Source organism: Pseudorca crassidens, chromosome 21 (genome assembly GCF_039906515.1).
Source record: "Pseudorca crassidens isolate mPseCra1 chromosome 21, mPseCra1.hap1, whole genome shotgun sequence".
Lineage (NCBI taxonomy): Eukaryota > Metazoa > Chordata > Mammalia > Artiodactyla > Delphinidae > Pseudorca > Pseudorca crassidens.
In genome coordinates, this window is record NC_090316.1 from 23440355 (window position 1) to 24017070 (window position 576716).

A 576716-nucleotide genomic window follows, 5' to 3' on the forward strand; every position below is an offset into this window, starting at 1 on the left:
TAAGTATTTTGTTTTCCCCATTCTCACATCATCTCTTATTTAATAAAATATTGTGGGGTAAGGGAGTAAGTTAGAAATCATTTGGAACATAGTAAGTACTAAGTTTTGTCCGCCTTTCATTTCTTTAAATTTTTATTTTATCTAATTGCTGGATTCAGACAATCAGACAGGAGAATTCTGTTCCAGAGGCAGTGGGAACTCTTTTCTTTCTAAAGTATTAGAGCCAGAGATGGTGACTAGAGATGGTAACTTGTCCAGGGCCAGCACTGGCCTCTACTGTCCATTCACAAGAGAAATATCCCTGCCAGGCTGTCCCAGATGGAAGTTTAGCTGTGGTTGTCAGCAGTCACCTCACTTGGTGCCTGCCTAGGTCCCAAGTCTGATTCTTCAGCTATTCTGGCCATTCTGTGAATTACTCAACATCCTTTCAATAAAATTCTTTCTGCTTCATCCAGCCAGAGTTGGTTTCTATTTCTAGCCACAAAGTGCCCTGAGTAAAACAAGGAGATTTATTGGACTCTCAGACCATTAGCGTACTATTTCCTGGATGGCGCTGGATGGTCCCCTAAATTTATAGCTTACATATATTTCTTAGGAACCAAAAGTAACTGGTGAAATAGAGTTGGGCTCATTATACTGGATAGATTGCTTTCATTTTAACACCAGACTTCAGGTAGTCATAGGAATTCCATTTAATAAGCCTGAAGTTAAACAAAGTAATAAAAGAAGGACCTTTTTGAGCTATTATACACCTGGGCTGAGTTTGAAACTTTCCTGGAATCAGGAACAGTTCAGTCCAAATCCACTGGATCTTCCAAAAGTAAGCCAACACCAAGGGAAGATTTAGGTCTTTAGTACTCTTCGACTAATTTTTCATATCTATCTTTGTTAAATTTCTGCTAAAGCAAAAGTGGCATCCAGAACGAACATTCATTTACTTTAATTACTATCTTATTACGATTTATCCTGTCATCCTATTTCATATTTTTTATGTAACTATCCTTTATTCTTATTTAATTTTTTTCTCCCTTTCTGCCTTTCATTGATTAGATCAGTATTTTTTCCTTCTGGTTTGAAAATTAAAATTTTTAATTGGTTTCTGCTCATGTATTAAATCTTATTCTTAATTTTTTTAGAGCCCGTTAATATCTATTTCTTCCCCTTGAACAAAATAAGGACCTCAGCCTGCTGTCAGAATCTTCTGATTTCTGCTAGTTCCCTACTCCTCATCATATATTGGTATGATCTAGAACTTTAAATCCAGATTATTATAGAGCTATGCTACACAATGTAATTACAATTAACCACATATGGCTATTCAAATTTAAATTCCTTAAAATTAAATAAAATTTAAAACTCAGTTCCTTGGCCATATTAGCCACAATTTATATCATAATATCCATATATGATTAAGGACTATCATATTGGACAGTGAAAATTGAACATTTCCATCAGAAAGAAAGGTCTACTGGATAGCACTGTTATAGATATATACAAATAATTACACATGCTTTTTTTTTTTGCCATTGTTTATTTCTTCTGAAATCTTTTTTCCTCTGTACAATACCTTATATAGAATGTTTTCTATAGGTTTTATATGACCTGTATGTATATCTCAGAGTGCTTTCATTTTATTCAATCTAGTGTTTAAATAATAGTTTACTTGTATATAAAATTCTAAATTTGAAATTATTTTCCTTCAATATTTAAAAAATATTACTTTAATATTCTACTGCTGCCATTGAGAATTTTGGTATCAATTAATTTATAGTGAGATGTTATTTTTTTTAGACACAGAATTTTGTCTTTGATGTTTTAAATTAAATGTGTCAAGATTTGGGGTTTTCCTTACTGATGCTGTCTTTTGCTCTATGGGCCCTTTTGATCTGATTCTTCTATCTTTCTTTAATTCTTAGCCATTATTTCAACAACAATGAAAAATGCTGGGCTTCATCAAGTTTTACCTAGTAGATCAAAGTTGACCTTTCTATTTCTATTTTCATTCTATATTTTAGTTCTTCTTAGATATTTTCCATCTCTCCATTCCTCTACTACACCTTCTTGGAAAAATTCCATAGCTAGATTCTTGATCTCACTGATTTATTCTTTGGCTACATCCATTCTTCTGTTGCATGTTTTTTATTCCTATCTTCATTTGATTCTTCTTCTTCACTGATAGTTCCTGCTTCATATTTGCAATAACTTCTCCTCTCTGTAGATAGCTATTTATTTTAAATTCTTGTTTTATCTGGGCCATTAATTCAACTTGTTCTGATAAGTTTCTTCAGTACCTATTTTTCTTTTAAGGGTTAGGTACACCTCCTTAATTATCTTTACTTTTTTAACCATTTCTTTTTTCCTCTCCCTATGAGCTTAAATTCTGCTAGGACTATTGATTACCTTAGCTGGTAGCACTTATTTGGGAGTAGAGATCAAAGCTCAGACCTAGCATGTGTTCTTCTCCTGGTACCTTTAGGGCGTATGGAAATGACTTACAGAGAAGAGCCTCTATTATTGCAAATTTGGAAGCCTCTATTTCCAACCCAAGACCCAATCCTGCCATTCGCTGAACTCCCATTTCTTTTGCCCAGGCACTGCTATTCTGGAGTCTGATTCCCTCTGTTGTAATAATCTTGTCCATTAAGCAAGGAGAGGGTACCAGCCTCCCCACTTGAGATGGTAGCTATCAGCACTCCCCACCCCCAGCACTTTGATTATTACCTTGCTCATCCACTGGTGCTGGCACAGGGCTGCTGTGTCCCCTCACTGCAGTGCACTGGAGAAAACAATGATTCATTCAGGGCAATGTAGGATGAAGAGATGAGGACAATTAGAGAGCTCCTTCTCACAGTTAGCAGCATCTGGTTCTCTTCAGGTTTGGACAGCTGTTCACCTCCCAGAAAATGACCCTAACACCCTTTGTTACCACTAGAGTTGTACTGCTTCTGTTATCAATCATCCTCCCTGTTGCTTGTGTAGCATTTCCAGGTTGAGTTTAGGGAAAAGAGCCAGTCTCCTGTGCTAGTTTTCTGTGTTGTCCAGAAGTCTCAGGTTTTTGGTCAAAGTTTATACTCTGGCCTGATTCAGACATGGCCATAGGCCCAAGTAAACAAAGAACAAGTGATGCCTGAATGTGAAAAATTTCCAGGAAATAAAGGACTCCAAACTTGGAAGGAAAATTATATATCCCATTTCCACTGAAAACTGGACCAGGGAAAAACCTCACCTTGAAAAAAACAAAAAAGCCTGAAATGGCTTATCCATTCCTAGCTTTCATTATTCCAGATTTTGAAAGCAAAACTATTCATGATTCTCAAAATATATAGAATACTATTACAGCTCCTCAAAAAAAATGTCTAAACTCTTATTATCAAAATGGTAGATATAAATTATTGGCAATCAAAGACATAACTAATAATCACTAAGTTATCAGCAAAATTTTATACTTTTATTAATCAGTTTCAACTTATTTTTAGGTGCTAGGCATTTCCAAGTATATTATCTCATCTGATTTTGGCAGTCACCTTGAGAATCATCCTTAGAGATAAAGAAAGGTGAAAAGAAATTGTGACTTGTCCAAGGTCACCTAAGTAATAAATGTTGGAGCTGAGGTTGAAATCCAGGTGGAATTCTCTTTTAACTGCCTAACTTGCATTTATGTTGTTTAAATGACATTAAGGATGCACATCAGAAGATAAGGGTAATTACTCAGGAAATATTTACATCTGTCAAAAAGCTGTCTTGGATGTACACCTGGAAACCATGTACTTTGGCTTGATGTTTTACTCATTTTTTTTCCTTAAAGTTTTTCTTTTTTAATCTACATATTATTTCAGAAACATATTGCTACCTCTCTGGGGGTAAACATGTGGTAGTTTCAGGATGAAGTCATACAAATAGAGCACCTGGGCTCTGTGGTTTCCCCCATGCGGACATTATTTAGGGAGTTTTCATTTAAGCAATAAGTGAGAGTCTTTTCTACAGTTTAGGGATTGGAACTGGGTTTAGGATAACCTAGGGAGTAGCTTTTCAATGAATTATTTAAGCAAAATTTAACTGAGTTTAGAATATATTTTTTTCTTAAACCAGTTTCCAAATACCATACTAGATTCTTCTCTGTATATCCAAGTTATGGTCAGGTAATAAATGAGTTACTCAGAGTAAAACCAAGTATAAGCCTCATAATAACACCTAATGAACCAAATTAGAAAAATACACAGTTACATGCTTTGTATGCCCAGATATTTAGGTCAGAGATTTTTTCCCCCTAAAGAAATTATACCTTAAAAAGAGGGAAGCACCTTACAGACTCAGTTACCTTAGAGGATACCATTTCAACTACTTTATTATGAACAAAAAAATATAGTTTATGGTAGAAAAATTCTACTGTAATGACCTCTATCACTGCTAGGGTTTTGGATGCTTATAGAAGTCACCTTCAGAACTTGTAAAAAATTATATCATCATTGTTCTTGTAGATATATGACCAATTACAAGTGAACATTGTAAATACACATTTTAAAAGACGAATAAAAAAAAATTCTTAACGTTATGTGAATAGGCACCTATGGTGCAGGATAGAATTTGTAATGACAACATCATATATAATTCAAAAGTAGCGCTTCTCGAGCTTCCCTGGTGGTGCAGTGGTTGAGAGTCCGCCTGCTGATGCAGGGGACGTGGGTTCGTGCCCCGGTCCGGGAGGATCCCACGTGCCGCGGAGCGGCTGGGCCCGTGAGCCATGGCCGCTGAGCCTGCACGTCCGGAGCCTGTGCTCTGAAGCGGGAGAGGCCACGGCAGTGACAGGCCCAGGTACAGCAAAAAAAAAAAAAAAAGTAACACTTCTCAAAAATATATGGAATGTGACATTGAAAATGTGATAGGAGAGAGCTTAAAAAGGTGCTCTGGTGGTGATGAAGACCCACTGTTTAAAGATACACGTGACAAGTTGAGCAATATTGTTTCACAAAAGTTATAAGTGGAAAAAATACTGCTCAATTATTATATAATAATGGTACTTTAAATGTGTAGATAGCACCAAATTTATTAAATATTTTTAGTTAGATAGTTGATTATTTTACCTATATCCCCCAAATATTCGTATGTTCAAGATGGGAAAAAAATTCAAGAATCCTCTCACTAACAATGCTTTCTATTTAAGGGCAACTAATATTTGGGCATCTGCACTATATCTCCAAATCTCTGCCGTGTACCAAGTTGTGGATTTTAGCCCAGCAAAACGAGCCACCATGCCATCTGCCCTAGAAGCAGCCATTACTCTGAAAGATCATGAAGGAAATGTAAACACAGCCAGGTGTAGGACATTTCTGCAGGTTTCAAGCACAATCTTTAGCTTGGTTCACTTTCTGAACAAATGATATTAATAATGGAGCTATAAATACAAACTATTGAATTAACTTTGAATAAACTGAAGGAGAATAAATATTCAAGCAATGACCATCCAAAATATGTTGTTGGGGAGACCTTCAAGATGGCGGAGAAGTAAGACGCGGAGATCACCTTTCTTCCCACAAATACATCAGAAATACATCTACATGTGGAACAACTCCTACAGAACACCTACTGAACGCTGGCAGAAGACCTCAGACCTCCCAAAAGGCAAGAAACTCCCCCACGTACCTGGGTAGGGTAAAAGAAAAAACAGAGACAAAGAATGGGGACGGTACCTGCAGCAGTGGGAAGGAGCTGTAAAGAAGGAAAGCTTCCCACACACTACGAAGCCCCTTCGCGGGCGGAGACTGCGGGTGGCGGAGGGGGGAAGCTTCGGAGCCGCGGAGGAGAGCACAGCGACAGTGGTGCGGAGGGCAAAGTGGAGAGATTCCCGCACAGAGGATCGGTGCCGACCAGCACTCACCAGCCCGAGAGGCTTGTCTGTTCACCCGCCGGGGCGGGCGGGGCTGGGGGCTGGGAGCTGAGGCTCGGGCTTCGGTCAGAGCGCAGGGAGAGGACTGGGGTTGTCGGCGTGAACACAGCCTGCAGGGGGTTAGCGCGCCACGGCTAGCCGGGAGGGAGTCCGGGAAAAGGTCTGGAGCTGCCCAAGAGGCAAGAGAACATTGTTTCGGGGAGCATAAGGAGAGGGGATTCAGAGCATCACCTAAACGAGCTCCAGAGACGGGCGCGAGCCACGGCTATCAGCGCGGATCCAGAGACGGGCATGAGACGCTAAGGTTGCTGCTGCTGCCACCAAGAAGCCTGTGTGCAAGCACAGGTCACTATCCACACCTCCCGTCCCGGGAGCCTGTGCAGCCCGCCACTACCAGGGTCCTGCGATCCAGGGACAACTTCGCCGGGAGAACGCACGGCGCGCCTCAGGCTGGTGCAACATCACGCTGGCCTCTGCCGCCGCAGGCTTGCCCCGCACTCCGTGCCCCTCCCTAGCCCCGGCCTGAGTAAGCCAGAGCCCCCGAGTCAGCTGCTCCTTTAACCCCGTCCTGTCTGAGCGGAGAGCAGACGCCCTCAGGCGACTTACATGCAGAGGCGGGGCCAAATCCAAAGCTGAACACCGAGAGCTGTGTGAACAAAGAAGAGAAAGGGAAGTGTCTCCCAGCAGCCTCGGGAGCAGCAGATTAAAGCTCCACAATCAACTTGATGTACCTGCATCTGTGGAATACCTGAATAGACAACGAATCATCTCAAAATTGAGGCTGTGGACTTTGGGAGCAACTGTAGACTTGGGGTTTGCTTCCTGCAACTAACTTGTTTGTGGTTTTATGTTTATCTTAGTTTAGTATTTAGAGTTTATTATCATTGGTAGATTTGTTTATTGATTTGGTTGCTCTCTTCCTTTATGTATATACATATATATATATATGTATATATATTTCTTTTCTTTTTTTTTGTGTGTGATATGCGGGCCTCTCAGTGTCGTGGCCTCTCCCATTGCGGAGCACAGGCTCCAAACGCACAGGCTCAGTGGCCATGGCTTACGGGCCCAGCCGCTTCGCGGCATGTGGGATCTTCCCGGACCAGGGCACGAACCCGTATCCCCTTCATCGGCAGGCGGACTCTCAACCACTGCGCCACTAGGGAAAACCCCCCTTTTTCTTTTTTTGTGAGTGTATATGTGTATGCTTCTTTGTGTGATTTTGTCTGTATAGCTTTGCTTTTACCATCTGTCCTAGGGTTCTGGTTTTTGTGTGTTTTTTTTTTTTAAGTATAGTTTTTAGCACTTGTTATCATTGGTGGATTTGTTTTTTGGTTTGGATGCTCTCTTCTTTCTTTCTTTCTTTTTTTATTACTTTTTAATTTTTAATACTTTAAAATTTTTTATTTTAATAACTTCATTTTTTTTCTTTCTTTCTTTTTTTCTCCCTTTTCTTCTGAGCCGTGTGGCTGACAGGGTCTTGGTGTTCTGGCTGGGTGTCAGGCCTGTGCCTCTGAGGTGGGAGAGCCGATTTCAGGACATTGGTCCACAAGAGACCTCCGGGCCCCATGTAATATCAAACGGTGAAAGCTCTCCCAGAGATCTCCATCTCAACACTAAGACCCAGCTCCACTCAACGACCAGCAAGCTACAGTGTAGGATACCCTATGCCAAAAAACTAGCACGACAGGAACACAACCCCACCCATTAGCACAGAGGCTGCCTAAAATCATAAGGTCACAGACACCCAAAAACACACCACTGGACACGGTCCTGCCCATCAGAAAGACAAGATCCAGCCTCATCCACCAGAACACAGGCACCAGTTCCCTTCACCAGTAAGCCTATACAACCCACTGAACCAACCTTAGCCACTGGGGGAAGACACCAAAAACAACGGGAACTACGAACATGCAGCCTGTGAAAAGGAGGCCCCAAACACAGTAAGTTAAACAAGATGAGAAGACAGAGAAACACACAGCAGATGAAGGAGCAAGGTAAAAACCCACCAGACCAAACAAATGAAATAGGAAATGAAATAGGCAGTCTACCTGAAAAAGAATTCAGAGTAATAATAGTAAAGATGATCCCAAATCTTGGAAATGGAGAAAATACAAGAAACATTTAACAAGGACCTAGAAGAACTAAAGAGAAAACAATGATGAACAACACAATAAATGAAACTAAAAATTCTCTAGAAGGAATCAAGAGCAGAATAACTGAGGCAGAAGAATGGATAAGTGACCTGAAAGATAAAGTAGTGGAAATAACTACTGCCGAGCAGAATAAAGAAAAAAGAATGAAAAGAATTGAGGACAGTCTCAGAGACCTCTGGGACAACATTAAAAGCACCAACATTAGAATTATAGGTATCCCAGAAGAAGAAGAGAAAAAGAAAGGGACTGAGAAAATATTTGAAGAGATTATAGTTGAAAACTTCCCTAATATGGGAAAGGAAATAATCAAGTCCAGGAAGCACAGAGAGTCCCATACAGGATAAATCCAAGGAGAAACACACCAAGACACACACTAACCAAACTATCAAAAATTAAATACAAAGAAAAAATATTAAAAGCAGCAAGGGAAAAACAACAAATAACATACAAGGGAATCCCCATAAGGTTAACAGCTGATCTTTCAGCAGGAACTCTGCAAGCCAGAAGGGAGTGGCAGGACATATTTAAAGTGATGAAAGGGAAGAACCTCAACCAAGATTATCCAGCAAGGATCTCATTCAGATTTGATGGAGAAATTAAAACCTTATAAAATTAGGTCTGCCAGCACGACTTCATCCAACCCCACTCAACCTTTCCAAGATTTTCTCTGCAAAAAATCAGATCTTAACAGACCAGGGATTCTCAACCTTAGCACGACTGACATCTGGGACTCAGTGCACTGACCTGTGCACTGTAGTATATTTAGCTGCATCACTAGCCTCTACTTACTACACGCCACTAGCAACCCCTCCCTAGTTGTGACAACCCAAAACGTCTCCAGATATTGCCAGATATTCCCCTGCAGGGAAATCTCCCCCATTGAGGACAACTGACCTAGACACTGTATGCTCAATATGAGAATGTCAGTAATGGCTGCTACTATATTTTCTGGCTAATTAATTCTAAATAAGAAAAATATGTATGAGATGGGGGAGGAAAGGTTGGCATTAATAACATTAGGGGCGAAATGAAGATGGCAGAGGCAACTATAGACTGCTTTTATTTTCCTTTCTGCTCTAGGGTCTTATAAAGCCTTCAGCAGGAAGAGAACCTGAGTCAGCTTTAGTTCTAAGCTACAAAGTAGTTCACTCCCAACTTTGTGTATACCTGGAGCCTGGCAAGTTGCCTGCATCTGGCCTCATGAAGTTTCTGGATGGCTGCATTCTAAATGTGACCCAAGACGGCTGGAGTCAATTGTGGAAGCAAGGCTGGAGCGCCCTTCAGTCCGTCTGTTCTACTAACCATGAACCCATGTTCCCTCCCTCAAAGGTGTTCCGTCAAACATCTCTCAATAGCAAAATCACAGCTACGTCCACCCTCTCTTCAGATACATGCCAAGGTGATTAAAGCCTCCTCCTATGACTTTGTGCTTCTCAAATACTTCATACTTACTCCCAGTCGTATGAACACCATCCCCCTTAGGAAGGGAAACTGCGACAGGTCCCACAGTTAGTGCTCATAGACTTGCTCTTGTTTTTATCTAGGTGTTAAAGAAACAGTCAGTGTCATATGAACTTTATCAGTTCTGCGTGCCTTTTCTTTTCCAAGTGCACAAAATGGAAAGCCGTTTAATTAAAATCAAGTGGTCTGAGCTAACCTTCCACTTCTCTCTCCATCTGTGGAGTATTTGCTTCCAGATATACTCAGGCTGTTCCAATTTTTCTGGGCTGACACTGGTCCAGTTCACCCTGCTGCACTATCAAACACTCAGAAGCAAACACGTTTCCAAAGATGGTTATCTCTTTGCTAGGAGAGGCCTGACTTCTCCCCAGCTCTCCATTTCAGAGAGAATTTCTGCTCTACACCTTTTCTCCCTTTCACTAGTAAAACATATATATGAAAGTACCAGTTCCTTTATGTATGCTTCCTACGTTTTTCAAAATCACTGATGTTAAGTTTGCAAATTATAATTTTGCAAGCCAGGTGGGGTGGAGGCTTATTTTAGCTTTGTCAACAGACGTGACTTCTTTTTCCTCTTGCCTCTCTTCCCTTTTTAAGCAGAGACCATGTCTGATTGCAAGCTCCTTGAAGCATGCTCCCTTGTCTTCCTTTCTCTCTGTCTCCCCTGCAATGTCCAATTCACTGCCATGAACATAATAGAAATGCAATATGAATTTCTTAGACTGAACTGAATTTTATTTCTAAAGGGAATTTGGCTGCCTCCCAGAATGCCTTCCTGCCGTTGACTCAGATGCTGACTACTCAGGTGCTGACTGTCACTGTTGTGAGGGCTGCTGAGTAGGTTGGTGGTTTCCTGAAGTGGACACACCTGTCTCTCAAAGATAGCGCTCAGGCTCCACGTAACTTCACACACTGATCAGGGCAGTGAGATATTAACTCACAGCCATGATCAACCTAAGCAGGATTCATTCCGGTAATTTAGTAGCGAAGAGGATAAGTTCCATGTTTTTCTTCCTAGTGTTCCAATGCCTGCCCCCTGGACTTTGCGAGTTCTCCATATCCTTCAGTGATTCCCTGAAGGTTTATTAGACTTCCTGCTGAACAATAGTGCATCATTTTTCAGATGGTTAGAATAGTGACAGGAACAGCAAGAGCTGCCTTTCCCAGTGACCTTAATTTGCTACCACTACAGAGATAGGCTGAAGATCTAGCACCTGCTACACTAGGCAGACATAGCTGGTCTGCATCCTGGCTCTCCCTAAATAATTACATCTCTGAAATTTTGCTGTACATAAAGACATTTAAAGATTTCTTGTGTTTATGTCTCCTCTTGTTAACTTGGCCTCTGAGTATCCCTCCACTTCTGTTTTGATGTAGCGACCTCATTGCTTATATGAACATTACATATGCTTTTCAGCCATTAACCCATTATTATAAACCCACACAAAAATCCTACATGATAGATTGGACTTATGCCTATTTTGAGCAGATATAACGCATACAAGCATTTTAAGATCTTTAAAATACACAAGCTAGATAGAAAGGCAATTCAGGGACTAGAACTCAACAATCAAGTGAATATGAATATGTTAAACCTCTACGTGTCAGCACTCTGCAAGACATTTCAATATTTAAAAAAGAAACATATAAACCAAACTCTTTGCCTGAAGATCCCTCATGTTGATTCTGTACAAGTTCCATAATGTGGCTTTTATTAAACTCTCCTTTCACTTCACGAATTGACTAGCAAGGGGCTTGTCCATTCATCAAAAGCCAAACGAACAAAGTGTTGTGGGAATGTACAGCAGCACGTCTTATACACTGCTGTGGGAGCGTAAACTAGCACAAAGTCTTTGGAAAACAATTCAGCATTATCTAATAAACTTGAAGACGTACATACACTGTGACTCCAATCTTCCATTTCTCGGTATATTTCCTTGAGAAAGTTCCCCATGTGCACCAGGACACATGTCCAAAATGTTCACAGCAGTGTTATTTTTAACAGCAAAAAAACTGGAAACAACACAAACAGCCATTGACGAGGGAATAGATAATTTAATTGTGTGTTAAAAGAAATCTCTACCCAGTCCTGTACGTGTGCCAATGGACTTGACTGCTGCCTGACCCTAAGCCTGCTTGAGGCTTCTAGGGCTCATCCTAAACCTTGCAGAGGGCTGGACCAGGTTTAACGCCCACTCAGAAGCCGTCAGGCTGTGATAATGACCCATGCCAAGAGATGCTGCTCCACTCCCTTCTGTACTCAGTCAAAGAATGCCCTTCAGAATCCTACCTTATTTGGAAAGGGCTTTCAGAAAGACTCACTAAACACATGCCAGAATAATGCTGCTCTAAAAATTCAATTCAGACTCAACATATACTATCCTTTGTCACTGGATGTTCTTCAACATGTATTATATTTATTTGAGTATTATATAGCAGCATAAATAAGTACCCTATAGAACATATAACAATGGGAACCTATCTTACAAACAATACTATGTTGCTCAGGAATACATACATGTATGGATATGTACATACATATATTTGCGTATGTGTGTACAAAACATATATGTATATTTGTATGTGTGTGTCTGTGTGTGTATATAGAGAAGAATGATTGACACAAAATAAAGAGGGAACAATAGTTAGTCCTCAGCTTTCCCAGTCATCTCAGCCCAGCGACCAGACATGTGAGTGAAGGGGCTATCTGGAATATTCCAGTTTCAGTTTCCTCCATATAAAACCAGGACACTAATTATTGTAGCATTACTGTTACTAAGATAAAATAACATGTGTAAAGTTCCTAGCATAATGCTTTGAACATAGTTGCCTGCTCAGTAAACAACAGCAAAGTAGCAGCATCACGAGAGGCTACAGGTTCAGGTTGCTGCAGGTGTTTCATATACAAGGACTTGGTTTCAAACTGTGGTCCAGTCTGATTACCTGGATCAAAAACACCTGGGAGGGACTTCCTTGGCAGTCCAGTGGTTAAGACTCCGTGCTTCCAAAGCAGGGGTCACGGGTTGGATCCCCGGTCTGGGAACTAAGATCCCGCATGCCGCACGGTGTGGCCAAAAAAACACAAACAAACAAACAAAAATACCTGGGATGCCTTTAACAATTCATTTGTGGACCTCACTGCAAATCTACAGAATTAGCATCTCTATGGCTTGGACCAGGGACCCTGCATTTTAACAAATTTTCCAAGTGGTTCTTCAGCAGTAAAAGATTAGGAACCACAAGTTTAGAGATTCAAATTCAGTGGTTGATGAGGTACCCCGAGAGAGGATATAAAAAGATTGGGTACAAGGGCAATGCAAGCTGCCTCTTTAATGATTACCAGGAGTATCTAAAGTACAGGAGTACCTGAGATTTTAATTAATAATAATTAATTATACATACTACTTACTTACTGAATACCTGCAATGTGGTAGGTATAATAAGCACATTATATTATTTCCAGTAAACTTTCTGAGTGGTGTTACTACTCCTACTTTTTACAGATGGGGACACTGAGGCTGAGCTGTTGAGTGATTGCCCAAAAGGACCTATAAGTAGAAGAGGCAGGATCTCAAACAAGGGCTGACCTACTCTTTCTATAAAGATATAAGCCATCAGATCATATTGTCGCTGTTAGGAATGAAACAAGGTTATATTTACAATTACGTATGTCCTAAGGACCCGAAAGCAGCATTAATACATGTAAGCCAAGAGGTGTCAACAGGGAATTCTTTCCTTGCTGCAACTGCCCTTCTTTAGAGCTGTAATCATTGAATAAGCCACACGTGATTTTCTGTAGGTTACAACTGCCGAAAACAAGCAGGATGTTTACATGAAAATTGACACATATTTAATATACTCCCTAGCTCTCCCCAGAATTACTTCAAATGGAGTTTTTGGTTGTCTGATTAACAGAGCAGGGGTCCATCTTCCATTACTAGAACTCCCCGGCTGTCTGATTCTGTTGTCCTCACACCAGCAGCAGTAATATTTCTAGACCCTTTCCATGCCCTGTGCTAAGAGCCAGAGGAAGCCTCAATGCCTATCACAGGTCCAGTCTGCTGAAGGCAGGGTGTGAGAAAGGAAGCGAATGTAGTTATGGATATCCTGATAGAGACGCCTGAGTCGGAAGAAGCTGAAGCTCAATCTTGCCCACCCCATTTAACGCTGGGCTCCACTGTCAACCTGTGGTCTGCGATGGGGGACAGGGACGGGAGAGCACGCCCCTCCCTGCTCTGAGTTTGCCATCCCTCCCAGCTACAGGCCTGACCTCTATCTCTACTTCTGGGAGTGGTGGGTGCTCTATAGACTCCAGAGGAAAGAGTGATGTGAATCTGGAGGGGGAAGGCTACAGAAACATGGCAACGGCCACATGTTCCCTAAGAGCAATTAACCTTAAAATAATTTCCACGTGGGCACTTCCCATCCTAGGATATACAAGACACAGGCAATTCCAGGGATTAATGGGAGACGGGAAGAGGAGAAAGTACATTCTGAAGTCTTTCCAACTGCTCGAATCACCCACCAGACACATCCACTTAATTAACACTAATTCCTACAGCTGTTGGTTTTCTCACTGGCCCACCTTAACCTCACGCAGTCAGGCCTCACTGCCAGGCATTTGAAAGGCTAATGAAGTTCCTAATCTGATTTCTCCACAAATGGAGCCCTAACTCTGCTGGAGGAGAGGGCTGCCTCTACTGCCACTGACACAGTATAGTTTCCTTCCGAGTGTTTAGTGTACAAACATGCCTTTATTATCTGTAAGTATTCCCAAAATAAGCGCCTCTGGGGAGAATGGGAGTCAGTCTGATGTCCCATCCCAGTCCCTAATGTACTTCAAAATTCTCTTATCACAGAAAGCGAATCACAGGGCTCTCATTTTCCCATGCTCATGAGGCCCTTTTAGTGACTTCACATTCTGTGAGCTATTTTTAGTGGTTAAATACTCACTTCTCAAGAGCAAAGCTCCTCCTGTCCATTTGTGGTCTGGGAATGAAAAGAATCTCAACATATTGACAGAGTGTTCAGCCCTATTTTATTGATCTTCTCTGGCCAGAAACTACCTAAATATTTCATGAGAGAAGAAAATATATTTGGCACCCTAAAATTTTGGTGTAACAGTTTTTTTTAAAGGCATATTAAAATCAGTTAATGTTCACAAAAAAATCTTAAAATAAAAATAATCAATGATTACTATTTTTTTAAAAATCAAAACCCTAAAATTTAAGTATTATAGCCAAACATGTTCCCAAGGCCAATTAAATTATGGACCAATTTATAGTTAGTTTTGGTTTTCTTTTTTAAGGATGTAGGAAGTAGAGAAGGATAAGATTATACTCAGGATAGAATCAATTCTGGAGTTGTACTACAATGACACATATTAGCAGAACCATATTTTTTAAACTTGTATAGTTTTTTTTACCATAAGATACTTCCATCTGATTCTCTAACCTCAAGTGCAAAAATAGCTTCACGAGACAATAAATTTTTCATTCTTTAACATATTTGTTTTTACAACAGGAAAAATGCCAAATTTCATTCTAGAAAATGTTGTCTAGATTATTTGTCAACCAAATTACAACAGGATATCAATCACATCTGAGATTTTTCTTAACCAATTCCTAAAACATTAGTTTGGACTCTTAATCCTGAAGCAAGACTTTCACAGACATCCTCATATGTCCTTGTTCACTGCAAAACAGCAAATCTCCAATGAAAGATCTCCTCTCCTTTGCTCTCTCCCATCACTGACAAAATAGAGACATCTGGGTCAGGTTTTCAAGAGAAGTACCCACTGCTTTGACTTGAATGTGATACTTCATTCCCTTAATTTAACTTCAGTTTTGTCTCTGGAAAAATACAGAAGCAAACTGAATGCTTTTTCTGTTAAAACAGCTATTTATCTGTGATTAAAACTCATACACTTTAATAAATGGGGGCCAGTAAGCTGAGCTCTTGGGAACACAGCCAAGCAGGGAGTTGAAGGCAGCAGGAGAGAGACTGTGGGAAACTTACTCTGCTGGTTCAGTGCTGAGGTCCCAGAGGGATGGGGAAAACTCAGGCTTAATTCAGGTCTGATTCAGGTCAATGTCAGGGTCCAGTAAGTTCTTATCAGGTAGCAGAGGAAGGCAGTAGGAGTACAGGCGGCAAGTGACCTTGAAGTCTAGATAGGAAAAGAGCAAAATCCACTGCGGATTTAGACACTAAGGGGCATGAGTCAGACAAACCCAGGACGCCCCTGCAGGAGGCTGAGATTCAGTGGTCAAGGCTCGCCCCACAGCTATACTGCACCCCAGATCCAGGGCTGCAAAGCCCACTTAGCAGGTCACCTGGGCATGGTCCCATTAGGACTGAATAGAGCTAGATCTACAGTGACTTCAGCTGGGAGGGGTAGATAAACATTATATAAAATTACTTATTTGCATTTATGACTCTTCCAGATTCTTTAAATTATCTTACTTAGCCATTAAATTACCTTGGTTAGACAATAATTGGATTCTCTCCTTAGCAAAGTAGGAGGTTTCCTCTTTTGCACTTCGTAAGCCTGGGAAAAATGCAGTTCTTAAATGCTCCTCAATAGTCAGGTTGTTAAAATTCAGAGTTAAAGAGGCCTATGGCTTAAAAAGAATACCAGACTTGACATTTTGTGTAGTGTTCAACAAATCTTTAACAGCCTTTCCTGGACATCAAGCCTGCACCTGACCCAGCCCTGTGGACACCTGCTCACCCCTGCAGGTAAACCTCTGCCCTCTGGCTCCCCAAGTCCTTGGCCAGCCCATCAGTCTGTTCCTTGGATCTCCGCATGCCTTATGATGGAGTCCACCATGGCCCTTGACATGTCCGAATTCAAGTCTTATGTTCATTGACTTCACTGCATCATCTGACACTTTTTTTTTTTGAAACTATCCAATTTTTTTCTCTTACCATTGGTCTCCTGGCTGTTCTTTTACCCGCTATTCATTCATTCTCAGACTTTTTCTCAGTTTATTTCTCTGCCTGCCCCTTGAATACTGCTGTTTTTCCTAGTTCAGCTTTAGACTTTCACACTCCTTATTCTATTGACTCTCCATTGGCAACCACTTTCCTACCCACTGTTTCAACTACTTTCTGTATGTGGAAGCCCAGAACTTTCCTCGGAACTTATAATTCTATGGGAATGTCTTACACATTCCTCAATGTCTCTGAAACTAATCTTTTTCTTTTTTTTCACTTGCAAATCTACCTTCTCCTGAAGTCCTTACCATGATTACAAATTTGCTATTCACACAAGCTAATTCATCACCCATACTGTATCCTTTATTTTTTTTTTTTACATCTTTATTGGAGTATAATTGCTTCACAATGGTGTGTTAGTTTCTGCTTTATAATAATGTAACCTTTATTCTTGACAAGAGTCATTCCCTGAGTCCTCTTATCTGGGCTCTTCAAATACCTCTCAGCTCTATATTCTCTTCCGCATGTTCTTTCCTTAGTTCGGGGACCCCTCCGCCACCGCCTGGATTATTCCCACGGCTCCCTAGCATTTTCCTGTCCTCATGATGTTGATCCTCTCTGAAACTTTCTCCATGTTGCAGCCAAGTTATTTTATGACAACAAAATGAATCTGATTATGTTATCCCTTGCTTAATACTTTTCATGGTTTCTTCATACCAAAAAGATAAAATCCAAATTCTTTAGAATGGCATGCATTTTAGTGTTGTTTGTTTACAAAGAACATAAGTTGACTCCCCCCAAAAAGAAAGAGTATTTATTAAAAGTTACAGAGCAGTATCTCAAGGCACACAGAGGCAGGAAGTGCACCTCAAGAACCTTGCTCACAAGACACATAATGTCATGTCTCTGCTTCTCTCTGAGCACCTGTTCTGTTATCTTGTTTCTCTCTGCAGACCTGCGAGCTCTACTTCAGGAAGCATATGGTGGAGAAGGGCTGCTTCAGCCCAACTCTAGGTGACCTCTGCTCAGGGATCCATCACACACCAGTATGACCCTTAGCTGAAGAGCAGTCATTTGATGGGTTCAGCCTAGTCTGTGGTTTAGCTCCTCTGGAGTCATGTAACCACCTCTTATCCAATTATTGTGGCCAGTGACAGCCAAAGACAAACATGCTACCTTGACTCACACCTTCAGCAAGGTTGTGCATGATGAGCAGTTCCCATAGAAAGGCATGATCCCCCAAACGTAGGTAAACTGCAACAAACAGAGCCTTTTCTTACTGCCCCATGCCTGCCTTTTAAGCCTCATCCCTACCTCTAGCTCTTCTTTCCTATACAACAGTCCTGTAGTGTCCTGAATTTCTTATACATTTTTACCCCTTTTTGCATTCTGGTGGTACATATCTGCCTGGAATATCTTTCCCTCTCTCCAAACTGACCTGCAAACCCCTGGAACCAGGCACTTGGCAAACTATTCATTGTCCTTCAAAATTCTGCATAAATGCCACCTCCTCTGAGTGTTCCCTTAAAATTCCTCCCCTGGAATTAGAGATTCCATCTTCAGATCCCATCATACTTTGAATATACCCCCCATTAGTACTTAAATTTACTGTATCTTCTTCTTTGGTTCCCATCTCTCTTCTTAACAGAGAATGACCCTCTTAATGGTAAAGTCCAAGTTTGTAACTGCTCTGGCAGCAAGCACAGTTCCTGAGATATGATGAGCCTCAACTATTAGCGGGAAGTAAGGGATGAGAAGACAAATGGAGAAGATTAAGGAAAGGAGTAGTAAAGCTATACTCTTCCCCCTTATTTTCAGGAGCAAGCCCTCACCATGTGTTTGCATGCACGGTGTGCCCTGTTTGGAGGGAGGGGATGTCTATCAAAAGCTGACTGGTGGGTGAATTATGACCTGCATGTCTGGTCCTGCCCCTGCCATTGGTCCTGCCCTCTCTACTCTAGCCAGATCAGCCCACCGTCCATGTTCTTCTGTGTTCTCATTGCTCCCTTATGCAAGACCCTGATATGTTACATTATTGAGAGATGTCTGTACCTCTCCCTATGGAAGAGGACTTCTTGGCTGAAGAAGAAATAGCTTGTCTTTCAAGATCTCTATAGTAAAACATCTGCTGCTTTCTTTTCTGACATTTTGCCCTATCTTGTCTGGCATGAATTCCCTGGTTTCTGGCTAATTTGCATCAGACTATAAGCTTGAGGATAGAGACTAAATTCTCCACATCCTGGCGTTAAGCCTGGCCAATAGCTATCAGTCGATAAATGGTATCTGCTTTATTATTTCTTGCCCAATTTTATCCAGACCTTCATGTTCTGGGCCTTTTTCCTGCTCTCCTAGCTATGGCTTCCTATCACGCTGGAGCATTTCTTCACTACCCAGGTGTCCAACAGGCACGTGTGTTCAAGGAAAGATGTTTGCATGACCCAAAGTCCTTCCAACCTAAGAAAAAGTTAACATAGTGATAACTACATGAAATAGATACACCATGACACTAGCACTCAGGAGGTCCTCCTGGTTCAAAAAGCCACATGCTATTTTCCTGCAATTCACTGCACAGCGACAACATTTGAATGAGATTTTATTCGTTCCTAAAGCTCTACCTCTGCTGACACTCCCTGCTCCTTATCCTGGCATACTTAGCCCAGCAGAAAGCAACCTTCTGATGTTTGTCAACATGTCTGAATGCCAGGTGCTCTCTGAAAGTAATTTCTATGCTTCTTAAAAGAGGCCAATAACACTGTTTAAGAAGCCTAAAGTTTTGTTAAGGAGGGTCTTATTTCTCACTTTTATGTCACCCTTGCCGTTTGCTTGGGGCGGGAGAGTTTCGGGTCTTGGACCCAGTGCCCCTTTCAATGATCTGCCTACACAGTTAGTCTGGACAGTGTGTACACAGTCTTAAAAATTATCAGGGAAAGCCTAAGAGGGGTCTAGATGATAAAAGATCTCCATCTGGAAACCAAAATCTCCTAACATTAAGTATGAGTTTTTCCACAGAACTAATGTTGTATTAATTAATTCCTCTAAAGTCATTTCCTTATCATTCTGGTAGCAATTATCTGACTCTGAAAAATGTTAAAAATACCCAGTGGTAAAAACTGGTGTTCAAAAAAAAAAATTATATGAAGGAACAAAAAGAGAGAATAAGAGGACAGCAGACAGAAAAGCAAAGCAAGTTTAATAATAAGGAAGTAAATGGTTAACAAAGTAAAGTAATATGAAAATAGTACTGTGTCTAGATAGCCAGTATTTAGGAAGCGGTTAAGACGTCACAGGAGAAACAGAAAAGTATGTTGAAGGCTGGAAAAGAAGTGGATATTGGTATATGTATTCTTTCCATTAATTTCTTTCCTTATTCTCTTTGGTTATATTGACTAATGCTACGTTCCATAACACTTGAGTATTTCATCAAGTTACCAGACACTACTGGAACATTAAAAAGATAAATAATTGATTTAGTGTCCCCTCCTTAAAAAGAAATTGTACTTTGAAGTAAACTAAAGCAATGAAAAGAAATGCAAATATAAATTAAGGAGAAAACAACAAGAACTTTAATTAATATTCATGTTTTGAGCCTGAAGTAAGAAACTGGACATTGTGAATTCATGCCCTGCCTTCACTACTGAGCGTCTGATCTTCATACACACACTTATTTACCTGTGATTCAGAATTAACAGTCTTCCCCCATCATGACCTACTGAGTTAAATTAAATATACAATAGGATATATATATATATATATATATATATCTGTTTATAGATGAAATGTATTTGGTGTCTTTAAAGCTGTTAGAAAAATAAAACAACTAACTAATTATTAGCAAGGATGGTACTCAAACTCCACTAAATAAGTGAAAGAATTCCATGGGCACTCTAAGCTCCCTCTCTTGCTTTGAAGAGATGCCTGGGTTTCATTATACCTGGGACTGCATCAGACCCATACCAGCCATGGCATATTCGAAATGTAAATTCACATCAAGTTCTTATGCATCCACCCCATACCCTGGACTAGAAAAAATGCCTTGGAGCGTTTGTAGACCTGGATATGCCCTAGTCCCTAACTGACTCCAGCTGTCTCATGTGTGGTATTAGGAATAAGATGAGCTGGAGTCCAGCTAATAAAGCCAGGGATACCTGCACAGGGCCACCCTAGGAAGGCCGTTGGTGGCCGCTGCACAACAGACCCACCAGTACCCTGGTGGCTGTGATTTCCCCAAAGACTCAAGCTGCTAAACACTGAAATCAGTGCTCTAAATAGCTTATGGATTCTATTATAACACTCTCATACTTATCTCCTGTTTAAATGTATACAGTGAATTTATTTATCCCTTCTTGAATACAACACAGCTTCAAATGTGTTTACACATTATTACATATTTTCTCCTAATGTGTTCTATGGAAATCCTACCACAGTGATAACTGATGTACATCTAACCACAGTTTAAACTTTTATTTAAAAAATCCCAATAGATCACCCAGGCTCCAGTATGAATCCTAATACGAGAGCCTTATTTGTACTTGCATTGCCTACATGAAAAATTTGTTGATATTAAATTTGGTATATAAATAAACATGCCATAAATTTAAAATAAAGAATATTTTTAAACAACTGTGTGCTGAAGGTTACTATGAAATATCTTTCCATGGTAGAAATTTATTCGGATTTTGTTTTGACCATTTCTTGCACAATGAAGTAATATTTCAAAATTAGTTGTTGGGAGACAATCCCCCATGGGACTCCCACATTTCTACACGTCTTGTAAACAGAGGCACTGGCTGTCTTTGCTCTGGACTATCTTTCCAAGGATGATTTGTATAACAAACAGCACTGGAAAGTAGAAATAGCATCTCTCTCTGAAGCAAAGGATAGGCTTGCCTACAGCCTTGGAAAATAATACCTCCCCCCATATCATGGGACAGTCATGCTTACTGTACAGTATAATAAAAATATTTCCCTCTTAAAAAGAACAAGCATGCCTACTGCCCATTAAAAAAGAGGCAAGTTCCCTAAGGTCAGACTTCTCTCCTCTAATACAACCCACTCTGTGTTCAGATGTCACCTGGCCTTCTTCACACTGGGGCTTAGGGCCGAGGGAAGCAGCCCAGGAGAATGCAGGTATTCTGGACAACGCTATTGCTGGGAATAAGACAGTCCTTTATCTGTGACACTGGAGTCTCCTGTCTTCCATCAGCATCCATAAAATTACGACAAAGCTAACTTCTTAGCTTGTAATTTCAGTAAATCTCAGACCCTTCACAGTTCTTGATATTATTTTTACTAAAATCACATATAATGAAAAATTATATTATGAAGGAGTAAATGATATATGCATTTCAAACATACTCAAAAAATGGAAATTTCTATTCGAATGAAGTTTGTATCATGCTGCATCCCCTAACTTCAGCTGTATTTCAGAATTCCAGAGTTGTTTAACCTATATTATAAGAAAAAAGGAATCACACTCTGACTCACAGAAACCCCTTCACGACTACTTCTCCTTTAAGAGGAGCTTTTTTCCGTCTATGTTGAGTGAAGCCATTCAACCTAGACTACTTCAAATTCCCTCCTCACTTCAGAATGTTCTCTCTTTGCTAATCCTCCCTTTTTCTTTTGTCTTAGAAGCAGTGTGGTAAGTTATTATAATTGGCCCCCAGGTATCGTGCATCTCTATTTATGCCCTTGTGTCGTCTTCTCCCACATTGATTCTCAGCTGCTCTGTGACTTACAGAACACTTTGTTTTGACCTAAAGAATAAAGAACAGGACAGCAGTAATGCTGGGTGAATATCAGTGCCTAGGCCTTAAGAGACCTTGCAAGTTTCTCTTCCCTGAGCCATAAAGGAAAAAACAAAACAAAACTCTAGGCTATCCTATCCTATCACTGGAAAGACTAAATGAAAGAGAGGGCCTAGAGGAAAAAAGAGAACCCTTAGCATTTCAGCCAAACAGGCTAAAGAGTGAGACAAATAAGTCTGATATTTTGGATCCTCTGGTGCAAAACTGTAGCCACTTCAGTTGGGCCCAGCTGAGATGAGATGGAGCGGAGAGGAACCATCTCAGGTGGGAAATAATAAAATGATATTGCTTTATGCTGCTAAGTTTTGAGGTGGTTTGTTACATAGCAATGCAGTGCCACTGGTCCCATGACTTCAATTAAGACCTCTATTAAAATGGCCTCCAACTCTCCATAGATTAACTTCTTTCCCAGCTTCTAGATTTTTGCTACATGAACCACCATCAGAACTGACGTTTCCTGGGAGCTGGGGGGAAAAGCAGGAATTTTAGACTCCACCTAGACCTACTGAATCAATATCTGAATTTTTAACAAGCCCCCTCTTCACCTGTACATACATGAATATCTGAGAAGCCCTGCTCTAAATATGTATTTCCATCTACCTTGGTCAAAGCAAAAATAATCACTTCACTTGTTCTTCCCCACAACTACCACAAAACCCTCTTCTTTTTCTAGTGAGCCATCAATCTATTATGACTTGACCATCTACAGTATCACAAAAGCGAAAATCTTTAGAACTGTCCTCGAACTGTACTTCTGCCTTACCTGAACCTAACCATCAGCTACATACCTGGTCCATTTGACTGCCAACATCTCTCCTTCTCTTCCTGCTTTGCCTTCCTGCTTACAAGAGCATTAAGTTTCCCTTCCTGTAGACTATTATGACCACATCCAAACTGGACACCCTCCCTCTGGCCTCCCTCTCTTCTAATACATTACTACTTACCATCCTCAAACAAACAAAAAATAAAATCAAAACAGCCAAAAATAATAAAAAATTTTAAAAACAAAATAAAAAAGAACGTCAGAACCAATAACAAACAAAAAATAAAACCAAAATAACAAACATATGTCATGTTCTTGTTTAAAATCATCATGAAATTTTCTTTTCTACAGAACATAAGGTATAAACCCTGAAACACAGCATTCAAGACCAATCAAATCCCAGCCCCAACCCGCCTTTTTGACACACTCACTGCACTCTCAACACAAAATGGAAAACCAAAATTTAGTCACCTGTTCACTTAGTCTGGAATTCTTTTCATTCCCCCTATTCCAATGGTTAGATTAAATCCTACCTCTCCTTCAAGGCTCATCCTCCCTTGTCATACTCTCCCCAATACTTCAGTCTAGAAACAGGCACTCCTCACTCCCGAGCCCATCTGACATTAATGTAACGTATTCCAGATTTTAATACATATTGCCTCACATTTTGCTATCCATGCGTAATCCACTCCACAGGACTCAGCTCCTCAAGCTGAAGATGACATTCTATTTATCTCTGCAGTCCCCACAATGTCTAACAGAATAAGTACTTGGTGTATATATATATGTGTGTGTGTATATATATATATATATATATATATATATATATGTTTGTTCAACTAATTAGTTAGTGGACTCAGGCTGTTCATTAGTTCAACCCTATTGCTAACTTATACTCATTTTTAGAGACTAAATTTAAAATATGTTTCAAAAGAACAGAAATTCCCGCATCAGTTTGTCTCATTTTGTGTTGTGATGGCTGGTAGATTTCCTCCCACAGAAGAGATTTCTTTGGAAATCTTGATAAACCCTGGACCATGTCACCACCTGTGGACATAATTACAATTACAATTTGGATGTGCTTTGTATATCCACATAAGCCAAAGTCCATGTTTCTTCTTCAGTTTACTTATAAATAAAACTACTGTTGCTATGGATGTGTCATCCAAAATATGCTACCAGGAAATAGGAGAGCGACCATAAAAAGTGCAACTCAGTAAAAAATCAGCAGCTCCATTCTCAAAGTATATAATCATGTTTAAAAGAAGACTTCCTGCTGAGATGTGGAGTGGATCATAACGTTAAATTATACGATAGTTAGGACAAGTTAAGTCTGTTGAGAGAAAAGAAAGAAAATAGGAGCTTAGAAGCTATCAAGCCCTTACACTGTAGTATTCTATTGCAGAAGAGTATTTGAGTACATGAGAGACTGTGTAAATATTTTAAACTAGAATGATCAAACTTACATGTGAAGTTTTTCATGACTTCAAGGGGCAGGAAGGAAGGAAAAACATTGTCAGCTTTTGAAATTCCATGTAAACAAAATATAGGAAAATCTTTCAGAGGCCATGGCACTCGTCCTTTGTTTTTCCTCTTTAAAAAGCAATTATGTTGTTTTCCTTACTTTAACGGTTGACAAAACATGGACTATTTATGACTGATTGTGCTGAAGGGATTTTCCTCAGTGACCCTTAAGTATTACAATCCAGCATGGAGCAACTAGAAACAGAGAAATAGATATAACAAGGGAAATATAACTTGCTACTTAGCTTTGCTCCCAGAGAGGAATTCGAGGTCTGCATCAGAATCAGAGGGTGGGCCTTCTCATTCCCTTCCAGGATGTCCAATGACAATAGCCAAAAGGGTGACACTCAGAGATTCTGGACTCATAGAAAGAACTAAAGATTTTTGGTGTTTTGCCAACTTTAGAAGTCAAACATGTGTATGACATTATTCCTCCCATTGCTTGGAGTACCGAGGGGCTAATTATGTGTTTTTCAGGCTCAATTTTTTCCCAATTTTTAATTTTGTTTGCTCAGCTATTTGGCCAGTTTCTATTTATTAGCCTTTTTATCAGAGAAAGTCAACAGCTAATGCAAAGGAAGAGAAAATAAAACAATTAATTTTGTAACTCAGAATTATAAGACATTTTATTTGGAAAGATCTCAAGTTCCATAAGGTCAGGGACTAACTTTTACATTGTTGTCCCCCTAGCAGCTAGAATAGTTCTTGACATATAATACTCAATAGACGTTTCTCAAATTAAGGGAAAAAACGAGTAAAATTAGACATGAGAAATCCAAAATTTGTAAATTATCTAAGATATCCTGTTTTCCATTTCTTTGATTAATTGAGAGTTGGCACTGGTAAAAAGCCACGTGACATACGTGAGTTTGTGCCAAGCACAAATGTTCCAGTCTGGCTGCTTGGTATCACAGGGTGGTTGTGATTCCTTGATCAACATCCAAACCCCAGGTTGCTTTAGAGTTTCTAAGACAGCAGCTTTCAAACTGTTTTTACTGCAACCCAGAGTAAGAAATAAATTTTATGTCAATACAGCACACACATATCACATCACACCACACTACACACACACACACACACACACACACACGTATAATTTAATAAAGAAAACAAAAGTTTCATGGAGTAATACTTACTCTTACTATGCAAAATATACTGGTATGTTCTACTCATTTCATTTTTAAATTCATTTCATGACCAATTAATGGATTATGACTTGTAGTTTAAAAAATCCTTGGACCAACTTAGCTAAGCATGAGGGTTGTGAAATAGTCAAATCTTAGGTCACATCCCTTATACAGTGGACCTCTGAGGGTACAGAGTCTCAAGCTACTCTCAGAAGTTGACTGGATTCTAGACTTAAAATTTCTGGATAAAATTTCACGTAATGGTTCTGAAGTCAAGAAAACCACACATTTCTTTGCAGTAGGGCATCTGCTGAGCTGTAAGCCATCTCTTGGCCACATGCATCAATCACTCACAGTAAGTGTCTTGCAATTTTCATACAGCACATGCAGTTGGGTTTTGAAGGTTGTATACAAGTTTCTCAGCAAGTTCCACACTCGTGAGGACATTGTGGAGGTATCGTTAACAATGAGGTTGGAGAAGGAAGACTCTTTGACATTGACATTTGATAGGGTTGATACTAATCACAATGAGTCACTCTAAAGACTAGAGAACCACTCTAAGGAACTGAAGCCATTACCCATAGGTGCAAAGAACCTGGGGTTTTCATTTTAATTATCCAGATACTGTTACTCCTTTGCATTCATACATTCATTCACCAAATACTGTGTCTCTTCTATGCCAGGTACTGACCTAACAACAAGGAAAACCTCTGCCCTGACCAAGCTGCTTTGAAATCTGGGCTAGGATATTCAATGTATAATATGGGAAATATGCACTCATTGGCATATTGATCACTGTTGCATATCTTTCATAGAGAAAGATAAAACTCACCTGTACATGTAGACAGACTACTTCCCAGACACTCAGATTTGCTAGATGTGACTACTAGGAGAATTGAAATATGGAGTCAAGGGTCTACTATAGTGAAAGTGGAACTGATAAAACCAAAACTAGTTTCAACCCACCTTACCTTTCTGTTATTTCTCTAGACACATTTCATTCCTCTACCCAGTTTGTGTTGAATCCCACCACATGCAGGGTGCTGTGTTAGGTGTGGCGTCTGAAGATGTAACATGTGGTCCCTCCCCTCACAGTGCTCACAGGGGAGTGTAGAGATAAACATACAAGTTATTTCCTGCACAATAGGATGACTACTATAATGGAATATGAGTGAGGTGCAATTAAAGCATAAAGGAACACCTAAATCAGCAAAAAGGAGTCCACGATTTTTACAGAGGGCATGGTGCTTGAGCACTGAAGGATGAACAGAAGCTTACCAGACAGATGAGAAGTGAGGGCATTAAAGATGGAGGGAGCACCACGTGCAAAGTTATGGCATCTGAAGAGAACATGTAAGTCGGAGAAAAGGCCCATAGTTCAGCAAGAGAAGCTGAAGATCAGGCTGAGAGTGGCCTTATAAGCCTTGTTCTGAAAGAAGCCAAGAGGAAGGACAGTGATTTTAGAATCAGCAATAAACCAGTGTCAAAGCCATGGACATGGATGAGAATTTTTAGGAAGATTAAACACATGAGGAGCTCATTACTCCCAGTGTGTGACTTACACCTGAGTGACTGCTTCCTCCTTATACTATTCCCTGGTCCCATACAACATCATCATCATCATCATTACCACCACCACCAACAACATCACAGTTTATGGAGCATCTACCAGGGACTTCACATGTCTCATATTTAATCCTCACAACAGCCCAATGAGATAGGTTCTATTATTATCCCCATTTTCCCAAAATCACAGATCCAACAATGGATGGTATCAGGTTTTGAACTGGGCTGTCTGATTCCAGTGCCCCTAGGCACTTAGCCATGGTGTTATCCAATATATCTGTACAGATGTAGTCTGCACCATATCCCCAGACTCCTTGGCTTGGATAATAAACACTGTCTACAGCGCACTGAGTTACAACATCACTAAAGAAGAGGCATAGCATTCTGCCTGAGCTCTCTTCACATCAGTGTTAATTACTGAAACTCTCCTGTTTCTAGAATTATTTCTTACTACCCCTTTCTGGGTTACCTTTGAGACTACTTTAAAGCATTCACCATGTAGATCAGCTGTTGCTATTTGGCATGTCCACTGTTGCATAATTTGCAAGTTGCAGAATTAGTACTCAGCAGGATGATTTCAAAGGCTACTGGAAAGTATCACTCCAAATACATTATGCAGTGGGAACTACCATGGCAGTACTGTGCTTGTTTGGGCTATAAATTTCCTGAGAAAGGGAGGCTAGTTTATACTTACAACAACTGTTGAGTATAAATCAAAGGAGAACTTTTGAAGTCAGATGCTTCATTTGTTATTCTAATGTGCATTTTATTTTCCAAAGGATTGCAGGATCCATGTTATCTTCTTTACTCAGAAACTGAGTGGTTGAAATAATCTCTCTGTCTTTGTGGGTAGAAGACTTCATGGTCAATCAACGCTTACTTGTCATGTGAACTTGAACTCTTGGGTGATTTTACTGGTGACTGGATTTAAAGGTTCTATCTAGCTAGTTTTGTGAGAGTGACAATTTAAATAGCTTTCACAAAAACACTAGGCCAATTGGGTAATAAAGTAGTTCCTTTAAAGTTAAATGAGTCATAATTTAGCATGAAGTAGATTGATTAGAGAAACACTTATGATTTGGCACACAGTTAGGATCCAGGAGTCATCTCAGTAATTAGAACTGTTATGATGGCTATTGGCACTACGTATACAGCAAAGACGGGTCATGTCAAGAATCCATTCAAGCACTTGTGGGTTCAGAGATTCAAACCCAAGGTGAACCTTTTGGCGTTTGAGTTTGTTAGCTGTTGGCTAAATGCCACTTCCTGTTCCTAAGAAAACAGGCTTGAAAAAGTCTCATAAAAAATGACTTAAAAGGCTTCCTTGACTTCAAAGGCTTTTACAAAACAACATTTTGATGAGTTAAGTGTAAAGGAATCAGAAACATACGGATTAAATTTCCCTTAATAGAGTCATGTGTCTAAAAAGAGAGGGAAGGAAAAGTAGCAAGTTCATTTGCTTAAGATGTTTCCAGAAGGTCTAGAGTAGCTATTGATTCCCAAAGTAATCAAATTCTTCCATTCCAATATAATATTAGCATAGCAACATCTAGAAAGTCATGTCAAAGGATCCAACAGAATAAAGACCTGCATTTGTGTAGGTCAGGTTATACCAGGTCATCCTCCCTACAGTCCATTATAACAGCCTCCACTTTAAAGGAAATAACAGAGTGTCACAGAATAGAGCCACAAAGAACAAAGAGAATTTCTAACCAGACCTCTCACTCAGGTCAGGCAATTGTCATCAAGTCACCACATTGACGCATTAAGCTGACTTTACTGTCTGAATGAAGAAAATACAAACAAACACTCCTCAGCCATGAAGTGTCACACAAAAGGCAGCATTATCTGTTATACATGCTTAATTTCCACATCTTTAATCGTAATTTTGTGGGTTTCTAACCCTTGAAAACAAACTAACAATTATTTCCCAAGTGGGGGGAGGTCTTTGGATAAGAACATAACTGCAGAATATAGAGAGAAATAAAAATCATTTGAATCAGTCTTGAACAACCGCAAATTCTGGTCAAGAATTACTCCTCATCAGGTTTGTCATGAATTTAACTGAGCAACAGCTAATTGCTGATTTATTCTGTGTCTGAAAGTCTTAAAGAACAAAGCATTTAACTTTTGAGGGCAAATAAAAACAAGACCACACATGTTTAACAATGCAGTATTAGATATCAATGGATATAATTTTGACCAACTATTAGCTCCTCAATATAACCCAAGTTAATTTTTTATATTTGGCCAAATTCAACGGTATGAATTTTGAGAGTAATATTGCACTAGATGGATCCCTTGTAGTTATGGCAGTTTCAGATCATAAAAGTAAAATTTTTGAAAGTGGACATTTCTTATTTTAATTTGCTTGTGACATGACCTGCTATAGTAACACATAAATAAGCTGCCTTCTTAAAACAAACTTAGTGAGCCAAAAAGGTCCTAATTAATTGAATCCATGAGTAACTTTTCTAAATAGTATAGTTTTATTTACATCAATATATTTCATAGAAAAGGAAATGAATAAGAACTTCAAATATTGGCTTATGGAGTCTAGTAATGTTTACATGTAATTCCAATGAATGTAGATTGGTAAATGCATTTATAAAAGTAAATAAATATTGCTATTTTTATTTTTTTCAGCATATCTTCAAATTTGATTCAAGCAGACATGTACTATATTTTAGCAAATATCAAGCAATCAAAAAACTGCAGATTTTTTGTTTCTTTATATGCCCCACATCACCAAGTCCCTAAGCATGTCCCATGACCCAAAGACCCCAGAGGACAAAAGAACAACCTGGCCATGCTTCTATACCCCAGCAAAGTTTGTGACTTCTGAGGAATGTTGCCAGTGATTTCACCTAACTTAACCTTAGTTACCAGAACAGAATTTTGAATGTTTCTAAGCAGACAGTTTTAGGAGAGCTGTTGAAACAATTGCTAAAGAATAAAATGATGTTAAGAGGACAAATTAGTCCTAATATTTCAAAAGTGTTCAAAGAAGTGATTTCACTTAATTGTAAATCCTGGAGGGAAATATTTGCCTTGAGGGATTCTGATAATCACTGACTTTACCTTGTCATTCTTCAGGAGAGGTGAAAGGCATAGGACAATCACATAGCAGACACAACTGTCCTTTCTTTCAAGAAAGATGATTTGCAAATTCCTGCTCCCCATTCATGTCTAAATCTTGAGATTTCCTACCCAATTCCCTTTCCAAAGATCTTGAATATTTTTCAGGGCGGCGTTACACATACTGAGTAGTAATGCTCTAATATGATATAATTGCAGGTCAAGAAGCATTTAGTCCAGCAAATACCTCCCCTTCCAGGAATGCAGCTCTTGAAATCCTGCTTTTGAAGAACCATACACTTAGGTTAAATATTACTCCCTGAGGTTCTCCTTACAAAATTTATATCCTTCTAGATAGCTGGTAATTAAGCCACTAAAGCCTCTGTGTTAATTACCCCATCAAGAAGCTCTCTGTATAAGTTTTGGAATATATGATATCAGTGAGTATGAGGAAGAGGAGAAAGAGCAGAAGAAAAAACAGGGCAAGTTGATTCAAAGACAATTTTCACCAAATTTACCAATTTGTCTAAAACTAGCCCCACTTCCCACCCCATAGATTGTGAGCTCTACCACCAAAATTATATTTTTCTTCCACATTTTAGAACAATTTTTATGTGCATATTTCAAAGTTGTGTTACCTGATCATCAAATTCAAATAATGCAACGTCAGCTAGAAATACCCTGAAAAATGACAACCACAAGAGTGCCTCTCTCCAGGGTTAAATAACCCTTTCCTAACAGCTCAGACTGTGTTTCACTGCTGCATTTCCTTAACTGAGAAAGTGTTTTCTTATATCTCAAAACCCTGACTGGAAGGGGAGTAGAATGGCAAATAAAACCTCAGGGAGTTGATTTTAAGACAAGCTTTAGTAATGTTTGGGACCAAAGTAGCAGGTAAAATATGTTTGCAATGCATAGACCAAAGGGTATCCACACTTCTCAAGGATTTTTCTACCAATGGTGGTCAAATAATCTTTTTCTCACAAAGGAAGTCCAGTTCTGCTTACAAAAATAAAAATTCTAGGAGTACCCACTAGCTATCTCAGTAGGTGTTAGCATATCTTTGCTAAACTGCTTTTGTTCCAACATGTTGGGCAGTGTGTTAGTCCGTTCAGGCTGCTATAACAAAACGCCATTGACTGCATAGCTTATAACCACAGAGATTCATCACTCACTATTTTGGTGGCTGGAAGTCTGAGATCAGGATGCCACTATGGTCAGGTGAGGGTCCTCTTCCAGGTTGCATATTTCTCACACTCACAGGGCAGAAGGGATTAAGGATCTCTCTGGAGCCTCTTATAAGGGCGTTAATCCCATTCTTGAGGGTTCCCTTCCTTCCCAAAGGCCTCGCCTGCTAATACCATCACAATGGGGGTTAGGATTTCAACATACACAACACACATTTCAACATACACACAAACATGTGAATTTGGGAAGTTCACAAACATTCGTATCAGAGCAGATAGTAAAATATAAACCTTTACATTTTCTCTTTAGAGTAGATCTGGCATACTAATTTGGATCTCTACTACAGTTACAACTAAGTAACAACGATGTGTTCATGTGGGTAAAAACTAAAAAAAAGGAGAATGGAAAAGTGAATAAAGTTGATTTATTAAGATAATGAAATCATGGGGGATATTTTTCAGCTCTAATTATTACAATTTTATTTGTAGAGTGTTGTTTGTTAAGAAGAATCCTAACAGGAAAATCACTTATTTAAAGCCTTATCTTCATGAGGCAGGATTGCTGCAACTTTTGAACTATCCTAGGAGGAGATGACTCAACAAGTTCCACAGCCTTCTTTCTTGTAACTGGGTCAAAGTACCCTCAGTGTTCAGCTAATATCCTGTGGTTTTCACCCGTGCCTATAAAACAGGTGTCTAAAACGACTGTGAGGCTCAGCCCACGGCTAACCGGGCAGACCTGAGAGTAACACAGACACGGTTACCCCATAGAAGTCACAAGCTGGAAACTCCATGAAACAGAGTAAGGAAATACTGGAACCAACAGCAAAACAGCCTTGCAACTGATTTATCTTGGTCAAATGCTGATTGAACGTCCTCAATTCTGGGAACCGGAATGATGCCAGAACCTAGGTCGGGCTAAACCTCCAAGTCCAGCTGGGGAGACACTAAATTACTCCAGCTTGGAAGTTGGGTGTGGGTCAAACAGACAAGCCAGGCTCCTTCCCCGACCCCCACCCCCCAGTTAATCCTACCTCCTTCTCCTCCCTTCTCAGAGTAGAGGCCTAAAAGTATGCTTCCACCTCTAGCCCTTTGACTAGAATGTTCTATCCCTCTCTTCAAACGCTGTTATTTCTTTACTCTCTCTCAAAGGCCCAAAGTCACTTCCATTTATTGCGTAAAGCAATTCAAAGCCTTCTAACCAATGTCAACTCTTCCCAATCCAGGCATTCCATTCCCAGTGATGCTTGGAAAATATTGGTTATTCATATTAACCACACTAATAATAACGGCACAGATTATGATTAACCCTGAAAATTCGAATAATAATATAACTGCTTTATTGACAAATTTAAATTTCATTCCCATTTTAAAAAAGTGGGACCCATGTCTAATGTGGGATGGGATACCACATGGCTATGACATTCTGTCACTTTAGGGCAGTTGGTCACCTTGGCAGGGACACTAGGGGCAAGACTACCTTCCAATCTTAGAGACAGCTTTGTCTCATCCATCTGCCTCTATAACGTTTGGCCTTTGACACATCCTTGAATTTAGTTCTAAACCACACTCTCAACTCATTTTATTCTTCCTATTTATACTATCTTGTTTCAAAGCATCCTAGCCTTTGACCTCATGAATCCTCTATCTCTTTAGTTTTTCCATCAACCTTTGGTACTGCTTTAAACTTTCGTTTCCCTTCTCAACTGTGATTCCATTTCTTCCCACTAACTGTACAACAATTAAGCAAAGATACCATCTGTCCACACAAGCTCTCAGGACCCTACACACAAGCACAGGCTCAGATTGTGGCAGCCTCTCCAGGCAGAACCAAAAGTAAGTGACACTATTTAGAAGATGTCCTGTTCTACCAGGTGTAATCTAACTCATGAAAAAAAAATAATAACAATAATAGTAATAATTCTGGACACCTCTGAAGGAAGTACTATGAAAGATAAACTTAAAACTTGAAATGGGATTTAAAAATTTCACTACTTTTATTAAAATACATAATAAAAGGGAAGCTTCTGATTTGTCTTTAGATTTTATTCTCAATATTCAATTTTTTAAAATAAAACTGACTAATACTATTTTAACTCAAGAGTTTTTTTGGTTTTGTTCTATTTTGTTTGTTAATCTTACTTAATTCCTGGTAACTTTCTCTAAACACCACTTTGCTCATTCTTTCATCTAATAAGGAGGTAAATAACTTCTTGTGGAGAACTGAGAGGGAAATTCAGCCATGGAGTTCACTGACTGAAATCAGCTGCCTTTAATGTACTAAAATGCTATTAAATAAAACCACTCCTTTTAACTTCATAATATGGAAAGAATTAAGCTAGCTATAAAACTGGTTTTATTATGCCAGACATGGTCTTCCTCCAGAATGAAGACCTTAGTGTGGTGACTCTGCACAACACTGAGGAAGAACAGAAACCTATTTTATATTTTGAAATAGACACAATTCATAAATGCATGAGTTGGTGTATATTATAACAGACTACTGAAGACAAATAGTTAAATGTATTATTATTCAAAAATTACATGGGATTCTGCTGGCTGTATTGCCATATATTATATGCCAGCAATCCTAAAATATAGATAAAAATTGTACAACCTATAGGACGTTATTATATAGAACTTTAAAATTCCATCTTCATATCTTCATAATGCTAATATCTTACCTCCAAAGAAATTATTGTACCTGGAAAGCAAAGTTAAATAAAGAATTTCTAGAGTCTATTATATGATTTCAAGTCTAGAAATACAATATAGGGTAAAAAATATTAAGTAACCGATTCTTAAAACTGACTTTTCATTCTGCAGTTCAGCATATCCCTAGCAGGAAGTAATAGGACATCATTTTCAAACACATGACTTCCTTTATTACACACTTGAGACTTCAGACTTTAAATGGAATTATATGCTTTCTTCTGGTGAATCATGTTCCTACATTTAAGAGGCTGCTAAAATTTGAAATCAGAAAGGAATTTTCCCTTAGAACACTTTAGAACAGACAGGGTAGTTTTTTTCCCCTCTGCTCTTGGGATCAGTGAATGGGGATTAACATTAGTGAAGAATAAAATAAATGTGTAAGGATGGGCATTTTGATTTGTCTTTTCTCCAGCTTTGTATTTCACCCTAAGACTTGGCATAAGGAATATCATTTCATCTCGAAGCTCCTCAGTGGTTAAATGATTTTTGACTGAGTTATATCCTCCTCAGTACAGGAAAATTGATTGTCATGTGCTCATAGAAACTAGTAGTTATGCCATGAGGACTTGTAATGCTTGCTGAGGCTGTGTAAAAATTGTAAAACGTGACAATAGGAAAGGTAGTAAAAGGAACCAGAAATTTCATTATGGCTTTCAGCTTCTTATCCTAGTCCAAACTGAACTGTATTTTTGAAAACTAAACTTGGGGGAAAAAAACTGTCTTAGTAGGAACAAAATTTAGGGTCTTCAAATTAAAGGACTGTCCAGAAAATGATCTTGTGAAAACAAAGAAAAACGAACAATCTGACCTCAAATCATTATGATACTACAGCACGAATAAATACAAGAAATGTTCATATTGATCAGAAACTCCCAGTGTATTCTATTGCTTCTCTGCTCTTAGAAGTACTAACAGAGAAAACAAATTTGTTTGCAAGTGTATACTGGCAAGATAAAATTTTCACATTAATGGTTAGACTTGTGTGCCTATAAATGTACCTTGGAAGCAAAACAAAAAATTCACCAATTTTTAAAAAATTCCAAGGTTCAAAATTTACAAAGCAATGAAAGTATCATTTATTTTTAAAAGAAAGTTATTCCATTTAGCCCCAAAAGGTGTCTCTTGCTGGCAATATTAACGATGCATGTCATTTTTCCTTTATAACAAAAGTAAGGAAGCTTATCATGAATCCTTCTTAATAGATTAATCCTCATGTTTACATCGACTTGACATTTTATGATTTCCTCCAGCGCAGGAAAACCATGCCTTGAGAAGCTTGATGGTGTCTTATCAAATTCCTAGCAGCAGTAAGACTTAACCTGTTTGACCTCTGCACATGTGCACATAGGTGGATACTTTGAACCAATAAACCCAAGCAGATTAGCCTTCTAAAAATGGCTTAAGAGCAGTTTGTGTGATTTTAATTATGCAATTTTACCTGAATTCATCAAGGACAAAAAAAAAATCAATGGCTTATATAACACACCTGATCTTGTTCCCTGTTAGTTGCTCATAGTCTGAAGTCCCCAGTGATCCACACAGGCGTCCGTGACAAAAAAGCAATTGCTGGATTGACTGATATCTCAGTACATTGACTTTTACAAAGGTGAGTTACACTGAACAATAAAAAGGGATATATTATTTTGTCTATTTCTATTATTTTCTATTCAAAATGTAAACAAGCCCTATGACTGCTTGATGGGATGAAGTAAATCAACACAAATCTGGGTTAATTTTACTGTCAGCTTTCTATTATATCTTAAAAGAAAAGTATTTAAAGTTTTGAAATCTTCCAATGAATATCTATATGAAATCTATTTTCAGAGACAAATAAATTATGCCTTTTGGGCTTCCCTGGTGGCACAGTGGTTAAGAATCCGCCTGCCAATGCAGGGGACATAGGTTCGAGCCCTGGTCTGGGAAGATCCCACATGCTGCAGAGCAACTAAGCCCGTGTGCCACAACTACTGAGCCTGCGCTCTAGAGCCCGTGAGCCACAACTACTGACCCCGCATGCTGCAACTACTGAAAGCTGCACGCCTAGAGCCTGTGCTCCTCAACAAGAGGAGCCACCGCAATGAGAAGCCTGCGCACCACAACGAAGACTAGCCCCCGCTCGCCACAGCTAGAGAAAGCCCATGCGCAGCAACGAAGACCCAATGCAGCCAAAGATAAATAAGTAAATTTATTTTTTTAAAAATTGTGCCTTTTATTTTGCATCTCATTATGAAGAGCAGTATAATAATAGCAGTCACTAAACTGTAGTCCAAATGATACTGGAGCTGCCTTGTAGAATCTCATGATATCTCTTTCTGTTTGAATTGTAAAAGGAAAAGCCCTTTGCCCGGGCATGTCCTCTGGGTACTCTTCCTTCAGCTAGACCATTTCATTATTAAGCAATCATGAATCTACATTTTCTAAGTAATACGTAGTACTTTATTGTTATTTTTAATTCTCAGACTTGAATTTTCTCTATGAATGTAATTTCTCATTATTTTAGCCATGGCTCTGTTTTGAGCTCCTTCCAATATAGTACTTAATCAGACCTAGTTCCTTAAAACTAACTCAGAGAATAGATTCTAAGAAAATAAACTTACTAAACTGAGAAAGGAGAGAAATTAACTACATTCCATTTCAGGTTGTGACAGGCAATGTGGGAGGAATTCTCCCCTGACAAATGTATATTTTCCTTATCTGTTCTGCACTTGTTCAGTCCACTAATACTAACAAATATAAAGCATGTGGTTATAAATCTATTATCTCCAGTATATTTTTACTGTGGATGAATCTTTAATGTAACCAAAATGTCAGAGTCTAGTAAAGTCAGATTTGACTATATATACAGAATGCGGTTGTTAGGAAACTTTAAACATTTCTGAGTATTTTTAAAAGCAAATTTAGTAGAACTCTTGGGAATATAATTGTTTTTAAAGTCTGAGAAAAATAACTTTTGAGGATTTCTTTCTGAAATAACAGCAAAAGAAGGGTATCATTAAGGTCCTATACTAGTTAATTTCCCTCTGTGAGCCATTTCTGTCCTCTCTCTGCTTTGTTTCCATTTGAACTGTGATGAAAAGTGATTTTAACATTTGATGTCCTGGTGTGTTTCCTCCTTATAAATAGTAAAAATTGTGTAAATTGTTCTGTTTAACCTTTTCGCTTGGACCACCAGGAATCTGAGAAAACATTACAATTCATCTTTAACAATGTTTAAGATTATCATGGTGGGTATATCTGTATTATTATATTGTATGGCCTGCATGGCTGTATTCCTTCTCTTTTGTATTTGCAAATCCCTCTCTTCCTCCTCTCCAGCATCCTCATGATGCCCTGTCAGATGCCCAAAGACTTATTATGATTTCCATCCATGGTATCTTTTTGGAAAAAGAGTGTTTATTTGTTATTCATGACCAACTTCCATGTGACTTCTTCTCTGTACCTCACCCCAGTCCACCCTGAGTCAAGTGTGGTAATGGGATGGAGCCAGGCAGAGCAGTCCTCACTGTCATGTCCTCTCATTGACAAAAGGGAGGTTCTGAATCTCTAAAACTGCAGAGCATATGCCCACAAAGGTCTTATTTATACTCTGACCTATATGGCTATGCAACACCCCAAATCTGCATCTTGAATTGGGTTTCCTAACTGATGAAAGATGCCATCAGTGTTCTGCCTTAACTCATAGGAAACGTCTTTTTAGCTAAGGGAACACAATATAAGTCCTAACACAAGGGAGAGAGAGCCTCCCAAGGTTTCAGGTCATCTGGCTGCCTCTCTGACCTCCTCTTCAGTAGAGAAGAAACCACTCACCTCCAAGTAATTTCCTGGCCACCTCCATCACCCAGGAGTAGGAACGTAGTTACTGTCCTACATACAGCTCCCACAGCATTCCATAAATCTACAGACCTTAGAACTGTGGCTGAAGGAGTGTGTTTTTCGTATATACTGCTTACCAAGGAAAAATAAAAGAAAAGATTGCCTAGAACGAGAATAAACAAAAAGCTCTAGACACGATTGAAAGAATAATCTTTTTTTAGAATAAAGTTATACAGGAGGAGAAAGAGACTAGCAACGCCCAAAAGGTGACAATGCATGGATTGTGCATACACTTCCATTTATTTCCTCAAAGAATCTTGATCATAGGTCATAATCAATAGCACCCCCAGCTCCAGAACAATTTTCCATTGAGCATCTACCACTATGAAACTCTGATGCTTCTCTTCACCTGTGACCAACACCTTAAGGGTAGAACAACTTGTTTTATTTTGACCTAATCATATCATCTTATAACTATTTACTTCAACCAGGTCTCCTTTGAACCATCATGTCCAAACTCTGCTACAAAAGGTTCATTGTTGCTATTGTTTGTTACCTTTGTTTTGTCCTGTATTTGTTCTGTGCATCAAGATTTGCCTTCCAACATCATCCGTAGCTACAGAAATTCTGAGTCTGACACTCATAGGTCATCTTAGTTAAACATGTGAGTAGGAAAAGAGGTTTGTGTGGTGGTTAAGCCTTCAGGACTCTGGGATGAGAAAGACTGAATTCAAATCCTGCATCTGCCTCTTCATAAATATATAAACCTGGGCAAGTTACTTAATCTCCCTGTTCCCCAGTTGTCTTTCCATAAAGTGGAATAATAATGCCTCTTAAATGAGTGGCACTTATTAAAAGGTGGTGAGAATTCAATGAGATAGTAAAGTGCTTACACAGTATCTACTATGTTGTAAGTATTCAATAAATCTTAGTCATTACTACTACTTGATAATAAAAGATTTTTCTTTTTTTATTTCTGTTATATGCATCATCACTCACCTTTATCTTCTGTATATCAATACAGGCCAAAACTTATCATTGACTGAAATGAGATACTTCACTTATTTTTAAAACCTTAATCTCCTTCTTTTCCCTCTGAATTATTCAAAAATGCATTCTATGCCTCTATGCTTATTCTTGTCTTCCTTCTTGACTCATTTCTCTTTCTCATAGGGCAAAGGACAAAATAACTATTGTGCCATTTTGAGTTCCTTGGACACGTCATAGGTTTTCAAAAACCCATGTTTTTGCATATGATTTGGCCTCTGCTTGGATGGAATTTGCCACCACCAACCCTTTTTTGTTGTTTGCTAAATTTTTATTTATCCCAGAAAGCTAGGTCAAATGCAGTATCCACTGATAAACTTCCCCTGGTTTCCCAAGGCACAGTGAGAAGTAGTATCCTTGGTGCTCCCATAGTAGTGTAGTCAGAGCTCTAAGTTGCCATGTAAATGTCATATGTAATGGATCTGTGTATCTTCCTATCTCTCTCACAATACACTGAGTTCCTTGAAGGCAGGGACTACCAACTATGGACCCTTTACTAGATGTCTCTAGCCTCTAACATGTGGATGTTATATAATAGATAATAAATATATTTTGAATGAATGAGAGTCTTCTATCTTCTATAGAAACAGGCTAAATTATTCATAAATGTACCTAAAATATGGCACTTAAGGACTACAAAATCCATAGAAAGGTTGAAAGAAGAAAAAAATAAGAAAAGCAAAGTAAATGACCCAGGAAAGTGCACTACACAGAGGGACTTTTCAACTTTTCTGTGTTAGCTGATTTATTTTGACAAAAAGTGCTAGAGCCAGAATTCCGTAAAAGCCTTCCCTTTGAGCTCTACCATGTTTTATCAACAAACATAACTTGTTATGACATAAAGTTACTTTCTTCTTCCCAAGCAACTCTTCACCATCACTTAGAATCTTAATCATTGGCAAGATTAAAATTCTAAGATTAAAATTTAGAAAACTATATTCCAACCAAATCATGAGTATCCACTATAATACGGTTCTCAAATTTGTTGTATCAACAAAGCTTTAAGAATTCTACCATAACATAAAGTAAAAGATCACTTTTCTCATAAAATACATATATTTTCATAGACATATGTATATCTTACTTACTGTAAAATATAAGGGCATAAAAATTGTCACAGGTTGTTAAAACTACTATAAATTGTTTTGCTATGAGTTTAAAAATTCTCATGAAATTAATTATATTAAAATTATGCCATTAGGCATAAATTACTTCTGGAGTAACTTAAAATATAAGATAACAATAAAATTTACAGTATTAGTACTGGGAGAAAATTTGATAGCTATAACTAAACTGCAGATGGACTAATTCAAGCTTTGCTATCGGCAGTTATTATATTATGATATAAAGCCACAGGTGGGTGTCTCTGCTCATTGGCTATTTCAGGAGGTGAGAAGATCTTTGACAGGCTTCTTCCCAGCTCACAGTTGCTAGGAAATAGGTCTTATTCTGAGACCTGATATTTGATTTATTCCCAAATGTCTGAGTTTAATCCTCTAAATCCCTCCTCCAAAGCATATGAGCTATCTTCTCATTCTTTCGCCATTGTGTAAATCTTTATTTTAAGAAAGTAAATTTATATCTCAGAAATGATTCAATGCAATAAAGGTATGACATACAGAAGAGAGATTTCCAAAGGTCCAGCTATATTAAGATCACAAAATTAGATAAGGGACAGAAGAGTCTCCTTAAATAACTAGTTTATTCCTATCTTGGCACAAGCAGTGATTCTCAAACTTCAGTAGTGTGCCGGAAAATTTTAAAGAAAAGATTCTTAGGATTAACTTATATTTTCTTTTAATAAATATAAGGAAAACCATGGAATTATTGAAATCGGCATGAAATGTGAACCCAATCCAATTATTGTTCAAATCTATCAAAAAAACAATTATCTGAAATTAGTTTTCAATTTTTGCAGACACTGAAAAGAATTTCTAGTTTCAGCACAAACTTTACCACCAAACCACTGATGGAAACAAATAAATTCTACATATCATTCATCTATATCAATCCAAAGATTATTTGAGGGCTTCCCTGGTGGCGCAGTGGTTAAGAATCTGCCTGCCAATGCAGGGGACACAGGTTGGATCCCTGGTCGGGAAAGATCCCACATGCCGCAGAGCAACCAAGCCTGTGCACCACAACTACTGAGCCTGCGTGCCACAACTACTGAAGCCCGCGTGCCTAGAGCCTGTGTTCCGTAACAAGAGAAGCCACCACAATGAGAAGCCCGCGCACCGCAACGAAGAGTAGTCCCCGCTCGCCGCAACTAGAGAAAGCTGTGCACAGCAACAAAGAACCAAAGTAGCCAAAAATAAATTGAAAAAATAACTAATAAATTAATTTTTTTTAAAAATCCACCAAAGATTATTTGAGCATGAGTCAAGTTTTCTTACCATTGCTTACACTTTGTCTTCAATTTGGAAAACCTCATCTAATAGCATCTTTTACATATTTGGTCAACTTCTATTTTCTTGTTAGCCCATTAAGAATTAAAGTATTTCCAAATGCCAATTATAATCCCCAAAGAGAAGTTGCTTTTGTCTCTTCAACTGAAAAAAGAATTCCCCATAAACACAATGGTGGACCCACATGGTCATGGTCATTTCGTGCTGTCTCAAAAGCTGCCAGCATGCAGCCCGACAAAACAAAAGTTAGATGCTCCATTTTAGGCACCAAATCTGGTTCTAAACACAAGCCCAGAAGCAGGGATGGAGATCAGATTCAGATATAAAGTGGCCATGTGGATAATGCAGCATATATTTCTGTTAATTTTTTTTTAGGTTATCATCAAAACCAAAAACATTATTTTAAAACACTCATAGAGTACTCACCCATCTCAAAGATCACATCCAAAAAAGATCCAAAAATCGCATTTTGAGAAACACTGAATCCAGACTTGCTTATTACGGATTGAACTGTGTTCCCCCAAAATTCATATGTTGGAGTCCTAATCCCCACTACCTCAGAATGTGACCTTATTTGTGGATAGGGTCTTTAGAGACGTCATCAGATGAGATCATTCAGGTGGGCCCTAATCCAGTATGACTGATGTCCTTATTCGGACACAGAGACAGACACTCCTAGAAGGAAGATGATGTGAATAGACTCAGGAAGAAGTTGTTTATCTATATGCCACAGAGAGAGATCTGGAACAGATCCTTCCCTCACAGCCCGCAGAAGAAATCAACACCTTGATTTTGAACTTCTGGTCTCTAGAACTGTGAGATGATAAAATTCTGTTGTTTAAGCCACCTAGGCTGTGGTTCTTTGTCATAACAGCCCTAGCAAACTAATATACAAATCCATAAGCAGGCATGGAAATAAAATTCAGTTACAACAAGTTCATCAAGATTATGCAGAACATGCTGTAGTTGATTACTTTTAGTTTATCATAAAAACAAAACAAAAAAACACTATTTAAAAATGCTGGGCTTCCCTGGTAGCGCAGTGGTTAAGAATCTGCCTGCCAATGCAGGGGACACGGGTTTGAGCCCTGGTCTGGGAAGATCCCACATGCCGCGGAGCAACTAAGCCCGTGCGCCACAACTACTGAGCCTGCGCTCTAGAGCCCATGAGCCACAACTACTGAGTCGCGCACCTAGAGCCCATGCACCACAACAAGAGAAGCCACTGCAATAAGAAGCCCGCACACCGCAACAAAGAGTAGCCCCCACTCGCCACAACTAAAGAAAGCCCATGCACAGCAATGAAGACCCAACACAGCCAAAAATAAATAAATAAATAAATAAATAAATAATGCTTGTAGAGAATACACAGATCCCAAAGAACACATCTGAGAAAGATCCAAAAATCCCATTTTAAGAACCGCTGAATTAGATTGCTTCCACGTCCTGGCCGCAAGAGGGAGGAGATATGGGGATATATGTATATGTATAGCTGATTCACTTTGTTATAAAGCAAAAACTAACACACCACTGTAAAGTAATTATACCCCAATAAAGATGTTTAAAAAAAAAGAGCCCCTGAATTAAAGGATTGGACACTCTTTCTCCAGTTCCTACAGATCTACTTAAATCACTCTTAGACACTCTTTAAACAAGAAGCAGTTGTTCTCAACAGGGTCATTGCCATAAGTACATGAACTAAATAAAAATGCCAGACTTTCCTGACTGAATATAGCAAGCAAGACAGATCAAAGTCAACTGGAACAAAAGGTCATGTAACAATGAAGTTCAAGCGGTGTTTACTGACAATGACCAGACATGTGAGCACAGAGCAGAAACACACTGAGTAATTCCTGTCCAGTAAGGTCCAGCGCAAAAACTCTTCTAGTGGTCAATAAGACAAATTAAATACCACTTTCTACTAACAGAATTAAAGGCAGCAGAGGGATAATCTATGGCAGGCAGGCTCAGCATATGCAGGAAGAGAAAATCCTGGTAACGTGTCCCACCTATTCAGAGGACCTCAGACTGCCTCAGACTGTTGGTGTGGATATAACTGGCTGCAAAATACTACCCTTTATCTCTCCAAAAACCATTTCAACAACTTCCCACATACTTCCAATCTCAGGGAAATCCACCTGAAAAGCAAATTTAGTTAATTTAGAGGGCTTAATAGTTATTTTTAAAATAGCTGTCATTTAGGAAGTATAAACTATCACCTGCTTTATTAGACGTTTCTGTCTTGTATCCCATTAATTTCTCGCCATGATGCTATGAAGTCACTGTTGTTATTCCCAGTTTGTGATGAATAAATTGAGAGGTTAAATCTTAGAGAGATTCAGTCAACCACGTCAGTTTCCAATATATGTACTGGTGGAGACTAAACTACTATGACGTATATATGGTGTACTATCCACTATAGAACAGACATCTTCTTAATTTATAACCACAGTTCTATCTTGTGCCCATTAAATTCAAAACCTTTAGGTCAACCCTTTGGCCACTTCCTAGCATTTAATATATGATATATGTAAAGTACAACCTCCCTGTCCTGAACTTTCTACTTTTGTCTTATTTTTCTGTACTCACATGCTTTCCTTCACTCACAGGAAAGGAAAAGCACTCCAGTGTCTCCAATTTACGAAAGCACATGCCAACATATTTAGGATCTATATTATGGAAAAGATAACAGAAAACTTTTAAGGAAACAATTTATCAGCACTTTTACAAAAGATGAAAACAGACTTCTTAGGAAGTACATGTGATAACACAGGACTATTGTTTGAACATCACCTGATGAAAGCAATAATCAAGAAAAAAAACCAGTGAAAAAGTAGACAATGTGACATGTGAGGGTCATTCTGTGACCATAACATGTATTTCATCTCACATCAAACACCCAAACTATTCCCTTTCATGTGATGTTCTTTGTATAAGGTCTCATGCAGAGGACATGAACTTGAAAACTGACAAAGTTTTCCAGGATATTTTTTTGAAAGAAAATACTTTGGCTTATTCATATTTCTGCTAAAAAGTGGTTTTGAGATCTGAATTGCAGATAATCACTTTAGTTCTCCCATCCTTTTCCCATAGATAAACACGAACAATTTTGTCATTTATTTTTCTTAAATTTAGAAGAAAACATCAGATGAGTAATTTGGTGACTTTTTTTTTTAACTAGATCTTTATTGGAGTATAACTGCATCACAATACTGTGTTAGTTTCTGTTGCACAACAAAGCGAATCAACCATATGCATACACGTGTCCCCATATCCGCTCCCTCTTGAGCCTCCCTCCCATCCTCCCTATCCCACCCCTCTAGGTCATTGCAAAGCACCCAGCCGATCTCCTTGTATGCTGCTGCTTCCCACCAGCCAACTATTTTACATTCAGTAATGTATATATGTCAATGCTACACTCACTTCGGTGATATTTTGATTGAGATATTTTGTTTGGTCAAATCCAACGGATACAAACTTAGTACACCATGTCCTGCAGTGCATGAAATCATTTTTTTGAAATAAATTTGTATCTTGTCCTTGACTGCCTTAATCTCATAGATGAGGACTCTGCAGGCATTCTGTAGCACTGGTATTTCTATCCCTCTTTAGGTACCTGTTCCTAAAGTCATATACCATTTAAGATACAAGCACTGAATAATTCATTTCAAAGGGTACCATGTGCCTTTTTCTGGGTTGGCTATTATACAGAAAATCACTTGTAAATTGCTTTTAGTCTTACTAACTGTGCTACAAACTACACAGAAATCTGAATGGTAAAATACAGCATCTAGACCATGTTTCTGGTTTTATTTATTACCTAAAGAAAAGAGTCTTTAACATTTTCATTCTTATATTGAATGTATTTATTGTCTACAAACCTCTTACTAATGTGAAAATCCTATTTTACCAGCTACAACAATTCAGTTGTCATGAAATTGAATAAAGACAGTAAAGAAAAACTACTGAATTTTTTTCAGCACAGTGTTTTTACAACTTTGTACATTTCCCTTTAAACTCTAATCATCAGGATCTTGGTAATAAACTCTTTCATACTCACACATCAAGAAGAAAATACCTACAGCATTGTTTTCCTTTCTGCCTACTTCTCACATTTATTAGCCCAAGTTACCACCCATGTCAATATGAGTCACATCTCCCTGGACATATATTTTATAATCATTCACCTCAGGATATAATCAGCTTAGATAAGGCCATACATTCTTTAGAAATACCAGCCACTACTCATTGTCAGTGGTCAAGTAAAAATATTATGTCATAGAATTTTAAAAAGTATAAAATACAAGAAGCATAAAAGAATAAGACATTCTGTGCATTTTATAGTCATGGCTGGAGCAAAAAAAAAAAGTGGATTAAGTTGTGATACAGGAAAAAATAAGCAAATAGCTAAGTATATATTTTCATTCTCTTCAATACAATCTTATCCAATTCCTAATGGAAATATTTAGATAACAGTCACACACTTAATAAACATTTAATGAGGGTTTCCCTGGTGGCGCAGTGGTTTAGAGTCTGCCTGCTGATGCGGGGGATGCGGGTTCGTGCCCCGGTCCGGGAGGACCCACGTGCCGCGGAGCAGCTGGGCCCGTGAGCCATGGCCGCTGAGCCTGCGCGTCCGCAGCCTGTGCTCCGCAACGGGAGAGGCCACAGCAGTGAGAGGCCCACGTACCGCAAAAAAAACCCACAAAAAAAACATTTAATGAGTAAAAAAGATGAACAGATGTTTTATATTGCCTTCCTAAGTTAAAAAATTATCTTTGGTCACTTACGTATTATTTAATGTTCACTTGAAAAATAATGTTCAGCTCCTACTAGTCTTAAATGCTGTACTGGACCCTACAGATGTAAAAGGGGAAAAGGCAGACACAAACGTTGTATGGGCTACACAGACAAGAAAAGAGGCAATCACAGCATCATGAAATAGACCTCATTTGGAGGGAGCATGTAGGAAGGGATGCCACCCAGTAACCCTGATATGAGGTGCCAGGGAATCCCTTCCAGAGGTATGAACTTTTAAACGTAACCTGAATGATGACTAGCAGTTAACCCAGTGAGAGGATGAAGGGGTTCATGGGTGGGCTGGGTGGAGAAGAGTGTTACAGAAAAGCAGGTGGGGGGTGGGGGTGGGGAGGAAGGAAGGAAGGAAAGGAAAGCGGGGGTGGAGGTAGGAGGAAGAACACCACTCTGGGACCACGTAGCTATAAAGCAATCAGTCTGTATTTTACTGCTTTGTTTTCCTGCAACCACAGATTTGTATCAGTTCCATGAAGTCCTTGTAATCTACATAGGTTTAGAATGTCCCGGTGTTCTCATTTATTCTTCCTTAATTGATCAAGGTTTTCTTGTAATATTTAGTACCCTTCCAAAGATGAATTTTAATCTTTGAAATACCCAGACCTTTTTCTTAAGTGTTAAAATATCTAACACTGAAAGCTTTTAAGGCTTAGTTCTGTAATTATTTTGCTGAAACATCCATAAGATGAGGTATCCATCAAAATAAACTTGGGGGGGGGGAAGCTTTGCCTTATGTCAGAATAATTTTAAACTTAAATAATACTCTTTGATAGAAAATTCTGCCTTTTTACATAATCATTGCATAATGTGTAGAGAATTAGAAACAAACTTTATTTCTTAACACTGAAACCAGCCTTCCAATAAAATTGTATTATATGTATTATTTAGATTTACTGGGTAAGCTATATATATGAATTTGGATACATTTTAAAGGTCTATACTGTTAAAATAATTTCTAACAATAAATGGCAATATTGCCCACTATCAGTATTACTATTTAACCTCAAAGGGTACTATCTGTTTTAATATATATATGAAATTATATTGAGCATTTTAGGCTACTAGTGCCTGCATAGGTTTTACAGAAAATAATTTCAAAAACACTTATTTTAAAAACAATGACATTACATAAAATTTGGAAAATATAGGAGATAAATCACTGAAAAGCCTTCCACCTTAGGGGAACAGCTATTGGCATTTTACCTATTGTAAGATATTCACAAACTGGGTGGGAATGAGGTGTGTGGTATAATCAGGCAAATGCATTGCCCGCTGTCTTTTTCCTGCCCCTAGCCCTGACACCTTAATCTCCGTTTGAAACCCTCTTGCTGGCTTCCATCCAGGGCTTGATGCCAGGAAAGGCAAATTTCTACATGGAACAATTTGCAAAATAAGTCTCAGAGAGTCCCTCACAACCCTTTCATTTGTAGGATTCGGCCTCCTAACACCATGGGCATCTGCATTACGTTTCCTTGGAGATAGCATACATTATACCAGCCTCCCCCTCACCAGCACCACCAAAAAGAAGATATAAGGAAGATAAAAATCTGCCATTGCAAAATACAATGTTGAATGACTCTTTTTTTTCAAAATTTTTTCTGCTGCACAGCTTGTGGGACCTTAGTTCCCCAACCAGGGATTGAACCCGGGGCCCTCGGCAGTGAAAGTGCAGAGTCCTAACCACTGGACCTCCAGGAAATTCCTGAATGAGTGAGTCTTAATTCAAATATTTCTATCAAATAATTTCACAATGTCATTGGCTCAACCAAAAATAAAAATTTGGAAAAAATCATTTATATAATAATGTAAGATTTTACTCTTAAATCTAGCATTTTCCTTATACTGAACACTATTTTCATTTAAACACATTGGAAAAAACTTTTCACCTTTAACATTGAGAGAAGTGGGAGTTTTTTCCTTTGGTATATTCATCATTATTGTTTTAATTTCTAGTCATTCTTTTTTTAGATACATCCCCCCACCCCCCAGTTATGAGGAAAAAATCAAAAGATTTTAATAGTTATTATGTGATTTTTTATATTGTAAGTATTGTAAGTATTGTAAGTATTACAATAAATATTGTAAGTTTTCTCAATATTCACTGAATGACTCCAAAACAGGGGTTCTATGGAGAGATATAGTTAAATCGGTTATTTTTCTCTTGCCTAGTCTACTTTCAGTCCCAATGCCATCTTTTCTTTTTTATACAATCTGCAGAAAAACTGCAACTTTCAACCCATTTCCTTCTCAGCTCTCCTCCTGGTCTTTATGTCTTCCTGACCCCCTTTTTGCATCTCTCTGTCCCCTAAAACTTTACAAGACATTGAAGAGTTAAGTGAGTTCTTGCTCACTTCTCTACCAAATACAAATTAACTTTTTTGGAGAACAACTTGGAAATAATTTAAAATTTTACCATACAATCTTACTTCTAGGAATTTATCCTATAGAAATATAGCACACAAAGATGTATAAAAGAAAAACTTTGAGTATTCTTGGTAATAATATAAAATTAGAAAAAAAATCATAAATGCTTCCAATAAGAAACTGAATGACAGCATAGCCATACAATGATGTATTCAATTAAAAGCATATGGTGTATGTCTCTGTATTGACTTGAAAAATACCCATAATAAATTGTTGAGTGAAAAAATTTACAGATCAGGATATAATATGACTCCATTTACATTATACATATTGTGTGAAAAAATTCCAGAATATGCACCAAACTGTGAGAGAAAGCAGACTTTCACTTTCTGCTTTATTCACTTTTATATCAACCTTTTTTATAAATCAGCAAGTATTTCCTGATACTAAAAACTACTGTTAAACTATATTAATTATAAAATTTGATACTAGCTCAGGAATAGAAAAATAAAGTTATAACTTATACCTGATCATATATATAATTTATTATATTGATATGATAATGATGGCATTGTAAAATAATAAGAAAAATGTATTATTCAGCAAATAGCATATTTATCCACTGGAAAATAAATTAAACTAAATAACCATTTATTTCCTTATTCTAAAGAAAACAAGTGATTTCCCAATTCACCAGAATTTTAAACCTAAATAAATTAATTCATAAAAGTTCTAGGTTAAAAAACAGGTAAATATTCTATAACATTACAAGCATGTCACAAAATCCAGAAACACTAAGATGTTAGTATTCATTTTCTCAGTTAGGTGAAAAATCAGAGAGCTTTACATCTATTTGTTAAGTATTTCAATTTTGTCTCATTTTTAACAATAAATACCATGCAAGTAATAAATAATTTTTAAAAAAATAAATGGGCTCTAAATGGACATTAGAAAATTTGAAATATAGTTGTAAATTTCTATACTTCATGGCACAACTGAATCATGGGAAAGAATACATTTTATATAAATATAAAATACAAATTATTTCCTAAATTGATTTATTTGCAAGTCTTGTCTTCCCAACAAAATTGTAAATTCCCAGAAGGCAGACATGTGATTTTATTTTTTTAACATAATGGTTCAGAGGTGTTTGGCTATATATATATATACACACACACACACACACACATATATATTCATTTCACTTTGGTGGTCAATAGTTTATCAACGCTGCATGGTACAACATGCTATGTTCATGTTTCTCTTTTGTCACTAAATTCAGTTCTATTCACTTGAAGACGGAAGGCCCTTAACATTCCAATCAAGAGGTTTTTGAGATTTGTGAACACTATCACATTCTATTTATCTCTCTCACAGCCAAAAAAAAAAAAAAACCAAACAAACAAACAAAAACCCTTTTATTTCCTGACCCAAACCAGCACTTTTTCAGACATCTTTATTTTTCTTTCCATTATTGTCATCAGCACTAGCACTGTCTTCTTTTTTGAGACGGTCTCCTCAAAGAGTTAAATAAATGCATACTATACAGTGTGCAACTGTAAAGATGCAGAGAATCACAACCCTCATTGAGATGTGGAAGCTGAGTTGCTTCTTTTCTCTGGTTAAGTGACTCATCTCTGCCTACCAAACTACAGTCTTTAAAAATTCAAAATCTTAACTCCCACAAACTTTTCAAGGGATAATTTGGCAATACTTATAAAAAAAACTTCTGAGTGCCCATAAATTTCTGTATTTATTTAAAGAGACAATATGCTTGTGTTTGAAAAGGAAATTCCTTGAAGAATATACATGAAACCCTTAATTTTGGTAAAACTGAAGTCAAGTGGGACTGGAAAATGGAATAGTTCAGGGAACTTTTATTTTTCAAGAGCTTATAATTTTTGGAAAAGTTCTGCTTCAGCAAAATTACAAATGTTTACAAGTCATATCATATCCGGTTGCTCATAAACAGGAAAAACTAAATGTCTGCTGTGCCCATTAAACACCTCTGAACCACTATATATTGAAGAAATAAGACCATATGTCTACACTCTGGGAGTTTACAAATTTGTTGGGAAGACAAGGCCTGAAAATAAATCAATTTAGGGAAAAAAAAAACTGAGACAGCCTACTGTCAAGTTCTAAGTTGACTGCAGTCAAGTGCCTATTGTCAAAATGCAAAAAGTGATGGCTGCAATTGTCTGAAAGGAAGGATCAATACTTAGGGAGCAGGAGGTGACCTGATAACACATAATTTATAGGTCCAAAGAAGAGAGAAGAGTGTTCTAGAGGAAGGGTTCCAAAAAGCAGAGACCTGGAAGTGGGAGGAATCGGGGTGTATGTGAAGGTGGGGGTCGTGGATGGAGACAGTTGGCCGTAACAGAACATGGACCTTCTGGAATGAGTCTTAAACGTATTTCTAGACAAGATTTTCCTTGCAGAAGGTTTCAGAGGATAGCTTCATGATTCTAAAATCACTGATAATTCCTACAGAAAATTGTTCATGAAAATTAAATAATGTTATATAAAGAAAATGTAACAGTGACACTAACTGGCTGGGAATCTTAACAGTGACAAATTTAGAGATGTTTGGCTTCAGATAAAGGTATGGGGGTGAAATTTGAGGAGGGGAGAGAGTACTTTGCTACAGTCCTTCAAGAGTCCCAGGCCCAGTGGTGACATCTGATTGGCTCTGCTTATGCCACGTACTCATGCTATAGAGTCCAGGGCCTAACAAGAGAGAAACATCCCATTTCAGCTCAACAGTAGGAGGCGAAGTCCTACCTCTCATCTACTGAGGAATTACTTCGATATGGTAAGAATGTATAGATACTGTTCAAAACAGCAAAACTCCACCATAATAAGATCTGTCCAAGCATTAACAAGTTGCTTTTGGAGGTTGTGGGATGAATGATTGTCCCCCCAAATATATACAAATGCCCTACTCCCCAGAATCTGTGTATGTTACCTTATTTGGAAAAGGGTCTTTGAAGATGTTAAGTTAAAGATCTTGAAATGAGGTGTTCATTCTGGATTAGCTGGTTGATTCCTGAATCTAATGACAAGTGTTCTTTTAAGAGACACACAGAGGAAAAGCCAATGTGAAAACAGAAGCAGAGATTGGAAACCAATAGCCACCAGACACTACGAAAGGCAAGGAATGCATTCTTCCCTACAGTGTCTATAGAGGGTGCAGCCCTGCTGAACACCTTCACCGGCCTCCAGAACCACGAGATGATAAATTACTGTTTTTTTTAAGCCACTACATTTGTGTAATTTGTTACAGCAGCCCTAAGAAACTAGACAGAGGGAGTGAGCCTCCTATTGCTGTAAGTATTTAACAGGTCAGATCCTGTTTCTGAGATCAGTATTTTGTAGGCAATTCTTGCTCAAAGTAGGAGGCTGCATTCACTGACACCTCATGTTCTTTTCAACTCTAGGGTTCTGCCCTTCTGGCTTTCACATGGCGATCTCACCAAGATCATAGCCTCATAGTTGTTTATTGTATCGTTTCTGTGCAATTAAGCTTAATGACTAGAATATTAATATTTGGCTATTGATAGGATATCAGAGATTTTATTTCCAAAGTTGTTTATATACAAATTTGATCTATTACTTCCACCCTCTCTTGCTTTTCCTTTTATCTCTTTTTTTGACACAAAAGGTTGAATCAACTAACATGAAAAAATTAACTGTTCAGATTATGCAGCTGTCATTTTTCATGCTCCTTGGGAATATTTGCTGGAAAATTAAATGGAGTTGGGCTGCTACATTTGTTACCAAATCATTGGAAATTCCCTTACTGCACTTTGAATCATCCTGAGACACACTTATTTTTAGCCATTTTCTTGATGTTGTCATAAATCAGGGTTCATCTCTACATCCTTGTGACTCATGTCTCATCTGCATAAATAAATATTGAGAAGTGGTGAGTACAGATTTCTCTTTTGTTTTAACAAGAGAACTTAAGCAGGTGACAAGGCATTCTGCACGTCTGGAAGTTAAAGTCCATTGTGCTAAATTTGACCTGATTTTATGTTCTTCCGTTCTTTCTCTAAACATGAAAAGTTACTGACTGCATAGAATTCTTTGGAGGGTTTTCTGGGTATTTTTAATGAATTTAATTTTTATATCTCTATTTAGGATACTATCTTATGATATTTCATGGATATACTCTATTTATAGCTAAGCATTACATATTTACACGTTATGGAACATTTGCTTGCAGATATAACCTTAGTTTTGGTAAATATATTTAAGCCTTACAAATATTGGATTTTATATGTAAAATGAATTGTAATCACCAGTAGATACCAAAGTGGTGGTGTGTGAGAGATCTCTTTGCTTTAGAGTTATCTTACCCACTCCTACTCTTAATCCAGCCATTCTCCCATTATCCTCTCATAATATCCTTCCCTCTCTGACCTATTCAAGGAGCTCACAGTGTAGAGAGAGGGTCAGAAATATACATGAATAAGTACAACACAGAAAGTACTGTAGTAAAGCTATTAACATGATATGTGGAGGAACAGGGGAGGGAGAGGCTCATTACCTGTTGAGGGATAAGAGAAGTCCTTCTGGAAAAGACTAAAGGGATGAAAGCCTTACGCAGTGAGCAGGACTCTTAACAAACCATGTAGTGGGAAAGAGAGTTTTATAAATCAGAAGTAGAAGCAGCAAAGGACCAGCCAAGAGAGTGTGTTGAGACAAGCTCTGAAAATACCAGGGCAAGGAGGTGATAGGCAATGAGGCTATCAGAGGCTGGATCGGATTTGGATTTTATTATTCAAATAAAGAAGAGTCATTGAAGGCTTTTAAGTACAGAAAAGATTTGCTCTCTAGAAAGCTCAGATGATATGGATGTTAAATTGGAGGGAAAAGAGCTGGACCCAGGTCATTCTTCTTCTCATGCAGCAAGTTTGGAAAATGGTATTCTGACATGGTGATGGTGAAGGAGAAACTGAGTGGGAGTCACCACTAGGAAAACAAGGGGCCTTTATTAAACCTGAAAGGTGGGGGGAGAAGGACAGCAGGTAAGGCCAACAGATGTCATTTCAGAGTCTTTGCTGCTTCGTAATTGCAGACGTGGTCATTCCAAGGAACTGAAGGGCTGCTTATCCTGTTGCTAAAATAATGAGGGAAAGTCTAGTAATACACTCTCAAATGCATCACACAACTTGAAACACCATTTGAATTGAACCCAAGTTGTTCAAACCAAAAACTCCTAAAAATCAAATGACAGCTTTGCTGCCTTTGCTGTGGTTTGTAAGCATGATAAGCTTACAAACTTTCAACCATCTGTTGTTTTCCTAAATTGCTAGAGCAAACTCTAGAGCTTACCCTGCTATGCAATCTCGTATTTCTTTATTAATTTTTAGCCCAAAGTAAAGACATTTTATAGTGTGTGTGTGTGTGTGTGTGTGTGTGTGTGTGTGTGTGTGTGTGTGTGTGTGTGTGTGTGTGTGTGTGTGTTGGGGTAGAGGAAGTGTTCAGCGTGAGGTGTAAATTCTGCTTTCCCCAGTAATGACATAAAATGCAGTTGTTGTCCTCCAGCCTAGCCTGGCCCACCCTCCCTATTTACTCTAGAGCTGTCTTTTATTTGCAGCACTTGACGAAGCCGGTACTAAGTGCCTTTTATCCCAGGCTGAATGCAGTCTGACCACTTGGCTTTCACGTGTCTACTTCCCTTCCGCCTTCTCATTTTACAAGGGTGTGCTCTTCCCAGCACATTTCTCTGTAGTTACGTGCCTCCTGCTTCCTGTGGAGAGATGAAGGCTGAGCAGGCTATAATCCTTAATCATATTTACTGCTCCCACTATTGGGTTCTGAAATGTTTGAATGAGGTTTGGTTTGGTTTTCTTCTTGTAGCCAGAACCTTTGTGAGACAGTATTCTTCCTTACTTGTGACAGTGTTTGAAAGGAAAGGAGAGAGAGGTGCAACTGGCACACTTGGAAAGTTCTAGGCCTGCTCCTTGCCAAAAAGAAAATACAAGGTCAAGATGCTTCCTTTGGGAGCGAGAATACTTTGTGGCACAATTATGTTCACAGTGCAACGTACTCCCTTCTTTCCCACAAGGAACCTGTGCCTTCCAGAACTATGGAGCATCCCTGCTTGGGTAAATCAGGTCTCAGAATCATAGTTTATATTCTCTATCACCTGGTGGCAAACAGTAATTTACAGCCTAGAGGTCGCTTAGTTGGCAGGGAGGACGACTCAGCAATTCTTAAACTGCATTTGAACAAAGAGAACTGTATATTCCTTTGAAGATGGATTTGCCCCATCTTTGAAGACCTCCCTAGGCTCAAAGGTATAATGGAAAATAACAATTATTTCAGTTCCTTCTCTTGCCCTTGCTGTCATAAGATAGGGTCCTACTTTGGGGAAATAATTCTCAAAAGCTTTCACCAGTTGTTTAATGTTCTGGAAGCCTTTTGAAAATAGAGTGAGGGTAGGAGATGCAGGACAGTTTTCTCACCAGAATGATGCTGTGGGAGTTTTTAGAGCCGCTTAGTCCTAGAAGTCAGGCTAAGGAACCCTCCCGATTCTTCAGAGCTGAAGAGGTGGTTTTGAGAGTAGATCAGGAAAGCAGCACAAGCAGCGGAAGAAGTGCTTTACCAGCATCAGGAGACAGAGGTTCTAGGCTTGGCTCTGCCACTAACCAGCTCCAGGACCCAGGACAAGTCACAGAAACTTGGAAGTACTGACCTTCAGTTTCCTTAAAAAGAAAAGCTACACGAAGTCAGTAGTTCTCACCTCAGGGAGGTGGAGCATATTACGATCACCTAGAAGTGTGTGTGTGTGTGTGTGTGTGTGTGTGTGCGCGCGCTCGTGTGTGTGTGCTCGTGTGTGTGTGTATTTAGCACTCATGCCACACCAAGGTTATAATAATGTCAGAGTTCAGGAGGAGGGAAATCAAGGAGCCCGGGACAGATGTTTCCAAAAAGTTTCTGAGATGCTTTTGATACAAATCATTCCCACCTTCAACCCCACTACTTCCTGACAGAGAACCTCTGGATTAGATGATACCTAAGATGCCTTTTGTCTTTCACATTATATGACTCTACCTGAAGAAAAAACACCTAGGGAAAAGCAAATTTTAAGACAACAATGAGATACCCATTTACACCTATAAGAAAGGCCAATATCTGGAACACTGACAATACCAATCCTTCAGTAGACGAATGGATAAACAAATTAGTACATGCAAACAATGGAATATTATTTAGCACTAAAAGGAAATGAGCTACCAAGTCATGAAAAGACCCGTAGGAACCTTAAACACATATTACTAAGTAAAAGACACCAATCTAAAAAGGATATATACCATATGATCCCAACATATATGACATCCTGGAAAAGGCAAAACTATGGAGACAGTGAAAGAGCAGTGGTTGCCAGGGGTTGGGAAGGGAGGGATGAATAGGTAGAACACAAAGGATTTTTAGGTCAGTGAAAATACTCTGTATGATACTATAATGAGTGATACATGTCATCATGTCTACATTTGTTTCAACCCATAGAATGTAAAACACCAAGAGTGAATCCTAATGTAAACTATGGACTTTACATGATGATGATTTGTCAGCGTAGGTTCACCAATTGTAACAAATGTACCACCTGATGGGGGATGTTGATAATGAGGGAGGATGGGGGATGTTGATAATGAGGGAGGCTGTGCATGGGGGCAGGGAGTATACGGGAAATCTCTGTACCTTTCTCTTAATTTTTTGTGGACCTAAAACTGCTCTAAAAAATAAAGTCAATAAAATAAATAGGCTATCATGATTAGGACCCATCAAATTGCTAAAAAGCATATATGATGACTTGTTTCTAAAGCCAGGTAACCTGCATCTTGAGGTAATGCAGTTGAGGAAATTATAGGTCTCAATATGAAATACTTTATTATCTACGTGAACTAAGAGAGAAACACCACAGGGGGGGAAAAAAGGAATGAGCCTTACCTTGTAATGAAAAAGCTTTGTATATAAACACAGAGAGATAATTTTACGTGGAAAATTAATGACAGATCAACTGTTAGTATGACAAGTTGTATGTGAGTTTTAGCATTCAATATTTAAAGTGTGTAATTTTATTTTATTTGTTAAAAAATTATTCCACATCTTTGTTTGTTTGTTTATTTATTTTAATTTATGTATTTAGGCCACACCACACAGCTTGCAGGATCTTAGTTCCCTGACCAGGGATTGAACCTGGGCCCATGACAGTGAAAGCACAGAATCCTAACCACTAGACTGCCACAGAATTCCCTAAAGTCTATAATTTTAAATGACAGGGTTTTTCTTATTGTCATACCATGTAATTTGGCAAAATGCACACACAAAGATAAACAATTATCTATTAAAGCACTTAATGATACTACTCTGCAATAATTTCCCTTTGAAAACATACAATACATTGTATTAGACTTTCAAATAAGGTAACTTCCCATCTCTTGCTACTTTCATGTTTGGTTCAGTTCCAGCCCTATCCTAAAAACGAGAATGAGAGACCCATAAGGATAATTTGGAATAATTCTTTGTGATGATCTATGTGAACTTCTATATTCCCTTTTCTCTTCCCTCACACCCACACAATCTCTCTTCACATACTCATAAAAGAACTGTAAAGTAAAAAAGGGCTCCCAGGGGCTTCCCTGGTGGCGCAGTGGTTGAGAGTCCACCTGCCGATGCAGGGGACATGGGTTCGTGCCCCGGTCCGGGAAGATCCCACATGCAGCGGAGCGGCTGGGCCCGTGAGCCATGGCTGCGGAGCCTGTGCTCCGCAACGGGAGAGGCCACAGCAGTGAGAGGCCTGCGTACCGCAAAAAAAAAAAAAAAAAAAAAAAGGCTCCCTTTGAAAACAGAACATCCATATAAAAATCCTAATGGGAAACTATTCCTTTAATAAACATTGAGAGCCTGTCTTTCGTCAAGCACTGGACTAGGCATTAGGAATACAAAGTCGAGTAATATATAGTCTTGACTCTGAAGATATATATGTTTTAGTAGAAGAAGCTGCAAAGTAAATCATCATTTCACCATAGCATAAGTGTCTTCAGAGGGTAATATGGAAGTACCTAGGAGAGGCTTCTAAATTAGATTAGGACTCAAACGAGAACTTCTCTGAGGAAGTTATGCTCATACTTTTGAAGAATGTGTAGAAATTAGCTAGATAAGAAAGAGAAAAAGAGAAGAGAATGAAGATAGTACTACAGGAAAGAAACAGCATGATCCACTTTTCCATATTAAACAGACGTGGGAAAATGGAACAAACAGAGTCAGGGAAAGAGGCCAGACACTTCTGAAAGACACATGAACGCTTTGAGTCCTAGACGAAGGAATTTGAACTTTATTCATCAAGCTATGGAGAGATGTTGAAGGATATCTGAATAACTTAATGACATGATTGGGCAAGTATTTTATAGTAATTGTTCTGACAGCATTCTGAAGAGTAGTTTAAAAGAGAAGCAAGAATTTTAATTAGATGGTTAATGCAATAGTTCAGGCAAAAAGGTGAAATCCTAACCTAAAGGGAAAATGCTAAGGTAGAAATAAAGCAGCTAAATGAAAACTGTTAAAGAGGTAGAATTCAAAGGACTCCATGACTCATTAAATGCAAGGGGTAGGGAGAGGGACAAGGTGGGGATGTCACACAGGTGTCTGGCTTCATCAATGGCTGAGTAGTGATACTACTCATTGACTGAGATAGGAAATTAAAAGTAACCAATTTTCTGAAATATCTATTTGAAAATGTTAGATTTGAGACTTCTGTAAGACATATAAATAGAGTCTCAAAACAATAGGATATAGAGATGTGGAGCCTTTAGAAAATCCGAATTTGCAATTTTATATGAATATGTATTACATACTCAGCAAAAAGCTTGGAAGAGAATACATCGTAAGTTTAAAAGAGTTATCTCTGTTTGATAGATTTAAAGATGGGGTTTCCTTTTTCCTTCCTATATAAATATTTTTTTCAAATTATATATATTATATATATAATGAATATATATTACTTTATTGTGGATAAACTTCCTTTTAATAATAAAAACTAATAAGAAAAAGAGAAATGTCAATGTGGTCAAGAGTACCATGGAGCAGTAGAGTAAGGTGCTGAGGAAAGTGTCTACTGGTTTGACAATATGGAGATCATTTGGGTATTTTACTAGAAGTCCCTTTCCATGGACAGAATTGTAAATGAGCTCAGAGGAAGTAGAGATAGTAAGTACAGGCGATGCTTTCAAAAAGCTTGACTGTGAATGGAAGCAGAAATATGGATGGCAGCCTGAAAAAGAGATGGATGCGCATGAGAAAGATACTAGTTCAAAGGAACATCTAAAGTTGGAATCATCTCAGTGAGTTTAAAGCTAACAGGGAAAAGCTAATACAGAATCAAAAGCACAAGCAGAGAAGGGATGACTATTGGAGCAATACCTCTGAAGAGACAGGAGGACACTGAATTTGAATGTCAGGTGAACGAATAGCCTTAGACCTGAAATAAGAGGAAAGGAGGAAAAGATGGGTAGAAAAAGAAATAAAGAAACAAAAATTAAACACATGCGTTAGCCTCAAGTTTTCCCCAAATCTCATGTAGATAAGAGTAAAGTTATCAATACATAAAAGTATAAAAATCTAAAAGGAATGTAAACATCAGTGATATAATTTTGAAAATTGAAAAGCAGATAGATACGTGGTAGCTGATTTAGCAGACTTGAGAAAGTTGGCAGTAGAAAAGCTAAAAAGAACCCAATGTACATCTCCCCATCTGCAGGAGACTCAGGGATAGGGGGAATCCACTTGCAGAATGCTGGCAGTTTGGGGTATCCCTCTAGACAAGAGTTTGGAAGGGCCTTCCCAGGGGAATCTGGCCCACCTACAAGAAAAAAAACAAAGATACTGACATTGGAGATTCTGCAAGAAAACAGCCAGCCAACAGCATAGAATTACCCAAAAAAGCCCACTGGGAAACAAGCTTGAAATTTAAAATATATCAATAGAAATGGAAAACCCAATAGAAAGATTAGAAGATAAGGTGAAGAAGTCTAGAAAAACAGAGAAAATAGGAAATAAAAGAAAAACAAAAAGAAAATTAAAGAACCATTCAAGAGAGCCAATATCTGTTTAATAATAGTTCCAGAAAGAGAGAATAGGAAAGGAAAATGGAATAAAGAAAATCATCAAATAAGACAAGAAAGTTTCCCCAGAGCTGAAGGATATATTTACAGATCAGAAAAACCCACCAAGTGCCAAATTCAGTGAATGAAAATAGAACCACACCAGTAAATTTCACTGGTAAATTTTTAAAACGTAAGGCGGGGGGTGAGCAGGGAGGAGGGATTTTTTTTCAACAGAGCGAAGGAAGAACAGGTTGCATATGAAGGATTAGGGATTTAAATGGCTTTGGACTTCTCAACAGCAGTGCTGGAAATGAAAGACATGGAAAATGGCTTCAAAATTCTGAGGAAAAAATATTTACAGCCAAGAATTCTAAACCTTGCCAAGCAATCAAGGAAGTGTGAGAATAACATTTTCAGACATGTGAGATCTCATAAAGGTGACAGCTGCAGGGCAGGCATAATCATCAACAAGCCAACCTGGAGCAGGTCAGAGGCTCCAAGAAGAAACTTTTCCAAGAAGAGGAAATTAACATTAAGGTTTGCAGGGATTGAGAGGAGATTTACACAACTGGGAAGAGGATAGGGAAAACCAAGTAGGTTTATTATTAATCCAAGAAACACAGAAGATGTGTGTTTTAATTGCCTCCTATCATCCCTTTGGTGAGGGAGGAATTCTCAGCCTAGGGTTAAGGGATGGCTGAACACACGACACCTAACACTGGACAGATGAGATGACAGCTGTTTATTAATAACAAATACAGCCTGGGGGAGGAGGACACCACAGCAAGACCACACAGAGGTTGCTCTCAGGAACCAAGGAAACTAGCAGGCTTTGTAGTATCAAGAGGTTGAGGTGACCCCTGGTTCCTGGGGGAGGATGTGATTGGCTGTGTGAATAATGCCACATGCTAGCAGGGAACTGACATTCATTACTCAGAGATAGGCAGGAATGCACCTGGTCCCCTTGAAAAGGAGGGTTGCTTGGCTGGAGGATGTTTATCCATGGGAGCAGAGTAGGAAAGGGAGACTTGTAGATAGATCATTTGAGGCCCTCCTGGTTTCTCTAGATGTTAAGGCAGCACATAATATTAGGCCTTAATTTTAGGCCTTGCCCCACATTGTTCAAGAAAGAAAAAGTAGTTATAGTAACCTATGGCTTAACTGTGAATAGCATTTACATTTTACAATAAATAAACGTAGGAAATGGGAAAAGAAAGAAAATGTGGTATATGTGTTGAGAGGGAGGGGGTCATGCTGTGTAAAATAGCTAATCCTCCCTCTGCATTGTAGGAAGTCAACAGAAAGTACCTAAAGTGGACAGATCAGTAAGGGGCAACATATGCATGATATTTAGAAATATGGCTGTAAGTGCCCAAAGAGTCTGCTAAAAGCAGTTTGCTCTGGAAAAGAGGAAATTAAAGATAAGAAAGTCAGGGATTGCTGTTTTCTCATACCTGTTTGTCTCTTTAAATTATGTGCATGAATAACTGAAAATTTTTTAAACCTAATTTTTAAAAATTAATGAAGAGGGACTTCCTGCTGTCCAGTGGTTAGGCCTACACATTTCCATTGCAGGGGACACGGGTTCAATCCCTGATTGGGGAACTAAGATCCTGCATGCTGTGAGGCGCGACAAAAAAAAAAAAAAAAAAAATTAATGAAGATAATTTTGTTGTTTTTTACCACATCCCATAGGTTTTGGATCATTGTTCTTTCATTTTCATTTGTCTATAGGTATATTTTGATTTCCTCTTGATTTCTTCAGTGATCCACTGTTTGTTTAGTAGTATATTGTTTAGCCTCCACACGTTTGTGTTTTTTACAGTTTTTTTTCTTGTAGTTTATTTTTAATCTCATGGAAAAGAACTTGAAAAAATTTTTTAAAAAAAGATGTTTGTTTTACAAGAGAGAAACCTGAAGAATGTATCTGATGCTGAAATATTGGCTCTGGAAATAATCCACAGGGATCTGAAGCATGGCTGTCATCACCCACTGGGCCCTCTTGGGTAGATTACCCAACCTCTTTTAACCTCCACTGCCTCAGCTCTAAAATGGAGCAATAATGACCATATCTACTTTATGAAGCTGTGGTGAAAATTAGTTGAGGTGAGGCAAATAAAGGACAGGGAACTTACCTCAACATAATAAAGGCCATATATGACAAACCCACAGCCAGCATTGTTCTTAATGGTGAAAAACTGAAGACATTTCCACTAAAATCAGGAACAAGACAAGGTTGCCCACTCTCACCACTATTATTCAACATAGTTTTGGAAGTTTTAGCCACAGCTATCAGAGAAGAAAAAGAAATAAAAGGAATACAAATCAGAAAAGAAGAAGTAAAACTGTCACTGTTTGCAGATGACAATGATACTATACATAGAGACTCCTAAAGATGCTACCAGAAAACTACTAGAGCTAATCAATGAATTCGGTAAAGTAGCAGGATACAAAATTAATGCACAGAAATCTCTTGCATTCCTATACACTAATGATGAAAAATCTGAAAGAGAAATTAAGGAAACACTCCCATTTACCATCGCAACAAAAAGAATAAAATACCTAGGAATAAACCTACCTAAGGAGACAAAAGACCTGTATGCATAAAGCTATAAGACACTGATGAAAGAAATTAAATGATAAAAACAGATGGAGAGACATACCAAGTTCTTGGATTGGAAGAATCAACACTGTGAAAATGACTATACTACCCAAAGCATTCTACAGATTCAATGCAATCCCTATCAAACTACCAATGGCATTTTTTCACAGAACTAGAACAAAAATTATCACAATTTGTATAGAAACACAAAAGACCCCGAACAGCCAAAGCAATCTTGAGAAAGAAAAACGAAGCTGGAGGAATCAGGCTCCTGGACTTCAGACTATACTACAAAGCTACAATAATCAAGACAGTATGGTATTGGCACAAAAACAGAAATATAGATCAATGGAACAGGACAGAAGGCCCAGAGATAAACCCACACACATATGGTCACCTTATTTTTGATAAAGAAGGCAAGAATATACAATGAAGAAAGGACAGCGTCTTCAATAAGTGGTGCTGGGAAAACTGGACAGCTACATGTAAAAGAATGAAATTAGAACACTCCCTAATACCATACACAAAAATAAACTCCAAATGGATTAAAGATCTAAATGTAAGGCCAGACACTATAAAACTCTTAGAGGAAAACATAGGCAGAACACTCTATGACATAAATCACAGCAAGATCCTTTTGACCCACCTCCTGGAGAAATGGAAATAAAAATAAACAAACAGGACCTAATGAAACTTAAAAGCTTTTGCACAGCAAAGGAAACCATAAACAATACGAAAAGACAACCCTGAAAATGGAAAAAAATATTTGCAAACGAAGCATCTGACAAAGGATTAATCTCCAAAATATACAAGCAGCTCATGCAGCTCAATAGCAAAAAAACAAACCAATCCAAAACTGGGCAGAAGACCTAAACAGACATTGATCCAAAGAAGATATACAGATTGCCAACAAACACTTGAAAGGATGCTCAACATCACTTATCATTAGAGAAATGCAAGTCAAAACTACAATGAGGTATCACCTCACACTGGTCAGAACGGCCATCATCAAAAAATCTAGAAACAATAAATGCTGGAGAGGGTGTGGAGAAAAGGGAACCCTCTTGCACTGTTGGTGGGAATGTAAATTGATATAGCCACTAGGGAGAACAGTATGGAGTTTCCTTAAAAAACTAAAAATAGAACTACCATACGACCCAGCAATCTCACTACTGGGCATATACCCTGAGAAAACCATAATTCAAAAAGAGTCATGTACCACAATGTTCATTGCAGCTCTATTTACAATAGTCAGAACATGGAAGCAACCTAAGTGTCCATCGACAGATGAATGGATAAAGAAGATGTGGCAAATATATACAATGGAATATTACTCAGCCATAAACAGAAATGAAATTAAGTTATTTGTAGTGAGGTGGATGGACTTAGAGTCTGTCATACAGAGTGAAGTAAGTCAGAAAGAGGCAGGACAGGAATAAAGATACAGATGTAGAGAATGGACTTGAGCACACAGGGAGGAGGAAGGGTAAGCTGGGACAAAGTGAGAGAGTGGCATGGACATATATACACTACCAAATGTAAAATAGATAGCTAGTGGGAAGCAGCTGCATAGCACAGGGAGATCAGCTCTTTGTGACTACCTAGAGAGGTGGGATAGCGAGAGTGGGAGGGAGATGCAAGAGGGAGGGGATATGGGGATATATGTATACGTATAGCTGATTCACTGTATTATGAAGCAGAAACTAAAACACCATTGTAAAGCAATTATACTCCAATAAAGATGTTAAAAAAAAATAACAAATAAATGACTTGGCACGGCGCCTGGCATATAGTATAGTAAGCTCTCAGCAGATGACTGCTTTTCTCAATGGACTAGAAAGCAAAGTCTTTTGCTGAACGGGATGAGTGAGGTCAGTAGTTTGAGGAATGAGATGAAATCTGTCAAGAGCCGCTAAGGGAATGGGACTAAAACTGAAAACAACTGCCGTGTGAAACTGAGGGCCCAGCTGAGGTGAGACCAGGAATGTGGAGCAGCAGTGCTAGGGTAGGCGTGGAGAAATCGAGGGCTTGGATGGGTCGGAGCCTGGAGTTTTGCCAAGCAAAAAGGGCAAGAGACTTAAGAAATAGTGGCAAGAGAGTGATTGAAATGATGGATGGTAGAGTTTAGGCTGGAAATGGAAGCTGGTAAAAGTAGAAGTAGCCTGATTGATGGAGCCTGGAGGGTTTCCTTCAGCCAAAGAGGATTACAGGGAGTAAGAAGGTGGTATAAACTAGAGGAAAAGAGAATCTCTTACTTCAGAAACAAGATCGAAGGGGAGGTCATGGGGGTTTTCCGTTTCATAGCTCCATGGTATAGAAAATTATACAGGACATCTTATTATATCCTCTCAAAAACCTTAGAAAGGAAGGAGGAGGGATAACTGATATCTATTGACTACTTAACAGGTATCTGGATTATGTTAGGTCTGTTACATATTAATTTTATTTATCTTACACAACAGTCTTATGAGGTAAATAGTAATATCCCCATTTTATAAATGAGTAAACTGTAGTTCAGAAAAATTGAATAATTAGTTCCAAAGTCAATATAACCTTCACAGCACCCAGCTGTGAAGACAGGCTATTAGCACAGCAACTAGCTTTGGGAACTAGGGAAAAACATTTATTTTTCCTCAAAATGAGTGGGTTCTTTAATACCAGAAATAATACTCTAAATAACAATGCCTATGAACATAATTATTCTCATTCGTCAAGTGGAAGCAACAAAATCTACCTTACCCACCTCAGAGAGTTGTTAGGAAGATCAAATAAGACCACGTATGTGAAAGTGATTTATAAATTAAGACATACTGTATGATTGACAGTTTAAAATACTGAGAAATACAGGGGGAAAAAAATCAAAGTCATGAAGAATAAAAATAGGGAGACATTGAAACAGTATCCAATGAACATTGACTCTCCCACTTATGAGCCAGAGACCTTGGGAAGATCATCTAATTTCCCTGTCCTTCAGTCTCCTTATCTGGAAAATAGGGACTAAAATTGGACTACCTTATAGATTTGTGAGAGTTAAATGAACTGATTTATTAAAAGCGTTTTAAAGAAGTTCCAGGCATAACAGAAGTGCTAAAAATATTAACTCTTATCGTCATTATTACTACTACTATTTTCAAGGTGTGGCATTTTTGTATAATAATATATATTATATATATACTAATACATAATATATACATTAAATGTATTATATAATATATACTAAGAAATATAAATATATATTATACAAAAATACCATACCTGGAAAATATATATAAATTATAATATATAATGTATAACATAAATATCATAAAATTATATTATATATAAATATTTCCTTATATATATAGAGAGACAGAGACAGAGACAGAGAGATAGACTCCCCAAGGATTAGGAAAAAATTCAAAGGGGAAGTATCAGGAGGCTGAAATGGGAATAAAGACTGAGATTAGGAAAAAAATATGAGAAATAAAGACACTTGGTCTGCTGTCAACAGGACTAACAAGTAGAAGTAATGGGCAGCCTCCTGTACGTGTGATCTGTGGAGCTCCACGTAGTCTGTCTGCTCTGCTGCCCGCAGAACATCAGTCCTACAGAGATATCTCTGTGTTCATTCATTCTAGAGCCAACCATGTGCTAGCGGTTGTGTTAGGTGCTGGAGAATAAAAGATAAATAAGATAGGTCCCTGTCCTTAGGCACTTAATAGTGAAAGAATCAGCTACTTAGACCAACTGCTCCAATACGACACGGAAGCTAGTTTTTTAGAAGGAAAATAGAAATAATTGCTAACATATATTGAATGCTTACTACGGGCCAGGCACTATGCAAGTGCTTTATGTATATTATCTTATTTAATCTAACCAGGAAAGCCAGGATTCCAGCTGCAGAGCTGCTGTTGTTAATCACCCTGCTCTGGCTAAAAGGACAGAGTCAGGAGATGGTTGCTGTAATGAAACTGGGAAGGGCCTGAACCAGGGGAGTCGTGGCAGGAATGAAGAAGAGGAGACGGATTCAAGTTACACTCATGGGATGAAAATGTCTAGGTCTTGGCAACTCACTGGGTGAAGTGGGTGAAGAGATATTAGAATCAAAGAAAAGTTCCAGATTACTCTGGAGGGGCTTTGCCCAGTGACATGATTCTAGAGGGCACAAATATTTAAATGTTTTTAAAAGCTTAAGCTTATTTTCAGAATCCCTCATGTATCAGACACTACTAGTTTCCTACATAATAGCCATTAAGACATCTTCTTAACTAAGAGAACCTGTACATTAGTAGGTGCAAAAATAAATTTTGCAGCCTCCCTTCCTGGTCGGGATAGCCAATGAGATGCCAGCAGAATGCATGAATGCGGCTGCAGGAAAGTTCCTTTGTTCCTCTCCCTTCTTTCCTAAACAAAACATGGGTAGATGGCTGGAGCTTCAGCAGCCTTTTCTGTGGATGACCTTGAGAATGGGCACTAAAAGCTAAGGATGAAGGAATTAAAAATAGAACAGCCTGGGGCATTAAAGTCATCATGTTACCACAATACCAGCCCTGGGGCATTAAAGTCATCATGTTACCACAATACCAGCCCTGGGGCATTAAAGTCATCATGTCACCACAATACCAGCCCTGGGACCCACATATTTGGCTCTGCCTGGAGAGAAAGTGAACCTCTTTCTTGTCTAAGCTACTGTTATTTCAGATTTCATTACTAGCAACTAACTGCTCTTCTTAACTGATATACCTCCCTTGATCACAAAAACTAAACTCCCATTCTTTCTACCACTGCAGGTCTCTCCTCATTTTAGGGAGCTCCTCGGACTCAGAGCCATCATCTATAGCAGTCAAGCAGAAACAGAAACCAGAATCCCGAACTCCAAGGCCAAGAGCTCTGCCTACTTCCTCTTTGCTCCTCCTATGTCTGGCTTTGCCCAAGAGCCCTAGCTCATTTGAAAATCTAATTTAAGCCCTGCTCTCAGTCAGTTTTCTTTCATGTGACCCTGTAGATGCCACCAACTGCTACCAAAAAGGTAGCAGGGTTGTGCAGAAGACGAAAAATTCAGTTTAGAGAAAGTTGAGTTTAAGATGATTTGAGGATAGCTAGGTGTAGTGTCTTAGTCCGTTTGAGCTGCTATAACAAAATACCATAAACTGGGTGGCTTATAAACAGGAGGAATTTATTTCTCACAGTTCTGGAGCCTGGGATGTCCAAAATCAAGATGTTGACAGATTCAGTGTCTGGTGAGAACCCATTTCCTGGTTCACAGGCGGTGGCTCTTCACTGTAACCTCACATGGCTGGCAGAAGGGAGGGGATCTCCGTAGGCACTAATAGAGGCATTCATGAGGGTTATGTCCTCAGAACCTAATAATCTCCCAAAGGCCCCACCTCCTAATATCATCATTTTGGGGATTAGGATTTCAACATCTGAATTTTAAGGAGACATAAACATTCAGTCCATTGCATGAAGATTTCCAGAATGGAGTTGGATATGAATCTGAATCCCAGGAGAAAGGTGTTGGTTGGAGGTTAGGTGGGCATTTGGAACCATGAACATGGATGGGGTCTCTAGGGAGAGTGTTGGAAAGAGAAGAAGAGTAGGGAATGAAAGAACCCTAGCAGGCACGAGCCTGTAACGTGGGCAGAGGAGTCCTAAAATGTGACAGAAAGAGCCCAATTCAGTCGATAAACATGAACGAGGGAAGAAATGTGTTATGAAGAGCTAGGGAGTAAGAGCTGTCAAGAAAGATAGAGTGATTCCCTTTGTGAAGCCTTCCTTAGTAGCTATTCCCCGCCTACAGCCTTATTTAAATGGAAGCTCTCCTCCCTGAAAGGTGATGTAGGATGCTAACTAGCTTGTTCTGACTGGTCGACTTTCCTCAAGTAGAGGGAAGGGAGGTGAGGGGCAGTAGAAATCTAAAGACAAGGGTAGTGGAGAAGGAGTGACAGGAAGGTGAGGAGGTAGCAGTGAGGTAAGAAACATTCTCTACTTCCAGCTTCCCACCATAATTCTGGGAGGCGACATGAACCTCGCTCTCTGTCTGAGCACAGTGGACCCTATTTGCCACCTTCCAGCGGTCTGTTGTGTCAAACAGAAAGCCTGCAGCCTTTGCCACTTCTAAAGCCAAGGATTAATTCATCACAGTTACAGTGAAAAAGGTGAGAAAAGCAGGTTATAACACAAGACAGAGAGTCTCTGAGGCCACAGCTGGCCGTTTAAAAAGTCATAGCTTTCTGGTTCTTAAATTTGTAACAGAATGAATATTTAACTTGAATGGATATTTGTCAAAGATTATACATTTTGATACAACCGTGACCTGCTAGTCCCATAATTCGGTTTTAGAAGTCTGTTTCAGTAAAAAAAATGGGACCGTTTAAAAACATATCCTTTAAATTGGCTAAGAATATTTTCATATCTTTTACTGAAACCACTTTAATTATTACAGAGGAAGCATACCCATGTGTAAGACATGTGACTTTGCCTGTTTTTCTTATATACTATGCATTATAAACACTAAATCTGTCAGTTGCTTGCTGTTTAATGTGGTATCAAGGTATTTGTTCTGTTGACAATTATTTTGATGGCTGAGATCCTTCATTTTGAATCAGATGGAATATTTGTTTATTGCTCCAGAGTCTCATTTGTTTATGTTTTCAACTTCTTTTCCTAAGAGAACTATAGCTATTTCTGTGAGATGCTCAACACTGAATGACTCTAAGATAAGAAATCAGATAAACTATCCATTTGATAACAGATATCCATCTGTCACATTGAGTGTTTTTAATATATAGTATTGTGTGCAAGAAGGTCACCCTAAATTCTACTACCTCCAAGATGCATGGAATGTTTATTGAAGGCCTTGCAAATAATGTTCTAACAACTGTGTCTAGTTTTAAAGATTCATTTTCAAACACTGAGATCCTTGATCGTTATAATTGCATTCCACATCTCTGAAGAGTGCCAGACTCATAACAGAACAGGGGAAGTGTGTCTAGAGGCATACTCTAAAAAAACAATGGAAGAGAGCCCAGAAACAATGTCCCTTTCATGCTGCCTGCTGAGCCTCACTGCTCTGTAATCAGGAGCGCCACAAGCTTGTAAGAGGAACTAAAAAGGTCATGAAGGAAGGCTGGCTTGTCAAATGGGATTTTCCTCTTCCATCTAGAGAACGTTTATAATTTCTCCTTGTCCAGATTACACAAAGGCCCTCTGCTCTTCCTCTTACATATATTTACACTTACGAGAAAATTACTTCACCCTTTAGAATTCCACCCTTGACGTTGTAAAGCACCGCGACTGAAGAGGGGTCCTGATCCTCTTTGCAAGCTGGGACTAGATTGTATCAGGAAACGTTTCATCACATTCTTTTCCTGTCATTAGAGTAAATTATCATGTATATTTATGCATTCCTTTGTATGAAAGTGCAGTTTGGGTCTGAAAAGAGCCTGTACAAAAGGGCATTTTTAATTAGACAGCCTATGTATCTCCTGACTCAAAAATGGCTGAATAAAATTATATGTACCTATACTGGACAAGCTCACAAAAGCGAGTTTCTACTGCTCAGCAGTGCTTACCTAATAGTTGCATTCCCCGCGACCTCACACATCACCTGCCAAACATCCAGCTGAGCTCAGATCCCACAGATTATTACTGGTAATGATGTTTAAGGCAAAAATTGTTTGAGCGTAGCACCCTGAGCTTCTAATTTGGCAGTTAGAGCAATCTTGTTGTGACTTGTAAACTTTGCACTTAATCTGCAGGGTATTTAATACATAAATTAGGTGTAGGGCTGCATGCCATGTTGCAGATTTAATGCCTTAAATTGTGTCCGGTCTGTGATCCAAAACGACCATTCCTAAATTTCCAGCCAAAAGAAAAAAAAAATGCTCTTCTCTTGAATCCAGGTGAAGAACTCTTTGGCAGATTTCAAAGCCTATATAGCGTTTAGGGAGGGTTGTTTTCTTTTTATAGGCAAAAATAAATAAATAAACAAACTCTCTTTCTTTGTATCCAGAACCTTTTGAGAGAGAGCTCAAGTGCTAATATTGAAACTGAAAATGCCCAGCTCTTGCCCTGGCAGCTGGGGTGGAGGCACACAAGAGTCCATCCACACAGTGAGGGCTCCACCAATTAAATAGACCCACTTCCTTTGAACCAGAAGCTGATGACAAGACGGGGAAGGAGCCATACAGAAGTGGACAAGGTGGTAAGGGGGCCAGCAGTTGCTGCAGCTACATCTGTTTCCAAAGGCAGCAGTTTTGTACGGGGTCCTGCGATGGAGATAACAACAATGCAAGCCACAGTATGTGTCCAGTGGTGGCAGTTGTGGGTTTTCACGGTTGGGCAGAAAAACTTCTCTACCAATTTAGGTCCAACTAGGGAGACTTGTGAGTTAAGTGACAATGGAGAGATTAACAGGAGAAAAAATTATTACCCACGGATGTGGGAGTACCCTTTAGAGAGAGTAGCTCCAGGAACAGCTAAGCGTAAGTATTTATATATAGACTTAATACTAAAGGGGAAGTGACCTTTAGGACATCAGTTATAAATGTCATAGACATTTTGGACTCTCTAGAATAGTAAGTGAAGTGTCTCTCTTGATTCACACAAATGCCAAATTTTGTGTAATTCTATGAGCAAAAACATTTAGCCTGTTACTTAGTTTCTCTCTCATGGATTGCTTGACAATTCTTTCTCAGAAGTTATTATCATACAGCGTGTTGGTGCATCTGCTATTATTTCTTTGGATTTCACAAGCTATGCTCATCGATGCTCCAAGGGAATGTATTTAATTTCCTGCGTAAGTGTCAGCCTGTTGCTCCAGAGCTGCTTAGAAAATTTTCTTTCATCTATCTTCTTACTTTCCAGACCAAGAGAGTTGAACCACAGGAATCCAATTTCAATACTGACGACTCACCCCAGTCTAAGATCTCATTATTGGTTAGCTTGTCTTTCTATTTTATCTTGAGAATGGCTTGTTGGTCATATTAATAGGATGTTTTTGAATTTTTTGACCCTCATTTGTAATGGCTTTGACTTCCTGTTGTCAGTTTTAGGTCAAATATTTGTAGATTGTTTTGTAGACTTAGCCACAAGTTGACTGATTACGTTACTATTCAGTGTCTGAAAGAACGTTGATAGTTCTGCTAGATTATTATTAGTATTACTGTAATTTTTAGTGGACTATCTGAGTTTGTTGTTTGGCAGCAAAACTGACACAAGTGTATTAACAACAAAGACATGAATGTGGTTCTCCTATTGTGACTTCATGTCTCAGTACTGTGTCACCTTTGCAAAACGGCACAGTCTCTCTTGCATCGTTTTCTAAATGTGCTTCCACAGTGTCTAAATGTGGCTCACACTGCCATCTGAGTGACTCTGTTGAGAACGTCTGAGAATGCTGTTTTGTGTGAAAAGAGCTTCTTGTAGAGGTAGTGGGAGTACAGTCTGAAATCAGCTACCAGGTTTCTAATCGCATCCTTGCATAATGTTGGCTGAATAGACTGAAAAAGCTTTTAAGATGTTTTTAAAATATCTAAAACATCACTAAAGTTCAGACCTGTGGGATTTGTGCTCAGTCTTGCAGCCAGTCTCTTTCTGCTGTGTGTAGTTTTGAAATCCATCCAAGAGCATCCCTTCAGGCCTTTCGAATAGTCAACTTTCCTCTGTGTGCAGAGAGGATAGAAGTCAGGCTGATTACATCTCATCTGTCATGCCATCAGCTTGTTGACCAAATCAAGCAAACTGCCTAGAATTCCAGCAGAAAGTGGAAATGTGCATCTAACAGGAATTAGCTTGAGCAAAGAGACTTCTTGGTAAAATGCCTGGAATTGTTGGTGCCATGATATTAGCCTTTTTTTGTTGAAAGCAGATGTTCACCACAGCACCCTTCACAGTGAGCAGCCAAGCCAGCTTGCCTGACACTATTCTATAGCACAATCTTTGTGGTTTCACTCTCTTGGCATCTTAGTCCTGATTTCTATAACAAATAACTTTCCCCATCTACTCAGTGTTATTCCTTTGTCTCTTCCTGGGAAATGCATTTATCTTTTTTATTTTCCAAGTCAGATGTATTCTTTCCTCACACACCTTTCCTTAGTCACATAAACTATGCAATTGATTGTGATAATTATTGTGAGCCTAATTTATACTCCTCAAGCAATTTATATTTTCTTGGCCTATCTACTATAATTTAAAAGAGTTACTTCTTATAGAAAAATGTAAGATTCTTCAATGTTTGCTTTGATTTATAGTTGAATATATCATACACATGAATATCAAAAACTGCCTAATGTTATGGTACTTGAGAAATCACAATGTCTAGTTTTTAGAAAAATATTTTAGGCAACTCTAGATTTACATTAACTCTGTACAAATACCAGAGTGTCTTCTTTAACTAAAAATTCATTAAAAAAATAGACACTTAGAGCTAGATTTTAGGCATTCTCTAAATAATGATTTTCAGAATAAAGTACAAGGAATTCTGCAGAGCTTTCACTAGGGGAAAAAGGAATTATAAAAACAGGGCTCAGACTCTCTACCATTCCCCATAACAAACACACACACACCACAAACACACACACACACACACACACACACACACACTACTCACATACACAAACCTCCCACTTCAAATAGAGCAGATCCGCTGTATCTGACTTCTACCCATAACACCCATATAAAAGGGTCACCTGCTATATAAACATCAGCATAAAAGTTCTGATTATTGGGGTACAATCTCTTCATTGTTCTGAAAAGATAAAAAAAGACTCAAATGGCTTAAGTAGTTAAACCAAGGCTTTGGTTTCTTATCTCCTGGACAAGTCACTTCTCCACTTACCTTACTTTCTTTTTGTATTCTTCTTATTTGTTTATGAAATGTATGTTTAAGGTTTTTTTAATGTACAGTTATTTTGATTTTTATATTTAAATTTTATACTTAAGTAATATTTTAAGTATTTAATTTACAATTATAGCTATAAACGGAGGCAGTTTGAGTTTTATGACATAACCAGAAAGCTCTTTGTCACTTCCCTTGAGCACCTAAAACTATCACTGTGAACTATGCTCAAAAGGCATATTTATGTATCCTAGTGCTGACCTCAGCAAAATTACAATGTATTTTTCTCATTTTATATACAGATCAGAGAACTGTAAAATACAGGACAAAGAAAAATGATATGCAAAAGTAGCAGAGTTTCATTCTGCTTTTCAAAACAATGTACTATGCTTCTTTGGCCATTATGCAGAGTGTATCCATATGATGCTCAAGTCTGTTAATAAAATATATTGGACAGTCCTAAAAAAGGGTAAGAATTTCAGAAGTATTTACAGTATGCACTTAAGAAGGTTTTCTGGAACTGTTAAGGAGAGCACTAAAAAAGGATTAGAAATACCACTATTCTATCTAAAGGATAGGTTTACCTTACATAAATAATTTCAAAACTGGGTTTTTCTTGACAATTTAGTGGAAAATACCTACAGTTAGAAGTAAAGGTGGCCTTGAAGTTCCCCAAGGATGTGATGTGATTAGGACCTTGAGACTATCAGTTTAGCCAGGTATCTATTGTGACTTCAGACAAACTATTCTCTTCTGCTTTCTTTACTTAGGAAGCAATGTTAGCCAATCTCTTAAGATTTCTATGAAAAAAATATTATAAATGATAGTAGAAATGTTTATAAAATATGAAATTTGAATCATGACCACTATAATGACAACTACATTCATGGGTCATTATGATCAAATAAAGAAAGAGACAGTATTTAACTAAGAAAAAGCAAGAAATCAACACACATCCTCTACATTTCGAGAATGGATTTTCCAGAATAAGAAGTATGTATATGTACACACTCATACACATATGTATACATATATATCTATACTTACACATATACATACACACAAGCTTTGTAACCAGACAGACATGAGTTTCAAACTTAGTTCTATCACTTACAAGCTACAAGAACTTAATCAAGTTTGTGAACCTCTTTCAGCCTCACTTTTTAAAATGAAGTTTACAAAAATCACTCAATTGTTGTACGGGTTAAGTAAAATTAGATGAGAAACTTCATATAACACATCTGGCACACAGTAAACACCCTGCTTTCTTAAACACACACACAAAAAATGTAACATTATATGTTAGTAAGTTTTCAGATCTTGCAGAAGTCCTCGTTCTATAACCTCAGCCAGCTCCTCAACAGGTCTTGTGCAAGCTTAGCCTTTAGAGACGTGGTGATATTTTGATACAAATCTTGACTTTGATATATTTCCGTATGTGTTTTGCCTTAGAGCAGACTCATATAAATGGATTGAATGAAAATCAGGGATAACAATTTACCTATAGGCAGATCTGCTCCAAGAAGACCATGTTTGCACAAACTGCAATTCATAATACATATTTGTAATATCATGAATAAATCAATCTGATGGCATGAATAGTTTCCTATGAACCAAAGTTAAATGAAGAAACATCACAGTTTATTCATTTTTTCATGTTATTATTGTTACTATTGTCTCTTAAAACAGCACAGTCTTTCACATAAAAACTTCTACCGCCTACTGATCAATCCTCTGTCCCATCTTCCCTTGAAGTGTGGTCTCTCTCTTGTGAGGCAGTGACTTCTTTCTTCCCTTGCTGGATTCTGCTGCTCTCATTTCTGTGTGTTTATACTATTTTTAACATTAAAAATCTATACTTGTAAAAGGCCATTAAATCAACACATAGAACTTTTGGGGCAGAGTAGAATGGATACATTTAATTGGGAATAATGAATCATTCATTTGACTTGGAAAAATGTTTAGGATTTGGAACCGCTCTATCATTAAATCCTATATGCAGACCACATTGAAAAATGCTACATAAAGCAAGGCTGACCAGCCCGGAGTCTTATCTCTTTGTTCCTACCTCATTCATCTTCTTCACCATCAACACCACCATGGCCACCATCAAAGTGGCTCCATGGAGCATTCTTCAAAACCTGTGAAAATGGTCTCTTTACAATCTGTCTGAGAAAAGGATGACTTCTGCTTTTGGAAGCAAGAAGAATTCTGCATGAAGGATTGCTGAGCTCACAATGAAGAGATGTGAACAGGCAGTACATAAAGGAGAATATCAAAATGACTAATAAGAAACAAAAGATGTTCATTAATCTTCAGTTATTAGGAGAATGGAAATTTTAAAACTGCACAAGGATTTCACTACATCCATATCACAATGGCCAAAATGAAGTAAGAGAAGGTTCTTCAAACTCCCCAAAGGGTACTGGGTGGACAGAGAATGGCAGTGGTAATCTGAGGGGAGGTCAAGAGGCTGAGTCCTGGGCTTGCAGTAAGGTAGGAAAGCTGAACACATGACTGATGAGACCATGGAACTTGACGTGGGGGGTCTAGATAATATTTAACTGAAAAAAAAAACCAAAGACAGAAACATAGATGTTGTACATTTTGAGATTGTTTTCTAGAAAAGTCAAAATGCATAGTGCTCACTGAATCTTAGCAAAAGCAAATACAAGTCCTTTCTGGAGAAAAGCATCCTCTATATAGACTCCCAGGTTACCCTGGATTAAAATCAATCAACAGGAGTTTACAATCAAAGATCAACAAACACACATGGGAAAAAAATCACCTTGAAGTCAGCAGAAACAGCAAATTTAAAGTCTTCAGGTAAAGGACTAATAGAGAATCATTTTTATTGTTTTGATAGAGAAGAATGAGCAAGACAAAAATTACTAGATATATTGGAAAAGGACTCCAAAGGAATTTTAGAAATAAAAAAATAAAATGTCAAATTAAAAGCTCAATAGACGGATTGAAGAGCAGATAGATGAATTGAGATCAGTGGACTGGGGGTGAAAAAAGCTTATGAAATAACAAGAATGCAAACAAGTGAGTCCAGAGATAGACAATATGAAAAAAGGTTAACACATAAAAAGGACAGAATGAGAAGGTCTCTATATATCTAACTGGATGGATGGAATGAAGGACTAAAGAGAATAAAAGAGAACAATATTTAAGATAAATAGAAATATTATCTCTAATTCACAAGACATTGTGTTTGCCTATCAAAATAAATTTAAAAATAAGCCAACATCTAAAGACTATGGAGCATCAAGAATAAAAAGATGAGCTTAAAAGCAATTAAAAAAAATACTGATTACCCACATAGGAACGATAATTAGATCTACAACTAACTTCTCATCAGAAGGCAATGACTTGGGACTTCCCTAGTGGCGCAGTGGTTAAGAATCCATCTGCCAATGCAGGGGACACTGGTTCGATCCATGGTCCAGGGAGATCCCACGTGCCATGGAGCAACTAAGCCCGTGTGCCACAACTACTGAGCCTGCTCTCCAGAGCTCTTGAGCCACAACTACTGAGTCCACGTGCCACAACTACTGAAGCCTGCATACCTAGAGCCTGTGCTCCGCAAAAAGAGAAGCCACCACAATGAGAAGCCTGCACACCGCAACAAAGAGTAGCCCCCGCTCACCGCAACTAGAGAAAGCCTGTGCACAGCAATGAAGACCCAAAGCAGCCAAAAATAAATAAATAAAATATAAACTTTTAAAAAAATTTACCTCAAAAAAAAGAGAAGGCAATGACTTAAGGTCATCAATATGCAGAGAGAAAAAAATTTCAATTAAGAATTGTGTACCCAACAAAATTACTTTTTAAGCACAAAGATGATATAGAAAGAATATCTATAAATCAATAATAAAACAACAAACAATCCAGTTAAATATGAAGAGATGTGAACAAGCAATTCATAAAAGCGAATATCCAAATGACTAATAAGAATACAAAAGATGTTCATTAATCTTCAGTTATTAGGAGAAAGCAAATTTTAAAACTACACAGGGATTCTACTACATCCATATCAGAGTGGCCAAAACTAAAACTAATAAGATAAATAATGCCAAGTGTTGGCAAGAATGGGAAAGCAACTTAAACTCGTATCTACTGCTGTTATGAATGTGAATTAGTATAAACACTTTGGAACACTATTTGGCAATGTCTACTAAAACTAAACATATATATATATATATATATATATATAGGATATATATATATATCTCCTATTAACCAGCAAGTCCACAACTGAATATATATGCAAAAGAAATGAGAGTTTATGTCCTCTAGAAGATATATTAAAAACGGTTTTGGGAGCTTCATTCATAATAGCCAAAAACTGCAAACAACTCAAATATTGATCAATAATTGAATGAATAAATAAATTATGATAGATGCATACAATGCACTACTGCACAGCAATGAAAAAGAATGAGCTACTGCTACATGCAACAATAGGAATGAATCTCATAGACATAATGTTGAATAAAAGAAACCATACTAAATAAAAGTACATATTGTAAGATTCCCTTAATATGGCACTTTTATAACCTAATTTACAGTGATAGGCACCAAAACAGTACTTTTGGGGTTTACTAAATGGGAAACAGGAAGAGGGAGCCTGGTAGGGTGCTGAAATTATTCTCTATCTTGATCTGGAGGATGGTTAAATGAGTGTGCCCATGTATATGTATATATATGTAATTGTGTGTGTACATAAATATTTTAAATATGCATTTACATATTCAAAATAGACTTGTACATCTTACTACATATGAATTATGCTAAAAAAAAAATACAAAAAGAGATAGTTCAAGAAACAGAAAAATGACCCCAAAAGTATGGTCTTAGATCAAAGAAGTACTGGGAAGCAAAAGATTGGCAAACATGTGCATAAATATAAATAAATATTGTCTCTATAAAGTAATGTTTCAAGTGTATGGGTTTTAAAAAGAGTTAGAGATAGAATTAAAATGTTGACAAAATGGCCCAAAAGTTCAATGGAGTAATCTGAGTTAAATTGTTCTAAGATCCCAGTTCTTTCTAAGAAGGAGATTATTTTATTATGCATGGTAATACTTCAGAAGTCATTACAAAAATAATAGAAAAGAACTATTTAATTTTCAAAAACAACTCAGTCAATGTTGATTTAACAAGCAAGAAATGTAGAAGTAGGAAATTTAGAAATCCTAAAAAAGAATAAAATCAAGTCCAAAATGTCCATAAAGAAAATGAATGCAAATAAATTTAACATGACAATTAAGAGATATTGCCACACTGCACTGAAAAACATACCTACAACCTAAAACCTAATGACATGTAAAGTTTGTAAGTACTAGAAGAAAAAGATATACTACTTAAATTATAAACTAAAGAAGGCTTAAGTTATTATCAGAAAAAAAATTCAGATAAAAAGGATTATTATGGTTCGAGAAGGTCATAAAAGTTTCAGTTCAACCAGAATCATAATTATAAATTTGTATGCATCTAATAAAATAGCCTCAAAATATATAAAGTAAAATTTAATAGAACTATAGGATGAAATTGATAATGCTATCATCAAGTGGGAGATTTCAACATACTTCTTTCAATTATTTATGGATCAAACAAAAGAGAAATTAAGATATAAAAGACTGTACAATGCCATTTACCAATCTGTACCCAAAAATTGGAAAATAAACATTTTTCTCAAGCACATATAGTACACATGTAACAATTAACTGCATAATTGACCATAAATAATGTCAAAATTTTTCAAAGAATTAGTTTATGAGTTCCTTCTCTTCTGACAATGTAAATTAATTAGATGTCAGTAACAAAATATAAGGAAAAAACCCTATGTTTGTAAATGTAAAACATACTACTAAATAACTCAGTTGTCAAAGATGAAATCAGAATAGATATATTAAAATGAATATCTCAGAAGTCAAATGTATTATGGAATTCAGCAGAAGTGGTACTTTGAAAAATAAAAATAGCTTAAAGTGTGTTAGAAAATAATAAGAGCTAAAAATTAATGAGCTATGTGCCCAAATTAACAAAATATAAGGAAGAGTTCAGAATTAGAAAAGAATAAAACAATAAAATTATAAAAGTTAAAATAAAGTCAAAAGTTGGTCTTTGCAAAAACTAATAAAGAAACTTTTAATTCAACTGTAAAGAAAAGATGAGAAGGCACAAAAATATTAGGAATAAAAACGTAGACATAGCAAAAATTCCAGGAGAATACTAAGAAAAATTTATGCCCCCAAATTTGATAACTTTGATAAAATAGATACATTTCTAAATAATTTTTTTAAATAAAATGGACTCAGGGGGACATACAATACCCAAAGACTTCTTTACAATTAAAGAAATTGAATCAGTAGTAAAAACTCTTTCAACAAAGAAAACACTGAGCCCAAATACTTTAGTAGGCAAAATCTACCCAGTCTTCAAGATTTTTACAGCTTTATATAATACCTTTCAAATTATAGCAATAAAGGAATTACTAAACTCATTCTATGAAGCCAATATAGCTTTGATACCAAAATCACATAAGAATAGTAAGAGAAAAAGAAAGGAAATTATAAGCCAATTTCTTTCATGATCATAGGTGCAATGAGCCTACACAAAATAATAATAAATTAAACACAGTATTATGTAAAAATAATAATATACCATGACCAAGCTGGGCTTATTCCAGAAATGCAAGAGTCACTTAAAATTATAAAGCATATAAATATCATTAACTTGGCAAACAAATTAAGATCATATTAATAGAAACAGCAAAAGCATTAGATATAAATTAATATTAAATCATGATATTTAAAAATTTCAAGATGCAAACAGAAGTGAGAATTATCAACCTAAAAGGAAATTTATCAAAATCCCACATATAATATAATTATAGTAGAAAAATGTTGGAAGCCTACTTTAAAAAATCAGAAATAAGATACAGATGCCTTTTTTACTATATCTATTTAATGTTCTAGCTAGAGAGATAAGACAAAGAAATAAAAGATATAACAATTGGAAAGGCATAAATAAAAGTGTCATTATTTACAGAAAATATAACTGTCTAGATGAAAATTCCAAAAAGACATACAGATAGATTTAATTAAATGAGAGAGTTTAGCAAAGAGACTGGATATAAGACCAATATGCATAATTAAATGCATCTCTATACAGCAGCAATTAATAGAAAGCATTTTGAAAAAAAGATACTGTCTGCAATAGCAATAAAAATATTCTGTACCTAAGAAAAAGTCTAATGAAAGATAATACAAGAGATGTATACAGAATATTATTAATCTGTATTAATAGCAAAAGAAGAAAACCTAAATTTAAAAGTTTGATTTAGTCTGGGTCCCTCTATCCACTAACGGTAGAACCTGAGAAAAAGCTTTTAGTAAAAGTCATTTACTGAGAGCCTGATCTCATAAGAAGGAATGAGGGATGAGGGAAGTTAAACAGCGAAGGAGAGAGATCCAACACAAGGATGCATTTTTTTGAGCTGGCCATTTTTACAGGCAACTGGATATTTTCTGCCATGGAATCATCTGAGAAACCTTATGAAAAGCATCTCACGACCTTTTTCCCTTGTGAATAAAGGCAGTTGCATTTATCTATTGATTCCCATTTCCCAATGATCAAGCATTGCTAAGAAGGGTATTAACTACTCTGTCTTCCAGGATGTGCCATGAGTGGTTCCCAACAGACCTCTTATAGTAAAGAAGACCCAGCCTAGGAAGCAAAAGAACTGTCATGAGATTGAGGAGGGGCACTGTCAGATTGCACATATGTGAAGCCAGTTAAAGTTTGCATGGAATTGGTCACCGTGGCTGTGGCTAGAATGAGAAGTGAGGCTGAGAGGATTTGCAATGATGTACAAGAAGCATCCAATACAGACACATACCATGTTCATAGAAAGACTTAATATTGTAAATATGTCAATTCTTTCCACACTCAATTCCAATCAAAATCTGAAACTTTGTTTATGGACTTTTTAAGTCCATTCTAAAATTATATGGAAAACCAAAGGGTCAGCAATAGACTAGACATTTCTAAAGAAGAATAACATATGGGTTACTTGCCCCACCAGTTATCCAGATTTATAAAGCTAACATTATAATGTGGTATACAAACAATTGACCAATGGTAGGAAAACCAGTTGCCAGAAATATATCATACATATGGAAACTCGATATTGATGGATATCAGATATTCTGTAGACTACTGGAGGGAAAGGTGAGTAAAGTATGTTTGGGTAATTAGCTGTCTCCATGAAAAAAAAAAAAAAGAAAGAAAGAAATTGGACTTCTACCTCAGACCATTTATAAAAATCAATTCTCACTGTATTAAAATTTTAAATGCAAAAGGCTAATTTCCAAATCTTTTAGCAGAAAATAAAGGGGAATATTGTTAGTATCTTAGGATAGAGAAGAGTTTCTTAAAACAATTAATTGATAAAACCAACTAAATTAATGTTAAGAATTTGTGTTAATTAATTGTGTTAATTAATCAAAATATAACACAAATAAACTGAAAAAAAATGACACAAATGTTTTCAGAGAATTTTTTTAACATGTTAAAGCCATATCAATGTTATGCAACCTTGAATGGAATTAGAGCCAGATAGTAATCCAAAGGCAGTAAAGTAACAACTCACTACCCAAGAGCAGAACAAGCTGTGTCCTCAGTGTTTTTCAACACAGGCACTCTTGGCATTTGGGGTAGGACCACTCCTTGGTGTGTAAGACTTTGCCATGTGTTGCTGGAGGTTTATCATACTGACTTTCACCTCCTAAATGCTAGGAGCAACTATCAGTTATCATGACAACAAAAATGTCTCAATACATTTTAAGTATTCCCAGGAATTGGGCAGTGCCTCCACTGGTTGAAAATCAATTTGATTCTACCTAGAAAATACATTTTTAAAAAAACAGAATAAGAGAGAGAACTGAACCACAGTTGAGGGCTAAGCTTCCAAGTCATGGAGAAAATCAGATGTTTTTGCAAAGAGTGAAGGAGTTAACTGTCTGAAGGCCTGTCTGAAGCTTCAGGAAGAAACCTCGGGGGAGGCCCAGTAAGGAAAGCTTATTTTCTTTTCTGGTGCATTGGAGTGCAACCTGGAGATCTCTATCCAGAGAAAAGGATAAGAAACAGATTTTGAGGGAACTGAATCTTCCATTGGATGATTTCCCCAGACAAAAACCAAGAAAACTTCCAAAACCATCTAAGGAAGACCATACAGTTTTAAAAGAACTAGGTTTCTTGACTTATATATTGGGCCATCAAGGAAGGGATTACTGAGGGGGAAAAAAATGTTCCATTTCATGGCCAATCAGGGCAGAAAGAAATACAGGAGGAAATAATAAAGTGCCAACTCCCGAAGATGAAATCATGGCAAATCCCTTGGGGCTTGAGAAAAATGAAAAGGGCACATAAAATTACAAAGCAGCCAAATGTCTGTCCCAGATAATGGACACAGGCGTGTCCCTTCACGTGCCCAGACTCTATCCTACTTATCGAAGATTTATAGATTAACTTGTGTGAGTATTATTTGTTGCACAATAATATTGGGTTCGTGTAAACTCAGTTTTCAAAGTCTGTAACTCATGTAGGATGATTATATATTCACTTAATAATAAAGGAAACATGGACTAAAAGCATTTAGCTATAAAGATTAAATTTACAGGAACATTGGAGAGAGCTTTTGCTTACAAAAAGGGCCTATACAGTAAACAAAAAATAAAATTAATGAAATAATATATATTTATCATGTATAATAAATCATGTTATAATATAATAAATTATACATTATATGTTATGATAATGTGAAAATGAAAAATAATATATAGTATATAGAGTAAACATAAAAAGATGAAAAGGATTTGCGTAAGCTAATAGCATTGGTATTCAGCTATAATGCTTTTTAAACTACTAATGATTATCCCTGGTTATAAGAGTAAAGGTCATCATCAGTCTTCTACATCACATAACTGGATTTTTCAGAGACCCATTCACCTGCATAAAGCCATGTCCATTCATTCATGCATTTATTCACTCAATAAACACCAGCTCTGTCCCTACCATTTGTCAAGCACTAGAGAAGTAGTTAGGAATCTCTGCCCTATAAAAGATTATAGCTTATTAGGGAAGGTAGAGAAACAAAACAAACACCAGAGTTACAGAAGATAAATTTTTTCATAGGGAACACTGAACAGCTAAATAATGTATGTATTATGGGAGTCATGGGGACAGAACAGAAAGCAGTTTAAAAGATCTTCCTAAGGTGACACTGATTTGAATTTTGAAAGATATATGGTAGTTAAATAGGAGGAGGCATTTGAGAAAATAGAATAGCATATGCAAAGGGCCAAAGGTGTAAAACAGTATAAACCTCAGTAACAGGATAGGGCTGAAGCACTGGATCAGTGTGGGAATGGGGCAAGTTTAGAGTGTCAGGCGCTGGTCCCAACAAGAACTTTGATAAGCCTAGGCCTCCAATTTAGAACTGTTACTGGAAGGCATAGGGATCCACTAAAGGAATTTAAATAAGAAGCTGAAATGCTCTGATTTACATTTTGAAAGATCTTTCTGTTGGGGGGATGGAGGGTGGCCTGACTCAGGACAGGGATAACAGTCAGGGTTTTGCAGTGATCCAGGTGAGACACAAAGAGGGCTTAAAAGCAGGCAGAGGCAGAGGATTTGAGAGGAAGAGGACTGATAAAAAAGGTATTGAGGGGCTTCCCTGGTGGCGCAGTGGTTGAGAGTCCGCCTGCCGATGCAGGGGACACGGGTTCGTGCCCCGGTCCGGGAGGATCCCACATGCCGTGGAACGGCTGGGCCCATGAGCCATGGCCGCTAAGCCTGCGCGTCCGGAGCCTGTGCTCCGCAACGGGAGAGGCCACAACAGTGAGAGGCCCGTGTACCGCAAAAAAAAAAAAGTATTGAGGAGGCAGACTTCACAGAATTGGTGGCTGATAGGATTGGTGAAGATGGAAGAGGGGTAGGTGTCACCAGGTTCTGGCTTGAGTATCATTTGCCTTACAGTTGGAGAACTTTAGAAATGAGAGTAGGCAATAGAGAAGAGAGTGAGTTCAGCTGGGGATATGTTGACTTTGAGGAATCCAGGAGACACCCAAATAAGAAGAAACATTTCATAGGCAATGAAATATATGGTATCTACACTCAGAAATAAGGCCTGGATTTAAGAGTCAGATGTGTTTGCCTTCACAAGTAGCAGCTGATGCTAAGTTGGAGCATAGGGAAAATAGAGAGTGAGAAGAACCAAGCACAGCATCATGGAGATAACATTTCAAGGACCAAGAGAGGAAGAGCAACTACAAGAGACTTAACAAGAGCATCCAGAGAAGAACAAAAGCAACAAAGAGCCATGTCATAGAGGCCAAGGACAAAAGAAGAATGGTCACAACAGGAGGATAAAGAAGATTACAAAATTGTTCATAAGTCGTTCATTGTGCTTTTGAATCAGGAGGCCATTGGCCATGCTAGGGGCAGCAGTTTAGGTGGAGTGAGGGGTTACAATGTTGAGAAGTGGGGGAGAAAGAGTGAGGAGGGGAGGAAATGGAGATTCTGATGAACATAGCTCTTCCAGAAACTTAGCTATGGAGTCAAGAAGAGACAGTGGCTTGAGGGGCTCAAGAGATTGAAGGAGGGTTCTTGGCCCTATGTTTCTGTACACAGTTCACAAATGCACAAGTACAGCACGTGGATACACAAAGAAATGTGCCTTCTTTATTTTGTGATTATTCCACCCAACAGGGTAGAATGGAATACATTTAATTATTATAAATGTTCTCATTCTCTTACAGCTTAAATGGCCTCTCCTGATGAGTTCATCTCTTTCAGGTAAGTGCCCTGTTCTTCCCCAAGAACACCTGCACTAATGACACCATTGGGGGGTTAATATGTGCAAGGCACCTGTTCAAGAATTTTACAAAAATTATTTAAACTGTCATAACTACCCTATTTTTACTTCAGTAATGAGGAAAATGAGTAAGTTGACCAAGGTCAGGCAGCTAATAAGTGTTGAAACCACGATTCAAGCTTATGCAACCCAACTTCAGGGCCTGTGCTCGCAGCCACACTTAGCTAACACCATGAAGTTGTCTGGGCACGTGGAGGATTCAGAGAAATGAGTCCTAGGATCCTTACGGCCTCTGCCCATCCAATGATTGGATCTGCTCCCTGCACTGGTGAATGCTGAGGTGCAATGGGTCCCCTCTGATCCTCAAGCTGATAAGCACTACTAGGTTCTAATGATGGCCTATGGACACCCAAATCTCCACACACTGTGGTCCATTCCTCCTCTGCTTAGGCTCTCTCAGCATCTCTTTGTCCCTTTCCATAGCATCTAAGGACATCTGGAAGTCCCATGTGTCCCCTACAGGCCTGGGAACTAGTGGCTCTGCCTTAGGCACATCCTCCTTCAATCACTGCACGCTATTTCCTTTACATCATGTTGAACACTGCAGCTAGCTGCACCCTCCCCCATAATGCTGTCATCATTGCCCTACATCTTCCTCTCACTTTGCTGCTTCAGGCCTCAGGTCTAAAGAGAAACATTTCTCATTTCTCTCTGTCTCCGATTCTGAGTTCCAGCTACACTTTCCATATAATAATCAGCCAAATGTGTATGTTAATGAGAGCTAAAGAAATTGAGAAAAGGCATATCCTTCTCACCAAAAATTACTGCCTCACTGCATACTCAAGAAATTCAGCCTATGACTAAAGCTGATCAGTCCTACCTTTGTTCCGGCAGAATTGTCACCGTCCTCTCATTCTGTGGGGCGACGGGCCTCATGGGCCAGCTGTACAGGTAGGAGGCTGGAAGAGAAAGTGACATTAAAGGGGAAATTAAAGTGCATTGGTTTAATATCTTTAAAATATTATCAACAGATATGTGCCTAAAAACCTCCTTTAGGATTATAAACAAGTCTAAGTAAAGTCTTCCTATTCCCGTCTCCCTAACACTGTTCTTCCTTTTAGTCTGGGAATTTAATCCTGTATTTGGTCACAGATTTGCCTTCTATAATTTTATTATAGCCCTTTTTAATTTTTGCATCCAGAGTGGGAGAGACTCAAGCTTGTCAACATTTTGCATCTTGAGAAAAAAGATTATTGTAACAAGGTACTTTTATTTAGGACCAGAACTGACTTGGGTGTCTAATGAGTCATACACAAATGAGAAATTTAATACTACATATGCAAATATTTTCATTACATAAATAAGACATATTTTCCTTACAGGAGTTCAGCTTACAGATTTAGAGTGTAATAAAAGAACTACTGGTATTATTTACATCAGAACACAGATACTCTAGCTTTAAAAGGTGGCATTGATACTTATAAGCCTGACTTCTCTATCTGCTTTAATGAATGCGTTCATGAATTATATGTATCTGCGTGCAGTAAGCCATCAACCAACACATCTTATTGCTGGTTCTTTTAATGTAAGTTGGAAAATCATCTACAAGCTCATACAAATTAACAAGTGAAGCAATAAGACTGTAATAGATGAGCATATAAGAAACATGATGAAACATTTCATACAAGAGAAAAAAACAACTAATAAACATATAGGGAAAAAACTTTTTCATACTGAAGAAGAGCAGACAAGAAGATAAATGATGTATGATTAGTGATCATTCAATTAAGAAAAACTTAAAATGATAACACTCAATTATTATAAAGTTGAATGAAAGTAGGACCCTCATATGTTTATAACCACATAACAGCTTTAGAAAACAATCTGGAAATACTCTCTGAGACTATATTATAGTCACACACTTGTGCCAAGTAATCCTAATCCTGGGAATTTATCTTAATGAAGTGATCCAAAATAAGAAAAACAATTTGGGTTCTACAATAATAATTTGGAGTTGGCAAACTTTTTCTGCAAAGGTCCAGATAATAAATATTTTAGGCCTTTGTGGACCATAGGGTTTCTGTCTTAACTACTCAACTCTGCCTTTACAGTGAAAAAACAGCCATAGATGATATGTAAATGAGTATGTCTGGCTGTGTTCCAATGAAACTTTATTTACAAAAATAAGTAGTGGACAGGATTTGGCTTTTGGCCCAAACCCAGCTTCACAATGTTATTAATGGCAAATGAGTGGAAAAATCTAACAAATCTTAACAATTAGAACACAGTTGCATAAAATATGATAATCCACTTAATGGTTGATTAGGTAGCCATTAAGATAACAACAATTATAAAAATTGTAGCAGCATGGGAAATGTTAAGAAGCAGGATCCAAAATTATATACACAGCAAGAATATAAACATATAAAATTCTATCCATACAAGGACAAAGGCTAAAAGGGAATACACAGAAATTGCAAATAATTGTTTGCTATGATGGATGAGATGTGGAGCTTATTATTTTCATCATCAGTATTAAAAATTTGCTTGAGAGGTAACACAATCTTTAAACACTCGGAGTGACACTGTATTGCTGTCATCACAAGGCATCTGCCCTTTCGTTAGAAAAAGTGCCGAGAAAACAAGGCAGAGGCTTTAGGCGCTTCAGTAGATCTAGGGTGATCATGTGTAGTTTCATAACCACAGACAAATTCCTACCTCTGGTCCATCATCTTGCAAATTGGCTACGATGGCCGCAAACGATCAGATGAAAAATTTGCATGGCTTAAACAAATCCCTTTGCACTACTGGGACCAACTCAAAGGGCCTATCAAGCTAATGGTCGATTAACAGCATGTCATCATAGAGGATGGTGGCCCATATATTTTAGATCTCATCCTTGTTGCAGCATGCCAGAGCCTTCCTTAAACAAAATCCCATATTTATCACCAATTGAGCATAGCTTGAAGCCATGGTCATAAAACCTTTATACTGCTGTATACTACTTAATACTGCTTACTATGTTTATGCTATTTGCTTTGGTCTACAGAACTCACTGTAAAAGAATATTGGAAAATTTTAATATAATTCTTGATTACTATGGGCACATTAAAAACATACATAACCACTCTATAGTTTGATAGTTAAGAGCAAGGGTCTGGATCCAAACGGCCTGGATTTAAATTCCTGTTCCTTAACTTACTATATATATGAATGTAGGCAACTGATTAACTTCCCTATGCCTCAGTTTCCTCATCTGTAAAATAGATATAGTAGCAGAACCTACCTCCTAGGATTGATTAAATAAATTACTGATGCAAATTGCTTAGAATATAGTTTAGCATACTCAGCAATACTGAGGATGCAGTGTTTCTGAATACTTAATAATTGTCTATTATTGTCTTGAAAAACTGTATTCCACTAATATTTTATTTCAAATCACTATTGTTCATGGAATTTTGTCTCACCACTCTATTCATATTATTTTCTCCTCAGGCAGCACATAAAAACGTATGTCAATTTCCTAAACAGACAATGGTTCAATACCACATCTCACAAATCTATAGCACTGTAAAAAGTGCAATGGAAAAAAATCAGATTTACTCTGGTAACAGTTTTAATTTCAGTGTTTCCTCCACAAACACTGCTTACTATCTAAAAGCAATACTGACAAGTCACTTTCCCCCGCCCCCAGGCTCCAAGAAACACTGCTAATAAGGTGACAAAAGTTATCTTAGACTTTCAGTGGGAGCTACATGGGAGATGAAGTGGGTCCTCTCCAGGACGGTTCTAGGAAGCAGGTGGAAAATTTGTCCTGGGGTTTGTGCTGTCAGACAAAAGCAAGGACCCGACTAAGCAACACAGTGAATATTGTATTTTTTATTATAAGTCATAATCAGCATTCATTGGATTTTCAATAGTTGCTGTCAACACCCTGCATTTACTATCCAAGTGTTGCCAGTTGAGCAAGTTTGTAAGGTATAAATCATATTCTGAAAACAGCATCGAAGAGTTGAAAAGTAAATAATATATATAAGTGGGTAATAGCATGCTTTACTTGCTACCATTTGTAATAATAAATATATTTATACTTTCCTACTTATACTAACATCACCATTTTTACACTTGCCAATATGCCTTTTGTAGTGTAGCACAAAGTTGCTTTTCCAACTTTGCCCATAAGTCTTCTGCAGATTTTTCTGCTCACCTGTTACGTTTAGCCAGACTTCACAAGCCTCCTAACAAAGTTGATGACCAGATTATAGTTTAGAAATAGTTATAATCTCAACTGGAAGGTCAGTAAAAAGAAATTTTATAGAAAATATTTCCAAATACAGTCTAAGATGCAGAAATGGTTAAAAAAAAAAAAGTTTTGGAATGTTTGTTAACCAAAACACCTTGTGGCTTACATAGCAATGTATTCATTGTGTCTTATTATGCAAGACATGTTCCAAAGAAACATATTCAAGATGCAAATTCCTGAGCCCCACCCCGGCAGATTCTGATTCAGCAAACCCAGAATGGGGCCCAGTAATCTGCCTTCTTCCCAGGTATCCTACTGTCTTTTATTGAGTGTATCTCAGACCACATATTGATAAAGACTGTGACAATCACAGTGTTTCCACACCTCCACCATCACAGAATATTGAGAGTATGAATTTATGTAGTAGTTTGTATACCTTTGTTGACAAACAAAATGATCCTGAATTAGGTTCTAAATGAGGCTTTGCTGCTTAATGTGTGATCACCAGGCCAAGATACTTGGATTCTCTCATACTTTATCGTCATAGTTTGTTGGTTACTTCCCCAGCACCTCTTACCCGAGACAGCAACCTGAATTTCCCAGCAATGCAGCTGGTGTGGGATTTGATCCTTCCTTTAGCTCCAGTTGGAAGTTGGCTGCCTTAAGCCATTCAGCAAATCTGATCCCATTAATCACAGAGATTAATTCAAAAGGAGTGACACATGACCCAAGTCAGGCCAGTCAGGGCCAGGAAAACTCACTTCAGAGATTTTATTTGAAATATCAGGAAGGGAGACTCTGTTTCCTGGTGGAAGTGCCAGGAAGCATGTGGCTAGGAGCTGCTAGCCCCTGATTTGGGCCCCAAGCTGGGAAAACAGGACTGAGAAATAGAGTCAGGAACCTGAGCCTAATCTTGGGATCTGAGCCCAATCTTGGGATCTGAGCCCTGGATAAAGTCTCTCTGTCACTTGGAACATTCAGTTCTGTGAGCCCCCAGATTCCATTTTTCACTTAAGGTTGTTTGAATCAGTTTTGTGTTACATGCAACCCAAAGCATCCTAACTGATGTACCTGTGAAATGAGAACATTTTGCTAGATGTCTCCCTTTCAAAAATACCTATGATCTTTAAAATTCTTTAAAGTTGAAGATTAGATTGATTAAATTACACAGTAATATCCAGACAATGCTCTGCACACAAATTGAATAGAGACCTTATCTTCTGTTAACCTGTAAACTGACTGGGAAATTTTCAACTGGCTACTCTTTGGCAAATATTTTGGAAGTAGCTCTTAATTGGGCCAAGTACTAAAAATATGTGAAATGGGGTATAATTTATTATTCTATGTCCTACTGGACACACTAAGTGCCACCAATAATTGAATTCTTATGTTGATCTTAACCAAAAGGAGAGTATGATCTAGACAATGGGTAGACTGGGTAAGATGAGAAGAGGAAGAACTTTAGCAGAGATTAGTCTACTGAACCAGGTGTCACAATGGATCTTAAGGTATTAAAGATGGTCGTTTTACAGAAAGGAAATGAGTTATTAGCAATGTATCAAAGAGTTCTTCCAAGAAATGTAAAATTATATTTTTCCCAATTCCAAAATACATTTCAGTTCAATTCAACCAAATTCATTGCCATCTCAGATATAAATTTAGAAATTTTCCTATATTCTAAATCTTCAGATCGTGTTCCACATAATACAGGTTTCCCATAATGTTTTGGGAAGTAATTAAATATATTAAAAATAACATTTGTGGGCTTTCCTGGTGGCGCAGTGGTTGAGAGTACACCTGCCGATGCAGGGGACACGGGTTCGTGCCCCGATCCTGGAAGATCCCACATGCCGCGGAGCGGCTGGGCCCGTGAGCCATGGCCGCTGAGCCTGCGCGTCCGGAGCCTGTGCTCTGCAACGGGAGAGGCCGCAACAGTGAGAGGCCCGCGCACCGCAAAAAATAAAATAATATAATGACATTTGTGTTACCATATTGCTTTCCAAATTAATATGTTGTTACATGTGGTATGATATATTCTGGCCATCTCTCTTGAATTAATTGGGATTACAAGCCCTCAGCTTTAGGCTCATCACTACAAAAGAATCTGTCAGATAATATGTAGAGACGGAGCCAAGCATAAAGCTAGATCTTACAAAGCTTACACTTTTCATCTCTGTAAATCATAATTTCAGTGCTTGCAACATTCTGAGTTCAGACACCACAGGCAGTAATAACTGGCTTAAATGCTTTCACGGTACAGCTGTTTGCAACAATACCTCCATTCGTAACTCTCAAAAAATAAAATGGCAGCTACAAGTGCCTTGAAAGAACATATGCTCCTCTTTACATTGTCCTACAGGTTAACCCCCAGGATGCTCTCAGCTCCACACAGCAGTAGCAGTAAATGAAAGCATTACGTCCAAAGTTATTACACAAGGCCATGCATAACTACACACATCTCCGTGTTTTCTCAGTGAGGAATCTATGTTTGAATTGCACTGTGAAATCATTCTTTGTGTTCTGGTGAATTTGTTCATATTAGCATAAAAACTTCAAAATATCTTATCTGGTTGTTAAGCAGAATTACACTCAAGTCCTGACAGAAGTGCTGCAGTAGGGACTGCATTAGTGGAGACCCTTTTTAGTTGGACATTAACGAAACCCAACTCAAACTGGCTTATGGAAAGGGGGAATGTAGCGACCTTGCAATTGGAAAGTTGGAAATGGATATATCTTTAAGCAAGAGATGGGTCTCAGGTTAAAAATGTACTCGGAGAGCTCTGCCTCTCTCCTTCCCCGTCTTTCAGCGATGCTTATCTCTACTTGTTATATCACAGGCAGACTCTTCCTGTGTGTGTGTCAGACAAGATGACATCCCTCAGCCCTAGATGCACATGTGCCCTGCTTAGCAATCACAGTGGAATTAGACATCCTCCACCCATCAAAGCCATATATCAATCTCAGAAAAGACACTAATTTATTTTTCTTGAGTCACATGCACATTCCTGAATCAATCCTTGGCACACCAATAGCTAGGCTTGGCCACATGCTTACCCAAGAAGTGGGGACAGGCCATTCTGATTGACATCACCACCTGGATCACGAAGAATGGCGGAGGAGTAGAGAGGAGGATGGGAAATAATACTGAGCATACAAAATCCACAGCTTCCACCAGTCCCTGCAAACCTTCTGTCCTCCTGATAAAAGTGCAGGCCCTAGAGAAAACATTTTCACCATATGGAAAAGACTGTCCCAATAAAGGGGATAGATCCTACAGGTTTTTATAAGTTTTCATTTGTGAACATTTTTAAACCAATCAGTCAGCACTGAAAGATCATTTATACCTGAACCAATGCATGAGTGGCATTTGTACATAATATTTCCTATGTGGATGGGGGACATTTGACATTTTCTGAAAATTCTAAAATCATGTGAATATTGTGGAGACTTGAATCTGGAGAATATAATGGGTAAATAGAAAATAAATCAGGTGAATGCTTTACACTCAAAGCTTGGGGGAGAAGGGGATCTTCAATTAGATTATAATGTGGGAAATACATTACTTCCCAATGAAAATTTATCACTTGCATTTAAATTCAAAATGAGGAATTTCACATTATTTTACTTCATCAAGTTAAAATAGTCATTGGATTTAATTATGACACTTACAGAACATGGCTTTTCAGTATCAATAGTCACACCTACTTCCACCCTGAAAATAGCATAAACACTTAGGTTCAAAATTAAAAGCCATCCCTACCCTTAAAGTGGGTGATTATTCTCGTATCCTAGTTTAAAGCTTCTTTGGATAAACAATTATTTCTTAATGTGCTTTCCAAATGCACATAAAAATGGTCAGTGGGAAACCAGTGTGATATTATAGGGACTAATTCAGTTCCAGCTAACTGAGTAGAGTTTAAAAGGGAAATGGTTATTCTTCAACTGCTTTCTCTAAAGTCTGACAAAATTGTAGACTCAAGAATTTATTCACGGGTTTGAACATTCACACTGAACTCTGGTCTTTAGGAACAGAGCTCTCTAGCTGGTAAAACAGGTTCTTATTTTTGAGGGGAAAAAAAAAAGTTCCTGAACCTAAGAACAGCAATTTCCTGCTTACGAAGCAAAGGTTAGATCTATATATCCTGCCTGCTGTGCAGCCTTTATGTCATTATGGAGAACTTGTCTAGCAGTGTAAAAAAAATAGTTAGAAATCAGAAAAATAACTATAGAAACTGTAAAAAAACAAAAGACAACTATAAATTTAAAGTTGCTATTATCACTCATGCTTATTATACAAGAGAGAAAACAATAGCTGGGTTAAAAATTAAGACAAAAGTATAATTTAGTGAGTTTACTGATCCCAACAATTTCAGAGACAGGTAAGAGTTTTTGCTAAATCACAATGTGACTAGAATCACTAATTTGGCTATTTCCTCAGTAGGGATCTCAACCAATAAAATATGGTTTATTTCACAGTCTTTCAAATTCATGAAATCCTTACAGTACTTTTATTATTTCTGAGATATAACAGAAAACTCTTTCTAAGAATATTAGTTCTGTTTCACTATGCATACAAGATAAGAGGACTCACACAATTGCTTTCAACCCTTTGTTTCTTTACTAAAATCCAACTGAAACTGCAAGTCATTGCTCTTTTGACTGAAGTTTATCCCCAACCTATAAATCCCTTCTTGGTAATTGGTATGATGAATTCACTGAACCTTTCTTACTTTATAACAAAGTTTTTCTTTCTCTCAATTCTCCCAAGTATAGAAGCTTTAAATAACCACGTTTTTAGTGCTGTTCTCAGAATGAAATTTTTTAAATTAATATTTCCACATATTTTTGTTTAAGTTGAAACAAATCTAGGATTCCATTTGCCGTATAATCTCGTCACTGTTCTAGAAAACAAGCTAAAAACCAAGTATCATTCAAAACTCTCAATTTTTTAATGTCATTAATCATTGTTAACTTCTTTAATCTTAGCAAGCTCATCTAACCAAGCATTTTTTCAGTTTATATATGTTATTTGCCAGCAAACTAAATTAAAATATAACTAGAACAAGATATAAAATTGGTAATGGTTAACAATTACAAAAGATATTCTTTAATTACGAAACATTTTGATCTTTCATTTCAACTTATCTAAAGATGTGTTTTTAGAGTGGTTAGACCAGGCCATATAAAGGGTGTAAAAGATGCTATGACTCAACTTTACTACATGAGAGTGGACCCATTCCACCCATGTCATTTAGAGGCCAACTCTATGCTGCCTCAGTAAAAAATTACCTTCGTGCCTGGGGTATAAGAGATTCCAACCTGTCTGAGCATGTCTAAGAAACTGACAGTATAGGCACAATGATTCAGAAGCCTCTTGGGAAAGCTACATCACTTTGGGCCCCATCTTATGGAGTACTAAACAAAGTAGAAAGAGTAATTTGTCTTCCTGGATCCTCTTCACTATCAAACACCATCCAGCTTTGGCACTCTAAAGGATGTCAGTTCTGAAGCCTGGTGGAACAGCTGCCGGGACCTACTGAAGCAACAGGAAAGACTATGGAGCCTGCTGAAATGGCTGCTGAGAGAAATCCCATCTGGTCTCCATGCCAAAAATCGTTGTCTCTCTCCAAAGCAACAGAGAATCATTTTTCTCCTGCCCCCTGTGACCATAATTGATTAGATTTCCCTCTTCTTGTTGGCTGCTAGAAAGCTTAGAGCCAACTTCTATTTCTGGCACTATTATAGACCAGATATCCTGAAAGACCTTGCCAATAAAGATGACTAAAATGTTGAATTAAGAAAAAATAGATCTTTAATTGCATTGCGGAGATGACACAAAAGAAGACCACAGAGGCCAAAATTAAAGTGAAAGCAGACACCCAGAAGTTAGACAAGTACCAGTGCCAGCTTTCCCTCTGAGTGCTTGTGCTGAGCCCTGAAGACCTTGAGTTTCCACCATGACAACTGCATAGGGTTTGGAGGGCAAGAGATAAATACATGCCCAGAGTGGGAAAGTAAATAGGAAGATAGGTCCACATAGTGCTGAGATATCAAAGAGCTACATATTCTCAGTCTTAGGACAAGTGAAAAATAAACCCACCTAACAAAAATGGACAGCACAGAAATTTCCCTGTCTCAACCTTGGAGCAAAGTAGGAAAAAAAAAAGATATCTTGAGAATTTACACCACTGAAGTTCAAATTCACCTACCTATGTGATATAGAACACTTGGCAGAGAATTTTATTTGAAGTAGCCCAACTGAAGAGTATGTGTGCCTAAGATGACTGAAAAAGCAAATGTAAACTCTCTTTGGAGTAACATTACTTCAATCCAGACATTAATGAATTCCCATAGTTAAAAAGAATATGAGCTCTCTGTAAAAATAGTCATAAACAATAAAGGAAACAGTAAAACATAAGATAAACTCAACCAAGACCACAACAGAAAATAACCACAAAGACTTCAAATACTGGAATTTTTAGATTCATAATATAACGCAGTTATGTTTATAATCATAAAGAAATAAAAGACGAACATGAAAATAAGAGCCAGGAACATGAGACTGTAAAAAACACAAAATATATTTTTAAAAGAATCAAATAGCAGTTTTAGAAATTAAAAACTCAATGAACAGAGTAAAGAGAATAGATGCAACTGAAGAGAGAATTCGTAAACTAGAAGATAAATCCAAAGAAATTATCCTGAATTCAGCTAATGGAGTGAAAAAGAAAAATATCAAAAAGAGTTTGAGAGACAAGAAGAATAAAGCAAGAACATCTACCTTCTTCTATGTTTTCAACCGGAATTCCAAAAAAGAGAAGAGGCAATATTAAAGAGATAATGACAGAGCACCTCCTAAACGCTGAATCCCATAGGCAGAATGCACTGTGGCATTTTAGCCCTTGAATCCTTCAGATTGTGCCAAGATGATAAAGGCCAGACTAATCAGAAGTTACCTGTGATAAAGAAGGGGTGGATACTTAATCAGTGGCTGGACTGACCTCAGAAGACCTCCAGGAATTCCAGCAGGACAGCAGGTATAAATGCCATGAGGCAGAAAAGGTTAAGCCTAGTGGCTTCAGAGGGGATGGAATAAAATTATCACAAGAGGTTATTGAGTATTACTCCTTAAACTCAAATGCTGCCTATTACATATGGAAATTCCATGAAGGATGAAAGGCAGCAAACCAAGGTGACATTAGCTGTATTAATGCTTTGTGGATTATGACCTTTATTTATGGAAAGGAAGAAACCATTATATCTGTATTTCTATATACAGATATAACAACCCAAAATCCCTCGATTACGCCTTCCAAGAGGTCAGAAAAATGGAATGTGGAGAAATGCTTAACATCCTCTTTCTCACTTCTTGGTCTTCTCTTTGTGTCTCCCTGGGCCTATAACTCTCCTTGGAGTTTTCCCTAATAAACCCCCTTTCCAAATGCCCTTCTATTTGTTCCCAGAGCTTTGCATGCCTATCACAGCACTTACTCTACCCTACAGAATCTTAATCTTCTCATCATCTGTTTAACAGTTTGTTCCCTACACTCCTAACTTTAAACTGTACATTCCTACAAAATCAGACCTTAGATTATTAGTCTTTGTATCCTTAGCGTCTGTTAGGATCTAGTTCATTGCCTTGTATATAGTTCAGTATGTTCAACTATACATGAATTGCATACATGTATTCCTAGTTATCACACCCTAATGTGTCAAAAAGAATGAACCTTTCCTCTTTGAATCATAAATGAAATGTAAAGAGAACTGCATTTAATTAAAAGTAAAAGAAAAGGCTAAAGAATAGCATAACACACTACAGCCAAAAAAATTAAATGTTTTAACGTTTCCTTATATTTCTCTCTGTATTCTGATTTCAGTGATTTTGCTAAGAATTTTGCTTCCAAAATTGTTGACAAATGTTTAGCATTCCTTATTTTCCAGACTGCATAAATTTTATAAAACTTTTTTCTTTTCAAACTTTTCTCCCCCTGGGGCCTCCCAGGCCTCCACAGCTGGATGTGTTTTGCCTGCATGGAATCAAACAGCATTAATGCCTCCCCGTCAGCTGGTGCTATCATTTAACACACATCTTTTTTATTCAAAAGTAACACTGCACAAGATTCCTCATTAACTGTAGCAGAAGGTTTTGGAAAAGCTGGTGCTCTTCTGGTATGTGATGTGGAGCCCAAGAACAGAGTTAGAAAAATAGAATGATATGAACACAAGAATTATTATTTCCCCCAACAGTAAGTCCTAAATTATGCCCTAAGAAAGATGAATAATATAATAAAATAAGGGGTATATTTATTATTTTTAGTAAGTTTTCATTTTGACATAATTACAAACTTTCAAAATTAGCAAAAAATGTATAAAGTCCAGTATATGCCTTATACAGTTTTACTATGTCTTCTTTCTCTCTCTCTCATATACATACGCACACTTTCTCTCATATGATTTAGGAAAAAAGTATATATAATATGTATTTTTACGTACAAAGAGGAATTTATAAAAATTATATATATATAAATTTTTCTAAATCATAAGAGAGGAAGCTACAGGTATTGTGCCCCTTTACCCTTAAATATGTCCATATGTATTTCTTAAGAACAGAGACATTCTCTTATATAACCACGTGCAACTATTAAAATCAGAAAATTTAACACTGACATTATTATCTAATCTATGATCCATCGTCAAATTTTGCCAATTGTTCCAATAATATCCTTTATAGCTTTTTTCCCCCCAAGTCCGAGATCGAAGCCAGGATCATTCATTGCACGTGATGGTCATGTCACTTCAGTTGCCTTTAGTCTGGAATAGTTATTTGGCCTTTTTTTATGTTTCACCCTGTTACTTTAAGCCTACAGGCCAGTTATTTTGAAAAATGTCCTTCAAATTGGGTTTGTTCGATGTTTCTTCATGATTATATTCAGGATATGCACTTTTGGCAGAAATGCCATAAAAGGGAAAAACATCGTATCAGGAGGCATCTGAGAGTTTGGCCCATTATTGGCAACATTAACTTTGAAAGTATATATGTAACTATGTCAGTAAATCAAGAGGTGAATAATTCAAACATAGATTCTTATGAAAGCTTACAAAGAATGAACCAAATATTAAAAATGTGTGACATTCAGAAAGCTAATATATACTCACACTAGCCCCTTTTGATAAATAGGCAGGAAAATAAGTGAAGTATTAAAAACAGAACAAAAGAGAAATTGTTGTGGGAGAATCTGAGAGACAAGGACATCTGCATATTAAGCAAAGCAAGTTGCTAATAGTTTCAGGGAGTATACAGTAAATTGGGAGGCATTTTTTAAAAACTAATTTGAATTCCCCTAGATTCCCTTTCCAGGACATGACTGGTAATTATGTTTATGAATCATAACTGCTTCATAACAATGGAAAATTTGGTATGTCTCTGGCAAAAAAAAAAAAGTTATTTCTTTTTAAGTTCCCTTTGGTTCAAAAGCTTTTAATTTTAAAAGGGTTACAGGAATATGTCTTATGACACAGCTTTTAGCAAAATTATAAAAATGCAGGTAACTATAAAAATACAATACACAGATTTATGTGTATATGTGTAATATATACACATAGTTCTAATATATACATATATACAAAAATAGAAAATGTGTTTCTTTCCTTTAGTAAAGGTCATAATCTGCAAAGCATTAACTCAGCTAATAGCTAATGTCACCCTGGTTTGCTACCTTTCCCCATTGATGGAGTTTTCATGTGTAACAGGCAGCACGTGGGGTTTAAGAGTAATTCTCAGAAATCTCCCGTGGTAATTTTATTCCAACCCTGCAACTGGATATAGCACAATGCTATTTAGAGTAAAATAGAAGGGAATTTCGATGCATTACAATGTGCAAACTATAATTTCAGCTCCAATTTTCAGAAATTGTTCCGTTAGAAAAAATAACTTCACTGGAAGCTTCAGCCCTGTACTATTTTTATGCAACTCTCTAAGCATGTAAACTTAAAGACCCGGATTGCACAGAGAAGTTATTTTTTATTTGTTTTGTTAAGAACTCTGTTCACTTAGCACTCAAGTGTAGAATGAAGAGATCCTTTGTTTTTTTGTTTGTTTGTTTGTTTTAAGATAATGCTATGATGGCAAGAAGGGCAAGCAGTTAGACTTTTTGCTTTTAGTCCTTATCATTCTCCATGACTTAAAGACATTAATTTTAATGAGGTTATCTCATGTGCAAGGCACCATTTTAAACTATGGTAAAGGACACCTTATCACTTGAACTATTTAATATTACCTAAGGGTTGTAAAATACATCAAATACAAATAATTTTTGGATAATGTTGTCATGCAGTACTATAATAATTCACAAATGACTCTGAGAGAGAAGACATCTAAAAAAGATTTGTAAAAACCGCATGGGCAAGAAGCTGGAGTGGGGTATAGTTGACTGAGCTTTGTGTGTGTCCCTAGTTGAGAATCTTCCTAGACTTTAATCCCTAGGGAAAGGGATTTTTAAAAAAAGGGTTCCTTCTTAGATATTATTGAACAATCTTCCAATCCATTTAAATTCTGCAATAGGACATAAAACATGACGTTATTCAAAGGTAAGGAAAGTTCATGACCAAATGAAGAAAACTTCTAATACATTCCTCTTCTTTTCTAACAAGTCTTTTTGTGTTAACCCCCTTTTGCCCCATTCACTCTGCTGCCTACACAATTAGGCACTTTCTCTTTTGGTCATCTTTCAACAGCTGAGCTCTCATGAGTGTTTCTTCACAAAGGATTTATGGAGAAACAGTTGAAAGTAGACTTGGCCATGGTCCTGTCTTTATAGCTTCTGGCTCCTGAGAAGATAAGAAAACTTTGCCACGTCTCCTTCATGTCAAATAACTTTATCAGAAGGAAGAAATGAGTGAATTATTCCAAGTCACTTGGTGAATCATTGGCAGAGGAAGCAATAACTGACTTCTGGACCCTGCGGACCCTCCTCCTGTGGTCCGTCATTTCACATCCACGAGAGAGACTGTATGGAATGCACAGCAAAATCATTAACCAGGAGCCAATGACTCCAGTACAAGCTCCTCACAACCTACAGCTACTAACAGAAGGTTCTACCGGCACCCTTAAATATAATCCTGTTTATACTCGAGGTCTTACACAAGAGTTGGTCCTTTTTACTCTTTTATTTTTATCTCTGTGGAAAAATCGAGAAGTTGTTTATATGGGGTTGTTGCTAGTTGCCATGGATGAAATGCAGTGACTCCAAGGAAAGGATACAACAGGTTAAGGCATAACAACAGATATAATAATATTTAAAAGAAGGGCCAATGGGAAGCAGTTTGCCCGTTTTGTTTCTACATCTTAACACATGTTGCAATCGCTATGGTTGGGAAGCAAGAGTTTTTTAAAGCAGTTATTTCCTTTTTAAAAACAGTTCCTCCAGTTATGAACGCTGACCGTTTTCACACAAGTAGCAGAGACTAATTTGAAAGAAAACTAAATTCCATGCTGCTTGAAGTGAGACGAAATAGATAAGTCCACATCGTTTATGAATAAAAATGTACAGTACTTGGGGTCAGTTATGTTCTTGCAAAGTGTAAACCATTATGTAGTATTTCCCTCGGGAAAGCCCCCTCTTTGGGGTCGTGAAAATAACATTTACCTTAAGTGATCAGTGTGATCATCGATGTCCAATCAATAGCAACACTGTGTGGTTTTGAATCACTCTTTTTTTTTTTTTTTTTTTCCTGGTACGTGGGCCTCTCACTGTTGTGGCCTCTCCCGCTGCGGAGCACAGGCTCCGGACGCACAGGCTCAGCGGCCATGGCTCATGGGCCCAGCTGCTCCACGGCATGTGGGATCTTCCCGGACCGGGGCACGAACCCGTGTCCCCTGCATCAGCAGGCGGACTCTCAACCACTGCGCCACCAGGGAAGCCCCTGAATCACTCTTTTTATAACTGATATATAGTATATATACGAGCCTCACTTTTCTCATCCAAAATGAAAGCAGACATAGAAAAGCAACAGAAGATGTCAACTGACTGAACTCACCCAGAGGGAGAAAAGAGAAAAAAACCCTGACACCACGAGGGGTTGGCTTTGAAGTGGTTGTTTCTTTATTAACCTAAGGGACAACCTGAATCTCTAGCATATCTTAACTAATCCAGGTCCTTTAGAAAAAGTTTTGGATGTGATTCAGACACAGCGAGCCCCCTACGCGGAACATTTCCACAGCTGACTTGATTGGCTGGCTTGTGAGCCAGACATTAAAAACGTCTCCTGGATAAGCTCCACTGTGGCCTGGTACAAAAAACAGTCGCTCTTCTTTCCTCCACCCACGCTCCTGGGTGATACAGTTGAGAGAGAACTGGGATTTGTAAGAAAAAGACTGATTCAACCTCCCGTTGTGAATTTAACCTCTAAGTCAGATTTTAAGCGAAAGTAAAGCAAGGCAGAAACAAAAGTGCCGGGGCAGAATCCAGCCCTTGGCGTAGCTTCCCTTCCAGTAACCCCTTCCTCGCAGGTCTGTTTACAACAAAGAAAAATTAGAGACAACAAAGTTATCTACCTTTGAGAGCTGGTTAAAAATAATAGAATGAGCCCATTGACAACTATTTACCAGTTAACAGTAAGAGGTAAGTTTATGTATCAATATGGAAAAATAACCAAGACATTGTTAAGTGGAAAAAGCAAGCTGCAGATTAGGGAGGAATCATTGAGTCCATTTTGAAAAAAAATGTGTATTTTTAACTCTCTGAGAGAATATGCAGACATAGCTAATTGTTGCCACTCCAGTCCAGGATACATTCAGAGAGGCACTGAGGACACTTTGTACTGGATAATTCTTTGTCAGGAGGCCGTCCTTTGCATTGCAGAATGTTTTGCAGCAACTCTGGACCCTCTGCCCCCTGCCCAAGTGTGACAACCTAAATGTTTCCGGACACTGCCAAACGTTCCTTGGGAGGCAAACTGTCCTCAGTTGAGGACCACTGCTCTGAGGGGTGAAGCTGGCGGGGAGACTTTACTTTTCATCTCTCCTCCTCTGAACCACTGGATTTATTTTTGTTTATTTGATTTTACTATGAACATATACTACTTTTATAAGAAAAAAAACTACTAGGTTTTTTTTTTGCAAAAAGGAAAAAAGTTTCCAGATTCACCTCAGAGCTTATATATAACATGGACCAAAAAAATGAACTATGTAACTAATAAAAATACTCAATAAAGCTATGTTGCCATTTTGATTGATTTAGTAGCTTCATGTAGTACGTTTACTCTAAAGAGCTTAAGGCTCTGTAAAAAAAAATTTTTCAGAAAACACACTGTAAAATTTTATAGCCAAAAAAATAACAGCAACAGAAACTACAGAAAGTGGTAGCCAAAATCAAGCCATTTAATGAATGCAATCGGCACGGGCATACAGGGTTAGGCATTTATTTTCGGCAGAGTAGAGCTAGCCCTCGGCCAAACTGTGAGGAATGTGCAATGTCTTCAATATCCTTCCATATCTCCTGCCACTGCCCTCAATCATCAATTCATTTATTTATGCAAATACACAAGAGGACTATATTAGACTCTGAATTCTTTGGGCTTTGAGAAGCACCAACAATTTCAGGAAAAATTAATTTATGGTTTTATCCTTACTGGTGACCTATGCACTTGAACATACTACTCAGAGACAGGAACGTTCTCATGGGGCAACTTCAGAGACCCGTGTCTCTGGCAGGAGCTACAGGGGGAACAGAGCTGCCTGCCAAGTTATACTACAAAGGCAGACACCTGGTGAGGCCAGGGCAAGGCCAGGCTGCTCCTCAGGAAGGGATGAGAGAAATCCAAGAGGAGAGGGAGGCCATGCTGTTTACACAGTAAAGGGAAATCCTGAAGGAGGAGGTGGAACCTAAAAACTTTTGAAAGGGAAGAGCGAAAATGTTTGGTCCAAACTGAGGGGAAAGCAAGCAACACACCAAAGAAGGTGGGGAGAGGGGATGGGGGAGGGAGGAGAGAGGGGAAGGAAGAAGGCAGCCAACAACAATTCGGAAGGGAGTTGCATGATGGGGAAGGGTGTCAGGAAAATGAAGATGCAAAAAAAGTGCCTCCCTGGTGGTGGAGCAGCAGATAAGAAGTTTAGAAAGTGGACTTGGTTAAACCCAGAAACCATTCCTTAAGGGAAAGACTTTTTTTAAAGCACAGAACCAGTGGGAGTTGTTAAGGGTGGGGCTGATGAAGTACCATTCCTGAAAGTCAGAGACACGATAAGTAGGTTCTACTTTTTAACACAAATAGTATTCGTCTTCTTCAAGTCACCATATTTTAGCTTGATGGTGCTTATCCATTATTCAGGCTCTCCTTTCACCAGTCTTCAGCCAAGACTTGAATTGCCATTTCCCGGTACCGTGGGTGGTTAGGATAATGGTGGGTATTCTACAGCCTTGCTTCACTTCTGGCCTCCCTCCCTTTTTGAGGGTGTGGACTCCCTTTGCTCCACTCCATGAAAGATACTGTCACACAGAATGCTGTCTGTGTGTGGCCTTGGAGCCCCTCCAGCCTGAGCCTTAATAATAACAGCAGCAACCAGAAAAGGCAGAAAATGGATTATAAACCTCAGTGTTAACATTAGGACTAGCCGAGGCCATGGTGCTGGTGCTCTTTTCTTCTGAAACAGAAACAGAAAGGATGAATGTTTGGGGCTTCATGTGGAATGTGTCATCATTTGCAAAAATTTTTCTTCGTTGTACCTCAAGGCAGTTGTGATGTGGACTTTTGAAAACATCAGCGTTCTTAATATTTGAAAAACCACAAAATCAAGAACTCTCCATTAGAAAAGTAAACAAGACTTTTTATCCCTCCTTCATAATCTTATTTACGGCAGTGTTTAAACAGTTTACCTAAAATTGAAGGGTTAAGAATTACGAATTTACAAACTGGAAGCTTTCATGTAAACCACTTATAACAGTGGTGTCTGATCTGAAAGAAATGGAGTTCCTTAAGGCATTTCCAACATTTCTAAGAGTTAAACAGAAATTGCAAGTTCACTTTCAATAAAGTTGCACAGGCTAATTGAAATGTCAGGAACCTATGATTCAGCATGGAATTATATTAATGTAATGTGGCAACACTGGTTATCTCTTGCTGACCAGAATTTCTGTTACAGAAATAAGGAAAGAGAATGGAAAAAGCAGGGAGGGAGGGAGGAGGAAAAGAGACAAGAGGAATGAAGCAGGATTTAGTTCTAGACCTGAATTACTCCTTCTTAAACTGGGTGATTTTTAATCTCAACAGGCCTCAGTTTTCTCATCTGTAAATTTGGCATAATGCTATCTCGTGCTCCGATTAGTATTAGGAGTAATCCACGTAAGCATTCGGGTTATATAGAGTGGAATTGCCAATATTTCTTGGGTACCTACAATGTCCTCAACCCTATTCTAGGTGCTTTCCGTGGATTTATTCAAAACAACATCATGAAGTTGCCACAATTATTATCCCTCTTTTGAGAATGAGGAAGTTGAGACACAGAAGAGTTTTTAAAAACTTATCTAAGGTCACACAGCTAATGAACTGGGGTCTTAACCAAAGCAATCTGGTTAAGAGTCCATGGCTCTTCACTACAAATCCACACTCTTAACCACTCTGCTTTATTACCTTCATACATATTTTGAACCTAATGTGTGATCACGTCTATCAACACCATTATTCTATGTCATTGTTAGTAAAAATGAGAAAAAGAAGTTGCTACCAAAATATGTATTGTGTTTAGTAGACAAAATTCTTCAGACCTCAAGATTTGTGGTGGTTAAAATGATTGGTAATCATTGCTCCATAATGAGGAATTTGACATTTTATGGTCAGTTATTAATTCAGTCACTAGAAAGACTTTGATATAAAGTGACCCTCCCATCATTCACTCTTTTTTCCAATCATTCATTCATTCACCAACTGCCTGCCAGGCACTCTACAGTATGCTGCTAATTTAACAGATTCAAATATAGTATTATTCTGGAACCACAGTATACTTATAATACATGAATTTATGCTCATTAAATACAAAGTATATTTTTAGATTCCTAAGTGTATGCTCTGAAATCACAAATCCTTTTCTTGATCCACTTTACTCTTTTGTAATTTATTTATGTACAACTGCATACAAAAAAATGCATTTCTCACGCATATAAAAGGTCACATGCTTCTCCTGAGAAAATTTAATCCAAATTGAAAAAGTGTAAAGCAAATAAAGGAGAGGAAAAATAACCCCCAAGTAATCTTTACACACTATGGATCTTAGTACAAAAAATATATAAGGCACATAATAATCCTTCTCCCGTGTCCTGATATACAGTCCTTACAAAACCAATTTGTAAAAAGTTTAAAAATAAAAAGCTTCTTCTAACTGCAACCAATTAGAATGCAATTAGCTACAGTGAATGGTCTATTCCTGACAGTCCAACTGCAGGTTATTCAGTTTATGGATTAACCATACTCCTTGTTCTACCATTTTCTCGTTTTATGCTTCCCTGCTTCTCTTCTTTAGCTTTGTACCTGTTCATTAACATGTGAAGATAAGAGGCTCAAAGAACAGAGTTTTGAGGTAGAACTCAATGAGGCACTTGGATCCCTCATTAGTAGTTCTCATGGGGCTTTAATCACAGAAGAGAGACAGTACAATGAGCTACATTAGCTCTCATATATCAAAGTAAAATATCCTCCTTTTCAATAGTTGGGTTGACTGTATATGACATCTTTACCTGGAAACATTCTTAGGGATCATGAATTCCTACCTCCAAACTTTACAGGTGATGAAACTAGAGCCGAGACAAGGTAGGTGACCTGCCCCAGGCCACCCAGTTAGATAACATCACAGTCAGGATGAGAAACTAGGATTTGCCAATGCCTCAACCTCTTCTTTTTGATCCTTTCTTCTAATTTTCATCCAGACTCATGTTTTCCCAGTACACTGTATTTCTTCAGCATTACATACTAGTAAGGAATTGAGCAAATTTAACGAAAACAATTCCATTAATAATTACAAAAAAATTAGTTTATTTGAAAACAGTTTTGATTCTACCTTTCCCATTGGTGGGGTAAATCAGTGTTTATCAATCTGTTATATATCAAGTCCTTCCAAATCACTTTAACAAAGAATATGGATTGAACAGATTGTACACCAAAAGTTCACTTTTTCCAAGAGCATTTAGTATAGAGGTAAACAACTTGAATGTTTTTGAAATGAGACATGAAATAGAAGAAGGAAGATAGGAAAGAAAAAAGGGAAACAGGGAGGGAGGAAGCAAGGAGATGCTAATGTCATTACTTCAAGGACATAATAGTTTAATAGTATCATTGAAAATTATTTTTATTATAGACTCTTAGTGATTGTCAGAAAATCTTACAATATATACCCATGACCTCTCTGTTTGTATCAATAATAATCTAAAATATATTTCTGAATAGACTGTAAGAGCAAATACCCTAAATTGATACACTCATAAACTATTATTTATATGAATCATCAGCCCCAGAACAAGATTACTTTCCCAAATCTTGCCCATTGATTTATTTCTGCTCTAAGAGGTATAGCATAAATAATTCAATATTTAAAAATTGTCTGGGGACATTGGTTGAAGATGGCAGAGTAGAAGGACATGCGCTCACTCCCTCTTGCGAGAGCACCTGAATCACAACTAACTGCTGAACAGTCATCAATAGGAAGACACTGGAACTCATCAAAAATGATATCCCACATCCAAAGACAAAGAAGCCACAATGAAATGGTAGAAGGGGCACAATCACAATAAAATCAAATTCCATAACCACTGGGTGAGTGACTCACAAACTGGAGAACAATTATACCACAGAAGTCCACCCACTGGAATGAAGGTTCGGAGCCCCAAGTCAGGCTTCCTAACCTGGGGGTCCGGCAAAGGGAGGAGGAATTCCCAAAGAATCAGACTTTGAAGGCTAGCAGGATTTGATTGCAGGGCTTTGACAGGACTGAGGAAAACAGAGACTCCACTCTTGGAGGGCACACACAAAGTAGTATGTACATCAGGATCCAGGGGGAAGGAGCAATGACCCCATAGAAGACTGAACTAGACCTACCTGCTAGTGTTGGAGGGCCTCCTACAGAGGCGGGGGGCGGGGAAGTACTCCTTGGCATGAGCCCTCCTGGAGTCTGCCATTAACCCCACCAAAGAGCCTGTAGTTTCCATTACTGTGTTGCCTCAGGCCAAACAACCAACAGGGAGGGAACTCAGCCCCACCCATCAGCAGACAAGTAGATTAAAGTTTTACTGCGCTCTGCCCACCAGAGCAGCACCCAGCTCTACCCACCACCAGTCCCTCCCATCAGGAAGCTTGCACGAGCCTCTTAGATAGCCTCATCCACCATAGGGCAGACAGCAGGAGCAAGGAGAACTACAATCCTGCAGCCTGTGGAATGAAAACCACATTCACAGAAAGATAGACAAGATGAAAAGGTAAAGGGCTATGTACCAGATGAAGGAACAAGATAAAACCCCAGAAAAACAATTAAATGAAGTGTAGGTAAGTAACCTTCCACAAAAAGAATTCAGAATAATGATAGTGAAGATGATCCAGGACCTCAGAAAAAGAAAGAATGGAGGCAAAGATCAAGAAGATGCAAGAAATGTTTAACAAAGACCTAGAAGAATTAAAGAACAAACAAACAGAGATGAGCAATACAATAACTGAAATGAAAAATACACTAGAAGGAATCAATAATTCAGCAGAATAACTGAGGCAGAAGAATGGATAAGTGACTTGGAAGACAGAATGGTGGAATTCACTGTTACGGAACTAAAGAAAGAAAAAAGAAGGAAAAGAAATGAAGACAGCTTAAGAGACCTCTGGGACAACATTAAACACACCAGCATTCGCATGATAGGGGTCCCAGAAGGAGAAGAGAGAGAGAAAGGAACAGAGAAACTATTTGTAGACATTACAGTTGAAAACTTCTCTAACATGGGAAAGGAAATAGCCACTCAATTCCAGGAAGCACAGAGAGTCCCAGGCAGGATAAACCCAAGGAGAAACACACCAAGACACCTAGTAATCAAACTGACAAAAATTAAAGACAAAGAAAAATTATTAAAAGCAACAAAGGAAAAATGACAAACAACATACAAGGGAACTCCCATAAGGTTAACAGCTCATTTCTCAGCAGAAACTCTACACGCCAGAAGAGAGTGGCACAATATATTTAGAGTGATGAAAGCAAAGAAACTACAACCAACATTACTCTACCCAGCAAGGATATCATTCAGATTCAATGGAGAAATCAAAACCTTTACAGACAAGCATAAGCTAAAAGAATTCAGCACCACCAAACCAGTTCCAAATGCTAAAGGAACTTCTCTAACTGGGAAACACAAGAGAAGAAAAGGACCAACAAAAACAAACCCAAAACAATTAAGAAAATGGTAATAGAAATATACATATCGATAATTACCTTAAATGTAAATGGATTGAATGCTCCAACCAAAAGACACAGGCTTGCTGAGTGGATACAAAACCAAGACCCATATACATGCTGTCTAGTAGAGACCCACTTCAGACCTAGGGACACATACAGACTGAAAGTGAGGGGATGGAAAAAGATATTCCATGCAAATGAAAATCAGAACAAAGCTGGAGTAGCAATACTCATATCAGATAAAATAGGCTTTAAAGTAAAGAATGTTACAAGAGACAAGGAAAGACACTAAATAATGATCAAGGGATCAATCCAAGAAGAAGATATAGCAATTATAAATATATATGCACCCAACATAGGAGCACCTCAATATATAAGGCAAATGCTAACAGATATAAAAGAGGAAAACAACAGTAACACAATAATAGTGGGGGGCTTTAACACCTCACTTACACCAATGGACAGATCATCCAGACAGAAAATTAATAAGGAAACAAGCTTTAAATGACACAATGGACCAGATAGATTTAACTGATATTTATACGACATTCCATCCGAACACAGCAGATTACATTTTCTTCTCAAGTGCACACAGAACATTCTCCAGGATAGATCACATCTTGGGTCACAAATCAAGCCTCAGTAAATTTAAGAAAATTGAAATCACATCAAGCATCTTTTCTGACCACAATGCTATGAGATTAGAAACAAATTACAAGGAAAAAATGTAAAAACCACAAACACATGGAGGCTAAACAATACGTTATTAAATAACCAAGAGATCACTGAAGAAATCAAAGAGGAAATTTAAAAATACCTAGAGACAAATGACAATCAAAACACGATGATCCAAAACCTATGGGATGCAGCAAAAGCAGTTCTAAGAGGGAAGTTTATAGCAATAAATCCTACCTCAAGAAACAAGAAATATCTCAAATAAACAATCTAACCCTACACCTAAAGGAACTAGAGAAAGAAGAACAAACAAAACCCAAAGTTAGTAGAAGGAAAGAAATCATAAAGATCAAAGCAGAAATAAAAGAAACAGAAACAAAGAAAACAATAGCAAAGATCAATAAAACTAAAAGCTGATTCGTTGAGAAGATAAAAAAAATTGATAAACCTTCAGCCAGACTCATCAAGAAAAAGAGGGAGAGGACTCAAATCAATAAAATTAGAAATGAAAAAGGAGAAGTTGCAACAGATGCCACAGAAATACAAAGCATACTAAGAGACTACTAAAAGCAACTCTATGCCAATAAAATGGACAACCTGGAAGAAATGGACAAATTCTTAGAAAGGTATAACCTTCCAAGACTGAACCAGGAAGAAATAGAAAATATGAACAGACCAGTCACAAGTAATGAAATTGAAACTGTGATTAAAAATCTTCCAATAAACAAAAGTCCAGGACCAGATGGCTTCACAGGTGAATTCTATCAAACATTTAGACAAGAGCTAACACCCATCCTCCTCAAACTCTTCCAAGAAAGTGCAGATGAAGGAACACTCCCAAACTCATTCTACAAGGTCACCATCACCGTGATACAAGAACCAGACAAAGATACTACAAAAAAAGTAAATTACAGACCAATATCACTGATGAATATAGATGCAAAAATCCTCAACAAAACACTAGCAAACAGAATCCAACAACACATTAAAAGGATCATACACCATGATCAAGTGGGATTTATCCGAGGGATGCAAGGATTCTTCAATATATGCAAATCAATCAATGTGATACACCATATTAACAAATTGAAGAATAAAAACCATATGATCATCTCAATAGATGCAGCAAAACCTTTTGACAAAATTCAACACCCATTTATGATAAAAACTCTCCAGAAAGTCGGCACAGAGGGAACCTACCTCAACATAATAAAGGCCATATACGACAAACCCACGGCAAACATCATTCTCAATGGTGAAAAACTGAAAGCATTTCCACTAAGTTCAGGAACAAGACAAGGATGTCCACTCTTGCCACTATTATTCAACACAGTTTTGGAAGTCCTAGCCATGGCAATCAGAGAAGAAAAAGAAATACAAATTGGAAAAGAAGAAATAAAACTGTCACTGTTTGCAGATGACATGATAGTATACATAAATAATCCTAAAGATGCCACCAGAAAACTACTAGAGCTAATCAATGTATTCAGTAAAGTTTCAGGATACAAAATTAATGCACAGAAATCTCTTGCATTCCTATACACTAACAATGAAAGATTATAAAGATAAATTAAGGAAACCATCCCATTCACCATTGCAACAAAAAGAATAAAATACCTAGGAATAAACCTACCTAAGGAGGTAAAATACCTGTACTCAGAAAACTATAAGACACTGATGAAAGAAAACAAAGATAACACAGACAGATGGAAAGATATACCATATTCTTGGACTGGAAGAATCAATATTGTGAAAATGACTATACTACCCAAAGCAATCTACAGATTCAGTGCAATCCCTATCAAATTGCCAATGGCATTTTTAAAATTTGTGTGGAGACACAAAAGACCTGGAATAGCCAAAGCAATCTTGAGGGGGAAAAAAAAATGGAGCTGGAGGAATCAGACTCCCTGACTTCAGACTATACTACAAATTACAGTAATCAAGGCAATATGGTACTGGCACAAAAACAGAAATATAGATCAATGGAACAGGATAGAAAGCTGAGAGATAAACCCACGCACCTACGGTCAACTAATCTATGACAAAGGAGGCAAGGATATACAATGGGGAAAAGACTGTCTCTTCAATAACTGGTGCTGGGAAAACTGGACAGCTACATGTAAAATAATGAAATCAGAACACTCCTTAACACCATACACAAAAATAAACTCAAAATGGATTAAAGACCTAAATGTAAGACTGGACACTATAAAACCCGTAGAGGAAAACATAGGAAAAACACTCTTTGACATAAATCACAGCAAGATCCTTTTTGAACCACCTCCAACAAATGGGACCTAATGAAACTTAAAGGCTTTTGCACAGCAAAGGAAACCATAAACAAGACGAAAAGACAACCCTCAGAATGGGAGAAAATATTTGCAAATGAAGCAACTGACAAAGGATTAATCTCCAAAATACACAAGCAGCTCATGCAGCTCAATATCAAAAAAACAAACAATCCAGTCCAAAAATGGGCAGAAGACCTAAATAGACATTTCTCCAAAGAAGACATACAGATGGGCAAGAAGCACATGAAAAGCTGCTAAACATCACTAATCATTAAAGAAATGCAAATTCAAACTACAGTGATGTATTACCTCACACTGGTTAGAATAGGTATCATTAGAAAATCTACAAACAACAAATGCTGGAGAGGGTGTGGAGAAAAGGGAACCCTCTTGCACTGTTGGTGGGAATGTAAATTGATACAGCCACTATGGAGAACAGTATGCAAGTTCCTTACAAAATTAAAAATAGAACTACCATATGACCCAGCAATCCCACTACTAGGCATATACCCAGAGAAAACCAAAACTGAAAAAGACACATGCACCTCAATGTTCACTGCAGCACTATTTACAATAGCCAGGTCATGGAAGCAACCTAAATGCCCATCAACAGATGAATGGATAAAGAAGATGTGGTACATATATACAGTGGAATATTACTCAGCCATAAAAAGGAATGAAATTGGGTCATTTGTAGAGATGTGGATGGACCTCGAGACTGTCATACTAAGTTCACTTAGTGAACTAAGTCAGAAAGAGAAAAACAAATATCGTATATTAACGTATATATATGGAATCTAAAAAAATGGTACAGATGAACCAGTTTGCAAAGCAGAAATAGAGACACAGATGTAGAGAACAAACATATGGACACCAAGCGGGGAAAGGGGCGGGGGGCTGGGGGTGGGGGTGGGATGAATTGGGAGATTGGGATTGACATGTATACACTAATATGTATAAAATAGATAACTAATGAGAAACTGCTGTATAAAAAAATAAATAAATTTTTTAATTGCAAAATTCAAGGAAGATAAATGGTTATGATAGTTTAATGCAATTAGTGTTTAGAACTATACAATCAAATATATACTACATTCATGTATTATCTAGGGCTTTGATGGTAATACTTTTCTAAACATTTTGCTTCTCTCATCCTCAATCTGCCTTTATTTGTTCATTTTAAGACTGGATTATTCAATTCATTTAGATCTATAATTTCTCTAAATGTTTACTTTTAAAATCTCTAAACTTTTCTTCAGTTGTCAATTTAATTAACAAACATTTCTTCAAACATCATGCCAGTAAAAATTAAAGCAACTTTTTATATATCTTAAAAATATGAATAAAAATTGGAACAAAAGATATGCTTCATTTCTTATGGATAATGGTAAGTTAATTGTATTTTCTAAAATTAAACTTTAATATCTGATGAGAAGCCAAAGGACATTTCATGCACTTTTAAAAAATATTTTTCGTATAAATATGTTTATAGAGTTGCTTTTAAAGATGCACCATTCTGTTTAAGCAAATTCGTTTTTCTTTATTTATTAAGCTATCTGAAAACATGCATATAAGCTACCTAGTCATTTTTAATAAAAAGAAAAATAAGTGGAGAAATGATTATAATAACACTATAAGAGTTATGATTTTTTAAAATAGAATTAAATGTCTTCATACTTGAATTTAGTCTCTGTAGACAAAATTTCCGAGAGTAGTATTTACATAGTTTATTGAGTTATATTGCTGGGAGCATTCATATTACTTTTTTTTTTTTTATTCAACTGTGGCATGCATAAGAAAGGCCACAACAACAAAAAAGTTAATATAAGTACTTACCAATCCCCAACTACTCTGCTGAGAGCTTTTTACTTGTATATTTTCACAATTCTATGAGGTAGCTGTTTTTATTATCGTCATATTTCAGAAGAAGAAACAGGTTTACAAGTTAAACAACTTGCCCCACAGCTCATATTTAATAAGTGGCTGAGCTGAAATTTGAGGCAAGTTCTGGCTCTGAGCTCCTTCCACTGATAACAGACACTTTGTCACTTGGCAACACAATACGTAAGTTTACTTCCAGAGTAACTTTATAAAATCTATCTAAAGGTCAAAATTCTTCAGACTTGTGTACCCATGCAAGAAAACAGAAAAGGTCATTCTCTGGATAACTGAAGAAAAAGCTTCTTTCAACCTAAATTGACTAGGCTAGTTGATAAGAATTTCCATATTATTAACTCGGCTGTCCTCTTTGCAACATAATCTTTGAAATGAACTGGATTGGGGAATAGGATTTTCGGTGCATGATGCTATGAAAAATGGATTGAATTGATCGATTCAATGAAGTAATTTTTAAATTAATTAAATTGAATATTTGGAGTTAAGTGGTCAAAAATAAAATTGTAATCAGTATTTTTCTGATTCTCATCAATAGCCTTCAACCCCACACCCATTCTAATTCTGGGTATCTTTCACAATTTTCATCTTTCCCAATCATCAAAAATCTCTCCCTCTCTCTCAAAACCTCCATCCTTCTTTTGCATTTCTCTGTGTTAATTTGTAATCACTTTTTGTAAGTTAGGGGAAACAGCCAATTCTCTATCAAATGCTTTACACTTTAGATAACCAACTGTTCTGCACTAAAATAATTAAAAATAAGAGGTGTAAGAGGGAGGAGAGAGGAGGTCACACATTATGGGGACACAGACCAGATAACATCAACTTGGCATATAAAGACCAACAAAGAACTTCCAGGCGAATGCCTACCATAGAATTTTCACTCTTTCATTGCCGTAGCAGGATTCCCAACCTTCAGTAAAATCTTCTACACACAAGCACGTTGTAAAAGAAAAGGGTTTTGATGTAAAGTTTGTAAAATGCCGAGTCCCATTTTGGGTCAACAAGAACTCCCAGACCATGAGACATAATGGTGGAGGGACCCTGGATGAAACCACTCGTGGAGAGAAGAGCCAAGGAAGAGATGAGAAGGGAAACCCAAAGGAATTCTACAGAATCTGAGAAACAGTCTTGCCCTTTCTGTTTTCTCTGGAAAAAAAAAAAAAAAAAAAAGAGTAAATAAATTTCTTCTACATGTTAAGGGACAAGATATCCCCAAGAGCACTTTGTGGCTACCGTTTCTTTCAGGAATAATTTATCCTAAAATAAATGAATTACTGAGTCTTTAGAAAAAGACAAAATAGAACACTAAGAGCTTTATGTTTTGAAAAGCAAAGATTGTCAAATAACAAAAAGAGTTGTTCTAAATATGTAAGTGTCACTGGCAAAGGCCATTAACAATTCCGGGGAAATAAAAATAGAGTCTGGGTAATAAAATAAAGTCTAACCTTTTTTTTTTTGTCCTTTGGGCTCAGAGTAGCGTCACTTGCTCATTGGGGGCCGCTTGCGGAGGCCTGAAACCGGCCCTTCCTGATGCGAAATAGCTGCGCCCGACACCTCAGCACAGCAGGCAGTGCGCAGAAGCTCCGAGAACAACGCCTCGATTCAAGATGGCGCCGACAGGGCATGCGTGGAGACGCTGCTCCTGGCGCTGCGATCTGGAGCATGAGCAGTGGGGCTGCGTCCTCGGGAGTAACTCCGCCCCCTCCGGCTGACGGCGGAGAACCCGGTAATGCAGCCGGTTTTTGGTGAGAGCGTGGGCTCTGTAGCGAGCTGACACCTCTCCATTCTCTTCTGATCAGAGAATAAAGCTTTCCTTTGCTTCTGAACGAAACTCAGTCACGTTCTGGTGGCTCAGAGGACACACAAGCAGAAGGACCTTTGTTGGGGACCAGCTCTGGAGGATGGATAACATGTGCTCTGTGTCAGATTGAACCCTTAATAAGACAAACAAAATAATCTTTAGAAAACCGTTTCAGGCTATTTCTTCCTGCTAACTGTTTGGACAAACATTTTTCTCTTTTTTATTTAATACATTTCAAAGTGAAGATTGTTCAGAGGACCCGGTTTATTATTTTGAGTTTTTCATGTAGATCAGGAAACTTCATGCTTGATGAGGAATATTCATCTCTTTGCTTTCTCTCCACAGCCATTTACTATCTATCACAAACACACATACCTGTTAATTTTTCATCAGAAACTACTCCAGGGCACAAAGTGTAGCTGAGACCCGGGAGCTGTTAGATTCCCTCTACACAAAGCTGGTTTTTGTACAAATGACCAGAGTGAACTGCGGGCCAAGGGTGTGTGAAGTGGGGCACAAGTAGGGTCAAATACAACCCAGCCCTGTGTCACTCAGGTCCACTCAGACTTCCCATTAAAACTAGTCTGGCTAGTTTGTGTTGATGCTGTCTTGTGGGCGTTACCATAAGACACAAAGACCTACACACTTTGTACCCATTCCCACTTATCCATCAATATGCCTTTCTCCCAGATGTCCTCATCTACAATTTTCCAGTTTTTGCCCTTTCAGATCCCTGACCAATTAGCCAAGCTATTCACCACTGCCCAAGAGTCCATAAACATCCCACAGTTCCATAAAATGTGGATAATCCAGGGCACTGACTACAGTTTTGTTCACTGGGAGGATTTCCCTCCATTACTGTCCTTCGAGGGCCTCCTGAAGTGGTTCTCAGGGATGGCAGCAATCCATCTATGGCTAGCACCAAGGTAGTGAGCCAGGAGGCTCTCTCAGCTCAGTCACCTGCATTCCTTGTCACTGTGTTCCTTCCACGTTAACCAGCAACAGCACATGAAGTCCTTCCCAGGCATGGAATTTCACCAGCTTCTTCTTCTGCACATCTCTCCCATTTTCAGGCAGAGAAAATTCTCTCCTTTTAAGGGCTCATGTGATTAGAATAAGCCTACCTGTGTGGTCCAGGATAATCCTCCTATTTTAAGGTCTGTAACCTTAATTCCATCTGTATAATCACCTTTTGCCATATAACACAGTCACAGTTTCTAGGGATTAGGGAATAGATACCTCGGGCAGGGAGGCCTACACTACCTACCACAGGGACTACTCTAGTGGCTTTGGATAAGAAGCAGGGTGGGATACTCGGGTGTACTGTAGAGATGGTAAGCAGAGCCACATAGGCTGGAAGCTTGGGAGTCCCCTGTGATGGCCCCTGTTTTCCCAGTGGTGTGGGAAGAAAGAGCTAAGGTTGGAGGTGCTGGAGGTTTGAGAAGAAAGAATGTGTGAAATCAGAGTGGGGAAATGTGTCACTTACAGGCAAAATGAAGGATTTAGCTGATGTTCGTGGCCAAGAATTTAAAGAGCGACTAGTAGGCCCAGTGGCTGTTGAGCCTGAGAGCAGCAGAATTGAAAAGAGAGGACAAAATAACAAGAGAGATCATAGGTTTGATGACTTAATGAAAATGTAGGGAAAGGGAAAGGAAGAAATCCTATTTAGGGCGTAGGTAGCATTTGATAAAAGTAAGACACGTTTCAGAGAAATAAGGAAGTTGGAAGCTCAGGAGAACTAATTTGGTGGAGGCAAAGGGAGTTAATAAATTCAATATTTGACAGTTTGTGTTTGGTGGAGCAGTGGGGCACTTGTGAGCCAAGAAGAGACGTAGACTGGAAGACTGAGAGAGTGATGGGGCCCAGACATACGAAGTGGGAAATCTTTGAGGACCTAAAAGTTGTAGCTGTGAGAACAGCTACATTTTCTAATCATCTAATCATAGGATTGCTATAATGTTAATAGATAATGTTCTATAGATAATAGATAATTTTAATAGATAAAGCCCTATCCATAGCACCTTGCAGACAGTAAGTATTCAGTAAATATTAACTCTATGTTATCTTTATTATTATTGTAAAATGGTAGTGCTAGAATGTAAAACCAGTTCTTTCTGACTCCAAATGCTGTTTCTCACCTAAATGCTACATTTAGGCTAAGGATAAACAAGCTATAGAAGCCGTTTCACAAGGATTATCCCTCTTCTGTTTGTCTTTTATTTTACTTTTAACAAAACCTTTGTTTGAAGGGCAATAGACATTCAAGATATTACTGGTAATACCAAAGGGACTAATTAAAATTCTGTAAACTCAATCAATACTCTATTATTTATGGATATATAGATATATACATAAAGATGTATGTAATGACATATGTTAATAAGTTGAAATAATCAAATATCATTTCTAACCCCAATGTATTTTGTGCTTTCGTTATAGCCTTTGGCATGAAAATATTAGCAATGTCTCGATTTGACATGTTCAAGAGTCTCAGATCTCCGTTGCAAAAGCCATTTCAATTTTTTCTCAGGAACCACATGAGGTACATTAGCAGGCAATGCACTGACTGGAGGATACATCAAATTGTGCTTTCTGTGGTCTTCTTGAGAAGTGTCATGAACAGCCAAACATTTTTTATTTTGCATGTCTCTGGCTAGGTACTAACCACTGAGCCATTATTCATAAAAGGCATGAAATTGCAAATTTGTGATGCCCAAGCCAGTTGTAACATCACAATTCAAACCACCCTGAGTTTGACCAGCTTTGGCTCCTTCCCCACGGGGTGCGCCAGCTCACTCATATCAAGACAGCCAGCACCCTTCTCCATGGTCTGCTGCCATTCCACTCGCTGGCCCTTCTCTGCTTCTGAGGAGATGCCCACCCGTCCAGGACTTCATAAACAACCCCGTCAGCTTCCATGCTCATGTGTCTTTTCCCTGGGCCCTGCTAGAGGTAGAGGCTTGCCTGACTTCCCTGACATACATCTTTTGGTTTAACATGGAGGTATTGTTTCAAACTTGCTAATGTATGTGAAACACATGGAGTTCCATACATTTTCCAAACAGATTATGAATTGCTTCATCTTGGTAAATTCAAAAACAAACCGTGTTGCAGCATGAAAGTGCCTGTATGTCTAATTTTTTTCCAAATACTAACCCACCTGGATTTAATGAATTTCCACTGTTGCCTTAGTTTTTTATACTAATATTAAAAATATCTTAACGACCCATCCATAAACATCTCAGAGGCTGTGTGTGCATAGTTTTCCATAGAGTGTTACCAGGTAATGGGCACACCTGGGCAGGAGGAAAGCAAGCCCTCTGATGCAACCCCCTTCTTAAGTGAGTTCTAGAAGATGCTGTCACTCCTTTGTGCACATTTTAGAGACTTCCTTCATTTCACCAGGTCAAGAATTTACACCGTTAACAAGGGAGTCTGCTTCATCGTTTTTCTCTGCGAATGATGATGAGGATGTGATGATAATGACAATGAAGAGAGAGAATGGTCTAAATGAGCAGCCCCATCACATCAGTATTTTAAAATCTCACAATACTATTAATTTTTTGTTTTCTAAGAAGTAATGTTTTCATTTCCCTGGAGTGTGTGTGTTTGTGTGTGTATATGTGTGTGTGTGGTGTGTGTGGTGTGTGTGGTGTGTGTGATCCTAACTTCTACTCTTCCAGTACTCTCATATTTCTTTATCTCCCAACCCATACAAACCTACTTTCCAGCTAAAACTAAAGTCATAGGGATTAAAGCGAAAATGCAAGTTAGAATCCACATTTTACCAAATGCATAGTGATTACAGCATATGTTTTTAATGCTTTGTGGTTTAAAAAGCAATAAAATATAATACCTTGTTTATGCCTGACAGCCATCCTCTGAGTAGGGCACTAGCTTCATTTTTCAGCTGAGGAAACTGAAGCTCGTGAGGATAAGAAGGTTGCTCAGCATTACCTGCAAGGGATTAGGTAGAACAGTATGTAACTTGACAGTACTTAACCACTTTTGACCTACAGTTTGTTGTTTTCTTAACATCTTTATTGGAGTATAATTACTTTACAGTGGTGTGTTAGTTTCTGCTTTATAACAAAGTGAATCAGCTATACATGTACATATATCCCCATATCTCCTCCCTCTTGCATCTCCCTCCCACCCTCCCTATCCCACCCCTCTAGGTGGTCACAAAGCACGGAGCTGATCTCCCTGTGCTATGTGGCTGCTTCCCACTAGCTATCTGTTTTACATTTGGCAGTGTATGTATGTCCATGCCACTCTCTCTCTTCGTCCCAGCTTACCTCTACCACTCCCCATGTCCTCAAGTCCATTCTCTACATCTGCATCTTTATTCCTGTCCTGCCCCAGGTTCTTCAGACCCTTTTGTTTTTTTGTGTTTTTTTTAGATTCCATATATATGTGTTAGCATACGGTATTTGTTTTTCTCTTTCTGACTTACTTACTTACTCTGTATGACAGACTCTAGTTCCATCCACCTTGCTACAAATAACTCAATTTCATTTCTTTTTACAGCTGAGTAATATTCCATTGTATATATGTGCCACATCTTCTTTCTTTATCCTTTCATCTGTCAATGGACACTTAGGTGGCTTCCATGTCCTGGCTATTGTAAATAGAGCTGCAATGAACATTGTGTTACATGACTCTTCTTTTTTTTTTTTTTTTTGGCGGTACGCAGGCCTCTCAGTGTTGCAGCTTCTCCCGTTGTGGAGCACAGGCTCCGGACATGCAGGCTCAGCGGCCATGGCTCACGGGCCTAGCCACTCCGCGGCATGTGGGATCTTCCCAGACTGTGGCACGAACCCGTGATCCCTGCATCGGCAGACGGACTCTCAACCACTGTGCCACCAGGGAAGCCCTACATGACTCTTTTTGAATGATGGTTTTCTCAGGGTATATGCCCAGTAGTGGGATTGCTGGGTCATATGGTAGTTCTATTTTTAGTTTTTTAAGGAACCTCCATACTGTTCTCCATAGTGGCTGTATCAATTTACATTCCTACCAACAGTGCAAGAGGGTTCCCTTTTCTCCACACCCTCTCCAGCATTTATTAGAGGAAAACATAGGCAGAACACTCTATGACAAATCACAGCAAGATCCTTTTTGACCCATCTCCTAGAGAAATGAAATAAAAACAAAAATAAGCAAATGGGACCTAATGAAACTTAAAAGCTTTTGCACAGCAAAGGAAACTATAAAAAAGATAACCCTCAGAATGGGAGAAAATATTTGCAAATGAAGCAACAGACAAAGGATTAACCTCCAAAATTTACAAGCAGCTCATGCAACTCAATATCAAAAAAACAGACAACCCAATCCAAAAATGGGCAGAAGACCTAAATAGACATTCCTCCAAAGAAGATATACAGATTGCCAACAGACACATGAAAGAATGTTCAACATCATTAATCATTAGAGAAATGCAAATCAAAACTACAATGAGGTGTCACCTCACACCAGTCAGAATGGCCATCATCAAAGAATCTACAAACAATAAATGCTGACCTACAGTTTTACTTGGTTCAGACTAATAAGTGAGAGCTAGGACTCCAGTCCAGAGCTCTTCTTCACATACCCTGATGCCTGGATTCTTAGTCTATGTGATTTTTTAATGCTATAATAATGGAAATGGTTAGATCATTTCTGTAAAGCACTTGAAAATAATATTGCTGGCAACTTGTTACCTGCCTCAGCCTTAAGATGAACTTGATTACCTGGTCATAAGTTAAGAAGCTCTACACACTCTCCAGGATAAGCAGTAAGTAAAAAGGAGGTAAAATATCAAAGAAGTGTGTAGGTTTCATAAAAAAGCACAAAATTATGAGATTATGTATGATGGAAACAAATTTCATGACTTACTGTTTCATAGGAATAACAACTAAACAAACCATGAGATTTAAGCCACTAGAACTCTGAGTAGAATATTCGTAATGTGTAGGAGAGGTAGTTGCTGAGTTTCTAAAAATTGGGTTTATTAATTCCTGTTTTGTGGGTCTTCCAATATCTACTATTTACACCTTTAGTAGTAAACAGTAGTAAAAAAAAAAAAGTTATTTTTACTTAAATTCCTAAGATATTCCATTGCTCTATGATTGTGTTACTATAGTCCTTGTTTATTCATGTACTAACTTGGAAAACAGGTACATACACAAACTGGAAAAAGTATAAAAATTTGTAAATGAGGAGCATAAATATGTTGAGACACACCAAGTATACTGTTAACACAGCCTGGGTTAGAATGATAATGGTTCAATTTCAGCCCAAGTTATACCACCACCATTTCTGGAAGGCAAGAACTATATCTTATATAGATGTTGCAAGGTAATGGCTTTAAGTAAAACACTACCCCATAGTAATAGACCATATTATTTCACATGAATAAAAAAAGGAGCATCTATAACTCTTTTAAAATAAACAATTTAAATTATTAGCTTTATTAACAATAACTATTAACATTATTAACAATGAATAAAGGAGATAAAACTCAGTGGAATTCTAAGATGAGTTTTACTCAGTGGAATTCTAAAATCTCATTTCACTGATTTTAAACATTGAAAATAAAGTTAGAAACTAGCTAGACTATCCTCACTCCCATTTTGCAAAGGACATGGCTGACCACTAGAACTCAAATCCAGAGATTTTTTATCAGTTTAAAACTTTATTGCATACTCTGAACTCAGTCCCTACCTCCAGCTTTCCTGCATCATCAACTTCCACCACCATCAAATCTTGTATCAATTAAATAGATAGTAATGATGAAAACTGAGTGTTTACAGCTCACTTGCTCACTTTTTCCCCTCCCTCCTTGGCCTAAAGACAGAAGGACAGAGAACCTTGGGACAAGACTTCTCTATCTCATAATATTTCACCAAGAGTTCTAGATGAAATACTAGAAATACTACCACTACCCTTATGAATGAATAGTTGGACTTGGGGAAAAAATGAGGAAATTCCTGTAGGATCAGAAATGAAGTTAAAGCAACAGTCCTAGGAAGTAAATAAGCAATTAAGCCAACAGTTGACCTTGGTGCATCTACCAGTTTTGGATGACCCTGAACCTTGAACTTTGGTTTGATTTTTATACAGGGTCAGAGATCCCTGCCTAAAACCAGAACCCAGTAAGGATATAGCATCAATGATAGGGTGAACAGGGGATAGATAGAAAGCCACTTTGAGAGGCAGACAAAAATTGATCCATAAGACAAATTGCAAAGAAATATTATAATACAAACTACGTTTTCTAACCATAACTCAATACAGATAGACACTAGCAACAGTAACAAAAAGGATTGAAAATCCCAGGCATTTGGAAATTGAGGACTGATACAGTTTCATCTGAATGACTGCTCCCACTTCATGAGAATAAAGTTTGCTAAATTCCTCACCTAAAATTCGATTGCATTAATTAGCCTGTAAATCTGTTATGAAGTTATTGTGTAGCATGAGCATAATACTGGCTCTCTATGTTCTAATGATTCTTTATGTGAGAACTCATTTGTTTAATATATACAAATATTTTTCAAAGCAAAATGTAAATTAGCCAGGAGTCTTGATGTTTTTAGAAAAGAGCAGGAACAGCCATCTAACATTAAATAAAGGTGGTTTGGGCTTCCCTGGTGGTGCAGTGGTTGAGAGTCCGCCTGCCGATGCAGGGGACACGGGTTCGTGCCCCGGTCCGGGAGGATCCCACATGCCGCGGAGCGGCTGGGCCCGTGAGCCATGGCCGCTGAGCCTGCGCGTCCGGGGCCTGTGCTCCGTAGCGGGAGAGGCCGCAACAGTGGGAGGCCCGTGTACCGCAAAATAAATAAATAAATAAATAAATAATAAATAAATAAATAAATAAATAAAGGTGGTTCTTCTATTTCATTCACTCACACACCTTACTCTTCCTGTTATTAAAAGTAATTTTCTCCAAGTTATTCATAGAAGTTTCTCTGATGTTCTCTGTAAATTGTCTTACCACTACTGACCTTCTTGAAAGATTACATTTCATACTCTACTCAACAGACAAGACTCCCACCTTTAAACACTGTAAAGTGAAGTTATTATCTCCTGAAAACAAATCCACCTTTTTTCATTTCAACAGTTATTCGTCACCTCGCTACGTGAGGTCATTTATATTCATTCATTCATTTACTACACAAATATTTCATGATACAAACTATGCATTTTGTATCTCCAGCCCTTAAGGATACAGTGATGAAAAGACACATATATTCCTAGCTATTATAGAGCTTACTTTGTAGCAAAGACACATTATACATAATATGCATTAAGTAAATATTTATTTAATTAATTAAACTTGATAAATCTGTTCATAAAATTGACTTCTTGTCAAGGAAAATTATAGTATAGAAAAATGGCACATGCGTTTTATCAAAGTTTGCCAAAAATCTGTATTTACAGAGAACTAACAAATTGCCTTTGTGTAGAAATAACTGACAGCCTTTTGATTTCATAATATGTAATCACAGAATAAAGCTGGAAACGTTTGCTTGCTCAGCACAAATGGAGAAAAGTCTTACTTTAAAGAATATACATTACAACAGCCTTTTGAAATATAATCAGCTAACTTTAAAGATGAAGTGCTCAGAGAAACAAATGACCCATTCTATTCAAAAATGTATTGTGCCCTTGTGACAGTTGTTATATGGTCGTGTAAGTCCCCGGAGAAAAAACTATGAGAGTTTTCCTTCACTCCCACCAAGAGAAAATTCAATTCATACATACCGGTTATTCAACCATGACCTATTTGTATAGCATCAAGATATTCAATTCACAAACGTGCCCGCTTGTTGGACCCGTTGGTTGGAGCCAATCTTCTAAAACTTGAAGAGGGGAATCCTCTGGGGGTTTATGCAGTAGGGAGGGAGACAGAATCTAATCCTTCACAGCACGCTGCCTGCCTGCCAAAGCTCTCCAGCAATTCAGGAGTGCAGACGGTGAAACGCAGCCCCGTCTGGGGAGGTTGTCTGATCACAGAACATCCTAGGAGCTGTCGCTTCAGCTCCATCCGTGGCACCCAGTCACTTTATGAGAGATGCAGATGTGCATCAAGAGTTGCATCTAACGTGACTACAGTGCATCCCTCCCACCATGAGGGAGGGAGATGAAAAATGCTTTGCTTTTCCACAGCAATATATGCAAATGATTTATCTTAATTATTTTTAGATTGCAATATGTTGCCTCATATGTCAAATGTACATTAAAGAGGAATTAGCTTAAATGTCAGCATTATATGATTCACTACTTAGCATTGCAGACACAGAAGCAAAAATAACGAATCCAAGTGTCAGTGTACACCAATCTGAAAAGTTTCAATAGCAATATACTTTTCTTTCTGCTGTGAATTTGAAATAAGACTTTCTGTCTTAAGCCCTACCCAGGAGACAGTACTTACAAAATCAAAAAACAAAAGACAGTCACAGGAGTCAATAAACTAAGGCCCATAAGCCAAATCTGGCCTGCCACATGCTTTTGTATATAAAGTTTTATTGGAACACAGCCATGTCCATTCATTTACATATTGCAGATGCTCTCAGGCTATAATGGTAGAGTTGAATAGTTGCAGCAGAAACCATACAGCCCGCAAAACCTAAAATATTTACCATGTGGCCCTTGACAGAAAAAGTTTCCCAACTCCATGTTTATGAAGTGTGCATCACTCTATAAGGTGTGTCCTTTGCACAGATGCCCAAGTACTGCACAGAGAGAGGACTATGGAGATGTGCATGGAGCCCCCTTGAGTATTCAGCAGAGTATTGATCAGTGACCAAACCACCCAAGATAAGGGTAAAAATCATTGAAAGGATTAGAAGGAGCAGTGCCAGGCCACCACACAGAGGCAGAAATAGTTCCTTTTCCTATCAGCCAGCCTGGAAAACATCATAATCCCAAAGCATTGGTTAGAATACTCAAAAGGGTGTTGCCTTAATAGGAGAAGAATTTTTTTTAATACACTGAATGAAATTAACAACATACTATCCATTGCAGAAGAAAAGATTACTGAAGAAAACGAAGCAAAAATTATTGAAAAATAAAACCCAAGAAGAAAAAATAATTAAGTGAAAAATCACCAGTGAACTGTGGTACAAAATCAAAAAGCCTAATATACATTTCACTGGAGTCCTTAAAAAATAGGAAAGGAAGGGCTTCCCTGGTGGCGCAGTGGTTGGGAGTCCGCCTGCCGATGCAGGGGACATGGGTTCGTGCCCCGGTCCGGGAGGATCCTACATGCCGCGGAGCGGCTGGGCCCGTGAGCCATGGCCGCTGAGCTTGCGCGTCCGAAGCCTGTGCTCCGCAACGGAAGAGGCCACAGCAGTGAGAGGCCCGCGTACTGCAAAAAAAAAAAAAAAAGAAAGAAAGAAAGGAAGAAACCAAAAATATTTGACGAAACAATGGCCAAATATTTCCAAATTTGATTAAAACTATAAAACCACGGATTCAAGAAGTTCAACAAACATCAAGCTGAAGAAACACAAACTAAGCCAATGTCATCTATTTTCACTATTTCTATTCAACATTGAACTAGGAGTTCTACCCAGTGCAATAATACAAGAAACAGAAATAAAATGCATCCAGATTGGAAAGGAAGAAGCAAAACTGTCCACATTCACAACTGACAAAATTATCTATGTAGAAAATTAAAAAGAATCTACAAAAAAGCTACCAGAGCTAATAAATGATTTTAGCAAGGTTGCAGGATACAAGATCAATATAGAAAAATCAACTTTATTTCTGTACACTAGTGATGGACAATTGGAAACTGAAGTTTAACAAGCAATGCTATTAATAATAGCATCAAAAAGTTGAAATACATAGGGACAAATACCTATACTACAAAAAACTACAAAACACTGCTGAGAGAAATTAAAGAAAACCTAAGTAACAAGATAAATGTACTATTTTATGGGTTATAAAAGACTCAATATTGTTAAGATTTGAAGTATCCCCAAATAGAGCTATAGATTTAATATAATCTGAAAAAAAATCCCAGTAGGCATTTTTGTAGACACTTACAAACTGATGCAAAACTTTATATAGAATTCAGAAGACCTAGAATAATCAAAACAACTTTGAAAAAAAAAGAAAATTGGAGGGTTTACATTACCTTAATATCAAGACTTATTAGAAACAATAGTTACCAAGATACTGTGTTACTGGCATCAAGATAGATAAAGAGACCAATGGAACAGAATAGAACACATAGTTTCCCCCACTGCCAACATCACCCATTGTCTAGTAGCTGTGTTGCAGCAATTTGATTTTGAACTCAAAAGGTAAGGATACTACTCTCTCAAAACACTTTGCCTCACCAACAAGTCTCTCTTAATAAACAATTATTAAATAATATTAATTTACTACACATCCTGAAATATTCTAGCCTCTCAACTGATAGAGGACAATTTCAAATTTCAATATTTATAACTCAAGCATACTTCTTGGAAATTTATCATGACATAAAATCTTACATTTAGCAGTATATTAGAAATAAATTCTAAAATTGCTTAAAAAATTATAGCTATTTAGAAAAGGATGGCTTTCTTATGAGGCAACAAGTTAATTTTCTTTCCTTATAAGATAATAACTAGTAAAACACAATTGGATATCCATGTGCAAAAGAATGAGTTGGACCCCTACCTCATACCATATATATAAATTAACTCAAAATGGACCTAACCTAAATATAAGAGTTAAAACTATAAGATCCTTAAAAGAAAGCTTAGATGTAACTATACATGAATTTAGACTTGGCAATGGATTCTTAGATATGACACAATCTCAAGCTTACTTCGTAGAAATATTTATCACAATCTAAACGTCCTACATGTAACAAGGTGCTAGAAAGAAATTTGCTGATATTTATAGCTATTTGGTAAAGAAACAGCTCTCTTATGAAGCAAAAGAGTTTTTTTTTCTTTCCCCAAAACATACTTTTCCTGTAAAAAATTAGTAAAACAATTCAGAACTTTGTACTATATTCCATGACCTTTGAGTCGCTGAAGGTTTCGAACTAGAAGATTCACACCTCCCTCTTCTAGCAATCTGCCACATCAGTTGTAGAAAAACAAACTGTTGAAATGTTGAGTCAAGCAAGTAGTTGTTTCCAAATTATAGGAAGTTTGCAAACCACCCCATGTGTTTGCAAACTGTGTTTGCAGTTTATTCAAACTGAAATTAAATGAAATTTTCTAAAACTCAAGTAGCCTTGCCATATTGTCTGTCCTTATGGATCTCCAAACTTTTCATTAGTTGAGAATTTTACGAAGGAACAAAAATTGTTTTCTTTGTCTATTTCACAAGGAAAAAGAAAAAAAGAGAGAGAATGAAAACAAAATCTTTAATTACCACTTTTTAGAGTTCTTAAGTAGATACAAAATCTTTTTAAAGACAGCTTCTTTCCCATCCAATTCTATGGTTACAATCTCTGTCCAGACCCAGAAATATTTTACTTACATTATCACAACCTCCTGGAATACAAGGCCTCTGACTGCTTTGGATAGAGAACTAAACCCTAGAAAACATTCCATGAGGATGTCTTATCAACTCACAGATTATCTCAGAGATGTCTAACAGAATCCTCAATCTCTTTCACATTTAGTTTCTTCCAAAACTCTTTTAATCCTGAACAACCTTGCTGGACAGGGCTATCTCTGGCAGTTGGTCTACTGTTATAGTCTCAGTAGCACCGAAAATACTGCATTGCTCATAATAAATACTGGATACATTTATATTAAATAAACATGTGAGTGCACAAACAAGTTAATATATTTTGTGATACATGTAGATAGAGATAAACACAGAGCTGGAAGAGTATAGATATAGTTCTGGAAGATGATGGATTCAGATGTAAACATGAATACAGCTACCACTACAGATGCTAAATGTACAGATGTTACAGATACAGATCACAATTTATATTTGTTCCTTACACTGGAAGGAAATTTTGAGATCTCAAAGTCAACTTTCCATAGAAAGTAGGAATTCCTTCTTCATATCCCTAACTTTGGCTTGAACACATCCAATGACAGAGCGTGTATATATCAAAATGACTGTTCCTTTGTGGGACAACTGAAATTTATAGAAAGTTAATCATTTATAGTTAGGTTAAAAGCTGCTTCATATTTTCTATCTATTAGCCTTAGATCAATCATCTGAAGCTAAAATGTCTGTTCTTTTATAGGTGGAGGAAGGAAAAGGCAGTCTAGGAGAAAGAAAAGTATAAAAAAAGAGTGTGTTGTGCAGTGAAATAACCACTGGGTAAACTAATGATTAATAGGTTATGCACTAATTTGAGAAGGTGCTTTCTGAGAATAATGACAAGAAGGATATGTTTCATTAAGCTGGATGTGCCACTTTCTGGGCTCAGGATCTCACCTATAAAATAAAATGATTTAACTCGTCAAGGGTTATGAGCTCAAACGCTATCAAGAGAGGAAACATCAATGAACAATACATAATAGGAAGATTTGGGGACTGTGTTGAACTTCAAAATACTGCCCCTCTAATGACATTCATATTCAATTTAAAAATCATCCTACTGAGAGCCCAAGTAGACACATCTACACCATCTGGCTCTCAGCCTGCTAGTTTTCTCCCTTGAACTGGAGGACTCTTCAACCCAGTTATCAAGTTCCTTCCACTTATAACCTCTACAGTTTTACAGTTAACTGACCCCTCACAATACTGGTCTTCTCTGAGCATCCTACTGTTTGCAGTTTACCTGCACTTGTGCTGGCTTTCGGAGGCATGGTGAAATTTGTATGTTATCTGTTCTTTTTTGCTTTTGTGCATTTCACCACTCTGACTCACTTCTAAGGGCATGATATTCCCACCTTCTAGAAGTTCATTCCCACTATCATATAAAAAACATTCCTGCTTCTCCAAGAATATCTGTGTTTTGACAAGGAGTCCTAGGAAGACTCCACTTAACACAAAGGTATAAAGTCAGAATCATGATAATCCAGGCAAGACCCATAACAGCGGGATGAATGTTTGGGGGGAAGGGTTTCAGTGTCCTGTAAACCCCACTGAGTATGTGGTTTTCCAGGTTTTTAAAATTGATACCAAATTAAAAAATGAGACATAAAATTGTCCTGCTGGTCTCAAGCCTTTGATTAAGATGTAAGTATCTGCCAAAGTATCTGTGACTAATTTTGTACTTATTAGTTAAAAATAGTTGTGGAGTATTATAATAACTCTGGACTTCAGGGAATTAAAAGAGACAAGGCCCTTCTCTGCCCCTTGGCAGACTGACCTTTTGCCAAAGACTTAATTTATTGGACACTAGTTATCTAATCCACAAAATAGATTGACGCACATCTTGCTTAATTCATAGACTTGCTGTGAGAATACAAATTGAGGTACCATATTTCCTTTGTAAAATATAGAGAATTATTTAATGCAACATGTAATTAAAATTAATTTACTTGACCTCTGCTTCTGAGATGAAGTAGGTTGGAGAGGCCAATGCTTCTACTGCAAAAGTAGAAAAAGAGAGATGTATTGTTTTTAATGTTCTTAACAATATCAGAGAGCTGTGAAAACAACAAAGAGTAAACCGACTAAAATTCCAGGAAGACAGAAATATCATAAAAGTATCTTGTGATAGTCTGGCATTTGCTGTTCTAAGTTCAGGCTAAGTATAGGATAGGATCGGTCCCAATTAGAGATCATTACCATGGAAAATAGAAACCAGAAAAGCATTTAGTAGCTGGACAATGCTAGATGACAAATTGGAAACTTGAGGAGACACAGATACACTGAAGTTTTACCTCCCGGGACATTTGTTGAGCTCTGAGGCTATGCAGACTGCTGTAGAGCTAGGTGTAAACACTGAAGAGGCAGATGAGATTTCCTGCAGTTTCTTAGAGCTTAGGAAGCACACATGCCAGGGGAGAGAACTGTCTACAGCACATGATCAGTCTTTCCCTTAAGACTTTTGCAATTTCTTGAAGTTGCCTGGGAAAGGTGGCTTGGGAACAGGGCTGGGAACTTTGAAAGCACAGAGCTGGGTCTCTTGCAGTCTTTTAGAACTGACTGAAGAGAGAAATAATTGACAGGCTTTCAATCAAAATATAGGACCATATTTGAAGAAGAAGAGCAAGCAAGACATCAACTGAATTTTACTAACACTGTAACCCACCCACCCCAGCCCAGTTCAACCTCTGACTGATTAAAGTGATGCTCCCCTTACTCTACATCTATCTGCCTGCAATTTAGTGGAAGACAAAGCCATCTGAGCTCCTCTGGTTCTTTTAATTATAATGTATAGCATAAAATTAAAAATTACTGGATATATAAGAGCCAAGAACATATGACCAATTATCAACAGGAAAAAATAAAACAATAGATGCAGACTCACAGATTATTTCAATATTAGAGTTGGCAAATACTTTTAAATAACTGTGATAAACTTGTTTTTTAAGGTAGCGATGTACACGGTAGAAATGTATAGACATATTGACTGAAAAGCAGGCACGTTGATGTTTACAGCAGCATTGTTCATAATCATTAAAACTGGGAACCACCCAAGAAATAGTAGAATGGATAAATAAATCGTGGCATCCTCACATAATAGAACACATACAGCAATGAAAGTGAACAATCTAGAACTCCCCATAATAATATAGATGAATCAATGTCAAGCAAAAGAAGTCTGACCCAGAAGAATCCATTCTCTATGACTTGATTTATATAAAGTTAAAAAATGAAAATTAATCTATAATTGAGAAATAAGGAGATAGTGGCTTCCTTAGCTCCTCAGATGCTGGTAATGTTATATTTCTTGATGTAGGGACTGGATACTACAGTGAAAACTCTGAAAAGGCATCAAGCTGCATGTACTCAGAATATGTGCACTTTTCTCTATGCACTATAGTAAAGAATTTTTTAAGACTGAAAAATACATAAGTCAATTTACTTATTACGTTCTACAAAAGTTCCCAAACTGAATACGTAGACACAGCCTAATTACTCGGAGAATTTACTTAAAGCCTAACTATGCTATGTAAAACAAATGCATCAGAAACACCACCAAAGGCAATATTAGAGGTCTTTATCTGCCCAAACCAGCCATTTCTCCAAACCACATTGCCATGGCTTCCTCTTACTTCTTTATTATTTGATTAAAAAAAAAAAACTCTCAATTCTTCTTTTCCCCAAAATGTTTTCTTGTGCCAGGGCGTTTAGTGTGTAGAGTAAGACACTCCTCTAAAACGCTTACAGTTTTAAAGGATACACCAGCCCACGGCCAACTGTGTTGCAGAAGATTTAGAAGGTAAATGGCAACACAGAGATGAATTTTTCTCCCAAGTATTTTAACTTAGTCATTTAGCCTGGCACAGTAATCCTCAACTAAAAGCCTCTGACTGAACATCATCCATTCACAACATCATGAAAGGCTTCTGTTATCCCACTTGTTGTTGGCTTGATCTGGATCTGCAAGAACTTGTTGCCAGTATGTCAGAAATTCCTTGTATCAGGGATATATAACCCTTTATGGGTTCAAAACTTACTTATTCCCTTGTATATAACAATGTAGTTAAACCTGCAGTGCTTGCAAACTGCAGCAATTGAAATCAATTTTATTATATAGATAATCCACGAAAAAGATATAAACAAAAAATCATATTGGAGTGACAGCTGTCCTATAGATATTACCGTGCACTTGTTTTTCCAGAAAACGCTTTATACATTTCAGAAAGCTGGACTGCATCTTTTTTTTTTTCTTTGTGGTACGCGGGCCTCTCACTGTTGTGGCCTCTCCCGTTGCGGAGCACAGGCTCCGGATGCACAGGCTCAGCAGCCATGGCTCATGGGCCCAGCCGCTCCGCGGGATGTGGGATCTTCCCAGACCTAGGCACGAACCTGTATCCCCTGCATCGGCAGGCGGACTCTCAACCACTGCGCCACCAGGGAAGCCCTGGACTGTATCTTTAATTGAAAATGTGTCTGTGCTTCCACAAAAACAGATACCTAAGAATCTTCTCAGACTTAATGAGTATATGAGCCATTTTTCATTACACTGCTCTAAAAACCATATTTTTTAAGCTGGTAACACTCTATGGTAGAACAAAATGTAAATAAATGGAGAGTTGACTAGACTGCATCTAGTATTGTGGAATCTGTATTCTATTAGCAGAGTCACTACCAGGATTTTTGTAATTAAAACTCTATTGACCCATCCCTTTTTCTTCCAAAACTGAGAAAGATTATTTACTAGGTCATAAATTTAAAGGTCATCAGATCTAAGACTGTGCAAATGAGCAGAGAAGAGCCAGAAATTCCCTCAAAACAAGCATTTCTGTGATGAGATCAGAAGCACGCAAGCAAGAACAAGTACTGAGGACATGTTCCATGTTTACAGTTTCATCATTAAATAAAAATACTTTCTTTACATCCAAATTCAAGTTTGTGTTGAAGACCATCTCTGTAAATATGTAAATATAATTTACAAACACACCATAGCGCATCACTGTGTAATCTGTGGTGCTTCTTTTTTCCTCCCTGTCGTTTAGGAACTGAATGTCAAAATCATAGTGTTTCACTGTAGCTACTACAGGGACAAATCTGTGGAAAATACATTCCTTAATCTGTCTCTTATTAGCAGGGTCATTAGCAGATTTTATAAATAGCAGTTGTAGGCTTGTTTACCAATTCCTTTTTTTCCTCTGTATATATAAAGATCATTTATCTGTGTCCTCAGTATTAAAGTTTTCAAATGTCAAGCCTAAAAGTCAAGCCTCATTTGAAAAGAAAAGACATATTGTAAAATCTTTCCTTATGTTTCAAAAGTTTAATTTTCCTTTGAGCCGGAAAAAAATTCCTATGGACTCTAGAGCAATCTTCAACACTTGACACTTCATAGAACTGGGGAAAATGCAAATGGCAAGGGTTAGATCATTTGTTGACTATTTGTGAGTAATCTTTTTAACATTTGAAAAACACGTTGGACCACCTTCCAGGAAATGTCCTTTGGAAACAAGTCTAAGCTTAAAGATATATTTTTTGCTACCAGCAAAGAAAACTTACTTCACCCTAACAGGGAAAGAAAGTTCCATATAGATCTCTAGGTTTCAGTTCACCTCAACTGATCACAACTGAAAATGTACTTTCCTTTATGTACACCATTGAGTTTGCATCGGGCTCTTCTATAAATTTTAAAATACAATAAAAAGTTATCTTGATTTATGTTCTGCCTGATTCATCCAGTGACAAAAATTAATCAGAAAATTTAAGACAAATTTTTTGAAATATCAGACTGAAATAAATTGTCTTTTCTCTTTGGAACACATTCATTTGGGCTTATAAATCATATTTAACGTAGTATTTTAAAATCCTTAAGACTGCAGGACTATCTTTGCAAGGAATGATTATACAACTTAATAATCTGTTATAACAAAAGTTAATAGTAAGCAAATATAAGATATATTGAACATATTTATTTTTAATTTCAGACAATGGAACAATTTATACTGCTTCTTTAAAGTGAGTTGCCAACTTTAAATGAATGGTGAGCTTTTTCACTGTTATTGTTGTGGTTTGAAGTAACAGGAATACAAAGTTCATGTTTAATGTTACAGTTAATGATTGATTTCTTACCCTGACATGAAATCTTTTTTTCTCTCTCTGTCTTTTCTCTGGTGTTCAATTTTTCTTTGGTTTTCAACTTTGAAGTGTTTGCTTTACAGAACTAAGTAAAAATGCACAAGGCATCCTTCAAGTATTGACCCTCCTTCTGGCAGATTTCTTTTGTTCTACACAGGACAATCTATTCTTATCCTTCATTAATTCTAATAAACTCAGACAGGTGGCTGGCCTTTGCAAAGGACTTGCTTTAAAAATATAACAAAACTTGTGTCAACACATATCAAATGAAGCAAAGAATGAAGCTACCTTTTGTTGAACTCAATTAGTGTGGGCAGCCAACCTTGATTATGCAGAAAAAGAAAATAAAACATATTTTCTTCAGTAGACGGTAAGATTTGACTTGAGTTAACTTAGGGGTCAGCAAACTATGACTCACAGGCCAAATAAGGCCAACTGCTTGTTTTTATAAATAAAGTTTTATTGGAACACAGGCATGTTCATTCATTTACATATTGCCCAAGTCTGCTTTCCTTATACAATGGCATAGTTGAGTAGTTGTGACAGACACCAAATGGTTTGCAAAGCCTAAAATATTTACTATTTGGACTTTTACAGAAAAAGTTTGCTAACTCCCGATCCAAGTATCTCGATTTTTTTTTTTTTACTTCATTTTTACTTCCATAGGAGTAGCTAAAAACATGGGAAAACAACCTTTTGGACAGCCCAAAATAGCATGGTTTCTGTTGAATTTCTGTGACTATTTTAAGATACAGAAGCAAAGCATTTCAATCAGGACTTATTTTAATATGCAGAAATATCTATTGGACTCCAGTTTTGCTATAGCCTCAGAGAGCATATGAAAACATTCTCCCTGTAAATTGCATCTTACTCAGTTAAAGGCATTTGTTGGTTTGATAGTGTGGGTTTTCTTTATAATTGCTGCAGGGATTTGAATTGAGGTGAATTAAAATTTAAAATTCTGATCATTTTGCAAACTTGTCACTATGCATGCTATAGTCAAGTTAACAGATTTAGTTATGCCAATGATTGCAAAAAGATACATTATTGCTGTATTATAATGCATAAACAGGTTTTATGTTCTTCTGCATAATATTAGAAACTCAAATTTATGGAGTCACAGACCTGTGATCATCATCCAGTTTTTAAATAAGGAAGCAATTGGTGATTTATATCACACGTAAAACGTTTCCTTGTCAAGATGCTTACTGATGCATGGCATATAATTTAGATAAACAATGCAAACTTTTGATGGTGTCATTAGGAATTATTTGCATTCAGGTTTTTTTTTTAAGTGTTTTTTGTTGTTGCTAATCTCAGGTGGCATACTCTCTCAACAAATTCTAGTTGCTCAGAAAATCCATTTCAATAACTTTTATGTCAGAACTTTTGAAATTAAAATATGTGTATGAAAATCTAGGCATTGTGCAGCAACAGCTGTTACATCATAATAAGACAACACACCAGAAGTTATGACTCCCCTAATGAAAAACACAACTTCATCTATGAAGAAGTCTTGCCAAAAAAAAAAAAAAATTTAACCTGGATCTGATCTAGCCTCTAGATCCAATTACCAATTTACTGGAAATGCAAAGAGTAAAGGAACGTATTAAATCACACTATGGGGCTGCAACTCCCAAAATCTAGATTGGGGGAAATCTGTAGGCTAACCAAATAAATTTCAAGGAGAAATAGTGAGGTGAAGTGGAAACTACAGACTAATAAGGCCGATCATATTAGGCAATTGCAATGTATTTAACTTATTTGGGTCCAGGCTCAAACAAACAATTAAAAATCTATTTTTGACATTGAAGAAATAATTACAAATTTGAGCCTTGGCTAGATATATAATGAAAGAATTATTGTTAATTTGTAAGTGCTATAGCAGTATGGTGGTTACGGGTTTTTTTTTTCAAATAATCCTCATTTTTAGAGACACATGCTGAAATTTGGAGGATGAAATAGATACGATGTTTAGGATTTGCTTCAAAATGATAATAAATAATAAAAAAATTTTTTTAAATAAAGAGAGGTCTTCCCTGGTGGCGCAGTGGTTAAGAATCCACCTGCCGATGCAGGGGACACGGGTTCGAGCCCTGGTCTGGGAAGAGCCCACATGCCACGGAGTAACTAAGCCCGTGAGCCACAACTACTGAGCCTGAGCTCTAGAGCCTGCGAGCCACGACTACTGAAGCCCGCGTGCCTAGAACCCGTGCTCCACAACAAGAGAAGGCACTGCAATGAGAAGCCCACGCACTGCAACGAACAGTAGCCCCCGCTCGCCGCACCTAGAGAAAGCCCGCATGCAGCAATGAAGACCCAACACAGCCAAAAATAAATAAAATAAATAAATTAAAAAATAAATAAGAGAAATGTTAATTAAAAATTTTTAATTTAAAAATAATAAGAAAAAGGGTAAATGAAACAAAATTGTGATGAGATAATAAATGTTGATACTGGATGATGGGTACATTGGGGTTTATTATGTGTCTACTTTTGTATATATTTAAAATTCCCACACTAAAAAGTTAAAAATATATGTAGGATACAATATAAAATAAGATGCCTCTTTATGACTAATTTTACTAATTTTGGTGATAAATAAAAGTAAAAGATACAAGTAACTTATTTAGGTATAGGATTAATTATGGTACCAGCTTACACAAAATATGATTCACGTCTGATTAGGGGTAAAAAATAGATGTTTTTTAAAAAACAAACCTGAATAGCTTTGTTTAATGAAGTTTGAGAAGTATAGGATTTGTGTTTACCTGTTTGTTCAGTATGATTTATGTTTTGTTCTTAAAACTCAAAATCCTTCACACTATGCTACATAAATCTGATTCAGATAACACTTATTCCGGGTCTACCATATGTTTAGGCAGTTTAGCTTAAGTTCAGTGGCACTGAGTTCCGTGTCTTCCTTCTCCGTTTCTTTCAGAAGAGAAGTAGGATTTCTCCGCCAGAGACTGATTCAGGAAACACCCTCAGAGAACACTCGTGTAGTTCTATGCTTAAACACTTCCGTTTATTCTCAAACCTACCAAACTTGTATCCCCACTCCTCTTTCAGGCTGCTCGTTAAATCTCACCTCCTATGTGAAGCTCACTGCCCTCTCCCCCAGGAAATGTTTCGGGGAATGCTACCGCATACACCTGCAGGCTGAGCTAAATCGGTAAGGCACACACACACACACTCATTATAAGAAATATGTTGGCGTCGATAATTCAGTTCAGATCTAATAAAGTCAACTAGACTGAAGAGATAGGCTTTTTAATTCTTTCAGATCATTTGTATTATGACAGATTTGACACATATGAGAGTGAACACAAGTCTTTTTCCCATGTTCTAAAACCTAATTAGCAAGGATAGAGTTCTAGTGCCTTTCTTCTTCAAATTTTGTTTTCCCCCTGCAAGCATAACTTTTGGACTTTTCTACTAATCTTCTTGGCCATAACTTTTATGGTTTAAGTTTTAAATGTTTTTCTAGAAAATAAAACCACATGAGTTAATAAACAAAAATCTGAAATTTCTGTGTCAGAGCAATAAGCAGCTGGGTAGCCATCTGCTGCTCTCCATCACCTCTGACACCAGCGGAGTCTCAGCCCTTATTATCTCTTGCCTAGATGTTCACAATGGCTTCTGAAGTAGGTCTTCTACCTGTGGTAATTGTCGACCCTGAGCCATCCTCCCCAGTGCTACTGCAGTGATTGATAATTTTCCCAGTTTAGGATCTGTCATTGTCTCTCCATCACTTACAGTGGTACCTCTGCTCACAGCTACTCAGCCTCATCTCTCATCATCCCTCTTCCAGACTCTTCTTGCTATGTATCCTCTCTTCCACCAAGCCTGCCTCAAGTATGCCACACTGTTTCTCACCTCCCGGAAGGCCCAGATCACTCTCTCTCCCTGGAATACAAGACATACACACACACACACACACACACACACACACACACACACACACACACTGCAAGCACACAGGGTCGGCTTCACAAACACATAGTAATCCTTTAATTCCTAGCTTAGAAATAACATCCTCTAGTCCAGGAAATCTTTACTGTCATCCACACACCATCACTTCCTACACTGGTGATATATCACACTACATGGTAATTTATTTGTTAAATGTCAGCCTGCTATTTTATAAGCTCCTTTAACTCTAGCAACTGTATTTACTTTTATATCTCAAGCCCCTAGTCTGGCGTGTGGTACACAGTAAACCTTCAGCAAGTGTTTATTGAATGAACAAACGAATAATTTGAATGCTGTGGTCTAGCTAGTAAATCTCTGGCTAATATCTTCTGTAATAATTCAGTCAGTTATTTGATAGATGTTTAGCATTTTGTGTAAGACACCATGCCAGACACTGTTGCAGGTTACAAAACTGAATGAAGTATAGTCAAGTTCCTGTGCTTTGGGACAGAAGATGTACGCATGTCACTCATTCAAAACAGAATATTTATTTTTATTAAAAAATAAGCACTTTTTGCTGCAAATTAGTGGAGGAATGGCAAGGAGGTTCAACTCTTTTTTTTAATTAATGAGTTTATTTTTATTATTTTAAAATTTTTTTTCAAATTTTTGGCTACGTTGGGTCTTCGTTGCTGTGCGTGGGCTTTCTCTAGTTGCGGCGAGTGGGGTTACTCTTCGTTGTGGTGTGCAGGCTTCTCATCACGGCAGCTTCTCTTGTTGCAGAGCACAGGTTCTAGGCACGCGGGCTCAGTAGTTGTGGCTCGTGGGCTCTAGGGCACAGGCTCAGTAGTTGTGGCGCACGGGCTTAGTTGCTCTGCAGCATGTGGAATCTACCCAGATCAGGGCTCGAACCCGTGTGCCCTGCATTGGCAGGTGTATTCTTAACAACTGTGCCACCAGGAAAGCCCCAAACTCTTTAGTGAGATGGCAAAGATTTAATCAAATTAATTGTTCAAACGTACTTGAATAATGTTCATATTTTTAATGAACTTTTTACTACTTTTTACTACCTTTTTAGCTAATGTTCAAAAACATCTTTCTTGTAGCTTAGAAATATTCAATATAAAGCTTAAAATATCATAAAGATGTTGTAGCCTAACTGCCTTATTTTATGAGGAAAAAAAAGTAGAACTAGATCTCAGGGCCTGTTTCTTCTATTCTGCAACTCTTTCCACAATGATAAACTGTCCTGAATTTTAAAAGTCTCTTCTATATATTTTGCTATTTGATTTGTGGTAACTCAAGACACAGACCCTAAAATGTGATAGAAAAAAAATGAAAGACAAAATTTTCCTCGATCTAGGAGTATAGAGAATTATTTTAAATTCATTTCAAAATTTGCTTCTCTGTATTGCTATCTTTTTTTTTTTTTTTTTTTTTTTTTTTCGGTACGCGGGCCTCTCACTGCTGTGGCCTCTCCCATTGCAGAGCACAGGCTCCGGACGCGCAGGCTCAGCGGCCACGGCTCACGGGCCCAGCCGCTCCGCGGCATGTGGGATCCTCCCAGACCAGGGCACGAACCCGTGTCCCCTGCATGCGCAGGCGGACTCTCAACCACTGTGCCACCAGGGAAGCCCTGTATTGCTATCTTTTAAGTATTATTTATAGATAAAAATTAAAATGAATGCCAAATTATATATGACAACTCCTACAATAAAATAACTATTTTAAGTGTGGATAATATGTGATGGTTTATTTGTTTCTTTATGGACTTTTAAGCATTTGGCAAATTATACTCTCATATTGACAGAAAATAATGTATGATTTTATATAATACAACTTTGTATAGTTTGTACTGGTAAATAAAAGTGATATAAACAAAATGTTTTCAATGATTCAAAGATATTATTTAGTGCCTTTCCTGTTTATGGCATAGTGACATATAAACAAAATAATCTTTCTATCTTTTAATACCTATGCAAGAATTGAGATTAGATAGCCCTCTTCTGCCTGTCATATTTCAGTTACATTTTATATTTGAAAACAACATTCTTTACCCAGACTTTATAAATTGATTCTATTTTGTTCATATCAAAGTCTTTTCCCATAACTAGCATTTGACAAAACTGTGTATTGTATCTGTTTTACTGTGCATTACACTAAACATCTAGGTGGAGAAAAGATCTAACAACACCTTAATGGAACGTCTGGGACTAAAAATCACCATTTATCTTTCTGCAGATGGTTAGATTTACCAAGTGATCGTCTGATGAAAACTGTAGAGAAAAATATATCCTCAATTCATCATAAACCACAACTCAAACCTTGTGATACACTCCTTCAACTTCTATTCAGATAATTATTTAAAAATTGGAAGGTGTTAAAAACATCTCTCAAGCTTGGTCACATCCAAGCTCAAGCAAAAGCGTTTATAAATCACACCTTGAGATGATATGAGGTGAAATGAGAACTACAAGACAAAACAAATCAGATAGGCTTCTTCCCTTGGAGTCTGACCCAAGTGGTGACTCTCTGCAGGGTGAGTCTGAAAGTACTAAAGCCATGATGCATGACCAGGTGTATCGAGGGTAAATGTTGGATAAAAGATAAGGGTCAAGTAGAAACTTGACAAGTGATGCCTTATCACCTATTTGACCTGAAAAATCATCTGTCATATTCTTGAAAGCATTTCTAATTTCTGTTGCCAAGTGTGTTCCCTTTCAGAGAAATCTGGAACTAAATATTACAATTCAGTTATAGGTTTTGTCTACAGTTGTGCTTGCCAGACTTTGAATTTCATAGATCAATAAAATTTCAAATATGAATGTGAGGATTAATGTAGAGTTAACAACCATTAAAAACTTTTGTCAGGTAAGAACATTTTTTTAAAGGAACAGGAAAAATCATTATGATGAGAATCATATCTCAAAAAACAAAAAAAGAAACTTCTAACCAAAATGGTAGGAAGGGCACAATATCAGAATAAAGAAAAATCTTTCAAGATAAAAAATAATAACTTGATTTAAAATCTACTATATTATACCAATTTTTCTCACTTCAGGAAAGACTGGTGAAGTCCTCAACTCATTAAGTACAGATCTTCCTTGACTTACAGTGGGGTTACATCCCAACAGATCCATCGTCCATTGTAAGTTGAAAATATCGTTAAGTCGAAAATCATTTAACACACCTAATCTACTGAACATCATGGCTTAGTTTAGCCTGGATTAGTGTGCTGCAGAAGACTTCCATGACCCTCTGTTGAGCAAAATCATTGAACACAAAGCCTATTTTATAATAAAGTACCGAATATCTCATGTAATTTATTAAATACTGTACTGAAAGTGAAAAACAGACTGGTTGTCTGTACAAAATGGTTGTAAGTGTGTCAGTTGTTTATCCTGGTGATCAAGTGGCTGCTGCAGTCACCCAGCATCACGACAGAGGATGGTACTGCATATTGCTCGTTGGGGGAAAGATCAAAATTCAAAATTTGAAGTAAAGTTTCTACTGCGTGTATTACTTTCACACCATCGTAAAGTCAAAAATTGTAAGATGAACCATCATAAGTTGGGGTAGTTAGAAACCACCGAAGGAAGGGAGGAAAGACCAAAAGCATTCAAGGAATTTAACAGAGTACAAAAGTGGGTCAATAATATCTTATTTTTGAAAACACTTATTCTCTAGAATTAAGAGCTACTTTCTTATTCACAGGTCTCCCCACTGGTACAGAGCTAGGTAGGTAGTACAACCAGCTCACTGGACTCTAATGAAACGCCTCACATTTCAAGTCTTAAAGGAACTGTAGAAATTGCTGAGTATATTGTAGTATTTATGCTAAAGTGTTGCTCATTTTCTTGGCAAATAGTAAAACAGGACCTAAGATACTTGGGGCTTAATAATGCTATTGCTTTCTTTGAAGGGCTCCTAGGAAAGACTTTTTAAATGGCCTTCCTAAGATATATTGAGAAGAAAACTGCTGACTTTATGTACCACTTGACTGAAGAGAATCAGGAACCTTCTTCTCCTAGGTCTACCCAGCTGATGTTCTTTCAGCACCTACAATGTCACATAAGAAGCAAGTGCCAGGTCCTAGGCACTGTTGATACCAAGATGAGTCCTGATCTATAGGTAACTCAAAGCCAGATATGTACACTGGAGACTCAGAGTGAAAAACACAAAAGCTTGATTATGGGTATTCCTTAATAATACTGCAAAATAGTACAGAAGCTTACCCTTAGGATTTTAGTCCCCAAACTATTTTAATGTTGGTTGTTACTGCAGGGTCCCTAAATCATCTTATTAGTTGATAATAAGAACAGTAACAATTGTTACCCTGTATGAAAAACAATAAACCCAAGGGAAGAAATGTTGATGGTATAGCATGATTAAAAAATCTTTGGAGGGACTTCCCTGGTGGCACAGTGGTTAGGAATCTGCCTGACAATGCAGGGAACACAGGTTCGAGCCCTGGTCCGGGAAGGTCCCACATGCCGCGGAGCAACTAAGCCCGTGCGACACAACTACTGAGCATGTGCTCTAGAGCCCGAGAGCCACAACTACTGAACCTGCACTCTAGAGCCCGTGAGCCACAACTACTGAAGCTCGCGCGCATAGAGCCCATGCTCCGCAACAAAGAGAAACCATTGCAATGAGAAGCCTGCTCACTGCAACTAGAGAAAGCCCACGTGCAGCAACGAAGACCCAACGCAGCCAAAAATAAATAAATATATTTAAAAAAAAATCTTTGGAATATTTAGATAATGCTCCTCTTGTACTGTGTTTTTCTAAATTTTGAAAGTTTCCCTTTCTTGTTACGCCAGTTTTTAGCAATGTACAGTTTAGGGGAGTAGTATGATCTATATGGAGACATCAAGATGTCAAAATAAGGACTGTGAACACAGCCAAATGGCCTCAAAGAATAATATGACCAAAGTGCTACTAAAAATTTACAGGTCATAGACATGTAGTCATATATTGTATATGAAAGAGCAAATCCTATACACTATTGTTAGTAAATTATTGGTAGCTAATTCAATAAATAATTCTTGAATTTTGGAGAACCATCATGTATAAATGTTAAGTACGTGTTAATAAGAGATCTGCCTTCACATCAAAACATTTCTGAGTTAATGGTAGCTATTACATTCCATATATAATGTGACTCTCTCGAGAACACTTTGGCAGAAACAGTACCATTCAAATGTACTTAGCACACTTTTTGTCCTTCACACATCCTCTGTTAAGAAATAAATTATTGTGCTAAAGAAAGGAGGTTGAGATATTAAATTAACAGATATAAGCTAAGCACTTCAGTTGGAAATGCCATCTTTGGAGTTATATCCTTTATAAATTGTTATTGGAAGTTCTGAAAAATCAATTTTAACCTTGTACAGGAACTAAAAGCAAAATAATCATGAAGTGTGTGGAGACAAAAAGGGACCATAAGCCAAAGAATAGAAAAATGTGGACTTTAGAGGGTAAAACCAATAAATCCTGGATACATTGGTCCAATTTCAATCGTAAATCAGCTTTTGATTATTTTATACTCTATGTACTTTTCTACCATTATTAAAACAATAAATAACATCCAAGAAGAGAAGCAAAACTTTTTGTCTAAAAAATATTCAATTTTATTAAGAGAAGAAATCTTGTTATTTTGAAAATGCAGGCAATTATTTGGCCCAAATGAACTTACAGTGTTTGATGCTTGCAAGTCACGTAGTCTTCAAAGAAGAATTTAGTTATTTTATGAGAAATTAATGTTCCATTGGTCCTTGTAAGGCCAACTGGCCCGAGGCAGGGGAACACAATCAGATTCACAGCTTGCATCAGAACGAAATTCTCCAGACCACCCAGTTCCAGAAACTGCCCTGGAGACATTCCGGACCACCCAGTTCCAGGAACTGACCTGGGGACTTTGAACCCGGCCCAGCCTTCCCGCCTTTCCAGGGGCGGGACTAACGGTCCCCCAGGATACCCGAAAAGACCACCAAATAAGGAATACCCTGCGCCCTCCCAGATTCACCACACCCCTTTCCCTTCTTCCCCTATAAAATCTTGCCCAACCCTCGCCCGGGTGCGACTTCTCTGGCCCCCTTTCTCTCGGACCAGTGAACCTCGCCCGGGAGCGCTCCCTAATAAAGCTCACTTGAAGCTTTCCTCTGTTTCGCGGTGCCGTTTGTTAAGATCCGAAGATCCGACCTTACAGTCCTCCCTTATTTTTCTACAGACAAACCATACGTTGAAGTCATACCATGAGTTAAAGATTGAATTTAGTCAGGCAAATCTGGACTCACATCTCTGAACCTCAGCTTCTTCACCCAAATAATTAGAACAATGATCCTCACTTCACAGGATTGATCTGAAGATTAAATGAGATAACGTATTTGAATGCTATCAAATTCACATGTGCAGAAAGACATCTTGCAACCCATCCTCATTAGGGATGCCCTTACTAATAGGATAGGAATAGCTGAAGTCAGCTGACCAAAGCCTCTTCTCCCTTCGAGAGTGATTAGCTGGCTCTGCCATCACTTGCTTCTTTTACTTCCATTTTTCTAGGCCTCCAATATCCTTGCTACTCTTCCCTAAATATGCTAACACCCTTAACGGAGTTACAGTCTCACAGGCCCAAAAGTAATTCTCCTTTCTCCCTGTAATAAGAGATGATCAATTAAGGAATTGATCTTAGCTTAACTTCCTAGAAGGCAAGCTTTTTCTCCATTTCAAGTTGAAAGGGGTACGCCACCAAGAATACTCAAACATGAATATCTACAAAATACGGTCATTTTCACTTTTCACACTTTTGATATTAGTGAAGTATGAAACCCAGTTTAAACCTAAGTTAGGTTAAACCTAGGATTTGACATGTCTGGACATATTCGGAAGACTAGCCGGGTCAACCTAGCAGGGGTCTATTTAAATGACAGATGGGAAGGTTCCTTGAAATATACTCATCTTAAGGGAAGACATATTCAAAATACACACTTTTAGTGAAAAAATAGCAGAGTGCAATGCAGAGGTGATTCTGAGCACAAGGTAGTTTCTGTCACTTACATGTTCTTTGGTATAAGTTCAACCATACTAAGTTCTAGGAAAAGGAGCTGCAATAAAACAGTGAATAAAACCCAAAAGACCCATTTATTACAATCCCTTTAAGAATAAAAGCACTACTAGACAGTACTACTTTATCATTTCGGCAAGAGTGTAGCTCAATTTGGAGTGTCAGAATTATGAACTCAGGGAACTGAGACCTGGTCCAGTGGGAGCTGGACCACCACTGCCAAGAAGTCCAGGAGAGTCTTTCAGGCAGAGACCTCTTAGGCAGGGCCCCGCCGGCAGTTCCCCTTAGCAGAATTAATCACAACAAAGAGGAAGAAAAAAGTTAAAACAGCCCATTTTATTTCCCCATAGAGCATCCCCAAAGGAATCTCAAAACTCTTTGGGGGTAGAATATGAGCTGGTTGGGATAATCATAGAGGAAGGCTAGGGTGTCAGGGAAACTCTGTCTTGTTTCTGCTCTAGGAACCTTGTCTTTACACCCAGGCAGTTGTGAAAGAGGTAAATATAGATTATATTAACGTATTATTTCAAATCGTCTCCGCCATTAAACTCAACTTTTAAAAATTATTCTCTGGTCCTTCATTATATCTTGGACATAGAGAAGGAATCTTCTGATAATTCTATCAAGGAGGAATATTTTACAGTCCAACCAACAAACCAAGTTAAACGACTAGAATACAGTTCTCCATTCTTTCAAACTACCAGTTGTTAAGAACATGGACACTGGAAATAAAATGCATGGGTTCAAATGCCAGCTGAAACTCTTGCTGCCATGTAGCCCCAAACATGTTTTTTATCTTCCTGTTTCTTACTGTCTTCACTGTCCTAAATAAAGATATTATAATAATTATAAGTATTTTATGGTGCTGTTCTGAAAATTAAAAGGGTTAATACATTTAAAGTACTTAGAAAAATGCCAGACATCTATTTAAATTTAGCTGAACAAAAATTAGTTAAGGGAATTCCCTGGTGGTCCAGTGGTTAGGACTCCAAGCTCTCATTACCCAGGGCTGGGTTCGATCCCTGATCAGGTAGCTAAAATCCTACAAGCCATGCAGTGAGGCCAAACACACACACACACACACACACACACACACACACACACACACAAACTGCCAAAAAGTTATCTTGGGAATCTCTAACAATGAAGACATTTTTTAAAAAATTAGTTAACAAATGACTAAATATATATTCATCTCACAAGTATTTACTGAGTGCACATATAAGCATAATGGGCACGTTTGAAACTGGGGACACAGGAAGGAACAAAACACACAAAATTGTCTTCTTAAAAGTATATTTACTATCAAATATTAAAAAAATTCATTTGAAGACTATTTCTGCTTGCAACTCTGTACTGTAAAGGCATAGTCCGTTGATTTATTTGATATTCCTGATTTTAGATGGGCTTCCCTGGTGGCGCAGTGGTTGAGAGTCTGCCTGCCGATGCAGGGAACACGGGTTCGTGCCCCGGTCCAGGAAGATCCCGCATGCCGCAGAGCGGCTGGGCCCGTGAGCCATGGCCGCTGAGCCTGCGCGTCCGGAGCCTGTGCTCCGCAACGGGAGAGGCCACAGCAGTGAGAGGCCCGCGTACCGCAAAAAAAAAAACAAACAAAAAAAACAGTTCACTCTTTAAAATAGTGATTGCTCCCACTGAACTGGTAATTTAAAAAGAATACCCCAGGTTGGCTAGGGTGCAGGAATTCTTATATACCTCTGATGAAAGTGTCAATTGGTACAACCCTTCAAAAGGCAGCATACCTAGTGGTTAGCAGCAAGAGTGTGGAGTCAGGAAGACCTAACTCCCAGTTACGCTTTTCTTACTTACTGGTTGTGTGACCTTGGCCAATTTTTTGGCAAGTCCTTTAAGCCTCATTTTTTTTGACCACCTTTAAAATGGGCATAATGATAAAATTAAATTAGTCATGTTGTAGTGAAGATTGAGACACAGTGCCTAGCACACTGTAAGCATTTATGTGTTTGATTTCATTATGATTATTACTTCTTAATACTGAGATTTGGCAATACGAACAAAGCCTTTAGATTAAACATTAGCTTCTGATTGTGAAATTCCACTTTTTGGAACTCAGTCTAAGGAAATCATCAAGGCCACCCACAATGTTTTAGTTGCCAGGATCTCTCAGAATTTGAGTCATAAATCTCAGCATCAGTTGTATGTGTGTGTTGAGTCTTGAAACTAGAGCAAGAAGGTACAAACTGAGTCTATAGTGACTCCAGTTCTTATCTGCTGATAATTAACCTTTTTATGGTTCTTTCAAAGTGAAATGAAGAATTAAAATTTTTGATTATTGTATGAGAATGATTCTATCTGAAATAGCAGTCTTGAAACTTAGGGGAAAAAACTGAGAAAATAATCTTCAGTTTGAAAGTTTCCCTGAAGCTTGAAGTTTGGGTTTTTTTTTTTCTCATTTCCAGTGAAGAAATGCTTTTAGCTGACAATAGCTAATTAATAACAAGATTAGCTCCAGGGCAGTGTTTACTTCGTATGATTCCCTAAACCCCCTGCATTAAAATCCACTGGTTTGTTTGATAAACATGCAGATTCCTGTGTCCATCCTAGCCTGCTAAATCAGAAGCCTGGACAGGGGCTTGGAAATCCGCACATTTTAAGAGCACCCGGAGGTTAAACAGGCTGAAGCTTTGGTCCCAGTCCCCTTGGAGAGGCAGAGCACCAACCTATCTAGGAGAGGGATTACGGATCTTCTCCAGTTGAAAGATTCAAGGTCGCCTCCTGTCAGGGCATTATTTGAAAAGACAAACATAGAAATAAATGACTTTTTAAAGGAAAATGGAAAAATACAGTTTTTATTGCACTTTTCTGACTTCAGATCATTTTAAATATTGCCATTTGTGCTCACATGTGTTTCTGTACATTTACAGGATTCTATCGATGGGTTTTTCTTTAAAAGTTTCATCTGTAAAGAATGTACATATAAGCATTCCATCCTTTGAGGGGCACTTTCTTATAAACTCTTATATCCCTAACAAAAAATAACAGCTGTCCAGCCAAGCTCTGGCAAAGAGTTTTATTTTTCTCTCTCTGCTCTCTTCGTTGATGTAAGCCTTAAATTTATTGTCACAGATGAATGCAGTTGAAAGACTGGCTTTCAAAAGGCAAATATGGTCCACTCTATGGCAACCTTCTATAGAGCAGAAGGAATTCTCTCTGCATTCTTTCTACATTGTAGATTGTTTCTCGTTTAGGTTGCTTGAGATGACAATAAAGAATTTGATCAGTCATTTTTAACTTTTATACCATCATTTCAAGCAATTCAATTGGAAAAAAAGATCAACATCCTAGTAACCTAGATTCTATGGTTATGGACCTATTAACATGAGGTAGCCCTTTTGCTTTGGAGATTTCCACATATAATGTCATGGAAATCAGCGTTTAAAGATGACAATGGTTAAAGGAAATGACTGACGGATGAAAGTAAAGGAGGTAGCAGTTCCAACTGATATGAAATTTCTTAATTGGCCAAAGATTTATGTATGTGTATGTATATTCAATTCATATATGTTAAATATATGTGCATATCTTTGTCTATACAGTAGGATATGCATACATATTATACTATATAATTATTAGGCATATATGTTAAGAGAGATTTGTATTAGGGACAAGAATAAAAATTTACTTTAATGCAAACGGGAGTTTTAGGTTTTTTTTCTGTATTCCAATATCCAAAATCTGAGTCTAATATGTAAAATCTGAAACCATGTATTTTTGATTTATCTTGGTCTACCTGGTACCAACCAATCCCACCCATGCCAAACTATCTCCCATTTTCCCCACTCACACACATACATACACAAATCCTCCACTCATAAAAAGGCAAAGTCTTCTGATATAATTTCTCAGCAACTGAGATTTCTTCTCTCCACTATAAGCTGTCATATCTAGATGCCCCAAGGCTGAGATTCCTTGTGCTTTTTATAGGGCTATAAGTTCTCTACCCAGTGTCTGCCTGTCTATCACACAACAGAGGCATCCTTGGAGCATGGAAGAGTGAGAAATCCTGGTCAGGGGTCAAGGAGATAGAAAGAGGAGAAGAACACCAGGAGAGTGTTCTCCTGGCATTTGGGACTCTTGAGGCATAGAGATGGGGGTGGGAGAGCTGGATTGGAGAAGAAAGGAGAGGACAGCCTATAGGGATAGCTTAAAAATAATAGCCAAAGCTGGCAGACATGTCCAGAACCCTTAGCACTAAACCCCCAGCACGTGTATCCAGAGACCATCCTCTTTAGGCAAGTGGGGAGGCTGGGGAGGGAACTTTATCATACTTTCTTACCCAATCTTCCCAGCATTCTTTGAAAAGTTGTTTTCAAAGTCACTACTGTCTCAATAACCTGCAGTTCATATTTGCAAATTTAAAATTAAATGAATCTATTGTTCAATTTGAAATTTAAGGTGTTTTTAAAGCCTAGAAAATCACACTTTGGCAAAAACTCATTTTTTTACAAGGAGCAAATAACTAATTAGAGCTTGTCTTATTTTAATTGAGAGAAATTTCGGTAACTAAGCATAAAATAGGAGCTGAAATAGGAGCCAGGAAGCCACTGGAGGTAAGGAAATAGAAGGGGCAGGCCACAGGCACCTGACACAGTCTCCACTCAGCTACTTCATAGTTTTCCCGAGGACCCGCCTATCTCTCTATTGATGGAATTGAAGATACGTACAATCACTTTCAGTATCTAATATTCTACATGGGTGGGAACCAAGTGTGTCCGCCTGCACTCTGCCCGGCTTTGCCTGGGAGTGGCAGATTCCTCTACCCTGCTGGGTCAGTACTGCCTACAAATTCATGAAATCTGCAACATTCGCATTTCTGCACATAGAACAAGACGCTATTACATTATTCATTTGGAAACTCTATCTCACATCTCTAGTCTCCCTTTGAAGTCACCTTCCCAACTTACCTCCTTTCCTCCAGCCACCAACTTTACTATTGAATATTAGTAAATATTATTAGTAAATATTACTTTACTATTGAATATTTCCTCAGTCTCAAAACAAGAGTTCCGTCTTGGGCTTCTCACTTTGCCCATTCTTCTGAGACCATCTCATCCCTTCCCATGGCTTCCATTATGATCTTTCTATCCAAAGCATCCTGACCTAAGTCTCCTTCTTGGAGCTCCCTCCGGGGCTCTAGACCTTAATATCGAACTGTGCACTAGACAACCTCTCTTGAATATCCAGACATAACTCATTATTGTTTACCCTCCCCATCTCAGCACACGGCACCATAACTATTCTCCTGGATCAGCAACCTGGAGACCACAGTGGGCGTTTCATTTTTTTTCACACAAGTCCCCTCTCCCTCCCATACATCACATCAAAACAATCCCTTAGTTCAGTTATCGCAAAGGATTCTACAACTCTTCATTCCCCTGCTTCCAGCCTAGTCCAGGCTAACATCACCTCTTTCCTCTGTTGGGGAAAAATGATGTCTCCATATTCCCTTCCATCCTCTTCAGCTCCCATGGGAAAAATCCAGAGTGTTCTAAAACTGCAAAACTCATGAAGCCAATTCACCATTAAAGTATGTTAATAATTTTCAGGGTTCATGGATTCAAATCTAAAAGTCTAAATGTTGCATGAAAGTCTGCTTTTCTTTCTCGACTTGATAAAGAATTATACTCCTCTCTTTCTGCCAGCATTAGTTTCAACTTATTCTTCTTTACATGCTTTAAAGTCTCAAGCTCCCACTCATCTCAATGCTGACTTTCATTCCAGGTTTTTCTTTCAGCTTGAACTTGACTTCACCCCAACCCTTGCTTTGGCCTTGCCACTTCTTCTTAGTACTAGTAATGATATTACTTCTTAAGATTGGCCTGGAACTATATTCAATATCTTGTAATAACCTATAATGGAAAAGAATCTGAAAAAGAATATATATATATATAACTAAATATATATATATATATATGTATGAATCACTTTGCTGTACACTTGAAGCTAACACTACATTGTAAATTACCTATACTTCAATTTTTTTTTAATGGTTTTAAAAAAAAAAAGATTGGCCTTCCCCAGCTTTCAAGCTAGTTAGATCCCTGTGGCAGACATGGCTAATTTCCTATGATGAATTCACTCAATTCATCTTTCATAATAACACAACCTGGATTGTGTTCTGTGCAGCAATGTGACCAGCTAAAATACCTTCTGTTTAGAAGTGGTCATGTGACCCAGTTCTGACCATGAAGGGTTCATCAGAAGTCTCCTAGGGAGGCTTACAAAAAGCTTTGTTTAAAAGAAACTCCGTTGACAGGTGTCTTTGCCTTTTGCACTTTGCATGGATCTTTCCCTCTCCTTTCTGCTTGGACTCATGGGTGATGTCACGGTACGAGGTAAAACCAACATTTTAGGACCATGAGGAAAAAACTCACATTATGATGGTGGGACAGGAAAATAAATGGAACTTGAATACTTTATGATCTCTCTAGACTCTGATATATCAGGGTGGAAAACCTCTTACTTTTTTAAGCCTCCTGTCTTGTTCATTACTATCTACCTCATACAATGCCACAGACACAATGTAGGAACAATAACGATGGAATGAATAAGTAATTGAGAAGAAAAAGAGCATGCAGCAGTTCCTGGGGGCAGTGGATATGAGCTCCTCCTAGACTAAATCTCTTCAGTCCTTTTAAAGGCTTTAAATTTTCAAGGTTCTGTGGAAACTTAAGTGTAAATACCTGGATATGGGTGTCAAGTATTCTCTCACTGATCATTCATCTGATTTGAAACCCTGAAACCTTAGTTAAAATTCAGACTTTATATGGGTAGGGAAGTAAGTCATTAATATGAATGCTCAAATTAGTTTATCAGGTCATCTATTTATAATTTGCTTCATTGTACCTGTGGAGAATAGGACCAGGACCCGAGATAAATGTTCACGGGAAAAAGGAAGCAACTTGGAGATAATGAGAAGGGGGTGTCAAAACACAGTCTGACTCCTGTACCAATATCTGTGTTGTCCAAAAATAAAGATGTTTTCTTACTTCGTACAGGACAGCTCTCCAAGGATCACCGCGTATAATCTTTTAACTCCTTTACATTTGAAACATTTGTTCCACTGGCACAGTCACCAGAGGAATGATACCATTTTTACCCACTGAGAGCGAGCTATATAACTACATTTAAAATGGCTATAGGATAGTGATTCTGAGTTGTGGTTGGAAGTGTTGATGGGAATGAAAATATTACTTTTGTTGCAGTTGACAATATAGGGTACTATCCATGGAAATAACAGTAACAGACTGCCATAGAGCAGTTCATTTATACCACGCTTAACATGTATAATAGTAAGTATAGGGCAGGAAAGGTAAAAATAGTAAAATAGTGTCTTCTGGAGGCTGTTACTTAGCATGTGACTTTAGTTAAGAAAAGACTGAAATTATCACCAAGTTAATTCTTAGCATCTAAGGAAAGAAATTGAATGCTTATTGAATTTCCTTTGAAACACATGTCACTGAAAAGGTAGACAAGTAACAAGGAGACAGGATACAGAGAGAAGAGAAACAGGTAGCGAGTTTTCTAGCCCTTGGATGCTGAATCTACTTTTTAAAAATTCTAAGTATGTAAAGAATATTTTTGCCAATGGCTAAAAAGTACAATAAAATGAAAACTGAGTCAGAATGCTGACAGTTGACACATTGTCACTTTCAGTGTTATACGTAAGCCAAAGCAAATAAAATATAGGTTAATTGGGATTACAATTTTTGAAAGTTCTTCTGTTTGGCTTTAATAAATGAAGAATCTCTGTATTCAGATAATTAAATTAAAATGATAGGCTGTTTCTTTTTTTATTTGCTCTTTTTAATGAAAGAAATTTCACTAATGTTCTTCATTCCCTGAAGAGCTACAGCAGTTATCTTACCATGTTAAACACTGTGGTCTGTGACTCAAAAAGAGACATGTGGAAATGTAAACCTCTCTTAACAATCGAAGTACTGTTAGTAGGAAAAGGGACAGGCTTAGACAAGACAAGCTAGGTACGGCATTTATCTTCCTTTTGTAGGAAAATAAACAATTTGGATTGATTAAAGAAAGAAATTGAAAATGTATTGAAAGACAAATGGAAGACCAAATAAAAATGTGATAAACACTTGTCCTTTCTTTGGGGAGACAAACTTTTTATCTTCCATGGGGGAAAATGCAGCTCAAAATCTAGCCCCAGCAAGCCACCGTAGGTGTTAAAAATTGCTGAAAAGCAAACGCCAGGAAAAACCACCCGTGTTTTGCCCCTGAAAATGCTTGAAGAGAGTAAAAAGCCCTGGGGCCTGGCTAGCAGATGTGTGACCACATTCTCATCTCTTTCTCACAAGAAAGACAAGAGAAGAAAAAGTCTCTCTAAAATTTGTTTGCAAAATGATATTTCTGTCTTACCACCCTAAATATGCTTGGTTTACATTGACTTCAAAGGAGGATGTCTACAGCCAAAGATAATACTGATTGATTGAGTTATTCATGATTTAGCAACTGATAAATTGCCTTCATATGCATTGCAATGTCTTCAGCCCAGTGTAAGATTTATCTGGATGGGCACAATATTTTGAAAAGACTAATTCAGGAAACATCACAGCCTAAGGAATGCTTTTTTTTTTTTCTTTACATAAACTCCAGCAAAGGATTGCTGATGCATGTACTGCAAGTTTCTGATTCTAGCAAGAGAGTACAGGCTCCCCTGTTCTCACTCTGAGTCAGTCACCTCAGATAGGCATTGTATACACATCCAGGCACTGTAGGGAATTAAAAAGAAGCATTGACCAGATGAATGTTGTTTTCTCCACCTCCTCAAACTTTTCCCCAGGTCTATACTTGGCACAAAGGGAGGGATCCAGGATGCCCTTATTGGGAGCTAAGCCTCATCTCCAATCGCCACCCCAGGCATAAACTTTCTCTTTGACCGTAAGTGTGGTCAGAAAGGTAAAAAAATATGGCAGTGCAGCAGTCCTGGGGTAGAAGGGTGGCTGAAGTCCTTTCTCCTTCCTTCCCTTCATCATCTTCTCCCAGGAGAGCCACAGGTAAGTGAAAAGATTAGGTCATGGGGTTTTAGGTTGGGCATAAATCCTAAACATGGTGCAAAATACAGCAGAGGCATCGTAATTTTTAGGCTAGTCTATGAGGCATTTCCTGCTTCCTGAGCCACAGTTGTTCATTCCCTGATAATTACTCCCTCAAGACTTTATATCTACTTTTATTGCAACACTTAATGAGTTGAAGTAAAATGATTTATTTATATGTCCATCTCTTCACTGCCCTATGGGCTGTTAAATTATGAGTCCTCCACAGAGCAGCTAATGTCTTACAGGTCATGTCTCCTCTCTCCCAGCCCATCCCTCTGTCCCTCTGTCCCCAAACCTACAAGTGTCTAGCACTTGTCTGGCACTTACTGGGCAGTCAAAAAACATTCACTTGTTGAACAAATAAATGAACAACTAGCAGATCTGAGCCAACACAGTAAAGGGAGAAAAGTTTCCATATAGCATATCAAAAATGACCCTGCCACCTTTTCGTCCCCAAGTATTGAAATATATTAACTTCAAAGTCAGAAAATAAAGGAACTTGTATTAAAAAATATGGAGCATTTCATGGGCATGTGTGCACCTATGTATGCATTTTCCTCCAGGTATAATGTTATTTTGAGTCTAAATATGCCAATAGCATTCTTCTGAACAGAATGAAATATTATACTTCTGTTTGTGAAATAACTTCCCGCTGAATATTTGAGCATATTAATACACTGCGACACGTGTACGTAAAGGCAGGTCCAAACCAGGAGCAAACATTGCATCTGAGCTCCAGGATGCACTAAGTGCAGTTAGGGAGCAAACAAACAAACAAACAAGCCAGCAAAAAAGGAAAGTCCTCAAGTCTAATAAATGAAAGAAGAGGGACTCACAGGTGGTTTAAGGCTAAATCATGCTCCTGCAGGGAAGTGGGTGCCTGAGTGTTTTGCTTTGTCACTTTCCTTGGAAATGGGAGCATTACTTGCAGCACTGCTTAATAAAACTGCTGCTTCCCACCTCGACCCTTCCGAAATCAGGTATAAACTCCCATCTAGGGAATTGGGGCTTAGAGAAACATGACAGAAAAGTGGTGTTGCTCAGAGGAGAAGCCAGAATCCAACATCAGGGAAATGAGCCTAAGTTGGGCTGGGGGAGGGGTGGGAAGACTGAGCCTGAAGAGGGATGGGCTCCCAGTGTCCAGCGACCGGTGGGTGTGATGCTTGCATAGTGGTCCAGACATATACAAAGGCAAGACCCAAAACTCCCTTCCAAGTGGACTGCAGAATCGCATTCATATTGTTTCCTCTAACCTCCTCTCATTTTAATTTTCATGACTGTTATGTCAACATACATCAACATTTTACCTTTATAATCTGCTGCAAAGTCACCTCTTTTGGAGCCGTTGGGGAAGGAAAGCAAACATCCACCTGCTCTTTCCCAGCTGTGCTTTTGGTGCTGCTAATCTGAAGAAGAAATTATAGAGCAGCAGAGGGTAGTAATGCAGCGGCCTTCCTAATAGCAATTCACAGAGGAGATTCCAGAGAATTCCAAGCCTGGTGGAGAAAACTAGAAGAACACTTATGGAGAAGAGGTGGCCCCACATGTGGGGTATTTCTAAGCAACAGTCCTAATGCGTGCGTGAAAAACAGTCTATGGGTGTCTCCTTCAATTTCCCTTGTGTTTATCAGGGAAGAAAGATTGAGATGGGGTAGGAGGTGAACAAGGGGTGTGGGCGATTCCTGAACCCACGCCTTTGGAGGAATTTAACTACAAGTCAATGGTCATTCATCTAGCCTGAGTTTCAAGTGTTAAATACAGTTCATTTTGTTAGAAAAATAGTCAAAACCCTAAGTTTCTTATAATAATATATGTCCATTTGGACAAAAATACATCTTTTTCTCATTTGGGGATATATGAATTTATAAATTGTTTTGTTTGAAATAAACCTTTTAGAGAAACAATTATAGATGAAGCACTCAGTCTTTGATGAGATGGTTCTGGCATCTAATTTTGAAGTCTCTTAGCAGAGATAAGATGCCTTTTCTTCTAGTTTGTCTAACTCTTATTCATCCCTAAGGAATGTTAATGACTATATTTTTATATGCCAATTTGCCTCCTGCTGAAAATTGTCTTCTAATCCTCTTTAAAAATTCTCTTATTCTAATCAACCTCTGGAGGAATTTATTGCCTGAACAGAGGTGCTCCTGTTTCGATTTACACAAATCACTGTGCAGTGTCAGTCAATGCTTGGCTGATGACTTGGCTTGCACAAATTTGCCTGGAAATAATAAACGCCATCTACCTAACGTTCCAAAGGAGTTGGCGTGTCGTGTTGTGGCATTTCCACCTGCATTTCAACTTTGTTCTTTTCTAAAGACGAGGAAAATTATTTCATTCTATGTGTGTACCTGAAGTATTTTAGGTACTTTAATATTTGAAAAATAGCACACTTGTGTCCACTTTGTTCTCCCTTATTCTGAAGATCAATGTGTAGTCATTTTGAATCTTAACCAGCATAAATAACGTGAACCATCAAACAAAAGATAAAATTTCTTATAACTCTGTTCCATTAAAATCAGTTGTTTAATATTATATAGACAGATTATTTGAATGTTTTACCTAAATTTACAGTTATCATTTTAATTCTAGGGTTTTTTTTGCTGTTGTTCAATAAATACTTATTAAGCAAGTGCTGTGCTCAAGTTTGCTCTGCTAATTATTTCAGGAGAGAAGAAAAAAATATATAACACATTATTCCTATTTCTAAAAAGCTTAAAATATATTCAAAGCCATCTTTAACACATGGCTTTCAGGGTTGCTCTGGGCATCACCAGTGGCCCAGAGACAAAAACCTCCTCTTAGGGAAGTTAGGTGGGACTAAAGACCTCACTTCCATTCACATTGCTTTGATGTGTCCTGTGGACACACTTCCTTGCTAGGGGCTTGGAAAAAGTAATTCCTTGCTGAACAGTTACAACCCAGCTACAATTCTATTTCTAAGGAAGAAGATGAGAACAGATGTTGGTGGTGAACTAAACATTTAGGCCACAATGTTTGGACTAAACATTTTGGTCTTTAAAAAGAAACTCTTAATTATGGCTTGTGCTCTAGAACACACTCTTCTAAACAAGATTATAGAAATGGCTTTGCTCTTGAGGAAATTTCTCCCAGTTGTAAAGAAATAAGCCTAGAGAAGAGAATTAAATGATAAGTTTATTTGTTACTGGTTGAACTCTAGATAACTCACCCCTGTTTGGAAGGACAGATAAAAGCTCAATAGATTATAGATGCTTATTAATTATTTACGTAAGTAACACTTACTATCCCTCATTTATGTGATCTGAAAATTCTCTGGGTGCAGTTAATTAAAAATGAGATCAAAGCTACATATTCCCTTTGATGTCCTATTTATATAATTTATTTCTGTCAGAAGAAAATAATCACAATGTCATGTGCCATGTAAACATACGCAAGTTTTTTCTGACGTTGTTGTTTTGAATTTCTTAGCTTTTCCTCCTGAAGAATATGTACTGTGATGTGACATCTTGTCTATTCCCACTACGTCCTTTTATACACAGACTTGGTGGTCTTTCTAACTACTTATGTGTTCTGGCTTATTTTTACTTTACTGACATAACTTTTCCAGATATGCAAAGTTCACTTAAAGCTCTCAGATCCTGAGTCTATTCTTAGGTAGATAGCGCGGTTAAGGATATGGTGGTAATATTTGTTAATGTGCTTAAATTGCAATCCTAATGGTTATTACCTATGTTCACTGCCTATATCATGTCTTGGAATTTTGATACAATGAGGTTACACATTTAAAAAGCTATTTAGGTGGAAGGGAGGGAGGTGCAAGAGGGAGGAGATATGGGGATATATGTATAACTGATTCACTTCGTTATAAAGCAGAAACTAACACACCATTGTAAAACAATTATACTCCAATAAAAACGTTAAAAAAAAAAAAAGCTATTAGGACATATTATTGGGTATTTGGAAACAAGTTATTTCTAATTCAAACAGTTGCCTACCAAACAGTTAATAACCTATCAAACGTTCTGAAAATAACCAGTTGTGAGTTGTCAACAAAACCGTGCTCTTTTAGTACTTCTGCATAAAATTGAGTTTTGGTCTGGCCCTACCATGAGATAATTGTATCATTTGAGTCGTCTCTTACTTTTTCTGAATTCCTGGTACATCTTAACAAATGGAAATAGTGCCTTCCCAACCTGCCTTATCGGGTAGTTAGAAATTAAAAAAAAAAAAAAAAAAAAGCAAGGTAATTTCAAAGGCAAAATCATAAGCATCGTTATTCCTCAAAATGATTTCAGTTTGTTGATAGATCTAAAGAGTAGCAAGAATTAGCAAAAGAGTTAACTCCAAGAGATCACATCAATAATTGCTGGTAAAAATTCTCATTTCAATCTAAGGGTTAGGAAAATCATATTAAGACATTATTTCCCCTCTAAGGCAGAGAACAGAATATCTCAATATTAGCAAGAAACAGGATTCAATGGGAAAACAATAAATTTTTCGAAAACTATCACTAATTTTATTTTGACCTTTTTTTCATTAACAATCAGATAAGATTTAAAATCTTCCTTTAATCAATTAAAATTGATTTTGAAATGGAATGCTACACTAAGAAGAGAATATAAGGACAACATTAGTTATTTGTTAGTTAGGTACAGGCTGTTTTGCTATAACAAAGAGACCCCGGATACAGTATTTTAAATAAGACAGTTTATTGCTTACACAAATAATAGTCCAAAGATGGGCAGACAGTCTAGCCTGGCAAGACAGCTGAGCTTATAAACTCATTCAGGGATTTATGTATCTTCCATTTTATCTTCCATCTTGTTGCTCTACCATCCCTTAGGGCAGCAATTCTCAAACTTTTTGGTCTCAGAATTGTTTTACATTTTTGAAAATTACTAAGGACTCCAAAGAGCTTTTGTTTGTATATATCTATCAGCATTTATCATATTCGAAATGAAAACTGAGAAACAAGTTTAATTAACTCATTAATTTCTCATTACCTAAGAAATGTTTAGTTCTTTTAAAAATTACATTATATTAGTTCCCAATTTCCACTATAGTAAATTACCACACATGTAGAGGCTTAGGACAACACAACATTATTTTCTTATGGTTCTGGAAGTCAGACGTCTAAAATCAAGGTCTTGGCAGGGCAGCATTACTTCTGGAGGCTTCAGAAAAGAATCCATTTTCTTACCTTTTGCAGCTTCCAGAGGCTGCCTGCATTACTTGGATTATGGCCTCTTCCTCGCCCTTCAAAGATGATCACTCCAGTCTCCAGTTCCTTCAATGCATCTCTTTGTTCTGCTTCTGACACTTCTGCCTCCCTCTTGTAAGGACCTGGTGATTGCATCGTGCCCATCCATTTAACCCACAACATCTTCCCATCTCAAGATTCTTAACTCAATATCTGCAAAGTCCTTTTGGCCAAATAAAGTAACATATTTATAGATTCTGGCCACTAGGATGTGGCTATCTTTGGGGGGGGGGCAATTATTCAGCCTACCACAAAAAAATAAAGTTATTAATTTTAACATCAATAACTATATTTTCCAAAACTCAAACTAAACTTGAGCCAGAAGAGTGACATGGTTTTATATTTTGCAAATCTCTTCAGTGACTTGATAACTAGAAGACAGCTGGATTCTCATATCTGCTTCTGCATTCAATCTGTTCTGATGTGTTATTTCGGTTGAAGTATTAGAAAAAAATTCATCTTCACGCAGTCATATATTTGTAAAAAGGAGTATTTTAAATGACTTTTCAGATAACTGTGGATATGCTTATTTCACACTCCACCACAACTTGACAAGTGGTAGTTTTTTAAAGGTTGGTTGTAGTGTAGAATCCAATTACCCAAGCAATTTTAATGAAGTTTTCATATCCTGTTACGTGAAAACCCATGTGACACTTAATGATCTTGTAATATCATATCTTCATTATTTGGAAAATACTGATCCACTAGATTGTGTCTATGCTTTGATGATTAGAATATTTTATGATACAATATTTTAAAACATTTATTTATTTTTAAAGTCTTTATTGAATTTGTGGCAATATTGCTTCTGTTTTTTATGTTTTGGTTTTTTGCCCGTGAGGCATGTGGAATCTTAGCTCCCCAACCACGGATTGAACCTGCACCCCGTGCATTAGAATGCGAAGTCTTAACCACTGGACCACCAGGGAAGTCCCTAAAAACATTTATTATATCACCACTTATCTCATTAAAAAAGTCTTTAAACCTTGGGAAGCTATTAAGCTCCCGGTGGAAGACACAAGTTTTCCAATTCTAATTTTTTCTTTAAATCTTGAATTTTATCTCTGGCAACAAACACTGCCAGTTGTTTTCCTTGAAGCAACAGGCTTCCTTTGTTCGTTTTCAAGAAAATATCTACCAAGTACCCAAGTCTGAATAACCACGGTTTGTCTGTCAGTTGCTTCTTCAAGTAAAAATGGCGTGACATTTAAAAATTATAAGTGAATAGTCCAATTCTCAACTCAAACAGTTGCACAAGTGCTTCTCTTCAGGACAAGGGTTATACCTCAGTGTGCATGTGTTATATGCATATTTCTTGGTTCTTTACACATGTTATTAAAAAGCCATTTAACAATATTGAGCATCGTTCCTGCTTCATCAAGGGTATTTTTATATGAACCTGGCATTTTTCTTCTGTGAGCGTGTGGCAGGAAGCATACAAGTGCCACTTGTTTTACTACCACTTTAATTCACACGAAGGCGCTGTCATTTCAACCCGTCATTGCTTTAGCACCATCAGTGCCAATGTCAACTCAGCGAATAAGGCAAAGAAAACCTTAGTATTATTATTGAAATAGTTTAGACAATGCAGACCCACTGAAAATATCTCTGGGATCCCTGGGGGTCTGGGGACAGCAGATTCAGAACAACTGCCTTAGGGCATTATCTTTGCCTGCCTCTGAATCAATGCCACATCCACAATCCAGCTTTCAGGAAGGAAGAGCAGAAGTGGGGGGCAAGTGATTTCTTCTCAGAGAAGTGACAGTGGTGATGCACGTTGCTTCTATTCACATTCCATTAGTGGGGACTTAGTCCCGTGACCAACCTGGGCTGCTGGGGATGATGCGAAATGTGGCCTCCAGCTAAGCAACCTTGTGTTTAGCGAAAACTGGACCACTTTTAACGGTCCAGTTAACGGGAGAACACCATTGAGGAGACAAGGAAGTTTCTGCTACATGAATCCCATCAAACGTATTGTTCAAGTTGGCATATAATTAGCTTCCTACATATTCATTTCAGCTTATTTCATGTGTATCTTTTAAAAAACATAGTAATTCATTTTAGGGGTTGGGTTTTCCTGACAAACATCCATTAAAATGGTGCAAATATGAGATTGAAAATATTAATACAACTGAGGTATTCTTAGCGCTGGGACAAGTTCTGAACAGTGATTCTGGGGTAGAAATAAGAAGATAATAGGGGTAGCGGAGCATAATTTTCTGTAGATGCAACAGGACTGAAATAAATATCAGGATAAGCTTAAAGAAAAAATAAAATGTCTATATATTTGTTTCTTGGCCCATGCCCTCATTCAAGACAGGAGCCTTCACAGTAATGGAAGAAGCGTGAGCCTTTACACAAGAGACAGAAAAGAAAGTTCTTTTCTCAGGTTCCACATTGGAAAATGGTGATAAGTAATATCCACCTCATAATAATATTATGAGGGATTAAACGAGATAAACTGTGTGATATCCTGACCACCGACTACTCAACAAAACCTACAGCAAAACTACGATGCAAATCACTGGGCAAATAAGTAATTTTCCTGGTGAGGAGACAAAGCTAATGGTATTGAATTATCTGGAGTTTTCTAGTTCTGGCGCTGCCCTTCCATGATTGAAGTCAATGCACAAAAGGAGTTAGCATCTTAAATATCCCAAAGAATTAGCTTATGGAGAGACTTTCCAAGGTTAAAATGTCATGGGCCACAGGGTGGACTAATCCCCGATTTGTCTGAAACACATTTATGCTTCTACAGATGTGTTTTCATAGCCTCTTCCCATCTAGGTAAATGGATCTTTTAGATCATACCTGTTAACCCACCCAGCATCTCTCCCCACCAGGGTCGGAGCAGGGATGAGAATCCAGACAGTGGCCAGTTAAGAAAGGAACATGTAAGAAGGGATCTTGCCAAGTGCTCGGGAACACGATCTGGGCTCTGAGAAGATAAATGCTAGTCATTTACTTATCAGAGGTGTGTGTGCTTTTCGAGACAGCTAGGGAGGTCGCCTCGGGCGGCGGAGTTACCTAACAGATCCTTTTCCATCCCGCCGCCAGTGCTCTGCCTTTTGTTAACGTAAACAGAGAAAATATCTACCACCTGTTCAATAATTTCCACACAGTGTGAACCTTTGGGGATAAAGATGAATTTCTTCTCAGTTGCTTGGTTTGTCTGTGAATTGAGCAATCAGAGACTGAACGCTTTGATGATGTAAGAGAAACAGTGTTTTTAATGAACTCGGAGGCAGGGCTTTGAGGCCATTTCCCATTAGGACTCCTGGCAGGGCAGAGCGCAAGGGCAAGGAGAGGGCGCAGATGAAGGCCTGTCATTCCCTGGGAGCAGGGATGCCGAGGACGTGGGGAAGGCGCAGCAGTCCTGGAGCCTCACAGCTGCCAGAAGCGCGCCTCGACATCGAAAGGAAGACGGACCTTGAGGGAGACAAAGCGCTAACCAGACCGTGATGCTTCCGAAAACAAACATGATTAGTCCGTTTTAGCCCTGACAGTCTTCAGGATGAATAAACAAACCAGGCAGTTCATGTAGCCATTCATACTAATCATTAACAACAGGATAAAATGATTGCATCTTGTGTGCTACATTAAAAAAAAAAAAATCTGCACCAGCTACATGAAAGCTCAAAAATATTTTCTCTTTCTAAAAGGAAAAAAAAAAAAAGCTTACAAGAGAGGGGAAAATGGCTACTCCTTTTGACTTAACACGTGTTGACACGGAACGGAGCACAGACCACACATAAACACTGGCAACCCGAGCTCATCTTTGCAGCCCCTGCAGTCACAGAGTGTTCCGATGCAGCAACTACCACCAACCACTGCTGAGAACCCCTGGGGAATCCACGTGTGCTGGCAGCTCGGCACACTCAGGATGGTTGGAATACTGGGTAATAAGAGGACATTCGGCACTTACAGCTTTAGCCATTGAGCCTTTCTTTAAAATCTTGACGTGTGACGCAGTAGTCAAAGGAGAGCTGATATTGTCTAGGTCGCGGGTGCAATAATGATATTGTTCATTATTCCATAATTCAGTAAATAAAAGTAAACAGATTGTAAAATCAGAGTTTCTGAAAGCAGAAGTGGGGAATCAGAGCATATTAGGAAAGCATAAATAATTTAGAAGTGGTTATTATATTTTTCTGCAAAGTTTTAAGGGAGGGTCATATTTCATAATAATTACAGATCTCAATGTTGATTTATCTTTTTCTAGCATCACCTTTTCTCCTTCTGCTTTATTTGGAGAATACATGTAGCCTGTTTGAAAACATCACAGCTAAATGGAGGATCCTCCCCCTCTGCCCAGGTTGAAAAATTTCAAACTTTTTTTTCCATTGTTTGCTTTAAAAAGAACTCTCATTCAGATAGAAAACTAAAGATTATGATTCAAAAACAATTCTAAACCTTCCAGACACACATTGATTTGTAGTAATTATCTTTGGGCTTTTTTTTCTCCTAAACAGTTATATTCTCTGGAAATGTGAGTCCTACAATTTCTTTCCATTCTTCTTCTCACAGGTTCTCATTTCTCTGATTAGAGATCAAAATGCTTATTTTGTTCAGCCCATTGCTGTCAGATTATTGGTACTCAGAAGATTATTATTCACAAGTCTGCAGAGAGAGTACTTCATTTTTACCATACCTGCAATGGAAATCACCTAGTTTAAATGAAATTTTCATCAAGATTAGTGATTCAGTCAACATGTAATTATTTTGGATTTCAAAACTTTTTTCTTTTCTTTGGAAATGCATTACAAGCTGTAACCACCATATGAAAATTTGTGAAGCAGTTGAAATCACAGTCTGACATCTCACTTCCTAGAGATAGCCAAAGGAGTCCACACTATTTCTGCATCTCCCTGACGCCTTATAGGAAAGCTCCACCAAGTTTAGGTCTACAGACTTTCCCATTGCTACATCCCCACTTGGAATATAGTAAGCACCCAATTAGTGTTGGCCATTACTATTGTAATTATAATGATTAAAATCCAGATACTATCACATTTCTTTCAGGCCCAAAGCTAGGAAGCTTGCTGTCTTAGCCAGCTTGGGCTTCCATAACAAAATACTGTAGACTGAAAGGCTTAAGCAACAGACATTTATTTCTTATGGTTCTGGAGGCTGAGAAGTCCAAGATCAAAGTGCTGGCAGATTCAGTTCCTGCCGAGGATCCCTTTTCTGGCTTGTAGATGGCCACCTTCTCACTGTGTCCTCACAAGGTGGGAAGAGAGAGCAAGAGGAAGGGGGTTCTCTGGTGTCTCTTCTTATAAGGGCACTATTCCCATCGTGAAGGCCCCACCCTCATGACCTCATCTAAACCTAATTACCTTCCAAAGGCTCCATCTCCAAACAGCTTCACATTGGGGGTTAGGCCATATTCATAGCTGAAGCTTCACATTCAGCTTCACATGAATAGGGGGGTGGCCATAATTCAGTTAATAGCATTCACCTCCTGACCCCCTAAATTCATATCTTTCTCATATGCAAAATACATTTATTCTATCTCAACAGCCCCAAAAGCCTCAACTTAACCAGCATCAATTCTAAAGTCTAAGGTCCACGATCTCATTTAAATATCATCTGAATCACCTATGGGTGAATCCTGAAATATGACTGATCCTGAGGCAAAATTCCTCTCCAGCTGTGAACCTGTAAAACCAGATGTGCTTCCAAAATACAATGACGGGCTGGGCATAGGATAGACATTCCCATTCCCAAAGTGGGAAATAGGAACAATCCCAAACTTAGCAAATTCCATTACCTCTTAAGGCTCAAGAATAATGCTCTTTGGTTCCATGCTTTACTCTCTGGGCCCACTGGAGTGGCAGTGTCACCCCCATAATGACACTGAGGCAGCTTGGGATGAGGTGCCTTGTCCCCTGGGCTCCAGGGGCCTGCTCCCACGTCTCTCTGAGAGGGCCCCTACCCTGAGGCACTGGGCAGGGCAACCTGACCACTAATCTGATAGTCAGTATCCAGGCTGACGTGTAGCATTTTGTACCATATTCTTATTCTCTTTAAAGTATTACAGTCTCTGTTCTATCTCTAATGCCCTGAACTTAAACAGTGAACTTCAATTTCACCTACAAGTAGAAGCCACACTTTGGCAAATGTTCCAAATGTCAGGGAGTATTCAGAAAGGGCAAATGTTAGTGACCCACCATGATCTTTAGGTTTCATGCAGCATTTGGTAGCCCTCTGTTCGTTAAAGATGTGCAAGTGTCCCTCTCAAAGCACTGCTCAGTCATAAGAGACGAAACTTATCTCTTTTGGTTTTCCTGGCCTGGAACATCTGACTGCTACATGCTTTAAATTCTCTACCTGACGGTGTCTATACCCCGGGATAACATTCCTCTCTCAGGCAGCAGGCATCAAACATTTTTAATCCCTTTCTTTGACACACACCATACACCTCATGAATAATTAAGTAATGACTCACGATTGGCCAGTGTTCCTTCACTTTCTTACTTTGCAGACTTCAAAGGACTTTCGTATAGGTAGAAGGAGAGGCTGGTGGTAAAAATCAACCTAAATTATGTTCTTCCTCAATATACGTTTTTGCTAAGGAGAATTTCATTCTTCCGCCATAATGAGAGAAAGCCAAATCTTCAGCTTCAAAGCTTTCAAGTCTTGAACAAATCCCTGCTCGCTTCAACCCATAGTTCTGAATTCCACCCGCAACTACTCACTCCTCTGAGGCAGTATGTGTGCAGTTACTTAAACCGTCACTAACCAAAGCGGAATCCCCCTACGGAGCAAAACTGTGCAAGTGGAGACCAGATTTTCCAAGCTTAAAACTCGTGATCTGGACAGCAGCAGTGCAGCGTATGAGTGTGTAAGGTCGTGGACTCAGGGCAGTGTAGGATAAAATCTGCAGTGCATGCTCTCTACTAAATATTTTGTTCAATGGCTTGGTTTTCATGGCAAAAGGCTACATGAAAGTAGTCATTAGAACGAGACCTCAGCACATCAATTCCCTTAAAAAAAAGTCAAGTGAAATACTGAATTGGATCCAATTACAGTGGATACTAAAACAAAGCACACTTCAGAAATATGCTGCAAGCATTCAATTAGTACTAATTATGATATATTTGGCCTTCAGGAGGTCATGTTTGCTATTTATTTTATGAGACTTTTGGATTTGATTTAACTTCTCTGTTTAGTTACTTTAATCCATTGTTCTTAGTAAGAGAAAAAAATGCGTTCAGTGCCCACGAATAGGATTAAATTAACTTTCCTGCAAATCTATGTTGGCCTTGGGCCCCTGGGTCACACGTCGGTAGGGATCCCTCAAGGGACTGACGTTGGCACTTGGTTGCCAGGGAACTGTTCTTGGATTCCACCAAAGGCACAGCACATAATCTGGCACCTTCTTAGGCAAGTTTAAGATTAACACAGGCCTCGTGCACATCCCTCAAGAGTAAACAATTATTACCTTCCCAGTAGGATTGTCATGCCGAGTAAATGTCACACAGATTAAATGAGTTCGTTCATAGACAGTGCTTAGAACAGTGCCGGGCACCTGGGAAGCATTCAGCCAATGAGAGTGATTATTTGGTTAATATTGTTGTTGCTGCTGTCATCGCCTCAACCCATGAAAGGACAATTAGGAGAATAAATCTTTATACATCTTTGGCACTTGCCGAAACTGATGAGGTCCTGTATGGCATGGGCACACCCAAGGGGAAGGCACTTAAACAGAATACTTGACATTTTTACAATCGACTACATATGGAGATCTCAGAGGAAAGCTTTCATAACACACAATATATGATTGAATAAAAAATGTAGCACATACAGAGGTCACTGTGTCGGAATCAAAACAAACTTTTCTCTACTTCAGGGCTGGTGTTGTTTTTAGTTCTGAATGAGTGTGTGGCCAAAGCAGATAAAGGAAGTTGTAGAGAAGAACGAAAGATGGGGAGTAAGAAAACAGATGTAAATCTGAGGAAGAAGGAATTTACATAACTTGTGGTCTTTTTGACAGTACAGAGCTGGGCATATCACATTCCATTCATTCACCATTCATTCTGAATTTGCCGAGAAAATCATGCCTAAATTCTAAACTCAATGCCACTATTCTCCCAAAATAACTCCATTCATCAAAGCACATAGTCCAATGTTACTAAATCTATATTCAGTCATTTCATTAGTCAGGGGATCCCATTTTCCCACTCACTCTTTCCCAACACCCAAATACAAAATAACTTTTCCATACCAGCATATGGGCGAACCTTCCATTTCATAATCAGGCTTCATGAATGATACTTGAGTACCTCTGATTCCCTTTGACTTTAAAATTCAAGTTAAATTATACATTGCTGAGTTCAGAGTGTTTCTAGGAACCACAGTTTAATAGCAGCAGAGAACTGACACGCTGGGCTTAAGGGGTGATGGAGTGGGAATAGTGAGGGGGTAATGGGAGAATAAAAAATCATAGTAAGGAACTTCCCTGGAGGTCCAGTGGTTAAGACCCTGTGCTTCCACTGCAGGGGGCATGGGTTCCACCCCTGATCGGGGAGCTAAGATCCTGCATGCCGTTCAGCACAGCCAAAAAAAAAAAAAAAAAAATCATAGTAAAGGCTAGGGGCCCACAGACAAGTTTGTAACCTTCCAAGGTGTTCAAACATTAGACCTGGACAGGAGTGAACAGGTGCTGAGGTATAAAACCAGGATTAAATTAAGGCTTTGTATAATATAGAGAGTTTTCTTTGGTCGTCAGTTCTCTAGGGATGAAATGGGCGGAAGAGGCATCAATCAGTTCCATTACTTCCTCAGGGAGAGGGCAGCTGTGTCCAGAGGGCAGATTTGCGGTAATCAGTCCACAAGAGTCAACAGAAATAAGGGCTTCTGAACACGTTTCCTTCAACAAAGTCCCATGAGCCAATCCCACAGCCCTGCTGTGTGGGTGACTAATAGGAAGTGAGGAATTGATTCTCTCTGCCCTGGTGTAGTGTAAACCCAGGCTTGGAAAGGACAGGCGGGGCTTGCTGCAGCTTGTGCTTCTAGAATCAGTTCATGAGAACAAAGGATTTACTTAGATGTCCTTTTCCCCCCTTCACTGTACTAAATTCCTCATTAACTAAAGCAAACTGCATTTAGCCACCCACAAATGTTGGAACTGCGTGGCAGATTGTCCAACATTAGTATATGTGTCATGAGGAAGTTCTTTTGTCAATACATTTTAGAGACCCAATTAACATCCATGCAATGTTCAATCAATATTCTGGTACTAATCCCAAGAATACCTTTGGTTTCTAATAGCTTCAGACTTTCATCATCTATAAAAATTTTTCATCCCTATAAAAATTTAGTATCAGTGTGTTGGAGAAGGAAATTGATTTACATGTAAATAAGTGAATTCAAGTCGTAGGTATTTGTATGTTACTTCCTTCAAAGCAGAAAATAAAAATAAATGATACACATCTAAAAACACCCATGTAGTAAAGAAGAGCATACCCCAACCTACAGAATCAGGGGTGATCCAGAACCAGAAGATGACTACCACTTCTGATTCCATCCCACAAAAAAGAAGATGTGGAACAAGAGGCCTGGCAAGGCCTAAGGGCAGAGAGTAGGGCCTTTGAAAGACAGAGGGTGAACCTTTGATGAACGGATTGAATCTGCACTAGGAGGAAGTACCAGTTAACGAGCAACAAGACCTTAAACTCAAATTTCTAACCTCAGTGAGATCTAACTGTCGATGGTTACTATATCTTCAGTTTTACATGTTAATAAACTGGGAGTCGGGAGGTAGAGCGATTTACTTAAAGTCACATAGATGGTAAGTACAGGAAATGAGATCTGAGCTTAGGCCTGACTGTCTGAAAAAGTCATATTCTTTCCAACATACCACGTTACTGAACGTAAGATGTGGCTTCTCTGGTGATTAAATTCAGCTTCCTTTATGTTGCAGACATTCCATTTATATATTCTTCAGCCCATATTTTATGATATTCAATAAGTTTAGTAAATTTGCACATGGATTGCAAGGGAAGTTTTTTTAATTGACTGTTGTAAATAAAAGGGTCTGTAGTGCTTATCTTGTTTGCTGACCAACTATAAATAGAGCCTCATTGATTTGCAAAAATTTTTTGCGAATGTAATGCCCATGTTCTAGAAAAAATATGATTATTTTTTGTTTTTCCATCTTGTCATCTTTATCCCTATTCTTAAGTGTTCTTCCAGAAGAGCACCAGGTGAGGGTTAGAATCATGATTATATGTCAACCACAGGAATATCTTTCATGACACTTTAGCTGAGTTAGCCATGGTTTCTTGACACCCTTCTCTCTGCAACTCCAAGTGTGGAGCTGAGCTGGGACAGGAAGGGCACCAAAGGACTGCCAGGTTCTTGAGATGAGGAAGCAGCCAGCCTCCTTTTCAAGCACTGAGCTTTCAGAGCCTTGGTGACGGGATTAGAGAATTTGAAGCTTAGCAACGCAGCTCTTTTTTTTAAACACTATGCCCATCTGTTGGCCTCATGCGTGGGCAGCTGCACTAGGGCCTGAGTATCAACATTCTAATGTCAAGGGGTTGTGAAATTTTGCTATTATGACAAGAAGTCTTCAGGGCCATAATTAACAGAGTAGGGAATTTCAACCCAAATATTATAACTTCTTTAAAACTATGCTCATCTGCTAGCCTTATGTTCTCAGTTGAGCTTGAGTCCTGAAAGCTGCAGAAAAAAAAATCATAAAACATAATTGTTTTCAAAAAGTTTTTTTTAGGGTGTCTGGGTGGTGAGGAAGGAGGGCTGGGCATTGTTCACAATTAACAAAGGAAGTAAGCGGAACTATTATCATTGGACTTCTAGTCTGCTTTTCCATTTTTCCCGGTAGAAGCAGGGTTATAGGTTTGGAGAGCACTGGTTTAATGGGATACAATTAGCAAAGTTTATATTTTTGTTGTTGCTGTTGCCTCTTCTTCCCTTTCTCCCCCTCACCCCATTCCTTTTCAGCCTTCCCCAAAATTTGCAAAGCAACTTTATTTTCCTTATGTAATGTAGTAATGTGGATAAGCTTTACACCGATACTTCTTGTGGCCAAGGTGAGAGAGAGTACCAATAAAATGTCAAAAGTACAGAATCTATGTTACATGGCTATCCTTCTGGTCTTTTTTTCCGCAATATCTGTAAATCTAGGTTTTGGGGATTTTTTTCCCATAATTGAGATCATAGTGAAAGAATTTATTAAGCACCTATGCAAGGAACTGAGGATATAAAGATGAATAAGACATAGTCTCAGTCCTAGTGGTGAACCACACAAGAGTTAAATAGACCATTTCAGCCCAGGGTGACAACGCTACAGTTAAGGAAGGCCCAGAGTACCACAAATGACAGAGCTACTGAGCCCAGGGTAAACAACTCAGGGAAGACTTCCTAGAAGAGGTGTCACCTGAACTGAAGGATGAGGAGTTGGTTAGGTAACAAAGGGTCAAGAGCGTATTCTAGGTCGAAGGGACAAGTTGATCATAGGGTAACAGGTAACTGACAGCTGTTCTGAATTGCTGGAACAGAAAATGCTACGTTGGAGATTCTAAGACTCAGTAGAGGCCAGGTTAGGGAGAACCTAGAAAGCTGTTCTAAAGAGCTTAGATTTTATCCTTTAGAAAACATAAGCACGTTAGCATGGCATTGAGTTGCCATTTAGCTAGATGGTGCAGGAAGCAGTGTGAAGTTTGGATTTGAGAGAACACACCAGAGTCTGGAAGACCAGTCAGGAGACTAGAATTAGTTCAGTGGAGTGAAGACAAAGAGAAGAGAATGAAATCCAAACTATTTGGTGGTTAGGTTAAAACTGGACATGATTGTTGATTCCATGTAGGAATTGCAAGAGAGTTATCTAGATTACCACCATGAATGAGGTGATAATGATCTAATTAATTTAGGTAAAATAGGACAAAGAGTTTGTCTTAATGCAGAGAGGGGAGGCAAAAGCTAGTTCAGTTTTCTACATTTCCTATTTAAAGTATAATACATGCATGGCCAGTGGAAATGCAGCTTAAGTGCAGAAAGAGGGATAGAGATGCAAATGTAGGATATATCTGCATATAAGTGAAAACCTTGAGAATGGAAGAAATGATCCAAAAAGAGTGTGTACATGAAGTGAGAAGAGTTGCAGACAATGAACCCTAGACCTCATGCCCCAGCGGCCTCCACAGTGTCAAATACTGTGGTCAACATGGTGAAGGGACTCACTAAACACCTGTTTAGCCGTAAATCAAGATGTACCTACACTCAAATACAATAGATGACGTATGCATCAACCTTTCCTGAAAGGTTATTCCCAGTGTATTGACTGACTGCATAAGTCATCCATTCATTCATCAAATCTTTATTAAGCTCTCCAAGGCAGGTAACAGTTTAAGACACTGTGAGCCGGGGCATGAATGTAACGGCTGTTAGGATATTGAAATATTTCAGTACCAGATGATATAGAACAGTGGTTCTCAGCCTCCCAGGAGACATTTGACAATATCTGGAGACGTTTCTAGTTGTCATAACTAAGGGGGCAGTGATAATGGAACCCAGTGAGTAGAAGCTAGAGATACACCTGAGTATCCTACAATGCGAAGGACAGGTCCCAATGACGAAGAATTATTGGTCCCAAAACGCCAGTAGTGCCAAGGTTGAGACACCCTGGTATTTATATATAGTCACTGTCATGAGCCCCCAGGAGCTTCCTCATCCCTCCTCTGCCTCTCTCCTGGTTTGTCCCCTCCTTCCTCCCTTCTCAGGATCCAGCATCTAAAGGGTTAATATCTGGCCCCAAAGGGGCCTGCAGGACTTTGTTCAACTTTATGGCTCCTGTCTGTTCTGATTGGCCAGTGCCCTAGCCTTATCAGTTGTTAAATATTTGGAATGTTTTATGAATATTTATAAAATATGGTCTCTCTTGTCGATAAGTTTACCTGAATCATCTCAATGATGATATTAACTGAAATTATTTCCTTTAAGAAAGATCATGCCTTTTACTAAATATTATATAGCACCTGAAAAATGAAGATTTGATACACTAAGCTCTTTGTGAAGGGTCGGAAAATATAAGTTAGTGGTACATGATGGTACAAGACAGAGATAATAACACACTTATTGATAATATAAAGGAAAATCTGGACAAACTCTGAGAAGTTTAAAAGGAAAAAACCTGAACTTAAATTGTTTATTCCAAAGTATATGAAGGTATAAAGATTTATATATAGCAGGTGATAATAGGAAAGAAACTTTCCTTAAACTGTTGTTAAGCCAAAAATTTTCTACCCTTAAACTTTTATTTAAATTTTATTAAATGTATAGTACAAATACTATTTGGCTACGCTGTACATTTGAAAAGCTTTAATATAAACACTTTTAAAAATGAAATATCTCAAGGAGATCACATAGCAAAGGAAGTTTGTTTTGAATATGTTGTTGCTTTCAGAACATCTTCACATATTGACATGGTTAGTTACTAAAGATAAACATAAAATATTAATCAGCCACCTACAGTGTTGCTTTCTGTTCATTGCTACTGGGAATTAAACAATTGAATTATGTTTATTAAAATGCACTATAAATTAGAAAAAAGTTTTCTAAAGACATAATTTTCATGGTCATATAATTTAAAACAGGGCAGCATGACTTTTAATTTACCTATCCTCATATTTCCCCTTCATTTCACCAGAACATTCAGACCTAAAGAGGTAGCATTAACATGAAAGTTTTCCCCAGTGATGTCGGAGATTTTTAGCCAAGAGCGTTGCCTCCAAAGTACACTTCTATTTCTTTCATTACATTATTTTTAGCAGGAGGACACTATCCCCTCACAAGACTAGGTTTGTCCGTTTTCCACGTAAAATTAAAGCCAGTGTTTACATGAAAGTGTCATCAAGAATTGATATTAAAAATTAAATGCGATAACATAATCTAAGTGCTTTGAAAAGTATAAAGTGAAAAAACAGGTATCTTTACTCTCATTGTCACAGTGGATATCAAATCTTTAGAACAACACAGATCTAGTTTTGCACAAGCGAATCCACAAAGAACCAAATATCTATTGCCCTTAAAATAGTAACCTGATTTATTGCCACCTGAAATCTCACATGCTCAAATGGCCTTAACCACGGCTACTTTTTTTCCTAAAGGAACATGTCTTCATGTTAGCTTTAATTCAATATTTACTCGCTGAGTACCTCGATTATATCCAAGGTTCCATTATGTAGCATAAGTAGTGGCATTTTGAACTTTCTCATGGATGTCAGAATGTTGATTACAGGGCCAAAATACCGTTGGTGTGGTCTAACAGGGCAATGACCCTGGAAATCAGGTAGGTAACAGGCTCTATTCCAGGGAACCTAGACAGGAACTGACCCTAATCTCATCCAGGTAGTTTTTGAACCACACTAAAGATTCAAATTCATTCAGAACAAAGAGGTCCATAGCGAATGCTCACTAAATACTTATTAGATGAATACATTTTGTCTTTTAAAATTTAGAGACCTTTTGTTTATTTTACAAGACATCTTAGACATAATATATACTATCGATTCTTTAATTCTCTTGAAATTTTAGGAAACTTACTTTCACACATGTACACACACAAATCCAGTTGGAAAGGAGCCTATTTTACAGAAATACCATTGTATTTTAAAAATGATAGTTTGTATTGAGATGCAAAATTTTTATAATTGTTAGACATATCAAACTTCTCTCATGTTTCAGAGTTTCCTATGATTGCAAATGTCTAAATCCATGGAGCCTCAACTACTAATAGTAAATACCAGCACACATAGGAAAACTCAGTGACTGGATATTTCTATGAGAATGAAAATTGGGTCACACCTGAACTTTCACTGTTCAACAACTATCGAGAATTGACTTCATCAGATTATTTATTGTCTGCTCTCAGTTTCTGCAACTGTCAATGTGTGAATAATAAAACTTCCTATGCCATAAGGTTGTTATTAGGAATAAATGAAATTGTGCAGGCAAAGGAATGAGAACATTTTTTAAATTCAGAGACAAATAGAATTTTACAGCTGGAAGGACCTCAGACACCTATTCTTTTTTCTGTTTAGAAATGAAAAAATTGAACCTCAGAGGGAGTAACTCGAAGAAAGTCACACGGCTTGCCATTGAAAGATCCAAAATCAAAACCTGGTCTCAGGATATCCAGCTCAGTGCTATTTCCATAGCACCTTATGAGCTGAACTAACTGGGAAATAATTAATAGTAAATGCTGTGTCATAAAACCATGAAGTTCTACCCTCAAGCTAGCCACTCATCAAAAAACGTATCTTATTTTGGTTTGTAACGCAAGCCCTCAACAGTGACTAATTTGATTTATTTTCTGAATTAGTTACCATAGGTGCTTTGCAAAATGCTTTTCCACAAGCTTTTTCATGGAAATACAAGTTAAATATTAATACCCATTAATCTTTTCCTTAGATCAGAGAAGGAATTTTAATAGAACTACCAGCTATAACATCAAGCAGGTACTCCTGCATCCTGAGTTCTTCTGCACTGTCTGCTTATCATCGAGATTGTGAACTCTTGAGCATAATCCACTAACCAACGCTGAGAGTGCAGCCACTGGGGGTGGGAAAGCAACTGGGAACAGTGGGGGTTGAGATGGCGGAAGGGTTGGGGGGAAGGGTTGTTCCAGCCTCTCTACACTTACCCCTCCTTCATTCCAAGGTCCTCTCTACCTAAATGATTCCCAAAGCTGGCTGATTCATCAGAACCCATTGGGAGGTTGTGTGTTTGTTTACGAAGAAGTTGGTCATGTATTTTCATTTTCTAACCTTCTACTATAGATTTTCAAACATACACAAAGGTAGCGATAACAGTACAATGAAAGCCACGTATTCCCACCCAACTTCAACAAGCAGGCAACGTTTTGTCCCTGCTTTCTCATCTAATCATCCCCACTTTTTTACCCTCTTCTGGATTTGTAAAAGCAAATCCCGGTCATCACATGGTTTCACCCATAAATACTTCAGTATATCTAACAGATAAGGACTTTAAAAGAAAAAATATAATCACAATGACATTATCACACTTGACAAAATTTGCAACAAATCTGTAATATCATCTAACACCCAGTTTATGTTCAATTTTACCAGATTTTCTGTAAAATGCATTTCAAAGTTGGTTTGTTTGAATCACAATCCAAACAAGATCCTAGAACTGTATTTCGCTGACATGTTTTCCAAGCCCTGTTTAAACATTTACTGTTTTTGTGCCTCACTCTCAGTTTTTCTATGCCATTTGCTGAAAAATGGGTTCTTTTGTCTTTTGAGATTTCCTTATTCTGAGTTTGGCAGATTGCATCCTCAAGGTATCAATTTCTATGTTCTTCTGTCCTTCATATTTCCTGTGAACTCGTAGATCAACCTGAATTAGATGCAGGTTCAATTTTCGAGGCATGAGTACTTCACAGTAGGTACTTAGTGTCTGGTTGCCTGTTCCACTTTTAGTGATAATATTGATCAATGGGTTCTGGCAACCTCAGGCTGCTCCATTCCAGTTAAAGTTTTCCCCTTAACTTTTTATCTAACGGTTTTTGTTTTTTTTAATCTAATGGTTTTAAGAGCCTCTGTTTATCACTGCCCAGACACACTATTTCATTAAAGTTTGCAAAAGGCAAATTCTCAAATTCTGTCCTTCCTTCTGCATTTTATTTATTTATTTTCAGTTCATTGAGATATAATTGACATACAACACTGTATACCCTTAAAATGTACTACATAATGACTTGACCTACACATATTATGAAATAATCACCACAATCAGTTTAGTTAACATGCATTTCCTCATAGAGTTACAAAAAAGATTTTTTTTCCTTGTGACGAGAACTTTTAGGATCTACTCTCTAAGCAGCTCTTAAATGTACCATATAGTCGTGTTAACTATAGTCGCCACGCTGGACGTGGCATCCCTGGGCCTTATTGGTCTTATAACTGGAAGTTTGTCCTTTGACCCCTTCACCCAAATTCCCCAGCCTCCACCCCTGCCTCTGGCAGCCACAATTCACTTTCGTACCACCACTATTCATCCACGAATTTTTATTCTATAGAGTCCTTGTGTGGCCACCCATTGCACTCATTATTCTTTTTGCCCCTGAAATTGTCATGGTTTTGAGCGATAGGTGCTCTCCAGTTGGCACGTGTGTCCTTTTGACACAACCCAAGATTGGCAGCCGCCTTACTTTCTGGCACAGCAAGAGGCCTCAGACCATGTTCTATGTTGCCTGTACTGCAGACTTGGTGCAGTGGCCCCAGTTATGTGCCTGCCAGGATTTGCTTGGCTACAGTTTCTGGCTTAGTGCTATTGAAGACCCTGCAAGAAGGCCAGACGGCACCAAGCACAGCCACAGAGTGACTTCACTGAAGAAAGGCTCATTACGCTTCATCACCACCTCGGGGTGGAGGCCAGCGGCTGTAGCGCCCTCCCTCGCTGGGCTCCCTGCACAGGTGCTCCCTACCCTCTGAGCCGCCGCTGGCACGACCCCCTGGCACCTCACCTCACGCCTCAGACTGCACATGTCCACCATCCCACCTGGACTTCTGAGGTCATCCCTAAAGGGCAGCTGCTCAGCTAGTGAGCCTCCAGGCTGCGGGCTGCAGACAGAGCCGCCAGAGCTTGCCGCTGCCCACCAGTGCGCTCCACGCGCAGGGCCTCTGTTGCCCAGGCTGCCTGACGGGCCTCAGTGAGAGAGCCGGCAACCCAGGCCGACTCTGACCAATGAGAGACGGAAGCAGGGAAGGGGCCGGCAGATTCTTTACCCTACCTTCTCGCTGACACGGTTCCAAGAGACAATGGCTCCGTGTAGCCTCTGAGAAGAAACCCCTCACGCCCAGGCAACCGGCTGTATTTCCCAGTAGAATGGCAGCAACTGGTGATACACTGTCTTGTATTTGCTTTTTTCCTTTTCTGCTTCTCTTCCCTTTTATCTTCATTCTTGCTTCCCTGGGTTACAACACACACACACACACACACACACACACCCCAATAAAAAGTTAGCATTTAAGTTTTAATCATAAAAATATATTAATATTTTAATAAACATTAATTTTCAAGAACACACAGATATTCTTTAAAAGAAAACCTACAAAAGGTCATCACTACCACAATTTCAGTTTGAAAGACACCAGTTTCAAAGTCAGTGTCCTCCCAACCTTTGCGTTTGCATACCCTACACCTTGAATAGAAGAGCGAACAATATTTTTAATAGAAGGCTCACACTCCCAGGGAACCCTAATACTCTTAGCATCGCTACAAGATAACCTTCTATACACGCAAACTTCTAAATGAAGCTCAACGTCCAGGGCTCAGTAGGGTAACACTATAATTGGGCTGCTCTCCTTTTAAGGGACCCACCTAATTTTATAAATCAATTTATATACAATGTTCCTAATTTATTTATTGGTTTGCTGTGTTTTTAGCACTTGCTGACTGCTTTATAAGATAGACATAATGGACAATATCCCGCAGTGAGCAGCAAATTTACAAGAGAAACTCTCAGCTGGTGGGGCTTTGGGGGGGCTGTGGTCTCATGAAGATAACAGTAACTGTAGAAAGATTTTAAATAAATGAATGAATGAATAAATAAATAGATTCTCTGCCTCATATTTGGAAACTCCAGATTTACTAGGATGTGAGGCGAGGCCTGGGAAATTGTGCTTTTCGAAAGCTCTCCAGATTATTCCGATGTGCTGTAGAGGTTTTGAAACAACACTATATTTTCGCCTTCCTCCTGAAGGGAAAGGAAGGAAGTGGGTAAAGTTTTGAGACAATCACACCCACCCCCAATTATCCTCTTTTCTTGTCTCCAGTAAACAAAACAAAACAAAAAAAAAAATGAGAGGAAATTGGGCTTTGTGTGTAACCTCTGAAAGCCTATCCAAGCATTTTTACTGAAAGCCTATCCAAGCATTTTACATTTTTACTTCAAATCAAATCGAATTTTCCAGCCGAGTAAGTGAATCCGCATTCAGGAAAAAGGGAATACCTGGTACGCATGCTTACTGACACTACACGGCTTGATATCTGTGTCCATGTTTAAAATATAAGACTGAACCACAAATATTTTGAGCCACTTATTTCTATTGTTTTGTTCTTTGAACCTGTGAGAATCTCAAAATGCCAGCTTCACTCATCGGCCACACACCTAAAGCTGCTGGACCCCATGAGTTGTCAAAACCCATTACTAACGGAAGCTCCTTCCTTTAAAAGATAGGCTTTATTGTGTTGTGATCTACTCCAAGCATAAAGGAAAGTATACAGACTAGTACTTCTGTGTCCCCATCATCTGCCTGTGTCCAATCTTGACATCTATTCCTCATTCCATGAAGAAACAAAACTTTACAGATACAGGTTCTTCATTCCTCACCATACTCATTCTTTTCACTCCCCTCTGACAGGTAACCACTCTTCTGAATTTAGAATTTATTATTTCATTCATATTTTAACAATTTCACTATGTATATGTCCATAAGTAATACAGGAGAGTATTTGGCATTTTCTAAAATTTATGTAAATTGCATTAGACTGCAGGTAGCCTGCTGCAGTATTTTTACCCTCATCATTGTTTTTAAGATTTATTTATTGACATAGACGGCATTTGTTCACTCAATTTAACTGTTATATTTTATCCCACTATCTGAAGATTCCACAATTTATTCATTCAATCTTTTTAATGAATATTTAGATCATTTCCAAATATTTAGATCATTTTCGAATATTTAGATCGTTACTATTTAAATAATGTCACAGTGAACGGATATGCATTAGTCAGCTTTTGCTGGGATAACAAACAACCCCCAAATCTCAAAGGCTTACAGCACACAACATTTTTCTCTCAGTGGGACTGTGGTTTGGCTACAGCTCTATTCTAAGACTGGAGCATGAGAGAGCAGAGGGAGAAACAGTGGGGGGTCTGTATTGCCTTGAGCATTATGCATTTCCTTTCCTGCTCTTCCAGCCAAAGCAAGAACAGCATCATGTCACCTGGGGACTTGTTAGACATGCAGATTCTCAGGCCTCAACCCAGATCTACTGAATCCAACACTCTGAGGGTAGGGTCAAGCTCTTAGAAGTTCCGACACCTGATAAAGTTTGAGATCCACCAGCACAGAAGAATAACGGGTTTACAGCAATAAACATCCCAGGATAAGTAAAGGGAGGACACAGGTGCTTCTTAGGCTAGGTAATTGGATATTTCTTAAACAATGGGTTTCTTTTACATTACAGAGGTAGATTATAAAGCACTGCAAATTGTATAAACTGAGGAACATGAAGAGAAACCACGAGATGCTACACTATTTATTGACATATTTATAAATAATCCTGACTGATGTAATAACTGAATATATTGCTGTTAATTTACTGGAAGATTCTACTTTGATTCATGTTTTTGTTTTATTATCACTGACCTTTGTGCGATCCCATTTTGTGAGGAAGTTCTTTGGGTCAGAGTACTACAACATTGGTCTCTAAATAAATACTTCTATCGGAGTTCATTTTCTGGCTAATCTGCATCCAAATGGCCCTATCTGAAACACCGATAATGGGGCTAAAGATAGTTTAAAGACCCAAATCTTTGGAAGAAAACTTATTAGAGTTCGGCTCAAAGAGTTGTATTATGCTAGGAGATCGAATTTCCTATATAACAATTTTTTAATATATGCCTTTTAAAGATATAAAGCAGACTTTTAGATTATTGCTCAAGTAAATAGAATTTGAATATGTTTTACTTCAGTTAATAGATAAATATATTTTTTAAAAGGGAGAAAGTTGAAACCTATACTTTAGGACTTGCTAAGTTTCAGACTTTGTTAGATTCTTATACAGGTTATTTCAATAACCTATTGGGGAAATATTATTATGTACATTTTTAGATAAGAAAACTCAGGCTCTGAGCTCTTAAGAAATTTGTCCCTCATCAAAAATAGCAGCCTTATCTAGGTCTGTCTGGCTGCAAACTCCATGAGCTTTTCATTGTATCACTTGTATGCTTCAGCAAAACAATCTTTCCATAAACTTTCTACACATGAATACTGGGTAGATGCATTGAAAAAGAAGTCTCTGCACGTGCAAAGGGGGCATATCTGCGCCTAAAGTAAAGTCAACTGGCAGGTAATTTCATAGAATGCATGAAACATTCACCACATTTTAAAGTGGGTATTTCAAATTAGCTTTCTACATTCGACTATGTAATCTCATCCCAAAATGAATTAGTGCCGCCTGCCAAGATAATGGTCAGAGTGGCATGATTAGCTGGGAAAAAGCTGCTTCATGAACACAGCAAGTATTTGTGGCCGCTGTCCTGGAGGCCGTGCCTGCTTTCTTCCTTCTCAAGAAGCGTCAGGATCTGAGTCACTGCGTCCTAGGTATGCAGCCTGTGTGGGGCAGCAAAGTAAAGGTGATACTCAGTGGTCTAAACACTCTGATATTAATAAGACTTTTGCTCCTCTTTGAAACCTTCTCAGAGCTAGATGTGAAGCTGCTTAACCTTTACAGAATCAAGATTTAAAACAGAATGCAATATCAAATAGAAGTTGCCTATACAGTAGAATTCAAAAGCTAACTTTTTAATCCATCTCTGAAGAACATTAAACTTAAAAAAGAAAGAATTTAGTGCATCCTGAAGATTTTCAGAAATGGGTTGACTCGAATTGGTAAAATCTACTGAAAAGTTAGCCCTCTTCACAGAATCACTTACTGTATTTAAAACACGCACTAAAATAAAACCACTATTCATAAATAACTATTCAACTGGAAGTATCTGGACTTAAAGGGAATCCAGAATATATTCCCATTGCTAAACCTGTTCAAAATACATATACACAGTCTAAAGGCAAATTATGTATAATTTTACTTCACCAGGACATCTCAGAACTAGCACATTTCTAGGGAAATGGATGTTCAGCTATCTATCCTATATTTCAGACAAAATTTAGAGGCTTATCTCTTTGTTGCCTCTTCAGAGTGAATATAAACAGAGCAGAGATGACCGAGTACAAGTTCAAAAAAGGAAAACCCAAAAAACAGAGGTATAAACCAGTTATTTAGGCTTCTGTAGTCAAAGTATTCAACTCATTTCCAGAACCTTTCATTTCATATCCAAGCAAATATGATACCAGGGAGTCAGTGCTAAACGAAGCACGTGTAAATGCATTTAATGGCTGATTATTTAATCAAAACGCACTTTACCTCAGAGAGTCATTAAGAGACTGGATAAAGGAGGCTTTCCAAAAAAAAAAAAAATCAAGAAATGTTAAAAGTGAACAAATAGTAATTTTTATTAAACTAAAGACTAAGCAATGAGTTTTTGATAAGTGCTATGTTCTGTGCAATAAGCATTAAATATTGAAGCCTAAGAAGACCTTAATTCCTGGGAGCTGACCAGGTGGTAGTGGTAGCAGTCTTGGAATATAATGCTATAAATAATTTACGAGGTCATGACAAAGCAGTAGTTTTTCATAGGATCATTTTTAGTCCTTATCTGAGATGTAGAGAATTTTAGAGAACCGTTCCTTGAGCTCTAACATTCTCCCAAACACGGTTACGTCATCCACTTGCAACGTTGGCTTATCAGGTCTCAACAAAGCACTGAAAGTAGTAGGAGTAGCTGAGATCCTCTCAAGGACCCCCTCAAACAGTAAATCCTGCTGGAAGATAACTAGCATTTCTCTGCCCACTGTCACAGAGTTAGGTTTGGTAACCAGTCCACAAAATTAACAGAGTAAACCCTATTTCCCCAGTAACCTACCAAATTCTTTCTTGGACTCAAGCTACTAGACCCTGGTCTACCTTTGCCCTGTTACTGCAACTAGAGTAATTATCACACGCTGAAATTGTTTCTTCCTTTTTTGTTTTTTTCTCTCACTATCAAATTTAGAAAGGGTATGGCCTGTAGAGTTAGATGATGATCACAAACAAAAATTTCTTCAATAGGATCACTCAGTTCATTAATCTCCAATAAAGTAATCTATTTAGGGCATTGTTGATATAGCCTTGAGTCACTTAACGTAATGGTATAATGACCCCACATTAAATTCATCTAGAGGAAAATTTTCCCCCCTACTTTTTAAGCTTCCCTCCTAAATTCTTGCACTCTACAGTGTGGGAGAATTCCATAAGTCTCAGTCATCTTAACTCAGATTGTGCTAGGTCCTAAACAAGATTTCAGAAAATGAGACAAGAACTTGAAATGTGTGTTACCTGTCTCTGGTACCATCACCTCTCTCTCAACTTGCATTTGCAGTTAGGGCTGCTAAATAAAAGACATGGATTGGAAGATGCCTAATACCTTTCACTTGCCCCTCTACCCTTTTACACTCTGCTCTGTGCCCCAGAGATGGAATTGTGGGGATGGCGTCAAGGCCTCCCTTGCTCTCTTGTTCTCATTGGGTGCTCAGGTGGAAGATAGAGGGAGGGAGGCTACTGAGGTCAGGACATTTATTCTCCCGTTTCCCTCCCTGTACATTTACCTTGGACTGGCTGTGTTCTTCACTGACATGTAGTGGTCTTAAGGTGGTCAAACCTGACTCTTTCTTTCTGGGTTCTAATAACCCCTTCCTTCCCCCCTTCAGGCTGTGTTTTATTACAAAGCTATAGTAGTCGAAACAGTATGGCACTACCATAAAAACAGACACATAGGCCAACAGAAGAGAATAGAGAGCCCAGAAATAAACCCAAGGATATAGGGTCAACTAATTTTCAACAAGAGCACCAGGCATACACGACAGACAAAAGAGAGTCTCTCCAATAAATGGTGCTGTGAAAACTAGATAAACACATACAAAGAAAGAAATTGAACCCTTACCTTACGCTATATACAAAAATCAACTCAAAATGGAGTAAAGTCTTAAACATAAGTTCTTACTAAAACAGGTAAAACTCCTAGAAGAAAACACAGGGAAAAGTTCCTTGACATTGATCAGGGCAATGATTTTTTTGGCTATGACACCAAAAGCATAGGCAACAAAAGTGAAAATGAACAAAGACTATATCAAACTAAAAAGCTTCTGCTCATCAAGGAAAATAATCAACAAAATGAAAAGGCAACCTACAGAATAGGAGAAAATATTTGCAAGCTGTATATCTGATAAGGGGTTAATACCTAAGGCATATAAGGAACTCATAAAACTCAATAGCATAATAATAATAATAATCTGATGAAAAAAATGGACAGAGGACTTGAACAGACATTTTTTTCCCAAAGAAGACGTACAGATGGCCAACAGATGAAAATATGCTCAGCACCACTAATCACCAGGGAAATGCAAGTCAAAACTGCAATGAAATATCACCTCACACTTGTTAGGAGCGCTATTACCAAAAAGACAAACGATAACAAATGCTGAAGAGGGTGTGGAGAAAAGGGAATCCGTGTGCACTGTTGGTGGGAATGTAAATTGGTACAGTCATTATGAAAAACAGTATGGAGGTTGCTCAAAAAATTAAAAATAGAATGACCATATGATCCAGTCATCCTTCTTCTGGGTATATATTCAAGGGAAATGAAATCAGTACCTTAGCCATGTTCATTACAGCATTATTCACCATAGCCAGGGTATGAAAACAAATTCAGCAGATAAAGAAATTGTGGTACATATAATGGAATATTACTCAGCCTTTAGCAAGAAAGAGATCCTGCCATTTGTAACAAATGGATGAACCTGGAGGACATTATGGTAAGCAGAATAAGCCTGGCACAGAAAGTAAAATACTGCATGATCTCACTTGTATGTGGAGTCTAGAAAAGTCAAAATTATGGAAGCAGAGAATAGAATGATGGCTCTCAGGACTGGGGAGGTGGGGGAAATGGGGAGATATTTGTCAAAGGAGATAAAGGTCAAAGTTTCAGTTATGTAGGATGAATAAGTTCTAGAGAACTTATGTACAGCATGGTGTCTACAGCGAATAATACTGTAATACTGGAAATTTGCTAAGAACCTAGATCCTGGGAGGTGCTCTCACCAGACACAAGAAAAGATAATTACTCTGTGAAGACATGGAGATGTTAATTAGCTTGATCGTAGTAATCATTTTACTACATATATGTATATCAAAGCATCATGTGATACACCTTAAGGAGCTAAAATTTTTATTTGGAACATAAATATGATCTTCAAGATGCTGCATTGTGAGTTCCTTTTGCTAACGGTTCTCATGCTTTAACACATACAGAATCACCTGAAGGGCTTCTTGAAACAGGTTACTCCGCCCACCTCCAGAGTTTTGGACTCAGTAGGCCTAGGGTGGGTGATCTTTGCATTTCTAACAAGTTCCCAGGTAAGGCTGGAGCTGCTGGTCTGAGACGGCACTTTGAGAATCACTGCTCTATACTGACACCTTTGTTTACAGGGAATATAGGCAAGTAGTGTAGGGTAATAGCTGCCAGGAAACCACGCCTAGGATTGCCAACAGCTGGTTTGAGAGAGATAATTAATAGGCCTGCTTGTATCAGTTAGGGTCCCAACTGGAAACAGATGGCACGCTTCAAATAGGATAATTCCCCACAGCCAAGAAGCCACTGTGCAAACCTTATTAGGCCCTGGGGTTTTGCAGTGAAGACCTAAGCCTACGTGTACAAGATTGAACTCTGCCCACATTCACACACACTCATTTAGAACAGCTGACACAAGCTCAGGTTGCACACTAGTGTTGAGGCCCGGGGAGGTATCCTAGTGTACACTCTGAAACTTCGATTTTTTTTTTTTCTCTAAGAGCACCTGGCTGCCTTGCCGTGCTCATCCCACTAAGTCATCCTTACTCAAAGCATGACTCTCAGGACTTTAAGTATCTGGGAAAGCTTTGGTGATGCATCAGACTTTCATCCGAGCAGTCTTATCTCCCTTCCTCTCATCTATGGCCCATTTCCCTTTTGCCTGCTATAACAGCTATTCTCACTTCCACATCTATGCAGAGGGTTATTTTATTTCTTTCTATTCCTGTGTGTGAGGTTATATCCATTCTTGCTACCCTCCATCTCTTCAGATACCTGTCGAAAGGATATTCAACAGACAGGCTGACAGCTTGAGGTTATGGGTGATCTCTGCGTAGCCCTAATTATTATAGCATTCTTTTTACTTTTAGTTTTGTTTTGATATTAAATATTTTTAATAGTAGTATATTAAAAAAGAACTTCTGTAACATATTTTTAATTAATAAGCACGAATGAATACAACCAACTAGGGACCAATTTCCCATCTCAGGACCAGAATATTCTTGTACCAGCATACATCTCCCTATCCCATCACCAGCCTCCTCTCTCCAAGTAACCACTATCCCTTTTTAAAAAATGAATCTGCTACATCTTATGTATATTTCCATAAGTAACATACTGTTTAGTGTTGCTGGACTTTGAGCAAACTTTCTGCAATTTCTATTTCTTACTCCATATTATATTTCTAAAAATCACTCAGGGGAATACCCTAGTGGTCCAGGGCTTAGGACTCCACACTTCCACTGAAGTGGGCCCAGGTTCCATCCTTGGTAGGGGAACTAAGATCCCACATGCTGTGCTGCATGGGATCATTCATGTTGTTACATGTAACAATGGTACATTCACTGGCCCTGTGTAAATTTATAGTGTGAAGATGATGCAATTTATTTATTCATTCCCTTCTTGCTGGACATTTGTGTGTTTTCTAGGTTTTGTTTTCAATGAACAAAGTGGGTGTGAATTTTCTTATACATATCTCCTGGTCTACACGTTTCCCTCTTGGGTGTGTGAAACCTAGTCGTAGAATTGCTGAGTACGTACAGATCCATCTTCGCAAGGTAATACCTAACTGTTTCCCAAAGTAGTTGCACCAATTTACAGCCTTACCAGTATGGTATGAGTTCTTGTTGAGCCATATCTTTACCACATCTCGTATGATCGGACATGTTCATTTTTGCCAATATGGTTTGTGTATCGGGTATTACATTGGGGTTTTAACTTTTGTTTGTCTAATAACGAATGAAAGTATCTCTTCTTATGTACTGTATCAGTTTCTTAGGGCTGCTGTAACAAATTACCACATGCTGGGTGGCTTGAAACCACAAAAATGTTTTGTCTCACAGTTCTGGGAGCCAGAAGTCCCAAATCAAAGTGTTGGCAGAGCTGTGCTCCTTCTGAAAGCCCTCAGGAAGAATCCTTCTGTGCATCTTCTGATTTCTGGTGGCACAGGCATTCCTTGGCTTGTGGCTGCATGACTCCAATCTCTACCTTTGCCTTCATATAGCCTTTTAGCTCTGAGGGTCTCTCACCTGAATGACTCTCACAAGTATGCTTGTCGTTGGATTTAGGGCCTACCTGAATAATCCAGGATGATCTTATTTCGAGACTCTTAATTTAATTACATCTGCAAAGACCCTTTTTTCCAAAAACGTCAAATTCACAGGTTTTAAAGATTAGGACATGGACATTTAAGGATTAGGACATGGGGTGGGGCACAATTTAACCCATTACAAAAATAATCACCATTCATACTTCCTCTGCCTGAAACACAGGTGCATGGGTTTCTTTTTTTCCATTTTTTTATTGAAAGTTTCCTATTTTTCTATTGAGCCTTTTTCTTATTGATTTGTAGAACTTCTTTACATTAAAGATACTCATTTTTTGTCAATTATATTTGTTACATAAGTATTCTCCCAGTCTGTGGCTTACATTTTTACTTCTCAACATGGTGTCTTTTGATAAGCAGAGGTTCTTAATTTTTATGTAATTAAATTTGTCAATCTTTTCTTTCATGGCTAGAACCTTTTGTCTTATGTAGTAAACCCTCCCATAGCCCCAGATAAATTATTTTATTATATTTTCTTCTAAATATTTTAACCACTGGGGGACTTCCCTGGCAGTCCAGTGGTTAAGACTCCAAGCTCCCACTGCAGGGGGCACAGGTTCGATCCCCGGTCGGGGAACTAAGCTCCCATATGTCATGTGGCAAGGCCAAAAATAACCAAAAAACAAAAATAAAAACATTGGCCTTACAGCCTTACATCTTTCATTCATCAAGAGAAACTTTTTGTGTCTAGTATGAGATAAGGATCCACTTTTACTTTTTTCCATGACTGGGGGATAGCCAGCTCTCCTTCATCCTGTTTTGATCCGCAGCCGCAACATTTATCTTACAATAACGTGACTGCAAGATTGTGGATGAAAGACATAATCTGACATGACATAGGAACTTATGATATTGCCAACATTTAAGTGACAATCAGCTATATTGCAGAGCACAATTCAACGGATATCATTTAGAAAGAATAAGAAAATCCAGTTCAACATTCCTACTTTAACAGGGTAATATACATGACATCCTACAAACCTTAACTGATACAATTGTATATACACTGAAGTATATCTTTAGTCAGGTTTAACTGTCACTGCAAGTAATTAAGAGTAGTTGCTTTGCATTTGGGGTTACATATTTACCAAATGACATCACTGAATAAAGTGGTGTCAAGAAACACCCAGGTTATTAACTCTCTCTCGCCCACCAGGTGGATGAATCAGCAGTGCCCTGTGTAGTCTGGGTAACCGCAGGCACAGTTGGTTCATTGCATGCCCCTTCAATTAATCATACAAATCAGCCAACTGTGTGGGACAGTCAATTGAATCCGTAATTTCATGTCTAATAAATTTCACAGGTACACACAAAAGTAAATCTCCCTGAGGTCTCAGAAAACCCAGTTTCACAAAATGTATTGCCCTTTTTTCACACAAGGAAGGAAATAACTGCTTAATTTAACTCAATCCATCATCTCCAGATCACATAAATAACACAAGTCTTCCTTTAAAAAAGTCACAATTGGAGAAGAAAACATGATCCTGATATTTATGCACTGCGCTCTTTTTGACTCTGTTTTGAAACAGTCATTTGTGGGTTTAGACACCCGTTTGGACACCCGTTGTGGGTTTAGACACCCGTTTGGACACCCGTTGTGTCCAAAACGGTACCATTAGCCACCTATGACTATATACATTTAAATGAATTAAAATAAAATTCCGGTCCTCATTTTGCACTAGCTACATGCCAAGCACTCAACAGCACCACACAGGAGAGCGCGGAGAGAACACTTCCATCTGCACATAAAGTTCTTCTAGATAGTGCTTTTCTAGACACTTTCTTCCACTCTATTCATTTGGCTCTAAATGTCGTACTTTAAGGTTTACCAAGTGTTTTCTGATCCATGCTTTTACTGAGTCCTCACTGTATTATTGGTAGAAAGGCATTATTCAGAGGGTCTTTATCTACTGTTAACAATTCCCCCCAAAACTGAGCAGCTTAAAATAACATTAATTATCTCACAGAGTTTCTGAGGGTGGGGAATCTAGGAGCAGCTTAGCTGGTCGATCTGGCTCAGGGTCCCTCAGGAGGCTGCAATGAGATGCGTGCTGGGGCTGCAGTCAGCTGAAGGCTTGTGGAGGCCTCACTCAGGTGGCTGTTGGAAGAAGCCTTCAGTTCCTTCTTCATGTGGGCTTTTGACTTGCCCCAGAGCAAGTAATGGGAAAGACAGAGACAGAGACGGAGAGAGAGGGGGAGGTCAGGAAGGGAGATCACTGTCTTGTATAACCTAATCTCAGAGGTGACATACCACCACTTCTGGCTCGTCCTACTGTTAAACTGACACTGGTTGGTTTAAGCTATGGGAGGAGATAACACAAAGGTGTGAATGGCAGGAGTTGGCCATCACTGGGCCCATCTTAGAATTCAGCCAATCACACTGCTGTTTAAGAAGCTCAGTAACTCGTCAAGCTCACACAGCCAGTAAACATTAGAGAACATTAGAGGTAGAAAGCTCGTCTAAACCCTCTGACTTTTAACTCCTTTCTTCCACAGTACCCTGCCTTCACCCATCTATGTGTCACCTCAACCTCCTTAAACAGTTCGGCTTTTTTATAAACCAATGACACAGACTAATGATGACGACTAACGTTAACAGCTGAGATTCAGAGGGTCTCAGATGCTTGATTAATACTAACACTTGCTCCTCTTCTTTTCTTTGCTTTCTCAGGGAAAAAAAAAAAAAAACAATTACAGAAGAGTAGAAAGAACAGGAGCCTGCTACTGACAAGCACTCTCTCCTTGACCAAACTCTAGACAGGCTCCTTGAAGCCCCTTGACCTTGATCTTGGTGTCCATCTTTGTCGGGCCTCATCGCCCAATTGTAGCAAGAACCCTGTTCAGCTGGTTTCACGAGGATTCCCCACCCTGGATATCTGACAAAATGCCTTTTCTCTCAGCATCCCCCAGGTAACATCTGATCACCCTGGCCTGCCTTCAGCAAGAATCCCGTCAGGTCGGCTTAGCCAGATTCCCCTTTTGCCCCTGATGTTCTCCTCTTAGTACTTTTCTATTCATTGACGCTCACCTTGCTCCTTGTATAAATCCTCACTGTTCCTTGCTGCATTCGAAGTTGTCTCTCTTTCCTGCTGCAAAAATGCCACCTCTGCAGACCCTACACCTATCATAATGGTCCTGATTAAAGTCTGCCTTAGTGTTTAACAAGTGTCATGAATAATTTTTTTCAATGCTACTCCAGAATAAACATCAAGTGGAGGGGAAGAAATAAGAGGAAGATTCCTTCGTTCTTTGTCTCTCCTACACCTAACCACACAGAAGAGACTTTACAAATTGTTGCTCAGGAAAGCGCCAGGGGCAAACTATCTTCCTTCCTAAACATACAAAACAACAAAGCTGACTTATACAGCACCTTATCTTCAACCATAGCACATCCGTTTTTGGTTTTGTTTTTTTACAGATCCATCCTCACTTTTTTTAACATCTTTTTTGCAGTATAATTGCTTTACAATGTTGTGTTAGTTTCTGCTGTATAACAAAGTGAATCAGCTATACATGTACATATATCCCTATATCTCCTCCCTCTTGTGTCTCCCTCCCACCCTCCCTATCCCACCCCTCTAGGTGGTCACAAAGCACCGAGCTGATCTCCCTGTGCTATGTGGCTGCTTCCCTCTAGCTATCGGTTTTACATTTGGTAGTGTATATATGTCCATGCCACTCTCTCACTTCGTCCCAGCTTATCCTTCCCCCTCCCTGTGCCCTCAAATCTATTCTCTACATCTGCGTCTTTATTCCTGTCCTGCCCCTAGGTTCTTCAGAACCATCTCTCTTTTTTTTTTTTTTAGATTCCATATATATGTGTTAGCATACGGTATTTGTTTTTCTCTTTCTGACTTACTTCACTCTGTATGACAGGCTCTAGGTCCATCCACCTCACTACAAATAACTCAATTTCGTTTCTTTTTATGGCTGAGTAATATTCCATTGTGTATATGTGCCACATCTTCTTTATCGATTCATCTGTCAATGGACACTTAGGTTGCTTCCATGTCCTGGCTGTTGTAAATAGAGCTGCAATGAACATTGTGGTACATGACTCTTTTTGAATTACGGTTTTCTCAGGGTATGTGCCGAGTAGTGGGATTGCTGGGTCGTATGGTAGTTCTATTTTTAGTTTTTTAAGGAACATCCATATTGTTCTCCATGGTGGCTGTATCAATTTACATTCCTACCAACAGTGCAAGAGGGTTCCCTTTTCTCCACACCCTCTCCAGCATTTATTGTTTGCAGATTTTTTGATGATGGCCATTCTGACTGGTGTGAGATGGTATCTCGTTGTAGTTTTGATCTGCATTTCTCTAATGATTAGTGATGTTGAGCATCCTTTCATGTGTTTGTTGGCAATCTGTATACCTTCTTTGGAGAAATGTCTATTTAGGTCTTCTGCCCATTTTTGCATTGGGTTGTTTGTTTTTTTTGATATTGAGCTGCATGAGCCGGTTGTAAATTTTGGAGATTAATCCTCTGTCAGTTGCTTCATTTGCAAATATTTTTTCCCATTCTGAGGGTTGCCTTTTCATCTTGCTTATGTTTTCCTTTGCTGTGCAAAAGATTTTAAGTTTCAATATCTAGAAATATTTTTGGACACTGGAGAGGAAAGAACAGTAGGAATGAAGAAGAATCTTTTAGTTGAACAGATAAAATTTCAAATTTTTATTTTTGTCTTCATTATGGTAGACAAATGGGCAGTTTGCAAGACTGAATCATTTTGCATCTAAAAACTTCTTTTTCACCATTAAAGGAAAACTCCAAGAGTCCTTCCATTTTGTCAGTAGAGTCAGTCTCAATTCCTATTGACCAATAAGTTGAGGAGGTAATCCATTTATCTTTTCTTTCAAATAATTCCTTGTACATTTAAAGAAGGATGACCTAGCTGTGGGAGATGATGTCAGGTACAAATAAGCCAAATCCTGACACGATCCAGCTTAAGCAAGATGAAAACTTATGCTCTCCCATTAAAAGAAGGGTTGAGTTGGGATGGCCTTCAGAGATAGTTGATTCAACCTCATTGAGAACCCTCACCTGCCTTCCCAGGTTTAGGCCTCATCCTCCGCAAGTAAGATGGTGGTAGCAGTCCCAGGCATGACCTCCTGACCTGACAGTGTCCATAGGGAGACATAATGTCTCTTGTGGATCTTCCTTAGGAGGCAGGAAATTTTTTTCCAGAGGCCTCCAGTAAACATCCTCTAATATCTCATTGGCTACAATTGGCCCACATGTTCATGACAAATGGGTACAGAACTACCATGATGGGCTTAAATAGATCATCTGTTAGAGAAAGGAGGCTGGGGGACTATCATAATTCTTGTTTCCCGAATGGGGTCCTCTTAGACTCTATATCAGATTAGTTTTTATGACCAAAAAAATTCTACCAGGAAAAGGGATAGTGTCTTAACAGTGAAAAAAGTATAGATAGAGGGAATTTCCCATCTTGTCATATGGAAAAGTATAAATTAAAGAGAGAAAGGAGAATTGGAGAGATAAAGCAACCCTAGTGGTTCCAGACCAGGAAAAGGAAACAGAGTATAAATTGAAATGCTGATCATGAAATCCTATGAGATAGTCCTTGTCAGAATACAGTGAGAATCATTGGTGTGTATTTTTCTGCTGTTCAGACTAAACAAGTTAAAAGTCAGACAATGATTTCAAATTGAAAAGAAATGTGTTTCGGAGTACGCATATCTACCTAGGAAAATAGGTAAGCCAAACAAGTAATGAATGTATTACATATCTATTACAAGACACAATCAGTGGTGTTCTCCCTCTGTGATTAAAGGACCCACTTTTAAACAATTTTTTATCCATATTTGGTGAAGCTGCTAGAAAGGACCATCTTTCTCCAGCCATCATTTGATAGTTTTTGATACCCTACTCCTCTTAGGTTGCTTCTTAAACCACAATACTGCTGACAAAGGCCTTGGTTCATAAAGGGTGCAAATGAGGTGTAGGGTATAAGGAGCTGGTGTATTATATTGACAAGCATGTTGGCTATGAAGACAGTCAGCCCTGAGTTTCAGTCCAAAATGTGACCCAACATGAGTTATCTAATCTACCTCAACCTCACTGTTTCATCTAGAACATGGAGGTAGGGTATAATTGCTAATACCCTGTAGAATTTAGTAAGAAATCCATGAGATGATGCATATAAAGAAGTTGGAACCGAGGCTAGGTTATAATTGGCATTAAACCCATGTTATTTATTACTGTTGGTTCTACAAAGCCTCATAACTGAGAGGGAGTGGTAGGGTGAGAAATAGTGAGTAAATTTGAGGAGAATAATGATACTGTATTTGTTATCTTCATTCTTTACTATATCTCTCACAACAGGTGAGGCAGTTTGTTTGCTTGTTTGTTTGAGATCACTTTAGAAATGCATGTTTATAAAGGAAAGTGAGACTCCCAAAATTCAGTAATAACCAAGTACATTAGATTTTATGTGGCAAAGAGTCAAACCAGATTTATTGACCTTGAGTCTAATGTTCTTTTTACTGCCTTTATTGAAAAAGTATTTCAACAGATTCTGCATGATTCATCGCTTACTGCTCAGAAAGGTAGACGTGGAATCCTTCAATCCCCGAGCTGGGAAAGCATCACAAGCATGATACTTATCCAGCAGAATCTGTTTCCAAACCACATGGGGATGTTGATGTTACATTTGTAGGGACAGAAGGTCCAAACCAGCCTTTTTCACTATGTATGTATGCCAGAAATGAAGGTAAACTTTATTTTTTATTTATTTATTCTTTTAGTAGTTAGCCATTCCGCGTAATGCCTCCAAATATTTTCCCGATTGGCACTGGCATCTGAAATTTCACCATTAGAATAAAATTTTATGATTAAGGTTTAGCCTTAAGAAAGCCCTTGTTACAATGCACTTGGAAGGGACCAGGGAAATGAACATATTCATACCCATAGTTAACAACTACTGATTCTTACCAGATTGACTAGTTGTCTGTTCTAATGGCTCTCTTGGTGAGTACAAGCAATCCCAAAGGAGAGCTGTATTTAAATGCAAAGGATAAAATAATTCCAAAGTATGGAGAAGTGGAGACAGCTGAACAGTGCCTCATCTTCAGGAAGTGTAGGGGAAAAGGGGATGTAGGAGATGAGAAAGCAGTTAAAAGGAACAGAGAGGGTGGGATGACAGAAGTCAGTCAGCCTACTTAGAATTATTTAGTCCTAGGACTATTCTTAAAAATGTTTTAGAAATCTCTTCTGCTTTAAATTGAGTGATTCCCCCTGGTTTTCGTAGTCAGCAATGATTGAAAACAACGGAAAGGCCATGTTAAGCCATGTTAATATTTCTTAATCACCAAACACACCTAACTCATTAAATTTTGAGTCCTTTATAGTTTCACTTAGCATATTGTTGTTGGTACTTGATAAATATTTGTGAAATGAGTGAATCCTTCTGTGATTCTGTTTTTTTTTTTTAACTTTGGAATTGACTCAGTGTTGGATGCATGGAAATTGTAATATAATGCTTGATGTAGCCTTCCAAAAACAATAGCAAAGTCTGTAACAGCATTGTCCTACAGAACTCTGTCATGATAAAAATGTTCTTTCATCGGCCCTGAACAATATAGCAGCCACTAGTCACAAGTGGACACCGAGTACTTCAAATGTAGCTAGTGAGACCAAGGAACTGGCTTTTAATTTACTTAGCCACTTGTGGCTAGTGGCTACCTATGGTATTGGACGGTGCAGGTCTAGAGGTTTTATTAAAAATTTTCTGCCCCTTTCACTTTGTTTTTTTTTAAAGCAGCTATTTCTATTAATACCATCAATTATTATATATAAGTTCCTCTTGTTTGTATTTTTTTCTTTTTCTATTGGAAATAATTTGACTTACCTATGATAACGCTAAAGGTGAGTACAGCAAACCAGACTGACTTGCACGGCAGCATCTGGGGGAACTTATGTGTATTATTTATAAAAAACTTACAATCTGCAGTCAATTTCTAATTTCAACTATTGACATAAAAGGAGCGAGCCTGTGTAGATGAAATAGTGAAGCATGAGAGGTCTGTCCTCTGCACTAACAGGCTGGCCTTTCAAGTCAGTCTGTCCTTTTATTTCCTCCTCCCTCAGGAATCTGGCACCTTCTGGGTGCCCTCCTCTCCTTTCCATAACAAAATTATTTGGGATAACCTCCTTGTAACTCTTCCTAATTGTATAGATGAGAAAACAGACACTGCAAAGAACCAGGGAGGGTAAGACAAGGACTATTGATGAACTCCTATGTGCTTACTAGACACTGTATATGATGCTGGGGAAAAGTGTCTCCTTGAGCATTGCCTCCCTGGCAAATAAATATTTTTGAATGGAAATACACACACATTTTTACAAGGTGAAACAGACGAGGAAACTGAAATTTAGAGAAGTTATATGACTTCCTTAAGGCTAAGCACATCCAATGCTCCAACACAATCTTCTTTTCTCTTAACTGTTTAACTCCTTGCCATGTTTCCTGTGTCCTAGGGGTTTTGCTCTTTGCCTTCCAGAGATAACAGCCAGCTAAACTGACCGCTAGATTTACATCAACGGCTGCAAAGGTATTAACAGAACCCGCTCCAGACCCCTGCCCTTTTCCAGGGAATTTTAATGCTAACCTTCTGGGGACAGTGTCAACTCACAGAAATGGCTCCCTGGGAATTTCACGCTGTTGAGGAGATTTTATTTTGGTATTTTAGCGGCGTTAAAAATATATATATATTCCAGAGCAGATTTTTTCCTGGAGTCCGGACGCTTACGTAGAAAGGACGTATTCACTTACAAATTCCACTTCAACAGCGTTTGCATCTGTCTTAGTCTACAGCACGAGTAGCCGACTGATTTGTGTACTGGCCCCCATCACTACGGATGACTTGTAGGAAACATTAGAAACTGGCTCCTCCTCCACCTCTCCTTCCACCCCCTCCTTGTACGCTTCAGAGTACGGTCTAAAAACGTAGGCGCTTTTGGAGAGGATTTGAACATTAAAATATGGCTCCGTGATTTTCAACACAAAGACCACAAACAGCGCTAGAGCACGAGAAGTATTTAAAATAGATCACATCCTAAAGTTGGAGGGCTACAAAGTACAAGTCGTCCAGGCTAGTCCGCAGAGACTGTTCGTGCTTCCGCCCTGCAACAACCCGGCAGGCGACACGTCGCGACGAATTTCAGCTGCAGAAGAGGAAGAGCATCACCTGCAGTTCGAGGCGTGGGAAACGCGGCCGCAGTGGGGCTTGCGAGAAAGCCAGCCGGAGAGGTGCGCGCCGCGGGGCCGCCCCGGCGCCGAGTGCGAGGAACGCCGGCGCTTGGCGGAGCCCGGGAGACGCGGCGGGGTGGAGAGGGGCAGACGCTTCACTGTCGGGACCGCAGCGGCCGCAGAGACCGCTGCGGCAGGATAGCCGGCCGAGCTTCCGAGCTCGCGGCCGCTACTGTCCAGGAGGCGGACCCCGCGGGAGAATCCCGTCCAGGCGGCGGGGCTGGGGGCTAGGCGGGGCGCTGACGTCACCTCCCCTCCCCCACCTCCTCCAGGCGGGAGGGAGTGGGGAAAGAGGCAGTGATCCGCCGCAGCTCCCGGCCGCAACTCCTAAACTCGGCGGCTCGCTGCCCGGACATGTCCTGACAAACTTGGTTTCTCTTCGGCCCTCTCTCTAGCCCTCGCGCACTCTCATTTCGCCTCCTTTTGCTGCTCAAGTTTCCCCCAGGACGGAAGCCTCCGGAGATGCGGCCACCTGGGCGGCGCGGGCGGATCGCACTCTCGTTGGCGACATGCTGAAGATCCGAGGGAAGCAAAGTTGGTACTTCATACACGGCTTGTAACAAATATCCAAATCGCGTGGCGATTACGGACCTGCCGGGACTTTAAAGCAGAACACCGAGGACTCGGCTGGACGGGTGAGTTCTTTCTTGAGTGCAAGTCTTTCCGTATTTAAGTTTAAACGTTAATGAAATTGCGTGGGGTGTTTGACTAGTACAGGGAAGCGTGTGCATCCTACCGGCTTTCCGCTCGGCGAGCTGCACACCCGCCCTGGCTGTGCTTGACTCGGGAATGAAAGATCGGTATGCATAGGTTTTGGAATTCATAAAATACTTACAAAGCACTGTTCAAAAGAACTTGAAAAGCTATGCTGTTTGTGCATTATTTCAAATGTAACTTATTATAGAAATGGTGCCCAGGGAGGGCGCATTGGGTGCCGCGTGATCTGCAGTGGCGCAGCGCCCTCTAGTCCGGGCACCCGGCAAAGCGCGCGCTCTCCGCACGGACCGCGAACTTGGACCTGCCGGGCGCTCTTGGGACGTGGACGTGAGGTCCGTCGCCGTCACCCTAGCCTTCACTTACCACCCACTCCGGCCCATTCTATAGCTAATATACAAATACCAGCTTGGGTGGACTGGATGCAGAGGCAGTGCTGGCGGAAAGCTTTTTTTGTTTTCGGGAACCCATCCCCCTCATTTTCTAGAGCCTTTGGGTACTGGGTTAGGGAGGATCGACTATTGAGAGGACAAACGTGGAGCTTGTACTACATTTCTTGTTCATGTGAAGGTAATTAGCTGGTAGTAAAAAGGCACCTCTGTTTCGTTCCGTTGGGGCTAAAGGATCAGTAAAAACGTGGCAGCACCGGACTCTGAAATCTCGATCTCTGGCTCTCGGCTGTTCCTCTGGCGACGAAGTGCAACTTCTTTCAGGCAATTAGGTTTTCAGTGGACCTGGCAAACCGGGATTCCCAAACAGATGTTTTAGTCCAAGTAAGGGTTATTAGTTATTAGTGAATGGTAATTTTCTCCAGGAATTCTTTTGTGTCATTTTAAAAATCTTGTGATTTTACGTTATGGGATGGTGTCTTTTTACCTTTTACTGTTCTTCTCCTCCCCCGCCCCCCGCATCCCGCCCCAACAAACTGTTGGCGTTCGTGTGTGATTGTGTTTTGTTTAGAGTTAGAATTCGAAAACGGGCACAAACGAGTTGAGCTTGGAGACCAGGTAACCTACTTTCGAGGTGTTCCATGTATGAAACTGACCTGTAACTCCAGGAGCGCTTTGCCGTGGCCAAGTGTTTAAATGATGATGTTTGCTGGGTGTGTGAATTTCTGTGTATTCTAAATAACGCGCAGGGAATACACCACATACTCTTAGTGCTACGAATCAGCACACTCATTCTGCAGGCATTATTCTTCCTTCCCAGCTATGACCTTCTAGACACATTCCCCCCCATCACCTTCTTTGAGATGGCATAAGAGGAGACTGCATTAACTTTGAAATAGAGAAATTCTCTCCTTAACCCTAGACTCCCTTACCCCCATTTGCCTCGTAGTTCTTCCAGCAGCCCCCTCCACCGGTTCCAGGGAAATCATCTCTCTTTGTCCTCACAGCGTTAACGTATTCGAGCTGCACAAACTTTCCGAGGTCAAGGCCGCCCTCTTCTCCCGGCTGTTTCCCAGCGCCCGGGAGCACTCCGGGCTGCGCTGAGCCGGCGCCTGGAGCTCTGCCCGCGCTGAGGACCGGCTCACAGCCCCGCGATGCCCGGACTGCGCGCTCCGGTGTGGGGGGAGTTCCCCGAATGGGCCGTCTGGACGCCCGGGGTTTCCCCTTCTCCCTGCGGAACTTGTAGTTTCACGTCAGACTGCGTTCACAGCCTGCGGGGTGTACTTACCGCGTGGGAAAGCGCACGAGACGGCACCGCTGCCTTTTGTCCCGCAGACCTGGGAGTCGGGGGTGTCCGCCGGCGGAGGCCGGCGTTGGGGTTCGTAACCACGGCTGGAGAGGTTCCGGGGTCTAACCAGCTCTGCGCAAAGAGGTCGCGAAGGAAGCGTTTTCACTTTCCCGGGATTTTAGTGTACTGTAGATTGAAAAAGGAAGTAGGTTCCGATCTAACTGCATTCCTTTTGAGACCTTTTGGAAGATTTTATTCCACCAAGCAATTGCAGACCTACAGCCAAGGCATTCAAATTCAGATTTAGGAATTCCCTGAAGGTTCCCGTGAATCTAAAGTAGGAGGCGTGGGAAGCTTTTTCTTTAGTCCTTCGCTCTTTTTTTTTCTTTTTTTTTTTTAAGCTTAGTTAATGTTCCCCCTTTCCTAGTAGGGAGCATTCCCTGTTAATTACCTGCACAAATCTGTGTGCTGGCCATAACTAACCTCGGCACTAGAGCGAGCCCCAATCTGTTCCTCGCGGTGTCGCTAGGTCATCCTGGGCACTCGCTGGTCTCCTGGAAAGGAGTTGGCTGCTGTAGCTGCTGGGAGATCCCTGACCCTTGGCGGGGCGTCGTAACCCGACCCCGCGGACTGGGATTCCGGCTGCCAGGAAAAGTCGGGTCGAGTTTCTGCGCGGGAGAAAAGAGCGCCGGCGCGAGCGGGCGTGGCTGCGAGCGGAGGGATATATCCCACGCCGGGTGCGTGAGACGCCGGGGTTGCACCGGCCGGGCTCGGAGTGGGGCTCGCGGGTGGCGGGGCTCTGCCTCAGAGCGGGGCGCAAGGAAAGCGAGGGCGGGCCGCAGATACCATGCGGCCCTGCGGAGCCAGTGAGGCCCCGGACCGACCCGGACCCCGCTCGGGGGCGCGCTGAGGCGGCGAGGTGCGCGCCCCCGAGAGCGCCGCCGCCGCTTCGGGCTAACTTTGCTGTAAGTTTGAAGGAAACCAGTTGGGGCTTGAGGGCGGTGGGCGAGGGGCGCAGCGGCGCACTCGGTGCCATTGCGCGGCCGGGCCGAAGCCGTATGTGCCCGCGGGACGAGCAACTTGCTGCTGCCGGGTGGCGGGCTTCCGGCTCGTTGGGAGCTTGCCCCTTACTGTCCAGCCCAGGACCGAGCGCCCCCCGGCGCTCTGGGGACGGGATGGAAAGAAAGAGACCCGCCGGACGGTGGTGGTGCCGAGGCCCCTGCCCACTTGGAAAGTTCAGGGCAGGCCCTGGATTCGGGTGGGTGGGCGGAGGCGGATGGGCGGGAGCGGTTAAGGCGCGACGTGACCCGAATGGTAATTACCTACCCGACTGCTGCTGCGAGCTGGCAGCGGCCCCGGGTGCACCGGCTCTGGCCCCGGAGCCATTGCTGGAAATCAAAGCGGCAGCCGCGGCGCGGGGTTCCCGGCGGCCTCTGGGCGAGAACTTCCGCCTCGCCCGGAGCTCGGAAACTTCACACGCACGTTCCACTTTCTTCTCTCTGGTAACACGCGTGCCTGTTAAAGACTTACCTGATCTCGCTCCGCGGCTAATTTCTTGCGATTTGTGAGATATTCACAGCGTTGGTGTGATGAAAGGAGAGGCCAGCTGCTAAGGGATGGGATCTTTGAAATGGAGTCACCGAGTTCTTTTAGATGTTTTGTACCCTGAAGGAGTGCTGTCCTGAGGTTTGAGTTGTAACTGGTTGAATGTAGTTAAGCATAGGTGAGTGATAAATATCGGGGCTAAACACTTGCAACTGTGCTATCCGTTTGTTTCATTTTTGGAAGAGAAACTTCTAAGATCTTTTTTTTTTTTTAAGAGATTCTGGTTCTTCAGTGCTTTTTCTTTCTCTAAGTGCTTTCCTCTAGGAAGTTAACTTTCTGTTGTCTCTAAGAATTTTTTTGTTCCCACTGATGTGAATTGCGGGACTTTGAAAACAAGGACGCAATTGTATGCGTTAGGAAAGTAAACTCATAAATATTTTCTGTGCAGTTAGAGGTTTTTTTTTTCCTTCACGTGTCTGAACTATGATTTCATTAAATAGCTTTTGTTAAGCAACTCCTATTTACAGTGACTGAAATCGGAAGATTTAAAAGGCAAATGATCTTCAGTTATTTATGTATCTTTCACAAAAGCAGATTCTTGAGGCGTCATACATTCAGAGATAGGTTTCAATAGTTTAAGATAGCTGCACGTGTTAAAACTAGGTGATGGTGATGTTTTTTTCATATTACTCTTAGCGTTGTGGTTATCCAGCACATCGAGTTACTGCAGTTACTCATAGAGTGTGTTTCTCCAGGTATATAGGTTAATTCTGATGTTTGGCTTTGTGTTTTAGGACAGCTCTCTGGTTCCACAAGTGGAATTATTATCCCCCTTTCTTTTCTATATACTTAAGCTTTAAGATGGGTGTAAAAGTGCTTAAAACATTACATAATTTTTAAAAACAACGATGAATATAACTCAGTTATGTCAAACATGGCATTTAACACGTTCATAGTAGGGTTTGATTTGAATAAAGTGTGCATTTGTGTACCCATTACTTGAAAAATGAATATCTTAAATGAACTAAATTCTTTGTCACTCTGAAAGGAAGTGAAATTCTTAGAGGACTTCATAAAAATCTTTCAGGCCACCTGCATATCTATTCATTTGTATCTTTTAATTAGTCACTAGAAGTACACCTAGTGGTTTTGCACCATGTTAGTAGACCATTTAAATCCATGTCATGGTCAGGTGCCAAAAGAGGAATCTAAAAATTATATGCAAACTACTACTGTTTTCTTCCCCCTGATCCCATGCCTTCCTAGTGTATGTCTTTAGGCTTAGCTCTCAAGTTGTCTCCGAAGTAGTCATTTCTTTGAACGCTAGAAGTGAAAGGGATGTTACAGATTATTTTAACTCCTTTAACAAGTCTACTGCCACCTGTTTTCCACCCAAATTTTGCAGATTTTACATAGACTCAGTAAGCTAAATAAAATTCAATGCATTATTGTTGCATTAAATGTTGTCTCCATGGCCTAATTTGTGGCCTAAAGGACTTGATTTAATAGCAGGAAGCCATAAGGCCAGGTGTCTGTTTAATCTTTATGAGTGGGAAACTGCAGCAGGTAAGCTTTCTTTTGACCAAATTATATAGTTGATGAAGCCAAACTGTGTCTTTTTGTCTCACCTAATTGTTTAATTTGCAAGTGTTGTTTGTCCTTAGGCACTGGTAAGGAGTTTTTGAAATGAGCGATGCAGGCAATTCATTTAACCAAGATCAGAAAGTTGCATTTTTTTCTCTCCTCAGGTCTGGGAGGAACTTTTTATTTCAAAAATGTATTCAGTCAGATGAGGCATCTGTATATTTCACATAATAAAGTTTTTTTAAAAAATGATCTTTCTTTTCCTTAAGTCCCAGATTTAAATATATTGCCAAAATTCTTGCTTAATTCCAAAGGTTTATTATTTATGTGGAGATAAATCTATAATTAAATGTCTTCTATAGACCACTTAGGAAAATCGGTAATTATTTAATTCTTATCTTTGTAGAATATTCAAGCATAAAGCTTCATAGTAAGCTCTGTAGTAGGGACGCTGATCTGGCATCGCCTGTAGCCACTTTGGAAGTATTTTGAGGTGGTTGATGACCTCTTTTTGAGCTGCTGGAAATTAGAGCCTTCTGCAGGGCACCCATCGGCAGTGTTGTTACTGGCCTAGTGGTTGCGCCTGGATTTTTTGTTAAGTTTACAACGATGGATGTATTGTTTTCCCATGTTATCCCTCCTTATCCCCCACCCCCTCCCACCCATCAGTCCTGCCTTCCGTTCTCCATTGCTAATCCTCATCTATCTGTCCATTCATGCACCCAACAACTGTGGATCTCCTCTGTGCCAAACACTGGGTCAGATGCAATAAACAGTGGTGAACAAAGCAGGCTTCCTGCTCTCAAGAAGCTTACAGTCCAGCAGGGGAGAAGGACAAATAAACAGTTATCTCCAGTGTGGTAAGAGAGACCCATCTGGGTCAGGGTAGTTCATCATAGCACCTCAGTGAGCTAGGTGGATATTAGGATAGGGTGAGGTCTGGGGGAAGAGTGAATCTGGAGGCAGTGATTCACGGAGAGGAAATACACGTAAAGCAAGTTGTAGAAACCCTTGGTGTTGTGACTTGATTTGTGGTTTGATGAATGGTGAGAAAAAAGACCTGAGCACACCATGTTATCTTTCGGAAAAGGGTTGGTTGGTTTATCATCAGTGTTTCTTTAATCCTTCTTTCATGTTTCTTATGGCTTGCCTTTTTTTCTTTGCGTAGGGAAAACAGAAAATCTATGACCTGGGCTCACCTTGGCTTATAAAGATAGAGAAGATAACTTTTATGGAGGTTAAGAAGAGAGGAAAGAAAGAAATGTTGAAGAGAAAGGTGGAAATAACGAAACTGTGTGTGATGAGTAAAGGGCAGGAAAAAATAAAATTGCCATGTTTGCGTTGTCTTTTCGAAGAGAAAGGTGGCGATGCTGCAAGTTTAGAGCCTCCGCCACTAGGTGGTGTCATGGGCTCAGGACAGCTTGGTGGTTTCAAGACTGTGGGAAGGACACCTTTTTGGTTTGAAACAAGTAATATGGGAGATTAAATTGGGAAAGTAGGTAGAGGTCAGATTGTCAGAGATCTTTAATACAAGATTAAGAAGGATGTACTTAATCCGAAGGATAAGGGGAAACACTGAATATTTCAAACTATGGAGTGACATTACAAAGAAGTTTTAATGAGACTAATTTCATTGCAGTATGTGGGCTAAATAGTATGGGGGCAAGAAAGCAGGAATACCAAAAGGCGGTTCACATGCTGTGCCTGAACAAATACAAATATGAACCAAGTGGCAGCAGCAGAAATGGAAGAAGCACAGTTTTGAGAAATTGAGAAATAAAAAAATGTCAAGTCTAGATGACTTAAGATATGGAGGTTTGACAGTTAAGATAAAAAGTCATAGAAATCCTGAATTTCTGGAGTGTGTGTGTGTGTACAAAGAGAGAAAAAGGAGGTGGGGAAAGAATGTACCTGTGGAGGGTAGAAAGCTGTAAAGATTTTAGTCCAGTCTCTAGTTTTTCAAATAAAGAAATGGAATCCAAGGATTAATTAACTCCCTTGAAGTCACATAGATGATTAGTGACAAAGCCTGGGCTAGATCACAGGTTTTATGACTTCCAGCTGCTTTTTTTAATTTGATTTCTTAGATTGCAAACTTGGTGATTTGGAAAGTGGTGAAACTCTTCAAGGACGTAGGAAATTACTCTATTTTCAGTGGAATAGCTATTATTTTGCAGTGGGAAGTGGCTGAAGACACTGTATAACTTAAGTCTGAAGGTATCCCCGGGGTGGGGGAAGTTGTTCCATGGCACTTGTTGGAGGTTAGGGTGGAATGCAGGCTTCTGCGGTGATCCTTTATGATAAGGGCAGAGGGGATGATGTCTTTAAGGGTAACAATATGTGTGTGTGTGAAAAGAGTTGAAAGAAATTTGTAGTGACGAACTGAAAAGTGAAAGGGTTGGTGTAGCTTATAAAAGGGTATTGGAGAGCATCAGGAAAGTTTAGTGCTGTCCATCCTTTACGCGTTCTGTATGGATCACCTCTTTGTTTTAGGCAGTTTGTGACAGTATGAAGGACACATATGGGGGAGGAGGGTGAGTAGTGTCAAATCGGAGATTGTCAGGGAGGATGAGTACTGAGAAAAGGGCATTAATTTTGCCGTTAGCCTTTGACACCAGAAGAAGCTGCTTCTGTTGCCTGGGTGGATCTGAGGTCACGTGGAACAGTTGAGGGTAGAAACAACAATGTCTTTAGTGGAGGGAGTTCTAAGGAAGTCAAGGTAGCACTGAGAAACTACTCTTTGCAAACATAAGAAGGTGAGAAATAGGCTCTTGGCTTGAAGGAAGTGCAGGTTTGAATGAAAGCTATTTTCAGGGGGAAAGAACCTGTGTGTATTTGTGGAGTGCTGAAGGCAGCTGCAGCGGCAGCAGCGGCGGGGCACTTGAGTGTGAGGGACAATTTAGGGAAGAGCTGCAGGAGAGGCACGGTTTTATGGCATCAAGGATGTCTTTATTTGTAGCTTGGGTGGTTCGCATCTCCTCGGAGATGTGGGAGGAAGAGAGAGGAGGGGAAGAGAACATTTTAAGGAGAGGAAGTGGGGGGAGTCTCTACCACGACTTCCACGTACTTACTATACATGGAACGTTCACTTGCCTGATCCCGTATTTAGTGAAAGGCCGAGGTTTGTACCTAAATACAAAAGGGAGCATCATAATTTGATCCGTAATGAAAACTGTACTACTTTGGGAGTGGAAGAGTGGCCAGTATTAATGACTGCCAAAACATCATTTAAATGATTTCTATTTGCAGAGAAAAATATATTAGGTGAAATGCTCTTATATCACAAGAGGGTAAACAGTCTGTTTATTGAGCTTCTCTGTGGGCAAAGTTTGCCCTGGAGTGTGGGTGAGGAGAAAGTGGTTGGCGGGATGGGTAATAACGGAGAGTGGTCATGTTTTGGAGCGCTGAAAGAGGAGAGACTAGCACAGGGATGCCTAGTCTAGCCAGAAATGTACACATAGCCCTTGTTTGTTGGTCTTGTCTTTTATGTCACAATAAAACAACAACTAGAAACAGTCCTCTTCAGACTACCCACAGGCCAGTTTTATAGGTTCATTGAGTAGGTAAATTACATACTAGAGTTTATACGGAGGCTATTTAAAAATTAGGAAGTCTGTTTAACTTAAGGGCAAGAAAACTTCCAAAAAATTATTTCGAATTGATTAAATCATGTTAATGCTGAAGCTTTTAGGTTCTGGAAAAGAATTATGTGCCGAGGAGAGGGGTTTGCAGTGTGTACTGTCAGTATGAATAGCTTGAAGACTGTTCTCAGTTAAATTGGAATCAGTTGTTGATCATTTGAAGGCAGTATTTAAATTAAGTCATTGCTGGAGTAATCAGACTTACTGCAGCTCCAATCAAAGCTAACAACATACAGAGTTAGCAGAAGCAGTTAAGTGATAGATACCAAGCCTGAGCCTGCTGTTCAATTCTGGGTTCATAGTGCCACCCACCCCCATTTTTACTGAAAAAATGTATTAAGATGGCTTAAAGAGATTTAGTATGTACCCAGAAATAAACAAGATCTACCCATTAATTTTTCAGTGTTAAGAATGAACGCTTTTAAAAGTACTGTCTATGGCTATTATAATTTATTAGAGAAATGCAGGGGTTTTTTCTGTTGTAAATGTCACCTGGAAGCTGTGAATTGGTTATAGCTGAGTAACAAGCAGGCTTTCTAAGACAGACACAGTACTCTTTTTTGACTCCTGTTAAGTGATTTTAGAGGTCATTAAACGTTTATTTAATATACAATATTTTTAAAAAGCAGGAGCCATTTACATTTCATATTGTCTTTTAACAACTTTGTGACAATTCTCTTTGGAAACATAGTCATCTCCCTCACGATTTAGACATCTCTAGAAAGTACTTTTAAAATGTGACGCTATTCAAACCGAACATTAAGCTCTAAATTTCAGTAATAAGTTCAATTCTAGTGACGCTCTCACTGATGTGGATACAAAATGGGAGTATGGTGAGGGAAAATACAAAATACTTGAATATTTTTGTGTATTTTTATTATCATATGTGGCATGGAGAGTCTGATACTGTTTCCCTCTTGGGTAGAGAGCTGGAATGACTAATGGCGTGTGTAAGAGTTGCGACTCTAAATAATAAACATACATTTAACAGAATGTATGCATTGTGTAACGCAGTGTCCCACCTAACGCCCTGTCTCAAGCATCTGAAACATCCGAACCTTCAGCTTTAGATCTAAATGTTTGAACTTATGCAGCTGTGTTCTCAGCACGGGACTGTGTTCTGTTGTGTGAAGCCTGTGCGGTCACAGATTGGAACACTTTACATGAAAGTCTCGCAAATGAAGGAACATGAGCATATTAATATCTGACTTCTACCAGAAAAATGATCTTTCTCTCTTATTTATGGAGTTTCAGAAATCTGTACTAAAGATATTTAAGCTTTGGACCTGAGGCCCTTTTCCCTAAAGACTGAACTAAGTAAACATTCTTTGTTTTCACTTTGGAAAATGCACAGAAGAAATCCTGGATTACTGTAAGTTCAAGTAGTGTGATCACCCTCTAAATATCAAAGTGTAGCCTTTGGGTAAAATGATTTTTAGAGTTTAATTTTCATAAGCGTGAGCACTAGGTAATAATGTACTTTTTTAGATGAAATGGTATTAGTACCTTTTTAGGATTTGTGTGTGTGTGTGTGTGTTTCCCCTGCTTTACTGTTTGTTTTGCATAGAGTAACAGCCATAATTTTTCTGGCATTCTAAGGTGAAACGTGAGTTCACAGTTCTCGGGTAAATTACTGTAAAGTTAACAGGATCTCCTAGAAAGTGGAATTTTTTTCTGATCAAAAGACTTGCATTTAATAATTTAATTACAACGGCATTCTGTTAGCCAAGTTTGCAGAGTAAATTCAGGGTTTTAAGAGGTCTCAGTTATGAATGTGGTCGAAAAAGTTTATTCCAGCTGTGATGTGTCCCGTGAGAAGAACCGTGCGTGGTGGGTGAGTTGTGAAGGGTGAGCCAGGTGTTTGGGAATCCAGCTGTGAGAGAGAAGTGGGTGGTGGCAAAGGCTGCAGGTGCTGCTGAGGGATCCTCGAGATGCCATGGGGAGGGAACAGCTGCAGTGGTTTGGCATGTTGAGCCTTCTCCTTGTGCCCTGGGGGTGAAGGGCATGCCCAGGGCACCAGCGGTGGTGGGAGTAGCATGGCACCAGCCAGTATTAATGGGTCATTTTCAAGGTCTCATGTTAGGCTTCAAATGTTCAGAAAGATTGGTTTGCTTACCATTGTCATTGTCACACCACTGTTACTTGCTTCTGCTCCAGTGGCTGCTTTGTCTCCCTTGCTGGTTCCTCTCGTCTTCTGTCTTCTAGATCTTGGGGAGTAGCACGTCTCTGTCCTTGGTTTTTGTTTCTTGTCTCTGTGCTCTCTCTGTGGGTGATCATTTAGTTCTGTGGTTTTAAATGTAGCGTCTTCCATATTCTCACAACTCTCAAGTTTCTCACTCCACGGTGAACCTTTCCCACACATCTAACTGCTCGCTTGAAGTCATTACTTGGCATTTCTACCTTAACATGTCTAAAGCTGAACCCTCGATCATACTCCCTAAAATCCGTTCCTCCCTCAGTGCAGGCTTCCCTCTCTTGTACCTGACCGCTCAGCTCTTGCTCAGCACGTGACCTCTGGAATCTTCTTTGATGCCTCTCTCTTTCTCCCCTTCCGCCTCTGCCCTCCAGTTCATCAGCTGGTCCTGGAGTAGATCCAAAATGTCACCCTTCTCCCCACCCCCACGAGGACCATTGAGGCTGAGCCACCGCAGTCTCCCACCCGCGCTGTTGCAGTACCTTCTAATTGGTCTCCCTCCAGCTTTTGCCCTGGCTGCCCTCCCTTCTCTTGTCCACCCAGGTACCAGAGCAGCTCTTTCACTTTAGGTTCGAGCATGTCACTCCCCTGTTCTTGTTTTATTTGTAGGAACATCCGACGTCCTGCACCCTTCATCCATGAGGCCATACTGATGAAAACAAATGATAAAGACATTAGGAGAGAATAGACAAATCTCCCTTACAGAAGAACTCTAAACGATTTATGTAACATAACTCTCCACCCCTAAGTGTGGACTGCACGTAGCGACTTCCTTCCAAAGGGCACAGTAGGGGAAGGGGGCAGCAAGTATCCTGCTGCAGAGAAACCCGACAAGCGCTGCTTCAGCCCAGTGAACAGGGTCAGCATCAGCATCGATGTGATGTGATGAAAATGGCACTTTACCCCGTTCTCTTCCTCCCCTCAACGCATAGCCCCAGTCTAATCATGCGGAAAAACATCAGACAAATTCCAGTGGAGGGACGTTCTGCAAAATACCTGACCAGTACTTCTCAAAACTGTCAGGGTTATTGAAAACAAGACAAATCAGAGAAACTGTTACAGTCCAGAGGAGCCTAAGAGAATACGATGACTGAATGTAATGCGGTTGTCTTGGCTGGTATCCTGGGACGGGAAAAGGGCATTGGGACTTAGTGAATTACAGTGTATCTATATTATTTCATTAGTTGTGACAAATGTACCATAGTAAGGTGAGATGTTAACAGTAGGGGAAACTGTCTTTGTAATTTTTCTGAAACTCTAGAATAATTTTAAAATGAAAAGCTTATCTAAAAAAGGATCTCCTTTATTGCTCTCCGCTCACCCACTGTGCCAGGCCACCACGGTCTTTCTCCTTGTGGCGCCTCTAACTAGTACTTCTCTACTGGAGATGACTGAGCTTCAGGGGCCATTTGTACTGTCTGGAGACATTTTTAGTTGGGGCTGGGGGGAAGAGAGGCTGCAGGCCTTTAGTTGGGTGGAGACCAGGAATAATACTAAATGATGCCTAGGACAGCTCTCCAGCGTACACACCCCGTCCCCCGGCCAAGAATCATCTGCCCCAAATGTCAATAGTTTTGACATTGAGAAACTCTTGTCCTTTTTCGGGGCCTCTCTTTCCCTCCATGTTTCTGGCTGCAGTCTCCATTTCTTTCTGCTTTATTTTTCTCCTTAGCACTAATCATCAGCATCTGATAGACTCTTTGTTTCCTTGTCTCTCACCAGGAAATGTATCTTCCATGAGGATTTGTTAGTAGTTTGGTTCACTTTTGTATTCCCAGCATGTAGAACTGTTCCTGACCTGTGGTAGGCTCTCATTAAATGGGAGATGAATGAATCAAATGACTAAAGAAGTGAATTAATGATAAAGATAACATATATATATATACTAAAAATTCAAATAGTAGAGAAAAGTGAAAATGTGAACATTCCCCCAGCTGCCTGTCCTTCAGAAGTTACCACCATTAACAGTTTACTTCTTATCTGTCCAGAATTTTTTGGTTCATTTTTAAGCACATCCATGAACTATGCATATAATTTATCTCCCCTCCCTTTTTGCAAACATAAATGGGATCAGTTTAGTTTTTCCACTTAATGTATCTGGACATCTTTACATGTCAGTGTATAGAGTGCTGTCTTATTTTTTTAATTACTGCATTATATTTTATATGTAGAATTAAGCAAAAATATTTTAATTGCTTGCAATAGAATCCTGGTTTAATACTTTGTTGTAAACTGGATACTAGTAACATTATGTTTCCTAAAACAGAAAGTGCTTGTGCAACATCATCTTTTCAATGCTTCTTTAAGACATTTTCTTTGCGTTTTATCCCTGGTTTGTAAATGCTTCAGTACCAGGATCTTTGCCTTTTAAAATAGTCTTTAACTCCATGTACCTAGCACAGTCTGTCTGCTAGCAGGTTCTTAATACCTGTAGGTTGAATTCAATCATGAATCAGTTTTCACTTGTTTTGATAAAATTATCGGTTTGTTACATAATCCTCAAATTTCCCTGAGTATTAAAACTGTTGACCAAATTAAGAGATAGTTTTGGGAAAAGATTGTCTTCTTATTCTGTTTAAATCTTAATTGTTGTTCTAGAGGCCAAAAATTCTGTTTCATTTTCTGACTTCATCTGCTGAGAAATCATGGTTGCTAAAGCACAAGTTAGGGTGCCCGACTTGGACAGGATTCAGTACCAATTAAGCTTCTCATTGCCTTCAGCATATCAGGTTTTTTCTTTTTTTCCTTAATGAAATGATTAATGGGGCAAAGTTGGCAGTTGGCTGAGTTAAGATACTATAAATTAAAGTTGCCATGCTAATTTCCCCTGGCTGTTTGGCCAGCCCTTCAGTCTGCTGTTTCTCTTACCTTGGGGAGCAGTCCCGTTTCCCGAATATTCATCTGAGGGGTCCTTTGCCAGGGCTGCAGCGCTGTCCTCTTCTGACCATTCTCGGACGTTTGTGAAGCTCCGTTCATTTACGAGGTGAATTACGTTGGCATTTAGGGGAACAGCTGCTCTGAAAGCAATTGTCCTCCCCCGCCAGGCCTCAGCCCAGTGAACTGCCTGCCTTCCCACTGGTTCAGGGTACCCCTTTCTCACATGTCCTCTTTCCGCCCACCTCACCCTTGGACCTCCCTGCAGTGCCTTCCACCTTGCTGCGTTGATTGGGCCCCTCTACGCATGTTTGCTTAGATGATTTAGCTTTGTGCGTGTGTGTCTTGTGTTTGGGTGATGGGTTGTTCAGTACCCCGAAGACAGCGGACCCTCTGTGCACTGGCTGTTGGCAGCAGTGGTGATACAGCAGTGATGTTGCCAAGATTTGTGTCCCTGGTTTAGGGAGGGCAAGTTCTGTTTGACATCAAGCTCTTGCCTTTTGTAAACTGACTGGGGCTCAGTTTGTTGGTTCAGAAATGACTTCAGTATTAAACTTGGTGATATATTTATTTTAATACCTTTAAATAGTTAATACAGTGCTAAATGAGACAGTAAACCCTTATATTATGTAGGGAGTCAACTTAATCATTCTTATAAAGAAATAATATAATTTCAGGATAAATTTCTAGATGAGATTACAAGCTATCATTATGGGAGGTTATATAAAACCACTGTTGAGAGTTTTTTTGGTTGTTAGCTGTCCGAAGCGTCCCATGCTCAGGATACTGTAGTAGCATCAAGTCTGTGAGCGTTCGAGCACTTCATTTATTATATACAAGTAAATGGAAACAATGTTCACTCCCTTTTTTAGCAGTGGCTTATACTTGCCTTGAAGGTTGAAGTGCAGGAATACAATGTAGTTGTTGCAGCTGGAAGACCTTCATTTGATGCTCTTTAGGATTCTTTGAGTCATTAAAATAAAAAAAATTGTTCTTAAACTTAGTAATTCTAGAAATATTAGCAGTATTGATACTTATATTGGAAAACTATTGCATTTGTTCATATTCTGTATAGATGGAAAATACTTTATTAAAATGTGAGGTCTGGGCTTCCCTGGTGGCACAGTGGTTGAGAGTCCGCGTGCCGATGCAGGGGACACGGGTTCGTGCCCCGGTCCGGGAAGATCCCAGATGCCGCGGAGCGGCTGGGCCCGTGAGCCATGGCCGCTGAGCCTGCGTGTTCGGAGCCTGTGCTCTGCAACGGGAGAGGCCACGGCAGTGAGACGCCCGCGTACCGCAAAAAAAAAAAAAAAGTGAGGTCTAAAACCTTAAAAAAAAGTACACTTTTTGTTTGTTTTATTTCCCTGAAGCAATGATTCTTATTTTCTTCTGTTGCAGGTTCCTGGGAGTTAAGCGATGGGGAGGCATTTGGCCTCGCTTCTGCTTTTGCTCCTCCTCCAGCATTTTGGAGACAGTGATGGAAGCCAAGCACTTGAACAAACTCCTGTACAGTTCACACATTTCCAGTACAATGTCACAGTGCATGAAAATTCTGCAGCGAAGACCTATGTTGGGCATCCCGTAAAGATGGGTATTTACATTACAAATCCATTGTGGGAGTTAAGGTACAAAATTGTCTCAGGAGACAATGAAAACCTATTCAAAGCTGAAGAGTACATTCTTGGAGACTTTTGCTTTCTGAGAATAAGGACCAAAGGAGGAAATACAGCTATTCTTAATAGAGAAGTGAAAGACCATTACACATTGATAGTCAAAGCAGTTGAAAAAAATACCAATGTGGAAGCACGAACAAAGGTCAGGGTACAAGTGCTGGATACAAATGACTTGAGGCCATTATTCTCACCCACCTCGTATAGTGTTTCTTTACCTGAAAACACAGCCCTGAGGACCAGTATTGCAAGAGTCAGTGCCACGGATGCAGACATAGGCACCAATGGAGAATTTTACTACAGTTTTAAAGACCGAACAGACATGTTTGCTATCCACCCCACCAGTGGCACCATAGTTTTAACTGGTAGACTTGACTACACAGAGACCAAGTTCTATGAGATGGAAATTCTTGCTGTGGACCGTGGCATGAAATTGTACGGGAGCAGTGGTATCAGCAGCATGGCTAAGCTGACAGTTCACGTAGAGCAGGCCAACGAGTGTGCTCCTGTGATAACAGCAGTGACGTTATCACCATCGGAATTGGAGAAGGACCCAACGTATGCCATCATAACCGTGGATGACTGCGATCAGGGTGCCAATGGGGAAGTCGCTTCTTTAAGCATTGTGGCAGGAGACCTCCTTCAGCAGTTTAGAACAGTGAGAACCTCTCCAGGGAGCAAAGAGTATAAACTCAAAGCAGTCGGTGACATTGATTGGGACAGTCATCCTTTCGGCTACAACCTGACACTACAGACGAAAGATAAAGGAAGTCCTCCCCAGTTCTCTTCTGTAAAAGTAATTCAGGTGACTTCACCACGGTTCAAAGCTGGGCCAGTCAAGTTTGAAAAGGAGGTTTACAGAGCAGAAATAAGTGAATTTGCTCCTCCCAGCACACCCGTGGTCATGGTGAAAGCCACACCTAGCTATTCGCATTTGAAGTATGTTTTTAAAAGTACACCTGGAAAAGCTAAATTCAGTTTAAATCACAACACTGGTCTCATTTCCATTTTAGAACCAATTAAAAGACAGCAGGCCTCCCATTTTGAACTTGAAGTAACAACAAGTGACAGAAAAGCCTCGACCAAAGTCTTGGTTAAAGTCTTGAGTGCAAATAGCCATCCCCCTGAATATACCCAGACAGCCTACAAAGCATCTTTTGACGAGAACGTGCCCATTGGTACTACGGTGATGAGTGTGAGTGCTGTGGACCCTGATGAGGGTGAGAACGGGTATGTGACTTACAGCATTGCAAATTTGAATCACGTGCCGTTTGTGATTAACCATTTCACCGGTGCTGTGAGTACTTCAGAGAACTTGGACTACGAGCTGATGCCACGGGTTTATACTCTGAGGATTCGGGCATCAGACTGGGGCTTGCCGTACCGCCGGGAGGTTGAAATCCTTGCCACCCTCACTCTCAATAACTTGAATGACAACACACCCCTGTTTGAGAAGATAAACTGTGAAGGAACAATTCCCAGGGACCTAGGTGTAGGGGAGCAGATAACCACTGTTTCTGCCATTGACGCGGATGAACTGCAGTTGGTGCGGTATCAGACTGAAGCTGGGAATGAACTGGATTTGTTCAGCTTAAACCCCAGCTCCGGGGTATTGTCATTAAAGCAATCACTCATGAATGGTTTAGGGGCAAAGGTGTCATTTCACAGTCTGAGAATTACAGCTACAGATGGAGAGAATTTTGCCACACCATTATATATCAACATAACTGTGGCTGCCCTTCGCAAGCCAGTAAACTTGCACTGCGAGGAGACTGGTGTGGCCAGGATGCTGGCAGAGAAACTCCTGCAGGCCAATAAGTTACACAGTCAGGGAGAGGTTGAGGATGTCTTCTTTGATTCTCACTCTGTCAATGCTCACACACCACAGTTTAGAAGTACTCTTCCAGCTGGTATTGAGGTGAAGGAAAATCATCCTGTGGGTTCCAGCATAATTTTCATGAATGCTACTGACCTGGACACTGGCTTCAATGGAAAACTGGTCTATGCTATTTCTGGAGGAAATGAGGATAGTTGCTTCATTATTGACATGGAAACAGGAATGCTCAAAATTTTATCTCCGCTTGACCGTGAAACAACAGACAGATATACCCTGAATGTTACGGTGTCTGACCTCGGTCTGCCACAGAAGGCTGCTTGGCGTCTTCTGGAGATCAGAGTTCTGGATGCCAATGATAACCCACCTGAGTTTTTACAGGAGAACTATTTCGTTGAAGTGAGTGAAGACAAAGAGATAAATAGTGAAATCATCCAGGTTGAAGCCACAGATAAAGATCTGGGGCCCAATGGACATGTGACGTACTCTATTCTTACAGACACAGATAAATTTTCAATTGACAGCACGACTGGAGTGGTTAAAATCGTGAACCCCTTGGATCGTGAAGAACAGCACGTGCATTACGTAAAGATTGAAGCCAGGGATCAAGCCAGAGAAGAACCGCAGCTGCTTTCCACGGTGCTTCTGAAGGTATCATTAGAGGATGTTAATGACAACCCACCCAAGTTTATTCCCCCTAATTACCGTGTGAAAGTTCGAGAGGACCTTCCAGAAGGAACCATAATCATGTGGTTAGAGACCTATGATCCTGATTTAAGTCAGTCTAGTCAGGTGAGGTACAGTCTTATGGACCACGGAGAAGGAAACTTTGATGTGGATAAGCTCAGTGGAGCAGTTAGAATCGTACAGCAGTTGGACTTTGAGAAGAAGCAAGTGTATAATCTCACTGTGAGGGCCAAAGACAAAGGGAAACCCATTTCTCTGTCTTCCACTTGCTACATTGAAGTTGAAGTCATCGATGTGAATGAGAACTTACACCCACCAGTGTTTCCTAGTTTTGTGGAAAAGGGTGTAGTGAAAGAAAATGTCCCTGTTGGTTCATCAGTGATGAAGGTATCAGCTCATGATGAGGACACAGGAAGAGATGGGGAGATCCACTATTCCATTCGAGATGGTTCTGGTGTTGGTGTTTTCAAAATAGATGAAGAAACAGGTAGGTGTGTTTTTATTACTGTGGTTTGCTCTTCCCTTTCATTTTTTTCTAAAGTAAATATGCCCTGTGCTGGCTCCTTCACAATTCCCCGTTGGCTTCTGGTAGGGCGCAGTGCATGTCCATACTTTTTGTCCTGTTGCACATGTCTTTGTATAGTAAGCCATGAGGATGGAACTAGAGGAACCTGAATGAGTTGGCATAAAATGAGTAGGAAAAAAATCAGAAAAATTGAAATCATTACCACTGATAATATACAGGTTTGTTCTGTATATTATCAGAAGCATGCTTATGGTTTTGCTGTAACTTTGAGAGGCCCTTCCAGAGTTTTTCCAGCTAGTAAGGTTGCAGACTTAAAAGACTACTCCACTACCTAGCATGCTATTCAGACATTCGTGCACACCTGCAAATTAGGCAGTGCACAGAGAGAAGACTCTGTTCTAAAACTTCATGCTGTGATCTGCTTGACTTAGTACCTTCTTGGGGTTTTGTTTGAAAGGCAAATGTAGGCTGTAGAATGTCAAACTGAGGGGACCTGGCTTTGAATTTTGGCTTTTTCAGTTGTTAATTTGGTGGTCTGGACAAGTTGATTACCTTTTTAAAACTGACTTTCTCCATCTTTAAGATGGGGACACTCAAAATTACTGTAAGATTTATGTGGGCATAAAGTGAAACAACATGTGTTAGAGTCTATTTAATGTCTCTTGGAAATGGTAACAATGCTCTGTTACGATATTCTTTCCCCTAGAATAAGGTCCTAAAAACCAGAACATCCAGGATAGCCAATTTATGCTAGAGTGTGTATTTTTTTTTTTTACATTTTGTACATATCTCAAATTTAGCTGCCTTTCACAGAGTTTATAGTTATATATCAGTCTCCTTTGATGGGGCGTGAGCTGTGGTATTAGTTTGCTGGGGCAGCTGTAACAAAGGTCTGCCACAGACTGGGTGGCTTAAACAAGAGAAATTTATTTTCTCCCAATTCTGGAGGTTAGAAGTCAAAGACCAAGGCAGAGTAGGTTTCTTCTGAGTCCTCTCTCCTTGGCTTGTAGTTGGCCATCTTCCCCCTGTGACATCACATGATCTTCCCTCTGTATGTTTGTGTCCTCATCTCTTCTTATAAGGATACCAGTCATAGGGGACCACTCCCTAATGACCTCATTTTAACTGCTTTCTCTCTTTTAAGGCCCTGTCTCCAAGTACGGTCATGTTTTGAGGTACTGGGAATTTAGAACTTCAGCACATGAATCTTGGCGGGACACAGTTCAGCCCAGAACCACCTTTAAGGATGGGCTTTTAGCTCATGTATTTTCTGTCCTCAGCACCTAGCAAAAAGTGCCTGGCGTGTAGAAGCTGCTCATTAAATGGTTAAAGACTGAATGAGTAAATTAATGATTATTTTCGCTTTGAATGTTCTGCTTTCTGAGAATGCTAGTGGAAATAGAAGGAAACTGGGAATCGCAGCAGTAATCAGCCATAGGTGGGGTTCAGTTTGTTTATTAATCTCATTGATGTTTCCTTTATGAATATGTGCATTCTAAAAGGGGTATTTTTCTAATTACATTAAACCTTTAAGTTTTTATTCAGTAATAACCACAAATAAGTTCTTCAGTCAATACTCCCATATCTAATAGGTGTATAGCACATGAAAAATAATTATTGTCCTAGAAATAAGTGATTTTAGAGACTATACAATTTTTAATGTGTTTTTGTTTATTCAGGGGGTTCTTTTTCTAGTGAATTATATACCACTAGCATGTGGTACAGATCTGCAGGTTACATGCTACTAATCTGAAATACCTGTAATGGTTCAATTCAAGAGAAAATAGCATCACCAGCAGCAGTTAGTAATCACCCATCTGAAGAGTAGAATGGATCTTTTTTCTTTTCATACTCTCTGATATGAATTAGTTTGCAGGTACAATGGCAACATAGAAAAATACCCAGGATTTAGTAACTGAAGCTGAAACTATGAAGTGTTTTTGTGAATTTCATAAGGACAATTTTTCCTATTTTTTTCTTTTCCAAGGTGGGTTTGAAAGCCTGTGAAGAGAACTGTTGGAAGTTAAAGTTCAGACAGAAAATAGAAACAAAATCTTAATTTACATTTCCTTGATGTCTTAAATTATATGAGCACAGCCTTTTGGATTTTTTCTTTCAAGTGAGAAGAGTATTTTTTATTGTTGCTTTTTAAAGACCTATTTAGAAACTAATACTTTTCGTCTATAAATTTAAGAGACTGGGATATTCTTACTATCAAGGGAGGTGGGGTAACCAACCAACTGAACAAGGCAGTATTTATTCTGAAATATATAATTTATAGTAGTTTTCAAGCTGAACGGCAGTGCCAGACTTTTCCAGTGGTAACTTAGAGGCCAGGGGATGAGTTGGGATTATGGGCAGTGGGGTAGGAACTGTTACGCATTGGTATAAAGATTGAGATTTAAAGGTGAGAGAAAAATTGGCAATTTCTAGGTATCATCTATTGCGCAGTCCTTGCTTTACAGAGGAAAATACATAGCACGCGGCAGATTTATGTTTGTGTGCTTTTTGAAATTGAATGAAGGTGATGTAATAATATTTATACATTGCAAGATATTTTCTTTTTGGCAGCAGAATTATCAGCCCAAGTTATTTTCCAGAGACCCCCGGCAAGGCACTTGGTATCATAGTATAGAATTCTTTCATGAAAAGTCGGTATGTTTGTGCAGCAGAAATACTAAAATTAGATGTGCTAATTTTTCATGTGGGGTTTGTCTCACTGATTTTGAAGGCAGGTGGGAAGTGTGGAGAGGTTCCTGTCAGATGAAGAAACGTAGGGGCAGTTCAGGGACACCATTGGGCACCCCGTAGGACACAGCAGTAAAACTCCGGTGTGATTTGGAGTTGGCCTGGCCCAGTTTGGGTTCATTAGCACCTTTCAAGAACTTCAGTCTCTGCTCCTTGCCTGTTTCTGCTGAGCCTCCTTTCTCCTCTAGGGATACGTTTCGTATGGGGTTGATGTCTGTGGGCCTGTACAGAGCTGCTGTGGGTGTGGAGCCCACGAACCTGCCCATCTCATGGTCTGTTTGCTTCCTGCCTTTGACTTAACTTTAAACTCTGTAGTGTTGGTTGAATAATATAACCGAGTTTTTGTGGTGTTTTACCTATTTCAACATTGTCACATACGCATATCATTTGTATGCTTCTCATAGAACAGAGGATATATTCAGCTATCTGAATTTAGTTCTTATTATTTTTAAGATCCTCCTTTTTCTTTAAAAAAAAAAAAAAGCCTACTTAAATTTGAAACATCCCCTGACAAGTTGTTTTCTTTGGAAATGGAAATTCTATGGACTACCTAAAATATGTAGTTGGATGAACAGCCCTGTCAACTGAATTTTGTGCATCTTTTGCTAATTGGCTTTGCAGGGAGGCCACACGTACTTGCAGTATGGGGGTGACAGTCATTTGACTCATCAGATAATCTCTCACTGTGTCATATGCTTTTCCTGGAGAGGCTGCTGGCTGTTAGTTAACTGTTCTGATAAATCCAAGCCCACACGATTGCTTGTCCATTTGAGGTTTGGAAAGGTTGAGTGTTAGGTGAAACACTATTTGGAAAGTCAGTCTTGTTAGAGAGCCAATCTCCAGTGCTCTAATTAAGATTCTTCCCTTTTTGTCTCCTTAAAATCTACAGTGAGGGTTGTAAAGCAGGTTTAACAGAAATGTTAGTGGAGTACGTATCTTGGAAGCATGTGTAATTTCACATTTAGGTTTTTATTTTCCTGACTTTATACTGCTCAGCGTTCACCCCATTCTCACTTCCAGTACATTCCTGGTTGCCTTGTTGTAAGCTTCAGAGTTGAGCAGAGTGGAATCTTGGGGCTTCCTCCTGGAGATCTGTGGAATAATGATGAGGACCCATCCAAGTTAATTACTCCTTGAGCACCAAGTAAAACGTTGCGGGTTTTTGCTAATTTTTAAAACTAAGGATAATTTTTAAAACTAGCAAAATGCTGGGCTTCCCTGGTGGCGCAGTGGTTGAGAGTCCGCCTGCCGATGTAGGGGACACGGGTTCGTGCCCCGGTCCGGGAAGATCCCACATGCCGTGGAGCGGCTGCGCCCGTGAGCCATGGCCGCTGAGCCTGCGCTCCACAACGGAAGAGGCCACGACAGTGAGAGGCCCGTGTACCGCAAAAAAAAAAAAAACAACCCAGCAAAATGCTTGGCCAAAAGTTTCTTTTCATTTTTTAATAGGACCTTGTATTGAAGCAGTGTTTATTAGTTCAGCTCTGTTGCACCTGTGTCTGTATTGTAATGGGATGTCTTTTAGGTATGTTTTCCCTTCTGCGTGGAGTACTTTGGTTCAGTTTGGCTGTTGTAGTGCAGCCAAGCTGGAGTGTTTTCCCGTTGTGACTACATATTCGGGGAGACCAAGTATTTCACTAAGATAAAAGCTAATTTCTGAACTTATTAGTGGTGTGTTACTCTTAGACTCCCAATCCTGCTTTCAGGATTGAAATTTACATTTTGATGAAAAGACTTGGAATGAATTAATATGGAAGTACAGCTGTTGCAACAAGATAAATCACTGTTCATGAAATATGGGAGGGAGAATAAGGACTACATTTTCCTTGAGAGAACCTGGCTACATTCTCATTACAGGGGAGCGTTATTGCACCATTCCTGGATCACCCGTTTGGAGACTGGCTCCTGGCCTGCCTTATGGGATGCAGGAGGAATGAGTCTGTTTAATGGGAACAGAAGGGAATTCCAGTCCAGACTAACCTTATTGTTGACTTCAGTGAGAGGGAAAATGTTTCTGGGGATTCTGTCTGGTTTGGCAGAACTCTGAGTATTTAATTATTATTTTAGTTATTCACTCAAGTTTAAAAAACCTTTTCCCAACTTAAAGTAGGATATTCTGCATACAGTCAGGGACCTATGTTTTTTCCTAGGGCCACTTCACTCATGACAGAAAGTGGAATGTAGAGAAAGGCTCTTAATGGGCTCAAGCATCATGACCCAAAAGTCTGTAAGAGTGGCTGAGAGCTGGGTGGCCGCTAGAAGTGTGGTCTAGTGTGGTGGGACCAGGAACTGGGTCTAGAATTCCGGGCAGCAGGAACTTAAATAGATACTGGTGGGAGGCCCGTTAGGGAGTGAAGAAATTTGCTGATGAAAGAGCTTTTGTGTTGCCATCTCCTCCCTTAAGTGGCCACAGCTGCTGTCCTGTTCGTTCTTTTTGTTCTCCTCCTCAGAAAGTTGAAGAGAAAAGAAACTGATTTCCTAGCCAACAGTGAGATTGAAAAATCGGGCTTTGGCAGAAATTATGTGATGATAGTGTGCTGTTGCTGTGTCTGAAAGTACAGAATCTGTGAATCTGAGTCAGGGCAGGGAGGGCGTGGTAATAATCCCACTGGGGAAGGGACCCTCCTTTGAAGCAGGAGGATTTTAAGGTGAAAATAGGATCTTATTAGAAATCCTAAGGAAATTTCATTTTGTTTTAAGAGGAAACAGAGGATCAGCTTCTCTTTAGTTATTTGTATGATATTTAATGAGTTGATGCTTAAAGTACCGAGTGAGTGTGGCTGGAAGAGGGGTGGGGATATAAAGCCCTGTGATTCCAGGTGGTGTTACGTTGTTTAGCAGCATGTGGTGAAGGCATGCAGTGCCCCGATACAATCCTAAATGATGTGTGAGGGCCAGAACCTGGGGGGGGATGCGGTGGAAACAACTTGAAGTATGCTCTCTGGCTGCATGCTTTCGGCGATAATGACAGTAACGATGAGGGGCGTCACTGTAATAACAAACCACAGAGACTTATTGAGTGTCACAACCAGTGCTGGTCGAAGCACTCTATATGTATTAGTTTATTTAATCCTCACAAGTACCAGATAGTTCCTGTTGTCCCTATGTTACCGATGAGGAAACGTTCACAGGTTAAATAAGTTGCCTAAAACCACTTGAGTACTAAGTGGCAGAACTAGGGAGCGTGTGCATGCAAACACTGCATGGGACTGCCTCTTACTCAAGAGTGAGTGGTCTTGAGATGCCCCAAGGGAGCCCATTTAAAGTTGAGTGGGATTCTGGGCTGAGTGGGGGTGGGCTGGGCTGGGCTGGGCTGGACCCTTCAATCCTGAATTTGAGGCTTGGTCTTGAAGGAGCATTGACTCTAAGAACCTTCCTCCTCCATTGTTTCCTCAGAACGATGGATTGCTCTTTGGCACATTTAGCAGAACAGGATTTTAGCGTTACAGAGTGGTGGCGCTTAAACAATTTGAGATTATTGCACTGAACTGATTAGTAGCGGGTGAATCATGTTGAGTAACATGGTGAGCTTCCATGTCTAGTGGAGATGGACAGGTGTCTCACCTGTGTTTTCAGTTGTGAAAGTATGACCTTCTCATGAATAAAAATACTGCCTGTGTGAACTGTACTGGATGTTAGTTGAAGCCTCTTTTCCTGGAAACCTTGTTTTAGGTGGTTGTTAGGGTCCTGGCTAACCTTTGAAACCAGTTTAATGCACACAGTAGCTGAAGCCGGCTTAACCCGCACTTCTTCTTTGCATGGAGTTCCTCGTAGCTGTTGTCTTGCATTGTCGTCCTCGATGCCTTGGCCTCAGCCATTGTCCTCGCCACCATGTGATGTGTGGCATGAAAGCCTTAGTGAACCTGTTCTCCTTCTCAACCCTCTTGGCAGGGAACCATCTTTATGTTCTAAGAGTGTTGAAGAGTTGAGTGTTCATACCTTGATGAGAGGCGTATGTGTATAGAGATTTAATACCCCATTAACCTCTAGTCTGTTCTTTCTGTATTGCCTGCCTTGCCCAATTATGAAAATTGAGTAGATCTTAAACTTTAGTTGTTTGTCCATGTTGGATTTTTTTCTTAACCATTTAGTTCCTGTTGTTTTGACTCTGGATTGTTTTAGTTCATAAGTCTGGGTTTGTCAAGTATTTATTATCTGTTAGTTTGTATTTTGTGTACTCCTTTATTTGCAGCTACCTTCATGGTACGTAGTTTTTAAAACACCAAACCATGTTGCTGTAAATAGTGCATTCTCACCGTACAGGACACAGTGCCACAAAGCACGGTCTTTCATGTCTTCGTTCGTTACTGGGAATAAATGGACTTGGGAAGATTGCTGTTCAAGGGCACATGGCTGAACGTGTTGAATTGGCAGTCATCCAGTTTAACGGCAGTGATAAAAGTCAAAACTATTCACATATATACTTCAAGGGCCCGTCTTATCAACTAACTTGCCTTGGCAATTGAAGTACTCTTTCTCCCCTCAGAATATCCTCTATCATATTGAACCTGTTTCATTGCTAGTCCTCCAAGTAGCTGAGTAAACTGACCTGTTGAAAGAGAACCTTTAGACGTGTCTATTTATTTTATGCTGGAGAAAGTCTACCAAATATGGTCTTTTTAATTTAGTCCAGTTGATTTTTCCTTTTTTTTGTTAAAAGTTACCCAGCTATTTCTGTAGTTTCTTAAGACTTCTTTCTAATTTGTGCTGGTTTAGCCATATTGTGCGCTTATCTTACTTTCTTCATATTTATCACCATCAGTATATAATTATAGTTAACATTTATTGAATGCTTACTGTGTACTAACCCTATTTTAAGCTCTTTTATTGTCTCATTAGATCATCACAGTAATTCTTGAGTAGAATTAGATGGTAATATACTCTGTTCATTGAATTTTGAAATATTTGTATGCGTATATATTTTAATATTTATTTACTTGGCTGCATGGGCTCTTCATTGCAGCGCGCGGGCTTAGTTGCCCCGCAGCATGTGGGATCTTAGTTCCCCTGGTCGGGGAACCTGCGTCCCCTGGAGCTAAGGCGGAGTCTTAACCAGTGCACCACCAGGGAAGTCCCCATACATACATATTTTTAAATTAAGTAGTGTCATAGGAATTGATGTGGTTTAAGGTGTGACACACTGAGGGTGTTCTGGTAATACAGAGATGGTTCTTAAGCAGGGGCGTTCCATCTCCACGGACTCCTCCTTAAAGCTTTTTAGTGTCCCTATTACATGAAGTCCCAGCTCTTCAGCATAGCCTGTGATGCCCTAGTAAACTTGCCTCCCTTTTCCAATGTCCTTTGCCTGTGCTGCCCTCATCAGCTCCTGTTCATCCAGGTACTTTAGCCAGTTGGGGCCAGTCCCTTCCCTGTCACCCTCTCACGCCTCTGGGCCCCATTGTTTCCTATCTCCCTGCCTTTGGGTAACACACTGACCACTTGATCGGCTCTTATTTTTCTCTAACTCTGCTTTAATAAATCTTTCTTGACAAGCTTTCTCCTTCATATGGAGCTAATTCTTTTCTTGTATGTATTTTTTTTTCACTTCAAGTATCACTCTAGTGTAATTGTTTATTTACAGTCCTTTTCTCAACTGTCAGCTCCTTGTGTGGGTAGATTCTAAATCTTTTACTACTGGGTTCATGTAATAGGCACTCTGTAAATATTTGTTAGGTTGGCCTAATGAGCCAGTGTTGCCTCTTCTGAGAAGCCTTTCCTGAGACCAGGTCGTTAGCCTGCTTCTCTTTGTTCCCCTTTCTGTATATGTCTGACTCAGAGTCTTTTGGTTTATTGGTCTTTTTCATGTGTGTCACCCAGAACTCAAAGACAGAGCACAGTCTTGCTTATTTTTCTGCCCGCTCCTAAGCACGGTGGCTGACATAGCGCTGCATAGCCTTTGTTCCACAAACAGGTTGCAACGTATAATAATGGTAGTCATGAAAGGGGTGTCAGGCCTTTCTTCTGCTGCCCTCCCAGATACCTGTATCCAGATCTTCAAAACAGTGGTTCTTCATGTTTTCAGAACCACAGAAACTTTTGATAATCTGTTGAAAGCTGTATATTCTCTCTTCAGAGTTTCAGCAGTTTGGTTACAATACCAGGGGCTCATGAAATGCTAACTCTGTTCATGGACCCTCAGTGTCCTTGGACCCCTGGTTTTAAGTCCCTCTGTTCTAGAGGTTTCAGGGTGGCCAATCCTCACAAGCTCTCATAAGGGAGGACCAGAGGGCAAGGAGAACAGTGATAACGATGGTGACAGTGGTTGATGACAGGCATTTTTATAATGCTCCACAGCCTGCAAGTATTTCTACGTACATTACATGGCACTTAGTCTAATATGTGCTTATACAGTGGGTTTTATTTCTACTTTATAAATGAAGAAGGTAAACCTTTACAACGGACAAATAGAAGTCACTTTTCTATATATTTGTACATGTGGGTAAAATGTACAGATTCAAGAGAATCTGTCATCCAAGGCTATTTCCAAGTGAAGTAATAACCTATAGTTCTTTGCAAACCTGTATCTTCAGATAAACCTGTCTCCCCATTAAGGTGTAAAAGACAAACAATTATAATAAAATAATAAAAAATATATCCGTTTTTAAGGTAGGCAGCTGTCTGGGCCAGGATTTGATCTTTAGTATTGCCAGCTTACCGTGGAAATCCTCCATAGCTCAAACTACTAGTATGCCTTTATTAAGGTAAAATAATGTGAGATAACGCAGACTTCTAATACTGAACTTAACTTTCTTGACAGACTGGATTTTTGTTTAAATGGTCTTAAAAATCAGAGCATTTGGGATTTAATATACTGTTTTAGTTCTGTAAATAGTCCCTTATTCAGTACAAAAGAAAAAATTTGATGAGTAATGCTTATTTTTAAGGCTACTGTTTATTATAAAAGGAGCATTAAATAATTTTACAGTGAAAGATGAAATTAATCTGTGTGTGGCAACATTTTCTGATTTGTGATTTACAGGTATTGATATTCATATCAGTTGCAGTCAGTGTGTTATGTCAGTTTTTGTAAACAGTGATTTTGGACTCTTTCGTGAAGTAGTATGTTTTCTTTATCACAAGTTGAAGACATTTTGTTAGTTTAAAACAGCTTTTTGGAAAAGGACTTTACATTTGAATTAACTTTTAAAGTGTTTTAAAACAGTTCAACCATGGACTTCCCTGGTGGCGCAGTGGTTGAGAATCTGCCTGCCAATGCAGGGGACACAGGTTCGAGCCCTGGTCTGGGAAGGTCTCACATGCCGCGGAACAACTAGTCCCGTGAGCCACAATTACTGAGCCTGCGCATCTGGAGCCTGTGCTCCGCAACAGGAGAGGCCGCGATAGTGAGAGGCCCGCGCACCGCGATGAAGAGTGGACCCCGCTCGCTGCAACTAGAGAAAGCCTTCGCACAGAAACGAAGACCCAACACAGCCATAAATAAACAAATTAATTAATTAAAAAAAAAATTAAAAAAAAAAAACAAAAAAACAGTTCAACCATAAATTCTTAGTTAAAAGATTCTCTAAGATCCATTTATTTTTAGTTTTTGTTTGTTTGTTTTTTAAATCTTGGCCACACCTCTCATGGCTAGTTTCCCTGAGCAGCGATTGAACCTGGCACTGAGCCTGGCAGTGGCAGCGCAGTGAAAGCACCGAATCCTAATCACTAGGCCACCAGGGAGCTCCCTGCTTTTAGCTTGTCATCGTTAACTGTTTTACTTGCCTGTTTAGTCTTAAAACTGGTTGACATCAAGCTGTCTCAAATATCTTTATCTTGTTGCAGTTCTTGGCACACAGCTGGTAGTCAGTAAATACTTGTTCAGTGATGGTCATCTTTTGATAAAGCCAATAAATGTTTGTCACATGACGCTATTCTTCTTTTGATTTTTTCCTCAGCTGAAGGTGTGTACATTTTTAAATGAAAAAAGACGAGTTTGCCATGTAAAAACCAAGTTAGTTCGCTGGTTGAGGCATCAGAATGGAAACCCGTTACTTTTAAAGGATAGCTCTAAAACAATTTTTTAAAGTATTTTTTTGTTAACAGCGTGATGACTTCATGTAGAAGATGAAAGCTGATTAGGAAAGCATGAACATGAATAATATCCATGTTTGTTTTTAATTAGCTCAGTGTTGTTGGTTTTAGAAAGAAGTCAAACTAAGTATCACATCTACAGAATATAAAGCTTTATAATTTAAGGCCCATGATTTTTCAAATACTGTGTTTTGCATAGTGTATATTAAGAACTATTCTAACATTTAAAAAAATCTGCTTTTGTCGTTTTATGTCTCACAATAGGAGCTGTATGAGGGCAGGGACCTTTGTGTTGTTCCTGCCTGTATTGCTGGTGCCTAGAACTATGCCTGGAACGTAGTAGGCACACAGCAAACACTTGGTGGATCGGTACAGTTTGAACTTGAAATAGATTGTTACCAAATAATAAAAGGAAACACATATCTAAGTAACCATCATTGGGAAAGACCTTTTAAATTTATTCTACTGGGAATATATAGAGAAAATGATAAAGGGGTAGAAAGGTGTCATATGTGCTATAGGTCCACCTATTCTTTTAATGCAGTTAAAACTGATCTTCCATTTAAAATGCCCTTTTTCCCATACTTCTGAAATAGCTCAAAACAAAAGAATTAGAGTAATAGCCACAACAAAACTTCAGTGGCACTGCCGATTCCTTTTGTTTATACTTTGCCGGCTCGAGAAGCAACTTCAGTTGTCAGATTGGGTTTACCAACACCTAGAATGAGAAATCCTAAATTCTGTGGCTTTCTAGGTGAGTATACTTGCCTTAGGGATTGTTGTTTTCTTGGGCTGTAGAATAGCCTGTGTCATTCTCTGGGAAACATATTTCTTCTGTTTTAAGTACTAAAAGATGAACATCCATTTATATTGTATGTTATTTTGCAAACATTTAACTCTTGAAAGACTTTCAGATTAGTAGAGCCTGTTTTTACTTGCTAGTATCATTATTGATGAATTTCCTAAAGCTTAAAAGAAGTAATTATTTCTAGAGTCCTAGAGTATTTTTGAAACTGTCAGTTTTCTGCGATAAATTGAGCACATATAGATGTACTCTTCTAAAAAGCCATTTGTTGTTTATTGTAAATCTCTTGGTTATTTCTGTTAATGGGGTGCTATTTACTTATAGCAAACCCTTCTTTTAAAGCCTAGTAGAATTAAGGAGAAATTCAATGAGCAGACTGACTATGTTAAGGAGAGTAATATATGTAAAAACTAAAAATATTTTCCTCATCTAAGTTACTGCATCTAAATTTTAAAAACAATTCTTATTTGCTCTTTGTCTACTTTTCTTGCTTAGGGCATCTAATTCTAAACCTTTCATACATATGAATAGACGGTTAGCAGTAGCTAATTCAGTTCACTTCGTTTTTCTAATTTATACCTAACGCTTTAGGATGATTAAAGGAAGGGCAGGAAACCTTTGTGGAAGTTATTCTCTGTGTATTTGGGTAGAGATCTGTTCGGAGAGGCACATTTTGGTGCCTGAGAACCAGTTGAGAGTTACGAGAAATGGAGAGATGATGTCTAGCTTAAGTTAGGTTTAATGAGAACGATTAGAAGATTTAGTGGAGTAAATGCAGAGAAATCCAAAGCCAAATTGAAACTTTCATTATCTTTGGCCGACGTGAAATACCGTGAAGCAAGTCACAGAGAACCATGTTATTTAGCCTTTTGTTGGGAAATAAACCACCTTAAACTTAGTGGCTTCAAACAACCACCTAAGTTTATTTAGGTTACAATCCTGTGGGTTGGTAGTTGTGGCTGGATTCAGCTGGGTTTTTCCTTTGCTAGTTTCAGCTGGGCTCGCTCATGTGTTGGGTCATTTGCTGTCAGCGTGATGGCTCAGCCTCTGGGAGTTGGCTAGATTTTGGTTGCGGGCCGGGAGTACAGCCCTACATGTGTCATCATCCAGCAGACCAGCTTGAATTTGTTCACATAATAATCTCAGGGTTCTAAGAGCTAGAGAACAGAAGCAGCAAGACTTCTTGAGGCCTGTACTCAGAACTCTTATGTTGTCACTTCTCCCACATTCCTGGCTGAGCAGGGTGACTCAGTGGGTAGAAAAATAGACTCCACCTCTCGGGAGGCGTTGCAAAGTATTGTGTTCATTTTTCAGTCTATCACAGCCACTTTAGCTGGTTTTTTCCCTTCGAGGAAATTCCATTTGAATAGTAAATGTACATAAGAATTTAAAGGCATTTGAAAATTGTCTGTAAAAAATATCTATAGTTTCTTGAAAAATTTCTACCTTACATATTCAGCTATACATAAGGTTTTTAATGCTGTTATAACATTTCATGGTTTTAAAATACTTCTTCAAGTTATTTAAAATATATTTCCGTGTAAGCTAGAACTTGATCAAAGATACCAGGAGTATGCATGAAGAGTAAAGACACCAAAATCATAGTCTTTACTCCTTCTCAGTTTTTATCACAAAGATTTCTGAAGTGGCTTGTCCCCAGGGAACTTGAGGATCCCAATTTTTGAACAGCATTTTAATGCCAAAGGCAGAGATACTGAGTGTCTGGTAAAGGTAGCCAGGAGGTCTTCACAACAGCCTTTGGTTTCTGGATGGTGTTTTTTACACCACTTTTCTTGCTAATTAATTTGTCACAAATTATTTCATTTATTGCTTTTTCTTAGAGGAAGACTTGGGGGAAATGGAATGGGAAGTACAGGGACAATTTAGGGGACATCGAAAGAGGGAGGGAACATAGGAGGGTGCTTTGCTATCTCTTGGCTTCGTACACGTTCCTTATACCTCTGCTCACGTTTCAGCTTAAATGGAAACATATTAAAAATAGTTTAAAGGTGTATTTTAATGCCACTTAGTATTGTATTAAAGTTAGCTTGTATTAGAGTTACGTGACAAATATGCAACAGAATAAATAGGAAAATGCCCTATGACATTTCAAATCTCAGAATTTGAAACAAACTCATAAATGTACTGACTGACTAAGCCTTGTGATGTTTCTGTAATTTGGGGGAGTTAATGGAAATTTGGGGAGTTAATGTCTTTGAACACATTGACTTATCTGTGGAAAAGGAAACTTGTGGCTATCTTTTTTTTTTTTAAAGAAAATATAATTAAACCCTGGTTAGTATTATTTTCCTCAAAGAGATTAGAAAAACAAGCAATGAAAAATAATCCTCCTTAGAGAAGAAAAGAATAAGTGACCTTAGTAAAGAATAAATGTTTGTTCATTGTTTATTGCTGTACAGTGATCATTAAATATCAAAATGAATGTTCTTGTTTCTAATAAAATTCTTTCATAGGATGAAATTAAGATTCTATAACAGAAGTTTAATTTAGGTTTCATTAGAAACCTAGTCTAGAGATGCTGACCTAAAATTTGATATTTTAATAGATAATGAATCTTGAATAGAGTATATGGACGATCATTTTATCTAAGAGAATAGCAGTCTTAAATTCTCTATTTTGGGATTAGAGGTGAATCTGCATTATGATAGACACCTAATCAGTACAATCTGTGTAACCAAAACAAAGCACAACAAAACAATTTGTGCCCCAGAGTAAACTATAAAACCATTTATTAGAAGTACCCTATTGTTTAAGCATTTTATTCTGATGCAATTGCCCATATGAAAAAAGTGAGCCTATATTCACAACTTACATTTGCAGAATTGTATAAATTCTGCCAGTGTTTACTTTTATTTTTTATTCTTCAAATCTTCAAAGAAGAGTTAGTTTACAGGTTAAGGCAGCATTACTCAGTAGGACCGTCCATGTATATAATTTTAAATATTCTAAATGCCACACACACACACACACACACACACACACACACACACATTAAATAAGTGAAATTAGTTTTGACAATATATTTAACATACATTTCAGCATGTAATCAACATAAAAGAGTGTTAATGAGACCTTTTATGTTTTTGGGTTCACATGAAGTCTTGAATTGATGTGTATTTTGCACTGACAGAACATCTCTGTGTGGACTAGCCCCACTTCCAGCGCAGCACAGGTTGAGAGAATTGTGTGGAGCTCAACGACTCTGAGGAATATTTGTCAATTCAAAGCAAGGCTCAGTCACCCAGTGAGGTGATGGCCCCATGTCTGTTCTTCCATGATTGGTTGGTGCACCCTTGCTGGGAAGGGGTGGTGGGAAGAGTTAAGTAGTTCTGCGTGACGAGTTTAGTATTGTTAGGAGCAGATACCTTCTTGGGATGGTATTCGGTGAGGATGTTAAAAACTTACTATGCTGGTGTTGCAGAAAATTTCTTTGTCAAAGGTGCTGCTGGCTTAGATCCTGGTGTGTAAAAATATTACAGTGAAGCAATTCTTGTGATGTTAAGCTAGTGTTAAAGCTGGATGGAGACTCATTTTGCAGTCATTTGACCTGGGCTGTCTCTTGCTTTGTGTTAGTGGATGTAGGAAAGCAACCTAATAGTTAATTTCAAATTAGAGCTTTGTTTTCAATTAAAAATTGTCTAGTGATAGCTTTTGTAAAATTCTGAGTGAATCAAGTGTCTTTTTTTTCAGGATAAACATCTCTTTTTAAACTAGTCCCATTCACATTGCCTTTTGGGTATGTATTTGGGGTTGGTAGCATAATTCTAATTTGATTTGACCTTCGAGGGCTAAATCTTCTTTATGTAAATGTATCTGTTGTCTTAAGACAGTTTTTACCAAGTGATTTTTCCAAAAGATGTGATTAGACCAGGTCTTCCATTTCCAAATGAAGCAAAATCTGTAGTAATTAAAAGACAAGTTCCTATGGGCTTGGGAAATTGTTAACCTTTGTAACCCAAAACCTATATTTTTCATACTTCTCTTTGGGATTAAGGGCAATGATGAAAAGTAGTCCTTCTGTAAACTTGCCGTTGTGTTGCTTCAGTTTTAATTCTTTTCAGAGTTAAAAAGTTCATATTTTGGGACTCTTCTGTGTAAATTTTGGGATGTGCACACTGGGATGATTTTTTTCCTGTCATGTTCTAGTAATGACACTCTTCATGGCATTTGAATGGACAGGCGGTTAAAACTTGCTATACCATGCAAGCTGCCACTGCTGCCCTGGTATCTCACAGATCTACCTGCTTTGGGGCTTTAACAGTTTTACATCAGAACTTGTGAATGAAGCTTAAGTAAATATGTTTATTTTGTGCTGGCTGCTGGCCGGGAGTCTGCTAAAGCAGCTGGAGATTTTTTTTTTAACCCCTGCCGGGTGAACCATCACGGTGACAGGTAAATAGCATTCCTCAATAAAGCTTGAACTCTCCTCCCGCCCGCCCCTCCCCCCTTCAGGACTGTAGAATGTAGGGATTGTCTTGCTCTGAGCCCTATTGATTAGGTCACAGCCTGGTCTTCGGAAAACAGAGTTGCCTTGGGGCCACCTCACTGCAGGATATTTGCTAAAGCCGGTGTGAAAGGGCCACATGGGGTCTCCAGATTACCTTATGAACAGGAATCAGTTCAGGGAGCAGAGTCCCTATTAAGGACCTATTAACTTTTTCAGGCTTCTTGGATTGAAAAGCACTTGGAATCGAAGGAATGAATAATAAAAGGAAATTGTTGCCAAAGCCACCGAAGGTGCATCGCACCCCTCTCTGGGAGTGCATCTGTTCAGTTGCAAATTTATTTCCTGCTTGGGGCTTCTGTTAGCTTTAGAAGTCCCCTTTTAAGGTCTTAAAAGGGGAGTTTGAAAATGATTACATAATATTGATTCTTTTCTTTGAAGAGTTGACTCTCCATAGCATTTGGGCAAAGTTGGCAGGGAACCACTTGCATTTGTAAAATGAACTTTATTTTCCAATTAAAAAAAACCCTATATAACCATTGTAGAGCTCTGGGAAAATGTAGACTATTATGAAGAAGGAAAAAAAAAACTTCTTAAAGTTCTACTGCCTAGAGCACCACTGAAATTTTTTCCTAACTTGTGTACACACAACACACACACACACACACACACACACACCCATACAGCTCCAAGTGCTGGATTTTTTAAAAAGTAAACTTAACACTGTGCGTATTGCTTTGTTGACTTCCTTTCAATATACACATCCAGGACCTTTTGTGATTTTTAAAATATTCTTAGAGAACATGATTCTTGGTAATATAGTATGCCATCACAGAGATTAATTGTAATATGTATAACAATACCAAGTTTTTGAACACTTAAATTATTTCCTTGTGCGTGTACTGCTTCTCTGTTGCCCTAGCATAAATTCCAGGAAGTGGAATTACTAGGTCAGAGGAAATAAAAATTTTTAAAGTTTTTGCTACAAAACAAATTGCCACATTTTTACCCATAAATAAAAGCCTCATCAGCAGTTTAAGAAAGTTCATCTCTCTGCATTCTTGCTGCCACTGACTATCTGGATTTAAAAACAAAACCCAAAAAGGTACCAATATTGTTAGTGAAAAAACTTCAATCAGGGAACTATCATAATTGAAATGGTGATTGTTAATTTTGTGGCTGTACTTCTGGTTATGTGTTTGAAAATTCTAATTTTTGTAAACAAACTTTTTGAGACTGTACTCTTTGATTTAATTTAGCTTTTTTAATCTTTGTCCCCAGTGGCATCTTAATGCTTCTTTGTTTTTTTTTTAATGTATGATATCTCTTATGTGCTGAAGGTCCTGTGGAAAAAAATAACTCTAAAATGGGAGTTTACTTTTTATTTCACTTGGTTAAATACTGTTTACTCTATAAAAGCATATGTTTAGTATGAATTTCTAAGGTTAGCTGCTGTGAGGCTTTTCAAATAGTGTGATATTACTGTTAAAACCAAGAATACAAATTCTTCTCTCTTCCTTCCCTAAGTGGTCCTTGTAAATTAATTCACTATCCCACATCCATAGTCCCACGTCCATAGTTTATATATACTGAGGGGCATAGTGATTGAATTAAAACAAATTATCTTATTCATGGGATGATTTGAGAACAGATTATGCAAGATCTGTTATCAGGCAATAAGCAATTCCTTCACAGCTATTAACTCAAATTAAGTACCTGGGAGAGACTGTGAAGCTGATAAAAGACATAGGTTTCTATTCAAAGAGAATTGCGTGAAGAACAGTTTTTTAAAAATCCGAAGTTTTAAGATAATGACTTAGGCAGTAGATCTAGGAATTAAATATTAAAATTAGATTTGCAATTGAGACAGAGTGATGTGCTGCATTTAAACAGATTAGACCCACATGTTAGGAGATTAATATTGATTTAAATGTGCTGAGGTGATTTTATTGAGCCCTTGGAAAAAAGAACACTCATTTGGAAATCCACAAGTATTTTATTTTTTGTTAGCTTCCTATTGCATACTTATAATTGCATTAACTGAAAAAGTGCATTTTAAAGTCTAATTTACCAATAAAATGATAAAGATGGGAGGAGGCATGCAAGAAAGAAAATCTCTACATGGCTTCTTTAGAATTCGGGTGGAGAAGAAAATTCACAAATAATTATAGTACACAAACTTTCTGCCATATGCACCGTGGGGGACTCATTCTAAAGGCGACAGTACTGAATGGATGCATCTTTGATCACCTGGAAGTAAAAATTCCATTATTTTTCTAAACCAGACAGTAGTCTGTTTTAGTGGAATAGTTGGTTGATTACAGCTCTTTGGGGCTTTATTTCCCAACGCTAACTTCCCGTACACATTTGAATTCTAGCTTCAGGGATTGTCATAAGTGAGTCAGAAAGTCAAAGAATTTAGAATAGTGGGGTTTTTTTTAACATTAAAATTTGGCTGTTTCACTAGGGGAAGTAGATTTCCTTATAGCAGATTCCCACAATCTGGGTGCTTCGAAATGGACCCTTATTTACAAATACAGAAGCAAAACTTGGATGTTACCAAGAAACCTACCAAATGGACCAGAGAATTCAGGGTCTGCCAGTGTTTTCTTTTTTTTATTAGAGAGAATGTTTCTTACCTAATTTAAAGGAAATAAAATAGTCTGTGGTAAAAGTTAACAAAGAAGTCTTCACTGCTTTTTAAGTAACCAAATATGTGTTGGCTTTATGAAAAGCAGACTTCTGTTACAATCGCAGAATCCAGTGTTATACAGGCTAACGTTACTGGCTTGAAAGTTGAAAGTTGCTAGCTAAATGCTAGCTAAACGCCTCAAAAAGTTAAAGAAAGGAACACCTGAGTTGTGTTCAAATGAAAAGTTAACTGGAGTGAAAAAAAATGTTGACTGCGTAATCCTTACCTAAGGAATAGCTGAAGGCACTAAAGCAATCCCAGGCCACTATTTGCTGGTTGCAAAATCTGCTGTGATTTTAAGAAAATCTTTGAATGAAGATTTTTCCTTTGAAATAGGAAATTGTAGGCCTTCATGCATCTCATGTTCTTACTAAAAAATATGGATGTTTGGCTTCGCGGTTGATTCCCTCTCTTGCAGTGGTTAACGCTCTCTATTGCAGTCCCATATTCTAGCAGCTTTTTGAAATTTTATTTAAGGACACAGAATGAAATGCTTCATTACAGCTTATTCATTCATGAAATGTCAGGCTTGTTCATCTTTTCCCTGTGAGAAGAGTTCATGTGTCTGCCTCTGCCTGTTTGGATTGCTTTGTTTGATCTGAGAGTAATGCCCTTGGACTGTCCTTCCTGTGATGAAAGTAAGGTGAGGTGAATCAAAGTCAAGCCAGATAAGACAGGAATGTGCTTCTTGGTGATTTCTCCATCATTTCTGGCTTTGAGACTCCGGGTCTATACTTACCTTTCTTGCCCAAGGGATTAGGGCACTGGTTGACTTTCATCCTCTTAGATACAGTGTTTCATGCACAAATGGGGCTCGCCTGCTGATTTCCCAAAATTCATGACTTGATTTTGGACATAAAAGAAGTTGCCAAAAATACTAAGAGATTAAAAAAAAAAAAATACTAAGAGATTGACGTTTTCAGTTTAGTCAAAACTGAACTCAGAATAGTAAATGAAAACCACGCCTCTTTTATTAAATATGGTACTCTATCCAAAGGTTACCCTTTTTAATTTGTTAAGTTTTTGTTTAGCTTTATTACCGTGTACACATTATTTGTCTGAAAGTGTTTCACTGTGTTGCCATTAATACTAATGGGGTGAAGGGACCTGTGATTTTTTTTTTCTTTTCCAGTTTCACCCCCCCACACACCCAAGTTAATGATTAACATATGGTCATTCACTTGTGAAAGAATGTTGATTGCTTTGGAAAATGCTTGGTAATTATTTAAAGTTTCCTACAGAAGTTTCTTAGTGATTTCATTCTATTGAAAGTGGGCCAAGCGTCAGTTCCACTTTCTGTGCCTCAGAATGTTCAGGTGTGGAAGGCAGGCACATTCTTCTAGGTGGGAAGCACAGTTTGCAGTAGCTCCTGAGTCCTGTATGGGAGCCAACAGGAGATTTACAAAAGCACTTTTTCTCCCTCTCACAGCCACAGGCCTGGCCTTCCTAAAGCACTCATTTCATGGTGTTAAGCACAGAAGCACTAACTGCGCTGTGCAGTGGATCCTCGGTCTGGGATTGGATATAGTACGTCAGCAAGGAAGGTTCAGTCTAGCTCTTTAAAAAAAATGTATAATCTTAAAACTCTTTGAAAAGTTTATTATCGCCAGATACACATAATTCATAATGACCTAATTGGGTAGATGAGGCTCCTGTGGAATAAAGAATTTCTTACAGATTAATACATTCTTAAATATGGTAAACATTAGAAGTTCTAGCTTATTTTCTTAAGTAGGTAAGCATCTATTAAAGTTCCATGTAAACTGTTAATTTGCATATTCAGTTAGTTGCATAAGTCACATAAGTATATGATATGTGTTGGCTCAGTGGAGTTAATGAAGTAGTAATCTTACTGTGCTGTAACCCTTGAAAACAACTGGAAAACTCAGTTTTATTAAATTTTATATGCAGTATCTTGTGATTTTATTTTTTAAATTTTCTGTGAAGGCTTTGGAAGTCCTTGTGGGAATTGAACCATTTTCATATTTTCAGAGGGATCTCTGATCCCTAGAAGGTTAAGTCCAGAAGATGAGTGAAGGGAATAAAAATCGAACAGTAAGCCCTGCTGACCCTTGAAGGATCTTTGACCTTAAGGAGAAGAACCAGTTGCTTGGACCATCCTAGAAAGAACCCTTCAAGGAGGTTGTGGAGAAATGAGAATGTGGGGAGGGGGAAGGAGGTGGAAAGCACTTCAGCGCTCTCAAATCCTGCGTGGGTCCCTGAAGGATGAGGACTTTGGAGAAATCATCCGTGTCCTTTGAAGGTGAATCCTTGGGAGAATTTCTCTGAGGCACGATTCAGAAGATGAAAAAAGGCCTCCATGGAGAGTTCCTTCCTTCCTTCCTTCCTTCCTTCTTTGATTCGCTAATTACTATTTATTGACAGCCCCCTACCTACCGGAACCCATTCCTGGTGCTCTGGATTCTGCATTGTATGAGATACACAGTGCTGTGGTCTTCCCGGAGCTCTCTTTCTGAAGAGAGAAGACCGTTGACAAGTCGAGAAGAAGATAAACACATACTTTCTGCTTAGCAGTGCTGTAGAGAAGATAAACAGTGCAGTGCATCGGTGGTTTTCTGCAGGGTGTAGATGGTCTTCTTTAGATGGAGTGGGCAGGGGAGGACTTCTGAGGAGATGTGAGCGGGGACTTGAATGACAGGAAAGCAGAGCCAGCCATTTGAAGGCAACTTTTGGTCAGAGGGAATAGCAGCTCCGAAATACAAACAGGCTTTGTGGCTGGACGTCTGCGATGAAGGGGGTAGAGAGCAGGGGCCAGGTCACCTGGAGGCTTGTGGTCGGTGACCAGAAGCGACTGGTGGGGATGCAGGACAGTCAGACCCAGGGAAGGGTGTAGCCCTGTCTTACCCAAGGAGAGGTCTAGCTTGCCTGCCCTCCCAGTTCCGTGCAGGTGCTCCTTTTTCCCTGCTGCTGACTGCCCTACTCTCCCGAAAGTCCCACTGTGAATTTTTATCCCAGTCCAGGCTTTATGCCCAGCTCCTTGGGGACCTCTGTGATAGCAGGTCATCACTGGTGACAAGGAGAAAAAGAAGGAAAATGCTCTTTCTGTTTTGATGGTTTGCCACCCCAATTTTCCTCTTTGGTAATAGACTTTCTTTTAGATATAAACCCTTGAAATAAGGTTGCTGTTTTAACTGCTTTTAAAAAATCATTAAAAGTAAGTTGTTTTCTCTGAGAAGCAAGTTTTTTATTTCAAAAAAGTTTTTCTTTGTACTTGCACATCATAAAAAGTCTTGAATTAGAGACAGTTACAATTTTTAGCAGTTTAGAAGGTAAATTAATGATATTTTGAAAAGAATCTTGGGAGGTATATGCTTCATTTTCCTGTACCCAGGTCTAAGATAAGGAAATCTCTAATGTTCCTTATTTCCATATGATACTGATAATTTTGTACCTTTGGAGACAAAGGGATTAACTGTAATATAGGTATACAGTTTAGTCTTTAAATTTTTTTTAGTAAGTATGGTATATTCTAGGAATGACTTCGATTGAACTTGGTTAGCTTTAACTTGTAAATCTGTAATGACTCTTGGAAATTTGATGAAACTTGATCAAAATTTGATGCACATAAATGGGGAAGGAGATAATATCAGGGGCAGCGATGGACATAATGTTTTCTGTCTTTGCTCCAGACATTTCTAATTTGATTTTTTCCTAGTTTTGATTATCATGTCATATTTGAAATGAGACTTTATAGCTTAGACCTCAGTGACCACTTCAGCAGTCTGGATGCATGCCGTGCACATTTTAACATATTTTTTATACTGTTAGTCGAAACAGCTTATTTATGTGCCCCTTTGGAAAGTGTGGCCACAGTGGAAAGTGTCTACGTTTCTTTTGCTCTGCAGCATTCCATTCAGAGCACTTAGGTTAGTTTAGTCAGTCACCTGGTCTTTAAGTGATTCTAATAATTCTGCTTCAAACACTACTTCATCATAATGTGGTTTCTGTTAGCTAGTTTTCTCTTTGGAGCAGTAGTAACTTCCTTGTAAAGTACAAGGTTAAGGATTAAGGTGTCATACCTCTTTTTTTTTTTTTTTTTTTTTTTTTTTTTTGCGGTACGCGGGCCTCTCACTGTTGTGGCCTCTCCCGTTGCGGAGCACAGGCTCCGGACGCCCAGGCCCAGCGGCCATGGCTCACGGGCCCAGCCGCTCCGCGGCATGTGGGATATTCCCGGACCGGGGCAGGAACCCACATCCCCTGCATCAGCAGGCGGACTCTCAACCACTGCACCACCAGGGAAGCCCAGGTGTCATACCTCTTTAAGAATCTTTCTAAATCTTGGCTTTGCTTTAGCTTCTCAAGCATCAAAATAGACTTAGTAGGAGTAATTACCTTTATTTTTAATACTAATCACTTAATCCTTACGACACATCTATCCTCCCCATTTTATACAGAAGGAAACTGAGGCATTGACAATAATAAATCACCAGCAGTTACACATTTATTAAAATGCAGACTTGGGACAGTTAACAAAAACACTGTAAGAATGATGGATTATATTGCTTGAAGACTAGTACTTATAAGTGACAGATTTGGAGAATAGAACCTACATTGTCTGGAAATCCTGTTTCCCTCTCTAATTCTGAAATGAGTAGTATTCTTCATCAGTGATTGGGATGTGTGATTAAGTCAGAGTCATGGAGAGCAAGGTAAGGTAGGGCCAGGAGTACTTTTTAAGCTTTCTTAGAATTTATGGCAAATGGTTAACTCTGAGGTTGTATCACTGACTCTTGCTATTCCTGGTATCAGTCATCTCTCCCACAAATCAGAAACCATATTTCACTCCTACTGGAATTTGGTTTAAGGCAGCCTCTTCACTTTCCTTCCAGGTACTGCACTTGAAGGTAGGTTGGGGTTTCAGGGGCTGCGTGGGGTTCCTTTTATGGCTTTGACTCCAGCTCTGTGGCCTAATGACAAGTCTTTACTGTCTAGACCTTGGCTTCCTCATCTGTAAAGTTAGAGGCTGGACTAGATGATTTTTATCACTCTTTTCATTCTTAATTTTATCTATTTCTTTGGTTTGATCATTTAAAATAACTAAGTCTCATGCTTTACTTCTCTTGAGTTTGGAACCTCATAAAATGCTGTTTGCGGAGGAGGTCAGCTGCCTCCCTGTGTCTTGGTAAAGATATTTGGGAGAGTGGATCCCCATTATGTTTTCTTCCAGAGGGTTGGGGGTTGAGGGGCGGGTGGGGGGAAAGTGGTGGATAAGGAGAGAAACATTGCAGAAATGACAGTGCATTATAGAAGCATGTTAAGTGTTTTATGGTGGTATCAATAATCACAAATACAAGTCCAGTCATTTTCAGATTTCATGTATTCCAGATTTTATGTATTCTCGTCTTTGAATTTTTGAATTAGTTAGTTTTCCCTATTAGAAAACATCAGTTCTGCTAAAGGTATCTCAGTCTTTTCCTCTTATTACTTCTGACCCCTTGCAAATTTCTTTTGAATAGATTGGGTTAGTCTGTTGGGTTAAATTTCTCTTTTAAAGACAATAATTAAAGCCATGGCTATGCCAGCATTATTTCAAAATATGCTAGTAAAGTGAACATTTTTAAAATTCATTCAATATTTGGTTAAATTGAGACTAAATTTACAAACATAATTGTTTCGTTTTCCTGATGTGGTACTGAGATCGTTTGGGAAATATGTATGTATTATTTCCATCAATGGGTAGATTTAGCAGTAAATGGATTAGCTTACTGGATCTGTAAGTTACGGTTGAGAAGTTACCAGATTATAAAGTGATCATTTAGATGACTTTTTTTCAGATTTTAACAAATAGCCTGTTACAGCAAACCAACCAAAGTAAAATAACTAGAAAAAATATGATTGCTTCACCATCTCTTTCATAAATGGTTGGATGAAGAGGCAGATCTATCCAGGAGTTTAGGATTGAATCGTTTCTTAAAAATCATTTTTAAAAAGACAGTAAGAGTTGATAAGAGAACATCTGGCCTCTTTCCTTTGACCTTATCTATCTAATAGCCTGTCATGAGCTAGAAATATTTGAGCTTCTTTAGAAATGCCAGTAATGTTTAAGTCTCATGCTTTTTTTTTTCTTTGTATTTAGCTTTATGAAAAAAAAGTATTTTGGAAAGTACAGATAATTTCCAAAACTTCCGTTTTATTAAATTGCCATTTACTTAACTATTAAGGAAGATACATTTTTAGTGTTTTGTACTTTTGGTCAGTTATACGTTTAATTAAGAAGGTTTTATTTTTATTTATATTTTTATATCATCTCTGAGACATTTCAGTAACTGTTTTACTAGTTAATTACAACTAGTATCCTGTAATTAACTGTTATGCACTTTTGAATATATTTCTTCTAATGATTAATTTTGATTATATACACTTTTCTAATATCTGTGGCTTCATGATGTCTCTATTTTCATAGTCTGTGTCTTCTGTTATCACTTCATCTTATTAATGGTTAGGAGAATTAGAGAAGAAAATATTTCACTTTTTAATGAAGTGTTTATTACTTTTTTAAAGAACAACTTTGACCTCAGAGGGAATTAAGAATCAGGATGATATAAGAACTACTGTGGTTATTTATTCTGTACAGTTAATTTTTCTCAAATTCAGTTCTCTGCTTTAGTTTTTTAAATGTAGACACATGACAGCTATTTGAGACCCACCAATCTACTCTTATATAGTCTCTTATTGTCTCAATTAAGAATTATGTCTCCACCATCTCTGAGATGATGAATTAACGTTCACTCGGTATTTTGGAGTACTTCATGAAGTTTGCTTCCTGTTTGCTTAGCATAGGGCAGATTGTATAATTCCTCTATGCCTCACGGTTACCACTGAGAGATCTTGGTCACAGTTGTTCCCTTTGTGAGTGTGTACTACGTATTCTAGATTTGTTGAGTCTTGGTTGTTCCCCTCCAGTTTTAGAAACCACTGGTAAAGACAGGTGTGCCCTGTCTTGGTGATTTTTAAAAATATATCAAATTAGGAATCTTCTGGTACATTCAAGTCTGTCCCTCATACCTTTCTTCATAAAAAAAAAAAATCTGAATTTAGAAAACAGGTGAAGCTAGGGGATTATATGTATTTACAAGTTGATGTTTTGTCCTAATAAAGATTTTAGTAAGGTTTAATTAAGTCTTGCAATACATTTAGATCACTATTTATAGGTGTTTGATTTAATTTGAAGTATTTGTTAGCATAAAACATGGTTTACCCAAAGTTTATCCTAAGTTATCAGTGTCAGTGGGTCAGGTCATAACTAGGTTAGCTTCACCTGAGTTACTGAGTTCTTTTAGAGACTGGGCTTTGGCAGCAAATTGGATATTAAAAGTAGCTGAATATTGCCTCTAAATTATACCAATTTGTAAACTAATATGAATTTTTTTAAGTTAAAAACTGCTTTATGGTTAAAATAGAATTTAATAGAGAAACAGGTTTGCTTCATTCATTTGATCAAAAGTAAAGAAAAATGCTGCTTGGGAGTAGATAGGAAAGGGGGGAATTTATACAGGGATTTTTATTTGCTTCAACTGGTGTTCAGTTCATGTAAACCAAACCTTCCTTCTGCATAGCTGAATTGCATGTGGGTCTTAGGTTTTAAGAAAAATAAATAGTTGCGCTTTTCTATGTTTAGAATCTGTTTTACAGAAGCTTGAACAGACCTTAGAAGAAGGAAAACTTGCTCTTTTCCCAGCCTGGTGCCTTCTAGGACTCTGGAGACAACTGTCTCTTTCGGAAAGAGCTGTGTTTATACAGTGACCAGTGTAATACTTGACTGTAGCAGAGGAATCTCATTCCATTCCTTCTTTAGCAAGGGAGTGCGTTAAGGAGTTTGGCTTGAGGCATAGTTGTTTCAACTGACATTTGAATCGTTGAATAGTGCCTTGTCTTCTCTGTGCTGGAGCACACTTTGCAATACAAGTGTTTCAGGCAGTTGTTACTCGGCTTATGGAAACCTAGAAGTCACTCTTAACTTTTAAAGGTTGTTTGTACATTTCTGAAATTTCTCAAGTTCTGTTGATATACTTTGGATTAATCCTTTATACATGAGGGTTTAAAGAAATATTTTTATGCAACACATATGTACTTCTTGTGGAAAAATTAGAAAATGTGAACACAAAGAAGAAAAAATTCACTTATCCCTATAATCCACCATTTTTAGTGTATATACACATCTTCCCTCTATCTTTTCTCACAAAATAGAATTAATGTTATAATAGTTTTAAAAATTGCATAATTACATGTTGCATCCTAAAATTCAGTCAGGGACTCATAACCTATAAAAGGATTTCTTTGACTTTTGTGCAAGAAATAAAATAATGGAAAATAATATTCAAGTAACTAGTCATTAAAATACTATGTTGCCCTTCTCAAAAAGCAGTTCGAGGGAATAAATTACTATTTTATTTAACTGTCTTTCCTGTAATATGTTGTTTTACTTTTCTTGGTTTCTTTAGCACTTCATACCAGGCCTGGCAAATAGTGGGAACCACGTGTTTGTTGAGTGAATGAAAGAAAGTATAAATCAACAATACCAGGTTCCAGATTAATTTCTAGCAAGATCCAGGCCACTATAAACATTAACTCCTTTTTGATGAAGCAGATACTGTAGGGTACAGTTTTTTAAAATCTGTATTTATTATCTTTATTTAAGTATTGGAGACTAGATTAAAGTTACCAAGATTTCTTTTCCAAAGGGGAGTTTTCCTTAAAACATCAGTTTTTATCTGACACAAAACTTTTACAACTGATTTTTAAGACTTAGAACTCTGGATCCTACCACTCAATATTTTAAAGTTAGTAACGGGAAGCACATTCACAACTTGGTTATGATATTCTCACAGTGATATTCAGTATTCTATAATGCCTTATAACTGTTATGCTTCATTTAATATAAACTTAGTCTGCATTTTTACCTAACAAGATGATAGGATAAATATACTAGCTTCCTGAATATAGAATAGTGTGGCTTCTTTTTTATATCCTTTTTTCCTTTTTTTTATCCTAAACTTAGTCACATGGGATTCTTGAACTTTATATAGAGATCTGTTTGGCCCACATTTAGTTGGGCTTATACTTGAATTTATGTCATTCCTCCCACCAGGGCAAGTGCTGGTAAACTTGTTGATGTGTTGATTTCCCCCCCCCCCCATCAATAGTGATAGATTTATGAAGATCGCCTACCCAGGCTTATAAGGAAAGAGCCAGGGCTTGAGTTAGATGTGTCTTTTGAATCACAACTCTGCCACCCCATAAGAACAGGAAAAGCAGAAGAGAACACCCTGGTGGTTATGAGTTTTGCCTGTGGACTAGTCAGCCAGGTTTGGATTCTTGCTTCTCTGCAACTAGTTGGGTAACTTAAGGCAACTTACTTAACTTTTGAGGCTTACACAAGTTAGTAAATGTAAGTGCTTAGATGGCTAACTGGTAAGGGAATTCATTAATTAATTCATTGATTAATCTGTTCCTATGATGATGATGAATAAATGACCTTAGACCAGTGACTTTTCAACTCTAAACCTCTACATCCGCATATGGAAATTGAGGAGAGACCATCGAGCTTACAGAATAATTGTGAGGATTCAAAAAAATGGCATATATAAAGCATATGCTGAGTTGCATCCAGTAAACGTAAGGTGGGAAAAGTAATCTACATTGAATTTGAATAGCTTTTAAAATATGAAACAAACTGCTAGAAGCATTGCCATTGGTATGTGAAATGTATCCTTTGGATTTTAATGCCTCCACAGGCTGTCTGGTGTACATAGTTTTATCCAATTAATATGTGTTCAGATGATATTTTTGATACCCAAGGATGATCCTTTTTAAGAGAGCTTATCCATGAAAGCCCTCATTAACAGTATTAATGATTCTGACATGGAAATCTGAACTTGGAATCGTTCTCCACAAAGCGTAAAAACATGGTTTAGCAGAGCTTGACGTGGGAATGGCTCTTTGCAAAGCTAAAGAAATCCCTGGACTTGAAACATGATGCTTAAAATCTGATTATGAACTTAATTAATATGTTTTGGTAAGTTTGCAAGTCAGAAAGCTTCCTCAGCTGATTTTAAAGTCATTGCAGCAATTTTAATTGAAAGAGTTGATAGATATACATTTTAATTAAAGTGATTTAAATAGTCTAAATAATGAAAAAACAGATTGACAGTTACTACATAAGAAACTTTCCCTTTAATTATTAACTTATGACCTAACTCTATACAATATAATTATAGAATTTCCTAGACCTAAAACTTCGTAAGTAGTTTCTTTATTCTTTTTTTTAAGCTCTCATTGTAATTTATTTCATAAAGGTGAACTTTGGTCTGGCACTATAAGTAGTTTCATATATAAATAATTTTGAATATTAAATTGTTGAAGCTGTCAGGCTATCCATTGTTATCCATTGACTCAGATTAAATGAAACAGATGAAAGTGTTATCTAAGATATAAAGGGAAAATGAGGCAAGAAGGTTATACTAGCAAAACTTTTAAAAGACTGTTGGTACTTAAATTTCATTTGGCTTTTTACTTATGCATTTTAAATATGACTTAAAATTCATGGTTATAGAAATTTACAGTTAAAAAATATTTTAGGGCTTCCCTGGTGGCGCAGTGGTTGAGAGTCCGCCTGCCGATGCAGGGGACACGGGTTCGTGCCCCGGTCCGGGAAGATCCCACATTGCCGCGGAGCGGCTGGGCCCGTGAGCCATGGCTGCTGAGCCTGCGCGTCCGGAGCCTGTGTTCCTCAACGGGAGAGGCCACGACAGTGAGAGGCCCGCGTACCGCAAAAAAAAAAAAAAAAAAAAAAAAATTTTAGTTCACTAGGTTGGTTGATTTTCTTTATTGTCCGTCCATCACTTTGTTTATTCTAGACCTTTCTTTTTCCCCGCTGGGCATGTAATTGTGTGTTTGTGTGGTTTTTAATTTTGAAACAGAACTAAACAAAACCAAGGCTGTACTCTGTACAGTTTTATAAAGATTTATATTTTTGATCAATTTGTATATTGTTGACATTGTTCCTTGTAATTAATAAACATATCATTTTTTTTTTAATCCCCTGCATCGGCAGGCGGACTCTCAACCACTGCGCCACCAGGGAAGACCTAAACATATCATTTTTTAAAGCTGTGTCATATGTACCATTATAAATTAACCAAGTCCCCCTTTTATCCTGACGCTGTGGAATGTGCTTAATGTTTTAATGGCACAGAACAGCAAGGTTTTTGCATCATCACATTCTTTACCCAGATCCCCAAATGTTGGGAAAACAACAAAACCAATTTTTCCCATCTGGTCACTCCATTTTTACATTCTTTTGAAGCCAGGACTTTCTCTGGAAACTGCAGGCTGTGTTCAGTTGCTCTCATGCTTCTCTCCAATCAGAGGACACAGCCAGAGACTCAGAAGTGTTACAGCATGACTGTCTGGAGCCAGTCTCTTTGGGATTGAATCCAAGTTCCACCAGTAATGAACTAACTGTGTGACTTTGGGCAGGTTGTTGCCATCGTTTCCTCATCTGAAATAGGGATGATCATATTACCCATTTCTTAGGATTTCTGTAAAGATTAAAAGATTTGAGACATATTTAAAATAGCAGCTGGTGTATCATGAGCTCTATATATGTATCTCTTGTTTTATATTATCACCATCATCATTACCATTTCACTTGAGTTTGCCGTGTTCCCAACCACAAATGGCTTCTCACAAAATAACACTCATGGCAAGTTATTGCTTTTGAAAGATTGGATGTTGGTGACATCAGTACCATGTCTTTAACCTGGAGGGATAGTTTTACAATATGACTTACTCTGTGTTTAGCTGTGAGAGGGCAGAGAGGTACATGTTGAACTGTGCAATATGCTAGTTTTTCTTATGATTGACTAAGAAGCTTTTCATACAGTTGCTGCCTTAAGCTTGGTTCCAGAAAAGTAAAAAGTGTATGTGACATGGTATATCAGAAAGGAGGGTAGGGTTTGCAAATTTATGGTGCCAGATTGTTGCTGATTATAAGTATTTTTGAGTTGGAGTAGCTGAAGAATCTGAAAGAGCAAGGTTTTGTTGAAAGCTTTGGTACCAGGACTTGATAGAGGGCCAAGACCTGTTAAACAAAGAAAACAGGAAAATTCCAGGAAGAAAGGTGTTCTGTGACCATGGAAATTTGAGTCAGTTAAATTATTTTTGGCAGTATAGTGACTACACTGGCAGTATAGTGGCTACATAAAACTTTTATTTCTGCCTTAAAGATTACTCTGTTGAAAGCATCTTGCCCCGCCAGTGGCAGTTGGAGGGACTGCTGGCTGTTCCTGTCCAAGGCCAGTGTTCAAGTTAACAGGCCATTAGCGAGCAGGGATACATAGTAGAAATTAGTTATTCTTGGAAACCTTTATTTACTTTTGGACGGTCTACTTGAGCAACTAATACTGTATCCTACAACCTTTGAATAATCAGCGTGTACAGGAAGACACCATCAGTACCTGTTTAATTATACGGACAGTAATGAATCCTTCTAGAAAGAAATTTTGCTGTGAGCTGTATTTTCAGCCACATTGGTCAAGCTCTTTTAACAATTACATTGCATTATTTTTTTCAGTCCAGTTTTTCCACAGTATGCACATTTAAAATCAGTTTCCATAGTGACATCTGGTGGTAGTTTTGAAATCCTAGAGAGTATGTTTGGAATGATAAATATTTTTATTTAATAGCTCCAGATTTCTAGCTTCTTTCAAATTTTTCAGCTCTATTAACAACTTTTCCTGAAAATGTCTTCATTGTATTCCTGAGATTGGAAAGCTAGGCATTTTTCGCTTCCGTCATGTTTCATTAAAGCCAAGAAATGATCTCTTATAACATTGCTGGGTGGTGCATGTATAACAGACTTGTCTAAACTTGTCTTCTGTGTTCAAAATATACAGCGTAGAATCACACAGCAGCATTCTTACCTTGTCTGCTGCTTGTGCGCTAAAACCTCTTGACAAGAAAGGTGTTATTTTTGCTTTAGCCATCTCACTGGCTTTTTCTTGTACAGCATTGATTGAGACTCTTTTCATCTGGCTGGAGGGAGCCGTGGTAGCCCTGGGCTATCACTTGTTTCTCCCTCACAGCCTGGGCTTACGGATCATCTAGTTGCTTGCATGCTATTGTTGCTCTCCCAGAAAGTGGAAAAGGAAATAAAAAATGGGAGCAGAGATGGCAGAGAAAGAAAGGGAGCTGAGAGAGGGGGAGCTATTTGAAGACAGGAGGAGAACCACAGGAAGTTAGCGTATGGATGTGTATATGTGCCGAATAAGATGCAGTATTATTGTGGGTATGTATTAAAGAGAAATAGCTTTAAAACTGGAGTTTAAGTATTTATAGTTTTGTTTGGTTCCTTAGAGAATTGTTTCAGGAAAAGTGAATTTATAACAAGTGTGCAAAAAAGTCGGAGTTACTGAAAGTTGGTTGGTAGAAGATCATGGATTGAGAGAAATGGGAGTGGGATGCAGTTTTGCGAGTGAACACAGTAGGTCGATTCACTTCCAGTGATGCCTAGGGGTCCTTAGTTGTTTTTTTCCTGTGTTAAAGGTACTAGTTAGAAGTCTTCATAATGGAATTTTGAAAATTTGTTTCTTTTTAATGAATTAAGGTAACGGAATGTACAGAAGAAATCCATCTGTACATGCTAGTTGTGGCTCTAGGAAGGACTGGGAAAAGAAGAGTGACAGGTGTAGGAATAAGGACTGAAAGAATAGACACTGCTCTGGCCAGGCTTCTAGGTAGTTGGTATGTTGGCCATCTCAGAAACTGGGACCCCCCGTAAGGAACGATCGGGATTCTGATGAGCCGTTGGTTAAGGAGGTGCCTTGCTCTAGATTCTCAACGTTCTGCCTGTTTAGCTTCTTAGAGTTGAGCAAATCATTTCAGCTCTTCTTAAAAACAAGTGAGTTGTACTTGAGGATTTCTAAAGGGTTGTCAGTCTCCAATTCTTGGTTTTGAAATGGCTAAGGCTTAGATCTACTAGTCTGTCTTCCCAGATTATCTAGACTGTTTCTAGCTGTTCCTGAACCTGTGGTCAGTTCTTCCTAGATTCAAAATGGGAGCTCAGTTTTGCCTGTTGCAAAAGTTTCTGCCTGGGGGTCTCGCAGGGATGTATCTTGTGACTGAGCAGACAGATTAAAAAGCAGAACACAAAATCCCTTTGCATAAGTATGGTCTTTTCCCACCTACTTTATGCTTTTAGAATAGTGCTTAGAATTAGAATCCGCAATTAAAATAGTGCTTAGGCACTAGCCCCTGAACCACTATGAAGTAGAGCCCTGGAATCGTTTCTTCTTTATTGTCCTTTAAATGTGGGGAAGACCCTTATCTCAGTAGTGGAAAACTGCTTGTAGCCTCTCATCATGGCAGCCCCCCACCCCGCTCCTTGGTCTCCAGCATCCTTGCTGCTGTGGAGTGTGTGACGATGATTCTGTGGCTAATGATGACAGTGTAGCCTGATGGTGAAGAGCCTAAGTTCTGGAGTCAGACTGTCTGATTCAAATCTCGATTCCACCACTTTATTGTTGACTAACCATGGCTGTGCTTCCTCATCACTGTAAGGCTTGGGCCGTTCGCTGACTTTATCTAAGCTTCTGTCTCCTCATTTGTGAAGCCACGATGAAAATCATGTGATTCCAGTGTTCTTTAAACGATTTAATGCATGTAAAGCACCTAGTGAAGTCCTTGACATACAGTAAGTCCTTGTATTATTAAATTATTATATATAAATACAGTAAATTTATTTGTATTATTATTTGAGCATTTTGGTTAGAAGTTATTCAGTATGTCCTCCTTTCCCTTTGGCAGTTAAAAATTCACTTTATTTCTTAGTTATCTATAAGCTGTAGTAATTTTGTTCTTTTTATAAGAACGTAATAATTAAAGTACATCAAAACATGAACATCTTAGCAATCACTATATGAAATATATATAAAAATGTACAGTTTAAGAATTCATGAAATATGAACATCACTTATGTATATTTAATTACTAATTAATACAATTCTAGTTTCTTCCATACTTGAGTAGAGCTACTTTGGAGTCTCACTTTGAACTGTTGGTAGTATCTGGAGATTACCTGGGACTTGGAAACTTTCCCTCCTGACTGTGGCTCAGAGGTCATGCACAGAAGGGTGTGGCTACCCCCTCAGTTGCTAGGTTGATTGGGGGAGAGGGGCTCTTCCCAGCAGAAAAATCCAGCCCATAACTGTACACTAGTCAGGACACAGACCAGACTCCAAGTGGAACTTGATGTAAAATAAATAACTGTTTTTGTCTGTGATTTAATTCTTATTATGTATTTGCATTTTCTACCTCTTTCTTTCCTTCCATCCTGACACTACAAGAAGCTATTGTATGTGAATGTTCACTTAATAAACTCCTTCTGAATACTGACATGCAAAAAAATGGACAAAGTATGAGCTTTGACTTGTCTTTTCAGAGTTTTCATGTTAAATTTTGTTGACTGAACTTTTGTCATACTAACAGTAAGACAGATGGAATTTTGGTGGCCCTGCAGTCAGAGATTCCTAGTGTTTGAGCTCCAGCTCTGCCATTTACTATGACCCTGGGAAAGTTCCTCATGACTCTTAATCTGAGTTTTTCATTCATGAAATGGGGATAATAACACCACATATATGGGCAGGTTGGATATAAGGAATGAATAAAATAATGCATGTAAGACAGTTATAGTACCTGACGTATCATAAAGACTGACAAAATTTTTCCTAGTTATTGTTATTAAATGCCTACAAGTGATGTTGAGAGGGACACAGTTTTTAAAAGTGGATAGCAGCATGAACTGTTGGAGGATTAGAACTCAAAAGAGGTGAATACAAGTACCACGTACCTGTCTTTAAATTTTCTAATAATACTTCACCTGCCAGATGAATTATGTTACATTTTAATGACATGGCAGAAACAAGAGAAGCATATGTACATTCATTTATTAATATGTAATCCTCTTAGAACTGTTCCCTGGCGTCCTTTGTATCGGTTGATGGGAGTGAGACAAAGAAAAACTGGAAAAGATTATTTTCACTTGGTTACTAAGGGCACACTCTTCTTTCAGGCTAAAACAAATATAATTTGGTGAACAGATTGAGTATGCATAGACTTATGTTCGGACCAGAGAAAAAGGAAAACGTGTTTGAGTTGTCTGCTGCATAGAGAGACCAGCTAGCTCCTTTTTTATTTAAGAGTTCTGAGGCTTTGTTCCATATTTCTAGGAGGAGATCCATTTTGAGGGTTTGCAAAGAAATAGTGAAGCAGTAGTTATAATGCTTCTGAATAGCAATACACATTCATTTTATGATAATCTATTTCACATTATAATATTTAGGTTTGCTGTTTGTAAGTTGTAAACCTTTTGGGGAGTGTTAGATATAATTATCTAACATTCAAAATAAATGAGGTTTTTCTGTGATATTAACCTCAAATAAGCAAATATTTAAATTTACATGATCAAGAAATATAGATGTATATATTTAGTTGAGATAAATACTGTTTCATTTTTGAGCACAGGTTAAATTGATATTTGTTATTTTTCCCATAGTATTTTGCGTTAAATGGGAAGCTTCAGTGATTTTAAAGTTGTAGGATTTCCATAGTTCAACCTGGATCATGTTGAACCCTAAAAATAGCGTTAATTCAGAATGATTATTGCACAAGAAAAAAATCCAGTGATGTATTTTGGGAAAGCCAAAGGACAGGTTTACACCATTGAATAAAAAGGTGGGATTTGCCCAAGAGAAATGGATATTTCCACTGTTAATCATCCTGAGAATACGTTAATCTTGAGATTAAATAAGATTTCGCGTGGTTTCAGTGGCTGGGCCAAAACATTACAGACATTCTAACTTTTTTTGTAATTTTATAATTCCATCTCTTACTAGTTGACTTAATGAGAAAGGTGTCCTAGTTTGGATCCCATTTGAGGACTTTTCTGTATCAACCAGTTAATATATCCATTCATTTTTGTTCATTCATTTAATAAATAATTATTGGGCTTTGGGTAATGTGCTGGGTAAACGGGCATTTAGAAGGATGTGGTCTCTGCTCCTGTGGAGCTTATAATGTGGTAGGAAAATTTATATTTTTTGCATCCTGGTTGTCTTGCCATTAGCTTAAGGTGATTAAAAGAAACTGACGGGTTTCAGGACACAAGAGACCATATTTGCCCATTCATTTCTTTGGGTTGTTTTGAGACTTAAATAAGATAATAGTTGTAAAGTGCCCCACATAGTGCCTGGCACCTAATACTAATAATGACAAATATTTTATAACCAATATTACGTGCCAAGTGCTATATTCTAATCATTATATGTGTTCATTTCATCAACCTAGGAACACACTACTCTTATTATTCCATTTTATAGGAAAGGAAACTGAGGCACAGAGAGATTAGACAATTGGCTTAAGATCGCACCGCTGTGACACAGAAGCCTTCCATAAGGCTTAAGTCATAAGAGTTGTCATTTAGGCTGATGCTTTCTCAGAGTGACTGTTGGCGGTGATGGTTGACAGGCTACTTCATGCTTCTCTTCTTCCTCCTCTAGGTGTTATAGAGACTTCAGGTCGACTGGACCGCGAATCCACCTCCCATTACTGGCTAACGGTCTACGCATCTGATCAGGGCGTCGTGCCCCTTTCCTCCTTTGTAGAGGTCTATATAGAGCTGGAGGATGTGAACGACAATGCGCCGCAGACTTCAGAGCCTGTTTATTATCCGGAAATAATGGAAAACTCTCCCAAGGATGTGTCTGTGGTCCAGATTGAGGCATTTGATCCAGATTCTAGCTCTGATGACAAGCTGACATACAAAATTACAAGCGGAAATCCACAAGGATTTTTTTCAATAAATCCTAAGACAGGTATGTGTTAATATTATGTATGAAATATTCATGCTTATATGCTCTTGATATGGGGAAATTTAAGAATTGTTTCTTTATTTGCCACTTTTATTTAGTTTTTGATAAATCGTTTCCCTTTTGAGTTACTCAAGACAAGGCTTTATTCCCTTATGAAAATTTTATCCCCAGTTTTTTTTTCCTTTGAATTTGCTTTTATAAAACTGTTTTTCTCATTAGTAGAGTTTCACTTGCAGGTTAAAAAGCAAATATTGTAGTTTCATTAATAGTTCCTAAATTAGTGATACATTTTAAACTTAACCGCAAATTCTACTGCTGCTAAATTTTCCAAACTCTACTTTTTATGAAAAACATCAAGAGTTTATTTCACAATTCACAGTGGTTTTTTTTTTTTTTTTTTTAATGTTGTTTTGGAATTTTTCCTTAGAGCAGTGCTATGTCTCTTTAGGCAGTAGAGGATCCAGATTAAATAATTTTCAGTTTGGGAGCAGTTACTTTCTTGAACTCATACCTCAAGTTTTCCTTCTAACTGTTTTCTCCTCTCAGTGTCTGAACCCTTTTTCTAAGTAGGTAGCTCCTTGACTCCAAAATCCTCTTCCAAAATCCTTATAAACTTCAAATATTTATTTTTTTACATTTGATAATGCATCAACTTTTTTCTGAAGTCTTGGTTCTCTTTTTTACTATTTCACACACACACACACACACACACACACAGGTTCAACATAGCTATCATTTGTGTAGTGAAAAGTTAGCTATCATTTATACATGAAAACTTTACAAGTGGAGGGTTGCACTCTGATTTCTTGATCAGAGTTAAACCAAGAACCACCGCATGACACTGAGAGGACAATTTATTTGTAGGAACATAAAACTTCTCATGAAGTAGATCACTGGCCTTTGAACCCAGATTTTCGGTGATTCAGTACTTTTTCATAGGATCCAGTTACAGATTCTAAAGTGGTAGATTTATAATTTGCATGCCTCTATCATGTCTTTGCTCATTATGTCTTATTCTGAGGGCGCTGGCCTGTTCAGTTACTGGGTTGTCTTTTTGATATGTCAAAGAAATAATATACAAAAACCAAAGTTAAGGAGGCATTCTCAGCTTCCTTGCCAGTTTTTTTTTTTTTTTTTGGTGCAATTCTTATTTCATAATTTCCTTTGTTGAACTTAAGAGGAAGCAGTTCTTGAGGTGGAAGGAAGCTTGAGTTCAATATCTGTACCAAAATGCCTGTAGAAAGATAACCTGATAAGGGAACATGTGTGTATGTAATATTTTGTGTCTTAAAAAGTACATTAAAATGTTAGTTTTTAAACCTCTTGTCACCATATTCCAACCTATCATATAGACTGTCTTTCTTGATTGCTACAAGTCAACAAGATTTATTTTGACTGTATTAGGCTTTACTTTTTCCTTGAGATAATTATGCCATTATAATTATATAAGTTAGAGCTACTGTGGGGAGCCTTGATACCCTGGTCATCTCAGGCCTCTGAAATGATGATGACACTGCTGTTGTGTTATGTCTTGTAGAAATGGGATTAATGTGGCATTGCTACTCTCTTTATGTCTATTCTGACAACTCTTTTTTTTTTTTTTTTTTTTGCGGTACATGGGCCTCTCACTGTTGTGGCCTCTCCCATTGCGGAGCACAGGCTCCGGACGCGCAGGCTCAGCGGCCATAGCTCACGGGCCCAGCTGTTCCGCAGCATGTGGGATCTTCCCGGACTGGGGCACGAACCTGTGTCCCCTGCATCGGCAGGTGGACTCTCAACCACTGCACCACCAGGGAAGCCCTATTCTGACAACTCTTTAAAAGAGATGTCTGCCGAGACTTCTAAGCTCTTCCTTATCTTCAGGGAGTAGAAGTCCCTTTCAGGAGTCCATAGCTAGCTCCCAGACCCCTGGGTGGGTAGCATATGCATCCTGCTGATAGGATAGCAGGGGAAAAGCCATGAGACTACAGAGAGGTTTTATTTTTATATGAGTTGAAGGCAGATAGTAGTGGAAAATAACCATAGTTAGCACTCAGGAATATTTGTTATGAAGTATGTAATAAACTGTGTGTTTAATAGAGAAATTTGATCATTCCACAAGTCACCTGAAGTCTCTAAAGACTGAGAAATAACCATATTTTAGCATGGGCATTATAAAAGAATATAGTAAATACAGCCTCAGTATTATTGGGGGCCAGACTGTGAAAGCTGGTGAAAGACAGCCTGGTGGAAGAAAGTTCCTGTGATGCGCTGACCCATCAGACCACCTGCGGACCCTAAATCATGTTACTTGATTATTAATGGCGGAGCGAGAAAATCACTGGGCTGGAAATCAGGAGATGTGGACAGTAGTGAGGCTTTACCTCTGGGATCTTGGAGAAAACTGGCTCCCAGGTCCTCACATCTTGTGACTAGCGCTGAGCATTTCTGCAGGCCTGTTAAGGCGAGTGCGTGCATGCGTGCTCAGCGTCACTTCCAGGAAGGATGCCACGGCCTCTCCCACTTGCAGGTGTTAGTTACCTTTGCTCTGTTAACTCTACATGAGATAACCAAGGTCTTAGTAGATTGACAAATCTGTGCCTCTCCTCTGGATAAACAAATTTGACAAGGTAAAATGCGTCTGCTTGCCCCTTAGTGGTAAAGAGAAATTTAGGACCCTGGTGATGATCACAACATCCAGCAGACTGGAGAAAGCCGGAATTCATTGCCATTCAAATTGTTTGTTTACACTCGAGCGTTTATTGAGCTTCTCCTGTGTATCCAGCATGTTAAGAGATGCTTTGAGAGTATGTAGTCTACGTAAGTGAAATAGCAAAGAGAGACAGGTGGGTGTGAGATGTGTGCCCAGGTGCTAGTCAGTGTCTCTGGAGGAACTGTGGAACTGATGATGACTCATGTGGTGGTGTAGTTAGGAGGATGAGGCCCCCTGGAAAAGTTAGTGTGCTGATTCTGAAAGTAGTAAAGTGGATGGGTGGACAAGAGGGTAGGGGATGTTCTTCAAGTTGGGACAGTTTGAAGGAGTGGTGAGGCCAAGAGATCGAGTTAGATGAGTGTGTGAGAGAAGGGCTATGCTTGGTGGAAAAGCATAAATACCAGAAGAAGGGTTAAAGGATAATATTTACGCTATTTTTATAAATAATGACCTAATTTGGAGAGTCTGCATACAGTCCCTTGGCATGTTTTGTATAAACTTAAATCAGATGACCTCACTAAGTCCTTTTGGAGAGGAGGAAACATCCCTCCCGACCTTTCTCTCCTTTTGTCATAGTATGACGCGTAATTTAAAAAACAGAACAGAAAACCTTGCTAGGACTGGGTTTGATAATCTGAATGGGGGATTCTCAACGACAAGTTTGGATGAACATTTTTAAATGTATTTTGTGTTCTGATCAAAGTTTTTGTGCCTGGAACTGCCTTTCTGTCTGCATCTCAGATGGTTCCTCCGGTGTTGTTTCTAAGGGGTGGTGGGTGGCAGGGTGTTTCCTTTTACAGAGGGTACAAGCAAAAGAGACTTGATTCATTTTCCTTTCCTGACACACACACTTTTGTTGACACCAGAAATTCTTATAACATCGTTTGTTTGATTATGTTCAGTATCAGGGTAAATTTGCTTCTTTTAACAAAAATTGTGCGGTTGCTCGAGGTGGGAGAGAGACAAGAGCCTAGAGTGTTGGGCTGTCCGAGCCCTGACTGCCCAGCTCCTGCAGACACATACGTCGCAGCTTCCTTTGCAGAGTGTCAAGGACAGAGAAGAAGGAGGGCCCCAAACAATGGGGACCAGTGTGCACTCACAGGCTTCATTCTCCACGAGTAACCTCAGCAAAGTGGAGCAACCTCAGCAAAGTGTCTTTTTAGTCATTGTTATCAATTTGAACTTTTGAGGCCTGATATGTAACTTAAAACTGGCATATAATTTTCAAGTGTTCACTTGGGGCTTGTATGTGCTTTAGAAAAGACCACACTTTTATTCCCTTACCTCTGTGTTGGTATTTTCCAGGTTTTGGACACGAAGCAAGTATTGCTCTTTATTTTAAAAGTTTTATTGAAGTGTAATTGACATATAATAAATTGCACATAGTTAAAGGCTGCAATTTAATGAGTTTTCACATAGCTATCCAACACTGAAACCATCACCACAGTCAAGCAGTGAACCTACCTGTTGCTCCCCAAAGTTTTGCCATGCCTCTCTGTATCCCCTCCCCGATACTGCTCTCTGCTCCCACCCCCAGGCAACCACTCATCTGCTTTCGGTCACTGTGTATTAGTTTGTGCTCCCTAAAATTTTCTACAATTAGACTCACAGAGTGTATACTATTTTTTTTTTTTTGGTAAAGATTCTTACACTCAGCATATTTACTCTGAGATTCATGTACGAAGTGAGTACCAGAGCCCATTGAAATAATTCATACCAGCCAATTCTAAACCTGCTCGTGCTGAGTCACCTTGTCCTTTCTGTGGAAACCACAGGAAAGGCTCTTGTGCATGCTTTCTCCTTGCTCCTTCAGCCTCCTGACCGACCCCAGTGCAGGCTCGTGTGGCCCTGTGCGGTGCGCGTGGCATGCCCTCTTATCTCGGGTGTTGTGAATAAGAAACTGTCTTTTCAGTGACAGTGGTCTCCTGATCTGGTGGCCTCACCATTCTTTAATAATAAAACCTACATTTTAAAACACTTTGGGGAAACTACTATTTGTCATTTCTTTTACTCATATCCAAACAAGAATACATTATTTTTTCTTTTTACATGGGTAGTAGCATACTGTATACAGTGATAAACATCTTGGGTTTTTCCCTTAACAGTATTATTAGTATTAGAGGCTGTGCCTTAGAAAAATTACCACATTATTATAAGAATATAGGTACATATCCATGTACCTGTCACCACCCATTTCACCGATCCACTGATTTTATATTGTCTAGTAAATTTTTTTTTTTATCTTCTCATTCATTGAGGTAGATCTTCCTGTGTGGGAACAAATACTCTGAGAAATTTTTATGGGTAAAAATAAATTCATCAGAAATGTGTATTAAGTAGAGGCATGCTTTTTGAATATATGAGTATGTTTGTGGATGTGATTTCCGTGTGTCTGCGTGAGCATCTTCAAAGGGTTTAGCTTCTTTCGACAACTGTTGAATCTGTTTCCATCTACTTGAAATTTTAAATGGTTTAAAACCTTTATTGAGGCTGTTTCAGCTTACTGTTTTCTTAGCTTTTCCTTTATCAATTCTGTAGAGTTAAAATTTCATATATTTTGGAGGCTGATCTTTACTCTAAATCTCTTCTCATTATCGGATCTGGAGCATGTTGCACTGTTGGAATCTTGTAAGCCACACTGGTTCTCTCTCTTTGGGCTGATTTCCAAAGGCTGTCTCATGCCTGTCACCTTTGAGAGTTGAGTTTGAAGGAGACAGCCAAAGAGGGAACCAGCAAACCTTGGCTTTCCCTCTTTTGCTACTCTTCTGTGCTATTTCTGGTCTTTCTTTTACCACTCTTCCAGTCTTGACCTCACTTTTAGATCAGGTTGGAATAAAACTTTCTCTCAGAGCCAGAAGGGCAGTGACACATGTAGCTTATTATGCACATTGCACTTTATGTATTAAAGCAACCTCACATACTTAATCTTTACAAGAAACCCTGTGAGACGAGTAGAGATTACAAATGCCAAGAGTCTGCTGTCTTCCCCATTTTTCAAGTAATTATATGACTTCAGAGAGAGGTGAAGGCCACCCGAGGTCAGAGCCAGAAGGACGCGGGTTTCATAACTGCTACTTCTGGGTGCAGGATCCCACATTCACTTGATTTGCTTTTGGGTTTGTGATGTAAATGTGGTTTGGGATCCGGTTTTTCTTACCTTCTCTGTTTTTTGTGTTAAGGAATTTCTGAATTATATGATGGTTGCTTTTTAGGCTAATCTTATTTCTAGTGATATTTTCAGACCAAAAAGCACGAAGCTTGTAAGTAACACTAAGTGTTTAAACTTAGTCTTATTAACCGTGTACTGCAAGGATCGTTAAACGTTTTCTGTGAAGGGCCAGGTATGAAATATTTTAGCCTTTGCAGGCCATACAGCCTCTGTCACAGCCACTCAGCTCTGTCACTGTAGAGCGAAAGCAGCCCTAGACAACATGGAAATGAATGAGTATGGCTGTGTGCCAATAAAACTTTATTTATGGACGTTGTAATTTGAATTTCATACACTTTTCATGTGTCACAATATATTCTTTTGTTTTTTTTCTGGTCATTTAAGAATATAAAAGCTGTTCTTAGCTTGTAAGCCATACAAAATCAGGTTGGCAGTAGTTTTCTCACCCCTGATATAGTGATGTATTTACTAGTTGGGCTGGCTGAATTGTTGATTTATTTCTGAGGTGGTAGACTATTTAATATTCCTGAAGTAAAAATTAAATTTATTTCCCATTGCTCTAAGCAGTGAATACTTAAAAAAGATGAGAGCTGTGTTTTGCTTCTCCAGGTTATTAAAATTATTCTTTAAAGAATAGTAGTAGAACATTAGTTACCAAGGTTGAAATATGAGAAAAGATTTATTTTCATTCATTTGTTTACATGTAGGATTATTTTATGTTCAGCATAAGAAATGTTTTTTAATTGCAGATAGAGTGATATATATGTATATATATATAAAATATATACATACATACATACATATACATATATATGTAGTAATCCCTAAAGCATGGGAAAGTCATAAAATGCTGTAATAGCTAATAGGTATACTGGGTAACCATCCATCTTCTAGTCCACTATCACATTACAACTACTTTTTTCTCAATCAAAGTAAATGGCATTTTATTGTGGCTGGAACGGAGGCTGAACAAAGTGCAATAGGAAATAGCTATAGCTGCAAACAACTTCCAAGGGTTTCCGGTAACATTTGATAGCTGCACAGGAAGGAAATGAAGGGCCAGTCGCTTTACAATGGCAGGAATTCATTTTAAAAAAAAAAAGTTTACTCATTTGTAGTCTTTTCCCAAATATATGCAAATATTAAGGAAGACTCTATAGATCTTTCTGCCTGTTCCTCCTGCTTATTTTTTATTTTACCGTGAAGTATGTTATCCTTAAAGTCTAAAAGAAGTCAAGTTTTATGCACTGCTTTTTCTGCACACGTTAAAATAGATGATATGCTTTTTCTCCGAAAATCTGTTAACCTTGAATCCTTAGGTTAAATTCTTTCAAGGGGTATTCTGTTTTTTTTAATGTTGCTGAATATCATTTGCTAAAATTATTTTAAGTACCAGTATTTTAAGATTTTGCATTTAAGTGCCGAAGTGAGATTAGCCTTTTTTGTCAACATGATGTTAACTTTATAAAATGGGTTGGGTTTCTTCCCCTCCCTATCTCTGCTATATCTGACATTTATAGGAATGTTGAAGGCAATTCCTGGTAAATTGCATTTGGCTTTTGCTCTTATGTTTATCTTATGTTTCAGTGCCATCCATTTTCAATGAGAAACAGCTAGTTAAGACAGAATTAAAACCAGAAGAGAAGTCTGGAGATTTCAGGGTGCAGATTCTTTCTCAGCCACTGCTTGTGTGACTTTAGACTGGTCATTTGATTCATTCTTTTAGGGTTTTCTGTGGGACTCTGAAAGTTTGAACTAAATGAGTTCTGAGCGCCCTTCCAGCCTTGACAGTGTATGAATAGAATTCCATTTTTGGCTCCAAGCCTAATCCTGCCGGCACCAGGACTGCAGTGACAAACAATAGCTGTTCAAATGGCGGCAGCTGCCCAGAGAACTCCAGACAGGCTGTAGTTAAATGCAGTCTTGGAACACCACCTAAATAAAGACAGCGCAGCACTGCAGAGGATCGCTGAGCTCGTGGTCTAAAGCTCCAAGGGGATGGCCGTTGAGTGATAACTATAGGAGAAATTGGAAGTTTGCTCTTGGCCTACAAGGCAATCTGTATTTTTAGATGCGAGCCGGTGGGTAGCAGGGCCCACCTCCCTGCCTGTCTTTCCAGGTCTGCTCTGCCTTTTCACTGCGGCGCTCGTCTTGCCTGTTCTGTGGACATTCAGTCCTGGCTCAATCCTGGTGAGCAGGTCCTGGAGGGTCAGGACAGAACCAAGCATGATACAGAGTATGTGATTACTGCTTAATATGTATTCTCCAGTTGACTGATTTTAAAAATCAGCGAAATTCATATGATTTCCGTTTCACCTGTTGGAAGAGGAGTCTTAGAAGTTTGAACAGGAAAACAATGTCCTTGGTTTAGTTTCTGTCCCTCCTCCTCCTGTGGTATCCTCTATCTAGCCACTGTCCAGACCTCAGGACTTCAGCTGTGCTCTTTGTAAATTACAGTAAACAGGCTTGTTCTGAGAACATTTTCACTTTATTAAAGCTGGTTAGGTACAGATCTGTAGAATAGAATGTCCCATGAAAAAGTATTTGTCATGTGCTACATGGAATTCAACAGTTAATGTCTCCTGCTTTCCTGTCTCACTGTCTTTTGCTTGCTTTAATACTTTATTTTAAAAATTAGAATAATTAACAGTTACTACTAATAATTACTAATATATTGCCTCCTTTATTTTCCATACATTTGATGAGTCTCTGTAGTTCTGTGATAGCTTCACCAACTCAAAGCAGGCTGTATTTCAATAGTGCATCATGGAAATTTTTTTAAAAATTACTCAGGAGTCTGAAGTTTAGAATACATATCCCATAAATTTCTAAAACTTTTTTTTTTTTATGGTACGCGGGCCTCTCTCTGTTGTGGCCTCTCCCGTTGTGGAGCACAGGCTCCAGACACGCAGGCTCAGCGGCCATGGCTCACGGGCCCAGCCGCTCCGCGGCATGTGGGATCTTCCCGGACCCGGGGCACGAACCCGTGTCCCCTGCATCGGTAGGCAGACTCTCAACCACTGCGCCATCAGGGAAGCCCTCTAAAACATTTTTAACTTCTGACCTCTTACAGCTTCTATATTTTATATAGTTTATGTTAATTTTTGATAGTAGGCATTTTGCTTTTTTTTGGTTTATTTTTTGTTTTAAGCTTGTATGTAAGAGGAATGAGAGGTTATCATGGCTAAAATAGAAAGGATTGTTTTGGCCAGTGTAGGGTGAACACAGGTAAATTATTCTGACTAAAGAGAATATTTTATTGAGTAAATTATTTCTTGAAAACTATTTTTTAAATTATTGTTATTGTACCCTGAGGCCCATGTTGCTTGTTGAATAAACTCTTAAAAGAACAGAGAGAAATTGTTTAGGTTTGTTCAGAATAGAAGAGTCTTTTCTATCTTGGTCATTAGTTGAAACAACTTGTGACTAATTGTGACTTTGTATTTTATAGGTATTAAACCAGTATTTATACTTATTGTTCATCAGATTACTAAAAAATATTTTTTCTTACTTCATTCTGTTATGGAAACAACTTGTGACTAATTGTGACTTTGTATTTTATAGGCATTAAACTAGTATTTATACTTTATCATCAGATTACTAAAAATATTTTTTCTTCATTCTATTATGGAAGAGGAAAGAGTATGAGAGATAATATATTTAAAAATACAACTGAGGTACAATTTGGGGCATATTTTATGTATTATATAAAAATAAGATTTAGTTCATTTGTGGTTCTCAGCCAGAGATGTTCAAGAGGTCCTCCCAGAGGTGAGACAGCCTGTTTCTCCTTCCTTTTGAGGAAAAGCATATAATGAACTTGGATAATCTGGAGCATTTGGCACTTTCCTACCCCAAATTATCTTTGGGCAGACATTTTTTTAATCCTCTGCCTTTTAATTTGTCTTGTATATAGAATGATACCCTATATAAAGTCATAAGACATTTCAAATGAAGACAGTAATAAAACATAGAAAATAAGATGAGTGGTTATCTTTAGATTATGCAATTATTTGCCATTCTTACCTAATTCTTCTTTTTTTGGTATTTTTTCAGTACTTTTGTTTGCTATTCAAATAAAAAGGTGTATTAATTTTCTAAGGCTATTGTAACAAATTTCCACACATTGGGTGGCTTAAAAAAAAAAGAAAAGAAATTTATTCTCTCACTGTTCTAGAGGCCGTACGATCAAAATCAAAGTGTCGGCAGGGCCACAATCCCTTTAGAGTCTCTAATGAAGAATCCTTCTGGTGCCTCCTGGCATTTCTTGGCTGGTGGCAGCATTGCTCCAGTCTCTGCCTCCACCTTCCCTACTTCTGGGTATTTCAAACCTCTCTCTGTGTTTTTCTCTTAAAAGGATACTTATTGATTTTAGGGCCCATCATAAATTTAGGGTGATCTCATCTTGAGATCTTGAGAGGCTGTTTTTCCAAATAAGGTCCTAGTCACAGGTTTCAGGTTGGACGTATCTTTTGGAGAGAGGCCACCATTCAACATACTACAAAAGGCATTTCCAAAAAGAAGGGAAATATGCTGTTAAATGGAAACTGCCATTTAGATCATTTTGTTTTACATTGGAAAGGCTACAGTTCACTTCCGTTCTAGGAGGATTTAATGATTTGGGTCAGTAGTTGCAGATTTGTCAGGAAAATTCTGGGAGATGTTTTAGGCTTAAGTAACTTCAGAGCAGTTGGAATCTTCACGTGGACTCTCATGGCCATTTCTTTGAAGTAGCATTTCTGCAACGTTAATTATGGTTCTTAAGTACTGTTTCTCTCTCCTAAATCCCTAGTCTTGTTAACGTTTTTCTGTATCTCAAGTGGTGTTTTTGAGAAATGGATAATATACTTTGTTCCAGAATATGGCCAGTAGTGATAATTACAGTGACTAAAAGCAATTCTGTGTTTAGGAAATTATTAAAATATTTAGTAATTTAAATTAAATTAAAATTTAATTAATTGGGCATGGATTTTTTTTTTTCTATTTTTGTGAGCTCTTGGCCCAAGGTGGTTGGCGTGGGATGGATTGCCACATAACCTGGAAACCTCTGAAATTGTGTGAGCTGGGTCCTCACGGATGGAGGTCCTGATGCAGTGGCTCTGATGTGGGGGTGGGAAAGTGGGTTTAGCTATCATTCCTCGTGATTCTGGTGCTCACTTCCGGTTGTAAATGGCTGCAGCCACAGAGACTTCTGAACACTTTCTTTGGTAAGAATTCAACTCTAGTTCCAATTGTGCGGCTGACTCTGACCTTCAGGAATTAATTTAACATTCGTGGACCATATTTCCTTGTTTTTAAAAAAATATTTATGTATGTATGTATGGCTGCGCTGGGTCTTCGTTGCTGCACGCGGGCTTTCTCTAGTTGTGGCCAGAGGGGCTACTCTTCGTTGCAGTGTGTGGGCTTCTCTTGTTGCGGAGCATGGGCTCTAGGCATGCGGGCTTCAGTAGTTGTGGCTCATGGGCTCTAGAGCACAGGCTCAGTAGTTGTGGTGCATGGGCTTAGTTGCTTCATGGCATGTGGGATCTTCCCAGACCAATTGAACCCGTGTCCCCTGCACTGGCAGGTGGATTCTTAACCACTGCGCCACCAAGGAAACCCCCCTTGTTTTTTAAAGTTCAGGATTTGGTCTAGAAGATTTTAAAAGACCTTCTGACTAGCAAACTTAGTTTTTACAGTGAGAGGACACTTTAGAATGTATGGTACATTTCATTAAAATTTAGTTTCAAAAACATTTTAGAAAAAATTATAAGAGATATGCCACTGTAATGTTTCTAAGAAGTTTTATTTTTTACATACACGGCCGGATGCTTCAGAGTTCTTAGAAAATCATTTGAGACTTTCCAGCTTGAGATTAGTGTTCAACCAGTAAATGTTTCTGTATCCTTTCACGCTGACCTTTAAAATATTTTAATGTTTAAATTTCTTTAAATAATATACTTGTTAATATAGAAGTGTATGACATAAAAAGTTAAGGTGCCCTCCTCTCTACCTTTCTTCTTTGGCCCACCTGTTCCCAGGAGTAACTACAGGTAATAATTTGGGGTTTAACCTTTTATGAAGGTGTGTACGCATATTACACATCATATATATGTATGTATGTATAGTCTTTGGGGGTTTTATAGTACTTGTCTAAAAGTTGCTTGAGCAATACGTTTCACAGTGTCCTCACTGGGATGTTACAGGTGTTTTATTGTAATGGTCTTTGGTGTTGCTGATTACTAAAGCACACTCAATGTCCTGGGGACAAGCCCTGCTAAAGTAAGGCTTGAACGTAGAAAGATGGAAATGGAATTTCCAGATCACGGTAGTAACAACTATTGAAGAAATTACGCTGTCCACACTGAAGACACCTAAGACTTTAAATACTCTCTTTACCGCCAACTGTGCCACCATGAAAGTTCTTAAACTTAGTGAAGAACAGAATAGATTCAAGTGTTTCAGAAAAATCAGTGGGGAAAACAGTTGAAAATAATACACCCAAAGTGCATGCTTACAGTCAAGGCTTAGTCAGAATAGGGCTGTGATTAATAAAACATTGTGAAAAAGATACAGAGGTACAAGGGCTGTTTCCTTAAGGAAATTGTATGCTTTTGAGGACAAGGGCCTTGTCTTGGCTTTTATATGTGTGTCTCAGAAGGACATATTTGGGGAATACATTCTATAAAATAAGTTGAATAGCATAGTTCAGACTGAACAAGTGGGTGATTTTGAGCTAGCGAACTTTATGACATTATTATTGCTTATAAACATACATTTCATTAATTTTTGGTTTTAGCAAGAGTTCACCAAAAGCAAAAATGTACATTGGTAAAATCATGATTCTTGAAAAGTCATTGTTAAACACAGAGACTCTTGATTTTTAGGTGTTCACATGCATCTGTAAACTGATAAAAGCAAACCAGGCTTCCTCATCACCAGCTGAGCCCAGTGAGGAGACTAGTAAGAGGGAGGGGGCAGGAGGAAGGGGGCTTTGTTGGAGCAGTATCAGTGTGTCAAAATCTTGCAAATTTTTGCTTTTCTCATTGTTAGATGCTTACAAAATTTGGATTTTGGTAACAAATACATTTGCTATTGAAATATTGCTTCAAATTTTAACTACAGGAAAAGATTTTGACTATTGTAGTTGTTAAAGTTTGGGGGTTTGACATATATAATTTGAAATTGGAGACTCTCCAAAGGAGTAGAGATGATTTGTGACAATTTGAATTATTTAAATTAATTTAAAAATTCAGCCTTTCGGACACACTAGCTACATTTCCAGTGCTCGGTGGCCATGTATGCTGGGGGCTACCATATCAGACAGTGCCAATTGTAGAACTTGTCCATCATTGCAGAAAGTTCTGTGGGATGGTGCTTCTCTGGCACATATGATGCTGTAGTTCATGCATTACTATAAAATAAGCCAAAGGATAAGAAGGCCAAAGGTGTTGCAGGGGTTAGACAAAAATAATCAGAGTAATGGGAAATGTTAATTAGGTGAGCAAACTTTTGTTTTCTTCCTTGATCTTTCCCCTTCCTCTGCTTATTTTCAAGTAGAATAGTTGGAAAATGATTCAAAGTAAATTTCCTGCCAAGCAAGGTGAACACATGACCACGCAACTTTTTTTTTTTTTAGAGCCAGGACCTTTTCTTTCACAGTTTTGGTTCTTCAAAAACTGCAGATTGCAAGTTATTTTCTCTCTCAGTGCAGTTGGACCTTAATCCTACTCAGAAATCCTTTTTTTTTTTTTTTCTTCTCCTGCTGCCATCTAGTTTCATTCATAGTGCTGACGTTTCAAACCCTTTCTTCCAGAACCAAAGCCTTCCGTCCCTCCTTGGCTTCTCTCATTCTTCATGTGGCTTTCAGGCTCCGGTGCTCTGTGTTTACTGAACTCCCGTCTCACCCCTTTGCTCGATGACGTTGAGTAAGCAACTTAATCTCTGAGCCTGTAAAAATGTTAATTCATTTATTATGGTACAGATACTGCCATATATATATACATATGGATTGAATGAGATAATACATTTAAATCTCATAGCACAATACCTGAGCATTTAGTAAGCCAAATAACAATTAGAGATGAGCTCATCTGAGGCATTAGTTGACTTTTGCTTTAGAGCAAACCATCCTAATACTCAGCGGCTTAAAGCAACCACCATAATTTAGTTGAAGGTTCTGCTGGGCAGTTCTGATCTTGGCCAGGCTTGGCTGCTCTATCATGTAGTGCTGGTCTCACTTGGCTGGTTGGCTTGAGGTTGGCTGGTCCCCGGGTGGCCCCACTCACATATTGGCTGGTGGGTTGGTTGTCTCTTGGAACAACAGAGATGACCAGACATCATCCAAGCAAGTTCAAACTTCCTTGGAATCCAGAGCCCTCAGCAAGGACCTGTGCTCTTTTCTATATGTGCCCTACATTCTCATCTACCTCACTGTTTCTTGAATGTAGTCTTTGCCTTCTGGACCTTGTTTCTTGAAAACAAGAGTCAATCTTAATCATCTCTGCGTTCTGAGTGGACAGCACAAAATAGTTGAATGAATGCATAAATACAGTTTTGCCGATGTGGACTATTTCGTTATCTTCACCTACTAATCCCATAAGTTCACCTTTACGTGCCGCCTACCTAGTGAAGTCCATTTGATCTCTTGAACTTTGGGAAGTTTGGAGGTGGTTTTTGGTATTGATTTATAAGAAATGTCGAATATTAAAATCTTACATTAAAGCATTATAGTTCATCTAACATTCTGTCTTAAATGGAGTCTTCTCTAAGTGCTATAGTGGCATTGAAAAGCTATAAATAGTTTTTTAATAATGTTCATAAAAACAGGAAAGTTTGGTTTCTTAGTTCTACATACATTTATGGGGCAAATTTGTCATTGTGAATTGGTGAGAAGATGCCGTATTTGCTCACTCAGTCCACTTACATTTATAATGGTATTGGTCTACAGAAAGGATTGTTTTTTTAGGGCAAGGAAGTTTTTTGTCTTCATTTCTGTTTTTAATTTAACAGAGCTCAGGAGAAAAGAAAGATAAAGTTGTTACAAGAGGCAGCACTTGCATATGCTTTTTTCTGCCTTCGCCCACTCTATTTTACTCTCTAACTTGCTTTTTTGGACCTATTAAATGACTAATGATGAACATTGCCAGCTTTCTTTTTTCTTAAACTTCGTGTAAGTCACAGTTGAGAGTTTTTGGAGAGTTGAAATACCATGATGCAGTAAATTATGCAGTGTGGTGTGATGGGGAGTGGGGAAGAATTCCCCAGTCCTCTCATCTGGGCCTCAGGAAAACTAAATTCGAATCCTGGCTCGGACAGTGACTTACTGGTAAATTGGAACAAGTTAATTTATCTTTGGCTCAGGTAGCTGAGTTTGCTAATCTTAAAGGTTTCTCTCCATTTCTGAAATACTGTGCTGTTTCAGTTAAGTATAGCTCCTTCTGGAACTTAGTAATAAACATTACAGGTGAGCACCAGTGTTTAAAATGAAAGAAGTGGATACACTAATTAGATATTCAGTACCTACAGGGTCAATAACATGTATATAGAAAAGGTACCCTTTGGATTCATTTTTGAAAATAGGTGTTTGTGAGGCAGGCATGGTGGAAGGATTAGCAGGATGGAGATGTGCAGAAATTACAGAGGTGAAAGTGGCTGTGAAATGCATCATGAATTCTAGAGCTAAGTTGGTGTGGCTGGAGCGTGCGGTACTTGGGTAGCATTTCCACTGTGTTCCCCTCCCGGTGCAGTTGACTGTACCTCCAGAGCGCATCCACGGTTTTCCTAGTATGTGCCTGCTTCATTAGAACATTTTGTTTTCTCTTTGGGGTTCATTTTGTATGGAAATTCCACAGGAAGCACTTGTTTTCCCCTTCTCTTAGGAGCAGTACCACCTCACGCCATCCCCATAGGACATACATGCACTGCCCCTCCCTGGTGATGGTGTTCAGGACCAGAAAACTGTGACACTTGTGACAGGATTCCTTTTGGTACAAGTGTGCAAATCTAGGAAGAAAGGTCTTTTTTTTTTTCAGTCTGAAATATCTTTCATGTTCATGAGATCTTACCTGTAACTTAAATTGCAGTAGCCACGTGAGGCTCGTGGCTGCTGTACTGGTTAGTTCACATCTGGATCTTTATCTTCCCTCGTGGTTACAGTCACTCATTACATACACCCTGTTAGCCTGCGGAATGGTCTCCTCCTCGTAAAAGAAATTCCTTTCCTGGTCTGCTTCCTGCCTCCCTGGCTCTCACTTGATCTTCTCTTCCAAGCTTCTCTGAAGTACTTGGAGGAGAGACTTTCTCCTTAAATTTCTCTGCCTGTGGCCTCTGGGACACCTGCTTCCCTTCCAGCCTTTGCTCCTTAGGCTTCCTCATGGCTTTCTAAACACTCATGGCCCCTACTTTGATAAGATTGGCCCACCCTTTATTTTTTGGTAGGCCCACCATTCACCATTCTTCATACTCTCTTCTGTACTTGGGGTATAACTAAGTCTGTCTCTGCCTCTGTTGACTTCCCTGCACGTCACATCTGTGCCTCTAAATGTCTGTTGGACGTCACCATCACCTGGACCATCTGTCACAGTGCTTGACACATCTTACCTGTAAATATATGTTAAATGGTTTTCTGTTAGCTCCTATATAAGCTATAAATTTGTATCATTTCCAAGTTCAGTGTAGTTTACGTGCCTCTCTTCCTCCAATGCATATTTAAAATTCTGTTCTTTTATGGTTTTAAGAAATTCATGTGTTCACACATTTAAGTGTTTCTTTAGGATAACAGAGATATAACAATATAACCAAGATATACAGGAAAGGCAGAGTCTCATGGACTTTGAAGGATACAAAAAAAGACTTTTAAAGGAGTGCTGTGGGGTGATGTTATGATAAAGCAAATGAAAGAGCTTGGGAGGCCCCGCAGCAGAACCCCAGGCTAGGCCTGTCATGGGAACCCTCAGAAGTGATGTTTAAGCTGAGAGGTGGAGGAGTGTGTAGGAGTAGCTGGGCACAAAAAAAAAAATGGATAAAAAGGAACATTAGGATTCATTGCATTTGAATGGAATTAATATTCCATTTGAGTTAAGAGAGAATTAATTTTAAGTATAGAGAGCATGCAAATAACTCCAAACCTAGGAGATGGTCAGGTTTGCTTTTTGTCTTTATATTGAATTGATAATACAGATGTAAGTCCATCCTTTTTAGCAGTCTGGTGTGCTATAAGGAAACTGTAAAGTGAGGAAATTGTATTTGCTAACGGGTATTTATTTATTTGCTACAGATACTTATTTGCTAACAGATATCCCTGCAATGAATGATTATGTTCTGCAGAGCAGAACCCTATCTTGCTGTGAACATGCCAAGCTGTGGCCTAACAGCAAGTTTTTGATGGGTACATGAGGACAATTAGATGGGACTAATCACAGCAATTTCCTGTCATTCTTGAACTGCTTAAAACGACAATCAGAAAGGGTGATAAACTTTTGACAGGAAAAAAAAAAAAGAGATTAACTTTAAAAGGTTTTCGACTAATGAAAATCAAGCTTGTGCCACAGTAAGCCACATTTTCACACCATTAAGCATTGTGAAGCATTTTCCTTGAACCTCTTTTAATCTATAAGTACGGTTTTGGAAAAACCCCAGATTCTAGCTTACAATATAGTCTTCTGTTGTCCTTATTACAAAGAGAGTGTTGCTTCATTGAATGGTGGGGAAGATAATGTTAATGTAGATTCTTAGTGACTATTTAAGAAAAGAAAAACTTTGAATTAAATGAAAACATAAGTCTTTCATGTCCAAATTTAGGGAAACATTTTGAATAGCCTTCAATTGGTAGTTTTGTGAAATTAGTTAGGCTAATAGAAAATCAATTAGAATGATAAAATCTGTTCTTAAATATGAGTTATTTGAGGTATTTCTCTGTGGAAAACCACAGAAAGCTGGGCAGGAGAAGGATTAGTCGTAGCGGTGATTTGCCACATAAAGGCCTCAGAATCACTCAGTTTGCACCTGTCCGTTATCAACACAGGTTGCAGAGGTTATTTTAGTGGTTGGGGGAATTTTGTTTTTAATTTCTGTGAAGTACAAGAATATATTTCATCAGTTTTAATGGCCTTCTAGGTTCCAACATATGTTGGTAGTTTAGCAGTTGTTGAAGCTCTAGAGAGAGATTTAAACTATAGCTATTCTAGTTTGATAGAAAAATCAAGGAAATAAAGAATATGGGGTTTCTTTGAGGATCATTTCTTCCTTTTTGGGGAAATTAAATGATTGTTATTTGAGCAGTATTACCTGGAAAATCACAATACTTTTTATAACAGTTCTTTATTTTTGAGGGTAGACGACCCAAAGATAATAAATCATAGTCAACATTATATTTTCCAGTGGTCCTTTTTCATACAGTTACAGAAGTTTTTTCTGAAAATTCTTAATCATCTCTGCAGCAGTCACAGCGGATATGGATGAGGCTGAAATCTTGGATAACTTCATCCCACTTTTTAAAAATCTTTTCTGACAAAATGTATGTTGAAACTACTAAACAAATTTTTTAAATGTAACTGATTTGAGTTTTTCCGTTTTCTTAATACTTCTGTCATTTATCTAATGTTTTTAAGCATCATTAAAATGAGAAGGTATAATTAACCCTACCTGGATTAATAATTTTTTCCTCTTCAGAATAAGTTAGGCATTTGCTCAAACTTCTACACTCAGTGTGTGGTTTCAGTTACAGTAGTTTGTAATTACCTTTATTTTTTGAGGATTCATGAACTGCTATCATTTTATAGGTCTCATCACGACTACATCCAGGAAACTAGACCGCGAGCAGCAAGGTGAACACATATTAGAAGTAAGCATTTCTTAATTTTTGATAATTTTAAAAATCTCGTAATCATAAATAATTTGGGAAAGAGCAATCTTACTCATATTATCTAGTAATTCAGAGCTGCTGCTATTTTGTTGTATCACCTTATGGTCATTAATAAAAAGGAAAATAAAGAAAACGTTGTGACTGTAGTTCAGGTCTGCTTTACACCCCTGTCAACCCCCAGAAGATAAACAGATGCCAAAATATCCAAGGCAGCAGGTTACGAACAGTGGCGTCCTGCTGCGGCCCCCTCACCCTGATTAGAACTGCACTACACACCTGCTAATTGTCCGCCTCACTCCGGAGCCCTCTCTTCTCAATGAATATCAAAGGCTGGGTGGGAGCAGGTATAAGATACTTAGGGCTTGGAAGATGATATTAAGATATTGATAGGAAATAAGATTCATTTACATATCATGTATGTTTCTCTGTAGCCCTTTTGTGGTAATTTATTTGAGGGCCAGTGTTGGCATTGATTTGACTGTCTTAAAGAAGAGAGTATTTTTAGTAACATGTTAAAAGCTCTGTCGCCCGGCTGCTAGTTATGGAACCCAAACGGAGGAAACGATTTGACGAATGCTACAAAGCATAGTACTTGGTTGTATTTCTCTTTAATTTTTCTTTTTCCCTAACGATCACATGAAAACTGATCAAAAGGAAATGTTTTGAGAGGTTAAAATTAAAATAGTAATTATAATTTTGTTTCATTTTGAGAGTTTGGGAAGGCAAATCATGTGCTTTAATTAAAGCAGCTACTTTACTTAAGTACTCTTGACAAGTACCATGAAGATACATTCATTCCCACTTTTATAAACAACAGAATTTGCACCTGCCAAGCTTCAGAAAGAACATAGTTCCACAGAAAACTTAAGTCTACTTTAATGTTTTTAGCATTTCATTAATTCACTTGGGATGACGTGGTGAGGGGAGTAACTACGGCCATCCCTTTTAATGTGCACACTGAAGTGAAAATGAACATTGGATCTGAGGGTGAAATGGTTTCTCATGCATTCAGAAGCATTTACCAGCGTAACCCTCAAGAATCTCAGATCTTCATTCCTAAAATGAATACATGAATAATCTACTTAGAATAAAAGTTACTTTACATTTCTTTTACTGAAAATCTCATTTAATAAGTTGGTCTTAAATTTAAATGTTTATGTTCACCCTACCAAACATGGAAATCTTCTGTACAAGAAAAGAGAGAGCCAGGCAAAATAAAATGATGATTGCTAGAATTAAAAGGCCTGCTACTTAGCATGTATTTTAATCGGATGATTTAACTTATTTTATTGACGAAGCTTAAAAATGACAGTTTTTAAAGGCAGTATGTGAAGATTTTATTTTTAAGCATGTACAAGAGGACTCTAACTATTTAAAAGCAAAATCTTCATGTATCTCTTCCTTCGCTTAAAAATACTGAGTTTTTGAGAGCTTAACGTTTACAGTTAAGGCATGTGAGGAAGAGGGGTGACGGGTAAGGAGAGAGCGAGGGCTCAGAGCCGGTGCTTTCCTAGCCCCTGGCCTCCCCCCGGCCTGCCCCCAGTCCCTTTGTGAAAATGGAGAGGTTGCCCTGCCCCCCTCACAGGGCTGTGGTTGGAGTGAGGAATCGTTACGTGTCCATAGTGCTGTGTGAATTGCAGAGGTTTATAGAAAAGGTGATTGTCATTAGGAAGAAGACATTCACTTTTTATACAGTATATTTTAAAAACATTTCTTGATGTTATTTTTTTTTTTTAAAAACAGGTTACAGTGACAGACAACGGTAGTCCCCCCAAGTCAACCATTGCAAGAGTAATTGTGAAGATCCTTGACGAAAATGACAACAAGCCTCAGTTCCTGCAGAAGTTCTACAAAATCAGACTCCCAGAGCGGGAAAAACCAGAACGAGAAAGAAATACCAAGCGCGAGCCTTTATATCGTGTTATAGCTACAGACAAAGATGAAGGTCCCAATGCAGAAATCTCCTATAACATTGAAGAGGGAAATGAACATGGCAAATTTTTTATTGAGCCAAAAACTGGAGTGGTTTTGTCCAAGAAGTTTTCTGGAGCTGGAGAATATGATATTCTTTCAGTGAGTGAAGATCTAGTCTTTGAATTTCTTCCATAATTTGACCGTTAATCTAGTCTTATGTCTCTCATAACTTTCTCTCTATTCAGTAAAATGGCCTCAGTGCTGTACCTGACAATGGGAAGTATGGGTTTGCTTTTCCCTTTTTTAGTTGTCATTCTCGTTATCTATGTTGAGTATGGCATAAAAAGGTTGCCCTTTTTATCAGGCATTAAATGGAATATGGAATTAACATGGAATATATACCGCACAGATATTAAATGTTTGAAATTGGTTCAGTTTCAGACCAAACCAATCAATGCTTCAGTTATGGGATGCAACTTTTCATTTGCTGTTTTTATCCCCTCTGCCCATATTTTATAGATTAAGGCAGTTGATAATGGTCGCCCCCAAAAGTCATCAACCACTCGACTCCATATTGAATGGATCTCCAAACCCAAACCGTCCCCGGAGCCAATTTCATTTGAAGAATCATTTTTTACCTTTACTGTAATGGAAAGCGATCCAGTTGCTCACATGATTGGAGTAATAGCTGTTGAGCCTCCAGGCATACCTCTTTGGTTTGACATCATTGGTAAGCTGCATGACGGTTTTCATCATCCTTGTATAGATCACACTGAGGGGAACCCGCCTCTGGTTTTCTGATTTGGGGGCATATCTCAGAATTTAAAATTGGGAGTAAGACCTATAAGTGGAGAATTTGTTTTAAACTGCAGTATTTTGCTTGCATAATTTTTCACTATATCCAACATATATTAAACTTGTTTAAAATAGGTGCTCTGTATGTACCTTATTAATATAAAAATGAAGTTTTTAAAAGTGTACCAAAGAGATACAGAGAAATCTGAATGTTTGGTCTAAAAGCACAGCTTCTTAATTTTTCCTCTTGATACATAACATATAGCACATAACTATTTTTAGTGATTATGATTTGAATGTTTAAAATAACTATGCCTACGTGATTGTCGCATGTCAGTATTCTATAGGGAATATGCTTAAAATTTATAAGTTATAAAGGATAGTGTCAACTGTGGCTTTTTAAGTTTGATTTACCTCATTTTCAGTAGAAAGCAGGCTTCACTAGATTAAATCACCCTGTGATAAAAATTATATGCCTAAGCCAATTCTTTTTTTTCTGTCATTGAATTTAGCTAGATATTGAATGTAATACAACATACTTAAAACAATTTCACATTAGACTTTGGCGTCTTAGTTTTTTAATTCTTATTTCTTCACAGTATTTTAATTACAAGTATATTTAAAATCAAAAGTACGTGTTCGGGTTATCTTTGGTTGGAACCCAATATCCCTTTTCCCTCTTCACCCCGGAGCCCTCCTGCCCCAGTTGCTGTCTCAGCGGGTTGAAGCCGCAGGGACCACAGGGCGCAGGGGTTCGGGCTCTACCTCTTGAACTTTCTAGACAGCTGGGCTGTTTTCCCTACTTTGGTCTTTGTATGAAATTGTTTATGTTATAAACACCTACGAAACCATTACAGTTTAGTTTTAAATGAACAAAAAAAGATTCTTTTCATAGTTAACTGCAGTCAGAATAGTTTGCTTGCTGTCCAGTAACTCCTATCGCATTTCCAGATGGGCAGACTGCGGCTGCGCAGCATCTAACCTCACGTGTAAACTGACTGCCTTTGGAACCACTTTGATTGATTGCTCTCCTTGTTCTGTGCTTGCCTTCCATGCTTGCTTCTTTTTGGCTGTGCCAGGAGACACATTTGCTAGAGAAGTGTTTTACGTCTTTCAGATGACTTGTGACCTGAACTGTACAGCAGAAGGTATCTGCTGAGATCACATAATTTGCCTCAGATTATGAGATCTAAAGAAAAGCATCCATTTTTCAAACTTTTTTCTTTCCAGTGACCATCTTTCATTGCTTTTTCTTTTCATAGTGGGCCCATGGTCGTCTGTTCCAATTGCAAACATTCTGACTTTCCATATATCCCTAGATCCTTATTTTTAGATTTAACTGAAGACTGTTTTGTGTGTGTGCTGTTTTGCTTTTTGGTTGGATTTAGTAATAGAACTTCATCATGATGTTTAGACTTTATTTTCATTCCATTCCATTTCATTGATATAAGTATCTCACGTTCAGTGGCTTTGAAGAGAGTTTATCTGGAATATGATGGGGAATGCATTTGGATAATGTTAGTAGCACAGAAACCTTTTTTCATTAAGCTTTGTGTATGACAGCAATGGGAAAAATTTTCAAATAGTGAAAATTCTCAACTAGTAAGAGTCCGGACTAACGAGTGATAACTACCACAATTTTTTTTTTCCAGAGTTAACATTTGTTTTTAATAGTTATTTCATTAGAGCAATATGCTCAAATCGTCACAAAATTTTTTTTTTAGTAAATTTTTAAATGGCCAACTTTTTGGTTACTAAATGATATGAAATGTAGCTACTGAGATATAAGTTAAAGAGGTATTCAGAACCCTTGAAAAAACAAACTGAAAGTAATTCATTGGTAGTATTAGAAACGTTTTTGTTGTTGTTTGCAGAGTTGCTTCCTTGCTTCCTCTCATTTAGTAGCTTCCTCGGCAGTTATGGCTCAGCTTTTTTTTTTCCTAGTAAGCCAGCATTGTCTTTCCAGTTGGTCCTTCTTTTCTGGTCTTTCAAAATGAAAGCTCTTTGGAATCACTTTGACCAATATATCAGAAATTTTTCTTTCTTTCTTCGTTTATTTTTAAAACTGCCATTAAAAATTAGAAAGCCACAAAATAAATGACAAATTTTCATCCCGTGACCTGTTTTTACTTTAACGTTTGTCCTAACTTAAACTAGGTGGCAACTATGATAGTCACTTTGATGTGGACAAGGGCACTGGAACCATCATTATTGCCAAACCTCTTGATGCAGAACAAAAATCAAACTACAATCTCACAGTCGAGGCTACAGATGGAACCACCACTATACTGACTCAGGTAGGCAAATTGCTGATGATACAGTGTTCTGATCTAAGTGTCCACAGGCAATATGAGCAATTGATTCTGCCCTCTGAGGTTCTCAGATCAGAAGTTACTATTTTGATATAGTTTATGCACATGTACACAGCAAGGATTTTTATTTAGGGAATGAAATATCACTGCAAATCCTGTTTTAGGTTTTGAATGTAATTAACCAGTTTTGAAAACTTTGAAAGAAGACTTAAAAAAAAAACACGTTATGCCATCAAAATCTTTTATTTTTACGCTCATTTTGAATTGTACTAGTATAAAGTATATCACTGTCAAGGGTGACTTGTCCAAGTCATTTGCATTAAAACTGGTTAAAGTTATTAATTATCTTTTAAAACACTTTTTTAGGTTTTTTCCCCCCTTGACTACCTTAGGCTGTGTAAAATAACTGATAAAACTGTTCTATTCCTTTAAATATCTTTATTCCTATCTGATGATTAAGACATGGTCCGATTACTGGCATTTCAAATTGAAATGTCAGAACCCTATAAATTACATTTAAGTTCTGTTCTTTCTTATCAGTTTCTCTGATTCAGAGTGGGGGCTGTTTGAGAACTTCTTAAATACTTGCTGTGTGCCAGGTATTGTTCTAGAAGCTGAGTAGTAAGAAACAAAATCCTGCCCTCTTGGAGTTTACATTACAATGATAAAGCCAAAGCCTTGTGTTTAATGTGCTGTGTGTGAAAAGTAAAAGGAAGAAATTAAATGTTAGAGGATAAAATGCTTCTGAATTCCAATTTCCTATCTTTAGATTATACTATTTTAAATCTTAAGACAGATCATTTACTAAATCATTTAGTTGCATTGAAGAATAAAAATTAGTCTGTGATGTCTTTTCAATTAATAAATGAATAGATAATTTAAAGTCAGTTGTGAAATGACCTTATTTCTTTGTCCAAATGCTTGTGATTTTTAATGTATTTAAAATTGATAATATGAATCATGCTTTGGGGTCATTTTGAGGTTGTCACGTAAAAGTACCAGCACAGTATTAAAATTTCAGCCTTGTCAGTAACTGTTCTCATTGTAGAAACTAGACTTTAGAGCATGAAAATGAGAAGAAAAGCATCAAGAATTGTAATAAATTGAACAGGGTAATTCTGAAAGGTTAAAGAGTGTAACTGTATGTAGATCAGTTCAAGTAATTGACTAACCAGAAGTCTAGCAAAGGAAACTTAATAACCAGTAGAAATGACCCTCTGTGCCAAGCCTTCTCATTACTAAAGATGATATATCTACCTGTAGCATTTATCACTTACTACATAACTCACAGTAAGTGTAGTTTTCATTAGTATAGTTAAGAGCTTAGTATGAAATACGGTGACTAAAATTCCCATAAAACCCAGTACATATATTCTCTCAGGGACACAGAATTTCTTCAATTTCAATGCTTCGGGCATACTTCTGTAACTTATTTTGAGTCATTTTCAGAGGGTCTTGATAATATCCTAGTGAATTGCTGGCAGGGAGAGGTAGAGTATCAGAGAGCGGTCCAGATCCCAGGGTGACCTGTCCAGGTGTGGGTCATTAGGGAACAATGACCAGTAATTAGGTTTTGATTTCCAGTCTGGGGCTGAGAACAGGGAGATAGGAATCTGAGTGGGAGGAGAGCAGCAAATACCAGCTGAAGAGGGACACAGAGATCAGAACCCAGCTGACAAGGCACTGGAACACAGCAGGTAGATTCCTGTTTGTAGGTGAAACTCAGGAACCAACGGAACAGGTTTTGCCGCATCACGGTCGGTAGCAGCAGGTGTCAGATCTGAGGTTTGGAGAGTGTTTTCCGTTAAGCCAGAGAGCATCCTCGCAGAGGGGAGTAGTAGCGGAGGATCGTGATGTAACTGCCAGTGCTCTGTTGAAGCAGCTTTCCTTGCTTTGTTGTCCTGCTGTTTCCGCTGAGGATGTTGCCCAATATTAAATCATGTCACTTTGCTTTATCTGTTATCTCAAGGTGACTTACCAAATCCAGTTCACATTTTTTCCCTTTCTTTGAAACAGCTTTGCTTTCCTGTTTTCTTTCAGTTTCTCTGGAACATCAGCATTGCATACTCTGGAGCAGGCCACTTTGTTTGAATCGGGGCTCTGCCTCTTACTCCTATGCATGGGCAGGTGGCTATGACCCTCTGTGCTTCCATTTCTCCTCTGGAAAATGGGCACAGCGACTTTGCCCTCATAGGACAAAGTGAGACGACACTCGGGTGCTGGCCCCTCAAGCCCTCAGGCCTGTCCCCAGTGAGCGCTCCGTGCGTGTTCCCTGTTGCACATCAGCACTGGTTTGGGCTCCTGTCCCCCTGCTTTGGCACTGAGTCACCTTCCTGTCTCCATTCTCTGTCTCTGCGATTCATCCTGCACTGCCTGCCAACCAGCACGGTCTTCCTGACTGGGAGGAGGACGGAAGGTGATTTGCTCCCATCAGACAGTTCAGAGCACACAGGCCACACAGTTCTCAGCCTCTGCTCGGGAGCCAGGCTCTGCTCTCGGACCCCACCTTCTCCCTGTTCCTTTTCTTTGTCACCCCCGGTTCAGGGTCCTCCTCTGAGGTGTCTGAGAGACAGGATGTTCCCTTCCACCCTCGCCTTCACATCTCTGACTGAGCTTTTCCTCCTACCCCAGTATACGTTCATCTGCCAACCTAAAACCTGTGCAAGCAGAGCTTGGCTCCTCCTCGAAAGCTTCCTAAATGGCCTGCACCACCTCTGGACTCCTGAAAACTTCCTTGATAACATAGGAAACCTGTATGTACAAGGCATTGCCCAGTGAGGTTGAGAGCTTCAGGGGGCAGGGGTGCTCCATACTTCTTTACACCCTCCTTAAATGCAGCAAGTGCCGAGCATGGACGTGCCCGGGAAATATGTGTCAGTTGAACTGCTTTATCAAAGAGGGTTGTTCTTACTTCAGCTGTTCATATTTAGGTGGGGTCAGTTGATCTTGGAGCAGGATTAAACTGTGTTTGCCCAACACTCCTTCCATGAGAAAATAAATTTTAAATGTGTAGTGGAGGGACCTCCCTGGTGGCGCAGTGGTTGGGAGTCCGCCTGCCGACGCAGGGGACGTGTGTTCGAGCCCTGGTCTGGGAAGATCCCACATGCAGCAGAGCAACTGAGCCTGTGCAGCACAACTGCGAAGCCCACGTGCCAAAACTGCTGAAGCCCGCACGCCTAGAGCCCGTGCTCTGCAGCAGGGGAGGCCGCTGCAATGAGAAGCCCATGCACCTCAACGGAGACCCAACGCAGACAAAAATTAAAAAAAAAAAAAAATTGTGTAGTGGAAATGAATATGTAGTGATTTAATTTATAGAAATTATCTTTATAGCCTTTGCTTCTGGATCATCATTGACCTTTCACAGTGAGGCATCTGTAGTTTTAAATGTTTACATAACTTTCACATAAACCCTTTCTGTGGTTTGGTGGATACATTTAGTGTTCATATAGTTTAATGTTACAGATCCACCGCTGAGGTCTCAGTGTTCTAGGAGAACGGTGGTATTGTCTTCATGGAAAGACCTCTAGTCCGTGTTCTTGGCCCCGTGTGGTTAACACGCCAGCCTCCCCCATGTGGTACTAGGACTTTGGCCTCCTGTGCCATTCGGACTAGTGAGGTTTGTTCCATATGAGCTAGTGAAGCTCATGTTTCTTGTTTATAACTGTGACCATCTTTTACAATTGTAGTGATTTCTGTTATGCCTTATCCACATGTGTCTTTTCAATCTGAAAATTAATCTTCTTACTGTCAAGTTAAATTTTTTTTTAAATTTAACTTGGGACTGAGTTTTTAAATATCTCCTTTTTTTTTCCTTTAAGGTTTTTATTTAATATTTATTTTATGACCTACTTAAGAGAATTCTCTCTCGAGTGTATTTAAATTGCTTTTAAGAAATAAATGTATTTACTATCTGTGTAGTTTTGTGATCACAAAAATACAAGGATTTTAAAGCACATTTCTCATTTTCCTTTTTATTCATAATATTGGTAGGGATTTGGAATCTCAAAGATTAGAACAAGAACTTCAGATACTGTGACCATTAAGCAGCACACTCACCTCAGTAGCTTGGTAGTTACAGGTGCAAATCTGATATAGGAAATCAGTCTTCTGTGAATCCTGGTAAAGTAAATTTTTTATCTTTACATGAGCAATCTAGAAATTTCTGTGGAGACCTAAGAGAAATTAAGCCTGCATTTCAGAAAGAAATGTGTGTTACATTTGTGTGTGTGTGTTACATTTTTCTCTAAAAAATTAGTCTCAGGAATTTAGAAACGTTTTTCTTATCTTACTCATATTTATATAGGTAATATGTCAATGAAAAATTTGAAAGATGTTTTTTATTCTGGATTTTGGTTGCTTTTATTTCTCATGTTTGAATTTCATTTTGCTCAAAAATTAGGGTTTTTTTTTTTCAGTGTGCATTTGATTTTTTCCCCCTGATTCTTTAAATACTAAAACATCATGATTAGGAATATTATTGTTATGTGAGTAATTTTGTCATCACAGGTATTCATCAAAGTAATAGACACAAATGACCATCGTCCTCAGTTTTCTACATCAAAATATGAAGTTGTTATTCCTGAAGACACAGCACCAGAAACAGAAATTTTGCAAATCAGTGCTGTGGATAAAGATGAAAAAAACAAACTAATCTACACTCTGCAGAGCAGTATCGATCCATTGAGTCTCAAGAAATTTCGCCTTGATCCTGCAACTGGCTCGCTCTATACGGCAGAAAAACTTGATCATGAAGCCATTCAGCAGCATGTTCTCACAGTCATGGTAGGGCTTTCTGCTCATTCTTCTGACACACTGTTTGGTTCCTGCAGGGTTCCATGTGATTGAGAGTGATGTTTAATCAATTTTAAGGAAAGCTTTAACAGGATCAATAATATGCTGATTCTTTTAGGTACGAGATCAAGATGTCCCTGTAAAGCGCAACTTTGCACGGATTGTTGTCAATGTCAGCGACACCAATGACCACGCCCCCTGGTTCACGAGCTCCTCCTACAAAGGGCGGGTTTATGAATCAGCAGCTGTCGGCTCAGTTGTGTTGCAGGTTACAGCTCTGGACAAGGACAAAGGGAAAAATGCTGAAGTGCTGTACTCTATCGAATCAGGTATTTTTGGAGCACTGCATTTATAACTGCTTTTTTTTATAACTGCTCTTTTTTTATAGGTTTATAACTTTGCACTTGTTAGAAAGTATGTTTTTTCTAAAATTAGTTCTAGATGTTGAAACAGTTCTGTGTATCAAAACTGCTTAAATTGATAGCTACCATTTTACATGTTAGGAGAAAGAAAAAAAAATTAACTTTTAATTCATTGGAAAGCAAAGCTAGAGAGTCCTAACTATGTTTGGGTAATGTTCTTGGAGATTCATAATATTAGCATAATTCAAGGCTCTGAGAAGTCCTGCAGTAAAGAAAACTTTATTTGACCAATTCAGGATTTCCAAAATGGTTTTAACCACACAATCGTTTTCCTCCATAAACTATGAAGTACTCTTAGGGAAAGGCTAGCCTAGTGATTTAACATTTTTCTTTTAGTCAGAGCATATCTTCTCTTGGGCAGAGCAGGAAACTCTGTGACAGAGTGCCAACTCATCCAGTTTTAATTGGGTCACGTCTCATAAAGGGTGTCCATGCCTCTCCTACCCCTTCCAGGCTTTGCTTTTCTGCCACTTTCACCCCCATGCATCTTTCATAGTTGCATTTCGTTCGTGGAATTGGGTTGGTACAGTAGGTCCCAGGGTTGGGACGAGGGCTTGAAGAAATGTTGAAAAGGCTAAGGGGCTTGCTGGAGTTGGGCGGGAGACAGCAAAGCAGGGAGACCAGCTGGAACTGTGGGCCTGGACAGCTCTGGGTGTGATAGGGCAAGAGGTCCAGAGCCTTGCTGGTGATTCCAAGAAGGAGGATCACCAGGAAACGATGGTGACAAAGTGAAATGTTGTTCTGTTTTCTGTTTGATGCTGCTATTCACTCATTCATTTCTTTATTCCGTGGACTCTCATTTTATATGCCCGGTGCCCTGCTAGGAGCATTTGTACTTGTGCTTGATAGGTAGGGGTTACCATCGGTCCACAAATGTATGTGCTTGCAAAAGAACTCTGCCCCTGATTGAAACAGGGATCTGCTTTAGAGCATGTGATTTATTCAGTTAGAAATCATCTAGCTTTGGGACTTGCCCAACTCGTGCCAAATACTATGAGTAAGTGATTAAATATCAAGAAGGCAGCTTCCAGTTTCCCATCTTTCTCAGTGCCATTGTCAGTACAAAGGTTAGACTCTTTCATTCTTTCTCTATAGTGATTTTAGAATATTGAGATCATCCACTTAACTTTTTTTCTGTAAGTCCATACCTCTGCATATTTAGAAATTATGTATCTTTTCTAGGCATTAGAATTGATAGAGGTACAATTAACTGAAGATCATATAATCCAAAGCTGAGCAAATGGAGAGTACTTCTTTGCTTTATCAATGTGTTTTATGTGGTTCAACTATTTTCATCTTAATATATTGGAAGTTTCATTTATTTCCCTGAAAATGACCAAGCTTAAGCCATCCCTCACAAATAAGACCTCATATACTGCCCGAGGTTGCAGTGTTAAAATGTGTTATAGTGTAGTTAGTGCCCTGAATAAAACTGATTTTTCCACTGGTTCAGAAATTTAACCATTAAAAAAGCGCATTCCATTTGTACGTGCCTGAGCACGTCAGTAAAATAGTTTTCCCCCCTGAGACAAACTTACTGGATTTGTGTAGGAGAAAATGTTAAACTTTCCCTTAGCTTTCACATAGTTTTCAGCAATTGGGCGTTTAAAATATGATTGTTGGTGCCTGACTGAAGGCATGCACATTCTTTAAATGCTTGTAATGACTGATGGGATTAGTAATTCGGTATTCCAAGAATGGAACTGTGTCTCCACTCAAAGAATAGATAATACCAAGGGCCTATTCTGATATAAACTCTGGGCTTCAAAGAAGATAATTGGATAGATTTGGTAATGTAAAAATCATGCTATACAGGTTACTTTATAGGAAACAACTACCATTAAAATACAGTAGAATTGTATGTGTGTAAATCTGTTGAATAGTAGGCACTATAAAATGGTCACACAGCCTTCATTCAACAGTGTATTCATAGTCACCTGCTTCTGACTTGTGTCAGATTGCATTTAATAAAGTTCAAAAGAGTAGTTACAAATTCAGGCTATATTAGCAGCAATTTATGGAGCAAAAGGTTTGGTCTGATGAGGAGTCTTTAGGGAAAAAAGGAAGTAATTAAAGAATATTTTCAGTAATAATTGAGTTAGGGGTTAAGAGACACATCGGTGCCATACTCTGGGCTGTAGCATTTTATTTATTTTTTTAAAGTAGATGATTGTTAATTCAAAACTGTCATAACCTCTGGAAATAGAAGACACTCCGTAAATATACTTATTGATTAGAATTGGTTTTCTTCCCCAAACTTATGTAAAATGTAATTGCAGTTGAAGCTTTACAAAGGTTGCCATTCTGTGGGGCAGTCAGCATCCACGGCATGTCCACCGTGGGAAGAGGCAGGTCCTGCGCACAGCTTTCTGACGTGCCCTTTGGGGTGTACATGTGTAATACAGTCATAGCTGACGAGCACACATTTGCATGTTTGTCCAGATAACTGCCTTGTTCATATGGAAAGAACAATTTAAAACTATTTAGAAATAACCAGTATCTCTCCTACAGTGAATGACTAAGGCCCCAACCTAGTACAGACTTCTGTCACTGCCCTATTAGTTTGTTCACAAATGCCATATGTATATTTCAATATTTGGTGAATGTGGCTATTACTAGATCAGACAAGGACACATTCAAGCCACTCAGCAGCCCTCAGTGTTGCCACATAAATATGGTGTTGCTTTCCATCTGCAAATCTGATGGTTTCTGCCGTAGCATATGTATTGATACAGGTAGGATCCATATACTGATTAACTAGCTGTGTTCCTGTGTAACCTTCGTGTTATCGTTGACAAGCTCAGAGCTGTCTTTATCAAAGTCGAGATACTGCAAGTAATAAAGAATGTTTTGAATGTCACATTGCTAATAAAAATTTTTTATCAGAGATTTCCAAATAGTCATGACACGTTCCTTTTGCTAATACTTTTAAATGAAGTGCCGCATCTAACAAGTGGTTGTTGGTAGTGATTGAAGTATAGCATAAATGCAGGGAAACAAAACCAAGTAGAAATATAAATATGGTACTTTAATGAATGTATTAATTTTTTTCAAGCTGCTGATCAACCTGTTTGGTATTTAATTTGTTTTCTTTCCATACATGTGTAAAAGTTGTTTCATTCAACAAACATTTGCTGAGTGTCTCCTATGTGTCAGGCATTTTTCTAGGCAGAGATGATAAAATAATGAATCAAACAAGCCATGCTTAAGTGGAGCTTACATCCTAGTGGGAGAACAGATGAGAACAAGTGACAATACGTGCTGTAAAGAAAAAACAGGGTAATGGGACAGAAACAGCCATGCTGAATGGGGAGGTCAAGGAAGGCCTCACCACCACATTCTCTAAGAAGGAGGCATTTGGGCAAAACCTGAATGAATGAACGCGTGCATGGAGAGGCAGTGAGAATAGCTGGCGGAAGACTGTTCCAGGCAGGGACCCACCAAGCCCAGTGGTTCCGAGATGAGGATGTGCTCACTTGATTGAGGAGCCTTCTCACTGCAGATAAAATCCATTTATTCCTCCATGTGAGGCCTTGTGTATTTGAAGCTTTAAGATTTTCACTGTACAAAGTAAAAGAGAAATGCATCTAGATGACTGAATATAAAATATGGTAGGTCAGCTACTATATTAGTACAGACATAGGGTAGTAAAGAGTGGGGATGAAGACAGTTGTCCAGAGGTTTTCACAGCCCCCCAAGCAGTCAACCAGTCACAGCTTTGGAAGTGGGGATGATGCAAAGGTAGCTGAGAAAGGACCTTGGAATCCCAATAACCAACTAAAACACAGTGGGGGAGAACTGGGGTCACTGCGCTCGTAGGTACACACAGGCCGGAAATTAGTGTCTGCGAGGCCTGGCAGAGGCAGCCAGGGTTTGGCTCAGAGCTTCGTGGCCTGGAGACATTCTGGACCTCTGTCCTGTTGCAGGTTGAGGCATGGCCTTGGGGCCTGGACGCAGAGCCAGGCAGACTTAATGAAAACCAGACTGGGTCTGGCCTCAGAAAGAACTATCATGGATTTTTGGAAAATGTATTAAAGGAAGGAAATGAAAGCTGTAGAGGAAATGTTTACTAGCAATGATGTGGAGGAAGGAGTGCTTGGTTGAGCCCCTGGTTTGCAAGTCACAGGAAGTAATTTTGGTCTATGAAGGGCCGTGCTCGACTGCGGACCTCGAGGAACACAGAATTTGAGAAGGCGGTTAAGTGGCAAGTGGACTTTGTTTTGGGTAAAGTGTAATAGTTCAAATTTTCCAAGATTTAAAGAAAAGTATATTTTATAAAAGGGATTCTTTTTAATCACTGAATACATCATTTTTATTACTAAGAAACAAGTTATATGTTTTTCCACTATAAATTCCCTCTGATGAAAGAAAGAATTTTTAACTCCTAACAAATGCTACATTTTCAAGATTAAAGGAATTATCAGTAGGCATTCTTTCTTCTTGTTCGAAGTTGTTTTCCCCTAAAATATGTCAAGTAAGCTTTTAAAGACTCAGGCATGGGGAGCTTCATGATCTTCTGCCTCAGCAAGTTCTGCGGCAGCTCCTCAGACTAGATCAATTCAGTTCTATGACTAGAATAAATGATTCTGGACTCTCTGTTTATAAAACAGAAAAGGGAGGAAGGGTTCGTGGTTGGATTGAATCTGAGGACCCTCACACTGCCTTGATCTACCCAGAAAGAGAGTAAACTGCAGAACTGTAGTAAACTCCTGGTTTCAGGAGGAGCTCAAGTGGCACAAAACTATGGAATATTGTGGAGTTGCATTTGCAGCTAAATACATGTACATAACGTAGCTGGAAAATGTCTAAAGAAAAGCAAGTAAAACTATCTTAAGAGTTTTCAGCCTCAGCAATGTTGACATTTTGCACCAGAAAGTTCTTTGCTGTGGGGCTGTCCTGTGCATTGTAGTATGTTTAGCAGCATCCCTGGCCTCTACTCACTAGAGGTCAGGAGCACCCTCTCCCCACAAGTAGTGGTCACCAAAAAGGGGTCCACACATGGTTGAATGTCCCTCTGGGTGAAAGCACCTCCAGTTGAGAACCACTCACCTGGAAATTAAATTGACCTGAAAAAATTCAGGGGGTATTACTGAAATCTTGGGAAAAAACCCATAAAGTGGGGCAGAGTACGCACAGGCTTGCTCATCAAGTCCCCGAATGCATAAAATAAGGGCCAACTCTATTTAAGTTTGTTAAATTTAATTGAAGTCTTCCCTTTTCATAGTGGGTAAGATTCTTGAGAGTTTGCAAGTGATAAATAAATATATTCCAAAGGGGTTTTGAGGGACTCTTGGAGATGATTAACTAAACTCTTTTATGGAAGGATAACCAGATCCTTCCACAACACATTCCTGATTCAACCAGAGAGAGTGACTTTTGGCTTTAGGTACAGAGTGATATTACTTCTGTTTCTTTTCATAATCTATAGACAAAACAGAAAAGTTTGCCCTTAGAGTAGATAAAAATGAAACAAATTGAAAAAATGAGACAAATTGAATAAAACAAGTTCCATTCGAATATTGATAGGTCCTTGTATTTTTCTCTAACATGCTTTTTTCTCTCCTCCCAGGAAACATTGGAAATTCTTTTACAATTGATCCCATCTTGGGCTCTATAAAAACTGCCAAAGAATTAGATCGAAGTAACCAAGTGGAATATGACTTAATGGTAAAAGCTATAGATAAAGGCAACCCACCAATGAGTGAAATCACTTCTGTGTGTATCTTTGTCACCATGGCTGACAACGCCTCTCCCAAGTTTACATCAAAAGAGTATTCTGTTGAAATTAGTGAAACTATCAGCATTGGGAGTTTTGTCGGAATGGTTACAGCCCATAGTCAGTCATCAGTGGTATATGAAATAAAAGATGGAAATATAGCTGATGCCTTTGATATTAATCCACATTCTGGAAGTATCATCACTCAGAAAGCTTTGGATTTTGAAACTTTGCCCATTTATACATTGACAATACAAGGAACTAACATGGCTGGTTTGTCTACAAATACAACCGTTCTAGTGCATCTGCAGGATGAAAATGACAACTTGCCAGTTTTTACGCAGGCAGAATATACGGGGCTCATTAGCGAATCAGCTTCAATTCACAGTGTGGTCCTAACAGACAGGAATGTCCCATTAGTTATTCGAGCCACTGATGCTGATAAAGAATCAAATGCTTTGCTTGTCTATCACATTGTTGAACCAGCTATACACAAATATTTTACTGTTGATTCCAGCACTGGTGCTATTCACACAGTACTAAGTTTGGACTATGAACAAACAAGTACTTTTCACTTCACTGTACAAGTTCATGACATGGGAACACCATGTTTATTTGCTGAATATGCAGCCAACGTGACTATCCATGTTATTGACATTAATGACTGCCCTCCTGTGTTCTCCACATCATTGTATGAAGCATCTCTTTTGTTGCCAACATACAAAGGAGTCAAGGTCATTACAGTAAATGCTACAGATGCTGATTCAAGCGCACTGTCACAGTTAATGTACTCCATCACCGAAGGCAACATCGGGGAGAAGTTCTTAATGGACCACAAGACTGGTACTATAACTGTACAAAACACAACTCAGTTGAGGAGCCGCTATGAGTTAACTGTCAGGGCCTCTGATGGCAGATTTGCAAGCTTAACCTCTGTGAAAATTAACGTGAAAGAAAGCAAAGAAAGTCAGCTGAAGTTTACCCAAGATTTCTACTCTGTGGTAGTGAAAGAGAATTCTACTGAAGCCAGAAGATTAGCTGTCATAACTGCTATCGGGAATCCAATCAACGAGCCCCTGTTTTATCACATCCTCAACCCAGATCGCAGATTCAAAATCAGCCGCACGTCTGGAGTTCTGTCGACCACTGGCATACCGTTTGATCGTGAACAGCAGGAGACCTTTGATGTGGTAGTGGAAGTGACACAAGAACGCAAGCCTTCAGCGGTGGCCCGTGTCATTGTAAAGGTCATCGTCGAAGACCAGAATGATAATGCACCGGTGTTTGTCAACCTGCCTTACTACGCCGTCGTTAAAGTGGATACCGCCGTGGGCCATGTTATTCGCTACGTGACAGCCATCGACAGAGACGGCGGCAGGAACGGGGAAGTGCACTACTACCTCAAGGAACACCACGAACACTTCCAAATTGGAGCCTCAGGGGAGATTTCACTGAAAAAACAGTTTGAACCTGACACCTTAAATAAAGAATATCTTGTCACAGTGGTTGCAAAAGATGGAGGAAACCCAGCTTTTTCGGCTGAAGTCATGGTTCCCATCACCGTTATGAACAAAGCCATGCCTGTGTTTGAAAAGCCTTTCTACAGCGCCGAGATTCCAGAGAACGTCCAGATGCACAGCCCCGTTGTCCACGTACAAGCCAACAGTCCAGAGGGCTTGAAAGTGTTCTATAGCATCACAGATGGCGATCCTTTCAGCCAGTTTACTATTAACTTCAACACCGGAGTTATCAATGTCATAGCGCCTCTGGACTTTGAGTCCCACCCAGCATATAAACTGAGCATCCGAGCGACTGACTCCTTGACCGGTGCTCACGCCGAGGTCTTTGTGGACATAATCGTGGAAGACGTCAATGACAACCCTCCCGTGTTTGCCCAGCAGTCCTATGCCACCACCCTGTCCGAGGCATCTGTAATTGGCACATCCGTGGTTCAAGTCAGAGCAACAGATTCTGACTCAGAACCAAACAGAGGGATTTCATACCATATGTTTGGGAATCATAGCAAGAGTCATGATCATTTTCACATAGACAGCAGCACTGGCCTCATTTCCCTGGTTAGGACTTTGGATTTTGAGCAGTTCCAGCAGCACAAGATTTTTGTAAGGGCTGTTGATGGCGGCATGCCTCCTCTGAGCAGCGAAGTGGTTGTCACAGTGGATGTCACCGACCTCAACGATCACCCACCACTATTTGACCAACAGATTTATGAAGCCAGAATTAGCGAGCACGCTGCCCATGGGCATTTTGTGACCTGTGTCAAAGCCTATGATGCGGACAGTTCAGACATAGACAAGTTGGAATATTCCATTCTGTCTGGCAATGATCATAACAATTTTGTCATTGACAGCAGGACGGGGATCATCACGCTCTCCAACCTGCGCCGGCATGCCCTGAAGCCATCGTACACCCTTCAGGTTTCTGTGTCTGACGGAGTTTTTAGGAGTTCAGCTCAGGTTCATGTGAGTGTGATTGGAGGCAATTTGCACAGTCCCATTTTTCTTCAGAACGAGTATGAAGTGGAGCTTGCTGAAAATGCTCCCTTGCACACCCTGGTGACCGAGGTTAAAGCGACTGATGGGGATTCGGGTATTTACGGTCACGTTACCTACCATATTGTAAATGACTTTGCCAAAGACAGGTTTTACACAAATGAGAGAGGACAGATCTTTACTTTAGAAAAACTTGATCGAGAAACCCCAGTGGAAAAAGTAATCCCAGTTCGTTTCATGGCCAAGGACACTGGTGGAAAAGTTGCTTTCTGCACCATTAACATCATCCTTACAGATGACAACGACAATGCACCACAGTTTCGAGCAACCAAGTTTGAGGTGAATGTTGGATCCAATGCTCCCAAAGGGACGTCGGTCATCAAAGTCCTTGCCAGTGACGCTGATGAGGGATCCAATGCCGACATCACCTATGCCATTGAAGCAGATTCTGAAGGCGTTAAAGAGAATTTGGAAATTAACAGACTGTCTGGCATAATAACTACAAAAGAAAGCTTAATTGGCTTAGAAAACGAGGTCTTCACTTTCTTTGTCAGAGCTGTGGATAATGGGTCTCCACCCAAAGAATCTGTTGTTCCCGTCTATGTTAAAGTACTTCCACCAGAAATGCGGCTTCCAAGGTTTTCAGAACCATTTTACACCTATACAGTTTCAGAAGACGTTCCTATTGGAACAGAAATAGATCTCATTCGAGCAGAGCATAGCGAGACTGTCCTTTACAGCCTAGTCAAAGGGAATACTCCAGAGAGCAACAGAGATGAGTTCTTTGTGATCGACAGACAGAGTGGGAGACTGAAACTGGAGAAGGGTCTGGACCATGAGACAACTAAGTGGTACCAGTTTTCCGTACTTGCCAGGTGCACTCACGATGACTATGAGGTGGTGGCTTCTGTAGATGTTAGTATCCAAGTGAAAGATGCAAATGATAACAGCCCTGTCTTGGAGTCTAGTCCATATGAGGCATTTACTGTTGAAAACCTGCCAGGGGGAAGCAGAGTCATCCAGATCAGGGCGTCTGATCTAGATTCAGGAACCAATGGCCAAGTTATGTATAGTCTAGATCAGTCACAAAGTGTAGAAGTCATCGAATCTTTCACCATTAACATGGAAACAGGATGGATTACAACCCTAAAGGAACTTGACCACGAAGAGAGAGACAGTTATCAGATTAAGGTGGTTGCATCAGACCATGGTGAAAAGGTTCAGCTCTCCTCCACAGCCATTGTGGATGTTACTGTCGCCGATGTCAACGATAGTCCCCCACGGTTCACAGCAGAGATTTATAAAGGGACTGTGAGTGAAGATGATCCACCAGGGGGCGTAATTGCCATCCTGAGTACCACGGATGCTGATTCTGAAGAGATCAACAGACAAGTTACATATTACATAACAGGTAACGTGTTTAAAGTGAATGGTTTAATTTAAAATTAAGTTGTATTAGAAGTATAAATTCTGAGATATGTGTTTTATGGAAATTGAGAGTTGAAGGGACGATTTTAGTATATCTAAAATAAGTAGAAATAACATCTCTTAAGCTATGTTTCAAGTTCTTTGCCTGAGCAAAGCCAGTAGTTGTTTCATTAGGCTGATTTTGATGATTCATTCTGTTGATCTTTATACACTGTATAAAAAAGATATTATAATTTTAAAAATCTATCGTTTCAGTATAGGCTAAAATGTTTACTGATAGTCTTGAAATTTTATTTGGCTTAATGCTGCGTTTAAATACACATTTTAGTGCTGCTTTCTTTGGTTTTTGGGTTTTTTGAGGGTTTTGGGTGGGAGGGGTTAGTGAATGGGAAAGCTAATAAAATTAATTTAAGTGTAATTACTTTCTTTAAAACTTAATTCTTTTGAATCATAATATTATATATCTTTTGTACAATTTATTTCTCCTGTTATTCCTTTTATTATTTCAACAAATTTGACTGTCATCTCCTTCCATTGATTTAATAGGAGGGGATCCTTTGGGGCAGTTTGCTATTGAAAATATACAGAATGAATGGAAGGTCTATGTGAAGAAACCTCTAGATAGGGAAAAAAGGGACAATTATCTTCTGACTATCACAGCAACTGATGGGACCTTCTCATCAAAAGCTATAGTTGAAGTCAAAGTCCTTGATGCAAATGACAACAGTCCCATTTGTGAAAAGGTAGGATGCTCTTTAAGTCTATATATTATGAATTCAGATTTCTTTCTTAAACCTTTCAGAAGGACTGTCACGTGGTGCTGTAGAGTAGTTCAAATGTGTTTCATGTTGTAATCTCTTAATGTTTAAGTCGAGGTGAGGGTTAAATGGGGCAAGAGTTGCATTAGCTTCAGAACTACTTTTGGGGGGTGCTAAATAGCTTAAAAACCTAGTTCAAAATACTGTGAATTGCTGACAGGATTACAGTTGTATATAAGCGTTGCTCTGTTACGTTTTCATGAAAAGATTCCCTTCATTTGGGGGTGAGGTAGCTCTGTTCTGCACCAAGAGACCGTATTTTGGGCCCTTGCTCTTGTACACGCTAGAGGAACCCAGAGGTGAAGCGTGTGGCTTCTGCCCCTGTGGAGCCCACCGTTTAACATGAGGACAAAATGCACACCAAGGAAGAGCTGCGCCACCTGAGGTTGCTCAGTGAGGGCGGGAGTTGTCCCCGGAACTGGAGGATGAGGAAAAGCTCAGCCTTTGGGAGGTGGTGATGAGATCACCAAGAGTGGAAACGGAAGGGCATTGGGGCCGGAGGGTAAACTGGGTGAGAGGGGCTATGGAGGGCGTTCCAGGGAGCTGGGACTCCACGAATCCTTCCTTACGTGAAAGGTGGAGATGGCGTACTCCAGGAGTTCCTGAGAAAAGCTGAGTCTGGTAGCATTGTTTCCATTTAGCTGAGGAAGTGTGAAAGTGGGGATAACAGGCAGTGGACTGAGGCACAGGGAACGGAAGGATGAAAGATGCTGTGACGGGAAAAGCAGTGGCACTTGGTCCTGCCTGGCCGTGACATCGCGACAAGCATGTTAATTAAGTCAAGGTTGATTTTAGGTTTCCTACAGGAGTGTTTGGGAGAAAGACCACAGATGAGCCTGGAGCGGGAATTGGTTTTAGAGGAAGCATGCTGAATTCCACTTTAGATTTGTTCAGTTTAAGATCACGGGACGTTCAGTTGAATGTGTTTTTATAGTCATTTAGAGTTAGCGAGATGGAGGATGGGTGTGTGAACTTGGCAGCTTGGGTGGATAACTGCTGACTGCATTCGCTTTAGAGGATAATAGCAAGGAGGGAAAGAGTAGAGACAGGTATCCCCCTAGAGAGAAAGAAGGCGGAAGGAAGAGAGCGCAGATACCAGCACAGTGTAGTTGAGAGCAAAGGAGGGGAGAACTTTTAGGAGGCGGGATGGCCAGCAGAGGTGTGACAGAGATAAAAAGCGGACTGAGTGAAACAGACCATTGGGTTCTGTGACTGGCTTGGAGATGGTGGTCCCAGTGCAGTGATGTGGGTGGACGCCTGGTTTCAGGAGATTAAAGGGTGTTAACAAGGAGATAGATCTGGCCAGTGACGAAAGTTGGGAGTAAAAAGTAGGAAGAAGAGTGTGGTAGGTAAAGGGAAGGCTGGGTCAGGGAGCAGGTGACTTGGAAGGGGGCGGGGAGGTGGAGAGCGCCGCAGTGGGCATGAGCTGTGTGTAGCTGGACGGGCAGAGGGGCAGAGCTCTCCGGGAAATGGATACGAATAATTCAGCTGGGGGGAGAGCGGGACTTCTGAGGGGTGAGGAGTTCATTCCAATCCATGGTTTTGGTGACAGTGGTTTATGGAAGGAGGATTCTGTGTGTGCGTGCGTGTGTATGTATCTTATAGAAACTAAATGTGTGTGTTTTGCTGTTTTTCAACACTTTTCCTTTCACCTTTGGTATTAATTAGGACACTAGATCATTCGGAATCATCAGTATTACAAAATATCCTGTTTCATGCGTCATAGTTCACCTAAAATTGAGCTCATATTAAGAAAATATATTTAACAACGTCTTATCTGTTTGTCTTATGTTTTGGTGTACGACATGGATTTCTAAATATTTGGAACTGGAAAACAACCGTTCACTGTGTTTGAGAATCAGGTCAGATTTGAAGAGAGACGGGGTGGAGCAGGGCAGAAGAGAGCCCTGGCCTGAGCATCACTTGCCCCCCTCCCAGGAGGCCTTGGATAACCTTTGTTTTCTCCCGTGTCATGAGGCTCACTTCTCTCCCAAATGCAGTTACTTGGTGGTGTTTTAACAGTGATTGCAAACAATAAATTCCTGTGTTGGAAATTAGACGTAATGTATCAGGCTTGTATTCTCTCTAATTTTTAGGTAAAAATGGAGTGTTATGTGTATTTTCTCATAAGAATTTAAATTAAATTAAATATGAAACCAAATCAAAGGCAAAGTATTCAGAATTCTGTAGGTTAAATGTCAGGTCAGACTCTTTCAGCATATGGGGTTGTTAACTGTTATATGAATCATCTCTGTTTTAAATGTTTTGTAAGAAAAATAGTTTTGAAAGCTCCTTGGATTTTAGTTTTAGTCATTTCCCATGTGTTCTGTGACCAAAGGTAAATGATTTCTGTTACTCCCTTGGCAGTCATGTTACCTTTTAATGTTTTATGTTAACAGTATTGTTTAAAATCTTTGTAGACTTTATATTCCGACACGATTCCAGAAGATGCCTTTCCTGGGAAATTGATCATGCAGGTCTCTGCTACAGATGCAGATATCCGTTCCAATGCCGAAATTACTTACACATTATTTGGTCCAGGTGCAGAAAAATTCAAACTAAATCCAGACACAGGTAAAGGTAGAGTTTGGGGCAAAACTAATTGTGTTCCAGCAAAGTCACGCGTGGGTGGTTTTGGATCACACGGAAAATTTGAAATGACAGTTTGTTCTTGTAAAATTTACTCTCCTCCTACAAAAATGGCATCTTTTAGAAATGCAAACAGCAATTCAATGTGTAAAATTTGGGGTGAGATAAAAAACAGCAACAATCACCTACTTGAACCGAGGATTTAAAATTTATGTTTTTTTATATCACCTTTTTTAAAAAAAAAAAACTCAGAAGTTAAAGTATATCTCAAACTTTCTGCTTTATCCATTTTACATATAGTTTGTTTGCTTGAATTTGTGACCATAAATTTATAATTTAGTGTATTCATTAAAATGATGAGTGGTGTTTTACTTTAAACCTCTAGGACTTTCTCTTTCAATTTGTATTTTGTTAAAATTGGGGGTCAATTAACAGTTTCCTATTAAGCTCCCCCCAAATTAATGATAAACATGTGAATCTAATTTTTGAGTCAATTTAAAAATGTTTTCAATTTGGTAAATTGGCAGCTCTTTTGCTTTTGGGCATCGTATATAATACGAGAGGTCCTGACCTGGAGAGCTTTAAGGCTTAGAGCTAGCACCTGGCAGGGTTTGAAACCCTCCAGCTCTGAGGGCTCCCACAGCTGCTGACTCTGTCACTAATAAAATTGTTCTCCAGAGGAAGGCTGTTATTCAGATTTTCTCAATGTAAGAGAAAAGGGGAAGAAAGATGTGCTCTTGCAGTCACATCTTAAATTTCAAGTGAGCCCATTTATTTTTGTTTTTAGGTGAACTGAAAACATTAGCCCCCCTTGACCGCGAGGACCAGGCAACCTATAATCTGCTGGTCAAGGCCACGGATGGAGGGGGAAGATTCTGTCAAGCTGATATTGTGCTCACGTTAGAGGATGTGAATGATAACGCCCCCGAATTCTCTGCCGATCCTTACACCATCACTGTGTTTGAAAACACAGAGCCTGGCACGCTCCTGACAAGGGTACAGGCCACGGATGTGGATGCAGGTATCGCCCAAGTGATGCTTTTGCCTTCAAACTATGCACTGTTACCTGAGGAGGAGCCTATTTTAGAGCACTGTTCCACATTCAGCCCCTCTGATGACCCCTACCTCATGCATGTTGAATAACTCACCATTGTCATGCTACCGTTAAAAATCGTGTTAGCATTAAAAATGGAATGAAATCTTCAGAATAATAAACTCTTTTTTTTTTTTTTTTTTTTTTTTGGCGATACGCGGGCCTCTCACTGATGTGGCCTCTCCCGTTGCGGAGCGCAGGCCCAGCGGCCATGGCTCACGGGCCCAGCCACTCCGCGGCATGTGGGATCCTCCCAGACCGGGGCACGAACCCATGTCCCCTGCATTGGCAGGCGGACTCTCAACCACCGCGCCACCAGGGAAGCCCAATGAACTCATTTTTAATGAATATTTGAAGTCTCAAAATTGTGCCCAGTGAACTTACTATTGTAAAGTATCTGTGGTACCCCTAAAATTCTGCTTAGTGATGAGATAAACTGATCTTTATGTCCCATTGAATTAATTAGTGAAGTGTTATTTTTTGTGAATAAAGCATTAGTGACAAAGAGATTTAGTATCATAGGAACATAACAGAAGAAAACGATATATTGTTATAGTTTTACAGACCTTTCCAATTTTTTATAGAGAAAATAAGACTCTAAGGTATATATTCATAGCATTTTGATAGCAGAGAATAAAAATAACTTCTTCAGTCATTCTAACACTGAAGAATCAGAAGAATACCAAAAATGTTACTTTTCAAATAAATTTTTGTTACTGAAGCTAAATAACAAATAGGCTTGATTTTTAAAGATCTGCTGGCTGTTAGAGCATAAGTTCCTGTATAACGTAGTCTGAAAAAGCCAGATGACTATGAAATTATATTTGTTTTAACTCAACAAATTGCTCATTTTAAAGTTTACATTTTTAAGATCATAGTCATAAGAATTTTAAAATAATGTATATTGGCATTTTCCCTTTTTCATATGTATGCTGGATTTAAAAAAAAATAATTTGTTTACGTTTCTTGAAATAAAACATTCTGACGTGATGTCATGTCTTGACAGGACTAAATCGGAAGGTATCCTACTCACTGATTAACTCTGCTGATGGACAGTTCTCCATTAATGAATTATCTGGAATCATTCAGTTAGAAAAGCCTTTGGATAGAGAACTACAGGCAGTATACACTCTAACTTTGAAAGCTGTAGATCATGGTTTGCCAAGAAGGTTGACAGCTACCGGCACTGTTGTTGTATCCGTTTTGGATATAAATGACAACCCACCCGTGTTTGAATACCGTGAATATGGTGCCACAGTGTCTGAGGATGTTCTCATTGGAACAGAAGTTCTTCAAGTGTATGCAGCAAGTAGGGATATTGAAGCAAATGCAGAAATCACCTACTCGATAATAAGTGGAAACGAACATGGGAAATTCAGCATAGATTCTAAAACAGGTAACCTACCATGCAAACGAGAGGAAGCCCTTTATTCTGCAAAAAACGGCTAGATTGCTCAGCACTTCACCTGGTACAAAAACAGGTCATACATTGTCAATAGATACTCTAAAAGAGAAGACCCAAGTTTTCTTTGTGTTGTTATCATAAGTGGGATTCAGAGTGGTTTAGAAGACTTTAAACTATAGTTCTACATAATAAAATACATTTCTGGCTTATCCATTATAACTATAAGCAAATTAACTTTAAATAGAAAATTAAAGCATCATACTCTAGTAATTTAGTAAAAATATAAGGTGTCATAAATCAGTAAAGGTAAAGAATTGAAGATGGTAGAAGATTTTGCAGAACGACTCCTTTTTATGGCCCACGTGGATCTCATGTGAAGTAGCTTCCCAGGTGAAACAGCAGTTTCGACCTCTTTGATCTTAGTTTCAGTAGGGGACATCTGATAATTCATTAAATTGATCTCTTCATTATGCTAATTATAGACAACCGTCGAAGTACTTGGACCGAGTCACTTACTGAGTGACCGCCAACAAGGTCAGAAGTCATTGGCGCTATTGACTCTGGCTGCATAAATACTTTTTGTAGTCTTGTTAATCTGTCATCTAAAATAGGTGTAAGTAAATTGCTCTGTAAAAAATTGCTCCATTCCAACTGTATTTAATTGTATGTGGCTTTCAACTGAAGGGTACGTGTGTGATGATGCTGTTTTAAAATGTATTTTTAGCACATATCATAAAATTGTTATTTTTAGGGCTCTTTACGTAGGGTAGACTATAAGGAAGTTAAAAGGAAAGACGTTAAAGGAATTACTAAATCAAAAAGGGATTTTTAAAAAATGACGGGATATAAATAGTCATTCTGGAGATTTTTTAAAAGGATGTACATTTCTGTAAAAGAAAAAGTATGAGAAGGAAAAGGAAACGAAAAGCCAAAGAACAGAATTTTTGTATTTTCTATTTCATTAAAGTCTGTAGTAAACTATCATTGAAAAGAGATAAGAAATGTTATCATTTTTATAGCAGGGAGACATAAGGAATACTGACTAGGAAAGCAATTCACATATCACAAAGAGTATCAGGAAAGTAATTAAGAGAAATAAATAAGGTTCCAAGGATGGGCAAATTCATGTTTTAATTGTTGAATTAAGAAATTAGAACCCATACATAAATGGTAAGTAAACTACTGAACTGAAAATTTTAGTCATAGGAGGAGAATGTGGTGGCATTTTAAAGCACTGGAAAGTAATTTTGATTTTCTGTTCAGGGGCCATATTTATCATTGAGAATCTGGACTATGAAAGCTCTCATGAGTATTACCTGACGGTAGAAGCCACTGATGGGGGCACACCTTCACTGAGTGATGTTGCAACTGTGAACATCAACGTAACAGACATCAATGACAACACCCCAGTGTTCAGCCAAGACACCTACACGGCAGTGATCAGTGAAGATGCTGTTCTTGAACAGTCTGTCATTACAGTGCGTACCTCTTCCCCTACAGCCTTCTTCTGGGTCTGTGCAAGAATTTTTAGTGAGATTGATCCAGTTTTTGTAGTGGCCTTACTTGAAAATATTGATAATTTGAAGATAGGGAAATGTCTTTTGCTAGCCTCTTTAGTTACTGACTCTATTATAAGTGATTGCCTTAACACAAACTGGCTGTTGATATCAGAAATTTGCTTAGTCGACTTCTGTCCCTCCCTCATCTGTCTCCTAAACCGGAGTGTGATTTTTCTAGGTTATGGCAGATGATGCCGATGGACCTTCAAACAGCCACATCTGCTATTCAATTATAGACGGCAATCAGGGAAGTCCATTTACAATCGACCCTGCCAGGGGAGAAGTGAAAGTGACCAAACTTCTAGACCGGGAAACAGTAAGTGGAAAAATCTGACGTAGATTGTTTACAGATTGTCAGATCAGTAGATGGAAGTGCCTTGTGTTCGCCTCTGCCGACAGTTTGGGAAGTGTTAAAAGGGTAGAACCAGCCTTGTTCTCAGTAAGTGACAAGCAAGATATAAATACTTGAAAAGCAGTTGTAGTATGAAGATCTCCAGAATATGTGATGTGTTTCATAGTAATGTGAAGGTTGGATAATAAGAGTTTGTATTCAGGACCAAGTTACTGTTGGCACCAGTGTTTTGAGACGCTTCATGGAGCTAGAAGCTGGGTTTTAAATAATAGCAGAGATTCAGGAAAACATAGTGTTGAGAGGAGGGAATTCCCTGTGAGGAACCGGGGGAACAAGGATGGAGGAAGGAAGAGATGTGGGTGTCTTTAGGTGATTCTGTTCAGTTGTGTTGGAGTAGAGCGATCGTACAAACAGGTGAGGGAGGAGAGATAGATGAAGAGTTTTAGGAACAAATGACAGGCCACAGACAAAACCAGGCTGGCACTGCAGGCATTAGGTGGTTACCGATGCTGTGAGCCCAGGTGTAACAGCACAGGAGGTGGTTGCTGAAGACCAGTCCTACAGCAGGTCTAAGTGTTATCCCAGAGGTGGGAGGGACAGTGACAGTTCATCAGTTATGAAACAGCAAGAGCCCAAACTGGGAGAGTAGCAATGACAAGACAAGTGCAGAAACTTTGTAGAGGAAAAATTAGGTCCACGGAGCTCAGCTATGGCCCTCCAGAGAAAGCAGAGGTGGCAGAGGACTCGATGCATTTCAGTCTTGCTGTGACTGGGTGGTGCCATTAAAGGCGAGTAGGAGGTCACAGGGCGTAAACTCAGCACTGGGAGAGGTGCTTGAACGTGATTTTTCAAGATGCTGATTTGTAGAGGAAAGTGGCGTATTCAAGTAAAATTATTCAGCCAGCATTTAGAGATTTTAGTCAAACTTAAGAGACTTGAAAGCTGGAAATACAGCTATGGTACATGCCTCTGAAGATGATTATGGAAGTGATCTGAGGTATTGAGATAAAAGTGAGTGAATAAGGAGAGAGGCAAGCCCTCCCTCCCTTTGTCCATCCATCCGTCCATCCATCCATCCATCCATCCATCCACTTAGTCATGTGCTCTCACAGACAGGAGGGGAGCTGCCTCAGAGGTAATGAAGTGAAGGAGAAGTGAAAGAGCCTTGGTTTGGGGAATTGGAAGGGCATCGATGATAATAAAGACTGCAATTTCAGAAGAGTAGTGGGTAAATCCAAGATTAGAGGAATTTGGGGAGACAGTGCTGAGATATTTCATCAAAGTCCATTCTTTAATTCCTTTTCTGACCTGTTATTTTGAGCGGGGACTTTCCCAGAGTTTAGGAAGCATGACTGTTATGCTTAGGATTGCAGTACTGCTGGGCAGAACAAAACTTAGTATTTTTGACTGAAACACTTCTCAGATCCTTTAGTGTACTCATGTCCATTGGGAGATGGCAAAAGGGAGTCTCCCAAGCTACGTTGTCCTCTTTTTGTTGGAGCGTCTTTCAGGACTGACATTCTGCAGCACGTCCTCTGGGGTTAGCCAGCTTCTTGGCCTCTTAACTGCTCATTCTGGAAGAGAGAGCTTTAAAGAAACTGTCCTGGAAGAGAGGCCACCTCACTTAACTCACCTTCTTTTGTAGGAAGTTCCCAAAGCGAGGATCTTGGGAGATTTAGACAGTTGACTACAATCCAAGAGTGACATGGATGCGGGGAGGGTGAGCGGAGTGTTGAGAACGAGTGAGCCCTCGAGGGTGGGAGGCAGCTTGCTGTCTGCCGCCCTCGAGGGTGGGAGGCAGCTTGCTGTCTGCCTGCTTCTGGCTCAGAGTCACACTGGGGCCGGAGGGAAAGTTGCCTTCCCCGCCACTAGTAAAGCAACAGCCTTCAACATATGTGATGTTTTCTCTCATCATTTGTATTACTTTTCTGTCTTAATTTCTGTTAATAGATCTGCAGGTTTTCAAAGTTAGAACAGTTTAATGGAACAAGTACGTTTCTGAGAAGCGTTGGAGATTCTCATCCCTATTAGTAACGTTTTCTGTCGAGCAGATACATTACATTTTTCAGATCAGTTATTTGTAAGCTAGGGAATTGCCCGCCTGCAGGACACGGGGAATGGCAGGCCCTCGGATCCGCCCCTCCAGTAATCAGAAGTACGCTTCAGGCTGAACCCTGCGCTTGGGCCTTGTGGAAATGGACATGATTCTCTTTATCTTTTCCCCGAAAAGATTTCGGGTTACACGCTCACCGTGCAGGCCTCGGACAACGGCAGTCCACCCAGAGTCACCACGACCACTGTGAACATAGACGTGTCTGATGTCAACGACAACGCTCCCGTCTTCTCCAGGGGAAACTACAGCCTGATCATCCAGGTGATCCTGGGCCCAAGCCTCACTGAACGCACCCCTGTTGAAATAAGCTCTTTTTTGGCCTCAGTGATTCGTTTGAAATATCTTCCTTTTCCAAAGACTACTTTTGAGAAAAATGGGAACAGTGACATTACAGGGGTCTCCACCAATACTAAAAGATGAGCATTTCCAAGATGCTGTCATCTCTTCCTGTGCTTTGATTTTTAAGATATTCTCGCTAGCTTGATTGTTAACCTTACCTTCTGCCCTTGCGTTGCCTCCTTGCCCCTTACCCTCCCTCCTCCCTGCCACTCCTCCTCCAAACGCCTCCCCTCCCTCACCCATCCCGGCACCCCTCCCTCACTCCCCCCACACCTTTCTCCTCACGTGCCCCCTCCCCTCCAGCCCCCTCCTTCCCATCACCACCACCCCTCCTCTCTCCTCCTTCCAAATGGAGCGGCAGTGTCTCTCTTTTCTGTAAATTTCATATTATAGAAAACATGCATATGATACGGGGTTTTGTTGAAAGTTGTGTGGTTCTCTTACTCTTGCAGGAAAATAAGCCCGTGGGGTTCAGCGTGCTGCAGCTGGCAGTGACAGACAGGGACTCCTCCCACAATGGCCCTCCCTTCTTCTTCAGCATTGTGAGTGGAAACAAGGAGGGGGCATTTGAAGTCAACCAGCAGGGAGCCCTCCTGACGGCAGCTGCCATAAATAGGAAAGTGAACGATCATTACTTACTGCACATTAAGGTATTGAAGTCTGTCTTTCTGATTTTGTTGTGGACTCATATGGAGAAGAGCTGCTTTGGTGGTTATCTTGTCCTGTGTAAACAGCTTACATTGCATGAGAAGACAAAACTGAATTAGAATTTTTATTTCATTTTTATTATTTATTTTTTTAATTTTATTTATTTAATTTATTAAATAAATTTTATTTAATTTATTATTTTATTTATCTAATTTATTTTATTTATTTATTTTATTTAATTTATTTATTTAAATTATTTATTTAATTTTTATTTCATTTTTATCCCATGGCACTTCGTGGGGGCTTGTTTATTCATTTGGTTACTTTGTCATAGACGTTGGTAGAGCTAAATTTCAACGTAAATTAGTGAAAGGGCTAGAAAGAAGTATTTATCCTGTGCCTTGATAATACTTCTCATGTGGAGAACTAATATCTAACAATCGGTAATATTTTAGAACTTGAACAATGTAAATATATTTTTATTAAGTTGTAAACGACGACATAGATGAAGGTGATTTTTTTTTTTTCCCTTTTCTCGTAGGTGGCAGATAACGGAAAGCCTCAGTTGTCATCTTTGACATACATTGACATTAGAGTCATTGAAGAGAGCATCTATCCTCCTGCAATTTTGCCGCTAGAGATTTTCATTACTGCTTTTGGAGAGGAGTACTCAGGTGGTGTCATCGGGAAGATCCACGCGACGGACCAAGACGTGTATGACACGTTAACCTACAGCCTCGATCCCCAAATGGGCAGCCTCTTCTCTGTCTCCAGCACGGGGGGCAAGCTGATAGCCCACAAGAAGCTGGACGTAGGGCAGTACCTCCTCAACGTCAGCGTAACGGATGGGAAATTTACCACCGCGGCTGATGTCACGGTGCACATCAGACAAGTGACGCAGGAGATGTTGAACCAGACCGTGGCCGTCCGCTTTGCCAACCTCACCCCGGAAGAGTTCGTTGGGGACTATTGGCGCAACTTCCAGCGAGCTTTGCGGAACATCCTGGGTGTGAGGAGGAGTGACATTCAGATCGTTAGCTTGCAGCCCTCGGAGCCTCATCCGCACCTGGACATCTTGCTTTTTGTAGAGAGATCAGGTAGCGCCCAGGTCTCACCAAAACAACTTCTGCACAAGATTAATTCTTCCGTGACGGATATTGAGGAGATCAGTGGTGTGAGGATATTGGATGTGTTCCAGAAGCTCTGTGCAGGGCTGGATTGCCCCTGGAGATTCTGCGATGAAAAGGTGTCCGTGGATGAAAGTGCGATGTCAACGCATAGCACGGCCAGACTGAGCTTTGTGACCCCGCGCCACCGTAGGACAGCTGTGTGTCTCTGCACAGGTAACACACATACGCACGTGGAAGTAGGCAGTGCAGGTCATTTCATGTACGACCTTTGAAGGCTATACGTTAAAGATCGTTCTCTTGAAATTCCTATTAATTAGCTTTCCCCCCTGCCCTTTTTTTTTTTTTTTTTTAAACAAAGGGGGAAAATGCCCACTTGTCCATCATGGATGTGAAGACAGTCCGTGCCCTGAAGGATCTGAATGTGTCACTGATCCCAGAGAGGAGACATACAGCTGCGTCTGTCCAGGTGGCAAGTTTGGCCAGTGCCCAGGTGAGAGGTTCAATAATTAAGAGTACTTGTATTTAAAAAAGTAACTTTCAGAGTTTCTTATTTTCTTCTTTGTTGGAGTTGAAAAGTATTGTAAAGTATGTTTATTATAACAGGTCAGACATAGAGGCGAATCAAGTAGTAGCTTTTCCTTCCTCTTGAACTCCTCCTGAGTTCATAGTTGGATGCTCTTCCTCTCTCATCAGAGCTCATATGAACGTACAGTCCCATACGTACAGATTTATTTTCCTTTTCCTTTCACATCTTTTTTTTTGAAGAAACTGAGGAGTCGTTGCATCTAACACAGTCCTCTTTTCCTCTGTGATGAGCGTCTTGCCAAGTCCTAGTGCCTGTTAATAGTTGTACAGCATTTTGTAGCACGGCTGTACCATCATTTATGCAGCATGGTGCTTACGTGTAGAGATTCAGTTTATGTTCTCCTGTGTTACAAGAAGAATCCTTAAACGCGTATCCTGACATATTGGTGCTTTCATTTCTGTACAGTAGATTGTAAAACTGGGACTTACCTGTGTCAAAGGTGAACTACACTTTTAATTTTTAGGTATACCCATTATGTTAGTTTCCCGAAAGTTGTGCCAGTGCCTGTTTCTTCCAGTCATGTGTGAAGGTCTCATTCCCCGTTCTTTTGCTAATATTGAAGGCTTTCAATTAAAAAACAAATCCCCCCATCTAATAAGCATGAAATGGTATCTAATTATTTTAATTGCCATTTCTCTGGCTACTTGTGAAAGCAGTCTTTTCATTTGTTCATTGCCTGTTAGCGCTTCCTCTTCTGTGACTGGCCCGTTCCTATTACGTGCGTGATTATCTGGATTATTTGTCTGTTTCTTATCTTTAATGTCTGGAGCTCTGGAGCTCTTTGTGTATTTTGATCAGAAAACATCTGCAAAACGCTGTCTGTATGTTATTGATCTTTTGATTTGTCTAATTTTTATTTTGTCACTTCTGCATAATTTTACAAAACAATTTTCATCTCTGGATTGATATTATTTTCATCATTTTTGTAGAATGGGAATTGTTTTATGTCTTGCTTGAAAAGGTTTCCCAAACCACCTTCAGGCTATGTATTTTCCTAAACTGCTTTCTAATAATTTTATAATGGACATTTCATATTTAGGTCTTTTATTATCTTAGAATTCATTTCTCTGTGATACAGTAGTCTGACTTATTCTCTCCAAATAGAAATCCAGTTATGCTGTGCTGTTTATTAAACAAGTAGACATGTCCCATTGAATTGCATTTTATAATGTTATAATCATAGATCCAAAACTTGAATTAGTCAGGGCGGGAGTGTGGGGACATACTTATAAAAATATTTAAACTTGATTCTGATTTATTTTTTCCTCTTTGTGATTCACAGGGAGTTCATCCGTAACATTTACTGGAAACAGCTTTGTGAAATATCGTCTAATGGAAAATGAAAACAAGTTAGAGATGAAACTGACCATGAGGCTGCGAACATACTCTACCCACGCGGTTGTCATGTACGCTCGCGGGACTGACTACAGCATCTTGGAGGTGAGCGTTTTTGCATATTTGTACCTCAGATTGTGGGAGACTTTAAAAATATAAATTCCATATTATGTTCAGATGGTCCATTTTTTTAAAAGAATAAGATAAGCAAAATGAAATGGTTGAGTTATTCATTTAAATGGTTCATCGATACTTACACATAAGTTTTGTAGAATGAAAAGCTCTTTTTGCTCTGCGGTGACATAGACATTTACTTCTGTTTTTTACAAACATTTTTAGGTACCTGTGACTGTTAACATTCAAACTCTAAGTGATATTACACCTTAGTAATATTATAGGGAGTTTATAGAAAGGTCATACATATGCTTGAAGTGATAATTAGCTTGCCTACTTTTTTTTTTTTTAGCATGATTCATTTTTGACTTCTGATAAAACCTGATGCTATTTTTGGTTGTTGTTTGGTACAGTTCATTATTACACGATGCCTTTAGGATACGCGGTTGAAATTTGATATCCCTGAAAGGTCCATTTTTATTATCTGTACGATGAATGAGCGTGTGTTCTGTAGTACTTAAACGCGAGGGCTTACTTTCTTCCTTCCGTCACCAAACATGATCTGAGACTGTGCATGAAGACTCCATGAGAGTAACGTGAACAGTGATTGTTTCTGTCATAGATCCACAACGGAAGGCTGCAGTACAAATTCGACTGTGGAAGCGGCCCAGGCATCGTCTCTGTCCAGAGCATCCAGGTCAACGATGGGCTGTGGCACGCGGTGTCTCTTGAAGTGAATGGAAACTATGCCAGGTTGGTTCTAGACCAAGTCCACACGGCATCAGGCACAGCCCCGGGGACACTGAAAACCCTCAACCTGGATAGCCATGTGTTTTTTGGTGGCCACATCCGTCAGCAGGGCTCACGGCATGGAAGAAGCCCCCAGATCGGCAGTGGTTTCAGGGGTTGTATGGACTCCATTTATCTGAATGGGCAGGAACTCCCTTTAAATAACAAACCAAGGAGCTACGCACACATTGAAGAATCGGTGGACGTGTCTCCTGGGTGCTTGTTAACAGCTACGGAAGACTGCTCGAGCAGCCCATGCCAGAACGGAGGCGCCTGCCACCCCTCACCCACTGGAGGTAAGCTTCACACGTGAGCCTTCTTTAAACGTTACACGCATATGCGCTTGAGGGGAAGTTCCCCCTGTATTTCTGCTCTTCCTCTTTTTATTCAATCAGTTTTGTCAGATCCTGCAGCCAGCATGGGATCTGAGTAGCATACATGATGCTCTAGCGGAGTGAGATTTTGAATGCATCCCAGCAGCGGCTGGAGGGGACAGTTTCTCTCCCGCTGAGCTGTGGCCGCGCTGCTTCGTGTTTCCAAACACGTCTCATTCTGCACCAGCAGCCACAGGAAGCCACAGCTGACCCTGAACTCCTCTCCGGCCACACGGACACTGACCTGGGGGTTAGAACTGGTTCCACGTAGCTCTTCTTGAGGCCTCCTTTTATCCAGTGGCCCAGCAAGGGGACTGCTGGCCTTGCTCGCTCTAGGTGGGAGTAGAAGTGGTTTTCCAGAAGGCCTTGGACCCCTCGTAAATTATGGTGAACTAGAGCTGGTTATGAGTTTTCTCTTCAGTTCTTTGTGTTTTGGTGATACCAGCACTAGACAACTTTTTACTCCGAGGGAATGGGAATTTTACTAGGTTTTTTACAGGTCTTGGAGAGCTAAATCTTCACCTAAACTTAAAAGTAAAAACGAATATACTGAGACTTATTTTTTGAGCTACTGAATGATAGGACTTTTTGTTTCCTTTTGCTGATATAGGTTATTACTGCAAATGCAGTGCCTTGTACATAGGGACCTATTGTGAGGTGGGCATCAATCCGTGTTCCTCCAACCCCTGCCTGTACGGTGGCACCTGCATTGTGGACAATGGAGACTTCCTTTGTCAATGTAGAGGATTATATACCGGTCAGAGGTATGTAGAGTTTTCTTAGCTTTCATAGTTAATTTTAACATTAGCGTTTCTAATGTCATCATGTTTGTAAAATACATTCACTTGTTACCATTTAAGTATTCGGTTTATGTTTATTTTTTCCCTGTTCTTTAGGTGCCAGCTTAGTCCCTACTGCAAAGATGAACCCTGTAAAAATGGTGGAACATGTTTTGACAGTTTGGATGGTGCTGTCTGTCAGTGTGACTCGGGTTTTAGGGGAGAAAGGTAACTGGCTTCTTTCAAGATTTGTATCTGCACCTCTATAGTTTCACAGTGATCAGCAGATGCAACAAAACTTCATTAATTTGGACTGTGTTGCTTCAGGATTGGAATTCCGAGCTCATAATGGCTCCTTGCATAATTTATCTTTTCATTCTTTAAAATAAAAAAATACTGAGCCAAATGAATGTAATATTATAGTGCTTGAAATATTATATGCTTTCAATATATAATGCTTGTATACTTTAAAAACATTATTTATGAACAAAGAATGTATGGGTGCTTGCAGGAAGTAACTGTTAAAGGAATGAATAAGATTGTGTTTTTTAAAGCAGACTCCCAAGGAGTTGTTACCTGTCTGTGAGAGTGATGACATTTTTCATCATTTATGTAGCATCTAAAATCTTTTTCCACTCTCTCAGTATCTTCTGTGAGCCTTCCATAATCCTGAGAGGTGATAATTATTTTCCAGGTGAAGAAAATGAGGCACTAAGGTGCCTGTTGTTGACCTTGAAAGAAGTGGCTTTTAGTTCCAGATGCCATTTCACCTTAGTTTTTAAACCAAATAGGTGAAGTCTTACTCGGTGCTTGTTACTTGTAAGTGCCTAGTGCTGTACATCTAGAAAAGCCTTCACCGTCATATCAGTCTTGTTAGAAGGCTTGAAGCGCGACCTGCCTGCAGAGATTCACATAAGGTTTTGCTCTAGTAGTGATTGTGGTCTTGAAGTTTGTCATCAGTCACATGGTTTTCATTTGTGAGTCTACTTTAATTCTAGACAATACTCAATGTATTTAACAAAAATGTCTCAGTAATCAAAATTGTAATGCTAGGTGAGTGTAGGGGATGTTAAGCAGATACATTTTGTTAAAGGAGGAAGGGTTCCAAGTGGCAGGTGGATCTGCGCAGGTGCAAAATATGCCCATTTGGGAAGGCGGGAGGCTGGGCGGCGGGGGTGAGGGGATCGCATGCGGATGAGTCCGTAAGGGTGAGGGTCTGAGGGAGATTTTCAACAGGGAGAAGCATATAAAAACGGAAGACAGAGTTTTCTAGCCTTTTTACATGCTTTATGGAACTGTCATTTTTCCAAACAGGAACATTTTCTGAGAAATTTAACCTAGTCTCTTGAAGTACATTTATCATGCACATTCTAAATTTCTGGATCAGAAATCAAGACAAACTGAGGTTTAGCCTATGAGTTTGATTTAGTAATCTGTTGAATCCTTAGAAAACTGGCAGTTAAAGATTGACTTGGCATAATGTTTATCTCCCGAATGTACAGAGTATGGAATCAAATGATTCATTACTCCACGGAAGGTCTTTTGTGTAGTTATTGTTGTCAGTAGTGTATTTTTGGGTGGATCTTATTCAGGAGGACTTAGCCGTTAGTCTCGAAGAGTCATAGGCCTGGCACGTTCTGGCTCATGTTGCAAAGGCCTCTCTCCTCAATCTGGGCTGTCTTGGCAGGTGTCAGAGTGACATTGACGAATGTGCTGGCAACCCCTGCCGAAATGGAGCCCTTTGCGAGAACACACACGGCTCCTACCACTGTAACTGCAGCCGTGAGTACAGAGGAAGACACTGTGAGGACGTCACCCCAAACCAATACGTGTCGACCCCCTGGGACATCGGCCTGGCTGAGGGTATCGGCATCGTGGTTTTCATAACGGGCATCTTTCTACTGGTGCTGCTGTTCATCTTCTGCCGCAAGATGATTAGTCGAAAGAAGAAACACCAGCCCAAAGCTGAGGACAAACACTTGGGACCCAGCGCAGCTTTCTTGCAAAGACCGTATTTTGACTCAAAGCTAAATAAGAACATGTACTCCGACGTACCACCCCAGGTGCCTGTCCGTCCTATCTCCTACACTCCAAGCATTCCAAGCGACTCTAGAAACAACCTTGACCGAAACTCCTTCGAAGGATCGGCTATACCCGAGCACCCCGAATTCAGCACCTTTAACCCCGAGTCTGTGCACGGACACCGGAAGGCCGTGGCCGTCTGCAGCGTGGCCCCAAACCTGCCTCCGCCGCCTCCTTCAAACTCCCCTTCTGACAGTGACTCAATCCAGAAGCCGAACTGGGACTTCGACTATGATAGTAAGAACAACTTTCTAAATCTTGATACAATGTCGCTGAGCAATGGACAGTGAGGTGACAAGTTCTGCCAGAGCTTCTGGTGGTTCAGATCAAACTGCGGAGTCTTTGTGAGTGGTGAATGTGCTCAGACCCTGTAGAGCTCTGGGACGACTGGAAAGCTTTTCCTGATGCCCCAGCCCTGGCTGAGCACTGTGGCTGCGATGTTATTTTAATTAAGGAATTGAATCCAGTCATGTTCCAGTTAATCTGGAAAGATCATTTTATCTTTGTAATTGATGTGGGTTCTCAACTATAATGTGGAGGGACTTTTATGACAAAACAGTTGGGAGGGCATTTGCGTAATAGGATTTTTTTCCTAACGTGCCCAGAGAAAGTGACGGTATTTAAGTGGCCTGACATATATTTGATGCTTTGAAAAAAGCTATAGGTACCATTTTCAAATTAATTCCCCAGGTTGTCTAATGGTGTCCACAGGCAGGTTTATTGCGAATTTCTATTCTGTGTGAGTCTGCAAGCCATATTTGTAGGTTTTTGGTTTTGTTTTTCAGGTGTTTCTGGTTTTTTTCTTTTGATGTTCTTTCACTAAGCAAAAGCCAGGCAGTCTGTGGGTCACGCTTGCCCTGCGTCAAGATACAGCAGGGAAGAAAACAGAGTCTCTGCCTTCATAGAGTGTAACTGATTTGTCTGTCATCTCCTCCTTTTAGCTAAAGTAGTGGATCTTGATCCTTGTCTCTCCAAAAAGCCACTGGAGGAAAAGCCTTCTCAGCCGTACAGTGCCCGGGAGAGCCTGTGTGAAGTGCAGTCCCTGAGCTCCTTCCAGTCGGAGCCGTGTGACGACAACGGTGAGTAAACGCACACCTGAAATGCCCTGGTCCCCTGCTGGCTGTCCACAGCCCTGCGCACGTGATGCAGCGCAGTCAGGTAGACGCGCCCGGTGCCCCTGGTTTGGTTTCACACGGTCTTCACGTTTCACTTCGGACCACAGTTAGACAATACCTTGGACAGCCTTGCATGAACTTCCAACTAGGGAAAATGTTTAAAATGTTCTTACTGCTTAGGTATTGGAACTGTAGCAACTGGTCAGTAATAAGGAAGAAAATATAATTAATTGAAAGGTAATGTCTGTCTGATTGGTTAATTTCACTTTGACCTTTTTTCCACAACAGTGAATATTATAGAAGTTACGTGGATTTTTAAAAAACCCTTGTAACAACTTCCTTGAGCATACCCCACGCACACACACTTACACCCTCACAGCCCTAAGAGGAGAAGCCATAGTCTGAAACATGCAACCTCAGCGGCACCTGTGGTATTACAAGGTTTTATTTGTCTCTTCCCCCAACTCCCCTGCGGCCTCAGCTCCCATTTGGATCAGAGCATACTGACTGAGAGCACACTTTAAGAGATTGCTAGTAAGTTTGATTATATTTCTAATGAAGAAGGTTTGACGGTGGGATCATTGATGCCAGTTTTGTTTATCTGAGGGTAAACCGCATTGATAACCAGCTTTACCATATTAGCACATACCAGTAGAGAAAACTGTCAATATTCAGAAATACAAAAAAGTGAGTTTTTAATGGAAATTTTTGAATGTCAGAATTAGTAATTTTTTTGCATAAAAATGCCATGTGTAAACTGAATTGTTTGTGAATCCAGAGTAAATAGCCCATAATACACTGAAGAGACCTTTCTAAACTAAGGATGCCCATAAGTACGAGCCATTCATTCCTGAATCACTTTAAGCATGTTTTGTATGATATCAAGGTACACCTGTGTTTATTATCTAGTGATGAAGTATATGGACATAACTGCTTATTAAACCAACAACAAAGTAGAATTCTTTCTTTCAGTAGGTTTAATTCTAAAACATTAGAGTTGCTGATTTATGTAATAATTTATATCTTTGTCCTTAAATGCTCTTCGTAAACCTCAGAATTTTGTCAGCATTTTCTTTCTTTTCCTAGTTTTTTTCACTGAAACATCATTCGTAATACTCTTAAATAGCTTTAATAAGCTATGGTCAAATTAGTTAAGAAAATTAATTGCCAGATAATACAATGTGAGAAAAAATACATTTTCCAGGAGTGTCTGTATTTTAATCTTTATCATAATTTTAATCATTATCAGTCATAAAGTCTGTATTAAGAGAGTATTTAAATTATATTTTTTAGTTTTCTAAGGCTGTTATAATAGATTACATAGTGGCTTGAGACAAGATAAATTTGTGACAGTTCTGTAGTTTAGAAATTTGATGCTTGTCTCAGGAGGCTAAATTTAAGATGTCAGTAAGGTTGTTTCTGGAGACTCCAGGGGAGAATCCCTTTCCTGTACCTTTTCCAGCTTCTAGAGGCTGCCCCGCTCCTTGGCTCATGGCTTACTCTTCCATCCCTCAAAGACAGCAACAGTGCACCTCCTGGCCGTTCTGCTCTAGTCACAGCTCCCTCCAGCCAAGGCTGGGAAAGTTGCTCCCCGTTTAAGAACCCTTGTGATTACATTGGGCCTGCACAGATAATAGCGGAAAATCCCTTCATCTCAGGACCTTTAACCTAATCATATTAGCAAAGTCCCTTTTGCCGAGGATAGTGACATATTCACAGGTTCCCAGGATTAGGTTGTGTACATCTTTGAGGGCCATCCTTCTGCCTATTACATGCATACTTATTTATTTTGGCATAGATGCTTTAAAACAAATGAAAGGGAAAACAAATGAAAGGGAATTTACACAGGAAACAGCCAGGCAGACAGTCTGCATTTCTCTGCTGGATGTTAGCTCACCAGCTGTTAACTCATCTGCAGAAAGACAAGAAAATTGGGGTGGGAGTACATAGAACAGCGACAAAGCCATTTTTATTTTTATGTTGCATAGTTTACCTTATTATATAGCTCTTAATTTTTTTTCCTGGGAAGAATGAGTTTATTAAATGGTCCCAGAAAATTGGCTTAGCAAGTATTTGACTCTTTGAATATGAAATCTTTTGCCCATGGGATGTTAAAATAAGGATTGTTTTGTCATGACTTGATTCATAATTGTCATTGTGACACAAATTTATGGCTAAAAATTTTTTTCCTAAATTACAGTATCATGTGGTTACTCTGTTCCTTTGATTAATAATACAAATATATAGCTTGATTAGAAAAATCTCTGAGACATATAAGGAAGAGAGTGCAAGGGTCATACATAATTACATAGCTATGTTAAAGTAGTCACATTTTTAAAACTATGAGGTAGAAGTTATATAATATAAAGAAATGCTGTTTAATGCACTGTCTCCTGACTAACTGAAGATTTTCCTAATTTACTCCTTTTGTACCTTTTTACAAGCTTCCATAGTGACTGTAATACACCATGTCAATGCTGTAGTTGACACGGTGACTAAAGAAGGTATAGTCATGCCTGTGCTCTGTGTTTGTGTTCACAGTGACTGTCCCTGGAGTTGTGTGCTTTTGCCTACTGTAGTGTTGTACGAAGTCCTTATGTTATGGTTCTGAGGAGGCTGAATACTTTTATTTTGTGCAGGCGTGTACATTAATAATCCAGATACATTGCAAAATATTGTTATATATGTGTGTCTGTAGTCTTTGTTACTTTTTGCCGTTCACAGTGAATTTACACAGATGCCAGAAGTCACCTATAGGGTCTTGACAGCTGCCTTTACATGGCACAATAGTAAGAAGTTAGAAGTAATTCTATCTAAAAAAATTTTAATATAAAAAATTATCTTCATATGAATAGGAGTAAAACTAAATAACACACAGCTTTTATAATTAACTGTAACTGACTCTTCCTTTTTGGATTTTCCCTGAGGTATGGTCAAGGAAAATTATAGAACATGATAAGGTATATTTTTATATTTGGTTGAGTGGAAATCATTGAATAGGAAGGTATATCTGGTCAAAATTATAGGAAATACCTGCCTTAAATTAAATTAGCCCTTTATTATACACTGAAATTGAAGTAATCACATGCAGACTGCACAGGCACTTTCAAACTGTAAGTCAGATGACCGTAGAGCTTGTGAACACCCTAATTGTTAGGCCCCAGCACCAAGGTTTCAAGGATTGAGGAGGTCTGGATGGGGCCCTGAGAATTTGCATTCCCAACCAGCCCCCAGTTAATTCTGGTGTTACTGGCCTAAGGATCGCACTTTCAGAACTACTGGCGTAGACCACCAAGAGTACATAAAGCTTAGGGGATCCTTTTTGCTAGGACATATGTGTCACCAAGATTTAGGTGCGAGAAGGATGGTTTCAGGCCAAGTTTGATGGGATGGGGCAGGGGTGAGGTTTCCGTGTTTACTAATTACAGTTACCAATGAGCCTTACACTTACTTTCCTAAGAAGTACCATGTCTTTGCTTAGTGAGTCAGAAGGTGATCTATATTTTGTCGACTGAATTTTAGTTTTCCCGTGATGAAATTCTAATATTTTAAATACTGACAGAGTTTAAAGAAGCAAAATTTGAGTGGTTCTTTCATTGCAGTCTCTTTCATTGAAAAATATTTTCGGCATATTAAATATTAATTGAGTTTAAAATTGAAAGCTAGTTTAAATTTAAGAATTATTGAGTGCCTATTTAGTAACAAAAATTGTCAATCCTCTTTTTAAAAAGAAACTACCACATTTTTAGCAGGCTTTTTAGAATAATTCTATAGATACAGTTAGCTAAATACTGGCTTATTCATGTTTTAGAATCACCACAGTTTTTGATTTAAATTCCTAGAAGAGAACCATCAAATCTTCTTTGTTCCAAATTATTTTATCACAAGGATTTTCAAGAACATCATTGAATGCACAGAAGGCATTGGCCTTGTTGAGAAAGTCACTAATCACCATGGTTCTTACTTCCACAATAATAAGAATCATGATGGTCGCCAACAGTTAGTGCTTGACCTACATTATCTGATTTAATCCTCCAAATAACTAAGGGATTTCCACCCCCATTTCAAAGATAAGAGCCTTAAGCTTAGCCAGGGTAAGCAACCTGCCCAGGGTCATGTGATTCACACTGACTGTCTCTGCTCCATGCTGGAGTTCCACATGCAAAACGAGGACCCTGAAAGCGCAAGTGGATGGGTGGGCTCTGGGCTACAGGCAGCTAATGGTGTCTCCAAGGAAAGGTGGACAACGTAGGTATAAAATCGTATTCAAACTGGGCAAGGTTTGGAGAGATTTTCTCTTGGCTGTTCATAAGTGTCTAAGTGCATTCATGGTTTCTCTGAATTTAATGGCCATGTGCAGGCCTTGCTGTGCTGGAAAGTATGTGCCTCTTGTGTCACTGTGGCTTTTGTATTTGGGTTATCACCTAAGGGACCTGATGTGACCGAGCCTTTCATAATATTTCTCAGTAACATGAGGGTGTCATTTAAATTCCGTACCAGTTTACATTTTATTAGAGCCTATAGACTTTCAGTTACTCCTAACAAAATTTTGTGTTTTCAGGATTAGCTTGCCAGAAACAAGGGAAAGAAAGTAAAATCCTGAGTTTCCAGGCACAGTCCCTACTTCATCATCACTCATCTTTTCCCTGCACTCCCACGTCCCATTTTACTTGTGCTACACAAATTTCTCACCATTTGGAATTTTCATAGATAATGGCTTAGAGGCATAGTACATGGCTGGCTGGGCCTTTATAAACAGTTTATATTGTGTTATGTACTTATCTTTATTGCCTTTTCAGCCGTCCTTCTCTTTTAATTACAAATGTTTTCTTTTCTCTCTACTCTGCAACCAAAAGAGTCTTTTGCTGCTCCTGACCTCAGCAAATCAAGAGGTGACTTATGCATGCCAGTTGTTCACTGATAATTCACTAAAACAAATTGGCGGAGGTTCGACCCAGTGCTGACTTGCTTCATGTGTTTGCGCAGTAACTAGTGCATAGTTGTTCGTGCCCTGCATTCTAAACGCGACTGCCTCACCTTCGCCCGTCTGCCAAAGGGTTTCAAAAATCCCGGGGTGGGGGGAGGGTTTTTTTAAATAATTATACTTTTATAATATATAGTTGAAAATGATCCTTAGTCCTTTCTAAAGTAACAAAAATTGTAGTTTATCAAAGATTGCGTTACAGTTTTCAATGTTTAATTGCATTTTTGATTTGGAGGCATGCTTTGATATGTCACTGTATTAATACAGTTCATTGTTTTTCTTAGGGCTAATGAAAAGTAGTACAATTTTTAGTATTAAACTTGTAATGTTATAAAGGAAATTTATTTTTTAAATTTTAGCATGCTAAAGATTGCTTTTATTTAAAGACTCACATTAATTACTGTTTTTTTTTTAACGACAAGTAGTGCAGATCAAGTGACATTTAATATTTTACTAAATAGAGACTTCTTTCTGAAAGGACAAAATTTCTTTACCAATGTCCTAAGACTGAACTAATACTCTTCTTTCTAAAGAGCAGTGGGTTCTAAATTACAAGAGGAAAGCTGAAAGGATGATTGGAATCATTTGAAGAAAAGTGCATGTATCTAGATGCTAGCATACTGCTCCTGTTAAAACTTCCATTTCTTTATGTAAGCACCTAACACTTGAGTGTTAGGTGCTTACATAAAACTGTAAGTCCACATTTTAGGAGCCAGAGCCTAATTCATAGAGGTTCTCAAAAGTGGTTCGGGATGGGAGGACGTCTTCAAAGCAGAGACCAAGGGTTTCCAGAATGTTGATCCTCTGTGTGTGGGAATGCCTTTGCACCTGTGTGTGTTGCATACACTGAGCCCTTTTTCCGTGGTACGCACTCTTGGGAGGAAAACACGTTGAAGTCTGTTTTCTTTTCTACCAAGGGTATCACTGGGATACATCAGATTGGATGCCAAGTGTTCCTCTGCCAGATATACAAGAGTTCCCCAATTATGAGGTGATTGATGAGCAGACGCCCCTGTACTCAGCAGATCCAAACGCCATCGATACAGACTATTACCCTGGAGGCTACGACATTGAGAGTGACTTTCCACCCCCGCCAGAGGACTTCCCCGTGCCTGACGAGCTGCCACCCTTACCTCCAGAATTCAGTGACCAGTTTGAATCCATACACCCTCCCAGAGACATGCCCGCTGCAGGGAGCCTGGGCTCTTCATCGAGAAGCCGGCAGAGGTTCAACTTGAATCAGTATCTGCCCAATTTCTATCCTACCGATATGTCTGAACCTCAGAAAGCAGGCCCTGGTGAGAACAGTGCTCGCAGAGAACCCTACGCCCCTTACCCTCCAGGGTATCAAAGGAGCTTTGAAGCCTCCACTGTAGAGAACATACCCGTGTCCATGTACGCCTCCACAGCTTCCTGCTCTGACGTGTCTGCATGCTGTGAAGTCGAGTCTGAGGTCATGATGAGTGACTACGAGAGTGGAGATGATGGCCACTTCGAAGAGGTGACGATCCCTCCACTCGATTCTCAACAGCATACGGAGGTCTGACACTCAGACTCCCCGCAAAGTGCCTGAACCATAATGAACCTAGAGATTCTGTCAGTGATCTCCTGCATTGATCTTTGCAGCAGTGCTTAAGTGCTTTTTTCGGTGAGCTGAAACGGGCATGGCTGCACTGAATCCCGCACCTTGTGACCTGTTAGCCATTTCCAGCGTCCTAACCTTCTGTCTTTGGGTGAGGTTTACGTCGGCTGTGCCATTTCTGAGCATCTTTTTTGTATTTACATTTGTCTGTGTTAAAATAATAAAATGAAAATCAGTCCTACTATCTTGTTAGCATGATTCATGTATTTATATAGATTTGATTATTTTAATTTTCCTGTCTTTTTTTGTAAATTTTATGTACAGATTTGATTTTTTTTAGTTTTAACTAGAATTTCAAGATACTTTGTGCATTTGTTTTTGACCGAATTTTGGTGGTGTTAGTGTCATTACCTAGCACCCTGATTTTTTAATATAACCAGGGTTTCACTCTGTATCCTTTTCAACTGAAGTATGACGTTTCGTTAATACATTTAGGTATAGTCATTCATTTCTATCTGTACATAGGATGAGGACAGATCCCATACATGGACATGTCTTAAATGGGTTGCTGTATTTTAGAATTATAAAGATTTTTCATTATTGGAAAGTGTAATGGGGACCTTCTGCAGACTGTTTAGAACCAAAACCACCATGACACAGTTTTTATAGTGTCTGTATATTTGTGATGCAATGGTCTTGTAAAGGTTTTTACTGAAAACTACCATTAGCCAGTCTTTCTTACTGACAATAAATTATTAATAAAATACTTTAGCTTTACTGCCTGTTATTCCTCCGTATTTATACTCCTGTTCAGGATTCAGTTAATGAATTGAGAAAGAAGGGCTGGACGGACGGATGGATAGAAGGATGGATATAGCTTTTTTTGGCTTAAATACGAAGAGTTTCTTTGCAGTTGCCAAAACCAGACTGTACTTACAGATGTTGCCACTAGGTGGCAGTATATAGCTACGTGCTACTGCTCAAAACTATAGGTATAGAGGCAAACGGCACTCTTATGTAATAAGTATTTTCTAACTAAAACGTCAAGAAAACTTCTCTTATGCATTTTTTATTTTATTGCTATTTCTTGGCCATAATTGAAACGCATTATGGTTTTATCCTATGATTTATATCAAAAACAAAGCATTTTATGAAGTATTTTATCTTTCTGTTGTCAAAGAACACATCATACTTCTATAGGATTTAACGTGAAACTCAGAAGCCATCTTCCATGTGTATTTATAGTCAAAATCATCTCTCCGTCCCACAAATATATGTTCAGTACAGACCATGTGCCAGCCACTGTGATACGAATTATACAGAATCAAGCGTTCTTAGAACTTTGCAAAGACACAGTTTCCCTTTAGGTAAAATGCCTTTGTTATTTTATTAAACGATATATATACAGAGTTTAAACATCAAAGAGAGCTAAAATACGTATAACCAAAACCAGCAAACTCAGGCACTCTGCTATAACCACTTACAACCCTTTAAGCTGTTTTCTCATTTTTCCTTTCAAATTTTTAAGTGTATGTATTGTCACTTCTTGAGTCACTAATTTTGGGAATTGCAGATCATGTAGCCTGTAAACCTCCATTGCTCTTGTTATCCTCGCCTTAGTTACACCTTCCTTTTTGGTTTAATTCACACATAGTGTTTTCATTGTTTTGATGATGTGAACATTCACCACAGAGCTAAGTAACATGTGATGTTTATTTCCATTTACTTTGTAATGTTCTCATTTTCTTAATTGCCTTAATTTTTCTTTTACTTATTTTTTAGAATTTGTGACTATTTTATTAATTTATTCAAAAAAATCTTTTGTTCACTTACTGAGTATCGTTCTGTATGGACAAAAATTCTCTGTCTCCTTGGATTTTACATGGGGGGAGGGTAGGTGGCAAGGGGAGATGATGAATCAATAAGATATTTCATAGCAGAGTATGGAGTGATGACTGCTGAGGAGAAAAATTGCTATTGGGGAAGGAAAGTGGTGGGGGGGATGGGGGATGGGAGGTGAAAGCTGAAGACCTCAATGGCAAGCTGGCATTTGAATAAACACCTGCAGTTGATAAGGGAGAATGAGGCCACAGGGCCACCTGGTGCACCAGCATTCCTGGCAGAAGAGCTAGTATAAAGGCCCCAAGGTTAAGAAGGTCGAAGAAAAGAGGGGAAACAAGTGTGGCCTCTCATGGATTTATAAAGTGCCTCTTAGGACGTGGTCAAAACTAGTAGATGACCATTGCTGATATCTATAGGTCTCTTACTTCAAGGATCTATTTCTCCAGAGGAGGGACTTCGCACTTCCAGCTTGAGAAATACCGTTGCTCTTATTTTAAAGTTGGCTGGATGGGAAGACTGGCGGTTTTATCATGCACGCAGTCCCCCAGCTGTCATTTCTGGGAACATTCCTCCTCCCTCCTCTTTGCCTCTTGTCACCGAGTCTGTTCAGGACGGAGCTGAAAGACAGGTCTGTGTACAACTGAAACAGCCAGCACCCCTGGTACCCCGTTGTCACCCACTTTCCAGTGAGAAGTCATTGTAGGCTGCACGAGCTCTCCAGGCTGTGAGGTCTGATTCCTCCTCTGCTAAGGCATGATTTATCGCTCCCCGCACCGCCCATCTTCATACACTGTAGTGTGGTTTATAGTTAATACCTTTTTACTTGCATTGAAAATGGGGCTGCTTTTTAACTTTTTCCCCCTTTCCCTGTTTTGGATTTTCAAGAGAAGAAATAGAATGTTCTGCCACCTTAAACTGGAAGTCTGGAATATGCTCTTAACCACTGATTCCCAGTGTCTAGAACGTTCGTATGTTAGTTTCATGTTGCGCCACAAATTACCAGAAATGTGGTGGCTTAAAATAGCTCCCGTTTGTTACCCCAGTTCTGCAGGTCAGAAGCCCAGCATGGCATGGCCAGGTTCTCTGCTCAGATCTTGCTAGGCTGAAACCAAGTGTTCAGCTGGGCTGGGGTCTCTTATGAGGCCTGGAGTCCTCATCCAGGTTCACATGGTGTGGGCAGAATCCAGTTCCTTGGGGTCATCGAACTGAGGTCCCCATTTTCTTGCTGTACAGCCGAGTTTCCTGCTTTCTCACTGACAGTGCCCACTTGATTGGCAGCATCTGACTCAGGTTCTAGCTCTGTGACCCTCTGATAACATAGTAGCTTACATCTTCAAAGCCAACGGACCTCAGGAGGGGCCCAAACCCTCTTCTAAGGACTCACCTGATTGGGTCAGGCCCACCCAGGATAATCTGCCATTTGATTAATTAAAAGTCAACTGATGTGTAACCTAATCATGGGAATTCCCACTGTATTCATGTCCACACTCAAGTCGGGAATTACACTATGTACTCCCCAGGGCAGGGTTCTTGTGGACCATCCTGGAAGTCTGCTGGCCACCATTGGCACTCTTTGTTATTTTTTATTTTTACAATACTTTGACCTTCTAAAATATTATACAGACCATATTTTAAACTGAAGACTATTTGCATTTTATTTTTTTTAAGAAAAGGCATCATCTTGGGCTCATTGGAAATGAATAAACAACTGACCCAAGATCTCAAATGAAAATGATTACTTTAACATAACACAAACTATATGAATTGAACACTTTTGTTACAGAAGAATCCAAGCAGCCACATAGTATAACTAGCATATGCTTGTCCATTTTTTTTCCTAAAGACCCTTTACTTCCATAAATCTTGATAGGTAGAAGCCAGGGTCTGTCACTTTCCCCAACTAGATTTCATTTTGACTGTTTGCTTGTTACTCATTTAAAATTCCCTTGCAAAATTCAGATGCCTTCGAAAATTCCACCACTTTTTCAGTATTTCTGGACACTGCTAAATGTCCTTTTCACCTGGATTCCGTGTTTTATATATTTTTTGGTAGTATATTTCTATTTGAAGGCCACTTGTTATTTGTCACATTCTTTATCTGCTACCCTTGGAAACTGGTTTAGTTTAAAAGGAAAGAGTTTTACAGGCTAAATATCCATTAGAAAAAAAATGCTAGTTAAAAACATTTGAACTTTTAAATTTTGATTTCAGACTTATTTTTTTCAATTCTATCTCTAAAATTTAGATTTGTGTGTATGTGTGGCAGGAAGAGTAAATTTACTTTAGGTAATTGTGCTTGTCACATTCGTTTTATTTGTCTGTTTGATTTTTGGCGGTACGCTGGCCTCTCACTGTTGTGGCCTCTCCCGTTGCGGAGCACAGGCTCCGGACGTGCAGGCTCAGCGGCCATGGCTCACGGGCCCAGCCGCTCCGTGGCACGTGGGATCTTCCCGGACCAGGGCACGAACCCGTGTCCCCTGCATCGGCAGGTGGACTCTCAACCACTGCACCACCAGGGAAGCCCCACATTCGTTTTTATCATACAGTGTGTGGAGCTGTCATACTAATCTGCTGCAAAGTGAGAGAGATGCTTTCCAGGTGCTGAGAAACTGAGTTAAGCTTTTTGGATTGCTTTTAATTTGCGAAAGCAAAAAACTGGCCGCCTAAGTTCTCACGTACCTTCCCAAAGAAACTAAGCGTGAGCCTAGGAAGTGGGGGATTGACTCTAAAAGCATGGTGATGGAAGAAGGAAAGGTACACCCAGGACACACTCATTGTTAATGAGTGATATGAATTCAAAAGCTGTTGTTTACTCTTTCTGATGAAAATACTAGATAAAGCTGTAGGAAATCAGTGCTATGAGTTGCCAAAATGACCTGTTATAGAATTTTACCTAATGTTATTTATTGATAATTAAAACAAATTAGTAACCAGGTTATCAGCAGGGATTAGAAGCTTTGACTCTTTCAGTTCTCTTCCTTGAAGAACGTTGCTGCAAGAGGGTTCCTCTCATGGAACCTATTTGTGTGTAAACCGAGGGTTTCTGGATGGGTTCATCCACGCTGCCATCTAACAGTCACTGAACTTTTGCCTCCTGCCAGACGCTGCCAGGCTCTAAAGATACTCCCTGGTGTCTCTTTTCTTGGTTTCCTCTAATGATTCTGGGATGATTTCTTACTAAGCAGAATCGTTCAAAGTTTTTAATGTTTTAAAACATTTAAATATAAGAATTATAGGAGATTGAAACGTGCTTATTGCACTTGATTAATAAACTCCAAGACTAGGGAAAACACCTGCTTCCCTTCTCTGCTGCCTTTTAGCATTTCTGCTTCTGGGGATGACGCAGAACCAGCTCTACTCTACTAGTGGGCCATCCTAACAAGCACAGAATTCCAACACAGTGCCCTTTCTAGGTCTTTTCATGGGGACACTCTGGTTATGCACAGTTTATTTCTGTTCAAATCATCACCAGACGACATTGGACAGGGCTGTTGTTCTCTTCATTTTGTCATTCGCCTGCATAAAAAGAGTATTTTGAAATGTTTTATATCTTTTAATTTAAAAAAAATTAAAAACATCTATATGGTGTTCCCAATCGTGTAGTTTCATAGAGTAGAAATGCAATGATCACTCCAGACACATTTTCTTAAGATTTCTGGAATGCAATCAATCCAGCATTTAAAATCTGCCATTCTATAAATCTTACGTATTTATTTATATTTTTTGGTTTAAACAAAGTAAAAAGTTTTTGAAAAAATTAGATAAGAATCTACTACTAGATTCCTATCTCCCAGAAACAAATCCTATCTCGCAGAAACAAATCCATTATCATTTTGTGTGTATAGTCTGATTTTATTTTCTGAGTGTGCTGCCTAAGATTGATTTACAAACTTGGTACTTTGTATCCAGTTTTGCCCCCTGCTTTTCCCACTTTACAGTGTAAATGATCCTTTTTAGAAAATGCCTTTCTAAAGAGATGCATAATGTTTCATAGTATGGATTTATAACCTATCTATTTTGCTACTTGTAAGATGTTTATGATTTTTTCACGGCAATCCCAACACTAATGTCTTTTTTTATCCAACATTAATGTCTTTGTATATTCATTTTTGTTCCTCTTCAGGACAGATTTTTAGATATGTGGATTACTTATTTTCCAAGTATTGCATATAACAAAATTCTAGACCTAAGACAACAAAACTGGTAGAACTTCTATGGGCATTCTTACATTTCCTTAACAATCAATCTAGTGCTCTGCTGTGATATTTCTGTGACACTGCTTTTCCCCTGCCTCTTCCATGTCATGGCACACGGAGAAGATGATGTTTTTATGGCTCAGTGGCGTGAGGGACTAAGCTGCTCTAAACCAGGAGTTCCAGCTGTGTATTATGATGACCCGGGCTCCTCCCAATTGTCCAGAGGGCTGGAGGGTCAGCATCTTGGTACAAGAAAGCCCTGATCTAGGGAATTCTGGATAATCCTGCTCTTTTTTCTCTTCCTGTGAATTTATTTCTATGAAAAAGTCTAGATGAGAACCAATCATCTTCATAGAATTAGCCTTGATTTCCATTCAGTTTTCAGGGACTCCATATAAATGTAACATTTAGGTTTATAAGCTATCAGATCTGGAAAAATATCCTAACCCCCTACCCAGCGCCCCCAGCCTTTTTTCAGTTGATGGGTTCCCCTTTAGCTGTCATTCCCTACTTTCACCACCCTACTGAGTCTGGTCAGCAACTTTTTGAAGGTCAATGTGGGCTGTTCTTTGTCTTTTGCAGACTCGCATTCATTCTGTGAAGTTTCTGATTGCTCTTCATCTAAGGCACGAGGTTCAATTTCAATTAGTGCACCAGATGAGAGACAGAGTTGTTTGGTTCAATTTCAGTTAGTGCACTAGATGAGAGACAGAGTTGTTTGTCAGAATTTAATTTCCTCACCAGCGTTTTACTGCCTCTACTGCAAACAGAATGAGACACTTGAAAAGAATGACAGTAATTTTTTTTTTCCCCAAGAAAAACCTCTGCTTCTGTGAACACTTAGGAAATTAATGCACTTGTCACTGTGCTGTTGGAAAGTGTGACCATAGAAGGGCCTCCATTTTCAGATGAGGCTGGACATAGAGGAGAAAGAAAATGCATAGCATTTGAATGAAAATGTCATGGGACCAAATATATCTTGGACAGAGCTAAGACCTTGTGCAGGGTCTACAAGGAAGAGATGAGAAGTATGAACTCAAAGATTCTAAACCAGAGCCATTATCCAATGATCTTCAAGGGTAAAATGAAATTCTCAAAATGTCCCATAACTATTGTTTCCATTCATTTTGATGCTTATGGAAATTACCTAACGGTTTTAGGATGAGGGGAGAATATAAGAAAAGGAACGAATAGTCTACCCAGAGGACATGTTAACCCCCTCATGTCCGTCAAGACTTAGAAGCACGGCTCCATTTCTTTGCCAAGTTTGAAACGTTAACCCACCTGCAAATTAGGATTACAAACAGACATTTTTAAATGATGTGATTTAAATTTTTACCTTAAATGAGTATTTTCCCCTTCTTTCAAAAATAAGCATACTTTCAAATAGATGTTTTAAGTTAGGACAGACAAAATAAAGCTTTATTTGTAAATCTTATTAAAAACGTGAATTCCTTTAATTAAATTGAATGTTCAAAATGCAAAAAGGTTCTCCGACCAAAAGCACTTATTGGACTGAGATAGTTTCTATTAATAATAAATTCTGAGCTTTTATTTTAATAATAAAAATGCTGCATTTTTACTTCTAAGGGGGAGCTTCACAAAATTTAAAACTACCCCCAGGTCATGCTTCTCCCATATAATGCCTGTGCCGTGGTTTTCAATGATCCATGCTTCAGGAGGCCCCCTCACACTGAATGACAAGGCTAGGTTTGTTCTTTACCAGAATAATAACAACAAACCGTGCTGAGTCTATGCACCAGGCTTTCTTCTATGAGCTTAGCCATATAAGCCTTACAACTCTGGTATGGGGAGTATCTATTATCATCCTCCCCCTTTTATATAAGAAAAGCTGAGACATTTGTCCATGATGACAAAGCTGGCACGTGGGAATGCCCCCTTCAACCTTGGGAGCCCATCCTCCTTACCAAGACCTCCTGCTGCACCTGGCAGAAGCCCTCTTCACTCAGGCGGGCCGTTCCATGACTGGATTGGACAGTCGTCCACACCCTTGCCTGGGGAGCTGTGCAACCTTCAGGATCAGTTAATTTCATAGCTCAAAGTTCAGTCCTTCTCACTCTGCTTTTTAAAGGAGGGCTGCTTTTTAAACCAAGGACCCTCGGGGCATATTCTCAAACACCCACACTTTCAAGGCATCAATGGCTTTGAGCCACAGACCTGAGTTCAGAATCGTGCCCTGTCACTGGTGCTATATGATGTTGAACCAACTACTTAACTTTTACTTAACTTAGTTTCCTCAGCTGAGAAGGAGGTGGGGGGGGGGGTGGCTAATCCCCCACAGGTGTGGTGTGGAATCCATACAAACAGCCTGAGAGAGAGCTTCTCACATCCCAAGGCTTCTGCACTTAGTAACTCTCTGAACCCATCCTGTGACCCTCTTTATTATCCACATTTCAGGAAACCAAGACACAGACAAGGTAACTTCCCAGAGGTCAGTGTTAAGGCTAAAGTTCAAAGCCCTTACTCTGGCCTCAAATCTTCCCACGGACCACCTTTCTGAACAGCATCTCCGGAAGTGAATCCAACAGCAAAAGGGCAAAGCCCCTCCTGCCAGCAGTTTTGGCACAAAATAGATGTTCAATAGATGCTTTATTATGGTTGTTACTGTTTCCTCCCTCACTCCCACCCCAATTTTCAAATACGCGTTTTAATAGTTTATTATTTTTAAAATGTATCTCTTACATTTTTAAACATGCCCTTATGGGATATGCTATAATTCAAAGAAGTTTCCTGAACCACTAGTTTAGATCATTGAACTGATTGACTAACGCAGAAGAGCTTTGGTCATTTGAATGCTTGTTGTTTTCCACCAACTCAGTGCATTGAACCCTGGAGATTCTACAGGATGTGGGTGCAACGAAGTCTCAAGATGCCACTTTTGCTGTTCATTAGCCAAGTTGTTTCTGAGTATCTACTCCAGTCAATGAAGGCCAGAAGCATTATGTTTGCCATTTGGTGAAGAATGAACACGATCAAGTCCCTCCTCTTCAGGAAGAATAAGATGAGAATGTTCAAGGTCAAGTTCACAGTCTCCTATCCTGTGCCCTCTCATTCTCCCATCTGTTCCATTTAACAAAATGAAAATAATACTCTCCATTTAATCTTGGCCCAAGTACTGGTGCTTCTGAGGCTCAGGTGCCCCTTCTCACTCTGCCCCTTGTCTGGTTTATTCATTCATTCTTTCATTCATATATCCACTCATTCTTTGATTCACTCAGCTCAATTTATCTTGTGGGTTTCATTAACATATATTAATTTAATCTCTACCGTTTGCACATAAAAGTGAACAAAGCTTGCTTATGAGTAGTCATGGCCTTTGACCGAGAAACAAATATTTCAGGGTGGTCCAGGGTTGCATGCTAGGAAGTAACATATTTAATAAAAACTGAATTGTGATGCTTTAGCGCTCTTTTCTCCCCACTCCTAAAAAGCTGTAGTACATGTTAATGCTGAAATAATAGTTATATGCTTGGAGTAACAGAGAGTAGATTAAAATCAGAACCGTCTCCTCATGACTTACGAGTTTCCTATATGTTAACTTGAAATTCAAGCAGTGCGATTCTGATTCAGTCCTGTGTATCTGGAGGACCTCGGCAGTAACCACGATGGGGCACAGGGATTATTTGTAAGTAATTTGCAATTAGATGTAATTGCAAACACAACTTCTCCCCTCGTGGGTTTCAGATGCTCTGATTCCTTCACAAAAGGAGATATGAACACAGAGTGAAACCACTTATCCGCTGTCAACATGTATAATGGGGACAAGGCTGATGCACCCCTGGCTTGGAACGTTAACGCAGCCAAAGAGGTGGGAAGGGAAATGGTTTACTTCGGGAACTCTGCCTGTGTCACTGTGAAAGCATTGTAATCTGTTATAGCGTTTGCATGGGGTGAGCCCCATTTAATGAGTGTCCTTCCCCAGAACACACACACACACACACACACACATGCATGCACACACTGCTGTTTCATCTCTCTGTGTGTGGTAAAACCTCTTATTTACACAAACGTACTTCCTGAGTTGTTAAGGTTCTGACTTAATGAAAAATTTCAGAAGTGCTTGGTAAATATAACCATGAAATCACTCTTGGAATGTAGGCCCGGGGGCCCAATACAAGCTGGTGGAGCCCCCCCTGGAGAAACATGATTCCTATTTGGATCAAATGGACTGAAATCTCTAAGTAGGGGTTTAAGATGAGGTCTTAGCCTTGCTAGAGCAGAACTCAGGGCTTGTATTGGCTTGTATTCAATATTACAATGAGGAAGACCAAGCTGACTGAATTCTTGACAACTGTCTGTTGTTTTAAGCTGTAGGAAAATTCTTGATGACTATCGGCCATGGGGATTTTTGCGTGTGTGCGTGTGTGTGTGTGTACGTACGTGTTTGCACTCCACTTTGTCACTGTATTCAAGTACATTAGACGACATTCAAATTGATGTTGAAACAGAGCAGGACCCTATGGTCGGTCCTTCAGCCCCCGCCCCCACCCCCCAGGTCCTCAGCCTGCCTTTCGTCCATGGAAAAACTTTAGCCAAAGAATAAGTTTAATCAGATTTCAGTGAGAAAATACAGAAACAAAGGAAAACAGTCCAACAAGACAAAATAATAATAGTTTAGACATTAAGCAAAGTCAAGGGCCTTTAGTTCCTCAAGGAACTCTATTCTTTGAGCTGTTTTGGAGATACTGAAACGCCCACCAGGCGGAAGGAGTTAACTCCATGATGACCAGGCTGTAGCCTTGACGTAAGCTGCCACAATTCCGAGAGCTGGCCTCAGAGAAATGGGAACAAACCGACCCTGGGACTGAACTGGAACTGAAGACTAAACTATACTTAAAGCAAGACGGCGCTGGTCAGACCACCAAGGACCAGTTTCAAGATGACTGTGAGAGCCGGCTCTGCTGTTCCTGCACGTAGCCCCTCCCTCCATCTCGATAAACTCTTGTCCGCTGATTGCTAGTGGGGGCAGCTGGCCTTTGGACGGGAGTTTGCCGCCCCGCCCCCGCCCCGGGTCTCTGGCCTCTGAGATAAAGCGGACTTCCCTTCCCATCAGCCTTCTCTCTTTATTGGCTTTTGCGCAGGGGGCAGCCAGACCCCACCTGTAGTCAGTTTTTGGCACCCACCGTGGGGCTGCGCTCTCGCGACATCTGGCTCCCGGGATTTCCAACCCCCAGCCCCAGCCGAGCCGCAGAGGCCGTGAGGACACGCCACGACGGCTGCAGGGAGCCCGCTACCTGTGGCTCGCGCTGGCCCTGAGAAGGGGATTTGAGGGGACGTTCCTAGCAGTTGCCAAAAACATTTGTTTCGGGGGATCCTCCCTGTTTCTCCCCTGCTGGGCACTGGCTGCCAATGTACGCTTTTCCTTGGTGGAACGGAGACATGCGTCTGGACAAGCTGATGAGCTCCAAGACCAAGTAAGTCCACTGGTGTGCACCCAGGCTAACTTCTGCTCTGAGCACGAAGCACCCTTTTTTTTTTTTTTTTTTTTTTTTTTTTTGGTGGGACGCGGGCCTCTCACTGTTGTGGCCTCTCCCGTTGCGGAGCACAGGCTCCGGACGCGCAGGCCCAGCGGCCATGGCTCACGGGCCCAGCCGCGCGGCACGTGGAATCTTCCCGGACCGGGGCATGAACCCGGGTCCCCTGCATCGGCAGGCGGACTCTCAACCACTGCGCCACCAGGGAAGCCCACGAAGCACTCTTTGGGCATTGTGTCAGTTGGTTCTGATGTCGAGGACCGTTTGTGTCTGGGAGGTATTTGTTTGGGACTCCGTATGGGTCTTCCTCTTCCTTTTCCTGAGATTTGTGACAGTTCTGTCTTCTGGTGGGTGAGTGTATATTCCATTTGTGTGATTGGTATCTTTATTGTTTTTTGTAAAGTGGGAAATTCAGGTTAACTTCATTAGAAAAATTTTAGCTGTGAGATTATGACTAAAGAAAAAGAAAGATAATTTTTTTTAACAATATATGACGACAGTATTCTTTAGACTCCGGAAAAAATGGTTAAGATTAAACTCTTTTGAAATTCCAAAACTGGTTCTTTTTGCATATGCAGTTAAAGAGAGCTAGCTTGGTAAAATACTGTTTTCAAAATTCTGACCCGAAGAGAACAAAAATATGCCTAAGAGAAAGCCTGAAGTTAATTCTTATCATGTCCTTAAAATACAAACACAGCCCACTTTGCCTTCGACTTTGGTCTTGGGTTAATTAGTAGAACTTCAAAAGATGTTTGGGTTTATTAAATACGCATCTTGTACCAACCACATTAAAGAGAAATTATGCTATGAGAAAAATGTAAGGTTTTAGAGGTTATGGAATATGTGCTTAAGTTTGCCAATAAGTAAATCCTGGTATAACAGTTCAATTACTTGCTTCTTGGTTTGGTTAAGGGTTAAAAATTATAACATTTTAGTAATTAAAGCTACTAAAAATGATAAGGGAAGCATTTCAGTGTGTAAAGCAAGTAGGATATGTGTTGTCAGCAAGAGAAGGTATAAAGAATGGAAACATTTTTGTTGAGGAAAAATGTTGATAGTAATTTTGTCTTAGGGTTGGTTGCTTCTGGGGAAGGGACAAATCATATGGAAAACATTTGATAACTTTCAGATCATACTGCTGAATTGGGTAAGAAATTTAAAGAATTCTAATGGAAAGCTATTTTTTGTTTTCAAACTATTTTTGACCCCAATGTTCAGGATGGAAAAAATTGTCTAGGGAAGTTATCACAGAGTATGATCACTTATGTTGTGTATCACTGCTGGCTTTAAGTTTACTGCTAAAAGCACACGTACAGTTCTTGTGACAATTGGCAGTTTTATTCACAATTGCCAAAACTTGTAAGCAACAAAGATGCCCTTCAGTAGGCGAATTGGATAACTAAACTGTGGTTGTGAATACAGTACAAGAAAATTTTTTCCTGGAGAATTTGGGAGAAAATTGCTGACCTAATGCCCCTGAATACTTCAGTCTGTATTTCCTACAAACAAGGATATTCTCCTGTGTTACTACAATAGGACCATGACAAGTGGGAAGTTGACTCTGAAACATTACTCTCATCTATGCCTCTCTTTTTTAGCCAAATGATCCAGTACAGAATTATGCTTCATGTCTCTTAAGTCTGTAAGTTTGGGATAATACCCCAGTCTTTCCTTGACTTCATAACTTAAACACTTTTGAAGATTTCAGTTATTTTGTTGTGTCCCTCATTTGCGGAGTTTCCATGATCTCTTCACGACTAGGTTCAGGGTATACTTTCTGGCAGGATTATCCTGGATGTGATAATCCTATTTTGTTTCGTCCTATTAGGTGTCACAGGATTTCACTTTGTCCCAAAACTAATGATGTCCGTTTGAACACTTGATGAATTACTCTTTATAATTCGTATTTTTGTGAGGAAGTACTTTGAGATTATATAAATACCCTATTCCTCACCAAATTTTCAAAATATTCATGTATTTATATTTGGATGAACTCATGTTTTCCTATTTAGTTCAATGGATAGAGTTTGTTACTGCTGTTATTTATTTCAATGCTCCACTCGCCCCCAGTCTGGCATATAGGAGCCCATCAAAGTTGTCTTCTCTGTTTGTTTTGTTTTGGTTGGGTTTTTTTTTTTTTGATCTGTCCCATCACTTTTGAGCACTTCTTCATCTTCTGGTACTAGATTCCAGCTTCATCTTGTACTTTCCTAAAATACACCTTGTACCTATTCTACAGCTATGTTTCCAATAACTAGTACATACTCAAAATGGGAATCAAAAAATATCTTCTTTCTCACCTTAAATAACTTGGGCACATAAAATAAGGTACTTGAACCATATGATTTTCCACTGTAGTTATGAAAAATGGATAACTAAAAGATATAAAAGAAAATGTAGTGAAAGAGCAAAAATTGTTTTTGCAATTAGATGTTGTTTATGATAACTTGGTTCCTGTTATTGGTAAAGACCATCTGTCTGGGATAACCACTGAATTTAAGTAAGTGAAAGCGTAGTCTTGAGTGTTATAGATCAAATCAGCTATAGGAAACAGCTCTTAAGGAGACTGTGGTTTTTAGCAATGTTTATACATGTGCAGTGTTGAATCATTACATAATAGTCATAAGGACAATTTTTTGTATAGATAATATCTTGGTAAAGTGTGAGAAGTTTGACCCAGGGAAATAAAAATTGGAAAAAAATAAAGCTAGAATGAAGTGAACAATACAAAACACTCACGTGGGGAATAGATGCATAAAAGAAATGTGTGTCATTCATTCACATGTTTATTGATCACCCAGTGTATGCCAGGCACATATTGGTTCTGTTTCTCTGGAGAACGCTGACTAAGGCATTGGCTGAGAGGAGAGAGCACTTTGTGGGGGGAGAGCTGAAGAGAGGAGCAGGGACGGGCAGGGGCAGCCGCAGCCCTTCAGAAGAACTGGTCAGAAGCATGGCCGGTGTCCAGCACTTCAAGACCTGCACAATAGGGATTCGATCATTTTTCACAAACTTTTTTGTTTTTTTACTTCAATGAAGTCGTTTCCCATCTACCTTGTTTCCCACTAACTCCATTTTTTTCATATAGAAATATTTATCTCAATTCAGTAACAGTAATAAAAAAAAAAAGCAACCCTGAATTCCTCCTATGAAGACACCCTCGTAGAAAGAACTCCTGTTCTTGCTGCAGTAGTTTTTGGCTTTTAAAATTAGAATAGCCAACCACACAATTCGGGGTCATTAAACAAAGTCTACAAACTGCAGTGTTCTTGAAGTGATCAAGAATCACATAACATAAAAATGTCATAAGTAGAAGCACATTAGACATTCATTTGTTTCTTTAGACTGACGTCATATTTTAATGGAACCGTAGTTTGTTAAAGATGAACTGACACTTTATTATTTGTTTAATCAAATGTTCTGTTTCCAAATAATGAGGACGATGGCAGGTGAGTATACTATGTTCATTCCTTCTCTTTCAAACTGTGTTCTTTTATTCTCTGACTTCATTGAAGGACATTTTATTTTTTTAATTTTTTTTAATTTGGCTGCACCGTGCAGCATGTGGGATCTTAGTTCCCCGACCAGGGATCGAACCCACGCTTCCTGCAATGGAAATGCGGAGTCTTAACCACTGGACCACCAGAGAAGTCCCAAAGAAGGACATTTTATAACTATAAAGGGTCAGGATCCATCCAGAAGACATAACTATTATAAACACATACGCACCTAATAATGGTGCCACAAGATACATGAAGCAAAAACTGACAGAATTGAAGGGAAAATAGACAATTCAACAATAATAGTTAGTGACTTTAATACATACCCACTTTCAGTAATGGAAAGAACAACTATACCGAGTATCAACAAGGAAATAGGAGACTTGAGCAACGCTATAAACCAACTAGACCTAGAGATGTACAGAACACGCCACCCAATAAAACAGGATGTGCATTCTTCTTAAGTGTAGTAGAAACATTCCAGGATAGCTCATGTGTTAGGCTGTAATACAGGGCTCAATAGATTTAAAAAGACTAAAGTCATACAAAGTATGTTTTATAACCATGATGGAATGAAATTAGAAATCAATAACAGGAGGAAATTTGGGAAATTCACAAACATGTGGAAATTAAACAACATACTCCTAAAAAAAAACAATGGATCAAAGAAGTAATCACAAGGGAAATTAGAAAATGAAAACAAAATACAAGCTACCAAAATTTATAGGACGTATCTAAAGTTTAGAGGGAAACATATAGTAAATGCCTATATTTTAAACAGAAGAAAGATCTTAAATCACTATAAGAAAGAGGGATATGCAGAGGCTTAGGGGAGCTGAGAGATGGGGTACTTACTTTTCCATAACGATGACGTTTTAAAGGATGAGAAAGGCTGGAGGAATGTGGGAAGGGAATTCCAAACAGAGAACAACTTGAGCAAAAGCATACAGGCATGAACTAGCATGGGGTGTGCAGGAAAGCTTTACAGTTATTTCCAGAATGTAAAGTGTGTGGCAAAGAAGACCGAGAAGGCTATAGGGGCAAGTGGGTCCCAACCCTGGGGGTTTTATATGCTCTGCTGAGAACCTTCGGCTTTATTCTTTGGGTCACTGAAAGGTTATAAGCAGGCAGATAATGTGGTTCAGATTTCCTTTTGGAAAGATCTTTCCAGATGGAGTTGCCTATAAGGATATTCTGGAACGGATTGCAAGGAGTCAGGGTGGAAAGATTGGAGACAGAGAGGCTGGAGAAGGGATCACTGCCATAATCCAGGGGGAGAAAAGGGAGCCTGAACAGGAGCAGTGGTGGTAAGGCTGGAGGGAAGGAGCTGGATTGGAGGAGTCTTCAGGAGCCAGGGGTGGTGGAAGTTGGTGCTGATTGGAGGGGAGTGAGGACAATGCGTCTGGGACACCCAGTGTTTTGGGTTTGGGTGAGTGCTCGCCACAGTGAATGAAAACCAGAATGCCAGAGGCGAAACAGGTCAGCGGGTGTCTGGGCATTGTCTTAAACTGTTTTTCTTTTCCCATGCATTGTCATGGAGGAAATGCTATCCTGGTAGTACCATTTCTGCCGGGGATGTGCTAGCCTCTCTCAAAACGCTTGCACACCCCCTCATTGGTCCCCTGCACTCCCTTCCCCAAAGGGCCCCGTGCCAACGTGTCTTGCCTCCCTGTTTCTCTCACAGGGTCCCCCGGGGCACACCAGGCATGGCAGTGAGCTGTTAGCTGCTTTCTCCCTGGGCTCCTAGGCCCGCTGTGTCGAGTATCCTGTGTCCTCCCCTGTTCTGGGCCACCTCCCTCTTCCATAAACATCTACCTTTCAGGACAAGGTCACAAACTGCAGGCCTGAGCACCAGATTTCCCCCATCCATGTGTTTTATTTGGCCTGCCGTGTATATAAAATATATATATATATATATTTTTTTTGAAGATGTTGGGGGGGTAGGAGTTTATTTATTTATTTTTTGCTGTGTTGGGTCTTCGTTTCTGCGTGAGGGCTTTCTCTAGTTGTGGCAAGCGGGGGCCTCTCACCGTCGCAGCCTCTCGTTGCGGAGCACAGGCTCCAGACCTGCAGGCTCAGTAGTTGTGGCTCACAGGCTTAGTTGCTCCACAGCACGTGGGATCCTCCCAGACCAGGGCTCGAACCTGTGTCCCCTGCATTAGCAGGCAGATTCTCAACCACTGCGCCACTAGGGAAGCCCCTAAAATATATATATTCTTAAATGTAAATGCCTTTGAAGGAGGCACGAAGCTTCTCTCTTTGTCATGTTCCCTGGAAACCTCTGGTTGTCTCACCCTTGGCCTGCTTTGCTCATTTCCCTTCATGCCTGGCAGCTTCGGGCTTCTGAATGTTTAAGCTCCACTGGAAGGGGAGATGCAGGGGGTCTGGTCCATCAAGGGGCAGCGTCTTGACAGAATAGATCATTGGCTTCCCTGTCACCGGACGGGGGTTTTCTGTAGAATGACTTTGGAAGGACAATCTCACCTCCCCCTCAAAAATAAAAACCAGTTGCCCATAAATTAGACTGAATTGTATGAAATTGCCAACATTGAACTGGTTTTGCCCCCTGAAGACGGCAATTTCACATGGTTCGACTGATTAACATGATCCTGACCTAGTCACTAGTAGAACAGTGGTTCTCAGCCTGGGTTGCAAATTAGAATAAGCTGAGAGCTTTTTAAAATGACCCTTGCTAGGACCTCCCCCTAAGACAATTAAATTCAAATGTGTGAGGATGGGGGCAGGCACAGGGATATTTTTAAAGTTCCTGTGCAGCCAGATTAAGGGCTGCAGTTTTAGCACATCACTGACTCAGCCAGTGAGAGGCTCAGAGCCCTCAGCTTGACTCGGCAGCATGTTGCCTGTGGGCCACGGGGGCTGAGCTTCAGGAGTCCAGAGCTTCCATGTGGCTGCAGTCACCTCACGCGGGAATTAATGTCATCACCTCAAGCAGGAATTGATGTCATTCCTTCCTGCAGTAAATTGAGCTAATAAAAATTAAAGGGTTTCCGTCACGGCAAAAAGAAAACGTGTGTTAAATACACATGTGCGTGTGGTGCCATCCCAAGCACATGACAGAATGGCTGCCTTGTGGGAATTAGCGATCTGGAATTTGCTATATTATCTCTGCCAAGCCCACGGAAGAGCCCAGTGGCATTAGAGAAAGACACAACAAACTGGAAAACGTTCAAAGATGTGGCCCTGGACGTGCACTCAGGAGAATACACCACAACAAAGTGTGCATTTTGGCCTGGCTAATTAAATGATTTCAGCCATGCATGGCAGTTAAGTGAAACACTTTGTGAGTTATAACTTCTTGGCATGCTTAGTAATTCTAGGAATTTCACTTTCCCCTTAATGTCTTTTTTTTTTTTTCGCTTTTAATGAGCAGATTAAAAAAACAAAACTAAATAAATAGGTAAATATATTTTTAGAATAAAAGAGAAAATAGCATATATTACTTTTGGGGTGATGACAGTGTTCTAAAATTAGATTACATGATGGTTGCTCAACTCTAAATATAATAGAAACCATTGAATTGTACACTTTAAACAGGTGAGTTTTACGGTATGTTTTGATAGCTTTTGTTTTCTCACTGAAATAAGAATCAAACATGAGAAGTAACATTTGAGAGATTTGAGGAAAATAAAGGTATAAAATAATTATCTAGGGCAATGAAAGATCAAATGGACTCAGGAAGTGCAGAAGAGTTGTCTGGCCCCCTAATGAGGTACATGGACATGAATTTAATGTGTGACAATCACGTTCAGTTGTCCAGGTACAAGGACAGAGAAGGCAGAGGATTAGATTTACCTTTAGATGGGGTTTAGTCAGGCACTTAAAGTGAAAAGATGAAAGGGCACTGGTACTGATAGGGCCTGTAGGGAGGTAGGATTCCTCCTCTTAAGGAGAGATACCAGAGGTCTCAAGGTGCACACACTAAGGAAAGTTCGTGGGAGGACACAGCAACAAGGCCACCGTCTGCCATCCAGGAGTAGAAGTCTCTCTGGACACCAACGCTGATGGCATCTTGATCTTGGAATTCTAGCTCCCAGAACTGTGACAAAACAAATTTCTGTTAAGCATTGTGGCAGTCCTAACATATTAATACAGTAATTATTTTAAAATTGTAAAAGAATTAGTAAGATGAAATCCTGATGTTTTCCACCAGCTATTTTTATGCAAAAGAATGAACTAATGAATAAATGGACTGATAACCAGGTAGGTTCCTCAGACCAGAAATAGCAAAGTAACGAGATGATCCACAAAAAGATGGAGCTTTGAAAGAAAATGAGTAAGTGGGTTGCTGCTGACTGCTGGAGAGGTTATAACAATGCAAGAAGATGGAGGCTGCGTTCAAATTACAGTGTGGAACAGTGTTTTGTAGATTATGTTTCACAAGCCTACCACAGGGGAGTAAAGCCAGTTTACACATATTGATAGGACTGATGTGTTTGCTCTCTATGTCATTATTTTAAGTTATACTTACTGTATGAATTATGTTTATAATGTGTCTTTCACCATACCGTCTATTTTCTTGGCTCATTTTGGGGGAATAGTGGGAAAGGTGGCTATTCATTTATTTATCCAGTAAGTTGACAAACATGCTTTTGTTATATTTTTAAATAAAAAATGAATCAACTAAACAGTAACGTAGACATTTTCTCTCCGTAAATGTTAACACATGCATTGATTTGTATAACACCCACCACAGTCAAGATGCATTAACAGTTCCATCAGCCCCAAACACTCCCTGTGCTAACCCTTTATATTTAAGTTCTCACCTCATCCATAACCTCTGGCAACCACTCCTTTGCTCATATTTTTTAAAAAATAAAATTATACTTGGGTTTTGTATTTCTGTAGGATTCTAGAAAGGTTTGCTTTTTTTTCTCCTGGTGGTAACTTTCACATTAATATCTCTTATAAAGCCCTTAGTTTCCTTTTTCCTGACTTAGGAGTTTACTGTTTGGTTCACTAGCTTCTATAATCTCTTCTCCATGCAGCAGTCAATGAGTTTAGTCTATTTTCTCCCTCCTCTCATTTTAAAGTGGAATCGTTTTCACTTTCTTGGAGTGTTTAACGTCTGCACATTATTCTTCCATCTTTATCCTAATCCTGTTTTAATCTTAGATTTACATGTAAATACACTTAATGCTCAGTACTTTGTTCAAAGCTCCGCCTATAACCACATGTTCTGATGAAGCTTGTCTTGTAGTTCATTCCTCAGAAAAAAATTATGGTTGCAATATTCCAGATGCATATGTATGTTTTAAACTATTTTCCAAAGCCTTGGAAGTTGGGGAAAAAAAAAAAAAACTTCGCTGGATAGAAAGTAATTGAGTCATACTTTCTTTCCTTGCGTTTCTTGAAAATGTTATTTCAGTGTTCTTTTGCTTTGTTTATGCCAGGGAGAAATCTGATGTGAATCAAGATTTCTTTCCGTTGTAAATGGCTTTGTTTTTGTGTTTGTTTTTTAGAGGCACAGAAATATGTTTTTCTTGATCTATAAGCATTAGTAATTTTACTGGCATATGTTTTAAGGTTGAGAATTATGGGTCCTTTTTTGCCCAGATCCTAGTGGGCTCTTTAAATGAGTATATATTCAGTAAGATGAAATTGCCATTGGTAAAGGTAAATTATTCTTGAATATTGGCAACTTAATGTGGTTCAACTTCATAGATTTTGGTCTTGTTTTTACTTCAGGAACATTTATTTTGAATTATTACTTAAATTTTAAGGTTCAGATCTTGATTGGGTTGAATCTCAAGAACAATGAAGTCTTTTCCTAGCTTTCTTCTGATGTAGTCATAATGCTGGCAACTTGACCAGCTTGTTGACTTGGCTGTGAATGACTTTCATAACAATCAAGTGACTTAGGACTGCCCATTCCCCTCACTCCCAAAGGCCAATGACTTGTTATGCAGAGGGTGCAGAATTCACTTAGAATTTAGGTCAAGTTCAGACTGAATTTGAGGTACACTCTAATAAACCAGGACTATCAATACATCTCTATAAATAGATACTGTTTGGGGCATCACTGGTGAGTCCTATGATACCAAGGGTTAAAAAAAAAAAAAGGCAGTTAACATCTTAGAACATTTAGTTTGAAATTATGTACCCTTGACCTTCCCAAAGAATCTGTCTACGTGTAAATACTATTGTGTTTTTGCCTGTCAAAGCTTTGAGGAAGCAGTTTACATCTCTGAGCAATCCAAATACCTCTGAAGTTCATGGATTTCTTTTTCTCGACAAACCTAGAGTCCTTTTTAATTAATGCAAGTGTGCAAAGATTGTCAGAATAGTTGGTACAGGTTATGCCCTGAAAGGCGTGAATCACTGCCTGAGGTAAAAACCTAAAAGCATAGCACTCCCTGGCGTGAAACAACTGAGGTGCAGGAGGCCTTCATAGGACAATTGACCTCGCCTCTGCCATCACCTGGGTTCGTGCATGGCCTCATCAGCGCTTCCTGGTAACAATATGAAGTGTCAAGCTCAGCACGTACAAAAGGCGACCTGGACTAGAGCCTGGCTGAATAAGGGATCAATGACTTGCAGGTTACCAGGCAAGACAATAAATAGAAGTGAGAAAGATGCAAGCAAAACTGGCAGGAGAAATGAGGGTAGTGAGTAGAGTGAGTAGCCAACAGCAGGGCACAGCTGCAGAAAGTTGTAGAACTAGCGCTAGAACCTGACCTGGGAGGTGCTGACTGGAATGACCGTGCTCTCTTTACAAAAAAGGCCGATTAACTTCCAATCCTTCCCTGTCCTCAGTGAAATGTGTGACTGGAGGCCAGCTACATCCCAGGAACTAGGCTTGCCCTGGAAACGCCATGAAGAGCAAAATCCACATAGTCTCCTGCTTTGTGAAGCTTGGAGTTTGGGACATGAGACAAATATTAACCATACAGATATGCGTAACTGATATATGTCTTTTTAACATCACATTTTTGGAGGGGAATTCCAGCTTTTTAATTTTTCCCCCTTTTACTCAAAACAAAACAGGAGAAATAATACAGGATTAAACCTGCAAAAGTATTTAACTGGTAGAACACGTATACAACAAAAATGTCTGGATAGGAAGGTAAGCTTATTTGCAGGAAGGTAGTTTGTATATGAAACATTAAAAAAATCAAACATATGCTACATGGATGCCACTGTTTACAGCAATATTGAAGGAGAGAAAACACTTATTTAGAGACAGATAGACCACAACGTCTAGTTTTTACAGCATCAGTGCAGTGAGTTCACAAAACTATATTCCGTGTAGGTAAACAGAGTTTAAGAATTGCTCCCAAATATGTCTCATTTTCGGCCCTCAGAGGTTCATTCCCACATGTTGCAACTACTCTAAATTTCTAGCTACTGAAAGGGAGGATGATTGATTCTCTTCTTTCCAAGGAGTTACAAAATCTCTGTAGAGCAGAGGCCAACGGCCACCACCGCAAGTCTGCTCTCACCAGTAGCCCTTGCGTTTTTCAGAGAAATATCTAGGAAAAAAGTCAGACTCCACCCTAGTCACACCTTCTATGCCAAATCTCTGTGTGTGACATATATCTCTATGTGACACATGTACCTATGAAATGTGATGAAAAGAGGTGCAGAGAAGTGGTACATCCCCAAGAAAGCCTGCACCAGGGATTATCATGTACTCTGAATGGTCAGAACAGGCTTCCTGGGGAAGTAACAGTTGAGCTACAACTAGAGAGAAGAACAGACTCCTGGGAGAGATGGGAAGGGGCTGTGGAGAGAGGTGACAGAAGGTGGTGGATGCTGAGAGCAGAAGGCAAGGGGCAGGGGCACGTGATATGAGTGGAGGCTGCAGGGACCATCAGAGGCCAGATGATGTTAGGCTCCAGAGGCTACGGGAGGGATTGGGATCTTTATCCTAGAAGCACTGAGGACCATTTAAAGTGTTTTAAGCAAGGTGATTACGTATTCAGGTTTTCTTTATGAAAAGACCATTCTGGAATGACTAAACACACTTAGCAACCGAAAGGTTTCCCACATACAAATACAGTGTGGGAAACAAGTTTGTCCCAGGAGAACAGCGCCCCCTAGGATGACGCAGTTTGAGGAACCACGTGTGTTAGCTGCGGCAGTATAGCGAAAACGTAGGGAAGTGTTTAAGGCCAGAACAAGACTTTTAAACAATGTTTTATTTTCATCCGTCCAGTAGGGGTTAGCACTTGGCAGGCATCCTGCACCAGAGCTAATCCCTCCCTGGTTCTGTTTACTGAGACAGAAGCTGAGCTGAACCCCCCAACTGAGTATGACTAATTACCTATATTATATAAAGAAGCTTTTTGTTACAGAAAAACAAAACATGCCAGTAGTTGGTAGAATGTGTGTTCAGTGTGACTGCAACTGGGAAGCCATCGCATCTCTTCCTAAAGTTTGGATTTTTCTTTTTGGTCACCGGTGCACAAAGCCTTTTTGTTTATTTCCATGTCAACAATTGCTTCAGAAAGTTCCCTCATCCTGCAGTGGTCAAAATTATACCCACTCGGGGTGAGGGGAATTCCATTTTCATAGAGGCCTTTTACAAGCATGCGTGGTTTTATGTAGGATATTTCAGAAGTGTAAAAAACCACACACTACTCATAGAGTTCGTACAGTAAAACATTGCCTAATTCACACCTGTGTCTGTCTGTCATATTGACATTATTAGAGTAAATCTAAGCCTCAATAAAAGGGATACTAATGTTACAGTGTACGGAGAAGTGGGGGTACTGCTTTGATTATGGAATATCATTTGTCTAGCACCAAATACAGTCCAAAAAGCCTTTGTGCAACCAAGAAGTCCTTCAGGAGGAGGATGGATAAACCGTAGTACATGCAGACAATGGAATATTATTCAGCACCAAAAAGAAATGAGCTACGAAACCATGAAAAGACGTGCAGGAAACTAAAAGGTGTGTTACTAAGTAAAGAAAGCCAATCTGAACTGGCGATATACTGTACGATTCCAACAGTGGTGACATTCTGGAAAAGGCAAAACTGTGGAGTCAGTAAACAGTCAGTAAACTGTTCAGTGGTTGCCGAGGGTAGGAGGTGGAGGGAGGGATGAATAGGCAGAGCACAGAGGATTTTTAGGGCAGTGAAAACACTCTGTATGATACCATAATGGTGGATACACATCGTTATACATTTGTCCAAACCTAAAGAACGTACAACACCCAGAGCCAACCCTAACGTAAACTGTGGACTCTGGGTGATTATGATGCATCAGTGCAGGTTCATCCATTAAAACACATGTACCACTTTGGTGGGGGGATGTTGACAATGGGGGAGGCGGTGCATATGTGGGGGCAGGTGGGTACACAGGAAATCACTGCATCTTCCCCTCAGCTTTGCAGTGAACCTAAAATTGCTCTGAAAATTGTCTCAATAGAAGTTTTTGTTTGTTTGTTTGTTTTTGCGGTACGCGGGCCTCTCACTGTTGTGGCCTCTCCCGTTGCGGAGCACAGGCTCCGGATGCGCAGCCTCAGCGGCCATGGCTCACGGGCCCAGCTGCTCCACAGCATGTGGGATCCTCCCGGACCGGGACACGAACCCGTGTCCCCTGCATCGGCAGGCGGACTCTCAACCACTGCGCCACCAGGGAAGCCCTCAATAGAAGTTTTTAGGGACTTCCCTGGTGGCGCAGTGGATAAGACTCTGCGCTCCCAATGCAGGGGGCTGGGGTTTGATCCCTGGTCAGGGAACTAGATCCCACATGCATGCCGCAATTAAGAGTTTGCACGCCACAACTAAGGAGCCCTCGAGCCGCAACTAAGATCTGGCACAACCAAAATAAATAAATATTTTAAAAAGGTTTTTGTGAGGAATAACACACAAAGGAGATGTTTATATGAGATAATCATGTTTGGCTAGTTTCAATACAATGCTATCTAAAAGATACAGCCAGTTATATATTTGTATCTTCTGCTAAAACAGTATTCGAATGCCTCCAAGGCTATAAGCTTGCATGACTAGGACAAAAATAAAACCTATTGAGAAACGAAGAATCTAGAGGATGAGTTGGTTGTGGGGGAAACATTGTGATTTCTACTTAGAAGCACTTTTTTGATCTCAGAAAAACACCCAGAACTCCTTCTGCTAAAATAATGCTGAATATTATTAATGACACGTTATAGTGGTATTAAAATACAGTTTTTGCTATACTTTTCCTATACACTGAGAGAAATGGATAAGGATTTCCTATACACTGAGAGAAATTGATAAGGATTTTGAGATACACCTCTATTTTTTTGAGATACACCTCTATTTTTGTATATCCACACTAGCACACCAATATAAGGTAGGATAAAACACAGGTTTGCATGGGATGCTATGCTGGTATTTATTAATAGGACTCTACCTATACAGAAATAGTAGTAAAATAATAATAGGTTTTGTGTCAGTTACTCAAGTATTTTTGGAGTAAATGATAAGATTGTGTTGAAAAGTGAATTGTAAGTTTCTTTGCTGAAGTTGCCGTGATTTTTTTCCTTTGCGTGTCCTTATATGTAAAATGCTCACACGTGTCGCATGCCAGGATCTAAGCAGACAGAGAGGAGACCGAAGCTAAGCAAGGAGCCTGGGAAGCACAACCTAATCCAATTCATGCCGCCAACTGTAGCAAGTATAGCCCCCAAGTAACTCACTGTACAAAAGGCAAGCTTAGCCCTGGTGGAGGCTATTTCTGAGACCTAAGGATGTCCAGCTGTTAAGTAAGGCAGCAATAGAGAAGAAACTTACTATGTCAGCTCATACTAAAAAACCAGGCGGGCACTGGCATCATTTTGACTATTTACTCCGTGGCAGAAATACAGCCAGCCCGTGGGGGAGGGAGGAGGTATGTATGGTATTGGTGGGACAGGTATAAAGGAAGCAGGGTCTGCTACGGAAGCTTAAGGCAGATGAAAAGAGCTTTGGGGCAAGGTTCCAGTCAAAGTTGGCAGGAAGGGTACTGAAATCTTAGGCAGAGGAAATGGAGGCCTAATATCACTGCGATGAACTGGCCCAAGTGGTCCTTGTTAACAATAACCATAAAAATAATAACAGCCACCACCTAGTGGACGCTTGGTGTGTCCCGGCACATTATGTATATCATCTCATTTGGATTCAATTTTTACAACAACCCAATGTGGTAGTTACTAGTGTCTCCACTCTTAGAGGTGAGGAAAGTGAAATATTGAAAGGTTTGATAAGTTAGGCAAAGTCACACAAGCAGAGGTGGGATTGGAGGGCAGGCTTTCTTTCCGACTGTCCACACCCGTGCTACCAGATTCCACTAGGGGTTAAGTCCTCTGACCAACTCTGTCCTGCTTAGAATTTGATGAGAATTAGATGATCTGAATCAACCGCTGGGGTTGTTGGAGATTTTATTGAAGGACTCTGGAACTCTCTTTTTTCCATACCACCCAACTGTACAGCATTACACTCAGTCAGTGAATATTCATTGTTCATTTTGGATTGTTGAAATCCAAGTTAGGAAGATTAAGGATAAAAATGATTAGAGCAACAACAGAACCTTCTCCTTTACTACCCCAGGATGAAGACTTAATGCTGCCTGGGAGAAAGCAGTTCTCTTCTCTATCGAGGCAGGATGCAATATGTATCTTCTCATAAATCATGATCCTTTGGGACCTGCCTGTACTTGCCATCTGCACAATTTTGAACAGTTGGTCAATTATGTCAATTGACCCAAATTAATAAATGTACACATAACTTGAGTTAGACATCCAGTGGCTAGCCAAATGAACTAATGCAGGATGTCTTTTCTGGGATTCTCTATTCCCATGTGTATCTGGCATATAGTAAGCTCTCAGTAAAAGTTGGCTGCTCTTATGTGTGTTACTATTATTATGTACAAAGTAATCGATGTTACAGCTAAAAAGGTTTTAGATTGAGAGCCCTCTACTAAAATGCTTCTGTGTTTCTAGTGGCCATTAAACAGGACATCATTGGAGACTTTGGAGAAGATTAGCTAGTGAGCATCTCAACTCATTGAGACAACTCAGCTGTGCCTTTTCTTCTCTTAATGGCAGATCTTCTTACTCTCCAAGGCACTATTTAAACTATTTAAATAACTGATGAGATCATTACTGTTATCAGAAAAGTTCAGCCTGAGCAGCTATCTTTACTAGTAAATGTAAAGTATTTGTTTCAGTAGAACTTCTTACACACTTCATAACACTACAGAAGAAGCAGGTAACAGCAGAGCAGAGACGCAGCTCCAGAACTTCTGGGTCCAAACAACAGTAAGAGTATATTAACCTAATGTTACATTTTTTTCAGTCTGAGGTGTGGTTAGAGTCAATCCTTTGTGTGAAGACAATTTCAGGTTGAATTTCTCTATGATTTTTAAATCAAATGAACACGAAGCCCTTACCTGTCAATCAGACTCACACAAAATACATTTCATACCCAGCACAGACTGTTACTGATGATTAGTAAAATATATAACAAAAGTAATAGTATGTGCAACATCGGTACCCAGGAGTGCCCAGACCCATGACATAGAGCTTCCCGAGTCCCCATTTCTGCCAGGATGAGGTTTGGTGTCTGAGAGAGAAGTCTGTGGAGAATAGGTAATACAAAGCTGCGTGTAGGGGTCTCTCAGCTTACTTATCTTCCATATCATGTAGCTTCTTCTGGTTCCAGTGTTTATTCTTCAACACAGCTGCAGCCCACACATTGCAAGTTTATTGACAGTATGTGATCTGTTCTAGACAGACACGGCATATCATGCTAAAAGCGTTACTAGATGAGTAATCCGTGTATGGCAACCCTGAGAGACCCCGATTTAACGGTTCACCTTTGCACAGGGTTCTGCTCATGGCCAGGTTTGCTTCTGGTGTTCATTAGGAGGGAGAAATTGTTTACAGACCTGCTAATAACCCTTTCCTTCCTAAGAAGGAGGAGAAGTCAGCTGGAAGTTCAAAGACGTTTGAAATACAAAGCAGCCAGCTGTTATTATCAGAACATCAAGTGCTATCAAGTGTCAACCACTTACGTTCCAGTCTGTTTTAACCTGAATGCTGCAAAGTGTTAAAATCACCATTGCTTGATATCACAGTGAATCAGAACTAAGATAAATGTAAGTGTGGGGGAAGAAAAAACTCTCCTCTCTCCTCCTCTTTAGAATCTTTTTAGAATCAGATTAAAAAGCAGTGGTAAATTAGCAATGAGAGATGGGTCTCTGAACACTTTGGACTTCATTGGAAAATATTAAAAACAATGATTGACCTGCAGTTCCTTTCTTGACAATGATTTATCATGACTTATTTGTCTTTGTGAGTTAAAGCTACCACTTCTTGACTGATTTTTATAAACCAGTGTACTATGCTAAGCACTTTTTAATTTATCTCAGTCAAACCTACAACAGCCTTGTGTGATAGATAATTATGCCTAATTTGCAAAGAAGAAATTATTCTCTCAGAGGAAAATGATTTTCAACGGAAGCGCAAGGAGCAATGGGCCAGATGTGAGCTCATGCTTTTCTCTTTCCAATCCACTGTCCTCATAGCCACCACATCATAATTGTGCCTCCACCTGAGATGTTCCTCTTGTGCTCATCCCGAAAAATTTCTGCGTATTTTTTTTGCCATCTGACTCAAATATAATTTCTTCTGTTGAGCCTTTCTTGACTGTCAGGCAGAATTCATTACTCTCAGTGATTGTCCTGGGTATTGCGTATGTACCTCTTTCAAAGTACTTTTTACGCTCCTACAACTGTGTATCTGTCTCTTCCTGGAGACTCTGAGATCCCGTAGGGTCAGTACTTGGTCTCTCTCATTTTATTGTATTCCTAATGTCCAGCATAGTGTACACTTAGTAAAATCACTATATGTTTGTTATTTGAAAGAATAAATGGTGAAAACTATTTCACGAATTAGATAAGATAGAATCCAGACTGTATATGCATGTAGTGTAAAATCAGAGAGAACACAAGCATGAGTGCTAATTGGGCTGCATTGTGTAGGTGGAGCTCGCCTCTCAAATGAGGCTGATGAGTAATTTCCAGATAGGTTTCTGACATTTAGAATGAGCTGCAATTCATCTACTTGCCAAGTTTATATATTCCTGTGGGTGATGCTCCCAAAGATATTTGTGCTTCAACTTATTTGTTGTACTCAGTAAAAGGTTATATATAAACCAAGTTACAAATGAGTAGGTAGGATCATGTTGCATCTGATTTTAAACAGTATGTATAACCAAGACTATGTAGAAAGGGGACAAGTTGTACCCTTCACTCGCCCACTCTTTGAAGAGTTCAGTACACCAAACGTTTGCCAGCCTAGTGGTTGACATAGAGATGAATAAGGCATATTTGTTCATTTCAAGGGTGGTGGGTGACAGGAACTCTCAGAAAAAATGTTCGAGAGCAGTGCTCAAGTGCAGGTCCACATAAACAAAGGAGAGCAGAGGAAAGATTGGAGCCTAATCACAAATAATAGCATCGCTGCTCATTCCAAGGTCAAGGCTGTGACATGCAGACCTCACTGGAGTTCAATAACCATTTACAGGGTTATTCTTTCAGCAAAAGTGAGTACATTGATCAGCAAAACTAGGAATCACGTGACTTTATATGGTGCCTAAATGCATTAAGCACTCCCACAAGCATCACTGTCGGGTTGAAATGGCCTCATTTCACCACTCCCCGATTCGTAGATGTGTGGAAAACCAGAGAGGGGAGCAGCAGTGTCAAGGGATGCCTTCATCAATGCCCACCTCAAATAAGCATACCCTCTAAATAGAAGAGAAGGCCCTTCAGCCACCTTCCATCAGGATCAACATTCCTACATTATTTTTTGTAGCAACTGGGAGCCATGAATGATGCTAAGTGGCCTCCTAAGAGTCAGCCTTGAGATGTTTGCTTTTGGCAGAATGTCGGACTAGATATTCTGAGGGGCCCTTTCACTGGAAAACACCTGCGTCCTGCATTAAACATCTTTCAGAGCTGTAAGTACTAAGTTTTATTCACATAAAAGCAAAGTCCCTGTAAGGTACAGCAATCAGGACCAGAAAGGTGAGTGGTACCCCGGACTACACTCCCCTCCCACCCCCGCCTCCATGAAGCTGAAGTGCTTCTGAGTCAGAAGTGCTCCCTGGATCTTGGCAAAAGAAGATGCATTTCCTCTCTAGAGAAAAACATTGCGACCACTCAGGCTTTTCAAGTATTAAATTAAACCAAATATTTTTGCATTAAAGTGACTGACTCTGTAATCAAATTTTTTTGCACAGAGAAATTACAGGCCCAGATGGCTTTACAAGTAAAATCTTCAACAAAAGCCAGATGCTCAGAAATACATCTAGCGAGAGATGTTTAAAAATAGTATGGAGAACACTAGAAAACTGTGCTGAAAGACAATAACAAAGACAAAAGCCACGGAGAAATTCTGTGTTCCTGGGTGGGAAAACTCAGTATCATAAAGCTCCAAGCAGTATACTCGATAGTATTCACTCTCCAGATTAATCTAGGTTCAACCCAATTCCAGTCAAACCCCTATAGTTTCTGTTTTTTCTTTCTCTTCTTTTTTTTTGACAAACTTGACAATATGGTTCTAAAATTAAGATGGAGTAGCAAACACCTAAGAATAGACAAGATGCTGAAGAAAGAGAATTGGAGAAATCATTTTCTACCACAGAGGAAGACATATTGCAAAACATGGTCAATTAAGAAAATGTGGTGCTGACGCTAAAATCAACAGACTGAGAAGAGGAACGCAATAAAGAGCCGAGAACTAGACTAACACGTATACGCAAAACCGAAGTAAGAAAGCAGTGGTGGCATTGCAGATAACTGAAAAAAGGATCAAGCTTCCAAAACAGCCCTGGGACAGTTGGTTATCCATGTGGGGAAAATTGACCCCCTCTACACACCATATCCCAAAATAAGTTCCTGATGGATGAAAGACTTAAATGCAGTACAAAAAAACTTCAGATCTTCTAGAAGAAAATTAGGAAAATCATTTTATAAACTTAATAGTGAAGAAGGGCTTTCAATAAGTCCTAAAACTACTACTAATAAAAGACTGATAACTCTAATTATATCAGATTCTTTACTTAAAGTACATCAGAAGACTTTATAAAGAACGTTAAAAGGACAACCCATTGGGAATTCCCTGGCGGTCCAGTGGTTAGGACTCACTTTCACTGCCGTGAAAGCGAGTGGCACAGGTTCAATCCCTGGTTGGGGAACTGAGATCCCGCAAACTGCGCAATACGGCCAAAAAATTAAATAAAATAAAAAAGGACAGCTCATAAGCTGGGAGGAGATACATGCAATACATATAACTGAGAAAAGAATCATATTTAAGACTGCTACCTGTCAAAAAGAAAAACCCCCAAACAAGTAGAATAACAGGCAAAAGACATGAAGAGTTATTTCAAAGAGAAGGAAGCCAAATTACAAACAACTACAAGATATTTACCCTCACTAACTTTTCAGGAAATAACGTCTTGAGATCTCAATGAAGCACAATTTTATAAACATTAGTTTGGAAAAATAAAGATCTGATTATTCAAATTGTTATAGCAATTTATATAATAAATTATTATAACAGTCAATATGGCAGTACCTCATAAATTTGAATACTTGCCTAGTAGACTAGCATAAAAGTGTCATGATATCATTGTTCACAATAGAAATTGTCAGTGACCTGGTATCCACTGATAAAAAAATGAATAAATGTATTTTGCCTGGTAGAACATGATTTGGCAGAAAATCAATTAGCTCCTGTTACATGAAATAACGTGAAAAAATCTTGGGAACATAATATTGAATGAAATGGCAATTTTCTGAAAACTGCATACAGTCTAGGAAAAAAAATTTATGTAACTTAAAAACAAACGAAATTTAATATAATTTTTTCCATTTTGTGACTAAATTTTTTAAAAGGTTTTTAAAAGAGGTAATGCTAAGCATTATCTTGGGGGAAGAGGAAGTAATAAAATGAAGAAAATTCACACAGGTTGATTAAAGGTATTTGGGGGAGGAGAGGAGTCCACAGGTGTTCCTTTTGTTATTATGCTTCATTGTAGGTAACATATAGTTTTTGTCTTCAGCAAACATTTTACAATATCTTTGAAGAGTTAGTATTAAGACATTATTTCTTCAGCTAAACAAAGACACTGAAGCAAGTGTTTTCATTAAGTATTTACTGTAACATAGAAGGAACAGCAAATCTGAGCATCGTCTGCACAGAGTAACAGCTAGAAATGCTCTCCCATAAAAAGGTGATGATTTGAGGAGACGCTCCAAAAAGAAAGAACAGAGTTCTCTTTGTTCTAATGTTAAGTGTGTGGTCTTTAGGATTTTGAAAATCTTACCATAACTGGCGATCACGATGGCAGCATGTATAATAAAATGAGCTCCAAACTGAAGTTTAGATCCATTGTTTAAACTCAGATTTATCACTAATTAGCTTTGTGATTATGGGGAAATCACTTAATCTCTTGAGCCTCATATTCTGCATCTGTAAAATGTAGCTGATTTATGAGCGTTGATGTTTTCCCTAACTACTCTCTTAGCAACTTTAAAGGATACAATACAGTGTTTTTTTGTTTTTTGCGGTACGCGGGCCTCTCACTGTTGTGGCCTCTCCCGTTGCGGAGCACAGGCTCCGGATGCGCAGGCTCAGCGGCCATGGCTCACGGGCCCAGCCGCTCCGCGGCATGTGGGATCTTCCCGGGCCAGGGCACGAACCCGTGTCCCCTGCATCAGCAGGCGGACTCTCAACCACTGCGCCACCAGGGAAGCCCCAATACAGTGTTCTTAACAATAATCACCATGCTGTGAATTAGGTCCCCAGAACTTATTCATCTTGTAACTGGAAGTTTGTACCCTTTGACCAGCAACTCCTCATTTCCCCCACTTGCTAGCAACCACCATTCTGCTCTCTGTGTTGGTCACTTTGGCTTTTTGATTTCACATGTAATTGAGATCATTCAGTAATTGTGCTGCTTTGACGTATTTCACTTACGGTAATACTTTCAAGGTTCATCCAAGTTTCCACAAATTATAGGATTTTCTTTTTTTATGGCTAAATAATATTCCATTGTATATATTTATGCATTATATATATATATATTATACATAATATATATAATGGCAGGACATTATATGTGCTGGAGCCTTGGGTGCAGTGGAGGGACCACCAGGCTCTGACACTAGCTGACCCTGGAAGCTTTCTGGATTTGTTTTCTTACAAGTATTGATTATTCTTGGTTTGAAACTTATTTCCAAAGTGCCCCAGGGGTTTCTCAGTCTCTGTTCCAGGGACACGGGTGGTGCTGGAGCTCCTGTCCCGGCTTATCAATTCTGTATTCATCTCATTTTTAAAAAATTTATTTATTCATTTATTTCTTATTTTTGGCTGCATTGGGTCTTTGTTGCTGCACGTGGGCTTTCTCTAGAGACTTGAGGACACGGAGACAGGGAAGGGTAAGCTGGGACGAAGTGAGAGAGTGGCATGGACATATATACACTACCAAATGTAAAATAGATAGCTAGTGGGAAGCAGCCGCATAGCACAGGGAGATCAGCTCAGTGCTTTGTGACCACCTAGAGGGGTGGGATAGGGAGGGTGGGAGGGAGGCTCAAGAGGGAGGGGATATGGGGATACATGTATATGTATAGCTGATTCACTTTTTTATACAGCAGAAACTAACACACCATTGTAAAGCAATTATACTCCAATAAAGATGTTAAAAAAAAGAAGTTGGCATTATTTTAAAATTCATTAATTATATTTTAGATTCACTCATTGTTTTTGAAAGAAAAAAATTAAAATATCTGAACTATAATATCATTTTCATAAGTTCTCCCAATGAAACATCATTTAACATGTCCCATTCATATAATTAACAACTGCGTTTTAAAAGTTTCTTTCCCAGTCTCTTACGCTCAGGAATAAAATGACAGTTACAGGCCTCAGAATCTATTGGAATGATTATTCTTGGCTGAACTGGCTAGTTGGCAACACAGTTCATTTTGTTAGTTTGTTGCTAAGAGTCGAATATTTTTGGCATTAGCATCTTTGAGTCCTCTTGCTTTGTGGCTGTTGTTGCCTGGGGTGACTTTAGAAGTCAGATCTTGAGCTGAAATTCACTCTGAAATAATACTTTTATGTGAAAGTTTGCTGTGTACTCTAAGACTATACTCTCTTCCTTAGATATACAATTTAATGGCAATGTTGGAATAAAATATGACTTCCTAAGGCCTCATTTCCCCCCGAAGTATGTGGCACTCAAATAAATATCTGCCCAACAGGCACCTCTTAGCAGAGGGCCACCATCTAGACTCACTTTACGAAGGGACCTATCTTTTTTCTTCCACAGATGGTAATTCTAGTTTAACGGTGTAGTGGCCGAGGCGTTTCGAGCCCATCCCTGCGATGTCCAGGCACAGCTTGCGGGTAGAAGTTTCTAAAGAGCTTTGTGGGAGCCAGATAAAGACGGGTAGGTAGTACCTGTCACTTTTCATGGGCTCTGCACAACTTGCCCTTGACAATACTTAAGTATCTCTGGTTAGTAGGAATAACAATTTTTTATAGGGTGCTCGAACTAACACTGGACTCCAGTAATTTTTGAAAACTCGAGGGCTACAAATTGAAGACACGCTAAGGTAGAACAGCGAGGGGAATGACATTTAAGGCGTCAAGAAATTTCTCAATTCTAGACTCTAGAGTCTAGAATTAGTCTTCCGTTCACAGACTAACTGCTGCGCCCTCTGGTGGGCACACGTGGAAGCTCTGACGATTTCACACTGTGCCCTTTCCACGACTTGCACCTACATCGCTCTTCCCTAGATTTTCTTCCCACCAGTTTTTAAATTTTTTTTGAAGTCACTAGCCAGCTGGCCGACTTACTAGACACTGTCCACAAGTCAGGGAAGATTTGTAGTCCAGGCCTTTTCTCTGTCCACACATAGTGGACAAACCCAAATACTGATGGACATTCTGTCCCTAAGAGGGTTTCTTTGTCAAAGTTGTGAAATAGTATAAGCTTCAGCCCCAAGCCAGCTGGTCTCTGCAAGCTGGGGGGCCAGGGAAACACACAGCCAGAAGGGAAACCTTGAGGAGGAACTTGACTCACGGAGTCTTGGAGTGGTTGTATCGCCATCCACTTCCAAACGTGGGATGTGTGTGTGTGTGTGTGTGTTGAGGGGAGGTGTATTTTTCTCTTTTTTTTCCTATCACCAAGCCCTCAGAACTCAAAGGTTTTTGCTTGTTTGTTTTAAATATTGCATCGTGATCTTTACAATACTGAGTAATTAAGGGAGGGGATTCCGTTCACATGTGGAGCAAAGCAAGGATGGGGAAGAGACTGGAAATGACCAGATGGTTGCAGGGTGGTAGAAAGCGCTGCAACAGCTGAAGGGAAGCCACAGAGAGATGGCAAGAAGTCCTGAGGCTTGTGACTCAGCAAGGTGGCAAGTGACAACGGGGATGGCTTGGTGGAAGACAGTTGATCACTCCCTCTGCAGTCCTAGAGGTCTTTAGGAGCACACCTTGGTACCCAGGACCCAGTGTCACCTGCTGCTGAGGATTCCTGTAGTTAGTCACTAAGGGGAAGTGAGGGGTCCCCAAAGCGGGGGGTGGGGGCTCTGGAGCACGTGGTTTAAAAGACAAACTACTGTCTAGGGACTCGATATTTACAACAATTATATTTGAAAAGCCAAGCGAATTTGAATTGAAGCAGTTGATTTGATCTAATGTTTCCAGATACTATATATACATAGAATTTGTTTACTTATAAATTAAATGCATTCTGTCCAGATGCTATGGTTTAAAATGTGGCAAAAGGAGGTATCAAAGTGCCATCTAGAGGGAAAGTGGAGAATTGAGCAGAAAATACTTGCAAAACTTCTTGTCTTTTCTTTCTTTCTCCCCCTGTAGAAGCAACAACATGATATTATGTTATAATGATAATAATAATACCTTATCTTGCATGGTGGTACAAGGAGTAAAACACACAGCAGGCACTGCACAAGAGGGACATATTGTAATATTCTTTTTTTTTTAATTAATTAACTTATTTATCTATTTTTGGCTGCATTGGGTCTTTGTTGCTGCGCGCGGGCTTTCTCTAGTTGCTGCGAGCGGGGGCTCCTCTTTGTTGTGGTGCACAGACTTCTCATTGTGGTGGTTTCTCTTGTTGGGGAGCATGGGGGCTTCAGTAGTTGTGGCATGCGGGCTCAGTAGTTGTGGCACACGGGCTTAGTTGCTCCACGGCATGTGGGATCTTCCCGGACCAGGGCTGGAACCCATGTCCCCTGCATTGACAGGCAGATTCTTAACCACTGCGCCACCAAGGAAGTCCCATATTGTAATATTCTTACTTGCATTCTTTTCTTATTCTTGTTAGTCAAAATGGTGTTACTATATTTATTAACAATACTAATTGCTGGGCCCACTGAATTTTAAATCTAGGATATCCACTTAACAAGCTGTTCACTTTTTTCTTTGATTTCCTCTTTGACTTCTTCAGTGATCTCTTGGTTATTTAGTACTGTATTGTTTAGCCTCCATGTGTTTGTACTTTTTACAAATTTTTTCCCTGTAATTGATATCTAGTCTCATAGTGTTGTGGTCGGAAAAGATATTTGAAACGATTTCAAGTTTCTTAAATTTACCAAGGCGGGCTTCCCTGGTGGCGCAGTGGTTGAGAGTCTGCCTGCCGACGCAGGGGACACAGGTTCGTGCCCCGGTCCAGGAAGATCCCACATGCCACGGAGCGGCTGGGCCCATGAGCCATGGCCGTTGAGCCTGCGCGTCCGGAGCCTGTGCTCCGCAATGGGAGAGGCCACAACAGTGAGAGGCCCGTGTACCGCAAAAAATAAAATAAATAAATAAATAAAATTTACCAAGGCTTGATTTGTGACCCAAGATATGATCTGTCCTGGACAATGTTCCATGAGCACTTGAGAAGAAAGTGTATTCTGTTGTTTTTGGATGGAATGTCCCATAAATATCAATTAAGTCCATCTTGTTTAATGTATCATTTAAAGCTTGTGTTTCCTTATTTATTTTCATTTTGAATGATCTGTCCATTGGTGAAAGTGGGGTGTTAAAGTCCCCTACTATGATTGTGTTACTGTCGATTTCCCGTTTTATGGCTGTTAGCATTTGCCTTATGTATTGAGGTGCTCCTATGTTGGGTGCATAAATATTTACAATTGCTATATCATCTTCTTGGATCGATCCCTTGATCATTATGTAGTGTCCTTCTTTGTCTCTTGTAATAGTCTTTATTTTAAAGTCCATTTTGTCTGATATGAGAATTGCTACTCCAGCTTTCTTTTGATTTCCATTTGCATGGAATATCTTTTTCCATCCCCTCACTTTCAGTCTGTATGTGTCCCTAGTTCTGAAGTGAGTCTCTTGTAGACAGCATATATGTGGGTCTTGTTTTTGTCTCTATTCAGCCAGTCTGTGTCTTTTGGTTGGAGCATTTAATCCATTTACATTTAAGGTAGTTATCGATATGTATGTTCTTATTACCATTTTCTTAATTGTTTTGGGTTTGTTTTTGTAGGTCTTTTCCTTCTCTGTGTTTTCTGCCTAGAGAAGTTCCTTTAGCATTTGTTGTAAAGCTGGTTTGATGGTGCTGAATTCTCTTAGCTTTTGCTTGTCTGTAAAGGTTTTAATTTCTCTGTCAAATCTGAATGAGATCCTTGCTGGGTAGAGTACTCTTGGTTGTAGGTTTTTCCCTTTAATCACTTTAAATATGTCCTGCCACTCCCTTCTGGCTTGCAGAGTTTCTGCCAGAAGATCAGCTGTTAACCTTATGGGGATTCCCTTGTATGTTATTTGTTGTTTTTCCCTTGCTGCTTTTAATATTTTTTCTTTGTATTTAATTTTTTATAGTTTAATTAATATGTGTGTTGGCGTGTTTCTCCTTGGATTTATCTTGTGTAGTACTCTCTGTGCTTCCTGGACTTGACTGACTATTTCCTTTCCCATATTAGGGAAGTTTTCAAGTATAATCTCTTCAAATGTTTTCTCAGTCCCTTTTTTAATCTCTTCCTCTTCCAGGACCCCTATAATTCAAATGTTGTTGCATTTAATGCTGTTCCAGAGGTCTCTGAGACTGTCCTCAATTCTTTTCATTCTTTTTTCTTTATTCTGCTCTGCAGTAGTTATTTCCACTATTTTGTCTTCCAGGTCACTTATCCGTTCTTCTGCCTCAGTTATTCTGCTATTGATTTCTTCTAGAGAATTTTTAATTTATTGTGTTGTTCATCATTGTTTGCTCTTTTGTCCTTCTAGGTCCTTGTTAAACGTTTCTTGTATTTTCTCCATTCTATTTCCAAGATTTTTGATCATCTTTACTGTCATTACTCTGAATTCTTTTTCAGGTAGACTGCCTATTTCCTCTTCATTTGTTTGGTCTGGTGGGTTTTTATCTTGGTCCTTCATCTGCTGTGTATTTCTCTGTCTACTCATTTTGCTTAACTTACTGTGTTTGGGGTCTCCGTTTTGCAGGCTTCAGGTTTGTAGTTCCCATTGTTTTTGGTGTCTGCCCCTAGTGGGTAAGGTTGCTTCAGTGGGCTGTGTAGGCTTCCTGGTGGAGGGGACTAGTGCTTGTGTTCTGGTGGATGAGGCTGGATCTTGTCTTTCTGGTGGGCAGGAACGAGTCTGGTGGTGTGTTTTGGGTTGTCTGTGAACTTATTATGATTTTAGGCAGCCTCTCTGCTAATGGGTGGGGTTGTGTTCCTGTCTTGCTAGTTGTTTGGCATAGGGTGTCCAGCACTGTACCTTGCTAGTCGTTGAGTGGAGCTGGGTCTTAGCGTTGAGATGGAGATCTCTGGGAGAGCTTTCACCATTTGATATTACGTGGGGTTGGGAGGTCTCTGGTGGACCAGTGTCCTAAACTCAGCTCTTCCACCTCAGAGGCTCAGACCTGACTCCCGGTTGGAGCACCAAGACCCTGTCAGCCACACGGCTCAGAAGAAAAGGGAGAAAAAAAGAGAGAAAGAGAGAAAGAAAGAAGGAGAGAAAGAAAAAAGAAAGAAAGAAAGGAAGGAAGGAAGTTAGTTATGAAAATGAAAAAAATTAATTATTATTAAAAAGAAAAAAGTAATAAAAAAAGAAAAAACAAAAAAGCAAGCAAGAAAGAAGAGGGCAATCAAACCAAAAAACTAATCCACCAATGATAACAAGTGCTAAAAACTATACTAAGAAAAAAAAAAAAAAAAAGGACAGACAGAACCCTAGGACAAATGGTAAAAGCAAAGCTATACAGACAAAATCACACAAAGAAGCATAGACATATACACTCATAAAAAGAGTAAAAGACACATTTATCTATATATAAAGAAAGGAAGAGAGCCAAATCAATAAACCAAATCAATAAACAAATCTACCAATGATAATAAACTGTAAATACCAAACTAAGATAAACATAAAACCAGAAACAAATTAGATGCAGAAAGCAAACCCCAAGTCTACAGTTGCATCCAGATTCCACAGCCTCAATTTTGGGATGATTCGTTGTCTATTCAGGTATTCCCCAGATGCAGGTACATCAAGTTGATGGTGGAGATTTAATCCACTGCTCAGAGGCTGCTGGGAGAGATTTCCCTTTCTCTTCTTTGTTCTCACAGCTCCAGGGGTTCAGCTTTGGATTTGGCCCCGCCTCTGCATGTACGTCAGCGGAGGGCGTCTGTTCTTCGCTCAGACAGGACGGGGTTAAAGGAGCTGCTGATTCGGGGGCTCTGGCTCACTCAGGCTGTGGGGAGGGAGGGGTACGGATGCGGGGCGAACCTGCAGCGGCAGAGGCCGGCGTGACGTTGCACCAGCCTGAGGCGCGCCGTGCGTTCTCCCGGGGAAGTTGTCCCTGGATCCCGGGACCCTGGCAGTGGCGGGCTGCACAGGCTCCCCGGAAGGTGGGTGTGGATAGTGACCTGTGCTTGCTCACAGGCTTCTTGGTGGCAGCAGTAGCAGCCTTAGCGTCTCATGCCCGTCTCTGGGGTCTGCACTTTTAGCTGCGGCTCGCGCCCGCCTCTAGAGCTCCTTTAAGCAGCGCTCTTAATCCCCTCTCCTCGCGCACCAGGAAACAAAGAGGGAAGAAAAAGTCTCCTGCCTCTTCGGCAGGTCCAGACTTTTCCCCGGACTCCCTCCTGGCTAGCCTAGCCGTGGCGCACTAGCCCTCTGCAGGCTGTGTTCACGCCACCAACCCCAGTCCTCTCCCTGCGCTCCTACCGAAGCGCGAGCCTCAGCTCCCAGCCCCGCCCTCCCCGGCGGGTGAGCAGACAAGCCTCTCGGGCTGGTGAGTGCTCGTCGGCACCGATCCTCTGTGTGGGAATCTCTCGATCCTCTGTGCGGGAATCTCTCCGCTTTGCCCTCCGCACCCCCGTAGCTGCGCTCTCCTCCGCGGCTCCGAGGCTTCCCCCCCTCCACCACCCACAGTCTCCGCCCGCGAAGGGGCTTCTAGTGTGTGGAAACCTTTCCTCCTTCACAGCTCCCTCCCACTGGTGCAGGTCCCGTCCCTATTCTTTTGCCTCTGTTTTTTCTTTTTCCTTTTGCCCTACCCAGGTACGTGGGGGAGTTTCTTGCCTTTTGGGAGGTCTGAGGTCTTCTGCCAGCATCCAGTAGGTGTTCTGTAGGAGTTGTTCCACGTGTGGATGTATTTCTGATGTATTTGTGGGGAGGAAGGTGATCTCTGCATCTTACTCCTCCGCCGTCTTGAAGGCCCCCCTGTATTCTTTTTTAAGGTACCTTCCCAACCAAGGTCACGAGTGCCCCTTGACTGTTTATTTCACAATGTCTGAGCATTAACGCAGACCCTCACAGGATATGGAAGTTTCTGCCTGGGTACAGCACAGTGTCCTTTGAAAGTTTCTTGGAGTTACAAAGTGTGCACACGTTCCCCGGGGGTGTTGGGTGCAGTGGGGAAGCTGCCTCAGTAGATAAAAGATAAGTGTTGACACTTCTTTAGAAAGAGCAAGTAAAGCAAACACATACATGCACAATCACAATCTCCCCCTGGGAATCCCACCACATACTACTACGTTTATAATAAAATTGTCTGATGCTCAAGGGCAAAAGAGAGACAACTGTTCATTGAATATCTGTTTTGTGCCAGTTGCTGCAGGGGGTATTTTAAATATAGTCTCTTCTCAGAAAGTCTGAACTAAATGGATAATGACAATAATTTCTATACTTCATGTAGCACATACTTCTACACAGTTGGGTGAGCACTTAATCCAATATGACTGGTGTCCTTATGAGAAGAGGCGGAGAGACCCAGGAGACAAGGCCATGTAAAGACAGAGGCAGAGATCAGAGTGGTGCTGTCACAAGCCAAGGAAGGCCTAGGGCTACCAGAGCTGGAAGAGGCCAGGAAGGACCCTCCCCTGCGGGCCTCAGAGGGGGCTTCTAGCCTTCAGAGGGATTTCAGGCTTCTAGCCTTCAGAACTGGGAAAGAAAGAATTTCTGTTGTTTTAAAGCATTCAGTTAGTGGCAAATTGTTACTGAAACCCTAGGAAATTAAAACTATATCTGAAGATGAGGGATCATCAAGAGAGGCAGTGAGGCTGAGTGTGTGTTAAGTATTGTGGTTACTGGAAATATTCCTTTTCATTCTCTCCATCTCTCTCCCCAGCTCTTCTCCCCCCGCCCTCCGACAGACAGACAGACAGACACACACACACACACACACACACACACACACACACACACACACACACACGGTCACATTCCTAATTGAAAAATTGCTCAGAAGAGTTAGTTTCAGTTTGTCGATGGCTTTGGGAAGGACAGAAAGAAAGATAGAAGCTTGCCCTGCTCTGATGAATGAGCACCACGTACATACCCCGTGAGGGAAATGGGTTGGATGTAGGGAGAGGCCCCCAGAGAAGCCTTCCTCAGGGTACCTGGCGGCCTCAGAACGTCTCATGGAGAGGCAGGCTAAGAAAGGAAACCATTGCCTCAGCACAGGACCACCATTCACTGCTGCTGGAGCCTCAGGGCAGTAGGTAAATTCTCTAAATGTGAATTTTAAAGACATTAACCAGAATGTAGAAAATTCTCTCGTACAAGGACAGGGAAAGGCCCATTCTGACTCAGGTTGATGGAGGATGTGGGAAAAGCCCATAAGAAAGGAATATTAGAGGACAAGGCAGGACCCACAAGGTAAAGGGAGAAGTGGGTCTGAACAGGACCAGTTGGGGACATGCCTCTTTATCAGAATGGATCAGAGTTTCCCTGAGTCTTTGATGAGGTAGGACAGTAGCTCAGGCCTTATTGCCATTCCAGTTGTTTGATTCTGGGGGTTTTGTTTGTTTGTTTGCTTTTGTTTTTATTGTTTCTTCCTCAGACAAATTCCTTTTTATCCCAGTCTTTGAACCTTCCCTAAACTCTCTTCTTCCTTAACTTCTCGTAGAACCCTGTGCTTCCCTCTCATTTCCATTTACAATTATATCATATATTTTATACATGTGTAATTATTTTATTTTTGTGGCTCCTGCTAGCTAGACCGGAAGGTTCAGGAAGGTAGGGATCTATTTATTGGCTCACTACTGTATCCCACCAGCTCAGTCTGTTCAAGAAATACTGCACATATTGGATTGAATATTGGCATAAGTGGTTGACATGGATTGAAAACTGGTGGAGACAACGAAAATTCTAGATTATGAAACTATATCAGCAACAATAACCAGGTGAATATTTGCACTATATAACCAGGTAAATATTTACAGGGAACACCCCAGTACTGAGAATACTTTCAAGATGCTGAAGACGTTACTGTAACCATCCATTTATTCCCAAATCGTTTTCCCCGTAGTATGGATGTATTTTATTTTGATTTCTGTCAATACATTTATTATCTATAAACGTAGATTTGTAAACCCACACTCACAGAGGCAGCTTATTTTAGGAGGTCTTTAGCTTAGCCCCTCATCTTCATCAGCCCTCCCCTACCCAAAACTATGCAAATAAATATGAAATCCACGCACAAATAGTTTTCTAGGCAAGAACACCTTTAAGATTCGTCCCCTAAGTTCCCACTTCCAGGTGAATTGCTGCTTTTAATCCTTTCCCATACAGAAATTCTGGAACCCACATTCACACTCACTCATAGCTTGTCTCTACCCAAACTAATTTTAAAAATATTAAAAAATGACATGACAAGAATTCTTGATTATTCTGAAAACCTGCCATCAAATTCAGTCAAGTTCTTTCTTTACAAAAGAGATGTGTGCATGTACGCAGAGCCCAGAGTCTCGCGATTTGATGGTGACTGCCCTTGTTTCCATTTTCTCTAGTTTCCATTTTTCATTTAACAAATCTTTTTACAGTGGTTTCTTTGAGCAGTTCTACCTGATCCTTTGGTGCCACTACCTGATTCTTTTCTGGTCTATCTGGGTATGTTTTCATCCTCAAATATCTTAATCTTATAGTATTCGTTTGGCTCAGGAAAGGTGCAACCAGCGAGCAAGAGACTGGGTGCTGATCGCCCTCTGCTGATGGCGGAACTGGGGGCATTGCAAGTGACAGGTTTGGTGTGTTCTTAGCAATACCAAGCCCCTTCAATCTGTTACAGTCTCAGAATTGTAGCCTGTGGAGGAAGATGACGGTGCAGTGTCTTCTTGGGTGAAATCCAGACCCTCTTCCAGGGAATAACCTGGCTTACCCTTCAGGGAGTCAGATGGCATCTGGGGACTCTTTCAAGCTGCTTTGCGTTTTCTCCAAAATCCAGTCCACGTACTCGACCACGTTGGTGTAAACACCTGGTCGCTCCCTTTGGCCACAGCCTTCGCCCCAGCTCGTGATGCCTACCAAGTGCCAGACCTCGTTGTGCTTACAAGACAGGGGGCCCCCCGAATCTCCCTATGACAAATGGAGGAAAGAAAAGGCACGCAGATCAGTTCAGACACTTCTCATCTTAAATACACTTTCATCAGAGTGATTTCACCTAAAATTCTGTCTTGGCCCTTTAATAAACTTCAAAGAACAGGATTTCTTGTTTTTCCCTCAGTCTATCAGATTTCAGGGTTAGGAAAACAAATCCACTGTGTTCCCCGCTCATTGGCAGAAGACTGCTTTAAAAATGCATGAAACATTCTAATGTGAGTGTATTCAGTTGGCTGAGAACACTGTTACCTTGCAGGCATCCTTCCCTCCTTCTTTGTAGCCTGCGCAGACCATCTTATTAGTTATTTTATGCCCTCTGTATCCTGCCTGGCATTCTTCATTTGTCACCAAGGGTACCCGGGCTTTCTGGAGAGTATTGAGTATTTTGTCTGAAAAAAATTTTTAGTTTGTTAATGGAACAACTACTTATATATAATATATATACAAATTTAAATATATGTATTTAAAATCAAAACCATACCTATCTAAAAATCTAGAAGGAAAAAAATATTAGGTTTACTTCATAGATCTTTTATAATTACAGAGTATAGAGAAGATGTTATTCTCACTATTGTGAGTACCGTTTTGTTAATGTTAATTAAGTCCAAAATTAATTACGGCTCTAACTGGAATTACTTCCCAGAGAAAATAATTGGATAACAGGCTAAGACATTTACTGAAAAGTGCTAGGTTTTGAATTAAACTGCATTAAAAACAATGTCTTTAAAGAAATTGTCATATTTAAAATTTCCAGTCAAACAGACGAGGTGTCGTCTTCACTTGAGTGATTTTTGTCTTTCCATCTTTATTAATATGTTTTCTGCAATTGAATAATATTATTATTTTACTCTCATTTTAGCTGTATGAATTGATATAGCGGAAAAGCTTACGACTAAATTGTGTTCTGTATCTAGAGCTGGAGCACACAGAGAAACATCATTTCTTACCTCTTAATTTTTTGTACCCCCATCCAGTCACCCAGCACTCAGTATACGTCACATTTCTATCTCCTTTGGAAGGTAGGCAGATGGGTCGTTGAGAATCTAAATTTTAAAAATCACAGTTTAATGATCAGAAACAAAATACATCTTCTTTCCCAGGAAAAACTTCCTTCATGTTCCATTATTTCGTGTGTTCCCTATTTATTATATTCTTTTTTTTTGTCTCCTCGTCATACATTTTCATCCTTCGTGTTCAGCGTTATCTGTCACACATCCCAGGATGAGGGAACGAGAGAGACAAGCCACAGCCCTCTCCACTAACTCCATCACTCTCGCGAGGCCTGTGGCCCTGTAGAAATTGCTTCATCATTCTGACCCACAATCCTTTCTTCCTTAAAAAGCAGATAAAAACCCTCTTTAATATTCCAGTATATTATCAAGTTATGTCATTCTGTGCATCTGAAGAAGCCTGGGGACAACCTACCATTTCACCCACACCCCAAAATAAGATGCAGCCGTCAGGAAAGCACAACAGTCTTAAGACTAGCCTGGCACCCCCTCCCCCCAACAGTCTTAAGACTAGCTCGGCACCCCCTCCCCCCAACAGTCTTAAGACTAGCTCGGCACCCCCTCCCCCCAACAGTCTTAAGACTAACTCGGCACCCCTCCCCCTTTCATGGTAATAACACATGGAGAGATTGCCAGGGTCTGGCCGTGAATCTGGGAGCGTGAAACATCGTCTCCATGTAGTCACTGTAGACAGCTTTCTGTTTAAAATTTTCCATACCTGTGTAATTCATTGTCATTTCCAGTTTCAACAAGGCGATATCATATCCACTTTCTGCCATTTCATACTGATCATGAATTATTATTTCTTGAACCCCAAAGAAAGATGTATCCTCTTTTATTTCTTCTTGGTTTAAAATGCCACTATAGACACGCAGAGCTTTAGGTGACTCTACCCTAAGGAGTAAGCAGTCGAGGAAAAGAAAGTTCCTTTACCGACTAATTCCCAAGCATTTGAGGTACAGTGCTATTTAACTGACTGTTACTAACTAGGTAATATTTTCTGCCAACGGTGGGCTTTTAAGTGGAAAGAAGTGATTTTATGCTAAGATTTTTCAGTCACATAGTCCTCCTATATGGAATGTCCTGGGCTATCATTTGCCTTATGTTAAAGACACAAAAATCAATGCATACTTTTTCTGCCTTTCAACACACACTCACACACACACACACACACATAAAAGAAAAAAAGTTCTGGGTTTTACTTTCATTGCTGGGGTCGTTGGCTGTGACCCTGAGAAATTCTCTTGGACTTTCTGGTACTCCATTTTCCCATATGTAAAGGGTAAATAGACTATTGACCTCAAATGAATCTTTGAGTAATAATATGAGTAAGTTGCATACTGATAAAATAAACAAAAACACAAAACTGTGTCTGGAAACAACCCAGAAGATACTGAGGTGCAAAGAGGAAGTTTGGCCAGCTAAAATTCCCTGGATTACATATACTCTGAATGCTCTCCCGATGGAGCTGTTAAGTTTACCAGTATTGAAATTGACTTAAGTAGGGAATCCAGTTTGATGATGTACAATAAACTCTTCCTTATGGGTCTAGAAACACAGCGGGAGAGAAAGAGAGAGAGATGGAGGGAGAATAAGAGAGGAGAGAGAGAGAAAGAAGCAGAGGAAGAAGAGGAAGAGGAGAAGGAGAAGAAGGAGAAGAAGGAGAAGGAGAAGAAGAAGGAGAAGGAGAAGAAGAAGAAGGAGAAGAAGGAAGGGAGAGATTGAGGACAAGGGAGGAGAAGACGGAGGGGGGAGGGGAGGGGGAGGGGGAGGGAGAAGAAGTGGGGGAATAAATGGGAAATTAGATTCAGGGAGCAGGAAATTGTCTCCGAGTTTAGTTCTGGACCCAATGCCCAGACAGTGCACAGAAGATGATACGCTCTTAATAGGAAATAACCAGAGCTCCCCTGGGGATGTGTATACATTTAACTGGAAAAGTGGAATATTATGAAGTCAAACAGCCATGTTCCTGCACCTGTTCTGATGCTGGTAGATCATGAGTGGCTCTTCCTTTTTGCTTTTTATCACTAAAGACAGAAAATTAATTTGGCAAATAGGATAATTTACATCTTTAAAATTGTACTAAAATACTAGGGATACATTTAATATATGTGTGAGTATGGTGAATGAGTAAAAACAGCAGTGGTACTGACTCGCTGAAACAATGAGCAGCTGTTAATATCCACTGGTTTCCGATGATGGAGCCTCCGCACAGGTGTCTCTGGGTGGGTGATGTGATGTACAAAGTTATCTGCCATGGCCACTCTCCAAGAACAGACTTGGTTCCTCCAACAATTCTGGGCTTGATTTTCGTTGTACACGCTACAACAGAAGGATTGCAGTGAGTTGGTTCCTACATCTTCATTTTCCAACAGTAGTTATGTTCCTTCAGGCACACAGGGAAGAAAACCTTCCCTGGATTCAATAATTTACCATGACCTTGACTTGAAGACACTTTAGAATCAAGTTGGCAAAGCACAACATGCACATAAAAACTGAATGATGAGTCACCTTGTAATCGCATGCCCCCAGCTAATGCCTCATCTGGGGCGGCAAGGCAATCTTACCCTCCATCAAATGCTAACCTCAATGGTTCTCTTAAAGCAATGGTTGTCAAGTGTGGCCCCCGACCAATGGCATCACCTGAGAATTTGTTAGAAGTGCAAATTCATGAGAGCCACCTCAGACGTAGGGAATCAGAAACTCTGACAGTGGACCCTAGTCATCTGAGTTTTAATCAGCCTCACTAACGTTTAAGAACTACTGTTACAAAGAAAAGTTCAGCACCTTCCACTCAGTTTGTGGCCTTTGTCCAGTTCCTCCCCATCCCCTTCCATTCCAGCTGCCCTTTGGTCCCAGTCACTCCTGCTCTACTCACACCCAGACCTGGCTGCTCTTCTGTTTGTGAGCTGCGCCTGCCCTTTGGTCTTGTTGACAGACTGGGGTTTTCTGCTCAACCTTTGATGTTTCCAAGGACTTTGATTCAAACTCACCCTTCTGTTTTCTTTCTTGCCTTAGAAAATTAATAGATCAGTAACTAAAATATATTAAGAACAACTAAATAAAGACCTTATTAAGATGAGTTATAGGTCTTGGTGTTCATTCTATTTGGTTTCTCAGTTCAAAAAAATGCTTTAAATATTTGTTTTTAGCCTTACATTTTGTGTTAAGAGATGCTTCTTTGAATGGCAATTGCTCTGTATCTTCACAAAGTTAAGTTATAGCGTAGACAAATGACAGTACAAGGTATGATAAACATCTCAGTTAGATATTCCCTCTCATTTTAGGGTATTATTTCATCTAATATAAGGCAGCAAAACCTAATTATCTAGTTTCACTTATTTCAGAAGATGCACTAAAAAGACATCAGATTTTATTTTCCTTTATCTTGTATTTTCTGCTTTAGCTATTAATCTACCCCTGATTTATTCTGTAACCTCTAGAGACCAGAGTCCCTAGATTCATTAGAAAAGAGCAGGAAGGAGGGTAGAGAATGAATTCTGCAATTAAAGGTATAAGTGCTGGTTCCCTTTTTTAAACTATGTCAACATCACTAACAGCAAAATTTGCTGCATCCTTTCTATTGCTTGGTAGAACCAAGACAACAGAATGATTGTAAATACTCCTTCTTGTCTTAGGTAAGTTTATTGTAAGAAAAACAGAGAATGTATGAGATACAACTCAATTTACTGTCTTTTTAAAGAAGCTAGAGCCATCCAGATTCCCATCAGAGCCCCTCTAAGCCCTAGAAAGGCAGAATTTCCCAGCTAGGATGCTAGCATTGGACACAGTATACAGTCATATTGTATGTTCTATTATACAAAACAAGTTCTCAGAAGTTAAGGATTTATTCACCTCTCAGTAGAGCCAATATTTCTGACACGGAAGATTTTCATACTTTGAAATCTACGACAAAGCATAATTATCACTTCCATTTCACTCATTAAATCTCAGTTGCAACTTAATTTATACTGTATTATAATATTGGGCAGTAAGCAGTAAAAGTCTAAAAACATGTAGTGTACGTAAGTCAATGAACATTAAAGTCATAATAGGTTATTACAATAATTTAGAGAGGAATGTGTGTATTAGGCTCTTTCCTGTTTCATCCCTTACACAGTGTTGTTTGCCTACAAACCATCTTTTGTTTCTATGCTCAGAAATTGGCCACTGGAATGGAAGCACTGCTGAACTGATGTGTACTATAATTTTTATGTTATTATAGGTCTTGTTTAATATAGACAGTCTTTCTATTTCCACCCTGCTATACTCATTGTTACAAATTAATAAGGTTTTATTGTAACTCTTGCTAATATTCATAAATATGCAGAACACTTGCAGGAAATCTGAAGGCCCTGGAGAAGGAGCCACTTGAGTATTTCTTGCACAGATACATAATTTTCCAAACATATGATGACTATGTTGGAATTAAAGATCAAGTAATAGCCAATAGAAAGAAAATGACTAATCTGATTAACCAAGATGCTGGTTGATATTTCTATTATAAAGGGTAATAAGAAAGATTATTGACCTTGATAACAACAATCAGACATCAAAATTTGGGCTGAGCCTGAGTCTCACCAGGAAATACTGGTTATACAAATGTATCAAATTATAACACATATTCAGTTAATGCCACGCAACACAGAGTTTAGTCAAAGCCCAATATTTACCTTTAAAACAGGTCAGCCTGAGTGATAGCAGTGAAAATAACAGAAAATTGCATCTAAGTTCATTACTTTACTAATTTTCTCCCCTCTGTAGCTACTACTGACTCTCTTAGTCATGACATACTCAGTATACAGGGGATGTATTTTTTCAAGTGACATTAAACTCACCATTATCCATTTTACATAACCTTAATGTATATCCAGAGATGTTTCCTCTCCCATGAAGTATTTTAGTTGGAGATCCATTTGCAGAAAGTTTTAAGTAGCATTTACCCCTGCAGGTTGGAAACAAAATGGTATAAACATAATTCCTCCCTGCAGCTAGATGGGGCAGGAGCATCTGTGGAACTCATCATACGTCTTACTTCCCTCCGTTGCAAGGTTCTTGAGATGGAGAATAGGTAAAAAATTGACAGCGGATGCTGTTGGTACATGTTTTCTGGCAGGCTTCGTGCCCGTCCACGTCAACAATGTCCAGTTCTTCTCCCAAGAAATCAGTGTCACGGTAGAATGAAGAATGGCAGAACACTAGACAACAAAGCACATATCAGATATGAGACGTGAAACCCTAGCGCACATTTGTTGATTGTCAATCAGAAGGAAGAGCTTTCATTGTTTACCTGGGACACTGTGCCGGCAGTTTTGTAGACTAAAACCAGAAAGAGCTTTGTTCTTTCTAATGCGTGCGCTTGGCAACCCACTTGTAGACGTTTTAAGTAGACACAGATTTCTAACAGTAAAAAAGGGAAATACAGAGATATCATGTAAAACATATCAAAGAAGAAGACATTTTCACAGCACATACAGAAGTCAGCTCCTGTTGGCATTTAATAGGGAAGTTGTTCCCATTTTGAAAGTACTATTCATAAATCACTGACTCAGACTCCATGATCCATAGGTTGTAGACAAATTTACCAAACTGCCTCTAAATTTTCTAAGCTTGCTCTATTCAACAGCACTGTTCCTAGTACCTTCCTTTTTTATTTCCTTTCTCTCAACTCTCCTAGACTATCTCAACGATTCAAGAATTTTCATGCTACCTACAAATCTGCTACCCAGAGTTGCTGTAGGCGTAGACAGGGATAAGCAAAATCCACCACAGACTCCATTACCCAGGCAGCATCTTTCTGGGAGGAAGTAGCTTTTCCTAATTAGCACAAAATCACGGTCTGGAGCTGTGCTGTCCAACAGAATTTTCTGCAATGACGTAAATACTCCACATCTATGCCAGCCAATACAATAGCCACTAGCCAGCCATATGCTGCGTCCTTGAAATGTGGCTAATACAGCTGAGGAAATAGATATTTAGTTTTATTTAATATTCATTAACGTAAATTTAAGACGCCAAGTCTTGGCTTGTAGCACCCATGTTCCTCTCTCCCCTTGTAATGCGGATTAAACGTGTTGCTCTTCTTATGGGTACTGATTGGGAATTTTATACAAGGAATAAAAAAAGGAGCAGTGATTAAGACAAAATAACACATTACAAAAGCATCTTTCTAAGTTCTGAAGTTTATAATGCCTCAAGGCTCAGTCTTTGACCTTGTCTCTTTCTCTGACTGCACTCAATTTTTTGGTGACCTCATCAGTTTCAATGGCATTAATTACCAGCTGTATCCTGGTGACACCTAACACAGATCTAGGGCATAAACCTCCCTTGTTAAATCCCAGGCTTCCCTTTCTAACCACCAATTCAATATTTCTCTCTGGATGGCTACCAGGCACCTCTTGCCTCTTGAAATCATCTCTGTAAGAAATCTTCCCCCATCTCTTCATTGGCATTGCCATCCTTCCAGTTTTCTTGGGCCAAAAATCTTGGAGCTATCATTGACTCTTTACTTCACAGCTGGCATTCAGTCCGTCAGCAAATCTTACTGGCTCTACATTGACCATATATCCCAATCTAATCACTTCTCTTTTACTTCCACTCTGGTCCAAGTAGTGCAGGGTTTTTAATCTATTGAGTTGACTAATGGTATCCCCGCATTTAGAACCATGTTGAGAAAATGAAAGTAACAGATATATTCTCATGTGACAAACCTAGCATTATACTTCCGGAATTATATCCTCACTTGATAAAAAACCAGTCTTGCTTGATAAACAGGAACTCAGGGGCTTACTGTGGCTGGATGGCTTTGGGGGACACTCTCCCCAGCAATGAGCAGCAACGTCAAGCAAATAACAAGGGCTCTGAGAATTCAGATTAAGATAATACATACAATCTAGATTTTTAAGCAAATAATCTTAAGATTTCTTCTTCTTTTTTTTAGTGAATTTTGTTAGTGAGGAGCAGCAACCCCAGCAAACATCCCTTTGATGATCATAGCAATTTCCTGCGCTTTCCAATGTTAATACCCATCGGTAGGGAAGCAGGGTCTAAATTCTCAAATCTCCCTGCACCGTTACCCACGCTTCTGTTGATGAAGGCCATCGCTCCACCCCTCTCCACTTTGGATTTGACAAGTCACTGATATTTCCAATTCTTTCTTTCTGCTCCAGGTTCAGTTATTTTAACCAGGCACTGAACTAAGATGACCACCTTTATTTTCTTCATTCCTTTCAGAACTAGCAACTCTCTGAAGGCAGAGACCTCCCTAACATAAGGAAAGGCGAGAGTCCTGGGTAACACCAGATTTGCAGTCAATAGGTGGGGAATGGAAAGAAAGAGGAACTAGGAATTCTTCTTTGCACCTTTTATGTATCCTTGACAGACATTTAGATAAAATTTGTAGTTGCTCAGAGTTTTTTTTTTTTTATTTTCCTTGCTGTACACGGGCCTCTCACTGTTGTGGCCTCTCCCGTGGCGGAGCACAGGCTCCGGATGCGCAGGCTCAGCGGCCATGGCTCACGGGCCCAGCCGCTCCGCGGCATGTGGGATCTTCCCAGACCGGGGCACGAACCCGCGTCCCCTGCATCAGCAGGCGGACTCTCAACCACTGCGCCACCGGGGAAGCCCCTGCTCAGAGTTTTTAATGGTGGCTTTTGATCAACTGTTTGAAAAGATAACACATGACACAATCTTAACTCCTTACCTTTCAGATATTGTTGGCCATTCTTGAGAAAAGAAGGTAAAGAACAAACAAGTGGGATGGTGAGTACAAATGCTGCGACAGACAAAAGCATCTGGAGCCATGACACTGTCAATGTTACTGTCTGCAAACATTGTTCTAGGGAAAATGTCCCTGATACAAGCTGTGCAACAGAAGAAACCGTATTTAGAAAGTCAGTTCACCAGCAGCATTGGCAAAGGTAAAACCCCACTCATGGTGTTCGTAAATTCCATATAAAAAGTTTGTTGGGGGATGAGGGAGGGATGAATAGGCAGAACACAGAGGAATTTTAAGGCAGTGAAAAATACTCTGAATGATACTCTAATGATAGAAACATGCCATTACATATTTGTTCAAACCCATACAATGTACAACTCCAAGAGTGAATCGTAATGTAAACTGTGGACTTCGGGTGACTATACGTGTGTCAGTGTAGGTTCGTCAGTCGTAACCAATGTACCATCCGGCGAGGGTCGTTGGTAATAGGGGACGCTGTGCATGTGTCTGGGCAGGGGGTATATGGGAAATCTCTATCCCTTCCCCTCAATTTTGCTGCGAACCTAAAATTACACTAAAGAAACAAGGTCTTAGTAATTTTTTAAAGTTAGTTTATCCCAAGATCTTTTACATTTTTTAAAATTAGGATAACTGAAGTGATTGTTTTAAGCTTTAAATTCAAATATAAGCTTTAATCATATAGAACATAATGAATTTTTTCTCAAGAAGAAGACGAAAGATCATTGGGTCCATTTCATCAGTAAGCACAAATTGGTATCCTAAGTTATGCCCATCGTACACATAATCAGCACCTACTATTTAATGGCTAAACTACCTCATTAAGAAAATAATAGTTACCCAGATTAGAAAGCGCACAGGGCTTCAGTGAGAATCCAGACACCACTTCACTGAGCTTTGTTATGTTGGTCGGCATCCCCGTTTGGGTGTACTTCAACAGACAAATGTTACTAAATAAAGACCAAAGTGGACAAACATTTTATCCCTCCAAATGCAAATACGGAAAAACGTAAGATAATAAGAAACGCACATTTAGAGACAGCCTGGGCATGACAGCTAAAGAATTGCTCTGAAAGGTATTGATTTGAGAGATTGGACGGCTGGTTTGAGTCCCAACTCTGCCAAGAGCTGGTGATCCTGTGAGTTTTGTCAGCTTTGTATTTTCATCAGTAAGATGGCAGCTTTAGATGGGTGGTGACATGAAGAGTAGGGGTGTAGGAATTGAGGACTTCTCAAGCTCTGCTCAATTTTAGCATTTTAACTTTTTTATAATACGTAGCAACTCACAACTTCCTGGCTCGCTGTTCATGCTGCATTGAATCTTAGACGTAAAATACGTAAAAAGGTGTAGTTTGAGCTGAGCTAAAGAAAAGCCCTGAAAACTTAATTATTAATTGGAGGGTTTCATGCTGTGTTATCATTGCTTTTCTTCAAACAAATCTTTGACGCTTTATTGCCACTCATCTCCTTTTCGTGAATGTCTAGAGCAGAATGTTGAAATCCAAATGCCAGTCATTTGAACTTTTCTTTCATTGTTGGATTTCGGGTAAGTGTAGCTTCCCGTATGAATCCAGAACATCTCAAATATTTCTAAATTAAAAAGTTAATGATATTTTTCCCTAAAAATATTTTTTAAGAGAAAAGAGATCAATCAATTACAGATCAGATCCTTTTATATTCTTACACAGGAGGTTTATACCTGGAATATTTCTAAATCCAGTAGGGGGCAAGTTTTGAAATACTTCACATGGGTTTCAGTTACTTAGTCTCAGGTGGGGAACTGTTGTTTGGGAGGATATCTGAGTAGCTTTTTCATTTTGATTCTATAGCTTCATACTGTAGCATCCTTTAGGCTGAGAATGGAACTGTCAGACCACTGTAATTGTTTCAAAATTGCCACTTTAAAAATGTAGTGCTCTTCAAATTAGCTAGGAGATGCATTAAACATTTTTTTAAAGCGTCATTGAAAGACAGACTCCGTACTACAAAATGAAATGCATCCAAGTTGGACTTTAAATGCATTTTCCATCAAGAAAACTGGGAGTACTTATAGAATTGTCTTGTAGGGGTCAAAAATAAATTTTTGACCCCTACAAGTTGAAGGAAAAAAAAAAAAAGAATCCCATTTTGTTTTCTGTCAGATAATCTAAGGTCCTTGGGCTCAGTCCACAGCTCACTCACCGATACTTTATGCTTGGAAAGTGCTCTGTGGCGAATGTAAAAAAGTGACAGTGCCTGTCATTCGTACACCTCTCTTGGCATTCCTGAGCACTCTTGGTAATAGAGCTGTTATGGTTCAGGCCCTTCATATGTAGGTCCACATAAATATCTTTGTTGCAAGCTGGAAATAAAATCAGAAAATACGGTTATCTTCCAGTCTCTAGGGGCATCTGATAATTCTATCTTAGCAACCGTCCCTCCGGACTTGCTATTTCAATTCTTTCCCTGACTTTTCCTCAGAAGGCGTCTAGTTTTATTTTAATCTGCTCAACTCCTACTCTCACGTGGAAACGGTAAGAGAATGTCAGTGTCCTTTTTGCACTGCAGCAATATTAGACTTGTACATTTCTGCTTCAGCTCTATGAACTGATGTCTCTTGTTTCCTTAACTCCACTGATGGATTGATTCACTAATTAAGCTATTCAAGTATCTGGAATATCTCACCATTAAGACAAGGGTCATCTTAACCTTTATGGTTGCTTCCTTTGATTTGAATTAATATATTTAATAAGGACTTTCATATAAAACTTTAAGCTGAGAAGGAGAAAGAAAATAAGTGAATGATGAACTGGTGTAGTTAGATACGTCCTATGAGATAAATTTTAATGAACTATAATGGGGTAGGGGGGACATGCATGTATGCTAGTTTTTCCTCTATGCGGAAAGAACTTCATTAGGAGACCTCGTTTCCATATAGCAGGGTTTTATTTCATAGCCACAAAACCATACCTGATGTAATTGCACGTACACATCACAATAACTAGTATGTATCAATTCTAGCAAGACATCTTACCACTTATTTGGTCTGAGCATTGCTTAGAAGAATATCCAGAAATTGCTCCCGTCATATTGACCATCGGCAGTGTTTCTGCAACACTGTCTTTCAGGATGCAAGTAAACCTGTTTTTAAAAAAAATAACATTACTGGGTGAAAATCTTATGTTTTAAAATAACAGGTCTTAAAAGTTAGCACACAGAGAGTCAAAGAGAAGGAAACAAACTTCTCTGTCTCACGCCAAAACAAATATATTCTTAGCAAGACTGTGAGCTTGTTTTCCATTCCAACATCCCGACATTGAAAAGATCACATGTAATGCTCCTTCCTAACTGGAAACAGGAGTGGGTGAACTATGGCCTGTTGGTTAAATGCAGCTCTCTGCCTGTTTCTGTACCGTTAATGAGCTAAGAAGGGTTTCTATGCTTTTTAATGATTACATTTGAAATCATTGTGTATTTATACAATATCCTTGATTTTGCCTCTGGACCCACAAAGCCTGAAATATTTACTCTCTGCCTGTTAAGAAGAAGTTTGCCAATCTCTGTTGTAGATTCTAGAATAGTAAATTTTATAAGTTCAGGGCACTATGTAAATACTATGAATGCAGTAATAATGCACAAAGATGTTAATAACTTCATTCTGCCGTAAAGCTTTATCATTAAATTTTCAAGCTCAATATGGAAACAAAAATGGTGGATGGAATGTCCTAAAAATTTTAAGAATATGACTGTAGAGACAAAACCACCAGATGCTATTTGCAAATCTTAATAAGATTCTGGTTAATTGCTATAAATTACACTTGGGGGACAATTGAGATGATATAAAGGGATTCTTATTAATTTTTAATGTTTTTTGTGTAAGATAATGTATGTTGAAATATTTAGGAGTGAAGTGTTATGATGGTTTCAAATTATTTCAAATGGTTGGACATCTACACATACATAATAGGGAAGACAAAAATGGCAAAAAGTCTTGGGGGCGATAGGAAATCATTGTACTATTCTTTCAAATTACCTTTATAAATAATGAATTTTTTTCTAATAAAATAATTGAGGGAAAAGTACCAGTTTAAGTCATATCAAATATCAATAATCAGTTGAAGAGCAAAGAACAAAATGATTAATTGGCATTAAAGTAGAAAGAAATCAGAGAGAAAGTATCATTAATATTGAGACCACAAGAAACCACACTGAGGGGCATGTCTGTTCCTCCTGACCTGCCTAAACACTACCGTTTTTTCTGTAATATTTAATATTTCAATGGAAGGAAAATACATTTTCCAATTGTTAACATTAAATTTTATAAAATGGTAGATGGCAATTTATTGTTGGTAATTGTCTATCTGTCCGTCTGTCGTATAAAATCTATTTCTTCTATGTAGAAAAGCAAACATTTACCACTTGGTAGGATCTTCAGATGATGATTCAGCCATAAAAGTGAAGAGCAAACACCTTGGATGGTGGGTGCAGACTATTTGGCAGTGCTTGGCATTTGGTGTGAAAACAACAGTAATGTCTCCTCCTTTAAAGTAGGCATCTTGGAACAGCTTGGTCACACACTCTGTGTTATAATACACGACACGTGTTATTTGGGATTTTAGTGCGCACGTACCCAATCAGGTAATAATCTCACAAAGGCAAGTGAAGTAGGGCTACTTAACAGGAAATATGCCTGAACATGGAAATCAGGGCAATAAAAGCTTTTAGTTTATTGGATAAGCAGCCCCAGATAGAAAAGAAAATCACTAAATGGCATGTGTGCCTCAGTGGAATGGTGCTTCTGAATGATTGTCTTGGAGACGTGGGTGCCTTGTGAGCAATTGATTCGTTTCTCAGATCTTCACTGGCAAAAATGCTCACAGGTCTAGAATGACCTCTGCTTTTCCCTTTCCCCAGTGCCGCTCCATGTCTAAACTTCATGTTTATATGAAACAGAGGCTCCACACTGATCATCTTCGGGTGGCATCCGATGGCCCTGGATGTGATAATGTACTACATCACCTCACTATATTAAATGGACCCGTTTTTTTGGTTTGTTTTGTGTGTGTGTGTTTTGTTCTTGTTGTTGTTTTTGTGCGTTAGTTTCTGCTTTATAACAAAGTGAATCAGCTATACATATACATATATCCCCATATCTCCTCCCTCTTGCATCTCCCTCCCTCCCACCCTCCCTATCCCACCCCTCTAGATGGTCACAAAGCACTGAGCTGATCTCCCTGTGCTATGCGGCTGCTTCCCACTAGCTGTCTCTTTTACATTTGGTAGTGTATATATGTCCATGCCACTCTCTCACTTTGTCCCAGCTTACCCTTCCCCCTCCCTGTGTCCTCAAGTCCATTCTCTAGTAGGTCTGCGTCTTTATTCCCGTCCTGCCCCTAGGTTCTTCATAACCTTTTTTTTTTTTTAGATTCCATATATATGTGTTACCATATGGTGTTTGTTTTTCTCTTTCTGACTTACTTCACTCTGTATGACAGGCTCTAGGTCCACCCACCTCACTACAAATAACTCAAGCTCTAGGTCCACCCATCTCACTACAAATAACTCAATTTCATTTATTTTTACGGCTGAGTAATATTCCATTGTATATATGTGCCACATCTTCTTTATCCATTCATCTGTCGATGGACAATTAGGTTGCTTCCATGTCCTGGCTATTGTAAATAGAGCTGCAGTGAACATTGGGGTGCATGTGTCTTTTTGAATGATGGTTTTCTCAGGGTATATGCCCAGTAGTGGGATTGCTAGGTCATATGGTAGCTCTATGTTTAGTTTCTTAAGGAACCTCCATACTGTTCTCCATAGTGGCTGTATCAATTTACATTCCCACCAACAGTGCAAGAGGGTTCCCTTTTCTCCACACCCTCTCCAGCATTTATTGTTTGTAGATTTTTTGATGATGGCCATTCTGACTGGTGTGAGGTGATACCTCATTGTAGTTTTGATTTGCATTTCTCTAATGATTAGTGATGTTGAGCATCCTTTCATGTGTTTGTTGGCACTCTGTATATCTTCTTTGGAGAAATGTCTATTTAGGTGTTTTGCCCATTTTTTTTTTTCTTCTGCCCATTTTTGGACTGGGTTGTTTGTTTTTTTTGATATTGAGCTGCATGAGCTGCCTGTAAATTTTGGAGATTAATCCTTTGTCAGTTGCTTCATTTGCAAATATTTTCTCCCATTCTGAGGGTTGTCTTTTCGTCTTGTTTATGGTTTCCTTTTCTGTGCAAAAGCTTTTAAGTTTCATTAGGTCCCATTTGTTTATTTTTGTTTTATTTCCTAAATGGACCAGTTTAATTGACCTACAACACTGTTAGTTCCTGTCCCACAACATAATGATTGGATATTTCTGTACATTTCAAAGTAATCATCATGACAAGTCTAGTTACCATCTGTCAGCATACAAAGATATTACATAGTTATTGACTATATTCCCCACACTGTACATTTCATACCTGTGACTCATTTATTTTGCAACTGGAAGTTTGCATCTCTTAATCTCCCTCACCTGTTTCTCTCCTCCCCCTATCCCCCTCCCCTCTGGCAACCACCTGTTTATTCTGTTTTTCTATGACTGTTTCTGTTTCGTTATGTTTGTTCATTTGTTTTCTTTTTTAAGAACTAATATGGTCTTGTGGGTCAATTATACTTCAAAAACAAACAAACAAATTCATTTAGAAAGAGATCAGATTTGTGGTTACCAGAGGCAGACATTGGAGAAGAGGGGAATTGGATAAAGAAAGTCAAAAGGTACAAACTTCACGTTATAAGATAAATAAGTACTAGGGACATAATGTACAGCATAAGTATAATTACCACTGCTGTACATTACATATGAAAGTTGTTAAGAGAGGAAATCCTAAGAGTTTGCATCATAAGAAAACATTTTTTTCAGTTTCTTTAATGTATCTCTATGAGGTGATGGACGTTCACTGAACTTACTGTGGTCATCATTTCACAATGTATGTAAGTCAAATCATCATGCTGTACACCTTAAACTTATACAGTGCTGTATATCTACTATACCTTAATAAAACTGGAACAAAAATGAAAACCAAACAAATAAATAAATAGGCAGGAACAGGAAAAAGACTCTTGGAAAAATTATTGAATCCCCTTCCACTGAAACCATAAGTAAGTTAAAAATACAAACAAAGCTAAATTGCATAAAATTAAAATTTGCTTCTGTTTCTAGAAAGAGATATTGAATATTCCAGATTGTGGAGTTTTAGGTCATTATTACTTAGTCACTGAATAAAAGTGTTGTAGTTTTTAATTTTGGTATATTTTTATTGACAAATACTACAATATAACCCTTAGTTTTCTTAATATAAAAACAAATATATAAATATATATAAAAAAATAAAATATTTGGACAGAATAAAATATCACTTAAATTTATTGTAGCAAAAATAAATAAAATTAAAAATAACTAATTTCTATTGTAGTAATAACCAACATACCAATAAATATGTGAGAAACTATATAGGTAAAAAACAGTAGAAATTATCACTAAGGCTTTTAGGATTATACAGTCCATGGACTTAAATGGGGGCAAATTTCATCTTTATTTTCCCTAGCTTCTAACTAAAATATGGCATATCTTTCCATTATTAATGTAAGAAAAAAATGCATTAGGGTTCACAGTATCTGTGCCTTTGTCATAATAAAAATCGCAGATTTAAAAACACTATAGTTGCAGATATCTCAAAATATCATTATCACTCATTGCTAGTTTGATGGTAATTACTATGCAGTTTTAGACCCACCACTAAATCTTACTACATGAAGTGTTAATAAGAAGCACATCTATTTCTATATAAATTTTTTTTACAGTTTAACTAACTATATTTAAATATAGTTTATTTGTTTGGTAATCCTATGTATTTTCACTATTTCTTTAAAACATTATTCTGAGGATGGAGTCCAGTTCACTAAACTGCCAAGGGATACATGGGAGAAGAGAGTCAAGGATCCTGCCACAGCTCTCCTCAAAAATCCACCCCATATGCCTTCTGTATTACCCATCTATAATAACCTCTGTATATAACATGATTTTCTCCAAAATTGGCAGCTCCCTGAGAATGACCTGAGGGTGAACAGAATCTTCCTCCTCTCCCCAGGCTCTGTGTTGCTTCTAAGGAAGCTGTACGGCAGCCTCCATTAATAGAGGGTCTATTCGCACCTCGAAATAGTCCCGTTGACCAAGGAAATCCCACCTCTTAGTGCAAAGCAAGCATGCTATATTAAAATGTTACTTTTAAGAAGCTTATTACTTATTTGGTAAATTAAACAGATTTTACATGTTTAATATAGGTGCTGTATTTCTTAAAATATACCACCTACTAATTGGATCATTTAAATTTACAAGGCAGATTGATTTTCAAAATCCAAACACAGCTTCTTAGTGCCAGTAAAAACTGGTTAATCTGTTTTTGGTGAACTAGAAAGTGCCTGTTTTTGTATATGGACTTTGTATTCCAGAATTCTTGCTCATATAATTTATTGGCTCAACTAATTTATGTGTTGGTTATTTTGGACTTTTTGAGGGACACAATCATATCATCCATGAACAATGAGAGTTTCTTTCTCGTCCTTTACCTTTTACTTCTTTTCTTTTCTTATTGCAGTGACTAGGCCAGTATAATGTTTATGGTAATTAATAGTGAGTATTCTTGTCTTATTATCAATTCCTAGGAAAAACTTTCAGTATTTCACTCTTATTAGCTTTCGTGAAGATTTTTGGTTTAGACTTTTGTCTGTTTGTTTCTTTAAAGATATCCTTTAACAGAAGAGGGAAGTTCCCTTTTAATTCCAGTTTGCTAAGAATTTTTAGCATAAGTGGAATTTTATCATATATTTTTTCTGCATGTATTTTAAATTATTATTTTTTATTATAGTAACATATATGTCTCCAGAACTTTTTCATCTTCCCCAACTGAAAGTCTATATCCATTAAACACTGCCCATTACTCCTCCCCTCAAACCCTGGCAACCACCATTCTACTTTCTCTCTCTATGAAATTGACTACTCTAGATAACTTACATAAGTAGAATCATCCAGTATTTGTTGTTTTGTGACTGGCTTATTTCATTTAGCATAATATCCTCAGAGTTCATCCATTTTGTGGTATGTGTCAGAATTTCCTTCCTTTTTAAGGCTGAATAATATTTCATTATTAATGCGTGCATACCACATTTTGTTTATTCATTTGTTGACGGATACTTGGGTTGCTTCCACTGTTTGGCTATTGTGAATAATGCTGCTATGAATATATCTTTTTGAGACTCTGCTTTCATTTCTTTTGGGTGTATACCCAGAAGTGGTTCATCCACTGATTTTTGAACACTAAACTAAGTTTTTGTTCCTGGAATAAACCCAAACTTGTCACAATGTAATCATCCTTTTTGGGTTTCTTTTAACATACTGCTGGGTGACGTTTGGTAATTTTTTTTGTTTCTGATAATTGCACCTACATTCACAAGGAAAAAAGGCCTATGATTTGTCAAAATGTCGTAATATCCCTGTCTCAATGTCCTTGTCATGTTTTGGTATCAAGATCACACTGGCCTTACAAAATGCTTTGGAGACTGTGACTAAGTTAAGCTTCCCTAATATATGTTTGTTTTTCAATTACTTAATTTCTGCTGTTTTATTTTTTTCTTCTTTCTAGTTTTTTTTGCATTTAATTTGCTATTCTCTTTCCATCGTCTTAAACTGGATTCTTACATCATTAATTTTTACAGTTTCCCTATTCTAATATATGCATGTAAGTGTACACACTTGATTTCAGCACCAATTTAGCTATGTCCCAAAGTTTTGATAAGCCATATTTTCATTATTATTCAATTCAATACATTTTCTAATCTCCATTGTGATCTCTTCTTTGACTGATATTTACTTAAAAGGGTATTATTTAATTTTGAAACATTTGTGATTTTCCAGTTGTCTTTTCTTACATTTTATCTCAATTCTATTGTGATTGGATAACATGCTCTGTAGAGTTTTAATCCTTTAAAATTTGTTGAGACTTGCTTTAGGGCCTTTTATGTGGTCAATTTTTGTAAATGTTCCATACGCATATGTAAAGGATGTATATATGTAGAGATGCAGTTCTTGGGTCCAATGTTCAAAATATGTCCATTGAGTTACTACTGACCTATCAATTAAATAACAATACTATTTCATAATGATGACAATGAAGGAGTATAATAACCTGGATGAGAATCTTGTCACAAAGAAAAACGAAATTATGAACTGTAGTGTTTTATTTTAAATCTCTTTACCTAGATTTACCATTTTCCACATATGCCAGAAAAAAGTTTACTGTGCATTAAATGCTAGCAACAGTAGCAGAAATTAAATGTAATATATGTAAGGCTTTTTTTAAAAGGAATGATTAAACTTTCATTTTAAATAAAGAATAAGTATAAGGGCTAAAAATACTTGAACTGATATGTCCTTCTGAATATTGGTTAAGTAATTTATAAACAAACTTAGTGGACATGACGTAGAGTGGAGAATTCACAGCAGTGATTAAATTATTGAGATGCATAAACTGTGTAGGAATATTTGCATTTTTGGACATTTTGGGGGACATTTTTCAGTCCAAAATTGCCTCTGTGTGTGTGTTTGTGTTGCGTTGAACTGACTGCTTTATGGAAAATTGACTAATCAGTGAGGCAAGTCAAGATTTCTGCTTTTTAATATTGGTCTTAAATATCATTTAAATGTTTGATATAGATTTAGACATAAACATAGTATAGATATGGATATAGATATAGACATAGATTCTTAGTATCGTGAACAATTCCTTTACCTCAGTTTCCTTCCCTACTTTGAACAATAGTGTGATTTTCCTCTCTGGGCTTATACCCTTCTGTTTTCTCATCACAAGTCAGGGAACCAAGCTATTCCCAGGCCATACTAAAGATAAAACTCTACTTACCACCAGAAACTGAGGCAAATAAAATGAAATGTACCATTTGATATAATAAAGTCATCCTACAAAAAGAAAAATGTACATGTGTTTAGAACACAAAATGTGAATTTATAAGTAACTTACTGATATCAGAGTTTACAAGAAATACGGAGGGAGAGGAGTAGTTAATTCAGTAGTGTTCACAGAGCTCCTATCGTAAGCTGAACTTTATCCTTCCCCAACCCTAGAGCGTTCCTCAGCATGGTCGTATGTGCAGTGGTCAACACGTTCATGGTTGCGAAGGACCAACGGCTAAAAGGGAAGGGTCCTCTCACTTTCCTCCCTTCCCTCCCTCTCCTCGGCCTCCAGCTCACTATTAATCAGACATTTCTCACTGCCGTCATCTGACTCTCTCCCCATCCCAATTTTTCCATTTCTTTCTTCTCTTTCAATTCATTTCCTTTCTTTCCATCTTTGAAGTTTCTTTTCTAAATCTGTCAAAGAAGCTATAAATGATTTTTTACTAACAAAATTTTCTAATTTAAAAATTATGTTACAAATCTATTCCTAGGTTGTCTTGGTCACTCATACATGTACTTATCCCCACAAAGCCCTGAACTGACAGCTCTATGAAAAACCTGCTGTGAGACAAATCAAGTCTTCTGATTTGTTCATATTGCTCTTGAAAATCTTTTTAATTTGTAAAATACTTGCTATTGAGTACAAACTATTACTCTTCTTCCGTTCTGCATCTCCCATCTCCTCCCACATTGCTTATGGTTATTAACTAAAAACCTCCAAAATGTTAAATCAGACACATTTTAAAAATCAATCATTGTCTATTGTAAAAAAATTTAAAAACCCCATGGTACAATAGAAAAAGGCACTTCAGGGAATAATTGCTTGAGGGAAATCTTAAATAATAATTTTTGAAATCATACCTGAAACTCCTTGTTTGCTGCAATTCTTAATAAGAATGTCTTTCTTTTTCCAAAATGGTTTTCATCCTCCTCTAAATGAGATTTTGCAGGTAATGTTCACTTAACTTTAATATTTACTTTTACTGGTTCCCAGTGTGATGTAACATCGTCTCTTTGTACAGCATGCCTGTGAAAGTCCTTAAAATCTTTGCGTATCAAACACATACCTTGGTAGAGGTGCTTGCTTTTTCAATACATTAATTTTTTTCTCTCATTTTACTATGCATTCAAACAAGTGACATACAGAGAAGCTTAGAGAACTTGAATTTGCCCATGTGCCTTAGCAGTTGGTCAAACTCACAATTAGGATGCCTGCTGGCCAAAGCTGCACTTAACCGCAATTTCAAATAGCAACTGTTAATCATTAATTCCAGGCTAACTTGAGTCTCACCATTTAAAAAGAAAACAAGGGAAGGCTGATGGACTTGCTGATGCTCAGAATAGCAGAGAAATGAAACTCAGCTGTTCGGGGGTTACAGAGTGGGTAGAAAGTAAGGGGCCGATTGTAGATGCCCTGCTCTTCTGCAATCACAGTTTCCATTTATATAGTGTTACTTCCTCAGAGGCCTAGGAAGGTAGGATTCATTCTAATGAGCCCAGCTCTCTCTTATCCCACTTGCAAACACTGAATGCCTTTAGACTTTAAAATTCTTTTGAAAAATGGAAAAATATGTGACTTTCATAGCTTTCTTTTTTTTAACGTTTGGGTGCGTTGGTTCTTCACACGGGCTTCTCTAGTTGCGGTGGGCGGGGGCTACTCTTTGTTGCGGTGCGTGTGCTTCTCATTGCGGTGGCTTCTCTTGTTGCAGACCACGACCTCTAGGCGTGTGGGCTTCAGTAGTTGTAGCACATGGACTCAGTAGTTGCCGCATGCGGGCCCTAGAGTGCATGGGCTTCAGTAGTTGCGGCCTGTGGGCTCAGTAGTTGTGGCACACGGGCTTAGTTGCTCCACAGCATGTGGGATATTCCCGGACCAGGAATCAAACCCATGTCTCCTGCATTGGCAGGCAGATTCTTTTGGGTTTTTTTGCTGTACGCGGACCTCTCACTGCTGTGGCCTCTTCCGTTGTGGAGCACAGGCTCCGGACGCGCAGGCTCAGCGGCCATGGCCCACGGGCCCAGCTGCTCCGCAGCATGTGGGATCTTCCTGGACCGGGGCACGAACCTGCATCCCCTGCATCAGCAGGTGGACTCTCAACCACTGCGCCACCAGGGAAGCCCTGGCAGGCAGATTCTTAAACACTGTGCCACCAGGGAAGTCCACATAACTTTCTTTAGATCTCAGTGCACTAAGACACCAATGGAGAGCTAAGAAGTGACTGTCTAGCTGTTGAGTGACAAGCAATCCCAAAACAGCAGGTCAGTTCCCTTTGTTCATAAGGGCACCTCCTAGTGGTAGGACTTGTTGCAGTTCATAGAGAGGAAAGCTTGTGAAATACTTTGTGGGGTTTCACTTAATTATGTTTCTGTTCAGAGCCTTCCCATGGACCTTGAAGAAGGGCTAGAAGCTCTATGGAAATCAGGATGGTGCATGTCCTCTGTTACCCAGATCTTTCATTAGTTTATTGGTCATGTAACTTAAGCAGAAACCAGACTCTTGCACTTACACTAGCTACCCGTGCTTCCCTGGCCAAGCTGCTTTCTCTCTCCAAATTTCAGGTCCTCGCTTAGAACATTAAACACTAACTAGCTCTAAGGATCTCTATGTGGTCCCCTGAAAACCTAAAAGAAATAAAAAATTTAAAACCTTTTAAAATACGTTTGATTTAAATAAATTTTAGAGAAAGATGTTACGGTTCAGAGAAGACTTCATATTTTCCAGAGAAAAGCAAAACAAGATCTTAGGTTTATAAATGGAGTCATGATTTTTAAAAAATATTCTGAAGACAAAGAGAAGAATATAACGACAAGTCAGTCCCCATTTCAGAACTTGCTGAAGTTATAGGTACCAGAGGAAATATTGTGTTTTGTTCAGGGACAGTATTGCTGATATGAGTGTGATCTTCCAAATCTAGAAAGTGTTGCCAGTTTCCTTGGCTTATTTCAATATTTGGAGACAGAGAGAGACAATCTCATTTTATGTCTATCATAACAATGTTGCCGTTATCTGAACAGTTTCTGAAGGTGTGGAATAGCCAGTGCCTGGTGGCCAAATGCCTATGTAGAAAGATGACCCCAGATCGGGAACGCTGGCAGGTCCTTTCAAAGCTCTTACAGGAAGGGATGTATGGGGGAAATAGAACTTACTGAAGGAGACAGTAAGGAAAAGGTAAATTTGAAGCTTAGCCCCAAGGTAGGAGGCCAACGTAAAAAGGTGCACTATACTATTCTCCTAGGTTCAGATAACCCACCTCTTCCTTGCAAAAGTGCATGTTACACAGGTTTCTTCGATTCCACCCGGCAGAACAAAATCCAAGCTTACCGGCTTTTCACCCCAAGTGAGGCAGGCAGTAGTAGGTATGAACAACCACGCCAGGTGAGGTTGAGAGAAGAATTTAGTATCTCTGAGATAGGCTGAGACCCAGAGGAGGTGGTGAGATTAGAATGATCCCAGGCACTGTGCTAGAATCTGGAGTCACATATCTTCCAGTCTGTTTCACTATCAGAAGAAAACACTTTTTAATCACACTCTTTTGCCATTTTATTTCACAACAAACAGTCGTGGAGATCCTCAGTTGTTTTCTCTCCCATTACAGCATTATTACTGAAAGTTGAAAGCGTTATGCTTCGGCCCTTTTTACCCTTATGACAAGGACAGGAGGTAGACACCACTCCCCACGTTTTTGCAGATGAGGACCCCAAGGCTCAGTACTTGAATTGAACGCAGGTTGTAAAACGAATGCTCTAAGCTGGCTACCTCATCAAAGACTGACCATCGCCATCCTGTGTTTACTCTAAAATCCAGTCCATGTTCTCAGCAACTTTGGTGTAGACTCCTGGTTGTTCCCTGCGGTCACAGCCTTTGCCCCATCTGGTGATGCCCACCAAATGCCATATTCCATTGTGTTTACAAACCAAGGGACCACCTGAATCACCCTGTGTCACAGTGAGTAGAAAAAATAAAATGATAGGTTATGACAGATGTGCCTTTAGAATTCTGTAGTCACACCACACACAAAAAATTTCTCAGTTCTTCAGATACTCCTGGGCCTCAGCTGTTGAATGGGGTGAAAGTGACTTAAGTCAGTAGCGTATGGCTGCATTTTCTGTTCATTCCAACAAAGAAATTTTGACATCATCACCCAAGGTGAGATAAATCTAACGCTCTTCTATTTTAGCACAATTATTGTATTACAGTTGTCTTCCCTTAGATATGGCATGCTCCTGCAAAGATTGTGAGATGTATAATATATAATATATAAAAATTATAGGGCTTCCCTGGTGGCGCAGTGGTTAAAAGTCCGCCTGCCGATGCAGGGGACGCAGGTTCGTGCCCCAGTCCGGGAAGATCCCACATGCCGCGGAGCGGCTGGGCCCGTGAGCCATGGCCGCTGAGCCTGCGCGTCCGGAGCCTGTGCTCCACAACGGGAGAGGCCACAACAGTGAGAGGCCCGTGTACCGCAAAAAAAAAAAAAAAAATTATATGTGTATATTCGATTTGTTAAAGACTTCTTGTGAAGTTTTCAGATTATTTGGTTCTGAATTATTTGGAAAACTATAGTGAAGTACTCTTGGAAAAAATATATTTTGAAATGATTTTTCTCAAGTGGCCTATTATGTGTTTTCATAATCCAATGCATTACCTTCCGAGCATCTTTCTCTCCTTCTTTATAGCCAGCACAGATCATCTGTTTGGTTATTTTATAATCTCTGTAACTTTTCTGGCATTCATCATTTGATACCAAAGGAACATTTGTCTTTTGTAGGGTATTTTGGATTTTCCCTATGAGGTAAACAATGTACAACTTCAGAAGGAGGCAATCAAATAAATAGAGGAGTAAGACTACAGTCTTAAAACAAATGAGAATGATGACTTTTACATTAAGGTCATTTCTTTGGATAAAAATAGTAAAGGTGAGAAGGTCGAGTTACACACACAAACGAAGAGAGAGGAGAGAGAGAAGGAGAGAGAGAGAGCCCTGTATTGGGCTCTAATGCAGCGTTGGGACCACCCTAGAGCCTTAGGTTGACTAAAGAACTTTCTTTTTCTCTGCTATCCTCTCATCTCCATAAAAATCTCTCAAATTCCCTCTTATTGCCTATGTTCTGAAAGCCTAGACACTCTTATCTTTCAGTTTTTGTTTTACATATTCAAAATAATTTTAAAATTAGTATTTTTATCAACAAAGTGAAAAGACAACCTACAGAATGGGAAAACATATTTGCAAACATTTATCTAATAAGGGGTTAATATCCAAAATACTTAAAGAATTCACACAATTCAAAAGCCAAGAAAAAAAAAGAAAAGAAAAAAAAAGAAACCAAATAATCTAATTGTCAAATGGGCAAAGGACTCGAATAGACATTTTTTCAAAGAAGAGAATGACTGGCCAAAAGGTATGAAAAGGTGCTCAACCTCAGTAATCATCATGGAAATGCAAATTAAAACCATAATGAGATATTACCTCACACATGTTAGAATGATGATTATCAAAAAGATATGAGAGGGCTTCCCTGGTGGCACAGTGGTTGAGAGTCCACCTGCCGATGCAGGGGAACGGGTTCGTGCCTCAGTCCGGGAGGATCCCACATGCCACAGAGTGGCTGGGCCCGTGAGCCATGGCCGCTGAGCCTGCGCGTCCGGAGCCTGTGCTCCGCAGTGGGAGAGGCCACAACAGTGAGAGGCCTGCATACCGCAAAAAAAAAAAAAAAAAAGATATGAGATAACAAACGCCACTATGGAAGACAGTATGAAGAATCCTCAAAAAATTAAAAACAGAACTATCATATGATCCAGAAATTCCACTTCTGGGAATATATTGGAAGGAAATAACACTGTGTCCAAGAGCTATTTGCACCCCCATGTTTACGGCAGCATTATTTACAATAGCCAAGACATGGAAACTTAAGATGTTTCCTCTGACAGATGAAGGGATAAAGATACTGTGAGATATATATATATATATATATATAGATATATATAGATATAGATATAGATATATAAAATATTCCATCATATATATAGGCATATATATGTGTGTGTGTGTATATATATATATATATATATATATATATATGATGGAATATTATTCACCCATAAAAAACACTTCTGTATGGTATATTTGAAAGTTGTTAAGAGAGTTGTTCCTAAGAGTTCTCACCATTAGGGGGAAAAATTTTTTTTTTTCTTTTTCTTTTTTTTTTTTTTGGTGTGTGTATCTGTATGAGTTGATGGATGCCAACGAAATTTATAGCAGTGATCATTTCACAACACATATAAGTCGAAACACTATGCTGTACACTTTAAACTTATGCATGTATAAGTTTTTAATTGTATGTCAGTTATATCTCAATAAAACTGGAAAAAGTATACATATATAATTTTTGAAAAAAACAAACCTTTGACAATAGAAGAATATTTTGTTCTTTGAGTAAATGTAAGTGAGCATTTTTCACAAAGAACAATTTATTTACAAATAGTTTAATTTCCACCAGTGTCCAGGCTCCCCTTGGACATATTTTGGGAGTGTTCACCATAACATAATATCTTCAGATGGGCAGTTTAGGAAATTAGAACTCAACTAATTAAATCATTTTTTATATTTTTCAAAAAAAAAAAAAACCACCAGACTCTTGAAGCTGGAAGAGAACTTATGGGTCATCCATACCTACCTACAACTGCATCCTCTCAAGGATACCCTTGACAAGTTGTTCAACATTTATTTAAGACATTTATAGTGACAAGGAGCTGACTACCTCATGACAAGGCTCACTTGTGGATCATTGCAGGTGTTGGAATTTTTTTCTTATTTTTATCATAGTAGTATCTGCCTTATAAAACTACACAGATTAATCTAGTCCTTTTCCCAGTGAAAAATTTAAAACAGTCATCCTGACTCTTTTTCAGGTTTAAAGAACCTGCTTCTTTAACTGTATCTTATTTTCCATGATTTCTAGATATCTCACCATTCGGGTTACTCTCCTTTGAAGTGTTCCACTTGTCTGTTGCTCCACACAAAATGTGGAGCACAGAGCTGAATAGAAAGTGCAGTCACAGTCTGACCTGTCCAGATGACAGAAGGACAAGGGCTGTCTTGTTCCAAAGACCATGTTCTTTTTTAAAGCTAGTTTGTTTTTCATTTGTTTCGTTTACTGAAAGCACTACAGGATGTTAGTGGGAATGACAGAGTAAGGACCTCCCAAAATCCTCTCCTCCATAAAAGTAATGAGAGCGCTGGCAGAATTGTCAAAATCAACGTTGTTTCAGAACTCTAGGAATTAACCAAAGGTTTATAAAAGTCCAGGGAGAGTTTATTCAAGAAAACCAGCCGAATCTCAATAAGAACAGCAAGTTTTGTGGGGTTTTAACTTGCCCTGTTCCCAGCCCCTCTCCCCAGCTCCACAGAAGCCTTGAAAACACCCTCAACTACGGGGAAATCCAGCAGCCTAACAGCCCCGGGAGGGGGCAGATCGGAGCTGGAGCTGCCCCAAAGCTCGCTCCCCAGATCATTGTCATTATTTGACTGTGTGGAAGTTCTCAGGAAAACCCCACTCCCAAGGATTGAGTTTCTTTCACCTGACTCAGAGCTTCCTCAGTGTTAACAGCGTTTTCCTTGGAAGTATTTGTCACAAAAAACAAGTATGGCCATTACACAACATTGTAGCTGCCTAAGACAGCAATAACAGCTGGGACAAACCACAAGCCAATAAAAATCTTAAAAGGAAAACCAGGGAAAGCCTGAAAATCTCTGACATATCCCTGGGCATCTAGAAGGCCATGAGCATGTATAGAGCTGACTGTGTGCATGCCCGAGGCTGTGCACAAGCCTGTGCGAGGTCTGAGGAAGCCCTGGGCCGGCTGGCATTGACCTCTGTGAGCTCTGTGTCAGCAGAAAGTGGAGACCAGGGCAAAGTTGCAAAATCCCTGTGGAGGCAATGTGGGCATGCCCTGACCTCACAAAAAGCCCCTTGTTCAGGGCTGGGGGACTCACTGGTTCCAGGCACTGAAGGAAACTTCCGTCCCATCATTAGCTAACTAGGAAGAGAACCAAGCAGAGACATCCGTGGCCATGTATAAGGAAGACTAAACACTTTACACAGTTAGTTCAGGGAAGTCACCAAACAGTAACAACAACACAAAATGGTAACAACAAAAATCTCTGAGGAAGGAGGGAGTTTGATTTCCAGAGTTGTCACATGCTAGTGTTTAAAAAGTCTGATTTTTTTTTTTTACAAAAAATTATGAGACATGTAAAGAAACAAGGAGCTATGGCCCCTGCACAGAATTAAAGGTCAGTATAAACCATTGCTGAGGAAGCACAAACATTGGATTTACTATACCAAGACTTTACATCAGCTATTTTAAATATGTTCAAAGAACGAAAGAAAACCACGTCTAAAGAACTGAAGAGAAGTATGAAAACAATGTCTCACCAAATAGAGAATATCAATAAAGAGAAAGAAATTATATTTAAAAAAAAACCCAAATGTGAATATTAAAAAATTAAATAATCAGTTAATTCGAAGCAATGAATCTGGAACACACTGTGGAGGAGGTGTGTCTGGGGAGGATGGAACAGATTGGGAAAGGTATGCATAGTTGCCAACTTCCCAGTCTTCCCAGGAGCTCCCCATTCAGGGCCTGGCACAGGGTCGGCACTTGATAACTGTGTAGAAGTGACTGTTGGCTATTTGGCTTCAATAACATGTTATCATTGACATGCTGATATGCTAAATAAGGTAGAATGTCATAGCAAAGTTTCTGGATAATTCAGTGAAAATTACCTCTGTGTCTGAGACTACAGGGTTTCATTGATTCATTATGCTAGAGTCATTTCACTAGATAACAGACACCACCAAGAAATGACCTTATCGTTTTCTCTACAATGTCACTGTACTAGTTTCCTATGGCTGCTGTAACAAATTATCCCAAATGTAGTGGCTTAAAACAACACGGATGTATTATCTCACAGTTCTGGAGATCAGCAGTCGAGAAGTCCGAAATGGGTCTTACTGGGCTTTTTAATCAAGAGGCCGACAGGGCTCCTTACCTTTTCCAGATTCTAGAGGCCACCTGCATTCCTTGGCTTATGGACTCTTCCTCCATCTTCAAAGCCAGAAGTGTAACCTCTTCAAATCTCTCTCTTTCTCTCTCTCTCTCTCTCTCTCTCTCTGACTCTGTCCCTTCTGGTATCTCTTTCTTTTATAAGGACGCTTGTGACTACATCGGGCCCATCCATATAATCCAGAATAATCTCCCATCTCAAAGTCTTTAACGTAATCACATATTTAATAAGCCTCTTTTGCCCTGTAAGGTAACAGATTCCAGGTATTAGGATGTGGATGTCTTTGGGGGGCTCTTTTTCTGCCTGCTACAATCACGGAGTGAAGTAAGAGCCATACAATTACCAATTTCCGAGTCTGCACAGGGCTTCAGTGAGAATCCAGATTCCACGTTAGCCAGCACCTTTATACTAGTAGGTGTCCATCGTGGACTGTACTTTAATAGGCAGTTGTTCCTGAATGTGAAAAGCAGAGGTTACTTTGCTTCCTAAACTTCCAGGTACCTGCAGAAGTCCATTTCCAGTTGAAAATGATCCATGGTCAGTGGAAAATAAACAAAGCAAGACCTTGGTGGTGACTGGGTTAGGGTTCTGTGTTATTCATCAAATAGACATCCCCCCTCTGCAGAGGGAGGGTTAAGGTGAGGATGCAGTGGGAGCCATTCTTCTGCATTATTTGCTGAACCCTCATTCTGCAAGCACAAATGGAAATTTGCAGACCAAATGGAAATTACTCTTTTCAGGAGAAATGGCGCCAAAATTGAGTTAATAAGAAGAGTGGTTAGATCTAAAAGCTCTGTCCGGTTTTCAGCTGGGAAAAAAAAAAACAGGTTATGAAGAATACAATTAAATCCTAAAAACACCATGAGAGAGAACAGACACTGTGAATTTTACTCACGGGTACCCTGCACTGAAGAAGGTTTGCGTGGTGTATGTGAAAAATGGGCAGCGGACGCTATCGGTGCACCTTGCTTGGCATTCTTCAACACTGCTCGCCTTAGATACATTGAAATTGACTCCTCTCATATCAATTCCTTTATAAATGTTTTGGTGGCAAGCTGTCCAAATAAAACGCATAGAGCAAATTCAATCAGTTTCCCTTCTGGAAGTAAATCATCAATTTGGGCCGGGTAGTGGTTTATTTTTTATTTTTTATTTCATAGTGGAGCATAGTTGATTTACAATGTTGTGTTAGTTTCAGGTGTACAGCAAAGTGAGTCAGTTATACATATACATATATCCATTCTTTTTCAGATTCTTTTCCCATATAGGTTATTACAGAATATTGAGTAGAGCTCTCTGTGCTGAACAGTAGGTCCTTGTTGGTTACCTGTTTTATATACAGTTGTGTGTATATGTTAATCCCAAACTCCTAATATATCCCTCCCCTCCATGTTTCCCCTTTGGTAACCATAAGTTTGTTTTCGAAGTCTGGGCTGGGTAGTTCTGAAGGATAATATTCCATTTTTGGCAACTGCCCCATTAATTAGGGGATTTAGAATTTTTATTACATCACTAAACTATCAAACTCTACTTGAAATAAACACATTCCAATATGTTTTGGAGTGCTAGCATGAAAAAGGGGTTAGTTTACTTCCCAGACTGCAAGGTCTGTGCAGCAATACAGGTAATATTTCATGCTGGAATTATCAGTGAGCAGTGGAAGAGAAACATTCACCCTTAACTTTATGTCTTATCCACAGGAAACTGTAGCAAACAAGCAAATGAAGTAAGCTGCTTGTCTGAATGAAATCATCCTAAAAGAGAAGGCAACACACACATAACTCTAGTGGTTGTAGATCATATTCAACATGAACCTTAATTTAAACTGTTACAGATTTTCTTGTAAATGTCTGAATAGCAAATCTAAGCACACAATTACCAGTATAGAAAGCAAGGGTTTTCTGTACATTTTGTACCCAAGGACTTGGCACAAGATACAAATTGAGACCTCTAGGCTACTGTTGTGTTTATTGTTCATTTGGCACCTATGTTCTTAGTAATTATGGCAATTAAACACTTGTGAAGCCTCTTGATTTGAACAAGAAGAAAATTATTGTAAACCACAGCAATAGTATCGGTCCAGAGTCCCTAAGGAACGATATTCAAAATCTTCAAGCCCGTTTTAAAATTTTAAATCATTCAGTATTCTCTTTGATTTAAAAATATCTTCTACTTAAATATTTCCACATATAAGAATATTAATTCCTTCTACATTCTCTAGATACACAGGGAATTAGAACATCAACTAGTAGTTTCTTCATGCTTAAAGAAGAAAAAAAAACTATTTGGAAGCAATCAGAATAACAGAAATTCTCTACCTGAAAACACAATTGCTTCGTGGTTCTGGAGGTGAGGGTGTCTCTCGCCACTTAAAAATGGCCAGTCTTTGAGCTTTCCCTATGGGGCTCTAGGCAGGCAGTATTTGCTTGGCTCTGATATTGACTTTGCTTTTCTGCCAACAGTTTCAACTTTTCGTCCTGTCAACATATTCTATGAACGTCCCATTCCTGTATTCAGCTATTAAATACATTAACTATTTCATAATAAGACCACAGAATTCATGTAGGGGCTTCCATTTTTTAAAAGATCCATAATAACATTCCTAGTTATTTCGGGGTCGTAATAAATCTTAACTAGACTTTTCCAATATAATAACCTGGATACACAACTGAATAAGGGGTGGGAATGGATAGATCATCCTGGAAGGCACGAAGACCCTTTTGGCAAATGGTATCCATGCCTTCCTATATCCTAGTGAAGGAATCCTGTAACACTGAAGTTTTAAGGATGGAAGGGAATTGGGCAATTTTTAGGTCTTCCTGCCATCCAGTTCAGGAAATAAGACATAGCAGGGATTGACAAACCACTGTGCACAGACTGTTTTTGTAAATAAAGTTTTATTGGACCACAGTCATGCTCATTCATTCCTGTATCATCCATGGTTGCTTTCACCCTACAGGGTTAAGTAGTTGTGACAGAAACAGTACGTACGGCCTGCAAAGCTGAAAAGACTTACTATCTGCCCCTTGTCAGACAAAGTTAGCAGTCCTAGCATAGAGTTTAGACTTCTCTGTCAGGACACCTAGACCTGAAAGGAACATACTGGCTTTCCTAGGAGGCTGTTCCTGTTCAGGGAATTCTATTTTATTTTTATTTTTAAGAAAAATTCTCCGTATATTCTGAAGTATACCTCCTTGCCACTTCTATCCATCATTCCTAGATTAACCTACTAGATCCATACAAAATGATTTATTCTCTTTTTTGTGCTTTTAAAAATATTTAAAGACTATAATCCCTTGCCCACTAAATCCCCTTTGTTTTCTAACTATTCTTCAAAAATGCAATACATCTTTCTGGCTAGTAAATTAGATTTTTAGGGAGTTAGTTCTTAAATAAATATTTAATGCATGTTACTGCAATGCAGAACAGTGTTTATTAAAAATGTAGGATAATGTTGCCAATAAAATAGTTTCTGGCTGTAGTGAAGTAGCATATTTCAAATATTCATGCTGTACCGCCATTTAAATTCAGGGTATCAACTGGTACACCAGCAAACGACAAAAGGGAATCCTCTGGCTTGTGCAATGTTAAAGAATTTAAATTGGAGATTTCATCTGCTACTGGCCTCATCAGGAAAAAAAGGTGACTGGGAGAAAAACTACCCTCTCTCCGAATCACAGCAGAAACCCTCAGAGGTTGTTTCCCTAAAAGGTGCAATTACCAATTTTAACCTATTTAAATATACTTCTGTGTTTCTTTTGAATTTTTCTTACAGTGAAACATATGTTCTCATAATACATTAAAACTAAAAATTTCTTTGTAGATTCAGAAGAACCAAATCAGAATGAAGTTGGAAAGAGGCAGTGGTAGGCAGAATTCTGAAATGTCTCCCAAGATTTCCCACTCAGATCCCAGGGACTGAAGAAGCTGGGGTACCCTGTCTGTCCATGATTACACTATGTTACAGGACAAAAGCAATTCTGCAGATGTAATTAAGGTTACTAAACAGTCAACTTTGAGCTAATGAAAATGGGGCTTATCTGGGTGTGCCTAATCTCATCACATGACCCCTTTAAAAACAGAGTTTCCTTCTGCTGTTAGTATAAAAGAAGTCCTAGAGACTCAAAGTTTGAGAGCGACTGGGCAGGAGGGAGGCTCTCCATTGCTTCCTCTAGAACCACATGTTTACAGCGGGTGTGGTTTGGGGAAGCAAAAGGATGAGGAGAACAGAAGGTGGGGATATCCCACGATAACTCCAAAAATAAAGAAGGTGCTGTTCCTAGCAAAAGGGGGTCAAAGTTAAATGTTTCTATCAGCATCTCATTAGATGCTGGAAATAAATGCATTTGATCCAGATACCTTCCAGGGTAAAAACTGACCCTTCTGTGCCCAGTATCTCTTTGTGAGAAAGGTCTGTTGGTTCAAAGCTGACATTCTTTGGTTGTCTGTGACAAGGAATAGAACATCAATTCAACAGTCCACCACCTGGAGAGATTTCTAAGCTGTAAATCCCTGCGACCCAATGATGCTTATGGTTTTTGCTGACTCCCAGGTAGCCCTAAGAGATTTTACTTTTTGCTATCAGCTAAGCAAAACGTTCTGGTATTTCTGTTTCTCCTCTAGTTTATTCTTCAGAGTATGGGAAACTCTAAATCAGTCTGTGATAACAGCGTGAGGATCATTTTGTTAGAAAGCCTGAGTGACACTAATGACATCAACTCAAAAGTACTTTTACTTTAAATACATTATGAATCAGTCATCCACTAACTTATCCTTTAAAATCATTCATATTTCAAACTGACATCAATTCTTAGAATAAAATGTAGCACCCATGTTTAAAATTTATTTTTCTTGAGATACCTCTTTTGAGTAGAAGTAAGACAGGTAATGGGGATATAAATGGATATTTGATCATCCTTTAATTAAAAAAAATCAGCATCTGCATTTCCATACTACAGAAGATGATATAATTTCTCATTTCCAACTCTGACATGGTTTTGGAGAATTTCCAATTAAAAATATGAGTAACAGATTATTCTGGGGCTAAATGAAGATTTTAGTCCAAAAGGTAACATGTAGCAATATTTTACTTTACATTGAATTTCACATTTAATGTAGGGTCACTTCAAACAAACAAACAAACACAAAGGTTTAAACGTAAGTGCATAAAATTGATAAATAAGACTGATTTCCACAAATAAAACTCCAATTATCCAAGGTCATCTGGGAACAAGATTTTCTACGTATATCCACTTTCTAGATAAGAAGGTTAACCATAGGATGGGACTCTTTTCTACTTGCATCACATATGTTCCTAACTTTTCCGACCAGCTTAGGGGCTGGGTGGTCTACACTGGCGTCTTTTGGATATTAAAGTGGGCTGCAGCCTATGGTGTTTCCCAGGTGGCTTTGCTTTTGTAAGCTTTTTATTTGATATCCATTGAAGAATACATCTTCCATCCTCTTAATTTGTCATTTCTATCAGCTATGGCCTTGGAAAAACTGAAAAAACAATTTTATTAAAATTACTTATTAAATGAAGTTTTAAAAAGTCACTGAGTGAGGGACTAGAGACATTGTCCATGGCATTAAAATTCAGGGAGTGGGCGTCAGTTATCAGCTTGACAGGTATGTTCTGGAGGATTGAATTTACTGAAAGTCCAATACTAAGTGAGACATGACTGGGTTACCTAATATAGATGAATGGCTTCTCTTTTCCTTTAACCATGAAAGAATTCTAGAAGAAATATGCCAAAATCAGAGGCAGAACATCTGTGTTCTAATGACGTATCGAGACATGAGTTCCATAAAGCAAGAGCATATTGTAGAAGTGTCACCATAATGGGAGTGGAGAGATTTAAAGACCTCTGTTGCCAACCTTATCACCCACTAGTGGCCTAAATTTGGGAAGAAACGTACATTTCCACTGAATTCATTCCCTTCTAATAAAAGGGAGTGCAGTCATCCCTGGGTATCCACAAGTGATTGGTTCCAGGACCTCCCGCAGACACCAATCCATGGATGCTTAAGTCCCTTATATAAAACGGTGTAGTATTTGCATATGGATACACACATCCAACTGTATACTTTATTTTTTTTTCTTAATTTTGTAAATATGTATTTATATTTAGGTATAGGACAACACTAGAAATAGATATACCGAGATATTACTACTATCTCCATAGGGTGATTTTATGGGTGATTTCTATTTTTTCATCTCTAATTTCCAAATAAATCTTACATAATGAACATATTTTCTTTTTATTAGGAGATAATATTTTCTTAAATAAGAAAACAACGGAGGATTTCACATCAGAATAAACAAAATACAGGGTCCTTAGAATCAGAGCTGTATTTGTCAATATCCGTTTTTTGTTTGTTTTTGAATGAGTTTACTCTTTTTTGAATTTTATTTTATTTTATTATACAGCAGGTTCTCATTAGTTATCCATTTTATACACATCAGTGTATACATGTTAATCCCAATTGCCCAATTCATCACACCACCCCCACCCCCACCCGCCACTTTCCCCCCTTGGTGTCCATACGTTTGTTCTCTACATCTGTGTCTCAATTTCTGCCCTGTAAACTGGTTCATCTGTACCATTTTTCTAGGTTCCACATACATGTGTTAATATACGATATTTGTTTTTCTCTCTCTAACTTCACTCTGTATGATAGTCTCTAGATCCACCCACATCACTACAAATGACTGAATTTCATTCCTTTTTATGGCTGAGTAATATTCCATTGTATATATGTGCCACATCTTCTTTATCCATTCATCTGTCGGTGGGCATTTAGGTTGCTTCCATGACCTGGCTATTGTAAATAGTGCTGCAATGAACATTGGGGTGAATGTGTCTTTTTGAATTATGGTTTTCTCTGGGTATATGCCCAGTAGTGGGATTGCTGGGTCATATGGTAGCTCTATGTTTAGTTTCTTAAGGAACCTCCATACTGTTCTCCATAGTGGCTGTATCAATTTACATTCCCACCAGCAGTGCAAGAGGGTTCCCTTTTCTCCACACCCTCCCTCTCCAGCATTTGTCGTTTGTAGATTTTCTGATGATGCCCATTCTAACTGGTGTGAGGTGATACCTCATTGTAGTTTTGATTTGCATTTCTCTAATGATTAGTGCTGTTGAGCAGCTTTTCACGTGCTTCTTGGCCATCTGTATGTCCTCTTTGGAGAAATGTCTATTTAGGTCTTCTGCCCATTTTTGGATTGGGTTGTTAGTTTTTTTAATATTGAGCTAAATGAGGTGTCTATATATTCTGGAGATTAATCCATTGTCCGTTAATTCATTTGCAAGTATTTTCTTCCATTCTGAGGGTTGTCTTTTCGTCTTGTTTATAGTTTCCTTTGCTGTACAAAAGCTTTTGTTTCATTAGGTCCCATCTGGGGTTTTTTTGTTTGTTTTTAATAAATTTAATTTATTTATTTTTGGCTGCGTTGGGTCTTTGTTGCTGTGCGTGGGCTTTCTCTAGTTGCAGCGAGCGGGGCTTACTCTTCATTGTGGTGTACGGGCTTCTCATTGCAGTGGCTTCTCTTGTTGAGGAGCATGGGCTCTAGGTGCACGGGCTTCAGTAGTTATGGCATGCGGGCTCGGTAGTTGTGGCATGTGGGCTTAGTTGCTCCACGGCATGTGGGGTTTTCCCAGACCAGGGCTCGAACCTGTGTTCCCTGCATTGGCAGGCGGATTCTTAACCACTGTGCCACCAGGGAAACCCCCTACTTGTTTATTTTTGGTTTTATTTCTATTACTCTAGGAGGTGGGTCAAAAAAGATTTTGCTGTGATTTATGTCAGAGAGTGTTCTTCCTATGTTTTTCTCTAGGAGTTTTATAGTGTCCGGTCTTACATTTAGGTCTTTAATCCATTTTGAGTTTATTTTTGTGTATGGTGTTAGGGAGCATTCTAATTTCATTCTTTTAGATGTAGCTGTCCAGTTTTCCTAGCAACACTTATTGAAGAGAATGTCTTTTCTCCATTGTATGTCACTTTAAATATATCATGCCACTCCCTTCTGGCTTGTAGGGTTTCTGCTGAGAAATCAGCTGTTAACCTTACGGGAGTTCCCTTCTATTTTATTTGTCATTTTTCTCTTGTTGCTTTCAATCATTTTTCTTTGTCTTTAATTCTTGTCAGTTTGATACTATGTATCTCCCATGTTTCTCCTTGGGTTTATCCTTCCTGGGACTCTCTGTGCTTCCTGGACTTGGGTGGTTATCTCTTGGGTGGTTATAGTTTTTGACTATAATCTCTTCAAATATTTTCTTGGGTCCTTTCTCTCCCTCTTCTCCTTCTGGGACCCCTATAATGCAAATGTTGGTGCATTTAATGTTGTCCCAAAGGTCTCTTAGGCTGTCTTCATTTCTTTTCAGTCTTTTTTCTTTATTCTGTTCCATGGCAGTGAATTCCACCATTCTGTCTTCCAGGTCACTTCTCTGTTCTTCTGCCTCAGTTATTCTGCTATTGATTCCTTGTAGTGTATTTTTCATTTCGGTTATTATATTGTTCATCTCTGTTTGTTTGTTCCTTAATTCTTCTAGGTGTTTGTTAAATATTTCTTGCATCTTCTGGATCTTTGCCTCCATTCTTCTTCCGAGGTCCTGGATCATTTTCACTATCATTATTCTGAATTCTTTTTCTGGAAGGTTCCCTGTCTTCACTTCATTTAATTGTTTTTCTGGGGTTTTATCTTGTTCCTTCATCTCATACATAGCCCTCTGCCTTTTCATTTTGTCTGTCTTTCTGTGAATGTGGTTTTTGTTCCACAGGCTGCAGGATTGTAGTTCTTCTTGTTTCTGCTGTCTGCCCTCTGGTGGATAAGACTAACTAAGAGGCTTGTGCAAGCTTCCTGGTGGGAGGGACTGGTGGTGGGTAGAGCTGGGTGCTGCTCTGGTGGGCAGAGCTCAGTAAAACTTTAATCTGTTGGGTGGGGCTGAGTTCTCTCCCTGTTGTTTGTTTGGCCTGAGGTGACCCAGCACTCGAGCCTGCAGGCCCTTTGGTGGGCTAATGGTGGACTCTGGGGGGCTCATGCCAAGGAGTACTTCCCAGAACTTCTGCTGCCAGTGTCCTTGTCCCTTGGTGAGCCACAGCCATCCCCCACCTCTGCAGGAGACCCTCCAACACTAGCAGGTAGATCTGGTTCAGTCTCCTATGGGGTCACTGCTCCTTCCCCTGGGTCCTAATGTGCACACTACTTTGTGTGTGCCCTCCAAGAGTGGAGTCTCTGTTTCCCCCACTCCTGTTGAAGTCCTGCAGTCAAATCCCACTAGCCTTCAAGGTCTGATTATCTGGGAATTCCTCCTCCCGTTGCTGTACCCCCAGATTGGGAAGCCTGGTGCAGGTCTCAGAACCTTCAGTGCAGTGGGTGGACTTCTGTGGTATAATTGTTCTCCAGTTTGTGAGTCACCCACCCAGCGGTTATGGAATTTGATTTTATTGTGATTGTGCCCCTCCTACCCTCTCACTGGGGCTTCTCCTTTGTCTTTGCATGTGGGGTATCTTTTTTGGTGAGTTCCAGTGTCTTCCTGTCAATGACCGTTCAGCAATTAGTTGTGATTCCGGTGCTCTCGCAAGAGGGAGTGAGCGCACATCCTTCTACTCCGCCATCTTGAACCTCCAACTGTATACTTTAAATCATCTCTAGATTACTTATAATACTTAATACAATGTAAATGCTATGTAAATAGCTTTGCTTTTTGGAACTTTCTGGAATTCTTTTTCAAATATTTTCGATCAGCCATTCGTTAAATCCATAGATTCAGAATTCGTGGATAGGGAGAGCCCCCGGCATAACTTGATAAACTCTAAGGTCCTTCGAGCTCCAAAAGCCATAAACCAACTCCCTGAATCACTGTGAGGGACGGGAGATTACCAAGAGGAATCTTTTCCAGTAATACATGGTATAAAAAGGTAATTGTGATGCTCTGAGGAATGAAAGGAAGGCTGTAAGTACACCGTCCAAAGGGAAATAGGAACAGAACCTCTGAGTCAACTTATAAATGATCTGCTGTAGATGATTAAATCTGAAAAGTATCATAATTGTTATTCTTCTCATAATTGATGCCACTGATATAATTCTTGAAACTTAAGCTCCTTATGTCTAAGTACTTAATTACTCACCCTTTTCAAACAAATGTATATATATACATGCATGTATATGTTCCTGAGTCTACAAGAATACCTTAAAAATATTCTGGAACTTCAATTAAATTATATCCTTTGGGTCCGTTGATTGAAATTGGATTGGCCTGTGGATCCCTCTGCTGAGAAGGTTTTATGTGTTTATTTGGGTACAGTCATCAGTTTACTTTTGGGATCAAGACCAGGGGTCAGAGCTATGATGGTGATGGAGATATGAAAACTCACGCTTTGGTAGACTTGACCCCAAGGTAAATGGGGACAAGAAAAAAATTAGGTTTAGGGATTAAGAATATTGAGTTCATGATCTACAAATTGTAAATGCAAAGCTTCCTTTAAAGAAAGACCTTTTTGTGGTAAGAGAGCAGCCCAGTAGTATAGTTAGGATTCATTCGTGTTTCTCCTCTTCAACTTGATCCAGATGCCGTTACTTGGACGAAGAATCAGTTCTCCTGCCAGACCAAGTTCTTCTCTTTTTTGGGTGGATTCTACCCAAAAATGCCTCAGGATGCAGGAAAGAATGGTCTTTTCTTCCATCATGGCAAACTTTTGACCTTCAAATTAATGTAAATAGCAACACTTTAATGATAGATGTATCTCAAATGTGAGAAATCACAAGTCCAATTAGAGGAAGCAAGCAATTTTATATTTTCGCAGTGGGCCCTGGGAGAATCAGAATCACTTGGGGTGCTTGTAAAACATGAAGATTCTTGAGTGCCCTTCCTGTTCCCACCCAGTGCATCTGAACAGCTGAAGTGGGCCAGGTATTTGTATTTTAGCAAAACCTGAGATGAATCCTGGGCTCGTTTAAGCATGAGAATCACCACTCTCGACTGATTTCTTATTTGGGCCTTTAACTTAAATTTAATTTACTTGAGAGGTACTAAATAAGCGTCAGATTCATCCATTTAAATCTGGCCTTAATTTACAAATGTCTGCATTTACATAAACGATAAAATGCTAGAGATTCTGAAGCTGAAAGTGTTTATAATGCATGGTGACACGCATTCACTTTGCTTAAGCACTTCATCTGGCCTTGTGGTAAGCATTTTGTGTTTTGGTTTTGCAAAATGCAGTTCTTAAAATCAACAAACACAGAAATTAAGCTAAATATAACTAATTGTTATAAATAGGTTTTGTACCATATGAAGTGTGTTCTATTTTAATCTAAAAGCTACAACATTTTCAAACTCTACCATGAAACTATTTATGCTTTATGTTATGGGCTAAATTGTGTCCCCCCAAATTCATAGGTTGAAGTCCTAAACCTCAGTATCTCAGAATATGACTATTTGGAGATGGGAACTTTAAAGAAGTAATTAAATTAAAATGGTCAAAAATAAAATAAAATAATCAGATGGGTGGACCCTAATCCAATCTGACTGGTGGTCCCTATAAAAAGAAGAGATTAGGACACAGACACACACAGAGGAAAGACCATGTGGGGAGACAGGGAGAAGAAGATCACTTACAAGCTAAGCAGGTATTTATTACCAATCCTGCTGATACCTCGATCTTGGACTTCTAGCTTCAGATTTGGGAGGAAATAAATTCCTGTGTTTAAGCCACCCAGTGTGTGGTACCATGTTATGGCTGCCCTAGCAAACTAATACACTTTATGACAGTCACATTTTAAAACAGTAATGTATAGTAAAGTGGAGGGAAGAGGAAGCCAGTTTTTTAAAAAGACAGTTGCCTGTGGGCTGCTACATCTCAAGAAATTTTTGTGTGAAACCCCCTACTCTGCAGGCCTGAAAGGTCAAACAAGTTCTGATGGATACAAACCTATACAGTTTCGGGGTCCAGCAGAGAAGGGCACATATGCGTATGAATGACGTCCTTTCGAATTCTCGGGAAAGAACCGTTCTGGCTTGAACTCCTCAGGATTGGGGAAGTACCTTGGATCTCTGTGCAGTGCATAGGGCATGATGATTACTTGAGAGCCTTTCACGACTTTGTAACCCGCTGTCAAGAAGTAGTCAATAGGCCATGAGTATGGAGCAAGACAGACATTAAAATAATCCACTCTCCCTCCTATTCAAATTATAGAATTCTTACCAACTTCACAGTCTTCATTAAGATTACGGGCAAAGAAAGGAACAGAAGGAAAAAGGCGAAGGCTCTCTTTAACAACACATTCCAGATATTTAAGTTTCTTCAGGTCATCTAAGGTAGGAGGACAATCAGATCTCCCTGGTTTAAGTAAATACATGAGATAAACAAGGAAAGGATTATTTGAGCTTGGGGGATGGGACATTGAAGAATACATGCATCAAAACATGTTAAATACCTACAGCTAAAGTAGAGTTTCTAGTATTACCCATAATCGAAATAAAATGAGATATGCTCAGTAAAAGAAACCAGACACCAACGGTCACATGTTGTGGGATTCCATTTATAGGAAGTATTCAGAACAGGTAGTAAATCCATAGAGACAGACAGTAACTTAGCAGTTGCCAGGGGCTGATTAATGGGACAGAGTTTCCTTTTGGGGTGCTGGGACTCCAGTGACATCACTGCTGGCATCAGCCTAGGACAGCTTACCTGCGGACTGCTGGTTGTGTCATAGAAAAGTTTGTCCTACCGGCTTAATGCATCTTCTCTCTCATTCGTGGCCAGACGCAATGCTGTATGAAACAGTTTTCCTTGACCCCGTGACTCAGTGCTTTATGTAGATATGTCTGCTTCATCTATTAAGCAGTGAGATGCTTGAGGACAGTAACATTTATCTGTGCATCCCCAGCATCTAGCCCAGTGCAGTCACATGCCATGCAATTAGCAAATGCCTGTATTCTGTAAGTGATGAATAAGGCTTTGCTAAGAAGACTGGGACTGGAAGGGATCCCATAGGGGAGGCTTCCTGCTTATTGCTGTTTATGCAATAAACATTGGTCCTGCTGTTTATGCTTCATGAGCAGGAACGGCACTTGCTTCCATGGACATGGTACCCACAGTGTAACCAGTGAAGGGACAAAACATACCAAACACTTCCTCCAGTTCGTTGTCCACTTTTTGCTGGACTTCTGGATACGAACCCAATAGATATAAGGACAAGTTTATTGCAGCTGCGGTCGTATCGTGACCCTACAAATGTAAGGAAAAAATAGTGGAGTAGTATTGTGAAGATTAGAAGAGAGAACTCTATTTGGAATTGTCTCTGGATTTGACAGCTGCACTGCGATTCCAAACAGAATAAATTAATTCGGTACAGTATTTCACCTTGGTGAGAAACAAACAAATAAAACAATCCCTTCAAAGGTAAGGTTCATGCTTAGATAGATATTTCAACACTCTAAGGTCCTTCGAGCTCCAAAAGCCATCAATCAACTCCCTGAATCACTGTGAGGGACGGGAGATTACCAAGAGGAATCTTTTCCAGTAATACATGGTATAAAAAGGTAATTGTGATGCTCCGAGGAATGAAAGGAAGGCTGTAAGTACACCGTCGAAAGGGAAATAGGAACAGAACCTCTGAGTCAACTTATAAATGATCTGCTGTAGATGATTAAATCTGAAAAGTATCATAATGGTTATTCTTCTCATAATTGAGAAGAATTATGCATATGTGGTGAGAAGTGGCTAGGCTGTGCTAATAAGGGGGCCTTCCAAGGGAACTAGGTGCTCTTGACTGTTTTTAAGGGGAAAAAGCCTGACTTTTATGAGCCAGTTTACCAGATCTGTACTCCTCCACCTTCTAGCATTTGTAAGGTAGGCTTTACCTGTCAGCCCTGGACGCCAGGGTGTCTGTGTGTGGTTCTGAGTAACATCCTGCATGTCAGGAAGTTGATAAATAGCCTCCCGTAATACTTGCTGAGCTTCAGGCAAAATACTAAGTACTTTGCAGAAACTAATTCAATTTTCCTTTAGAAAGACTCTGTGAAATACCTGATACAGATATTTACATTTTAGAGATTAAGAACAGACGAAGAATTTTTTTTACAGGAGTTCTGCAGAAAAAAAAAGTTTGGAAAATCAATAATAATATTATAACTCTATGAATAAGACTTTTAGGGGAACTAAACCGAAAACAAATTGTTTCCTCTATGGAAGTTCTTACTTTTCCATTTTCCCCATGCAACAAAAGTGATGGTTATAATTTTTCTTTTTCTGGGCAGAAATCTCCAAAGCATTTGCTTCATAAAACAGCTTCGAAGTTGAATTGTTTGAGGTTTATTCTGCAATTTTATAAAATACATATTTTCCGAGTCTCTGATATTGGTGCCATTGCCTCTTCTCAGGCTTGCTGTTCCTTCACAGAGACTACCCTGAGCTGTGGACCAGATCTGACCCATTTCACTCAGTTGTTTACCAGTCACAAGAGGAAGTGCTCTTGCTAAAGAATTCTTAATAACTTCGCTTGAATTTATAGGCGGAAGCCTGATCCCAATGTGTAAGAGATGTCGGCTGAACTTCCTGCTTCCACGCGTCTGCTACCCGAGGAAGGCAGGATTAAGCAAAGCACAAAGCACACAGTTTATAGAAGTGGGACAGGGCAGGGGCAGGAACCTTAGTATCCAGTGGCCAGCACCTGGGGCAGGAAAGGTGTGGTCGTAATAACCTGCAACCTCTCTATGGAGGAGGTCACCATATTATAATCATACGAGGTGTGTCTCCTATTTGATGCAAAGAAGAAAGAACTTAGAATTTCAAACAATGTTAGAGCTGGAAGAAACGGATCATTATTCTGGTTGTTTTCATGAAAGTGAGAGGTTTTTGGTAGGAGAAGGAAGTGTGTGTGCACGTGTGCATGAGAGTGTATGTGGGCGTGTGTGTGTGCGTGTGTATGCAGGGCGGAGATGTGAGATGGTCTCTCCACTTTAACTTCAAATGATAATAGCCAATATCCACCACACCCTTCCCATGCTCCGGGCAAGATTCTTCGTGCGCTTTAAAAAATCATTCATCTAATCCTTATAATTATCCTGCGAGGCCCATGCTATAACAGTGAGGACACCAAAGCCCAGAGAGGCTCCATGAGTTACCCGAGGTCCCACCTCTAGTACAGGTTAGAGGTGGGATTTGGCCCCAGAGACCCCAGCTTAACACTGCTCCACATTTTAGCTAATTTAGATGTCCATTTTCTGCATAAAATTTCTTTTCAGTGAAGCACTCTGCTTAAAAAAGAAGTTTAAAACCACTGATCTAATCCATCTCTCTATTTTATACACAGGGAAGCTGTGACAGAAATCTGAGATGATTGGCACCATCTCATAAGGCTAGTCAGCATGGAGCCAGAATGAGAACTCGGGTCTAGGGACCCTTGACACAGCTTGCTTTCCTATACTGTGCCCCCGGGAGAATGTGCGATCTGGCAGTATACCCAGAGGTACGCTGTACCCAGAGGCACACTGTACCCAGAGGCACACTGTACCCAGGTGCCTGCAAGCAGGGCTGCTCACACCGTCCATGGCTGGCATGTACTGAGCCATCCAAAGCCACCCATGCCCTTCACTTTCCTCCACTTCCAGGATATTACCGCAGGGAGCTTTTTAAAACCATTTCTTCATCTTTATTTGGCAATCCACACACTGAGAGATTCACTCTTTGTAATATTTAATAATGCTAGAATTACCTTTTGTAAAAACTGCATCTTTCTTTTCATTATTTGAAGGTCAGAAATCCCTTTAGAATCACAATCTAGTTAAATTCTCTGTCGGAGGGCTCTTGCTATCTTCTCTAGTTTGGGCAGCTCAAAGCAAGAGCTAAGCACTCATTTGCTAGAACTTCAAAAAAGGAGGTAGTGAAAAGACAGACGTGTGGGTTTCAGAAATTTTTAAAAAGCATGAAGCAATATAGGGAAAGCAATTTCTGACTTCTTTTCTACTTGGAAAAATCCAATGGGTTTTAGGTTTTCCTGAGAAAACAATGTGTCTAGCGCTATACTCAACACGAGTCAAAGGCTTTTTCTGAAGAAGAAAGCTGATCTGGTACTTAATCAGGTTCTTACATTTTGTAATTTCTAATTATAATGTAGCGACTCATCCTCAGTTATATGAAGCTACTTTAAAACTTGAATAAACTTTTAAAAATGATGCTAAAGATTCTAGAAAATAACTGCAATTTGTTTAATGATACCCGAAAATAACGTGATGAGATAAAATACCTCAAACATAAAGGTGTCAACTTCTTCTCGAATCTCTTCATAACTCAGCTTGTTCCCTTGGTCATCAGTCACATTTAAAAGCAAGTCGAGAAAACCCCTGCGTTTATTATTGCGTGGAGGAGAGTCCTTGTCATTACTTCTACCTTCTTCATGTCTCTTCATTTCATTGGCCCGTTCAGTGATGACCTGTATGAGTTAAACAATCATATGCTCTTGTTTGGAATTTGATGTAGCCTCATAATATATTTTCTTATGAAAATATACTAGCTTCTTTCATGGATTTTTTTTCCATGAAAGCTTTCCTGTTCTAACTCAACAATAACTTAGGCTCTCGTGGAAAATATAGTAAAGCTTCCTGTTAACATTTTAGGGCATTATTTGATAAGACTTTTAAAAACAAATTTAATGTCAGACAAATTCAGAATATTCAAGGGCTATTTCTGCCATCTTTCTAACACGGGAATAGAGTTAGTAGTCCCCTAGGTGGTGCCCTAGAGATTTGGATGAGCTAATGAGAAAAAGTTTAGGTGGTGGGAGAATGCAATCATTATATAATAGACGAATAATGGATTGCTCTCATCACAGCTTGCATCGGGGACAAGAAACAGCAGGTTGAGCAGTCAGTTCAGCCTATGTGCTCACTGTTCCTGCTGCCTAGATTTCTCTTTCTTCAGGTGCCAGTGTGGCTGACTCCCTCCCTCCTTTTAAGGTCTTGACCCCTTCTCACACCATCAGAAGGACCTTCCCGGATCACTGCTAACCTGGTCCCTAGCACTCACTATCTTCCTAGCCTTACTTTATTTTTTTTTCCGTTTCACTTACGCCTGACATTATAGTATACTTGCTATATAATATAATGCATGAATGTACCATCCATGTGGCAGCAAACTTGTCTTTGTTCATTGATATAATTCCAACCCTTAGAACACTGTCTGGCATTTTAAGGATGTTCCTTAGATCTTTGCTGAATGAATAAAAGAATTAAAGCCCATAAACTTAATTTGGCTATACATTTCAACTTTCTTCTCCTATCAGGCAATTGACCAAACCTACTACTAAGTGATTTGAATGAATAGATCCTAAGTGCTTTGAGGACAAAACACCGTATCTCCTTTCATTCTTGGGGGAACCCCCTAGGGCCTGGCACTCAGTATGCAACTTTCAATATTTATTAAATAAATAATATTGTCCATCCAATTTGGAATTCATTAATTATTGATATTGATAGTAATGCATGTAATTTGAGGAAAAATGTGGCCATTCTCCTACTGCCCAGTAATGGAGATAACTCTGTCCTCCACTGTGGCCACCTCAATCCAACACCTCATTCATCCATTTCCTGACTGGGAACCACATGATCTGTTGGTGACAGGCTGTACCTCACTGTAAGGAAGAAATGCCAATATAGTTTAAACCGAAACTGACAGCAAAGAGAGAATATATTTAAATTGGTACTTTTATCAGTACATTTAAATCATAATTTGATGTATATTTTCAATTAAATATTGCTTTGTCAAAAGCACATGTTTAACACAAGACTGACATCTTATATCTGAAACAATATCACTATCTCCTTGTTATTTTTTAATTGGAAGTAAAATAGTGACATCTACTTAATTTTAATCTTTTCCAAGTTGAGATACTGCTATAAATGCCCTTTGCCTTTGAAAGCTACCGCCTAATCCAAACATTTTCCCTAAGACTCTCATGACATGGATCCCCTCCTCTTTATTCATTCAACATAGCGCCCTGTTTGTTAATAAATATTTATAGTTCATATCACATTTTGTAATTTTTTTTAATAGACAACCTGCTCTACTAGACTAACCTCTTTCAGGGGACATACATATCTTACTTATTACTATGTTTTTAACACTTGGTACAGTGTTTGGCACCTAACAAGTGTTTAATTAATATTTGGTGAGTACATAATTAAAATGTAATCACACTGTCTCCTTCTTTCCATTATTATTCAACTTTTATTTTATGAGACACAGGCTCCAGGGTATGTTAACACAGCATAAAAATCTTGGACATATAAAAGATCTAGAAATGGAGAGTGGTGATGGTTTCAGAACACTGGGAGTGCAGTTAATGGTAAATTTTATGTTGTGTATACTTTATCACAATTAAAAAAAATCAAGGGCTTACATTTTTGGTAAAATTATGTAGGATTTTTAGGCTCCTTTTGTGTTCCCATCCATCTCTAAATATAAAGAACAAAAGGTCAAGCCAGAGCCAGGGCATCTTCATTCTTTGATGTATTGAATCACTCATCCTATAAATAGGATAAAAACACATCAGCTGATACACTGAAAATGTGTATTTCTTGAGCACCTAATTGATGCCCGCTCTCAATGTGGGTAATATGTAGGGATGATAATGATTCGTCTTAGAGGCTACTAAGATCCAGGCTTTACACTCAACAATGAAGGCATGGGGTATTACACATCCAGTGAAGCTTAAACATTTAATGGGTCCTTTAGAGGAATGAAGAATCTGTTATAAAACATCCTTACTAAATGGTCATCTGATCTCTGCTTCTTTTTCTCCAGGGAGAGTTCTTGAACACCCCAGGCTGCCTGTGGCTCTTGTAGCACAAGCTGATATGAAATCTGCCTCTTTATAGTGTCCACTCATTTGCTTTCTCACTCCTCCGTAGTGCCAGTAAACTACGGGTTGCCCTCTTCCACAGAAAAGTGCTCGTTAAATGCCCATCCGTCACATAGCTGTCACGAGCACCACCCTCATTATTCCCAGTGAGAAGCAGAAAGACCTCTACACGATCTTCCTCCTTCATGACCAGCTTAGATGTCAATTCCTCAGAGAAGACCTTTCCTGACCACGCAATCTGTAAAACACATCCCTGTTTTCCTCTCATATCAACTTGATCTTTTCTTTCTAAGCAATTATTATAATTTATAAGTTTATATTCATTTGCTTCAATGCCTGTCTCCCCTGCTGTTCTGTTTCATGTGCCCATATAAAACTAGTCAGTACCTTGTGCAGTGAATGGCAGATTATAGATGCTCAACAAGTAGTTGTTAAGATGAAGTGAAATGAGCCGTGGACTTAAAGATAGGATACATTGAATCAAATCCTGGCCCTGCCTCTTAATAGCGGAAATAATCACAAGCAATTTTAAAAGTAAAGTTGATTATTTCAATTAAAAAATAATACATACTCAGTGCAGAAAATATAGGAAAGGAGAATGAATCACAACAAAACCAAAACACAATAAGAAAGAGAGCACACACACAATAATAACCGCAGCTAACATTTTGGTATAGTATCTCCTAGCTTTTTCTATGAATAATTTTTTTATACCTAGTGGTTATCAAACTACCAAAAAATTTATGTCCTTCTTTTATCACTTAGCATCATAATGTAATCTCTCGATATATTATAAAATAGTCATTTAAAATTACTGCATAATCTGGATGTGTCATAACCATTCCTGTACTGTTGAAAGATATGCTTAAATGGTTAGGTTAACTTTTAGTATAATGTTTCACTTTGAAACGATGAAAAAGCTACAGTACAGACAGAAATTATTAGCAAGAATTTTTTAAAGCCCTGATCAATAACAATTTTATTTTATTTTTTTGGGCCACACCACGCAGCTTGCGGGACCTTAGTTCCCTGGCCAGGGATAGAACCTGGGCCCTCAACAGTGAAAGCGCAGAGTCCTAACCACTGGACTGCCAGGGAATTCCCGATAACAATTTTAGAAATAATTAGGACTTCATTTACCTATAAACTGCTTGAACATACTCGGAATCATCGTTGCTTTGAGCACCAATGTTCTTCCCCATAGCTGTTTCTGTAAAATATAGTGAGAAGCAACCATTCAATTCATGCACATATCTTGGCTACATTTTCCAGTGGCAGACACTTGAAAAAAGACGTTATGTCCTGTTCTGTCCATATATATTGTAGAATTGTTCTTTTCCCACTTCTCTTACTCCCAGTTCCTGCTTCTCTTACTGCTTCTCTTACTCCCAGTTCCTGCCCTTCCTTCCCTCGGACCTTCTGGTCATGTTGGCTCAGTGACCATTTGTCCAAAGTCCTATGAATGGCTGCTGCTTCTCAGGTGGCTAATTTAGCAATAGGACCTTCCAGAAGAACCCAATGTCCTTTCTCCCCTGCCGCGCCCCGCCCTATGGACTGTTATTTTCTATTTGTGCCATTTTATCATTACATCCTAACTTTAAAAATAAATCAGTGAGACTTACCACAGATTATATCTAAGGCACAAAGAGTGATGTAAAAAAAGCAGTTAAATGCTTCCTGGTCAACATGTTTTTCAAGCTTATTAACCAATATATTTGCTTGTTCATTCATGACATCTAAGAAATCTTCCAGAATTGTAAAATGGAAAGTGGGTGTTAACATTTTTCTCCTAGAGCGCCACCTGTTTCCAGTACTAGAAATAAAATACACGGTTACAAAGAAAAAAGAAGCAACACCTGAAACAAATAAAATATAAATATAGTCATCATCAAGTTCTCTTGAAACAGCTTAATCTACAGATTCTCAAATGCTTTGGTCAGAATGACAAAGACTCATGTATAGTTACAGAATGTGAATATTTTGAATACTGTTCTATATTACTAATGTTTAGAAGAGTATTCATTAAAAATGGAAACATTTAAGAATTGTTCTAAATTTCTAAGCTCTGAGTTTCTAAAAATTAGAATTTTTCTCCCCTCTATCAACATCTTAGTCCTCAGATGATCCACTGCTCCATGATTTTCTTTCATCTCTACTATCTTTGAATTCTCCAAAGTCCCCACCAGGGTCCTGCCTTTCTCTTGCTAGGCCCTTTCTCAGAGGATGGAGTCCTGTTTCTGGGTGCCAACTCAAGAAGTGAGGCTACTGTGTTCGATACACTTCTCCGAGGGTGACTGCCTTTTTCATTATATTTTCAAGATTTCCCTTCTGCAAACTATCCTTGGCTTTACTTCATTTATACATCAGTACCTCCTCATTTTTTTTGGAACACTAGTGATTATCATTATTGAATATAGTGGCTGGAGATTACCACACACCCTATCTGTCAAAGGCCCATTGTTAGCTGGACCTTTCCTTCCAGCTTCTCCCATAATTCCCAATACCTCAATCTTGCTATTGGAAGAATACCTTGTGTCAGTTCCTGAAATAACAAATTACCCATAGAAATAACTGTTTCTACAAGACAGCTTTACAAATTTCCACTGAGGTACCTTGTAAGAAGTCCTAGGCCAAGCCACGGTTCTAGGAACTTGTACATATAGGATTTGTCAATGTGCTTTGAACTAGTTAAAATTACCTTTAAAAGAGAAAAAAAAAATTGAGGGATATAGACATCAAAACAATTTCAGTTATAAGAACACCTGCCTAGAACACAACTAATTTTTAAAGCAAGATTTCATAATTGTTATTTCTCTGTGATTCATTTTCATTCCTGTGCCTCAAAGAAATGTAATTAGAGTTTTGAACGTATAATTGTCATTCAGTCTTGAGGACTAAATGGAGTTGAAAGGAAGGAAAATGTCCAAGATGATTCCTGGTTCCTCCCACAAACTAGGAACCAAGCAGAGTCATTTCTTGAGGGGAGAGGGGAGAGGCAGGTGAATCCGGAGGATGACCACATCTAATGAGATTCCCACACCATCAGACAGACAGTGGAATATTGATCACATCTGCCACATACTCACCTCCACATTTTCTGCGTTATAAAGGAACACCAGAGGTACGGGCCCGAGCCAGAGTTTCACCAGTGGCAGGTGTCGGTATTCTTCAGTGTACTGAATCATCTGCTGAAAAAAATCTGGGAGAAAATATTTAATCTTAAATTTAATCAAGACAAGAATTTTGTCTAATAAGGATACAGCACAGGGAACTCTACTTAGTACTCTGCAATGGCCTATATGGGAAAAGAATCTAAAAAAGAGTGGGTATATGTATATGTATAACTGATCCACTTTGCTGTACACATGAAATTAACACAACATTGTAAATCAACTATACTCCAATAAAAAGTTTTTAAAAGACAAAAATTTTGTAATAAGTTCCTTATTGTGTCTTTTGGTTCCTTGGGGTTTTTGTTTTTGTTTTACTTTGGACAAGTCACTTAATATCTCCCAGAGAGATATTTGTTGTTGTTGTTTTAGATTCCACACAGAAGTGAGATCACAAAATACTTGCCTTGCTTTGTCTGACTTATTTCATTGAGCATTATGCCCTCAAGGTTCATCCACGTTTTCACAAATGGCAATATTTCCTTCTTTTTTATGACTGAATAATATTCCTCTGTGTGTGTGTGTGTGTGTACCACATTTTCTTTATCCATTCATCCAGTGATGGACACTTAGGTTGCTTCCATGTCTTTGCTACTGTAAATAATACTGTAGTGTACATGGCGTGCATATATCTTTTCAAGTTAATGTTTTCATTTTCTTCGTATATATACCTGGAAGTGAAACTGAGGGATCATACGGTAGTTCAGTTTTTAATGTTTTAATGTTTTGAGGAATCCCCATACTGTTTTCCACAGTGGCTGCAGCAATTTACATTTTCACCAACAGTGCTCAAGAGTTCCCTTCTCTCTTGCCAAAATGTGTTACTTCTTGTCTTTTTGATTATAGCCATTCTAAAAAGTGTGGGGTGAAGTCCTATTGTGGTTTTTGTTTGCATTTCCCTGACGAGTAGTGATGTTGAGCACATTTTCATGTATCTGTTGGTCATCTGTATGCCTTCTTTGGGAAAATGTCTATTCAGACCCTCTGCCCATTTTTAAATGAGATTGTTCAGGGTTTTTTGCTGTTGACTTGTATGAGTTCTTTATATATTTTGGATATTAACCCCTTATTAGATATATGATTTGCAAATCATATATCCCATTTTGTAGGTTTCCTTTTCATTTTCTTAATGGTTTTATTTGCTGTGCAGAAGCTTTTTAATTTGATGTAGTCTCAATTGTTTATTTTTGCTTTTGTTGCCTTTGCTTTTGGTGTCAAATCCAAAAAATCAAGGAGCTTACCACTTATGTTTTCTTCTATGAGGTATATGGCTTCAGGTCTTACACTTAAGTCTTTAATCAATTTTGAGTTATTATCATGCATGGTGTAAGATAGTGGTCCAGTTTTATTCTTTTGCAAGTGTCTGTCTAGTTTTCCCAAAACCATTTATTGAGAATCTGTCCTTTCCCCATTATGTGTTCTTGGATCCTTTGTGCTAAATTAATTGACCACCATCTGTTTATTTCTGGGTTTCTATTCTGTTCCATTGATCTATGTGTCTGCATTTATGCCAATACCATACTGTTTTGATTACTATGGCTTTGTAATATATCTTGAAATCAGGAAGTGTGATGCCTTCAGTTTTGTTCTTTCTCAGAATTGCTTTAGCTATTTGAGGTCATTTGTATTCCATACAAAATTTGGTACTATTCTATTTCTGTGGCAAATGTCATTGAGAGCTTGATAGGGATTGCATTGAATCTGAGAATTGCTCTGGATAGTATGGAAATTTTAACAATATTAATTCTTCCAATCCATGAACATGGAATATCTTTCCATTTATTTGTGTCTCTTACTCAATTTATTTCAGCAATGTCTCATAGTTTTCAGTGTACACCTTTTTTACTTCCTTGGTTAAATTTATTCCTAGGTATTTTATTCTTTTTGATGCAATTGTAAATGGGATTGTTTTCTTAATTTCTCTTTCTGATAGTTCATTATTAGTGTATAGAAACACAGCTGATTTTTATATATTGATTTTATATCCTGCACCTTTACTGAAGTAGTTTATTAGCTCTAATAATTTTTTTTTTGCTGGAATCTTTAGGGTTTTCTATAATATCATGTTATCTGCAAAGAGTAACAGTTTTACTTCTTCCTTTCCAATTTTGTGGAGGGGAAGGCTAGTTGGGAGGCATATGGGTATCCAGGGCTTCTCCTGGGCAATGGGAATGCCTGATTGACAACAGTGGGATTCATCCCAAACTCACTGTGAGGCTACTAATATGATGCTTGAGATTTTGACAGGGTTTTTTTTTTTTTAACGTGGGAATTTGGGCAAGGGGAAAAACTGGTATGGCATAAAAAACAGAACCATGAAGCCCTTCAGCTCTTTTTCCATGTCAAAAAATGTGCTCGTGCTCAGTCCATCCCTGGTCCTCTTCCATCCTTAAGCTTCACCCACCCCTGAGCTTCAGGGCAAGTTGTTCAAAGTTGGAGAAGGGCTAAGGCTGGGGATGTCCACTGCATATAAAATTAAATCAATAGTCTTGATTTTTTTAAGTGTTTGCACGCCAAACCTAATAATAATAATCTTAAAATAATTAACATTCATTATGTCATATTTACTTGCTATGGCAGTTTATTGTATGTCAGATCTAGTGCTCAGGGTTTCAGGTGTATTATGTCTTTTGTGCCTCACCACAGTTATATGGGGAGGGACGCTGTTATTACTGTCATTAAACAATTGAGGAAGTTGTGCACAGTTAAGCAACTTGCCCAATATATCACCGAGCTGGTAAATGGTGGAATCTGGCTTTGTACCCAAGGCAGTCAGACCCCAGAATGCACCACCTTAACCATATTACCGCACTTCTTCAAAATGTCTTCTGGTCAAGACAGTTGGTAACATTGCCATGAAAAGAGCTGGGTCAGGTCAACAGTATCAAAATATCTGGCTTCGTGCTAATATACTGCCTGCCTTGGTCTGGTCTGACAGAGGAGACAGGGAAGTCTGAATTTGTGGTTTGAAGATATCAGGTCCAATAGCAGGTGGCAGCTGAGGAAGACGGGTGCTGACATAGATGCAAAAGCAAGGGATTAGAGTTCAAAGGGCTCATGGGAAAGCAACTGCAATACTCCAGGTGGAATTACTGAGGGCAGAATTTGGACAGTAGCCACAAAATGAAAGGCACAGCCTCCTGTATAAGAGACAAAGGTGCTGAGAACAGGGAATATTTCTCAGAATATTCTGATATCCCCAGTTTTGCTGAGCTAAATGCTGGGCACAAAGCAGGGCTTCAATAAATGGTTGATTGACAACTTTAACTTAGTCTAACCAAGTTCTAGACAGTGATCTAGATACCACATGCATTAAATTTCATCCTTAAAATTACTCTGTAATACATTTACAAGTAAATGGTAAACAAACAAACAAAACCCCTCTAACTTAGAGAGTTTCAAACAGCTTCCCCAAATCCATCAACTTGGTTGCAAAGCTGGAAATGGAGCAAAAGTTTACCTGTTGCCAAAATCTAGTACTTGTATGACGGATCAAAAAGTCCCTTTATAAAAGACAGTACACTGTCATTCTCTTCACTCAGAAAGTAATTCCAAAGAGAATTATGTTAAATATTCCAGTCGAGAGAGAGAGAGAGAGAGAGAGAGAGAGAGAGAGAGAGAGATTTCTAAATTCTAAGGATTTGCCTTGTTCAGGGAAGTTTCTGCCTTTAAGGCTTTAACAGCCAAGACAGAAGCAAAGATTGCAGTGCTCTGAGGTAGGAGCAGGTAGGAGGTGGGAAGAGAAGAAGCAAAAATTCAGGACAAAAGCTCAGAGATGCTGCAACCTACGCTGTACACAAAGAAAAAGTTAGTTGGGAACGGAGGGCACTAGCAATTTTGCCAGGTGTCACAAGGAACCTGGATAGAACTGGGACTCCATCCTCCAGCGGGTGACAAATCCTGTCTCCCAGCGTCAGCACCTCAAGCCCTGGTGTCCAGGCTGTAAGAAGGCCGGCGGCGCGGCGCAGGTCGGGAGCCCCCATCCCTGGGACGGGGACTTGGCCGGCCTGGGCGCGGTCCCTTACCTCTCGCGTCCGGCTTTAACATCAGCGCGTGTCCCACGAAGGGGTAGGCGCCCTCCAAGGTTGGGACCGCACGCATCTGCTGCCATGTCCACGCGTAGCTCGCCACCATCCGCAGGAGGTGCAGGGTGAGGATGGCGCCCGCCAGGGAGACCGCGCACAACCCGCCCCAGAGCAGCAACCTCTGCCCGAAGCTCAGCAGCCACAGCGCCAGCATCGCGCCTGCGGGCCGCTCTGCACCTGGACTGAGGCTGCGGGGACCGCGGGGCGGGATGCTCGGGGCGGCGGGCGCGGTGCAGCCCCGGGAGGTCAAGGGCGCCGGCCCCGGGCGGAGTTTCCTGGCCTCTGGAAAGTCGGGCGGCGCCCGCAGGCTGCGGGGCGCTCCGGGAGCAGAAGGAGGCGTCGCCGGCCCCGCTCACTTCCCCGTCCGGCCGGAGGTGGGCACAGGCCTGGCCGCCCTGAAGCGGGGGCAGCCCTGCTTCTCGCGACAAGGTTGGAGTCTCCGAGGCTCCTAGATCAGGCACCGCGGGGGCCCAAGCCGACGTAACCGGCCTCTTTGTTTGCTTCGAGCAGAAAACGAAAGTCCGGGAAACGAGCATTGTGGGCTGCGCTGATGTAAATGGTGGCACGTTAGTGGGTGGAGCGGGGAGGATGCTAAAGGTGAAATGGAAGGCAGCTTAGTGATGGAGAGGCGCTCCGGGGCCAGAGGGGGCTGAGCTTTGGCTTATAGGACCCCCTCTGCTGGGAACGGGACAACTCGGGCTAGAGTGCGCAGGATATTTTAAAATGGAAACAAAGACGTATCTGGTTTGAAACTCAGCCTCTGGAGCTCGTTTTTTCCCGGCTGGGTACCTAAGCTCATTTCCTTGCACATCTGCCAGTGGTCCACTCCGCTGGGACTGGCTGCCTACCCGCCCGGAGGTGGGTTGCATCCTGGCATCCGCATCAGGGTCATTCGGGCAGCTACCTACTCTGATCCAGAGTAGCCTTAGGGACACGACCTTAGGGGCACCAGTTATCAGTCTGCATCGGATGGCTGATTGCGACACAGGGGAGTTGAGTAAGGTTGTTGTGATCCAAATATTTTTCAAAATATTTTCGGGAACAAGAAAAGGTAGCACCCCAAGAGAACAAGGCAAGGGCGGGTGGGAGAGGATGGAGGTCGCGTTCTCTGAAAGCGGTGGAGGTAAGTGATGCTGGGAGGGGAGGTTTCGATAAGGAGACAGTAGTTATGGAGTGCTCTCAAAAGGGAAAGGAGACAAACCTCTGAGCCTGCGGAGGGAAAAGGTAAGGACAGTGAGGAGGATGCTCCACTTCTGCCCAGGGGCTGGTTTCCCTAACTACCAAATTCTCTCTTTTCTCCAGGTACCCAATCCTGACTCTGGTTCCCTTGTGTACACTTGATCCTTCTTCACAAAGGCGCTGGGATGGAGGGTCCCTCTTCTAGCAGCACGTCCCTAAGCTATAGGAAAAGTGCCAAGGAAGCTGGAATATTGAGAATACCCTGTATTTTTATTTTGCTTAATTGGATTAGCTTTACTTGCAGCCACCTGCAGAGCCTCTTTGATGTAGAGAAAAACATACTAAGACTTTTCTCCAACTGAATTTCTTCAAGTCATCTATATATACCGACACAGAAAGACGTTCATGAAATATTAAGTGGAAAAAAATAATAAACAAGTTGCAGAACAAAGTATATAATGTAATGCCCTCTTTGGGAGAATTTTTTTTCTCTGCAGCTAGATTAATACCTGGAAAGAAAAATAATGATCAACTCGACTGCGTGGGAATGGAGAAGAACTTACACTTTTTATGTTATTCACTTCCATATTGAATTACTTTAACACTTCAAAAAAATATATCTGTGTAATATCTTTCAGTATATCTTCTGGGCTCTCATTTCCTTCTCTCTAAAGGACTGAGGCTGAGCCACAAGGCCAATTAAAGCTATAAAAGTACAAGATTTGTCTATATCTGACTCTCTGCTAATCCCTGTGGACAAAACAAGGAGTATAACCTACAACTGCAGACCTCAGGAAGTCGAGAAAGAGGGAGGGATGGGGTGGGGGGAGTGAATGCTCCAGGCAGCACGAGAGAAGTGCTCCAGGTCAGGGAAGGGTATGAGGGGTTCAGGAGACGGTGTAGGGGCCCCTGCTTGGAGCACAAGGTAGCTCAGAGTGCCTAGAGCGAGATGATGTTGATGGGTGGCATGGAGCGAGCTGAAATAAACCTTGACTGCCAGGCGTACACGGTTTAGTTTTATTTTGAAGGCAATTTGTGGGTGAGGAACAGGACACTGAAGGTTTTTTTTAAGGGTCAACAAAAGAAAAGCCTTGTCCCTTTGTTCCCTTTCATCTTTCCTGTGGTTTTCTTGTTACCAGATGGGACCCTTCTCATACTGCCTTGGAATATTTACATTTCAGAGGAAACCAGTCAGATGGCCAGGCCTGCAAGAAATGCATCCTTCTCTCCTGGTAGCAGCGTACACAGTGCTGCATCATAGAAGGTCCACCGTAAAAGGTAAGGATGCTCTGTGTAGGAAACAGTGCTGTGCCAGGGTGAAGACAATCTGTCTGCCTCTGTAACCACATTCATTGTCAGCTTCATGGAACTAATCCAACTGAGTAGGAAGGTGTGAACTTACTTTCTCTCCTGAAGATTCATTCTACAGTAAAGGACGAATCCCTTCCCACTTGGAAGGTCTTTGCTACTCTCCCCAGCTTCAAATAAGTGCTTCTGAAAGTTAAAGTCGTGGGCCACAATGTGTTATAAACTACAGAAGGCCTTTGTACATGTTAACACTGATTTCCTTAAATTTTATCTCACTTGGAATGATTCCCAGTATGAAAAAGGTACCTAATTTAGATTAAAAAAATAAATTCTCACTGGATATAGAACTATGTTATCTATATACTCACACACATCAAATGATCAGTGTAAATTCCTACTGTCTTCAATCCCTCCTCTTATTCTCTCCTGAAGCCTCTTCAGACTTTTGTGTTGTCCGTTCTTCCAGCACATATCTCGTCAAGGCCACCAGTGTCTCCCATGTAGCTAAATCTTTAAGTCATTTCTCAGACCTTATCTAAACTGACTTATCAACAGCATTCAACATGTTTGAGTCCTTGTCACTTCCTTGAACCCCGCCGCCCCCATTTGACTTTGACTCCATATTACCTTGATTTTTTTCTCCCTCACCAGTTATTCTGTCTGCTTTACTAGTTTCTCTTCACATCCCGTACCTCCAGATGTTAAGATGCCCGGGGCTCAGAACTCTTTTTTCCCTGCTTCTAAGTTCTCACTTTCTTGGTTATCTCATCCATTTCAGTACTTAAATACCATATATATATATACACACACACACACACCCCAGTCTCTACCTCCTCTCTAAACCCCAGGGACAGATATCCAAACACCTCAACATCTCCACTTCAGGCATCTCAAACAAACATGTCTCAACATGCCTCCAAATCTGCTCCTCTTGAACTTTTTCTGATTTCGGGAAAGGCCAACACCATCTTTCCAAGTGTTAAGCCAGAGCTTTCGAGGCAATCTGGATTTTTTATTACTCTGCTCATCCAGTCCAATGGCAAATCCTATTGGCTCAAATTTGAGAACACACCCAAGGTCCCTGACTCCTCCCCAGCTGCACCACTACCATCTGATCTGAAACATCATCTCATGTCAGATTACATCACTTGGTCCTCAAAACTCTCCAGTGGCTCCCCATTTCGGATAATTTACAACATCCAAGGCCAGAAAGCATCTTAAACCCTCAGCTCCTATTACTTTGCTGATCTCATTCTTTATTATTTACCCCCTTGCTAATCCCATCCCACGTCCCACTGGCCTCTCTGCTGCTCTTCAAACCTCCAGGTATGCTCCTGTTTTGGGCTGTGTGTTTTTTCCTCTGTCTAGAATTCTTTTTTCCATTTCTACATGGCTTCTTTTCTCATTTGCTTTGAGTCTTTGCTCAAAGACTACCTCTGCAATAAAGCCTCCCCTGACTGTCCTATCTAAAGTTGCAACTCTTTCCGCTGTCACATGGCCTTATTTTATATTTCTTCATAGCACTGATTGTTAGCTCACCTTACGTTTCTATTGATTTGTTTATAGTCTGTGCGCTCCACTGGAGTATAAGTTCTGTTAGGGCAAAACTTTGTCTTGTTCAGCCCAATGCTTAGAACAGAATCTTATACAAAGGAGGTGCTTGATAAATATCAAGTATGATTGCCGCACAGGAATGCCATTTTCTGAAATGAAGATTAAATTGGTGTACTCAAAAATGAGGTAAAACCCTCACAAACATGTATGGATATGTATTTTGAATTCACAGGGAAAAGTTTGCTATGGAGTTGGAAATAAATGAATGAGTAACCTGTGTATTAGACACTGCAGAATAGAGAAATATTTACACAAATTATATTGAAAATTGGGAATCTAAAGATTTTATAAATGTAATGAATTTTTGAAAACTCAACACTTTTTATTAAAAATTAAAGAATTAAACATCCTAACCATGATCTGTAGTCATAAGAAAACAATGACAATAAAAATATAATATGCAAATGATTTATATTATAAAAATGTATCTCTTAATTGGTATAGAAATCCCATTCTAGTTCAGAATAACAACTCTATGGATACTTCCTTTAGTATTAAATTCATACAATCTAGTAGTTTTCTATGGTATTTTACATGTTTTTATATTATTTTTAAATTTCTTTTTTTTTTTTTTTTTTTTTTAAATTTCTTCATTTCTTCTTGGTTTTGGATAAACTGACATTTTAATTAATATAGTCACTAACCTTAGTTTAAAAATTGATCTCAGGAGTAATTTGATTTGCCGTTTTCAAACTTTGTTAGGGAAATTCTAAGATGAGACTCATTTATCAAAGTAGATTATTATGAAAACACTGCCCTACACCATCCTTGATTTAAGCATTATTTAATAAACTCTAGATTATTATCTGTATTATCTTCAATACAGGTGTTAAAATATATGCATGAGCAGGCTGTTGTTTTTTTTTAAGTGAGTGGTAAAGCCAAGACTTTATGTTATCTCCAAACTAGTACTTTATTTTCCAATAGAAAATGTTTATAAGGTATGAGTCTAGACCACTGTACTTCTATTTTTTATTTTTTTATTTTTTATTTTTTGTGGTACGCGGGCCTCTCACTGTTGTGGCCTCTCCCGTTGCAGAGCACAGGCTCCAGACGTGCAGGCTCAGCGGCCATGGCTCACGGGCCCAGCCGCTCCGCGGCATGTGGGATCTTCCCAGACCGGGGCACGAACCCGCGTCCCCTGCATCGGCAGGCGGACTCCCGACCACTGCACCAGCCACCAGGGAAGCCCCTAAAGTGCTTTTTTAAAAAGGTATAAGAAAGTCAGCACAATGACTAGAACAATCTGAACATTAGTCAACCTGTCATATTGTACCAAAGGTGACTTTGCTGTTTTCTAAAGGAGGGAGTAATATCTATTAGTGACTAGGACTTTGATGGAATTAATAATAGAATGAGACAAAAAATCTCAAAAGACATAAAGTTACATACTCCTAGATAAAATGGCATATTCCTAGATAATATACTTTCATATACGAAGTAGTGTGTGAATACACGCACTAAGCATGTGTGTGTCTGTGTATAATTAATAAAAGGATGAATTATAAACACATATTAGATTCTTCTGAGCAAAGCCTAAAGAACCTTTACTGGAATGCTTCCGATAATGAAGAAGGTTGGTGGGTTTGACTTGTATTCTCTTTACAGCAAAAAGTGTTCAAAATTAAGTTGTTTATTTGTTTGCATTTCTCTCAGGCAGTCGAACATCTCAGACTGTCAGACAGATATATAACAATACTTCTTCTAGTTTTCAAGTGATAAATGGTGTACCAAGGCTTTGAATGCTTCAGCAGGTGTTGCAGTCCTGGTGAAGTCACATCAACACGCCACTTGGAATCTCTTTCTGAAAGTCAAAGTTGTCCTCTGAAAAGATTTAGGTGGAAATTGTGAACCTGAAACACCAAGCAAAATTCTCATTAAAATGTTACAAATCCCAGGTCCCAAAAGGATCGTGTTATATGTTCCATGCAGATGATATTTTTTAAAACGAAAAAAAAAAAAACTCAATGTCACTTGTACACAAATCAGGAAATAGTCATCTGGAAAAACTGCCACGCTGGGTGCCGAGAAGAAAGAGGGGTGGGCCTCCCCTCCACTGGGCCTTGGTCCTGGCCGTGAGTTCCCCCAGAGAACTCTGTCAGCTACCTTAAGAAGTCCTTCCCACTCTTGGTCCCTCAGCTTCTCCTTTCCTTTTTTTTTTTTTCTGCTACAGGAATAATGCTGATAAGTTAATAGCCCCTGCGCTTTTGGACCTGGAAGCAAAGGTAAGCAAGAGACCACAAGCCTGTCAGAGACGAAGAAAATAAATCTTTAGAAATATAGGAACATCTCTCTTATGTACCCTCAATCACTTCTATAGACATAAAAAAGGCCTCCAACCAGCAATAATGACAGTTGTCACAAAGTTATTGATAAGAGAATACAGTGACTTAGTATTTGGTGAAAAATTAAGAGTGCAGATTTTAAACAAATTCAGAGCCCAGTTTCCTCTCCTAACCTCTAGTACTGTACGCCCAACAAACTATTTGGCATCTCCACTTAGCACGCTGCAGTCAACATCTCCGAAACTCCTTAGCCACTGTCTGTTGCCATCCGCAGAATCGTATTTATCAACCGTCACTGTTCTCTCTCTCACATACCATGGCTGCCTTTTAGAGAAAGAACTATTGTCATTGAAAATGACAGAGAATACTCCTGGGGAATGCACAAGGCAAAAAGCAACAAAAAGACACAGCAGCTTAGAGCTATGAGCATAGGAGAAAAATCTCAAAAGAATAGAGAAATTTTGACATCACTATGCTATAGAACTATAGAAGGGCTGACATAAACAGTGATAAACCTGAGTTGTCCCAGTGCTTGAATTATACTAGATTTATTTTAAAGTTATATTATTATTTCCCTTAAAACAGCAAATTATCCTCTACATTTGAGATTATCTATAATACAAATGATTCATATTTTTTGAGCATAGAGTGTATGCTTGGCATCTAGCTAGGTCCTTTCCATACATTTTTCCAATAATTGTTTTCTCCATCTAGTCTGTTATAAAAGAACTGAGGCCCGGAGCAGTTGAGGCTCTCCTAAAGTGCTCAGCTAGTAGGTGCTCGAGTCAGGATGGAAACGAGGCATTTGATTTCAGAGTGGCACACCTCATGACGATGCTACGTTGCCTCCTTGAACAAAAATGTTGGTAACGGTTTTGAAAATTAAAACATCATAGGCCTGAATTCAGTCTAGAAACTTGATTCTTTAAATGGCATACTACCTGAGAATAAGTATTTATCTGTAAAACTCTACATCATAAAATAACTAGAAGATTTGTATTAATTTTGTGAAGCATTTTTATAATGAGATCTTCAAAGAGAATCTGAAAATAGAGTTTCATTCAGAAGAAAAACATGGAAACTCTACAGCAGAGAGAGACACTGATTTCTCGTAAGACTCAAGACAGCATTTTCTTTTTTATGAGGGTGAGGCTCTAAATTATTAGGAAACTTTGGGCATTTTCTCCTTTAAGACTGTGCAAATTAATAAAAGGAAACCGCAGCCAAAGTTGGGGTTGGAAAGCCAGTAGTGGGAGCTCTCATGCCCTGCCCACCACTCACCTTTACCCCACCAGGAAGACATCAGTAACTGACTGACCCCAACAGGAAGAGACTACCTTGCTCTCCCAAACAGGAAGCGCAGCTACATTCCTGCCCCAGCAGGAGGAAGGAAGACTTCCTTCTTGCCCAGCAACAAGCCCAGCCAATGGAAAACCCGGCAGGTCAGCCAAAAACAAGCTATCATCACTTGAGCTTTTACCTTCCTCCAATGAACTTTCCTTTTTTCCTTGCTGATGATCTCCTTTCCCTGTCCTGCCTTCCTTTTATAAAAGCCTTCCATGCCCTGCAGCTCCTCAGAATATCTCTGTTTGCCACATGAGATGCTGCCCAATTGATTCATGAATTGCTTACCAAAACCACTTCGATCTTCAGATTTACTCAGTTACTTTTTGTTTTTTTAACCAACAGCAGAGAAGTGCTTGTCTTTGCAGTTTTCCTCTTTATGGAGATTCCTGAGATATAGCCATAGATGACAAACTCTTGGTCAAAATTGTCCTCTCAAGGTCGATAATCTCCAATTTCTCTTTCCAAAACTTGAAACTTCACGTATTACATCATTTTATTTGTATATGGAGAACACCGACCTGTCAAAAAACCTTGACCTGTCCATGTGTGACCAGCAAATTCCCTCAGTGTCAATGAACCTTTTCGGGGTGTATCTGACTGTTAGAAGAAAAATAAAATGAGGGATGAGTTTTATCGTTTCAAATATTTTTAAAAACGAAAGTTATGGTTAACAGAGAACCGACCCAAAATGTATGGGATGTGCTGGGCTTGAAAACTGTTCCGTGGCCAGAGATCTTTCTTGAAGGGGTGATCTTTCTACACGGACAGGTACTGTGCTCAACACATGTTTTTGTGGATGCCTTCCTCTGAGCTAAATGAAGGATGATATGCTCTTGTTTAAAATAAATGCAATCCTTAAAAAGACAAAAGAAAATCTATATATGCTTCAATCAGTCGCTCGTTTATCATTCATTCACTCGCTTATTTGAAAACTTTTATTTAGATATTGCTAAGTATAAGGTCCACTAAACACACCTATCAATTTAATTATGTAATTGTAGTTTTTAACCCGGTAAAGTGGTAGGGCCTTAATAAGTAAATCTGGATTAAAAACCTTAACTGCATAAAATTCTTAATATTAAACTATGATAGAAATGTTCTTCTGCATTTGTGAAGCATCTGACTTTTTTTAAATGTGATATTTGACTGCTTTTAGGATTCCACTCTAAGCCACAATATTCTAAAGTTAAATATTAAAGCTTTGCAACTCTTGCCTTCTGAGAATGAGTTTTACTGTTATATTCAGGGAGGCAGAAGGAATGCGAGAGAAAGCCCTGCCTCAGCTGGTTTTTCTCTCCCTAGGCTTTATGTTCTCACACTTGGGGGTCTTCTGTGTTTTATAAAATAGACCCAAGTTACTTGTATTGGAGTGAGGTGAGCAGTCATTATAAATCTGGGGGAAACCTGGTTAGGCTTTCTATCAGCAGCATACCTTCCCCAGACTTTCTGTGGTCGCTTGGCTGAGTTGAGCCTGGGTGAAGAAGACATTATGCCTACATTCCATTGAACATGGCAAAGATTAACTGTGAAAATGAGAGCTGGGAAAATGGCAGGGTATGTCACTGTGTTCTTAATCCATGCCAGGCATTATCTAACGTCTATAAATTCATTTAATCCTTACAACAATTCTTTGAGGTAGGAATCATTATTGCCCTTTTATAAGTGAGAAAATTAAGGCTCAGGGAGACTAATTGGAAGCAAATCATATGAAGAGTTTGTGTGGCAGGATTCAAACACAGATCTGCCTGTCCCCTGACGTAATCTTCATGCTATTTTCTTCGCTACACCATCCTGACCGTCAGATATGGCCTTGACACCTGGACTTCCTGATTTAGTTCGGGCCGTGTTTTTATTTCACAAAATATTGAATTAATCCTCCCACCTCCTATAAATTCTCACAAGCCAGTTACTTTCAAGAAACAGATCATGGAGACATTTTATGCTACCGTGTTCATGTGGAAGTGTCCAAATTATGTTTGTTTGTTTTGCAACAATGTAAATGGTGCACTTAAATATTAAGAAATCTGTCTTACAGAAACAGGACGCCATCCGGGAACTGCCATATTCTGCTCCCCAGTCTCTGAGCCTATTGGTGGCAACCTGCTCCTTGAGGTCTGAACTGGTGGGGAGGCCGTGCGGTCCACGCCAGTTTGCCTGTAAACACAACAACATGACCTGAGCACCCAGGTACAGAGACAAACAGACCTTACCGCGAAGCTATTAATCACAACCTGCCTCCCAAAGGAAACGCCAAGTAGGATGAGCTGAGTTTCTACAAGATGGGCAGGGGACTGAGTCCCAGCCCCAGTCACCTCTGTGTTTAGTAAGGACTGTGAGCCTGTATTTACTGAGTGCTCAGCTGTGCTAGCCCCTGCGCAGAACACGGAAGTTTTTGAATATCTAGTTCCTCTCCTTAAGAAGATTACAAAGTACTGAAAACAAATCAAGTCATTAGATTACAATGCAATGCAGTTGATATAATATAGTGCTACGGTGTCTGGTTCTGAATACAAGCACTGTAGAAATTTAGGGAATAGAGCAATCAATGAAGGATAAAATTAATTCTCAATGTGCAGGGCCTAGATGAGGAAAACCACAAAACTTTATGTAAGGTCATAAAAGGCAAAATATGTTCTCTGATGGGAAAACTAAGTGTCAATTATTCCTACATTTTTAATAGATTTAATGCTATGAGGTCCAATGTGATACTTTTTTTTAAAATTTGACAACCAGATTGTAAAATTTGTCAACATGGGTGAGTAAGTTCAACAAAGGAAGAGTAATGATGATAAAAGACCTTCCCTACCACATATTAACACTGAAAAATTAAATTGTCTAATTTGTGCACAATAGAGATGGATATTCTAGAAACAGATTCTAATTCATTTATTTATTAATAATAAATTCATAAAAATTAAAATATGACAATTTTTGATTCATCAAGTTTTAAAATATACATACTAACTAAAGTTTACAGGCTGCAAGGAAATAGTCTTGTGGATTGCTAGTGGGTCTATAAATTGGTAGAACCATTCTTAGAAGAACTTTGGAAAAATATTTCAAGAGCCTTAAAAATATCCATAACCTTTGACCTGGTAGCTTTACTTCTAGGACTTACCACCAGGAAACAGTTTAAAGACATCCTTACTAAAATTTATGTAAGATAACGTTCACTGTACAATATAATAGTGAAAATATAGAAGAAATGAAAATTTTCAGTAATAGGGCAACACAGTAAATTATTATATACCCACATAATTATGCTTTCAAAAATGTCTGATAGGGCTTCCCTGGTGGTGCAGTGGTTGAGAATCTGCCTGCCAATGCAGGGGACACGGGTTCGTGCCCCGGTCCAGGAAGATCCCACATGCTGTGGAGTGGCTAGGCCCGTGAGCCATGGCCACTGAGCCTGCGCATCTGGAGCGTGTGCTCTGCAACGGGAGAGGCCACAACAGTGACAGGTCCATGTACCGCAAAAAAAAAAAAAAAGTACAAAACTCTACACTATATTAAACTTTCACAGGTGGGGGAGGAATTAGAAAAGATACGCTAAAAGGGCTTTTTAGCATGGCAATAATTTTAAAAATGTTGAAAGACATGGATCTACAAATAGGGAGAGGCCAGGACAAAACAGGAAGGGAATGTACAGTTGGAGGTGTCTGAATTTATTTCAGTAAAAAATAGAAAAGGTTTTTGATGAAAGCCTGACAATGGAGGCTGGGTGGGCTGGGAGGAAGAGGAAAGAGCCAGTAATGTGCTATTGACACGGCAGAGGATGACGAAGAGGGTCCCAGGTGCCCAAAGTGACATGGAGGAGGGAGTGAGATCTTGAAAGAATTAACAGAGCAGACTCAATAAAGCTGGAAAGAGCACTTCCGACTAGTGAAAGAAACGCTGACTTATCATAAAGCTGTAAAGGGTGCTGTGGAGTGCATCTCGAAGGAGTCTAGTCACTCGTTAAGCACTGGCAGCTGCTTACACATCCCCCCCGCAGGGGGACCTAGATGCGGTCCCTGTAATAACTCCCTCCCGTGCTGCAGGAAGCCTGGTGGCCCAGTGGTCCAGGGGCTGGTCTCCAAAGCCAGGCAGCACTGTGGGGGAGTGATCTTTGGCCAGTTATTCGACTCCTTTCAGCCTCTGTTTCCTCATCTTAGATTTGGGATAATGTGAGTACCAACTCAAAGGTTTGTGGTAGGTCACAAATAAGATAAATGTGATTCATTTAGCTAGTGCTGGGAACATGAAAGCAGTCAACAAACACTGGCTGTTGTTAACACAAGTATTGCCTCACACTTGAGTGAGTGAGAAAACTGGAAAGCTCCTTCGTAATTCTACAATAAAGGAAGAGACAAATTCCTTTCTAATAAGGCAATGATTTGATGTTGATTCCTAAGGTCAAAAGATTTTCTGAAATTCCCTACACAGAATGAAACTCGCCCTTCAAGATAAATAAAAACTAATGGGTATATGTCCCTTTTATTTTAACCGCATCTTATGTACATCAGTTTTTACACCTCACAATGAAAGTATTAATTGTTTATATATAAAAGCATTAGCTAATGATTAGTTTTACAGATTCAGCCATTGAAACCCATCTAAGACCCTCTCCATCAGGAGTTTCATTGCACTTAGCTGCCTGTGCTGTAGGTACACGGCCTGACTTTATATTCTAGTATCTAGCTAATAGCTAGTATCTAGTAGTAAGTATACTACTGGAACAAATTCATGTTAAATATCCACATAATGAGCTACTTAGAAAACTGTCCACGTAAGATTTGATGGGATGCTTTGTCCAGAATAAACCATAAACCCTAATTGACAAGCATCTCTGTCCTCCGTGACCTTTGTTTTACCACCAGAGAAACAAGACTTACAGTTTCGTTCCCCTAAGAACTTCATCACTGTACACGCTGGGGATTTTTATTCTCTGTGATTCTGAGGTAAGAGAAGGCAGCCTTCTGTATGCCGGTGTTTTCTTTGCAGAAGTCTGTAGTCCGCGAGCCTCCAAGATCCTTGCCAGACAGTGCTGGGCCGAGGCAAGAGCACCGGCCCCTGAACCCAGTGATCTGTCCTCTTGCTCACTCCTGGGGGAGGGAAGTCAAGTTCATTACTCACATGTAAGCTCTATGCATTTGCTCATTACTAGGCTTTGTCTAGAACACAGCCTGGCACGTAGAATTTAGTCCTATTTGTTGAATGAATGGACAGACCAGCATTTCCAGTTCAATTTTAATTTCAGTGAAGGATCATCGACAGGGGGAAGAGATCTCATTGTTTTAAGTCTCTCACTGTTTGTAATCAAACCGTATAGCCCACAAGATTAAGAATTCACAGCTACAGTCCCCTTTTCTTATCGGCCCCAACCTAACAGGGATTGTTTTGTGGTTGTCATTAGAACAGGCTGTTTTCATTCTTACGCATTGGCTGTTATGTGCTCAGACACACCTGGAGCATGGGATTAAATGCAATTCTTATCATCTCGTCCTCAGTGGTCTTTAGTGGTCGAGTGTGTCCAGCGCAGGGAAGAGGCTGGGTGATTATTTTTTATACGTACTGTGTTCTATCTGCAAAATAAGTAGGTCTCTGCTGAAGTGGTTTTGCTTGAATTGTCATCACACCATTCAAGTCACTATAAAAATTATTGGAGAAGCGATGAATCTGAGGAAAGTGAAAAGAATAAAAATTAAACAGCACCCAGAGCCGTTGCAATTACGGATGCCTGTCAGGAGCCCACAGGAAACAAAGGGCAGCCTCAAACTGGCTAACTTGAGGTGCATTTAATAAAGGGACCATACTTTCTAGAGACGTGTGAAGAGAAATGAATAAGGAATGAGCAATTCCCCAAGGCTTGTTAACAGTAGGGACACATTACCACACCTAGGCTCGGAGCAGCAAGAAGTGAGGGAGAGGCTTCTGGAATCTGGACCGGGTAGCTGATGGAGAAATGCCACCAACCCACTGTGACCTGGTAGAAGGGCCAGGAGGAAACAAGCCAGGCCTCGTTCTCCTCCGTGCTCTGGCTCCCAAAAGCTGCAGGGCAGGGAGCCCTCTGTTCATTTGCTGTGTGTTCACCTTCACCAGAGTGAAGAGGGTGGACAGAGAGTCTGGAGAAGCAAAGAAAAGGTGTCCCAGCTCCCACTGGTCAGCTTGTCTGGCACCTCTCCTCCGACCCAACCCTTCACAGCTCACCCCAGTGAGCTTCCCGGACCAGCTCCAGAGCCTGGGAAAACCTGAGACCAGAGTCTGACAGGCTTGCATTTGAATCCCAGTTCTTAATGCCCCCTGCTTGGTCATCTTGGAAAGATTTTTAACTTCCTAATCTTTACTCTGGGGGATAATGATTCCTACTTCATAGAGTTATTAGGAGAATTCAATTCGATAACCTTGGTGAAAGCATGAAGTCAGGGCTAAGTAATTATTAATTTCCTATTCCATCCCATAATATGACCAACTAGGATTTAAAATAATATATAGCTTCAGGCAAACAGGATTTCTGAAACTAGAATTATAGTTCGAGAAAAATGTGGCACCCCAATCACATTTTCCTCATGTTGAATATATATAAAAGTAAATGTTAGAGGAATAAAGTAAGACCTATTGTGATTATCACTAAAATGCTTTGACTATTTCAAAATAAACTCTACTAGTACTTTACTTTTACTTTAAACTTTGTTGCCCATTCACTTTCTTTTAACTTTTATCCAAATGCAAACAACAAAATAGCCGTAAAAAGCATTTTAAAAAACTATAAAAAACTGTAAACACAACAAAATATCTGTTAAAATAAATCCTTAGGTTTTAAAATCTCCGTATTTTTCAAGTGTATTTATATTGCCTGATAGTTAAATGTTCTCTTCTAGGTTGTCATCAACTGTTCCTTTATGTGATTCATACTTCAATATGAAAAGTGAGCAATACTGTTGAGCCTGTCAGAGCAGTTTAAAGAGACCAAAAAGTTCATTAAACTGGTAGCAATTCCAAAAGTTTCTTTTGAACAGCACGAACAAAGACTAATTGTAAGCCCTTAAACTAGAGGGTAAAACAACCCTATGAGATATTTCTGTTTCAATCCACTGCTCCGTGAACCTTGGGCCCTATTGCTCCTATGCTGGGTGCATATTTTTGTCTCTGCCTTGTCATCCTCCCTTTTCTTTTTCAGCTTAATAAATCTTGCCTGTCATTTAGGATTTAGTTCATGTATTACTCTACTTTGTGAGGGTATGCTACTTTCCCTCTGAGCCCCACACAGCACTAATGAGCTAAAAGACATCTAATTATAATACAATAAAATATGATATGATCTATAATTAGCATCTGATTATAATAATCAAAGCTAACAGTCTGCTCTGTGCCACACACTGTACTAAATGTCTTATCTCCTTTAATTCTCATGGCCTCCTATTTCATAGATCCCGTAGATAATGGAACAGGCTTTGAAAGAAAGGGGCAGATTCAAGATCACAGAGTCAATAGCTTGTGACATTGGACTCCAAAGTTGTAGTCTATATCCAAAGCTCAAACTCTCATCCACTCTAAACATACCGTGTGTGTGTGTGTGTGTGTGTGTGTGTGTGTGTGTGTGTGTGTGTGTGTGTGTGTGTGTGTGTGTGTGTGTGTGTGTGTGTGTGTGTGTGTGTGTGTGTGTGTGTGTGTGTGTGTGTGTGTGTGTGTGTGTGTCTGGTATTGTTTGGTATGGCTTGACTCCCTCCAACTAACTTGTACGGACCAGGAATCCTGTCTTATCTTTTTTCTGCTTCCCCACAGCAGACGGGCTGTGCAAACATAAAGTCCAAACTCCTTAGCACTCCTGAAGGGTTCCCATAAGCAAGCTCATCCTTTCCAGCCTCACCTTCCACGAGATCATTTTTTTTCTTTTTAATTATTTTATTTATTGATTTTATGTTTGCCTGCGTTGGGTATTCGTTGCTGCGCATGGGCTTTCTCTAGTTGCAGCGAGGGGGGCTACTCTTTGTTGTGGTGCATGGCCTTCCCATTGTGGTGGCTTCTCTTGTTGCAGAGCACAGGCTCTAGGAGCACGGGCTTCAGTAGTTGTGGCTCACAGGCTCAGTAGTTGTGGCTCGCGAGCTCTAGAGCACAGGCTCAGTAGTTGTGGCGCATGGGCTTAGTTGCTCCATGGTGTGTGGGATCTTCCCGGACCAGGGCTCGAACCTGTGTCCCCTGCATTGGCAGGCGGATTCTTAACCACTGTGCCACCAAGGAAGCCCCTCCACTAGATCTTTGAATAGGGACACAATTCAAGAAAAATTTATTGAGTTCCCAGTATATACCTGTGTTAGGAGCTCTCACATATTTATATGGTTTTATCCTCACAACAATCCGTTTCACAACATATTATTACCCTCGTTCTATAGATAAAGAAACTGAAGTTTAGAAAAGTTAAACATGTCCAAGATAATTCCCCTCATAGGTCTCTTGATTCCAAACGCCCTGGTCTTGCCACAGTGACTCTGCTTGTCCCAGTATCTCATCCTCTAAGCCTCAGTCCAATCACTGTTCCCCTCCCTCACTCCTCCATGTGGGTCTGAATTGACCCACTCAGAATTCCTATCCAGGAAAGCCTACCCATTTCTTCATGTTTCTGTTCAAATTTCACCTCCAACCAAAAAAGATAAAGCCTCACTCCAGGCAGAATAAATCATTTTCTCCCTGCTTCTCCTACAACTCTTTTGCACAATGCTCACAGAAGACTTTGCATCTGACCTGTATCATACTCTTCACTTTTACTAGGTCAGGGAATATGCTGTGTTCATCTCTACATCTCCTTAAAACACCTAATACAGTTCACTTAATACAAACTCAATGTTGAATGAACCCAACCTATACTCATTGATTGAGTCTTTTATCACTTTGGTGGGAGGACAGGAGAACATCTGTAACCTTCAAATTGGCTAGAACTATTGGGGGAAAGCATTTTTTTCCTTCAAAAATATGGAAACAGCTCTACAGTTCAAAGCAGGTGGAAAGTCTCAAATCTGAGTGTCCCTACTCTATCAAAGAATCTGGTGATTCTATTCAACCCCATGAAATAATTATTTTTAAATTTTAGTCTTATTGGCCAACAGACCCAAATATCTTGATAACAGAATTTAATAGAATGGCACTCTTGACAAACTGAGGCCAGAGATATAAAGATTGAAGGAAAGAGAGAGTGGAAAAGCATCTACCTGAGGTGGGTTAAGATGAGAAGCCAGGGATACACTTCGAGTTTCAGAACTTCTGGACGGGGGGACACTGGACACATCAGCATTAATACAGGAAACGACCATAGGTGGAGATTTAGTCTCAGCTACTTTCGATTTTTCTTTCTGTTTTTTTCCTTCTGTGCCAAAGAAAAATCAATATTATTAAGAAAAATACTATCAAATACATGTACTTAAAATCCCCTGTTCAAAGAGAATATCTGTTCTTGAGATACCATGAGTCTGCTGTGGCTGCTGAACCTTCCTATAGAGAGGACAGACCCCACAGAGCAATGGGCTAACACTTTCCAAGAGCATCTAATGAAATGACTGTCATTGCAGTGGGACATAGAAAAATCGGGATTATACACTGGGGCAAGGAGGATTCCTGGTACTTTATAATATCCCAATTAATCCCCTTGATTGGAAAAAGTAACATTTAATTAAGTAAATTTAATTAAGTAAAATTTAATTATTAATATTTAATGATATTTCCCTGTTATACAAATTGGTTAATACTAGTCACTACTGTCCACCACTGAAATTTCCATAATTTGTTTCTGCTCAGTTTCAAGTAGTTTAGAGAACATTTTATACAGGTAAATGAAGTGATTAATAAATTAGCTTTGTTTACATTTTATTTTATAAATAATGTCATCTATAGTTAAAAAACAATATCCGATTATTAGACATTAGTTAGGTAATTTTTTTTTTTTTTTTTTTTTGCGGTACGCGGGCCTCTCACTGTTGTGGCCTCTCCCATTGCGGAGCACAGGCTCCAGACGCGCAGGCTTAGCGGCCATGGCGCACGGGCCCAGCCGCTCCGCGGCATGTGGGATCTTCCCGGACCGGGGCACGAACCCGTGTCCCCTGCATCAGCAGGCAGACTCTCAACCACTGCGTCACCAGGGAAGCCCCAGTTAGGTAATTTTTTTAAGCCAGAATTTAAAAAGTGACTTGTAGCTTCTTTCTTGTGTATTTCTGTGTTTTTTTCAGGAATGCCTCTACCTCATTTTTATAGCTCAAAAAACGAGAATGTCCTTTATGAAGTGATTAAAGCTCACTTGTGAATAAAGGCAGAAAACCCAACTTCCCTTCTCACCCCAGTCAGGTCCTAGATTTGGCCAAACTCGTGGGGCAGAAAGCTGAGGAACAGGAATTATTTTTTCTTTTCATTAGGTCAACTTATTAAGTACAAATTAAGTACCTGTGAGTGTAACTTCCCAGTTTTTTCTAGTCAGCTTTTCCAGTATTTCCACCACAGCTGTCCAGATGTGATCAAACACTTCTGCAGCCACCGCATCTCTGACACAGTCATGTGGGGAAACAGGAGGAAGTCCGTGCTTATGCCACGTCCTGTGGTGCTGAGCTGGGTTTTGTTCAAGACAGTCCTCGTCACTAAGGACAAAACCCATTTTCATCACTAAAGTATCAAAGGTTGAAGTTCAAATAATGCCACCTATCTATCTATCCAACATGCACGCATATATATACATCGTACATATATAAATAAACCCAACATTCTTTTTTAAACAGCACTTTGCTATTTTTTAATGTATCAGCTTTCAATCAGGAGGCAAATGTTTATTATGCAATACTGATAGCTTTTGTCTAAGAACCAAATAGGCATTTAGTGCAAAGACTGGACTTTCCCCTTTGCCCCCATGGGTGGCCAGGTATAGGGCACCTGGAGCCCCGGGGGACAAAGGCCGCTAGTTGCCTTTCCACTTTCTACAACATGCTGAACACGATTCTTGTTTTCTGTCTGAGCCACGTTGTCAGTAAGAAAGGGAAACGCTGCTCTAGCATATCTACACCCTGCCAGGAATCTAAAAGCTTTGGGGAGCACGTTACTCTCAAAAGGATGGAAAATCTTTTGGATAAGTGAAAAATGCACAAAACACTAAATGAGCATATAATCAAAATACATGCCCAATAAATATTATTGTACTAAGTCAATATCAAATAAAATTCTATTTACTCTTCTTTTCTGTCAAAAGCGAAATACTCTTCAATCTTCCCATCCACATCATAAACCTCTTCTTCCAGGGATGAACATGCCGTGAGGTCCGCAATCCCTGTGCCAACAGGACCTGGCAGAGTGAGGGCTGAGAGTGCCGCCGGGACTATTTGAGAGCCAGAGATGCACAGCCTATGGGGAAAATCAGATTCTCCGTGAGGGTTTGCAGAACGTCAACAATACAATGTCTACGTGATCGTGGTGGGTCTTTAAATTATCCATAAAGCCACAGAGTCCCAAATTTTAAAAATCACTAAATATTACATTTGACAAAAGTCATACACTTAAAAGCAACATTTTGGCTCAGACATCATTCAAATTTTTAAGGGCTTCTTAAAAGTCTAAATTATTCTACAAGCTTGTATCCTCTTTGCTGTAATGAAGGGATATCATGGCACAGTCCCGAATATGTGTGAATGGCATAGAGGGATTTACCAAAATCTGTTAGTGAGCAAAAGAAAACGAATAGAGCTTTATTTATTCTGTTACTGCCCTGTGGCTTAGGATCCATCACAATAAAGCAGTTTTTGATTTTGCATCTAGGCTGCCTTTCAGAGTCTTTGAAACAGTTTAAAAGTTAACTCCCTTGATATTTGTATTACACACACACATACCATCACCATCATCAACTGCAAATCAGAAGCATCTTGGGTAAAAAAAAAAAAATGCTCTGTACCTGCCCTTCATTGAAATCAACAATCTTCCAAATTGTTGGAGCCAAGGCTCATGGCTCAGATAGACATGAAAAAGTATAACTAAAATGCAATTTAAAATACTTTTCAAAAGTAACTTCTAGCAACATACTCTCTGATGTTGCTGCTGGGTTCACAGTCGTCAGAGAAGGGTCTGTGGATGGCAGAAGCAGGTTTACTGCCCTGAAAATGCTGGACCCCTTCATCAGTGGGCAGGACAAGCTGTCTTCCTAATACTCTGCAAGTGAAAAAAAAGGAAACTAATATTTTTGATTGGAAAGGGAAAGATGTTTTGCAATTTTAAAAGTTGGGTAATGGACTTCCCTATAGTATTTTGAAGGAGCGTGTATGAAGTGATAAGGTAGATATTAGTACATGAGCAGTGTAACGGGATCACAGGAAAACCACAGGCTTTGAGGGAAGAGGACAGACAGTTCTTGCCATTGATGAAGGGACCTGAGGCAAAGTTTTCAGGCTCCCTGAACCACTGATTTCATCAGTTCGATTTTGTATGCAAAGTAGAATAATAGTGCCCTTGTAGGACTAACGAGTAGCTGATAGATAATGTAACCAGATTCAGACAACTAGGGTAATGCTGGGCACACAGAAGCTCTCTACAAATGTTAACTGATATATACATAATGCAGAAAAATATGTAAATATATACACTAGGCTTACAGTCCTTGTCATCTTTTCTTTTTTCTACCCTCTCCTCCTTCATTTTTATCTTATGTAAGACAACACTGAAAGAAACAGATCTGAGCTCCTGGATTTCAGGCAAGTGCACCATGATGCCTAGAAAAGTCCGTATCCATCATTAATATCTAGTGCACACTAAGGCAGGGGCTTACAAAGGACTGGAGAGGAAAAATAAAAACCTATTTAGTCAAGATTTTTAAAAAGTTACTTAGTTGAGGTAACCAGAAAACCTATCAACATTTGTACAAGTGTTCTAATTTATTCTCCCCAGATATAATATAGAGGAACTTCAGATAACTGACGTGGATTATTTTTTTTCCCTCCAAGTAGGTTTGGCTGAGTAACTGAAGGAAGAACATCTTCCCTTTTTACTCATCTACATCTTTCATCTTTGATATAAAAAAAATAGATGATCCTTCCTACATAAGGAATCTTGGTGAGATGGTCAGATTCACCTATCCAATCACTCAGCAAATAATCACTCTGTTCACCTCCCCTGCCCAACCCCGCCCTGTGCACTGCTCTCAAGGGCAGATACATGTTGCTCACAGACTAGTGAGTGTGAAGGTAAAGGATAACTCCTGCCCTTCTTCCATTCTCGCATTTGTGATGCATGCAATGCCTTTCTGGGGATGAGCTACATTTGCTTCTCACAAATTAAAATGCACTTGAGTATCGCAATGTCTCCAGATTTCCACAGACACCATTGCAAAGGCGTGATTTCTCAGTAAAGGACATGTGTTCCAGATACATATTTTGACAAGTGCTTTTACTCAAAATATACCCAACTTATTGAACAGGTCAAGAGTGAGCGGTTCCCAAACACATTCTGGAGAATTACTGTGAACAATCCCCTTACCTCAGATGGAGGGACCTTCTTGCCCACTCACTGCATTCAGCCTGTAGATTCTGGGTGTGAGGGCTTACTTTCCCTTCAAATAACATTTCCTCGACCTCCCAGAATAACTGCTGTACTTTCTGTGCATTGGCTTTGTCAAACTCCTAAAATAGAAATGCACAGTTACAAGACCAGAAGTTGTAAATACGGGCTTCAGAATCAATGATACTTACAAATTTATATAGGAGGGAGCCCTCCCAGACATACCAGGGCTCCAATTTTTACTCTTCTGAAAAATTACATCCCACTTTGAGACTCAGTTTCCTTAACTGTTAAATAGAGATAATTTCTAGTACTAGAAATTCTCATAACTAGAGTTATGAGACCTATTCAAGATTGTACATAGACATAGTTTCAGGTATGAACATACATACTGACACAGACATGGATAATGACAGACACACACACTATATATCTAAGCACTTACACATGCACACATATATGCACACAGACATGTGTCCCTCATGTAGCTGGGCATGAGACACCTAAGTACATCTGCAAATTACAAACTTTTTTTTCTAATGAAAAGGAAAATTATTTCGTAGAAAGGGCCATTCACTTTCTTTTAATCAAGGAAACAGAAAAAGAAACCCACCTTAGGTGTCCTAAGAGATGTGGTTATTAGGGCGGGGCCAGAGCATTCGTTTTTCTTGTGTGGCCTTAAGAGGTTCTTGGGCTATGGCCACAGTGAACGGTCAGTGAGAAAACCCTCCAGCCTTTCCATATATTCTCCATGATGGAGAAGTAACAGACCTACCGTCTCCACAGCCAGTGAGGAAAAAATGAACATAACTACAATTGGAAGAGCCAACACTGTACCGGGGGCTGCAGGGCGAGAGCCCTGTTCAGTTTTCTCCCCGGGGGTTGGAGGGTGGCAGGTGAACCTGAAATCTAACCCACAACTCAGAGCGACCAAGTGCGTATTCAGCCTGACATACCTGATGCAAAATGGTCAATTTAGGTTGATTTTCACAGACTTTTCATAGATTTTCACAGCAAAAATTCGATATTTTCCATGTTACTTCTTCCCCCCAGCTGATAACAAACTAGATTCCCAGACTGCAGGGGAGTTGAATTACCCCTTTTAAAATGAAAATAAGGAGAAAACTCAGAAGAGTATTTGCCTCCTACGAGGGGACTGGGTGGCTGGAGTGTGGAAGAGGGCTTATTTTCATTTTTCGGTCTTTTGTATTTTGTTGCTTTTGCAAATATTACCTATCAAAAAGTAAATGAATGTTTTTAGATTCAAAGCAAAATTTACTATCTAGGGGCTGGAATAAATTCTACACATGGAAGGCATAAGACTCTCTATGGATAATTACCTGAAAATTTGTACCAAAGGAATCCCAGAATTTGGACCATATTGCTTCATAAAGCAATGGTCCTCAGCCATCTTCCCGTCGGCACACTTTTGACCGAAGAGCCAGGGCGGCAGGGCGCGGGCGTGAGGGTGCGGGCTGTTCATCCCAAGTGACAGAGTCCCATCCTGTCTGAAAGGGCCTGACTCACAGCTGGCTCCCCTTCAGTCTCCCCCCGCAGCACGGCCCTCTCCCTCTGGCCCCTTGCACAATCGCTGCTACAAAACCATCCCTGGGGCTTCCCTGGTGGCGCAGTGGTTGAGAGTCCGCCTGCCGATGCGGGGGACACGGGTTCGTGCCCCGGTCTGGGAAGATCCCACATGCCGCAGAGCAGCTGGTCCCATGAGCCATGGCCGCTGAGCCTGCGCGTCCGGAGCCTGTGCTCCGCAGCGGGAGAGGCCACAGCAGTGAGAGGCCCGCGTAACGCAAAAAAAAAAAAAAAAACCATCCCTGGGAGCAGACCCCCGCGCGCCATGCGGGCAAGAGCGGCCTTTAAATAAGTAAATGAAAACCAGAACACAAACAAGAAAGAGGCAGGACTTAGAACATCCAAGGAGCTCGCCTGGGGACTCGTCCACAGCCACAGGGGCCTCACCAAAGCCTGTGTCTGCGAATTCTCACCGACTCTTGAGGGTATAAGAGGTCGGCCACCATGCAATCACAGAGATCTGAACATGAGCCTGGGCTGCAGACTTCAAGTCCCACCCAGCGGAGTCGCCCTAAAGGGTTACAGTTAACATCTTCCAGCTAGCGTTCAAAGTAAAACATCTGGCTTAGAATATTCTAGAATATTCAGGGGAAATTCCCTAATCATGGTGATTCTTCTTTACGGCTTTTATTTTCCCCCAATTTTTCTCTTACTCAAGCCCCTAACTGTCAGGCTCTCCTGAATCTCCAGCCATAGGTATTATACAAGAAATCATATATAACAACCTGAGGGGGAGGGTTGGGAGGTGGAAAAAACAAAATTAACAACATCTAAGACTCTGGACTATGTGATTATGGGCAATTTTTACTTAGAGTTTCTGTAATTTCAGTTTTCATGTGTGACATGTAAGTGCTTTTATATTTATGTATATGTATGTGTGGACTAGGTAATGCTTTTAAAATTGGTAAAAAGATTTTTTTTTAAATAAGAAAGCAAGTCATCATTATAAGTTATAACCATGGGATTATCCAAAATTTTGTGAGACATACATCATCTCTCCAAGAGTAAATGGAGCTCCTCTCGGTTGATAAGCCTGTGGTTGAACTCTGTGTCCCAGACCCAGACCAGGAGTTGGGAGCTTCTGTGGGCATGGGGTTTCCATTTGATGAAAATGATGACACGGATTCACTGTAGGAAGAAATGTAACATAAATAACATTTACTGAGAAGAGGTCATACTGGGAAGTGGCTTGACCTTGTGCCTACTTCCTCTTTCTTTATTTAAATATATTGGTTAATTTTCACAGCACACTGACTTTAAAAGATTTATACAGTGCAACATTTCAGTTGGCTAAAAATAAACCTGCTAATTTTACTTGTGGAAATTCATGGCCCATCAGTGACTTTGTTTCCCATATTCACTATGGGCACATTTTCATTCTGCAATCAGACACATTTAACAGACTAATTCTTACCGGGTATATTTATCAATGGCTTTCTGTACATTTCTTGTAAAATGTGTAGGTAAAGGATCTTTGCTTTTCGCAGGAAAACTCTGCTTTCCAGATCCTTCTGGCAGTCCTCTTCTGAAAAAATAAAATAAAATATGAAAAGTATCTGTAATGTAATAAGTGTATTCATTAAGACATTTAAAATTTCCTTTTGTAGAAAGTTGCCCCTCTCCTCCTACCATGTCCCCCTAAACACACATGTGTGTGCACACACACGCCCCACACACACCTCAAGACACTGAGCCTAGTTCCCTACCATTTTTATTTTTCTTAGAATCAAGGTTGTTATTAACCTACATGAACTGTTATGTAAACTGGGAAAAAAACAACTTCTTGTGACTCAGCCAGACTGATAAAAGTTGCTCCAAACCTAGGTGGAGCCTCACTCCAAAACTCGGCAGTGGAAACATGAGCTAGATTTCAGGTCCCGCGTATCCCTTGACCAGGTGCCCTGGAGCTTGCAAAAGCCAACCAGCCTTGCACGAAACAAACTCGATAATTCCTTATTAATTCCGAAATATATCAACTTTGTTTGAATCACTAAACACATAAAGAAATAAAAGAAATGACTGAAACACACAAACAATAACTCACTTTAGTTTGGCATTCTAGCTTGGTTTGTAGCCTGATTTGTAGAGAGTTTTAAAATATTAAGAGTAATGGAAAACTAAAACAGAAGAAATCTCTCAATTTTAAATAAGGCATTAAACCTGGCTTGTATAGCCCAGTTAGTGTTAATCATTAAAATGTCCTTTCATTGAACTTTTTAAAACATTTACTTCCCTCTAGTTAAATACCTTCCTAACGTTTAACAGTAAACAAGTTCTGTTCTTTTATAGAAATAATATTTTCCCATACAAATAACTTATATTTTATATTAACTTAAGATATGATAGTCATTTGGGGAAAAAATGTCAACTTTCAATATTTCTAACAGGGACACCACTCATTTAAAAAGTTTGCTTTTGCTTTCAATTAAATGGTACCTAATTTTCATCATTTATATTTCTCTATGTAAATAGTTTTAAAAAAATATTAATCAGAGAATCAGTTCTGTCCTTAGTTGTATACCTACAGTACTCTACAAAAAAGATAATTTTTAAAACAAATTAATTACTATAAACAGAGGTGAGCGATCATATAGATATCTTTACAAGAGAGAATAACAGAATTATTGGATTTTTTTCCTCTCTTTAGTGCTCAACAGTCATAAGTACACCAAGCAATCCTGAGAATAAAGCTGTTAAAGAAAGGGTAGCAGAGAAAAGAACACAGGACAAGCTTTTATGCCAATAAATTGCTTTACCTTTAGCCCTATTCAGTCATTTCCACGTGACTCTATAACTCTAGATAAACATAAAAATGCTTATGACATTAAAAGAGGCAATCAACAAAAAATTACATCAAATAGATCTGCTTTGAATGTTACAAACTATATACTGGTATATGAGTTAATTTGCTTGTTATTGAGAAAGAATTTTAAACCTCAGGGTGGTGAATTAGATAAAATACTGTTCTTTTGTAATATCCATAGAATAATAACATGGATTAGAATCTTGCTCTGCCACTGACAGGCTGTGTGCTTGAGAAGTTACTTCTCCAGTTGTTGTGAGACTTAAATTAGATGAAGTCTGTAAAGTGTTTACGTAATCAAGCCGGGTAAATCAGGTTGCTTTCACTGCTATTATTGCTGGCATATGCCACACGATGAAAACACCATTTTCTTGGGTTTTTTCACCTCTCCCGGCATTTCCTATCTCTCTTGGGACTTTAGTTTTTTATTGGGATGTTCCTGATACTTTATTGTCTTCTATCTGTAGCACTTAAAATACTGCCTGACACCTAGAGATGCTCTCTGTTTATTGGAAGAATCACTAGGCAAAGACTAAATTAGTACCTCAAACAAAGAGCGTGCTTTGGCCCTCTAATTACTCAGAATGTTCCTGCTTAATACAAAAGATGACATTGTGACTGGACATGAAAATATCCTCCACATCCAAGATGTTGCCGGAGAATTTTTCATCCTTTATGAAGAAGGAAGATCCACAGCTCTTAGCGTAGCAGATCTCTCCCAAAATGACTTTTTATGGAGTGTCTAATCCACTCACATCCACCTTTCTTTCTTTGAGCTTCTCCTCTGCCTTTTGTGCAACTGGAAAGCTAAATTCACTAATCAGACTCAGGCCAGTTTGTTTTGTTTTCAATGAACAATAATTTCTTCCTTCAGAAAATTCGCCATTTTCTAAGGGGGAAAAGGGGTGACTTTTCAAACTAAGAAGAACGCTGTTTACAAAATGGAAGAAGGAATTCCTCTCTTGACATTGTAGCATATCCTTGCGCAGATCAGCATTCCTACGCACTTCAAGGTGTAGCTGAGGACAGGAGGTCTTCAAGACTCAGGGATGCTGGGTAGGGGACGGATTACCATAAAACAGATGCCTGAAAACACCAGCTGCCTCCACACCGTTTCTCCAGCTCTTTTCTCCTGGGCTCTTCCCTGCCTCCTCTCCTTCGAAGTCCCTATACTTCTGTGGAATGTCTTAAACGTCAGAGTTCAGCTTAATAACATATACGTTTGACCACAAAGTTCAGAGGAATTCTGAAGAGGAATTTGAGCCCAGTAAACTCAATGACTCTCCAAGGTCACAAAGCAGATAGATAGGGCTGCAGCTGGTTCCAGGACCCAGGCCATCTGATCTCCATGTCTCTCCAGGAACCACATTACTGACATTGTGAATGAAGAACAGAATGTATAGAACTTGCCTTTTTTCTTTTTACGTTTTGTTTTGAATCTTGTGGTTTCTCTGTCCTCTAACCATGCATTGTAGAGTTATTTCAGGCATAATATTGAACATCTTTAATTCCCTGTAACTATCAACTCATGTAATCTATAGAGTCTAGGAAAGTATACACAATTTACAGTATGTGTCTTATAAATATCTTAAAACTTGAAAGTGCTGGGATGTCTAATAAGCTTTTATTACATAATACATAGACATAACAGTTTTACACTAGTTCCTGTCCATACGGCTTACATTTTAGAGATGATAAAATGCTGGTAGTCGGAAGGTTAAAGGCTGTTCATTTCAGAACAGGATCTGGGTTTTAGGGTAGACTGAAGTGCAACCACCAAACTATATTGCACTAATTTGTTGGTGCATCAAAGTTAAATTAAAGCTCAGTCTCAATCTCCCCGAGTCACTCCATTCCAGTTGTCAAAGAAATTACTAGATTATCTACTTTTACTTTTTAAAAGTTGCCTCTTGATAACCCACAAACCTCTGCCACTTTGCCCTATAGAAACTCAATTATTAGGGACTTCCCTGGTGGCGCAGTGGTTAAGAATCCACCTGCCAGTACAGGGGACAAGGGTTCGAGCCCTGGTCTGGGAATAGCCCACATGCCGCGGAGCAACTAAGCCTGTGCACCACAACTCCTGAGCCCGCATGACACAACTACTGAAGCCCACGTGCCTAGAGCCTGCGCTCCATAACAAGAGAAGCCACCGCAATGAGAAGCTTGCACACTGCACAGCCCCGAAGCAACTAGAGAAAGCCTGCGCAGCAATGAAAACCCAACGCATCCAAAAATAAGTAGATAAATAAATTTACTTTAAAAATGAAATTCAATTATTAAACAGTGATGGCAGCTTTCAAAATTTATATTTCTGCTTAAAAAGATTGTCTGAAATGAGTACTGCATTCTGAATGGGTTGGAACGCAGGATGGTAAGCCCTGACTTATACAAGCTCATTCTAGAAGCAACCGAGGCTCCCGGCTCTTGGGACTGAAGAGATGTCATCTCAGACGCCACGAACGCTCCGGAGGGCCTGATGGCGTCAGCACGAGATTTCAGGAATGGATGCAGGGAAACAGACCAGATGGACTCTGACTTTGCAAGCAGATAAAAATCACGCTTGTGGCACAAAAAGGTGACACGAAGGCAAGCTCATCCCCCCCCTCCCCGCCCTTCCCAGATCAGGACTCACCCAATCACCATCAGCGCCAGGTCTGGGCTCGCGTCCCGCGGGCCAGGCCCAGAGCCCCTAGGCCTGGGCGCCGCCCGGCGCTGCCACCCCGAGCCGGCCCCCTGCAGGCGGCGCCCCCGCGCCCCCGGGGCCCGGGCTCCCCGGCCGCCCAGCCCTGCGCCCCGCCCGCTAGCCCTGCACGTGCGGCCGCGGCACCGCCGGGAACCGCGAGTCTCGAGCGGCGCGGCCAGGGGCGCTCCCAGCCCGGGCTGCGCGGTCCATGGGCGTGGTGTTCCCCGCTCGCCCGTCGCTGCTTCCCCTGCCCCGGCTCCCTCGGCCCCGAAAGCGCCAGATTCCGGCGCGGCGCGGCGCGGCAACGCCACGCCTCCCGGCCCACGCCCTTCCCTCCTCCTCCTCCGCTGGCCGCCGCGCCCCTCGCTGGGGTCGGGCTGGGCCAGTCGGAGGTTCCCCGCGGCGTCCCCTCTTCCGGAGCCTGCCGGCGCCCCCCACTCCCACCCGCCGCCCTCTGCCCTCGGTCCGCGTCCCACTCTCCCCGGATCCCGACCTCCGGAAAAGCACGCCGTGCCCCCTTCCCGCTGCCAGGGGCCACATTTTATAACCCAGTGTCCTGAGCTTTGACCACGGGCCACTAGGCCTCTGGGCACCCGCCGGCCCCACTGCCCTCTCTGGGCCTCCAGTGCGCACCGGTCTGGCCTTCCTACCCCTTCCCCGGGGCTACCCAGACAGGTGTTTGCTGTCCTTAATCCTTTTAAATAGAATTTGAATGAACCGGAGAAATACAGACAATTTCACCTACCCCCACCCTCCCATCGAAGGATTCCTAGTTGGGCGTGGCGGGGGGGAGGGCAGGGAAGTAGAGGGAGGTTTAAAAAAAATTCAAGTCTCAGCCTGTTAAATGCAAGATGCTAATCTGATTAACAGGAACTCTAGGTCTACTTAGGCACCGAAGATTTGCTTCCGATGCCGTCCTGTCTCTCCCATCTTCAAACAGATGCTTTATCTATACAGTCCAATAACTTTTCTACAAACCGGAGAGTACACCTGTGTTTTGGTTTATTAATATGTGCTTGTTTCAATCTTGAAGTCATACAATAATACCAGGACTAGAGTCACCAGATTCTATGCCGTGAGATAGCAAAATGGCCAAGCCACCATTTTCATAAACTGAGAGAAATACGGGTGAGTTGGCTGAAGTAATACACATTTTCAAAGTAACATGTCCAAGGGCAGACACCACCTGTCGCGTGCCTTTTCCCAGTAAGAGATTCTTAATAATTACAATGAATAAAGGGGACGCTGGAACACAGTCCAGCCTGCTGTGGGCATCCATTCTCCTTTGAGATCTAAGGCCTTCTAAATCTGAATAGGTACAAAGAAGCCCACCTATTCCTCCAGCTCAGCATTTACAGAGGTAAACCATGCCTATTACATTTAATAGTGAAAAATCCAGTTTATTTATTTTGAATCTGACTCTTAATGGACAACCCTAAGATGATAATAAGAAACCAACTACCAACAGCAAAACAATGATCCATTTCTTGAACTACGGATACTAGGGTCCTCACCATGTTTACAAATCATCAGCTTTAAAGTGGTAAGTGGTTATAAATTCTGAAATTAATGATACATACATATGTACATATATGTAGGGTGTGTATGTGTGTGTGTGAATCAGGAAAACTGATGGTACCTAAAATAAACACATACCTGCTAATACTATTTATATGAAAGGAGACCTGACAGGAAAAAAAAAAAAGTAAAGAATAATATTATGGGGCTTCCCTGGTGGCGCAGTGGTTGAGAGTCCGCCTGCCAATGCAGGGGACACGGGATCATGCCCCGGTCCGGGAAGATTCCACATGACGCGGAGTGGCTGGGCCTGTGAGCCATGGCCGCTGAGCCTGCGCATCCGGAGCCTGTGCTCCGCAGCGGGAGAGGCCACAACAGTGAGAGGCCCACGTAACGCAAAAAAAAAAAAAAAAAAAAATTTCCTATAAATTGTGGATGTTATAATTTTTTAAGTGTAATGAAAATAAATTACTAGGAAGTAAAATGGAAAAAAAGATACACAAAATACAAATCCAAAAGTTTGTTATCAGTCAACAGACATAAAGTTACTCTGTCAATTGCTATAAACTTTTCTAAAGACTTATCCTCACTTTCTGTACTTATCACGGATTGGTAACAGGTAACTAACTGGTAACTGCTAACATATCAAGTACACACGTTACCTATCACATTAGAAAAAATTCAGAATGTGTTTTTTAAATACACAGCAGAACATAATAGCTCAAATTCAATTTTTGAGACTTCAAATATAATAACAAAGTAAAGAAGATAATTTAAAGCTTAAAAACCTACTGTATGACATTAAGAACAAAATTCTTTTCTTGGGTTTAAGCAAATGCTAGACATGAACGACCAAGTCAAGTTCATTACTATTTTTAATGAAATTGATGGTCATATGACTGTAATAGAAAGTAACAGTCATATGACAATTGTCTACTGAGCTCACCATTCATCCCTGTGGAAATGCAAACTCCCAGCAGGAAGCATTACTAACTCTGGGAAAACTCCAAGACAATGAAACAGGAAGGCCCAAGACAATTTCTTAAAGAAGGACATTTAAATTTCCTCTTGATTTTTATAAGGTTAGGAACCCATGAAAGTGGATTTTGTGATGAAAATATTTCCATTTATTCTTTTAATAAGTATTTATTAAATGCCTTTTGTGGGTGTGTGTTAAGTGTCACAGGACAAAGAGTTTATCATTTAAAAAAAGATATGCTGTGCATATATATAATACGATCACTGGGTAGGAATGCGCAAGAGCTATACAAAGTACTGGCTATGTACGATTTGATTTGTGATGCTACTGGTTATTCTCAGAGAAGTCCCTGCATTCATTTCATTGGCAGTCAAGTTAACAAGTCCTGCAGGCACCAACTATGATATTTCCACACTTATGTGACTTTAACAAGAAAACTCAGTCACTCAAAAGAGCAATGACTCTCTGTTATCAGCGATAATTTAAAAAAGATAGAAATACTTCCTGACCATGTGAAGTTTAACTCTACCAACCTTCATACACAGCAATTCTCCATCTATCTGCCTTATCTACTGTTAGAAATTCTTCTATTTGCAGAACAAACGAAAAGCCCTTTTACAAGGTGATAACTGTGTAGTTCAAACCGGAAATGCAAAAGGAGGTAGGAAAGAGGGCTGGGGAGACCAGAAACCAGTGTGAATGAGGGACGGCGTTATATGTGAAAGACACAGGGAGGTGAAGGTGAGGATGAAAGTGCTGAATCGCACATCTGGGGGGTGCAGTAGAGAGGTAAATAAGGCCACTCAGTATCTCGGCCTCTGGTTCAAATGTGGCCACCAGTATGTCTTGTGGACTGAAAAGGGCAAACCCCTCTTCTGTGGGCCAGTCATTTATTTAATCCATGAATCAGAAATCAAAACTCATGCTATTACATAGCACCTTGGTGAAAAATGAAAAGGCTCTGAATTGAAAGTTTGCGTATGTCCCCACTCAAAGTAATTTCACTATTTTTCGTTTTAACAAAGCCCAAGGACAGAATCAGGTCAAAGGTAAAATACATGGGTTTTCTTCCAAAAAATAGAAACTGTGAATGAGGACTTTTCTTTGTAAATGAGTGTGGTGGTCTTCAAATTAGATTCATGTTTCTCAAGATTTGCTTGCACTTGTTTTACACCTATCCACATTCTCTCTAGCTGTGCTTTTCCCCCCTCCCTCTCTTATTCTTACTTTAACCATCTTCCACTCTCTGCATCCCTGGGCTTGAGAAAACCAAGTACACGATTTTGTTATTAATCAGGCAGGCTAATAACTAGCAGCCGCTAACTGCTAGTTTAGCGGCAGGCTAATAACTAGCAGCTGCAAACTGACAGATAAGGTAGTAGTTGTAAAATTTAAATCCAGTGCTGAAGCATGTTTGTTTATTCAGTGTTATAGATAGCTACCCCAGAAATCCGGGAGTGAAAAAAATATACTTCAAGATGCAAAAGGTCTATAAGACTGAAGGAAAAATTCCTTTCTTTCTTCTTTTCCCTTATCCGTTTGTTAACTTCATGATTAAAAAAAGAAAGGAGGTATGGAAGGAAGGGAACACGACTATTTGCATATGTAAAAAAAATACAAAACTAATGTACTTGAAGGGCTGTCAGACATCCCATGGAGAGAACAAAGGCACATAATTAGGAAGATCCTTGAACACACATATCTGTACCTATTATTCCTCAAAGCAATTGTGTAAAATTCAATGTCTGCCCTTTCGGTACAATTGGATATCTTTGCTAATGTAGATTAGCATACTGTAAATAGTGCCAAATACAGTGTTATTCAAAAAGTATCCATTAAGCATTTTTGGACAATGCAAACATGGTTTAAGATGTTTAAGAACGGAAATCAACACCAGTGCTTTCCACTGGCCATGCTGAATGTTTCAGTGCCTGTTGGAAAAAAACACTAAGACTAGAGTTTAAGGTCAGTGTGTATATCTATTTGCTCATAAAACATTAATTGCATAAATGTTAAGGACCAGTAGCCAATAACAAAGGCCTAATTCCTTAGACATATGTATTCTAGCCACTTATCCAAATGCAACTGATTTTCCTTAGGGGAAAAAAAAAATCAGTTGATTCATCTATTTCATAATATAATATTTTAAATGAAAAGGAACAACTTACTCTTTAACTTATTTTAGCACTGAGATGAACGTCACGCAGTTTTGTGAAAATAGTTATTTAAATTTTGACTGAGTTAGAATCAGTCTTAATGCAAAAGTTTTCCTGTCCATTTTTGGGAGGAGAAGAGAGCTTCTCTGCTAACAGGCCTGACCATTCTTCCCTGACCATTCTTCCTTTGCTAGATTACAATACAGAAATCTCCATCTGTGAACGGGACTTTCTGGTTTGCCTTTGAACATTTCACTATCCTTTTGTGAAATTCAAGAAGGCTGAACATTTTTATACCCACTAAGAGGAGCTATATCTTCTCATTAAAAAAATAAAATTTGCCTTTGTTCTAAAATCCACATTTTACAAGAGGGATGTTTTCATCACTGCTCCTGGTGGTGAAAGGGTAGTATGTGAGTGTGTGTGTGTGTATGTCGGTGTGTTGAGGGACGTGTCCCCTAATTCCCATTGAGATGGCTCCCACGAAGTCAGTCAGCGTTTCCGGAGTACCTCAGGGCCCCATGGCAGTAACACAGGAGCTCTAGGCTATATGATACAAATCCATTGAGTCAGATGATGTTATACATATGTAAATCAACTCGATGTCTCACACACAAAAAATCCCACTTAGGATGAGAATTGGGGCTGATCCTTGAAAAGGAGGGAGGCGCCGTGTGTCTCACCATTTCTTAAAATTATAGCCGCCAGTGTAGGTATTGGGTACCCTGCACGTCCGCCGTATCCTGCATTAGAGAAAGGCTCCTTTCAAAGTCCTTAAGGAAACCTGGCTATCAAATGACCTGAGTCAAAACTTCAGCTAGAAAAGAAACAAAACTTTGTCCTCCTCTCCTTCAAGTCCCGCTTCATCTTCCCTCCCTCTCTGCTAGTGAACAGCAGAGGATTACCTCCGAGAAAGTTGATCAAAAGCCTGTCACAGCCTCTGTTTGAAAAGAAAAGAAAGCCGAGGAATAAGGATCCAAGAAAAGTGCAGGGACGTACCCAGGGCACTTAGTGGAAGTTACTGCAAATAGTGCAGTTTTGTAACGGGCGCCTGGCAAGGTGGGTGTGACAGGTGGAGGCGCAGGGGTCCCAACCCAAGAAGGACCTGCCTGGCCCCAGCCGTTACTCACGCTTCTCGGCCGTCCTCCGAGTCGCTGTCCGAGGCCCACTCTTCGCCGAGGTCCGGCAGGGTGAAGAACAGGGTCTTGGGGCCAGGCCCGGGGGGCACCCGAGCGCCGGGCTCTCGCTCCCCGGGGCCGGGCGGGCGAGGGTTCCGTGCGCTCGCGGTCACACTGCCGCTGCCCGCGGAGCCCCCGATGGACGGCAGCGCCGCCAAGACCCCGCCAGGGCCTGGGGGCGGCCGCGCCACGGCCACCTGGGGGGCTGGGGAGCCGGCTGCGCCGCAGACGCCGCTGGAGGGGGCCGCGGGCAGGGGCGGGGGCGAGGACCGGACTTTGGCTGCTCTCGGGCTACTGGTCAGCCAGAGGGGCGTCCCTCCCGCTTCTGCCGTGCGGCTCGCGACCGAGACCCGGGGGTGGGAGGCGGCGAGCAGAGGACGGAGCGGGGCGGGTGTCGGCTGCTGCAGGGCTGGTGCCCCCCGCGAACCGGAGCGGGAGTCGGGCGCCAGGGCTGGAAAGAGGGTCAAGGGCGGGGCCGTGCCAAGCCAGGTGCCCGCCCCGATGCCCGCCGGCCCTGCGGTGGCTGCGCCTCGCGAGTGGCTGGAGGAGGCGACCGGCGAGGGAACCGCCGCGGGCGCCGTAGAGGTCTTGAAGATTTTGGCAAAGAGAGACCCAAGGTCCAACACAGCGACCTTCATGTCCTGGCCTTGGAAATGCTGTCCTGGCTGCTGCCCGAACCTCAAACCCGCGGGGAGCCGGGCTGCGGGGCTCCATCCACCGCCGCCCGTAGGGATGGCGACGAGGCGGCCCGGGGCGGGGACGGGGGTCGTGGGGTCCCCTCAAGCCGCGCACCCCGGGAGCCTCTGGTGCTCTCTCCACGCGGAGGATCCCCGCCGGGCGCTCGGCCCCGCTCGGCCGGACCTTCCCCGACGCGGGGAGCAGTCCCTTCTCTGCCCTAGTGCTGCGAGACCCCGAGGGCCAGGGGTCCGGGAGCCCACGGAGGCGACTTCTGCAGCTGCCAGCGCCACCGCGAGCTGAGGATAGAGGCCCGGGCCTCCGCCCGCCGCAGATACCCCGACGGGCCCCCGGGACCGCGCAGGCCGTTGCTAAGCTAAACAAAAACCCTGCTTAGCTCACTGCTAATTGGGCCCTAGACTGCAGCCTGGGGCTGCGTCTACAACGGACACCTGGTCCCCTCCTTGATCCGTGCCTTAAAGGAACACTCTCCAATTTCTCCATCACCCTTAGAGCTTCACCAGATTCGCAGAACTCTGGGCTGATGGTGAGGAATTTGACCATAAACCTGGGAACGATAACCCTGATTCCAAAAGATCTGGGACTTACCCAATCTGACAAGACCAAAGGAACCATGGCCAGCTCTCTGATAGGAGGGAAGGTTAATAAAAACATGTATTCAGATCATTTCTGGAGTATGAGAGTTCAGGTTTAAGCTGCTAATCAACTGATTGATTCCGAACATATGTAATTTAACTTGAATGGACAGGCAGCAAAAAGGGTCATTGCTGAGTGAAGGTTGGTTCAGCTCACCCAGTTCCTTGGGAGCAGCCCTTGTCTGCTGCCATGTCTCAGGGTTCCTGATTTTACAGGCCCAGGACCTTCATAGCTGACCAGCCTCTTAGGATGGAGCCCCACCAACATGACTCAAAAATACTGATGCATAAGCCCCAACTCAAATGTGGTAACTAATAACTGCAGTGTTGTCCTCTGCTCTTTCCCTAGGGGAGGAATTCCTGTTGAGGTCAAATTAAGTTGGAAGATTGTTAGGTGAGCACAGAATCAAAGCAAGGGGAGTGAGTCATATATATGATATATATTCCATATACAGAGGGCAGTAACCAGAGGAGCAAATCACCCTCCTCCACCTTGGAAGAGCAACCCTACATGAACAGTGCGGGATTCACCCACCTGTCTTCAGCTCTCTAACTTTAGATATTTCTATGCTTTCATTACTAACCACTTCCCTCTATGCACAGGATTTTCTTTAAGTAGGCAGATACTGTCAAGAAGGCTTACAGAAAAGCTCCTCCTCTTGCAAATCCCAGCCTTGAAAGCAGTCTGTCTCTGAGGTGTGTTTGCATGTATCCTATCTGTTACGGGCTGAATTGTGTTCCCCATAAAGATATGATGAAATCCTAACTCCCAGTCTGTGTGAATGTAACCTTATTTGGAAATAGGATCTTTACAGATAAAATCAACATAAGACAGGGTCATTAGCATGGGCCCTAATCCAATACCCTTAAGAAGAGAGAAATTTGAATGCAGACACCCAGGGAGAACACCACATAATGACAGAGGCAGAGGTTGGAGTGATGCAGCTGTAGCTCGAGGCATGTCAATCTTTGAAGGCCACCGCCCGAAGTCAGGAAGACATAAGGAAGAGCCTTCCCTACAGGTTTCAGAGGGAGCGTGGCTCGGCGGGCATCTGATATCAGACTTACAGTTTCCAGAACTATGACAAATACATTTCTGTTGTTTTAAGCCACCCAGTTTGCGACACTTTGTTATAGCAGCCCTAGAAAACAAATACACTATTGGGGTAGTAATTAATATTTGGGGTGCTTCATGATCATAGAATCTTCCTGGTACCTCTATGAAAGTCTTCAGTGGGTATATTTGCCTGTAAAAAGCTGGCTACAAATTAAAATAATTATCATAATTGTCTAAAAATATCTGCAGGGAGGGGAACTCCCTGGGCTGTCCAGGGGTTAAGACTCCATGCTTCCACCGGTCAGAATGGCCATATCAAAAAATCTACGAACAATAAATGCTGCAGAGGGTGTGGAGAAAAGGGAACCCTCTTGCACTGTTGGTGGGAATGTAAACTGATACAGCCACTATGGAGAACAGTATGGAGGTTCCTTAAAAAAATAAAAATAGAACTACCATATGACCCAGCAATCCCACTACTGGACACATACCCTAAGAAAACCATCATTCAAAAAGAGTCATGTACCACAATGTTCGTTGCAGCTCTATTTACAATAGCCAGGACATGGAAGCAACCCAAGTGTCCATCGACAGATGAATGGATAAAGAAGATGTGGCACATATATACAATGGAATATTACTCAGCCATAAAAAGAAACGAAATTGAGTTATTTGTAGTGAGGTGGATGGACCTAGAGTCTGTCATACAGAATGAAGTAAGTCAGAAAGAGAAATATACCGTATGCTAACACATATATATGGAATCTAAAAAAAAAAAAAAAAAGTGGTTCTGAAGAGCCTAGGGGCAGTACAGGAATAAAGACGCAGACGCAGAGAATGGACTTGAGGACACAGGGAGGGGGAGGGGTCAACTGGGACGAAGTGAGAGAGTGGCATGGACATATATACACTACCAAATGTAAAATAGCTAGCTAGTGGGAAGCAGCCGCATAGCACAGGGAGATCAGCTAGGTGCTTTGTGACCACCTAGAGGGGTGGGATAGGGAAGGTGTGAGGGAGACGCAAGAGGGAGGGGAAATGGGGATATATGTATACATATAGCTGATTCACTTTGCTATACAGCAGCAACTAACACACCACTGTAAAGCAATTATACTCCAATAACGATGTTAAAAAAAAAAAAAAAGACTCCGTGCTTCCACTGAAGGGGGTAAGGTTTCTATCCCTGGTTGGAGAACTAAGATCCCGTGTGCCACGCTGTGTGGCAGAAAAAAAAAATCTACAGGGAGGATGACAGAAAATATAAAAAGGATGGGGAACAATATCATTGTGGGTTAAACAGTGGATGTAAACGTCTGGCCAGCCAGCTTCATGAAGAATGCACAACGGATGAATGATTGATCCTTTTGTTTAAGGGTCCTTTGAAAATGACCAATAATTGCAAACATGATAAACAATTCTTCACAAGATGCTAGGTCTTTTATACCCATTGTTCATCCATCAGCAGGCTTTCAGACAGATGTTAGATGCTACCAGGCTTTTCTGTTAATTACCTGTAGCATGCCATTCTCAAAACATGAGCCCCAGGTGATGTACCACGATGGTCTGGCTCAGGCAGAGTAAGGAAATGAAAGTAAATGCAGTAAAGCATTGTTTCTAACTTTGGCAGCGTTGATTTTAGACGGACTTTATTAGAAATGTCTCAGCCATGTTTTATGTGATAAAACTCTCATGCTTACATTGATCAATTAACAATTTAATGAACTGGTTTTCTGATGTGTATAATAATGCTTGGCTACATCATTGAGAAAGTATTAGGAAGTGATGGCCATGTTGCTATGAAGAAATGTTATGTTTTGAAAACCTGAAAGTTAAAACAAATAACCTGAGGAATTAATCTGTTTAGGGATTTAAATTGTCTCACTGAGCATGATACCAAGGCCAATATTCTATAAAGAAAAGTACTATCAAATTTTATTATTAAAATAAAACACTAAACTTCTGGACAAGGAGAGGTATTTGCTGATTCAACAAATATTTACTAAGCACCTTGACAAAGACGGTAGGGTATGGGAGCCTCTGGAGCTGGACTTCCTAGGTTCATATTATCTCTGCTACTGGCCAACAGCCAAGTCTCTCTGTGTTCCTTAGTTTCCTCACCTGTAATCCAGGGGTGATAACGGTTCCTATCTCAAATAAAATGGGACTTTGATAGTTACATTAATTGATACATGCTTGGGAACTGGAACAGAGCCTAGCACAGGGTAAGCTCTCAGTAGATGTTAGTTTTCATCACATGTTTGACACCAGGTTACATGGAAAGGATGCTCTTTATCACAGCACAAATGAAGCCCAGGGCTCAGGCAGCAGCCACCTGAAGCTGTGCCCTGACCCTTCCTGGGCTGCGTCGCCCTCCAGCCGAGCACAGGAAATCCGTGCGTGCAGTAGGGCTGCCGAGCTCAATGGCATTAGGTCTCATCAGCAGATCTCTGTCCACTTCAAGGGTCTGCACGTCCAAGTTTGTGCTTAAAGAGAACTTGGAGGTACACAGCAGCCTTGTGCTTGAGAGTTTGATTCAGAATAAAGCATCAGTTTTAGCACATAATAACTGGTGTGCAAGACTTATGAAACAGAACAGGACCCTGTGGGGTCCTCCTGGGTACAAATCCTTCCATGTCCCCTGTTTCTTGTTTGTAGGAAAAGGTTTCTTCAGCCTCCTAGACCTTCCCTGGGTTCCAAAAGGCTGATTCAAACAGTTACTAATGGGGGAAGTGAGGGACTGCAGAAACAAAGGAGGAACAATCAAGAAACAATAGTGCAGCCATTAAAGCAGGGTCCTGGCTCCTCCTCAAGGGATACACATAACAATATCTTTGAGTTCTTCTGCAGGAACTAAGGCCCCCATCCACGCGGAGGATGGTAACTTCTGGCTGAGTCTTGGAAGACCTCCCTGTTACCTCACCACCAACCAATCAGAAGGAAGTTGCACACCCTGCAGCCCTCACCCTAAATTTGCCTATTTTTTCCTGAAAACCATTGGGGAGTTCGGGTTTTTTGAGCATGACCCACCTGTTCTCCTTGCTTGACCTTGCAGTAAACCTTTCTGTTCCAGACTCCAACGTTGCAGATTGTTTGGCCTTACTCTGCATCGGGCGCATGAACTGGTGTCCCACAATACGTGTCAGTCTTATGAAAAACCAGTAAATTGAAATCTGAAAAAATTCACAGAAGCAAGGTAATTGCTGGGGAGAAAAAGAGTAAAAATCCTTGACTCTTCATGAAAAACATTTCACAAACTAAGATGCTCCAAAAGAGGGACAGAGAGGAAAACTTCATAACTGGTTAAGAGTTCTAAAAAATTTTTGCAGTTGTAGGAGAGGAAGAAAATTTAGGTTCATTGGCTGGGCCCCGAAAAAGACTGACAAAAGATAGATTAACGAGAGAAAAATTGAAAAGTTTCCCAGTAAGGGAATAATGTTTGCACTATTTTTCTGTAATGCCAGCCAAGATATGCACAAGCCAGAGAAATGGAAACTGTTTGCTAAAATATTTGTAACAGACACTTATGTACAAAAAATTCACAAATACTAGTTCTCCAGTTGAGGCAGAGCTCATGGAAATTACACTGGAACAGATCAAACCACTGGCTGGGATTATAAACCACATACTGATCCAGAGGGGAAGTTACAGGTAGTGGAGATTTTCAGTTTGAACATTAACATTTCCAAAGTTTGGCAACATTATGCTTTTAAATTATGCAAATTATGTAAACAAGAGGTACATTTTAAGTCGATCTGCATGCAAAACTCCATGTCATGAGGACACCAAGCACTGGGATTTCTCTCACAGACGGAGCCCTTGGTGTGCAGCGCCCAGCTGAAGGAACAGCCATGGCATGGGGTGTGCCCAATTTAAGATTCTTTCACATACACACAGGAGAACTCAGTGATGAGGAACTCAAAAGGGTGGTTAGAAATCGGGCTTATAGAACATCTTAACAAAAGAAAAATAAGTTGAAGGAGAAGTGACAATGAGGCCGGAGATAGATGGGCCCCCCGCTGAGCAGCTGGAGTTTGTCCCCTGTGGACAGATAATCCAAGGTGAAGATTATAGCAGGCGGATAATAGGAGAGGCGAGACCTGCCCAGATAAAAGATAGAGACCACATATTTCTCATTCTCAAGGTCAAGGAGAGCTTCTTGACTATACATGTGCAGAAAGGCTCCTTGGAGGTCAGAAAGGGAGTGATGTCAACCTACCCATAGGCCTCTTGGCTAGAATCCATTTTGGCTAAGAGATGCACGCACACAAGGGAGGACCCTGAGTTAAACCAAATACAGACTCAGAACCAGGCAAAGCAAGATGACTGGCCAAAGGAAACCCGGAAGAAATGCCCCATGTGAGTGAGTCAAACTACCACGAGGGTGCGACTCTCTCTCTGAGTTCGCCCGTGTGTGCCTATTCACAAGTACTCTTTTTCCTCCTAATAAACACTTTACTTGTTTCACTACTTTCTGTTTCTTTGTGGGAATTCATTTCTACAAAGCTGACGGGCCAGGGGCCTTGTCACCGGCCACAGGTCAGGGCTCTCATTGCCGCAGCCTGACGTCAGTCTCTGGCTGGCAACTGAAATCCTGCTTCAAGCTGCTGCAGGCTGAGGCCACTCGAGATCAACAAGACAGAGGAAGAGGACTTGAAGTTTCTAGGGACAGCAAACTGGGGGTCGGGATACATAGGTGGAAACTGATGGAAGACGCGGCTGCTTGGTAAGGTTTGTCAATGTAGACCTTTCTGTGGTACCATCTCCCCTCTCCCCGCTTCTGGCGTGGGAGGCACAGGGCTGACCTTCACAAGGGGAATGTCCGCTCTGCTCTCATACAGATGGGGAGTGGGGTGCAGATTGCTCATCCTGGGTCTGCTTTTTCTCAATTGTCTTCAGCTCAAAATAACCCTTAGACCAGAGTCACACATTTTGGAGTGGTATACAGTGCATCACGGGCATAAAATATTCTTACCTTATACTGACTTATAACACTTTGATTGTTTCAAGTTCAGTGTATCAACAGATTATAAATGATATGATGCTTAGAGTTTTAAGGTGTAGCAAGAAAAGGTCACGGTGAGGAAAACAAGTTTTAAAAAGCACAGTGATAATATGATAAATTTAAACAGTTTTTTAAAATTACAGCACGGTTGGGGAATGACTCACCAATTTGCCAGGAAGCCAATCAAGAATCTTCTTTCTTTGCACTCCTCTAGTGGTCATTTCTTTGGTGTTATGGTAATTGGCAAGAAACATTCCCTAGCTGCTTAAAGCCTTGTGGTCAATGAACACAAAGGAAAGGAGGCTTAAGAAGGGAGTCGTAGAAATGAGAGTTCAAGGACAGTTTGAATACCTCCTTTTTAAAAAGTAATTTCTTATATAGCATGGACAAAATGTCATAGTGTGTTAATTACTGTCCAGGGTGCATGTAAATAAATTTACCTTTAAGAGGCCCATATATATATACACACACACACACACATATATTAGATTATTATAATATATAGTAGATTATTTACACATTTTGGCTATTGTGCTGTAATGAACCTGGGAGTGCTAATATCTCTTTGAGATCCTGATTTTAAGGCTTTTGGATTGTTGACCTGAAACAAATAGACTGCCAGATATTTCTCCAGCAAAAATGCACTTATTTGGGATCAGCATAGGATTGCAGTTGGGGTCTGTAACCATGGTGAGCTGCGTGCAAGTCCCCACACAGCAAGGAAAGGAGACCATCTTTCTAGGGTGGAAAAGGAAGTCGGGAGTGCTGTAGTAAAAATAGTCCATGGCTTTTCATCAGCTGAGTCCTTGCCAGGAAAGAAGAGGAATCTTTCTTCTTCCTGCTGCGCTCAGCTATCCTCACTGGGTATGAGAGCTCCCTCTTCTGGTCTTTGTTTATTAATTTTTTACAGGCTAAATACCCAGAAGTGCGGTTGCTGGATCATTTGGTATTTCTATTTGTAATTTTTTGAGGAACCGCCATATTATTTGCCATAGCAACGGCGCCATTTTGCATTCCCACCGACGGTGTGCAAGCGTTCCAGTTTCTCCACAGCCTCACCAACACGTGCTGTCCTTTGGTTTTTCAACAATATCCATTTCAACAGATGTGAGGTGATACCTCATTGTGGCTTTGATTTGCATTTCCCAGATGTTGAGAATCTTTTCATATACCCGTTGACCTTATCTTACACCATACACAGAAGTCAACTCAAATGGATGAAAAACTTATAAACTGTAAGCCTACTAGAAGAAAATACAAGGGAAAAACTTCATGACCCTGGTATTGGCAATGATTGCACAGATCCGACACCAAAAGCACAAGCAACACAAGCAAAAATAGACACGTGGAGCTACATCAAACTAAAAAGCTTCTGCACAGGAAAGAATACAATCACCAGAGTAAAAAGTAACCTACAGAATGCGAGAAGACATTTGAAAACCATGTATCTGATAACGGGTTGTGATATTGTGAGGTATAATAAGAAATATATATTTGGCCTTTGTTCGTTTCTGACACAGAGCTAAAGTCCTTGAAATTTTCTTAGTGATAAGAGTAATGGGAGCACCTTTTGTTATAATGTTTAGTTTCTTGTTCTCAGTTCCTGAAATCACTTCAGAGCCATAAAAGTGAAGTTGGTGTTTTGTTATTCCTAACAAGCCCTTTCCACCACAGCTGGGTTTAGGTTAATGAGGTGACTTGGAAAGAACCTCATGATTGGGGCTAGTTGCCAGGGGAGTGAAGCATGTGATCAGAGGGCTGGAAATTTCAGTCCCACCCCCAGCTTCTGGGGAGGAGATAGGGGATTGAGACTGAATTCAGTCACCAGTGGTCAATGATTTCATCAACAATGCTTATATAATGAAACCTCCATAAAACCCCAAAAGTATGAGGGTTGGAGAGCTTCTGGGTTGGTGAACACCTGTAGATTCAGGGATAGTGGCCAAGCTCCAGGAGGGCAGAAACTCCACACCCTTTCCGCATACCTTGCCCTAGGCCTCTCTTCCGTCTGGCTGTTCCTGGGTTATATCCTTTTATAATAAACCAGTAATCTAGTAAGTAAAATGTTTCTCTGAGTTCTGTGAGCCACTTTAGCAAGTTAATGGAACCCAAGGAGTGGGTCCTTGGAACTCTCATCCAATCAGGTGACAACTTAGACTTGTGATTGGTGTCTGAATTGGGGGGGCGGGCAGTCTTGGAGGACTGAGCCCTCAACCTGTGGGATCTGATGCTCTCTCCAGGTAGATGGTGTCAGAACTGAGTTGAATTGTAGGACACTCAGCTGGTGTCAGAGAATTACTTGGGTGCGTGGGAACGGCCTCCCCCTGCCACAGCCCACCCACCAGCGCACGTTGAAATTGGTTCTAGAAACTTGGGGGAATTAATTTCTAAAATATATAAGGAACTACAATTCAATAGCAAAAAATCCCTAATAACTTGATCCCAAGAAAACTTAGAACGTAAACTAAGGTTTTATTTAAGTGGGGACCTGGCACTCCCTGGACCATGCCTACGTGGCACGCTGGCATGTTTCTGGAATAGGTATTGCAGAGTTGCAGGAGGCTGGAGGGAATTTTGGAGCATCTTGATTCTCTTTGTTTATTTTCTCTCCCGGAAACAGAACTACCAAATACAAAATTTCCTGATGGTAAAAATATATTTCTAAAAAAGCTAACGTGTCTATTTCCACTGCCACACCACCAATCTAACATTTACTTTTCAGCCCAGACTCTTGTTTGAAAAATTACTATGTTCCAGTCATTCATCTAGATATCAAGGCAAGTAAGATGAATAAGACGAGGCTCCCTGTATTCAAGATGCTTATGTTCTGGGGGTTCGGGATAGAGTCAGATCTAAACAGTGTGCAGAACCCGATGTGCAGTTGGACGAAGGGTATGAATAAAGTACTACGGATGCCTAAGTAGTGAAGTGATTCATTCTGCATGGTGTGTAGGGCAGCGGGTGGTATATCAAAGAAGGATTCCCACAGGAGTTGTCTGGACTAGAGTACCAATAAAAGTAAACGGAAATTCTTGCTGTTTCTTCATCACCTTGATTGACTGAACCAATATAGTGACACTGATTACATTATGAAACTTAACTTAAGGAAGTGGGACAATGCTATCTCCTTTAATATTATCCTCTGTGAGCTCCAGAGCTTGAGTTGGTTCCCTTTTTTCTGCCTTTTCAAAATCCATAGATCAGGGCAGATTGAGAATTTCTGGAAGAGACTTTATTTTTTAAAAACAAAATGGCTGCAACCTTGCAGAAGTGCTTAAAGAAACCAGTGGAGCAATAAATACCCTAGAAGGTGTAGTGGATGCTGTAGTGAACCACCAAGCTCTCCCCGTCAAGGGCTCGGGCATCTATTCTTCCAGGTGCCCAGAGTGTTGCCTTCTGATGTTTTACAACTGAGCCCCTACTTTGGAACTGCTTTGTAGCAAATCTTTTTGCTCAAGTCATACTTCCTTCCTGGGGCTGTCTGCATCCAATGACTGGTTGACGTGAGGGTATAGCAGTCTAGCCCCTATGCCTAGATTTGCGTCAACTCTGTAGGGCCATTCCCACTCCAGAGCTCCCCATGGGGTCCACTAAGGCCTCAGCTGCAATTGCAATTGACTCAAAGCTCATCATTCTCTCTCTTCCCAATCCAACTTATTTCACTCCCTTGTAAATCAGAGCCCTCCCCTAACCTGCTTCAGTTAATCTCCATCTTGGAGTCTGTTTCCTGGGGAACTGACTTAAGATAAAAGCAAGCTAAGAATTCAAAACAGGTTTCCCAGAAATTCTCACACAGAACTGGAAAAGTTCCACCATTGAAAAGTGCCACGACTCCTCCCTCATGGTTGTTTGTTAAACTGGGGGTGGGGGGGGGGAAGTCACATAACAGAACCAGTTTCTTCCTTGGACAGGAAGATGGATCAAAGCTTAGTTGCAAGAGCTAAGAATGGCTAACATATCACCTGGTGTAATTAGTAACTAATGATCAATCGATTGTCATGCTTTGCTATTTTAATATAGATTTATATATTTATTGGGGAAAAAAACACTTCAAATCCCCTTCTATTATGTGAAAGTAAGCCTGGCTGTTTCGACTGTGAAATTATAAGTTATGCTCCTCTATTCAACCAGGTGTCACATAAATCTAAGTAACAGACCCCAAGAGGGAATTTTATTATAATTTCTGGTTTTGCCAATAGAAACCTATAACGTTACAATTTCAAACTACCTAACCCGTTGAATCTAAACTCCTCTGCCACGCCCTCTGGTTCCATCCTCCACAGTATCTCCACTGTCTCCCAACACCGACTCATGTCTCCCTCCCTCCTTTCCATCTTCCTTCTCCCTCACCAAAATCCTACCCGCCTTTGAAAGGTCTGACCTTCTTCCACGGAGCCTTCCTTGTCCAGGTCTATCCCCAAGAATTCCTTCCCACCCTAGCTCCTACTGCCCCATTTCCTACAATACATTTCATATCAAATCATACTCCGTACTGCTTAGTTAGCACAAGGCTAGGCACATGTAGCTAGCTCCTCAATGAATACAATTTTTTGACAGCTTTATTAATATATAATTAATATATAATTTTGTACCAAAAATTCACCTGTTTTAAGTGTATGATTCAACGATTTTTAGTAAATTTACATAGCTGTGAAATCATTACCATAATCCAATTTTATAACATTTTCGTCACCCCCAAAAGATCTCTGATGCCCACTGTCTCTATAGATCGTAAGAAATGTATTTTGAGCTCTCGAGTTGGAAATCTTTACATTTTCTCATGATCACCATCACTTACTACTGAGACCCTTCTACAAATAGTCTAAGTTAGACATTGGGAAAAGTAAACATTGTTAAATAAATGGCATTGAAAACCCCCCTACTCACTAACAGATTGATTGCATCTACTTCTTATTACAGCCTAAAAGGTGTCATTTTTAGGTAAAATCTAAATTCCTAGATTTATTTCAAACTCCATGTTGTTGATTCAGCTGGATTTTGTTTTAAAAGTGAAAACGGGAAGGAGTTGGGATGAACCGATTACATGATGACATCCTGAGAGAATTCAGACAAGTCAGTTCACGTGTGTAAATCAAATAGGTCAGATAAACATCATTTTCTGCACTCCCTTTGTCTTGAACCCAAGGGATGGAACCCAAGGGAGATGTTCTCCTGAGAACAATTAGAGAGGATAGCCTGCAGAGTTTAGGATGCTGCTTCCTGTGTGGGTCAAACACAAGTCAATGCTTATGCCTTTTACTAGTTTTAATTATATTCAGTTAAACAGGCCACCCCTTGTATAGCCTAACCTCATAAATATTAAGCAACTTCTAAAAAAATGACATATGAGCTCAATTTAAATTGTGCGCATGTAATCAACTACCTCATAAACAAATAAACCAGAGAAAGAAAGCAAAATTACTTCCTGCTCTGCTTTCCACGAACCGACAATATATTGATAAATTCATAATAATAATAATAGATTTAGAAATATTTCAGTGAGGTTGAGAATATTGATAGATAACATACAAAGTGCATCAAGAAAAAACTAGTTGTGATTTTTATTTTATGATGCCAAAATAAAACAGGATTATTTCACAGTTAGAAAATAAATCTTAACCAAAAAAACTATAAAACACATGTCTCAAGTGTGAGGGTGGTGTATAATAAGAGACTGAAAATGAGTTCTCCGTATATTCATGTTGTTGTAGAGTCCTTCAGAACCAGCAGTACAGCGGGTATTACGTTTTTTTAGGATTATGTGAACTTAGCCTTGAGAATACGGAATTATTTAAATCAAAGTTCCAAAGTGTGACATCTCAAATGCTCCCTAAATTCAGCAGACAAATGCATGCTTCAAGTATAGAAATTATCTCAACATGATCATTTCAACTCTCCTTTATATTTGAATACCAGAACTATAAAGGTTTTAAAAAGCTATTCATGTCTATTTCCAATAATCAGACTCTTTTTATTGTAAAATGAAAATAAAACTTAAAATAATCATAAGGACTAATTTACACACAGCATACTTTTTTATGGTATAATAATATACTCTATGGGAAGGTATTATACCAGGATCATCATCAGTAATGATTTGGGAATAGTTAAGATTTTGTTTATCACTGTAATTTTCAAGATCAAGCTGTCGAAAAAATCCCAGTGGAACCACGTGATTTGGCCAGGGCCATGTCCTGAGTCTGTGACCAGGGGAAGACAGTATTTTGTTTCCACAAAGCCAATCTACGAATTAACCTTTAGGAAATAAGCCTTCCTGCAATACTTCTAAGTAAAAGAATAGTGTCTTCTGATGCCTCATATAGCAGAATTCCAAATATCAGGAAACATAAGTATTTATTAAAATATTTATTTATTAAGTAATCGAAATGAAGTGCAAACGTTTTCTGTCCTGGGTATGTATATTGAAATGGTATTTAACATTTAACAAAATCAACACTGTGACAGGCGCCACTAAAATACAATGCTTTTCAGTTGAAAAACTGCTGTAATTCAGCTTTTAAAAATATGGCTGTATATTTTACTCTTTCACAATCGAAGCAGCATGGTACCCATAAAAGTTATATTTTATTCTGAGTGCATCCAGAAAAAAACCCCCAAATATAATGATCACAGACACTCATATACCTCTAACTTTTCTTTAAATGAGGAATACTTGAAAACTTTGTTTGATAGGCCTCAGTAACCCAACCGTGTATTCATTAGTAAAGGATATTCTTACCTGTTCATTTTGGGTAAAATTAACTCGATTGGTAATGAAGGGCCTGAAATAGGGAGATATATCTCCATAGAAGAGAGACACTTGTGGTATTCTTATTTATAAATATGAATGAACAGATTTGCATTCTTGTCAAGTAAAATGTAAGTTTACCATGGGCCTTGTTTAAATTAGGAAAGTTACTCCTTTAATTTAGTCTTTAAATAAATTTAATGTACTGAATTTCTGGAACCAAGTGCTACTTGCAATTTATGATGAAAGGCATTTACCCGTTCTTTCTGAACCGGCCAGTTCAAGATGCAGTGAGATTTAAACATCCCTCTTCGCAAACAGAGCGCATGATTCAGTTTATAATCCGGAATATCCTCAAGAAAGATCAATATAATGGAATCCAGATTTTGTTCAATAGCTTGCTGAACTGCGTGGTGCACCTTGAATCTAAGTTAAAAAAAATAACTGAATTAAGGTATATATCAATATACAGTTTTTAACAGACCAAAGCTCTAAAATTAACATTTCCCTTGTAATTAACTTTATAATCTGTCACTAAAAATCAGGTTACGTTTCTTCTTAATTTTATTTTTAAAATACTTTGAGTTGTGAGTAATAATGTTAGTAATATTTAAAAGCTCAATTTAAAAACGAGAATACATTTCAGAGTGTTCACCTACCTTTTGCATAATGGATCTTTCAGTAGATTCTGTGTTATAACAAAAATAATTTTTCTGCTCCTTCTGATGCTATTAACAATTGCTTCAAGTTCAAGGACACCTGCGTCAAAATCCCTTTCTTCCAGACAAAATCTGAGTGTATGATCTTCTTCTTCCATTGGGGAGAAGTGTTCCCAGACCCAATCCCTATCCTTATAGGCATGAATTATATATGCCGCATATTCAAACTGTTCTGGCTGTCTGTCTATTTCTTTGAAACCAAGAACTCGATGCACTGAAACATTCCAATAAAAAGATATCTTCCAGCCTTCAAAATGGATGAGGAGTACAATAAGGATAAAAATCAATAGGATACTGGTATTTATCATGAAAAGGAGTTCAAATGGGGCACTGTCTTTGCAGGGTGATATATCAAAAAGCATCACTGGGAAACCATGATATTGAGGTGGAGTGTTGCAGAGGTAACGGCTTGATAGTTCAGAGATGTTGGTATGGGTATTATTAATCCAAGTAACAAACCAGGCAATGCTTTCACATGTACAATCAAATGGATTAAAGCTCATATCTAAATTACTCAGGTTCTTGAATGCTGGCCCAAAAACGTTCTTTTCAACAGATGTTATGAGATTCTTCTGAAGGCTTAATGACTTTAGCGACACTTGATTATCAAAGACAGATGGCGGAAGGATATTTAAATTATTCAATCCTAAATCGATGCTCTTCAATTCATGTAAGTCCTTGAAGACTTCTGCTGGGACCTCATCAAAGCCATTAGACTCTAAGTTAAGGATGTGGAGGTGAGAAAGACCCTTCAGAAAATGAATAGGACCACCAGGGTTTGCATGCTTCCAGAGGCGAGCTAAGTTGTTATGCTGCAAATCCAGAATTTCTAGTTTCTCAAGACCCTTCAACAGTTCATCATTTATGTTGGCTATGTTGTTGTTGCTTAGATCCAGAATGGTCAGGTTACGAAGAGGGTGAAAAGGTGAAGGGGAGCTATTCACATTTTTAAGGGCCACCCTTCGGAGCATCAGTCGTTGAAGGCTTGGAACCAAGGCAAAAGAGTTGCTAGTCAGCTCTAGGTATTTGTTGTAGGAAAGGTAGATTTCAATAATATTTTCTAGACCTCTCCATTCCTGGCCTGTGAGTTCTTGCCCAATTTCATTAAGGCCAAGGTCAAGTACATTTAGGTGGCCCAACCAAGAAAAAGCACCACTTTCTATTTTTGAGATTTTATTTTTGGTTAGGTTGAGTATGAGCAGAGGAGAACCAGCAAGTGATGAAAACGTTTCATTTGTTAAAGTTTGCAAACTTGAGAAGGAGTTGGATAGACTTAAACATCTCAGCCTTGTCAATCCCGTGAAAGTATTGCTTTTTATGCCTGGAAAGGTGTTATCTTCCATATTGAGATACTCCAAAACTTTTAGCCACTGAAAGGAAAAATCATCAATCTTGGGAAGTGAAGCCAGGGAAATGCTTTGTTTAGTAAAAGATCGTCTCAAATTCAGGTATCTCACGTTGGAAAGCCCATAAAAAGAGCGAGAAGACAGATGTTGTATATTATTATACTCCAGAAAGAGGTATTCTAGATGTGGAAGCCACGCAAAGGAATCATTGCCAATCACACTTAGGCTGTTATGGGAAAGGTCGAGCACTGTGAGATTTGTCTGCTTCAGCCCAGCAAAAGTCGTGTTGCTGGTTGTGTACAGCTGGTTGTTGCTCAGGGACAGATTCTGAATGCTTGTGTTTGATAATTCCAAGCAGAGCTCTTCTATGAGACTGGGGCTCAGTTTGGCATTGTTCAGAGAGAAGCCAAATAATTTTCCAATTGCATGAAAACACCCTGGAGAGAACTAAGAGTGGGACGGAAAAAGAGGTTAATAACCAAAACACAACGAGTCTGTGTGACCCTTGAAAAGCAGGCATATTCTCTACTCAATCCCCTTTCCTCTTTCACCGCCTTCTCCGGGTTTTCTCTCCATCCCTCTGTCTCCCAGCTCCTTCCTCTGTACCATCACCCACCTCCTGCTCCAGCCCTTGCCTCCCCTGGTCACTGGTAACTCAGCATAGATGCCACTTATCAGCTTAGATGCCACTTCGTCAGAGGGTCTTCCCTGATCTCCCAGGCTGAGTTAAGTCTCCTGGTACTTTTACTTCATCACACTGAGTTACTGTAATTACTAACACACTGAGTTACTGTAATTACATCACAGTGAGTATTACTGTAATTAATAACCTATTTGTAAAGTCACCTCTGGGGCAGATCCTGTTTCCCTCTTCGTGACCACTGCTCTCAGTGAACATTCTGGAGCGAATGGGTGGATTTTACTATGAAACATTGACATGCACTTTCCTTTCTATGACTCTGAGCTCCAGCCATCCTCTCTGTCTTCCCACCAAGGTTTTCTCCTGACTATTTCATTACCGTGTTTCCAGCTCCCTTCCGCTCTGCCCCCCAGTCCCTCACTAGAAGCCTTGGCTGCTATGAGACTCAGCGCTGGAGCAAGAGAGCAAGAGGCAGGAGGGAGGGGATCCAAAGAGGATAGAGGTCAAGTCTCCTGGGAGAGAAAAGAGGCTCTGATTTCTACTGTGTCACTTGTGAGATGTTAGGGCCAATGGATGACATGAGAGAAATGTGGAAGAAAGTGAGTCAATATACAAAGCAGGAAATGATTAGATTAATTATGGTAAATCTATAGGATAGGATTATTTTGCAGTCACTAAAATTAAGCTTGTGAATAATTCTTAATGACGTGGAGGATATTCATGTTATGATATTACTTTTAAAAGGCAGGATACACCATCATTCTCAGAGAGGCAGCACAGCACAGCTGCTAAGAGCGTGGGGCCCTGGTCTAACACTGCCAGAAACCCAGCTCTGTCACCAGTCCATCACCTGTGAGGCTATGGACAGGTTCCTTAATCTTTCTTCATCTCAATTTACTCTTGTGTAAAACGATGATAAGCATAAGTTGGTTACAGGACTAGACAAAATGGTATTAAAAAAGAACTTGTCACAGTGTTGGCCACACAGTTAAGTACTCTATGAATTTCAGGTGCTGTTGTTTTTTCTTTTATTACACGGAGAAAAGCTGGAGACAAACATACCCAAATGTTAACATTAGTTGTCCTGAGACTATGAGCTTTTGGATAATTTTTATTTTTCTCCTCATTACTTATATATTTTACATTTATTTATATATTTCTACAATAAATGTTCTAAACAACAAAAAAATGCTGTTCAAAAATGAACCTGAGTAGCTTGCATAAAATATTCAATTATTATTTCAGGATAATTTCATTCACAGTCTATTTTTTAATCTGAAAATTAATATAGCTTTAAAAATCTGGTTTTGTTTAGGATTCCAAATATTCTTATTCTTGGCTTGTAAAGGAATAAAATACAGACACACCTGTATGCAAAACTAATGAATAAATTGAAGATCACAGACCCAAAAAGAGAAGGTTAGGTTTACTCCATTATATAGGAAGGTGCTTGTAAAAATATAATGCTAGTTATTGTTTATCGAGCATTACCTATAATGCCAGGCACTGTGCTAAATTCTTTGCCACATAAGCCTATGGGGAAGTGTTATTATCATACCAATTTTAAAACTAGAGAACTGGAGCAGAGAGAACTTGAATAACTTGCCCGATTGCACAGTTATTAACAGACAAAGGCCACATAGGGAGTCAGCTAACCCAAACTCTAAAGCCTGTGCTCTTAACCATCATACTATTTTAATTCTTCCAGGGATTTTGCACAAGAGATAGTATTATTTCCACTTTACAGGCAAGGAAACTAGACCCAGAGAGGTTAAGTCCCCAAGGCCAAAGTCCTGGTCTGTAATGGATCATGGATTTTAACCCACTTCTGTTTGACAGCAGAGCTCCAGCTCCAAATTGCTACCAAACTCCCTTTCTTGCGAGGATGACATCAATGGCCCTAAGCAGTAAGTGTGAAGGATTTCTAGAAGATGTGACAAAGGTTATCACCTCTTTCTCCATCTCTACCTTTAGATTCTTACCCACGTGACACAATTAGGGACTGCCCACACTTAAAAGTACAACACAAAATTTTTTATCTTACCTCTTTTATTTGATTTGATGACAACTCTAATCTTTTTAAAGAAGAGTTGCCAAGGAAATCAAGTTCTTCACGTCTTAGTGCAGAAATTTTATTATTTGATAGTAGAAGCTCTTGGAGGTTTTCCAGTTGCAGCTGAGTTCCTAATTTAGTAGATGATAAACCATTATGAGCTAGGTCTAATTTGATTAAATTCTGAGGGGAAAAAATATGTATATAAGTTACAGTCTTGCCATGAAAAAATAGTTATTTTAAATGTACATGAATCTTAGAAATAACTGGACAGCAAAATGTCACATCTTTATTATTCTATAGAAAACTGACGGTAGGAGTAATAAAAAAATCTTGGTTGTGATCGAAAATACCATTGCTACAAAGACTAATATCTTTTTCTTTTTTTTTTTTTTTTTTGCAGTACGCGGGCCTCTCACTGTTGTGGCCTCTGCCATTGTGGGGCACAGGCTCCGGATGCGTAGGCTCAGCGGCCATGGTTCATGGGCCCAGCCGCTCCGCGGCATGTGGGATCTTCCCGGACCGGGGCACGAACCCGTGTCCCCTGCATCGGCAAGCGGATTCTCAACCACTGCGCCACCAGGGAAGCCCCAAAGACTAATTTCTTAATTCAAAGAATCACTTTATTTCTCTTACCAAAATAAAATGACTTCAGCTTACTTATTCGTGATGTAAGGAATATTCATAATAAGCATTTTTATTTACTTATTTATTTATAATAAGCATTTCTTTATGATGTAAGAAATATTCATGGGGCTTATCAAACATAGTGTCATGCATCAACCTTGAAACTAAACAACAAAAAAAATGATGAAGAAATATTTTCTTAAGAAGCATGAGGAGAATGTTGCTGTTCATGAAATTTTTAAAAGATTTTCATGTTGAGAAAGATCGGTAGTTATGTAAATTTTGCATCATGACTAGTACAGAATATTATTATTTTGTTTTGTCTGTGCTGTAGGATGTTTTGTCACTTTGTGCTACCTTGGAACATGTAAACTTCCACTCAGGTAAAATGTAAGGAAAAACTGATACATGTTAGGGCAATATCTTATGTAATGTCTATCAAAGAGCTTAAGACTTCTATTTATGTTTTAAAAATAAGAATAACATTTTGCCGGCAATTAACCGGATTTTGAGGTCTTTGTGCCCAAAGACATCATTTCATCTACATCAGAATCTAAGAGGGCACAAGAAAGAATTTCAAATCCCTAGCTAGCAAGCAAATCATTTTATAAATGTCTCTAAGAATATTTAAATTTATATATTATTCTTGGTATTTGAGGTCGAGGAATGCTCAGTTTTTTATAAGCCCACAAAATGAAGAAAACAGAGTTCTGAAAATAGCTTTGATATAAGAAAAGCACTTAATAATTGCCTCAGATTTAAAGACACTAGCATATTTTTTCACAGATTTAAATTCAAGCAAAGTACTGACAAGAAAAAGGTGGTAGCTACTGAAAAGCAATACTGTAGAAGATTTCTTAAATCAAAAGTATGTAATTTTTAGCTGAACAGTTGGCTTTATCATGCGTCAAATTGTTAATTTTATTTAAATTAGAATTTGGACTCGACATATGTTTTCATTATTGCAGGTACTAAATCAGCAGTGTGGAGAGTTTATTTGCCATTCTTCATGGGATATGCTGATTCCTCTCTGGTCTCTACCTCTTGAATCTAAGTTCTATTTCTAGTGGAAGGATGCAAGAGAGGAGAGTTCTTTAAAATTACAGTATTTGCTCTCTTGAAAATATTTCCAATCATAATGGCCATATTTGTGTGTGGAGCCCTCCTACCCATTTGGGTAGATCAGATTTCTTATTCTTCACCTTGATATTTAGACATGAAGTCTAAAGATGCACAAATGACTTGAAAACAATATTCAATAACATATTTTTCATTTCTTACATGGAAATATTCATTTCCATCTTACCTTCAGGCTTTTAAAGGGATTACTTTGAATTTTCTGGATTGAGTTGGACATTAGATGGAGTTCAGTCAAATTCATGCAGAAGATAAAGGTTTTATCAGAAAGCTGAGATAGCTCATTGTGTTGGAGGTTCAAAATTTCCAACAAAGGGAGACTTTGGCACAGTTCTGGCTCCAGCTTTGAGATGGTGTTAAATCCTCCATCCAAGATAGTAAGTTGGCTATATCTTGTAAAATTGGCAGGTGGTAATCTTCTGAGTTGATTATGGGTAAGATTCAACACTGTTATGTTTGTTGGGAGGTCATCAGGTATTTGAGTCAACTTCAGATGACTGCAGTCAGCTATTTCACGTCTAACAGTACATTTGTTGGTAGAAGATGTACACAGTATCCAGAAGGGCAACAGTCCCAAAAAGGAGTAGATACGACAAAGCAAATCCCTGCTCATGATTCTGCCTTATAAAAGAAAAACAGCAAAGTAATGGGCAGCATTAATAACATGCGCTTCCATATACATTGGTTTATTACTTGCAATATATGTAACAAATGTGACTATATATGTAATATATGTAACAAATGTGATCTCATTACTCGTAACATTTATGATATACAAGTACGTATTATACAAGTAATACATCAAATGGAAATAATTCAATCAGCACAAAAAAGGATCAAAAAACAAACTCGCTTCTCGCTTTTCACCTCCACCCCAGCTGCAACGTTCCAAGGTAAACCTCTTGACTGTTTCTACTTTTAATTCTCATGGTCACTTCCACAAACCTAAATAATATGCTTGTGTTTCTACTTCTTCATTTCTGGACCTTAAGTAGATTCTTCCTACCGAAAAGATGAGGAACTTAATTATACTATTTCCTCATCCTCTTCACGTTTTTCCTTAGTTATTTTAAAATTTCATTTCACCTACTGTTACAATTAGATTGTAACAATCTATTGTTACAACCTATTGTTAATCTATTGTTCTTTATAGTTCTAAAGCCCATTCTGAAAACTCTTTCCAGTACCATAAGGGCACTACCTCTATTTACCAACTCACAGGCATAGTCCCCGAAATATATTCCCCTCCTTTGCCTAGGTGACATTTAACTCTTCTGGAAGGGCTGTAGCTAGAGGTAAGAATTACTGAGAAGGATTAAGCCATTTACAAAACATGTAAGGGCTGAAAGACATTCCTAGATATGAGATACACTTCACCTGATGGAAGAGACTCACCAAATGCCAGGCAGGATGAGTGAAAAAGGAAAAAGACACAGACTCTTTTGAAACGTCAGAACAGTGATCATCCACCAGAAAAATCCTAAAACCTTTTAAGGAGAACATATGCTCAATTACTTCCAGGGGAAAGAGATCCTGATTCCACAAAACTTTCCATCAGCAACATAAGCCACTAGAAAACAATAGTGCTAAGCTTTCAAAACGTGCAGGGGGAATAATTTTGAACCCCACATTTCATATGAGGCTGAACAATTAAAGATAAGGGGAAGAAGCGTTTTGAGATGTGCACAGACTCAGTAAGTTTGTAAGTAGACAATCGGCATGAAAAAGTTATTCTAGAATGTGCTACAGTAAAACAAACGAAAAAAGCGAGAGAATGAAATTAGAGTGAAGAGTTGATGTTTCATGAGACGTAACAGAAACAAAGGAAGTTAAAAAGAGATGAAAAGTAGATTCACTGGGCCTTGCAATTTTGGAAAACCGAGGACTACACATTCCTTTGTCCAAGTAAAAGACAATATTGCATCATGTTTGGGACCTGGTGTCTGCCGCCAGGGTGCTTAATCATTATTTGCAGTTTGGCTTGTACAGTTTGGTTTGTAAATTCACAATATTTTTTCCCCTAAGTTTATGTAGGCGCATCTACCTGCAGACACACACTAACACATAATCCTACTGTAAGGTTGGGAGCCAACTTCCTGAAACCAGTACCGCCCGAGGCCGACCAGCCCATGTTTGCTCATTTCTGACCTTCCTACACATCTGAAGATCTTTCCATGTCTCATCTTCTTCCGTTTTCCTTTATGAGGCCAGAGAAAGCCATTTTCTTACTCCTAGGAATACCTGAAGTGTTTTCTCCTTGTCAAGCACGTTATAAAATGCCAGCCCCTGTCTCCTCTCCAGCCAAGAAAACTGAGAGGAGATAAACTCTTTAAAGCTCACAGGGCTCTGCATCCTTAAGACAAAGATGTGATTTTAAAAAAAGGCTGTTGCCCGATGATTTCTATCGCTTCCCTAATGTGCTTTCCCAGTTACAGAACACTACAAAGGAAAAAAAAAAATACTGCATAAAACGTTTCATCATGTTAATGAGAAACTGTTGCTGTTCCTTGTCTTCTGAGTTGTGATACAAGTCTCCTCACACCTATATTCTCTCCTCTTTTTCTACTCTCCATGTTGAATGATTCCGACTCGATCTCAAGCACCAGACCCAAGAAAGATCAAAGAATGCTAAAGCCAACAAGCATTCTAGCTGTACCCAACATGAGAGATCCTATCCCAGGAAGAATTTAAAATACGCACCTTCACTCACTCTGATGGCAGCTGACCGTTCCTTTTTTCATTAGTTCAAATCCAGTCGTTTTCATCTGGGAAGTGAGGAAGTTTGCTGCAATCTGGAAAGTGAAACTAAAGCTAAAAAAAAAAAAAAAACCTTCTTTTCTCCTTGGTACATTCTAAGAAGGGCAAATGAAAAAAATCACAATCTCAGCAAGAGGTATTTTAAATTGTTTCTTAAAAATGTCTTGTTTTTTCTTCTTCTGTACAGTCCCTTGGGTTTTATTAAGAGGGCCACAGATTTAGCAACAGAGAAAGTTGAAAGAATCAAGCCCTCGCCCATTGATGTGGGCAGGGCTCTAGAGGTTAATGAATATCTAACAGAGAGCGAATTCCTCTATTTTTTTTTTTTAAAACCAAAGCCTGATTCATGGCTGTCAGAATCGGTTAGAGGGACAGAAAAAAAACTCAGTCCCTAATCAAAGCTAAGCACTTTCACTTCTCTTATCTCACTTTATCTTCTTAGCAACTTTGTAAGACAAATAATGCAGAAATTAACCTTTTGATCAAAGAGACCAAGTTTCACAGCAGAGAAAGAGCTTGGCCTTGGAGCCGGCCAGGAGCCGGTCCTAACACATGCTGCTCCACTTTACGTGGTCAGAATCTGTTAGGGAACAAATTGATAAGCCTGGAGAAAGTTCAGATTCACTATTTAGTTATCAATTAGCTTTACTGACTTCAACTAGTGTAAGGAACATGCTTGTCAAAAAAGTAACACATTTTCATTGTTGATATAACATCATAGGATAACTATAATGTTATACAGTAAAATATAACAATTGGCAGGAACTGCAGAGATCACTGAATCCAGCTCCCTTGTTTGAGAAGTGAGGAAAACGAAACAGAGCTAGGCGAGGGATTTGCCTGAGGACATACCGCAAGTCGCCTTAATGCTTTATACAAGTCAAGTAAGAAAACAGCCTGGAACAGTTGAAACATGTCACTAGCTTGACTTGACTGCAGAATTGAGAGCAAGAAGTTAGCTGGTATCAGGGTGCAAAATGTCCTTTCCTGGGCTCCAGCCTTAGCTGGACCACCTTGTGGTTACCCTTTTCTGATGCTGCCGTCACATCTAGGACATAATGGCATAAGCAGGCAAACGACTGTCCCCCACATCTACCCACTGGGATGTGCAGTAAAACGTTACTACTATTCAAAAGGTTTCTTCTCTGTGAGTACCTGAAGGCAGGACAGGGTGTGCTCTTTGTGTGTGACTCTCCGGCCAGTCTTCCACAGTAGGCTGTCACTTTGGGCTCCAGTGAACCAGGCTGCTATTCAGTATTCAGACCCTTGTGTGGTCTCCACATTGACCCTGGACTTGACCACGTGACTAGCTTTGGCCAACGGGATATTAGTAGCATGCAGCAAGCCAAGGCTGGATAAGTATTTGCATATTAGAACTGTCCCTCTTCCTCTCAGAACCCAGCCGCTGTGTGGTGAGATGCCCAGCCTAGACTTGTGCAAGGCAACACGGAGGAGAACCGAGGGTCTAGCCAATAGCTCCAACTGAGCACCCAGAAGACAGCCATTGAGTAAGCCATATTGGGAGTGGATTTTCCAATCCCAGTTGAGTCACCCCAGCTGATATCCCATGGAGCAGAGATGAGCTGTCCCCACAAGTCCTGCCGAAATTCCAGAGGAGTAAACAAAAAAATGACTCAAGTTTTAAACCAAAAAATTTTGGAGTGATGTGTTAGGTATCATCAGATAAATGAAATTCATTCCCCCCACAACCCTACACACCCATCTCTTATACCTTAGGACTTCTTGTAAATATCAGGTTTTCCATAATGTTGGTTGAACTAAAGAATGGCTTCCAAAAAATAATTTTTATTGGTAGTCTCATAATGCAATAATCAGTTTAGGCATAATACCAGTTCGCATCCAGATATTAATAGTCCTCAATTCATGTTGGCTCTAAATACAGCACAGGTCAGTTTCTCTCCAGTGTATATTTCTTAATTATGCATTAACTTATTTAGCTATTATGGTGGTAGGTGCTACAGTGAAAAAGTTTATTTTTCCCTTTTTAAGAGAATTAAATCAAAACTATGATATATGTCCATAAGTGAACTCGAAACAACAAGAACAAAGAAAGAAAGAAAGAAACAAACAAACAAAACAGAAACAGACTCATAGATACAGAGAACAAACTGGTGGTTGCCAGACGGGGGAAGGCGGGAGAACAGATGAAGTAGGTGAAGCGGATGAAGAAGTACAAACTTCCAGCTACAAAATAAATAAGTCACCGGTGTGTAATGTACAGCATAAAGAATATAGTCAATAATCTTGGAACAAGTTTGCATGGTGACAGATGGTAACTAGACTTATTGTGGTGATCATAATGTATAAAAATATCGAATCACTATGTTGTACCCCTGAAACTAATATAATACTGTATGTTAACTATGATTCCAAAACAGACAAAAACTTCCCATGGGTTTACAATGTGATGAGTATATTATGGACCTAGATAAACAGCTACATTTCCCTCAGAGCATCAGATAGACCGTCATTTTGAACTGTGCTGACCCGTCTCCCTTCACAGCCACCCTTCAGAAAGGACATGGTTCTGCTCTGAACTGTCTGAAATTCCAGAAGCCATCTCTTTTTCTTTTTTCTTTGTGAACTCTTTCTCTAAAGTAAAGGTGCAATTCCTCTTGCCAGTGTCATTTCCATTTCTGCTCACTGAGCTTCAGCTGGTTTAAATTAAGTTCGTTGTCAACCAGACAACAAACTCAGCAAGAACTTTAATGAGAAGAAATAACACTGTGCCCCTCCTGTTACTCTCACTCATGTCCACTGAGCAGGACTGAACTTGAACTTCCCCTCTGAAAAAGAAACCAACATTTGACACACAGAGCTTCTAGCTTAATTTGAGCTTTTCCTTATTTTTTTGTAATTTTATGTGGTAGATGAAAAGTGGTGATATCTTCCTCTCTCTTGTAAATCTGGGAGGTGGGTTCGTGTGAATGGGTCTCACTCTCCTTCACTGACAGTCTCAGGATATGGTGAAGGTCTCTTCAAACTCTATGCCTTAAATTTGATATTCATTTATTAATATGAAAAATAAAATTCCAGGTCCAGTGGTTAACACTCCACACTTCCACTGCAGGAAGCATGGGTTCGATCGTCGGTCAGGGAGCTAAGATCCTGCATGCCGTGTGGCACGACAAAAAATAAACAAAATAGAATAAAATAAAATTCCAGACCAAACTTCACTAGCATCCTACTTTCTTTCTATTTATTTATTTACTTTCAACTTGGACATTTTCCCAGTATTTATTATGAGTAAATTGGCCTCCTGGAATTGTTCTACAGAGTCATGATTAAATAAATAACCCTGTGGTGATACCCCTGTCTATGTGAGGAGCAGCTTGATTTCAAATCAAAATCTGCTGCTAAGACCATTTGCCCTTGTTATTCTTACTTTTTTCCCTTTCTTTTAAATTAGAGTATAGTTGATATACAATATGATATCATCCTACACTTTAAATATCCTAATTAAATTTGAATGAACTGATGCCTACTGGGCATCCAGTGAATGGAATCATAAATGTCAAACAAAGCCATTAACAATCACACTTAACACAAAGAAGTTCAAAGTATCAAAAGCAACTAATAGGGCTTCCCTGGTGGCGCAGTGGTTGAGAGTCTGCCTGCCGATGCAGGGGACACGGGTTTGTGCCCCAGTCCGGGAGGATCCCACATGCCGCGAAGCGGCTGGGCCCGTGAGCCATGGCCGCTGAGCCTGCACATCCGGAGCCTGTGCTCCGCCACGGGAGAGGCCGCAACAGTGAGAGGCCCACGTACCACACATACACACACAAAAGCAACTAATAACTTACTGTAATCAGATTAAACTGGTCATTGGTGACAGTTTAATGCTCATGCAGGTCGATCTCCATTTTATAATGCAAATTTTGAATCAACACAGAAAATTAAAGAGAGTGTCCAGTGTTGAAAAGGATAGGCAGTTGCTTTTGAACATGCTTCTTGCTTTTCTCCTAACAGGAAGCTGTATCTGTATCTGGGATGATTTATAATAAGAATATGAGAACTGGTCCTTAAAAAATGAGAAGTAAAAGTGGAAGGAAGGTGGGGAGGGGGAGGTTTACTAGGCTAAAAATTTGGAGAAAAAGTACACAAACCTAGTGAAATTCAGAAAGCTGTAAGCTAGAGTTTACAGCCTATATAAAATGTTAATCTTATTCTTTACTTTACCTAGAAATAGGCCTCTATAAGAGTTGAATGTACACTTTAACATCAATACCATTTCAAAAGAAATGGGAACATTTCTTTCTGTTTAAATTACCTGTGGTACAGTGGCCTGGAGTGTGAAATGCCCACAAGGGAAATGAGTAAGTTCTTTAAGAAGAGGAGCTGACTGACCCCTGGCCAGGGCCTCGAAACTGGGTCAAGAGAGCATTTTTTAAAGCTATATTACAATTGACCCCTTGATGTCTTGACATTAGTTTTGAGTTCAGTTTTTGGGGGATATTTGAGGGCCCTAAATACAATAATAGAGGAGACTTCTAGAGATTGGGCATAATTTGCCCTAAACTGAATAGAAAACCATTTATTATGAGAGTAGAAAGGAAGAAAAGAAGTACAAGAAAGAAATCAAAGAGGAAATAAAAAAATATCTAGAAACAAATGACAATGAAAACACGACAACCCAAAACCTATGGGATTCAGCAAAAGCAGTTCTAAGAGGGAAGTTTATAGCAATACAAGCCCACCTTAAGAAACAAGAAACATCTCAAATAAACAACCTAACCTTACACCTAAAGCAGTTAGAGAAAGAAGAACAACCCCCCCCCAAAGTTAGCAGAAGGAAAGAGATCATAAAGATCAGATCAGAAATAAAGGAAAAAGAAATGAAGGAAACAATAGCAAAGATCAATAAAACAAAAAGCTGGTTCTTTGAGAAGATAAACAAAATTGATAAACCATTAGCCAGACTCATCAAGAAAAAAAGGGAGAAGACTCAAATCAACAGAATTAGAAATCCAAAAGGAGAAGTAACAACTGACACTGCAGAAATACAAAGGATCATGAGAGATTACTACAAGCAACTCTATGCCAATAAAATGGACAACCTGGAAAAAATGGACACATTCTTAGAAAAGCACAACCTTCCAAGACTGAACCAGGAAGAAATAGAAAATGTAAACAGACCAATCACAAGCACTGAAATTGAAACTGTGGTTAAAAATCTTCCAAAAAACAAAAGCCCAGGACCAGATGGCTTCTCAGGCAAATTCTATCAAACATTTAGAGAAGAGCTAACACCTATCCTTCTCAAACTCTTCCAAAATATAGCAGAGGGAGGAACACTCCTCAACTCATTCTATGAGGCCACCATCACCCTGATACCAAAACCAGACAAAGATGTCACAAAGAAAGAAAACTATAGGCCAATATCACTGATGAACATAGATGCAAAAATCCTCAACAAAATACTAGTGAACAGAATCCAGCAGCTCATTAAAAGGATCATGCACCATGATCAAGTGGGGTTTATCCCAGGAATGCAAGGATTCTTCAATGTACGCAAATCAATTGATGTGATACACCATGTTAACAAGTTGAAGGAGAAAAACCATATGATCATCTCAATAGATGCAGAAAAAGCTTTCCACAAAATTCAATACCCATTTATAATAAAAACCCTCCAGACAGTAGGCATAGAGGGAACTTACCTCAACATAATAAGGGCCATATATGACAAACCCACAGCCAACATCGTTCTCAGTGGTGAACAACTGAAACCACTTCCACTAAGATCAGGAACAAGACAAGGTTGCCCACTCTCACCATTATTATTCAACATAGTTTGGGAAGTTTTACCCACAGCAATCAGAGAAGAAAAAGAAATAAAAGGAATACAAATCAGAAAAGAAGAAGAAAAGCTGTCACTGTTTGCAGATGACATGATACTATACATAGAGAATCCTAAAGACTCTACCAGAAAACTACTAGAACTAATCAATGAATTTGGTAAAGTAGCAGGATACAAAATTAATGCACAGAAATCTCTTGCATTCCTATACACTGATGATGAAAAATCCGAAAGAGAAATTAAGGAAACATTCCCATTCACTATTGCAACAAAAAGAATAAAATACCTAGGAATAAACCTACCTAAGGAGACAAAAGACCTGTATGCATAAAGCTATAATACACTGATGAAAGAAATTAAAGGTGATACAAACAGATGGAGAGATATACCATGTTCTTGGATTGGAAGAATCAACATCATGAAAATGACTATACTACCCAAAGCAATCTACAGATTCAATGCAATTCCTATCAAACTACCAATGGCATTTTTCACAGAACTAGAACAAAAATTTCACAAATTGTATGGAAACACAAAAGACCCCGAAGAGCCAAAGCAATCTTGAGAAAGAAAAACAGAGCTGGAGGAATCAGGGTCCCGGACTTCAGACTATACTGCAATGCTACAGTAATCAAGACAATATGGTACTGGCACAAAAAACAGAAATATAGATCAATGGAACAGGATAGAAAGCCCAGAGCTAAATCCACGCACATATGGTCACCTTATTTTTGATAAAGGAGGCAAGAATATACAATGGAGAAAAGACAGCCTCTTCAGTAAGTGGTGCTGGGAAAATTGGACAGTTACATGTAAAAGAATGAAATTAGAACACTCCCTAACACCATACACAAAAATAAACTCCAAATGGATTAAAGAACTAAATGTAAGGCCAGACACTATAAAACTCTTAGAGGACGGCTTCCCTGGTGGTACAGTGGTTGAGAGTCTGCCTGCTGATGCAGGGGACACAGGTTCGTGCCCCGGTCCGGGAAGATCCCACATGCCGCGGGGCAGCTAGGCCCATGAGCCATGGCCGCTGAGCCTGCGCGTCTGGAGCCGGTGCTCCACAACGGGAGAGGCCACAAGAGTGAGAGGCCCGCGTACCAGAAAAAAAAAACAAAAAACAAAAAACGTCTTAGAGGAAAACATAGGCAGAACACTCTATGGCATAAATCACAGCAAGATCCTTTTTGACCCACCTCCTAGAGAAATGGAAATAGAAACAAAAATAAACAAATGGGACCTAATGAAACTTAAAAGCTTTTGCACAGGAAAGGAAACCATAAACAAGACGAAAAGACAACCCTCAGAATGGGAGAAAATATTTGCAAATGAAGCAACTGGCAAAGGACTAATCTCCAAAATTTACAAGCAGCTCATGCAGCTCAATATCAAAAAAACCAAACAACCCAATCGAAAAATGGGCAGAAGACCTAAATAGACATTTCTCCAAAGAAGATATACAGAGTGCCAACAAACACATGAAAGGATGCTCAACATCACTAATCATTAGAGAAATGCAACTCAAAACTACAATGAGATATGCCCTCACACCAGTCAGAATGGCCATCATCAAAAAATCTACAAACAATAAATGCTGGAGAGGGTGTGGAGAAAAGGGGACTCTCTTGCACTGTTGGTGGGAATGTAAATTGATATAGCCACTATGGAGAACAGTATGGAGGTTCCTTAAAAAACTAAAAATAGGACTACCATACGACCCAGCAATCCCACTACTGGGCATATACCCTGAGAAAACCATCATTCAAAAAGAGTCATGTACCACAATGTTCATTGCAGCTCTATTTACAATAGCCAGGACATGGAAGCAACCCAAGTGTCCATCGACAGATGAATGGATAAAGAAGATGTGGCACATATATATAATGGAATATTACTCAGCCGTAAAAATAAATGAAATTGAGTTACTTGTAGTGAGGTGGATGGACCTAGAGTCTGTCATACAGAGTGAAGTAAGACAGAAAGAGAAAAACAAATACCGTATGTTAACACATATATATGGAATCTAAAGAAAAAAAATGGTTACGAAGAACCTAGGGGCAGGACAGCAATAAAGATGTAAATGTAGAGAATGGACTTGAGGATACTGGGAGGGGGAAGTGTAAGCTGGGATGAAGAGATAGAGTGGCATGGACTTATACTACCAAAATAGATAGCTAGTGGGAAGCAGCCGCATAGCACAGGGAGATCAGCTCAGTGCTTTGTGACCACCTAGAGGGCTGGGATAGGGAGGTTGGGAGGGAGGGAGACGCAAGAGGGAGGAGATATGGGGATACATGTATATATATATAGCTGATTCACTTTGTTATACAGCAGCAACTAACACAACATTGTAAAGCAATTATACTCCAATAAAGATGTTAACAAAAATAAAAGAAAAAAAAAGAAAAGAAGTACAAAGAGTCTTGGTGGCCAGCCCATCAGCAAGTTCCTCATTTATATGGTATCAGCCAAGAAAACAGAACTGCAATTTCTGGAATCTCTAAAAATATCTTGGCGGAGTTAAAGAGTGTGTTAAAATATGAGTTGTAATTTTTGTGACAGTAATATCTTGGTGTATTTCTTTGGTCAAGGTGGGAGGTCTGGCAGTTACATTGCTGGAAGGTATAAATTAATCATTTAGGAAGGTATATGTAAAGGTTAATGTATTTGTTTATAACCAAAGGGAAGGGGTGTTCAGAATGCAGAGTGGGGGGTCGTGGTGGAAAGCTGGGGGAGGGAGTAAGAGAAGGCACTGGAAAGTGGGAGACCTCTCCCCAGGAAGTCGAGGGTTGGACTAATAATTTTCATTTATATTTAGAATGGCACAGTTAGTAGTAACCTTGATAAGTTTTCCCTTTAGGCATGGGAGTGTAGGGGTTTTGGCAGCGAGCAAGGTGTGTACGAGGATCATGCAGTGAGCAGACAGTGAGCTCAGGAACTGTAATAGGATCCCTAGTATCAGAGGAAGAAAGCAATCCATGTCCCATGTCCAATTTGTGGGCACCTTAGCCATGGCAATGATATGAGAGCCCGGGATGAAGTTATATCTGTCGTAGAGAGCAATGTTATTTTTAGCAGCAGGCTCCTGGGCCAGGGCAATGCTGTCTTGGATGTGGGACAAGGATATCCTTCCCACATGGACACCCACTTGGGTTGATGTAGGTCATGTCTTTGTGACCATGTGGTATCATAACAAGGTTGAGCCCCTCATAGAATCTGAAGGCAATGTTGGGCCTGGGAGCTTGTAGATATCTTTTAAATCAAGGGGGCTCTCTGGGTGCATCACAGCTAGCAAAAGTGATGCCAGTATTGGTGATCTTTTGTAATTGGACCAAAGCTTCGGAACCCAACTGGCAATTGCACGATTACTATCCTAATTAAGGGTGGCTGGATCTAAAAGCTCCCAATAATCCAAGGTTTTGCCCAGACAGATGATGAGAGACTTTACTGCAAATAGGACTTAAATCCAACAGCCTGATTTGGATGCATGTGGTCAACAGGGTGTCAGGTGTTCGGCAGCTGCAGTATCCTTGTCTGATGCTGGAGCTTCAGCATTCGTGTGTTGGCAGGTGCTCTAATGTAGCCAAAGACGAGGTGCCCTCTGCCTCCGTTGTCAGTTCGGTTGGTGATGGGCAAGCTAGTGAGGTCTTTGGGCTGAACTGGATGGCAAGGGGCCATCAGAATTCATCATGTATGGTTGAAACAAGGGCTTACTTGGAAGGCTTACGCCTCCAGATCGCAAACTAATGAAAACTCTGAGACCAGTTGTTACAAGACCAACAGCCAACCGGATGGTGTGCAGCTGCACTCGACAGTCTTCTGTTGCCTGGTGGATTTCCCCTGGCAAATGTTCTTACCAAAGAGGGTTTTTCTATTTGTATTATTATGGATATGATGTGGATTCCATTATTATCTCTGAAAGTGATTTTCATTTACTAAGTGGAGTTTCCTATCTCCCTTCTGGGTAGTTCACTCTATTGAGGGCCTGGCCCTGGAAGACTGATTTTAATTTCCTAGCGAGGATCACAGGGAGAGCCAGATTAATGATCTACCTCTTATAACCTGAATATAGAGGAAGGTTTTAGTTTAGGCTCTAGTGGCTCTTATATCAGATGGACAGGTGTCTTGGCCCAGGGAACAATCTACGGTATAATGGATCCCAGGAGAGTATGCACCCTTGATCTGGCCTCAGCCCACATGGGCTGGGAGCAGGATAGAAAATCTGTAAAAATAGGGTGAAACATTATTAAAGGGCCTCATATATAAGTCTGTATACTTGGAGGAGAGACACATCGTACTTTAAATACAGGAAAGGGTGACGGGAAAGTTTTTTAAAGTTAGCGTGAAATGTGAGTCAACCGAGGGGCTTTGAGTTAAGAGAGATTAAGGCCTAGGGAAGGGTGGAGACCTATTTAATGGTTTATTTGTAATTCTGTAACTTAAACAGAAGTTCTGGAGGAGCCCATTAGTCTTCTCAATTTAACCTGTTAGGAGGGGCCTGTAAGTTCTGTTCAGTGCCCTTTACAGAGGGCATTATAGCACAACACTTTGTTTTGAGAAGTGAAATGTGTGCTTCGGTTATGACCAGTAATGTCTGGAGCACTGAAGGAGGTAAGGAGTGTCCTGGTAAGGCCTTATGCTGTGATCTTGTATATGGAGAGAGACGTGACTTTGACTCATAGTTTTGGTATCTAGGAGCCAAGAGTTCTCTGCTCTGAAAGGTACAACTTAGGCAGTGACCCAGGAGTTTGTAAAAATGTGCAGATGGAACCACTTGCTGACCAGGGTATACTGTGCTAAGATTACTGCCTGAATCTTGGCCAACTGTGCTGACGCTTGGGTCCCATCCATTACGGGGGGACATCCTGGTTGAGATGGAAAGCACCCACATTCAACTGAGCTCCATCCCATATGATGGTGGCAGTTCCACCTGTACAACATAAAAACTCCCATTGCTATTCACTCATTTAATCCCAAGGGACTCCCCAAGTAACCAAGGGGTCTGGGGGAATGGTGGCCTCCTCCACACCATGGTATCTGGCAAAGGACAGAGGAGGGGTGACGCCACTTCCCCTGCAGGTAGAATATGCCAGAGAGCCCAGGTATGGCTCCATCCAAACCTGTATTAAAGAGGTCTTGGTATCCAAGTTGAGCCTGTGGGATTCTGAACCAAGATGTAATGGGAAGCTGAGTATGGAGGGTCATAGGCTCAGAGTCTGTGACAAATCCTATTTACAGGGGAACCCGGTACATGGCCAACAATTTTTGCTCTAATGACCTACAGCACGGGGCCAAGAAGGGCAGTTTCTTGGCCATCATATGTGGTCTAGAGATTCCAGGAAGCACGGGAAGAGATTGCTAAAGCCACTACAGTGAAGGAGTCTCTGAGGGCACGAACAGGAAGGCTGGTTGACTTTAATTTGAACAGATTCTAGAGACTTCTGTTGGAGTGGCTTCATCTGAGGTGTGCTAATAGGCATGAGACTGAGTAAAATCGGTAAAAAAGGAATATGCTGATTCCAGAACCCAAAAACTACTACAAGATATTGGACTTGTGGACTTGTATGCCCTGAAGAGCATGTCAAATGAATCTCTTCTGAGGAGGTTGTCATCAATGTAATGTCATACTTGTGCTCCTGGGGAAAGATGGATGCAAGTAAGGTCTTGTCCTCAAAGATGGTACATGGTGGTCAAACTATGGAGGTACCCCATTGGTGGCCAGGAAAACGTGCACAGCGTCCCTCTGGAGATGAAGGCAGACTACAGCTGAGAGACTTGAAATAGGTGCTGAGTAGAACACGGCAGCCACATCTATAATAGGAAGTGTTCCTTGGTTGTTGATGGGATGGATGGAATTAGTAATTTAATAATATTGGGTACTCGGTATGGGAGACTGCATAGATGGACTACAGCGTTAAGGTTGTAGTAACCCACCGTGAGGCATCGTTTATTCTTTCCAGGTTTAAGAACATTTTTTAAAAATGTAGAAGCAGTGGGGACAATCACCCATTCACCAATTAGGTCTTACATAATAAGTCTCAATCCTTGAAGGTCCTGTTTTTTTTTTTTTTTGCGGTACGCGGGCCTCTCACTGTTGTGGCCTCTCCCGTTGTGGAGCACAGGCTCCGGACGCGCAGGCTCAGCGGCCATGGCTCACGGGCCCAGCCGCTCCGCGGCATGTGGGATCTTCCTGGACCGGGGCACGAACCTGCGTCCCCTGCATCGGCAGGCGGACTCTCAACCACTGCGCTACCAGGGAAGCCCAGTGATGCCTACTTTAGAGGACTATTGTAAGGATTAAATAAAATAGTGTATGTACACGTCTGGCATATAGTAAATATTCAATGAATGGTCATTACTATTATTAGCATCTCGGTGATAATTTTACTTTCCTATTTAATACTTTTTAGCAATATGATTATTACAATTAAATAGCCTTATGACTCTGTATTTTACTCAATGTATTCATTTGTTTTTACCAAATATGGTTATATACATAGGTATGATATGCCCTATCTCCTCCCTTTCTTCCTTCCTTCTAGAATTACACATAATTCTCTATAGTCTACGATGTAGTTGCTGATGTTCAAGTTAACCTGTAGGCTATGTTTATTCTCATTGCACTGGGAGCTAGAGTCGTGTCCGATATCTGAACTTCCAAGTCAGTAATTGGATCACAGTTACTGCCTTGCCTCAGATTTGGGGATATCCTTGGATACCAAGGAGAAAACTCACCTGGTGCGTGGAATGCACGATCTGCTTTGGAGCACTTCTCAGGGTTACGCAACAGAAGACGCTCATCCGACCGTGTCCCTCATTCAACTTCCGGTTCTGTGGTTGTGAATCACTGCAGTTCCTTCGGGTTGTGAGAGGCGGCGAGGAGCATGTCATTTCAAGCTGCAACGCTAGATGGAGCAAAGAGATCAGTTTTTTTTTTTTCATTTACGTGAAAATTCTAAACACTGGCAACATTAAATTTCTTTTTAAAATTCAGTGACTGAATAGGCTACTCAGAGATTAGAGTACTTAGACCCTTGAGTTTGCTCTTTGTTGCCCTCTTTCCTCTTCTCTGTTTTCTTGTTTTCCTTGTTTGGACCTGCAGCAGCATAGAGATTTGGGCTCCCTTGCAGTGGTAGAAAAAAGAGAGGGCTTTCCCACTGGTTGTCCAGGTGTAAGTGAAACGTGCATAGGGCCAATATTCCCATGTCTATGGAAACTCCAGGGACTGATGTCTACATTAGCTTTACATCCACATGCTGGGCTGCTTCTCTTCTAAATTCTGGAAGGCTGGTATGTTGTGCTTGTGGCCAAGCTCTGTCTTCAGCATCCTTCCCTTCCCCTTCACTGGGTCAAGCTCAGCAGTAAGCCTGCCTGTCTGTATCACAGGTGTCGCTGCCTCCCATTTTTTCCCAGCCTTCCCTGGACATTGCTCCCTTTTTCTACAACTTCATCTCTCTTATCTACATCCTTGCCTAGAAGAACACAGCTTTTCATTAGTTCCCTCCTGTGACAGATGAATTGAATCAGATTATTCTACCCTCACTTTCCCAATTTAAAGAGCCCATAACTCTTGGTCAAGACCAGTGTATCCCTTTGTTCTTCCTCCCTTCTGTTTCCTGTATTTCATCTCTCACATAACCTTCTACAAACTTTATTCTAAATAAGCACTTGTTCAGTCAATGAAGGAATTTCTCAGTGGATGAAGGACTAGCTCCCTTGACCTCTCCCACCTCGAACACTTACTTACTTTCCGGTTCTCTCCCCACCCGACCCCCTACCTCCCATTCTATTTTCTTGTCCTGATCATTTAATCATCCTTTGCCAGTAATTGAATGTAGGGCCCTCATTCAAATTCCTCTCTTTCAAATTAATTCATTCGTGTAATCTTTCCTGTTGCTCTCCCATTGCTTCCCTGCTGTGTCATGTTAATTGCTAGTGTTTCTGTATTTTGTTTTCCACATTTATCTCTGGCTTACATGCCTTACATTTCTGCTCACTAAAATAGATTAACTGCGATACTTATTGAAATGGCAGATTTGGATTCATCTCAGCTTGCAAATGAAATTTGAATCTGAGTAGTGAGTTTGTAAAAATAAAACTGAACTGGTAACTTGGATCGTTGGGGAGTATCAGGGAAACATAGGAAATGAAGTGGCTTTAATTCTTCAGAGGATAGTCCATGGGTCAACAGTCTTAGATGCAAATAAAAACATTACAGAGTTGAGTCTGCTGGTCACCTCCACCCAGCCTTTACCAACAGATAACTGATGGTCTGCAATGTAGAGAAATAATTTCTCTACCTGTTTCCCACTATTTACATTAAATGTCGGGAGAAAAGTTTCTCCCATCATGTGCCAGTCCATTAAAATAGTCATCGAGTATGTACAAAAGCATATTTACTTCTTTTTTTTTATTTTATAAATTTAATTATTTATATTTTTGGCCGTGTTGGGTCTTTGTTGTTACGCACGGACTTTCTCTAGTTGCGGCGAGCAGGGGCTACTCTTCGTTGCGGTGAGCAGGCTTCTCATTGCGGTGGCTTCTCTTGTTGTGGAGCACGGGCCCTGGCACGTGGGCTCAGTAGTTGTGGCACACGGGCTTAGTTGCTCCACGGCCTGTGGGATCTTTCTGGACCAGGGACCAGGGATCGAACCCATGTCCCCTGAATTGGCGGGTGGATTCTTAACCACTGCGCCACCAGGAAAGTCCCCATATTACTTCTTTATATTTAAAACTAAGAATGACCAAGTTCTTGATAGGTAATTGTATATTTAAGAATTATTTATCAAAATGTTGATATGTGTAAAAATAACGTTTTTTTTTCACACCGTAAAGTGTGTCATAACAATTTAATTCTACTTGTAATAATGTAAATGGGTATACGTTTAGATGTTAATTAGGAAAATAGCCAGAAATGTTGTGTGTGTGTTTTTTTTTTTTTTTTTTTTAAGAATCATCATAAATCTTTAGAAGTATTTCCCTACTTCTGGGGGGCGGGGCGGGAAGTGAGAATGGGATGAACCACAATGCTACAGCAGGGGACTGAGAATCTATATGTGAATCAAGCATTATGGGGACTTCCCTGGCGGTCCCGCGGTTAAGACTTCATCTTCTAATGCAGAGGTTGTGGGTTCGAACCCTGGTCGGGGAGCTAAGATCACACATGCCTCATGGCCAAAAAACCAAAACATAAAACAGAAGCAATATTGTAACAAATTCAATAAAGACGTAAAGAAAAAAAAATGGTCCACATCCAAAAAAAAAAAAAATCTTAAAAATATCCCCAGACTCTTAAAAAAAAAAATAATGTGTACACTGAATAAATAATAACACTTGTAGGTTGTCTGGTCAGGCCACTCAAGATGGCTGCTCTCTTGCTCCCTGTACATCCCCTGCCCGACCAGTCCCTGCCTCACCTACACCCTATTCACTTGACTGACCTTCCCTCTTACTCATAGAGCCTAAGTAGCTGCCTACATACTTGCCCCCGACCCCAGCTAGCGACTGCTCTAATCTTTGGATCAGAGCTACCTCCACTATGATAGTTTATCCAAGGGGCAGTGAGGGCTGTGCTCCTCTGCTGGTTTCAGTTGTCAATTCCCTCTATCACTGGTAACCTCCCTAACCCCATCTCTACCCCCGCATCTAGTGAACCATTCATGCCTCTGTCAGTGACTCTGGACTCTTTCTTCGGTCTTGAGCTGGGCAAGTACAGAGCTTGCAGGCCTGCAGGGTGCAGCCCAACATATGCACGTAGCAATCTTCATGCACATAGGTACGGTTTTAATGAATGAACTAACTTTTATTTAAAAGAAATGATAGGTTTGGGGTTTGTTTGTTTGGTTGGTTGGTTGGCTTTTGCCTGTTTCAAGTACAGACAATTTCCTCTGCTTTCTTCACCACATATTTATGTTCTTTGGAGGGTACTAGAATCGGCTTTAGGCAGTTGGTTTAATTTCCCCCAGAGTGCGTTAGTCGCCTTTTTGGGTTTCCTGCTCTTGTTTTCTTGAGTATCTTCTAGTCTTTACAGCAGTCTGCAAGTCACAGCAAAGAAGTCAGTTATGAGATGAGGGCTGATTGTTCTACTGGTTAATATAAATCTGGGGATTCTCAAAAAATAGAAACAAAAGTTGATGAGCTGCTCTTCCGAAGTAAAGTCCTTTTAGACGCTAAAAATGATTAAGGAAGACAATTTAGGTAATAGAAACAAACTTTAACACTTCATGAAACGGGAAGTCTCTGTTCCCAAGCGTCCACAGAACTGTAAAATGTGGCGGAAGGCAGGATGCTTTTATAGGTTAAAGAATAAGGAATATGGAAGAGAAAACAGAAAATGAGTAAGGAATAGGAAGTAAGTAGAGAGCCCAGAGTCACCTTGGCTTTTGGGAGTTGGCCGCCTGCATAGACTGCGTTTCTGGTCAAGAGGAGCATCTACAGGGACACAAAAGTGATCTACGTCTTGGTTTACTGATGTGTCACCCGGGCAGGAGTGGCTGCATCTTGGGCCTGGAAATTAATTTCAACACCCATCATGGCTGAAATTAACTCAAGATGTTGAACTGACCTGACCTGGGCTTGACTGGAGTTCAGATGGATGAAAACTTTGCCCTTCTGTGGGGGATTATGGGTTAGGAAGAAACTGATGTGCCCAATTTTCCTTTTTTTTTTTTTTTAAGTTTTCTGCCTCAGTGCCTTGTCGTAAAAAGAAAGGACTTGATCATCAAGATGATTTCGGATATCATTTCATGGTCTCCTTTTGCCTCTCACAGGACTCTTCATCAACAAAGTAGACATGCAGTCACTGGCTAAGCTGAACTGTGTCACTGGGCAGCAAAATTATCCACATTGCACTCAGGTGGCTAAAGAAAATGTGGCTTCTCAGTTTCTCTATAACGGATACATCTCACTCAGGAGTGTCAGTCTGCTGGGGGTGGTAATGATGGGACAGGATGGTGAATCCAGATTTAGTTCAACCTGACTTTTTAATTTAAAATCCCCCTTCAGTCGAGGCTCAGTTTCCCAGATCGCGTCTCTCTTCTTCTTACCACCCTCTCCCAACACCAAGGGGAGAGACACAGCTGTTCGCTCCCTCCCCTCAAAACTCCCTGTGCCCACCACATCCTCCTAGTAAAGCGGGAGAGGTCTCCTGACCACGCCTTGCTTGGCACAAGGTAACTTCTCTACCATCAGGACAGAAACTCTGTGAGCCCAGCATCTTTACATACTTAAAGAGATTCATGAAATTCATTCTCTCTCTTTTCCCAGCTTTCTTCGTCTGTCTCCATCTCCTTGTCTCTCTCACTCTCTATGGCTCACTCTTTTTTCTTTCTCATTCTCTTCTCTCCAAAGTCTAGCCTTTGCTCTTATTGTCTTGCAGCCCACAGCAACAAAATTCCAATTCCACTGTTAAAGCATATTGCTGCAAGCAGGAATCCACTTTACCCTTGAAGCACTGAAACCTACCACCCCAAAGGCTGGGGTGCCCAGCCATTGAGATTTACCAGAAATGGAAACGATGTCTGAAAGGAAGTAGCTCAGAAAATACATTTCAGAAAACATCATACTCATTTTGAACCATGCCTCATATGAAGGGAGATGAGGATGAGGAACTTTCTTTTCAAGAATGTTGCCATATTTCATATGGAGAAAAACGAGTCTATAAGGGTTGATAAATTGGCCAAATGACACAGCTTTAGGAGGGCAGATCATAAAGAAGAATCCCCATTGGAAAAAGAGAACTGATGCAGAAAGCCAATTGTTATCAAGGAGTTTGGAACCATTTGATTAACTTGCCAAACACTTGTTTGCTTGTTCACTGCTGACTCTCCTTTGAAATATGGAAGTCTGACAAATTCATCACTTGAAAGGAGTATGTCTCTGGGCCAAGTCCAGGTTTCTCAAAGGCACCAGAACTTTCCCCCCTGCCCCTGGGTAGCCAGATGGAGCAAAGCACCCCTCCTCTCTATTCTCCCACCAGCAGCCTGAGGTGACAGCCTGGGCCAGGGTCCCTGCCCTAACCCCTCCCGGGCGGGGCTGGGAGACCACCCTACTGTGACACTGTGACTGACCTCGACTTCAGCTCCTTTCTGGTGAAAGAAAAGGGAAGGCAAATGGGGGCTCCTGAGCTACGTGGTGGGCGATACCAGTAGAACTAGGAAGTTGCATGCCAGGCAGAGCCCTAAATTCTTCTAATACTAAAACTCAGGAAAATCCCCCAGTGCTCTGAAACTCACACACCTTCGTTTCTTATTAATCTCCTTTTCTGGCTATTATTCAAGGACTGCGAATCCCTTCTTAGGCTTTGAGCCTCCCTTAAGCTGCAGAAGGGGAAGGAAAAAAATGCACCCTGAGACCTAAGACTTCTTTTTCTTCCTTTTCTGTTGCCAGCCAATCAGCCTGAAAAACGAGCTGGCCCGGGTTCCAGGAATTTGTGTCAATGCCAGATGGAGATACACTGCAGTTTCTGCCGGCAGTCAGGCTTTTCCAAACATGGTGTTAGCTGCTGGCCTGCACTTTTAGGGCAGTGACCTGCCAGTGACACGTTGGCCTCTCCCACCTGCACCGAGGCCTGAAACATTTCTACTCTGGCCTTTCTACTCTTGGTGTCACATTCAATGTAATCGTTCTAAGAGCAAAATCGCTACATTTATGGCAAAGTAATAAGGGCACACCTCATCTTCATCTCCTCACTATACTTTCTTCCTGGGGAATCTCAGAAAGTGGAATGTAAATGTCGTGCCTATAAGTATTTTTCCGTGGAAAGGGCCATCGCTTGCTTTTATCTAATTCTCAAAGGGTCTGCTGACTTTTCTCCAGTATTTACTGAGGGCCCGCTATATGGTAGGCACTGTGGTTTATAGTTGAGCATCCACTGAAGGACAAGGGGGACAGGGTCCCTGCATGAGTGGAAATTACAAATGAATGAGGTAGAGGGAGGCATGGGGCAAATAAAAATCAACAAACAGCCATGAGCGTTTTATTCCGTTTTGAGGGAATAAACAGCGCGATGGAAATCCATCTAGTTGGATGGTAGGGGCAGTACATATTATGGACTGGCTCTTCTGACTCCTATTCCAACCCACTTACAGAATCCCTTCCTGAACTCTAGCTACAATGCCTCTTTGAACTGCAGGAGCAGAAAAGCCAAAAAAGAAAAAATTCAAATGACACTCCCCAGACTCCCTCGTAGCTAAGGCCTGACTGTGGTCCCACGGAAGCAAGGAGCAACGCCAGGCAGTGAGGAGAGGGGCTCTGCAGCCAGTCTGGGGGCAGAAGCATTAGATGCATCCAGATCGCTTGGCCAGAAGCTCTTTGTCCGATCTCCACATTGTGGATACTGAGAGGCAGGTGGTGGCAGCAAGATTAACACAGGGACACACCTGTGCTGTGTTGCTTCTCTCAGCTGCTGCTCCTGATGGCAAAGCTTCTGACAGCCTTGGCACGAGAGACACCCCTGCCCCTTTCCCCATGGAAACTACCCCAAGGTAATGACCCCAAGGTAATTCCTTTCCTTTCTTAAATTGAGTTATAATTAACACACAATATTATATTAGTTTCAGGTATACAACATAGTGATTTGATAGTTTTATAACATTATGCAGTGCTCACCACAATAATTCTAGTTACCATCTGTCGCCACGCAAAGTTGTTCCAATATTACAGACTATTTTCTCTGTGCTGTACATTACATCCCCATGACTTAATTATGTTACAGTTGGAAGTTTGAACCTGTTAACCCCTTCACCTATTTCGTCCATCGCCCCAGCCGTATCCTCCCCTCTGGCAACCACCCATTTGTTCTCTGTATCTATAGGTCTGTGCATTTATTTGTCTTGTCTTTTTGATCCCACATGTGAGTGAAATCATACAGCATTTGTTTTTCTCTGTGTGACTTATTTCACTTAGCGTATCTCCGGGTCCATTCATGTTGCTGCAGATGGTAAGATTTACAACTCAATGTCAAAAAAAAAAAACTCCCAAAAAAACCAAATAAAAAATGGGCAGAGGACCTGAACAGACTTTTTTTCCAAAGATGAGATACAGATGGCCGACAGGTGCATGAGAAGGGGCTCAAAATCACTCATCACCAGGGAAACGCAAATCAAAACTACAATGAGATACCCCCTCACACTTGTTAGAATGGATATCATCAGAAAGATAATATCAAGTGTTGGCAAGGATGTGGAGAAAAGGGAACCCTCGTGCACTCTTGGTAGGAATGTAAACTGATACAGCCCCTATGGAAAACAGTATGGAGGTTCCTCAAAAAACTAAAAATAGAACTACCATATGATCCAGCGATTCCACTCCCGGGTATCTATTCAAAGAAAACAAAAACACTAGTTTGAAAAGATGCCTGCACCCCAACGTTCACTGCAGCATTATTCACAGTAACCAAGATAGGAAGCAACCCAAGAGCCCATCAACAGATGAATGGATAAAGAAAACGTGGAGTATTACTCAGCCATAAAAAGTACATTCCTTCCTTTTGTGCCCAGTGCAGGACCCTGCCCCTGAGCATCTTCTGGCCCCTCCCCAAGGGCAGCAGATCTGCCTCTGCTGCTCCCTCAGAAGCAGATCATGGTGTCAGGGCCTGCTTCCTGCTCTGCACCCCCATCCTTCTCACACGCCCACAGGGGAGGACAAGTGGAGAAAAGATGTGAGGGCACTTGCTCCCTGTGGCTCAGGCTCCCAGACATTCCAAATTATCTCTCTAGCCTGTCCTTGGGCTTTAAGAATTTGTGAAAATTTTAGCTGTTTTCTTCCAACTTGCTTTTATGGCGGCTCCATCCTCCTCCCGTGCTCTGTCAAGGTGAGTCTTGCCACCCATTTCCCCTCAATGGGTTTGTCACTCTTCAGAATTGAGTCCATTCGGTTGCTTTCTGATGTGCCCCCAAATATTAATGATTTTGTAGATTGGCCTCTTCTCACGGCTGAAGTGGGGGGGAGACAACTTCTTGAAGCTCTCCACATCCTAAGTGGAAGCAGAATTCTCTGTTTCTGTTTAGAGAGCCAGCCCTGGGGTCTGGAGTGTGCTTCTCTCCTTGGCAAGAGATCAAAGCACCTGCACTGCTAAAAGCTTCCGATGTGAAACATCTGTTAATTCACCGAGCATTTATTTATTTTTAATTAATTAATTTATTTTTTATTTTTATTTTCCTTGCTGTACACGGGCCTCTCACTGTTGTGGCCTGTCCCGTTGCGGAGCACAGGCTCCGGACGCACAGGTGCAGCGGCCATGGCTCACGGGCCCAGCCGCTCCGCGGCGTGTGGGATCTTCCCGGACCGGGGCACGAACCCGCATCCCCTGCATCGGCAGGCGGACTCTCAGCCACTGCGCCACCAGGGAATCCCCACCGAGCATTTATTAAGCGTCTACTATTTGCACATCACCATGTAAAGAGCTGAGGATACAAAAGGAATAAGGCACAGTCTTTGCCCTGCAGTTACTCACAATCCAGACGGAGCAAAGGCACATAAACAAGCGTTATGAAGCCGAGGGGTGAAGACCATAATAGGAGTGGAACCAAACACGGTGGGAACACAGACCTGAGTAAGTAGGACTTATGGGCACCGACGACGTGTAATTATCTGAGTTATTTCTGAAATTTTGAGCAAGGGTTTTCCAGACAGAAACGGTGAGGAGACAGACACAGAACAGTGTTCCTTCCATTCCTCATTCACAAATAAGGAAATGGAATTCTTACTCTTATTCTTACTCCAGGGTTAGCCCGGATCAGAATTCTCTTCTTGAGGTCTAGTGGGTCAAACCCATCCTAGTCACGCTCAGCTGTGACTGAGCTCAGCACTTCTGCAAGGTCGGCAGGTTCTAGGTCGACCAGACGAGGAAAAGGGAATCTAGTAGATTGTATATGATTAAAATCAGTATTTTTTTCTAAAAAAACAGAAGTTTGAAACCCATATCTAGGAGGCTATCATTCACGCTTGCCCTCTATATTCTTCTGAACCTCTAGATTTGTTGTACCCCAAGTGGTTGGGTGTCTGGCTAACGGTTTCCCAGGCCACTGGGAGGAGATGGCAGTATTGCTCTGAAAAGAAAAGTGATGCTATGCAGTTGTCAAAGCTCTCCTTTTGGGGCCCCTTTCAGCCCAGTATGATATGTCAGTGCCAAGACAGGACCAATGGAGCCACACAGAGGCTGGCCAGAGTCAGATGCCCGAGTGAGAGCATGGGCCCTAGGCCACCAGTAGTCAGAATATTAGCAGAGCAGAAGATGTCAACTCCCAGGCGTGTGAGCACAGTGATCCATTAGTCCGTGGACAAGCCCAAGATCAGAAGCTGGTGACACAGACAAGGACAGGAACAGGAGGCCAGACGGGAAGCTAGGCTGCCCAGGGTGTCTCATGAAGTGGGTGAGCCATCGGCAGAGCCTGTCTGGAGGCCTCCAGACTCAGCCCCGTTGCTCGGTCTCCACTGGCATCTGCATAGCATTTCTGAAAGCCGTGCACAGTATACACACAAAAACACACAGGCCACAAGTTCCAGAGCAGAACAATACAGAGCAAGAAAAGCACAGCCGATGTGCGTGAGTCTGTGTGCTCGGGAAGCTGTAGGACGTACTCTAAAATATTCAACTCGCGGGCTTCCCTGGTGGCGCAGTGGTTAAGAATCTGCCTGCCAATGCAGGGGACACGGGGTCGAGCCCTGGTCTGGGAAGATCCCACATGCCGTGGAGCAACTAAGCCCGTGAGCCACAACTACTGAGCCTGTGCTCCGCAACGGGAGAGGCCGTGACAGTGAGAGGCCCGCGCACCGCGATGAAGAGTGGCCCCCCGCTCGCCGCAACTGGAGAAAGCCCTCGCACAGAAACGAAGACCCAACACAGCCAAAAATAAATAAATAAATAATAAATAATCTGGTTTATACTTAAAAAAAAATTCAACTTCATGGCAATACACGCTGAAGAGTAACTTTTGAACGATATAAAATTTACAGTAAAGGCACAAACATTTTATTCTAAAAATAGAGAAAAATATTTCAGCGTCTGAAAAATTTCCCTTTTCTTTACTGACTAAAGAATCAAGCTGGTGGGCTTCCCTGGTGGCGCAGTGGTTGAGAGTCCGCCTGCCGATGCAGGGGATGCGGGTTCGTGCCCCGGTCCGGGAGGATCCCACATGCCGCGGAGCGGCTGGGCCCGTCAGCCATGGCCGCTGGGCCTGCGCGTCCGGAGCCTGTGCTCCGCAACGGGAGAGGCCACAAGAGTGAGAGGCCCGCGTACCGCAAAAAAAAAAAAAAAAAAAAAAAAAAAGAATCAGGCTGGTGAAGAGAGAAAGTATCAGACTATAGAAGGGGATGAAAAAATGATGCCGTAGAAAATCCCCCAGTTTGGCACTTAAACGCTGGCACACCAATGTCCTCATTCCTTGGTATTTAAGGTTCCACCTGGGCAGGGCTGGGTGGGCTGAGCCCTGCACAGTGAAAATTAATTCCACTTGCACATTAACAGCTGCTTCTTTCTTGGTTGTCTCAGCATCGCTTTGACCTCTTTGGCTGTTAGTTTGAACTTTCAAATAAGCATGAAGTAAAATAGTTGTGAACATCTGCCTGACATGACTGACCTTCAATATCTCGAGGATCATACTATAAAGGAACCCACCCCAAGTTACTTTAAGTCATTGTTTTCCTGGTTGGAAATGTTCCTTCATATTCCATCTTCCCAGCACAGCATAGGAGAATAGGTTTCCTCTTGTTTTGTTTCTGAATGTGAGATTTTACTGAGAATATTTTTCCACTGAAGGCAAAAAAAAAAAAAATTACCACGTTAAATAATTTTAACCTAAGTGTCACCACCCAATTTTTAACCCTACTGTAGTGAAAAATTCAGCAATCCAAGCTGTTATTTATGATCATTCTCTTCCTTGTATTTTAATAACCTGGAAGTGATTTAAAGAAAGATCAGCTGGTGGTGATACTTAGTAGGAAACTATGTCACTGTCTTAGGGCTAACTCTCTCCACTGTCCATTTCCTTCCATACCGAGTATGTGCGTGCTTATAATAATGGTTGCACCATACTGTGAGGATGCTCTGAAAATGTGGGTTATACAGTCCTTAAAGAAAATCCCTTTGGGTGAATCATAAAAGAGTAAGGACGTATATCTTTCAAAGTTTAAAATCACCAATAAAGGGGCTTCCCTGGTGGCGCAGTGGTTAAGAATCCGCCTGCCAATGCAGGGGACACGGGTTCGACCCCTGGCCTGGAAGGTCCCACATGCCACGGAGCAACTAAGCCCGTGCGCCACAGCTACTGAGCCTGCGCTCTAGACCCCGCGAGCCACAACTACTGAGCCCATGTGTCACAACTACTGAAGCCCATGTGCCTAGAGCCTGTGCTCCGCAACAAGAGAAGCCACCACAATGACAAACCTGCGCACTGCAGCGAAGAGTAGCCCCCGCTCGCCGGAACTAGAGAAAGCCCGCGCGCAGCAACGAAGACCCAACGCAGCCAAAAATATATAAATTTTAAAAATTTTAAAAATTAAAAAAAAATCACCAATAAAGAATTTTCTTCCTGGAGAAACTTTCATCAGTAGGTCTAGAAGGGAGGTAATTGCATAGAATATAATTTTTTTTATTACTTGTGTGTGTACATATACATATATTTTTTCATTATTATGTTGTAATTATAGGTGAAAATTCTAAAACACAGGACTGAATTAGAGAATTGTTTTCAATGATAACAGATAAACATGTATTTTCCTCCATAATAATGTTTGTTCAGAGCTTTATACTTTTAAACTGTTTTCATATACTTGTACTTGATCCTCATCGTAAGCCCATCGGGTGGACAGGAGACATTGTTTCCTCATTTAACTGATGAAAAGCTACATACATACTTAATGGAGATAGAAACATCTTGAATTGGCCATTAGAAAGTCTGAATTATGAATAAAATGGATACACGACTCACTGTCCCAAAGGCTGAATCAGACCAGGCAGTAGACATGACCCAGACAAGTCAGACAAAACCAGGATTATTTGGGCCTGGATTTTATCCCGTAAATTGTATTACTTGTTTCCTTCACTTTGGTAGCAGTAGATTGCTCTGGGAGTTACTGACAGCATCAGTCAGGAAAATAAAAACGCGTCTTCATGTCCAATTCTCCCTCTGACCACAAGAGTGCAGTATTGTTCCCTGCACGTCTTGCCAGGCTCTCGTTCTAAGAGAAAAGATTGGAACCTGGCAATCAAATTATCCCACCCCTTCACAGGGTGCACCTAAGAGGTAAATGTCAGGAATCCCCAGTTCTAGACAGTGTCTCATTTGCCAGCCCCAAGCACTAGCAGATCTACACCAGGTGCTACAGTTTGGGTGAGGGAGGAGACTCTCTTTCATTAACCAGTCTCTACTTTGGGGTTCCAACTAAGTCTCGAGAGAGGCATGGACATATATACACTACCAAACGTAAGGTAGATAGCTAGTGGGAAGCAGCCGCATAGCATAAGGAGATCAGCTCAGTGCTTTGTGACCGCCTGGAGGGGTGGGATAGGGAGGGTGGGAGGGAGGGAGACGCAAGAGGGAAGAGATATGGGGACATATGTATATGTATATCTGATTCACTTTGTTATAATTCAGAAACTAACACACCATTGTAGAGCAATTATACTCCAATAAAGATGTAAAAAAAAAAAAAACCCAAACCTAGTCTTCTTCCTAAGCGTTAAGCTATCAATGAGTAATTGTTATCACAGGCTCATAGATTTTCAGCCTGATTCATTTCCTAGAGAAAAGAAAATGGTGAATGGATTGCTGTGATCACTATTGGGCATCAGAAAAATTATAAAGGGTAGGAAAAGAAGAGAGAGATCCAATAAAGATGCAAAAAAATATTCTAAATGTTAAAAAGAAAAAAAAAGTAGAGAGGAAAAAATTGCTCCTGTGATTACTGCATAAAATATACTATTTTAAAAACTACCACATAAAAATACATATCACACTACCTCAAGTATCATGTATTTTAACTGATGTTCAAAATGCTTCTACGGGTGTGTAGGTGGAAAGATGCTTCTGATGATTGCACAACAGTTGAGTGTTTCCAGGAGGATATAGAAGTAGCCTGTAAAAGTTTTCGCTGTGGAAAGTAATGATCCCTAACTTTGCCTGGCTTCGCTGCCAGCACGGCCGGTGCTGTGGTTACGATGCTGACAGCCGATAATAACTACTGGTCTACGAAGCTTCTGCAGCAAGACAAAGCCATGCATGGCCATACTCTCTATCTCATAGGTGAAGTCTTCACTCATATTTGGAGTTTCAAGGTTTCACCTTCCTCGGAACTGCGTATCTGTATCCCTCTGGCTGTATCCCTTCTGCTACCTTGTGCGTTAAGGCAATTTCCAGAGAGACTAGATTGATAATTTGTTTCAATTCAATAAAAATTGACTACAAATGACTTACACAGTGCTGAGCTATGAACTGAAATATATTGATATAAGACGCTGGCTTCTACAGAGCTAACCAGGCTGTGAGTTCTTCCGACAGCCCATTGACAGCAATGATCTGTTTTGCTGGTCCAGCTTCCTGCAGACACACGCTCTCCAGGCAGCCCCCTGCTTACGACGTCCAATGCTTCCCTCAGCTACCGCTGGGAATCCTGGAGAGGTTTCAGCAACACCCTCCTAGGTTCTGCCTTGCACACCCACCCTTGTTCACGTCTGTTATCCTCAAAGCCCCATGAGAGCCAGGCTTCCTTCTACGGCTGCTGCCCGTGTTACAGAAGAGGACAGTGACAAGGGAGCTGTGTCCCTGGGAGCCCGAGCTGTTGACTCTCCTTGGGGTCTTCAACAGACCAGGAGTTGTCCTTTCCCACAATCTCTCCCTATATACAATCTCTCCCCATACAACCAGGTTGAGGGAGCAACCGATCAAAGCTAAACTTTCCTCCCCTTCTCTCTTTATCACCACGTATCTGTGACAACTCCTGACATTCTCCTTCAGCCACAGACCTCCCCTGAGCTGTCGTCTCAGACACCTCTAAATCCCATCACAGCCTTATGCCGGACATTCCCCCACAAGGGACGGATCACAAAAGATACCCTCCCTCAGGAAATTCACGCGCATGGCTTTGCCAGTTCCTGATACTTGGCAGAGTAAACTGTATGTCGTAAACACTGAGGAAATGTTTGGAGAGTCGTGATGATGAGTGTGGGAATGTGCCCTAATTTTAGGGGTTACCAAGCCTGTCATCTGGTTAATGATTATTCTGGCAAATGTTAAGATAAGTATCCTTTAGTGTTTTAACACAGAATTCACTTGCTAGTGTGAACCACACAGCAGAATTCATCTTTAATTACCTATTTCCAGTGATTTCATGTTAATCAACCTTATCTCTCTCATGAGACCATAAAGTTCGGCAGGTCAGGGAATGGGTTTTACCGCTGTTATATCCTCTCTCCATGACCCCCATTTCAAGCATCCCAAGTTCTAACTGCCACCTCTTATATTTCCAGCTCCCTCCCTCTCCTTTCCCATCTCCAACAATCCTCTCCAATGCATCCTTCAAGTCTTTGCTAAAATGTCACCTCTACAGAGACCTTTTCTCCCCAAGCCTCCTCCCCTCTGCTTCATTCACCCCGTGGCATGTAGCACCCTGTGACACCCCATCACTTTTTACTTTGTTTATTGCCAGCCCCCCCTTAATAAGGAATAAGCCCCATAAAGGACCTTTTGTCTATCTTGTTCACTGCTGTAGCCTCAATGCCTGCAAAAGTGTCTGACACATTACATATGTGTTGAATAAATTAGTAAATCAAGCTTTTAACACAGAATTTTCCCAGAGTGGGCAGTTAAGAAATACTTCTTTATCTGTATGAACACAGCTATGTTTTCATCAGTTTAAGAAAACGGAAGGTCAAGGGTCAGTTATACATGGTGCCAGAAGAGCCTGCAGAAACTTGCCACCTGTTAAAAATTTCCAGAAATGGTTTAAATGCAATTGTCTTTGGTAGCAAAATAAGCAAAGGATGATTTGATATGAAGACTTTGGGATTGGAACCATGGAAGGTCCTGGAACTAGCTAAGCTTCTAGGCTGATCAGTTCAGGGATTTCAAAACAGTTTGCACAGCAGGACTCTTTCAACAGAGCCAAGCATTCAAACCACTTATAAAATATACAGCATTCATACTTTACAAATGCAGAGACGCATATAAGGGAAACTCCATAACAACAACAATAAAATATCCATCGATAACGTGATGGTCTTGATTAGCAAGGCTCCGTGTTACAGAATGTGCAGAGTGTTTAGTGGGATAATACTTTTCGATATCAAAAGTCTCCCTAATAGTTCCCTTTTTCCTTCCAAGTGGGGAGACAAGATAAGAATATCCATTGCCCCAAGTGTTATTTGACACTGAAGAATGTAGGTGTACTAACCATGTCTTATTTTTTGTCTTATTTTTTTCAGCTTTAGGGAGATATAATTGACATATAACACTGTATAAGTTTAGGGCGTACAGTGTGGCGATTAGACATGTGTATATATTGAAAAATGATACCACGTTAAGGCTAGTTAACACATCTCTCACCTCACATAATTGCTATTTCTTTATTGCGGTTGTGGTGGTGAGAACGTTTAAAGCCTACTCTCCTAGCAACTTTCAAGGATACCATAGAGTATTGTTGACTATAGTTGCCATGCTGTACACTGGATCCCCAGGACTTTTCATCCTATAATTGGAAGTTTTTACCTTTTGTATTGTCTGTATTTTGATGCTTTGCATCTGGGTCTTTGCTGACCCAGGAGGGACTCCCCCTTCCAGGGTGAACCAGTTCCTAGAGATAATAAACAACTCGCCTTCAGCCTTTCAAAAGCCTCATCTTTCAAAATGCAAACCAATCATTCCAGAGCCCATAGCCCTGACCTCCTTCTCTACTGGGTTCTCAGACTCAGGCCTAATTCCTGAACTAATTACCCCAGAGATTACCAGACAACTCGGGACAACCCCTGTGCCCCAGAGCCCATGAAAATTATTCAAACTAGCCAATCCGCAGAGAGCTCACCTTTCCTTACCTGCTTCTCCCCATGGAAGCCACAGGAAAAGTTCTTGCCCACATTTTCCTTTGCTCCCCCTGCCTCCTGACCTACTTGAATATCCCCGTAGGTAGCCTCCTACCTACGGGTAGCCCCCTACCTACGGGTGCGATGTGCCCCCTCTTCCTGGGACCTGTAACAAACTATCTTTCACTGGCAATCATTTCCTGATGCCTCGGTTTTTCCATACCTCAATAATTATAAAACCTGTATCTTAAAACAGTAGAGAACAAAATAAGTTAATTCTTGGCTTTGGAGGGATTCTGTAGCTGTGGTTCTGGAGTATAAGAAACAACTACTACATTAATAACAAATGGGGTTCGGAAGAATGAAAAATCTGTAATTCGTATAAGAAGAAAAGAGCAGAGCCATAGATGAGAAGAAAGATGTCAGACTCCGAAGGAGTCTCCTGAAGTCTACTTTCCAGTCGCGCACCTGCCCCTGCCCGGGGCTCAGCTGAGTGAGGTGTGTGATGGACAGGTTTGGGGAAGCAACACGAAGGCAAATCTTTATCCTCCTTCCTCTCTGGAGTTCTAGGACTTGGTGATCTTCAGACATCTTCCTAATTCACACAAAAATTCTCTAAGGTTGGTGTTATTAATTTACAGATGAGAAAAATGTGATTGAGAGAGATTAAGACCACACAATTATCAAATCAGTGGTATTGAATTATAATACTAAGAGCTGTCATTTACTGGTTGATTCCTATAGTGCAATGATGCTATTTTATTGTATTCGTTCAACCACATAGAACGGTGCATCACATAAATGTGGCACGTGGACTCTGCGTTCATGTAGCCTGGCCTTTAATTCTGATTCTGCTAGTCAGTAGCAAAATAGTTCATCCTGTAGGTCATAAGTCAGTTTCATCAAGGTCTATTTTTTCTTTCTATTCATTTTTTTACCTTTTATCTTTAAAAATGTTTAAAGCAATAGATGCACAGAGTTCGTGAAAAAAGTCAAATGTCCTAAAGGCTTATAATGCAAACAGCAGACCCCAGCCTACTCTTAACCTCTCATCAATGTACTCTCCAGGGGCAACCAACTTTTACTTTCTTAACTAATACTCCTGAATAGAAACTAATCTATTTATGCTGCTATTTTTGATTAATCAATTAGGCAATATGTTTTAGACAATATCTATTACTCACTGTTATGGAAGATGAGGATTTAGCTGCTAGATCAGCTATCTAATGCTCTACTATGCTCTTTGCATCACCAATTCCACCATTGCAATATGTATCGATTATTAATCGTATTAACACTTAGTTACATGAGCGTGACTCTGTAGCTTTGACTTACTGCAGAAAATAATCATGTAGTGAGATTACATTTCTTGTTTTGGAAAGTGTCCCTTTTGCTAGGAGTTACCTATAATCTATCTACGTTTTCTTTATCTCCATGGTACTAATCACTTTTATATATCCAGTGATGTATTTTTCTGTCCTTCTCTCTGGAATACAAGTGCACAGGGGCAGGGATACCTGTCTATTGATTCGCTGCTGTAACACCAGAACAGGAGAGTGCCCAGCACCAAGGAGAGGCTCTATAAACCTTACTGAATGAATGAGTATCTATGAGAAAGAACATTCTGGTGTGGAATTAACAGAACTGTTACCAATCAATGGTAGAAATATGTGTGATCTCCCCAGAGGACAGAGGAGGTAGGGCAGAGACAGTGAGTCACATGGTTCCCTGTGTTGGCCATTATATGGCTCCACGGGCCCAAGGTAGTTAGCGTGAGTCTCAGGAGGAGGAATGGTGATAACATTTAGCAAGGGTGTGTGATAGTTATTGCATGCAGGTAAGCTGAAGAGCTAGAGAGAGGAAAAACACAGAAGCAGACAAAATGCAATCTGCTTCCAGCTGTTTGTTTATCTGAAACACGCATGGATTAGATGTACTAGGCTAATACCTGTGGTCTTGCCTGCGATGAATCAAAATTTGAATAATAAGAATACTTTGGAGGCAAACGTTCAGATTAATAGATTTCTCTACTTAACATAAGCTTGCCAGAAAATCTTTTTAATGACTCCCTTGTTAAAAATAGTTTTAAAGTATTTAAACAGACTTCTTTCCTTAATAGCATAATATGCTGAGTATGATTAATTTATATTTGGATAATATGGTAGTATTTCATTAGCATTAACCTGAAGGTTAACTGTGCTGGGGTAAGCCAATGCTGAACAAATACCTCTGTCTTGAAGGTCTGTGTTCAGTCCTCATTTGACCTGATCCAGCTGAAGGTGACCTTTACTGAGTCCCTTTATTTCAGTCTTTACTATTTTGCCTCTGAATAAGGGTATAGGACTAAGTGATCTGACAGTCATCGGATTTTAACAGGCTATTATCCTGCAATAGTTTAGATATAGAATAGGTGAGAGGAAGGGATTTTTACATGCTGATCAAATCACATAGTCAGGAAATCGTGGATTTAAAATACGCATTTTAAAATCCCGCTTGTCATTTGCCTATCGTGATTTTTTAAAGTTAATAAATGAAGAGCAAAAATTCTAGGTTATTTGGTAAATTTAATAACGTGCTCTCAGATAAATTATGTTTTATTGATTATAGAGTGCTACCTTCTATATTCCCAATTAAGGCGGAATTGTACATCTGATCATGATCAGTGATGAGTGATACATTTAATAAAATTATAGACCCTCAGTCCCAGGAGTCTAGATATCACTTGGTCTACTTCTTATACCTTTATGTACAAGAAAAAAAATGGAGTTAAAAGTGTGTGTGTGTGTGTGTTTAGGTGTATGAGTATAAAAGAGAGGGTAAGAGATGATTTTTCCCCACTCTAAATTAATCTAACCCACAGCCGTCCAAACTTGTATATTCTATGTCCCCAGATTCTCAAAAGAATGAATCTGTGGAAACAAAATAAAAATCCAAGAACGTCAAGTTCTTGTATTTTACCAGTCTGTTGGCGTCACATGGAATACTCACGTGTAACCTTTGAAAGGAATAGTAATGAAGGTGTTGACAAGTCTGTGTGGAATCCATAAAAATTTTGTGGATGGTGAAAATATTATTGGGCCTCAAAACTTGAACATCTAATTAGTCATTTTCATGAACTCTAATAAAAACATCTTTTTTTTTTTTTTTTTTGGCTGCACGGCCTGGGGGATCTTAGTTCCCCGACTAGGGATTGAACCCACGCCCTTGGCAGTGAAAGCATGGAGTCCTAACCACTGGACTGCCAGGGAATTTCCTGATAAAAACATCTTTTATCTCTTTTAGCACAGCATGCAATTGATACCAATTTCTTTGGTGGGAACAGGAAAGGGGGGAGTTGTCAGTTAATAAGGAAACAAAGTAAATCCAATTTCTGTGTTGTTTGAAATGATTTTTTGTAAATGCTTGAGCTTCTTTCCTTAATAAAGAAAATCTCATGACAAAATATGTGAGTTTGTGGAATGTCCTCCCCAGAGAGCTTGGAAAACAAGCCCAACATCAGACCCACATATCCGGAGTGGCTAATCCCAGATGTGTCATTAATTTATAGACTTGATGTTTTGAATTACAAAATTTCAAAACTTCTTATGGAATTTAATTCTCCTAAAAACATCTCAGAGGAGATGTTCATTGCACTCTGAATCCTTTCTCTGCATGTGTAACTCTGAAGAGTTAAATAGTAAAACCTGGATGAAAAGACCAGGGTATCTGATAGTGACGTTTAGGAAGTAACATATAATCAACATTGTCTGCAATGTGGGAGAGACATTTTCAGAAAAGGATTTAACGGTGAAGTGACTTCCTTCTCACCCCAATTTAGGACCATCTATATACAGTCATGCTCTGTCACAGTTCACATGGAGAGAAGACATTTCTGGCTAATGTGCAGCTTTGAGAGACATTTATTTTGTAGAATGCTCTGGAAGGTGGCAGATCTACTTTGGTCTCAGCATTACACGAAAGTGGGCAGAGGCAAATTCCTAAGTAGGTGTTCAGTGCTTGAGGTGTGACTTATTTGCTGTAGACAGTTACTAGATTTTTCAATAGCTGTAAGAAATGCCCTTTAACGAGAAAATAGCTAGTCCATTGTAGACAGATTAGAAATGACAAAGAATTTTAAAATGAAAAATATATATGTGTATATATATATATATACAACTACAGGTTATATGAGTTTGTTCTGGTATTGACCGAAATCCCTTCTCTCTTGGAACTGTTGAAAATTATAACCAAGAGAACCAATCCCTTCCAAGAGAGAAGGGATTTCGGTCAATACCAGAACAAACTCATATAACCTGTAGTTGTGTGTGTGTATGCGTGTATGCGTGTATGTCTTTACACACCATACAAGATATGACTCCAGTGTTGGTGCTGCAGACTTGGTCCATTTTCATGTCATAAGACTTCTTATGGTTGTAGAAGGGCCAAGTCCACTAGGTCTTAGGGGCCTCATCATCTTCTGCTTGGAGGGCAGCTTCCATATCGACTTTCTGCCTCCTGCTTCCCTGGGAGTGTGAACCTGCAGTCACCTTCCCATGTAATGGTGGCCCTTTGTGTGTGTGTGTGTGTACGTACATACATGTCACACACCCGCACATATATGCGCCACACGCGGGCATGCACACATACGTGTTACACGCATGCGAACATGTGCACATGCATGTGTATTATATGCGCGCACATGCGTGTATACATATATGCGTACGTGTGTGCACGTGTGTGCTCCGGTTCTTTCTAGCCTGAATAAATAGATAGGGTCACGCTAAGGATTAATAATAATAATAATAGCAGTGTCACTAGCCCTTCCTTAGTTACACCTGATCACATGGAACATCCTGCCAAGTCCTTTCAAGGCACCTGTAAAAGGCACTAGGTGTGTACGTGCAGGTCACTGGTGGAGTAGTGGGTTTCCTTGTCCATTGGGTGCCTGGAGACCTCCGCCAGGCACATCCTGCTGTGTGCCATGAGCTGTGCCCGTATTCCCCACCTCAGACACTGCTGCAGTGCACGGGTGGCCTCCTTGCGCAAGAGCCAAGCAAAAGGTCATCTGTAAGTTGGGAGACTGCCCTGCGTTTCGTTCTGTTGCCTGGTGCAACCTGAAATAGCTGTTTGTTTTTCCCTTAAATCTCTCCCTGTCCCGGGACTCAGCATGTGGGACTGGGGCAGGGCCAGAGCTGAAGAGTGGACATCATGCTGCACACAGACTCGCTCCGTCCATCCCTGGGACGAAGGCTTAACTTACGTGGGTCCCTCTTCCCTTAAAACTGGCTCCTCAGATAAACAGACCTCTGGAGGCCTCAACAGGGAGCCACACATCCATATTCACTCTCAGTTGAGGCTCCAGTAGATTCCACGTTAATACACGTACGTATATGGTACATGCGCACGTGTGCACAGGCAAACACACACCAGTGCTACTGAACGCTGGCTGCTCACTGGAACCACGTACCCAGTTCTAAAACGTTTAGTCACCTGACCCCACCCATGACCACTTGAAATGGGCTCTCTGAGGAGGTGAGATGGTTCCTACACTATCCACAGACAATTCTGATGCACAGTAAGGCCCGGAAACGCTGGTATGTGCGTGTGGTTCTGGGCTGGGCCGTGCTCTTTGAGAGCACTCGGGGGATTCAGTGTGAGACCAGTGTTGGACCCGCAGGCCCGAGCTACTCCTGAACCGGGGCACCCAGGGTGCTGCAGTCAGTCCGGGGCCCATGATGGAAAGCTAAGCTGTGCTGAAGTTTTTGAAGAAGTGCTCCTCAACAAAACTCCCTTTAGTGGTTCTCATCTCCGGCTATATGGAAATCATTTGTAAAGCTGGCCCTCCAACCCAAGTTACCAATTGCAAAAGTATATGGCAAAGTCTGGATATCTGTGAATTTTTTTAGTTCTACTGTCTTCATTCTATGTGAGTGTCACATGTTACACTTGCAACATTGATGCATTTGGTTAATTATAGTTCATTAAATGATTAGGGAGAAGTTCTTTCAAGATTGGGAGCGTAAACATTATCTTCCACATACTGCAGAGAATATGTTCAAGGCTAGTTGCCAGCGAGGAAGAAAGTAAAAAAAAAGAAAAAGTAGAGTGTCCTATTAGAAGACCAGATAATACGATAAATAAAACACAGAAGGAACGCTTGTAATATATTTCCCAATGAATACAAATTATTGGAGGGGTATTTAATGTCAAACAGGTGCAAGGAAAATAGGAGGGTAGAATGCTGCTTACAGAAAACAATGAGCTATAAGATTGAAAACACAGGAAAATTCCATTCCCTGTCAATCCACCAACTAGCAGGAGACATTCTGAAGACTGTCTTAGAAAGAGCAAACCTATTCAGGAGTGGCAGGCACGGTACTTAAAATAGGGTTAAGGTCTGGCCAATGTAGAGGATGAGGACCCTCTGGAAATGACATCAACAAAGACACGTCCTGCCATATACGGACATGGGGCCAAACCTGGACTATAAATTGATGATAAGAATTTGAGCAAGGAAAAATAATGAGGAATCCTGACCCAATCAGGATGTAATCTATTTATCAAACTTGACTAAAGACTGTTTCTAGTTTCTCAATATGGAGGAACTGGAAATTTTAAAACCTTACAGTATTGGCTTTTGTTGCTTTTGATGACTCATACTGAAGTAAACTGTATAGCATATTGAAGATCGTTCTTACTCCTTGGCGTGGTTTTGAACATCCTCTCAAGTATTTCTATTGGCTTCATAAAGCAATAAGGTTAAAGATTCTTCCAGATATTGTGAACGTGATACATCAGGACCATGTAGTTTCCTCATGACCATTAGTTACAACTCTGGTAGATGCAGTGTGATGATCCATGAAACCAGCTTCTCTTCCAGAAATTTCCTTGGTCACTTTTATTTACTTAGATTATGCTCCCATTAGGTTTTTTCCAAGCGAGGCCCTACCTAACTTATTATTCACTTGATGTATTTTTTAAAAGCTCTAAAAACCACCCCTGGGTGAATGTCACAGATCATATCACTGCCACCTGAGTGGCCGTCTTAGTCTCTGATTATTTCTTTAGTCACAAACATGAACATCTATGCAATAGGAGGTCAACTGTCAATCGTGATCACCCACACCCACACCCAGAAGTGGAACCAGAAGTAGGGGTGCATCCAGTACGAGAATGAAAATATATCTCTTAAAGTTGTTCTTAACAGAAGGGAGAAAATCTTCAGAAGTCATCTTCAGAGTTTTTATTCCTAAATATAGACAGTTTTAAATTATTTGAAGAAACCCCTTCAGAACATTTGGAGAAGAATTAAGTGGATGTCATCCTCAAAGTAGCTGTCATCTTTATGAGGACTTTGCAAGAGATGCTCAGAACAGGTTCTTATGTCACAGGTGTCTTACAAGTGTCAGAAGAACTACATTGTGAGGAAGGGAAGGGGTGACAAAGAGTAAAGAAAGTATATAGGGGGGACTTCCCTGGTGGCACAGTGGTTAAGAATCCACCTGCCAATGCAGGGGACACGGGTTCGAGCCCTGGTCCAGGAAGATCCCACACGCCACGGAGCAACTAAGCCCATGCGCCACAACTACTGAGCCTGAGCTCTGGAGCCCATGACACAACTACTGAGCCCGCGTGCCACAATTACTGAAGCCTGAGCGCCTAGTGCCCGTGCTCTGCAAGAGAAGCCACCGCAATGAGAAGCCCGCATACCGCAATGAAGAGTAGCCCCCGCTCACTGCAACTTGCGCGCAGCAACGAAGATCCAACACAGCCAAAAATAAATAAATAAATAAAAAATTTTTAAAAAAGAAAGTATATAGGTAAGTATTGGAATGATATAGGCATACAATAATTTGTCAGGAAAGTCTGTGGGCTCATCTACACTGGAGGTATGAAAGCCACCACTTACCTCTATCATTCAGCATAGATAAATAGGCTTGTTATTGTGCATAAATCTCAATATGGCTTCCCTCTTTTTATAGACTGGGAAATTGAAGAGATGGCAGTGCTTACATGATCACATTGTTAAAATGAGACTACACTGAGGATGGTTCAAAGTTTCTAAATTTTATACTTGTATCTCTTTATTACAGAATCGTTTTAACGTTTCAAAAATAAATAGATGGAATAGTGGGGCTCAGGAGAAATTTTGTCTTATTATTTCAGGCAAACCCAGAATAAATCCTGTGGCAAGGAGCCTGACTTTATATCTCAGCTCCGGTTTTTAAGATGCAGGCCTCATTCTGGGGCAGATTCTCTCAGCGTGATGGCAAGATGTCTCTCATTTCCCCAGGCTTATGATAGCAGCTCAGCAGCCTCATAGGAAAGAAAGATCCTTTTCCCCTAATATTTCAATAACAATCCTGAGATCAACTCCCCTTAGAACAGCTTAAGTCATGTGACCATTCTTAATGCAACCACTGTAGCCAGAAGTATGGGAGATGCCCATGGTCCAGAGCAGGATTAACCCCCAAACCTGGAGCTTGGGGATGGCATCAGGAACCCCCAGTCCACAGGGCTGAGAGTAAAGAGGAAAGTCGTGGCTTTTGCCAAAAGAAAATCAGGACGCTATTATCAAAGGCAGGTGATTGAATGAGCAGCAAAAAGAGAAGATCTTTTCAAGCTAACTTGAATCTTCTTTCCAATCATTGAAAAGTTATTCCATACAGGGTGTTTGGATTTGGGCTCACCTCACCCACAACTAATCATGCGAATTTGCTACGGTAAACTTAAAGGAAAACCCAAATGTCTTATAAACTACCAAATAATATTTTGTTTTCTATAGTTATATATAAAGCATATTTTTATAGGCCAAAGGCAATAGTATAATGCTGAAAATAATGAAGCTTGAAAGTCAATATATTTAATTGAAAATATGAACATATTAAATGACCTAGAAAATAAAGGAAAAATATTTAGGATTTTTATGGGCATGAAGACAAGTGGTTAAGGAATGGCTCCTAGAGTTTTACACATCAGTGCAAATAAAACAGCTTTGTAACTTTTAAACACAAGCCATTCCAAGGAACCTTAGACACTAGGACATGCCTCCAGTGCTTGACTGAGCTGATGAAAAGATGCTAAATGGAATTCAGCCCTAAAGTTTCCAGTGACCCATATCTGAAACCTGGCAGCTCCCACAACATTATTATAGCTGAGGAAAAAGTCCAGAGCATGAAATGTTGTGTTTGTGAGTGATCGGTTTTTTCTGAATCCTTGTTTTTCAGACTTTAAGCAATTATGCTGTCAACTCAGAGAATGTGGCTCCTAACATCCTAAAATCAGCAATAGTCACGGTCTCATTCTAACCAAACAAGAACGTGTTAGTTACTCTGCTGAGGTATAATCCAGTGTACATTCATTCCTCCTATCCATCTTTGACACATGAATAGGGGGTTGGTTTATGACCTGAACACAGAAAAGAGCTAGTTGAAAGTATTGAAAATTTAGGGGACAAGCAATACCGTTTGTGAATAGTATTTTTTTCTATATTATTTGCAGAGCTATGTTAAATTTCTGACTCGTGAAAATTCAGTAGTTTGAGATGAGTCCATCTGTGAACATATGGTAGAAAGTGCTGTACACTTAACATGTAAATTTACATTCCATAAAAATTTTCAAATTGCAAAAACTATGGTTGTTAAAAATATTACAGGATACTAATTTATGGCATTGATCTTAGAAAGTTCTACCCTGCTAGTAAATCAGGTATTAGGTGCCAAAACTTATTCCATCATATGCAACAACTATACCAAGAGTAAGAATGGGAACATACCTGCTGAATGTCAAGCACTTCTTATTTTATGACCAACCCCATTACACAGATGAGGAAATTAAGGATCAGGAAGATGAAGAAAATTGTCTGAAGTCACATAAAAATTTACTTACCTGAAATACGAACAGAGGTCTAGCTGGATTGTCCTTTTTGCCATACCATGTCACACCAAGGTGCCCTAAGCACCACTTTTGTGTTGTTCTTTACAAAGAGAAAACCTGGTTTCTGTATGCTGACACTCATTACTGCCTAAATTTACTCCAGATGTATTACTTTTTCCATATATATATTTCCACAAATACTTTAGACTCAGTTGTTACACCTTTTTGTATGAGTATGTATGTATGTGTCTGTCTTTACCATTCTGATCTAATTCTATAGAAGGCATAACATGGTAAGCCCTATCACAATTGAGACATTATAGTTCTATTGGTAGGATATTCCAAGACACAATTTACTCTTGCCTTTTACTTAAGTCAATATACTGGTGATGGTTTTGAAGTTTCTTTTACCTACAGGTCTTTTTAAAATTAATTTCTATTGGAGTATAGTTGATTTACCTACAGGTATTATTGATAATTTATTGCAAATATATTCAAGTAGAGTATGATGCAAGTCTTATGTATGTTCTGCCACATTTAAATGACCATTTTATGGGAAATCTGATTGTCATTAGAGTTAATTTGAAACGGAGCAGGACTCTACGGTCCTTGCCCTCCCCCCGCCCCCCCTCCAGGTCCTCCACCTGCCTTTTGTCTGTGGAAAAACTTTAGCCAAAGAATAAGTTTAATCAGAGAAGTGAGAAAATGCAGAAACGAAGGAAAAGCGTCAAAGGAGACCAAATAATAATAGTTTAGTCATTAAGCAAAGTCAAGGACCTCTAGTTCCTCCTCAAGGGCTATAGATCATATCCTGAGCCGTATCCTGTGAGCTGTCTTGTAGCTACAGAAACCCACACCAGGTGGAAGAAGTTAACTACATGATGACCAGACTGTAGCCATGACCTAAGCTGCCACAATTCCAAGAATCGGCCTCAAAGAAACTGAAACAAACCGACCCTGGAACTAAAGATTAACTGTACTTAAAACAATGGAAATGATGCTGGTTGGACCACCAATGACCAATTTCAAGATGACTGTCAGAGCTGACTGTGCTGTTTCTGCACGTAGCCCCTCCCTCCGTCTATAAAAGCTCTTGCCCCCTGATTGTCGGGGGGTGGGGGGAGTTGGCCTTTGGACAGGCATCCGCACTCCCCACCACCGCAGTTGCCGGCCTCTGAAATAAAGCAACCTGTCCTTTCCTACCAACACTTGTCTCTCAAAGATTGGCTTTCGAGCAGCGAGCAGCCGGACCTGGGTTCGGTAACAAATCTGGTTTACAGCTGACCAAATGTAACACTTCTATATCTGGTAAATTCTTTTTCTAACCAGTCCACCTGGAACTGCATCACCTGTTAATTGATCCTAAAAAGGGATGCCGTATTTAAGGTTGCGATGTTTTTTATTTGTTTACTTGACAACCTCTCATTTATAGCACCGTCTCCATATTTTCCTTTCCCTCCAAGCCATGTCCATTTTGCAGAACTCAGTTTCTGGCTTAAGCCCATGTTTCAGGGGAATGAGGTCACTCAAATATCATTTGCCAGATCTCTCCACCAAAGGACAATAACCAAGGACTGGATGGAAAATCTCACACAAAGCCAGATGAGACTTTGTGCTAATGAGACCGCGGTGTTGGTTACAACGATGGTATCTCTCAAAGGCAGCATAGTTACCGTAAATGCTCCAATCAACTTCTCCTCTTCAAGCTCTCCTGGGCAGACCCAGAGACTCCAAGTCTAGATTTGACCTTGTTTTTCAAGAGGTTTTTTTTTTTCTTTACCATTTGATGTGGCCAGTGCAGGTTCTGGAAATTAAGGTGCGACATTAGAAAAATGTGGAGGTTCCTAACTCCAACTATGTTCAATGCAACCCGTTGTTTCCTATTATTCAGTTTATTACAGTTTTGGCATATGGTAGACAGAAATTTTCTGTCTGCTGAACAACTGAACTTGGAGACCTGAATTTTAATTTACCATTTACGTGCTGTACGGTTTTGCTTAAGTCTCTGAAGTCCTCTGTACTTTGCTTTCTTAGTTGTTAAAAACTGGAAAAGAAATAATAATCCTACCTGCCAGAGTTGCCTCCAACATGTGGGAGTACTATGTAAACATATAAACAATAAAGACTTATAAAATGCAAGTTACTGTTATGTGTAAATCAAAAACCGTTAAACTTCAACCTTCTAATGACAGAACCTGCAGTAACAGCACTCGTGGAAATATGAATAGTAGGATGAACCAAATTAACCTTTTTTTCAGGTGCATATCTATCAGAAAGGAGTACTAAGTTGGTATTTTTTGTACACATCTGAACAGGAATAACTCCCATGAAATTATGCTTTTCATGGAAACTTTGACCATATTAATCTTGGCAGAGTTTGGGTAATATTTTTGGAACTCTGAAAGGACTCTTTCATTTTAATTCCCATGAAGGCTTTATTTTTCTATACTGTATTAGGGAAATCCAAAGAGAAGAAATAAAAGGCACCATCATACTTCTGATAATATTTTATGGAAATAAAACAGCAGGATCAGAAGGGTGCCCTCCGATGTCACCTTTACTGTGACTATAATCGATGTATAAGTGTGAGCCTTTCAGCCTTTATTCATTAATCATTCATTTCACACTTAGTGATTTCATAAATTCATGTTTGTACAATACATTAATAAACTGGCATTTTCACCTTGAAGCTGTTTTTTTGCAAAGTGATTTTATCTCAGCACAACAGTGAGTCAGACTCCCTCAGCTGTTTCTACTTCTAAACGTCCCAACTTCTGCAAAGTATACCGGCTCTTTCAGGCTATTGCAGCAGTAACCTAGTCTGAATGCTACACTGGCTGGCTCACTTGAAGAGTTAACTGAGTTCAAGAATGGATAATGTGCCCCAGAGAAGCTAAAGGAGAAAAAGCACCTTGCTGTACTTGATTACTTTGCACTTATTATTCCACTGACATGGAGATTTTAGGAGGCAGTTGGAGATTCTTTTGTTCCTAACAGTAGAAATGAAACAGGGAACGTTGAAGGATTAACAAGTCCTAAGAACTGAGCCTCGGCACCCTCAGAATACAGTGAAATCTTTAAGTCGTCCCAATCCCGAGAAAACTGCCTCTAAGTGGTTTTGCCAAAACAAGTCTCTCTACCAGTAAGAGATTGTCAAGACTCCAATTAGTAAATCCCTAAGCTCCACAGTTAATTATGAGGGTAATGAAAAGTGCTGGAAAATCCTCATTCCTGGGAACAGGAAGAATCAGATCAGCCGTTAGCCCTACTGGGTGCATAGAGGGATTAGAATCCACCACAGAAAGAAATGTCTGTGCTCCTACTAAGATGGAATAAAGATGATTTGATGATTATTACTCTTAGGTAAGTTTCAGTAACTTTTTGAAAGCAATAAAAGCTAGCAAAGGACACTGGATGTTTATTCCTCTTAAAATAGTCTCTCAACTCTTATGCACTACAAGGAAAAATATAAAATATGTTTAAGGTATTAGGGAAAAGAGAAGAAAAAAAAATGATTTTCCTTCAGTAGGAAAAGCCAGGATTCTTTTACTAATGTAACAATGAAGATTTTGGTATTTAACAATTGAAAGTAATGTCAACTCCCCCAGAAAAGAGGAGATCAAAGATAGATATCCTATCAAAGATAGATAACCTAGAAAAGATAGATAGTACACTATGAAACTATCACAAAACTAAGTGCAAGTATGAAAAATAATGGTGGAAGACCACATATGTCAATAAGTTTGGTTAAAGCTTCACCCTGAGATGCTTTCTTTTTTTTTTTTACATCTTTATTGGAGTATAATTGCTTTACAATGGTGTGTTAGTTTCTGCTTTATAACAAAGTGAATCAGCTGTACATATATACATATCCCCATATCTCCTCCCTCTTGTGTCTCCCTCCCACCCCTTTAGGTGGTCACAAAGCACTGAGCTGAGCTCCCTGTGCTGTGCGGCTGCTTCCCACTAGCTATCTATTTTACATTTGGTAGTGTATATATGTCCATGCCACTCTCTCACTTTGTCCCAGCTTACCCTTCCGCCTCCCTGTGTCCTCAAGTCTGTTCTCTACATCTGCATCTTTATTCCTCTCCCGCCCCTAGGTTCTTCAGGACCTTTTTTTTTTTTTTTTTTAGATTCCATATATATGTGTTAGCATACAGTATTTGTTTTTCTCTTTCTGATGTACTTCACTCTGTATGACAGACTCTAGGTCCATCCACCTCACTAAAATTACTCAAGTTTGTTTCTTTTTATGGCTGAGTAATATTCCATTGTATATATGTATCACACCTTCTTTATCCATTCATCTGTCGATGGACAATTAGGTTGCTTCCATGTCCTGGCTATTGTAAATAGAGCTGCAATGAACATTGTGGTACATGACTCTTTTTGATTATGGTTTTCTCAGGGTATATGTCCAGTAGTGGGATTGCTGGGTCGTATGGTAGTTCTATGTTTAGTTTCTTAAGGAACCTCCATACTGTTCTCCATAGTGGCTGTATCAATTTACATTCCCACCAACAGTGCAAGAGGGTTCCCTTTTCTCCACACCCTCTCCAGCATTTATTGTTTGTAGATTTCTTGATGATGGCCATTCTGACTGGTGTGAGGTGATACCTCATTGTAGTTTTGATTTGCACTTCTCTAACGATTAGTGATGTTGAGCATCCTTTCATGTGCTTGTTGGCAATCTGTATATCCTCTTTGGAGAGATGTCTATTTAGGTCTTCTGCCCCCGAGCTTTCAAATCAGGATATTTAGTAAATGAACTGGAGGTTATAAAGACAGGTAGATTTCATCATAGATAACTCATGAAAGCCTAGGAACACTGGGAATTTTACCTTTACATTGCACATGAGGAAATAATTCCTTATAAAGAAGATTGCTGTTTTGGTAGAGCCTGCTGAAAATCCACCCAAATCTCTCTCCCATTATTCCATAGCACAAAATCTCTCCTCCATTTTTCCATAGCACTAGAGTTGTTGCTGGGCCCCAAACTGCCCAATCAGACAGCACATTTCCAAGTCTTCCTGGCATACAGGTGTGACCGTGGAGCTCAGTGCTCATCAATACAATATGGATGAAGTGATCTTGCTTGCCACTTGATCTTTGTCTTAAAATATTGGGCAAGGACACTTCCATACATCTTCTCTTGAGCTAAATCGCGGAGGAATCACTGAACTAATGAGGAAAGCATTCTACGGAATGGAGGTAAACGAAAATGGAACGAACCTGGCTCCCTGAAGGCCTGCTTAGAGCTTTAGAGAGGAGTCACCGCCAATCCAGACCACGCACCTCAATCCTCTCACAAGAGGGGGAAACAAACTTTCCAACTTTAAACACTTAAACTTTAAATAGCATGAATATAGTCCTAATTTGCTTAGGACAGTCCTGTCCTATGCCTGTTGCCTTGGCATAATTATAAATGGCGTTCTCTTTCACTGTATCAAAATAAATTACATGGTAACCCTGTTTTAGTTCAATGTTTCATGCTACTTCTTTATATTAGTAGCCCAGCTTCTCTACAACCAATATAGAAATTGGCACTTGGAATTGGATGCTACCATAACAGGACCTAAAATAGGTGTGATTAGCAGTCATGTGGTGGGAGGTGAGGGCAGGTATATACCAGGTTAGGAGACTGGATATACTCTGGTAAAATATTTGTAAAATTACACCCTTGTGATAACTTGAAAGACAGACCACGTGTACCTATCAAGTCTGTAGCCAGAGTGCTAGAATGTTAATCTGTGCTGGTTAGTCTTTGCTGCATTTAGCAAGGTATTACAAGAAAGAAATAAACACAGGCAAGAATTGGCAAGTTTAAAAGCAGAGATGAAATAGAACAGATGGGGTTGGAAATACCTCCTGTCTATACTTCAAGCAACAGTAGCTTCATAGCTGTTGTTTCTCAGAACCTTTCTCAAAGACTTACTGTTAAGCAAAAGCAAAAAAAGATCAGATTAAGAGTGTTGCCTTTACACATAAACTCGCTGTTTCAAACGTCATCAAAAGAGGTCTCTCTACAGTAAGGAAGAGACGTATGTCCCAAATTCAGGAAATAAGGCCGGCCCAAGCATTATGTGCAGACAAGGGCTTTGTGTATGGTGACTGGAACCTGGGGCTGATGGGAAGAAAGAAAATGACTTAGAAGCCTGCTGAATTTTTGAAATCACAAACCTGGCTTACAGAAATGCCTGGGACTATTTAAACTCCAAGCAAGCATCCACTCCATACCCACTTCAGATTCAACACGGAAACAATGAACAAGGAAGACCAGAAGACCCTCCTCAAATGGCACGGCCAGGGGCTAAGGAGGATGATGACCTAGAGTTACTCTGAGAGAAGAACCCACTGTGACAGGATGAACTGGCCAAGGACACAGTCGATGGTCAGGGCAGAGAATCTACACAATTCCTGCCCAGTTAAGGGCCATCAGTGAGCCTGCATTTTGTTCCTCCCTTTTCCAAACTGAAGTCTTCACTGCGGGAATGCTATTCCTGCCCCACCCCTGTGTGGGCATGTAGATGTGAAGGGGACACAGAGAACTGGCCCTTTAGTTTATAGGCCATTGGACAACCTCTGGACCATATAAAAAAGACTGCCCCTGGCCTAGATCTGAATCCAGACCTCGAGCTGGGTCCAGGACTGGTGGGACTCTAGGAGTCCCCTTGGAGAGCAGAGGGATGTGTCTTGTGAATGGAAAATCACACCCAAATATTTGGGTGATGCTTGGAAGAGTCTGAGGAACACAGCTAGTTATACACCAAGATTTATTCCACATTTTCTTTAGAAACTATGCAACATCTTGGCTCGTGGCTGCCCTTATACAGATGACATTTCTGAGCCTCCCTCGCAGATAGTGGTGGCCTCATGACAAAGTTTCCCCATGGAATTTGAGGAGAAGTGACATCTGCCTCTGGATCAGTCTTTAAAACATGGAGCACGTGCTTCTCTCTCTCCCTTCACTCACGCTGGTGCCCGCGGGTGACCTAACCCCAGCCCCCCTGGTCGTGGAGAGAGGATGCTGAAGACAATATGGGAGGGAGCTTGTTCCTCACTGGGCTGCATTGTTCACTAAGTGCTGTTATATGAAAGTGAAATAAACTTAAAGGTTTGTCAGTCTGTCAGGTAAAGCAGTGTGCAGTGACCACCTATTAGGTGTCGATGCCCAGCTGACTCCTAGACCCACTTGCCTGGACCACAAGCCAGTCATTGATACAGTACCACTGAGGCTTCCCCTGCATCCATGACTTCTTGACAAGCTTGCAATCTCCCCATCTATACCAGTGCCTGAAAATCACACAGAATATATATAAGTGGTGGAACTGGAAATGGAATCCAGGACCATCTGATTCTAGAATTGTTTATCTTTCTAATTACAGATGCTTAATTTTGTACCTAATTTTCGAGCATACTAAAATCTCTCAGGAATGTTAAGTGTTTTTTTAAAAAAAATCACAGACACGTTTATTTTGCCTTTCCTATTGGATGTTAAAATTATTTTGTCAATAATTTGATAACTTGATTTTTTGATATAAATAAATAAAAGCACAGTATGCCCAATTTAAATTCATATCCTTAGGTTCTGGGAATTTTCCATATACTTCAAGGTGTAATTGAATTTTTAGTAAAGCAATATTTTAGGCAAGTGTATTAGAACTCTTAAGATTCCATGACCACAATGAATACTGGGCAGAATGTGTCATTTCATATCTTAGCATACGTTAAACTTTGAAAAGAAATAGGCACTAATAACTTTAAAGAAAAATATACTTCAGAAGGAATAGTCTTTGATTCATCTTGGTAACATCCATCTGGTTACTTAAAATCTTATTACACATGTTTATAATTTCTTTATGGAGGGAAAAGCTGAAAAAGGCAGTTTTCTTTATGTTGGCATTGTGCTAATCTGAAGATTATATCACTTTTTATAATTAGAATTGGTCAGTGTTGGTTCTTGTTTCACCTTTTACGATCACAGGTGTCTTGTAAGTAATGCTGAATAAACTACTCAAGAAACTAGATGCCTCTTCTTTGAAATTCTCACTGTCATAAGGTAAGTTGGGGAAATCACTCCTCTAGAGTCTCACTTTGTCTACAACGTGATCCCACCTGTGTCCAGCCTGGTTCTCGGCACCCTCAGGATTTGCTCGCCAGGCAGTTATTTAGTGTTTCTTTACATGGCATATCTATGGTCTGAATTGGCCATGATGCTTTTTGAACTCTGGAGGGCTGCTGTGGTACAAAGTTTCATGACTCCCTTGAATACCCTCTGAGCTACTGCCTGACTTTGGATGGCATCAAATTAGGTATCTCTAGGCAGGGGCTAGGGCCACAAAAACAAGAGAGTAAAAACATTGAAAATGACAGCAGAATCACAAGAGAAAGGACAAGGGACACGTGATTCACAGAGCAAACATCCGTTTATACGGAGATGAACGGCAATTAGGTAAAAGTTCAGAAATGGCAACACGGGTACCAGTGGAGACTCTACTGTGACCCAACCAGAGGCTTCTAACATACTCCCTCTTAAAGTAGTTGTACCACCTTATAGGACACAGGAAGTTGTGATATTACTGTGGAGAGAAGCTTGAACCTGCTGGGAGAGAAGTGTCAGGTAGTCTATGAAGACATGCCCTGTTTGAATTGGGTTCCCCTTAACCCTAACCAGACAAGCAGTTTAAATGCAAGTAGTTTATGTGGTGAATCTGGGGACGCAGCCTAGGAAGGTGGGGAAATGGGAATTGCAAGGGTCAAAAGCCAATAAAGTGGATGCCGTCCAGCCGTTACCACTGTGGGCAACTGAGGCTCAATCCCATGGGCACTTTGGGAGACAGTGAATAAGGTAAAAGTGACTTAATAGATCCCAACTGTTTTGATGTTGAAGAAGGGGTTAGACAATGTATTTCAGGGTGATGTTTGGAAAACATGGATCAAACAATGAATACATGGAATTCACAACAGGCTTGGATTTGAATGATGCCTCCTGAGAGCCAGGCATTGCATCACCTTTCGCAGAGAGTTTTTGTTTAACTCTCACGATAATCTGATAAAGTAAGTACTTGTTGTTTCCATTTTTACTTATAAAGAAACTGAAGCTTAGAGGAGAGAAATGCCTTATGGAATATATGGCTAATACACAGGAGATCTTGGATTATATTCAGGTTTCCTAATTCAAAATATGGTGGGAGGCAAAAGAGAATATTGGAAAGAACAGGGATTTTGGAGTCCTACTTTTGTTTGTACTCTATTGATGATCAGGGTAACACCCAAATCTCAACGACAGTAATGGCATGGGCAGAACAGTTGCTGGCCAAAGTGTTGAACAGATGTGTCAGCCTTGCCATTAACCTTGGACAAGCTTCTTAACATCTCTGGGCTTTAGTTTCTTCACCTATAAAATGGATATGTCCACTGTCAAGGCTAAATAAATTCAATTCTATTCCATTTTTTCCAGTATATATATTGGATGCCCTAACTCCTTGGCAAATTCTCAAACCAGTTTGCTCCTGTTGTAAATATCAATGTCAACAATGACTAGTGAACTTCAAAGACATCAACTACTTCTACATACCTAAAACTAGAGGATAATATTGAGAGAAACAACTTCTACCACAACTTTATTAAGAATAAATGTAAAAACTAACATTTTCCTTTAAGTTATTTTTTCAGGTACCATGATAATTACATAATTATGAATAGCTTATTTTTCTGGTTACTTTCATTCATTAATTAATCCATTATTAAGTAGTTATTAAGCAGCTACTGTATGCCAGGCACTAAGCCAGTCCTGGGACAGAGAGGTGAATAAAACAGATACAGTCCCTGTCCTCCCAGATCTTAATAGTTGAGTTGTGGAGTCAGATGCTAACAAGAAGCAAAGCAAGAAACATAATTTTGTTCATGGTTTGAACTGAAAAAAAAAAAGGATATGAAAGATAACTAATATTGCATAATAAAGATATTGAGGAACCATTCCTAAATTAAATCTGTTAACTCTTCCCAGGAAGACATTACAGACAGACATTCTTAGCCCTTGTTGAAAGACAGGCTTCAAGGACTCTTTCAGAAAGAAATAATTTTACTCTAAAAACCAGCAGTAATACCTACAATTGATTCATTTAGATTGAATTCAATTTGATTCAACTCATCGCAATTCAATTCGATTAAACATAACAAACCTTCTCTGAGGATTGTATTAGTGTGGAAAGAAATGATTCTTTCTCTTTGTGCCCTAAACATTCACTCTCCTTTCCAAGGCCCTAATAAGCTTTAGACCTGACTTCATTCCACCACCTTATAAGAGCTCAGAGAATGACATAAGTGGCAAAGCAGCATGCCTTAGCAGACCAGCAGGAGTGAATTGCAAAAACGTTCTGTCAGTGTTTTTTTAAAATGAGTCAAGGGAGCGATTGACCTGTCCAGTTGAAAGCAATTAATGAAAAATTATCTTCTAGTCTTTTCAAGAGTAAATGGCAACAATTGTTATATCTGTGCAACTGAATTTATAAAATGATTTGAACTTTGTGTGTTTTTCATTTTTTAAAAATTGTCTCTGGTTCCTTTCATTTACTTTCAGCCCACCTTCACCTTACAAGTTCATTTTGGGAGCATAAACGACTTGCTCACAGTTTGCCTGATAATAGTGCCAGAAATGCCTTAGACAATTTGATATGGATTTTTCCAGGAATGCAGGGCCAAAAGTAGTCAGTGGTAATTGAAATTTCCATCCATTTGGAAATATTTTCTGCCTGTAAAGCTCTAGTGAAACTGAAGCAAAAGAAACTCCACCACTGAGGGTTTCAATCACATTAACTAGAGTGGTTTCCACAGCTTGGCAAGGATTGGAAAATATAGGCGTGAGTGCCATTCTGTTCAATTCAAAACAACCTCCAAAACATGTTTGTTTTCATTTTCTGCAGAATTGAGAGCCAGATTGCTTACATAAAATGTTTCAAGTAAAATTTAATGCTGATTTGGTTGCTAATCCTTTAGTTGAGACTTTGCCCATCTTCTTAATAGGGTAAGATTTCTAATAATATGGACAAGAGCTGATTATTTAGTTTGGAATTCTCCATATAAATATTTTTCAGGGACTTCCCTAGTGGTCCAGGGGTAAAGAATCTGCCTTCCCATGCAGGGGACCTGGGTTTGATCCCTTGTCAAGGAACTATGATCCCACATGCCGTGGGGCAACTAAGCCCACGTGCCACAACTACTGAGTTTGCGCGCCTCAATGAGAGAGCCCGCGTGCTGCAAAATACAGAGCCCACGTGCCCTGAAGCCCGTGCGCCACAACTAGAGAGAGAAAAACTCGCACGCCACAGCTAGAGAGACGCCTGAGCACCACAGTAACTAGAGAGAAGTCCGTGCACCGCGATGAAGAGCCCGCGTGCTGCAATGACAGATCCCACATGCCTCAATGAATATCTCGCGTGCCACAACTAAGACCCGACACAGCCAAAATACGTATATATATAAAATAAATAAATAGTAAGGCTTTAAAAAAAGTCATAAATATATTTTTTCATATTTCTATCATGTTGATTTCAGTGTGTCAAGCACCAACATAGTTTGCAAAAGTCTTAGATCTCTGGCACAAGCCACGCTGGACAGACAGAAAGCCCTATTTGGAAGTGACCTTAAAAATAGTTTAGCCTAACAAAATTTGATAGAATAGGCTCTCCAGAAAGTTTTAAGAGGAAGAGAGCCATTTCTAGCCTACTTGACTAATTTCAATCTAGTGAGTCTCTAGGAGACCTCAGTTGAAGGACCATTACTCCAGAAAGAACTCGCTTCTACCATATGCCTGAGGGCATCCTCAATCCTGAGCCAATATCTTAATTTCTCATTTGGAGGTTTGAAAGATCATGCGGGAGGCACAAACTCTTATGAGGCCACGCCTAAAAGTACAATATTTTTTTCCTCACTCAGATCTTATGCTAAGAAAGAAGTGTCTTTCCCTTTGACAACAGACGGATTTTTTTCTAACCCATTCTTTTATCAAGAAAGGCCTAATATCTTTTTTTTTTTTTTCGGTACGCGGGCCTCTCACTGCTGTGGCCTCTCCCTTGCGGAGCACAGGCTGTGGACGCGCAGGCTCAGCGGCCATGGTTCACGGGCCCAGCCACTCCACGGCATGTGGGATCTTCCCGGACCGGGGCATGAACCCGCGTCCCCTGCATTGGCAGGCGGACTCTCAACCACTGCGCCACCAGGGAAGCCCAGGCCTAATATCTTAAGGACTTTAGATTTATGAAGAAATCTCAGTTCCAACTCTCTACCATGTGTTGACCTAAATAAAGCCTCGCCTCTTATCCCTCCCTGCATTAGAACGAAAAACTAACTTCCTGGTGTCAGCAAGCAATTCCAGGGCCTCACTGTATTGGCCCTGTTTAAGCACCTAGTAACAGAGTCAGATCCTTCAGTTAATGTTCAATGAAGCATTTAAATATTTATTGCATTTTTTCTGGTATTCAAAAAGTTTTTTAAGAGGTGTTTTCCAGAATACCTAATCTATAGTATTTTGGGAAGTAAATTTCAATATATTTTATTTTATTTTTAATAAATTTATTAATTAACATATTTAGTTTTGGCTGCATTGGGTCTTCGTTCTTGGGTCTTCGTTGTTGCACGCTGGCTTTCTCTAGTTGCGGCGAGCAGGGGCTACTCTTCATTGCAGTGCATGGGGTTCTCATTGTTGTGGCTTCTCTTGTTGCAGAGCTCGGGCTCTAGGTGCGCAGGCTTCAGTAGTTGTGGCACGTGAGCTCAGTAGTTGTAGTTCTTGGGCTCTAGAGCGCAGGCTCAGTAATTGTGGCGCAGGGACTTAGCTAGATCCGTGGCATGTGGTATCTTCCCAGACCAGGTCTCAAACCCGTGTCCCCTGCATTGGCAGGCAGATTCTCAACCACTGCGCCAGGGAAATCCCTCAATATATTTTAATTGTATTTATCAAAGGTCACAAACCTCTCTATTGTTTTCTATCTATTCTTTTTAAACATTTATAACTATTATCTGTCTAGCCCTTTAAGGAATTTGACTTTGGGACTCCCGCTCTCCCGGGAAGATGAGTTATACATTTATGTCTTATTTAAATGTATTCTGGAATTCTTAATTCCACAGTTTCTTAATTTCTTCTTTCCAGAAAAAGATATTGCAATTCTCACGTTTTTCAGAAAAAACAAATTCCATATAATATGCAAAAGAGTAGAAGATTAAGAAAAAGATTATTTTTTCTAAACTTCAAGAAGAATATTGACTGGGAGGGGGGAAAGTTGTAGAGGTCAAAATTTAGACAAACAATTCATGTATTTAGCCCATAACTGTTTACTGAGCTCCTACAAGGTGCCAAGCAATGTGTTAGTAACTGGGAATAAAATGATGAATAAGACAGCCCTGGTCTCTTCCATTATAGGGTTTTACAATAAAATTGTACTTAAAATAAGAAATAGTTGGTATGAGCATGAAGTATAATTAGTATACTACATTTTTCAAAGGCTATTTCTGGACATAGAGCCATACAGATAAATTAAAAGACTGTTAAATTAAAAGCTTCTCAGAGGCTTAACTGCCTTTCATGATACAGATCATAGAATTTGGTAGGTGTTCAACAACTAGCACCATGGCTATGAATTTCTGCTTTGAGCTCTGGATGTCTTTTTTTTGGGGTTTATCCTCATTTCTGCTCACTCTCCTCTATTTTAATTAACATTTTAGCTGTATTTATAATTTTAAGTTGAGAGGTGGTTTCTTTTTTTTCCTCTCATCAGTTTGAAGATGTTGTTCTATAATCTTTCCACATTTCTTTTTCTAATGAGCGGTGTGCTGTTTACACAATTGTTTCACCTGCATAGGTAAACTGTCTTTTCTCCCTCTTTATCTTTATTTTTGACTTTATGTAGTTTTAATATGAGTGTAGGTATGGATATATTCATCTTGCTCAGAATTCAGTGTGCCTTCCATATAAGTAATCATGTCTTCCTCTATTTCTAAAAAATCCTCTCTTATCCAGCACTTATTATATTTTATAATAGGTATCCACACCAGCCCAGTTCATCATTTGTTAGAATAAGCATATATCTTTACTTACTGTTGACCCTCATTCTGGCTAACCTATTTATTTCTAGAACTTCCATTAGGTATAAGCTGGATATTCTACTTTTATCCACCTTGTGTTATGACTTCTCGTCCATAAGTTCCCATATCTTTGTTTCTGCTTGTTTCATCTTCCACGACTTCCTCACGCCTCTACAGTGGATGCTCTTGGAGACCACCCGTTGCTGGCAGTGCACTCCTCCTGTAGTTGAGTGTCAGCTCCCGAGGGCTCCCAGATGTACCTCCTCTGGACAATTGCTCTTGGATGACAGGAAGCACCTCACTAGGAAATGTCTGACAGGTTATGCCTCCCCTCTCAAGTGTAGCCCACACCCAAAGGTGACGGGCTGCTCTGGGACTGAGAACCTCAGCACCTTTGCCTCAAGGTAGGACAACTCTGTGATGCTATTCAAGATGCAGAACTCCCTTTAGGATTAAGCTGAGGCTCTACTCAAGACTCAATACAAGATCCAATTACATGGGAGATACTTCAACTATAAAGACACAGATAGGTTGAAAATAAAAGAATGAAAAAGAATATGCCATGCAAACATTAATCACAAAGACATTAGTGTGGCTATATTATCAGACAAAGTAGACCTCATGATGAGGGATGTTAAAAAAGAAAAAGAGGGACATTTCATAATTATAAAAGAGTCTATTTACCACATAAAAATTATAGATATATTTGTAACTAATAGTAGAACTTCAAAATACAGTAAGCAAAAATTGACAGAATGAAATGGAGAAATAGCAAAACGTACAACCATAGTAGGAAATTTTAATTTCCATCTATCAAAAATTCTTACAAGGAGTAGGCAAAAAATCAGTAAAAAAAGAGAAGAACTACACATCCCTATTAAATATACACTTATCCTATGACCTAACAATTCCACTCCTAGATATTAATCCAAGAGCAATGAAAACATATGCTATAAAAAGACTTAATCAAAAATGTTCTTATCAGCTTTATTTATAATTTCCCCAAACAGGAATCAACGCAAATGTACATCGTAGGAAAATAGATCATCGGTTTTGATATTTCTTAATGGAAATAAAGAAGGTATGGATTACTGATATGTGCAACAACATGGATGAACCTCCAAAATATTATGTTGAGTAAAAGAAACCATACGCGAGCTGCATGCTACACAATTCCATTTATATGAGTTTTAGTTCTTAGTGATATAAATAGAACAGTGATTGCTTTGGGGTAAGGAGAGTTTAATGAAAAGAGGAATGAAAGTGCTTGACAGGGGATAGAAATGTTCAGTACCTTGATTTTGGTGATTGGTTACAGGGTGTATATATTTTTCAAAACTAGTCAAATTGTACAGAGAGCTGAGCATTTTACTATATATAAAATATATCTCAAAAAAGTATTTAAAAAGTAAAATAATAAAGAATGTATTGGAACATGCAAAGTGTCAAGGAGAACACAAGAACTCTTAAAGCAGAAGACTTTCACTGTCTACTGGGGAACAGATGAGTGAACATCCACCTAATACCATTCAAATTCTTAAGGTTTAAAAAAGTGATATACTCAAATATCTTTAGAGGGATTTCCATGCATCAACATACTATTTTTAATAAAAATGAGGTTGTACTATCAAACTGTGTATAATGATCTCAAATCTAAGCTTCCAAGTCTAAAATCTGAGTCTGTGAATCTGAAATTATTCGCTGGGCTTCAGAGATTACATTCCATTGACTTATTCAGCACGGGAGGTATCTATTGTTAATGTGCTCATAACTTAGTGGAGAAGGTGCATACAAATCAACTAAATTACAAAGTAGAAATAAGTGAGCTGCCTCAGAATGCTTTTTGGAGTGGCACAGTGAATAAATGAATTGATTTTATAGATAAATATAGTAACTACAAGAGTACATTTAGAGGGAAGAAAAGATAATGCTTGATGTCATATTGGTACTTTGCCACTTAGATTCCAATGCTACCACTTTAGAGTTGTGATTTTCAACCCTCTTTTTAGCAATAGACTCCTTTCTTCAAATGAAATCTTACCAGGAACCCCTGTTCATGAAACAGATACGACCATAGCTATTCTAGTTGAATAGTTTTGGCAAAAAGTTAGTTTGTCAAGTACTGACCTTTAGTTTTCAATTTCATAACCAGATCCTTTGTTTACATCAGGGATTGATTTCCATTCTGGGATTCTAATCTGATAAATTAAGAATGGGAATCTACAAAAGTGTTCAATGCGTTAAAAATATAATGGATATCATCATTTTCCCGTGACTGAGCAGCAAAAGCTGATATAAAATTTTCAAAGTTCTAGCTTTTGACTGGAATCATATCAACTAACCAAAGTGTTTCCATTTACCTCGTGCTGATTTATGCTTTACTGGTTAGTTATATTTATATTTGATCATTAAAGACAAATGAATTTTTATCTAATAGATGCAACTCATTTGGTATTGAATACCAATGATGAATGCTTTCATCATAACACCATAACCATAACACCATGAAAGGGACCTCTGTGGGTATGAAGGAAGCGCTGACCCTCAATAACAGCTTTGTTGTGTTTTGATCTTTACCAGCTTTCTCCTAGAAAGTGCACACTATGAATTTTCGTTATTTCTCCTCTGATTCTCAGTATCTGAGTTGGCCTTCCTTAAACTTCTCTCTACCCTCTTATTCTTGAGCCAGCGTAGAAGGAAGAAAAAGGAAGATGCTTTGAATAAAATGCATTCAGTTCAATTTCCACCTGTTTCCCTATCTTCCTTTGCTTTATTGGGGGTGGGGGAGGTAGGGGCAAGTGTCAACAGCAGGTGGTTATGATTTAAATGTATCTGAAGGAGATGGAGACAATAGGAAGTTTAGCTGAGGGATGATTTATTTTTTATCAGGGATTATACTGGTGCTTTAAAACAAGTTTTAAAGTAGAAACCTCAGTGCTCCCCAGAATAACTTATAGAGATATAAGTATTTTATTTCCTCTAGTTATTGACCAGAAGAGCTAACATGAATGGAGCAATTTACCAGAATAATAATTAGTTTTATCTGCACACTGGTCTAAAGGATGCCTTTCATGTGAATGAATCAGCACCAGAAGTCTCAATTTTCATGAAAATAAATGAATGAAGTAGGTCAAGGTGGTAAATCTAGACCAATAAGTTTAGATGTTAAGGCAACTCTGAAACAAAGCATTTCAGCTCTAGTAAGCAGACACCAGCCTTTTGCATTGTGTTTGAAATCTGCAGCTGAATATGGCTTTGAAGTGAGAAGACAAAAGCAGTGACAGACTCAAAAGAACTAAACTACTGTAAACAGAGTGTGCTGAGGAAGGAAAGGGGCTGCCTTTTTATACCATTTGTTGATTATCAAAATTATCTGTATCCTTGTTTTTGGATTTGGAACTGTCAGTTAACATTTATATTTCAAAACTTTAGAGATCCCCTTACTTTACAGTAAAGTTTCTGTTAGAAATGTATAAATTCAATTCGTTAAATAGGCAGTCTGCCATTTTAAGTTAGCTATTTCACTTCCATAACAGCAGAAGTTGCTTTATTTTTCAATTAATTTCTAAAAGCCAAGATTTAAGGAAAAGTCCATGATCACTTAGCATCTGCTTGTATAGATTACATAGGCATAGGAAGAGGTAAACTTAAAGGGCATCTCCGAGTATGTAATATCCTTGTAGGATGGATCAGTCTCTTCTTTCTAATACTCTTCCCTCCAGTCTTCCTTTCTATACCTTGAAATCCAGTTCCACACAAATCCGGGTACCAACATGAAGGAGATATACGATGTTTGATGAATAACTAAATGAATATATGATTGAATAGAAATGTCAGCTGTGAAAAGCCATCTTTTATAACAAGTTAGTCTTACAGATTATATTCTGAAGGTAAAGGTACATGCTAAAGGAATGCTTATTTTATTTTCTAACCAAAAAGGTTGATTTGAAAAGTATTTTCTGGGCTTCCCTGGTGGCGCAATGGTTAAAAATCCGCCTGCCAATGCAGGGGACATGGGTTCAAGCCCTGGTCCGGGAATATCCCACATGCTGCGGAGCAACTAAGCCCGTGCGCCACAACTACTGAGCCCACATGCCACAACTACTGAAGCCCGTGTGCCTAGAGCCCATGCTCAGCAACAAGAGAAGCCACCGCAATGAGAAGACCACGCACTGCAACTAAGAGTAGCCCCCACTCACCACAACTAGAGAAAGCCCGCGTGCAGCAACGAAGACCCTGAACAGCCCTGACCATAACTACAATTCCGCTGCAATTACCATCAAAAGCATTCCTGGTGGTGCAGTGATTGTGAGTCAGCCTGCCAATGCAGGGGACGCGGGTTCGTGCCCCGGTCCGGGAAGATCCTACATGCTGCGGAGCGGCTGGGCCCGTGAGCCATGGCCGCTGGGCCTGCGCGTCCGGAGCCTGTGCTCCGCAACGGGAGAGGCCACAACAGTGAGAGGCCCCCATACAGCAAAAAAAAAAAAAAAAAAAAAAAAAAAATTTAAAAAAAGCATTCCACACGATTTCTCTCAATCCCTGTAACTTCTTTTCTCTGCCTCCGAGATTCTATATCAATATGACCTGCTTCTATTCGTCCCATAATAATGACCAGAAGCCCAACCTCTTCACCCCTTCATGAAAATTCTGTTCCCAGAAAGTAATACATAAATTTAGTAACGTTACGGATTTAGTGAGGGGATGTTAGCCATCGCGCTGGCAGCCATCCCTGAATTCTTTATCTCTAGTTCCACCTCCAGAGACTAACAGCCACATCACCTCCCCTCCCCCAAGGAGTTCTACCCATAGTAAGTGCCTCGGAGGGTTTTCAAGGAATAGCTTACAAATACACTATTCACTATTCAAGGAAATCTTAAGGAGTAATTTATGTCTATTATTGAAATACATTATGTTTGTGACATGATTTGTGTAACAAACACTATACATGCTTATTTAGCCTGGTACATTACTCTAATTTTTATATGGATCAAAGTCTTATTTTTTGTAAACTAGAAAACAAGTTCAATATGAAGATCAAATTAGTAAGTTACTATAGAAGTGCAAGCACTTAAATGGCAAAAGTGCACTTTTTTTCTTCTTGGATAAAAGTTACAGCATTTTAAAATTACTTAATTTCATTAAAAATTTTATGATGAAAACTTAACAGTATAGAAAATATATAGGACAAAATGTTTTCCCCTCCCCACTTTGGACCCTCCAGTTTTGCTCTCCAGAGGCAATCATCATCAACGGATTATTTTCTTGTGCATCTTTCTGAAAATATCGGTTATACATCTTATCAGTTTTATCTTCCAGCAGCATCTCTCCTGGAAATTTCTGGCCTGCTCTAATTTGGGCTGGGGGCTCCCTGGATTGGTTACATAGCATTTATTTTAAAATCTTACTCCTATACCATCTTGGGGGATGGGTGGCTGGCTCCTTGACTTTTTTATCATGTTAGATCCCAGTTCTTTTGATTCTGCATCTCCTCTTTTTTGTTTTATTCTCTTAGTTTGCTGGGGCATATCCTCTTAAACTCCTGAGAAAAAAATTTTTGAGATAGAAATTTTAAAAACCTTAGATATCAAAAAATTATGTCTTATTCTGTTTGAACTCTTAGAGATAATTCGGCTGGATATGGGATTCTAGGTTGGAAATGATTTTCCCTCTGACTTTTAAAGACATTTTTCCATTGTCTTCCAGCTTCTAGTGTTGCTAATGAGGAGAATAATACCATCCTAATTCTTGATCCTTTACATGAAATGCATGGTTTTCTTTTCAAAAGTCTATAGGATCTTCTTTGTCCTCAGTTTTCTGAAATTCCACAATCATGAGGCAATCATGTGCTTTAATGGTGTAATTCCAATCTGGAAACTCATGGGAATTTCTCTTGAATTATTTTTTGATGGTTTTCTTCCTTTTGTTTTCCTCACTCTCTCTTGCTAGATCTTTTGTTTTCCAGATGTTGGATTCCTCAACTATAACCTCTAATTTTCTTACCTTTTTTCTCATGATTTTCCTTCTTTTATCTTTTTACTCAACTTTCAAGAATATTTCTTCAACTTTATCTTCCAATATTTTTTCTTGAGATTTCCCAAGAGCTTTTTTTATGTTCCATGTATTTCTTTCTTGTAACTGCCTGTTCTTGGATCTCAGATAAAATAAAGTCAGTCTTCATTTTGTATGGCAGTGCAGAATTGTAAAAATGAGCGTTCAGGCAGAAACCATGCAAAGCCATCTTAACAATCTATGGGGAAAATAACAATTGTTCTGTGAACTGGGACAACATTTTCAGAACATTAAAACTCATGCTAACAGTTTTAAATGTATAGAAAATTAGAAATGATAAAACTAATATTTACTTAGTATACTGTAATTTAAAACATTAAAAAGATTAAACATCAAAGTGTTTTCTTTCTGAAAACAGTGCTTGCCTCCTTCTCATGGTGTAACCACTAAATGGGCATTTTTTTCCATGTCTTGGTGAATTGTCATACTCCTTTCTAAGTTTGTGATAGCTTCCAACCATTTATCCTTTGTGCTTTTAGTGTCATGAAATATTTCCAAGAGCCTTTAATGTAAATTATTTTCCTCTCAAACATCTTCATCCTTTTCATCACAAACACTTTTATCCATATAAAATATTTGCCAATTTATCATACTCAGTTGCCTTAACCAATCTTTGGAATCTAGGTGCAAATTTCATAGCCACATCCTTTTCTGTTCTAGCAATTTCACAAGATAGTTTAATATTAATCAATTCATGCCAATTTTTGAAACAATGAAACTAGCCTTTACTGGTGATAAAAGTTTCTTCTTCCGTTCTCTTGTAATTATCATTTTCTTTTAATGTGGCGACTACCATTAACACTCTGACCTGACTGCCAACCAAATTAATTTTTTTTTAAATTACAGTCTTTAACCGTAAGCAGCTTTCTGTTCCTAGTAAAATTTAAACTAAAAGATGTTCAAGCAACTTTACCTTGGCTTTTATATTCACTGGACTTTTGCAATATAGTTTATGCAACCCATTCCTATTTTGCTTTGGTACCTCCATTTACTAATCATGTCGAATTTCACTTCCTGTGTGATCATTTTTTCATTTCATCTCTGTTGGCCAACTTCTTCTTTCCATCATCCATTCTGGAAAATGTCACATGGGTTTATCAGTTGGAGACAATGTGGTGACATAACTACATACTCTGCAGTCTGTGTGTGAACTAACAGATGCTCAGTGATTGTGATTGGTCACAATCACCAACAGACTTTGAAAGAGTGATGTGATTGGTCACTGATCATGATGTGCACCTATTACTACTAGCGACTGTGGGCAGAAGAGCCAACAGAAAAGTTTGTACACTATGCAATTACCCTTAGTTAATACGCCATGGTAACCAAAATTTGAGCTGTATTACCAGGGGAATGGTGCTATAAACTAAACTGTGTAACTGACATTCATGCATATTGGAACCATGCAAAGTGAGAGCTGCTTGTGCATCTTTTATTTTGATAGGGGCATTAATGATAGTATTTAACTGTTCTCCCTATACACCCATTGTTTCCTCCAATTTACTTTTTCCATGTTTGTTTGTCTGCCTGTTTTTTGCCTGCTTCTTTTTTGTTTGTTCTGGTCTCTGCTTTGATATTAGGTATTTGTCATACATAAGAGTGAGGCACTAAAGTCTCTTGTGTACGGCTGAGTAATGTGGCTTCACTGCTGGGTCATCTGGTTGTGCCATTTGTTAGGGAGTGTCCAATATTAGCTCCTTTGAGTCTTATCTTTTGGGCTGGTCAGAGTCCCCAGAGCGCACTCTTCAAATGTCCTTTCTGAAGAGTCTACACACTGCTACCTGTCTCCCAGGAGCTGAGTGCAGGAAAGAAGACCCATTTCCCATTAACTCTCATATTTTCATTTTGGTACCTTTTTTAAACCCATGCCAGTTCAGAGAGACTGTTTTAGTCTCTCCAGAGAATACACCTCCAGTGTTCTATTAAGATGAAGGATGGGTGGTCAGACCACCTGCTGTTTTTAGCCCCACCTTATCTCTACTTCCAAATATTCATTATGTCTCTAATTCCAGAGCTCGTTTGGGCTGGTGTCATTTCTCGACTTTCTCCATTACTATCTTGGGATTCAGCTTTCCCTGTTCGCTTCCCACCTATCCATCTGCTTTCCAATTCTCTAAATTTGGTTGCAAATTTTCCCTGTTTCTTTGTCTTTGTGGGTTTATGGTTTTTAAAATAAAAACTTTATTGTCATATTAGTGAGGTCTTGTGAGGGACAGAAGGTTAAATATATGCAGTCAATTCACCATCTTTAATTTGAAGCCTCTCATTAAAAAAATATATATATACCAATGGGTATTTTAAAATACTCTGCTCTAAATCCTTAACCAAAGTTAAGTATAAAATTGAAACTAATATATGGATAGGAGATGATAAAGGTGTACTTTTTTATTCTTTCCTTATTTGGCCTGCTTTCATAGAATACAGGATTTGATATTTCTTTCTGGTATTTTTCTTCTAGAGATGGTAACAAAGCATTTACTGCTTGTCATTGATCTTTAGGTTTTCATTATCGTAGCTATATATATAAAGTCAACCATAAATATTGTAAGAGCATTTTGTGTAAGTGATTTATAACACTTTCTTGAGATGGCTTCAGCAGCCTCATTCAACAGCATGGCCTGGTATTTTTAATAACCCTCTTAATATATTCTGTCATCCCCATCTGTTTTGATTTAATATTGATTATACAGACATGCTGCGCTGCAAGATGCCACCTGATCACTTCGGTGCTGTGTTATGCGGGCAGTAAGCTCAAGGTATTTTCAGAGAGGAAACACAAAACTGCTGTTGTTAAATTATATCCATTTTATTAGGTTTCTTCCGGGTAGGTTATGTAGAACTTTGGAAAATTAAACATTAGACATGTTCATAGGAAATCATGTCACTGCTTTTTAAAACCAGCTCAATTTAACCTGCCTCCAATTCCCTAACCAGCAATTCTCTGACTATATCCCTGGGGAAAATATATTGAACACAGTGGAAGGTTAAGGCAGCCGAGTACAGTGAGACTAGCAAGCAGCCAATCGGATGGCGAGGGTCTAAAGATCTGATGGCTCCGGCGAGCAGCGCCAAGCTGGGCTGGTTAGTCTCCTTTTATTGCGGACGAACACCACATACATGTTGTAACGCTCCCTATGTTGGCAGCAGTCACCAAGCAGACCCCGTAGCTAAGAAGAGAGAGATATATGCCCAAGCAACTCATTCTGCACAGCAGCCAACAAGACGATATTCCTGTGCTGGAATGTTCTCGTTCAAAGGTATCGGTTCTTTTTCATTGAGTTGTTCTATTTCTTGAGAATTACGGGAAGCAAGATGCTGGCGCTGGAGGATCTCTTTGCTTTCTAGTAATGCTTTGTTCCTGGTCTCAGTCGAAATGCCAGCCGTTTTAAGACGGTTAACCTCTGGGGGAGACGGTAATAAGCAGAATAAAGGAACACTTTTACGTGGCTTAAGCCGACTGTTCAAAGACCCTTTATTAGGACTGCCTCTTTGTTATTGTTGCTATTGTTCTGAAGGTAAGCTGGCCAAAAATGTGGCTTTAAATCATCACATTCTGCTACCTTTATAACTAAAGAGACCCAGGGAAAGAACTTGGGGGGGGGGGGCGGACTGGAGTAGGGGGACCACATATCTCAAAGGTCGTTGCAGTTTATCTGGCTGTCTCCCAGCCCCAGAGAGAAAAGGGACCACAATGCTGATCTCAGGTAGAGAAAGAGAATTTTGTCGGTATGAGGATTCCTCTATGCTTTAGACACAAGTTTTATAAAAAACAAACACTTTGCATATTCTCACCGTGCTTAATAATTAAGATACCTTAATTATCATTTCTTACTGACAGCTGGTGTAATTGTCCAAAAGTCATCAGCATATTAGGAGCTCTTGTGTTAGTTGCCAAGGTAATTGGGAGGATAATTTAATATGCTGCAGGGTAACAAAAACCCATGAAAACACACTGCATTAGGTGAGGCATGAGATTGCTCTGTGGGGCATTTATTTTTTAGAGTGAGCCCCTTCTTTTGTCTCTCCTCTGCATCAATTATCTGTTGGAAGGAATGGATATAACAGGGGCTTTCCATCATTTACCATACATTAGGCAAGATTTAACTTACGGCTAAGACATTAAATTGCTAGCCATATAGAAAGGTTTCACTGGCAAGTTGTATGTTATCCTCTGTGGGACATTTGAAATTACACATTGGTGGATTATCAATGGTGGCCTGAATGAAGTTGAGATAAACTGTTGTCTCAGGGAGCAGAAATGAATGCAGGAAGTGCTTTGCTTCATTTTCCAGTTATCTCTGAAAAGCATGGCCCATTAACATTTTAACCTCTATAGCTAATTATTAGGACTAATGTTTCCATATTATGTCTCTGAAAGCTCTCTTAAGTAATGCAAATTCTTTGTGTATTTTTTAAAAGAGGGGGGATATTAAGGCATTGGTTATAGTTTCTAAATTTCTAGGCCAGTGGTATTTTTTTACCCTTGCTTTTATTCATTTATTTATTAATTATGGTCTGTGGCGCTAAATACACTTTGCCTCTGTAACATCATTAATTATGTATTATGATACACTTTGTGACTTTCAGGTTCTATAAATATTTATAAGATGCATGATTTTATTTATAGAATATCATATAAACAATAAAAATAATATGTATAGCTAATATTTTTAAATCACTGTTTAAACTTGAAAAGTCACCATTTAGTTATAATACGTTCATCATAATAAAATAATATAAAAGTTAAAATTCTAAGTCTTAAAATTTAAAAATCAACTATACAATAAAAACAAGAATATTTTTTATACATGTGAAATTATTGCCTTTTTATTTCTATGTTTAAAAGACATGGCTTTGGAGAATGCAAAATTAGCTGATTAATTGGATGGCCATAGGGAATTCAGTAGCAACTTCGATGAATGGTAATGGGAATATAGGAATTAGTGTTATTCTGCAGAAGAGAATATAGAAGGGTGATATCTTGCACTTGAACTATAAGAAGTGTCCTTACACCTGACATGATGTAACACATATTTCTATTAAAGGAAGAATAAAAGTGTAATGTTAGAAAATGAGGTTGGAATCAATAAAGCATTTTAGGTCAGCAAGAGACAGGTTAAAGGGATGGAATTAAAGCAAGGAAGGGGCATTTTCCTCGGAAGCTGTATGGGGGTAAAATAATAGACGGGGACTGGCCTTTGGTTCCAGACAGATCTGGCTTAATAAGTCCCAGCATTGCCACCTACCTGTGAACCTGGGCAGATTAGCCCTACCTGGCTGGCTTGTGAGAGTTAGAGGAATCCACATAATTACACGTAGTTTATGTAAATAGGAGAAGGGTGTAATTGAAAAGATATGATGTCAAAGTCAAGTCTGACCTCCTTGGGGTTGACTGGGTATAGACGTGATTACTCTTTACACTTAGAAGAGGGAATTGACTACTGTAGAAGCAGGAGAAAGGCCCTTGTTAGTTCATCGCTGTCCTCCACCCCCTGCATTCTCTTCCATCTCTCCAACAATGTCTAAATTTCTGCCTTGTGAGAGCAATGCCTTCAGTGTAAGGCTTTGAATCCCATTTAAATGCAAATAGCCTTGGCAAGACTACTTGAAGATATGATTACACCTTGGTCTTTGGGCAGGACCTAAGAGCAGATGCTGATAGGGGACTGCTGAGTAGGAGAGAGATTACAAAAAAAAGTGGGGAGGTGGGGAGTCCAGGCAAAAGGGATGCTACTGAGAGAAGCAGCAGTCACTGGAGGCTGGAAAACACCTTATCGCACCAAGATAACTTACTAACGCCTACAGACAGACCTGGTGGACTAGGAACGTAAAATTGGTCTCTGGGTCCAAAATAAAGTAGAAAGCCTAGGTAGGCAGCAATGTTGGTGAGAAACATGATACATACACACTTTGTTTTCCTTGGTCATCTATGAAGACGTTTGCTGCAAGCAGTGACCTCATGCTGTTCTTAGGAAGAACTTATCTACTGGCTTGAAGGGGAATAAACAAGGGGACAGAAAACAAAATCTAAGGGACAGGGCTTCCCTGGTGGCGCAGTGGTTGAGAGTCCGCCTGCCGATGCAGGGGATGCGGGTTCGTGCCCCGGTACAGGAAGATCCCACATGCCGCGGAGCGGCTGGGCCCGTGCGCCATGGCCGCTGAGCCTGTGCGTCCGGAGCCTGTGCTCCGCAACGGGAGAGGCCACAACAGTGAGAGGCCCACGTACTGCAAAAAAAAACCCCAAAAAACAAAAAACTAAGGGACAGAGCAAAATGTTTATTTTTATGATGATTATTTTTGCCAGGATGCATGTAAGGAGATAACGTGGAGGATGGCTTTGTTGAAAACTAACTCTGGCTGTCCGCATGCTCAGCTTAGATCTAAACAAAGAACATCAAAACAGCCTCTGAAAAGGAGTGACCTTCACATTTGCAAAGCCCTTCAAACTCTCCCCATTTGAGGTAACTCAGTTGTACCTCCTCAATTTTCTTGAACTTAAAATGAACTCCCATTCACTGCTTTCCCGCACCTGCTGTCCTGCTACGAGAGGACTGAACGTTTAGGGCGCTGCCCTGGCCGTGTGGCTAATGGGAGGGTCCTGATTGTCCCAAAGTCAAAAACCCCCCACTCACTGGCCAGCGTCTTAAATTCCACCTGTGATACCACTGAAATGTAAACACCTCTGGATAAAGTAACATCATAAAAAGCTCTTTTAACTTTTTTCTTTTACCTCTTTTAATACTGTCTTCTTTTTAGAGTTTTGGGGATGTTTGTTTGTTTCCTTCCCCAGATTGGAGTTAAGAGTCTGACTTCAAATTTACCATTGCCTAGCAAAAGGCCTGTCTCATAGAAAATATTACACAAGTGTTCGTTCAACTTATTAACACAATTTATTTCCCAAGAAGCTGATCGATGTATGCATGTTGAGCTACCAAGCTACCTAAGTTCCGTGAAGAGTAAAGTGGCTGAATTAATCGACTCCATTTGACCTTGCAATAAAATCTGTGAATTAGGAAAAATTTCCTTTTGTTCAGCATCTCTCCGAAGCCTCAGGTCAATGTGTCCCGGCACCCTCGTGGTACTGCGGATACCCGGGAACTTCCCAAGCAAATCTGATAAGTCCACTCTGATAAAGTAACAGTTTCCTCTCATTCGTGAAGGAGCCAACTCCAGAATGTGCCATGTCAGGGAGGACTGGTGAGAACAGCCATCAAAGGACACCAGGAGTACCTGCCACCTACTGGGAGGTGGAGGTTGGTTTCTAACAGGGACGAAGGGCAGCGACTATAGGACAGCGCTAGCCTGTCATCGAGCTGGGCCTCTAGAATGAGCTGGGTGATGAGCCACACCCTCATCATTAGGGAACACATAAAGCCGTATCCCAGGCATTGCATGAGCAGTCCGGGTCCATCCCTCATGATTTTGTAAACCCTTCTTAGGACTTTTCAAAATCCTTGTCATGGACTGAGAAGGGAAGCCAAGTGTAAGTTTTCTGTAATATGCCCGAGTGGTAATGTGATGGTACCTGCCTATGAACAACCAGGACTGTGTTATTACAAAATCCCTCTGATGTAGGTCATGGAAAACAAGGGAGTGATTCTGCTGGAGCACTACCAAAAAAGGTCGCCTTGTTTTGTGTTAGTATGATGTCAGTATGGGATCATTTGAAGGGAGCGCCTGGGTTTATGACCTGGGAATCAATCAGTCTAAGGTAGCATCCTTCTTTCTCCTATTTAAACTGTACCATTAGACATTTTCCTACTGACAGACACAGGGAAACATTTGTATGTTTATTTGGTGGACATTCAGCTTCTTCTTCTGAAGAAGACTCTAGTCCATTCATATTTTGTTCACAGGGACTTTCAATCTCCCTCTCCCCAGCGCTATGGAGGGGATCGCCCCTTGTAGAGGTCCCTGTGAAGTTCTAAAGTGTCTCTCTCTAAATCACACTCTGCCTGTTCTTAGTGGAAAAACAGGAAACACTAATTTTAAAAAAAACCAATTCTCGACAAGTCAAAATGTGTATTAAAAATTAAAAGTATTGTCCCCAGCATGGTCTTATATTTCTTAAGGCTCCAAAAATGCATTTAAAAAAAATCATTACTGGGATCCTGGAAGGGGCGCTTATCACTGCCCAGCCATGCTATTGGGCACACAGAAGCACTAGGTAAATATCTGAGTTGAATAAAGAATCTCTGTGAAAACTGCCTCCAAACCCTCAGCCTGCACATTAATATAGAGCTTCTGCAGCCCATGCTGGTCTCCCCTGTTACTAACTGTGGCAAAACCATAACTTTCTCCCTTGATTAGCGCCTCTCCAAGAATTTATCCTTTACCTGCCTCTACTTTCATTTGATTCACCAGCTCTGGGAGTGCTTCCTTATTTGTTATTAAAAAAATAGGTTGAATTTTGAACGGTAGCTGGATGTTCAAAACCTCATTCTTTTTTTTGCTGCACCGCACAGCTTGTGGGATCTCAATTCCCCAGCCAGGGATTGAACCCAGGCCATGGCAGTGAAAGCCTGAAATCCTAAGCACTAGGCTACCAGGGAGCTCCCACAATATTCTTAACAGGGCCAGTTACCGCTTATAGCAAAAACTCTTGGTCTTTCCTTCCCCTGTTCTTGTCCTCCGATCATTACGGTGAGATGGTTAAGCCTCCATCACTTGGGCTTCATGTGATGAAATGTCAGTGAGCATTTTGAGAATGCTGATGTTGTCGGTTATTTTTACCAAATAGATCTTAGATTCAACATTTTCTCTGAATTTCCCATCTTCTTTGTTTAGACTCCTACACCTCTCACCATATTACTGCTTCAGGTTTTAATGGGCTTTTCTGCTTCTAGGCTCTTCCTTCCTCAATCTATTCTCCACACTGCTGCAAAGTTATGAGTTTAAAAATCAAATTTATTCACATTATTCATTTTCTTAAAACATATCCGAGTGCTACCCCTCACCTCCCACTAACTTAGTCCAATCTCTTCCAAAATGTGGTGTAATAGAACACGAAATTTCAATCCAGTGGACCTTCATTCAAATCCTGTCTGTACTATTTTCTCAGTTGACCCTTTGATTTCCATAACAATGAAACCAAACTGATATCTATCTACCTTGTATTTCACTTGAAGTTTAAATAGGATAAAGAATGTCAAGTATCTATGATGCCATCTGTTGCAGAGCAGGCATTTAATAATTTGCAAATAATTCTTTCTGCTCCAGAGTCAAGTCCAAATGCATGACTTGGCATAGTATAAAGGGGACTTTTACTATCTGACATCTGCCTAATTTAGCAGCCTCACCTCCTGCCCCTCCAGTCCACTGCCTCCTTCCCTCATTCCCTAGAAATTCTTGGAGTCTGCCAACACCAAGTGCTGTTTTAGTCGGCATTCCACCATGTTTGCCTTTATACGTGTTGTTTCCTTGACAAGGAATGCAGAATTTCTTCCTCCTCCCATTTCCCAGAAATCTCCTGTTCATCACTGAACACAGAACGGGAGTCATGTGCTTCATTTCAGTGATATTCTTTATACCTTATAATCAGATATCTAATATTTGATGATCGTTACTATCTGCCAGGTGCTCTTTTAGGTGAGCATTTTACACATGTTATCTAATTAATATTGGAATTCATCATTCTACTCATCACAATATATTGTCTATCTTCCCCATTACAGTTTGAACTCCTTGAATGTAGAGAAAAGTGATTAGCATAGCTTGAATGAATGAATGAACAGCAAGGTAGACAGGTAGAAGATAGGGAAGACTAATGTGTGTTATAAGATGTGAAACTGTTCCCTGAGATGGGCCAGTATTTTAGGGAGAAAATTATAATGAAGCCCAGGGATTTCAGAGAAGATACAATGTAAACAAATAAACAAAGTAAAACAAAGTTAAACCAGAATGGGCTGATCGAGACTGGAGAGGTTCGGGTAAGTAGAGTTGGTCTGACAGAAAACATTAAATATAAGAACAGAGGAGAAGCTAGATCAGGGAATTCCTGAGGAAGGAGTCTAGGACTGCATTAATATGAGTTTCAGTTCCCAAAGAAACTAACCGGAGAAGGTCTAGATAGATAGAAAAAGAACCAATCACTTCCAGAATTAATATAATGTATTCACATGAGCGCTTCCTTAGCGCTAGACCATATGCTCGTACATTATATGAATTGATTCATTTAAATGTGCTTAAAAAACCCCAAGGGAAAAAGGATTTTGTAATCCCTATTTTACAGATGAGACAACAGAGGAGTGGCCAGACTTGTTTAAGACTACAGAGCTGGAAGTGAGAAGGCTTGGAGTTGAACTTGTTTGCCTAACTCTAGCGCTCACACCATTTTTTATTCTGCTGTTCTGGCTCTTTCAGTAAACTGTGGGAGATGGCTCAGGCTAGAGGAAAGGTGAATTACTTTAGAAGAAAAAACATGACATCATTCCCAAAGTTTGGAACTAGAGGAAAATTAAGAAATTGAAAGCAAAGGGGACTTAGGTACTAGAGGAGACAAAATCTTCCATTCCATGCTCAAGTAACCGAGGGCTGTGAGATTTCCCCATCTATAGAGCATCCCCTAAGAGTCCCATGACTGTGGACTCTGAAAACTAACTTCATATGGGGGCTGCATTCCTCTGGATGAGGGAGTAGGGAGAGGACGGGAAGGGAATTCAAGCAGACTGGAAGGGGAAAGCTATAGACACCGGGACTGTGAACTGTGGAAACATTCTCCTTTGTCCTTTGACCCCGTCCTTACTCTGGGTGTGTGACTGTTGGAGGATGGGGTAGAAATTGGGGGAGTGATAGTGTTCATTTATAGCCCAGGGACCCATTTTGGGTTACTGCCCGGGGAGAGGTGTCTGGTTTTATCACCCTGACACACTGACAAAGGACAAGTTCTGGAGTAGAGAGCAGTCCAGCAGGTCATAATTTTGCATTTTATGTTACTGAATTATATTTTATCTGTTTGATAAAATAAAAAGCTAAGTGACATTTTGGAGAAGGTTTTATTGTCTTATTCAGCCCTTTACATTTTACATATTAAAGATGTGTGCTGTAAAGTATGTCCTGTTCACAAAACCAGGCTCACACATACACTGCGTTGAACTTCTTCCATTGATGTATTTTTTAAAGAATGAATCCGTTATTTAGGAGAGAAAATAAGGTGGATGAGGAGATGGAAGTTTTTTTTGTTTTTCATTTAGTTTGGTTTGGTTTGTATTCCCTTTGCTGACATTTTGATTAGAACATTGTCTACCGAAGGAAAATATTTTGAAACATGACTGTTCAATAAATGTCATGTGTTGATTTTTTTCTGGAATTCATAGCTATAGCTAACTCTCGTCATAACTTTAGGCTTCACACAGTTCAGATTTTTTCAGATAGCTAAACTTACAAACATGTTTGTGGGTTTATTGCTCTTTCAAACTACCTCTTTTTTTCTTCATCCTCACCACTCCCTTAATTCACAATCTCAGATTTTTTTGGTTCAGATTATGGCAACAACCTTGCACAGATCTCTAGACCCACCCTGTTCAACTTGTACATAAGAGCCAGCATTCTCCTTCTAAAGCACACTTTATTCATGCTAGTAACTTCCCAGATAGCTCTGTGTTCTCAGAATAAAGTCCAGCTTCCCTTGTGGATTACAAAATCTTTCTTGATCACCTCTCAATATGTGAGATTTTCTCCTAATTGCCTCTGCACACCCCACTCTGTATTTCATGCACTTTGAGCTACTTGTACTTTGTCAAACATATCTTGTTGTTACACCACCTCAAGCCTTTCGAAACGCTGCTGCTTCTACCTGGTTCATTGTCCCCCACCCCCTCCATCATGTCACTTCCCTACTCCTACCACTAACACCTCCGTCTTGGTGTGTCACATCCTGCAGCAATCCCTGCTCATTCTTTTTACAGCTTACATGCTTACCCAGCATGAGCTAGATGTCCTTTCTCAATCTCATTTAGCCTCCTGTTCATATTTCTAACACATGGACCATGTTTATTTTTTTATATTTTCCTGGTTCTCCAAAAATGTTTGTTGAATGAATAAATGATGAGAAAAGCAAGAATCCTCTGTAATGAAAGTGGCAAACAAAAACCTATTTCCTATAAAAATGTCATAAATGAAATGCCATAAGAGGAGCTGTACATGAAATCAAATATTCTTTGAGATTTGCCAGAATTGTGCAATGATCAGGATATAACTTGGGATTTGAATTACCATCATTTTTCATTCGTGATGTAAAATGCCATTCATTAAATGTGCTTCCTTTTTTTTTTTTTTTTTTTGCGGTACGCGGGCCTCTCACTGTTGTGGCCTCTCCCGTTGTGGAGCACAGGCTCCGGAACCGCAGGCTCAGCGGCCATGGCTCACGGGCCCAGCCGCTCCACGGCATGTGGGATCTTCCCGGACCGGTGCACGAACCCGTGTCCCCTGCATCGGCAGGCGGACTCTCAACCACTGCGCCACCAAGGAGGCCCCAATGTGCTTCCTTTTGACCTAAACTTTTGCTAATTAATATGGCATACTTTTTACGTGTGGATAGTTCTGTCTGTACCTTTGGCTTGGCTTCCTCATTTATCCAACGTGACCCTGTTAGAAGAGATCTGATGGGGTTTATAAACTTCTCAAAACCGTCAACCACTCAATGCAATCGTCACTGTATCAACTAGTTGACAGAGTCAAATAGGTGGACTAAACCTCCAAGCAATCAAACAAATGCTGCTCTAGCACGTAGCTTAATAATTGCTAAAGGTCAATATTCTATTTAATGTCCAGGGCCCTTTCCAAATCAACACTAACTTTTGAGTACAACGTGGAACACACTGGTGTGTATGACTATGTAGTTCAACGTGATTCATAATCTCCAAGGTTCCCAGAGCACTAATGATCATATATTCAGAGCATCCTTGAAAGCCTTGAGATCAGGGCCCTTTTCCCATGAATTGTTAGTTGCTGCATTTGAAGAATTCAGTAAGACGGTGATTTGTAACAGATATTTGACATCAAATGTCTCAGCTGTTGATGGTGGTACGAATCCTACACTCATCTGTGTCATAGGATTAATGGGAAAACACGTTTCATGATTGCTAGACACACCATAATATTTTTTAAACATCTTTATTGGAGTATTATTGCTTTACAATGTTGTGTTAGTTGCTGCTGTATAACAAAGTGAATCAGCTATATGTATACATATATCCCCATATCTCCTCCCTCTTGCATCTCCATCCCACCCTCGCTATCCCACCCCTCTTGGTGGTCACAGAGCACCGAGCTGATCTCCCTGTGCTATGCGGCTGCTTCCCACTATCTATTTTACATTTGATAGTGTATATATGTCTATGCCACTCTCTCACTTCATCCCAGCTTACCATTACCCTCCCTGTGTCCTCAAGTCCATTCTCTACGTCTGTGTCTTTATTCCTGTCCTGCCCCTAGGTTCTTCATAATATTTATTGGCTTACCAATGACTTTCAAAAAATTCACAGACTCATACTCCTTTATACTTGTTTCATCTTCCAGGACATAAAGTCACTTGATCTGCCTGTCCAATGACTGCTTTCAGCAAAGCTTCACACACGTGTATTGCTGAATGCTTTTCATATGCCTAGTTTTTCTTGTTAAATATTTATGACTCTGTGCCACATTTCAATTTTCTACAGTGTGAAAAGTATAAATGCATCAAAGCGCTGTGTGATTTCTGCACTATGCATTGCAGATCCAAATTCTAGACATGCCATGTCTTTATAGTATCTAATTTCACTGTATTATACAAATTCATAGCCTGGAATCATCGGTTAGAAATGGAAGACCACGAAATCCAGATCCTTTGAAATAAAATGAAATTGAGGCTCAATCTTTGTAGGTATTTAAGTGGTTTGGCCAATGTCATACACATGTTAATGGAAGTATAAGTGCTGGAATCCAGATCGTGATACTCCCAAGCCAGTATCTATACAATGGCTTTGATTTTGTACCTAATATCTCTTTTGGGGGCACTCTAATACTTTCTGCCAATCACTAATTAGAATTTGAAGCAGATTTGGAAAAGGAAAGTAGATGGCTGTTTACGTAATTTTACAGGATAGGAAATTTTCATAAAATGGTTCCTAAGAAAGAATACAGGCTAACAAATGTGAGTGGGACATAGCTTTAGTGGGTAATTTTCCAGAAGACCGCCATTAGCTTCATCTCAACACGTTTACATTCAACCTTCAAACAAACAGAAAAGTTGAAAGGTATCTGCTACCTAGATTTAATTATTAACATTTGCTGTATTGCTACATCCCCATGTGTGTGCATTTTGAAGAAGCATTTGAAATTAAGTTGCAGACATCATGACACACTTCTCTCATAGATATTGATACCCTAAGAATAAGGACATTATTCTACACAGCGTTAATTCTATAAGACAACTAAGAAAATAAGTAGTTTGCTAATATCATCTAATGTCTATTTCATTTTCAAACTTCTTCCATTATTCCTTATTAATGATTTTATTCTTTTGTTCTTCAACAAGGTTATCTTTGAGGTTCATGTATTTAGTCTCTATTAATCTAGTATACTGCCCTCCACTATTTTTCCCCATGACATTGACCTTTGAAGAGAGCAAACCAGTTGTCTTGTAAAATGTTCCACAATCAGTATTTGTGTGGCTGTCTCTTTGCGATGAGGTTTACATTGTTTCTCATTCCCTTTGTTCCCTATACACTGGCAATTAGTTCTTTCAGCTTGAGTAGAAACTGTTTATCAGTCTGGGGGAAGGCCATGTCCTAAGTGATGCTTTACATGGCATCACATCTGGAGGCACACCTTCAATGATGTCCAACTTCAGTCATGTTGCACTGGATATTTTGGTTAAGGTGGTGACTGCCAGATCTTCCTATTATACAGAAAGGTTTTCCTCTTTGAATCCTCAGGTAGTCTGAAGGATGGTAATTTGTCACCCTGTGGAATATCTTGTTCTCCAAATAACTACTAGGTTTGTCCACATTGAAATTGCCTTAAAAAACCTAAGAGTCTTTTCCAGGTATATCTTTCCTGCACATGTTCAGTGACCTAAGAAGAGAGTATTTCACCAGAAACACCATTTATCCAATTCCTTTCCATCAGAAGAAGTGCCAAAAGCCTTCTATAAGTTATTGTTGAATTAAACCATGTATATTATAGAACAAATTGATGATATCATACAGGTTAACTGGGGAATTTCTTTTCTCTTGTCCTAATTATTAAGTATGCCAGCATCCGTTCATCATCTAGGTGTAAATCAAAACCACATTCTTCTGTTACACTCCCAGAAATAATCAGAACAATTTGGAGAGCCATGACCTGTTCTTGCAGTAACTCCTTCATAATATGAACCAGCATGAATCACAAAGGAAGACCTCAGATAAAAACATACATTGTCTCTTCCCTGTCTATTCTAAACTCCCTAAAGGCAAGAACCATACTTCTGATCTTTTTTAAAATAAATCAGGGCACAGGTGGAAATTATTCTAAATAAGAACATGAGGACACATTGTCCTGAAGGTTAGGAGTAAAGAAAATATGAAACTGGGGAAATGTAGTCAGCTAAGTAAAGGCAGTACTTGAGGAAAAGTACTTTGCTAAGCTATAGGGGACATGCTGTCCCAGAAGCTTCTACAAATTATCTCCTCCCACCAGCATTTCAGTTATATGCCAATTGCAAACAGAAGAGAAAGGGGGCTTTTTGTCAGTATCTTATTTAGTTTTTCTGAGTTTTATTTTTCTCAAATGTAAAATAAATCATTTGAACTTTATGATCTCTAAAATTCTTTCCACCAGAAGACAATATATACATAGGGAACTGAAATGTGTTATGTAAGATTTGAGGCGAGGCTGAAGAAATGGGTACCATTTGTGCAAGGATTGAGGAAAGGGGTAAGGAGACCTGGGAGAGAGTGTGGGCTGAGTCACAGAGAAGGAAAGAAAGTGGAATGCCTCAAGGATAGAGAGGAAGGATGTCATTACCTGGGAAATTGTCTCTGTTTGTTTGCGAAAATCATGGGAAGTAATGCTGGTAGGGTACGTGGGACCCTTCACTCATTCAAGATTTTTGAGTGCCTACTATATGTCTAGATAGAGAGGGTCCAGGGATGAACAAGACAGCCAAGGACCCTGTTCTCATGGGGATTATATACTACTGGGAAAAGACAGATAATAGACACATAGTCAAAAATGTAATCTCACAGCCCTATAATGTAATGGCTAAAGGGGTAGGCTTTGGAGCCAGTCTGGACTCAAATCCCAGTTCCCCAGTTTGACCTCGAGCAAGATACTTAAGCTTTCCATGCCTCAGTGTCTTGTCTATATAATGAAGATAATAATAGTACCTGCCTCGTAGGGTTGGTGTGAGGATCAATGAGAAAAATACATGACAAGCTTTATAATTTGTACTGTATTTACAGAACAGTGTCTGGCACATGGTAAATCTGAAACAAATGTAAGCTATTGTTATTATACTAGTAAGTGCTGTGATAATAATAAAGCAGAACAAGGGCATGGTTTTCAACTCCAGCATTCTTGACATTTGGAGCCAGATAACTCTTTGCTGTGGGGCTGTGCTGTGCTTTGTAGGAAGTTTAGCAGCATCCCTGGCCTCTGCCCATGAGATGCCGGTTGCACCCTCCTAGTAGCACCAACCAAAACTGTCTTCAGACATTGTTAATGGGCCCCTGGGTGGCAAAATCACCCGCGGTTGAGAACTACATGTCTAGAGGATAAACAGGTGTAGTGTTTTCAGGTAGGGTGATCTAGAAGAGCTCTTTGAAGAGGAACAAGGACAGAGCCCCGAATGATGGGAATGAAGCAGCCATGCAAAACCCTGGGGGAGAGTGTTCCAGTAGAAAACTCAGCAAGGATAAAGGCCCCGCGCAGGAACAAGTTGGCAGGGCCAGCTTGGCTGGAGACGGGTGCAGGAAATGTCAGAGAAGTAGGTTGCGTCACAGTATAAAAGTCGATAAAGATCATGGTAATAAATCTGGACTTTATTCTCTATGTGCTGAGAAGGTGTTAGAGAATTTTAAACAGGAGAATGAAATGAGTCGATTTCTGTTTCATAAGTTTATTCTTGGACTGCAGAAGGGCAGCCGTGGAAGCAGGGAGACCAGCGAGGAGATGAATGCAGAGTCCAATGAGAGGCGAGAGGCTTGGACAGGGGTCGTTAGAGGTCCTGGTTGTGGACACGGCGAGATGTAATAGGATGCTGATATGTTCTGTGGAAGAACCTACAGGACGGGTTAAGTGGTTGAGGATTAGAGGGTAGATGGGCAAGGAGGAGGTTTGTGGGGAAGGTGTTTAATAAAGCAGTCGTTCTGTTCAGCCCTTTGAAAGTTTGAACTCCCACTAGTAATCCCAGTGGTAAGTGGGCTGTTGACTCTACTGGAGATAAACTGAGAGGTTGGAGCTGGAGATACATGCTTAGGAGTCATCGGTGTTTAGTGACATTTAAACCGTGTGAGATCACCAAAGGAGGGGAAGAGGTGGAAAACCAAGGCCCAAGTTCTGAAGCATCCCTGAGGTACACGTAGAGAATGAAGGAGCAGTCAGTGATGTAGGAGTGAAACCCAGAGAGTGTGTGGTGTCCTAGAAGATAAGGAAAGAAATGCTTCAAGAAAAAGCATGTCATCTGGGTCAAATGCTACTGAGAGGTCAAGGAAGAAGAGGGCTTTGACTTCACATTTGGGTTTCACAAGATGGAGAGAGTTGGTGACTATGACAGGAATGGTGTCATTGACATGATGGGGATGAAAGGGTTGAGTGTATTATCAAGAGAATGGGAGGTAAGAAAATTGAGACAAACAGTGTACATATTTCTGCTGGGAAAGGGAGTAAAGAGATGAGTAGCAGCAGTTAGAGGGCAATGGGAGCCAAGGGAAGCACCATCTTGTTGTTAAGATGGGAAGCATTACCGCATATTAGAATGCTGATGGAACCATTCCAGTGAAGAGGAAGAAACTGATGGTCCCGGGAGACATTAGGAATAATTGCATGGCAGAATTTATTGAGTAGTGAAAGAGGTAAAACTTCCAGTACACAATGGAATGGCTTGTCTTTTACAGAGAGAAGGAGAGATAGTTCAATAAAGTGGGAGAGAAGAGAAATTCTAGGTCAAGTGGTGTATTTGGAGTAGAAGATGAAGTCATTCTCATCAGAATACTTCTGTTTTCTCAAAAAAGTATAAAGCAAGATCATCAACTGATAGTGTGTGGCTGGAGGGTGGAAGCTGGAAGTTTAAAAAGAAGATTAAAAGTCCTCTAGGAGTGTGAACAAAAACATTTATTGGGAAATTTGTTAGAACTGCCAGACAATACCAAGACCTATTTGAAATGTGTCATCGTGTATGTGAAGTAAGACCTATCGGCATGCTTGTGCACATTTCCTTAGTTGCATTCACTATTTGAAGCAGACATAAAGTAGTTAGAGAGCTGGGTTTAACCAGATGGGTATATTGCTGGACAAGTATACAAAGGGAAAATTAAAGGACAAGGGAATTAAAGAAGACAACAAGGGGAATGATTGCATGAATGGGTAATGACAACGATGCTGTTGAATAGAAACGTGGCACATGGGGAGCAGAGCTGAGGACAGCGAGAACTTAGGAGTGCCAGTGCCCTAGAATTCTCAGAGAAATAAATAATTCTCAGAGCAGCAGTGCTAGAACAAGTCATCTAATATGATAAGTGATAATTATCAGAGTGGATACTTTACAACTGAGATTTCAGCAATGGCCAAGTCATTGGAAATGAATGGTAGGTGATAGAGAGCTTTGACTTTTAGGGTAAGAAATATGGGCTCTTATCTTCTTGAGCAAATGGTTTAACCTGGAGTTTATGGACAGGCTTTAGAGCACTGAGTCAAAATAAAAGTGTGTGTGTGTGTGTGTGTGTGTGTGTGTACATTTTTCTGGGGGAGAGGATCCTAGGTTCTCTGAGATTATCAAAACCATATCTGAACTGCAAAATGTTAAGAACTACTTCTCTAGAATCTAGGAAGTGAGCAGCCATTGAAAGTATCTGAGCAGTACAACAAACGTGCTATTTAGAAAAATGAGACTGAGTTTGAAAGGGTAGAGAGAAGAGGAGATATTCTGTGTAAAAAGAGATAAGTAATTCTCCACTGACACTGCACAGAAAGCGGGAGATGCAGGAGCTGACTGTACAGAACACCTCTCTGGGACCGACTTCCAATGCCATCGGAGGCAGCGGCCCTCTTTCACATCATATTGTAATCATCACTTCCACTCCCTTCCTCTTCTTACTAAAGCAAAGTGTTGGTTTATGTCTTACGGTTTTAATTAGGCATCACTTGACGAGCTCTTGAATGAGAAGAGTGTAGGAGGATTTAATCAAAAATGTGGAGTCCTGCTAAATATATCTCTTACCACTTTGGGGCAGGACAGACCTAGAGGTATTTTTCAAAAAGGCAGAGTGTGTGTTCTTATGCCCAGGACGTATGGATGGGGTTCCTCACTTCTGAAGGGCTTGTCATGATCATAACCATAAAAGCCCATCGACCTTGAGATTAACACATTATGGTGTTGCCAAAGCAAAAGATTTGAATTCAGGCAGATGGTTAAGCTGCCATTGTAGTTAATTTTTACAATATCTCTGTTAAATTTTTTTTTTATCAGTCCTACTGTATGACTGAGTAAAAAGAAGTTGAGAGACATTAACTCACCACAAATGGACAGCTAGTAAGTTGCAGAACATAATACGTTTTACAAAAAGATATTAAGGTGGACAGGGAATGCACTTCTCAAAGGTATAAGAAGCATTTTCATCTAAATCTCTTAAAGCACTCACTCTCACACTAGTGTAAGACTAGTGAATTTTCCTTAAAATCGGATTAAAGAAACAAGCAGACAGGAAATTCTGTCATAATTAAAATCAATCAAATGCCATGTTGGAATAGAATAACTTATTATTCAAGAAGATAATTGTGAGCAGAATTTCAATGAAATTTAGAAATTTAAAAATGATCATGCTGGAATTTTTTTTTTTTTTTTGCTGGAATTTTTTTTGCGGTACACGGGCCTCTCACTGCTGTGGCCTCTTCCGTCGCGGAGCACAGGCTCCGGACGCGCAGGCCCAGCGGCCATGGCTCACGGGCCTAGCCGCTCCGTGGCATGTGGGATCCTCCTGGACAGGGGCACGAACCCGTGTCCCCTGCATTGGCAGGCGGACTCTCAACCACTGCGCCACCAGGGAAGCCCAATGCACTGAGTTTTTAGAGACATACATTTCACAGGCACTTGGACTTTAATAAAAACATGTTGCATTAATGCATTAATTAAGGAAGGGAGAGGCAGAAATTCACAGAATTTCTTATGCAGATCATTGCTACTTTTTCCATCACAGAATGTTGCCTTTTTTATATTATAGTAAGAACATAGAAACTATGATTTTTCACATTGTTTGGAAACAAATGGATAACAATTAAGGAAATATTATATTGCATAAGTTGTATGATCGGAATAATGTATGACAGTGATAAGAAGAAATATTTTATTGAAACAGAAAGTTCAAGAGATTTGGAATCTTCCAATTTAAAACTGTAATCCTAGTATTATAGTAGAGACACACTTTTCTTCCCCACTGACATGAAATAATAAAAACTACAACTGTAGGTTATTTTGTGATATTTGGAGAATAGGGAGGTAGATATGTAAAACACTCCAGTAAATAAGCACAAAACTATCACGCTCGTAAGTTATCAGCATAATGTGTTGATTCTTAAAGAAGAAGAAGAATGATAACAACAAGCATTGATTTTGCATTCTGTGCACCAGGTATAGTGCTAAGTGCTTTGCATATATTATCTCATTTACTCCTCACAATCACATCATGAGGTCAGGTCTCTTATTAGCTCCATTTTACAGGTGACAAAACTGAGGCTGAGAGGTAAAATGACCTCCCCAAGTTCATTCTTCTTTAAATGGCACAACGTGGGACTCAAACCCCCGTTTCTCTAACACCAAAAGTCAGGCAGTTAAAAATCTCTTTGATGTCTTAAAAAAAAGTTGACCTTTGATAGAACATAAAAATGGGGTGTTTGATGGGAGGCTACTTCAAACTCATTTTAAACTCAATTATGAAAGACTTTGGAAGCTGGAGCAACGATGACTTAGAGGTTGGAGCCTTTTTACATCATGTGAGATTCAGTCCTTGCACAACTGGTGTGAATTGGATCAAATGGATACACAGTGATCGATGAGGTGCCCGTGGAAGCCTGGGCCACCTGTCACAAATACCCTGTCCACAGACCTGCAGAATCAGAAATCTTGCAAGGTCGTGGTACCCGGCAACCCACATTGGTAATAAGCTCCTCTTGGGAATCCTGTATAAACTAAAATTTAGAAGCCACTGTTTTAAGTATGGTTTCCTTCTCTTTAGAAGCAGGAAAATATTTCATTCAAATGTTTAAGTTTAAAGAAAATCACTATAGGGACTTCCCTGGTGGTCCAGTGGTTGAGACTTTGCCTTCCAAAGCAGAGGGTGTGAGTTCAATCCCTGGTCGGGGAGCTAAGATCACACATACCTCATGGCCAAAAAACCAAAACATAAAACAGAAGCAATGTTGTAACAAATTTAATAAAGACTTTAAATGGTCCACATCAAAAAATATTTAAAAAAAAAAAAGAAAATCACTGTAACTATGATATACCTGGAGTTGCAAACTATGATATATCTGGAGTTGCAAACTAGTTGCAAACTAGTAGTTTTTGACTGGGTCAGGAATGTGTGGTTTTCTCTTAAAGAGACTTTAAATGCCTGTACATGGGGCGCGCACCTCCTGTTAAGCTACACTGCCCACGATTTCCTAGCACGTTGTACTTTTAAGACTCTTGCCTAATCCCTGGAGATGGCTGGAAAGAAGAACGTCCTTTTAAATGGAATCCATGGGATGCTGGGGTAAATGACTCCCTTCTGGGGCCCTGTATGCCTGGCTCTCCCACAGTGCTTTTGACTTGTCTCCATAGTAGTTTTTCTCTTTGCTCGTGGGATTAGACAAGGAAGGATGTTTACATTTTCTTTGTTTCTTCTTACCTCCCCAAATGACTCAAAGGGCATCCTCATATATCATTTGAGAGCTCAACCCTTTCTGATAAAGTAGAAGGGAAAGAATACACTAGAAATATGTATATTTTTCAGAAACTAGGGGAAGAGAAACAAAATTTACATTAAACTGAGAAAACATCATGGCAGGTAGAATGGATCAGACTTCAGTGTCATTTGGTGATAAAAATTATAGGAATTATGTACCCCTTAAGTGGTTAGAGTATAACAACAGTAGGTATAATGGCTTTGGAAAGAAGAGCTAGATCGAAATTAATCAAGATACTTTTTGGGGGAAAAGATGACCTACTTGATGAATTAAAACAACTTAATGAAAAAATAATAAACATGACATATAACCTTAACTTTATTCAATCAATAATGAGAAGTAGTTAGGCTTATATTTTCCAACTAAATGTATGTAGTTTTCAAATTAAGACCTAATGGGATTTTTAAATTTTATCTATTTTTATTTTTGGCCATGCCACACGGCATGTGGGATCTTAGTTCCCTGACCAGGGATCGAACCCATGCCCCCTGCAGTGGAAGCGTGGAGTCTTAACCACTGGACGGCCAGGGAAGTCCCCCTAATGGGATTTTGACCCATATTTTACTTAATTAGGAGCCTTCAGTCAAGTACTGAGTGCTGAAAAATGTATTTTGAATAAGTTAAGAAAACTAAACAAATAATAAACCAAATATATACGTGAAAATAAAATAACGTGACTTTAAAGTAGTGTAACAGATTCAATAAGAAGGAGAGTAAGAAATGGTATAACCTTCTTTGTGAGACTTTTCCTTGGTTTTTGAGCTTACAAAGAGCAGTTCCATATTTCCTCTGCTGGCTGAGGACTACTTAATTTGTGATCAGGATTCATTGAAAGAGTTAATGTCAGGGTCAACAATGGGTGGGTGTCCAAGGGGAGCCCACGATGTACTCAAAATGGATTGTCAAAGTCACTCACTTAGAAGTAAAGAAAAAGTCTTGTGATGCATCAAAAAGTTTAAACGTGCCAATTAACCTATCACGTTTCCTAAGGAAACAACTAGTGATACTGGCAAAGGTAAACCTATAAGGATGTTTATCAGACCAATGTTTAAACTAAACTAGTTTAAAATAGAAACAAAGTATATTCCAAAATTAGTAGATTTGATTTTTAAATTTGACTCATACAATAGAATTCTGTGTGGTTATAAAAAAAAATGTAGCGTGGACATTTCAGACTCAGCATGTCCCAAACTAAATTCTTTCCAACCAAATCTCCTTTCAACATCTATGTGATTCAGTATTTCCACCACCCCTGAGATGATCATACCAGCAACTTAAGAACTGCCCTCTATAACTCTCCCTCCCTGGCTTTTCACCTCCCACACCCAATACTGCAGCAAATCCTGTTGGCCCCAAGGCACTACCTCCAAGATATATCAGGAACTCACCCACTTCTCTCCATCTCCTCCACTGTCATCACCCTAGTCAGGACACTGTGGCTTCTTCCCTGGAAACTATGATGGAGCCTCTTACCAATACCCTCATAGCCTTGCAGCCAGGATAATAATTTTTTTTTTGCGGTACGCGGGCCTCTCACTGTCGTGGCTGCGGAGCACAGGCTCCAGACGCGCAGGCTCAGCGGCCGTGGCTCACGAGCCCAGCCGCTCCGCGGCCTGTGGGATCTTCCCGGACGGGGGCACGAACCTGTGTCCACTACATCGGCAGGCGGACCCTCAACCACTGCGCCACCAGGGAAGCCCCAGGATAATAATTTTTTAAATGTAAGTCAGACCATACCCACTCCTGTGTTTAAATCCATCCATGATCCTCCATTTGCTTCACACAATATCCCAAAAAGGGCATGCAATCTTGGGTGACGAAGTCTTTGCCTCGCTCTCCAATCCCATCTCACCCTACTCTCCATCTTACTTCCTGCCCTCCAGCAAGGGTTGGTTCTCCCTTAAAGTCTTTGCGTACGCTGTTCCCTGTGCCTGGAACCCTTCCCTCCCATATACCACTCCTCCTTCTATCAAGGGAGTGACTTCTTGTCCTTGACCTCCCAGCTTAAATCCTTCTTTCTCGGAGGAAACTTCCATGCTCTGCAATATGGATTATGTCCTAATTTGTTCTTTCTTATAGTACCTTATAACCCTGCATCTGGACTCAATATTGCTTGCACATTTTGTAATTAAAATATCATTTGATATCACATTAAGATCTGCTTCACTCATTATATTGTAACCCCATTAAGATGGAATCATATTCGCTCCCATGTACCCTGGAACTACAGATACAGTCAGAGCCTGACACAACTGTCAATCAGTAAAATGTGTAGAATGGGTAAATGACACTTGACATTTAATAAATATCATAATATATTGTACTTTTTGTACAAATATTTTGTACAAATATTTTGTACATTTTGTACAAAAGTACAAAATGTACTTTTCAAATATACATTAATAAATATACCTATTTATATATATTTTGAACATGTGACTGTGACTTTAAGAACATAAGCAAAAGTTCTTTCAATGGTTATCTCTAAGTAGTAGTATACATTTAAAAATACATCTCTGGGGCTTCCCTGGTGGCGCAGTGGTTGAGAGTCCGCCTGCCGATGCAGGGGACACGGGTTCGTGCCCCGGTCTGGGAGGATCCCACATGCCACGGAGCGGCTGGGCCCGTGAGCCATGGCCGCTGAGCCTGCGCGTCCGGAGCCTGTGCTCCGCAGCGGGAGAGGCCACAACAGTGAGAGGCCCACGTACCGCAAAAAAAAAAAAAAAAAATAAAATAAAAATACATTTCTGTTTTCTAATTACCCATTGAGTATTTTCATCTTTAAAATTAGAAACAATGTTCTATGTTTTTAACGTGTGTCCCTTTCTTGTAATCTGAATTCTGACCACCCGCCATATCCTATGCTATATCTAGGGCTAGGGCTCCAAGATGTTGTGTTTATCAATCCACAGCCAATTGTACATACACACATTTATGGACCAGTGACATCAGTAGATGTGTTAATTCTCAGAAAGCAGAACGACTGCTTTTGGGACAAAGTCCAAAGTGGCCTCAACAAATCCCACTGTGTACCAGGAAATTAAACTAAGAATAAGACAAGTGAATGTCATGGAGGCAAACAGAGCCGCGTTCTCGTATCACGGCGAGTTTCTTTGCTTTTTTGATTTCAGCATTCATTTGAACTTAAACGGTGGCATCTTTTGAGCATGAATACGGTCATTGTTTTAATGCCACGTGTATCTATTTAAAAGCCTTGTCAGCGTGATTATTGTGATTTTTCCATCCCTACGGTGAACCTTTGTTTCCCTGAACTGCTAAGTCACGTATCTTCTCTAGCCACTCATTGACACCACCCCTACACTCAGTAGTATGTACTCCTCTCTTCTCTGTCAGCTGTGTCTCCTGAAGTAGACAGCAAGCTCCTTGAGGGCAGAAGAGCATCTTCTATATCTCTGTATATCTATCCTCACACACATAGAGGGTTTTTGTATTTTCATTGTTCATTCATTTCTCATTTCTCAAATATCTATAGACACTGACTAGGTTCACAGCTGTGCCCTAGGCTATGGAGCCAGAGTAAGGGACAGCACAGACCAGGTCTCTGCTTTCGTGCTGCTTCCATGCTAATGGTGTAACACATATTACAGAGGAATGAATTAATATGTGGTAATTTCTTTTTTCTTAAAAAAATTTCTATTAAAATATAATTGATATACAATAGCATATTAGTTTAAGATGTGCATCATAGTGATTTGATAATTATATATCTTGAAATGGTCACCAGGCAAAGTCTAGTTACCATCAGTCCCACACAAAGTTATTACTAAAGTTATTGTCATCTATATTCCCTATGCTATATATTACATCCCATAACTTCCTTTATTTTATAACTGGAAGTTTCTACCTCTTAATCTATGGTACTTTCTTGATTGAGCTTCTGTAGGAAATTCTTGTCCTGAGAATCAAATGCTTTAAGGATTTAGGAAAGTAAGAAAATAAGAGACATTTTTTCTTTCTTGGTTTTTTAAAAATAAAATTTAGATTTTTTTTTTAAGTTTAAGAAGCTAATTTAGAACCCTAATACCATATCTAAGGAAGTAGGTAGAGGAGAGATTTTTGTCTCCTTTTGTGCCTTTTTTACTTATAAATGTAGTATGCTGTTAAGCCTACATTCCAGAGTAATCATCACCATGGAAATGAGTATTCATTGACTATCAGATCTCAAGCAGAGTTTCATAAATGTTTTATAAGAAGGTTTATATAAACATGTATTATGACTGATCCAAGAGAATAAATTCTTCAGGAAAGGATGCAGGGCTTACTCTTCTAACTTGAGCCACATAGATCTAAGTCTGGCCAGAACAGAACAATATGGAAGAATGCAGGATGGACATTCGACTTTACTTCCTTTAATCCTTATGCCCTCAGTGAGAGTTTGTCATTATTATTGCCATTTTACAGAGGAGAAAACTAAAGCTCAGAGAGATTAATAGCTTTCCCTTTTCCTTGTACTTAGTTAGAAAGCTTCAGCCAGGGTTTGTATCTAACTTCAATGTCCTAACTCATTGAGTTAGGAGTAAGATAATGTGAATTGTAAATTTCACTTCTCTCAATTTATGACCTTGAAGCCTTAAGCAGGTAACTATACTTCCTAGATCTTCCTTTCCTGATGTATAAATGAGAATAATAATATCTATTTCATATGAGAATATCATTTTTTAAAGGAAAAGCTGTGTGAAATCACTTTGTAATCCATATAATTCTCTGGGAACTATAACGGTTACTACATGTTAAGAAATACAGAAAGTCTATAAAGTTTAAAATTAACAGGTTTTCTGAAAAAATGGAGAGGAGATTAAAATCAACTACATTTATGGAGGAAGGAGGGGGTCAATAACTGTCATTAATTACAAATAATAAAACAAGAAGGAAAGCAGCAGAAATGCGGTATCTTGGTTGCGACGGGTCCCGGAAAAAATTAGAAAATCACCAGAATATGATTCATTCCTAGGAATTCAAGGTGTAAGAGTTAGAAGGAAGCTTCGAAGAAGGAACTGGGGTCTGGGGGCGTTCCATGACTCGCTCAGAGCCAGAGGCAGAATCAAGGCCCCGGTGTGGTCCCCCAGCCACTAGTACATTATAAATCCTTTCAAGTAATGGTCGGTGATGGGGGCTGAGGCAGTGAGAGGGATTACTGAGGACCACCATTATCAACAACCTGACAGAAGAAAATTAAATTGATGTCTTAGAATTGTTTTATGATGAAGAATAATCACACAGTAGAGTTAACCATGACCTTTAAAGCTAAGTGCATGACCCCCCAGAGAGCCACCACTGTAGGTAAACTTCACTGTAGGTAGCTATCTTGTGCTTGATTAGGGCTGTGGTGACTGGTAGCTGCACCCAGAGCTCATTTATTAAGGGACTATGTTGCTAACTGAATCTGTTTATAAGATGAAGAATGCTTTGCATGACGTGAACAACTCCTATTTTCCCAATGCTAACTAGCGTTTCGAGCTATAGAGTGGCTTAGTGCAGTTGGTGATGTTCCTGTAACAGGTAGATCCAAAAGTAGAGCGTCTGAATACGCTAGCATCTAGGAGCAAAGGCTCTGAAGAATATTGTTACTCGAAGTGCTAAGGAATGCAGGACTACTTCTTTTTTTTTTTTAACATCTTTATTGGAGTATAATTGCTTTACAGTGGTGTGTTAGTTTCTGCTTTATAACAAAGTGAATCAGCTATACGTATACATATGTTCCCATATCTCTTCCCTCCTGCGTCTCCCTCCTTCCCACCCTCCCTATCCCACCCCTCTAGGTGGTCACAAACCACCAAGTTGATTTCCCTGTGCTATGCGGCTGCTTCCCACTAGCTATCTATTTTATATTTGGTAGTGTATATATGTCCATGCCACTCTCTCACTTCGTCCCAGCTTACCCTTCCCCCTCCCCATATCCTCAAGTCCATTCTCTAGTAGGTCTGTGTCTTTATTCCCATCTTACCCCTAGGTTCTTCATGACCTTCCTTTTTTTTTTTCTCTTAGATTCCATATATATGTGTTAGCATACTGTATTTGTTTTTCTCTTTCTGACTTACTTCACTGTGTATGACAGACTCTAGGTCCATTCACCTCACTACAAATTACTCAATTTCGTTTCTTTTTATGGCTGAGTAATATTCCATTGTATATATGTGCCACATCTTCTTTATCCATTCATCCGACGATGGACACTTAGGTTGCTTCCATGTCCTGGCTATTGTAAATAGAGCTGCAATGAACATTTTGGTACATGACTCTTTTTGAATTATGGTTTTCTCAGGGTACATGCCCAGTAATGGGATTGCAGTGTCGTATGGTAGTTCTTGCATTAAAGAATTGGCTAAAAATAGCAACCTGTTGGTGGTAGGCTGATAAAAGAATAAATGTCATTTGCTTTGTGGTAGCCTGTGAGCTCAGGATCATTATAAACCTGTGTCTTCCAATGGATATTCTCTCTTTTCTTACTCTGCCAATTAAAATAGATCCCACTCCTGTCTTCTCTCCCTCTCTCTCCAGACTTTGTTGTTAGACATATTCTTCCAGGATAATAGGGAGACATTTAATAAAATCTTTTTCCAAAGCCACCATTCCCAAGGATTTAAGTTTCTCATCTTCACGTCCGTAGACAACTCATTACTAGGAGATGGTTAACTTGATCAGCTCCATAAGAGATGAGATTCAATTTTCAAGTGACATTTTAAAAAGTGAAAAAAAACAAAACCCTACACTGATTGTTAAGTACCTACAAATATGCTCAGCTAATCCTCATGGTATTGGTGTTATCCCCAATTTAGAAATGGCTAAGTGGAGAAAGATTAAAGCTGCCCAGGAAAAGATTAAAGGGTAGCTGTCTAATGTCTCTGGGAAAGAGAAGCATGGAAAACTGAAACCCACAAATAGTACAGAAATACTACTTAAGCCAAGAGCTATCTGGTTTACCTGCTTTCTGCCTCTCTGATCTTCTGCATCCTCAGTGAAGGGGAAGTCAGACTGGCTACTGACAAGAAAGGTGTCAGCATTTTCCTCCAAGTCCTCTGCCTCTCATGGGCTGAGGGGCTCTTACCAAAAGTGGAAGTCCCCCAGCTTTCTTTCATGTTAATATTCAAACCCCCATGACAGCAAGTCTCGTTGAATGGATCACTGAAAAGCATTCTGATGACCCATCTTTAGAACTATCATATTCTGTGAATTTGTGCTGGTGACTTTTCTTATAATTTTCTCATCAGAAAAAGAGAGAATAGTAACATTCTCTCCTTTCCTTTCAATCAAGATTCAAAATTCAAAATGTTGCTTTGACTCAAAATTCAAAATGTTCCACTGATTCAAAATTCAACATTTTGAATTGATTCAAAAATTCAAAATTAACTTGATTAAGTTCCAAGATTTAATGTCTTGAGTCTCTGAAACAGCCTAGCTTCTTGAGGGAAACTAGTGAAAATTCACAAACACACTATTTTCTTGTAAATTTCTTTTGAGTTGCCAATTAAAAAATAAAATTAAAATAGTCAAGATTTAAGTTACATCACACTTGGAATGTTGAGTGGCCAGACTCTCTCAGACATACACACTCTATTCTGCTCTATTTTTTCCCTTTCAACCACTTGAGCACTTTTAGGAAGGATGGAATGGGCGTACTTTGTGTGGCAACGCTAGACTAAGCAGGATCTGTTACAAGTTCCCCGGTTGAAAAAGTACCCTTCTTTCAGCACTATTGTACATCAGCTATCTCCAGTTACAGCCAAAGTAGGTGTGTAATATATGACTGGACTTGCTACTAATACAGGGACACAAATCCTGGGACAGAGACACCTTGTGCTACAGTAAATTGATCTGCCCCAGGCTTCCATTAAGTCATCCGGCTCACAAAATGGGAGCTCACATCAGAGATGGTGGGAATTGGTTTGAGTTCTGATTTTTATCTGGCTATTCAAGATCTGTAAAAGGAGTGAATTTAAAAGTTTTCTTTTATGGAAAGTATGAAGACCAATTTAAATATCCCAAACAGCCTGAATCTAGAACTATGAGCCTAAGATTTTGCTACTTTAATATTTTATACAGTGTGACATAAAAATCTAATTTGCTTATCAATTTTTACCTAATTTTATAATATTTCCTCTTAGAATTGCTTTTAAGCCAATGCGAATGACATACGGTTTGCATTTCCTTAAATGGAAATGCTAATACTGTCCGTATTATTGAGGAAGATTAATAAGGAAGGTGACGTCTGAAGTTAATTCATTTCTTTGACTAACAGTTCAGAATAGTAGTCGACTATTTTTGCATGTTAGTAGAATCTGAAATATATGTTCATACTGTCAGAAATCATTTACCCTATTTCCTGAGTTAATATCAAGCTGATGGGAAATTATATATGTAAAAGGCATTGCAAGTGAGCCTAGAAACATTATGATAAAAGCGGTAGATGTCATTGTGACTACGTAAGAAAGGTAAGAAATGGGAAAAGCAAAGCCAATAGTTCACTTATGTAATTCAACATGTAATTTTCAGCATTAGATATGTGTCACCTTGGGCTGGGTTCCCCAGAGGTGCATGGTGTGGAAAGATGACAGGAAGACACCATTGAAATAAAAATTAAACAGAAGCTAAAAAGGCTACTAATAAGCAGTGAAGCAAGCCCACTGTACCACGTCTTTCAAGTTATCTCAATATAATACCATGTCTCTGTGAAGTGGTTAAATAGCCTACATGTGTCAAATTGCTTCTAGCATAGTATGTATTTTACTTTTCTCACTTTGACTGATTTTCCAGACCAGAAATTAGAATAAATTAAAAAAAAAACCTCTACAGACAAATGGCCCATGAACTTTATATTATCTTATTTAATTATCAAATGCTTAGGAAGAGTTATTAACTACTTTGTGCAGATCATGAGACCAAGGCTCAGAAAGATTAAGGAGTGTATTCACAACCACAGATCTAATAAGTGGCTGAGATGAGAGTTGAACCAAACTTTATCTGAATGCAGAGCCTGTGCCCATCTCACCCCATGGAGCTGCCCAGCGTCTGCTTTCAGCAGGACAGCCTAGGACAGTGGAGAGAGTAAGACCTGAGACAGACTTCTAGGCAGAATGCTTATGCACTAAAAATATCTAAGAGATACTTTTCAGGGAAGCTGGAGCTTGAGCTTGAACTAAATGATCATAAACTCATGCTTTAGGAAACAGGTTGACTATGTTGGGTCATAAGAGAAGGGACTCGACTTTGCTAAATAAGTTCGTGGAAGAATTCATTCCTCAAGATTCCCCCCAATGTCCCTTGTTTTAAGAGGGCGACGCAAATGCTATACTGACACCTGGAATCATCTAAAGAGTTACAAAGTTTTTCTTCTGGCTTATGCTGTGATTTCATTTAGAGTCTTATGTATGAAATGCTGCCTCTGTGGATTCATCCTAATTTATTTGGACATGCTATACATGTCATTTGTGTATCAGTTACAAGGTTGAATAAATATCCAAGGTACTGCAGATAACTTACACTGTTAGATTATGTCTCAACTGTTTTCCTTAATCATCACATTCCTCATGTAGTTTCCATTACTGAGTTAGGAACTGGTTTTTGTCTGCCATATTCATGATACACGGAAGTCTCGATCAGCTCTGTTCTTGATTCTTTGCTGTGGCGCCGTCCTGTATATTGCAGGATGTTTAGTAGTTTCCCTGTCCTTTACATACTGGACAACTCCTAAGTTGTGACAAACAGGAATGTCTCCACACACTGAAAACATCTCCTGGGAAGTAAAATTGCTCCCATTGAAAACCACTAATCAAAGGGAGATGTACTGGGAGTGACATATCTTGGGCATCAAATGCTCCATTCACATGCCAGGTCACTTCAAGAATCAGCCTATAAAAAGAGCCTCCTTGAATTAGGTGGCTAATTTGATCAACTGATAATAGTTATTAAAGAATTGCCTCACTGTGCTTCTCTGAGCAGGTGACTGGGTGGCTTTAACTCGAAGGTGACCTTGGGCATGACGGGCACTGAGACTGATGTGTTCAGGATAACTCTGCAAGCCATTCTCCCAGCTATGACTTCCGGTCACTGCCTAGAGGGGAAGCCACACCTATATAAACATTTCCTAGACGGAAACAGGCCAAATAACATTGTGATGACCCTATTTTTCTAATTTAGTTCCAATGATTTGGAACAGAAGGCCACCGCGTTCTGCTTGGACTCTGAAATAACCTCCCAATTTAGTCTCTCTGCATTCATCTTTGTTTCCATCTAGTCCACTATTCATATTGCAACTTAATGGCCCTTTTACAATGAAAAAAATAGAGTCTTGTCATTCTCTGTTTTGAAACCCTTCAGCAGCTTTCTGACCCATTAGACCCTATGTGATCTAGCCTCTCCTTATTTATCCAACCTCATTTTATTCATGTTTTTAGCTTTATTGAGGTATAAATTGATAAACAAAAATCTGCACATTTTTAATGTGTATGTTTTGATGAGTTTGGACATATGCCTGCATCTGTGATACCATCACCCCAATCAAGATACTAAATATATCCATTACCTCTAAAAATTTCTTTGTGTTCTTTTGTGTTTTGTTTTGGTGTGGTAAGTACACTTAACATGAGTTCTATCCTCTTAATATATGTTAAAGTGCCCAGTAGGGTATTAACTATAGGCACTGTGTTGTACAGCAGGTCTTCAGAGCGTATTCATCTTGCACCAGAGAAGCTTTACACCTACTGAGCGACTATTCCCCATTTCTCCTCCCACCCCTGCCCAGGTCCCTGGTAACCACCATTCTATTCGCTGCTTCTACGAATTTGACTATTTTAGATCACTGGTGTAAATGAAATCAGGCAATATTTGTCCTTCTGGGACTGGCTCATTTCACCTGGCCTAGTGTCCTCGAGGTTCACCCGTGTCGTTGCAAATGGTAGGATTTCCTTCTTTTTTAAGACTGAATATTCCAGTATATATACTCCCTTTCCTTCATCATATATATCAATGAACATTTAGATTGTTCCCATATCTTGGCTATTGTGAATAGTGCTGCAAATAACATGGGTATGCAGATATCTCTCTGGGATCTTGATTTCAATTCTTTTGGATTTATATGCAGGAGTGGGATGGCTGGCTCATATGGTAGTTCAATTTTTAATTTTTGAGGAACCCCCATACTGTTTCCCAAAGTGCCTGCACTATTCTATCTTCCCCCCAACTGTACACAAGTGCTGCAATTTCTCTACATCCTCACCAACGCTTATATAATTTTGTTATAATAGCCATCGTAATAGGCATGAGGTGATATCTCATTGTGGTTTTGATCTACATTTTCTTTATGACAAGTAATATTGAGTACCTTTTCACACACCTTATCCAATCTCATTTTAAACCACCCTCCATTTCACTGCTACCTTGGTACACAAGTTCATATAAACCTCCCCCCATGGGGCCTTTGCATGTGCTACTTCTTACTCAACCTCCTTTCATGTAGTTAACTCCACACTCTTCGTATTCCAGCTCAAATGTTGCTCCTAATACAAGACGGCCAGATGTCAAACAGGCAAGTTATCAGTGTTAGTTTTCATGTTTGTTTGTTTAACCCTCCTATAGAGCTATGTCCCTTTCATTCAGAACATTTATTTTGCTCTGCAATTATACATTCACTGGAGCAATGATTTGATTAATGTCTCTCCTCCAATAGACCCTAAAGCCTCTCCAGGCAAGACCTATTAATGTTCTCTCTCTGGTATAAGTCTAGCACATAGGAAATTCTTAATAAATATTTCTAAAAGAAAAGAAGGAGCAAAAGAGATGGAGGGAGGAAGGAAGGGAAAGGGAAGAAATGTTAAAAAGCAAAGCAAAAAAAAAAAAGATGTCAAATGTCAGTATGTGACTGTAATCCAACCTGCTTGTCTTTACTGTTCCTACACAGTCTCACTAAATAGATGATTTTTTTTTCAATGCACAATGATTTTTCCATGCCATCATAATGATCTTTTGAGTTGATTATCGTTTAGGCTTCTAGTCAGTAGGCAAAATGTTCCCAAGACTTACATTTTAAGAAAATGCTTTGCAAGGTGTTAGATAAAACATGTATGGAGCGTATGTGAATGCCCTTAGAGACAGACTCATGGGAGATGAAATTGAACACAGCAAAACTCGCTTCGAAAACAAATGCTCCCTTCAGATCTCTCTTAAAGCCACTGTTCATTTGGTTCACTTGATTACATAAAAATTTTGTTGAAAGCAGTATAAAGGCCAAAAAAACCTTTCAAAATAATGTGAAAAATTGAAAAGTGATACCTGGGACCTTGTTCTACAGAACATCCTTTCAGACGAACGCCCTTTGTTTTCCCTGTCCTTCACGTCCGTCTCGAGTGCTGTGATTCATTACACAGTCCATCTTCATTTACAATCCTTTTGCCACGCCTTGTTGCTGAAGGAGATGGAAAGAAATCCATTAGACACAAGCCTGGCTTTCTTTTACCAGCAGGCATCAAACAGCCTTATAAAGTCATTTCCTATTAATTACAAATTGATTGTGTATAAACATTTCAACACTATTTTTCAAACGATTATAAACAAGCTATGATTGGTTAAGAGGTCAGATAAAGATGGCGGGACAGGAAGAGGGAAAGGGAGGGGCAGAGAAGCGAAACAAAGCCGCCTGATAGTCAGGCTTCGTGGTATTTATAAATGTCGATTGGCACTGAATGATGGGTGAGTTTCAGAAACCTCAAAACCCAAAGAATGCATAATGTCAACTTAATAGATTCTTTCAGGCCTGGGTTACCACAGTATTTCCTGTGATCGTACATTCATGGTAATAACGTAACAGTACCTTTCATCCCCAAATCTCAGATATTTGCACATTTATAAACCATCAATCTGTGAACCAGCTGCTGAATAACATTCCAGTATGTGCCTATATAACTTGTTAGAAAACAAGGCTATGTGTGGCTTCTCTAAGATAACATATTAGAATGGCAACTCTGTAGACTAGATTATCAAAGCATACTTTTAAGAAAGAGTGAAATAATAAAGACATTCTGTATATAGAAATTACACTGGAATGGGAAAATGATACTGTAACAAATTTTTCAACTGAGATTTAGTGAAACAATTAAATGCAATGATACAAGATTATTCTTCTTTTCCCAAAGTTAAAAGGAAAGAAAATATACTCATTTCTAAGTTGCCTAGAAAAAAATGGACATTCAGTTTGGTTTTTTAATCTTTGTGTTTTGTGTGTTTCCTTGCTTATAGCTGGATGTTGCAACTTTGGCAAAGCTAGGTCAAGCCTGTTATTGTCCACAGTGAAAACAACCCAGTTACAGACTCATGGAATTTCAGACTAGAAAGGGAATACTTTAAGACGTATCTACTTTGGTACTCCAAATTTTCTTTTTCTTTCTTTCTTTTTTTTTTTTTTTGTTAATGTTTGTATATAAATAGTTGTACATATTTGAAGGTATGTGTGTTGAAAACCTTGGGTAAAGTGTATAGTTTTATGAGGAGCTGCTACAATTAAGTTCAGTGTGACTTAGAGTTAACCATCTCCCACAGGGGGTATTATAAAGATTAAGTTATGTTTGCTACATGAACTTTCTAAAAAATTTAACCTTCAAAGCTCAAAACAATATTTTTCTGGGAATATATTCAAAGTAAATCATTGCAATGAATGAGTCTTTGAAAAGTCGTTCATACATCCTAAAATCCAGAATGATGAAATCAACTCTAGTTTTAAGATCCCAAAGAAAGACATTTCTTGCTGTTAAGAAATCATTCCCTCTAACTGCTGCCTTGCTGGGGTGACCAACAAATCATCATGCTCTTTAGAGTCTGATCTAATTAAATCCTCAAGAAGAAATGAGAAAATCATTAGTGGTAGGTGACTGCTTAAGGCTTTTAATTCAATTATTCAGATCAGATAAAAGCAGAGTACAGATTCCGAGTTTAAACTGAATTCTATCCTAACTATATTGGTTTAGATGTGTCTTAAAAGAATCACTTGGTGAATACTTAGATATGGCTTTATCAGATACTTAAAAAAGAAATCCAGATGTTGTCCCATTAGGTCAATCTAAATCAAGGTATACAAACATTCAAAAAAGTTTTGGTCAGAATGAACTTCAGTTACAATGCTTTATTGGATGCCATTTAACATCTTTTAGAAACTGGCTTTATTTCATTTATTTGTTCCATAAACAGAAGTGATAATCATGACTGTTTTATATAATGCTTGTTTATGTAATAAGATATAACTGTGCAGTGGGTCCCAGGAACATTATTATATTTGTTTGCTTCTGTTTTCCCAAATAGATGAAAGAAGCAAAACATACTTGTACATTTTTAAAGTTTATTATAGCGTTTGGATTGCCATTCAAATTGAATCAATTTCAACACAGAAAGACATTTCTAAATTCAATCCTACAGCTCTTTAGTAAGTGAAAACTATATTTTTCATGAGTCATTCTTTGAATTGCAAAATGTTCATCATCCAGGAGGGTTTATTGTATCCATAAAACTAATGTGACACAGTAATGGGTGTTAATGTCAGCAGTATCTGGCTGCTTATTTGGTAGCATTCAATACTGAACGGTTAGTGCTTAGTGCTTCCATGTGTTGTCTAACATTTCAAAGTATTCATGCTATCAAGTGCTTAGTCAGTGGGTCAAGTTTTTTTCTCACTATTCTCCAGAGGGGGAAAAAAAAAATCTAAGTTTATTTTCCTTTATAATCAACATAGTGAAATGGAAGATTAAAAAAAAAAAAAAAAAAAAAAAAGAAGCAGCCGCCAGGATCTCAGTGGTAATCATGGTTTTTGTCCACCTAGGTTAAGCTTCTCATTTTAGATACACTCCAACCTCTCCTACTTTGACCAAGTAGAAACTCTTAAAGATGGAAAGTACCCATCTTTAGGTACCTATAAAGTATATCAACTAAACTGCATTGCAGAATATTTACATTCTATAACAATACATACTGTCCTTCCTGTTAAGACATATGGATAGGACTTATATTTTAACACTCTAGAATAACCTAGAGGCTTTGTCCTACTAAAATAAATTTCTCCCTTACTCCAGTTGAGAAAGGATAAAGTTTATATCCACATTACTGACTACTAATTTTCATAAATTGCTACACTTAATCTCCAAGTAGAACCAAAATCAGTTCTTCATAAAAACAACAAAGAGATTTTTTGAGAATTAAGGAGATAACTTTATATCATTAATTACATCAAATTTTACTTCTTTATTAATTTATTTTGCCTCAGAAAGAAATTAATAGGACTAGCAATCAAGACAGACAGCTCTACATGCACTTTTATTGTTTGATCAAAACCAGTGCTCGCTCTTCATTTTCCTCATCTGTTTATTCAGAATAAAATACCTGCCCAGTAGATACAGTATGAGAATGAAAATATGAATTTAGGTGGAAAGCTTTAAGAATAAAAGGATTATACTATATTAGTTTTATCATAAAATATGTAAAGGGCTCATCAACTATTTGCCACAGTGAGCGATCCTTGGTTCTAGAATTTAAGGTTAAAAATTATGTCTCTTGGGACTTCCCTGGTGGTCCAGTGGTAGAGAATCCGCCTTGCAATGCTGGGGACGCGGATGTGACCCCTGGTCAGGGAACTAAGATCCCACATGCTGCGGGGCAACTAAGTCCGCGCGCCGCAAGTACTGAGCTCGCGCCGCTCAACTAGAGCCTGCGTGCCGCAAACTACAGAGCCCACGCGCCCTGAAGCCTGCGCGCCACAACTGGAGAAGAGAAGCCCGCGCACCACAGCGAAAGGTCCCGCACGCCTCAACAAAGATCCCACGTGCCGCAACTAAGATCCGACACAACCAAAAAATAAATAAATAATTAATTTTTTTTTTTAATTAAAGCTCTTGGGCTTCCCTGGTGGCGCAGTGGTTGAGAGTCCGCCTGCCGATGCAGGGGACACGGGTTCGTGCCCCGGTCTGGGAAGATCCCACATGCCGCGGAGCGGCTGGGCCCGTGAGCCATGGCCGCTGAGCCTGCGCGTCCAGAGCCTGTGCTCTGCAACGGGAGAGGCCACAACAGTGAGAGGCCCGCGTACCACAAAAAAAAAAAAAAAAAGGCTCTTTATTCTTAATGTATCCTTACAATAAGGTTCACAAATTGTGTAGCTCACTATAGACTTACCATTGTATGGGCTTCTGAGTTCTGGATAAAATTTGATTAAGTGTTGGGGAAAATGGATGGAAAGAATCCTTCAATGAATAAAATAAGAATTGTTAAATGATTGAGAATAATATCCAAGTACACTAATATCCAGACCAATTAAGCACAAAATCTCTACAGAGATCTTTCTTGAAGTTTGACAAAGTAAATGTAACACATCTGGGGGAAAACGGATGTGAATTGATCAGTTAACTTACTCAGTATGCATGTTTTAGGATATTTAAAGCAGAAAAGCGGCGTCCATTAGGACTGCAAAGTAGAAATGATGGTAGCAGAGGAAGAAAGGAAGTAGGAGAATGGAACGGAGTAAGTAATGGAGCTGGATGGACGCCTGGGAGGAAGGAAGTCAGACAACGGTGACGGCTGTGGGAATGAATAAAATGGACCGAATTGAGAAATACATACTTTATCATCTGAATCTGGACACTTTTGAGAATGAAATAATATGCTGGGACAACAGGCATAAACCAGACTGCCCTGGGCAAAGCAGACTTGAGGATACTGTCCATAGAGATAATAGATCATATTAGCCATGATAGAACTTAAAGGGTGAGATAAAATCATAGGAAATATATTGAGAAAAAACAATGAAAGAGGATTAGCCCAATCAGATTTAAAAACATGTATTATACAGCAACAATAAATTAAACAGTGTGGTGTTATTGGGTGTTAGTCTCCCAACTTCCACTGAGGGCTGTTAAACCTGTTCCCAAGTCAGTTAAGTGCTAAGACATATGATGGGACTGTACTAAACCAGCTGTGTTATACAGCCACACTCTAAGCAAGTAAAATCTTATGGGTGATGCCACTCAATATTTTACTCTTTCATTCATTCAATAAAATATGTTTCTTATATGGAATTTTAGACTACAGAGCTCTAAATGAGATAGTGTGTATACATTGGTATCGTCATACATCGGTGGACATCTGTATATATTTTACATATTTATATATATATAGTTTATATATAGCTTATATCTTTACATATGAAGTTTATAAACTTCCAAAAATATGTATATACACACACGCTGGATTTGAGATGATACTTATTATAGTTTCTCACCATAAAAATTAACATTATAACACCAAAAGGCAACTCTGGGAAACAGACTACCAAGGAAATTTAATCTGAACCTCCACTATCCCATGGTCTGGCTTCAACCAACACTGACCAGTGAGTGTCTGAAGGAATGGATGGACAACGAATCTTCCCAACAATTCCACATAAATACTGAATATTTCTCTCAAGTGGGGATTTGGAGTGTAATAATTAAAAACCATTTATTAGAAGGAAGATCTTTGCCTTTTCATATAGATATAGATATAATGTTATCATATTCATATGCATCAGAGTCCTGATCCAAGATACGTGTAGAATCATATGAAGAATGGGAAAATTTCATTTATTTATTTATTTATTTATTTTTTTGTGGTACGCGGGCCTCTCCCATTGCGGAGCACAGGCTCCGGACGCGCAGGCCCAGCGGCCATGGCTCACGGGCCCAGCCGCTCCGCGGCATGTGGGATCCTCCCGGACTGGGGCACGAACCCGTGTCCCCTGCATCGGCAGGCGGACTCTCAACCACTGTGCCACCAGGGAAGCCCTCATTCATTTATTTATTGACGGTTATTTCTTTATAGCATGCTACAGTAGGTATTTCCTTAAGCTATGCTTTATGAATGAAAACTTTACAAATAACTTCAATAATATCTATTTCATTTCCCAAAAACAGTCTTGCTAAAAAATGATTTAAAATTTTCTGGTTTGGACTCAGATATCTTAACAAATAATTATAATTAACTTCCCAATGTCTGTAAAAGGTTAATTCAAATAAGCATTGATAAATAAATAACAAAAGTTGTTCCATTTTTGGATGGAGCGGCATAGTAAATCTAGAGAGGTATAAAACAAGCCATTGCTTGTAAGAGCAAACAGCAATAATTTCTTGCGTCTATACAGATGAGACAGCTTTTATATTCTGCGTGTGAACACTGGGCATAAACTAAGCTGATGTTTTCCTATCTCCCCTTTAGCGATCATTTCCTCCAAAGCATTTGCTTGAGGATAATGCCCACAGCCCACACTCAGCCATCTCCAGGGCAGACAATAGGGTTTCACTCCCCTTTCTACACACCTTCCTGACCTTGAGACGTTTGAGCATTGTTAATCAAAATCTCCCAGTTTTTTCCTAAAATAACTTTGATATTTACTTTGCTCTGTCTTTACCTGAGTAAATGTGAGAGTGGCAAGGACAGTGAGGCGTGTCCCAAATTAGCCCTGTCCTGCAATCGCTTGCACTATTACCCTGGGCTCAGACAGAATATGGGAAGGAAGCAGAGGGTTGTTCTCTCTCTCCCAGAAGAGCTTGTGTTTATTCTTCTGACAGCAGAGAACCAAGTCTTCGACTTGGTAGTTCACATGAGGTCATTATTTAGTACACATGAATACATACAAAAAGACAGAGAGGACAATTAAAACCTAATTCACACTCAAATGTTAACCATTTTAAAAGGTTTATGTCACTATGCTTCAGAAATGGAAGAGTGTTATGTTTTAGTAATGGAATACTGTTTTGCTGTGGCTTCCAGCATTTTCACATGAGAGTCATTTTTCTGAGCCAAAATATTTGGCAGATCTCTGTAATGAAAATAATATAACTTTTAGTATCTCTTGATTGAGAAAATAAAACACTACTCTAAAGTTGACCATATATTTAAGTAGCTTCTACACACAATAAAAGTATTATGCATATGTATTATATATGTTTTGTGTGTATATATGTGTATGTATTCAATCATTTATAAACAAGCTCAATTTAGATATGTTTTATGAACTCCTTGAAATTATCCTTTATCCCCAGGGGTTTGAAGCCAGTGGATTGGGGACAGCTGATTTGCTGGAGTGACACAGCTAGGTCATCCGGTAGGCTGGCATTATTGCTTTGTCCCTAGAAGACGCTGCACTCCTCAGGTGGTTATGTCTCTGTTTAAAGACCTGAGCTTTGCCATAACTCCCTGGGAAACTGCTTCTTGTTATGCTCTCTCATCTTCTTGGTCCGATGAAACATCAAGTTCACTCCACAACATCAAAGTCAGATTTGAGGTTGTCTCACATAACACTGGATGTTTACAAGTTGCTTCTGTCTTTGGGCTGCATGTAATGTTATCTATTTAATCAAAAATTTCAGAGAAAATACTGAGTCAGAGAACATTCTTTTTTATTCCCACCTGCCTCTGGTGTCACATGCAGGCAGAGAGTCACCCAAGGAAGGCTTTTGACTTTCTCACAGAGAGACAGTGTCCCCCCACAGTCCTGAGGTTGATGAGGCTACTGTCACCAAAGAAGCCTCTTCCTTTGTTCCACTCTGGAGTCCGTCCAGTACCACTGCAGTGGTACTTGTAGTGCAATAAGTGGACACGTGTACTTCATCAGTGTCTACAAACTTAGACGTTCTTCTCAATCTCTGTCTCCATTTCTAAAGCACAAAAATATAGTCTCCCAATGTGGGAGCATTCCTTCTTGTATATAAACAGAGATCCTCCTACTCTTATATTGTACGGGTGGTAGATATGTATGCAGGTCTTTTTCCCTCTGAAGTCATGTTCAAAAATTAAATATATGAGTTATATGCTTACAAATTAAATTTATAAAATTGGGGTCACAATAGGAGGCCACAGTTCTCAGGTAAATAAAATTCCAGTCTCAATGCAGCTTTTAATGAATACACAATAGTTTCTAGAGTTTTAAAAAATACATCATACTGGGGCTTCCCTGGTGGCGCAGTAGTTAAGAATCCGCCTGCCATTGCAGGGGACACGGGTTCGATCCATAGTCTGGGGAGATCCCACATACCGAGGAGCAACTAAGCCCGTGCGCCACAACTACTGAGCCCACGTGCCACAACTACTGAGCCTGCACTCTAGAGCCCGCGAGCCACAACTACTGAGCCCACATGCCACAACTACTGAAGTCCATGCACCTAGACCTCGAGCACTGCAACAAGAGAAGCCACTGCAATGAGAAGCCCATGCACTGCAATGAAGAGTAGCCCCTGCTCGCCGCAACTAGAGAAAGTCCGTGAGCAGCAACCCAACGCAACCAAAAATTAATTAATTAATTAAAAAAAAATACATCATACTGTTGCCCAGGGAGTCAATTTCTAGAAGGATGGGCAATTTTTGCTCAATACTCCTAGTATTTCTCAATGCAAATAAGACAAAATCATATGGGCCAGTAGTTTTCGAAATCGAATATGATCTTGACAATACGCCACTGAAATTATCCTAGAGTTCTCTGCATGCCTTATAGATTTTAATACTTTTGATATCTTGCATTGAGCAAGTCCCTTGGACATGATTCCTGTATAACCAGAGCCAGCTTTGAAAGATTCAAGGTTATAGTGCAATTTGAGAGGCTCTGAGAAAGATTTTCATGCAGGCCATTCCATTGTTATCTTGGTTTAATGAATTGTGTAAAACATGTAAAAATTTAGCTTGAAAAGAATATAGGAAACTCAATTATTTAAGTTAATTAACTAATGCTTTTCCAAGAACATATTTGCCAGAGGGGGAAGGAAGAGGTCTAGATAAGCAGGTAGCTAAAGGGTAACTCCTTTTGAGGGGAAAAGGAATTTAAAGAAAGACTTTTACTAACCACAGCCTCAGCCTTCTTCACAATACTGTCCCAAACAGCCATGGGTAACTTCTGCCCATGGGCCTCAATCATCTATGTGTCAAGCCAAAATGGACAAGTAGTTAATTTACAAAATCATGATGATAACCATAGCAATAGCATCTCCTACCCCTTACTGAGTACCTGGCAGTATGTGACATGCTTCACATCGATTACCTCTAAACTTCTCAGAGCCTAGGTTTTTTCTCTAAGGATTAAGGATTTTGAATTCTAGATCCAGAGTTACTAAATCATTTTTTTATGGCGTACCCCACAGAAGATCACTACAAAAAATAAAGCTATGTTACATTCTCTTTAGTTCTTAGTAATAATAGTGACGATGGCTGATATTGACTGCATGCGTACTATGCACCAGGCAGTCACCACACTGAGAACCTTCCATGGATGTGGTGCTCAAAACACCCCATGGAATCAGTGCTATTGCTATTGTCAGGTCACAGATGAGGAACCTGAGGCTTAGAGAGGTGAAATAACTTCTCTGAAGGTGTGCAAATAGTTAATGGCAAAGCCAGATTCCAACTCAGCAATTACAGCTTCAGAGCAGGAGCTTTTAATTACTTTGTCATAGAATTAATACGTCATTTGGGAATGTTGCACAAAGCCCAGAACAGCTAAACCATTTGTTCTCAACAGAGGTGAACTGAAGTAATTTACAGAATACAAAACCAACAACTTAGGAGGCATTATAGCAGCTTTAGTAAGATACAGAAAGCAATTAGGATTGAATATGCATTATGCATATGTATAATTGATTTATATACATAAATTATTATATAATATTAATTTATATGCTATTTATATAATAATTACCTCTATGTATACATATATATAATTCCAACTACCAAGTTAGAAGCTCTTCCTTTTTAATCTCAGCCTTGCCAAAGATGGTCTTTTTATATTGTCTTTAATAACTGTTTGAGACACTGTAGCCTCTAATATTATCATTGTTACCTTAATATAGTAGAAAAAATGTAAGTTAAGGATTTTAAAATAATTTATCTTTTTGCCTTCTCAAAGAGAGACTCAGAAATTGAGCTTTGAAAAAGTAATATTATTTCAAAGTGACATTTTCTTCAACAGTTCTACCTCAAGTAATACTTTTAACCCAGATTTTGAAGAATGGATAGAAGTATAATATGCTCGTTGAAAATATTATTTGCAGGAAAAATATTATTTCCTGATATAATTTACAAAGAAGAGGGCAAACTACTAATAATTCTAATTGACAGATAATCTACAAAACAGCTCTTTTTACAATAGGTCTTTCTTATGATACCTATACGCGAGCCTCTCACTGTTGTGGCCTCTCCCGTTGCGGAGCACAGGCTCCGGACGCGCAGGCTCAGCGGCCATGGCTCACAGGCCCAGCCACTCCACGGCATGTGGGATCTTCCCGGACCTGGGCACAAACCCGTGTCCCCTGCATCGGCAGGCGGACTCTCAACCACTGCGCCACCAGGGAAGCCCGATACCTATACTTTTACTAAGGAGCTACTATTTCACATTTTGTAAAACTGAGGATTTAAAAGTTAAAATAAGCAGAAAGCATGAAGCTCTTTTAACCACAAAATTCTGGTTGCTAATGATCTGGTTACGTGAATTTTCTGACCAATTAAACTTTAAGCTTGAGATTTTGTTTGTTTCAGTGCTTGCCTCGTAAGAATTGTCCAGTAAAGACATTTCTTTACATGCTAAGGAGCTTGTAATTCATTGTTTGAAACCCTGATAAGTGTTATAACATTTGCCTTAATAAGAATAATTTAGCAAATATAAATTTATCCTTGCATGCTAACCAAAGATCCTATAACCATTGCTAGAAAACTCTATAGACATGAGGATTTGAGTGATTAGTATGGATGTATAATAACCCAAAAATAACCCCTCAACATTTTAAAAACATTTCTGCCATAAATTATTTTACTGTAAATTTTTCTCTTCAAATGTTTGGGTAAGGCAAGGGAAAAAAATCTAGTTTTGGAAACATTTTGCACAACACATGTAATCTGAAAAGATGAATATGAATTAAATTTTATAAATGGCTTCATCATTTTAGACTGACTAAGGGAATTCCAGGGCTAATTCTTCAGGAAAATAAATAAATGCAACCTAGCTAGTGGGAAGCAGCTGCATAGCACAGGGATATCAGCTCGGTGCTTTGTGACTGCCTGGAGGGGTGGGATAGGGAGGGTGGGAGGGAGGGAGACGCAAGAGGGAAGAGATATGGGAACATATGTATATGTATAACTGATTCACTTTGTTATAAAGCAGAAACTAACACACCATTGTAAAGCAATTACACCCCAATAAAGATGTTAAAAAATAAATAAATAAAGTACTACTAAAGTCAAAATAAATAAATAAATAAATGCAACCTAATTTATCATCTTGTTTCATTTGGTTGAGATTGTGAATGCTGGATTTGCACCAAGTGAGGTCAGCCTTGACCCAGAAAAAACAGACGTCCATAAATGGTGTCTTAGACAACTTGGTCATTGCACTGCTTTCATTGGACTATCCTTGGGCTCTGGATTAAATTTAGTCCTTGCTTTTAGTTACTGAATCAGATGCTTAGTCTGAAATGTTGCAATGTTTCTTC

General features: G+C 39.6%; 4 protein-coding genes and 3 long non-coding RNA genes across 23 annotated transcripts; 3 read left to right on the forward strand and 4 right to left on the reverse strand.

The window, feature by feature from the left end:
• Nucleotides 1-15539: 15539 nt before the first annotated feature.
• On the reverse strand, nt 15540-199071 carry LOC137215921 (uncharacterized). 2 transcript variants are annotated; one of them, XR_010939488.1, is made up of 6 exons: nt 198816-199071; nt 198333-198518; nt 177118-177296; nt 119253-119353; nt 85957-86035; nt 15540-15667 (listed from the first exon to the last, which is right to left on the reverse strand). It is a non-coding gene; the product is annotated as an uncharacterized lncRNA (long non-coding RNA). The 2 variants fall into 2 exon arrangements; XR_010939489.1 differs by lacking the exons at nt 15540-15667; nt 85957-86035; nt 119253-119353; nt 177118-177296 and adding an exon at nt 196353-197389.
• FAT1 (FAT atypical cadherin 1) lies at nt 196194-316661 on the forward strand. Of its 4 annotated transcripts, XM_067721513.1 has the most exons (29): nt 196194-196576; nt 211569-214848; nt 251205-251519; nt 270139-270200; nt 271965-272294; nt 272655-272865; nt 275088-275227; nt 279749-280024; nt 280152-280362; nt 286025-290092; nt 290656-290852; nt 293348-293501; nt 294304-294537; nt 295616-296005; nt 297278-297492; nt 297752-297889; nt 300156-300299; nt 300830-301027; nt 301567-302368; nt 302514-302645; nt 304024-304181; nt 304813-305275; nt 305964-306117; nt 306250-306360; nt 307820-308451; nt 309156-309293; nt 311774-311833; nt 314186-314221; nt 315231-316661. In XM_067721513.1, the coding sequence occupies exons 2-29, from the start codon at nt 211587-211589 to the stop codon at nt 315857-315859; spliced, it is 13860 nt and encodes a 4619-aa protein (XP_067577614.1). In that variant the 5' UTR covers nt 196194-196576; nt 211569-211586; the 3' UTR covers nt 315860-316661. The 4 variants fall into 4 exon arrangements, with proteins under 4 accessions (XP_067577614.1, XP_067577615.1, XP_067577616.1 ...); XM_067721514.1 differs by lacking the exon at nt 311774-311833; XM_067721515.1 differs by lacking the exons at nt 311774-311833; nt 314186-314221.
• Nucleotides 316662-327157: 10496 nt separating this feature from the next.
• LOC137216018 (uncharacterized) lies at nt 327158-368698 on the forward strand. Its single transcript, XR_010939545.1, has 3 exons — nt 327158-327368; nt 368501-368529; nt 368633-368698. It is a non-coding gene; the product is annotated as an uncharacterized lncRNA (long non-coding RNA).
• On the reverse strand, nt 358620-380483 carry LOC137216015 (coagulation factor XI). Its single transcript, XM_067721694.1, has 15 exons — nt 380384-380483; nt 379470-379525; nt 372922-373084; nt 371540-371646; nt 370708-370867; nt 369367-369476; nt 368494-368653; nt 366082-366191; nt 365827-365989; nt 365630-365736; nt 362945-363113; nt 361510-361685; nt 360729-360824; nt 360031-360170; nt 358620-359757 (listed from the first exon to the last, which is right to left on the reverse strand). The coding sequence occupies exons 2-15, from the start codon at nt 379522-379524 to the stop codon at nt 359572-359574; spliced, it is 1902 nt and encodes a 633-aa protein (XP_067577795.1). The 5' UTR covers nt 379525; nt 380384-380483; the 3' UTR covers nt 358620-359571.
• Nucleotides 380484-394829: 14346 nt separating this feature from the next.
• CYP4V2 (cytochrome P450 family 4 subfamily V member 2) lies at nt 394830-415239 on the reverse strand. Of its 2 annotated transcripts, none has more exons than XM_067721696.1 (11): nt 414651-415239; nt 410542-410654; nt 410068-410153; nt 409078-409268; nt 408596-408665; nt 406994-407048; nt 404843-405028; nt 401721-401823; nt 400798-400932; nt 400525-400704; nt 394830-399293 (listed from the first exon to the last, which is right to left on the reverse strand). In XM_067721696.1, exons 1-11 carry the CDS (start codon nt 414862-414864, stop codon nt 399121-399123), a joined length of 1506 nt encoding a protein of 501 aa, XP_067577797.1. In that variant the 5' UTR covers nt 414865-415239; the 3' UTR covers nt 394830-399120. The 2 variants fall into 2 exon arrangements, with proteins under 2 accessions (XP_067577797.1, XP_067577796.1); XM_067721695.1 differs by having other exon boundaries at nt 406994-407120; nt 414651-415238.
• Nucleotides 413661-422641, forward strand: LOC137216017 (uncharacterized). Its single transcript, XR_010939544.1, has 3 exons — nt 413661-414775; nt 416013-417167; nt 420985-422641. It is a non-coding gene; the product is annotated as an uncharacterized lncRNA (long non-coding RNA).
• Nucleotides 420424-472596, reverse strand: TLR3 (toll like receptor 3). 12 transcript variants are annotated; one of them, XM_067721683.1, is made up of 19 exons: nt 472212-472595; nt 469671-470122; nt 467729-467920; nt 463639-465491; nt 463237-463405; nt 454257-454399; nt 438933-439043; nt 438508-438646; nt 435914-436056; nt 434468-434593; nt 433625-433795; nt 432851-433041; nt 431629-431783; nt 427998-428101; nt 427318-427527; nt 424477-424597; nt 422962-423040; nt 422729-422829; nt 420424-420664 (listed from the first exon to the last, which is right to left on the reverse strand). In XM_067721683.1, exons 1-18 carry the CDS (start codon nt 472264-472266, stop codon nt 422756-422758), a joined length of 4488 nt encoding a protein of 1495 aa, XP_067577784.1. In that variant the 5' UTR covers nt 472267-472595; the 3' UTR covers nt 420424-420664; nt 422729-422755. The 12 variants fall into 12 exon arrangements, 11 of the variants coding, with proteins under 11 accessions (XP_067577784.1, XP_067577790.1, XP_067577788.1 ...); XM_067721689.1 differs by lacking the exon at nt 422729-422829 and adding an exon at nt 470897-470988 and having other exon boundaries at nt 469671-470118; nt 472212-472594; XM_067721687.1 differs by lacking the exon at nt 422729-422829 and adding an exon at nt 470897-470988 and having other exon boundaries at nt 472212-472594.
• Nucleotides 472597-576716: the final 104120 nt, after the last annotated feature.

Bases quoted from the DNA above. Each gene is read 5' to 3' on its own strand.
- LOC137216015 (XM_067721694.1), bottom strand. From the start codon at position 379,524: ATGACTTTATTATATCAAATGGTACATTTCATTTTATTTGCCTCAGTT. The intron at 360,825-361,509 runs GTATGGAAAATT...TTTAAAATTTAG, and splicing joins AATGACAATGAATTACACAG to ATTCTCAACGACCCATCTGC. The intron at 359,758-360,030 runs GTAACAGTGTTC...CATTTGTCATAG, and splicing joins GAGGGAAGGATGCCTGCAAG to GGAGATTCGGGGGGCCCCCT.
- CYP4V2 (XM_067721695.1), bottom strand. From the start codon at position 414,864: ATGCTGGCGCTGTGGCTGCTGAGCTTCGGGCAGAGGTTGCTGCTCTGG. The intron at 410,655-414,650 runs GTAAGGGACCGC...ATTTTCTCCCAG, and splicing joins GTTAAAGCCGGACGCGAGAG to ATTTTTTTCAGCAGATGATT. The intron at 407,121-408,595 runs GTAAATGAAGTC...TCCTATTTATAG, and splicing joins TATGTTCAAGCAGTTTATAG to GATGAGTGATTCAATACATC.
- TLR3 (XM_067721683.1), bottom strand. From the start codon at position 472,266: ATGAAAACGACTGGATTTGAACTAATGAAAAAAGGAACGGTCAGCTGC. The intron at 436,057-438,507 runs GTATGTCTCACA...TTTCTATTTTAG, and splicing joins TTTACTCTTGGAGAGATGAT to GAGTTTGACAAAGCCAATGC. The intron at 428,102-431,628 runs GTAGATGCTTTT...CACTTTCCTCAG, and splicing joins CTCATCTTAACCCACCTCAG to ATTCATCGCTTCTCCAATAA.
- FAT1 (XM_067721513.1), top strand. From the start codon at position 211,587: ATGGGGAGGCATTTGGCCTCGCTTCTGCTTTTGCTCCTCCTCCAGCAT. The intron at 251,520-270,138 runs GTATGTGTTAAT...ATCATTTTATAG, and splicing joins TTCAATAAATCCTAAGACAG to GTCTCATCACGACTACATCC. The intron at 275,228-279,748 runs GTAGGCAAATTG...TTGTCATCACAG, and splicing joins CCACCACTATACTGACTCAG to GTATTCATCAAAGTAATAGA.